Source organism: Apteryx mantelli, chromosome Z (assembly GCF_036417845.1).
Source record: "Apteryx mantelli isolate bAptMan1 chromosome Z, bAptMan1.hap1, whole genome shotgun sequence".
NCBI lineage: Eukaryota > Metazoa > Chordata > Aves > Apterygiformes > Apterygidae > Apteryx > Apteryx mantelli.
In genome coordinates this window covers 82,102,757-82,679,472 of record NC_090020.1, presented here as the reverse complement: position 1 = coordinate 82,679,472, position 576,716 = coordinate 82,102,757, and the positions used below count along the sequence as shown (strand labels likewise).

The window sequence follows — 576,716 nt, the reverse complement described above, 5'->3', positions numbered from 1 at the left end:
GAAAAATACAATTGGTAGTTTGCTATGCATAAGCAGATCAAGGTAAATCACGGGAAGGCCTCAGGATATATATTAATTTATTAGTTCCCTGGGGAAACAGCTTTACCTACATTAGCATTTTACGTTTAGTTAATTACCATGAGCTAGCTATGGTGAAGCTCCCTTTCCTCTCCCATGAAGCCAGACCAGTTTTGCTCTTTAGCCAAATTTTTGTAACAAATTTTGAGGCTCCAGGAAGAAGCTGCCAAACTGTGTCATCTCCGTTCCCAGATCTGATTCCAAATTAAAGGCGTCTTCAGTGACAACAAGTGACTCACTAATTCCTGCAAAAGTGCAATATACATCAAATCTCTATAGACCGTGCTTTGTGGTAAGAATGAATTCAGCATTTTATGGAGCCAGGCTCCCTTCCCCCATCCTACACATATTCACATCTCTAACACGCAGACCTCTGGTTCACCTTTGAATCACTTATGTTCTCTTCACCGTAGCAATCAGCTCAGTCCTACATAAAGTGTAAAGTGCTGACATTTTCAAGCAGCCTAATGTTTCTTGCAGTCATCTAGCAGCCTTTCAAATGCAGAATCCTAGATGCCCTTGCTTTCCTTAATCAGCTAGCAGTGAAAAAGAAAAATAGAATAAAAAAATCCCATATATCCTCCTGTCCTTTTTCTCCCCACAACTTTGCTGTCCATCCAAACTGATCCCCCTACATCCCTCCCATTATACAGATGTGGTGAGGTCTCCGAACACAAATATTGTAAACCTGAGCATAACTCTGCCAATTCACACTAAGGGAAATAAATTTAATTCACTCAGCTTCTCATCATCTTACAGCTCCTTTAGGGCTAATCATCTGTGTTAACTTTCTCTGGAGTCTTTCTAATGTCTAAGTGCCGCCGACTATTTTGTAGCCGAAATACGTGTGGCAAGAGAACAAATTGCCCCACGGTGGATTTCTTTTCTACAACAGTGGTTTTGCTATTAAAGGGAAAAGAATCAGGTTTACAGTGGTGTTGGTTTAAGACTTGGATGGCAGGTTATGTGGCTGACTATAACAGCTTCATACAGCAATTTTGTAGTCAATTTCTCTTTCTTGAAAAAACTGTACAGTATTTATGCACCCAGATAAACTTTTATGCCTATTCAAAAGCCACAATGATCCCTTTGGTTTTAAAGAGAGAGATCCTTTTCTCAGCATCCCCATTTCTTGAATTACAAAATTTTAATAGCTAACCATCTTGTTTTTTTCAGATATGTAATAAATACAGTCTTCAGTAGCAGGTCTTGAACACTGATAAAAGGATACTCATGCTGCCTGACTTAAAAACCTAACTAGAATGTGCCTTTTAGAGGTATTACACAGTGTAGATGCACTTTTGTTTGAGGTTGTGGATTCAAATTCTTATTCTTCCATAGATTTACTCTGTAATTCTGAGTAAGGACTTTCCAGCTTTAAAGTACTGCTGATAACATATTTCTTTTCTTTACCGTCTACTTAACATTCTCCTTGGTTTGTTTATACGTGTTTACATCGGGCTGTGAATTGCACACTGCAGAAACCAGCACAATTTATTCTCCTTCTTCCTGTGGCCACCCTACCGGATTTCATCTTTGCTTTTTTCCCCTGGACCTATCTTGTTACCCTTTCTGATCTTAATGGCCTCAATCACCATCGAGAATTGAACCCCTAGAACTAATCCTCGTCCTCTGACCTTTTCTGTCCTGCTCATTCCTTGGTGTCAGGTGCCTCTTAGACATTTCTGTGATACTCCACCATCAGTATAAAATCTGTATGGTAAAACCAGAACTTGTCACCTACCCAGCTGGCTTCTTCCCTTAATCATGAGGAGTGAGTCCAGTTTCCTCCTGGTTTCTAGGCTCTAAGGAGAACAGGCCTCTAAAGGACATTTACCTGGTCTTACTGTAGGTTTGAATCCCCTTTGGAGAGAGCCTCTCTCTCTCTCTTTCCGTTTTCCCTCTGAACATACATGGTGTCTGGGGAGATGAACCTCCTACTTTGGGCTAACTCCAGATATGTTGAGTAACGCCTCTTGGGTGTCATCAGTTTTTAAAGGGATAAAGCTGAAATATAAGAATTTTCTTCCACAAGAAATCTGGCGGTTCCTTGCTTTCACCCAGAGACCTTTTAAGGAAGGCAAAACCAAAAGATGTGCTCACACCAATGCAGAAGAGCTGGCCTCCTTCTGGTGTTTGCCTGCAATAAATGAAGATATTTATCTGCTTCCCAGTTCTGGACTGAGGTAGGGCCTGGGGGTAACATCACCTTCCTCTCCAGCACTCCCGCTTGCGATGGAGGGAGCATGTTCCCACGGGTCCATCCAGTCTGGAAACGGAGCAGCGAGGACTGGGAAGAGCCTCACTGAGATAGCTGCTCTCAGACGGGGCTCAGCCAGAGAGACGCTGTGTCTACCCCCAGTTCTCAATCACTTGTCCATCTTTTTTTGCTTCTCCTTGCTTCACTTTTGATCGAACACTTATTACGTGAACTAAAAATAGACCCAGGATATTGGAACTGTGACTTCTTGCAGTTGATTACCTAGCCACTTGACCAGGTTTTCTCTCTCACACCAGAAAAAACACTTGTGGCCTGAAGATGTTTTTCTGAAAAGGATCCTTCCTCAAAAAAACCCCTCCGTTTTTAGGAAGTGGCATTTTTCATTGGAAAGTCACAAAATTCCCAACCAGTTCTCACTACAGCATTATTGATCATAGCATACTGGCTGCCAGTGCCAGGGGGTGCTATAGCCTAGCACCCCTGAGTAAGGGTCTCACTGTGTGTCCTTTCTCTCTCTAGAGGATGAATTGCAAAAGCAGACCAAGAGTTTGTTTTTTCAGACAGCAAACTAAACTTGTGGCTACTGGCATCATACATGCCTGTCGTATTTCAGCCAGCAATCACTCTCCTTATATCTCCAGTTAGAAAAATAAAGAGTTTGATGACAATTATAGCTAAGAAGTTGGTTGAGAAAGGTGGGGAGCAACTGTCTGGCTCAGACACAGTAGTATTGACTCCACTGTGAAAGGCTCATGTTAGTAATGGTAGGGTTTGTTCTCTCTCTTTCCCCTAATGCAGGTCTACAGCTTTATCCTTTTCCTCCTGCAATATCCAGATGATGCAAGTGCTGCTACAGATGCTGTTCCAGCTTTTTATAACTTCAGACACACAGATTACCTCCCCTGGCATATGGCTGAGCTTGTTAAAAAAAGAAGAAGAAGAAGGAGAAGGAGAAGAAGAAGAAGAAGAAGAAGAAGAAGAAATGTTTAATAGTTGCACTTTCCACTCATTAGGTTCAATCTATTTCAGTGGAAGGACTGAGTGGAAAAAGAAAGGCAGCAATGATTGTATAGCACTATTCATATGCTTAGGGTGGAGGATTTTATTTTGCTAAGCCTTCCAGGAAAATAAACCTCGGGTAAACAGGAATGCTTTATAGAGGTATAAGGCTCTTTTGTTACCAATCAATGATATTTTGGCTTGCTTTGATTTCTCCACTGTCTGTCTCCATCTTCACTTGGATGTATCATTCTGAGTAGTCTTGCTTCTTTTGGCTTCTTTGCCTATTGATTTAGCTAAATTAATAGTACATCCACCCGAATGTCTGGCTTCCTCTGCTATTTTTATTTGTTTCACTATTTAAAATTATGCCTCGTTTTGGATGGAATTTCTCTAGAGTAATGGAAAGAAAAAGACAGGTGAAAATGGAAATGTGTGGATTAAACTGCTTCGGGGGAATCACTGGGGTATGAGGAAGGTCCAGAAAGAAGTCAGGAACAGTATTTTGCATGAACAAATACTTATTAGTGCATGCCATTATGCTGCTCTGTCTGGTATTTCTTGTTTTCAAACAGTAGCTGTATACTTTTAGCCAGAAAACATGTTCAGAGTGGGAGAAGTAAGGAGGGTGAGGCAGCCCCTCTAATTTCTGAATCATCAGCAGAGCTGGAGAGTCTTTCTTCCCCCGTGTCCATTAACTAAAACGAGCCTACGCTCCTAATTTTGGCACCTCACTTTAGTAGTTAAGGCTAGCTGGAAGGAATCCCAGATTGTGTTCTCTTTTTTCCTTTTTTCTTTCTTTCTCTACTTAAATGAACATGGCTTCTGCCCCTGTACAAACAGTATCATGAGGGACTTAAATGTGCTGAAAATGAGGTGTAACAGGGACATGCTAAAATTCCTGTCAAGCACCATTATCATTAGCAACCAAATAGCTGAAACACGGCTAATTGCACCACCTTGTCCTTAGCCTTCAAGCTGACTGGAAATTTGTATTGAGGGCAGGGATCTGATTGGAAATCAGAAAAAAAAAATTGCTCCATATCACATTTCCTTCCCTTAGCTCTTCCTTTAATCTTTCTAAGTAATTACCTACCTACCATGAAGAAGGCTGGCTCCTGCACTCCTGACCTCCAGCCCAAAATCTCACATTCAGCCACTTTGACACTGAATCTGAATATTTTCAGTGATTATGGTGTTAACACTTCACTGCTGGGACCACAGGTCCTATCACAGATAGGAGTTATGCCACTCTGTAAATGAATGTGACTTGTTCGATAACCTGGGGAGATTTTGCCGGCCTAGAGGAGGTGGGACATGAAAAAAGGAAAGCTAACATGTTTAATTCCTTTCTCAAGACAGTCCTGATGGGTTTAGGAGAATATAACCTGTTGATACCTCTGGTGTTTTTTCTGATCTTTTTTTGTAGGAATATACAGTGCCCCAGTTTCCTCAGACAGGTTACCTGACTACGACGAATGATGCTTCCTCCCCTGGTTGGGCCAGAAGTCCATTAAGTCTCTGGGACGCAGATGGTCAAGCTGCCCTGCAGACACTTCTGTATTGCATGTCTGAACTAAGCCCCTGCTAGTCCTTCAGAACGTGCCTTCAGCAGATCTTGGGAAGATAGGACCTCACCAAGCCCATGGTCCACAGCATTTGTCAATGCCAAGCCCTCTTGTTGACATGCAAACATGGGTGCCCGCATCCTAAGACTACTACAGTTATATGAAAAGTTTCTGTTGACAAGCATGGATTTTGGATTGAGCCTTCTTATTAATGAGGAAACACATCACCAAGACCCATAGCCCTGTCTCAGACTCTCCCATCACTACTGTGCAGCTGATCCTGGGAATGAAATAGTGTGGTTAAAGAACCAAAGACACCTTGCTAAGAGGCAAATGAACAAAAGTGTTCTTTTTCTATTTTGCTTTTTTTAATGCTTCCAAATACACAGCCTGGCTGCTACATGGTAGTTGCTTTAAAATCCTTAAAACCCACCTGACCATGTAACCACTGATTATAACCATTTCATACGTGTTCCTTTCCAGATGGTTTATCTGTAAATCTCTTGTCTTTATATCAGAGTGTATGTTCCTTTTCAGCTGGTTTTGTTACTTTTTTGTGTAGCAATCCATTACCTTACAGAGCCAGGTATTGGCTTCTTTGGCTACAGAAATATAAATGTTAATAATAGAGAAATTATTGGAAATGCCCCAGAAAGCACAAATCCAGCTTTCCTACCTTTAAACCTTGGCTGTTGAATTCAGCAAGGCCATGCCTGTTCTCAAGGTGTTCGCACTGCATCTAATGTTTCCAGAGCAGAGAAAGCCAGGATTGTGCTTTTTTTCTAAGAGCTCATTAGAGGGCAACAGCCACCTCCTGCCATGGCCTTCATTGCACAGGAGGCAGGTAGGAACAAGGATGCTCCTGGGCTGATCAGTGAGTAGATCTGTTGTAGCCTCAGAGTGTTGACATGATATTTTGTCTTGAAAGTTTAAGAGAATAAGCTCTGTGCCTTGAATACACAGGCAAGGAGCTGAGAGCTTTACTCAGACCTAAGGCGAGAGCTGGTTTCGTGGTCGGAGAGCTATCTGTGAGAGATCTGCGCTCAGATCCCTTGCTTTGCTGCTGCCTACATGGCACTCATCACTTAATGTTTCTGCTTAGATTGCCCACGTAGATGTGCAGCTAACTGTATTTTCCTTTTCCATGAAGATACAGACTGAACAACATCATGTGCTCAGATAACACCATCCTACAGGCTAAATAGGTCCATAAAATAGGAAAGAATGGTAAGACACTTCTGATATGGATTTTTTGCCAGATTCCTTCTGCTCTGGACCAAGGGGAACAAACTGTATACTAGAGCTGGTCAAGTATTTTCTAGAAGAATAGTTCTCTTTTGGAAAATGCTGATTCAATCATAATGCGATGTGCCTTGGGAATGTTTTGACTTTGCTGGTCATTGTCACTCAGGTGGGATTGAAAGTGAAATGAAGGCTCCGAGGAATTACTAAATCACCAACCTGGCAAGCAGCCAAGCTCTGTGAGACCAGGTATATTTGGTTATTGGGTAATATAAAAATGGACTGTTAGTGGATGGTCTGGTGTAGTGTTGAGAAGCCATCCTTTCAGTGGGACAGTTAAGAAGATGACATTAAATTGTTATTCCCTTGGAATGGGATTTTTCAAAATGTAATTCTTATAAAACATTTGATTCTGATATGGGATGAAGTTATGTTTACCATAATGGCTTAAGTTTGTAATAAGCTTTGAGAAGGGGTTGGTATTTTTGGAACAAGGATGGGTTTACAGGGGAAATAGTCTTTACACCCAACAGGACTAAATCTCTACTTTACAATGGCCTGCAAGAGAGCAGAAAACAGTCCATCGTCTCTAGATATGACACTTACAAAGTCCTGCTGTCAGGCTGAACCAGTCACCTGAAATACCATTAGTAATATCAACAACCATAACCCTTTTGATTTCTGGCATTTCTAGAATGGGTTTATTGCATCAATTTTAAAGCAAAATCTAGTGGAAAGATAGAGCAGCAGCTCAGTTTCCATTAAAGTCTTCTTTGTCTTGTAGCACAGATTGAGTTCATATAGATACCTAACATTGCTTCAAAATATGAAAGATTATTATGAATAGGGCATCAAATTACAGAAAATATCGGTTAGAATAATTACATTATCATATTTTATATGGAAATTATTTTCCAGGCTAACGTCGCCTGTTTGGAGAAGTTGAAAACAACTCTAAATACATCGTTCTGTATGTCACAGAACAAAACAATTTTAAAGTTTAAAACCCATTATTTTAGAAGAGTTATTTATTTCAAGTAGGTGGCAATTTTCTTCCCCTCCCCCAACCCACAGATTTTAGTAGCTATTCACCTCTAGCAATTTTCATCTAGCCTGTTCTTTAGAAACCAATTGCAACCTTTAAAGTAGTCATCTATTTCCAATGGAAATCTTCATATCCTGCTCTTTAAGCCATTTTTTCAAACTTAATAAATTGCCTCAGGTTGCAGAGTTAGTAATGACACTGAATAGTGGAGGGCTTTCATGAAACATTCTGCGCCTCAATTCTCTTCTCTCCCTTTCTTTTGTCCACTGCTCCTTGCATTTTTGCAGAATTTCAACAATCACTCACTCAAAAGGAACAGATGCCTTTATTCTCCCACAACAGAATTTGGGAAATCTGCCAGATAAATGGGGATGAGGGGGGACATGTAAACAGGGTCAGCTGAAGCGGTATTGGATCTCGAAAGAGCAGTAAATACTTAGCTCTTACAAAGTACTTTTCTTGGCAAGAATAATCTCTCCAGGGGAAGAAAGAAGAAATCAGAAGGTGACTTTATGTTACTGAATTTGCCTCCTGCTGCTGACTTACAATCAGTGTCTACAGTGAACTGGAAGCTTTTTGAAAGCTAGATTGGGTATTGCACCACAGCAGTGTGCTCTTCAGGCAAACGCCTTGCGTAAGGGCTGGAGATGAGAGGCTGCCCCAAGGGACGGGAAATCAGGATCCATAAACGTGCAAGTCTGTCCAAGCACCTGGCCGAGACTCTGGAAGAAACCTCCAATGTCTCCTGGGGGAGAAAAGTGCTGGGAAGATATGGCTTGGGGCATTACCGACTTTCCTGGTGGATAGCCTGCAAAATTAGAGAAAGAAGGGAGAATTCCTCAGGCTGCCTTTGACTGCAAATCTGTGCAGTTCTAGTATCGAATTGTACGGTGGCATAGGCTGGACAGTCATAAATGCCATATTAGATAAGGGAAATTTGTACTAGGATGACTGTGTCCTGAATCCTAAAGGATATAGGGATGCTGCAAGAGAAGTAGGTGTCCTGAAAAAAACCTTGCCGTCAAGTAGGTAGCCAAATGGATATAAGTCCCTACTGTTATAACTAAGAGGGTAAATGCAATCCTGAACATCTAAGCAGAGGAATTATCAAATAACAGCAGGGAAGTAATATTTCTCGGTGTGTTATGAAACTGTTAGTGGAAAATGGTATCCCAGTAATGGTTTCCACACTTCAAAAGGGGATGTGGATGAATCAGAAAGCATTCAGAAAAGATTTACGAGCATGATTTAGAGTCTAAAAAACCTGTCTCATAGTGAGAGATTTAAGAAGTTCAATCTATTTAGCTTATCCAGGAGTAGATTAAGAGGTGAATTGATTATAGTCTACAAATATCTACATTGGAAAAGGATTTTAGAAAGCAGACAATTCTTTAATTTAGTAGAGCAAAGCTTAATGAGATTTGGTAGTTAGAGACAAAGCTACTGTGAACTCAGAGTAGAAATGTGGCATACATTTTTGACTGTGAAGATAATTAACCATTGAAGCAGCTTAACTGGGTATATGGAGGACCCTCCATCACTTGGAAATGAGCTAAAGAAAAACTATTATTTAAACTGAATTAAGTGCTTGGTGCGGGCATAGCTAGCAAGGTTTTGTGGTCTGGTGTTATGCACATCAGATTAGATGGCTATGATGGTCTTTTCTAAATTATAATTCTTCATTAATTATTTCTGTATCAAAGGGATACTTCTTTAGGAAGGGCAGGATTTACTCTGAAGACTGCAATTAAGAACACTACATTATCACATATTTAATTCTATTGCAACATAAATGACCTATAAAATTTAAAAGGCTTTAAGAAATAAAATGCTCTGCAGATCTCAGGGATTGGCATGTCTACCCTGAATAGTCACTGGTCGCAGATTCATCCTTTCAGTTTTTAGTCTTCATCAGCCATCCAAACTCACCCCGTAGAGAATTTCATCTTTAGAAATAATAATATGGGAAAACATCCTTCTCTTCCTTTGCTATGCTCTGGGATCAAAACCCCCATCCCCTCTGACCTGAGAGGACAAAGGGAGTGTCAGAAAGCAAGGCAAGATAGTTAGAACATGCTCTGGTTTTTCAAAGCAGCCCTTAAAAAAAATCATGGGTAACATACAGCAATCAAAACATTGTCATTGTACATGCCAACTTGTCTCTAAGGATGCTAGTTGCCTAAATTTGCAAAATTCATTGATAAAAACCACACATGGATAAAGGAGAGATTAAAAAAAAAACAATAAAAATCCAGACTACTGCCCTACCATTAGTGACAGGAGGAAGAAATGGAGGTTTGCATGTGAGCTCTGCATCACACAGCTGTAATTGTAGAGAGCTGAGGGAACCAGAGACAAGATTACTAACCAGTGCCCATGCACTGGGGACCATGGAGATGCTCATCCTCTGCCGGGATTCTCCAGGGCATGACAAGCCACCAAGTTCCTGCACCAAGGAGTACACTCACTGGTATCAGTTCAGCCTACACCAGATCTGTGCAACCTTCAGAGCATTCAGTACTCATGTAGGTACTTCTTCCATGCAAGACAATAGAATCTAAGGAAAATCCAACCATATTTCTGTGACTTTCAGGCACCTGCCTGCTTTACTCACCCTGTGGCAGAATTTGCATTGGGAGGGTCCTCTCTGGGTGTAAAGTGACTGTCCAGTTTCTGCACTAGGAAAGGCAAGCTCAGAGCGGTTGAGTCTTAACATTCAAGCGAACCATGACACTGTGCAAACTGTGCTTCCTCAGACGTCTCCTGGGAAGATTAACTGCATTCTGGAGACCTGTGGAGACATCTAGTCGAGCATACCCATGCAAGGAAGGGTATGTTATGACCTTAGTTCCTTGGAGATCTGATCATGCTCCAGTTGTGCTGGGTGTTATACAGGAGCAGAATAAAAATATGGTGCCTGCTCCAGGGAATTACAGTATAACTGGAAAAAAAAGAGATTGGAGGTGGACAGAGACAGACACAAAGCAGCAGTGAGACAATACAGTGGTCTCATGACACCTAAACTGAGAGACAGTCATGACAGTCACACAAAAGAGTCAGCCACTGTCATGGTTTTTTGCCAGGGGAGTCATTACAGAAAAATGCTTGTGAAGGTAGAGAAAATGTATTGTCTTCTAATAGCAGGATAAATTAATGTGGAAGCAAACACTCCTTCCCCTAATATCTCCCCAGGAGGAGTGCAGTGTAGAAAATATATGAAGCTTTAAGAAGATCCTGCAAACGATCCTGGTAATAGCAGAACAGAAGGTCTCACTTCAGTGCCAGAAAAACTGAAAAGACAATGTGAAAAGACAAACTGCCACAGGCTGCTTTCAAACTCACTGGAATTCTTTGGACCTATCAACAAATATATTGAATAAAAGTGAAATAGTGTGTCTTAAGGAAATGAGGGAGTCCATATATACAAATGCATAGTCTTTCAAAAGGTTTCTGCAGATTTAAAATAGATTCTCTATTCCAAATTGAAGATAGTGGGATAGGTCATATCTCAAAATCAAACTATATGCGCTCTAATTGTAACCACATAAAATATGGGACGAGAAGGAGGCAAATGAAGTAAATGAAGTAAACGATGACAGAAAGGCCGATATATTCAATGCATTATTTGCTTTAGAAGGTAAAATGTGAAATACACTTATCAAGTTTGTTTTTCACAAAGAGAAGTCTTTGGGAGAACCTCCCACTAGTCTCCTGCAGTTTGGGAAATACACCAAGAGAAAAGACAACCACAGTGGAAACAATCTGGTGCCGTTAGGCTCATGGAGTATATAATTTCTCTTGGATTAGGATGTTTGCTTTAGGTTGTTCAGTCTCTAAAAGAATATACAGACGTTGTCGTTTCCCTAGGCAGCTTTACAAGCCTTTGTCTTCGAGCTGTTTGCATTTGTTGTGGTTTTGACCTCCTGTGGTGGGTTGAACTTCTGTCTGGAACACAGAGATTCAATTTGCCACAAAACCAACATGAAAAGCCATTTGGGGCTTGTGTGGCTGGATGACTCAGTACCCGAAAGTCTGTTTATCACTGCATTTGGGGCAAAGTCAACTTTTTGTCTTGTGATTACGAAAGCAGATTCCCATGAAGTCTTACAGAAAGCTGTGGTGCATTCTTGATCCCTACTTGGCAGCCAAGAGCAAATAAACCACACTTGATCTTCCTAAAAAAAAAGCTCATTAGGATAAATTAAGTAACTCAAAGCCATAAAACAATAGCTGAACAAAGCCGCTGGTGATCCATGTGCCGGAGTCTAGAGGTTTACTCCAGCTCTAAAACATGGTGAGTCCCACGTATAGCTCTTCATAAGGTCAATAGGAGTGATGAGAGCAAATCTAAGACACATTAGCCTTTTCCCCTCCTCACTTTTCTGTGTCTGTTCTGCTTGTTTGAATTGTTAAATCCTTAGAGAAGGCATAGTCCTTGTATAGCACCCACCACACCTGAGGCTATCATGGCTGAACATAAAATGGTTCAACAGTCAGTGGTTCAGCCTTCAAAGAACAACCAACCCTCCATGTTTTTGCAAATAGCAAATTTGAAAGGGAAGGAACGCATCAAAATTATTTGGAAATGATTCATTTCAATTTGAACTATTTATTTTTCTTTAATTACAAATTTTCTATAATATCCTGCTGTAAAGGGTATTTTCATACCTGTGTCCCAGCATATCCAAGCAAAAGCCAGGAATTATTTATCTGCAGAAGTCCAAGTCAGATGTCTCAACAGGTTTAAAAAAAAAAAAAGAAATTATTTTCTTCTGACCCCCTCCTCTCCTGCAAACTCTGAAGGAAACCAGTCTTCCAGTACACAAGATTCATTCTTGATCAATCAGTATTTCCAATGGGAAAAGACTGGTTGCTCGACAAGTTCCCAACTAGTTCTAGCAAGAGCTGGCAAAGGTCACAATTTGACAAAAACTTGCCGTTTGTTAAAACATTTCCCCTTCCACTGAGGCATCTCTGGACACCTGGTTTTGACTTTCAGTGGCTCTTCCGCCTGCTGACATCAAAACCTCCCCTAAGGAAACACCTGCCTGAGTCCCTCTGCTTGGGAAAAGCGGTGAGAACTTTCTCATGGTGTGACTGGACAGTTTGGACAGGGAAGGAGATCTGAGCTATTTTCACCAGCTCTTCAACTTTCCCTCCCTCCCCCTGCCCTGCTCGAGGGCCAAGGTCTTGGAATACAAAGTCCCCAGATGGAGTTAAGCATTTTGCAACCCAGCTGTAGCTGCTGGCAATGGAAACTCAAAGTCCATTCTCACCCAAGAGGCATCTGTAACGGATGCAAGGAAATTAGTAAGGAAATGACTCAAACTAACAGTGTGGACACACTTCCATCAGGCAGTTATCTTTCATAAAGGCCACCACAGTCAGGTCATTTATGTGTCCACATTGGTACAGAACGGGGCAGGCCCTGTTCCAACACAATAGCTACGATGGTTGAGATAGACAGAAGGGATGCCAGAAATTATTAGGAAGTTTCTCAAAGGCTTTATGCACTTCTGTGAAGCGGACTGTGAAGCAACAAATTTCCACTGAAATTTGATGGAAACCAGACACTAGTTTTTATTCATCCTATTGAAAATTCCCCTGGGATTTGAGATTTTTGTGGAACTGATTATTCTTTTATGTTTACAAGGGGAAATTGGGAAGCGGATTCATTGAAGAGAGTAGGAACATAAGAGAGAAATCCCGAGTAATTGATTGGGTGATGAGATCATTTAGGCTATAGCCTTTATGTGTATATGTTCTGCAGATTATATGTATATATCTTGCACTTTGCAGGAGTTAACAGATGACGCAGTCAGATATTAAGATGAAACAAAAGGAATTTTTTACAGAACACACCACTGGATTGTTGAGCTTGTGGCCACAGGATGTGGTGAAGACTAGAATATAAAGTGACCCAACCACTTATGCTTTCGGCTAGTCCTACAAATCCTTTCAGTGCAGAAGCACAGTTTGAGTTCAAGAACTGTTTTGTTCTCAGTATCATGATCCTCTGCTTTTTGAGGAAAGCAGCAAAAGAATTTTTCTACCTTAATTACTCTGATGATAGCTATTTTGAGACACTCTCTTTCTCTGGGAATTAAATCTTGGTGCTCAGATTGAGGATCTTAAGAGAGAGGATTGCCCGTGTGCTGCTTACCCACCTCTATAATAAGCTGTTGGATAGAAAATAAACAATCAAACTCACCCAACATGCTGCACCCATATACTGAGCATTTGCAGTACAGATTTCTCCTATGCTAGGAAGCTGACCTGCAAGGCTCTCACATCTGCTACTGCTCAGCAGAAGAGCAACGGTATATCAGTCATCTTCCCATCAGCTATGCTTTGACCTTGCTGGTGACTTTCCAGATGGATATTTTGTCAGTTCAGTCTCTGATACATACTTTCCTGAAGGTTTTTGCTCCCAGCCTTGTCCCCTTTAGTGAAAGCCATGGCCTGTGCTTAATACAAGGAAAATTCCAATAATTTGAGTGGATTCTTTAATAATTTTGGCAGCTTAAATTGAGAATATGCTTCCCCTAAAATCAGATTACCATCAAACAGCTGAATGCTGAAAACAAAGTTACCAGCTCAGGCTCAGCATCCTTCGCTGCTCTCTATCCATCTCTCTCCAGCCCTTCTTTTTTTTCCTCCTATATCAGTCTCTCCTTCATGTTCTTCTAGGTTATTCTCACTTTTTGTAGTACCCCTCACCTTAGTCATGAAAGGGTCAAGTTCTTCTCTAGTTTATTCTGGTGCAATTCTCTGGAGGTTGGAGAGATGACTCTGGATTCATACGCGCATAACTGGTATCACATGGTGACCATAATGCTCTTTTCCAAGCTCAGCATGGGCTCATGTCAGAACCATGCTTTCCTCTTGGATATCTCACTTTTACTCCATGTGGCATCACATTTCCTATCTAAGAATAGCTCCTAACTGAGCTATGCCTTTAAAATAGTAATGGGAAAAAAGTCCTACAAGTCAAGTAATAAGCTAGAAAGTGTCTGTGACTTCCAAGGGTTTGGGACAATTTGGGAAAGTGTAAAGGCCTAGTTATTGTTGCAGATTGGAAAGCAATATATTTTTTTAAGTCCTTCCATTCTATTAATCTAACTAGAAATTCATAGTTATCTATAAATCTCACTAGAAATCAAAATTCAAGAAAATAAGGCTTAGGATGAAGTACTTCAGTGCAGTGAAATAAATTCAGATAAACACTTTTCGCTCCTACTTCTCAGCTTGTTTTCTCAGTATAAAATATTCACTTAAAATTAGGTCACTGTCTAAGCATTTCAATCAGATAGGGTTCTTATGATGTACTTGGCTTATTAGCCTTTCATGTTTTTGTGTCTTCTGTACAATTTTAAATATGCATTTTTAGCTTTCCTTCCAGACATGCCATCTATTCAAACCCATTTTCTTAAGAGCAACTGCCAGCAACTGCCATGGAACTATCTTTCAAATAGTTTCTCCAGAGCTTCAACTGCCAATGCAAACAACCTGTTTTTGTGAAGGCCATGACACTGCACATGGACTGTAAAACAGCTCAGAAAATGGAAAGGCATTGCAAAAAAAAATAAAAAAAAATCCAGGAACTTTTAAATCTGGCTCAGAATTCCAACACAAGTTTTCCTTGTCCTTCCCGTGACAAGAGAAAATGGGTGTCACTTCATTTGCATTTCTATGGTCAGCACTTCTAATAATCTTTGCTGTGACAATAGAAGGAAACCTTGTAAATTCTGGGAATTTTTTGTCTCCAAAGTTCTTTACAACTCTCAAGACTGCTGACTTTTTGGCTAACACTGTGGGCTGATAGTGGCTTGTGTCAGGCATGTAATGTAGGAGCTACAAAGAGTATGTTTCTACAGGTTTAACTAAAGAGTCCAGCCTTGGTGCATGAAGTTCAAAAAGATTCAAACCCTTCCTGAAGATATCACAGAATGACCTAAAGATCACACCTATCAGCAAATTGTAAAAAACAATATAATTCTATAGCTAACCCGAGATTGTTGTCACTATTGTAAAATCATCTCAGTAACATCAGCAAAGTAGAACTGAGTCATCTGAGACTAGGAATTGCCTCAGATGATAAAACCCCTCTCCTTCTGGAAGTGATTTGCCACTCTTAGACCAGGGCCTGGGTTTGGTGGCATTGGAATTTCACATGTGGGTTTTGTGAGTTTTTATCTGATAATGGAGGAAAGCCATGCAGCTGCCCAATGTCATCACATTTCTTCCATTTGTTCTGGGAATAGATCTCCTTCACGTCCAGATGCTGCCCATCACTAACAGAAAAATGCCATCACAATTACCCTAATTGGTAGCCTCATCAAAAAGGCCACATTTGAATGGGAGTGGGAAATTGTTTCTGGTGGTTTGCATTGCCATTCATACACAGAAAGGACACTTTCCTTATTCCTTTCTGGGAGCTACTTGATCTGAAGACATAGGTAGGAATTTTGTTTCCAAATAAATTTGTTGAGCTTGTTTCTCAAAATTTAAGGAAAAGAATAGATCTTTAAGGAAAATATTAGTGCCTAACTTGCTGGTGGAATAGCAATGACATAGCTAGATAGAGAGGAAGAACTGTATTCTGCCAACATTCCCATATGATATAGCCTGAAATTTCATATAATGCCCAGGTATGAATATTTTTTAGCTGAACCATCTAAACTGCAGTTTTCCTTTCAGTTCTGTGCACACCAGAAATTCTCTTTCCCAGCTGAGGCTCCTGATCATGGATACCTTATTGTTGTCTCAGGCGTGCTTTCTGAAGAAACAAGGTGTGTGAGCAAGGACTACTGTGGTAGAAGCACTTGCTCTCTCATTGACTATGCTGAATGTGCTCAGCAGATAAAGGACTTAATTCCAGTATATCTTCTATAAGTGATTTTGCATTCAAAAAGCTCCTTCTCCTGTTGTAAGAACCAAGGGTAGACTGAGAGGCAAAGAAAAGTGACAAACTCTTGCAGATGACTCATCCTTTTCTACCAGACAGCTAAGAATAGTAAAATAAACCAAAGGTGTCTGATGTACAGCTGACCCTGGGCAGATTTAGCTTCTGCTGTTTATCCTTTGATCTTTTCCACTTCCTGAGCATTATGTACATTAATTGTATCTTCATCATTATTGCATCTGCAGTAAGAGTGGGCACTCTTAGAAATCAGTGCTCTTATGAAATCAAATGATTACCTAAGCAAGTGTGGGCCAGCAATCTGTGAAGCCTTTCCACAAGGAAACCTGTGCTGGTGCTGTTTCAGGCATGAAGAAAGTCTTAGGGGCTGGAAAAATTTGTCATTTTCCCCCTTGAAATATTGATATATCAAACAAATATGACATCTGTTTGCTGATATTAGCTGATATTAGCTCTTCCTCCAAATCTGCTTATGAACAAAGACATTTTTCAGTATTGCAACTGACGAAATGTATGAAGGGGGAAGGTCCCAAAAAGAAAGCAAGGGAGTTGAGTTTGTATATCTAGTTCCTCTAAGGTCCATGCAAATCATAAACAGAGAATTTAACAAGGACTTATTTAAATTATACAAGAAAAATGAAGCTACTCCAAGGGATCCAACCATTTGTCCCTGAAACCCAGTCTCTTTATTAAGCCAGGGATTCGTGAGAAGTGATGAAGAGGAAGGCACCCTTCATCAGGAAAGCACGAACTGGGCATTTAATGTTCACAAATAGTATCCAGAAACCTGCATCACAGGAGATGCAAAGAATTTAGGGAAGCCTATTTGGTAAATCTGTGAGATTAAATCATCTAATCTGACATTTTGCATAATGAAAGGCAGACAATACTACCTCATTATTCCTAGATTAAGACAAATAACTTGTGCTTGACCAAAGCATTTCCAGCAAAGCACTTGATCTTGATTTGAAGACTTCCAGCAAAAGATTCATCTAACTGAATATTGCTGTCTGCAATATGTATGTCTACATCTCAGCTAGCCACCCTGGCCTCCCTTGAAGGTAATGGATAAAAATAGACATTTATAGGGCACATCTCATCCTACAGTAAACATTTAAAACAGGTTAAAGAAGTAGTTCCTGTTTCTTAACAGTGTTCCTCTCAAGCCAATGGTAGTCTTTCAAACAACTCCAGTGAGCTTTGATTTGGGTCCTATAATACAATGAACCATGATTTGAAAAAAATAGGTAAGACCATAAATTATTACAGTTAATCCTACCTATTAGAGAAAGAAGAAAGGACATTGCCAGTATTTGCTTACTCTGCTGTTGTTCTTTTGTAAACTCCCTTACAAAGCTCTTTTTTATCAGATGGATTTGGGCATTTAAATCAATGATGTGGTTAAAAATGCCCTCTTGTAGCATTTAAAATACAAGGGTTACATTAGGGATGGAAGCTTTATGAAAATTTCTATACCTAAAGCCTAGGATGTTACTTCTTCTGGAATAAAAATAATATTCCTGCTTACGTGTATGAGCTGGAGTTTACCTATGATGTAACCATTGCATAAAAATTACTGGAGTAATTTACACAGATCACTAATCTCTCACACATACTAATCTTTCCCTCTGAAACTATAAATTAGAAGCATAGTTAAATTCCTGTATTTTCTTTAAAATGTAGGTGCACAGGGAGGAGTTTAAACTCATAAGAAAGCCTTTCAACTTGTCTATTGAAGGACCAGGTGTGCAGCCTGCAAATTTCCCCTAAAAATATAACTAAAAGTCAGTGTGAAGAGTTAGAATGCAGCTCTGGCTTTAGAAGTTTCTTTCTTTAAAAAAAAAGAAAAGTAAGCTTTATTTCCCACAAATGATTCGATAGTTAAAATGCACATTTCATTTACAGCGCAATAATATGTTATACGCAACACACAGACACAGTCTGTCATTTTACATATGGGTTTTGTGAGGTTACAATGGCCATAAAAAAACAACCCACAGTTTTGCTGAAAACGGAGCCGGGCTTCTTGCAAAGTTTCCTCTCGCAGAGCACCACGGTCTTGAACAACAGCTCTCAGATTATGTCAAATCAATGGTTAATTTCGAATCAAGAAGTTGATTAACTTTGACTCATAGCATAAAAGGCCATGACCAATTATTATTCCGAAAAATCCTGCTGTTTAGCCAAAGACCGTACAGAGCGATCCCGTACTTGATGTGCTCGTGATAAACGTTCACATGACAAGGTTATTTGGTGTACAGCCGCTCGAGGGGTTGTCATAGCAACCTGCGCACAATGCCCATAAATCTGATGTGTAGTTATCCTTGCTGTGTATGCAAAAAAACCCACAAAGCCAACTCAAGCAGTTTAATTTACAGCATCGACTGTCACCAAAAAAAAAAAAAGGAAAAAAAAAGAGGAATAATGAATTCTAAGGTAATAGACTTCTTCAGATTATATTCCTCAAGAAGAGTACTCCAACAGCTGAGACAACCTCTTCAAAGCCAAAAAGACTTTTAAGATAATCATTATGGTAGGAAGTACAGGTCATCATTAATACTGAGCAAGAAAAAAAAGAGCTATCTTGAAAATCTCAGCTCAAGTTTATTGATTGTTTTACGTTACTCAGGCAAACAGCTGACTGTAAGTGAAAAAAAAACAAGTACCCTCATTTTTATTTTGCTTTTGTTTTCCAGAAATGATGAGATGAAACCTTGGAATCACCTGTCAAGTAAGAGATGATAAAATGCCCTCCTTTCCATACAAATATCATCAGAATAAGGAGAATCTATCTTTCTCTACAGTTCTGTCCCATTTGAACACAGGATAAAAGTAAAGAAAAGTGAAGACACTGCTCGTTTCAGAAGGGCAGAAAAGGTTGGTTTGGGGATAAAGATGGAGAGATAGGAGACCAGGGATTTTAAGCACCAACTTGCAAAAACCTTCTGTTTGACCAAGTTGCTTAAATTCTGTGCCTCAGTTTCCCTATTTGTATAGCAGGAATGCTTTAGTTCAGTTTTTGGGGATAACTTCTCACTCTATTTAGAAAGAAACAATTCTGGGGAGAATGGGGATTTTAGAGTAAAAGCACCTGCAGGGAATAAAAGAGGAGCTCTGGACCTTTCCCAGCAGCACTGGGGAGAGCTCTGCTGGAAATCTTCCCACACCGGTGCCCTTTTAACTCATACAAGGCTGAACCTGCATGAAATAAATGGGCACCGAGTAGCAACAGCAGTGGCTTTGTCTTGTATCTTCACCTAGAGTGGTGCAAACCAAACACATGTACAGGAGGGTGTGATGAGAAAGCTTTCAAAGCACTTGGGAATCTCCTCTGGAACATGCAGAGATTTATTATCACTTCCAGCTGCACAAGTATTCATGACCCAAGGTCCCTGAGCATAAGCAGAGCAAGAAGCTCCCAGATGCAGAACAAGAAGGTATCCCATTCAGGATCACCTTCCTGCTCCAATGACCAGGCCTTTCACAAGGGGCTGCTGCAATAAGGGCAGAAAATGCTTCTAAATATTGAGAAGTCCCCAAAGTTTACTAGGTTGTAAGCATGATGTGATATAACATATCATCCCAGATAAAACTCAGAAATATAGTCTAAACTGCAAAAGGAAGAACGAATGGCAAAACCTACTGGAAAGAAATGGAGTGTCCTGACAAAGACACTTCTGAAAAGTGGTTCATCTCGGTCTAATATGAGTGCGCTATATAGTGAGATGACCACTCTTTGGAAGAGCATGTTTCTCCCTGTTGACCTACAGGGGTGCTGGGATCACTAGCTCAAGTTTAGATATCTAAAGATCTACAGAGGAGTAATCTCACCTTGTAGGTGTTTATAGTGAAAGTGTCTACATGTGCGCTAGATGTCTAGTATCTCATCCTACTCAGGGAGATTTAGTCAAGACAGTCAGTGGGAATTAAGGAGAAATTAACTTCATCCTTGAGCTGACACTTACTTTTGGTTAGATGAATTGCTTCCTAACCTCTATTGACTGTTTTGACTAGATGTCTATTATAGCAAAAGCCTAGATGACTAGTTCATGTGTAGATTGCTTCATTGTGGACACCTAAAGCTAGGTGAAATGAATCTCTCAGGAAAATCCTTTCCTTTTTCACCCAGCATTGGAAACTCAGTGATATTCCCTGTCTCTCAGACTCCCATATTCCTTCCTCAGTGTAACTGAAGGATTCCTTCATACAAAAAATCATTTTGCAGCACTGCCTTCCAAAATGCCAAGCTGCTGTGGTGCTGTGTTTTCAGTGAAACAAGGTATTTCCACAGGGACTGTCACCTTATACTGAGAAGACCTGCTGCTTTGCCACTACCAACAGCTTTTAGAGAAAGAACCAGAAAGCCTCAGTATGTGTGGTCTCACGCAGTGTAATAAAATGTGTCCCCTGGAGTGTGATCGAGCTCAGTTAACTTTATACATCCACCACATAAATGCAGAACTGAAGCTGGTCATCCTGGGCTCCCTTTGTAGTCCACAGGGAGAGGGGAAAGAGAGAAAGCACTTTTGGGGCAGGATTCATCTGACCGGTTTTAGATCTATTTCAGGATGAAATGCATCACATCCAGACAGGGAGCCTGGGGTGACTAACTCAGCAGCAAACACCTACATGGCAGACATGGTCAAGAGACGACGGCTTCGGTGCACAGTGTGCTGTAGCAACCTCATGGAAGATGAACATGACAGTCTAATGCCAGAGCAAGAAAGTGAGCAGTTGCTCATTTCCAGATAAGCTTTATGCAGAACAAAGTATGGCAGTCACGCTCTTTTTTTCTCTCCCGGGAAGCTAAAAAAATCTTGTACAAGTCAGCGATTCCTACACAGAGCCTGTAGGACTTTCACTGTTGCATTTCTGAAGGCATTCTGGAGAAACAAGAAGTGGCTACATTGTTCCTCCATCTTTTCCTGCCTTCCAAGGGAAAAATAAACACTCAGTTATATGTGGCCGTGGGGACCCCTGAAGCAAGGGGAAGCAAGAAGAAAGCTCTGCGGTTTCTCACATTCTCTGTTTCTGCATGGCAAGAGGGAGAATTGACCCAGCTGTGTGTCCTGAGGGGATTCCTTTGGAAAACAGCTCTGGTGTGAAACTGCCAGGCAGCGTGGCAGCTGCCAGGAGGTTCCTCAAGCCAATGATCCCGTGTCACGTCGCGGGGGTGGGGAGTGGAGCTCCTCTGGTTGGGCATCACTCTCCTCATTCATTGCATAGGTGTCATGCTTTAAACCCCAACAACCGAGGACGCTTGTGCTTGTTGAATTTCTTCTCTCTGTTGGATCTGCAGAAGTGAAAGGTGAGCTTAAAGAGAAGCCCACAGGAGGCCTCTGAGGGGAGATGTTAGCAAGAAACATCTTTTTTTTTCTCCTTCTAGCCAAAAAGACTATTGACTACATTGGTCCATATTTCATCATCAAAGGGTTGCTCAGAAAAAGCTACAGATGAAGGAGAGAAGCATGTTAAATTTAACATGAGGCATATTAAAAAAACTTCCAGAAGAATAAGAGAAGCATCTTAAAACAATAAAATACAGGATATCTGGACCAACAGCACATACCACTGGAGTTCTCCAAGTTCCTGTTTGGCGATCTGAAAATATCAGTGATTTATAGGTTGCTTTTTTTTTTTTTAATAAGACATTAAAGTTTATTACCTCACTTGACAATAATTCACAATCATTCTAGAATGAAGCAAGCTAAGAAAAGAACCAAGAGGTACTCTCCTCCAGTGAAAAGCTGAGGGAGCTAAAAAAAGTTGGAGGCAACCAGCTTTTCATACTATTTTCTTTAAGTAACTGAAAAAAATGCAATCAGATGGCAGCTTCTGTTTTTTTTTCATAAGCCACTGGTATATGCAGAAGTGAGTGTAAATCTACCAATCACTGGGACCATGACACAAATGTGAAACTGATGCAATCAAAAAAGTGAGAGTAAACTCAGTTTTGGGGCCAGCACCCGTGGCTGCAATCATCAGACATTGCCGTGCAATCCTTTTTTATGATGATGGATAATTATATCTTGGTTGATGGCCTGGTGGCACCGAAGTCAAGGGAAATGTTGTAATTACTTTCAGTAGGGCCAGATTTTTACCTCTTTATGTTTGGGTATTTTCCCTCTAATCTGAAAAGCCTTCAACTACATGTTCTGCAAACTTGACCCCAGCTACAGGCACATGGATGGATTAACCTTTAGCAAGTCAAGCTGTCCTGACTTTAAAAAGCTGCAAACAGATGTCACAGTCTCCAGAAGAGCCTTGGCTCAGCCCCAGAAATGCTGAATTTACCCCTCGAGTAAATTGGGGGCAGTTTTCTTGTGTGCTTTTAGTGCCCAGACTGTTGGTTTCTCATGCTTCCTGACACAAAGCCAGCAGGTTTGTGTCCAGCTGCTGGGGTGCAAATCACTCCAGGTTTATGCCTCAAGCTTTGCCTCTTTGCTCATGTGTCCAGAGCCTCAGGGATTGCTTGGACTGTGACTACATCCCTTCCTGGGTTAGATTAAACTACTGAAAAAAAAAAAAAAGAAAAAAAGAAAAAAAGGAAGCAGTGAAAAATTAAGGGAGATTTTTGTTTTGTCCAGTCATTCATGGAACTGTAATGCAAATGGGGCAAGGCAGAAGAGTAGCACTACACTAGGTGTCGTGGGCTCATGAATGATCATAAACAGGAAAGCCTTCTGAATGATGGCACTGCCGTCAAAACAGCACTCATTACCAACACCCGATTGCATGGCAGCAGCACAGAGAACAAATCCAGATATTGAATCATCTGGGTTCTTCTTACAGCACTTTGATGTTACCCATCCATATAATAACCAAGTTCAGTTTGTGATTATTATATAAGCAAAAATGGCTACAGGCACAACAGGGAAAGTCATGAAATGGAAAACAAACAAGCAAAGTAAAACTGAAAATCTATTGATCAATGCAGTGCTTTGAGAAAACAAGGAAGGATTTAAGTCCATAAATTAGACTGCAGAAAAATAAGGGAGCTTTGCAGAGAGTAGCCCTTGAAATACCAGTTTTGTTCACCCCAGGTGGTTCACCCCATCACACAAGGTCCAAGAGAAGTGCTCCGTGCCTGCTTGCTCCCCTTTAAACTTGAATTTGCCTCTGTGTGCCATTTTGACAGGTACTTTTCATGAGCGAACAAGTCCTGCTTGCATGAAATGAGGAAGAAAGTAAATATTAAGCTCACACTAATTCTAGTGTTTGCACTGGGAGCTGTATGGGATGACACTGCTTAGCGCATCAGGGAAGTAGGATCACCAGGAAAGCCCTCATCCAAAGCTCTGACAAAGAGATGGACAAACAAGACAGACACGAGTCTCATTGCCACCTTCACAGCCAGGGCACTTGTTTAGTTTGAATCTGACAAGATGAAATTAAACTGTGCCCAGCTAATAAACCTGAAAGGAGCTTAATTTTTTTTTAATTTTTAATAAACGATGCCTTAGGCAAGGATGAGTAGTCCAGGCGGAAAAAGGTTTATAATTTGTTTGAATTCTATAATCCACTTTATCTGCTGTATTTCCTAAATTATTACCTCATCTGGAATACTGAGATCCATGTTGGTTACATAAGTCTCAGCTTTGATGAGTTGTGCTCAGTTAATTGGGGAAAAGAAACCAGAGTATGCAACTTCCATGCTCACTAAAGCTAAACAACCCAGCTTCAATTCCAAATGCTCAGAGCCGATTATTGGTTCAAGAAAGTTAAAAAAAGAAAATAACAAATACTGTGTTTAGTTTTGATTTCAAAGTATGACAGTCTGCTTCTGGACACCCTAGCTTGGATTCGTCTCTCCTAAGTTCAGCTCTCAGTGAATGTGTCTCTGAACAGAAAGGTTAAATATATTTTCAATAAATTATTCACTCAGCAGCAGTTATTACTGTTCTACTGAACACGAGACTGAAAAATTCAGCTAATATTTCTTAATGGATGAAAATGAGCAATTGAAAATATATGATGGGTATCAAAGGAAATTTCATAGGGTAAGGACTGCACCTCAGGATGCAATTTCTCCTTACAGGCATAAAGGTGGGCAACACTGTGTGGTCCATCTTGGAGCTACATTGGATGAAGTACAAGGAAATACACTGAAAGAAACAATATTTGACTGACCTGGGGTTTTCTGGCCTTGAATGACTTTGTCAGATTTTAACATCTGTAATTTGGACACTACTTCAATAATGCATCTTTCAGTTGTGTTTCAGCCTGAAGTCACCGCATATTTGAGTATAACCATGATAAAATCTACCGAAAGGCATTAACTTTGCTTTATTCTTGCACACCATGAAAGAAAGAGCAGTTCAAAAAGAGCTCCAACACAACTCCTGCAATAACACCACATAGTTGCTAGAAAGCCTTAGCTCCAAAAAAGACCTAAGATTGTTCCTTGGACAGACTTAATAACCCTGCTGATTCTGACCCTCAGGAACACACGGTGACAAAAGATCTGTCAGATATATTGGGCCACAGTCGCTGAATGCCTTAAAAATGAGCAGTAAAACCTTGAAATCGATAGAGAATTTTACAGGGAGTTGGTGTAAAGATTGTAAAATAGGAGTGATGTGTTCACCTACGTGCTAATGTTTTTTTTAGGGATGTGCTCTACTCTGCCTGCATGTCTGTAGCTGCCATTAACGTTAATGGGAGTTACAAGTCAACAAGAGTAGGAGGGGGAGGTCAAGGGACAGGAGGGCTCACATATTCTGTTCTGAATTTAGAACTGGCTGCACAAGTGTAAATGGGGATGTGAAGCAACTTTTCCATGTCTGCTCTGGTGTAAATGTGATCAGTTTTTGTCTAGCCTTTAAAATTTTTATACTATATTTATATATATGTCTTATATGCTTATTTTAGACATACTGCAGTATATAAGTTACATATGATGTATACTCATAATATATATTTTTTAATTCTATTTCTATTTGCATATACACCTTTTCTGTATTTTATAAATATTTTACAAGTTTTTGCTTTTATATGTATTGATACAGTTTTTCTTTATTTCCTGTATGAGTGTGTGTACACATCTAGCTTTTTTGACTAGTTCTTTTTTAGGTGTTTCTTTGGAGCTGCATGCTCATTGGATACACAGGCTCTTATTCTGATGCCCCTCAAATGCTGACCAGTTCCATTTTTCTGAAATTTTGCTTTCCAGAGAAGGTTAAAAGCATCCTTGGCTTTGCTACTCTTCCAGATATCCCTCTACAGACCTAAATTAGAGGAGCCTGTTATGTTACTGCATCTCAAGTCTAGTGGGACAGACAAGCCAAAGCAGGGAAGTTGCAGCCAGTGGCATGCAAACCCTTCCCCAAGGATAGGAATTGCCTCACTGCACGGGGGCACAGTCCTGCAAACACCAGCGTATGTCTGTAGCATTTCTTCTGTGAGCAGGCTGTGGGCTTTGCAAGGATGCAGTCTTCCCTGCTGCATTGAGAAGGTTGGACCCTGTGGGGCCAAGGGACACCATTCCCTTGTTTCACTGGATGTTGGAGAAGGCTCTTTGTCCCGCTGAATTAGCAGACGTTATTCACATTATATTATTCAATCCAGGCCACAAAATGCTTGTGCCTGATCACAAAATGCCCAGCTGAAGCACCAGCTTGTTATCCCTTGCAAATAAACTAGCCAAGCAATAACGCCACAGTGGCTCCAAAAACGAAATCAAAGAAGTGTGTCCTTCCATCCTGAAGCAAAGACTGTACGGTTCCTCTAGTGAATAAGTAGGGGAAAAGCACTGCTGAATCCAGTTAGCAGTGGACTGTGCTGTGTATCCTCTCTACATCTGCACTGCACAGCCTGGTGTGGGAAACCAGTGCGTCCACTCCTACAGCTAAAGGGTTTCCTCTGTGGCCTGTAAAGGGAGGAAACAACTTGACCGTTTCCACTGAAGGAAAGGCACCTTCAGCATACTACTGCAAGGGGAACCAGGTAGTCTGCAGTGTAAAGGAGTAATTAAAAATACCTTTCACTCGGCAATCCCTTTAGAAAATCCAAGTGCTCTGGAATTTAATGCAGAAGAGTCTGGCCTGTGAAGACTGAAAGGCTCTTTGGGGCAAGGAACCGACTTTTTTTTTGGAGTACATACAAGCTTCTATACAAGCTGCCAAAAGAAAGCTCTGCTCGAGGGTGCTCTGTGCTCACCGCATGCATTTTAGCCCTTCTGTAACAAAAACAGAGCCTATAACATTTTGAGACCTGCAACTGCCTCTTTCTTGTTTTCTTATCTGGTGCCTCATCCTCCCTCATTGATAAGAAGGCTCTGCACAAATCACAGCTACCACACAGCTGACTTACAGAGAAATCTCCCTATATGCTCTTTGTTTCAGCTGATTTTTTTTAAATTTATTTATCATCTCCTGCATTCCCTTAAGGTCTTTCGTGTCACATGCACGTGGCATTTTATAAAGATCAAAGACATTAGCATTATAGTCACTCACTTTTGGATGGTGAGGAGTTGCTAGGTTTTTTTTTTAACACAGAACAGGATCAGGCACAGGGAAAGGTTATCCATAAAGATGTAGCAATAGTGGTGATAAACCCCACATATTCTGACTTCTCTAATTTTGAGCACAGACCCTTACTCAGGAGCACAATCCAAGCTCTTGCTTTGAAACACTTCCACTGAAGAAAAGCTAACAGATGCTGTCATGCAAAGCAGTCTTCACCATCACAGCTCAGGGGTCTAAAATACTTTTTGAAGTAGGAAAATTAAAACCACATATTGGACTAAAGAGTCTCTAGGATCTACCTAAAACTCTGTAGTCTGCAACATACATTTCTACATGTTACTGAGGTGCTCTATATGTCAAGAGCTACACACGTGTCTGCACACAACTCTTGCTTCATCCTGTTACTAGATAGAATAAAAGATGCTTTTATTCAGTGGAAACATGAGCAGTCTAAAGGAAACTCTTTCCACTGAAGTATTTTTGGTCCTGGGATTACCATACAGGCTCTCACTCAGATCTCTAAATGGATTCTCCCTGGGAAACAGGAGGTTACAAAAGCAGATGTCTGCAAGACACAATTGCCTATTTCCCCCCAAGTGGCAAAGTCACTCAATTTGCTGAGTGAAGAAACCGCTATAGCACAATATATAATATCTCAAGGCATTCGTTTCAGGACACAGCATTCTTTCATTATCCACTCAAAGCCTTCAGCATTCCTTCAGACACACATTATTAAACCACAGCTAATTATTAAATATTTAACAAAGACCTTACAGTACATTGACTACAGCTACTGAGGTAGGCAGAGCTATACAGATTGATTTTTCTGTGTCTGGAGCTCAGTATACATCAAACAGCATGGATGCTTTGAAATTTCAAATCATGAGGCCAAGTTTGGATGGTTGCTAGTGCTCAAAAGGAAGTGATTTCCTTATCCCATGAATATTTGTATGCTACTGAAAAAAAAAATCCAGAAGAAAGACAAAATCTTGGAATCCTAAAAAATTTCTTCAAAGTGAAGAAAATATATCTCTCTGTGGTTCAATCAAAAAATTCTCTTAGATAAATATGAAATATTTGGCTATCTTAATCTATTATTATAATAAACTTCAATTTTTAAAAAGTAAGTTTCTTTCAAATGGAAATTTTTCATCTTGAAAATTTCAAAGTGAAGTTCCTTGAAATTCTGCCTTGAAAAGAAGAACAATTTAGCTAAAATCAGTCTCATTCAGTGGTAAGTTTTGCTAGTGTGACCTTTCAAACTTGGGAGCTGGCAGCTCGGTGTTTACATTTCAGCTTTAAAGACCTTTGTTGGAATCCAATTTACTTGTCATGTAGAATAAATGTTGGGACTTCTATTTAATCCTTTCACAGATATCTCTCCACACAGATTAATGAATTTTAAAGCCATTATGATCATCTAGTCTGACCTCCTGCATAACATGAGTCATAAAATGTCACCCAGCAATTCTTGCATCAAGCCCAGTCATCTGTGATTGAGCTAAAGCCGTCACACCGTGTAGCATGACTTTCAACGTCTACAGAGGAATCAAGTCGCAGCAAGAAGCACAGTTTAACAAGGCTAAGTCTTGTGGCAGAGGGGGGTATTTGCTGAAGATCCTGAGGTCCTACTTGAAATCACACTATAGGAAGTACAAAACGTGGTTTCATTTAGAGACTTGCCTGACTTTTTGAACAAGCCAGCAACAGAGTTGGGTCTAGATTTTGGGACTTCATCTCTCCTGTTTGTTTTTTGGATATAGAGCTGGTTGGGAATGTTTGACAGAATAGCCATTCTGCAGAAAATTCAGAGCAAAGCAACATTTCCTCAGCTGGAATGCACTTGCTTCAATTAAACTTCTGTCAGGAAAGTTTTATCATGGCTGAAATGTTTTCTTCTGGTCAAAATGAGAATCAGATGATTTTGACTCAGACAAAGCAGGGACTCAGATACTACACACGTTCTTGTACCCCAAGGGGGTGGCTCTGTCAGTGGTGATTTATGAAAATCCACCCAGGCCTGAGAGGTTGCTCTGAAATGAGTTTATTTTTTTAGAGAAATTCTGAATGAAAACATTTATGTGATCCTGAAAAATGCTGCAGAACAGCAATCCCATTTCCCACACAGCTTTGGTTAGGCTCAATGGTCAACTCCTGTTTTCAGTCAATATTCTTCAGACCCAGCTGTGGGCTTCAGCCCAGAAAAGTTACTTTCCTCAAAGAAATCCCAGCACCGTTTCCATTAAGATCAATGGGAATTGTGCCTGTGGATTAAGGGGGTTAAAACCCATTTTGATCAATGGAAAGACTACCACTGATCTCAGTGAGGCTGGATCAAGCCCTGCACAGATACAGTATGGGGACACGCAGGCTGCAGAACCTGTTTGCAATGAAGTCAACGGGAGCTTTGCTTTCAGTACAGCCCCGTGTTGAGTCACTGGATGGCAAAGTCATCAGATCAAATGTCCCTTCTCCCCAAATCATCCAAAGTAGAGAAAAATATGACCTCACTGGTGATTGTGAAAAATGCATAGCACATTTTCTTAAAATTGGGTTCCCTTGGGATTGACTTTGAGGAAGACTACATGCTAGTTGCCCTTTAAATTAAGAAGGAGAGAATAAGGGTATTTTTCTATGATGCTCAGCAAGCAAACAACAAAAAACACCAAATGAGAGCCCAATAAAAATGTTTATAACTAATATGCTTTCAACTGGGCTTAGAAGACCGGCTTGCTCAGGAAAAAAACACTTCCTTTCCTTCCCTTCCCTTCCTTGTTAACTGCATATAGGTCATTTGCTTCTTCCTTTTTCAAAATATTGTGAAAAAATATTCTGAAAATAATTAGGAAGACAAATTTGTAAATTGGAAGTTTTTTAATGGTAGAATAATCCTAGAGGGAGATTAAATGATTGAAATTTGTGGGGGACTGTATAAGTCATCAAGCATGCTTCATTTCTCACACTAAGGCAGAGCCAAAAAAAAAACCTGTGCTAGACCCAGATCCTGCATTAAGTGACATTTTAGAAATGTACTTTTTTAAAAAATGAAGAATTCCCATTTTACAGCTGCTGATCTGACTGCTGCAGAGAGTTGGAATAATTTCTGCCAACACTCACTGCCTAGTTGGGTTTGGGCGAGTCACACCTATAACAAGTGTTTTGGGGCTTGTATGTAACCTGCTGGCTCTTGTTAAACTGCGTTTCATCCTTTGATGTATATGAAACAATATTGCCAGTCCCCCTTACCACACAAATCATAAGGCTGACTAATAAAAATACAAAGATTGTGTATATAATAATGAGCTCCCAAAGGGTGGAAAGAAGGCTCTTTCACACTGAGCTGCACGCAGGCACGTATTAGTGCAGTTTGATTTGATCACTGGAAAATTGTGTCCTGTAATTACTAAGCAAACATGAGAAGGAATGACAGGGAAATGCAATGAAATGGGGCTTTGAGGTGGAAGATGAATTTTCTGAAAGTGCAATTTGGAAGGAACACATATGAATCCTGCGCAAGTGCCTCGAAATACAAGGGACCCATTGATTTAAAAATGAACTGTAAGTTCACTTAATACCGCAGGACCTGCATGGGGCAGTATAGACCAAGAATTATTGTGGAAGAACTGCATTTTGGGCATCTGGGTTCTTTTTCAATCTAGTAGGCACAAGTTTTAGAAAACATCAGTTTTTCTGAGTGGTTCCTCTTAGGCATCCAGAATTACTGAACATCTTTAAAAAAACTTTTATCTTCAGTTTCAATTCTGATAATCACTTTGCTGAATAATAGTAACACTTTCCCACTTTATCGGATGCTATGACAAGTTATGAACTAAAAATCTGTTACAAAGTAAGTCCTTCAGTATATTCACAAATTGCAAGACCTAATCTGCTATATAATGATATTCACCTTTAGATATTAATTTTCAATATTATTATTTGTGAATAAGGAAGTGCATGCGCAAGGTGGAAAGCTGCTTGCCCAAAGTCGTTCTGCAGCTAGTTGTCAAATTATGACTGAACTTGGCTTCCCTGTGCCCTAAGTCAGGGCTCTCGCATGTACCACACGCTACCTAAGTGCTTGAATAAGTACTGGACAGACTTTATCATGGCTTAAGTGAAATATTCAGTGTAGTGTCTCTTTCTACTTTAACAAGGAAATTCCCTTCAGGGCCTGAAATTTCCCATGCTTCATCTCAGCTCAGAGCCAATTTTTTTGGAAAGGTTTAAGTCAATTCCATGGAACCGTTTGGAATTCTACATTTATTAAAAATACACATCTTTCCCTTAGGAAGCTACCCAAATTTGATTTATTCTAAAGACTTTCCTGCTGGTACTTAACAAAATTCAAGCCAGCCTTGTAGCTTGTGTGTACTATGAATAAGAAATGGAAGGATGTATTCAAATGTCAATACGTATTAAATTTCTTTTCTTCCCTGGCAAAAAGAAAGCAAAACTATACCGCAAGATATAAGGACAGCATGGCAAAGTTGATGCTTTTAGTCTTCTTTCATTTCCTGCATTTGAATGCTTTAATATGGCAATAGACAATAGACATAGTCGGGTAAAATTATTAAGAATGGTTTAATGCAAGGCCAAGCAACCCAGCAACATGAACCGAGGATAAGAGAGGGTGAGCACTGACCACCAGATCCCTTCAAACTCCACTCTGAAGGCCAAATCTATGGGCTTGCAAGTAGTTTCTCAAAGCTACCATGAACATGGAGGACTGCGTGTTCCTAGGAGCACTTGTGAGCTTGGTACGAGTGTTACTAATGGATTAGCGTACTGACTCAACTTCTCCACGGTCCTTTTTAGTAGGTAGTAATTGCTTGTGTTCAAAGCATTCGAGTGTTAGCCTAGCATGTGCTGCCACAGTCTCAAGAAGTGACAGAGTTGCAATAAAGCTTCCTGAGAAAAGAAACGAACAATTGATTTTGAGCAAACAGTAAAAATATAAGAAAAATTAAAGATGTAGGGATGCTAATAATGATGATGTGGACTGGTGGTGCCTTTATTAGCCTCCTTTGTGTTCTCGCTTGAAACATTCATCATCACTGAACTAGCTGATTATTCTCTTTTAATTACTTCATATGGAATAATTAAATAAAATGAAGACAATAATCTTTTATAGATGGTTATGAAGAGGAACATTTTTCTGAGGGAATTGAATATAGATTTCTTTCCCCTCCCTTTTACCTCTCAATGCTGTAGGAGTCTAAAGCATTCATTGCTACAGCATACAGAGAGCTCCTGAATTCTTTGAATTATTTATTTTTAATAGTTAACCATCATTTAAAAGCCTCACCTGGATGACCTGTGATTGAAGATCAAGCCTCATTGAGCATGGTGTTTTGTTCTGATGACACGTTTCCAGACAATTTTCTGTGTGTTTTATGTGAGGCTGAAAATGCTGCAAACTGCTTATATTCAAAAGGACTGTATTGTCCTGCTGAGATTTCTCAGGCACCTGGAGCTGTAGACCTGCCCCTCTGCGCATAAGGCACATGTCATTAGATGGGGGACAAATTTAGTGTCAAAAGTTTGGGATGAGACTAAAGCAGGACTCCTCTGAGGCGATCCCTCATGGGACAGCAATGCCACCTCATAGCTTCCTGCCTGCTCCATGGTCACAGCTCTGACCACACCGCTGCATTAGGTGTAAGGGCCAAAGAGAGACCAAGATATGGGATGAAAATGTTCAGGAGACAAGCCTAGAGGAACAGAAGATGAAGCTGGTTATGGAGCTTGAGCCTGGCTGTCAGCAAGTTTGGCCCTCCCTCTCCTGTGTGATGTGAACACCAGTTTTGGTTGTATCTTCTCGCTTTGTGCAAGTTCCTTTGCACAGGCGGAGGCCTGTCAGGGTAGGAAATAGAGGGATGTGCTCTACGAGCCGATGAGGTAGGGATTCATCCATGCTTCTCTACGTGATGAGCACTTCCGCAGCTTAGCTGTGTTGAGACTCCAGAGCATAGAGGGAAACTATCAAAGCTCTGAGAATGAACACAGTTTGTTCCAGGCTCCCGTTTGAAAGACAGAAAGTGGAAAAAGGAAAGAAATACTTTGATTAGGTTTAATGTCTTTTATTTGTTAGAAATCTTATTGAATCTGCCAAATTTCAAATTAGAATGACATTTCTAAGAAAAAAATTGAATCACATCTTTTGAATTTTTTTGAACTACTGAGTCAAATTTTTTTGGCCAAAAGAAATTGCGAAATTTGAGCCAGCTTTTAAAAACTATTTGAACTGATCCATAACTGCATTTTTCAGTCAGAAAACTGTTTATACCCAAACTATATTCAGCTCTAATCCTCTAAATTAGTTTCTCTGCTATCCAAAATTTGAAATCTAAGCCACAAATATTTTGGAAAATTAGCACTGTTGGTAAAGAGTCAGACTAGTAGCTGTGCATGCCAAAGACCTCTTTTTAGGAACAAAGTAGGCAGAGACAAAGCAGGTTCCCTCCATGTTACCTCATCCAGTTCCCAATGGCATAAACTCTGAAAACACCTTCGTAATCTCAGTGTTCACAACTTGCCTGCAAAGATGCTCATGAATGTTGTCATACTCTTAGAAGGTCAGTAGAGAACAGATTAAGGAATAAGATGTAATCAAGATGAGTCTTTACTATAAGAACAGGTAATCTAGTCCACATTGCAATCTGAGCTTGTGGTGGCATATAGGACAGAAAGACAGAAAGCACGTGAGAGAACAGTACAGGTGGAGCTCCTTCCACTACCTTGTAGAGATTTGAGCTTGTCTCCACCTATTGTCGGTGGAGAAAAAATAGCATTTCAAAGAATGAAGGATGTATCTCTCCACCTGACACAGGTCACATGTATCATCCTCTGTGTGCACCTACACCCTTCCTGTGCTTTAGGGTTGTTACAGCTTAGCCCACACCTTTAAGCGCCCCTGCAAGAGGTGATGCTAAGGTTTTCAGCAAGCAGATGGGTTGACAACCTATTTTCCATACTACACAGGTCTAAGCAACCAGTAATGTATTTTCAGCTCTGCTCCCGTGCACAGAGCACACCTCTCCCCATCCACTATTGCCTCGGGTAAGCAATTGGCCTACTGACTTCAGGCACCTAAACTGGGTGGGATGAATGAGGACCTGGCTTTCTTTGAGGGCCTTCATTTGGCCTTTCTTCCCAGGCTGCTGACTACGATGGATCAAATTCTTTGGTGACAAAGTCTGCAAGTGCCCTTTTTTAGGTAAACATAAATTTTTCTCTGGAATATGTTTGTTTCAGCAGGCAATGGGAAGATACTGCAGTAAACTGTGCCTTTTCTCAACCTTTTAACAGTGTTGTCCCCTGTGTAATCGCAATCCCAGATGTAATCTTCATACAAACTGAACTTAAAAAATAAGTTATTAATGGGATTTTTGAGAGGAAAGATGGTCTTATGGGTAAGGTGCTTTTGATTTAGTGATATTCCTAAGAGTAAGGGAGTTATTGAAACTGGAAAAGCAATCATTATTAATACAGTTCTTATAATACCTTCTTTTTGGAGATTTGTTTCTACATCACCTTTGCTTGATCATAAAAATTGCCATTTTGCAATGAAATGTTGCCTCTTTGCAATGAAGAGAACTCTTCTATGGATCGGTTCATAATTAAAGACATGAATAGGGTAATCACATCTGGGTGAAGTGATCTGGGGCATATTTTTTTTTGGAGAGGTCTGTATTACTGAATGTCTACTGTGGGCTGTGTCAACCTGCACATCAGAATGCAGACACTCAAGATTGGAGTCAATCTTGTTGTTGTTTTTGTTGTTTTCTAAATTTGCTCATGGTCACATGCAAAACTTTACCGCACCAATGTCTCCTTGTTGCCACCTGCTTTAGTCCACGGGCAACACTGTCACTCTGTGGTCTGAGTCCTGGCTCACTCTTAGTCTAGCTGAGCCAGCAACCCATCTAAGAAAATTTGTTTCTCACAGGACTTCCAGCGTTATAACCTACTGCAGGGAAAGACGATCATTTTGACTGTGCTTTGGAGATGTCAAATCCTTCACAGGACCCAGTTTAAGCTTTAGGCTCAATGTCAAAAATAATACAAAAAACTGGCTGTAATTACCTCCTGGAGTTAGCTGGTAATAAATTAAAACAAAAAAAAATCCCACATTTTAAAGGAATTTTGAATCTCTGCCTAGATATATATTTTTTCACTCCTTGCTTGGAAACTTAAAGAAAGGAACAATTAATGAAAACCAATTGCTAGAGAAGACGTTTTTTTCAGATCATGTTTGTTTTTGTATCTTAAAGTAGCTCACTGTTTCTTAACATAGTTTTAATTCATAAGAAAACCCCAAGACAGATTTGAAATGTAGATCAGATGTGGAAAGATTAAAAATTATTTTGATTTTGACCCCATATTAGTGACTACCCTCCTGCATTCCTCATTTTTTTCTTTTTGGCTGCTGTAATAGCTCAGTATTTTTATAGTATGTATTATTATAATTAGGGAAAGGTGTATTTTTATGGATGAAACATTCTTCTTGCAGCCATCACCAGAGACTATTAGTTAAATATAAATTAAATGCTGGCTTTTGGAATGGTAAAAATTTCCTTCCTTCCTCCAACATACTACGATTTTTGCTTTTGCACCTTTTTCCTTCTCAGGTACAACAGGAAGAAAAAAGCCTGTGACGCCATGAGGACATCAGTTTTTGTGGAATCCGGGACCTCAACAGAAGCAGGAAATACAAGCCCAGATTCCTTCCAATTCCAAAATTTTCAAACTTGAAAAGTCTGTTTGCTTGGGAAAAATATCAAGACATTTAGATGTTTACTTAACAGAAACCTGAGTTTCCAGGCTATGAGCAGGAAGAGCTCTCAGTCCTCTCCAGATACTGGATATGTCTGCTGGAGATAAGACCATACAACTTGCCCAACCAGCAGTAGCAATGAAAACCTTTCTCTTAAGTTGCCATAGGATCTCATCTGTTTTGTCCCTAATCCATATGTCTCCATCTTGTTTTGCCATCTTGGGGACCTTGGAGCTGAGATGACTGAGCTACTCCAGCATGTGCCACAGGGAGCAGAAGGTAACTCTGGGCCTTGGGTACCAGGTCTCCTCGGTAAGTGAGCATGGAGCTCTGCCTTCCTGCGATAGACCCTGCTACCCGTCCAAATAGAGCTTTTTAGAGTTGCCCATGGATCATATACATCCAGAAGACAGTACATGGTAGGAAACAGAGTCTGCTCCCTTGGGTGTCAATCCTGCCCAACTATCAATATCACCCCGTATGCTTCAGCTACTTGCGGTCACCCAACTTAGACCAGCCTTGAAGGGGACTTTCTGCCGAGTGTGAACCCCACCGGTGGTGCACTCCTGCTCAACAAGCGGTGTTTGTGGGGGTCTTGCTCCATGATCCTGCTCCTCAAATGTGTTTGCTGTCCCTGTCTCCTGCACTCATGCCCTGGCTATTCTTCATCCTGTGTCTTTCCTTGTAGGATGGATTTCCTTTGTCCCTCCTCTGATGCCTGCCTCGAGCTCTGCTACATAGGGCTGGATCCCGCCTCACTTTCTTGTCTCCTGAACTGTGGCTTGATGCTGGAGTATATGTCTTGTCCAGACCTTAAGCTTGGTTCAATCTTTGTTTTTTCTAGTTTCTGCCGCCTGGTTTTAAGCATTGTAATTTATCAAATTATAAGCATTGTAATTGTAATTTATTAGATGTCTTAGTCTAAATCTAATGTCAGCTTCTGTGGAACTATGCTACATTCATGTTATGTATGTACATACCAATGTCCCAGCCTTGAAGTAGTTTGCATGAGTTTTCCTTTCAATAAAATATGAGAGTCTAACATTTAGCCAGAGTATCTGTGTCAGATCAGTCAGTCCCTGTTATGGGATTACTATCTGAAACTCAAGATGGCAGCTTCTCAGAGTAAATAGTGAATTAATTATTCTATCTTTATCCCTAGAAAAAGGAACTAGTCTCTTTAAGTCAAAGACCTTGGATTCTCTACTATAAATGCCTGTGTTTTTGAAATTCAGGATCTATATAAGAAACATGAAGCAGTGTGTAAGATGCATCAAATTTTGCCAAAATTTTTCATTTGTCAGTGTGAGAAAGTAACTCCGTGTGTGAGATCTAATTGCTGCCAGAAACTCACTTTATGGAAGTGATCAAAATGAGTAATTCTTTTAGTCTAATAGTTTTGCTTCAAGAGGGAAGCAAAATGAGCCAACAAAGAAGCATGTAGAGTCTTTTCCAAAATTTAAGGTTAAACAAGACACCATCTTTCAGAAGTCTAATGTACTATAAATAAGAAATCAAGACCTTTAGATACATGGAAGAGTCACACTTGTACTGTAAGGAAGATAGTATCCTAATGGAAGTGGAACAATAATTTTTTAATGCAAGTCATTTTGTTACCCCAATGTAGAAAGACCCATTTAAAGTCAGTGCAATTACTGTTAAAAGAAAGATGATAATTGTGAAATTTTGTGTCAGATCTTTTCTCACATTAAATTTATTTTTAAAATGATCTTTAAATGTTTTATCAATGGAGAATTAAATGGTGGTATATTTTACAGTGCCAAAGGGAGCCATGCTGGTGTTGGGGGATTGATTGCAGAGCCAGGTATAGATTTATTCTCACCATCCTACAGACTTCTGCTCCCCGTTCATAAGGCTGGCAATCTCAGCCCAGCCCAGCTCTGTGACTTCCCCGCTGTTGATCATTAGGTGGTCCACCAACAAGGATACATCTGCCTGTCCCACCACGCTAAAGCAACTCCAAAGGGAGAGGAGAGTTCCATTTCGGTTTTGCGTGACTGAACAAGAGGAGTAGATGAAGGGGTGGAGCAAAGGCTCCGTGCCGCATATTATTATTTAAGTGGGACACCTCCTCCATTCGTAATGGGGCCTAAATTACCTGGGTTTTCCCATAGATGGAGCATTGGCCATGTGATTTGAGTGGGGAGGGTTTGCCACTTAATGCTTCTGCCTCTTTTTCCTCTCCTGTGTTTCTCCTCCATGTTCTCTGCTCGGATTGACAGCGTTTCAGGACAGGGATGGTATCTAACCACCGTGCATGGTCAGTGCCTAACACAGCATACAGTCAGACCTGACAGGGCCATCCAGGTAGTAGTGCAGCCAATACTCTAGGACCACAAACATGGTGAATCAGAAAATGGAAAGCCATCAAGAAGCAAAGTCTTTGAAAGAAGAGAGACAGAATTTAGTGGAATTCAGCCAATTTCAGAGACAAATACTCTCTAAATGCAACCCAGTTGTTCAGTCAGCTGAAGGCACACTGTACTTTTTGTTCACCATCTTCTGCTTTGAAACATACAGCACTTTTCCTTACCATCTTCTTCATATTTTATGTCTTGTATAACCCCAGTAAATCCAATGAACTTATATCATAGTAAAAATGTATCTGTAGTAAATTCTACTCAGTCTAATAACTCTGTCACTGAGCTTGCAAACCCTGCATTTTATGGAGCTCTCTTTCTTGCCTGATGCTGATGTTGTCTGGCTTAACTAACCTTACATCGCAAAAATCTCACTGCTAGACATTTGGCCATTCCTGTAATCTAGGATCAAATCTATGTGGCAAAAGATAGGCAGCTGAAATAAAAACAAAGGTAGCACTAGAGAACCCATGTTTAAAAACAATCTTGCCATGATGTTCAATAAAAGGCGGAGATCCAAAGTCACAGCTTTTGTAACTGCTCTGATCATCTGTCCTATTCCCTCCTTTCCCCCACAGGGACAAGGATGTCTTTTGATTCTGCAGAATCCACACAGTGTGAGAAAAGAAATTCAGACCCACCAGCATGAATAGAGAGAGATGTTTTTTCCATTTCTAAAAAATGTATAACATTCAGGGGCTTGCAAGGATGAATTTAGTGGAGACAGGTTAAAAGGTCCAAAATTCCTCCTCCGGCTCTACCCCGAGTGGCCTGCACACTTCTACATCACCAGACAAGGCTGTGCATTACTTTGCAGCATTTCCTAGCCATGCCTTCCAGATCATGGAGGTATCTGCTTCTGTTTTGTCTCAAGTTTTTTAAGGTTATATGTCTAGAAATAGCATTTTCTCACTTTCCTTTGCTGGATCACCTGCAAGAGGCACTTGAACAAGTTCTACCAAATGAATTATTCACTTTTGCAGGAGTTGTGGGTGTTAATGGTGCTTTAGTCTCGAGATCTCTGCTCCTTGCACACAGCAATTTTGTCTCCTGATGGCTGAAATGCCTTTTGTCTAGCCCAGCTTAATAGGATCATCTCAGAAATATCTAGGAGAAATGTAATGGCTTGATATATACAGAAGGGAAGACTAAGTGACCAAATAATCCTGTTTGGACATAAGCTCTACGAAACTAACAGAACAAAACAGATAACTTTATTTCTATCAGTATGAAAAGTTCTGTCTTTTTACCTGTGAAAATCTGTTCTTGCCTGACACAACAATCCTTTTTCCGCATGGCTTGAATTTTGTTGGCACTAATCAAGCTTTTATGGCAAACTATTTGAACGCAAATGAAGTTTAAAGATTCTGTAATGTCTTATTTCAGGATGGTTCTTTATGATTAGAACAATAAATTTTCCCAAGCATCCCCACATGCTGCAAGTTTATCATGCTTGTTTAACATGTCTGAAGAGATTTCATAGTGCAGATATTTTGCAGCTTTTCTTTTCATCTCAAAGAGAAACAATTACAAAACTCATGCTCTCACCATCCACTTACTTCTGCTTTGCTTTGCCACTGTGATTTGCTGATAGCATGAGCTGGAGAAGCTTTAGCTAAAAAAAATGAGGAGCTGATTTTTCACCAAGTATTTAGAAACTCGATGGCAAGGACCAGGATATTCCTGAGCTAATGGAGAGATAACTTAAACCTAAGCATGAGGCTCACAGGGGGAAAGAAAGCATGACAAAAACAACTCATCTGATTCCTCAAGACTTGTAGCCAACCTTGGTGCTACACCTGTTACAGGAGAGAAAAATCAGTGGATCCTCTTCCACTCCTCAAATTCTTCAGTTATGGTAGGCGTCACTGCACCCAGGGAGGTGTGGACCTGTGCTCTTTCAGCTCAGGAAAGGGAGCTCCTGGCCTGCCCTGGGCTTGGTGGGGATGAGCCACCTCAGGACTGCCTGCCCTGTTAGCTCGGGGTAGGGCGAGGAGATGTTCAAGCCATGCTCCCTGTCCATACCACATATGTGCTGGGAAACCTGAGTGGGAGAGGTGGCTTGAACTTGAACCATGCTTCTTCAGACCGTGTGGCATAGCTGTTTCAAACTATCTGATACAGCACCGCCAGCCCTTGCCTGGACATAGCTACTTAGAAGGGCACTTCTTAATCCTGCACTTAAGTTTTAAGTGCAGGATTTTGATCTTGTCCTGAAAACATTAAATTTTCTCACCTGGTTTTAGATCCATTTTTCAAGTCTAATGCTCCACAGCAATGAATTGCACAGACAGACTGCACTGTAGGGGGAAGGGTATTTCCTTTATTTGTTTTAAATTTACCTACCATTTATTTTAACATACGAGCCCCAGTTCTCATATTACTGCATAGTGTACAGAGAAGGAATGATCAGCTTTTCTTATACCATCCATCATCTTAAATAGGCCAATTAAGCCCGTGTAATTATCCTTCTTTCCAAGTTAAATAATCCAAGTCTTTGCAGCTTCTCATATGGAAAGTCCATCATGCCTCTAAACCAAAGAAAATTATATGGTGCTAATTTAAAACATGGCCACTTATAACATGTGAATCTACATCTATATCTACTGACACTATGGTTGTCAGCTAATTAAATATGTGTAACATGGAAAACAGAACCCCTGCATTTTGTTCCCATGTCCACTAATGAAGGGGTAGTGACGTTCTGCAATGTAAAAACAATCTGCATGTGCTGAAGATGGTTTGGCATCTTCCAGAGAGCCAAGAGCCATGGACACTTGCAAAATCGTGAATACTTTTTCCTCCCTGACCTCTAGAAACAGGGGAATCTTTGATTAAATCCTCACAATCCTGTCCCACCCCGAAGGAGTTTCCCATCACGCTGGTTCGGTTCCAAATAGTGGAAACCTTCATTATTGCTGGAGTACAAATAACGTCTAGGGTCCCCAGCCGAGATCAAGGCTCCATTGTGCTAGCAATGGCATAAACACATACTTACAGACAGTCCCTGCCCTAAAGGGCTTATAGTCTAAATAGAAGAGACAGATAAAGGGTGGGAGAGAAAATAAATGCAGAGTGACTTGAGCAGCTGCTGAGACAGCTGCTCTCTGAGGGAGCCGGGAACGGGACCCAGTTTGGTGGGGCTCGGCTGGCGCGTTAGCTCCTGGGCTGTCTCCCTTTGCTGTGCCTCCACCGTGCAGGCTGACGTTTTAATCACTGAGTCTTGAAAGCACCTGGTCAGAGAAAGCTTTGGGGACAGAGAAGTTAAAATACGAGTGGTTACTTGGCAACTAGGCAGCCTTGCGTTGCATCTGCTGCTGCTGCTGCTGTGGATAGAGCCAATGAAATTTTTTTTTGGAGAAGAAGACCTGATATGAGCAAGGCATGTCTCCTGGAGTCACAGGTATACGATTTGCTTTAAACATTGAGAAGTCAGGCCACATAAAACTTCTGACCAAATGAGCATTAACAACTCGGCTCCAAAATTAAAAGTGGTCTTTGACGAACTTTTAGTTTCCCTTTCCACTGCAATTTGAAAATTCTCTGATCCTGTGTATCAAATCAGCTGTCATCTCACAGTACACAAGAAATGTTGACTGAAAAATGAAAGAAAATGGAGGGAACTATGTAAGTGAGAAGCTGTCACTGCCGGGGACATACACAACTTTACTGCATGTAGTCTTTCCTTGACAGACTAATGTCTCTGCTAAGAGCTAGTGAAAGCAGCCTGAGAGCCTGGGGACTGCCCCCACTGAATATCCAGGTAATGATCCATTTTGTTCAGTTTGAGGTGTTTGTGCTTCCCGTGCAATTTTATAAACAGTACTTATATCTTGCTCGCCTTCTTCAGGCTGATACATTTGATGAGATTTCCTACTTAATAATATATTACTTGTCCATGTAAGTAGCATCTTACTTTCTTTGCCTACCATGGAGCGACAGCCTAGAATTTAACACAGCTTTGCTCATTTCTCCCTCCGGCTCTCTTTGAGATGGAAACGAGTGATCCAGCTCATCCTTGATTTTTTCCATAGGCAGCAAGCTTTTCTGTTTGTGTGCTCTGCCTGGCTCTCCACCCCAAGCACCCACCAGCAAACCTGGCAGGTTCGCAGCTTTAGCACACGTCACTTCGTTGCCAGTGACACAGGAGGAACACCTTCCACGCATAGTAGCACTTACTTGCCAACAGGTATGCAACTCATTGAGAGAGAGGATTTACGATAACATGCACATAAGATTTTATACTCCTTCATGCCTGCAGTTAGACATGAATTAGATTTGGGGATCCCTTTTCCTCAGGACTGTGTTACAACCTCCCTACTATAGCCCCCAGTTTTCTCTCAGTATAAACCCCTCCTCCTCTTTTAATCATAACTGAGAAGTCTCTTGCAACTTTTAGCTTCTCAGTCTGTATAAAACATCTACATAACCAGCCCGGGGCTGAAGGGGTGAACACTTTGTGGAGAGTTCCCTGATACGTTCATATGATTTTTAGGATGCTCATAAATTATGTTAGCATGTATATCAACTTTCCCATGATTCATCTAATTTGATCTAAAGAGCTGGTTACACTAGGACATGGATTCAGCTCTTCTAGCCATAGACGTTCTCTCTACAGTAACGGGAACAAAAAGGACACTTTTTGAAGGTGTCCTTAGACAGCTTCTCAGAGCTGAACCACCCTTCAGAGGAGCCCTCTCCCCCTACCCTCATCCATATCAAGGGATCCAAGACTGACACGCTCCTGACATAGAAACCTATGCTTAGTAGCTAAAGCTAGGTGGAGTGATGCCAGGCCTGGGAAAGATCCTACTATAGTGGCTTTGTTCCCTTACTCTGTCATACCACAGGGCCCTATCCTAGCAGAGACAATGTGAAAGCTCTCAGAAGCCACTATTGTGCCAGCATAGTTGTGAAAACCTCATCGAAGAGCAGAGCTGTGTCCTCAGTAGGGTTTTATTGGCAAAGGTACATTGGCTGGGTACATCTGACTTTTGTCACACTCTTAGCCAAAGAAATTATGCCAGCATCTTCTCACAGCATAGACTCCACGGCAAGTAGCCCACCATAAATACAGGCACAGAGGCGTGCAGAATGGTCATTAAAAAGAGATATTTCCCAGTTCTCTGCTAAGTTCTTGTTGGCCGCAAATATGTAACAAAGTTAAAAATAAATAAATGAACCAATCTGCCAGCCACTTAATGCTAGTTAACAGCTGTCTCTTTGTGCTAGTAGGAACTCCAATCAGAGGTCATGATGTGAATTAATTTTAGCAGCACCCAGCATTCTCCCCGATGAATATGATTCTTTTGGGTCAATCCTAGGTCACAGAAGAGTCAAGAGAAAGCACTTTCACTAACTTCTTTTCTTGGGAGCAACTCACTCCAAAGCTTTCCCTTGCCAGAATTACGTGAGTGCTTCAAAGAACGAGATACTTTCCCTGGTTTAATCATTTAAAGATTTAATTCTCAGCTTATAAAAATAGTTCACACCGTAACAGAGAGTATTTTCAGGGTTTATCCTCTTCCTCTTTTTAAACTGATTTTCAATTCACTGTTACTCCATGTTGCTTCTGCTATTCATGGAGCACAGCCAAGTGAAACTGGGACCCGCTATGCCGCTGATTTACACTATAGAACCATTATTAGCCGAGTCCTGTATTGGCATTCCAGGCATTCCAGAGCACGGCTAGTCTCCTGCGTATTTATTCATTCAAAATAATGACAGGGGCAGCGCAAGATGCCAGAGTGACAGCCCCGTGGAGCAAAGAGGTCCTTCACTTAGCTGTGGAATAGGAACAGCACAGCCAACGTGTTCTTCCCCCTTCCCACACCTCCCGCGTGCTCCTCAGGCCTAATCTGAGGGCTGTCTGCACCTTGTGGAGCTACAGTACAAGGCAGAGCATTCTCCAGTCTAGTTAATTTTTGTTCTTACATATGAGATGTGTAACGGTGGTGTAATTTCTGCTTTTGTTGTCAGTGGTCTTTCATCATTATTAAGCGAAGGATACAGCCAAATGCGTTTATCAGGTGACCCTATTTCTTGATTTACTAGGACAAAAAAACCCAAAACACTACACCTCCAGAAGAAAGAAAAAAAGGAAAAAAATCCCCAAGTTTTATGACCCCAATTCTACTTTTCATGAGTGTAAGTCACAGTTCTAGGTCTGTTAGAATAGTTCAAAGGTTCCTAAACGACGCAGCAATTTGGCCTTCCACCCAGAGCACGCTACTCACTCTTTTTTTCAGCTTTCTCCCTCCCTTTCTTTTGTAACATCATGATAGATCATTAATGTAATGAAAAACGTGCATCCAGACAGCAGCGGGTGCAGTGGGGAGGCAATTACGGAGTTCCATTGTGCTGAGCGCTGCGCAAGGAAACAATGGCCCCGGCTTGGGGATCTCACCACCCAGACGCTGCAGACAATAGGCGGCTTTCACACCACCTTTTACAGCCTGTTCGGTGTATCCATCTGAGGTGTGAGTCATAGCCAAAGTTTTCTGCATAGACCAAGGAATAGACGCTTCCAAGGAGTGACTCAGAGCACCTAGGTTAGACGCCTCAAATCATGCGGCGTTCGTGTCCCCGATCAGCAGAAGGAGCAGGCTAAGGGAAGATAACCACCTTCAGCCTAATGGACTGCTCTCCCTCGGCTCCCTCCACCACCAACAGGATGAGGAAGGCTCCCGCACGCAAGGTGACTCGGAGCATCCAAGTCAAGCTCTCCCTCCTCCTGATGGAAACCATTTCTCGTTACCGACAATGGAGAGGGGAGTTTGGGGATATAGGAAGTTCATTAGGTTAAAATAACCTTTCGTAACAAGCTTGTAGCTAGCAGGAAAAGCAACACGCAGCTGCCTAACTTTGTCAGGTTGCCCAATAAATTTATAAATAGACATAAATTAGCCAAAAAAAAAGAGGGGGTGGGGGGGAGAAAGGAATCTATTTATGGGAAAACTAACATCTTTTCGCATTTCAGCCAAATATATTCAAGAAAAAAAAACAATGAAAAAACACCCAGCTTTTCCAACAAATTTGGCATTTCCTTTCGGAGAAAACCCCATTTTTCAGACAGCGCTGTGATTTACATTTAAAGCAGAGCACTGCGAAGCCCCAGCCACAGCAACATTGCGCCGGTTAAGCACAGAGCCAGCCTGTGCCTTCAGGTTGCTGCAGGGCAGATCCCCAACCAGCAGATTTCCCGAGCTGCAGCAACGAGTCCCTGCTCTCACCCCCTGGGAGGGGAAGGACGAGGAAGGCTGCACCTCTCGCCCAAAGCACTTATGAGCCACAGGGGCTCGGGGCTCTGGAAAATGGTAAAACACTCCTGGGCAGTTTAGCTATCACACCTCAGCCTTATTTTATTCCACCCACAACACTGGGCTAACAGCATCTAACCTATTGCATCTGAGCTTCGGTCTATTGATGCTTGCAGAGCACTTAGAGACCGGCAGATTAAATGTGCTAATGGAAGAGCAAAGCGTTGCAGGAGTGGCACCGTGCAGTCCCTGCCACGCGTTTCCCCTCCCTCTGCCTGCCCCTCTCCTCCCTCGGCGGATCCTGCTCCACCATGACCTTCTACGGCGCTTCTGCGGCGGGCTATTTCTTCACGGGGGCACTTGGGCTGACAATGCGAGGCTCCCTTTCCCACATAATTGAAAGGAATTTCTGATTATGCGCAGGGATGTCAGCAGCGCGAGGAGCTTGGACGCCTTCCAACCGCAGCCGGATCCAATGGCAGTGCTGCGATTTCTCCTTTTTTGGCACTCTACTTGTGAACTTTCTGCTCCCTTCTGGGAGTGATTTCTCAAGATAATACGCCGCTGCTCCAGCGTCTCTCTGATGGCCTAGATTTATAGCTTCGGCAAGGCGTTAGAGGGGAAGGGGTGTGGGAGAGGGAGGGAGGATGAAAGCAGAGAGGGAAATTATTTTTCGGTTGGGGTTTTATTATTACGGTCCCACTCTGCGACAGTGACTGTCTCCAGGCTTTGCACAAAAAATACTCTGTCATTTCCATCTCTGCAATGTTCTTTACTCCCTACAGAAAAAGGTTGAAAGTACACACGTGCTTTTTTGGCCTCTCTTTAGTCCAGCCCTAGTGAATATGCAGTATGAAGTGAGCACTACATTTATCTCTGACCTTTTCACCATCTCTTGCATCTGTTAACTGCAAAAAGTGGAAGATGTCCCCAGCCTCCTCTCCCACAGAGCAGATGATACTGGTGACTTGACTTACTTTGTCTCTATCAGTCCCAACTTGCCTCCCATCTTTCCAAATGTCTAATTTATCTAAAGCATTCATTGCTCCAGCTACACTGGGGAAAAACGAAACAACTGCCCCCAAAACCCCAGCCACTGATTTTCAGGGTGAAATATTTAAAACTTCCAGATGCTGTGCTCAGAAATTTAGTAACACCACAATTAACTGGGACAAAAATTTCTCTCTCTGGACATGCTAAACAGCTGAATATTCTCTTTCCCCAGTGACTTCAGGCTATTGAAAATGTTTCTATAACATCAAAATTGTAATATCCAGGTCTTTCAATCATCTCTCATTGCACTCCAGGAAGGTGGAATAGTGCTGCCAGCCCCATTTTATAGATGAGGAACTGAGGTACTGGCCATATCTGGATGGGGTTCACCTCCTCTATCTCAGATAGTCCCCATCTTCCTCTGCTCAGCATAGCGACATAGGCATCTTCTCCAGCTAGTTCTTCTCATCCTAACACAAGCATCTAGGATAGGCAAGATGAGTTACCACTTGAATATAACTGTTGCTCCCTACTGGTTATAAAGGGAGCTCAGTGATGTTTTATAGGATTAAATCTCTAATACCTGTATGGCCAAAATCAGCTGGGATGAACGGTGCTCCTTGAGACGCAGCAAGGTCACCCAGGAAGGGCAGAACAGAGCAATGAGATGAACCCTAGAAATGACCTGTGAATGATATGTAAACCTGCTTATGTGGTGCTGGCCCCTGAAATGTTCAGATGGCGTTGGGGGGCAAGGCAGGGTGCTGAGCAGCTTCCCAGGTTGGTCCTGGGCTGCCTTTCAGCTCAGTGTCCTCACGGCTGCCTTGGAAGCACCAAGGCAGTTCTGCGGTGCAGTGGAGAAGAGGCTTTTGCCTGCTGGCCTCAGCTGAGGAGCATTTCAATTCTTCAGATTGGAAAGGGTCACAGCGCTGATAAATCTGCCTGTGCTCAGCTACACATTTCCTATCATCTTGGACAGCCAAATTGCCAGTGCCGAGCGCTCAGTTCTGGGGTTGTGACTCTGCTTCTCCCTCCCCAAGGAGAACACGTCAGGAGACCGATCTGAAGAACTTGCAATTTGTTTATCTTTTGCTGGTTGCATCTGCAGGAGCCTCAAACTTTGTCTCACTATGAGCTTTCTAAAATCACATCTGGGAATCTCAGGTAACCCGAATCCAGGCACTGAGGCTGACGGAAAAGCTCTCACATAGGAGGAGATGTAAAATCAAATGGTGACCGCGGGTTAGATCATAGCACTTTCTTATGAGGACCGCAGGAAAGTATTCTAAAGGTCAGGACTGGAAAATGTTTGCCCAACTCTTTCCTGATGCTTCGGGTATTTCAGCACAAAACTGCCAGCTCTGCCTGTAACGTTACACCCTAATTAAACACCACCAAGAATCAGATCAGACTCGCATTCAAAGCAGAAATGAAGTTGACCACCTCGTGCTCCCTCAGCCTGGGCACCTGGGAAGAGGCTGTGATTGAAATGACCTTATATGCAATCAGTCACTGGAGTCATACTCCTCTGCAGCCAGGATTGGTCTAGGATGATGGGAAGACTTTCCTTTCCTCTCAGAAATCAGAGCGACAAAGACATGCCGACTGGTCGAGGAAATTATATTTTATTCAACTTATCAGCATGTGAAAGATAACGGAAATGAGCTGCAGAACTAGGTTGCAACCTCTTCGGTGGTGGCAACTGCAGAGGGGGAGGAGAAATATGACAGCGGGCCAGGTACTAGTGACTGCCAGCGGGTCCCCGCGCCCCTGCAAGACTTCCTACGTGGCCTTGCAAAATTGCTCTAGGGCTGTGTTCAGGGGCTACCTTTGGCAGCACAGAAGTCCGCATGCTGAAGCAAAGAGCGGTTCAGATGGCGCATCATCTCTGGAGGTCAAACAGCTGGGGGAAAACACCACTCACAATGCCCGGATTAAGCAAATCGCCTTGTGTATGTGCCTCACTTTCAGTGTTGTGACTGCTCCGCTTGGCTGATCAGGCCGGGGTCAGGAGTCGGGCAGCCAAGGGTAGCGGCCACTGCGCCTCACCCGCTCTTGTCGTGAGAAGCTGGAGGCACCTGGATGCTTAAGCCAGGCACCTACGGCAGGAGGCTTAATGCAGCTTTGAGTGCTGTGCACTTCATTTTTGCACCTATAAGGTGTCATTCACAGCACTGTCCCGTAGCAGAGGAGTGATGTGAAGGTAGGTGACAAAAGTTGGGACATGCTCAGTGCCCTGGCGGTGGAGACAGTGCAAGCTCCCACTGGTGTCCACTACCCACAAAGGTCTGGCTGTGCCCCATGGTCCCCATCAGCGGGACTCCCGCTCTTGCCAACGTCTCTCTCTATTGGCGCTTTTGCGCTCAAGCCATCTTTGTGCACAAACGTGGGCAAAAAGAGAGCAAAGTCATGAAGCCACCCAAAATTTCTGGATGCAAAGATGCCCTTGCCAGCTGGGGGGCATCTCCCCCTTCCCTCCCGGAGCGTGTAAGGGGAGACCACACACCTGAAGTGGTAAAACCAAAAGTCAGGCTCAAGCTTAGTGTGGTCAGAGACAAAATATTTACTAGCTCGGTAGTAAACTTTGTACTGGCGAGTAATACTAATAAAAAGTGTTTTTGATGTATGCAATACTTATTGGTATATGCATTAAAACATGTGGTGGAATCTGGGGGCATAATAAAACTGCTGCTTTAGTTAAACCCAGAAGAAGAGCGTCTGGTGGTTATGCCGGGGAAGAGGAAGGGAGCAGAGCAAGAGCACTGGCTTTAACCGCTTCGGCGCTGGACTCTGCTGCAGCCTGGCCGCAAAAAGGACATTTCTTCCATGATATTACAAGTCCTCGAGACTAATGGTGTTTCCAGACAGTGCAATTTTCCTCCACTGCCCTGCAGACAAGACATGCCCCACCCACAGAATAGCATTTTCAGTTATGTTTTATCACCAGACCTAATTTGGTTTAACAAGCCTGGCCCAGATATTTCAAGTGCTTATAGATTAGGAAGTGCTTGTGATTACATGGACAATGTTCATAAAATTAAATGTATTGTACAGATTATAAACAGGAAAAGATCAGCGTCATTTTATTTACTCCACACTAGTGCAGATTTGATTCCAGTCCAGCTCCCTGCGCTAAGGAAGATGGAGGCTGTATCCTTTCTGCAGTTAATCCAGGATATTGTTGATGTTCATGTTCCTCCTGTTCTACTTTAAATATTTTCTCCCTCCTTGGCACTTTGATACTTGAGCCACACAACGCGTCTTCTGAAAGGTGTATTCAGATACATTTATGACTGTTTTTCTCCCCATGCAAAGGACATCCTCAATTATTTATATGTTTGAAGGGTAAAAAATTATACTCTGGATATACAGCTTAAGGGAACAGGATGAAATGTTTTCCTTATGTGTATGCATGTGTGGCTTTGGAGTATTTAACATTCATAAACAAGAAGTTCAAAATTGTCCTAGAGAAAGGCCATGGTGGGCGAATAAGTCAAAATTTCCTTGCTGTCTCCATAAGCCAGCCCCTCATTAAAATCTTAAGAGATAGCAACTGTGCTCCTGCGTTTAATTTGCTAGGAGATGTAATTGTTAAAGAAGCAATGAGGCAGAAGTGATATGCACTCATTTTAACCGGTGCAAAGCTGTTTGAGGAGTTTAGCGATCCTGGGGGCTGATCGATGCCTATGGGGTACCAGGTTCAGTCCCCATGAATGGGGACTTCGTTGGTTTAGAAAATCGTTCTTTAGCTGTCTGGTAAATGCAATCACTCCAGGTTAGGCTAAATACAGCACGCTGCCTTCCCTTAGCAGGAGCCATAGCTAACAACGCTATAGTACGGTAGATGAAGTAGCCTTGAGGTTCTTTATATTTAACATCAAAGCAGGACAAAACAAATGCAATTACAGCACAATAATGAAATTTGTATCTCTTGTAAATGTCTTTAGCTACGTAGCAGAAAATCCACAGATACAGATGAGCTAAAAACAGCTTCAGAACGAGCAGTGAGGGAAAGTTGCAATTTCTTTCTAATTTATGGGGAAGGAGATAGCAGACAGTATATAAACCTTCCAAAATATTTACTTTTTGTTTAAGCCGTGGAATAAAAATAACTTTCCATTCATCATGTGAATGGCTGTACAGTATGAGGCCAACTGGGAAGCTGCTCTCAGTCTTGAGCTATGTGTTGTTTTCAAGTTCAGAGGCAGGGAAAGGGGAAGATGACTCCAGGGGTCCAGGTAATTTCTTATCACTTGAAATCTGTGCTGTGCTTTGGACTAATGGTCAATGACCACTCCTCATAAAGAGCTAGCACAAGGCCACTCTTCATTTCTCTTAGATAATACTCATCCAACCTAAGAAAAGCAGTGGGGAGCTGGAAAGTAACTTTATTCCCTCTCAGAAATCAGCACTTCTTAATTAGTATTTCCTGCCAGTGCTAATGATGGTGGATCTCTCTCTTTTGTTCTCAGGATGAAAAGGGACCAAAGGAATAAACCCACAAAGCCCTTTCAAGTTCCTCCAAATAAGTCTTCTGGTCACAACTAGCACTTGAGATCGCAAGACTAACAGATGCTACACATCCCCTCACCTCTCATCTTGGGAAATCATCTCGCAGCCTTTTTACGGAGCTTTAAATCTCACCAGTTCATATAGTTAAAAGAGCCCAGGAAGCTGGGAATGGGTTATGCTGTTTCCTAATCAGCAACGTACACTTGACAGGTAGAAAGTTAGCAATAAATACACTCCGGACTGCAAACAAACAAATTCTCTGTAAATCTGGATGAATCTCCTCTTCCCTGGGTTTATCTTCCAGGACTGCAGTGTCTCCCTAAGGGATTTTATGCATCTTCCACATTTTTTGTGCCTTAATCATACCTGTTTTAATATACAAAATGCTTCCTCTCTCTGCTGTGCAGTGCCAATTGTTTTAATTTAGAGGCCAGACTTTAGTTCCTTTGCTCTTATTGAGTAGTGCTGCAGTTTCAGGATGGCTCCTTGCAATGGAAGCTAGGAATATAAGTGAAGACATTAATATGAATAACTGGACCAGAACATGTGCCTGAAACTACTGGACTGAAAATACATCTTTTGCAAGTTTAAAAAAAAAAAAAAAAAAGATAAGATAAGGACTCATGAACAAAACTTGTCTGTGGTGTAATTTCATTCATTTTCACCAGATCTCGCAGTGGGGAGAACCAGACTCTGAAGTTCTCCTTAGGTAAGACACAACACAGAGTAAGACCGTGGAGTTCCCCAGTGAGAAAGCGCTGAGACCACTCGCTCGAGCTGATATTGTGGCTCTGAAGACTGCCTGAATCACAAGGTCGTAGCACGATAAGATTAGTTGATAAGTTATATCATCTTTAGAAGAGGCTAAAGATATTTTATATAATGCCCTCCACAAATGAGGAAGTATTCTCCATTTAGGTAGGTTACATCTTCTCAGTCCTCTGAAGATTAAGGTTTACTACTCGTTAATGCCGCTCGCCAAGGACACGTTTTATTGCCTTTGTGTTACTGTATGCCAGTCAGAAATAAATCTCGGTAGAGCTTCCATCTCGCTCTTCAGCCACACGTAACCTCATTTATATTCAACAAACTTTCCGTGCCTCCTCTCTCCCTCTCCTCCCGCCCCCTCTTCCTCCGGCGAAGGCATTTCAATGAATCTGTGCGGGCACAATTTAGGACTGAAACTAAGATCTCTATTCAGAGGCTGAACAAATTCTCACAAGCGGCCTCAGACGTAGGGCTAAGCTCCTCGGCTCCCTCGGCCTCTTTGTCTGCGGGTTTTTGGGGCCAGACTGCCAAGTTCAAGCGAGGTTCCGATCTCTCCTCCTTTCACAGGCCTCCTGATTAGTGGCTTTCTTTTTCCAAGACTATAGATACAATTATTAGAAATTCCTTTTTTTGTGACCACATTGAATGAAGGTATGAATGGAGATGCTAAGATGAAGAAAGTGAGAAGCTTAATATAACTTCGGCTTCTGTAGTTAATTAGATTTGGATGGCTTCAGAGGAGCAGCTGTATTTTTTTTTTTTTTAATTGAAGTTACATAAAGGGCTATTCAAGGTATTTTGGGTGGGGAGGGGAGACTGTATGAAATAAAGAAGCTGTGAGATAGGTTTTGGAAATACACCCTCTCCCCCCTCTCCCTTTTGGGGAAACAGTTGTGGGGTGAGTAAAAAGAGAAAAAGAAAAACGACGCATCACCAAAGGAGATAACAGAAGCAGTGGTGCTGCTGCTAATACTTTGTGTCTGAGGCACAGCAAGCAGGATGTATAGTCAAACGGGAAGGTTTCTTGTTTTGGAGGGCGAGAATCTGAAATGCAGAAATCTGAAATGCATTCCTTAGCACATTCAGAATAGGAGATACCAAACTTTAAAAGGACATTGCCAAGATAAAGATCACATTCAGCATTTAAAGCATTTTATGGAAAACAAAAAAATCTCACTTCTTATCTGTCTGAAAACTTCGGGTTGTTGAAACGGAGCATGGATTTTGAAATCCAAGTGACGCTGCAGCAGACATGCTCTTTGTTTATTCTTCGCCCCGCTTGGTGAAGGAAGTGGGACTGGTCAGCTCCGTCTGCTGTTTCATGTCATGCCAGTTTTCTGTTCTTGCACCACACACGCTGCAGCTGCCGCTGCAATCCTAGCCCTGTGCAGACTCTCAATCTTAACTGAATTTTTAAATACATAAAGAGATGCCCAGTAGCGTCAGGTTTTGCAACCCTTTTTTCTTTTATCCTAATCTACAGGTTAATCCCACAACACTTTAGGAAAGTGGCTTTCTTTCACCAAGAGTATTTCAGGAGCTAAACCCTCAACTCCTGCAGACGGATAGATTTCCATTGATTGCAATTACACTGATTTATTCTAAGCTAAGCATGTAAACTAGGGCTATAGGAGAGGGTGTCTGTCACTTCAGTTACGCCAACACGCTGCATCGATTTCAGGGCGGTGACTACATGATCACATTGACCCTATTGCTAAATCAATCAGGGTAGTCTAGCCCTCTTGCCTGTGTTATCAACAGGGTAAATCAGGAAAGAGAATTCTGCTCTGGACATCCCACTGCATATTTATAGAGATGGAAGGAAGAGGAAAACAACAAAAAAAAAGAATTTTATTATCTGTCACTTTCAAAATTTCTGCACCTTAGCAAGAAATACCACTTACAAAACCCCTGTTTCCTAAATTTACATGAATTCTCTAATGTCTAATAGTACAAATAGGCTCACAATGATATTTTGCTTTCAAAGAGAGGCTGTATTTTGGGTTTCACCCTTTTACCCAAGTGCATATATTTCACAAAGTTGTAAGAAAGCAACTCTGAGGTCTTCACTCCTTTATCAATATTCTTTTTAAATTCACTGATGTGTGGGAAGGAGGTGATTTGACAGCACAGCCTATCAATCTCATTTCTTTCTCTTTCTCCTCAATTTGGAGAAGAAACAGAAGTTCTTATGAACAACTGAAAATTACAAAAAGCAAACAATCAGCTCAGTTTCCCAAATGCCGGCAATGCTTTGCTCAAAATAAAATGAAATAAATGTTGTTAGTATGATATCAGATTTTGAATTGTTATTTTTTTAATTAAAAAATGTTATCAAAATGTTGAAATGAAAAATTACTTTGAACTGAAACAAGAAAACATTTAATAAAACATTTCAGACTTCTGAGTGATTTTTGTCAAATTTGTCAACACATTCTCAAAACATTGCTAAAACGGAAAAAAAATGTGTGAAAATTTTCCCCACTACTTCAGATTGGATTCGGCTGCACCAACCTTTTGTCAGTTTAGAGCAGTCTAAAAACATCTTTTCTTATTGCACTTGGGTAGAAAAAGCAGAAGCTAAAGGTTGATCTACATTGTAGATTTAATGGATGGAGAAACGGTGTAGGTGCCCAGACTAACAGTGGCAGTGTTGGTGGGGTTGCAAGAATTGGGACATGAACTTCTAGGTCCAAGACTGAGTGGACTGACAAAAAGGAAGAAAATAGTGCTGTAAAACATGTGTGATATTGCTCTCAGGAGACAGGGAAAGGAGTTTGTTGCGCGTGTTTTTTAGCAGCTGGTTTCGGGACCAGATTCCATTTTCTGCAGCAAGCAAACCACCCCCAGCACAGTCGTGATGCAGAGGTACTTTCTTTTACTTTAAGCATCCCAGCTTGGTTACTACAGGCTCCAAGCTCCATAAAGTCTGAAAAGCAGAATAAATTATCCTGCTTCAAGTTCTTCACTTCCACAGCTTCCACTACCCAAGATGAATCTGCCATAATCAGTTAGTTTAGTTAGCTCTGCGTTAAACTGTTGTGTAGTCCTACCCCAAAACGTTTTGCATTTTGCTGTTAGCCTTTGTATTTCTATGAACTGTTCTCTCAGAATAACACAGGAAAAATAGAGCAAAATATTCATCATATATGCTCATGTTAAGGGAGTGCTTGCTGGTGGGAGAAGAAGGGAGGAGAGATGGAGGAATTGGACGGGGTCATTAGGAACCAAGTGGATTGCCTGTACGCAAGGGTCTTGGCTAAAAAAAATGGAGGAACTTGAAATATTGGTATATGACATAGAACAGATCATCTGGAGAAAACAGAAACATGGCTGAAAAGCTGTCACTGGAGTGTTCAAGCAGATACTGAGGGATAAGCAAACGTCAGCACTGACTAACAAAGGAAACAAGTGGTGGGAGTAGAATAGTAGCTAGTTTTTTAATACCTGGTTGAAAAAACTGCCAGCAACTTTTCCTGTGACTTCTGTAGATAAGCTCAGTAGCAATTCTGGCCCAAATGTCTGTGCTTTGAATTTAAAATTCACTCTTTAAATATTTGAATAGTGACTTAAAAATTCCTGTTCTATAAATATTCCCAACAGGATAAGGTGGATATTGAAATGTTTGCACACAAAAGGTGTAGTGACTGTGAAAGCAAATCCATTAAAAAAGTGTTGAGCAAATATTCAGAGGAAATGAGAATAAAATGAATGAAAGCGGCTTTAAGGGGGCTTGGAAAAGAGGCAGGTGAAGTCATTGTGATAGTGCCATGTCAGATTAGTGCTCTGAAAGGGCTGTAGGGTTCAGAGTAGTCTAGACATTATTTACCCTTGCAATAAAACAAGTATTATTTTTTCTCACATTAATCAGTGGACTTGTAAACCCATTAGAGAACATAGCCCATGTATAATAGGTGGGAGAAAAATCAATGTAGAATGGTAAACTAGTAACAATGAGTGAAACTAAACGAGTTTCTGCAATTTCCTACCTTTTCAAATTGCATTACTTATTAGAATAAACCCTTCAGGGAGCTTGCTGTAGACCTGACTGAAATACTGTAAAGCAAATTGGTAACTAAACGGGGCATCAAAATAAAAGACTAACTCAATAATATAATCCTTTATCCAGAAGTCCTAACTACTAATCTGACTCTATCGTCGGGCTGTCTGATTTGATATTTTTTTTCTAAGTGTATTCAGATTCAATTACCTTGATTGGAGAATTACATGGCACTCGGCTAGATCTAACTCTAGGGCAGTCAGAGAACAACAGAGTCTTGGGAAGCAGCTTCCTCGCTCACAGATGTCAGGTTTGCCAAGAGCCTGTGGTCAGAAGATGGCTTAGAAGGAAACTGATGGGCCTCAAAAATGTCTAGGAAGTGATCAAGCTAATTATATCCATGACCTCCAAGAAACGGTCTCGAGACAGACTTGCAGAGGCCTTCATGGAGCTGCCGCAGTTTGTGGGAGCTACAGAAACTGCTGCATCCTTCTGCATCTCCAGGAGCAGAAAGGACTGGGTTTTATTACTGATTACATCCAGAGAGCGTCATGTAAGTGCCTGCAGTTAGGTAGGAAAAAATGTAGAACCAGGAGATATCTAAGAGCTCACTAGCACGCTAAAAACACAAAGGAGCTAATGAGTCTGAATAACATAGGCAAGCAAAGAAAAATAAAAAGCAAAAGAAATGATCTGCTCAGGATTACACAATGAGAATCAGAGCTGGTAGGAGACACCAGCTTCTTTGACTCTTTAGCTTCTTCTCTGCTTTCCCTTCCTGCTGCCGATTCCCTCAGAAGGGCCATGGTTTGGTCCTTTCTCTTTAACACGGAGGAGAAAAATGATCTAGCAGTCCTTGCATGAAAATAATAACTGAATTTCAAATGTTTCAACAAGCTCTGCCTTCTAGTGTTGGCTTGCTTAAAGGCCAGTGGAAATAAATCATTTAGCAAGCAGACGAATTGTTGTGTCATGTATCTGCTGTCCGTACCTTCGCATTCATGTGGTAATTTAACATCTGCAAGCCTGTATGTTGCAATAACTCATGAATGAATAACCCCTACCCACACACACACACAGAGTGCTGTTTTAGGAGAATGCCACTTGGCAGATATGCACAGTTTTAAAGATTGAAGAACATTTCTGCAGTATCGGAAAAGGGTGAGGAGTAGCACCTCGGATGTGTCATGCTGTTGCCCTGCATTTTAAATAGCTCTGTGCCCTCTGGTTTCTATGAGATCAGAACATTTTGAGTTGTAATTGTCTTAAGAAGGTCTCCTTTACGAAGCAAAATATACTTTGAATATGGTCAGTGATAATGCAGTGCAGTGACTGTGGTCACATACATTCATCTTAAGTTAAATGGATGGCTCCTTTCAAACCTAGGTTTGCTAACTGTGTTTCTCAGCACAGAGCTGGCTAAGGCTCCCTGTCCATCCCTAATAGTTTTAAGAGGATTTTCTCTGTCATGTATTCCAAAAAACAGTCAGATGGGCATAACTCCCGCTTTTGAGCCTGTAAACATGATCTCCGAGAGTGAGTCATTGGGTCATGGCAACCTGTTAGGTGACCATGACTTCCTGTGAAGAATAGATTTGAGAAAGAAAGTCTTATATCCACTGGTTGTTCATCACATTTGTCTGCTTGAGGAAAGCACTACATGCAGCCTTGGTGTAACATGGAAGACAGGCAGAGCCAGGAGGTGCAACGGTGGGGTTGTGAGTGAGACCCTCTCACATCGCGCTCTCCGTCGCCTGGCCTGTGGTCACACAGAGGCAGAAAAGGTAAAACGGAGTATTTGTGTCCATCAGTGACCAGCCTGCGAACAGCCAAGGGCACGGTATGGCCTTCAGGAGGACATGATGGGGGGAAAAATTCAGCTTTTCTCCAAGAGCACGCTTTCAGAATAACGGAATAACAGTGGTTCAAACAACTAAACAGCCAGAATAAAGGATGCTTGAGCAAAATGAGCTGAAAGTTTTCATTGGCCTCCTACATGTTGCTGTCATGTCTCATGAGAATAACAAATTCCTGGAGAAATTATAAGCAAGCTCTTATGGCAAGCTCTGCGGGAGAAGTGAAATCTCTTATTAGACCAACTGATGCAATTAGGGAAAAACAGAAAAGTTTCTGGGGTACACAAGCCCTTCTTCCGCTCTGAAATAGAAGCAGCAAAATTCAAAGCTAAATACAAGCAGAACCCCCGCCAAGTCTGAGCTTAACTAATGTTTATGAGATAATTTTGCTAACTGAGGAGGCAGCTTACACCCAGAAAGTAGGGAGTACATAAACACGCAGCAGACAATGCTGCTGAGCTTGGGTTTTTCATCCCACTATGTACTCTGCAGTAACTGTGCCTATTTGAATTCAGTGATCATTCTCACCTTTATACTTACCTTGGAGGCTGCTGCTTCTATCTCAGACCTGACAAAGGGCTGTGTGCCCTAAACCTTGTCTATTTTTTCCAACTCTATGGTCTGAAAAAAGATATTATTACTTCTCCCTGCAAACATTTTCTTGCTAATCTTAGACCGTTGTGGCTGCAGCAAAAATTCTTTCTGTGATTTGAAAGGAAGAAGAAACAATGCTCTGGATGTGCTGAAGGTCCAACCAGTGAATATCTGACCTTTGTTGGACAAATTAGATCAGCCAGCCAAATATTTGCAGTGAGGTACATGCACACCGTAATGGAGGAACACCTTCATCAGTGCTTGGGCTTTCTTGGCCATTCAGTCTAGTTTCTTATATTCAAGGTAAATTAAAAACTATCAAAAAACCCATAAGAGACGTAACTTCTCCATGCCCATTTCTGTAATACAGTGTAGATGTACAAGGTACTGTGCCCAGTGGAATGATATCAATGTAAATATCATGGACCATGTTGCAAGGACAGACTTGCACAATGATGGGTCAAGTTTATAAATCCAAATAAATCAGCCCTCTTGCCATCTTCTCCCCAGAGAATGAGGAATGGAAAGTGAAAACAAAACAAAACAAAACCAGTTTGTCAGGAAAAGGAGTCCTCACCACCTCCCACAGCAAAAAAAAAAAAAAAAAAAAAAAAACTGATAGGAAAGTGTGAATGGCAGTCAAGGACTTCAGTGAAACAAAGACATTATTTTGGAGAAATCACTTAGATCACTTTCGGTCATGGATTTTTAACTGACCCAAATAAATGCAGGGCTTACAAAGCCTGGATGTGATAATGATGGTTCTAACCCTTGGAAGGACACTAAGAAATAGTCTTTGTAGAAATCTCTTTTTCGTTACCATTATACCCAGGTAATAGATATCTGGTTAGATTAAACTAAAGACAGAGAAGTCCTTTGAAGATCACCCTATCTATCACCCTTCCAATCCTGAATCATGTGGTGCACTTTCTAATGCTTCTTTCTATCCATGTTTACCAGAAGAACCAAAGATTTCTCCAATGCAGCTACCTTTGGAGTCTATTCCAGGTTTTGAATGAGGTTTTCATTAGGATTTTCCTCCCTAATATTGAGCATAATATTTTCCATTGCTTAATTTCTTCCCATTATATCTAATTACACTCCTCTGAGCAACTTGAAACTATTCTTATCCCTCCCTTCAAATGCTTACAGACAATTATCTTGTTCCCAGTTCCTATTTGCCAAGTTACAGTTATTAGTTGTTTTAACCTTGTGTTTCATTAATTTGACTTTCCTGTTATCCAAAGGCTATACAGAACCTTATTTAATGAGAAAGAAAGACTTGGAATGACTTATGTGATTGTAAGCATAATAGGTTAGATTTGCAAAATATTTATCTCCTCCTTGCAATCATAGTCACAAGAAAAAGTATTCAATCACATTTGAAACTCCTAGTTTCTGGTATTCTGTGGATGGTTATCAAAATGACTTGACCTTTTAATAATTTCATAATTGCTGTGCTAGTGTGCTGCTGCTGAGTATCATTGACTTTAAGAATTTATTAGGTTTCTTCTTCCAATACATGAAAGAAAAAACAAATTAGCCATCCTATTGTTCCGTGCTGGTGATATCATCTAAAGATTCTTGACCAGTACTTTGGAATATTAATCAAGGAAGAGATTATCTTAGTTAACTGTAAGACCAGACTTATTGGATAACTTCTGTAACTCTGCATATTTGTGGCACAGCTTGCAGACTACTGGCTTTCAAATGTTTTTGAAATTCTTCTGAATAGAAAATTTTACATAAGACAGACAATAATAGTTTGGTAGATTCATCATGAACTAAATCACTAAGTCTTGAGTCAATACAAATGTTCTGTTCAACGCAACTTCATGTTTTTAACAATAACAAAATCTCAGTTAATGAGGCCCCGGCCCATCTCACCTAAATGTAGCCTTGCAGGAGATAAGCATTTAGTCTAACTTAGTCCCTCTGCAGGCATCTCTAGAAGGTGATGCATTTCACCCATCGATCTTGGTGTATAATGTGCTCCTGGAGCATATTTTCATGATTTTCCAGTAATGTTACAATGGAAAATACTTTTGACAAGCAGCTTTAGAAACAACTCACCAGGTCAGGAACTCTATAATGCTCTCAGAAAAGAAGTTATTTCATGAACAGTGCTGCTAGTGAAGCCTGGTGCCTGATGAGTATTGGGGATTTATTCTTCTAGCCTGCTCTTGTCTCCTTCCCCTCACCCTGTGTCCTGAATGATGGAAAGCCCTGCTGCCTTTGGTCCCCATGGCTATTCCCACTCCACAGCTATGACCTGGGAAAGGGCAGTCTGCGTGGTGGCTAGTGATGCGGGGAATTGGCAACCAGTCCATACCTATCAGTAGGCAAGACTGGATGGATACCTACTCACACCGCAGGCTTTTTCTCCATGCTTCTATTGATTTGGATCTCTTTCCTACCACCCAGCTGCCAATTTCATGTAGCTTTCAGGAACTCAGTATATTCAGGATATTAAAGGAGGGGTACAGACCCATCTTCAAATCTGACTGAAACGGGCCAAAAGATCCCAAACTTACTGAATGGAGAACACAGATGGACAAATGATAGCATGATCACAGAAGCCTTGTTCCTCCAGAAACTCAACGAAAGAAAGAAGTAACCCTTTAAATAAAGTTAAATCATAACATTTTATTTTTTTATCAGTGACTTGCTATCGTTTTCCCCCTAGCTGCCATGAAAATTGAGAAACTGGGAATCCAATTACAAAGGCTAGATAAAAAGGAATGATAGTAAAGAATTTTAATTGAATGGAAAAGACATTGAATGCATGTTCACGAGATACATGCTTTAAAGGCCCTAGCACTATGAGTGCACAGGCAGAGGTCAGTTTAGAAAGGGATATAGGATGAGATAAACACAGAAACAGAGGACCACAGCTCTGGTTTTGAATCAATAGGGCCAGCAAGAGCCACTGGACCTTGGTGCAACTGATTACTGTGAGACACAGTAAATAGTGACGCTGACATTTATAACGTGGCCAAAACAAAATTGCTCATTTCTTTTGTCAGCTTTATTTAAAGTGTGACAACACTCAGCAGCAGGTATCAAGGGTTTGGTAACCTCTCATTTTCAAGGCTTTCTATGCAGAAAAGGACATGTTGTTTGGGGCTCTCTCCTGAATGGCCCTTACTATATATTTTTTAAATTTCTTTAATCTTCTGCAGCAAGGTAAGAAGCGATAGTCTGCTCTTTCATGTACAGCATGGCCACACAGAGTCCTGCCGATACTTCAGATTAAAAAAGTCCAAGTTATTTGGTTTGAAATAAGATTTGAACTTTGCAATGGACAAGGTTCCAGCCATTTAAGCCCTGCTAAGGTAAGCAAAACTCTTTTGCAGGCAAGAACTGACTCAAAATTCAAATCTAGCTGAGCTGGAGCATTCCCCAAAACAGTTTGGTAAACTTTATCTCATGGTATCTTCAAACCCGTGGGATGCAGGCATTTGAATTACAGTGTAAACCCAATGGCAGAAATCCCACTGATTTCCAAGAGGTCAGGATTTCATTCATAATAATGGTCATCTATCAAGTCTCCTTGTTCAACCTCTGTAAATACAGGGACATGCCACCTGGAATATCCTTCTCGAATTCGGGCTGAGGTATGTGGGTTTAATCTCTTTCTTTGAGAAAACAGCCCAGCGTCTGACAAGATTTTGGAGTTAGGATATATACCATGAATTAAATTCCTTTGCTGCTGGGCTCTGTTCATGGGGAAGCTATTTACCTTTTAAATGATGCACTTTCTCAGGCCTGTCACTGTAAAGCAGACCCACATCTGACTCTATAGCTTCTCTTAATGGACCTGAAGAAGTTTTATTGGAAGGGCTGCAGGAAAACAGAAACAGCCACACCAGATTTGATGGTCTGTCTAGTGAAGTTGTTGATGCTAGATGTTCCAAGGAAAAGATATAAACATGCCCATAACGGATACTATAAAGATCCTGCCCACAGCGGAAATGTCTTCCCAATCCATCTCTCTGCAATGCAGCCAGACACTGCAATCTCGTTCCTTACACCGGGACACAGATCCTCCTCCCGTCCCTCCCTTTCAGATGTCCTCGCAGGCAAGAGACGATGATGCTTGTGCAGACTGAGAAGCTTTAAAGAGAGAGGAAGAGGCTGGAAACACCTGAGGCCCTGAAGAGAGAGTATCTCAGATATTTATAACCAGCAAGAGGTGGCTTTCTGTGAATCCAAGGGTTTGGGGCTTACACAAATTAACCTCTAGCTCTGGTTGTTGGTTCCACAAAACTATTGCTACATTGTACTCAGCTACTGCTTCATTCTCTGAAATTAGTGAGAGTTAGCACCGTGTGCTGCTTGTCGCACTGTAGGGGTGAACTCTGAATATATGGGCAACACATGGGCATTTAGTATTTTTATGATAAAAGTCTAGCTGCCATTTCCTTGTTTTCCCTCAAAGGAAAAAAAAAACCCAAGTATTTGATCTGTAAATGAATATAATTTAAGACACAGCATTTCTGTGGAATTGAAGGGAAGAGAAGGCAAGGCAAGGCAAGGCAAGGCAAGGCAAGGCCAGTGCTGTTGTTGTAGCAATGTGCCATGCTGGATGTGAACTGGCAAACACCGTCTCCACACTCATAGCATAATCCACTTGACCCATCTGAGCATACTAAAGAGCTGACTGCATTGCTTTTTTGGAAATAGCTTCATTCTTCTCAACTGGCTTAAAGGTCAAACATCTCTGACCTCCTCAAATAATTGGTACTGCTAAAACATTCCTGAAGACTGTTTTTTTCCTCTGCAATTTAAAATGCCATTAGGGAAAAGAGAGATAAAATAATTGAAATGAACACTTTTAGCACTTCTATTTTCACCTTCATCTTTTTACCTTTAGCTTTAATAAAAAGGTAACGTAAGTACACAAAACTTCAGATAATTTTCTGAAATCCATGCTTACACAGGAAGCTCCAAATTTATTCCAGACAGGCTGGAGATGAAAAAATAATTATATCTCTATCTGTATCTTTGTCTATCTCTATCTATCTCTATCTTATCTATACCAAAGCCTCCAAATTCCCTCTTCTGCCATTCTGTGATTATTCTTTGTAATACCTTCTATGTTAGTTTTTATATAGACCTTACTATTTTCAAGTAAAATTTAATCTTGTTATAATTATTTTAAACTAATCTTACTGTCCTTTAACAGAGCTGTAGAGAGACATATTGGTACCTGTACCTCTTTTGGTTGTACCCTTCTTTCGTCAGCCTGGAGGTCATTCCAACTCACTCTTTTCCTTTCCAGTAGCCAACTACAGGCACTATTGCCACCACCTCTAAAGACCCTTAGTCCCTCTTTCTGGAAACCAGCTTAAGTGTTACTCAGATACATATGAATCTGTTCAGTTCCTTTCTTGTCCTGCCTTTTCTATGGATCTGTCTACTAGTAATGGCAGTTAAAATACACACCCTCCTTATCTTGAAGGAATCAGGCACAGTCTGTCTGAAAACAACCTTGATTATAATGCAGCAATAACAGATGGCAGCAAGTCAAAGAACATTATAGATGTCATTTGCCAAAGGAATTTTCTTACAGTTTGTGGATGCCAAATTATTGACATAGGTTTGGGGGCTTTTTTTGTACTGTTGTCTTCATTATAGTGGCCAAGTCTTTTACAGGCTGTAATTATTGTTTGCTCTGTAGCTGTTCCTAGAAGTTCCCTTTAGGACTTGATCCATCCATATGATAGACATATGGATGAGATAATTAATCTCACAGATCTTTAGATATTGATGATGGACTGATCTGGGCTAGTCACCATGAAGTCCCTTTGGAGACAACAGAGAGGAAATCACCACCAAATGGTGATTCACTTGATCTAGCTTAGGTATCTTAGACTAAAAGGAGTTTATCCTTAAAATGCCCATTTCCCTTCATTGGTTATGAAAGAAATCTAGACAACTAGTTCACAGATAGAAATACTAAAGACAACTATCACTTTGTGAGAATAAACCTGCCCAAAAGACAGTGAGCGATCATCAGGAAATTATTCAGAAAGGGCTACAAACAGGAGGACACAGCAGAGGCAACTATACATACAGTGAGATGGTTCTGAGCCATATGATTAGTCACAGACACAGTAAAAATCACCTATTAGTAAACACAGTGATTTTTTTGCAGACATCATAGAAGGGGAAAATTTTAAGGAGAGAATGGTGGAGGAGAACAAATCAGCTTCTGAGGATGCTTACAAGGAATGTCTTCCATGCACTGGGAGAGTGGGAGAAAAAAATATCTTGCTTGTGAAATGTAATAAAAAATGTCATAACTGCTGGCACTGCAAGGGTGAGGGAGTGGGGAATGACCGTACTGATAATATATGAAGAAGCATTGTGTATGGTGGAGATATACCATAAAGAGTCTTAGATAGAAAGAAGCTCGTGCTGAAGGAAAACACAAAAACACAAAAGGAAGTGGTGGTGTCAAAACAATGGCAAATAAAATGGTCTCTGCTGGAGTCTAGGAATGAGTACTGGGAAAAGCGAATGCTTGTTTTTCCTCTGCTACTGAATTCCTGCATGACTTTACAGTATTTGCCTGTCTCACTTTCCTAACCAATAACATTAGCATATATTTTAAGTGGCAAGCACAGTTCTCAGCTTACACTAATAGTTGGTGATGGACTCATAAATGTGTTTTTACTCAAAAATTCCATTGAAAAGCCACAGATTTTTTAGCAAAAACACTGGAGCCTTCCCCTGTGGTACCCTGCTGATCCCTCTCCAGCTTTGAGGAAACATTTGTGGGACAGGAGACTATCTGGATCTTTGAAGATCAGTCAGTTGTTCATACTCTTGCTGATACCATCTTGTTGGTAACCAACAACTAAAGGAGGTGACTGCCACACCTAGCATCTAGCTGAAATCTCCCTTGCTGCCTTTTTAGCCCACCACTACTTACTCTAAGCACCAGGGGCATGAAGAACAAATAATGATTTTTTTTTTCTTTGCAGTAGTCTTTTATGTATCTCAGGATTGTTATGCCTTCAGTCTTCTTTTCTATAAACCAAACAACCCCAATTTTTTCAATACTCCTTTGTAGATCATGCTTTCAAGACCTCTAATCATTCTTCCTGATCTCCTCTGAACTGTCTTCAATTAGGCCACATCTCTCTTGATGTTTACTGAACAAAGTCATCTGGATCCGCTGAATTTGAAGTAAACACCATAAAACAGTGGTGCAAAGCTGTGCTTGAGCACAGGAGGCAAAGACTGTGGTTGAGAACAAGACAATTATGCTAATGACTTCTTATCCTCAATCTATGTGTGTTCTTGGGAGTTGTCAGCTGAGCCCTAAGGAATGCTGAGCCACTGGTATTTATCATCTTTATTCAAATTAAACCACATAAATAAAATGTGCCAACAGACAACAACCTTTGAAGATACTAAATCTCTAGAGCACATTGCTTTTCAGTGCTGTTCCTTATTTTCACTTAAATATGAATGAGATTTTGAAGAGGAGATAAGGTTGGGGGCACACCTGAACCTGCACCTGGGAAGTAATGGGTTCTGGGCATCAAAGGCTGTGGACCTCAACCATAAAAAGAGGTGGTTTTACCTCACTGTTCTACTTGCTGTGAGCAACCTGACTTCAGCAGTTATTGGCGACCAATATGTACCACAGCTGAGAAGTCTCACAGCAAGCCAGTTAGATGGTGGAAAGAGTATCTAGGTTTTCTACATAAACTCCACTTTTCCGGAGCTCTCAAATCTCCAACGTCTCTCCAGCTTTTTAGGCTGCCCCCCACTTCTTTTAGACAACAACTGGTGCCTCCGTGCTCCCTTTTCACACCTCTTCCCCGCTCTAAAGGAGCCAGGTTGAGAACTGCTCTACCAGTGCTGTCCACACACAATGAAGAGTATCTCAGGTGACAATTCATGTATATATATCCCTTCCACACATTTTCTGGCTTGCACTACTGTTGTATGGCACAAACTTCCTGCCCTACAGTTTACATTATTTTTCCATTCTCCACTTCTCCACCAAATGTCTCCTCCAAAAAAAAATTGCACCCAAATATCCAGAAAAATTCATCCTGTCTCTTTTGAAACTGAGCACCATTCTCCAAAAGTTGCACCCAGCTTTCAGTAGCTGACATGTTTTTGCACTGCTCCCTCATCTAGCTGTCTTATGAACTCTTAGCAGAAAGGCCTTTCAGGGATCTTCATTGCATCATGTTAGAGATCAAAGTCTTCGCTTTGATCTCGGAGGACCCACAGCCTCCTCCCTATAAAGAAGTCTCCCTGCAGTTCCCCTCCACTGCATCTTAGCTTCACAACATTTTGAAAGAGGCGGTAAAATTGGGAAGAGAGACAAGGTGGAGTCATTCTGAATTTCCCCTGTTCCCTCAGGATATGCTGTATGCCTCTTTCCCCTCTCTCCAGGAGTCATGTCCTCCAGTCTCAGAACCAGTCTCCTAACATTGTGCAATTTCCATACACAGTGGTAAGTGAAGCAGTGGAAAAGCCTTGGGCATCAGAAGAAAAAAGACAGTGTATTAACTACTTAAAAAAAAAAAATCCCAACAAGAGCAGAGCCATTATATTTTGCAGCATAAGGATTAGTTACTGCAGAATATACTAATAAAGGTAAGTTATTGTTTCTAACATTATCCTGATAGCCCAATAGAGATGGTAAATATTTACAGCAATCTAATAATGTGAGGAATTCTGTATGATTAGAAATGAAAACAGCCACTATTTTAGGTTTGAGGAAAATGTGAGTATAGTACTGCTTTAACTAACTTTCCTGGTGAAAAATGACCTATGCATTTGGGCATCCATTAGGTTATACCTCAGGACACCTTTTTCTGTCTCTGTTTTCTGATTCTGGCTGGATTTAGTGCTAGGAGAAGCTCTGGAGGTTGGGGCCAGTTCGTTACACCAGGTCCCACCCCTCAATCAAAGGAGGACCTGTGTGGAGCGCCAAGCCAGTAGAGTGCACTAATTCCTGGGTTGAGTGGTCATGCGACCCAGACAAAACTGGAAAAACCACTGCTAGACCTCTTGTAAGAAGTACAGAGTGGTTCAGTCTTCTCAGCTGGGATGGTGTGAGTGTGTGCGTTTGACCAACAGGCTTGCATCTCCTCTCCTTAAGGCACTCGCTGATTTGGGACCCCACCAGTCCTTCCCTTCAGTCTCTCACACAGCCAGGCAGATACCCACCAAGGGCACGACAACCTCCCTCGCTGCACAGTCATACAGAAGTTATTGCTGCGTAGGTCAGACAGCAAAGGAAACACAGCCCAGTGAGATAACTTTAATCAGCTAACAGCCTTGCACAGAGCGGGGAACACAACATGTTGGTTGTCACTGATGACAGCATATGCTGTCCAATTTCTCTCAGTTGGGCTACTTTAATACTCTTTTCCTATCATATTTAAATATAGGTGATGCCTAATTAGCTTTCCCTAAGATGTCACCCTCAGTGTTACTCACTGTAAGCATTATCCAGTCCAGATATTTTTAGGAAAGGACATGTTAAGACAAACATCCTTCCAGTCATGCATAAATGGGGCCACTGGGAACATATACACCTTGAAAAGTTTAGTCACATAAGTATATGCCTCTGGCATGCCTGATTTCTTTTAATATTTCCTCATGTGCAAAAAGAAGACTAAGACCTCAAATTGTACGTACAAATGAACACCTGAGATCATGAATTCTGCTATTCTTGCTCATTTCTTTCATTCTTGGGCAGATAAGGCCTTTCAGGAAGAATCTGTATTTCATACTAGTCACACTTTTGGTATATATTGCAAAAAAAAGCCAAGAAGCCCACAATTCTCCCTTTTAGTCCCAGTTTTCTCAATTGCAAAAGCCTCCATTAACTTCAGGTTTTTTGATACAATAATTGAGCAAGTGGTTGCACTCACAGCCAACACAAAAAAACATATCAAAGCTTGATCTTCTTGAGTGGTATCACAGATACTTCATCAGGTTCTGTCTTGTCCAAGAACGTCACCTCACCCTTTCTAATTTGGCTCCGGTTTTACAATGCCTATCCATGCCAACAACATTCTTTAGGTTTTCTCTGCACAGTTTCAAGTCCGCATATTTTCACACAAGATACAACATAAAATGATCTGCACACAATTAGAGATCAGCCTGAATCATGAGGTTCAGGTCTGGAAACCAGCTATCTTTGTGCTTGAGATGCATGAATCTGGGTAAGACAGGCTTTTCTATATAACAAAGCTTTCAGTTACCGGCACAAGCTCACTGACACCCATCTTTTGCTGTGCTGATTCTTCTAAAGAGACATCAGAAAAACTCTTCCTTTCATTAATTCACAGCTGTCATGGTTTCTCATTGAGATTACAGCACCACTTGGATCAGAGCTGTCCCTGAGAAGACTCATAAGGTAAATAAGGCAAAAGAAATTTGTGCAGAAAGTATAAAATGTGAGGAATCAGGTTGCTCCTGCCACAGGAAGAGGAAGGGAGAAGGAAGGTTGGAGCAGGTTGGGAAGGTCCTGCAGGTTTCCATTTTGGCTACTACGGAGAAGGGGTGATAGAGATGAAGGCAGTAGCTGCTCCATTTGGGAGCAGCAGCCCCACAGCAGTCCCTGACCCACATTGCCCAGCTCCAACCCACTCCTCTTCCTCCCTGGTGGAAGCAGCAATATCTAAAATATATGGTTGGGCCGTGTCTGGTTTTCCTCTCTTCCCTCTGTCTCAGCAGCCTCGTCTCCAGGGTGGCTGATTACCTTGCCTGCACCCTGACTTGAACATCACGTCCAGCAAGCAACTGTTATCACGGCAAACCAGCACCAGAAGACCCTTAATGCAATGGAGACAAAATGCAGCCCTAAGATCCCATCTCCATCGAAAAGCCATCAGACTGAGCTCCACTGGAGGGTTTTTAACTGACTACAGATAGGTTAAAATCCGAGAAAGAATAAGTGTTTTCCAGTGCTCTTAGCTGCAGTTTTCTCTGGGAGGCAATGCATTACTGCAGGTTGCTACTCCATTTTGATCCTCTGCAAAAATGAGGTCTCTCATAATTAGTGTTTGGAAAGATAGCAGGTGTCCAAGGCTGGATTTTTTTTCCTTTCTTTTTCTTTTTCTTTTGTAGCATAAAGGTGAGTTAACAACACTGTCTCTGCTGCTGAACTCAAGCGAGATCCAGCTGAACTTCAATTCATCCCAGAAGCAAACTGTTTATTAAAGACCTGTCAAATGCCCATATTCTGTGGATCATCACAGGAGCTGACAGTGCCACAAAGGCTTGAAATCCAGTGCATATCACTGGAGGATGCCATTAAAATGAAAGTGAGACCAAAACCTCCCAGCTGTCACTCATTATCTAGGACATTCTCATACAGTAGATCTTGTGCACTTCCCTTTATCTAACGTGAGTCTCCTCTTCTGACTTCCCCATTTTTTGCTGTAATTAAACAGCTTTCGAACAATAACATTTTGAAACAAAAAAAATCCATGAATCTCTATTCACATGTATATTTATACTCCATTTGGAGTTCCCCAGCATGTCTAGTTAATCACTGTACTGCTCTTTGTGGTCATCTGCTGTTTATTTTATATACTGCTGTATTTTGCAGCTTGAAAAGAGAGATAGATAGGAATGGCTGAATTTCAACAATTCAGAGTCATTTCAAGAAGAATTGTCTTCAGCCATTTGCCCTCATCTTAGACCAAACATGAACATAACTTTGTTCAAGTTCAAATAAGACTGGCTAATAATGCTTCTGCCCTCATTATTTTTCTGATTTTCTTCCATTTTTCCAGTTCTGGTTTTGACTGGGAATTTAATGGCTGAGATAACTAGATCAAAGCCATATCGATGCTGACACTGAAGAGCTCTTAGTCATGAAAAAGGCTGTTCTCAGTTGTACTGACCAAAGATGGGAAACGCCAGAGGCTTCATAGGCTTGTTCTTAAAATGGCTTGGTTTCCAATCTGTCACACCAATTTTACACCAATTTAGCTCCATCTACATCAGAGGTACTATGCCAGAGTGAAAACAATGGATGCTGAATCAGACTTTGATGATTTTTAAGTCATTTGTGACTTCAGACTACAGTGTATTTAATTGCATGATGTCTTCACTCTTGAACCCAGGTCTCAAAGAGGTCTTTTCGTTATAAAACCAGGGGCCAAAGAAAGGGCCAAATATAAGAAAAAATCTACAGTATAATAACTTGACTGTGATCTTATCACACATCCTACATAATTATGAAATGGTTCCACTTTTTTATATCTATAATTGCTACAAATTCATATTAAAAAGAAGGTTCTCCATATTAGCACAGCTTTCAGATTTATTACACTACTCTGTGACTGCTTTGATGTTAAAGATTTTGACAAATATACTGAGTATAAAGAACCATGTTAAGGGTAATTATATCATTTACACCCAGAATCTGGTGATTAAAGAATTTTATTTTTAGAATCTGAGTGTACAACTTACCTTACATTGTAATTATTTAACAGTTTTATTTTTGTGTTAATATATATGTAACTACTACAAAAAATGTCAGAATAATTCTAGTACAACTGCAAGTTAAACTCTGTTCTGTTGAGAATGGAGAGTTAATAATAACAGTCATACACTTAAACTTAGGGGTAATTATACATGCTTAAAAACATATTCTAAGTGTAATTAGAGTGAATTGCAGTAAAACTGCAATGCAGTGAAAAGCACATTATCCAGTATACCTGAGGCAGATGAATCTTAAATGAAGAAGATGACTTAATATTTAAGTCCAGGTACTTGGAAAGTTTTTCTGGGACACTTCAGTTAATAAAGATTACCAAAAATGAGATGGATATAATGGGATTTTTTTTTTTTAGGTTGATAACACATAGAAGTAAAAGAAATGTCCATGACACTGAGAGTGTAACAGATGCAAAACAAGTCTTATAAACCTAGACTAGTCAAACCAAAGGCTTTGATTTAGGCATCAGTTCCTAAGTGCAGTTAAATACAGTAGCAGATTTGGGAGGGATCAAACAGTAGCTGTTTAGGCTGGAGAAAGAAAACAAGGATGCTACAAGAAAAGCATGACTAATGCTGTCCAGAAGATGAAGTGCCCACTAGAAAGATGCTTGGAAACATGGAAACCATTCTGGGTGCTTTCTGCTCTGCTCAGGAAGATGAAGCATATTTTTACATATTCTTTATGACTAAAAAGGATGGCACTCATGCATTACTTGACTGTAGCAGCGATGCTGCCTCCTGACAGAACAACCCTGGAGGCCCCAGATACTGATTAATTGCTCATGACACAAGGAGTCGTGTTAGTATCAGCAGCAGGATCCGGTTCCCAGGGAGAGAAATCGCAGACTGGTAATTCCTCTTGATCCAAGCTGGAACAAATAACGGAAATGATCACACAGATCAGATAATCTAAAACAAGAACCAAAACAAGAGCCAAAGATGAAACAGAAGGATTTAAGAGAATATCTGGAAACATCTCTGAAAGAGCTTAGGCTTGAGCTGTTCTTGGAGGGAAAAAAAAAAATTGTTGTAGGACAACAGCTACAAAAAGCTTGAACGGACCGGAGATGCCTCCCATGAAACTCCCATCCCAGCCTAGCAAGGCAGATCAGGGAGGTGCAAGCTGTCCCCATGCCTCGCAGAGGACATGAAGAAAGTCATGGCCTGGTTTAGGATTTGCTACCTGAGATGAGCTGCTACGAGGACTGAGGGAGCTGAAAACACCAGCTTCTAAAAGAAATAAAAGGAGAGCAGACCAGCATGTCTGCATGAGTCAGTGGATGAGGAACTGGGCCAGTTGGAAGATTTGGTGAGACTGGGCACATATATCTTCCACATTGTCTGTAACCAGCAGAGAGCTGGAACAGCCAGGCTGGATTATCCCAGCCTGAGTAACACAGAAGCCAATTATTTTTGAGGGGAAAAAAAAAAAACCTCCCTGGGAGTTCTTGCTTCTGTTTAATTTCATAGTCCAAGTGAAAAACTTGGAGAGAGGATAAAAAGTGTGTGAGGGGGAGGAGGAAGGGGCAGGGGCATTTTCAAGCAGCCAACTCGCTTAGCTCATCTGCAGGGGCACCACAGCACCGTATCCCGAGGAAAGAAGCCGCATTATCCAGATCTAGTAGAAGCCCTTTGTTCGGCACGCGATGCCAAGGGCTTTTCTTGGCTTGCCAGAGCACACCCAGGGAGACCCCACCTGAACCTGCAGCACGCCTGTGGAGGCTAGTGCTCCTGGCATGCCTGAACACCAGGTCCCAGCTCAGCCCGACGGCTGAACACAGAGCCTCAGCTCTTCGGGAGGTGGCAGCTTGAGATCGGCAAAATGAGGCCCAGGAGCCGAGCGGAGAGTCCCGAACCTACCAAAGAGCCCGGGTAGCTCCTTGTTGCAGCCTAGCAGAAGAAGGAGGGAGCTACTCAAAAGAAAAATGGGTCACTGTAACGCATGGAAACACATGGAAATATGGCTCATGCATGTTGGGTAAGGGGATTTAACGTGCTCCATGAAAACTGTGACAGACTGGCAGGAGAAACTTTGGTGTATGAATGAGGGAAATTAGCAAAAAGGTAAAAGAAGTTTTGCAGGAACGATTTGATAAAGTACAGACGCTGATCAAAAAAGACTTCCATAAATCCAAGGCTGGACAGGAGAAAGCCTCACCAGTGCCTGGTGAGCACTGCTCAACCAGTCCTTTGAACCTCCAGATCACCAGCTGGAGGCAGACTTAGAGAGCAGAAGGCTCTGTGTTTAAACATGGCCAGTTCAAAACCAGTAATGAGATTTTGCTAACCAATGCAGAAATCTGTGAAGGACATAGGAATAACTTGTCAAATCGCAAGAGCTGATTTCCACATGGTTCAAGAGAAAACGGAGACCAGGCCCTTCACAGATGGAGACAGTGACAGGAGGGCAGAAAAGACAGGGGAAAAACGGGATGCTGCCATAAATTCAGAAGCCTGTCCAGATGAGCAAATAGTCAGTTTGATTGCATTTTTGGTAGTAACTGCGTCATAAACATGAGGAGAAGTGGCCAAAAATTGGATTTGTAGAAAAGTTCTTTAAAGAGGCTGGTTAAGTAACATACATGATTTCTAAGTATTTAAGATGAGTAATTGTGGGAAGAAACTATCACGAGAACTACATGACTACAGAGAAAGGAAGATAAGATGGGAAGCAGGATGGTATTAAGGAATCTGAGAGGATTTTTTAGGTGTTAATAGTCTTGGGGTCTAAAGTGGTGCCCATTTTCTGGATGTTCTGGCTGACAGTGTGTAGCCACAGTTCGGAAATGTGAACATGAGGATCTGGTAACAAATGTGAGGGGGGGAAATGGCAAAAGAAAGGAGAGCATCATTTCAGTGGATCTTTTTCCACCACAATGCTGTGAATTTTAGTAAAGAGCAGGAAAACAAAACAAAACAAAGCAACAGTGTGGCCTAAAAGGCATTCTGAATTTAATTTCAGAGCTATAATCTTGGACCCTTGGATGACACTGACCAACCTGGAGACTCACACAGCGGCATGCATTAAATAGCTACTCCATCACGTTGCAGTACCAAAAAGGGCAGAGTCTGAACAAGCCACTGACAAAATGCATCAGCATGGTATGAATCAGCTTTCAACCAGACCAAGAATCTCACCATAATTTTGGCTAAAATGTGTAACAGAAGCAGATTTTGTTTGGAAGACAGAAGATGAAGTGCTACAATCTGCTTTGTTTTTTGAATATACGCTGACTGGGTTGCTATAGCCAGTCCAACAAGAGTGTGAAAGCATGCACAGGGATGTGGAACCAGAGCCTAAAACAAGGAGAGGGGTACTGAGACAGCGGGATGAAGTTTGAGGTTATTCAAAATGAGCTTAGGTTGAAGCATACCGCATCTGCCAAGTTCCCAGTCCCGAGGCCCCTTGGTTTGCCAGGGCTGCAACACAGCTGCACCGACTCGGTGAGAAAGGGGAAACTGCTTTGGTGGTCAGGAGTCATTTAGCTGTGAGTTGGACACAGCTCTTGTGACTGCTTCTGTCTTACCCTCCCCTTGCTTCAAAACTTCTTTTAATATCGGTCGCAGATGGCAATGCTTAGGGACCGGAGGCAGATTACAATGGAGCTGAAATGGTGGTGCCACATGAAGAAAAATTTCCAAAGAAAAGACTGTGGAAAAAAAACCTTGCCCAAAAGGGAATTCTGGTTGTGGTTAAATCTCTAGGACATTTTTGCCATGGGCTGCAAGACAGCGTAGATGTGGTTAGATCTAGGCCTTGCTTTCTTGCACTGGCTCTTTTAATTCAGAAACACTGGGGAAACTTGCCTGGTGGTTGGAAAAACTGCTTTATTATGTTTTCACGGTCGTATTGAGGCCTGGGTGTGAAAACATGGTAAGGCTGATACTCTTCCAGATGGTGTTATTGGGAAGCTAATTGCAAACATTGTCTCAAGCAGGAGGGGAAGGAACTGGTTACTCCAGGGAAGGCGTCTGCTTGGGAAAAATTGAGTCTCTCTTATCTTTTTTACTTCTTTGACTAGTTTGAGAATGCAAAGTGGGGCTGCAGGAAAGGACACCAGGAAAGGACTTCCAGAGGCATATTTTGGCATTGAAATGGAATGACTAGAAAATCATTAGAAAAAACTGACCATCCAGAACAGAAGTATTCCCTGCACGTAGCTGCTCAATGTATGTGCAGCTCTCCCTAGGTCCGAAGATCCAGAAGATGAAGCACTCACAGAGTAGCACACTGGAGAGCATGTGGGAAAGCTGGAATTGGTGAGAATTTCCCACATTACTGAGGAATCACTAGCACTGGCAGGAAGGTAGATGCCCTACAGACCACTGTATGCCCTGCTAATCATCTCTGATTTATCTCTGGGACAACCTGCCTTCTACCTGCTGGTGGGTCTTCTGCTGGGACATGCTACACACGCCTAGACATAGATGACAGTGGCAACTTATGGGTGGTGTGGCAAGTGATGGTTCGCAGTAATGTGCAGCAGCCAAAATGCAAGTGTGCATTAATTTCTCTACATGCTTTATGCCTGGTTAGTTGGAAAAAGCAAAAAATGAACCTGTTTAGGCAAAATCTGCTTGCCTAGTTTGCCTCTGGAACAGGTATAGATGCTCCCATCTGCAGTGGTGGAGCAAAAACTTACCACTGAATCTAATTTTTTTTTGTTTTTTTTTTTTCAGGCTGTACATCTACTATTTAATTACTTATTCCATTGTTGCCAAGGTGGAGGCATCTCGGAGTGAAGAAGAGAGTTTAATCTCAACATCCATTTTGTTCTTCCTCCCCATTCCCAATTCTTTCCAGTGAAGGATATTTTTCATTTCAGACTTTCAAATCACAAGATTTTTTTCTGTAATGATATTAAATGACTTTTTTTTTTTAAATAAAATTAAGTGCTTTTCAGTGCCTTTTCCTCCCTTTCTATTTTGACAAAACATCTTCTTTTCAGTTGTTGATAAAAGCCAAGTGATTTCTCCTGGCTTTCAATCCAAATTTTTCATGGAAAAAACTTCCTGGTTTCCAATTATTCCCATACTTTATTTCATATTTTACTTTCAAGACTTCTCTAAATATTTCCACACTTTCAGAATGGGTGCTCCAAAAATCTCAGGAACTTATGTCTCGTTCACACGCAACAGTTCCCCAGGTTCACCCACGCTCTAAAGGCAGATCACTGGTCCAGTGAGTCTAAAAGCAATTTGGTCTGCACTCTCCTCATCCGAGCATAGACGTAGACTGACTGCCAGATTTCCAATCTCTGTCTTTTCCAGTCCCTCCCCCCAAAATTGGGACCCCTTTCCCAACCCTCAAAATGTACTTTTCCTAGACTGTAGGACAATTCCTTAGAGGTCGGTATAATCAGCGCAAGGCCAAACAGCGCTATTTTGGGCACGGAGCAGAAAGCAAGTAGGCATTAAAACAATTCATCGTGGCTAGCGTTAACTCACCGTACTGTTTACGATTCAAGCAAACCTGTCCAAACAGCTAGTCAGGCAGAGCTGAGTCTGCACAGCTTTGTCTAGATGTCTTGCCTTATTTCGAATCTGGACCGGGGGGAAGCTGGAAAGCGAAGGCAGAGATGCGCTGTGATACGCAAGGACGGGGCGGTTGAATTCACCTGCGCTGAGCGGACAACGAACGAGCGCTGGGTAAAACTCCGCGAGCCCTGCTGACATTTGTATAAAACTCCGGTTTTACATGAGCCATCTCCTGCACATCCCAGTCTGTGGTAGGGACGGGGACTTTCCAGGACGCTGGCAGAGTACAGGTGGTGGAGTTTACCGGGTCTCCAAGTGGTTTTCATTTCTTTTTCCTTCCTGAGATAGTTAAACGCACATTCCTCAGCAGTGTAAAAACAAATGGCCTACTCTCCCACTTTGGGTGGATTTCAAATAAAAGCCAGGCTTAATTAGAGCTTTTGAAAGCTTAAGAGTTAATACATGCCCATTAAACACTAACCACCAATCATTTACTGTCTGTTCACTAGCAGTAAGGAGCTGCGCAAGCGGCTCCGGCCGCTGGTGCTTGCAGGCATGCCCACGTGGGATGTGGGGCTGCATCAGTGGGGACCATCTTAGCTCTGGGAGAGGAGGGAGGATCACGTGTGTGGCACCGTGCCTGGCCCAGGAGAGAGGCCGGAGCAGATGTTTGACCTCTCCAGGGATTGGAGAAATGTCTGCAGCTTGGAAACGCCAGGAGGGTAAGTGTGCATCTCCGTTGGACTTGCTATGGGGTATGAGCGGGGAGCTGCTTCTCCTCCATGGCGTTTCCCAGCTCCTTGCGGAGAGCCCTCCTCAGGGATTGGGCGTTGGATGGTCACCAGGAGGCCAACGCCATGTCCCACCAGGTCTTCTGCTCTGCAAGTCAACGGAGTCATGGGGATTTATACCCAGTGGGGATCTGGGTGGACCATAGCTGCCCGTATGGCTGTCCTCGTGCTGGAAGCACTGGGAGAATTACTGCCCCCCTTTTATAGGTTCAGGAAGCTGGGGATTAAGTGACTTGCTGAAGGCCACACAGAGAGTCAGTGGCGAGGCAGCACGCGCAGAGCTCGCAGAGGCAGCTCGCAGACCACACTGCATCCTCAAGGCAGCCATTCAGCAACCCCGTGGCTTGTATATATGTTTAAATGGAAGACAAATTGCAGTGTTTTCGTCTTTATTTGCACTAGTAACATCTGCCCAGACTTCTAAGACTGCGCAGTGACTGATGAGTAGTTCAGTAAAGATCTGCAGCAGACAAAATAGACATGCAACACACAGGGAGTTACATGTTTAGTTTCCCTGCAAAAATCTCACTGACAGTCTTGCAATAAATATATAATTTTATGGCCTATTTCTCAATCATAATCTGCTACATAATATCATGCTAAGAACTGCTAGCTACCTTGCCAATGGAAATATGTCGCTGGCAAGCAGTAAGTCTCTCCAGATCTGCTCAAGGAGTCATAACTGTAACAATATAAGCAAATAGATCATCAGCATATTCCTTTCTGCATTTTTTTTTCTCTCTTGCGTTCCTCTCCTCCTCCTTCCCCCTCATTTTCTCCTCTCACTTTCTTCCCTCTCCCCTTCACCCCCATCCCTCCCGCCTCGTTTACTCCTCCATTAATGTTTAGAAGATTTCACAGTTTTCTCCCAACGCTGGAAAGAATGTAAGTCGATGCTGCTGATTGCCTTTGAAAACATTTGGAACAAATTATCTCTACTTTTGGAATCTGAATAAAGGAATGCGAGCCTCACTGGAGAAATATGAAATACAGGGTGGGATTCACAGAAGGTCTGTAGCTTTCCTTTTTTTTTTTAATATGAAAATAATACACTTTTTCCTTACTTCTCTTTTTTTTTTCTTTCTTTCTTTTTGTTACTTTGGGTTGGAAAATATTTCAAATAGGAAAAATGAAGAGTTCAGGGAAGTTCACCCTGTGAAGTGCCATCTTCATGATCTCTTTTAAAGATGAAAATGATAATTGGCATGAGTTAATTGTTAGTGTGAACCCTGTGAACCCAATGGACTTAGCGAAGAAATGAAGCAGACCTTGGATTCACTCCACTTTCATGTCCTGCGAGGCAGCACTTGGGTCACTGAGGTCTCCTTTCCCTGCCTTGCTCTGCTCTTAGATAACTGTGCTGCCTCAGTTTCCCTGCAGACAAGCTGCAGCCACACTGTGGTGCTGTGGAGTTACCATCGGGAGACCAAGGGACATCTCCGGAGGAAAGGTGATGTGCAAATTATGGACAAGCCACACACTTCCAGCTTCAGACTTTCCTATATGTAGGAGTATCTGTTTGGAAGATTTTATTTTGTTTCCTCGCAGAAAATGGTGCCAACCACAAAGTTTGGTTCCAAAATATGATACAAGTGGCTCAAGTTTGGTGGGAGGAATTAGGAACTAAGTTGTCTTTTTTTTTTTTTTTTTTTTTTTTAGGTTCAGACTCGTGTCTAGCATAAATGCAGAAGACTCATGATAACCGGAAGGTGGACAACTTTGCACTCATCATGGCCTCAAACTGGAAAGCAGGTCAAAAGCAGAATGGCTGGAATTGTCCATTGACTAATATTTTTGGGCTGTTTGCACAGCAGATAGGTCTGCAGGCAGTGGGAGAAGACAAACACCAGCCTTTACAGGATTGATAACTAGCTGGTCCACAGATACTCTACTTGCTCGGTTTTAGGAATGAAACTTGCTTGGGAGAAAGTAAGGATGACATTTGCCCTGCTGAGGACAGGTGTCAGACCCCACGGCAGGGCCACCGTGGGCAGCTGGACCCCATTCCAACTGCTATGGGCCAGCTTTTCTGGGAGAAATTCATAAATGGGGGAGTGAGCGGCTCACAGGGATTTTCCATCAATAACATCACTGAGCTTCTGTTTAGCTTGCAAAAATGAAAAGTATTCATCACCAAGATGTTGCCTCATTTCTCCTCTGCTTTTCTGAAGACTCTACAGAGGAGCTGAGGCCCATCCATGGCAAAAAACTGCTGTGTCTACTGACTACACTCTGGTAAGCAGAACTGAATATTAAGTGCTCTGAGGAGCAAATAAACTTTAAAAAAAAAGCAGACGAAAACCGGTTTCTAGGCTTAGGACTTTTTGTTTTGTTTCCTTGACTCATAAAGCCTTGGTGAATCCTGCCCTTAAGTACCAGAGACAGCGGGAGATGCCAAAGCCCTGGCAGGTTTGAATCTGTTCACATAAACCCTGTGGGTGTGAATTTGATTCTTTCCGATGATTCTTTTGGAATGATTTAGTCACATTGTTTTGACCTACTTTCCCCAGTTGCAAACCCCATCCAAGCTGGTTATTGTTTATACATAAGGACTATGAAGGCTGTTTTATATAGAGGTTTATTATCAGCAAAGAATTTAATAAATAAGCTGAGGAAAAAAAACAAAATGGGGAAAAGTCATTTTGGGCAAAACCAGAGTGCATTGCAGGACCCATTTCTCTGTCCAAACTCTGACATAAGTCGCAATGTAAAGAGGGCTGAGAGACTTGACTCCTACAGGCCGGGGCCTCAGGATTTTGCAAGATTGCATACAAAAAAGCAAATGAGAGAGAATTCATTGTGGGCTGAAGAAAAGAGGACGGTTCGGAGGACAAAGCTAAAAGGAAAACGGAGAAGGCAAGGTGCAGAAAATTGCATGTGGGGATGCAGGAGTGCCCATAAACGCAGCCCAGGATGCCCAGGGTTTGGTGACAAGCAGCAAATAGGAAGCCACGAGATGAGGGAAGGTCACCTACAGGGAGCTTGGAGACCATCGCTTGGCGGTCCTCTGTTGGCTCACAGGGAATAAATTAATAGCAGCTGGGCTGCGGGGGGTATTTTTTGGAGACCTTCTTCTGGTTGCAGTGATGGGCAGTTGCGGCTCATCAAAACTACTACAATCGCAGTAACAGAGATGATTGAAATTCTGCTTCCTGGAGAGAGAACATGCCCTGCAGAGCTCTGGGGAGATAGGAATCAGGCAGATCATACGAGATGGGAAGGCAGCAGTTGAGGCAGGGAGTCATTAAAGGAAAGTTAATTCTGCGAGTGGGAGGTAGTCTAAGAAAACATATTAGAAGCTGAAATGTAAACTTGAAGGGCAAATGTAGCCCTTTAAGGCTGAGATTTTCAAAACAGTCCTAGGGAGTTAAGTGCCACAAGTTTTCGCAGGAAGCTTGATATTGAGAAGCCTTTTACGCCTCTGGTGATCCTCATATCTGAGAGCTGACCTCAGAGCAAATGCTGTTCTAGTGTTTGCCACTGCCGTGGAGGACCATCACTGCCAACAAACCCACACACCAACATCTTGCCTCTACCGGAGGGATTAGAATTAGACCACCAAGTTCCCACTTCTCATATAACATAAGCAGGAAAATGTCTCCGGGTTAGTTCAGTTTTGAACCAAAGCAGGGGCGGAAAATAAAGCAAGTGTAAATATGTCTTCAGCTCCAGATCTCCTGGACTTCAGGAAATCCTAGTAAGCGTACAGTTCCACTCAGCTTAAAAGCTTAGAGCAATGAAATATTACCAATAAAACACCATCAATAGACTTTCACATGCAGTAATTGGAATGCAAAAGGTATTTACTCTTCAAGTATAGCATACATCATGACTGAAGTCTGGAAAACTCTGAGAATAACAGCATATATATCCCTTTGCATTTTCTGCATTTTGGGTCTGTGCAAGACAAAGAAAACATCTGTAGGGATGTATCAGTGCTGTGGCTAATGTTAGCGATTAAACTGCTGTTCTGTAAATATGTATATACATCTAAGATACATACATTATTCTGATAGGAAGCCAGTCATCCAGACATTGATTTTCCTGAAAGAAATATAATTCACTGATGCACAGTTGCTATAATTTAACAAGCACTATTTGTTCTTCTCATACTCAGATTTTTGCATTCAAATGGTATGGTTTGCTAATAAGTTTTGCATTTGTGTTGCAGAAGAGGGAAATCTTTGCCTAGAAATCTTCATCTCCACTGAATGCTACCTTTCAGCTAATGAGATTGCTGTCACCTAAATTTTCATTGTTTTAAGAGCAAGTGGCTGCCGACAGTTTCCTTTCAAGCTTGAATGATGAAAGGAAAACACCACGCTGCCTCATCTGGCTAGCTTGCTGAGAGCTAATGAGCCTGAGGCTGCACCCATCTTTGCTATACTAGTGTGACCTTATGTCTGCTAATGCACAGGGAAGGAGTGAAAAATGTACTGCTAGTTCCCTCCAACAGTTCCCTGGGGACATGCTGAATGTGCCAAACAATTTAGTAAATATATATCAAGTTACTGTGTTGAAACATACCCCAATGTATTGCGACCCTGGGTATCTCAATCTAAAGATCATATTTTATATTTGTTTATCTTCCTCCTCTTTGTTTGACATTTGAAAATTCCTCTTTAAAAGGGATACCTTTCTGGCTAATTTTTAAATACTGCACAGGAATTTTCACTCGGTGCCTATTTTTGTAAGAGACTATTTGAAATGCTTTACTGTCTTTTCTTCTTTTCTTTTCCTGGCAGGTAAATAGAAGTTGATATGAGATTTGACGGTGCAGGTTTGAAGGCTGCTTAACTGCTAGTAACTGAAAGCACTAAGTAACATGGAGCATGCACCTCAAAAAGGTTTTCCACGCACAGTGAATAAAAAAAAAAAAAGCATAAGTTCCCCTTGGTGGATTCTGTCCTCCCTTTGTGTTTGCTTTCCATAAATATGGCTGAAAATCAGTTTTACTGGATTTTAAGATCAAACTTTCATTTGCAAACTTTACACTCAAATATGCATTTTGAAATTCCTTCTGTATGGCAGATAATTACTGAGGCCACCTAATAGGGAGCAGAAATGCCACCAAACAGTATATATAAATAATACTGTGAAATTGGAATATTCACATTGGATGATATTTTGAAGACTACAGAAGCCCAAGAACTCCATGATGAAAAAAAAATGTTGAATAATTTTAAGTAAATTCAAAAGTTGATGTTCAACTAGTAGCTAATTTTCTGATGAAAGACATAACGAAGCCTAAAAATCTAGAAGTATTGATTAAGTTGCTAGTAATTACTTATTTTCACAGCCCTAGGACTTGCCATCTGCTGGAATAAGGTACAGGATTCTGAGCTACCCTGTGGTCTTTGTGACCTATATATTAGATCTCCTTTTTATCTGATGGAGCCTTCTTAAATCTTGGTATTTTTTGGCAACACACAGAACACAGTCTGGACTGGTGAGTTTCTCTTTTCACATAAATGTGAGAGACAGCGTGAAAACGGCTAAAAATTGATTTTTAACCTCCGCCATGAGATATTCATTAATTCTGAATATTTTGGGGCAATCTAGGCAAAAATACAATGAATTAATGGGGCCAAGAGAACTACACAACTTTTCCTGACTAAGACAGTCCTGCAGCTCACGGTACCATAAATACGAGCTGTGATAGATGCAGAGCTGCTGTTTCACACTCATTCAGATTGTGTGCTTCACCCATTTATTGCATTGTAAACTCAAATAGGAATCCTTCACCCCATATCCTCCAGGCTGGCCAAAAAGCAGAACAAAGTTCTCAGGTGGCAACTCTACCAAACTTCTCCAGTCCGTTGCTCCGTGTTGTAGGGAGGTGTTTAACAACAGCTACAGTGCCAAGCCCCAGGAAATAAATAACCTAGAGTTTTCTCCTAAGATAATGTTGGGCAAAAAGTTGCAAGATGGGCTCTGCTCACTTCTAGCAACCTTAGAGCATGCGGAGAATGAACGTTTTAAGGAGGTGTCACTTATTCCAGACGGACTCGCTGGCCAAGCTGCAGCAGTGCCCTGTGTGATGTGCCAGTCTATGAAGTTCACAGGTCTTTATTCAACAAAAGGCAATTGAAAGCGAGGATGAGGAGGAGGAATCGCTCTCCGCATTTTGATGGGATCAGGGGTGAGGAGGCCATCAGCTCGCTGAGCACTGCGGAGCAGCCTCACCTGCTGGCTGCCGCACCGAGGGTTGGTCCTGCAGAGAGGGCTCCGACCAGGCTTGGCCCCACGCTGCTGCAGAGAGGTCACCTCCGAGATGGAGCTGACATCCCCGCATGGCACCGCACTGGCCACGTCTGCCCACCGAAGCCGCCCAGCGCCGCTCGGGGCTGTCCCGTGCTTTGCACAAGGTGGGCGCGCTGCAGTGCACCTGAACACGCACCTCCAGCCCCACGTCTCAGTCGCCACAATTTTTAGTGGGCTTTCTGCCTGGCTTTTTAGGGGGGGAGGTTTGTTTATCCTTGCGGCTGTCAGCCGGCACTTTTTCCTGTGCTGTTTGAGTGGTGGAAGCGCTGGCTCGTTGACACTGGCGCTGCTTTCCCCTCGCATTAAGCCCATCTGAGTTATCACTGCGTTGCAGCCACTCAGTCCCTTTCGCTTTTTGAGGCATCAGCGCTTCCCTGCAATAGCTCTTGCAGTGCAGTACAACCCTGTGAATGTTGTTTATAAGCCCTGAGCCTCCACAATGGGAGCAATGTTTTCTTCTCTTTGGTCCCTGCCTTCATTGTGAATAAATATTAGGTCTGAAACAGGGAAACTAATGTTTGATTTCCTTTATTTGCCTCCATCCACACCTTCCTGAACTGCTACAGCAAATTCTCTGTACTAATTGTTATCCTGTAACGCTCACAGAAGAGCGTATGCTTGCACGCTGCTTAATGCACAGAGATGCAACATGGCCCATATCCAAAAACTACAATCAAACCAGGACAAGATTAAGTATATTCAAGGCAAACACACCCACAATCTAATCAAGACAAAAGATGAAATCCTGGCTCTGTTTGAGTCAATGGGAGTTTTGCCACTGACTTCAATGAGGTTAGGATTTTGCCCAAGATAAATAAGCATGAGACAAGACAAAATAAAATAGTTTAGAAGCAGGAACGTTTGTGGGTGAGTCATGGGAGAGTAAGGGCAGAGATATTTACTTCCTGGGGGGAATGAAGACGAGACAAAAATGAAATATGAAAATTGATTTGGCTGAGAAAAAGGGCGAGAATGCAATGACGGAAAGGCGAGGATGGCCCTCTGCTAGATGCAGGTGTCCAGCAGCTGTCCAGCAGCTACCGGGAGGCCACACAGAGGTGGCTGCCAGGCTGGATCCCCTGGCAGGACCTGATCACTCCTGCTGAGGGACCGTCACCACCGCCAAACAGGCAGTGCCACAAATGTCTTCGCCACAGAGAGTTTCGTCTTCCCTTTCCCCATTTTCCCTCAAAACTCAGTGACTGCATTTTTCTCTCATTGCGATTGTTCTTTAAAGTTTTGGGGTTTTAGATTTAACTTTTTTGGCTTTTTGATACCTGGATAGCAAAAGTCCCAAAACAAAAAGATTCTCATTTGCTGTGGAAAACAATAGAAATAACAAGTTGACCATTAGCCAGGAATGTGCCCTTGTGGCCAAGAAGGCCAACGGTATCCTGGGGTGCATTAGGAAGAGTGGTGCCAGCAGGTCGAGGGAGGTGATCCTCGCCCTCTCCTCAGCCCTGGTGAGGCCACATCTGGAGTACTGTGTCCAGTTCTGGGCTCCCCAGTACAAGAGAGACGTGGAGCTACCGGAGCAAGTCCAGTGAAGGGCTACTAAGATGATGAAGGGACTGGAGCATCTCTCCTATGAGGAAAGGCAGAGAGAGCTGGGACTGTTTGGCCTCAAGAAGGCTCAGGAGGGATCTTATCGATGTGTATAAAGATGTGATGGGTGTGTGTAAAGCAGATGGAGCCAGACTGTTCTCAGTGGTTCCCAGTGACAGGACAAGAGGCAATGGGCACAAATTGAAACACAGGCAATACTGTCTGAACATTAAAAAAGCCTTTTTACTGTGAGAACAATCAAACACTGGAACAGGTTTCCCAGAGAGGTTGTGGAGTCACCATCCTTGGAGATATTCAAAACCTGACTGGACATGGTCCTAGGCAGCCTGCTCTTGCTGATCCTCCTTTAGCAGGGGGTTGGAGGAGGTGATTTCAAGAGGTGCCTTCCAGCCTCGTCCACTCTCTGATTCTGTGTGCTCACTACAGGGCAGCCAAAGGATTTTACCCAAAGCAGCCTAAAATTAGCCTTTGTGAATCCATGACATGTCTGCACACGTATTCTGTGTGCTTGAGCACCCTGCGCTCCCCCAGAGAAGGAGAGCGCACCCCCTCCGTGCACCACCCAGGTGGGGAGCATCAGCCTCTTCCTAGCTCATTCTCCGGGAATTCCTGACTGCTGGTGTTATCCAAAAAGGACCGCACTGCTCCTCGCCATGTGGCTCAGGAAATGGCTTTGCTGAAAGCTCTATGAAATACTAACAGAAAGGGGGGACAAAGCTTCCTGTTGCTGTGGTGCCCTTGGTTCTGCTGAATTTACTCTAAAGTTTGCATAAATAAGGAATTCCTTCCCCTAATCCTCTCACTTCCTCTGGACTGATTTTATATCCACAAGCTACTCAGGGACACTGCCTTCCTCAGATTCACAGCACATACAAACAAAAGCATCTCTGACCAGACTGGACCAGATTTAGTACAATCCTACCTCAGCTGCAGTTAGCAGAGGTTTCTTCACACACTTGAGTGGAAATGAGACTGAGCACTATAGTAAAATCGGTATGGGTGAATCACCTTATGAAACTCAAGACGCTGACAGTTTATGATACCTCTAATGATGGTGGCTTCCATTAAAATGTCATTCACCAACCAGTTCTTGCCACATTAATTTACTATTCTGAGAACAGAGGAAACGTTTGGCATCACATACACTAGCAAATAGCAACTTGTTAAACTCCGCTCCATTGCAGTTTCTTGTGAGAGCTGAAGACAGCGAAGAGGGAGAAAGAGCACTTTGGCTCAGTCACAAACAGTCACTGTCCTCGGGGCTACTTAGTGCCGCTCCAGGGCTGCAAAGCTGCTGTCAAGCAAACTCCAGTGCTTCTTTGCATAGCGCTGAGTCCCTGCTGAAGAGCAGCGGAGCAGAACAGAAATCCAGCTTTCTCTTTTCTAAAAGTAGCCACTAAGGAATGCTTAGGAGACTGTAAGAACAGGGCATGGGTAGTGTAACTTTTTCTACTGATAGTATAATGAGCAATATAGAGACCTTCTCTGTGAATTTTGTCCATTTTCTTTCAACCTTCATAACATCTTGTAGCTAGGAGTCCCACTGGAGTCAAGCACAGCCTTAGAGTGCCCTTATATCTCTTACCTGGCTTCTGGAATAACCCCCGGGCATAATTAAGATCAGCCTCAAAGCAGGAAGAGGCTGAAGAAGGATCTCTGCTAGACCCATCTTTGCACAGTTGGAGATTGTGTGGTGTGTAATGAGTTCATGGGAATAGCACGATTGCATCTGTCCTTGCAGCAAAGGTCCAGAAGTCAGATCTCAGAGCAAGAGCCCTCACCTCGCTGGGATGCCTTCAGCCACTCAGTCTGTTAGGGAGCTTTCCAATATGAATCCCTAAAGGCAGAGAAATACTTGGCCTGGCTTTGCACTGAGGTCTGTAGCACCAAGAGGTGACCATTCAGCTGGTACAGATGCTTTCAATGCCTTGGGCAAAAGGTGGAATAGAGACAGCAAGTGTGATACCTCATTATTGCAAAGACAGCAGACAGCACAATAAACCAATTGCCAAGAGAGAGACTTTCCCCATCCTTTCAAAGTTAATCTCATTTAAAAATGCCTCTTTATGGGCATGAGGACTGCTTTGCAGTGACATGGAGGACAGTTTGTGGTGAGAGCTTGCTGTTTAATGCGTTAGCCCAGAAAGTTCCCAAAGAATTCTTGCTTTCACTCTGCTCCCCCAAAATCCCATTCCAAACTTTTCTTGCTATAACTCTAATTCTCTGTTTGTTGTTGGAACCACAATGTGGCTGTGAAACCCAGACTCATCCTGGGCCTGGAAGCCTGCCAAGGTCTCCAAATGTGTTACAACTGGTGTTTCAATCAAGTTATTTATTCACCTAATCAAAAAGTAAATAATATATACAACTTCAGGACTTCAAAGATTCTGTCTCCCATGGCAGGATACAGAAGAAACCACAGTTTTCATAATGCTGGTGATAGCTGACAGTAGCTATTTAGTAAAATAAGCTCTGACTGAGTCATACAGAACATGCTTCCTGGAAGCAAGAACCATTAAAAAAGCAGGCTAAATGACATGAACGAAGCAATATTCAGAGTTCAAATAATTACAGTAGATGTAGTTGTTATTGTTATAAAACATAAACAAGGATTTAACCCGGAAAGGTGTCTGTCTGCTGGGCTGAAAACATTAGTGGTGCTTGGGGCCCCAAAGTCTCTGGGAAAAAAGCAAAGGAAGCTGATTAAAAGGTCTCCCAACATCCTAAGGAAGCCCTATTTCACACTCATTTCCAAGGCTACCTGGAATGGTTCCTTAAAAGATTGATTCATTCAGATGAAATGAAATGAACTGAGCTGGTGTTTCTAAGTCCATCTGAAAGCGTTATACTAACTAATTACTAGTTTACATCATGGTGAAATTTAAATAAGGATTACACTAACTCAGCAACGCTCTCCCCCATTACCTGGAGGAACAAAGAGCAAAATTTGAAGTCCAGTCTCCAGTCTTCACTGTTTATAAGCTCCGTTAGAAAATAAAGTGTGGCAACTATTTTGAGCCAGAGCTTATAACCGTGCTCTGAATGACATAGCAAGATGGTATACTTAAATCAGTGAGACGAGACAAAACAGACAGAAAACAGATACATTTCCAGACAAGATTCACAGGCAGTGGAATTACTTGTGAAATATCATTCACAAATCATAGATGAGGGTCATTCTGGAAAGTAAGAGTAGACAATGAAGAACAACAATGAAAAAGGGGCACAGATAGAAGAGCCTGAGGTACAGCACAGAGGACTCGAAACCCAGAAGAGCAGATCTGAATTAGTTATTAAAATGGACAAGACACCAGCTCTTTAGGAAGTAGAAGAGCAACATTTTGTGGGCCTTGGCACATTTTACTAGTGACTTGGTGTTACAGATGCAAACTGTTGACAGTAGAGAGAATTCCTGCTTTTCTCCTCTATTACCAACTTTTTTGCTAAGCACCTCTTCAATGAGCTCAGCTAGGCTGAGTAGAAGTATATAAAACATTTTCATCAATGATCCAAACTAAGTAAAGAGGTTTCTGGGTTTCTCCTCAAAATGAAGCTCAAGATCAGTTTGTCAAGAAATGTTTTAGAAAATTTTTAAGGGGGAAAACCTCTCCGTCTGGCTGAGTTTGTAGTCTGCAAAAAAGCCATGTGTGCTGAAGTGCAAAGCCCCCCCTCCAAAGGAAAGACCCCATTTCTTGAGGCAAGGACAGTTATTACTTGTGTCCTATTGCAGTCCTGCCTCTAGTTATGTGGTCATCACAGCAATACGAGATCAGGTGATGCTCATTTGGGATCATCCCTGCTTGACCAGCTCTGCGCTAGCTCTGGGATGTGCTTGCCTGTGGTGATGAGCAGTTCAGGTTTTGTTATGATAGAAAGATACAACAAACAAGAGGATGATCCAAGGATTTGAAGTAGTACATGGTAATATTGAGCTAGGAAAGAGTGACAGACCAGAGCAGGCTAGATGTCTGGATTCTCAACTACAGCATCAGTCTCTATGTTTAGGTGTTGAAAAAGCGTAGTTTACTGTAATAGAGGAATACAAGATGGAGTTACCTGTGTTATCAAGCAGTCAGGATTGCTCTGCTTAAAGAGAAGTGTTTCTGTATGGTAAAGCACAGTGTCTGGTCCTGGTATCAATTCCTACATCTTCCTAAGCCTGCTAAAACATGGTGAGGTGCAAGGGAGGCAGCAACTGAGACCATGGTGTGAGAGTCTAACGATGAACCCCCTGTACTGCCACCAGATCAAACTCAGGGGCAGGTGAATGCAGCTGCAAACAACTGAGCCCATTTTACGATGTCATGTGCGTACATTCACTTAACACATCCCAGCTGTGATGCAAAATGAGAGCAGAAGTATCTCATATGACGGTCAGTACCTGTTTATGCTGTGCTAACTTGACTGCTTGCAGTTGTGTGAACATCCATGCAGCAGTTTTGTGGCTGTGTGGGTAAATATATATGCTTGTGTACTTGACAAATAGATTTTTTAAAAGCAGAATGGAACTGAAAATCTGGCACACAGAAATGATCGTGTTGAGCCCCATCCTGCTTAGCGATGTATGGACATTTTCCTTTAGGAGGCCACTTAAACACATAGCAGCTGCTAACCCGCCCACTGTCCAAAGATGGGCTGACTTACCAGTCTCTGGTACCTTGTATAATCATTCACACCTGTGCAAGGTCACTGTAAAAATACAGCACATCAGAGCTGTACTGTTTAACACCCACTGTGTACAGATGGAAATGACCAGCCACTGTGGAAAGCAACTGAGAACAGAGCCAATATGCTATGCTAATTAAATGTCTGACCAGACAAAACTAGGGGAAAAGCAGAGGAAAAGGGGGACTCAATTTCTCTTTTGTTAGCCAATGCAAACGTCTGGATTCAGATGACTTTTGTGTTCATGAAGCTTATTTACCCTTTACCAGAAATAAACACAGCAACAACAACAACAGAAGTTACTGGAATAACCAATGACTTTATCATCTGTATTAGAAATATGTTTCTATAAAGAACCTCCTGAGTCACAAAGTCTTTTGCGATTGCATCAAATCCCATTAATACCAACCTGAAAGCTGTAGCCAGACCTCATTGTTCTGATGGTTTGGAAATTTTTCTGATAAAGAGGTGCTCACAAAAGGGCAGATCATGCCAGCCTATTTCAATAGCTTCTAGAGAGAAATATAACTAATTTTCTAGCCAAAAAAAATGTGATAAGTCTCATTTATTCAGATGCTTTTAAAACATTTGATTAAATGCTTCCTGAGACACAAGCTATCTACTTGGTGAAAATGGAGAATTGTAGAGGAATCACCAGGTGGAAGAGGGACTAGCTAAAGAGGAGTGAGAAATGAGTAATGTTGAAGGATGAATTATTATCCTGCAGGAAGACAGGACCTTGGTTTCTGCTCTTGTTGGTAGAGGGCACCAACTTTCCCTATTAATGCAGAAGAGCATCATAATGTGGTACAGAAATGGGATGACCTTGGAGACTTGAGTAAGAGGGATACCATCACATTCAATAGTGCAGAATGCAAAATCATGAATCCTGAGGGCAAACATCTCCATATTTTGATATTTTGATAATTTGAGATCTCATCCTTTGGAGGAGGAGATAGCCTAGAGGCCCTAGTTGGTCACAGGTTGGAATTGTGGAATAACAAATATGATCTAATAATTTGCAAAAAGAGAAGGTATTCCTGGCAGAGAAAATGAAGATGTGCTGCTGTACATGATCCTGGTGAGATGTCAGCGGAAGACGACACGTTCAAGAGGGATGGAGCAAGTGTGCAAAATGTTATAGCATAATGACTCAAAGGAATTCTTGGAACCGGGAGGCAAAAACTAACCATTTTTAGGATGATTTTCTTTTTGAAATAAATGTAAGTGAAGGTAAGAGCAAGTACAAAGAACTCACTTCATAAGCATTTTTTATCATTTATCAATTGCAGACAGTTTGTCATAGCTTCCCAGAGCAATAGCAATGTGTGGGGCATACATCTGAACCCTCTTCCCACTCCATTTAAATATCAGATAAGAAAGTACCAATGGTGCAGACAGATGGAAATTACCCAGAAAGAATAGGACAGGATGGGTCAGCATGAAAGGAGCTATTTTTGTGTTTCTATTAGTCTCGGAAATGTTGGTGTAAGCTTCAAATTTCACTTGTATTTTGAAATACCAAAACATCTTCTTTCTTAAATGCAGCAAATTCTTCCACCTTGGAATTTCAAATTATTTCACAATCTGGCTGCCTATTGCCAATTACTCAGTGATCTGGCTCTTCTATCCAGCCTGGTTATAGGCTCAGAGGGACTGCTTTTTTTAAAAAAAAATTGACCTCATGTTAATCTTTTCGCAGAATTACAGATTAACCCAAAATCAGTTGAGTTAAGAGGAATAGGACACTGGGTACTAAACATTCTCATAATTTTAGGCTCTCTTCAGACAAAGTAGTTTTGAATTCACTCCTTATTTTCCAGATCATCAGCTTTAATTGTAAACTCTTCATCATTGCAGACAACGGCCAGCGTGAATTCTTAACAGCTATGGAAGCTTTTTAAGTCCAATACACAAACCTCCCTATCTGTGGGGCTCGCAGGGAAAGCTTTTTAACCTTTTGTGTCTGCAGTGGCAACTGGCTCCTGAAATAATGCTCTGGAAAGTGCTTTGAGATCTCTGGATGAAAAGAAATCTCTTTTTCAAATCCAGTAAATATACAAAGCCAGTGAAGCCCTTCATAGCTTATTTGAAACGCATCTGCACATTTGAAATGCTTCCTCTGCTATTTTCTGTAAGAGAAACCCGGCACCTTGAGAAGCAATAAAGTTATTTCACTAGTCAGGAGGCAGCACTGTTGGTGAACATGCCAGAGCCTGATAACATAAACAGAGAAAAGAAGAGAAATTTTCATGTGTCATTTGAAACCATCAGCCCAGAAAGCGAGACGTTAGTTCATCAGTCCAAAATGGCAAGTTCAACCAGATTATCAAAGTTTCTATGATCGCTTAGCTTTCTTCCAAGAAACATTTCTCTGTATGAAGGCCATCAGCTTCAGAAAACCTATAGAATAGGCCCCATAAAGCTATTCCATCAGAATAATATTCATTAGAAAGGTGTTGGTCAGACAGCAATAGGGAGAATGTTAATTTTTGTAAGCTTCTTTGTAGCCATTAAGTCCAGGAATACAACTTAAAACTGATTTTATATTAGCTGAAAAAAACCCACCCTTTTGTTACTGCTAAGAAATATCAGCTTTAGTAAGGCAGAGACAATGAGCAGAAATTCTTACAGAATAAAGGGTTTGGATCAGAACTTGAGGAATTTAGAACTGGGCAGCACTTTTTTCCTTTCAGAAGTAGCAGTTTTTGCCCACATCCGTTAAATTGTTTCAAGTTTGCCAAACAGTGCAGGGACAAGGTTAGCTCCACCAAGTGTAACTGTAGACTGCAGCAGTTGTCTTCCATCGCCGAAAGGGCCAAGAACCGGGATATTTACCCACGCTGTGAAAAGTCCAACTCAATTTCCTTTCCTGCCGCTGACGGCTTGAACTTGCCTATCCCAGGTCAGTGCATTAATTACGATGCTCCGCGGGTTGCCGGGCGGCGAGACTCCCGGTCACTCCTCCGCACTGATCCTGTTTTATGGGGTATAAATAGTGCATGGTGCTGGGACCGGAGCAGGAGCGTTCCAGCTCGCAGGCGGCATTGAGCCGCCGGGGCACCGAGTCATTCAGCCGCTCTCTGGCTCAGTTTGTCTACTGAAATCGAGCACGATGGCTGCGGCAGAAGGGGCGATGAAAGACCAGCCCGCTGAATGCCCCGCAACCTGCGGTTGGGACGTTCCCCGCAGAAGGAGGAGCCGTTCATCCAAATCCTCGCTTTGAACTTTCCCCACACCTTTTTCAGATGCCGCTCGCATTCTCTGTGCCTCAGTTTTCCGCCTGTTTTGGGAAAACGATGACCAGACCCTACAAAGCTGTAGGCTTTAGAAATAGTGAAATTGTACGGGGATAACGCAGAATGCAAAACCAGCACGTGATGTAGCTTGTTATCTAGTTTGTTATCACTGCAAGGTGATCTACCAAGGGTTAGACAGGGGGTCACGACACAACCACTCGGACTGGTCCGGTGTGGGACAAGTATGTCGTGTCATTGGATCCCACCAGCATTTCGTAAAGTGAATATATGCTGCCTGTGCTCTGCAAATTGATTCTGACAAGAAGGATAATAATAACACGCCATCTACCAGACCATCTGGTCTTTCCTACCAAAAATATCTTAATCAAGTATTGGAGATGTTTAATATGCATTACAGCAAGAATTATTTGTGGGTATTATACAGTGGCTGAAATCAAACGCAAAGAAAGAACAGAGACCATAGTCTTAGCTGGTGTGGAGTACTGCAGCAAAGTCAATAAAGCTGTGCTGACTTGCACCAGCTGAGGATGTGGCCCATCATATTTAGAAACATACTATTAAGAGTGGTTATGCTCTGAAACTTAATAAAATTACAAATCAGAATATCTCCAGTGAAATTAATGATCCAAAATATTACAGTCAAGCAGAAGTCAGCCTTGTCTTGAATTTTGAAGGTCATTTGGAGTCATAAAAATGCAGTTTTATATTTTAGAGCTTTGGAACAATAATAAGGCTAGGAGGACGTGTGGCAATGAGGGGGAAGAAAAAGTAATCTCTACCCCCCCACACAATTAATATACTAGAAAAACCCCCTTTAACTGATTGTCTCCACAGACCCATTAAAAGCAAACAAACAAACTAAAAAACGCAGTGACATTCAGAATAAGCTGGTGGCCACTATTTCTTTTCACTGATTCCTGTGGCCTGGGAGGAAGAGGGTACAAAAAGAGAGAAACTCCATGGATAAGGTGGCTCAGCTCAGATGCAAGGTGCTGCCAGGTTGCCAAGCTGACATCCTTCTTGCTGACTGCAAACCCAGAACAGGAAGTGGAGAAATGATGGATTTAGTGAAAAAAATCATGAGGGAAAAAAATAGTTTCAGTCTGGCCAAAGCAAAGTTTTTTGGCTTATTTATTAGAGTGAAAAAAAAAACAAAACTACTCTGTGGGGGGAAGATTGGGGGAAAAATAATACCTTCTCATATTTACAGCAGCTTTTTTCATCTTAGAAAAATGTTTCTTTCAGATTTTTTTCCTTTTCCTCATTTGTCTCAACCCTTTAAATTTTCTAATTTTTTTTAAAGGAAAAGTGGGTTGTTTTTTAAATGGCTGATTTTATGAAAAATATTCTGGCATTTTTAAACTGAATCTCTCATTTTGCTGTTCTGAAAATGTAATTTTTAACTTAAAAATAAAAAATTCCTCATTCTCTCCTACCAAAAACATATGCTGTATTGGACCAGATTTCAGATAATTGCTTATCTCACAGAAATATTGCATCCAGCTCTACCCAAGACCTACAGAGGGTGGACATATTATTAAGTCCCCACAGAGAAGAAAAAAGAAAAATGAGGAACGAACTACTGAAAAAATAAAATTACCTTGAATGAGAGAAGAAATCTGTTGCTTGGAAAAGGAGGATACATGCCAATTAAATAAGAGCTGATCATACTGCTCTTGGCCAAAAATTTGAACAGGGTTGGCAAGTTGGTCACAGATTAAAAAGCTCTACACTAAGGATGCCTTATTCCGTGGTCCAAGTCATACATGGCAGGGATTAAACAACCCCGTCATGTACTCAGCTTCCCACATAGCTGGATAATGAACGTTACCTTGATGCCCTGATACTTTAGAGATGTGCACAGAAGTGTCGGGTGAAATCCTACTCTTAACTAAAATCTATAGCAGAATTTCCTTTGACTTTGGTTCTCTTCTCTTTTATTGCTGCTTGCTTCTCCAGTTTCTCTTTTGTCCATAAGAATGAGATTTTGGAAAGGAAAAAACAGAGGATGTGTGTCTGCTGTTTGTGCCACCTCAGTGACACAGCAAGGTATCAAGTCTCCATTATATCAGGGCTGGTGCAAAAACATGGAAAGATCCTTCCCCCAAAGACCTTACACTTCCTAGGGTCAAAGCAATGACTAGAGAAAAGGAGATACTTGCTCTTTAGTTGTTGAACATTGTGGCTGACTTGCTCCCTTCTGGAAGCGAGTCCAGACTTAAGTGTTTGCCAAGAAAGCTTTCCCTCCAGCCCACACAGGTCTGACTTTCAACTGGAGATAGCTGTTATGTCTTCAGGCTTTTTTTTTCTCTATCCAAGGGAAAGAGCACTACTTCTGTTAATTTTTTAAAGGGGGCAACATTAAAAAAAAAGGAAATCGTAAGAATAAATCAATGCAAGGTAATGTTTGAACTGATCTGAGCCAAAATATCATTTTGAATTTTTCGGTGCATGAAACTACACCTAGATTGACTTTTTATCTTCATTTTGCAGGAAAAAAATGGTTTTGTATTCACATTTTCATGGGAGAGGAAAATTGTTTTCCATGCAGCTGTATACTTCAAGTTGACAGCTGCATTTTTCACGGATATGATCATTCAAGCTGAGGTAGTCACTCAGGCAGCTTGAGCCAATCCCATGCAGGCCTTTGGAAATGACCAGAGCTACCTTGAAATTGTCCTGAGGAGAGAAGAGCATTAGGACAACCTACCCTTTGGGGCTGTGTTGCCATGCAGACCATTTGCTCTGCTCTGAACCCAGAAGAGCTTTGGATCACTGTTTTTTATTTTTAATGCATGTAACAAGACAGAATTCATGAAGCCCCAAATTCAGCTGTTAATGGCAAGTCACACTGCACATTGCAGGAGGCAGGATCTAGCCCTGGTTCTCATGCGGGGTGTCTGAGCTCATTGCTCAGATTTTTACAAGTATCAAAGTCAGAATAAAAACTGCCTTAGAGCTCTGGAAGGATGAGTTATAACCTCATGGCAACCTGAGTGTGAAGGCAGGGCTGGCACAAGGATTTGGGGATTGGAGATTTCATGTTTTTGTCTTTACAAGTTGGGCATTATTTGCCCTAGAGTGCTAAACTGTTAATGATTGCCCAACTACTTAATGGATATAAATATCCCCTGCATGCATCAATTTTAAAATGAAAAGAAACCCAACTTTTATTGTTGAGTCAACAGCACAATACAATAAAATATAATTCCTATCTATCTAGATATCTAGAGGAAATACTTACAAGGCTGCTCCTGGGCAGTGATAGAGATAAGTCACCTGATCCTTCAACTACTTCAGGGAATCCACCTGACAGCAGAATAAGGGAGGGTCTCTCTCTCAACTTTTTATGATTTTGATTGTGAACGCTGTGTTACAATTCCCTTGCCAGGTTAGACACTTAGGAATTCTGACCTGTGGGGGAAAACTTGCTTTTGCTCTAGATGCACTTTTCTGGAGGTTATGCCTGCAACCCTTCCTCATCACGTCTCCATAATTAGTAGTTCAGTTTGGGGATTTGTTAAAAAAAAAGGCAAAAACAAAAAAACAAAAACCCCTTTTGTATCCTGTGAAGTTGAAGGCAAGAACGGGAGCCAACCTTAGAGTTGCAAGGCATTATAAGTAACCTACACGTGTAACTTTCTCTCAAATACCTCATCAATCTGGAAGCTGCAATGCCCATATGTTTCTCCTGACAATTCGTTTTAACTGTCACAGAGGTTGTTTTCAAAGGACTCAAATGACGGCTCAGAAATCCATCTTGGTGGATTGGCAGGGACTGGGAACTGTGTCTCTGAACGGTACAGAGGTCAGATGTTTAATTTCGTATGGTTCACATGATTTATACATTCTTGGGCTCTTGATTCAGAATAGCCCATGCTTCCTCTGCTGGTCAAGATATAAGGCTTACGTGGGGGTTGCTCTCTTTTATGTAACTTGTATGATATGAAGGCACAATGCTAGTGTTAAAATAGATCAATAAAATATTATTTTATATCAAAAGAGGCAGCACATATGTCCTGTGAGCACAAAACCTGACAGAAGGACTTGCCTTGTCAGATGTCCATTGGAGCCCCCTCCAGCTGGTAGTATAAGCAGCATTGATGGGCACAGGTGAAATCAGCACTCAGCCCTTAGTATAGCCAAAGAAACTTGGGTGGCAGGAAGTGCAAGGGAGAAGGAAGGAATCTGCAAAAAACTTCTCTTCTTGTGAGCAACAATGACACGTTACAGCACTACAATCTTTCAAGACCCTCTAGTATGTTTTTTTTTTTTTTGCAGTTTCAAAGAAGGAACTGAGATTTCTGGGTTCCCTGTCCTGCCTTACTCGACAAAGTATGATACCTTTGTCATTCCTGCATTGCTTCACCTATACTGAGTCCTCAGTCCTAGGAATGGTCAGAAGAATCCTAAAGTAGTCTGCAAACTTGGCCTGGAAGTTTTATGAGAACAAGAACATTGCCCAGGACATGCTGAGAAATTCACATTGAGAAATACCCAACGATTCCATTCCAGAAATGCTCAAATATTTGGCAAAGAGCAGGGAGAGAAGAGGGGAAGGGGCACTCTTATTTTATTTTTCCTGGTGCCCTTTCATTTAATCCTATTCACCGTGATCTTGTGTGCTGGAAAATCTGAAGTCCTGAGGTCAAATCTACACATCCTTACACATCAGCTCTGTAAGCCTCATGTGTTGTTTGTCTTTCTGTGCCATATATAATTGCAGCTTTGTCTGGTAGCACCAGCATCCTGGAATGAGTCCATACGTTAAACAGTTATTCTCTTCCTTCAGCCCAGACTGATAGAAAGCTAGATGTCTTGGCAAAGACAAGCTATCTATATATGTATGTTTTTTTATGACTTGGAAAGCTAAACTGCCTTCTATCTTTTTTGCTTGCCTTTGACAAACTTGCAAAATAAAAGGCAACAGTGTAAATGCAAATGTAGTGTTGAAGTTCACCATCTCTAGTTGCTTTCACAAGCAGCTCTCTATTCTCCCTCTTATCATCAGACTTCCCTTTGCAGCTGGCTAACTTGCCCCTTTTTCTGGTAGTAATGGAAGTGGAGAATCTAGGAATCTCAAAATACCTTCACTTATGTTTTCTTGAAGACCTGCCTGTGCTCATAATAGATCAAGGAAAAATGAGCCAGCCCAGACAGTATCTGCCTTGTGACTTGGCTGAGTCATGTGTACACTGCTTCCCTTGCCTTTCCCTTAAGCTATTAGAGGCTTGGGACCTCCATTTGAATTTCCTGCTAGTCAAAGTAACCCAGCTAGCAAAAGCACAACATCTCACAGGAGCTGTTTGCCCAAGACAGGTGATGGGACACAAATACAATTTCATCAGTCTCAAGTGGGTAAATCTCAGTCATTCCTGGGTCCTTTGCTGTCTTGGTGTTGACTTCCCAAGACTTTAGAAGGACATGTGGCTCCTGATACAACTCTGCATGGAGTACTTTCCTGGCATGTCCATCAGCCCGAAGCCACCATAGGATGTTGAGGCCACTCTCAAGTTCTCTTCCCACGTCTCAGCAGCACCAGCTAATAAGGACTAGCCAGCAGTGAGCCCAGACCCCTGTTAGATGTTGGTGCATTCATCTATATTGCACCCAAATCACCTCCATAGCTCAATATGGTGAAGCTGGAGGAAAAAGGAGGACTTGTGCCTCCGACTCTCCTATTTTGTCTCTCTCACATGGGTAGGCTATTGGCATAATCATTACAAACAGCACCTGCATCAAAAGGTGGTGCTCTGGACAGACTGTTTTTTGAGATCACGTTCTGGTCACCGGTTGAGGTGTTGAGAAGAGAACCAAGGCCTGCCTTTGTGGGCTTGCACAGTCCCTATGCACCCTCCAAATTTGTTAACTATGACAATATCAGCAGTCAGCAAATGTCATAGGGAAGTGCTGCTGTTTTGTTGTGTTTATGAAGGACCATAGTACCTTTCTTCTCTTTCAGCTCCAAGCATTTCCCTTTCTCACATTTAGGTGGGTTTTTATGTTTTAGCAATCCAGGTACATCTGGAAAATGTTTACACCACTCTTGGAAATAGAGGAAAGGAGAAGCCTGAGAAAGGAAAGACTTTTCAATGCCATTTCAGGCCTATATTTCATCAGAGCCTCTTGAGCTTTCCCAGGCGGAGGTTTAGCAGATCAGTCACACCACACCAGAATATATCTCAGCTCAGAGGAATATTCCTAAAAACACAGCTTATTCCTGTGCATAGTGTCAGATCCGAAGTGATACACAGGAAGTTTCCTGTGTGCTCTTAGTACTTCTGTGTGCAATTTTTCTTTGAAGAAATTAAGTCCAAGACAAAGAATGAAGCTTAGCTGGGCAGTGCCCCATTTTTCTTTGAGAGCTCACCCTGTGCCAAGCGTACTGATTCCTGCCTATGTGGGGAGCTGAGATGCTGCTGTAAGCCAAAGGAATAAATCTAGAGTGAGGTGTGTCTAATATGTTATTTTATATACTGCCTCACCAGTGTGGTTGGGTAACATACAAAAGAAGCTACTTTTATCCTGGTTCGTGCACCATCAGTGGAGGAGTGTGTTTGAATGTGAAAGTGTGCTGTCTGCATAGATTTACATATAGACTGAATATTGGTTGTTATTTCATACAGCGGAACCTAAATTCTACATCTCCCAGGAATTTCTGCTGGACAGACAGCTCTCTCTGGCATATTGCATGCAGGTAAGGGAGGTGGGAGAAATGACACTCATCTGTTTTTCATGCATTCCCAGCATAGCATGCCTCATTGGAAAGGCAGCTCTGCTAAACGGCACAGACAACAAGCTGTCCTTCCACCAAAATGTCATAGGCTGCAGAAATCCTTCTCTTCTCATAAATGAAGCGAAAGAAGCCTCCACTGTCTTTTGTAAATGGCAGTCTCCCATCAAATGTGGTGACTGTGGACAGCCCAGAAGGTACTTCTCACCTTGTGCTGCTCAACATATTTAGAATGAAGCCAGTGAAGCTGATTTACTCCCTTTGATGATCCTGACCTTAAAGCAGCAGAAGCAAATACAAAGCTATGTTCAATACAGATTTATGAGTTTATTCATGCTGGGAGGCATTTCCTACTCAAAATTTGTGAAAGTAATCCACAGCATACAGCCACAAAGTAGAATGCAATATATGAAAGCAGGATTATTCAGCAGCTGCCAATTTGACTTTTGTTTATGGAACCAATATCTTATAGGAATTACCCCAAATCCACAGAGTTCATCATTATTATTAATGGTATTAGGTGTTGCATACTGTACATTGTAGATTGCAAAAATGGCATTTTGCCAACCAGTTACGTATTGGAACACTCGTTAGAAATCAGGATTAATTCACTTTCTTGGAAAAGAACTCAGCCAAGTGAGTTTTCAGACAGCAGAATAAAAAATAAATGGATTGTGTTAAACAAAATGTTCCTGTTTGTCCAAGGCAAGTATGCTTTTGGATTCATGCAACTGAAAGTGAAGGAAAATATGGTTTGGGGTTCAGCCTGTTTTGGGAGGAAGCCCACAAACTGTCATGAAAACAGTTCACATCAGAGCAAAGCTCTAGTCTCTTCTTTCTTGCTTTCTTCAAGCTACATTTATAGATTTCATGTTCGTGAAAGGAGATTAAAGATGTAGACAAAGGACTGTCTTAAAAGCCCCAGTCCCGCAGAGGGCAAAGAAAGCAAAATCCCTTGTTATTGTTCTCTCCAGTTCTCAAAACTTGTGCAGTCTGGCTCATGACTTTTGAAAGTTTGGGGTCGGTGGGACTGAATAGCCTGTGAATGGGTAGAAACCGAGTCCACACAGGGATGTGGAAATCCCCATACCAGAAATAAGGGTCAGCCTCACTGATGCTTCAGGGTGCTGCTGATTCATATGGGGGAGAGGACCCCCACATCTCATGCTTTCCCTTCATTGCTCAGCCAGTGCCTGCCACCAGCTGTTTTCCAGTAAAATCAAACAATCCTTTACATTAAATACTAATGATCTGACGCAGTCTCTCCACCCCATCCACCTGGGATCATTCTCATCATAACATCATTCTTTCAGGCAAAAGCTGAATATCTCAGTGAAAGAGACTTAAGTCAACAAGGTGGCAACACGGTGGCTTAAACCTTAGGCTAAGAGCCTACACAATGTTCATTCTTGCTTAACTGATGGGCAGGAACTCATTAAGCAGTGGGAACTTGCACAGGGACCCTCCGTTTCATTGCTTCTGTGCTTTCAACATCCCTCTGCCTCTGATATGTGCCCCGTCTCCCTCAGCGTGTGGGGATCATGTTTTCGCATGTGTCTTTGTAAAGTGCCTAGCTCTCTGCTGGTGGCTCGATCTGTAATAAATGGTGACCTTTGGGCCGGCAGAATTGTCAGTGCAGTCACAGCTTTATTTGCATTAATGTTAAATAACGTGTACAAAAGCAAAAGGAAGCCTGCATATAATATCTTTTTTTTTTTCCAAAAGGTTAAATTAGTATACATGGTATGGAATCTCTACGGTTTTCACTTTATCTGCTACAGAGCTTGAACTTTAATCTTTTGGTCCAACAGGAGAAAAATCAATAATATCATACTGATACACACGAAACTTTATTAAAGTAGCCATGGGCATCTCTGCAACCTTACCCTATCAAGCTGGCTTGCTAATTGGTTTGCAACAGTGTTGCTGCCATGAAAATTATCCAGGTCTGTCTTGTGAAAATCTGGCTCTATCAGCATCAAGAACACAAACAGCCAGGGAAGCGGTCAGAGGTCGCTTCCTAGTTGTTGGGAACGGAAAATAAAGCTTGTTAACATTCTGCTGCTGCTTCTTATAGGGAGGAAAAACCACATCAGTGCTGCAGGGAGCTGTCCTCTGGAGGATTGAACAAAGATGATCAACCTTCTCTCCACTCACTTCCACTCACCCATCAGGCTTTCATTGACGGGGAAGCCTGAAGAAATCTGCCAGAAGTGTCATTTCATACCTGCCAGAAGTCTTTAGTTTGGAGTGCTTCCTTTATTTGTCCATCACCACACAGTCTCTCTCCCTTTCTACGCATTGTCTCTCTACTTTGCTGCGCCCTGTTTTGCCACTGCAGTAAAACAAAACTAAATTCAAAATTACCTGAAAAAAATTAGAGAGTACTGGCAAGAACAAATTAAACTGTTCTAAAGCTTTTGCAAGCAATGCCAGCTACAGATAAAAGAGAGGAGAGCCTCAATCCCTAAATTCCCCCTGCCACTGAACCAGAAAGTGAGAAAGGCTTTGGCTGGCTGCATGAGTTTGCAATCACGTCTCCAAGGCAAAAAAGTGACCTGAAGGACTGTGTTGCCTGAGTGAACCTGTGCCAGCAAGAAGCTGTAGCAGATCCTAATGCACAGATCCTAATTCCTAATGTAAGGAATAGCCACAGCAGAGTAAGTTCAGTTCACGTGAGGAGTGTCATCTATGCTGCCCAGGGAGCATAAAAGGGTCATCAGAAGTCCTAGGAGGGACATGGACAAAAGCACCCTAGAGAAGTCACTGTGCCCTTGTTTGAGAAAGGTTGGGCTGCTCAATCCTCCATTCCTGGCCAGCTCTGAAGCCAGAAAGTGACCTGCTCTCTTGCTCTTTTGGGGTTGCTGCTGGCCATGAGGAAATTCTCATGGAGAAGGGAACTATTTTCCCCAGGCACAGTTGTCTCCTTAAAAGAGCATGAAGAAGTCAGAGCCACTGAAAGCCATTTTACCTAGCCATCCTTTGAATACAGGACAGAGCAATGACAGATATAAGTAAATAACCAAATCAGTAGAGTTACTCCTGGAGTATCAGTTTGCTTCAGAATTTTTCATAGGATTCTGTGATTGAAGGAAAAAAAAACCCAAACAATATCTTGCTCAATACAGCTAAAAAGGCAGAAGGACAATAGAAGATGTTCAAACCTACCTTTTTATTTTTCTGTTTCTTCAGTTCAGGACGTGACCTGAAAAATAAGTAAAACAATGTTAGCCAGGATAATGTTAAAGAACTTCAGCAGCCAGGCGCCAGCATAGGCTATGGGGCTGTCCCTGTCTCCAAGACATTGAGAGAGGAGTAGGAGTTTTCTGTTATGTATTCCATCTTCCATAATGGAAACAGTATTAGGGCTGGCCATAACTCAAACACAGACTGTTGTCCACAGCCTAAAGGGTGTCCATTGCAATTTCAAACATGCAGGAGAAAGAAATGTGGTATACTGCCACTCTTGGGCCAGGTGAGTGCTCATTCAGTCCCCTGACCATCTTATCTTAATGATGAGGTGTCCATTGCTTCTTTTTTGTGTGTGTTTGGGCAGCAATGGATTGGTAGGCTCTTCCTCCCATAGCAGCAGATTTGGAGCCCAGCCATTCATAGTAGCTCTCTATAAACTACATGTCCTTGCACAGAAGTTCTTCTCAAGTAACAGGTTAAACTGCCTTTAGGGCTGATGTGTGGCCTTCCTGCACCAGAAGACCTAGCTCATGGTCTTAAATTGAGCTGAATGTTTGCATGGGTATAGGGCCCTGAAGACTAACTCAGAAATTTTTGCCTGTGTTGTTGTTGCTGCTGAAGAAATAAGGTAGACAATTTGTCACAGAAAGCATATGGAGAAATCGTAGAAGGAATAATGCCAAAATTGCACCTTTTTTATTCACAGTTTATTATGAAGATATTTTTAATTTATACCCAGCTCCATAGGGATGCTTTCAGCTTTTCCATACTGTGATAGAAGGAAGTTAATTAGGGATCAGCCATGCAAAATCTTCCATCTTGGCCAGTCCAAAACATTAAACTTCTAAAGGACCAGTGGATTACCAGAAAAAAGTGAAGAAGGTATGAAATCTGGCTTCATGAATCATATTTGAAATAAATAAAGTATTTTAACATGAAGTTTGATGTATAATCTTTTTTCTTAATGTAGAGTGGTTGTGTCAAACTACGATATTCTCATCTGCTCGCTCTATTCACTTTTCCATTAGCCTACCCACACCAATAGATCATCCCAAATTTTCAGAAAGAAGAAAAATGAATTTTCTGTTGCCATTACAAAAAAAAGTCTGTATCTAAGGGGAAAAGCAGATTCTTTTTCAGGTGGAACGGAGGACACTGGACAGGAAAACAAATTGATTCAGAGAGCTGTTGAAATCTATGAATAACTCAGATCTCCTCACACAGGTAATGATTTGCAATAGTTTGTTATTATGCTACCAAGCTGTGCTAAAATGTCTCTTCCTCCGCCTCACACACACATGCACACATTTTAAATACAATATTAAAGACACCCTTGACTAGTAAAGATCCTGTCAAAGTATGCTAATCAAATCCAGCTTTGATTTCATGCTTACTTTTCTGCTCATCCCAATTGTAAAGCTAAGCTGTAATTAATACATAAGAGGCTGGTGATTATACAGTATTAGGCTGAACATATAGAGTGAACATACAGCATTAGATTGCATTTCAATAGATCAGACACTGTAAAGAAATAAGATCAACTCACAAGGTCTGGTATTAGCAGGCTGCTAACTTATCTTGGTGACAATCTTGAGCACTTGCATTGATCTCCTGCTTCTAGTGACATCTTTTGCATGTGCGTGCGTGCATGCTTATACGTGCAGGTGCAGACTAAATAGGTAATCTTTCCCTTTTAATTTTTTGGAAATTGAATTTTAAGTCACACTACCCAGCGAACCATTATTATTTCTTTGGAAATGGGCCTGATAGGTCACTCCTGCGGCAGAAACATCGTGCCTCAAGGAAGGAGATCTGCAATATGTGCTCCCTCCTTGCCTGCCTGCTCGGGGATACCCCGCTTCGATCCCTCCTCATGGCTGAGAAGAAGAGAGAAATGGACCAGGGTGTGGGCAGATGAACATGTAAGAAATAGATGGGTTGCCAGACTGAATTTGTGCTTGCGTTGTTCGTGTCCCCAGTCACAGCTGCTAAGGAAATCTCATGGGTAGTCAGGACAGCTACAGTCGCCACAGGCTGTCTCCTGTGGTCTGCCACCCTGCGGCTGCAGAGAGGGAGTTTACAGGAGGTAAACACCTGTATGGAGGACTTAGCTGTGCCTGGAAGGAGGCCGCTTCCTCACTTTCCCATGCCGATCCTGCAGATCTGACAAAAAATGTCCATGATACATTTCCTCATAGGCTGGGACAAGCAAAGGGCACCCCTGGGTGGTTCTAGCTTGGTTCTCCCCTTTGCAAAATACAAATCAGCACATCAGGGCTCAGTCTGGGAAATGGCTGTACATGCATCTATATCTGCTATCTCTTCTCTACTATCAAGGCCATGAAAAGACAGTCTCAGACTGTCAAACACAACAAGAACCGAACACACAAAAGAATAAACACTGTAGCATTAGCTGGCACCCTACTGCCAGAGTCTGCAAAAAAGCTAGAGGAGCCCCTTCAGATAGCTTGTCAAAGACCTGTTAAGTTCTTTTTTGTATCCCCTTGCCAGCAGAAAGGAAAGCTTTCCCTGGTCTGACATACTTAGAACTCGAAATAAGGGCATACGACTTCAAGAAAAGTCGCTGGGATCCATCATTCAGCTTTGTAGCATAGGAAATCACACTAATTAAACTATGGTAAATGCTAAAAAGCTGAAATGGGGAAAAAGCAACCCCCTATGGTCCTGAATCTACTTGTGGTTTCTTTGGAGCAGATCAAGAGTTATTATAGCCAAAAAAAACCCAAAAAAACAAGCCAAAAAACAACAAACAAACAAAAAATAAGCAAAGAGGTTGACTTTCAAAGTCAACTTGGCACCATAAAAGTTTAAGTAGCCCTTCCTTTGAACAGTGCTGTGTCTCAAAACATTTTTTATTGAAAAAAAAAAAAAAAGAAGACGACGAGGAAAGAAAGGTTGGATTATAAAGAGATTTTTATTCTGTGCGGAGGAACCAGTTGCATTTCGCTGCAGAACCACGTAAGAGCGATCCCCTCGCGTTGAACGCAACCGCACCGTGGTTGCGGCAGGCTGTTTCCGCGCGCCGTAACGAGATCGTGTGTGAAAGCCTAAATTATGCAAATGAAAAGGCTCCACTAATACTGTTGAAATATTCCTGGAGTGTACACTTGACAACCTCAAAGTACATTTCACACCACTAATGACTTCATCACTAACACAATTGTCATGAGTCAAGCAGTTTCCATAGCAACGCCCTAGTACAGCTGTTTACCCATATAAAGTACTGCACCTACTTAGTTACATATACAGACAGATCACTAGATTCCTAGGTACTGAAATTGAAATAATTCAATTTTCAGTGTCTCTCTTTATGAAGTGATTCTGCCAGCTATAGGTATTAGCATATCAATGTGACTTTGACAGGGTCTGCTGCAAAAGACATATTTTGCAGGCACTTCATGTCAATTAGAGCCCTAACTGTTTCATGGAATAATCATTCCTGCCAGATTAAGGTCAGGCTGCAAGGTAATTTAATTGGTGCCATTATATCTAGGGGGAAAAAATGCTCTAATAAAGTGCACGCAGTGTAGCTGCCAGTGAGGATGTGCTATGCGACATTAAAGGGATTGCCTTCCTAAAGCGTATGGGCAAACCATTTAGAGAGAAAGAAGTAAGATGGAAACAACTTCAAATGCCTTGTTTCCAACAAAATTCCAGAGGGTTTGACCAAGGGGAGAATTTTATTTCACTTGAAGTGGTGCTATTCACAAGGGAGGAAGCACTGAAGAAAAATAAATAACAGTAAGAAAAAAAAAAATCCGTCACACTATGCACGTCTTCTTATCTCCTGTGGAATGATAAACAGTTTAATTAAAAATTTACAAAAATCAAAACAAAGCCTCTTTTTTCCCAGGGCTCTGATGGCTCACATAAAGCGAACCAGGCAAGAACCTCCATGGCCTCACCATGGGGAGCAGGACCACAAGGATTATCATTTCCTCCCGCAGAAACTTATGACCAACAACTTGTTTCACAAGGAGCAGGAGTCCGGTCTCCTATGGATTCAGGTAGCTTGTCCCCTACATTTTCTCCTGCTCATCTGTAATTCAGCTTCTACATGCTTCCAGAGACTCCCCTTTCCACAACATGTCCACACGGGCGAGCGGACACCGACCCACCTCTGAACCACCATGTAGTCACGGGGGTCTGCTTTCTTCTCCCTCACCGAAGGCACTCATTCAGGTCTCTTTCTTCTCCCCAGCTCCCACTTTTCATGGATTTTTTTTAGAAATTTGATTGTTCTCAAAGCACTTGTGCTTTTTTTCTTTTGTCTGAAGCTGGTCAAAGTTTTCAGGAGACCAACAGACGGACATTGTACAGAATTCGTCCATAGGGCAAGAAGATTCAATTATTAGCTGTGTATCCACTTCCTGTGATGATTTGCCTAATTTTGAACTTATCCTCTTTCTTGGCAAGACAGAGCATTGGTGAAAATATTTGCCTTGCAAACTGATTACTGGTCGTGCTGAAAACTGTGGTCATAACCACACTTTAAATATCAATATAGCAAAGGTTAGGTTGATTGAAGGGTAGATAATGTTTACCAAAGGCTCAAGGCCAGATTTTCAGTTGATGTAAATGGTAATATTTTCAGAGACTTCATCTAGGCTACAACATTTAAATAAAGTTGAGGATATTCATAAAATATTATGAAAGGTTCAAGAGCTAGAGGAGAATAGAAAACTTTAGATAGGTTCTATGTAATCCAAAGCATTTACAATGTATTCGTAAGGACTCTGCAAACAGTAGTTTTTATTTTGCACTAAATCTGTGCATAGAAATAAGCATATTCCCAAGCTGCAATTTCAGATGGGTAAATTCTGCCTCCCTAGAAATCCCTGTTTTCATGACTTTACCATGAAATAAATTCTGTACTTAGAGTCATGCTTGCACTGTTGTGATGTGAAAACGGCTCATGATTAACTTCAGCTAACAAGTACTCAACAACTTGAAAAACAGAACTGAAAATGAAAGTTATCTTGTTTTTAGAATTAAAAGAAATATGATATATAACAGGAAATTCTGGCAAACTGGAGCAATTTTGCAAAATTGAAGCAATGGAAAAAGATCAGATTTTGAGCCTTTTGAATTTCCCTATGAATATTTCAGAAGACTCTATTCATTATTACTATTTCCTTTTACTATCCACTCAAGCTTACAGTGGAACTATTTAAAAAAGATATAGGAAAGAATTTTTTCTGGTATGAATATTACATAAACTAACTGAATTAAGGTCAAGCAAAGGTAGATTATAAATGGAAATGAAAGTTTTTCCTCATTATTATTTTCCTTTAAATATATCTGCTAGAACATTTTGGTTCAGCATCCCATCAGAATGGCATTTGATAAGCCATAAATTATCCATTAAAAACTCCATCAGTCCCATTACAAATGTAGTCTAGCTTCCCGCATTTGGTTCAGCCTTGGTCATGAATGCAGGAGCTGGGATGATGGGGGAAAAAAGAGAGCTCCAGATTTGAGCATTCAGCAGCTGGAAGAATTTCAACGCTTTTAGAAAGAACTGAGTGAGTCTGTTCGTTTTCTTTATCAGAATGAAGGTCTTCCTATTTTGGGGTAGGTAGATGCTGCAGTCACAAAACAATGAATGTTTCAGCATACAGAGCAATCTTTGTATTGCAGTGGGTGCAAAATTTTAGTAGGTCTTTAAACCGAGCCACTTAAAAGAACAAGTTCGTGACAGCAAGTCTAGATTGCACTAGAAACTCAAATCTGCTTTAGCTATGGTTGGAAAGAGTCCCCTTTGCTTCCTTTCACTTTCTTCTTACCCAAAGTGACAAACAGGATGGAGGCAGCACACAGTCACCGGAGGGGTGTTCACTTCCCTGGTGGGGACACAAAGGTGTAGCTGTCCCGTAAGTCTCCATTATAGTCAATGGAGATGTAGCACATTTTTCAGCTCATCTATCAACTTTCAAGGAGCTGAATAACTCTCTAGGCTCCAGTGACTGCACCAGCCAGACCTCCAGCCGGTGTCTAGTGCCATTTCAGATGCCCAGGACACCTGAGACATCCACACAGTGCTGAGACCCAAAACTGTACTCTTCTAAAGTGCTAGCTGGAGGCCAGATGGGAAAGGCATCTCAAATGGCCTTCAGTGCCTATGAACCGGTGATTTAATTAAGACTCTGTGGTATAGTGGGAGCTTAGATACTTAGCCCATGTGCAGATGTCATTCTGTGGACGTCAATAGCAGCAAGATTCATTCCTACAGGTGACAAAGTACTTTGGTCCCTTGAAATGCATCTAGTTTTTCTCAGAGACGTTCCAGTCAGAGACTTTTTTTGGAGCAATGATTACTCTGTGGGAGGATGAAAGAAGCCATCTCCAGAAGTTGGGACCTTTGCTCTTCTAAATCTTCTCTCTTTCATCTTTCAGGCAGTGGTGAATGAAAAAGAGTAATCTTGAGGGTAGGGCTAAGTATACTGGTTTGAGATTGGGGGAAACTGGGAGAAGTCAGAGGAATTTTCTGTCATATTTTAACCTGTGGGCTGTTGAGCGCAGGGTAATGTCTGCACAGGGGAGCTCAAGGTGAGATTTCAAAATGTATCTGAAGATGCTGGCTTATGCCCAGAAATATCCTTAGCTCACCTGCAATTTGAGTTCCTGGACTCAAATTCTGACTGGCTGCAAATTTTTTGTCAGTTCATGAGGCCACACACTTCATCATGCCATGCAGAGCACAGAAAACGGTTAGGGCTCTAATGCCTTCTACTCGTGTTGTCTGAAATTAAGTCTTGAAAGACATATGTATGTAAACAAATTGTTTCACTGACTCTCCCAGTTCTATTCCTCTGCTATACCGAACATCATAAATGACCCAAACATCAATTTTGCTTCTAGAGGCTTTCCATAGCCTGGAAGATCTACCAGTCCTTACCCTTACCTTTGGCAGTTCTTTCCTCCTTTTTGCTTCCTCTCAGTTACAGTATCTAAAGATGTAAAAGTTATCCACTTCTCAAATCCTTCCAACTTGTGCACTTGCTCTGTTCGGGATGAGAAACAGCAGCTCATTATGCATTTCCTCCAAACCTCCATGTAGATTTATTGAGGATGGCAGGGGAAATTGCTGCCCTCATAGACTTCCCAGAGCTCCTGGTGAAAGCAATACGTTGTCTTTCCTATAATTATTTGGACAGAGCTGTATACAGACACAGTATAAATATGTACAGAAATAGAAATATACTATGTAGCTTAACTAGAGAAGACAAGAACTGATGCATTTTATGGAAGTTATTTTTAAAAACCTCCTCATAACTTTAAAGTGGCTTGAAGAGACTAGGAAATATAAAGGAAAATATGCATCTCCCATGCTTTTTACCTGCCTCTCAACAAGATGGTAGAAGACTGTAGGCTTAATACAGTACTGAATGAGTAAACTAGATGCAAAACCCCCAGCAGAAAGTCAGCTACTCCATGATGGGTTTCATGAGTGTCTTTGCAAGCACCATTAGGCTATGTTGAGAACATCACTTTGGGCATGATCCTTGGGTCATGGCAAACATCCTGTACTTCAGCACAGGATCTTCATGAGGAGCTCTTGTGTCAGCATGCAAATAAACTGCAGCAACACCACGACTTCTGCTCCTCTTTGCAATTACTCTTGGGACACTAGTTGCACCTTCCAGCTAGGCCTACACATCTGCTGGGTCTGGGAAGAGACAAGCAGAGTTTGGAGGAATTATATGTGCGCACACATGCTCTAGTAAGACCACTCATGTCATATCCGAGCCCACGAGGGCCTGGGAAATGATGGGCTGCGGATGTGGGAGGTAGTGGTGGGCAAACATACTGATTTTCTGCTTTTTTGTGAAGTATTGCAGTCTCTTTTTTCTCTTTTTTGTCTCTTTCTCCAATAATCCCTTCCTCTTTTGTTCCTTGTGATAGGAATTTAGTTCTCTGAGTCCTTAGAGATCTTGGCAAATCATTCAATGACAGTGCTTTAAGGAACAGGACAGCATCTAGGTCACGGGAGGAATAATGCTTTTTTTTCTTCCGAAGGACAAGAAAAACTAGACATGGAAAGTTTTCACATTTGTGAAAACATTTTCTTTCAAAGGTTTTCAGACAACAAATAAACTAAACAGATGATGAAAGTCGATGAAAACTGGGAAAATATTGTCATAAACAGACATTTCCAAAATACATTTCCATCTGGCAGAAAGCCACTTTCTTTTTTTAATCTTGTTTTGAATGAAAACACTTTTAGCAAAGCTCTTCGGAGATCTGGAGATACCCCTCTGATGCTAAGGACTGACTGTTTTAATTGCCATTAGCTTTCTCTTCAACAGGTGAAGCAAATCAGATGCGTTTCACCATGAGAAGGCTCCATACGGCCTTTAAGCAGCAGGCATCCTTTTTGGCTATTCTGTGTTTACAGCCTGAAGCATCCTTATTTAGCCAGTAAAGAAACCCATTATCAGAAAAAGATACATTCCTGACTTCAAGTTTTGAAAGCTTGCACACAGCTGCTATGATGCATATAGGAGAGAAAACAGCTCACAGCACATGCAAAGGAAGAATATATTAAGCTATGTTCAAGGGAATAAACCTGACAAAGGATTTTATGCCTGACTTTTTTTACAAAAGCAAGACAACTTGCAAATATATATCTCTGGAAAGAGGAGGCGGTAATGAACAAGGATGGTGCATTTCCCAGTGGGTGATGAGTAAGCCGAGGGATAGCTGCAGGATGCCATGATGTACTCTGCTGTCACAATGATTTTACACATAGGCTGGACAACCTGTTCAATAAATCAACATGCATCTATCATTTTCTCCCAGGTATCTATTTGGAAACCTGCAGTCACATTATAATGCATGCACCGTGTTTGTTAACTTGGCATACCCTTTTCATCATTTTCAATCCCATGCTATCTCTTGGGGGTAAATCATCATTATATAACAGAGCTTGCATGGTACCCTGTGAAGATCATTGTCCTTACTGGGGGGGGGAACACCCAGAAGCCACAGAGGAGTATTAACACAAAGGTACACACACATCCTAGCAGTCATATACCGGATAGACTGGCAACTGTTCTTGTTTTCCTCATCGCTCAGATAAACACTTTTATTGATTTCAGTGGGAAATGTTCTTGCTTCACTGATACAGGCTCAGGTCTCTGGAGTAATTAATGGCAAAATTTATTTTACTATTTTCAACTCAGATTCTGATCTTGTTTATAAGAAAGAACTACAGCTAACTTCAGTATCCAGCCTTGTGCGAGGCTTTTGCTAAGCCTTGTCTTACCTTCCTATTTATTGCACCAGTCTACCTAAGGACACCAAGGCAAGTAAATTGTTGAGATCAGTTGGCTGGTGTAAATCTGCACTAGAGCCACCAATGCACATGGTGGTCATCAAAATAAAAGGAAAGAGTGAAGCTATCACACAGGAAGCAATTAGTTAAACTAGGCAAGACCGTTAAAACTGGTTTTAGCAAAGTAATAACAAACTTGGGCTGTGCTCAACCCGCGTCACATATTTGTTTCCCTCCCAGGGGTTGGAAAGAACTAAGCAAATGATGACTGAAGTTACTCATCAGCAGATTTTTCCATGATCTCTACCTCCAGCAATGGGCATCACCACCGGCCCCCTAAACGTAGCCTACAGCCAAAATGTATTGGAAATACTATGACTGTGAGAAAAGGGGCAGGATTAGGCTCCGGAGATCAACTTTTTCCATAGGCATTTCAGGAGCTTTTTGCAGGCAGCAACACACCTCAATCTTTGTTACTTTACATTTCATTTTGGAGATGGATTTAGACCATAGAATGGTCTAAAATGCCATTGGAAAGGCAGAAAGGAAGAATAAGAAATGGCTAATATACATCAGTTTTTAAAAAAATGGCTTGATTGTCACCAGATTGCACTATTGTTTATACCTGCACGCGAGAGTATAAAACAGGACTAGGCAGAAAGCGGAGCAAATGCAGTGTCTGGTTTCCCTGAATTATTAAGCCATCAGGGGAGTACATAACTATTTAGATCTATACTGAATTAAGATTTATCTGGGGAATTGCAATTCTAATTTTGCAGGTCTGTAGCTTACAGTTAAAAATTCTTTCACCTAGGTGCTTCCTCCAAACAGTTATATCAAAACAGCACTGTGTATTATGCACACACACCACACGCACCTATACAAACCAAGACTCTGAAGAGAGTTTTATCTGTCAAGAATGTCATCCTAGTCCACGACTCACCATGTATGTAATAGGAAAAGGGGGGAAAATACCTGCTAAGTATTCACAACGTATTTTCAGATAGCAGCAGCAACACTTCGGTTTGGAAGAATATTGGAATAGGAGACTGCAGTGTGTCCAAATCCTTCTACGCTGCTTGGCTAGTATTTAAAAACCAAAAGGGGGGGAAAAAAAGATTCTACACTGTGTTTCAATAGATCACCTTTTATCACTATAACGTGCAGACTTACGGAGCAAGAAAATAAGTTAACGTGTCAAGTGCAGGGAGAGTGAAGTAATGAACCATATGCTGGGATCCCAGTTAAAAGGACTGTATACGAATGCAGCAGGCATACATAATAAGATGACCAGATTGGATGCACAGTGTATGCACTCACGGATACATTTAGAAAAATGACTTGGAATTAAACACAGAGAGTGCCCAGGAATGATAGATATAATAAATGTAGAGGAATGCTACAAACACAGGTTGGGGAGGGGCGGCACCATGTACTGGCAAAGCAGCACCTTGCAGGCTTATGACAGGCAGAAAAGAGGGTGTTTACCCTGGCATTTTGGAGAAAAATAGTAATGTAACATCGCCGATGGTCTAGAGATAATTTCAGAGGTTCAGTAAGGGATTACATTATTTTATCTTTGAGAAGAAATCTGAAGCATTCTGAATTATCTGGGCATGCCTGTAGAGTATAATTGCAAAAGTTTAAATTCAAAACTTTTTAAAAAGGTCCATCACTTCCAGGAGGGTTTTTGTTTGTTTGTTTGTTTTTTAAACGAGAGTGATTTCGTTTGCTTTGATTGTCTAGCTTTTGTGGATTGAAGGGAAAGCAATGATGATGCATTGCATGCACAGTCTGTAGGGTGTTTTTTTTTCTTTTTCCTGAAGGTGGATTAAGTCAGATATTTTTAGAAAGATATCTAACCTTGCCTTAAACATTCCAAGTAATGGGGAGGCCTCCATGTCTGCTGACAAGCTGATCCAATATATAGCAACAGACACTAGTAGAAAATCTCATTGGATTGGATCTAATTTCAAGTTTGATTTTCTTTCAGCTTTAGCTCTTGGACATTCTTATAGCTTTGCCTGGAAAATTAAAATGCCCTTTTCTGCCCATGTCAGTAGCCATGCACAGTGATCATATCACACTGAACTTTTTCTTTCTAAATACTAACTGATAATACTTGTCTTCCATCTGCAGGAACCATTTTTTCTTAGTCCATTTTATTTCAAGCAACCACAAGTAATCTTGTAGCCTTTCCACTAATGCTGAGTAATGAACAGAGTTGAATGACTGCATTTTTTGAATGAGTACATTTGTTAGAAAAATAAATAAATAAATGCAGTTCCAGAGGGATGGGAGTTATTCATGAAGTGTGGTCAAAATCAGTATAAATCATTGTGGCCAAAAGAGCTGAAAGGACATTTGGAACTATCAAATATTTTGTGTTGACATTTTCTGAAGAAAAGATTGCCATTTTTTCTTTCCAACTATCATTTTGTTTGTAAATTCAAAAAACATTTGTTATTCCCGTAATTACAGTACAGTGACAATATTACATTTTCCCCCCCAATATTTCCTTTTTGGTATTTTCAAGGGCTGTATTTGTTGGGATATCATACCAAAATGTCACACTGAGATAGTGGCCTTTTGGTATCGCCTTGCGTTTCCTACTTTTAAGACTAGTTTTCTGTTGCTTTTATTTTCCAGTGTAGTGTCTTCTATCCCATAGGTTTGATCTGGTGGCTTGTGCTCGTGGGTGTTGCACTTTTTGTTTGGTGTATGAACTCACTGCTGGATTTTGAGCCTTTAGTCAAGCAGTTCCAAACACAATAATCACAGCACTCGTTACTGGCCATCTAAAACCCATTGTGGCATCTTCCTATTTTACTTGCAAAGATTTATATCATTGATAAAAATGCTGAAGAGAGCTGGATTAAGACCCCAGTCCTTTGGAGACTGCATTAGTAGCAACCCAACTCATTGATTTCTCCCCATTAAAAACTCCATTTCGAGACCTGTCAGAGAGGCAGTTCTAAACCGTCTAATGCATGCCCTGCTAATTCCATATGATGTAGGTTTTTTAATCTAAATGTCATGTGGTACTAAATCAAATTCACTGGAGAAATCCAAGTATATTATGTCAACACCATTGTCTTTATCAAACGGGCCTGTAACGTTGTCAAAAAATATGTCACACATTTGTTTGACAAGACCTGCTTTACATGCAAACATGTTGACTATCATTAATTCTAATTTTAGTCTCTAATTCTTTGTTGACAGAGTCCTGAATTAACTGTTCCATTAGTTTGGCCAGACTAACATCTGACTAACCAGTGTACTGAGTCACCCCTTTTGCTTCTTTCAAATGTTGGAATTTTACTGACAGCCCACCAATCTGCATGGAATTTCCTCAACTTTTCAAAAACTTGTTAAAATCTGTTTTGGAAGACAATCAGCTAGTTTCTTGCAGCTCTCCGGATCTAAGTTGTCCATGTCTGATTATTTAACGGTAACTCGTGTTTTCTCCTATAACAGATGGTAAGTGTTCTATTCCATTCACTGCTTTATCTCAGATGATACCTCTTCTGCTTCACATCACCCACAGGACAGAACTGTATATTTTAATATATATTTTTATACTTAAAATGTATTTTACTACATCCTAGGAAACTCCTTCTCGCATCACTACATGTGCATTTAGTAATGAATAGCAAGTTTAAGTTTTTTGGTTCCTAATACACCTTATAATTACATTTTTATTGTTTTTAACCATGCTGACCATTTGCCTTTCATTGATTCTTTTAGTTACCCTATCAGTAAAAATTACTTTAAAATATATGCCTTGCATTCATAGAAGTTAACTTCTCCACTCTATGCTGATTTTTTTGCAGCTATCCTCTTGCTTCTTTCACACCTCCCTTTAGCACATATGTCAGACTTACATTTTAGAAGTTCACCTGAACGTGAAAAGTACTTTTCAACATAGATGGCTTTCATAAAAAGATTTTCACCAGAGAAGATTTTCCTTCCAGGGACCTCACCATGTTTAAGAAGGATGGGCTGCGTCAGGCCTATTTTGCAAACAGCAACATCCTCAGCAAATGTTGAAGTTTCCTCATTTCCCATGTACTGATCAGCGAGATGGAGAGTAGCTTGCTTTCTTCGTCTTCTGGTTTGCAGCTGCAGCTGCTAAACTCTGTTGTTTTCTCATCAAACTGGAACAATCAGATTGGAAATGGATGTGTACTTTTAACTCACAAGGAAAAAACAGGTTTCTCAGGTAATGGTCTCCACTCTCACTGTATCCCAGGACCTCATGATTATTTTTCACAAAAGCTCAGGGAGAAAAGTAAATAGCATCTCCATTTGCACTCGTACGAGGCATAAAGTCTGTCTGGAACAGAGTAGGGTATTAAACTTACAGGCACAAGTATTCCAGCCATTTCACCAGCACTTCTCAATGAATTTTTCTAATTCACTCCAATAACTTGCATTTTGCTATTACTCTTAGTATGACTACTGCACTTGGGAAGAAAAATCATGAAAATTATATTTTTATGGGTGAGGAAACACAAAAACTGATGCTGTCTTGGTCACAGCTCACATACTCAACAGGAATTGGTTGTCAGGGGCCAATTTACACATTACTGTTTGAATTCTTGAGGCAGGGAAGGATTGGCCCTATGCCAGTATTTTGTGTTCAACCCAATATGCTCAAGTCTGTACAGCTAATTAAGAAAAATATGTTTACCATTTCTATACAATTAATTCTGAAAGGAAAGGGAGACTTCCAAAGAGGCAAACTGGAGTAAAGTCAAGTCTCTGTTAGCTGCAGTAATCAAGTGTCAGGATACATCAGATAATGGAAAAATACACAAAATAATACAGGTCTCTTTATTCCTGTTTCTTATCCTGAGATGGCATCTACTGAACCAGCCCCGGTCTCCTATACTCCCAGGACCCTCATTTTCGGAGGAGGTTGTTAACTTGGTTGAAGTGCTATGTGAGCATATGACTGTCCTGCTCCGACTCCTCTCCTGTAGCTGGCTGTGTCTCTACAAGGATGGTGTGCTTTCCCTGTGCTGCAGTAAGAGAGATGACTTGAAAATATTTATTTCCCACTTGATTTTAAGGAGAAATGGATGCTTGTGCCTTTGAAAAATTGTCCCTCCCATTTCTTTTCTAGCACATCTCGCTCTCCTGAACTTTGTCTGTGGAGTTCACAAAGGAAAAACAGGAGAACACAAGTCATACTTGGGAAGGAGGATAAATCACATTATCCCCTAAGTGAAAATATACTCCTTGATATTTTGGGGAACTTAAGGAGAGTTTTGGTTGTATATAGCATGGTGAAGAAGTGAGCCCTGAGATGCCAAAGCCGTGAGGGGTGAGATGGATATCTCATCTGGCAGGACGGAAGTCAAACCACAAAGGTTGAAGATGACCATGGACAAGCCGACACCGAAGCACATAGAAGGGATGGACTTTGACTCCTGGAAGTCTGACTCCCAAATCTGTGCCTTGATGATGGAGGACTGATTCTCCTTTGACATTTTGCAAAGCTCATTCTGAATCCAAACTTTCGCAGAGATCTTTTATACTCATGGTCGGCCACAAGTGCCAATTTTATCTTCTGTCCTTTCACAAAGATCTGTCCAGGATGTGCATTTATAATGAGTATAGAAATAATAAATCCACTCAATAGGACACATTCTGACTAGCAGTTCATGAGTGCCTTCAATAATCTTATATTCCTTTTTACATTGGCATGGTAGCTTTAAAACAGGTGGAAGTGCCCAGAGCCTGGTTAGAGAGAATGAAAGCGAAAGATATGTTCCCGTGTTCCTCCTATTTTCATTCTCCTTCTCCTACTGTTATGAGCAAGCTCCTTTCTAACCCATTTCTGCAGATTACTTCTATTTATTCTTTTGTTCCTGTTTCCAAGAATACATCTTCAGAGTCAATTCAAGCTTCAATGCATGGCAATTACTAAAGAAATAAAATATTATTACCCTCATCTTCAAGCATTTTGGCCACATTCTTCTTGGCTTTTCTATTTTCAATATCTAAGGTGCAGCACTCCTTTGGTGCCCTTAAAAAGTACTTGTTACATTACTGGTTGCATTATTCCTTAGAAGAAGAAGGGAAAAAAAAATCACCTTTCAATTTATGAATCATTCTTATCTTTACTCTTCACCTTTAGTTCTCTTTGTGCTTCCTCCTCTTATGATCTTCTAAATTATTTGTGGCCAAATACAACGTCACCAAGTTGGAACACTTTATTTTGTCACTACTTTTATCATCATTTTTACCCCTGTCATCTTTTGGCAGTGCAGACCTACTGCTTTTGGCACCCAATAGCCTTATTTTGTCCTTCAGAAACCTAATTTTCCCCTTTTCTCACCTGCTGAAGAGCTGCTGGAATTTTATTTTATTTTGCCATATGCCATTGCTTTGGCTCAAATGCATTCCTGGACTGAGGTACATCAGCTCTTCCCAGAGGTACAGAGCTTTCTGGCTCTGATTTCCTCAAAAGAGGTATTGCAGGAACAAATCCAAAGGACACCATTCACAAGGGATTCTCTTATCCTCCCTCTTAAGAAATAAAGCTGAATGTCAGTGGTGCTTGTAGAAGTAAATAGCAGAGAAGTATTATAATGTGCTCCAAAGAAGGCAAAGAGCTATTGATGGATTAAGGATAAAATATTTCTTCCTAATGGCTCTGTCCAGAACCTGTTATAGAAGTAATTTATATCATGTCTTATGGCAGGGGAAGAAGAGTAACTTTCTCTGGTCAAGGAAAACAATGAACTTGCAAGCATCCATTCTGCTAAGTGCAGCAGCATCAATGGCATTTGGTGCAATTGTACAGGTTATTTTAAACCTGTGATTTTACAGGTTACTGAATATCATCTGGCTTTTAGCAACGTCCAGGTATTTAACCTGCTCCCAGTGGCAAAGTTAAAATGAAATCAGACCTTTTAGCAATGGACCTTACCAACCTAGTAATATAGACCAGACCTACCAGGCTGGAGGTATAAATATTGTCAGATGAATGTTAAAATACCTGGAAATGTAAAGATTATGAACTGAGAAAAGAGGCTAGGGCAAACAAGCTCCACCTCACAGCCTGGGTGGGCAAACAGGAGCGGTTTCCTCAGATCACAGCACCTGAGGAGCTTCTCCAAGAAGCCGATGTGCTGCAGCTCCCTGTCCAGCAGCAGACACAAAACACGCAAGCCGGCTTCCTCAGCGAGCTCCGGCGTACACCAAAACAACGAGGGATCAGTCACTCTGAGCAGTCACACAGACAAGACAGAATAGCTGGGCAGCTCTTCAGTAACGTCCTGTGTTTTTACAGCATTTTTTTCCCCTTTGGAGAGCTCTCCTAAATGTTAAACAGAGCCACATGGCTGGCAAATCCCAGCTATGTGAGCCACAAGAACCCCCCCACAAAAGCACCACCACCTCTGTTGCATATTCCCCCGTGGGGAGATAAGGTTTCTCAGCATGGCCTGAAGCTATGTTGACTCCTAACTGAGTCTTCGCAAGGAGGCAGGAGAAGGTTACATTACACAACGGTTATGCCCTGTTGTTTCTGGTTTCCTGAGCTGCTTGTTGCTGCTACACAAATTCAGAGATGAATTTGAAGTCTGATATGGGGGATACATCTATTCTGAAGTCAGAACATGCTGAAGGCATTTCTGAAACACACAGGGCTGCTCTAGGAGCAATGTGCCTCCCACCACTGCAAGCACATTTTTTTGAGCAGCTGGTGCAATATATACCTTTATCCAACGTAGCGTTTGCTGAAGTCAGACATAATAAAGACCGGCATTAGAGCTGGATCATATCTTGCTGTGCTACTGACTTTGGTAGTGGATAGAGCTTAGATACCAAAAGGATAGAGACTATCCATAAATCTCCAGTAGATTAATGCCAGTCATTAGTACTCAGAAATTGTGCGCTGTGGAGCTCCTAGGGCACGTCAGCCCTTATAATTTTATTACACAGGAGACAATCCCCCAACAGGAGTGCTGGAAAGTTCAATTGCAAGGAATGACAATGCAGCAATCCTCATTTCAGATAGGAAACTGAGGCACAAAGAAACCATTGCCTACAGGGTCAATTGAAAACAGCCTCCCAAATGCCTTTGGGGATCTGGATCCAAATGACTTGCCCAAGATTGTGAAATCGTGCCAGGATGTGGAACGAGGGCACTGCAAAGCACTTTCCCTTTTCTCTGGTCTGTTTTCAAATATATGTTTTAATAGTTTTTTGGGCAGTCTTCAGGTGGAGGAAAGGAACAAGGACAAAATAAATGAGGAGAATACTGACAATTTGAAGGAAGTTGGAACAAACTTTCCTCAGACCTTAGGAACGTGTTTGTCTTTGCTGAAAGGGGAGAGGGAGAAATTAGCTGACAGCTCTGTTCAATCATTCTATAAGATGAGAAATTAGTGTTTTAGAATTTACTGGATTTTCGGTGCATTTTGCCATATTTTCTTTGATTTCAACAAACTCTTTCTCCAAGTATTGGTCTGCAGAGTGATACAATGCTCAGGAAAGAAGGAACCTGGAAAGCTGGCTGGGAAACTACCTTGATGAATACCTTGTGTCAAGGCACTTCAAACCTAAGCCCTAGTTTTGCATGTAGGTTTCTACCTTTCATTATAAAGTGTTTTGGGACCTGAGGATAAGACTTAGTGTATATTATTGCTACCAGGAGAATAAGTGAAGAACAGTCATATATGGAAGATATATACATGTACACATATATATCTATAAAGCAATACAAGTGCCATACATATATATAGATATATAGTAAAGCTGAGTGTGGAACTCAGAAGACTTCAGCTTGGTGTTTCAGAAGAAATCAAGTCACTGCAATCTCCTTCTCTGTCTGTAAATGCAAAGGAAAGGTGAATGAGGGGGACTGACAGTCCACTACATATGTTGCTAGTGATGCAGTTGCAGGAATTTCATATATATGCATGCGTACAGATGTGCACGTGTGTATATGTATTGTTAAAACCACAAGTATTTGTAATGTTCTCAGAGGAAGGGCATCTCAGACCTGAGGAATGTCAGTCATGGAAATTAAATGACCATTGTGTGACCTACCAAAATGCCGCTGCAGAAAACAAATTTGTGACCCTGAACAGAGAAGTTGTTGCTACAGAACCCCCAGATAAGAAGCAAACAGTATAAATGGCATGGATAAGAAACATGAACCACAGATGTTTGAAGATACCAGCCCTGTGTAAATTGACACTTGGACCAGGCACACTGATAAATTAAGACTCAAGGCTGAACACGCGGAAGTTTTGCAGCGTGCAGCGAGGTGCTCTTGGCATGATTCTGGTCCCGTTTGGATTTCCACGCAGAATAGCCCCTGACAGTGGCGTTATTCCTGATTTACGCCTGCAGCGCTGACATCAGGACAGCGCTCGCAGCCCAGAGCTGTCAGCAAAGCCTTGCTCAGCTCTATTTCCAGGTGAAGCAAGTCAGGCCTGTGTAGATAAGACAGGCAGCTGAGCTTACATCCTTCCCTTGAAGAGAGCAGCTAGGGAAAAATACGGCCTCATCCATTAAAAAGAAAAAAAAGATGAAGAAAAGATGATCAAGGCTTGCGTATCTATGCATGTGCAGGAGAAGGAGCGTTGGTGGGAGAGGGAGATGTGTGCAAGGCGAGACCATTTGCTCAAATCGGATAGCATTACTAATGCATAACGACTCTGCCAGCAAGGCACTGCACAGCTGGAATTAATCTGAGGGAATGTGTGCTGCTGCATGGACAAGCGCAGAAAACTTTCCCCGTGTGAAGGCAGCGTGAAGCCCTGCCCTGTGGCTTGGAAGCACTTCATCAGGCCCTGACAGCACAGACATCTTCTTCAGGCTGTCGGCGAGGGGGGAAACACGCTCCACCCTGCTCGAACGCAAGCCCAGGAGGGGCCTTTTGTTTTATTTTCTGATACTTCGCAGATCGCAACTCTCTCTCCCCTCCCTGATTTTTTTTTTCTCTTAATTATCCAGTTCGTTTTGTTCTTCTTGCCTTATTGCATAGGCCCAGAACCCAACTGAAAAGCTGCCGTAGCTTATTTACCCTGAGCAGCTATTCAGGCCAAAAGCAGCTGCTCCATTTATCCAGGCACCTTTCTGCTACCCGATTTCTCCGCTGTTATAATAAGCTGCTTTATTTTAAAAACACCCTGAGAGGAGGTAGTATTGAAATGCATGCAGCAGATGATGGTGCTCTCTGAAAGGGGGCTTTGAAAACTTGGTGAGCCCAGGGTTGCTATTAGCAAATGACTGCCCAGACGAAGAGTACCCAGAAGCGCAGTGCAGCCACCTCTGACCGAAAGTCTGGGAGGCTTCCGATTTGCATCAGTAAGTGATTTACCCCCAAGATTTTGGCTTGTCAGTATGACCTGTTCACCTTTGGTCACCTAGCAGAAATAACTTCCTACACAAAGGTAGCCATAAGGAATTGAGGGAGATAAGAGATGTATTTTGAAAGGGAAATAATGTTTTTAGTGCAGAAAATGAGATAAAATGTGCTTTTTCCAGGAAAAAAAATATTACTCCGAGGTAGATGTTTCATCCCACTTCTGAATGAAATCAAAAATACGCTTTGCTCACACACATATCTGCACACACACACACACACAGACAGCTTTAGCTTGCAAACATTGATTTAATGTTCATTTCACCCCTAATTATCCTCCTAATAGCTATCGAAAGTCTCACATACTCGCCAAATTGAAAATAAGTTCTGTGCACCACTTCCAATTACTGCAGGAATTATGACTTTATTGCCATTATTTACTTTCTCCAGCTATAATGTATGCCTGGCCCGGAGTTACCCCACTAGAGGAACCAGTAAGTCCAACATACTTTATAAAATGATTTTCTCTCTTGGCTCTCTGACTTCATCCCCTGAGTATTACCCCTGCCTTTCAAACCACTCTTCCTCCACTGACTTCCACTTTGGGAAGCTTCTCGTTGGAGGAAAGAGAGAAAGGAAAGAGGAGGGGAACAAAGGGGGAAAGAGAGCACTTTAGTGGCTTGAGCATTTTTTCTGATGTCTGTGAAACTTTCTTCCCTTTTTTAGTCTTTTTTTCTTTTTTTCTTGAGCTCTTGCCCTACTTCTTTGATCCCTAGACTATTGACCAAAGATTTCCCAAGTCTAAGGAGACTCCTTCAGGTGGTGTCTCCAAGCAACCTGCTCCCATTTGTCTGGCTTGAGATTGCGTCACGACTATTGCAAATGGAAAAGGACCGCCAGACGATTGATTCAGAGGTTGTCTCCAGAAGCAATCAGTAGATCAAGGCTGCTGACCTTTGCTGGTCGCTGCTACGATTCGGCAAGATAACCTGAGCTGAACCCACATAACTTGGGTTTGGCCTGGTGCTTAACTTCTGTTTGATGAAAATGTGCCTTCCAGAAAGGCATCCAGTTGTATTCTATGGGCTAGGAGCTAGAGAAGGCAATGCTTCACTTGCAAGTTTAACTTTTCTAGTAAAAAACAAAAACAAGACAAAACAAAAAAACAGAAAACAAACAAATGAGAGAAAATAATACTTAAATAAATAAATAACCTTCCAAAGCAAAGCCCCCCAAAACCCTGTGCTTGATTTCTCATTTGAATCTGGCTGGCATCAGCTCGTAGCCTTGTTAAAACTTTCTTGCTGTTTTTTAAGAGTTTTGGTATTTTCTCCCTGTGAAGACACTCAATTTTAACTTGCACTACTCTTTTTTGATAAATGAAACAGATTGTATGCCCTAAGTGTCTGACTAGAAGGTATTTTTGCCAGCTCTTAAATGACTGTGTGACTTCTGCAATTGTAATTTCTCGACATGCAATTTAAAACATGGGTGTCTGGTCTGGATTTAGGATTCCAGTTTTGCTGTAGAACTGCATAAGTCATGAGCTAACGGAGAAGAATACCTACATTTCCTTTCCCACCCAGGAAACCCACATGTGCACTGGGCATTCAGCTTAATGACTTATCCTTGTGTTTGCTAAGGGTTATCTTAGGTTGCCTCAAGCCCGCTTTGATGGCTTCAGTGACACTCCTCCGTCGGCAATAAAGCCAGGATTCATTCTGCCTAGCCTTAGGTCTGAAAACCAAGGTTTGGTACCTCTTCAGTAACAAGGGATAGGCACTGAGAGAAGGAAAGTCAATGCTTTAAGGGTGCCTATTTCTTTCTCCACTGATTCCAGAAGAAGCTTTGGGTAACTGGTTTTAAACTGGGATGTACCCATTAGATGTCTAACGTGTGGTGGATTTTTCATTCTGGTCTAAGTTTGTATTTGGGCTGATCAGGTGATTTGAACTGAGATTTGTCGTGCTGTTAGTGGGCACAATATTGAGCAATTAATATCTCAATGGCAAACATCTTTCTTTATCGTGAAAAGCTTGTGAAGAACGAGTTGATTAAAGCATTGCTTCAAAAGACCTTACATTAGACACAATCCACCCACTAGCAAATATGCAATTAGTGTGTGCGGTTTTATTGCAGGGTAAATATAGGTGTAAAAATGTCTCCCTATTAACGCTATTTGCTATAGGGTAGGATACTGTAGGACATGATGTGCACGTGGCTGGATGGCTACGTGGCCTCTCTAGAAGAGAGCTGCTGCTGCACATCTCCCTTCATATATTGCTCCTGCATGATGGTTCTGTACCATAAATGGCAAAAGGGTTTTAAGGGCCATGGCCTGGAGAGGAATGATTAATAACAACAATTAATAGGGGCTATATTTGTACGTCATCTTTTAACAGAAGTCTCCAAATAGGAATGCAAATGGGGAGATTTAAAAGGACTTTAGCCAAAAGTTTCATCATGAGCTTAAGGGCTTGCAGGATTTCACTGTCAGAAGCATGCTCCAGACTTCCAGGAATATTTTCAGCACTACGAATCACTAGTCATCTCTGTAAGTCCCATACTAATCTCTTCTTGCCCATAAATAGCACAGCATATCATCACACCTTTTCTTGGGAAGATGCGAATGACTTTCAGGGATCCCTGGAGACTTCTTTATTTGCTTTTCAGACTTTTAAGTTTTATGTTTCCAAGCTTATATTTGCAACAAAAGCAGGTAAAACTCACTTTACTTAAAAAGCATCTATTCATTTACAGGCTTGTATGCAAAAGAGACAATTAGTAGGGAGAGCTGAAATGCAGCTCTCTATGTAAGGTGGACCATGGCTAGTAACTAGAAGTTAATAGCAATACATGCAGTAATTCAAATCAGCAGGTCAAGAAAAATTGTATGGTTTAGGACTGCAAGAGGAGAACTTCTGTATTTTTATAAAGGTCGTATGAAATTTTCTCAGTATTCAAAGCTGACTTATTTGGGGCTACTTCACCATCAGCACCCCCTTAATACTCCCTTCTCTTTGGTTATATGTCCATCGGTAGGGTAACATTACTGCAGGCACAAAAGTTTCTTTGGATTTACCATAGATATACTTTGGAAAATTAGGTATTGCATCATTACTATACTGTGCTTTTCCTTTTTTTTTTTTTTTGGGGGGGGGGTAGTAGCTGTACTGATACTGTATAAGTGCTTTGAGATAAACCACACAACCACCAGCTAGAAATCAAAGCTGTTCTCTACAATCGCACGTCTGTTTACAATGGTTTCTTTCCTTCATCCTCCTTGTTTGACATCTTCCCACCAGTTGGTTCATCCCCAAAGCACAGAAAGTTGGTTTTGTGGGAAACATATTGATTTAATTTCTTACCTGTGAAATCGAAGCTTATAATGAATCTGTCTGCGAGCAGTTCTCCCTGACAAACAACATCTCTGCCAAATGCAAGATTCAGCCAGAAATCAAATTTCTAGGTGTTACTGTTTATTAAGAAAAATCATCAGATCATTTTTATTCCCAAAAGAGTCTATAAAGCCGCAGTTTGATTTCTATTTAATAAAAATAAGGTGGTGGGGGGCAGGGGAAATAAGTCCAGTCTCCTAATGCTATTTGTGCTTACTGGCTTTGAACAGAATTGATTTTGTGTTATGGATTTCCATCTTTGCTGTTCACTTGATACAATGCATTAGGAAACAAACACTGGGTAGTAATTTAACCATACTGTGAAGCTTATTTTTTATAGGTAAGTGGCCATATAATATTTCATCAGCTAGTTTTAAAAAAGACATTTGTATGATTAAAAGGTGACCATTTTGTCCTGGTCACACTCAAATACCCAAAATCAAGTTCCATCTTTTCATATATATACATATATATATATATATATATATATATATAAGATTTGTGCTATCACTGTTACTATTTTTTCCCCTTTCTTACAATATTTAATGCTCTTCTAATCTGAAACTTCCACTAAAGGCTATGGAAGAACTATTCTCCCCCCTTTTTTCACCAATAGGAAACAAAACCTCAAACAGGCTAAAGCCCAGATCCTCAGGACAATTTGGATAGCTAAATCCCTTAGATTTCTATAGGTGTTAGACACAAAGCAGTGTTCAGGTTGAGCCTAAGTGATTTGTGCAGTCACACAGGAAAAGCATGGCAATGAAGTAACTGAACTGTAGCCACCCTACGTCTAGAACAGTTTCCTAACCTCTGGATGATCCTTTTCCTGACCATTGAATAATCCTTTTCTCTAAGGACCAAAGTCAAAATGGAGGGAAGTACTTTTTTTTTTTTTTTTTTTATTAATGCAAAACTAACATATATCTGTGGTTTGGAAGTTCAGAGACAGAAAAAGCAAATATTAAATATTATTAAGACTCATTCAGACCTCCTTTTAAAACACAGAGAGAGGAGTTTGGGGATGATCATGCCTGAAGCCGACAGCAGGCATTGTGTTTCCTGGGTTGGGAGTTCTCTTCCAGACTTATCTCCTGTGCTATTAAGTTAAATGTGTCAGAACAGTAATTTACAGCACTAAGGAACAATATAAATATTTCCATTTATTGTATGTATTCATGACACCTACATAACTGCATGTATTTTCACCTGGATGCCCTTTGAAGGGTGTCTAGAAGTCTTGGCCAAGTTTTGAAGTTAAAGCATTTGGAGCCAGCTCTCCTTTCGGGGGTGCCAAGCCCAAGCTACGCTTCCCAAAAAGCAGCCCTTCAGCTTCTCTAGCAGTGCTGGCTCTCTCCGCTCCATAGATGCTCAGCGTGCACGCATGTAACTCGGAGGGAATGAGTGGCTTTAATGTAAATGCCAGGCAAGCAGAAGCCACGAGGATCTCGAGGACTTCAAATCCTTTAAGCGCTACTTCTGCTATGGCTTACCAGCAATATGAGAATTAGCCAGGGGTTAATGGCTAGGCTGAGGGACGCTCTGCAGTTGTGTACATTGGATAGGCTCGTACTGCTCCTTTCTCTGTAATTCTTGTTAATGGCAGGATCCTTATTCATCCACACTGGCAAAATCTTGTCTATGTGCTTAACTTTCTGAACTCTGTGTAGTCCCACTGACTTCAGCATAGTTACCCCCGGTGCACAAAATTAAGTGTAGACATAAATCATTGCAGGACTCAGCCTGGAAGTACAGCTTGGTGAATAGTTTCTCTTCAGGAAAGCATTTATTTCCTGAAGGCACAATTTCAGCTTAAAGTTTTCACATATTTGTGTTATACTTGGTGAGTCAGACAGAGAGCATGGGTGAAGGTTAACTGGAAATGCCCGAAATACACATTACTAAATATTATATTTTAATTTTCAGGAGCTGGATTCACAGAGGAGTTTAGATGCCATCCATAGTGGCTAAGAAAGGAGTATCAAAGAAATCTGTACTTTTCTGTCACAGCCCAAATGAGCAGAGTAATCACCTGGGAAGAAGGAAATTGGAGTTTAAATTTCCTCTTTGCTTTAGAGCAGGAACTTGAATTTAAGTCTCCAACACCTGTAGAAAATTATATCTTAAACAAGGGCCCACAGAGTTTAGAAGGATTGCACAAGCTTAATTCTGTGAGCCTGATCTCCTAGTGATTTTAGTGGTCACTTCCAAATATTAAATTTGTGTTAAATATGACAACTTTTTTTAAAAAAAAAACCAACAACACCACTTTATATTTCCAGAGTGATCAAAAGAAATTTTATGGCATTTTACTTAATTACATTTTGTTTCGCGGCTAAAGCGAAATAAGACGTTATTCCCAAAGATCTACCTATGACAAGCGTTTCACAAACAGAACTTTCAGGCCCTCCCAGAGTCTAAATATTAAATATTTATTATAGGTCTATAAAATTTTACATTAATTGTAACGCTTTCTTGTTTTACCCATCCTCAAGGGTCTGAGAAGATACTGTATTTACTTCCCCTTTCCAGTACATCAAATCTTTTTTCATAATGCCCCCATTAAACCTCTTCTGCCCAGTTTCCCATATGTTGTCAGAGTCACATCAGAATCATTGCAAAAATCCCTGCTGAGGCTTGTTGACTTTGGCCAGACCGAAAGAATTTCAATCATCCTTTCAGAAAAACAATGGAAGAAATTGTCAAAAATCTTAAGAATTTACGAATTCTTAAAAACACCGCCGTTAACAAGACCGTGCTCAGTCAGGTCACTCCTGCTGAATTTCAGCTTCCTTTCTGCGTGTGCATGTTGATTGCCAATGCTTTCCTATCCGTCTGTATAGCATCATGCGTATTGCTGGCATGACACAAATAAACGAGCTAATGAATAAATAATAGCAATCGATAGAAACAAACATGGGATTGACTGGCCTCTTTCTCATTGTCCTCACAGAACAAGATGCCAGAAGTCATCAAGCAGCATAAATTATAAAATATAAGTTCAACATTAGAAAGTCCTTGTTTCAATATTTTAAGAAGCCCGCAGTGCGAGTAAGGCAACGTAGCGGCTATAAAACATTTAGACGGTTTTGTTTTGCTTTCAGCAAATGCCCACCTCTGCTCCCAGTGAAGACAGTAATAAGCCTCCTAGTGTGGAATGATTTCAAAAACCCCACTATGGTTTCTGTAAAAAAAATGTTTGCGATTTTTTTTTTTACCTAGAGAAATTTTTGTCAGTAGGGGGAGGGGGTGTCGCAGAAAACCAGTTTAACCCAATTTGCGGTGGACCTGAGGGCTTAAGAGAAATGTGCTTCTCAACAGAGATTTTTTCGTTAGCATCTGCATGTGGTTAAATGGTGAAATTCTCCCATGGAAGTTGTTATTATTGAAATAATTGAAGTAATTGTTTTTAGTGGCTGTGTTTCTCCTTCATTAGCACCTTAAGCATTCCCATCCTTCTTAAATCTTTATATCACCTCCCTTTCTTCTTTCATTTTCATATATATACGGAGAAGCCCTATTTCCATTTGTGACGGTCACCATAAATGAGCTTTAATTCAGTCATTATAATACTTCTCATCGTCCCTTTGTGTTTTTCCTATCGCGAATGACCTGTTGGCCGTATATTTCCGTGCAAGGAGAAACCCTACTGGGAGCCACAAGAGCTGCGGAAGAATTTTGCAGCATCTAACACAACGGAGCCCTAATCACCAGCCTCGCCATAACACGAATACACTAAAAATAAATAAATAATAATAGTAACAACAGCACTGCATGAGTAATGTCAGCAGTCACCTGTAAAGTGGAGGAGGGTGTCTCGCAACTTCTGTTCCCTGCTGGATGCCAAATTGTGTTTTGCTAGACAAAGAGTGCTCGGGTAGGCAAGAACCAAAGGATTATAATGGGCCACGCTGCGCCCACGCGTAACCGCGCTGTAGTGCCGTATCATAATTTGCAATATGTGTACACTGAGATAATACCACCAGGTATTTTTCTCTAGGAGAATGCATAGCTATTGTTAAGTAACTGATGACAAAGGCTGGCATGTTATTAAAGGCTGGACTGAGTTCAGAATTTAATATTCCCCTCGCATTTCAAGCAATTTTCAATGTCCACAACTGTCATCTAACATTGTTTCCATGCTGCAATTCAGTGGGAGAAAAATAGCTATCCATGTAGGGCTTCACAGTGACACATCTGTTATGTTATTTATCTTAAGTGTGAAGACAGGAATGAACCAACTTCCAGCCTCATAATTCAGAACTGAGCATAATGGAAATTAAAGGGAGAAAAGAAAGGGAGAGCGTCTTTGTTTGAATGTAGGTTAATAGGATATCATGTGAGACTGCTTTTGCCAGGATGACTCTCCATGGTTCCTTCCAACCGTCCTTATCGTGATGTAAATCAGGAGGAACTTCATTAAGTGATTTGACTTACATCAGCCCAAACAGCTGTAAAAGAGATCTGAGCGAGGCGTAACTTCGCTGCGAGGGGTTCCGCCGTGTGAAGCTTTGCAGCGGTTGAGGCGACGGGACGAAACGCTCCTGACGCTTCAGACCCGAAGCGCGTCGCTTCCACGGGGCGGCTGTCTGCCACCCTTCCCCTCTGCATTTTTTTGCAGCATTCCTGCTCCTGCACTTGAGTATTTTCGGGTTTGCTCCACCCGCCCCTCCCCGGGCCTCGCTGCACACACGATTTCATGGAAGCTCCAAACATTTCCTGTGGAGCGAAAACAAACTTTCTGAACTCTGCGTTGCTTTGGGGCATCTAATCTTGAAAGTTATGTGTGCTGTTAAAAATTGGCTTGCAAATCATGGAACTAGGCCTTTAGGGATCCTTTTTTTTTTTCTTCTTCTTCTTTTTTTTTCATAAAAAGTTTCAGAACTGCAGAGCCTCGAGCCAAAAGAAATAGTTGTACAGGCAAGTTTTCTGCACGGAGTCGGAGGGAACAAGCAGCCCGCTGAGGTGCTCGCTAGGGGCTATCTAGCCCTCCTGCGTTCACGTGCCTCCCACTAGGCTCCACAGAGCTGGTGGCAAAACGAACACATGAACTTCCATGTGAACTCTGAAACTGGCCCTGCTTATTCTCCTCTCCTTGTCCACTCCAGGCACCTTCTTCTTGTGCAAGGATGACTTCCTAGCTATTTTTTTACCCTTCTAAAAAGCGCCTCCAAAATGCTTTAAAATATAAAAATAAGGGATGAACTGGGAAGAAACAAAAACTCCTCAGTAACAGCAATCACCTGAATTTAATGGTCCCAGAGCGCTAGATATCACTGTTTCTCTGCTGGGATTGTGCTTTTCATCAAACTGGGATTTAGCAATGGCCTTTCGGAGGTTTTATCAATATTCATGGGAATAAGGTGCTCACCACTCATTATCGTTCCCCAAGAGCTCTCTTTTCTTCAACAATTGAATAATGATAACACTCCCATCGTTAACAGTGGCTTTATGGTGTATAGTCCAACAGTCCTGTTTGGCTCTTCAGTGAAAACTATTTTAAAAATGCAGTTTGCAGATCCAAATTAACAGATCTCTACTTTCTTCTGGTATATTGCTATGTGGGATATATTGTTTCGGAGACAGAACTTTGCTTCTGTTTTGTTTTAAACACAGTAGGCAATGCACATACAAATAATATTCATTTTCATGCATTTTAGGGTCAAAAGGGATCACTATTCTTCTCCAATCTGACCTCCTGCATAAAATAAGCCATGAAATTTTGCCTTGTGAGCCCTGAAATGGTAAAATTAAGTAGGAGAAGATGAATGAATGCTGTCAGATTTCATGCTAAAAAATGGCTTTCTAAAGACACAAGCAGGAAGAGAAATGCTTAAATTAATTATTTCTCGCACCAACGAGGCTGCTAGACAGAGGAGGTCTACTTTAGCGCGACCATTATTATTTATTGTGTATTACGGCACTGCCCCCAGTTGTGCCTGGGTAATAAAAGACAGATTCCCTTTCGCTCTCCCTTCCTGGCTTTGAGAGATATTGCAAACAAAGGCAGGGACCATGCCAAGATTCAGACCCAGGGTGAAGCTCACATGCTGCAAGTGTCTCCTCTGAAGCCCGTGTTCGCGCGCGGAGAAACGGGGGCGACGCCGTAGCGACGTGTCTGCGCCTGGATGAGCGCGTCCGTAGAGCTGGTGCGTGTTTTTAACTTCTTGTTTACGTCCGTGTATACTATTTTTAAAGTTGTAGAATTCACACCTGATTTCTTCTCCCGAAAGTTAAAACGAGGGCAATCCCCTGGCTAGTAGCGATTGCAGCCAGTTCATGCCTCCACTGAACCGAACCCGCGAAGGCAAGTGCACGAGTCAGGCTATCGGATGTGGTTTCACGTTTCCCCACCCCAGTGCCCCACAGGGACAGGAGATGAACATGTTATAGACAAAGAAGATGTATTCCTTGCCCCAGCTCATCGGCTACCCGCAGAACAGGCAGCTGAATGCCTTCCTCCGCCTCCTGGGGTCACACCGTTTGCGTGGTTGTCTGTCCTGCATGAGTGAACAAATATACAACGATGCCATTTTCCCTTACACGCTGATCTCACTGTGCTTAACCTACCTACGCAGAAGTTTTTTTTCAAAAGCATTTAATGGGTATTAAGTTATAGTTCCTTACAACTCTCCAGTCAGGTTGCTGAGCAATTATATACATACTCTCTGCTTTCAGAAACTAAAGCAGAGACTCCGAGGACTAAATCAACTGAAGGTGCAGAAATTTGTTCTACCACAACTAATTATCCAATGAGAACTCTCAATTCAGCAATATATCTGAAAACAGAGTGCTCGGAAAACCGACCTAGTATTTCAACCTATTTATAATATAAACCTTCACTATAGCCAATGTCGTTAAGAGGTTTTTATAGTATATAGCATGAAGTTTGGGGCTTTAATTACTCCTTTAATCTTTGCTGGGCTTGTTCCTGAGAACAAGTTACACTCCCGCCTTTTACAGGATAAACAGCTTCCAGGAATGCATCAGATTGCCGCAGGGGTCAGGGAGTGCTTTTATTGAGCACCGCTCTATTTCAGCCTAAAACCTGCCTGATCTGTTTTTGCTTAGTGGAAGTGCAATTAATGTAGCTAATTAGCAAATGACCACACAAAAATTTCCGTGTTTTTCTCCGATTATGAAAATTGACACAGGCCCTCATTTGTTTTGCATGGCTCGCTTATGTTAACCGTAAAAATGGACCAGTGTTGTCCGTTTGTGTTGACTGATGGATGAGTGATAGGACTAGTGACAGCATTTTTCTTTGTTGTTACTCTTTCAAATCCGATCCAGGTGTCAAGATGGCACTTTGGCTCCTGTTACAAATTCATTGGATACCCTCAAAAACCACGTGTTTTCTCTACTGTCCTGCAGTATGACAAGGAGCCACTGGAGCAGTTTCTTTCACAGTGACACACTGTGTTGCGAGCTCCTGAAAATGCAGTGGAGGAACATCTCTATGGTTTTCTGGATACCCTTGAAACTTGTGTTGGAATGCAGGGTAATGGGTGAATGACCCCTTATCACAGTTATAAATCTTTCCTATAAGACTAGACCTCTCTGTTATTCATAATATATCCCCAAATCATCCTTAATAGAAAATAAACATTATAGGGGAAAGAGGTATTTACTACAATGTGTTATTGACATTTATCTGAGTCAGAAACAGATGTCCAAAAGTAAGCAGCAATTATGCATTTTATGCATTATGTCTTTGTTTGCCCCAGCTCAGACTCCATTCCCAGGGGAATCCCTTCTCCTGTGTACTTCCCTCACTGAAAAGGGTCCTGATTTGGAGATATGTGCCTTTACAGACCTAACCTCTCCTTGGGATTCAAATTCAAAACTCTCCTCCATCCCTGATTTCTCAGGACTTCAGAAATGCAGATGACACTTGAGCATGGCAAATTAGAAATATCTCCTTTCCCACAAACATAACTGTTTGTTAGAAATTCATTCACCTATTGGAAGGAAAAAGGGGTTTTCTTGCCAGAGAGAGATTCAACCTTTAGTGCATAACTTCTGTTTTCCCCAAATCTCTATTTTGTATACACTGATGATGACTGCCCTGCATTCATGCATACAAGTGAGACTTCATGCATGTGGTTCATTCTTAGTTCTTGGACAAGATTCTTGGATGCAACTGTAGCTGGATAAGGTTTTGACAGAAGTCTGGAAACTGACATTTAAGCCTGGTTTGAGGAACATCTGCCTATTGTAAAGTTATTGCCCAACACTTGAGAGTTACTGATTGGTTATCAAAGGTGTATGCACTACATCAGGTTCCAGCACTGAATCTGATTAATATTATAAATTGTGCGTAGTCACCGTGTTGATCTTTTGGAAACATGTTAAACTTTACAGAAGGAGAAGAAGAAAAGAGTTTTCTATAAATGTTTTAAGGAGTTCTGAAGAAGTAATAAGGAGTTCTTACTGAGAGGCGGCATAGGATATAAGGTAGGAAGATGGGACTGAGAAGTTTACTGAAGCTCTGGACTATGACTGAAGGACTTTGGATTACGACTGTGACTTAGCACTGACACAACAGAAGCAAACAAGAACAAATCAGAAAGTGTATATGGGGAAATAAAAGCAGAAATGTAAGGCATAGAAAGATATATCACAAAACTGAATGTTAGCGGTTGACACTTGAATTGACTGGCTTACTAGTAGTGAAGGCAAAAATGAGATAAACCATGAGGATTAGAAGACCAAATTTATGAACTCAGTGATGCTGTAATTGTATTCCTTAGACTATAAGATACCTGAAAGGATATGGCAAATAGTCTGCACTTGCGTTAAACAATAAAATACATTACATCCATCTCATATAACTATACATGCTGCTTGTGATCAGTTAATTAGAATTGTTGGAGATGGCAGCTCATGAATGATTTCTATGCTTGTTCAGACAGATTTTAAGTCCAAGGAGAGTCTTCTCTGCAGAGCTAACTGAATTATTATCAACGCTTGTGTTGCTACTTTTATCCTCAGAAATTGTTCACAAGCCCGTATTGATTTCTGAAAATTGATTTATTCATAAAGTTTCACTAAGCAACTTTGACAAACAGTTTCTAGACTAGGAGTTATTCATGAATGGTGCCTACTCACCAGGAATCATGCATTACACATAATGTGATACTTAGGTCACATGCTATTGCTCCTGTTCCTGGACTGGTCAGATAAAATGTAACTAGTGACTGGATAACTAAAGTATAATGGCCAATATTGAATCATGAATGACATATGAATATTCAGAAAAGCTTCATTTAGGGAACACAAGGTATCCAAAAACAGATTCAGAAGCAGACCGTGGTTGTTCATATACTTATGAATAACCTCATGAGACCTCAGAGGAGCAGAGAAGTAAATCCACATATTCATTTGTGCCTAACCTCATTTTGTTATTCCAAGAGCACTAATCTAACCCAGAGGGAGAGCAGAATTTACATGTAAGGATCATTAGATAAAATGCCTGAACAGCCTTTGAAACAGAAATGAGACTGCAGATCTATCTCCTTTCCAAAGCAAGTACCATCCACACTAGTTTTGAGAGCTCTGCAGTCACTTGTTGCCTCTTTTAGGCTCAAGACATCTTGGATTATTTTCTGATCAGCTTCACTGTTACTGCAAAAAAGGGGTAAATCTACTGCAGCACAGTCACGCTTGCTGTAGGGCTCGCTGTAGGAGCTGTGAGGTCTTATTTTGAATCCATTCAGGCAAAAGTGAAGCTTGAACCTAGGTTTCTTATAGAGCAAATTGCTCCAACGACTAGGGCTGCTTTCTTTGTTTATTTGTACAGGATGTGTAACATCAGCAACTTTTTCTTCTTTACTGAGCTTTTAAAGACTAGACCCAGAAACAAAGGGCTTAGGTGTGAAACAGGCATTACTGTGCTTTAGAAAGAGAAAATTTGATTCAGGGAAGATTCATTTCCTAAAAGAGGTTACTGATGGAGTTCAGGCTTATCTGATATTAGATGGCAGTTCAGATAATATTTTTAGAACTGAAATTTTGACTCTGTTCTGAGGAAAGGCAGAAATCAGTAGAGCTGAGTAGCTTCTATCAAAAAAGAAAGTGCTGGGAGGAATATAGTCAGCATTCAGCAGACTGCAAATTATGCATCTATCCAGGAATTCATGAAAAATAGAGACACACAGAAGCAGTTCTGTAAAAATCAGGCTCCTGCCAGAGTGAAGCTAACGAGATCCATAATATGCGTTAATCTGCAGCACAGTTTCCAGAGCTTTTGCTTGTCTCATCAGAGGCAATTGAGGGTTAAATGATAACTTTCTTATCAAATTGTAAAATATTAAAACGACATTCATGGTAGAACTGCTGGGGCCAAACTTCCCAAGGGTTGTGATGATAAAATTATGATAAGGTTATCTAGAAAAGAAATATGCTAAACTAACAAGATTATACAGAGTGAGATCATCCATTGATGAATTTATCCTGTGACAAAGAACAGTGTAATGGGATTAATGACAAGGCATTTTTGATCATAATAAGATGTGGATCGATGCCTGAGAGAAAGTTCAGTGGTCATAAGAACGGCAGTGAGTCCCGTGTGTAAAGACAACATAATAATGCTTAATTGGCAAAATGCCTTGTTGTGAAGAGAAGTAAAGCCTTTGCTATCATCTTATGGGAAATCTCTACAGAATTTAATAGACAACTGTAATCTTCCTTTTATTATTATTACTACTTTCTGACAGGTCCATCTAAATGAAATGGAAAAACTGTATCCATGGCAAAGCTTTTGGTATGGCTAAAACACTCTTCCAAGTAATCTTATTTGCTACCAGATATGACATGTAGCACATTTAACAGGAAGGCAGATCTGCATTATACCTTCCCTTTGGCCACAGGGGTTCCCTTTTCTGTAGGTGTTTCATATCACCATGTTATGGGATTTTTTTTCCTCACTCCTTGGGTTTAGTTTGGAAACTGTAATTAAGGCTTAGGTCCCATGAGGACTTTGGACAGCCTCCTTTACCCTAGGCTGGTGAGAATAACACATACTTGGTCATGTGGGGATGTTTCTTTGGGGAAAATCCCTGGGGAACACCTAAAGGCTGTGTATGACAGAGATGTCCGCAGTGACTGAAAACAGAAAATACTTTAAGTTTTTGACTGCAAAACCTTTTTTGGTCCAAAGGCTCTGTATGAAATGAGACATTTTTCACAAAAGCTCTGTATTTGATAAGAAAGTCACTCTTTTCTCTTTAGAAAAAGAACAATTGAGCACAATTGTATTAACTTACTGTAAGTCTAAAATACTCTTACAAATATCAGTCAAAGGAACTCAAAGTGATCCTGTAACATATTACTCCAATTTTATATATAGGGAAACTCAGACATCAAAAGATGACATCACAAACGCTGTGAAATCATTGGTAATAATATTTAAAGATTTATTCTACAGGGGCGCAGCAGTTAGAATGCCATTGACTTAAGAAAAGGTAGCAAAGTGCTCTCCAAAAGCAGAAAGAGACTCCTAAAAGACACAATCTTAATAGAATTCATAGAACAAAAAGGCACAGTTACAGCAGTCATAGAGTGTGTATAAGTACATATACAGTTAAAGGAAAAAAAAAATCATGGCGAGTACATGCTTTGAAGTTTTTCATATAACTACTCTTTCATAAAGAGAGGCAATGAGCACATTCTATTGAACCCAAATGGCCTGTCTGAAACAGCTTGCTTTCAGAGGACTGTGTTTGACTGATTTCAAGATTATGTTTATGTTTATGTTTCTTACATAGGCCTAAATCTCCACGTCTTTTTTATTGGCTTTGCTTGATTTAGACCAAAACTCAGCTCTTCAAATAATTAAAAATTTTACAACTCAGAAGTCCTGTACAAGTACTTGTTTTCAGCTGAATTTCAGCTGAATCATATCTGAAATAATCTTAATAATAATCCTAAAGCATTTGCCAACTCTATCATCCATTAACTTTTTATGGTATGCAAACATTTCATGTTTTACTGACATATTCTGAAAACATGTACAGAAGGGCTAACTAGGTATGGGGGCAAGGGAGTTATCCTTAATTTGTAATTTCCTGTTATTGTAAATTATACCTGCTCTGCATCTTTATGGCCTCCTTCCATCTTGAAATGTTACTATGCTACTTTTCTGTTTAACTTATGCACCTTGAATGTTGTAAAAACTACCGTAAAAGTCAATAAAAATGCAATAACATTGTGTCAATCAAAAGCAATGGAGCAATCTCTATTGAGCAAACAATTGGAAAACTACTGCTAAAATGCAATTGTACCATGTTGCAATTGATTAAAGATATGAATCAGAAAATTAAAAGGTTTTTTTTCCACTTTTAGTTATTACCAGTTGCTTAATTTATAGAGCAATTACTAGATCCTATCTAGAATACAAGATCCTATCCAGAATCCTGTAAAGAGGCTACCAGCACAAACAGCGATATTGTCTTAGGTTGTTTCCATTAATATGGATTACCGATGATCATCCTAAATGGACATTCATTCAGCAAATGTTGCCACAATATATGTGCACTTCTATTCTGTTTACATGAAATCAAAGGTAAGAACTTCCTTTTGTAACAGGAACAAGAAACCAGTTGCAGTAGGTCAGACCAAAGGTCCATCTAGCTCAGTACCCCATATCTGATGGTGACCAACAGCAAACTCCCAGGGGAAGCATAAAGTCATCCCTGGTATGATCTCAGTGATGTGGCCTGGAGACCTCTTGACCCAGAGCTGCACATCTCTGTATTTGATAGTGTTTACTGGATTTTTCTTCCTGCACTTGTCTAATCACTTTTTGAACCCATTAGCTGTGAATCAGGCTGAGATAGCTTTTAAGAGAATAACAGTAGTGATTGTGCTGATTTCAGCCTCTGCTGTAACTTTGCGTTGGAAGACAAAATTTCTTACTGGGCCGCTGGCATGGATCTAAAATACTGAGCAGACTGGAAAGAAGTGGGACAGGATCCCTGGGAAAAGGAGTCCCTCTGGCTTAACACCTGGGGAAGCTCAGTGATGGGGATGGGGAGATCTGAGAAAAGAGATGGGGTAATTTCAAGGCCCCTGTGGGTAGTTTTTCTGCTCTGTCCCATTTTGGTATGTGGCTGATAAGGCAGCGTTGTGGCAGTCAAGTAGCTTTTTCGAGAATCCAAATATCCTTTTTGGTAAATATGGCAATTTGATTCTAAGCTGGTTTTACCCACAGCAGATAAATAAGCAATCATAAACCATGTCATCATAAATAAAAGCCTTATTGAGCTCAGGCAATGAAAACCAATCAATAGAGGACTCTCAACCCCAGTGAAAGCAACGGCTAATGCTCTGCGGTTCCTGGTGGATGCTCTGTCATTGTGTTTTAAAACCACAAGGAATTCCCTGTGTCATCAGCAATGACCACTTTATTGCTGGTGAATTAGGAAATGAGCAGTGCTAAAGGTGCATTTGAATTCCACAGTCTCGTCCATTTAGCCCATCTCCGAATGCAGGAGATCACCAGATTAGCTGAAGCATTTGGAACGGCGGAGAGAAAGAAGAGCAGACTCTTCCTTGAGTTTCAGCTTACCCGTGATACCAGAGAATGATGTTTTCTGCTTATCCCCCTAGAGCCAGACAAATCAAGGTTGATTGTCAGTGAAAAATTAAGGGCTGAACTGATCAAATGTGTCACAAATTTATGTCTGTTCTTTTGATTGTTTCAAAAAAAAAAAAAAAATCGAAACCCAAAACAAAACTTCTACAAAATGAAGCATTACACTTCTTAACATTTCCCAAATTGAATCTCTCCCATTTTTAATGAAAATATCTCTATTTCAAAGCATGTCTATTTTATTTGCTTTTTTCTAGACCAGATTTTTAAAAATTATCATTCCAAACTGAAGTGACACATTTCATTTATGATTGAACAAGCAGTTTTGTTCCACCTGAAAAAATGGTTAAAATCCTCTGATATTTTTAAAATCTTTTCATGCCATTGAATATTTTTAATGAATCAGGACTTTTAGCAAATTGAAAACTACGTTATATTAATTTTGCAGTTCTGGTACTTGTACCATGATGTATACTACGCTGTATACCATCAGAGGCATTAATTCCATCTCATTTAGTTTAAAAAGTGAACAAACTTCATTAAAACAATGCAGTTCCTTTGTTCAATTCTTTTAAAAGTATTAAAGGCGAAAAGAGCAACAATTTGAAGTGCCTCATTTCCTTCTTGCTTAATGAATTATTGATTTGTGCTTTCCTTTTGAATGATGATGTTCTGATGTGAAAAACATTGATTTGAATCTTTATACAAATATTGTATATTATCAACAGATTATGGCAACAGAATTATACATAGCAAGATAGACCTGAATGGATAGAACACAAAAAGACATTATGAGGTGCTACGAGTATGTGTATGTGTGTTGGGGGTATATATAAAATAGCAAGTGGAAATAAAAATAATACATCCAGGGTGATGATAATTATGGAGAATTATAGAAAGTTTACATTTGGTTAACATTGAACAGGGAGCTATGAAAATGAAAAATAATTACTTTTGACTACTAGCAATTTTTCTAACTTGACATGTCTTGCAAGCATAACTGCATAGCTGTCTCAGATTTAGAGAGAAAGCTCCCATACACCTTACTCATGTTCAGAAGCTTTAACTCCTCAAACAGCTATTCACGCCAACGGGAACTACACAGTCGAAAGAAAAGTAAAGTGCTGAGAGCAGTAAACACATAGATAATCCTGTCCACCAAACAATTTTGCATTTCCTTTATGCACCATTTATTTCAGACAAAAAGGCTGCTGAGAGATTTATGTCAAAGTGATTTCCACAGCTCAGCTGCTGGAGGCTGGGGAGCCGGTTGCGGCGTGGAGCCCTGCTTTCCCGCGGCCCTCGCATGCCCCTCCTGCCATGCAGGACTGGGTGGTCTCGCACACGCTGCCCTAGACGAGCTATTTCTAGGATAGGCTGGGGCTCTTTTGATAGCCTGGACAAGTGGACAAGGTCTGTGGTTATAGAGAGAGGGAGAAAGAGTTGTCTTTATTTTTCCCCCTTTGACACCAATAGGATCCCTAGCGCTGATTCCCTATGGGGGGAGATGATGGGGAGCTCCCCTCTTGCACCGTGGGAGTGAAAGCAGCACTTAGGGCACACACGCGCTCAAAACAGACAGATCTTTCAAAACATAAAACAAAACATCCATATCCAGCTCTAAAACACTTGTACTCGTCAGGCAAAATCCTCACTATGAATATGGCCGTACTGGGATGAGAGCTCGTGCTATCTCATATATTCACACTGAATTAGACTTGTAGCTAATGACTTATAACTATTATCCACTAGGGCTACATTGAGATTTTTGCCTACATGGTTACAAAGAATGAGGAATAAATATCGCCGTTCGGGGACTAACCGGGTCCAAGCACACATGCTCAGGCCTGGCAGATGCAAAGCAGGGCCAGGGACATGCAGAAGCTGGGCTCTTCCTCGCTCTGGTGTCACAACCAGCACAGCAACACTGTCAAGAGGACATTGTCTTTCCTCCTGGCCAACAGCAGGATATGACCTCTTAGAGTAAGAATAAGTAAGTATTCATGTGAGCATCACCACATAAGCAACAAGGGCCTGCTCACTGTAAATCCTGGGTCAATGAAGTATCTGTAGATATTACCCAATGTTAAGTCAATCATGCTAGCAAGGTGCACATGCAAGGATATTAAAATAAATTTTTATAGGTATCCATATGACATTTATTTTTCCAATTACACATGCTTTTGTGCATAGATGGCCCCCTGAGTGTTTCTCCAGACTCAATAGACTCTCAGGAACTGGTTAGAATGAGATGCCTCAGATAATTTTGCATGAGGCTGTTTCTCAGGAGTGGGTGGTTAGTTCAGAGCTGGAACTTTAGCTTCTTCTAGTCTCACCAGAATCAGGTATCATATTTCTATCATGCAATAAAGATGAGTTCTCCATTCCCAGGCAATGTTTCTAGTACTAGTTTAGAGAATGAAACACTTCTTTGTGGTAATCATTAAAAAAAAAAAAAACAGTCTACTTAAAACCTATTATCAAACACACAAAGGCTAAAGGAGGCACAAGTCATGCAATATCTTTTTCCTTTCCGTGTACTTAACAGTGTTTTGACAGATCCTACATGATGCGTAATATGCACAGCTCTGATTGTCCAAAGATAGTTGAACATCCTGCACCAACAGTCTTATGTATGGAGCTGGAAAGCGAAACTTGAGGCTTCGGTTTACAAATAGCTTGGAAAACACAGATCTCAGGCTCGCGCACTTGTAATCTTTATGGCATTTGCATCATGACAAATTAAAAATTGGTATTCTGGCCTACTAACGGTGCTATAAAGCTGGTATTCTACACTATGTATTGCAAGCTCATTTAAAATGTACTCTTCCACGACATGATGAGAACACAAATTATAATTAGGAAACTAACCCAAGCAGAAAATTAGTCTGGAAGACTAGTCTGAGCATGCTTCTGGAAACAAAGCAATACTGTGTCTTAACTTTACTGTCTTAATATAGGGAGAGATTGATACAGAAGGTAAAGATAAGGACAGACACGACATTCTGAAAAAAAAGAAAAAAAATGGCTTTGCAAGTATTGTATATTGGTCAGGTCCCTAGTATTCCAGTTGTGCAAATGTGCGCAAAGATAAGTAGCACCAGATCTCACCTCTGCAAAGTTACAGCATATGCTGTTACGGCTGCTATGGTTAGCCTAGGTCTATGCTTGAAAATTTGTTCCCACAGTCATTTTCATAGGCAAAAATCCACAAATCAAGGTTTGCCTACACCATCCTGCACCCAGAGTCAACCAGCACGAGCAAATGTACCCGACATTAGTAATCAACAAAAAGTTAGCTATTAAGGCACAGATTTGGAAAAAAAAAAAAAAAGTGGTTCAGAATATCCTTATGAAACAAAGTTTGGACCAAAAAAAACAATGTCAAAAAGTACTTGCTACCCTCCAAAACAAACAAATGATTTTGACCAACAAATATGCAAGCAAGGAAGAGCCATATCTGAAATGATTTGTGCTTCAAGTTTGCTCTTCTGGAAAAGTTTCATGAGGTTTAAGAGGAAAAACAAATAGTCCTGTACAAATTACTTGGTATATCTATACTTTCTAGAGAGACTGGAAGAATTAACTGATTAGAAAATTAAACCTATCCTTTATGTGTCTCATCTTACAGTAAGGAGACTAGGATACTAGATAGTGATTACCTTACACTCAAAGGAAAAGATTATAATTTTCTATAAAATCTTCGTGGCTGTTTCTGTAAGAGCTGATTTTCCTGAGGTAACTGATACTACCTTAATGCGAGTAAGGGCACCCATGACTTCCCAGTACCTTACAGGATTTACCAGGTTTAGCCTATTTAGAAAAAAAAAAAGAAGAAAAAAACACATGAAATGGGCCTACCATGGCAGGATGCTGTATCAACGGTTGCCATGAAAAAATTGTACTCTGCTAAATGGGATGTTTGACAAAAAAGTGCTGTGTTTGAAGTTAGGTGTTCACCTAATATCCAGGATTTTAAGAAGTGGGAATTGAGATGTGAGAGGCCTTATTTTCTCCAGAGTGGCCTGCATCTGCAGCTGTCAGTGGGTTACACACCCAGGGAATTTATTATAATTGCTGCACACACAGTCCAAAATACATATCCTGAACAAGTCTTCAATCCCAAATGTACCTGTGCAATGCAGGGAGCTGGGCACGCTGGCATTGCCCAGAATAGCAATTCAAAAATCACTCCCCAAGCTCAGTTTCTGTCATAGATATTTTCAATATTTCCTTCTAGTTCCTTTTCAGCTGAGCTAAACAAAACAAGAAGGACAGAGGCTGTAAATCAGAGCGGAAACACTGCTAGGAAAGAGTTGCCCTCCTGTTTGTAGTGGGATAAAAGTTACTCGATGTTTAGGGGAACATATAAACACATCCAAACACATTCAACTCCAGACACAGCCTTAGCCTCACATCTATCATCTTGACTCTGCAAGAACCCAAAAATAGCTCCTGCATCTCCTGCTGGGCCCTGGGGCTGTGCCATTTTCGTCTACCCAGTGCATTTTATTTCTTTCTTCTACTCACAGGCTGCTCAGAGCATCTTGCTTTCAAGACGAGATGGTGTGGAGGTCCAGGTGGTGGTCAGTGATGGGGGTAGGAAATCCAACCCAGGCAGACAGCACCAAGAAGAGCTGCAGAGTAAGCATATGTTTAAGAAATGTTGTCCAGAATACAGACCTTTCCTGAATCAGGAAACCAACCCCCCCCAAAAGAATAAAGAAAAAAAAATAGGGAAAAAAGATTGCAAATTCATATTTGCTATTTGTCAGACCCTTCACCTGGGTTTTAGCTTTGTTTAAAAGAAAACAACACACTATCATTGATAAGAAGAGCAATGATGATGTAGAAGTTTGGGGCAACTAAAAGTTTTGGTTTTGATTGCTGATTCCTGCCTTTTTCATTCCTCTCCTACACATCTTCAGAGAAAAGTCTCCTGAAAAGTAGCTATATATTATAAGCTAATTTAATTTAAAAACTCTGGTTTGGTGACATTTACAGGACATTTAACACTTTGCAAAACTGTGACTGTATTTATATTCCTGCATATAGTTTCGGGAGCCTAATTTCAAGTTGAAGAATACTGACTCATAGACTACTAGAGATGTGTGAGAAACGTCCTCTGGAACATGCATAAGATGACAAGAATAAAGGTGTTAGGCTAAAAACCTGGTAGAAGAAATAAGAACCCACCAGGAAGGCTGTTAATCTGCTCATGTAAAACTGTACTGAGCAGCCTGCAATCTCCTTATGTAAGGTTTTTTATCAAAGGATGTCTTGGACTATACAAACACTCACTGAGTTGGAATCGCAAACTCTGGATAGATTGGAGATGCACATGCTAGGATCTAGCGTACAGCCACCAGGAGGGGAAACTGGCTATTAATGTTTTGTTATCGAACTAGGCAATAACATTTTCAGAAAGTTCAGTTTTTCTGTGTGCTGCAGGTCCCTGAGTCCAAGAAGCAGGATATATATTCCCTGTGAAAAGGATTGTCTATAACGGCAACTTTCAGACTGCCTGGTGTTTTTCTTACAGACCTGGATTCAGGTGATAACACAATATCTGTTTTTGTTACAAACAGAAAAAAACAATGCTAAGCTGAACAAAAATGCTGTCAGTATTAATTACAGAGGTTGCAGGAAAACAAAAACAGTTGAAGTAGCAGCCCTGACAGGTATGATAGTAGAGAGCAGAGGAGACACAAAGTTGTTCTTTGTTAAAAAATATCTCATGATCTGAAGTTTTTTTCAGGATTTTAGAGATTTTTAGGGATAGTTGGTAATTTTCTTGAAAACCACCATACCAGTTTTTTGGTGAATTTTCCATCATTTGATATTGGCTTGAAGAAATCAGAAATATTCTGCTTTCCAGGAGCTTTTCAGCACCTCCTCCTTTCCTCCCTCCTACAGATTAAAGATGATATGAAATACCAAGACTGGCCAAAAGAAAGAAAATCCAGAAGCATTTCTTAGAGCCTCAGGCTTTCAAACTCCAAAAGATATGGATGGAAGTTCAAGGCATTTCAGGCCAGCATGTCCAGCTGTGCTGTTAGAAGGTGCAACCCCAAGATTATGGTTAATCCCCACTTGGAAAATCTTCCCTTAAATTTGGAATTCATGGGCTGCTCCCCTGTGCCTTCCCCCTTCCTGCCTTCCTTCTCCAGTTTTAATTAATACCATTTCGTACCTCCACTGCAGTGTAAGACCCGTCCAGCCGGTACTCAAAAGCACTTTGAATGACCTCTCCAGCTGAATGAGAACCATGACTACTCTTTTTATGTTAAGATTCCTTTAAAAGTATCTGGATGCATAAAGAGACGGTTACAGCATTCTTAAATGAAAGCTGTGCCCACGTTGATGCTCTTCAGTGGCCAAAACACGCTGAAGAGGTCTAAGGTTAGAAAAAGCTTGGATTCATTTCTCTGGGAGTATTTTGTCTTCAGTGGTATAGCCTTTCCTATTTGGCCTCTGAGCGTAGCTCCAGGTCTGTAGCTGGATGAGCCTCTGTTTGACCTTAGTGGGACTCCTCACACCTGAAGGGTCCAGTCTGCATGGAGCTCATTCCAGCCTTGGAAGCACAGGAGTTACAAATGAAAAATATCCTTTAGGCTACTTGCTTTATCTGCCCTAGGGCAGGGCAGGATGGTTCCCACAGCGTAGTAGCTAATGCTTTATCCATGGGGACCATTCAGTGGCCAGAGCGGTCTACTGATGGGCAAGATCCTACGTCCAAGTAAAGACGCTACCCTGTGACTTGCTAGACTCAGACTCAAATCTATGCCTTACTGAAACCTTCCTCTTACTCATTTAGGGAAATTGCTTAGCTATGCTCTTCCTCTGGAGCTCTCTACCTTGGGGACTGCTGTGGGAATAAACACGTAACGGTGGGATGTTATGAGAACTTGGAGTAGAAGCATATCTCAGACAGGCAGGGACCCCAGGCTGATCTGAGTGGCTTTCTTCACCTCCATCTGATACTTTTCCTTGCTTCATTTCATTCCGCATCTCCTATACTGACATAGAGTTCTTGCTACATAATTTCTGTCCCTGTCCAGCATTGGTAGACTTCCCTTATTTACTGCCCAGCTTATCTCCACCATTGCCTCATTCGCTCAGCACACCTTGCAAGTCTCTGTTCTCCCCCAGTCTCACCGAGATTTCACTTCTCTGAATTTCTCAAGATGTTATGTGCCAATACAATGTCCAGTTGTGGGGGAAACGGCCCAGAGATAGAGAAAAAGATTAGCTCCCTGTTCGGTGACATGATGTTGTATCAAGCTGCATTCCTTAAAACTAAATCCCCTTTTACTTTATTGCATGACAGGCTTTGATTGCTTGAAGCTAAGTCATTTTTCTAAAGCAAAGAAAAGGGAGCATATCGGCAAACTGTTTTGCGCCGCTAGTTTGATAGTCACCGCTGTGAATCAGACACTGCCGCTGATAAAAGCTTTTAATGCAAACCGAAAACCAAAGTGGCTGCAACGGTCTTCTATGCTGTGTGCACAGATGAGTTAGGGGAAGCTATAACACCATTCATCACCGGATTACCATAGATCAATGCAAACTGAATGACCAAATACTTTCTTTCTAGTCTCTTTTGCTTCCTGGGCCCTTTATTTTAGCTCAATGTTCATGCATTGTGCAAAAGTCAAACAAATAAAACATTTGTACTGAAACGTAGAAAGAGAGAAAGAGAAAAGGGAAAAAAATATGTGTATAACATTGGTTCCCAGTGTGTTCCAGATCTACCAGTGTCCCTTTAAGAATACTCTTCTCTTGGTTTATAAAAGCTAACGACATTAAAAATACAGTAATTAACATGTTCATAATGTAAATGCTAATCATTTAACATGTCAAGCATCTTCATCCCCTACTGAATCAATATGAATTATTAAAGCCGACTCTTTAAGACCTTTAAAATCAGCTCTCAAAGCATGCACTAAACAACCATACCATCGGCATGCAGGAGCACCAAGTTACAAATTCATATGTTAGACTGTCTGACACACTCATTCTCTTTGATAAGAAAAAACAAAGCAAAAAAAACTCTCCCCCCAAAGTCTTATATTCAGAACTGCATAATCTATTATTTCTGTATGCATAAGTGAAATGATTAATTTTTTTCTAAGAGACTGTGCAATTTTTTAAACTGTAAGCCTTACAGAGGGGAAAAAAAAAGAGAAATACTGTATTGAGGCTAAGAAATAAGTTTTCCACAAGAAAACTGAGTGACAGTGCAAAAAAACTCTTGAAAGGGTAAATACATAAAGATAATAAAAATAAATCGAATAAAGTAATAACCAGAGAATATTAAGTTTTTTAAAAAGTTCTGTCCAGATTGTCACTGGTCATAAAGAAAGCTGTATATGCATCTGGAAATTGATTTTAAACATTATAAATAAACACTAGCTCTTAAAATCAATGTTTTTCTCCAAATTTATTTCAGGAAAGAAAAAGTTTATGTTTTCAAACTTATGCAAAATATAGACAAATTTATTAGACGGATGCATCTTACCTCACAGCCGGCTCCCTACACTTTAAGAAGGAGGCATTAAGTAACATTCGTGTGTCTATATATGCACGCAGAGACAGCCAAACGTCTGCATCAGATGGCTGCTCCTTGGTCAAGCTGTGGAAAGAAGATGGCAGATATGAAAACATTTTTGTGACAAATACAAAATAGGTCAAGTTTTGCAATCAGATACTCAAAATCATCACATAAACAATGAGTTTCAAATACTTTAATATCAAATTGCACAATATTCATGTTAACATCATGTTCTACTTGAACAATCAGATAACGGACTGGATGTTAATAAGCCAGAGGTTGTTCTTGCTTTGCGAAAATCTTTTACGCCCATTAAGTTAATTGACAGGCATTTTTTCCAAACGCCACGGTACTTCACTACAGCTAGACCAGATTTTCAGCTGGAATAAGAGCACGGCCCCATGGAAGTGGATACAGCCAGGCTATTTTACAGCAGCTAAGAATTTAGCCCTCATTTTCTATATCTTGATCCCCCTGATTGCGGGTGTAAGTTGAAGTTCTGCCTGGGCAATCCTAAATCCCTTCTTTATTGTGAGAAAGGAGGAAACTCATTTCAAAGAGGTTAAAATTTTACAAAGTTTATGTACTCAGGAATTATTTATGAGAGATTGTATGTCTGATCGGAGATAAGAGCTCATGCACCTCGCTTTCCTAGAATGAGAAATAGGTTTTGGTCTCCTCTCTCCCCGCCAAAATGGGAAAAAGTTCAGCACACGGCCTCAGATGTTTGTAGATTAACACAAATTATAGTCAAAGGGCAAACAGAAGACGGAGAACTCCTAATCTGGGGCAAAATAAGTCCACTGCAGTTAGCGAGGTTTTTCATGCCTGCTGAAAGGAGGAGTAAAACTGTGCTTTATGGCCATGTCTTGCTGTGAATTACATTTACGACTTTATAGCAAAACTCACCTAATAAAAGGCATTACCTCTCTCCAAACCTCTGCCTCCAAACCACTCTTGCTAGGGTTTTAAACCATCCTGGCAATGTTGTTCTTATTTCTGAGAACTCAGAAGTATCATTACATCAAGATCTTTTCTCAATTTCTGTTTGAATTTCCCAAACTGTTTGGAAAGGCTACTCAGGTCATGGGACTGATGTGGGTGCTTGGTGTACTAATACCTGCCTCCCGAAATAAATGCAGTCACACTTAGAAGCTCTTTAAAAGCTGAGAGAGCTGGAAGAGAAATCTTGGTCGATTTTCCCAGTTTATATTCTCATAACCTGACTGTGACATGACTTTTTCTTTTTCTCTTTTTTTCTTCTTCAACTTTTACACCTAAAACAAATGTTCCTACAGTCAGAGATCCAGAGGGATAAGTTTGACATAAGTGCAAACAGAATTACAATGCAGTTAACTTTTACAGCAAGTTATTTGTATTGCTATTTCACAACACAAACCACTTCCAGAGCAAACATTAGGCTAAAAGCTTAGCAGAGTAGTTAGGGAAAATAGGTCAAGGCAAGAAACTAGCTACCAGGAGGAAAGATCAGGGGACAAATCTGAATGGCCTTGATAGGGAGCTGTGCCAAGAACTATGATAAAACTAGGTTTTGATTTTCTTCAGTGATGGTAAAGGACAAGGAAAGGAGAGCGGAGGTCAAGCTGAAGCCATGAAGAAGGGGAAGGAAGAAGAGGGAGAGACGGGGGAGATGTTACAGTTATAAAGGATGAGTTTTAGAGGTGATGGCTGTGTTAATCACTGTGTGAATAAAACCAAATAGCACGATTCATAAACCAGTCCACGATTGCAATTACTTACTAGAAATAAGAGCTGTGAATGAGAGGAAGAGTGCAGAAATCCCTCAATACAGGTGAAAGAGAGATGCTGGAAACAAGAATCTTCTAATGTATTACAAATCCTCAAAAACAGGAGACCCTAGAGCCCATCGGTATAAAACTGATCAATAGTTAAGAGTGGTATGTAAGACCATGGGCGTTTTAACAGATACGCTTGTTCTCGCTAAGACTCCTGATGCTGTAGGATGTTGTCTGTGATGGTGTCCCAGGAAGCTGCATCGCACTAACATTGTCTTCTGCTAGCTGATTTGCTGCAATTTAATTTTGCTGGGACGTAAATGGACATGGCAGTATCAGAACATGGTAAAAGGATTATCATCTGAAAAAGCTTATACTAATGGCATGAACAGCAGACATACTAGAAAGCAAGCAGATACAATAGAGCTGGTGATGAGATTACTTGATCATGCATAACTCCAAACTGTGGGCTTTCAATATAAGGAATTATTCTTTAGGGAAAGAAGTACTGAGCAACAGAATGTATTGTTCACTTAATGGCCATAATTTTTCCCCCCAGATTTGCCTTTAAAATTATGTCTTTCTATTCTAAAACAACAATAATTTGCTCATTACCATATGAGGAAATTGGTCGTGAAGTACAGCTCTTAAGTATTCATGGCTATAATTTAAGCAAATATACTATCAAAGCAAGGTATTGATATACAAGCCAGATTGATATTGCCCAAGCTGAGATTCTGTAATATGAGAAGGATTCAGGAAAAAAAAAAAAAAAAAAAAACTGTAGAATTTGCCCTGCAACTTACTGTTAGCTTGGAGTATCTACTGAACTAGAAGAGACATGGCCAGCAGTCTCTCATTTCTGCTGGAAAGGTACAGTGAGCGACATCTATATTAGGGCTGCAGACATGGTGAAGTGCACAGTATCCGCAGTGGCAAACTACCTGCTGAGAAGAAAAGTCACATGCTTGTCATGCATGCCTCATGCTCTAATTGCACGTATATACATCCACACTGGTAAAAGAAATGGATGAGGGAACACTTCCAGCAGGCTTGCAACATCTGCAGATCCTTCCATTTTAGGGTATGAAGGCATTGCACATATCTTAAACATTAATTCACACAATGGTCTTGTGAGCACTATTCTTAGAGGTGGGAAATTAAAAAGAGAGACAGATGAAGGAAGTGAATTACTGAGGGTCACATGGCAACTTGTTAAAAAGCCAGGGAAAGAGGCTAAGGCCAATGTTGTTCAAAGCTGGCTGCAGACCCGAAGACAGTATTAGCAGGCCATAATTTTGTGAATTTGACTTTCAGCTGACTTATTTCTGGCTAAGATGAAACTTTTGACCTCATCTACTCTGAAACCCATTGCTAGCCAAAGGGGACCTGTCACTTCTGAAAATCAGTCTGACCTTATTCCCTATGTACTGACATCAGATATGACTGACAACACAAGACAAACACAGAAAACTTGAATTCAAGCTGAAAAACTATGTTTTGATTTCTCTGTGGCAGCGAACAACTTAAAGAATCAGAACTGTCATCCCGCCTGTTAGTTTTGTATGCAAAATGCACATTCATCATGTGTGTCACAAAAGTGCTAAGTCATTAATTTTGGGAGGAGAAGACATAGAAAGAAGTATGTACTGTGGCAGAGCTCTCTGTCTCCAAGGTACAACCAGTGTCTGCCTCTGCAAGTTCACACCATCTCCTTTCCTCAGGTAACCTGCCTACTCTGAAACTGGAAGTGACTCAGACGAAGTCTGGATTTCCAGGCCTACAAGGTCCTTGGGGACCCCCAAGAGGGCTGGCACGTGAGGAGTAGCAAGACACACTGTGGGGAGTGAGGGACTCTGATGGAGACAATCTTGGGGGACAGTTTTCAGTGATTGCAGTAGATTTGCAAACCTTTGTGACTTCCACACGCTTGGTCTGAATGCTCTCAACTGCTGGGTGGTTGCAACCTTAATCTTGTCCAAATCTACCATGGTCAGGTCTAGAGGTGCAGCTGTAAGAGTTATGCAGGATGGACTAGAGGAAGCCAAGCGAGATGAGTCACACAAATTCAATTCAGAAGCCTGGTTTTGGTGCTACCATTCACCAGAGCCAATCAGTGCCAGGGAAAAGAAACAAAACACGTGTAAACATTTCTTTTCTGCCCATTTTTCTTGGCAGAACGCAGTGGAGAGAGGAGACCTAGGGGATAAGGTTGCAGAAAGTGGAGGAAAACATAGGTTTTTCAATTTTATAGACTACCAGCAGGCAGAGTGGCAGCTCGAAACTGGAAGAAATGTAACACGCTTCACACTCATACGCCTCCTGTGAGCCGGATTCTTTTGTTCTATATAAAACAAAGTGAAACAATGTGCATTGTGGGATGGGTAGGCAGGGCAAGGAGACATTAAATACCTCCTCCTGCTTCCCAGCAACACTGTCCCTCCAACAAGGGATCATCTCTAAATCACTGCCCCTGCAAGGAAAACCTTTCATGTGTCTCTCTCTGCTCATCTTTCTTCCTGGGGAAGCACTGATATTTGAAGAAGTGGAGCCTGCTTTAAACGATTTGCTCCGCTCTTACTGCCGCAAGGTGTTATCCACCTGTCTTGCTATTTTTCATGCAAGTTTCCTGGCTGCCCTGAATCTAAATTCAAAGAGTGGAGGTTAAATATAAGCCTCACAGCTAAGAAGTTAGCCTAAATATAAGAATGCAAAGTTATCGGGTCTCTGACTTCCACCGGCTTCATAGTGGCTCTCCACACCTTGCAATTGCATTTTCAGCACCAAAACTCCTTGATGTAAAATGATGTAAAATGAGCCTTAAAGACACGGAGCCTAACACAACAGGAAAACAACGTGCTTTTCTGGGAGCCACCCATGCATGAGCATTTCAGTTTCACTTCTCAGTGCTTTTTAAGCTGAGAGTATTAAGTAAAAGTAGCATCAATATTTTTAGGCTGAGCCATTGCCCTCCAGGAATCATTTCCAAAATTTTTTTAATCTTCACCAAGGAAATTGTTTTTTTCAAAACATTTTAACAAAAAAACCCCCACTTTCTTTTCCATGTGAAATATTGGTACAAATATTATCTCAATATGAGACATTGATTCCAATGCAATGCATATAGTGATTGAAATAGGCTTCCTAAAACATGTTGGCAAGCTATAGTCCATCAGCTGTCTGTAATTTTCTGAAAAAAAGCTCAGTTTCATTTTGCTCTTCAGATAAATTTCTCTCCAGCTTTTTTTCCTTTCCCTTTCATCTCTTCTCCTATAATACCAATATAACATACATGCAGGCATAGATGATTTCATGGAACAAAATCTGGCTTCATCTGCCCTAAAACAAACAACCCACTGAATGTTTTTAACCAAAGGGTTTTTGAGATATAAAACTCTCAGTTTGCAATTTGCTGAATCCGACAGGTATATGTCTCAGCTGCATGGCTGTAAATCTGGTGCCAGCAGGGTTTTATTTTCTACTCAGCCTCCAGCAAAATTCTTATTGACTATTTTAGCAGTTTTGACTTCAGGGACTGGCATATTATTTTTGACTCTAAGGCAGGACAGATAGTTTATAGCAGGTGGCCCCGAGAGACCTGCTTTTTGCACCTTGCTGTACACAGATACTTGTTATGTGGGTACTACCAGGAGAGCTAACATCCCTCTGCCTACATTTTCTAGCTGCAAAACAAGAGTTGTAGCTATCACGGTTAAGCTGGAGAACAGCTATCAATTAGAGCACGTATTCAGAGGCTGCAGTCACAAAACCCGTATTAGTGTCTTAGAGAAGAACAAACAAATCTCTTTCTATTTGCCATTCTGCTGCTGTTTCCACTAACTACAGAGGCTCCAGAAAAAGCAAAAAAAAACAACAAAAAAAAAACAAAAAAGGACCCCAGGAACGCAGCTGTCTTCTCACTTCAAGTGAGATCATTCAGTTTGGTAGGCAAAGGAAATAAACAGTTGAGAGAGCACTGAAGTGGAGGTTATGTTTCCTTTGGAGCTGCTGTTTATAACGCGTGCGCTGCAGAAGATGCTTATTTACTCCCTTTAGCGTAGCTCCTGCTCTCTGAGCAATTTTTGTTGTCTTGCTCTCAGGGTCCTTAGAGAACAGCAGGGGGTTTCCTTTCTTTCCCACAAAGCTTTCAGAGCCCACTTGAGGTTCAGGCCATCTGTAACAGATCCCCTCTACACCTTTGGTGGTCAGGAGGACCTGTACCATTGCCTCCACCTTCCTGACGAATTCTTCTCCTTTGATGAATTAAGAAAAACATTTTTTTATTAAAAAATAACCATATGACCTCCTTCTGGCAGGAAGAGCTGATAATAGGCTGATTTCAGAGTCAGGAGTATAACACGCAATGGTTCGTGTACAACTGTACTGCCTCCCCCTTCCACTTCCCTCAAGGCTTTTTCAGGTCTAAGTGCACATGGCTATTCAGTCACACATGTCCTTGCATGTAATTTCTGCTCTAATCTATACATCTGTGGAGACCACCGGGGCAAATCAGAAGCACAGTAACATGGTCTTTAGTTTATCTTACTTGTTGCAAATTAGACCAGTTAAAAATCTAGGACCAAAAGTAAACTTTCACAGGCATGGCCTGGTTGTTTCCAGCAACTACACTGTAATTCTGTGGAATGAGACGGGCTAGATCATCCTGGGAAGTCCTGATGTCTTGCTTCCTTTCACTAACACGTTGCTCTGTGACTAGCCGTACCTCCTCTGGAGACAATAACATTAGGGCTAGGCACTTAATCTGAGTTTCAGATGTCAGGCATAAGGAGATATTTTACTAGCTGCTGTTGGCAACCTTGCCAGCAAGACTATAAAGGACTTTGAAAGAACAACTTGGACTTACCATAAGTACTTCCTCTTGTAACATAAGAACCTTTTGGTTTAGACACAGAAGTGGCAAAGGAGATACTGTGCTAGCACTTGTAGGAGTGAGCAGTCTGGGCACCAAAACAAAGGTTTTTCAACTGCTTTTCTGGCACTCACAAAACTGGTTAATTTGTTAGACCCGAGATAAGATGATTGCTCCGAAGATTCCCTTTTTTACCCTTAAAACAGAATGTTCTGTTCAGAAATGTAGCCTGAATGGGAGGCAAATAGATTGCAAAAGTTAGTCCTGATTTCACTGCCCTTTGCATGCTAAATGCTAACTTACGGAGACTAGTTCCCTAGAAAAAAATGGAGGAACAGGTCCTATCGTTATACCTGTGGTGCAGCTGGGTATCAGGGGTGTGATGGTCATGCAGGACCGTGGGCTAGCTGGGTATGAGAACTGGGCAGGACAGCAGGTTGGTGAGTCTCACTCAGCCCAGGGTCATCATTCCTGTGACTGCTAAAGTCACCCATAAATCATGAGGACTTCTCTCCCTTTCTGCCAGAAACAGGGTTTCCACAAAACAATTTTATGCACCCCAGACCATCTCATCCAACCAGGCCTTGCCTGTTAGCTCTCAGTGTACCTTTTTTAGCGGCAATTTAGAGAGGGCAGAAGTGTGAAGACCTGCTGGCCAATTTTCCTGCTGAGCTTGTAAGACAAGCCCTTGAAGGCTAAGATTATTTGCAAAGCACTATAGGAAGTGTATGTTAGAGTCTCCTGAAACATCCTTTAGGCTTGAATGATTCTGGAGAATCTCATGTGAGAAGCATGCAAACACACACATGTGTGGGGAGGGGCTGTACATAATGAACGATAACAATATATATGTATGAAGAGAGAGAAGGGGGACTCTTTTTCCTGCAAAAGCAGTCTTTGAAGTTGCTCAGTGCAGTGCTGTTCCAGCTCAGAACAAGCTGTAGAAAATGAATTCACTGAAAAACTCTCGCAGTTTTTCTCCTTGACCTGGAACCTTTCAAAAATGTTTGGGAAATGCCATGAAAGAATGTGTCTGCATGGAGCTTTCCAAAAAAGTGAAATGAGAGATGCCTCACACTCCTGTGAGAAGAAAGCTTCTTTTATCTGCTCTAGGGGGGGGGGACGAAAATGTAACATACATGCTCCTGCAGGAGATGAAATTCATTTTAATTAATGGAGACCTCAAAAATCAGGCGCAAAAGACATTAATCAACTAACTGACTTTCCATGGTGTTGGCTTTACCCTCTAGCCCATGCTCCTTAATGACTCAATCTACAACATGTAACATTTAACAGCCAGGACAATATTAGTACCTGAATTACAAAACTGCTGCCAATAGAAAATGCTGGGTCCTGTCATTAAGTCAAAGCATTTGTTCCCTTCCTCTTACCCGAAGGTTGCTAAAGGATGCTGTTTGGACAGGGAAATATAAGCACAATAAATAAAATGTCAGGACTGATTTCTTCCTTTAATGATTTGTGTTAATTCACAAATGCATGACAGAATTAATGGAACCACGGCTGAGATATGCAACACCTTGCTTGCACATCAGTGACGGGTGGTCTGTGATATAACATGCCTATGAAAATATCATATTGTTTAAGAAGAACAAGGAATAAGTTGAGTATCAGAACTAATAAAGTCCAGTCTTCAAAGTATTTCTCTCTTATACACTGAGTTAAATAACATTGTACTGAATGCATCCCTTATTAGACATCAGAGAATCCACACAATCCTCTTGATGCAGAAGTGGCCTCTCTGCTGTCTAGTTTGTCGCACATAATGAAAATGTTCCTGGGTTTAGAGCATTTCTGTTTCTCCCACACATTTCTTACTGTTTAATAATTCTTTCAAGGTCAAACATTTCAAATGTTAAATTCTTTCGCTTTGTGGGAGTACTAATTGGGCGCCTTCCACCACTCAGCCGCCTCTTTCCAAGGACACTGTGAGGACCGGATAGCTCCAACAGCACCAGTCCTCTGTCAGATTTGCAGCTGATGAATAGATCCAGCACTTATTAAGTAGGACTGACAGACAGAATGATCGTCCAAGCCTCATTTCCTGAAGAAACCAGGCTAAAAATTGTTCAGTAATTGCTACTAATTCTCCAAGATGCATCTCCAGTGTTCAATGAGGGAAAGATATTTTGATATCTAATTTCTTTTTTTTTTTTTTTTACTTTCAGCTGTAAAACAATTCTTCCTCCCTACCTCACACCTTCCTTGTGTTTCTTTCAGAGACCTGCTCCTGTAGAGTGGTGATCTAGGGGGTCTCTCTGGCAATCTCTAGGGAATCTCTCTGTCCAAATTCCTTGAACACAGCTACTAGTGATTTTTTAATAAATAAGCTCATCTTGGGTAACCTTAGGAACTGAACCATCAGCCTCCAGCACTAAAGGAACAATTTTCTTAGATAGGCAAAATAGTTGGGAAACTGAATCTTCTAAGAAATCCAACAAAAAAAGAATACATGTGGATCCCAAACCCACCAGAACTTGGAGATGGAATTACCCTTATCTTTCCTTGAAGTGAGCAAGCCAAAGGTTTTTCCCAAAGGTTTTGAGTCTCTCATGGCACGTTTTATTGCAGCCTGGAAAAGAGCAAGCATTTCAAATAGACACGACTCAGATTTAGTGGGACGGAAAGCAGCTCTTCCATATCCACAGGCTCCGCGAAGAGCAGCTACTGCCCTACTATGTGTTGGTGCAGTTGTGGCTTCTTGGACTGCAATAAATTCCGCACAGTCCTCTCCAGGATGCATGGGAAAGTTTCCTTCAGCCACCCTAGACCTGACTTATGTGCCTGCTCCCTGTGCCTGGAGACCCTGCTGGCTCCCCGTTTGCCGGATCTCTCCCGTTATCCCCAGTTGCACTGTCCTGCTCTCCAGAAAGGCTTCTCTTGCTCTACTTGAGGGCTGCAGCTGAGACCAGATAAAGAGGCCTGGTCTTCCTCTCTGCGGCTCCGCTGCACACTCTTAACAGGCAGAATAAGTGATAAATGGTGAAAAATAAATGTAAAATGCAAATTGTAAAACCTTTAGTCTTCTTTCATATATTTCCTTTTTTTCTAGCAGATTCCTTCACTAACCTATTACAGAAACAACAATCTGTTTTCCTGACACCAATGTGCATTAACTGTGAGGTGTAACCATACCCAGTGGATACAGAATGAGTCGAAAGGATTTTATCCAACACTGAAACAAGTTCTCCCTCCGTGGCACCTACCTACACAAAATATATAACTTCAGAAAGGACTTGCCTTGAAATTTGAATTAAATCTCCCATGCTAGTCATTTATGTAAGAAATTTGGGGATTGACATAAATCTACTGATAGGGAGGAGCAGGAAAGAGGGATGATGATGATGCTGTTAATGCAGCTGGAAGGGAAGATAAAATCATTCAACGGGAAGCTCACAAACATCTCAGCTTTGTAAAATGTGTTTAAACGTTGCCCTGTGGGATAAACCATGACGTCTGCATTAGCCTGTAGTTTAACCGTTACTGACGCACATCATGCTGCAAAGAGAATGACTTCACATTATGGTTTGATCACTTTACAAATTATAAGATTTGGGGTTTTTTTTTTGTCTTGCAAAGGGGAGCACATCATATGGATTTGATATGATAAAAGAGTAAAGTATTAGAGAAAAAGTGGGGGTTTTGGAGTGTCTCTGCCAGCTGTTCTGTTGGTTACAAGCCTAACGTTTCCTGGAGAGGATTCCCAGCTATTATAAAACTATACTTAATTTTACACTCTTGACTTCTATTTCAGCCTAGCTCATAACAGCAAAAAGTGCTGAATACAGAAAAGAAATATACATTTTCAGTGTAATTTTATCAGTTCTGTATTTCTGGAAAGAGAGAGTCCGACAAGTAACCTATTCTTTTTGTTGAGAGACTCGGCTTGTGACATTTTCACATAACCAAAAATTTTCAACATCTGCCTCTAATTAACAAGCATTCTTCTACTAGGAACAATGATTACAGTGTCTGAAAGTGCTGTTACACAGATATGATTCATATCTCACTCCTAAGAAGCTCATCTTATGTCCTGAAATTTGAGACTTGTAAATCCTTTATCTAAATATTTTTATCTGCTACTTAGGCCTGATTACGCAGGTGCTTAAATTTGCAATGTTTTCCTGATGCTGATCTGTAAATGCATAACATACGTGTAAGTGTTTCCCAAGTTTGGGAACTTTTCTGTCAGAAGCATTTCCATTTCCAGATAATTTACTGATTTTCTTCTCCTGTGCGATACATTTTACAGTAAAAATCCTCCAGTGTGAAGAATCAACTTCTTTTGGCTGTCAATCACCTTCCTCAAATTCTAACATAAGCAAAAATGATATATCTGACTGAAGGCAAAAAAGAAAACTTGGTGTCTAAATTGTGATTTTGGACCAATGTTACTTTTCTTTTTTTATCATCCAGTTAAAAAGAAACTTTTTTCTATGTTTCACAGTGTGGAAGATTATATCAGAAATATAATCTAGGCTGTTTTTTTTTCTGCATGCAATTCTCCAAGGTGGATTTATCTGGAGATTAAGAGGACCTCTTCCCTGACCATTTAGCGCTGCCTTGCCAAATGTGTGATGGGAGGATGATGCACGACAGTGCCGTGCCCTTCCCACACCCAGGATAATACATAATAGCTGAGCACAGTCTTGGAAAGGACGCTGGTGTGCCTCAAATATGTATCTAATTAAAATGAAAGTCAAGTAAGTTTTTTGCTGTGGTTTAGCACACACAACAGTGCAGCAAACAGGGAGGAGAGAAAAAAAAAAGTAAAAATCACTTACCCTGTTAAAATATACAGAACAAAGCAGAAAGGCACCACTGGCATAAGCAGGAGTCCTCTCCTTAAACCCAATGGCTGAGCGGGCTTTATGCATCATTTTTTCTGCTGTTTTATCAGGTGATAAAAAATACAGCATGGAACTTCAAGTCCCTTTAGATTTATCATATATTTCCCTTCTAATCTGGGGGCAGACAGATTCAGGGGAATGACTTGGGAGAAACCACATCCCTCCGTGCAGCCTTCACACCTGCATATTTACCAAAGACATTTACAGCTGCAAGCCCTGATGCTTAGCAGAGGTTTCCTGATAAGAAACTCCTTTTTCCTTAGATGTGTTTTGTGTTATGGTAATTAAACCATCTTATTCTGAAGAGTCTGTGGAAAAGGCAAAAACAAATCTCTTACTGTTTCTCAGTGAGATGCCTATGTTTAAACTGTATTAGGAAAGTACAAACTCTGAGGAGTCCATTAAAATCAGAGGGAAATAGTAATATTTGGCACTGCTGAAATCAAGTCCCCAGCAACCTGATATATGTGGCTCAATACGACCAAGTCCATTTGTTCAAAAGCAAAAGCAATTAAATGTGATCAGTGTGACATTATTTAACACAGGAAAGCATAACGCTTCCACTGGTATTTTGGTTTTTGGTCCTAAGCTACCATCTCTTCCCATCCATCTCTGCTTTCTAGATGGGTGAAGTCACTGTGAGTTTTCCAGGAGCCTGTCTCATAGTTATGCAGCTGCGCTAGCATAATTCATGGACTCCATTGCAGAGTGTGACTCTGACTATTTCTGTGGGGTACATTGCTTATATTGTGGAAAATAGGCATACAGTCCTTTAATATCCCACTAGGTAATGTAAGGAGTTTCATTCCTGCTCTATGAATCTGGGAGAATTTGGGATCTTCCTAACTAACAGACCTATCCTTGGAGCTTGAAAGTTTTGGGAATCATTTGGGGTTTTTTTGCTGCTGTTGTCAAATATTGGACCATTGTCAAAATGCTCCTTTGGACACTTGCAATGGAAAATATTTGGAATTTTATTAGCTTACATTTTTGTTTTGAAATTTGAATACATTTATACCTAAAAATAAAAGGATTAAGGAAAGGTCAAGTGTTAGAGCTGTTAAAATGAAATTCTTCAGCTGAGATGTACAGGTGATTTTTTTATTTGAGTTCACAAATGTATTTGAGGTTTTGAGTTTTCATCCCTCCCTGGAATGAAAATAATGAAGAAAATAACAGTCATGCCATTTCTTACCATCTCTGTCCAGGACACATGATCTTAACTGAATTCACCACGGTATTTATGCTTTATACAAAGTAGAGGTGGTTTTTTTCATGAAAAGTTTCGTTTTTAACAGCTAGTTCCACCCCCCTGCTTTGGCGTACATTCATTCACTCCTTTCTCCCTCAAGTCCGATAGATAACAAATGCATGGTCCTTCAGGACATTCAACACAGCACGTGCTCTTAAGAGAACTCAGATAAGGGCTGACTTAAAGTAGGAGGAGAATAATTATTTCATTTTTGGTGTTTTCTAGTTTTATGATCTTGCTGTAAGTTTAGGGGTGCCTGGCTTCTTTGTCAATTTGATTATTTTTTTAAGCAGATTAAAGAAACAGAGAAAGAGATACCGCTGGGTATTGCTTTATAATCTAAGCAACATTATACCAGTAATATATTTAATATGGAGTGTTACAAAGGGAATAAATCATCTCTCTAGAATATTAGTATTGGAGAGGAGTGACATAAAAGCATTTTAGGGCTGGCTACAGTGGATGCAGATTCCAACATGAATTTTGCATCTGTAGCCATTGTCAAAAAGGAGCAGATCTTGTAAAATTTGTTCACATAGCCTCAAACTGCAAGTGAAGACGTAATTAAGTGGGAGAACTCATGAAAATTAGGCCCTGTCTCATAGGCGGTTGAAGCCAGAAGGTTGAAATCATGACTGTAAAAGCGGCTGATGACATTTTAGGCTCAGTGACTTCCCTGCACTTATTTAACTGTGACCATTTCAATATGACCATGCTCTAATATGATTACAGTCATTTACGCTGGTCTGATGCACTTGCAAAGAGTCAAAGGGTCTTCAGCGCTTTCCCTTTTGGCCCCTGACATGCTGACCCACATCAAAGCTTTGAATATGGGTGCCGAAAGCTCCGGATGCGATAAAGTGTATGTGGAAAATATGCAGATCATCCCCAGGAAGAAACTTCCATTTCTGTGCCAGTAGTTTTCACTTTAATCCTTTTGCCTTGAAGATTTTCATTTCCTTGGAGGAAGGGGGAGGAAGGGGAAGGATAATCGCTCTCAAGTTCCATTTCTGTTGTTGCAGTGTCCTGATACTGAGATCCCATTTCTCAGGCTTTATTGACTTTGATGAAAGCCTTTGACTTGCTGAACTTGCTCTCACTTTAGGTACAGCTATGGAATTATGGATTTCCCGACAAAATAATTAATCATTCTCTTTCTTTCTCTCTCTTTACGTATTTGTGGGAACCCAATAAACTCATTTATAAAATGATTTTATGCAACTTTGGCCTAAAAACAGTAACATTTTTTCCCCATAAACTACCAGGAGAAATGGCCAAGATGATCTCTGCCTTGCAGGACTAGATACAAGAAGACATCAGAAGTTTCATCATTGCACAAGTCACACTGATTAACACACTTGCAAGAGACCTTAACATTGAGGCTAAGAAAGAGATGGACAACTTGAATGAAATCCTTTTTTTTGATAAAACAGTTAAATGGAGAGGGACACTTTCATATTCCGCCCTAACCTTGTTCAAATCCCCACTGTTACTTTATTTTGTGAAAGATTATGAAAATGAATTCAGTTCAGCATTGAACTGTGGGAGGTGGTGAAACTGTAGCTCTTCAGTGCTGCATCAGGTGACCATAATGTATTTGAACTTGGGAAGAAAATAAATACAGTATGAGCTAAGTGTATTTGTTATCATAACAACGGGGGCATAATAGTTTATATTCTGAACACAAACATATTTAGATGTAAAAAACCTAGTACTGTACCTGGACAAAATAAATAATGGAGAATATAGTTATTTTAAATGTAGGGAACTGGGGCCAAATTTCTTTTGGGTCACTTGGGAAATGGTGGAACCAAGAAATTTCTATCCTGCTTAAATTCTGTGACTCAGACATTTGAGGAAGCTACCACAATTTAATAAGTTTGTGGATCAGCCGGGCCGTGGTTAGTCTGCATGTACACTGTTACCCTGCATCAATGAAAGATAATGCAAGTATCTTGACACTCTTCATTGCAGTCCAAGATGCAAAGAAGCACCCCATGCCAGCAGTGGACAAGGAGCACACACAAGGTCAATTGCTGTATGGTAGCTCCACAAGCCACAGTGAGTCGATTTGATGTTTGGCCCCTCAGTCTGGTGGGCAGAGCATGAGAGGGCTTCTCCTTTCCTTCACGAGGCACTGTCGAGGGCTAGTCCACAGCTCTAGTGTTGCCGTAACCTCTCAAAGTTGGGAAAGAACATCCTCATGGCTGCTGGTCCACAGTCAAAGATTTAAAAAAAACCTTAAGCTGGAATTACAATGGTGAAGTGATAAGTTTTCAGCAATCTCTCTGTGTCAGGTTGATGTTTTACAGACATGGACACACTGGACTTCAGAAGATACAATGGACCCTCCCTTATACACACAGGAGAATAAATTAGATATTTGATGACCTTGTTGGTAGGGTCTTTCTTTTCGCATTGAAGCCATGACTAACATCACAAAAATTGTATCCAGGAATTCAATAGAAGTGAATTTCAGTGAAAATCAATGACACGGAAGTAATGGGCGTCCTTCTGAGTCTGAGGCTTTCATTTTCATGAGGATCCAAGTTTCAGATGCTTACTTGTGCCAAAGTTATTGATCGCTATTTCCCTCTTAGCCCACCTGTTTTTCACAAGTGTACAAGTAGGAAAACAAGAGGCACCTAGTACCCCTCAGCATTAGTGAAGGAGGTAAGCTATACTACGCTAAAGAGATCAGAATATTGCAGCTTCCTCTTGCTGAGAAGCTGATTCCTCAATCCTTTTCTCTGTAGCATGCAGCCATCATTTTAATTTCTCTCAGGATCTACTTTAAGCTCCATGTTGTGCTTGATTCGAGGAGACAAGATGCCCCTGGCAGAGTAGGTTTAACATTTCTGTTAATAGCCAACTCATTTTAATAAACTTTAACTTCAGATCTAAGACATACTCCTCCAAGTTTTGGAGGGTTGTTCTTTCCTTACTCAGTATTAAAGCCTTGTCCAGTGCACCTTGCACTTGGAGTTAAGTGAAATTTTTCCTCTGACAGCAGGATACCTCCTGGATGGTATGACATTTTGCGGTCTTTTCAGGTAACTCTAAGTCACTTGTCAGCTGCTGTTCCTTCCACATCCTAATTATCAAGTCTCATGGGATATTTCCTCATTTTATACACTCCATGATTTCGTCTTGCATTTGGTGGGATGAATGAATTGGCAGTTTAAATGAAATAATCTTACTACCCATTTCTACATTATAAGGTTGAGGTTTTATTTGTTCAAGGCATTTAACTTGCTTCACAACATGTGGTTTATCTTGGGGAAATAAGTTGATCTGGCTATAGGCGTGGAAATGTCTCTACAGCTCAATATTGAGCGTTGGACCAGGCTTCTGCTAAAGACTTCTGTGAGTTTCTTTATGAGCAGCTTAGCAATTTGATCTATGGGGCTGATGGCTAAAGTATGGAGATGATGTGATCTGACTAAATTCCCACTCTCGGATAAATCACATAACTCTCTGCCAGTAAACTGGGATTATTGTCTGAAATTAAACAGTTTGGGATACTTTGGTTTCTGAAGTACTTCACTGTTTGCCTCACAGTATCCCAGTAGTAATGTCTGGCAGTCCATCTACTTCCAGATGTCTGAGTATTAGTGTCGTTTGAATAACTTGGAATGAAGTAGTCCCTTCCCTCCCTGCTTCTGTTCGCCTTCTGGGGATGCTCTGCATTTTCGTTATCTCTTTTCTTTGCTTGTCCTGCTTTTGCCATGTGTCACACATGCTCACCAGGTCTCTGATGTCCTTGGTCATATTTGGCCAGGATACTGATTTCGTCGGCACCTTTTTAGAATGTTTTGGATTCCTGAGATAGCCTCTGCTTTCAGTGAACAGAGTGTTATAATTCAGCTGAATACATTTGTGATGCTACTTTATTTTCTTCATTCACCTATCATGATGTTGCCAGCATTTCTGAGAGTTAACTTAGCCTTCTCCTTTGCAATTGTCAACTCTAACAGAACAGTACATCAACATCTGAATATTTTTCCTGGTACATAGTCTTCAGATTCTTTCCTTGCCTTGAAAATGACACCCAGCCAGCTTGGCTGAGGATTTTCATATCTTTTTATGTTTTCTTTCGTTTCCTCCAGTTGAGAATCTCATATGCTGGTTTATTTTCATATTTTCAATGTGCAGGGTTTTCTGGATGAGAAATCAGCTCTATACATCTCATTTCATTACATGTGATATTTCAGTCCCAGTAGCATGCACTGAACTCATGCTGAAAATGGGTTTTAATTATTGTCTTCTCAAATGGTTCTCCTTCCCTGAAAAGAGAGCACACCCTTCTCATGTTGGTCATAGTAACATCCATGCAAATCTCACCAGATGTTTCTTGGAGAGAATGATGTTATAAGCCGTGCTTCATTCATACCACTGTGTATAGCTTCTTTTTCCACATCATCTTCTCAGGATAGATAGATGGCCAGAATTTTTTGAGACATGAGGTAGCTGAATCAAGTAATCATTTTTATAGAGCACCTTTATCCAGTTGGCACATCAAGGATTCACAAACATCTGAGAAGCTTAGAAAATGTTTCTTTTATAAATCCTAACAGTAATAATTGTTTTAATATATTTCTGTGCACGTATGTGCTCTATTAACTTTATATTTTGGGAATTATTGGAAGCCCTTAGAGCAAAGTGTCCAATCTGCAACCTTGTCTTCATCTTGTTTGTATTCTATTTCAGACGTATTTGGTGTTTTTTTCTTGCAAACAGATGGGGTTGTGATTGTGACCTGCCACAGCTTCTGTCACGCTGCATCTGTGGGCTGTACATGGACGTAGGTGGATTCGCATGCATACGTAAGTGCTAAGCTGGAGACAGTGATGAGTGATTCAGACCAACTCCTAATCAGGGCTTTTGGTGCCGATTTTCCTCTGCAGTCGGGGAAAGAAGCAGGAACCAACCTGTTGTAGGAGTTTAACTGAGGTATGGCAAGCTCTCTCTAGCAAAGGTAAGAAATGTTAATGCCATGGTATTGCCGAAAACTCTGAGGCAAACTTATCTGGATTACTGGGTACGGCACAATGCTCATGTAAGCCTGCGTGTGCCTCTTGGGCCCTCCGGCACTGCTTGCCAGTGAGGGGATATCCCATTATTTCCTGCAGACAAGAGAAGGCAAAGAGACTAAGCACTAAAACATACCCCCAAGGAGAACTTCAGAAAAAGCAAATGGAAATGGATCCTGGATTCTCAAAGACTAGATTAGTCCCAAACAAGCCAGGGCACAGCAGACAAAAACGAACACCTCAACCTGTGTCTGCTGAAGCCTGCAAATAAGCTGGTCTAGCTCACCCTGTATTTGTGGGGCACAAGAATGAGCTGCAAAAGGAAGACATTTGCTCTGAGAAACTGGAGAGGTGTGCAAGCACAGAGCGGAAACAGAACTGTCAAGTTCAATACTACAGCCTGAAATAGTTGAGAAAGCAGAGCATAACGAGGTCAGTGTTGTCTCTGAATAAGGACAAGGATATAGGATTACTGCAATATCTTGGAAAAGATAAAAATTTTGAAGAGTTTAGGAATAAAGTAAAATCATCAAGTAATTGAAAAGCTGAGAAGAATGGCATGGAAAGACGTGAAGCAGTATCCAGCTCAGGGATACTCAAGGGAGAGAGGACAGCTTTCAGATTAAGATGCTTCAATTTAGGTGCTGATATGAAGGTGTCTACATGTGAGTTAGGTGCCTAAGCTCTCAATAGCCTAAACTGAAGCCAGTGGAGAAACAGTCAATATAGTCAATAGAGCCTGGTGTAAAATTTATTTCCTCACATAGCAGACAGCTACACTGGCTGCCTGAATGGTCTCCATCATACTGACAGCAGCCTTATTTCAGTTACAAATCTAGGCATTTCGTGCCACTTGAGACAATCTATACTTTTTGACACACTCTCTGGGGCTGGCAGATATGACACAGGAGTTAAGGGAGATATATGATCTTATAGATCAACAATTAGAGACCATGTTATATTCTGGAAAAACTCAGAGGACACCTGATACCTACATTTAGGCAACTGAACAGAGCTTTGGACTGTGAAGAGATCATGGATACCTAGCTCACGTGTAGACACCTAAATGTCTTAATCTGTGGTCGGAATCCCATCTTAAATAATTGTGTGATTAATTTGAACTCTGGACATTCTCACACAAGTGAGATTTGTACAAGTAGGCCCATGCAGAGATTTAGTCCTTGCAACAGGTTCCTTTTCCCATCAATAGCAGCTGAATTATAGGGCATAGTACATGAGATAAAGTAGAACAAAGAGAATATGTGAGGCATATATATCTGTGGCTTTGGAAATTGGATTTTGCATTGATACTGTCTATTTAGAAAGAAAGATGTGAGATATGGATGCACAACGAGACAAAAATAGCTAGGCAAGAACTAAATAATTAAGACAGTCCAAAAATCCAGAGAATGCAAAAATCTCACACTGGTTTGAAAAAAAGAAAAAGACAGGAAATTATTGTCTAGTCCTTTATCTATCAAAGTCTTCTTTAAAGGGAATAAAAGTCATATCATCTATGAGAAAATTTCAGATTTCCTGGAAAACTTTGATCTTCAGTAAAAAAAGTGAAATAAGGAGAAGAGAAAATTACAATATTCTTTCAGGCAGATGGACAGTTCTGATGTTTTTTCCTCCATGTACAGGTCATTTATGGAAGATTATTCTCACTAAATGGAAGATGTTGTTGTTTCTATTTCTTCTACACTGATTTGGGGAACTTCCTTCCTCCACAAAATAATTAAAAATAAGGAGCTTGGTCTTGCAAAAAAGACATTTCTATTTCTCAGGCAGCTTTACTGGTCAGTAATTTTGTCATTCTGCTTTGCCAGTGCTGTCATATGGCAAGCAGTGAAGCATGATTTATATTTATAATTATTATGTGCTATTGTTAGGGAAGGAATGATTAGAGTCCCCCATTTCATAATGTTCCCTATCTGTGACATGTCCTGTCCCTTTGACTTCTCCACAAGTTTTGGACGGGTTATTTTTAGTATTATTATTATTTCTTGCTGCCTGTGCTTTCAAGTTTCCCTCTGACTTTAATTAAACTGTCCTTAGGCTTGTGGATGTGAAAAGCTAACAAGTTCACCCAGTCAAGATCTCTCCTAATTACAATGCAAAGTAGGAGTTCAAGTGAGGAGAACATCAAACAGTTTTTATTTGACATATGAGAGCTTGACACTGTATTTTGACAGGTCTGTTGTAGAATACGTGATGCCACTAAAATACATTTTAAAAGTAATATCCCAGCTTACACATCAGCCACAAAACAAGCCGATGGTGTAGAGAGCAAGCTGTACAACATGCTGTATGTAGCAAAAGACAGTGTTTGGCGTGTTATTGACTTGTTACATAAACAGTAGTAGGATCCAGAATATGATGACTTCTGTTATTGCTTCTGATATGTGGTGGCACTTAAAGATGAACCAAATCTGTAGGCCACGTCTTCAAGTCTAGGCGCTTACAATGTGGTTGCTCTATGAAACATTAAGCAGCGGACCTTCAGCACTTAAAAAAAATATATCTTCTAAAGCATGGGCTAGACAGTGCAGCCTTTCTAGGCAAGCACAGAGTGGAAACACATTTTCTGTAGGTCTGGCATGGGAAAGAAGGTGTAATACAACCGAAAAAGACCAAAAATCTGTGAGCCATAATATATTCTTTTTTCACCCCAACTGCCTTCATGATCATTTTAAGCTGTAAGGTGCCGCAATGTAGGTGTCTAGAAAGCCAGGCTGTGAACCCAGCGTCGGCCTTATTTTTGGGTTGCCTTTCATCCACCCTGGGCTGAGATGAATCGTACTGAGAGGTGTCTGTTTTTCCCACTGCTTGTAAGAAGAGTCAAAGGTGGCTACCTTGGACGTCTACTCTGTAAGCACCTACAGTTAGCCACATGAATCCCACCTGTATACCAGTCTGTCTGTATTTTCTATGTCCTCTCTTGAAATTTTAGCTCTCTGATTAAGCATATAGTATGCAAAGTAGCTGAGGAGGAAGACAAGCTGGGACTGGGAGAAAGGAAGATGAGAGGGTGTATATGATTAGTGCATATTAGCAGAGCCAGAACAAGGAGGCATTTTTCACTGAGAGCTTTCCTCTTTCCATGGAACGTTTGTTGCTGTTGCTAAAATTAGAATTTTGGTGGAAAATATCTCATTCTGCTGCGGTCTTAAGACATTGCAACAAGATCAAAAAACAACACAAGATGTGCGAAGAAAGCGTCAGTGAAAAGTATTCAAGGTTAATTTCCTGACCTTCAGCTCTAGTCATAACTCACCATCATCAGCATTGCTGTGAGCACCCTGTAGTTAGAGCTGACACTACAAGAGCAGGAATGGGTGAGTCAAGTCCTGTGGGCGTGCAGATGAGTGTACAGGACATCTGCGTGACAAGCACCTTTTATTTCACAGTTCACGATGCCACTCAGCACTCAGCAATGACCTCTCCAGTTGCAAGATCAATATGCTGAATGAGAAGAGGCAGAGAAAGGAGAAATACAGGAGAGAGAAAGAGCAGAAATGTGTAGCAGAGCAGAGACGGGAAGGGGAGGAATGGGATCTACAGTGTGAAAATGCCACTAGTTTTTTTCTGACAGTTGCACACAGCTAATCACACACCTTTTGGGGCAAGGGTGACACTTCTGGGAGGTTTGTACAGCATCTAATCCTCAGCGGCACCTTCTGCTTTCCACTGTTGATATGAATGCAGTGTTAATAGCAATATTATTTCACACAGCTTATTGCAGCTTGAATATTTAAAGCATCCTAAGTGCAGAGGAACCGACTAACAGCCATTCATCTGAGCAAAATTCAGGACTGTGCAGCAGAGGTACTCTGCTTTGCCTCACAATTCAGGCCAAAAGGAGGCAACAGCCACCAAATTTTGCTTTCTGCTCATCCCTGGCTGAGAAAAGCAACGATTTCCAAGAACTGGATGTAAGTACAAAATATGCTCGAAGCCAAAATAGTGTGCAGAGACAAGAAACATAGTGTCTCATATCTTAAAACGTCTTAGGCAGCCATTATTAGAGATGCATTTACCTAAACCTATCTCAGCATGAACAGTCTTGCGACGGGTATATACAGGCAATGGTGCAGTTATTGTAACAGCCACAGGGCCTCGCTGGATGGCACAGCACAACATACTGTACTTAATGTTGACACTGTTCAGTGAAACAATTATTACAATCAATTTGACTTCTAATGTGACTTCTCTTGTAAATCTCTGGGTCATTAACCTTAACAACATCAATGTACTGTCAGTATCCAATTCCACCAAATTAGTGTCCGAGGTAATAGGAGAAGGAATGTATTAATGCATTATTGGTGACTAATAAAGACAGCAACCCTCTAATGTGCTATGAAGAACAGCTGAAGCATGCAAGAGAAGAAGAAGCAGGCAAAGTCAGAGGAACAGACACATTTGGTGGTATATGGCAGGTCATCAGATTAGGTGTTAAACAGCTTAACCTCTTTACCACAGGCTCAGGAGGACCAGGGCTGTGGCAAGGTCCATGGCACATGACAAATGAGCAAAGCATCTCATTTTGCACTGGGGAAAAGGGCCGTTCTTCACAAAGTAGCTCTCCACATTCCAGCAGCCGAAGAGCGATATCACATAAAATCATATGGCTCTATGACTAGAAAGAAAGGGAAAATACTCCCGACTGTGAAAGGATTTAATTTTATTAGCCCTAAACATGCTCCATAACCTAGCTTCAGAGAACTTATGTTATACAGCACTGATTTAAATAGGCCCTTGCATCAGTGCCATCCAGTTTATCTTCCAGTTGGCAGCCTCTAAGTGACATCTTCTGATATTGTTCGAGACTGCTCTTTACTGAGACGATAGGTGTCACAGTCCATCACATCCACTGCAGCGAAAGGAAGGCTGAGCGCTCGCAGCGCAGCAGAAGGGGTGCACCGAGGGTCTCGAGGGAGCAACCAAGTAAGTGCTGGAAATCCCACTGACATCCAATAGTCAGAAGAAGCGCCGTGCTTGAAGTTGACTCCTGCCAGCTTGCGTTAGTGAAGAACCCTGTGGTGGGGGAAAGTGGCATGGCAAAGGCAGGATTTAGAAGATCCCCTTTAATGCCCTGCAATATCAGCCTTTACCTCTAATTCCTGAATGGGCAACACATTTTCTCTTCCAATAAAAGCCATATTCAGATGTTTGGCATAGCATAGAATAATGTTTCAATAGATGTCTCTCAGTAATAATAAAGAAAAGACTAAAAGCCATTATCATCTTCTTCCCCAAGTTCCCAAAGATCTTTAGAAGTTATAAACAAGAATTACCAATTCAGCACCAAAGCAGAAATCCTTTAAAATCAACCCTTCGGAAAAGAAGAAGGGGCCATGAAGAATTAGTGGAAAGTTTAATCATGAAGGGAGCATTTCTTGAACAAAATACATCAGGCACTTCATTTAGGTTTGGCAGGATCACAGGGTTAATACCTTTTCCTATAGAAAAGTGCTATAGAGTTTTAAAGTTTATCCTGTAATTAGGATTTCAGTCTTAGGACTGAAAAACTTCATTCCATATTCTGGTAGAGCAGTGTTCCTGACATTTAATTTCTTTTCTGCAAATCCATACACAAAAATAAATAAAATTAATATGAAACAAAATGTAATCCATATATTTTGGCAAAATAGCTACTAAGTATGTAAAAATAATTAAAGTTTCAGCAACAGTTTTATATAACTGAGAAGTTCTGTCCTATATAGCTGATCAAAACCCATGCTTATTTATTTGCTAAAAATTTCATTTTCTCCCATCATGAAAATCTGATGAAACATGTAGTCGAAAACTCATGAGAAATGAAATTTTAACTGCCTCTACTCTCAGAAAAACTCTGCTGAGATGGCCTGATACCAGACCCATCAAATAGTTTCCAATAGTATCGATGGATTTCTCAGATCAGGCTGTCATTCATTTTTGGTTTTCATTAGTCTCATCAAATGGGACTACTTTCACCTAAGTTTAGCCATCTGAAGTTAAGTGTCTGTGTTAGTCAAATGACCGTACCCTACAGCCAGTGTTTTTAGATAAATCCCCCACAGGGAGGGTCACTGCATGCTGAAGTACGTAACTAGGTTGGGAGAACAAACCAGCATTTCCTGGTATCTTTCTTTCCCAAATGATGGAGGAAGGAACTGAGATGACTCGTTTAGAGCTAATAAAAGCTTAAACTTCTGTATGACTAAATTCAGCAGTGAGACGAGTCATACCTCTTTTGATCAATGGTAGCTTTGATTAGCTTGCGATGGGGCAGTGGTATGTCAGGCACCAAAGTCTTTGTATCTAGTTAAAAAAGGTACAGTAGGGGCAATCCAAAGGGAACGTATTTTCTTGTTTTACTGTGCTCCTTTGGGTTATCATTTTGATTTGTTCCCTCTCTTGGATGCCAAAGCAGAATGGAGTTTACCTTATCTTCCACTTCGTTTCCTTGCCTTTTTTAAAGCTACAAGAACATGGAGTTTGACACTTGCATTGTTTTGCCTTGGGCTGTGTCTGCAAGAGAAAATAGAGGCAATAGCTCTACTTTCAGCAATGAGTAGCCTAAGAACTTTTTTTATTCAGGAGGATCTGATGAGGCAGGAAGTTTTTATTTCTCCAGGCCATTTCCATGGCATGAATTATGAATATCATGAAAATGTGGCTATTAACACGTTTGAGAATATGTTACTGCATAAGGTCCACAAATGGGGGGTGGAAAAGGATGATACGAGATTTTTAAATGAGGTGAACAAAAAAAGTGAATTTGCAGCTATGTGCAGATTACCATTTAGGTTCATATTTCTATTGTTTGGACAAAACAATTCTGTTTTGTTCCATACAAATACACAGGATGCTTTTCTGTGTGGATTAATTGGTATATCAAATATCATAAATAATCCCCGGTACTTGACAGCACTTTCCTTGGATGCAATACTTTATGAACATTGGGTGGCATTATCTCTTGAGATTCAGCCTCTTTGCATCACTCAGGAGCTGCAAAAAGACCTGAAACCATTAAAAATGGCCAAATAATGCAAAACAGTAGTTTCACATGCAGTCTAAACTGGTGTAAACCAACACTACTGCTGAAAGTAGTCATTTATTACCACCCAAGATCTGGCCAAAAAAAATACCCCAAACCCTAAACTGATTAATCAGCTCCCTTATTTGGTTCAGCCTGTGATTGCACATGCTTGCGTTAGCACAAGGAAGAAGGTGTCGTGGGGAGAGAGGAATATAAGGCTCACTCTTTTATTGCTGTGTTAGGTTATGCTGGTTTGAAATTAAACATGAAACTATGAGCTGAGATCATATCATCTACCGAGAGATGTCTACCAATAGTGGGCATTACTCTTACTTTCCATCGATATCGTATGGATTGTGCATGGGGAAAAGAATAGCTGTAGTCGAGCACTTCTTCCACGCTGCATATTGGCCAAGCTGCAAGTCTGTTGTCTGTTCAGAAGAGAAGTGGACTCTCCAAGTACTGAATCTTCAAGGCCAAGAAGGGGCTGCTCTACTGAAAGAACTACATTAGTCAAACACGAATTATTGGACTCCATGCAGCAGTAACTGAATACATTTTTTATTGCCTGTGTTATGCCAAAGGTCAAACTCAATGAGATAATTGTCCTTTATGGCTTTAAAGTGTATAAAAACAGATAAAATTAATCCAGGGGACACTTTTGTGCCTCTAGATGCCTAGCGAGATATCTGCTCTATCTGACTTTCGGTATTTGGGGTCATTCTAATTCACAAGCTGTTATTTCTCTTCCATTATTGGATTTTCTGTCGTTGCAGTTCTCAGCCTTTATAGGCTGTAAGCAGAAGTAATGAGTGAGTAATGTGAGCAGCATCTTTTTTTGCTCTCCCTGCCAACCTGGACCACAGCCACAGTCTCCTTGGTTTTAAGGGTTTTTAATTTTCTATGGTCATGAGGAATGTCTGAACGTCTCCAAGGCAGCACATAGTCTGCAGCTCAGGTTGGAGGCCATTGCTCTAATAAATGGCTCCTCTGAAGAAGGGTCACATAAGGCATCGGGCCCATCTTCTCTGTCCTGTACTAATAAGGAGGAGGGTTTTCTCTGTCATTGTTCAAAGAAGAAGTCTGAGGGACCAGGTCTGAAGTAACAGAAACAGTAGCATGATAGGAAAAAGGCTGAGGAGCCCTGCCATAAGACTTCTCAGGTTATTTCCGTTACCACCCATAAAAGACTTGTTTAATCATAAAGTGAATTTTTTTTTGTGTGGACGGAATTTGACATTTTGTTGTATACTTATGCCTCATCACAGTAGCTTATCAATAATAATGTTTCCTGGCAGGTATTAGCGAATTTTTCTTCGCAACTCCCAAGAGATGTGGGCAAGTGCTATTCTTGTTTTTTTGGATGGGAATCAAGGAATGAGTGTCTTGCCTCATAGTATACATGAAGTCAGTGACAGAGCTGGGAACCACACATACGTGAACTTGAGTCCCTGTCTGGATCTGTAATCAAAGCACCAACTGTCAGTAAATTAAAATCTTAATAATACCGATATATGTGAAAAACATACGCGTCTGAAGACGGATGAAGCAAAATCTATCTGGAAGTTTCTGTAAGATTTTCAATCTTTTTTTTTTTAACCTTTCCACCAGAAATGTATGGAGAATCTGTTTCCTAAGGAAAAAAAAGAAACGTGGACAGTCAACGAATACCAATTCATGGAAAGAAACGAGAGGGGCGTCTTGGCTCTCAATTACACAGATCCTTTGTCGCAGCTCAAGTGTGTTCTTTTGGCCTGCAAGTGGGATGGTTTTCCTACTAAGTCAGACACTGGCAGAGTTTTTATCTTCATCACTTTAATGGAGCATGTCCATTATTCGATGAGTTAATTTCAGAAAGGGGGCCAAGTTTGGAAGGATTAACTGCCAGCTAAAGAAACAAAGCTTTCATGATCTCCTGCATATCTTGCTCGGGGGGGAAATTGATGCAGCTTTCTATGTGTGTGCTCATTTCCAAGTGCCTTCATGAGACATGGCGTGACAAAGGCTGCCAAGTGTTTAGCACAATAAATGGAACCACATTTTAAACACAATAAAAACCTAATGAAACCAGCCTCTTTTAAAGCCACCCACCTTTAGCACAACACATTAGAGGCTTTGTAATAGAAAAGCAAAAGGAAACAATAAAAGATATTTCTTTATGTAAAAAAAGAAAATCCACTCTCTATATATGCATACAAATGCAGGACCCTGAGTGGAAATAAAAAGACTAGCAGATTTAAAGGTATTGCTTAAAAGGCAGCAGAGACAGAACAAGATATGTGTTCAAGGGAAGTAATCTCCACAATGTAGCTAATGACCTTGGGAAAGGACCAGGGAGCACCTGAAGGTGAGCAAAACGCCTGGAAGAAGAGCAGAGAGTGAGATTGCTCATCAACAAATTGGGAATAGAAGCCAATATTTAATGCTTAGAAGTTTTTTTTTCTGCAGCAAGGGAAGTCAGAGAAAGCTTCTCCCTCCTGACTCTGGACTAGCAAAGGAGATGGCTGAGGACCTGGGAGAAGGCGCTGCTCGCTGTGACTCTGAGGGCCACCTGGAGATGTTGCCTGCTTCCAGCCTCGGACCACAGAGATTGCTCCTCTCCCAAGAGCCCAGCGTACTGCCAGGGTAGGCATGAGGGAGAAGTCAGAAGAGGCAGGAGAGGAACGTGCCTTGGAGGGGGCTCCTCTGAGAGCATTTGGGGTCTCCAGCCAGCGCTGTGACCCCTCAGTGCCCACACTGGCTCCTCAGTGGGCCACAGCTTGAGAGAGCAGCACTCCTGGCACTCACAGTAGGGTAGCCGAGCATCCAGCATTCAACAGGCCCTTCGGGATATGTCCTCTCTTGCTAAAGAGAGACCTGCACACGCATACGGGAACCCAAGAAAGCAAACAGCCTGGTAATCAGTATCCGTGGTTCCCTGGCAGCTCAACTTCCCCCAGAAACGAGAGATGGTTGTAACTAACAGGGGGTTCACAAAGGCTGTGGTGGACTAGACAAATTCGGCTGCTTCGGTATCTGATTTCCTCAAGGTGGAATTACTTGAAATTCAATGCAAGATGCTAGAAATGTGAAAACTGAAGACTCTAAGTACAGTATTGAGAAGGTTTTTTATGTTACTTGTTCAGACAGCAACAAAGTCATTTCAATTCTCTGAGAGAGAGAGGTTTTTGAGCTTAAACATATATATATGTGTGTATTCAGAAGAAGGTAGGACTGATACCCTTCTCTGGTCTCACCTTCAGGTGAAGGGGAAGGCGAGATCCTGCTGGGAGCAATACATTTCTCTTTATCTTCTTCTAGTGTAAGGTTTCTCAGGGAAACTCCTAAACAATTGCATAAGTTAAAATGGCTCCAAAGCAGCTCTAACATATGCTGATGGCCCAGATCAGAGAGCCATAAACGGCTTCTGCCCTTCTCCCACATGTCCAACAGAGTGCAGAAAAGCTGTGAGGCACCTGTAAAATGCTTTGAAGCATATCTGGCTTCTAAAAAGAGGTATTTCTCTAGAATATCACAGGGTCTCACATGGTATGGAATTGGCTTCATATATTCATGATATAGAAATGGAAAAGTTTTTTAAGGCTGCCTTGCCTAGACCTGGCTCTCAATGGGTACAAGGAAGCAAACCAGGCCAGTGGGCACACTCAGATGCTCTCATGTCTCTCAATAATTTCCTTTCACTGCTGACTTCAGAGCTTACAGAGCAGAAGAAAGTCATTCGGGTGTCATTCAAGTTTTCTTCCTTGTATGATAAGTAAAAGGTATTAGTCAAATACAGTGTAAGCCTATCTGACTCTTAACCAGAAGATGTGATGATGATATTATTTGCTTTTTTTTTTCTTTTGTGGTAACCTATTTTTGATGGCCTGGGGAAACAGTACATAGTTAGCTCCCCACAGAAGCTTACGATACATCAGAAGTTCCTGGACTGACATGGAGTTTCAGTCACATCGCCTTTGGTTCAGTGACAATGACACTTTTTGTTGTTCCTGAGGTAGCTTTAGCTTTATTCTTTTCAGAAGAACCAATTTCTTGGAAAGGACTAGATTGAATATAAATCAGTGTCCTGAAGCAGCCTGCAAATTTTCCAAACATCTAGTCTGACACTTTTAGGTCCCCAGGTGTCATCTCTAAGGAGAAAACTAGCAGTAAAGATGCCTGCAGTTTGTAAACAATGGCAAGAAGAACATCCTGACAGGAGGCTGTAATGTGTCTTTTTTTTTCTCTTCATTATTTACTTGCTGAAGAGTGAGATTTTTTTCCTCCAGCCCCTTCTAGGTCAGAAGGATCCTGGTCCGTGCCCTGAAATAGCATTTGACACTCGCCGTTTCCACAGCGCATTCTGCCTCAATGATGGGCGCAAAGATAAGCCCTTTGGGAAGCGCCCAGGAGATCTCAACAGAAACTACGCGATATAACTCTGCTTCTGGAAGGTAAGGAAGGGCAACCACCCACCTGCGTGCCCTCCACTGCAAAAAGCATGGATGCAAAGAAACACCCTGAAATACCACAAACCTGTTAAATATGTTTTCAAAGAATAAAAAGGTTTTCTGAGTTGCTGCACAGAGCTATTTCTTCAGCTTTCAGCCACTAGCTTTAACAGACCAGGGAGTTTGCTTACAAATATTTCAACATAAGGCTTTTCAGTTGTTATGAAATGAGTCAAATGTGACTAGAGAGAGCCAGCTGTCGTGCAAGCTTCTCCCCATATTTTTGCCAGCCTGTCGCTATATACAGTACCTATATACCACCATATGTAGTACCTTGGATGCTATGATAAAGGGGCTTGCTAGGCAAGGCTAAAGATAAGAGCTGGCCCTGGGTGTTTTTAGTTCTGAGGAACACATATATGGTCCCAAACACAGGGGACGGAAGTCAATTGCCACCTGAAAAATGACATGTTGTGCCAGTAAGTAACCAGTGTTACTAAGGGCTCCTGAACAGCCCTCTTTGTTTTAGTGGTACTTTTTTATGGTCAGATGATGAGTTTGGTTAATGGACTCAGTCACACACACATTTTTTGAGATTAAGGAATTACATTTCCTTGAATCGGTCTGAAGACTATAAGGATCTGTTCATTTAAGGAACCTCATAGACAATTATGTGGGATGATCAGCAAAAGGCGACCTCTTCCCTTTACCCCAGCTGCCCCAAATCTGGATTTCCTTTACTGGACCTTATTTTTAACAATTTCTTCTCCTCCTGTGTGTTTCTGACACTGCAAATTCAGGTTCCACCTATGGTTGAAAATGCCGCGATAGCTCCTTGACTTTCTAAGGCCAAAAAGAGATTGGTGGGAACACAAATTTTGATCTCTAGACTGTCATGGGGTTTTCTAACTAGTTAAACGGCATAGTCACAGCAGTGAGGGGATGCAAAACTTTCATAGTTCTCAGGGAGATTTTGTAGTCAGATGGCTTATGATTATATCTGGATTTTATGCTCAATGACCAATTAGTATTTTACACCTTTTCCATCCAAAGTAAAGTATTAGTCCTTTCGGTAGGCATCCCTTGGAAAAAGCTGTTTGTGAGGACACAAGTGATTATTCCTGTACCAGAGCCCGGGGACCTGCATAGCTTGGGATTCAGTAAAGGTCTGCCAGACCTCTGATCTGCAGGCTGCTCCATCAGACCAGCCCAGGTCATTAGCAAATACTTGTTGCCACCACCTGATGGTTGTGGGATGACTCTGAAGCAAAGCGAATATTTCTGAGGAGAATTTTGTCTTTCTCCATTCAGCCTGTATTGAGTAGTTGTCACATCACAAAAAAGCACCGCCATGAACTGACACTTCGTTGTCCATCTTTATACAAGAGGCTGGAGGGAAGCGAGCGTGGAGACCAAGAGATCCTCCCCCGTCCAAAGGTTCAGGTCAAGGTTGAGGGTCTTTTGGCTGGGGGCTGGCCAAGCTGGGCAGGCTGGTGCAGGGAGCATGGTTTTGCCTCTGATCAGCTTCTGTGTGTTCTTCGGGAAAACACCAGATTTGAAGGTCCGGAGCTACCAGTGGAGCATCTTTCACCAGCACGGAAAAAATTGCCTTGCTTCCCTCTCCTGCCACTTCCAAATGAACTTCTGAAGCCTGCTGAAACTTTTGTAGCGACTTCCTGCTTGATCCTGGAGACAAGAAGTAGACTTAATACTCTGTTCAGGTAGAGTGGGCCAAATTCCCTGCTGGTGTAAACCAGAGGCAGCATTTTACATAGCACTGTATTTACGCTAACCTCTGCGAACATGCCCTGACAGGAGACTTGGCCCTTTAGCCTCTGGAGCTTTTAGAGAACTTGCATTAATGAAAATAAAATAAGACAAAAGCAACATGAAAGTATGCTCAGACTTCCAGATTTCAAATCTTTTCTTACCCCAAACAGAGCACAAAGGGAAAGATAAATGGCATTTTGTCACAAGCAGTGAGCAGATGATAAATGGGTAGGGTTCATGATCCAGTGTGAGAAAATGTTTATTTTCTTTGCCTGGGGAAAAAAAATAAAGTAAATCCAGCTAACTAACAGCTCAGCTGTTTTCCTCTGCGCTCAGTTGCCCCCACCTTATTGTATTATGGTAAGACTGGCCCACGTCAGGGAAGCTGTTCGTTCCCAGATGCAGCTTCACGGCAGGAAGGCAGGTTGAAGATGTTGTTGTTGTTTTCTTTTATTATCCTCGAAGGTGCCTCCTCTGGTATACCAGCTTGGTGCTGCTCTTTTCGTGTATGCAGGATTTCACCTCCACTCTGTGCTGCGGGTTGGATGTCTCTAATGAGATCGTTTGGACTTGGATTTCAGTTGGAGCTAGTGACTCCAAGCACAAAGGTTAGAAGAAAAAAATGGGATCACTGAATCATTTTTCTCCTCCTCCTCCTCCTCCTCCTCCTCCTCCTCCTCCTCCTCCTTCTTCTTCTTCTTCTTCTTCTTCTTCTTTAAGGGAAGAAGGATTAGGGAAACATACAAAAGGGAAATAAGTGTGTTTCCACATGAAAGTGAAAACCTTGGCTTATCTGAAGTCACCAGTGTTCAAGAGTGGGGGTGCTTTTATTTCAGAAATCAGAGCCGGACTTTTAAGTTACTCATTTGACTAAAATCATGACATTTCTCTCCAGTCCACACTTTTTATAATGCTCATTTCTCCTTCTTCCCTCTTTAATCTGTAATAATATATATATAAAAGAAATTCCTTTTTGGAGAGGGAGCTGAGGGAACGAACCATGCCGAGCCTCTTTAGCAAGTGGTGGAACAGTTCCCCTCTACACTGCAGTTGCTTTTGTTCAAACCCAGCCCTGTCAAAGGGTTTCCATAAGTCAGCACCAACTACTGTCACTCTGGTAGCACTTGAACATAATATACTGGGAAGTGAATAGAGGTCTCATCCTAGTGCCCAGCTGACAATGAACCTACTCTTGAAGAGGAGGTGGTAATTAGCTTCTCTGCTGGCATCCTTAGAAGAAGAATTAGGGATTGATTGGGCTCTGGAGCCCAAATTGCCTACTTGCCACTAAAAGAAAGATTGGCGTATTGTTTCAGAATAATGTGAGAAAGGCTGGTACGGCTCCCATTCAAAGAGTCTGCAGTGAGATGGGTCTTGCGTGGTGCAAGCAAGCAACAGTCCATTGAAGAGAAATTCAATGGGTGATCTTGTCCGGGAAAAAGGTTTGTCTCACCTCATGATTTATGGATGAGACTTGCTCATTTGATCACTGTTTCATGCTCCGCATCCCTAACCCAACCACGTCACAGGACGGCAGGAGGAGGGAGGAACGCGCCACTCCGCAGCTTGCACGGCTCGTCCCCGTCCCCGACCCCACGGCGGTGGCCCTCCCTGGCTCCCGCCTTGCGCAGCGCGTCCATCAGACAGCCTGCTCTGTAATATCGCAGGCGTCAGGTGGAAAAGCATTTCAGAGATCCCAGAACAAAATGACTGCTGTGCCAGCGTGACACTTTACATGAACAACAGAATCACAACAAAATTTAAATATATAGCAAACTAGTGATCAGAGGGTTTCGTTTCTTAGAAAATGATACTTCTCCTGTTGTATGTAATAAAACTCCTAACTTTATGGAAAATATTTGTAGGTACTGTTTCATTCCTGTCGGCTAGCAATCACAGCAGGAATGACAATATTGTTGGGAAATAGTACAAACCACAGTGGAACATCTGAAAGCTTGGCTTGCTTCAGCCTGTTTTCCGCACAGCAGACCCTGACTTTAATATCTCATCTTAACAGAGAACAATTTCTCTGGGAAAAGCAATAATCACACAATTTACTCACTGTGCCGCTGTATAGTTGCAGGCTTTCAATGGGAAAGGAGGCGAGTCATTTGGATTTCTATTTTAATTGAATACGGCACTGAAAAAATAGACATTGCTGAAAACTTCAGACGTGTTCATCTTATTTTTGGCTGAGAAATCAGCCTCTGTATGCTCAGAGACACCTTGCATTAATGAGTAAACTTCTCAAAATGAGTAATATGGGAAAGGAGAGGAAATCAACTTTTCCTCAGATAATCTTTTGTGAAACCCAAATCTCACAGCCAACAGGTTAAAGTGTGAAGCCAAGAATGCAGTCAAAACAGCCTAAATGTCATGCTGGCCTGGCCAACAAATTAACAGAAGGCATGTTAATGTGTGCCAGAGGGTGTCTTTGATAAGGTAGTGAGGGCAATTGTCGGTATTAGGTGTTCCACATGAACTCTGATTGGGGTTGTCTAAACTAGGCCTTTCTGCCTCTTCCAAGGACTCCAAGCCTTAGGTCCCCTGTATGGTACAGAGTGCTTAGAGGTGACCCAGGAAATCTTTTTCCATCCTCGCCTTCTTTCAGAAATGCCTGCGCTATAAATTCCACCTCTGTCCTGGCAGTTCACTACAACGCTGGTGATTATACTCTTTCAAGATGTTTTGAGCGCAGGAGAGAAACAGGAATATTACAGAAAATCACCCCGGGGAGCACACAGGTGATCAGTGTCAGTGGAAATTGTCTGCAATTTTCATGCAGTGGGCGACGTTTCATTACTTCACCGACGGGAACATCTGGTGGCCACTTCTGCAGCTGTGAAGGGTTAGAGCAGACCGAGACTCTCGCAGGAGACATTGCTTGAAGGCTCAGCCCTGGGATTAGGGGGAGAAATGTGAGTGGAGGCCACAAGAGGAGGGGAGAGGGTATGGTAGAGAGCGTGGAAGTAGGAGACGCTGTTAAGGCAACTTTTGTTAAAAAAAACCCAAACAACTACTGCATGCTAATTACTGACTTCTGTCTTATCACTCCTTTAAAGTGTGAATTTAATGCTGCAGCATGATACCTCTGGAGACTGAAGATCTCTATCCCCAGGACAGACGTCGCGAGGGAACAAGCTGGGCAAACTTTTTCCACGTGAGCTTGCAAATGTGTTTCAGCTTGCTCGGTAGCAATGAGGAGGAGAGCCCCTTCCAAGTAAGGAGCGAACAGAAATCCCACAGCTCTTCCAAGTACGCAGTGCGGGGCCTCCAAAGGAAATGCTGCAACTTCTGACGTCGCTGGGCCTGCGGTGCAGCGGAGCAGTTAAGCACAAGTTAAAGCACAAACTAATTTAAGTGCATGGTTAACTGCTTTGCCAAGTCAGGAATAACAAGCTTGTCATGTTTCGCACCCCGGGTTTAAATGCGTGGCTGAACAGAGCTGAACCAAGGCCGGCGTGAAGGTTTACAAGGAGCACTCCGGCTTCGCAGGCGTTCACTGCGCCGGGATGGCTAGTTTCACGCTGGTGTTAATTCCGCTGGCGTGAAAACTGGCTGAATTCGGGGTTGAATCATAAGCCTGATGCACTTTGCTTTCCAACGTTTTTTGCAGCGGGGTTACTACGTGCAGCGGCTGGGAGCGCCGGGACGGATCGCGATTCCCGTTGTCCTGGAGATACGGCAGTGAGATTCTGCTGCCGATTTCGCTCAGTCCGGCTGCATCAGCATCACTCGCTGCCACCCTCCCTCACCCCTGCGCATGGCTCGGGCTGTCTCTTTGCATCTTTCCTTCGGATTGCTCGGTTTTTCCTCCAGGCGATGGCTGCAAAACAGCGACTGCTCAGACCTGCGCGAGAGCCCCGTGCTGAGCGCCCAAGAACCACATGCAGCTCCGCCACCGGAGCCTGGGAATCTGCGCCGCATGGAGCAGCGCAGGCCAGGGCCAGCACATGGTTCGCATCACGTTACTGTGTTTTATTTCCTCGAGTTATTTTTATTAATGGCTGTTTCCAAATAGACTTCCTGAGCTGTGTTCACAATGCACTTGCTAGTGTAAACTCGAGGATATCCACACCTCCAGCTGGTTACATGAACGCTGTATTTCTGTGCCTTAACTGAACGTGAAGGCGATCTTTGCCAACTGGAAGCTTGCACCTAATTTGATACCTCCCAGAACCGATGTGGGGTTGTACGAATTCAGAAGGCAGTCCACAAATGGGATTACAGCATCACAGTCTTGTGTTACAATGCTGGAACGTAACTTAGATAAAGCCTCGTTTCTTTTCCAATCCATTTTCTAATGACAACGTTACTCCCCCCAGTTAGAATATATGCCTTGTTTGTGTGCTGCATTTTTGTTTATTTTTTCTGGTTGAGATGAATGACTTTTTCCTTAAACGCTTCTCATACTTCACTGAGCCACTTCTTTGCTACTGGGATATGGGGGCTGAGCTATTTCAGAGCAGTGGTCAGCCTTAACTAAGGACAATGCTGTTTCCTTTGGACAGGAGGCAGCAGCTTTTAACTCTCCCATTTAGCTAAGCCCTTTCTTCAACTGACTTAAGTAGAAGGCTGAAAATCAGTGATAATGGGTCAAATCCACAGCTACTAGAGATGAATGCACTTGGCCCTATTGCAATTGGATGTTATCACACATGGCCCAAATAACTTGAATCTCTGAAAAGAGCGGTTAACTGAGCGGTTAAATTTTATTATGCTTGACATTTTTGAACTTTCTAGACTGCAGTTTGAGGAACTCTAATGGTCTGAGGAGCATTCATGTGTAGTCCATAGAGAGGTGGCTAGTCACAGGCTAATTATTATTCTGTTTGTTTAAGGAAAACTAAAATACTCACTCTTGCTTTTTAATGGTGCTTTCCCCTGGAAGCTTTGCAGTAGTTAGCACAGAGACATCCTAGTGACTGAGAAAGAAAGACGTGGCTAGCAGATTCATAAGGCAGAGGGGAAGTGCCTGCATCGAAATTTATGTACTTGTTTGTGGTCTGCTCACTACTAAATGTTTCAGGATCCTCATTCTGGATAATAAATTCTTTAAAACAAAATAGAAAAATTGCACTAGACGAAGATTTTTTTTTGTTGTTCTATAGTCATAAATTTCAAGGCCAAGCAGAACCGTGAGGTTCATCTGCTTCCCGCTTACCACAGGCCGCAGAACATTACTCAGTAATTCCTACATCAAGCTCTAAATTCTGCTGTCAAATCCTAGCCGGTCTTGACATAAAAACAGAAAGCAAAGGAAAATGCCCCTCAATGTAGGCAAGGTATTTCAGTGGTTAGTTACTTTTACGTGCTGTGGGTGAAGACTGACCTTTGTAAATAGTGAAAATGTTATGGGCGAATTTTTAACTGCAGCTTCCCACTTATTACAGGGTTTTTTGAAGAGGAACTTCATGTTAATTCGGTCTTGCGTAAATTTAATGCTTGGGGAAAATAAGAAGTTAATAGCACTGATTTCTTCCAGGCGTTCAATAAGAGTAGATTTGCAACATTAGCTATGCAGCTAATGTGTGGTGTTTTAGAAGTATGCTGCATTTACTATCAAACTGACTTCTCAGTGGTAGAGGTGAACCAAAAGGTACAGCTGAGCATGTTAGCATCCAAAAGAAAAGCCTTGCACCATCATCTGCTGGCCATGACCGCCGTCCCACAAAACCCAGCTGAGGCAAGAGCCAGATGCAGTGACCATAAGGGAAGAGAAGGGTCAAGAGTGGGTTTCTCAAAACAACAGAGAGAGAAATTGTTGTCTGAGTAGGCCAAGAATAGAAAACCAAGAAAAACATCTAAAATAACCAATAGGCCCTTTAGAAGCAGGAAGGTGAAGGATTCAGAAATGATTAATGTTCCATGCTGAAATAAAATATTTTTTAATTTTTCTACCATCAGATAGCTGTTTTCTGTGATCTTGTTCATAGAAATGAATCCACATCACATCCCTGCCTAGATGCCTAGCTCAGATGAGGGCTACTAGATACCCTAACCAGCATCTCGAAAGGGAAGGACGTGATAGTATTCATACTTGACCACTTCTATTTCCCCGGTCCAAATAAGCAGCTAACTTGTTATAAGGGGCTAGTTAGTGGGCAGCATGGTTAGATTGAAAATGAATTCCTAAATGAGAGCCCTTTTGAAATTCCTTATTACTTATTGTTTCCTGAAAATTTGTATTGCTGGAGGAATTAATATATTGCTGGAAGCTTCACAGGTGCCATATTATGAAATGCATTTTCGGAGCATGAGAAAAATAGTCTACAAACACACGTGCTGTATTCGGATATCTAGCAAACCACTGATTATCCTCCAAGAGTTCTTACAAGCAGATGCCTAAGGTAAGAGTGTAGAAATAGAGTTTAGGTGCAACAGGCCCCTTTCATCTTCCTAAGGGACTTTCTGCACCAGATATTGCATTATGAACAGTTTGTTTAATAGCTACCAATGGACCTGCCCCCCCACTAATGTGTCTAGTTCAAAACCTTTGAATGGGTTCAATTTTATGACTTGGGTCTCTACAACCTTGCAGCAATGAGCTCCTCAGAATTGTGAATTGTGTGATAGCACATTTTCTTCATTCTGTGTGTGCTTTAAACCTGCTGCCTAGATCTTCTATTTTGAGAGATGTTAAGTAATAATTCCCTATAAATTCACTTTCTCCATAGTGTTCATAATTTTATAGATATCTGTCATATCCTTCTTTCAGTTGTCTATCTTCCAAGCTGAAACATCTATTTAGTTTCACCTAGTATAGAAGTCATTTCATACTTCATAGTCTGATATTTTCATTCATTTCATAGCCTGATTATCCTTGCTGCCATTCACTGTGCCTGTTATAGTTTTACTATATCCTTTTGAGACAGGACAGGCTGAACTGCATGAGGTATTCAGAATATGAAGGGTTTTTTTTTTTTTTTTTGGATCATTATAGGCTGATATTTTCAGACACCTAATCAAAATGAATCCAATATCTCTTTCTTGAGTGGTAAGCCTGAGGAGCTAAGTTAGAACTCATGGTCTGTTACGTGAACTCAGGGTTTATTTTTCCCCCCAGTGTGCTCATTACTTTATTCTCATGTATGTTACATCTCACCTGTCATCTCACCATTTAACCTTTCAGTATTGTGAAATACTTCTGCGGCCCTTTGCAATCACCTCTGTATTTGATGAGCTTGAATATGTTTTCTTTTCCATTTAATCACCAGTAAACTCTTTCATTTTGTTATTTGACTCAGCTTATGAATCCCTTAAATAGCAGAGATCTTCAGGCCACATGTGGTAACCTCTCCCCAATTTGCAATCTGACCACATATTCACTGTTGAGCTGGAAAAGACTTTTATTTTCTATATTTTAGCAAACAGTAAATGCATAAAAATGGATCATTGATTACTGGAAGAAGAGCAATTTTTTTTTAAACTAGCTTTTTTAAAGATAAGTAAAAGTAAAATGGTAAAGAAAGCATTGCTCCATGTCAGAGATCTCTTTCAGGTTACCATCAAATTACATTTTTAAAGCTTTTGTTTCTCAAAAAAGAATTCTGTTTACATTTGAGCTTAGTGAGTTTTACCTTCCTTATCCTCCTTTGCCTTCTCCCCTGTTTCATGGTTCAAATGTTGTATTGCATGCCTTCCCCCATACCTCATCCCGTCAATTTGCCCAACTTTGGTTCTCTGTAGCCATATAAAAGAGGTCCATGTTGGTAGATCATTAAAGATCATTGAGACAGATACAGGGGCAAAATTTATCGTCTCACAGTAAAAGGAATAAATATTTAGGATGATTTGTTTGAAAATAGCTTTCTTTACACATCCATGAATTAATGGCTTTAGACTGTTGATGGCAAAGCACAAACCACATGAAACTGATTACACATTACTTCAGCTCCCATGACCATATATATTTGTGAATATTAATCAGGGGACACTAAATAATAAGACCAGACAAATTAAGCAGGGAGGCAAAGACAGGCACGTGAGTAACAGATAAGAGAAACATTTTGCGTAACGAAACACATAAACCATATAATCTGGAGAACATATAACACAGAATTGACAGAAAGGGAGATGTGGACAAGCACATGCAGGACAAAGGATTTCTTAGAAGAAAGTTTTTTTGTCAGGGATCATTTAGATAATGTGTTAAATCATAAACTTAATGCCAGCTTAGTTATGCATTTCACAGTATGTGAGTAGGAAAATGTTCCAGTAGAAATCATGCAGGACGTCTGAAAAAGCCAAGTCAGCCTACAGTTTGGTCCGTGCTGAAGAAAGAAATAATGCTAGAATGAAATGATTGGAAATTTCTTTTTCTTTTTCCACAGGCCCTCTCTGTGATACCTGGTGTATGGCTACACTTATGTGCACCAGGGTAAGTCCTGAGAACAGGGCCTGCTGGTCACCCCCTTGGCATGTCTGGGACACGCTGTAGCTCATGAGCACCCATGGTCCATCTCTGCATAGTCATGTGTCTTGCCTCTAACTCCAGCCCTGTAATCTCAGAGCTACCTCCCTCTCCTCTCTGTGAAGGAAACCGATGCTGAGAGGGTTCCTAACAGCTTATTCCACTTAAATGACTGGAGATGTCCATGATGAATCCAGGCCATAAAAAGGAAACACGGAGAAGCTAGGTAATTACAGAATGGTGAGCTTTAGATCAAACTCCAAAAGAAAGGAAAAAAAGAAACTCGGAAACTAAAACAAATAGTCAAATAAACTTAGAAGATAAAAAGAAGAGAAACAACCAATATGGATATGTCAAAAGCAGATCTTGTCAAATCAATTCCCTTCTAGAAGGAGCAATAAGGTTTGTCAATATGGGAAAAAAAGTAGGTGTGATTTTTCTTGACAGGAGTGAGGTGTGATTGTACTTTTGACACTGTCTATCATGACAGTCTATCTGTTAAGGCAGCTAAGGATGTACAGTCCGAATGAAACTACTGTGCAAAACTGAAAAGTTATCAAGATTTATCGTCAAACTGGAGAGAGTGAAGTTCTGCAGGGACATGTCCAGTATTATGGTATTTTAATTAACGACTTGAATGACAGAAGAGAAGGTATGCCTACTGAAATCGCAGATGATGTGATGCGGAAGAGAAATGGAGGTGGCAAGCCTACTTGAGGATAGGTTTAGAATTCAAAATGATCTTGACAAATTGGAAGAATGACCTGAATGAATAGGATACAATTCAACAAAAGTACAACACAGTAGAAAAAGAATCAGCTATAAAAATATAGGAGGGATAATTACCTGTTGCTGAGACTTCAGCTGGACAATTTAGTTCTGTTTTGAGCATTGCACATGAAGAAGGCTGTGAACCAAATGGAGACTGGGCAGAATTTCAGAGGACAGCAACAGTAATGATCTGAGGTTTAGAGACTGCAACAGCTGGGAAAGACTGAAACAACTAAGTTATTTAATTTATAAGAGAGACAAAGTAGACATCATAACCATTCCCAAACACATTAAAAATACTGTGTTAGGAAGGAGAAACCAAGTAAGATTTGCTATCCATGTCTCCTAGGTGTAGGACAAGTAGTAATGAGTGAAAATGGCAGCAAAATTCTTGTAAGTCTAATAGTATTAGGGAATTTATTGTTGTATTATATTACCCATGAATAATAGGTTCGAAAAACATCTGCATGAATGACACAATAATGTGTGGGAATGGGCTGTATAGCCTGTTTGTGAAGATCTTTTTTATCCCTTAACTCTCTGATTATAATAATGAAGTGGGGAATCAGGCACTCTATAGGAGAGAAACCTGTTAGCAGAAGTTACAGTTTCTCTAAGTTATCTGTAAGTTAGATCAAAGATGGACACCCTACAGCATGATCCAGGGCTCCATGTATATGGCTTATCACCTTGCTGTATTTTGTGAAAGGGACGTGGTTATTGGACAAAAGCAATGTATATGTTGATAGGAGAGTCAGGAAAGGTGTTAGAAAATATTGTCTGGCCCTCAGCAAAGAAAAGGTTTCCTATAAAAAAGCATATTCAAAATATTTAGAGTTCATGAATCAGTTACTGAAAACTACAGCAGTCTTGTGAAATTACCCATTGCCTTGTTCTTAATTGAACCAATAGCTAAATAGGTGGTAATAGTGGCAATTAATCATAAAGATTTTTTCTTGTACTTTTAGTTATTTCGAGAGAAGCCAGAGCTCCACGGGGTCACATCTCCTACAAAACTACTTTTGTTGGGGAAATGTAGCGAGACCATTTGTCAACTTTAAGAATGCTCATTTTGGCTGAAAGTCTATTACCTAGGGAGCCCCCAAAATGATGAATTTACAGATTGGTGATGTCAAGGCAACTTGCCGGATTCTTTTCCCTGGTCTTTCCTACAGGGAAAAAGCAATGCTGAATTGATACTTTACATACCTTTTCTCTCCTTTTCTCAATGCATCTAACAAGCAACAGACAAAAAAGCTAAGGCAAAGTCACTATAACTAAATAATCAAAGTGTGTGATTTACAGTTGAACATGCACGTTTGCCATGATAAATGTTTTTTTTCTTTTTAATAGCCAGTTTTAGAGATGATATGGACTGTTTATGTATGGTTAATTAAAAAATAATTATCCTCAGCTAGGAGAACGAGAAACAATAAATGTGCCATAAAATCTAAACAAACACAGAGGCTGTCACCGTTTCTTTAAATCACAGCTAAGAACATTTATTGCAGTGGTTAAAGACATGCCGCAGCAGATAGTCCAGGTAAGCTGGTGAATATAATAGCAAATACCACCCAAAAGGATGTATATCAATATCCTAAACCATCTCATTGTTCGTGTTAGTGGACTTCGCATTATCATGAAAAAAGAAATAACTCAAACTGTATCATAAAAGCTTGTAAAAAGCGGCATCTCTGTCTTCCCAACTACTTATTTTTAGGAATCTGATTACATAGGAAACAATTAGCTGATGATGACCACTTGTGTTTACAGAGAAAGAAGAAAATCTCCCACCCTGATCTACTCTGGCTAGGCACTTTTACCATATTTCTCTAAGTACTTACATATCCCACTCTGAAGGAAAATGTCTTATCCCCCAAACTGGAGAACCATTGCTCACTGAAATTGATGCAAATCTTGTGTGGAAAAAGATCAATCTATCTTGAGTGGAAAAGAAACACAAAGCAATGGTTATAGGTGTAACCCTACCATATGAAAGTGTTGTAACAGCAGTGGCGTTAACTATTTATTCTCACTGATAAACTTGCAGTCGTCGCTATCTACTCATAGGAACTCTCTGAATGCTTTGGGGCAGGGCTGTCTAATACCTGGCCTATTTTCTGCGCGAACTATATATTTTCCTATCTAGATCACAAGGGCCTTTGAAATCATCCTCTATGAGTATATATGCATTGACAGCACTCAGTAGATAATGAGGATAGTCATAAATTGCCAGCAATGTGAATTATGATATACAGACTGTCATAAGTCAGTCCACTCCACTCAATGGTATTGCGGGTTAAATGAAGTCTTCAGGTGTGATGTTTCAGTGAGATGTAAAGAAGCTAAATTCCTTCTATTATGCAAAGTCTGTTTTCTATCTTATGCTCGGGACCTATGTATGTGTGTGTCCACTTTTTGCTGGAGGGAAGAGTTTTTACTGGCATGGGTAAGAAGGCTTGTGTCCCAAAGAGGATCATTTTAATCCGTAAATCCAGTTTCTACTCTGAGCAAAAGCTACTTCTTCTAAGTCCAGAAACTGATGGGAGGCCTTCTCATTAAAACTGCATGCATGATTCCTGCAAATTCTCACCCTTCCTCCTTTCTCCTATTAGCCAAAAATAGTAATAATAATAAAAGAAGCTGCCAGAAGAATACCTCACAACGTGTGGCTGAAGAACAGTCTGTGTGCAACCAACAGATATGATGGCAGGCACATTTCATGAGTTGCATTTATAACTTGTTTTGAATTTGGCCAAGCACACAAAATATCTTGGACATCGAAGAGTCAGCTAAAACCTTCCTGCAAAAAGCACTGGTCTACTGGTGCTCCCTCTTCTCAGGTTCGTGTCAGGAAATAAGAGTTTTGCCCAGCAGTCTTCTCTTGGTTAAGTGCACTTCAAGCATGCAAGCAGACTCATGAGTCCCTTTTTCTTCCTCACTCTCCAGGCGAACTTTTGTTCTTTGTGCTGGATGATCCAGCCTTGATCCATCTTTTCCAGTGTAACTGGGTTTACAGGCAAAGAGAGTGGGTAGTGGAAGAGGCTTGCGTTGTAAAAATGGCTGTATTCCGCTGGAAATTAATGAATAACATAATGGCAACACCGGATGCATGTGTCTAGACCGCAGAAGGCTGCAACATGTTAGAGAGTTATTTTGGTTTGAAGGACAGCCCAGGTCTGTGAATACTCAAACTCTACATTGCTGTCCTCTTGGAGCGGATCTGGGCCTGAGGGCCTAGATAGAGGTGTCCAGGTTACTTCTATAATCAATGAAAATGATAAGCAATTCAGGTCACTAAGACTCTAATTCAGCATCCAGAGGAGCTTCTTCCCATTGGGTAGAGCTCGTAGGCCAACTTCGCTCTTAAATTGAATGCCTCAGTACCCAGGGTTAAGGAGAAATGACTACTACTATTGGTATGCCTGTCAGTATTTTAACATGGCACCTCTCTAATAAGCAGTATCAAATGAGGGCAAATTCTTCTTCATTTTAAAGGCTAAGGAAATCATTGACTCTTAACAGGATTGTCTATAGTATAGTGACATCACTGATATTTTACTGAAAACAAACACATCTAATGGCCAATGCTGAACATAAATGTGCATACTTAAAAAAAGATGAAGGATTAATCCAGCACCAAAAACCTAAGAATGAAAGAAATCCAATTACTGAAAAGTGACCAAGACCAAAAAAACCCCCACCAAAATCGATTCTAGAGACCATATACATTGCAGCACACACAGGACACACAAAAGGGAAAGTATCAGTACTTGGAGCAATATGGGCTCAAGTGCACTGGCTTCCATGCAAAACATCAAATCTTGCATGGAGATGAGTTTTACTAGTTACAGCTACTATCTGTGACTTATAGAACTAGTCCTGTTCTTGATTTTCAGTAGTCAAACCTGGTTTTCCAGGTGGTCTCTTTCTAGCCTCTGTTATTGATCTTGCTGGCACTTGAAACTTATTAGAGACACAAGTGAAATAACTATCCTTATTCCCCATCACACACCACAATCAAGTTCTGTGGACAATCCCACAATCCTTATTGTTCTCAGACTGTGATTTTTTTTCCTTTTCTTGTCTTTCTTTTGGCCCAGATGTGATATTCTGATAATACCACTTCTCCCTCCAAGTCGAAGCTCAAGTATCTTTATTTAATCCACTTCACCAAACCTCTGTTCATCTCTGATTTTAACTAATAAGGCAGTGTCCTGATGTTCCACATTCCTAATACACTTTTTCCTCTTAAAAATACAGCTGAAAATTTCTTCTTTCTGCTCCATTGTTCTGAAAACTCATAGTATCAAGAAGAGCCAGTAAAGATCCTATGAACAACACACAGATCATATGATATTCCAGGATGAACACGTGTACGTACATAGATATATACATATGCAGACACATACCCTTCAGAGCAGGGGCATGTGTACTCGACAGGAGCAGTATAGACCCAGGACAGGTCAGAAAGACAAATGTTGCTGCTTGATTCTCTGTTCTCCAGTGCTAATGTCTTGCCCTCAGACTTCAGTCCTCTTATCTGCTTTTACAGCTTCTCACATTGCCCCTGTCAGCTCCACTGAATAAATGATGTCATCCTTGTCTGCTTGAATGTTTACCTCTTTCTATGCTGCCCTTGGCACAAAATACTCTTCCCCAAACTAATCCATCCTGAAAGCCATTTTTCTTTTCCTTCTGATCTACCCTCAAGGCCCACAGCAACATGGCAGCTGCAAATGCCTAAGTAGATGCTAAGAATGCAAAAGCTTTTTTGAAGTATCTGCCTCCTGCAGCAAACCCTACAATCTCAAAGTAGGCACCTGAACTCCCTACACAGGCATGGGAGGACTCAGGCAACTCAAAATACAACTGACTAGAAAAAGCTGATTAGAGTTAGCCTGCTCAACAGAGAGCTTTCAAACTCGTGAAGGGCTGGTCCGTGTCTGAAAATCACCACCACGCTTTATGACTTAGTTTTCTTCCTTGGAGCTTCAGGGACACACCACCCACTGCTCTCTGATCAAAGCCCAGAGCCTCCAATGGAAAGAAGCCAAGAAAAGGAACTGTTTTCCTCTACAATGGAAGGAAGCAGCAACAACAGCTGCAGTTGATGCCGTGTGTTTGTACACCAGCTCAGTGGCTAGACTGTTCAGCCAGGAAACACAAGTGACAGACTCAAATTCAGTTTCTTCACATGCCTGAGAACATCCAAGCCTCTACCATGCTTTGAAAGAAAGTGGCAGACAAATGTCTTTCTCTGACAGACATCTCCTCTAACAGGCATGCTGCTATCCCTCCCCAAAAACCTCTGCAACAGTCCACGGAGAGGAATGGCTTATCCATGAATCCTGATGGAGCCTGGACAGCCAGGTGAGGGGAACTCAGGGCATGTGCTAAAATCAAGTGTCGCATGCTTGGGGAGCTTCTAAAACAGAAGAAAATTAGGGTAAGGTGGTAGCTTTTTAGAGAATGAAAAGCTTGTACCTTGCCAAGGACTTTGGTCTCTCCCAAGATTATTCTCATTTTCCTCCAGGCTTATATCATTTGTCCTACAGAAGAGCCAAGAAGGGACTCTAGGTTTCTGAAGCCCTCAGCTAGCATCCTATTTCCTTAGTCTTCTGCACTGCAGCTACTTGTTATGTCTAAGTTTATTACTGCTCTTTGGAGGGCTATGTATTTATTTACACATTGTCCAGTATAATGAAACCATGATCCAGGCTAAGTGTTTTAAAAGAACTAAAATTATGCAAACGGTAACAGAAAAAATGATGGAAGTCTGTATGAAATTGGAGGAAAAAGTGTATCTTCTCTGAGTGTTGGTTCCTTCTTTACAAGCTCTGTTGTACTGTGTAATTCTGTGCTAGGTTCGGAGTATGTTCGTCACTTGATACAACATAATCTGAACAAAGAGCTATTTAACAAGCATTTTCTCTTTATCTTCTTACTTACATGTAGCAAAAAAACAGCAAGTGAGCCATTTAAATAAATTATGTTCCTTCCCTTTAATTGAATTTACTGGTTTCAATATAATTGCAGACTCAGGACCATTGTTTAATTTCAGGATTTAGTAAGTGTTGTCAGAGCCCTTGTAGATCTCCCTAAGGGATGCACATGAGGCTGATGAACTGATTCCTGGGTTCACTTGTGCCATGTGGTCTTAAACTTCATTTACCCCAGATCAGTCTGTTTCTTCCCTTGACTTATGTGGCCCATCTCTGAACATCTTGATGGGTTATACCTGTAGGAAAATATTGCCCTGTGTATGCAGCCCCCTTATACCTCCAGGCTCATTGCTAGCCTCTTACTCTTCCCTGTAGCTTCTGTTTCTCTTGCACAGAAGCAGAAGAGGACAGGATCTACAAGGATTCAGCTAGTACGCTGTCTCCAAATACATCTACATGATAAGGATGTCGTTTAGACCAGTTGATTTTTGTCTGGTGGAAATAACACAATAGCCATCCCCACACAGATGCTTTTCATGATTTATCAGTGCACTTGTTCACAAGCTCCTTCCTTCCCCCAAACTGTCATACATGCATTGTGCTGATCCATGGCCTTAGTTTTAGGGGGTGGTAAGAGCACCTGATATCTGTAAACTCAGCATGCTTCAGCACAGGACAGAAAGGAACAGGCTGCTGAGAGCAATAATCAGATTAATTAAGATGAATAAGAAAATATTTCAAAGACCTATTTTTGAGCTATACCAATGGATCTCTTTCATTTAAAAAAGGATATCAAATTATCATTAGTTTCTTTAGGTTTAAACATTAAAGAAATACTTGTAAAAAACATCTAGTGCCCTGATGATCAGTTAATCTTGACTCACTACCATCTATCTGGTCAATTTAGCCAGCCACTGACTCAGAAAAATAGCTACAAATTCTACTTTCTACTCTCTCCTTCCCTCTACAACATGAGCATCCTCATGTTTCCTTCAAATATCAAGGAAAAAATAAAGTATTCTCAAAGGTCATAAATTATTCCCTCAAATAACATTATGTTTCTTCCTATACAAATGTTAGTACAAATCTCACCTGCTCACAGCTATGGAAAGTAAGAATTTAATGAGATAAAATTGGAATCAACCATAACAGGTAAACTCTTTTCTTTAAGCAGCTTGAACTCAACTTGTGGGCCAGAACCAGAGAGCAACAAATCATTAGTCCTCTGCAGCAAATTTCACCAATACTAAAGAGATTTAACTAAAGATTTAAACAAGGCAAAAGGAATGTAAAGAAGGGGAAGAAATATTGAGAAGGCTGGATATGTGGAATAAATGTAGGCAAGAGGTAAGGAGTAAACATTTGAGTACTGAAGGACAATGGCACACCATAAAGATTCATATACGTCATGGTCCCTCTATTATTAGATCCAATTTAATTTTTTAGATAAACTATGACAGAAGGTACAACTCTAAAGTCTGTTTGTAAGCTATATATGTATGCTTGTTGAACAGCAAAGTTCAAAATCTCCATGCCGACGTCAACCCAGGTACACCTTTGTGAAGAGGTATTAGTTTAGATAACAACAACACAGTCAGACTGCATGACTCTGTCCCTTAGGTGAAATAATTAAATGCATAATCATACTGTTTCTGATTTCAGAGCTAGCTCTCTTGATGCATAGCCTGGGGTCATTTCACCAGGCTCTCTATGCAGATAAATAGATCATATTGTGTTTATGTGTTATCCGTTGCACTGGAATTATTTAGATCTGATAGGAAATCACAACCTTTTAACTAAGAGTCTAGAAATGCAGCTGGTGCAGGTCAGAGCTTATAACTACAGTAAGCATTTAATGTAACAGTAAAAGAGGTTAACAAACATCTAAGAGAGTTTGAAGGAAAGAGGGAGATCTGTATTCCCCAAGCAACCTACTAAAACCAAAACCAGTTTTGCACTGGGAATTTCTATGTACCTTACATTTCATCGTGTACTCACGGTGGGTCAATCACCTTCGGACCTCTTGATATCTCTGCAGCAGGATTGAGCTCTCAGGACAGGTTTTGTCTTAGTCTTGAGTCTGCTGCCGGGTCACCAGCTCCTAAAATGAACAGAAGTTGCGACTTCAGTGTTAGCAAGAACAGAATTTGATCCTAACCTGGGTAAAATTTTCATGAGTCCTGCAGTTCAGAGACAAAACCATCCACCACATTTATTGCAGTTCTTGATTATTGCTATTTTTTTATACACAGTGTTTTGTTCAGCTTATTAAATCTGTACATTTAAGTGATTCTTCTCTATACAGAAGTGAATATTCCCTTCCTTCATTTCCTATGAGATAATCCCATATCTTCCCTGCGGTTTAACTTCCTGAAAACACCACAGGAATATATAACTGGTAACATGTGGTGCCACACAATAATAACTTTTACCAAATAATTGAACTAAAAAGACATCTCAAAAATCCAAAGAGCTGTTTAACAAAGTGAACCCGTTAGGAAATAACTACGAATTAACAACACCTTGTTTTAGTGGTTTAAAGTCAGAATCAGCTACTGTAACTATTGTTGCTGCTGTTGAAGACAATGTGCAATTATTTCCCAAGTGGAACATACTTGAGAAATCCAGGAAATCAGAAGGTGTGATGAAGGTCTACAAGCAGGTATGCATAAAAAGAAAAGGAAGAAAGGATATCCACCAAAAACATAGAGTTACCTAGAAAATCTACCCTCTGCTGTTGTAATCTTAAACACGTAATCCAGCACTACTGGCAGTGTTCAGCAAGTTGGCTGCTATCATCTTACCTTTTTTTCATGGAAGCAGTGGATAGATGCGTCTTTTGAGTCAGGATCTCAGTGCTGATTTGTGCTCCTTCCAAGTCCTTTTTTTGTAAAGATTTAAGAATAAGCTTTTTGAATAAAAGGAGTGCTGATTCCCTCTTTCTCTCCTTATTAGCCGCTATTCTGCACCCACTAGTGCTGAAGGTAGTCCCCTGCCAAATAATTTGTTTAGATTTAAAAATCAACTTTAGACATGGTGCTGAGCTCCCAAACTCATGCTAATGAACTATTTTGATACTGCCAGTATATCAGTCAAGAATGATGTATACGTTTGCAATGAATTTTTTTTAAGCTGAGTTCTTGTTGGAACATTAACCCTGTCTCCAGCTACAAAATAAGACTTTTGCTTTTCTTGCATCAAGTATTTTCACGTAATTACATATCCCTCTCTCATCAGCGACAGGTCTTTTCTGAAAAAGGTTCCTGCCATGACCATCCTTTGGAATGATCTCTGTATGAATTTGCAAGCAGAATGCAGGGTTAACTGTTGTTTTCTAATTAATTCAGAAGATCTGATAGTTTTTCACAGATATTGGATATACTGATGTCTCAACTGACCCTGACTGAATATATCTTCTCTTATCAGCTCTGGATCATGAGCAGTCCCAGCTCTTTCTCTAAAGCTTGAAAGAAGGACTACTTGGAAATCCCAGACAGAAAACAGGAATAAGCCAAGGACCCATGGATAAAAGCATGGAAAATATGGGATCACAGAGATGGGACTGCAATAGCAGAGTCTATTAGGTCACATTTTTACTGGTGAGTTAGAACAAAAACAGAGAGAGGAGAATCCGTACCAGTCTCTCGGTGCGGTTGGATTTTATCCTCCTTTATCCAAAGACTAACACATTGTAATGTCACTGCATGAGAAACAACTCTATATGCCTTGTTTGACCTGGGGGTCCCATTTTCTGCTTTTGCAAACATACCCTAGCAAGATATTAATGCTGTGGTTGACGGCTGGATACTGTGTGGTTGGCATCCAGCTAGGTCTTGTTCCAGAATTTCCTCCTCCCCTTTCTCAGTCCTTCTGATGTATTAAAGTCTGGATTCTTATTCCAAATCATCAGACCATATCATTTAACAATGTTTGGCAAGTTTTATTTATTAAATATTTTCCAACAAAAGCCTGTAAGGCAACAGAAAAGTAAAGCGTAAAATACATTTGACTTAATTGGCAGCAGCAGACTGCATGCGTCAGAAGGAATTAACCTCCAATAAAGCAGGATGTGCAGGAAACACAATGTACTAGTTTGATATGGTCTTTCAAAGCTACCATTTCCTGGAACAGAGGCAGAAACACAGGTTGGCTACGACTGGAAAAGGCCTTTGGATTTACATGTGCATGCAGTGACTCTCAGAAGCTCCCACACATGCACATCTAGAAGTCCAGCATGAAGGAATTTGAGAGTCTGCTGCCATGTCAGGGATTTCGTGCTCCTTTTCCCCTTCAGTGTTCAGATCCAAGGCAGATGAAGCAAAACTTCTCTCCTTCGCCTCCAGCGATTCACTTGCAACCTCTTTGCCCAGTCTGTGATCTGAATATCAAAGCAGTCAAACCAGACAGCAAGAGTTGTTCAGATACTCTTATCAGTGAAGGTATAAATGACTAATCCAGAATTACATAGCATCGCATAGCTGGTATCTTCAGAAACCCACCCAATGCGGATGAACAGAAGTGCATGAGAACTATTTATGGGAGGTTTAACAAAGAAAGGATTTCATGTTATTTTTCAGGTAATGAAGGATGGGCAGAAACATATACCTGCAGCAAAGAAGGACAAAGAAACCCTCGCTCTGGTTTAAGGATTCATTTTTACTCTGCTGTGTAAACGACATGGCCTCATTTTTCACGATTAAAAGAAATAAAGAAAGAAGCTGACTTGGAGAAAATGTGTTGTCGTGAAAGTCATGATAAGGATGTTCTCTTATATGAATTGCGCCTTTCCCACAAAGGTTTCACAGCCTTTTGGCAATGTTAGCGACTATTCCTGCAATGCATGCAAGCTCTGCTAATGGTAAACTGAGGCCTGGGGCTAAGTCTACTCTGTGCAATTGTTTAGAACAGGAGCAGATCAATTGCTATTTTCACTGAAAAAAATAATTAAACTTCAGTTTGTCTGACTGGGGCTGGGTTTTGGAATTGGAAGTCAGGTAAAAACCCACTCTTTTAACAGCAATTAACCATCTACTTTGTTTTAAGATGTTTAAATTTTATTGAAGTCAGTGGGACTAAACCAAAGGTTAAATGCAAGATCTTGTTTATATTATGTGCTGAACTGACATCAGCGTGCGTGAACGTGATTTTGTGATTTGGACCACAGAGGTGCTACGCATTCTTGCTTCCCTTTTTTTCAGGAAGAAGCAAAGTCACTCTTTGCTGATAGGATCTGGTCCCTCAGGGTCACCCTGACAAACCTGGAGATATCATTCTTGTCAACCACTGTTTAAAAACAAAACAAAGCAAAAAAACCTTCTTGTGGTATCCAGAGTAAAATCCTACCAGCTGACTTCAAGTCAGATTATCTGCAGTTTGACAAAAGTCACCAAGATCCACGTTTTGGAAAGCTTGTCTCCAACAGTCCCTTCAGCCATGGAGATCCACGGCCACTTTTTAAATATTCAGACAATACAGCTGTGCATGGTACCTCAAAATGGAGGTTTGCAATAGGACTGTCCAACTTGGAGGGTCTGAGCCTCATTTTCTTGGTGTTTCAGTTGCCTCCTCTGAGGAGTGAGATTGAGCAGTGGTTTGTTCCTGGGCACGAGTACCTGGCATCCTTGGGAGAAAGTACGTTGCAGAGACTCATAGTAGGTGGGAGTATCTGACCTTAAGATACTCAGTGCTGATGGTCACTCAGCATAAATTGTCCACAGGAAGTTATGGGATCAACAGCAGCTGAAAAGTATCTTAATGACTTTGAAGTAAATTAAGCAAAGACCACTTACATCAGAGGGGGCATCTCCTTGAACCCCTGTCTTTGTGAGCAGAGCTCTGTACAACTGTGTCTTCACTCTCAAACCTTTGCTGTCATTTGCTAAACCTTGACCAGTATTTTGGTGAGCTTCTGAGTGCCAAAAACTCAAAGAAAGTTTTGGTTTTTTTTCTTGCAGTAACTATCTATTTATCTGCAGCATAAAGAGAGAGAACTGAGGACTAATGTTCACTAACTATGCCCTGATGGTAGCTGTTTAATGAGGATAATTAATGAGTGATGTGTTAGCTTAGAAAGCAAGCAATAAAGTCACAGTAAGCAAGCAGGCTGCCTCTTCTGTCTTCTGTCGCAAGCTCCTTTTTTATGCTCTCTCCATGACCTAAATCTTCATAACCTCCAGTCTCTCCCGCTCCCTCCCTTCAGTGAATGTCCTTTTGTGTTTCTGAGCTCACTGCTTCCCCTTCAAGTGTGCTGCTTTTTTTTTTTTTTGCTGTCTTCCAGAAAACTAAGCAGTGCCCTCCTTTGTCATTATCTTCATTACAGCTCTGCCACATCATCATTTGCTTCCTTCAGAGATCACTTTTCATCCCGTTTCTAATTGTGTTCTTGCCATGCTCTGAAAATGCTCACCCACAGATGCTCTTCATGTGCTCTCTTCCTTGCTTTTACCTTGCAGTGGCTTTCACAGTTTGTCCTTTCTTATTAATTTTCTGCTTGAAATACTCGTTCTTTCAGTATATAAACAGAATATTGGGCAAGGCAACCAGAAGAGGCATTTGAGTTCACAAATAGTATTGTGGCATGCTAAATCAAGGAGATGCTGCAGGGAATTTTGTTCCCTTTGAGTCAGTGACAAAAATTCTATTGATTTAATTGGAGCATTATTTACCAATAACGTTGTAGGGAGAGTTAAAGAACTGCTAGATATGAGCATGTAGGAGAGTGTAATGGAGACACGCAAGAAGCTTTTTCATGTTTTTCAAAGATACTCAAGGCTGACCAAAAAATTATATTTGTGATTTTTCCCCTTATCTGGGGCAGGTCACCAGGAAAAGGAAAGCGAGATGATAGGGTCCCTGGTGTGTGCGTTGCATCTCAGACTGGAGGAGATCCAGAAGGAGATAAATCCCTCCAGCCAAACAGATGCCACACAAACCACATCTATTTCAAGCACTGCAAAAGAAATACCGTGCTTCCTATATATTTGGATTTTGCAGGGCTGATGTGCTCCATGTTAACTAGGACTTGGTGAAAATTATTTTTCAAATTTTTTTTGAAGCACAACAGTGTCCAGAAAGGGAGCAAATCATAAATATCTTGTCACTCTGCACAAAACTATGTCTCCTCTTTCTTCCAAGGACTTTCCACATCTTCTCCCCTCTTTTTTTAACCACAGCTTTGATATAACCATAGTGATCTGACTACCAGTGCTGCTGAACCAGTCTTCTAATTTTTAGTAAGGGGCTATATTCTCCATAAGACGTTTCTTACAGGCAACAAACAACAGTAGTTTGTATTACATCATATTACTAGCGGCACTCCCAAGCCGCTTTGGATTGAATAGTTTCCATGAAGAAAATGAAAACAGATCCTTTCCCATTACAAGCTGGTTTAACACATTTGAAACCAACAGTGCTGATCTGTATAAGCTGAGAACGTGATCCAGTGGGTCTTGCTCAGTGTTACAGGGAAAGTTAATCATAGTAATGAAATGACTTACGATTACACTAGCATTTTATTAAACTCCTCTTACAGCTACTGTGCTGCTTGCATGCCAGTTATTCCTGCAGCTCACAATAAAAAATGCATAGATCATTTGATATGCCACACTTCACTGTGATTTCTGCACTCCCTACTAGCCCTCAAACCTCCACGTTAGCGTGATGTTGTGGTTCATTAATTACCCATATAAGGCCAAAAGTATATTTTCTTAGATTGATGTCTATATAGCGAGAGCTTGCTATGTACTGAAAGACCTTGAATAGGGTCTGTCACTGATCCCCTGAAAGTCAATGGAGTTTTTTTCTACTGAGCTTGTAGCAGTGGGATTGGTCTAAAATTGTGTGTATGCTTGGTTTTACAGAATACAAAATAATGCTATCATGAGCTCACAGACCTTGCATATGTGCTGCAAGAATCTCCACCAGCTGAACTTCCCTTGACACAAACTGAATCCAACACATTTGGACAGATGTCACAAGAAGAGCAGGGGATGGTCACTACGATGGGCTGAGCTCAGGGCATGTCACTGGGAGCTGAGAATGAATTAAGGTCACCTCGGTCAGACTGCTTATCCCAGCACACGAACAGCAGGTACTATCAAGAATGAATTAAGAACATACCTTGAATGAACGGATACTGCTGATTTCCTTATCTGTACCTTGAGGGTGGAGTTCAAAATTCCCTCCTGCGTTCAAACTCTGACAATATGAAGGATGACCAAAGATGGTTTAAACAGAGCGTCACTATTTCTGTGAGCAAAGAATCCCCAGAAAAAAAGGGTGACAATCAAAAAAGAACATTATTTCTGATGGCGGTTGTTTCTGACACACATGATGTTTTAAATTATTTTCAATTATTTCAGGCAGAGGAGATTAATAATGAAAATATTCTAAGTAAATTTGGAAAGCACTAAACACATGCAAAATGAGACATGACTAAACCTCATTCAACAATGAGTACCTAAAAAAGTGACAACCTACCAGAGCTTGTGGTTTTTCTAGGCTTTTTTATTTTTGGTCATTATCTAAGATTTTGAAAGCTTTTTCTAGGAGGTGATGTAATCCATAGGAGGAGACAATACTGGGGTAGCTACCTGGGACAAAAGAGCTGCACAGAAAGATCCTAGTGAGAGCCAGACTTAACTCTGAGAAAGCAAATGGGGCTGCTGAACAGGCTTCTCCTGGCCCAGAAGGAGGCCAGTGAGGAGTATGGTGCTCTGACACCATAAGTGGTGTCAGCAAGGTGGTGAAAAGAAAGTGCAGAGGCAAGAAAGCATGAAAAACTCAAGGATGGAGTCCCTCACCCCTAGCAAGATGACATGAACCCAGCACTTGCAGCTGTGCGGGTCATGGGCAACAACAGAAAGCAACTTGGCATCCAGCAAGGACAAGAAGACAACGGAGGGAAGACTCCATCCACCCTCTGCCTGTGGTACAGCCACTCAGGGCAGGACACCGTAGGGTGGGTGCAACACCTGACTTTTTCACTGGAAAAGGGAACTCATTTTTCTTCTGCTCTCCACATGTTGTTCCACCATCCCTGCAAGATGACTGCACAAAAGTATAGCGGTGTTCAGCGACTGCAGGAGGCAAATGCCAGTAAAGACTTGACTGAAGGGGAGACTTCAGTCCTCAGATGCTACAAAGGCAAGCATGAAACTTGACAGTTCACAGATGCTTCCAAGGAAGTCTTACTGCAGGTCGTTTACAAAACTGTGATTAGAATCAGAGACTGATAAAAACAATGAGCAAAGATGTCAGTGCTCTTGCAAGCTGTTGTCAAACTCTGGGGCTATGCACAAGTTTAAAAAGAGAAGAGAAAGCAAAAGCCCTGTTAGATTTGAGATCTTTGGAGGTGCTCCACTCAGCAGTGGATGGACCTAATTTTGGGGGGAAGCAATAGCTGTGAACAACAGCAGAATCACAGGAGTCGTCCCTGTGGTTGGATGAGTTTGTCCCATCAAGTCAACCCATACCACAGAGCTGCAGAAGGGAAGAGCAGGAAAGGACACTAAGCCATCTATCTCTCTGACTTTTCCAAGGAATGGGTTTTACTTTCCACACGAACGTTACTGAGCCATCAGGCACATTGGCCGAGCCTCTGTGAGGAGGAGAAGGAGGAGGAGGAGCAGGAAGAGGAAGAGGAGAAGGAGGAGGAAATCTGATGTTGCTGGGGAGTAATCCTCAGGTGAGGCTGAGTCCAATGGTGAGGCCGACTGTGTGAGTGCAGCTGACCACTCTCAGTAGCTCATTGGAAAAGAAACTTCATCAACACTATGCTATGAGCAACTCCCCGTCCCAAAGACAGAGTGGGAGATTTCACAGACTGGAAAATCCTCCTCAGCCTCCGGTCCTTTATCTCTGGTGCCCCATGAGGGGTGAGTTGGGTCCTGTCACCCCCCACATCCATAACCCAGTTCCTGAGACCTCCTTCCCTGAAGGGATCTGGAGAGGATGCCCCACCACTTCTGGAGCGGAGATCCCACCTGTGCAGTGGTTACCACCACCCAGGTGTCCAGGGATGCAATTTGGACCATAGATCTTTCCGCTTGTGTAGTAACACGCGCAGGCTCAAAGTGTGAAGCCCCCTTTTGTCTATGAGGCCCACAACACAGTCCATTTTTAACTTTTAAGGATATTCTGGGAAAAAGAAAAGGGGAAAAAAAGAAAAAAGAACAGAACCAAAGCATGTTTTTCTCCATTACCATAAAGACGGCTTGTGAATGCATGGTATTAGTATCCCAAAAGCTATTAAACTTCTTAGTGATGGGAAACAGATGGAAAATAAGACAAAAGAATTCACAACTCATGTTAGACTGAATTGAATTCCTTTAATTTCACACAATGAATAACATATGAATAGGATTAACTTTTTTTTTTTTCTTTTTTTTTTTTAGTTAAGTGCTCTATACTGTGCTAACCTGATTTGGTAGCGAAAAGACTGAGCTTTGTTTTAGAAAAAAATGTTTAAAAACCAACATCTAAGATCATGAAGGAGCATGACATTAAAGCATGCCAGATGTATCTAAGCCTCAAAGAACATCAAGTCCATATCCATTTTTAAATGTACAAAAATGCTTCATGAATAAAAACTGTTACAAAAAGAACATTTCAAACAATGTACAAGTTTTTTTTCTTGCCTCTATATTCAATAAAATACAAATACATTTTTTTGCTCTAAAATATGTTTACATACAATCAAAGTAGAACATGCAAATTACACTTTAAAAAAGGCTTTTAAAAACCACTTATGAATACAAACTAAAAATTAGCCAGCACGACTTATAGAACAATCTTGTGCCCCATTCGTTTGATTTTTTTTAATTTTTTTGAAATACAGTATATACATATTTAACACTTCATGTGCATTTATTCTTTAAGAAATAGCTTAAAAAAATAAAGAAAAAGAAAAGTAAAACAAACCAACATGGGGTTGAACTGCTTCCCCATGTTGTCCAATTGGCAGCTCTTTTCGTGTTTTTACATTTTTTTTTCTTTTTCTTTTTTTTCTACGTAGTGTTTTATACAACCTAGGCAGGCATCTTAAGGAGATCTCAAATATGTGTCCTCTGTTGAAATGTGCTTCTAATTGTCTCAGAACTGCTGCACCCCAGTTTTTGGATGATATGGAAGGAAGAGGCATTGCAAGGGCATGATGTTTTCCTTAATCCAGAAAACCATCCCGTTTCTTTCTTTTTCCTGTTTTTTTTTTTTTTCCCCAGGATACTACTTAAGTGTGCTTAAGTGCAGTCCTGAAGCAGGGCCTGTGAAAATAAGAGTCGGGGGGAATCCTTGCGGATGGAATGACAGTTACTGTTCATCGGTTGTATTGCTGTAGCGCTTAGAAGCCCAGGGATGAACCAGCACTTCAGTGTACCGGACGCTAGCCAAAAAAATGCGACAACACAAACAGAATATTCTACACGAATGGTCCAAAGCATTGCTGTAAAACGGAGCGGGACGGGCCGTGCTGTAGTAGCCAATTGCTATTACCCCTTGCATTTTTTTCTTTTTTTTTTTCTGACAGCTACCCAAAAACATGCAAGGTGCTTCACAGAAAATTTAATAATTCAGGGCTCAAGAAACTGGCAGTAGGAAGCTATTGGAGACATAAGCGTTTCTTTTTTCCTCTCTCCCCGCGCACTTGTCCCCTTCTTTCTGTTTTATGCCGGGCTGAAGAATATAAGACCCACGGAGAGGATGCAAACCCATGGCCTCAGTTCACGTGGCTCAGAGCCACCGGATTTTGTTTTGCCTTTTCTTTGAAGAATGCTAAGATGGGCGTTAATCTGTGACACGCCAGAGAGGTTTGAAAAGTCTTTTTGGTCTTAATAAGCAAATAGGGCTCTCATCCCGGTTTTATACAGTTCTTGGAAATGGATGGAGAGAATTTAGAGAGTTCCTCAGTAAATCTTCCTAGTAGTAGGGGGAAAAAAAAAATCAAAAAAGCTCATTACTGGAATATTGTTGGGTAATAAACTGCAGGAGTGGGATTTTAGCCCTAAGCCCTAAAACTAAATCCGTTATGATCTGCATGTAGTACATCGCCTTATAATATTATTCTGTCAGCAACTTGCTTATCATATTTATAGACTAGGCAACATGCAGCACACAAATTCTGAGTGCCATCTAACAGTATTTTCAGCCTGCTTTCATCCAAATTAACGAGCTAATCTGCCTGTCAGCCAGATGGGGACGCGCAGCCAAGCCATCGGCGCCCGTATCCAGCCCTTCCCGGCGCCCTGTAGGGTCTGGCACGTCTTGAAGCCCCGACGGGCGTCCAGCGAGAGGATTTGGTCCTCGCGGACCTCGGCTCCGCTCGCTCCCCACCGAAATTTCCACGAGCGCTAGTAAGCAGATCGCTATGGAACCAGGGATGGGTTGGCATCTGGCTTAATTCCAATTTATGGACTACCTGGAATAACGCAGGCTTTTTTTTGGTGGTTTTTTTATTCCTTGCATTTAAAGAGACACTGTCAACTCCTGTCAGGCCCAAGGGAGAGATGGAAAAAAAACGTTTCTGGATAAACTAAATCTCAGTCGAACACTTTTTCAGGGAGAAGGGAGGAGGCTGAAGCGTGGTTTCCGCAGGCCTCCGACGTCAGTCAACCACGCCACACTAATTCGAGGGAACCGAGAAGCAAAACTGGTTGTAGCCGAAGGAGCAACTGACCGGTTTGTTTCTAAGCTGCGTTAATTGGAAACCAAAAAGCGCAAACGAGTATGGTGAACGATGCAAAACAAAGTGGAAAGAAGATTCTGCGATCCCTCTCGGTTTAAGGAGAGGGGGCCTCAAGATTTGTTCCAGCCTTAAAAAAAAGCATCCCCTCGCCCGGACCCCCAACCCCCAAATGCATTCACTTTCAATAAGCTAAGGTGCTATCACAGAAGAAAAATCAGCCTCTAAAAATAATGAGCTGTATGTTTACAGTGTCCCTTTAACACCATAGTCTTGATATGATTTTTTTTTTGTAAATAAATAACAGAATAGAAATGCAATATTTTTTTGTGGGGACTTTTTTTGTTGTCTTTTTTTTTTTTTTTTTTAGTGTCGTGCTATTTTAAGTTTCCTTGGCAATAAGCCAGTTCAAAGATTTCTCAAAAAAGGGAATAACAGTTGGCTTGTGAATCATTAAATAACTCCACTCCCCGCTCCCTCGCTGGAATTTTCCCTCCCCCCCTCCCATTTTAATATCCATCTTGCCATGCCAGGTGTTGGGAGTACTGAAGGTCTTGAAAAAGAAATAAAATAAAGTTGAAAGTACCTATTTCAAATTTCAACAACTGACTTTTTAAAAAAGCTTTGTTACTGCAATGGAACAGCTTCACGTTCAGTCTTTGTTTTAGTTAAACATTTTAATTGGGCTGTGGAAATGGAGCTTGGGTGTTTTACCCAAGTTAAAACAATGGCTAACGTACAACTCGAATGAGAAACGTACAGTTTGAACTGACCATTTAAAGAGACGATTTGTCACACACAGTTTGCATCCATGCAGACTGAGAGCTTTATAATTACATTATGTACAAAAAAAAAAAAAAAAAATTTTTTTTTTAGTTTATTAAGGCAACCACAACTTGGAGAACATGTCCAAAGTGGCATTAATACAATTGCAGTGGTGATACCCTTTGAACATTTTTATTTTTATTTTTCAGATAAGAACACTTATTCCTTTTCTTTTTTAAGAAATAATTGCCAAGAATGAACCTATTTTCCATAGGGTTTTGTTTTCTATTTTTTCAAAACAATCTACTTTAACTATTTTCTTTAAAAGAACATATCAAGGCATTGCTACCCAATGCAAACAATTCAGATCCTGGATTTCCCATCAATTTCACTGGGAATTGCAGGTGGTAAGAACTGGTAGGTTTGGGCCCTGTCTTTTTACTCTATTATTTTCTGTCCTATTTTTTTCTTTTCTCTTTTTTATTTTTTTTTGGTGATTTTGTCCATGTTTGCTATAACTCTATTCCCCAGAAGTGCCCTGCTGTTCTCTACTCATATGTACCGAGCATCAAAACAACTTGGTTGACGGATGACCCCTTTTTCACATGCCATTGAAAATGCCAAGTTGTTTCACAGAAACATGCTATCATAATTGAATATCCATGTACACCTTATTTTAAATGCTATGATATTCCATCGATCCTTGGGATAGCACTCGGAATGAGTGTGTGCGCATGTAAGGCTCTACTTTTCTATTGCCTATATTGCAGCTAGTTGTAACTAGGCAAGTAAATGAGAAAAAAAAAATATATAGCTCTAGCAGGAGTCAGGCGTTTTGGGTTATGCTGCCCCAAAGCCTGGTAGGTATATAAAACTGAAAAAAAAAAAAAAAAGAAAAGAATTCAAACATCTTATAACCAAGATCACAGTTGAGAAAATTACATTTTTTTGTTGTTTTTTTTCTCCTTTTTTTACAGTGACTTCTACTATGGTATGGTTACTCTTAGTTTCACCTGGCCCACCAAAACAGAATCGGAGTCGAGCGTGCAGCTCTAACGACAGTGTTCAGCTTACTGCGCGGATGACCTCCCGCTTCAGGGTACGGTATGAGAACAGCAATGCTGAGATGCGGATTAGTTTTTGGAAATTCGGCAAAGTAGACGGTCTCGCTAACTTTGACGGCCTCCCCGCCCTCCGTGTCCCCACCCGTCCAACCCCCACCCTCGCCCCGTCCCCCTTTTTCCTCGGGGCTGGTGCCAAAGCTGATGAAGAGGAAGATGCGAATCACTGCTGGCCAGCTCTCCGCCGAGGGTTTTCGGCTGCCGTGCTACTGGAGAGAGGAGTGAGTCCGATGCTGCCGCGGGTGCCGAGCGGACCTCGCACCTTCAGTCCTGGAGCGCCCCACGCTCGACGGGGTGCCTCGGCGTTAGGGAAGGCCTTCGCTCTCGCTCCCTCTGCCTTTCCGATGCCGTTTCACCTTCACGTCCTCCTCCTCCTCCTGCGGCGACTTGCTTTTCCTCTTCCCGACTCGCGGCGTCCGAGGCGGAGGGAGGGGAGGAGGAGGAGGGGGAGGCGGGAGAGGAGGCGGCGGAGGTGGCGTCTCTCGAGCCATGTGTATGACAGCCTCGATGGTGGCCATGATTGTATCTTGGGTGGCTGCTTGTTCCAATAGTAAAGGATTCAGTGTAGGTCTCTGACCTCTCTTGCTGGGAAGGTCAATGCATTTTTCCAGAACGGGCATTTGGTCTCTGGAGTCTTCGTCGAATGAGAGAGGTTGCTTCCGGGGACGCCCTCTCCTTTTCTTGACGAAGTTATTGCCTGTCTTTGATTGTCTCTGCAGCCGCTTGGCTTTCAGGATTTTGTTCACATGATCCAGGTTCTTCTTCGTGGACAGGATCTTGGTGTAGTTGCACATCTTGCGCACCTCACACTGGATTGCTTCGATTTCACGGCGCTTGAACCTTTTTTTCAGCGGTGGGCTGGCTGTTGGGAGACAAGGGCAGAAACAGGAATGGATCAGACAAAACTGAATGGAAACCATCCTTCTCCTGCTTTTAGTACCATCAAGACTAGATGCTTTTAAGTCTAGTAGGCTGAATATGACTATTAAGACTGAGGAAGCAATGGCTGTGAGAGAGAACTCTGCATCGAAAAGCAATTAAAAAAATGAAAAGATTATTTACTACAGTGACAGCCCCAGAAGAATTGCTGTTACCTCCTTTTTTACTAGCCTAGATGAAAACACTTACAACTTTGACTATTAAACAGTCCTCAGAGATCTCTCTGCAGCTCTCTCCTCTTCTAAAGCAACAGAATTTTTCTGCGGCAACGTTTTTATTATGGGTTTCCTTCAACCTCACCGCCTCATTTCTAAACCTCTAGTGGGAGGGAAGAAAGGGCTGCTTAATATAGGTGTCATATTGGCTTACCAGACCAGCTATTAAACTTTGTATACCCCAAATATAGACTCCGGACATCCTCCCCTTGGTCTTTAATGCTCAAATCGGATGTCGGTTAGTATAAAAAGGTTTTGTTACTGAAACGAGCGGACACAGACAAGCTCCGTGGCTCACCTCACCTGTGGCAAATTCATTGCCCCTGCTTGGGTTTCTTTAATAACATCTCCGCAGATACTAGCTGAAACTACTCAGTCATATAATTGACTTTAATGGCCTCCAAAGCAAGCTTACTCCTGATTCAGATCACTGTAGTCAAGATCTGAATGAAGTCCAAAGCAGTTGAGTCTTCTGCCAAGGTCACGTTGTGAGTCATTGTCAGAACTGGAAAGAGAACCCAGCATTCCTTGGCTCCTGGTGCTTTGCTTAGGACACGAGACCTTGCTTGTTTTTCTTAAATTGTTTAATTGTTCTTTACTGAACGTGGCATCTGTTCAGAGTTCAGAATCTGCGCACGGATTAGAAGTAACTACCCCTTTGTGAGAGAAACAGACTATATTAATTCTGCTATTGCAATAAGTGGTGCTCCCTTTCACTCCTAACATATCCGTTCTGCACTGCTGGAAAAGAAATGATGGAGTTCAGAATTTCTTTTCAGTAAAGAATAAAACATCCCACTAAATTAACCTCAGCCCACATCTACTTGCAAACTTAATTTACACCTGACTGTCAAGCAGTCATTTGGGTTTGAAATCCTTGAAGTTTCCAGAGCAGCCAAGATTTCGAGAAAGGTTCATTTGGGGGTTATCACGCCCTTCATGGCTAACAGCCCAATCTTCTAGCAGTAGTTTAAAATAAAGTTGCTATTGTAGCATTTTCTGTAGATAACCAGGAGCTGTCAAGTGGCAGAATCTCTCCTTGCTCACTATGGGATATGACAGTTTCAGCATACAAACCTCATTCACTGTCCTCCCCTTTTAGAGAACATAAATTATTGGCTCTTATACTACCATGTTGCTTGGATTCAGCAAAGAGCTTGCGTAAACAAACCCAAGTTACAATGCAAGAAGTAGGAGTGAGTCATAAACAAAACACAGACATATGCTCTCTTATAAATAAAGACCTGGATGGCCAACTTCCCAAAGTCTGGTTTTCATTAATTACAAAACAAAATACATTTTCCATATGTAACCCACTCCCCATACCAAAAAGAAAAATAAAACCCATTTACAGTTTGTGATTCACAGAGGACAAAAGAAAAGAGGAATGCAGTCATTTTGGTACCAAAGAAAAAGAGAAAGGAAATGAAATATCGAAATTGCTAGGGAGAATCTAATTAGTTGCACAAAACTCCTCTCAAGTAGGTCACCCCTAAAAAGTGTGGATTTAAGAGCCCTAAGGGCAAGTGGCAGCGAGTGAGTTATTTCTCAGTCACCTGATCAAAAAGGTTAGATCCCTGTCACACAAAACAATTACTCTCATCCGGCCTCACTGGTGATTGACATATATTTTCCCAATATTTCCAGCTCTAAGCATTCACTCCTTTGAGTCACGACTCCCCCCACCCTTCCCCAGTCCTAAGAGTGGCTTCAGGTCATGAGATTTTAAGAAATCAAATATTTTGTGCACGCTTGGTATTTGCTGTCCACATTTTGCATTTCATGGCTACATTCAGGGCACATTTTCAAGATTTTCTTTGCAAAGGCCACATGTTCAAGATGCAATTTTTTTGCAGAAACCAAAGTTGAAATTTTTCTGCTCATGGTGGAAATCTGGCATGTGAGAATTTTAGCAAAAATACAACACAAATTGCGAAGTCCATGGGGAAATCAGGAGATTTGGCATTAATCTTGTCTTCCAATACAAAGAAAGTAAGCCAAAGGACAGGAAATGAACCTGAAAATAAACATTAGCCAAATATCTGCAAAGATTTTATGTCTTTACTGAGATCTATTGGTGTCTGCTATTTCTGCAGCTCAGCATTAACATCCCATTGCAGTTAACAGAGATCTAGTCAGTATGGGCAGTAGAGGACGACTTGTTTTTCTAAAGTAGGAGCTTAATGCCTTTTGAGATGACCATGGGAACCCTTCTGAGACCCAGAGACTGGACAAGGAGGGTGCAAATCTCCTGTAAGTCCTGTGTCCTATTGGCCAGGCCCGATGGGTGTCTTAGACACCCAAATGGTCCAGGACACCCAGGCTTAGAAAACTGAATGGAGCCCAACGGCAGGTAGACAGTGACTGCGCCGAGCTGACGTAGGTATCTGCTTTCTGCTGAACTGCCTAGTTCTCCAAGATTAACCGATATGACGACAGTTATGAGTAGATGCCTACAATTAGATGTAAATCTACGAGCTCAATACCACTACCACTGTCTTCTGTCATGATGTTTAGATACTGCGCCCTCTTATAACTTAGCAAGCAGACATCCCCTTCACCTTTGGACTGAAACTTATTTTCTCATTCAGCAGGAAGTTGTTCTGTGCTGGCTCACCGCACTGATTTTTATTCTGTAAATGCTTTGGGGTATTTATTACCTTCTCAGGAAGCTTGTTAGAAGCTACTAATAATGTTTTTGCCTTTCTCCCTACTAAGCCTCTGAACTCCCAAGCTTTAGAAAGTATTTGAGCTGTGTTACATATTCTGTCAACAGTCAGAATATATGTCTTGAATAATTAATATCCTTTTATATCAAGCTTTTTTAAAGGACATATTTGGAAAGCCAGTATTATTTTGCATTATAGTCAGGGACATCTGATTCTACATTTGGAGTGGAGAGACCGTGTGGAAAGGAGTCTGATGCGTCTGCAGGGGGAAAATTTGATGAGGTGTGTATATGACAAAATATCAGGGAGATCTGCCAAAATAAACCACTATTGAAGTGAGAGCCATTAGGTGTTATCAACTCATCTGGAAGCTCTTGGTGAGCAATCTTTGATATAAAATATTTTGCTATCTTGCCATGCGATATACTGCTCAGCTTAAAAGCAAACCTAAGCATTAATCTTTTCCATTTTATCCAGGCAGATCCTGCCCAGCCCTGGGCACTAGTTTGTCTTCATTGCTTTTAGGCTTTGTTGTTCTCTTCCCGCACCTAGCTTAATTTTTGCACATGGGAGCCTTGACTTGGGAGGAAGACTTTCGTTTTGCTCTATCCGGTGGAAGTCATCTAAAAAGGGCTGAAGAGGAGGTGGGGAACAGTAACACACATCTGTGCACAGGCAGATGAAGAGGGAATATGCTCCTAAAGAGATGATACAACAAGAGGGCAGCCTCCGTATACCAGGGAGTGCAGGGAGGGACCATGCTGCCTGGGGACAGTTATCTCCCTACGCTTCCCCAGGCTGCAGGGCCATGCACTGCCTCCACGAAGGCCTGATGCTATTTGGCACCATCCGGCCCAAAGTGAATGGAGATTGCAACTACTTGAAGCAGCACAGGCTCAATAAGAGCTCGTCTGAACCTTCGCTTGCTCTGTGACCGTTCCCAACTGTGGATGTCTACCTACTTGCAGCAATTAGGCCATTTCCTCTCAATGCAGCTGCATATAGAGACAGCTTGAATTTGACCATGCAGAGAGGTGTGGGAAGAGACAACTTCTCGTCTTCCCACCGTAGGACCTGTCTGGAGACTTGGAAGGACAGAGAGAGGCAAGCCATAACCTGAAAATTCAAGACTGTGGAAAAAAGCAGTCAGAGCTCAATAAAAGGAGGAACTCAACTGTCAGCGAAAGGCTGTCAGGAGAAAAATGCCTCCTGATTTTCCTCTTCCTCCACACAGAGAACGCATTTTGGAGGAGATCTTTCTCTAAGCTCACTAGAGCACAGGGAGAGGGAAGAAGTCTGGCCTCCCAAGACACCGGTAATTCAGATAAGCCTCGGCAGTTCTGGACCGCTTTCTGCAAACATCTGTGTGAGGCTTGCCCTGTGCTTATTAGAGACACACACGCTGCAGTACCTTCTGCAAACGCCGCATCTCGAACGCAGGCTGCGAAAACAAACCACAAAATTACACACCGGTGCTGCACTCTGCTGCTGCTGCTGCTTTCTCTCCAGCCAAGCCTTGGTGCTTTCGCTCCATCTCTTCCTAACCCTCCATGCACAAACAACCTCACCTCGCTGCCCCAAGTGAGTCGCAAGCTTAAAAAACAGCTTTACACATTTAAAATAGGGCACATGAAGGACTGGAGTTTCTCCCCTCCCTGAGGTACACGCGCAGTGTTGCTCCTTCTCACAGCCGGAGACAAATGGAAATGACTGCGGGCCATGCCGGGAAGTCCCGGAGGATTAATATGACGCAGGAAATAGCTTCCAAGGGAAAGAGAGAAAGCTCGACCGAAACCACACATTTTCAACGGCAGTTTAAAGCAGGCCGAATGACCTACTGCAGCACAGTCGTGCTAAAGGAGGAGGCAAGCCCAGGTAGATCAGACTGCTTGGAGGTTCTCCATTAGTCCCCTAACTTCATTCGGGGCGGCTTTGGTATGTCCGTGGCAGTAGAGATCAATCTTCCTGCCTGTCATTCTAGATCCCTTTGGAGGTGCCTGAGGCCACTCGCCAGAGCACTGTACAGAGAGGAGCGTTTGCTCAACAGCTGGGCTCGGTTTGTCGACTTGGTTTGAACAGAGACATTTTCAAAGAGCTCCCCATTAATTACAGGAAACGCATAGCACTGTCCTGTTTTCCCATTAACACAGTTTTCTCTCAGTTTTCACTAAATTATTTCCACATCTGGGCTACAGATAAAGCAACAATTTAATTAGACTTCTGAAAATGGAAAGAATGAACTATGCAGTCAGGCATACACTTTCATCTTGAGACCGATCATAAAAAATTTGTGTGCTTTCATTCTCTGCCGCATTAAAAATCTGTCCTTAGTTTATACATAGGAAGGTATTAAGGGCTAAACGGAGACTCCTGATTTTTCTTATATAAAATTTTATCTTTATAGAAGCCACTTTACAGCATGGATCCCTTGTTTTCACTATTTATTCAGGAGACTAGAGGAAACTCAAAAGGAGTACACTGCAAGCGCACTTCCAGTTACATAATTAAATACATAACCATATAACTCAGTGATACGAGTAAATTTTTTGTGAATGTGGAATCAGAGGTTTGATAAGACCAAGAAACTCCTAAGGGTGTATGTAGGGTAACGTACAGAGGGTTCCCCATTCATTGGAAATTAAGACACAAAGCAAGATTAACTTTTTTATCCATGCTGAGAAAAGGCACAACGATGACTGAATGACTTGGCTCAATTTCTGACTGTATAAAGCTATCAGCTTTCTGATCTGATTCAAAATAGAAGCACAAAACATAAGCTGATTGAAAAACATGCTACTCTGACTTATTTATTCCAATATATTTTAAATCACAGTTCATTGCACCAGACAATTTCACATTTGCAAGACAGAGTATAATGCTAAAATCACTGAAGTATGCAAAAAGAAATCTCGGCTGCTCTTCAGATATTCACTGTGTATTCGGCATATTCATACTACAGGGATGGGGACATTCAAAGAAATGAACAACAGGGCTGAGAAAAGCACTCACAAGTCATAGTTCCCTGCTAGACCATACGGATTGGTGCTACTTATGTCCTTATTATTGCACAAATGGTAGTACGCGAATGGAATAGATTTGATACGCCAAGATATCATCACGATAAGAAAATATTAGAAAAATTACAGCCTGATTATCACATCAGATATGCACATTTGCATACTCAAATGCAACTATTCATAACAGGAAGAGCTGTACAAACATGTATGGAGTCTTGAAGGAAGAAGATGGAGAATAAATAGAAAGGATGGAGAAAAACATTACCTGCTTCAGATGTTGCTGATGATGAAGGTAGGAGAGATAATACTGGAGTTGGCATTGCAACACTGTCAACAGCTGCTGGTTTCCTTCTGGTCATCATGTTACAGGCAGAACTTTCCATTTTACTATGAAGTGAAGTCTGGTCTGCTTTTAAGTGGGGACCTGCAATTCCTGGGGAAAAAAACAAAATTTGGATGAACACTGATGAAGTAACCTAATTTGAGAATATCTGCAAATGGGTAGCCAGTTCCAGTCTTTGCTGCCCTAATATATTTCCATGTTTCCCGGTATATGTGCTTGGAATATGGTCTTGATACTAACAAGGATCATGATTTTTGTTTGCTTTTAATAATTTTGCTTCAGGATGTACCATCACTGATCTCTCAAAACGATGGTAAACCAACACAGTAATTCCGCATGACTGCTTTTTCTTCTCAAAGCAAACACACACACACACATATGTACATATAAAGACAGACATGCTTCATATCTCTATTCAGTGGGATTGTCTATTTATTGTTCCCTGGGTAGTGTATTCTCCACACACTTAAATACTTCTGCTCTACAATCACTTGGCTCAGTGGGTGTTTTGTCTGAGTAAGAAGCAGGCATCAGAAACAGCCTCGGCATGTAATTCCCTATCTAAAGCACATCATTACACTTTTACTTGTTTTTTAGGAATCCCCTTCCTAATGAAAATTTACCTTGCAAGTCATCAAAGAGGTGGGAGTATATAAAAAAAATGAAAAAAACCCTTTGTCATACACTTTTCTACCAACAGATTCTGACGGAATCAGAATTATTCTCACATGGATTACAGCATGGAACAAATGAGAGTGGTAGAAATATTCCAAAGAGATCACATGTCTCAGAAAAATAATAGTTATACAAGAAGGGCTGGTAGATTCCTCCCTTGGCAACGTTTCTCAAACCTTGTTGTGATTTGAACCCATTTTGTTTGCTTGTAAATGTGTCAAGTTTCAACTGCTTGGGTTGAAATTTTACATATTAGATAGCTCCATGTGTCTGCTATATCTGAATGTGCATCCAGACATTTATATATTGTGTGTGTGTGTGTGTGTGTGTGTGTGTGTGTGTGTATACATATTGCATTTACATATGTAAGTATATGAATTTACCAAGGGGAAAGCAGCCAAAATGACTCAGTCATTTTTTACAATAAAGCTGGGTTTTTTTGCCCATTTTAGATAACGCCTAGCAGCTGCTTCTTTTTATAACTCCAGTAGCCCCACTCTGCTAACTTATGAAAACCTGCTCCTAGTCTCTGCGATGCTGGGCTTCAACACATCCAGGACAGTCATTTATTTTTCAAAGGTAATCCCTCACAGACTGCTTATCCTTTCAAACCTCAACCTGCACTTGGATCTCAAAGATATATTACATTTAAGCAATTACATGACACAGAACCCCAGAATGGCTGACCTCTGGGGCATCTTGGCCCCTGCTCAAGCAGGGTCAAAGAAAACAGGTTGCCCAGGACCGTGTCCAGGTGAGTTTTTAACATATTCAGGAATGGAGACTCCACAATCTCTCTGGACAACCTGTTCCAGTGGTCAATCATCCTCACAGTAAAAAAGTGTTTTTTTATAATAATTAAATGGAGTTTACTGTATTTAAATTTGTGCCCATCGCCTCTTGTCCTGCCACTGGAGACCACTGAGAAGAGTCTGGCTCCATCTGCTTTACTCCCTCTCTCAGATATTTATACACATGGATAAGATACCCCAGAATCTTCTCTTCTCCAGGCTAAACAGTCCCAGCTCTCTCAGCTTCTCCTTGTATGACAGAGGCTCTAACCCTTAATCATCTCTGTGGTCCTTTGCGGGACTCACTCCAAGGATGTCCACATCTCTCTTGCACTGGGAAGCTCAGAACTGGACACAGCACTCCAGATGTGGCCTCACCAGGGCTGAGGAGAGGGGGAGGATCACCTCCCTCCACCTGCTGGCAACACTCTGTCTAATGCAGCCCAGGATACCATTGGTCATCTTTGCCACAAAGACACACTGCTGGTTCATGGTCAACTTGGTGTCCGCCAGGACTCCCAGGTCCTTCTCTGCAGAGCTGCTTTCCAGCAGGTCAGCCCCCAGCCTGTACTGGTGCAGGGGGTTATTACTCCCTAGGTGAAGGACCCTGCACTTGCCTTGGTTGAACTTCATGAGGTTCCTCTCCGCCCGCCTCTCCACCTGCTGAGGTCCTCTGAATGGCAGTACAATCCTCTGGTGTATCAGCCACTCCTCCCAGTTTTGTATCAGCAGCAGACTTGCTGAGGGTGCATTTGATCCCATTGTCCAGGTCATTACTGCAGATGCACTTGTAGAAGCCTTTCTTGTTGCCCTTTATGCTCCTCACCAGAATCAGCTCCAGGCTTTGGCTTTCCTAACCCCACTTCCACACACTTGGATAGTATCTCTAGATGTCTCCCGAGTCACCTTTCCCTGCTCTCTCCTCTTGTACATTTCCTTTTTATGTTTTGTCAGGAGCTCCTTGTTCATTCACGAAGGCCTCCTGTTGCCTTCACTTGTTTTCCTGCTCACTGGGATGGAACATTCCTGAGCTTGGAGGAGCTGATCCCTGAGTATCAGCCAGCTCTCCTGGACCACTCTTCTCTCCAGGACAGACTGCCTCTGACCTTCACATTTCTGAGCAGTACTTCCCTCTTTGTAAGTACAAGGTCCAGCAGAGCACCTCTCCTTGTCGGCTCCTCGATCACCTGTGTCAGGAAGTTGTCATCAATGCACTCCAGAAACCTCCTGGTTTTGCTTGTGCCCTGCAGTGTTGTCCCTCCAGCAGATACTGGGGTGGTTGAAGTCTCCCATGAGGACTTGAATGTGAGGCTTCTTCTGCTTGTCTGAAGAAGGCCTCATCTACTTCTTCCTGATCAGGTGGTCAACAGCAAGCACCAGCCATGTTGACCATATTGGTCCACCCGCTACTCCTGACCTATAAGCTCTCAAAAAGCTCCTCACCTGTCCCTCGGCAGAGCTCCAGCATTCCAGTTGCTCTGTCACATAAAGGGCAACTGTCCCTCCTCTCCCTCCTGGTCTATGCTGACTAAAAAGCCTGTATCCATCCATCACAGCATTCACAGACCTCTAATTCCTCCTGTTTGTTCTCCGTGCTGCATGCATTAGTGTACAGGCACTTCAAAGAGGCACCCAGTTGTGATGATTTCCCAGAAAAGGTATGAGAGCTTCCCATAATGCTATCCTGGATGTTCTTCCTTATTTGTGTGCATATGCTTGAAGTGGGCCCCTTTCAGCTCTGTTTTGCTAATTAAGAGGTCTCTCCTGCCCACATCATCCTGCATCCTTTGATTGCCAACCTGGTCTACCACTTCTTCACTTGATTGTGGGCCATCATCTCCCTCCTCTGTTGTTGCTAGTTTAAAACTCTCCTCACCTGGTTGGTCAACAAGTTAGCAAAGATGCTTTTGTCCCACTTAGTCAGGTGGATCCTGTCTCTTCCTAGCAGTCTTGGTCCCATGGTCATAAAACCCAAATCCTTGTTGCCAACACCAGCTGTGCAACCAATTATTGACCCACAGGACCATCTGCTCCTCCCCAAGCTCTTCCCCCTCACCAGCAGGATTGAGGAGAAAACCACCTGGGCCCCGATGCCCTTGGCCATTGCCCTCAGAGCCACATAATCATGCGTGATACGCTCCAGGTCTCCTCTGGCAGTATCATTGGTGCCCACATGGAAGAGCAGCAGGGGGCAATAGTCCAAGGGCCGGACAAGCCTCAGTCGAGGTCTCTGATGTACCAAAGGTAGATGCTCCAGTTGGTGCTGGGGACTGTGCCCTGCGGTGTGTCACAACCATTGCTGAGAATGTTTATGCTGCCTTTAGCAGAACTTCTCTTCATCAACAGGAATAGATGACAGATCTCGTTAGAAGCTGCTACAGCTTGCTAGAAGTCACGGCCTCCTGTAGCTATCCTCTCCCAGCAGGAGGAGGTACCCTGAAGTTCCTCAAAGAGTTTCCTGATGATCCCAGAAGCAGTTCCCAGAAGTTCAAGAAGATCTCAAAGCAGAGCACAGAAACTGTGTTCTTGGTGGCTGCCTCTGTTGGTTGCACTCGATCACTCTAGATATGAACTAACATTTCCTTCAGAGCTGTCATGAATGGTGCTACCTTTGTCCCTGCACATAAAATGTGAAATAACAGGGATCCTATATGTGGCCCCAGAAACTGCGGAAGAGATCTCCACCAGACTCTAGCACAGAAGATCTGTGCTGGTGAGAGGAGTCTGAGAGACTGGGTGCAAAAGTCTGGGCCACTCTAGGATAGGAGTCCTGATGAAAAGCCTGTGGACTTAATGGATGAGAATGAGTCTGAAACAGAAAGGACCAAGACAGGATTGCTGCAGAAAAAGTCATGGCTTGGTGGAGACACATAGAGGAAGTCTCTGGCTATTGGACCACACATCCTTCCAGAGCCTCAGATCAAGCAGTAAGTAGCTCAAATTGTATCCATTCAACTTTAATCTCTCTCTGCTCAGTTTCTCTATTGCAAATGAGAACAATAATATACCCCTCAACTCAAGAGCAGTGCTGCGAAAATAAAATTATCAACAGTCATGAAACATTCATCTACCTGTAGCAAGGTTTAGATATGCGGAATAAATGAGACATGAGGTCACACACTGAATAACGAGAGGAAAATCAAACTACCAAACAGCTATGCATTAGGTGAGTGCTATACATTGAATAAAGCAGTGGCCCACAGAAAAACTGGGATATTTGACCAGGCAATTACGCATATGGGATCAGAGCACTGTGGAACTGTGCCTATGCAAAAAAGGAGCCGAAATAAGTTTTCACAACTTCGTAGTGCCACAACAGGTTTTGTTCATGAATGCAGTTCGTGTGCAAGAAATGTGCGTACGTGGGTGTACGCCTCAATACGCATATACATACATGCATGTGCATACGGTACATAATAAAGCTAACAACCTCATAAATTCAACATCTGGTTCTAATTAAACTGGAGGGCCCATATAAAGAGCCGTATGAAAACATGCAGCTGTAACCTGTTGACCTCTATTGATAAAAAAAATAAAAATAAAAAAAAAGTCTCTGTGAAGCTGTGCTTCAACATATCAAGGGACAGTCATTCATTTTTCAAAGGTAATCCCTCGCAAACCACTTATCCTCTCAAATCTCTACCTGCACACAGTGTTTGCATTAGGGACCTTGATTTATGGATTCCCACTCCTTGGATGGAGAGGCCTACTTCCTGTTGCCGTGGTTACTTGGATCTTGGTTCAAGGTTAAACTACTCCCAAATCAAAATCAGTGGCAGGCCCAGCATCTAACAGCCAGGTTATTGACTACCCTAGGATGCTTAAAGGTCAAAGACCAAAGTGCTGCTTACTGCCTTCGGGGTGAGTCAATATTTTCAATATTTTCATTCTGTTTCTTCTGAAGAAGCAGTTGCTGCTCAATTACCACCTATCTGGGTTTAGCAAGGTCATACAAATCATCGAGGAAAACCCTCCTCCTACAGATGAGACACAAATGCGATGAATTACTTCAAAGCCTACGTGGTCCAACGGCAGCTCATCACCGGTGAATCATGGCTTCACCCGTCTGTGTTTTGTTCCCCACACTTCGTTTCTTCATTCTGCATCACTCGCCTCACTGAAAATCATGTCGGAGCTGAGAAACAGGAGTAATTAACCGCTCTGGAGCTGCTAATAAGTAAGAACCACCAGGTTTCTTTCACGGATATCAAAATGCAAGCAGAGGAACCGAGGCGCTGCCGGAAATGCAAGGAGGCGCCGTGATCTGCGGTGCTTCACCTGGCAGCAGTGGGAGACCTACGCCTCGAGCGGACGGACCGGGCTGACGCAGCGTCGCTCCCTTCCGTTGGGCTTTTCTTCCCGTTTTGGGTGTTCTGTTCAGGAGGCCGCACGCAAGGGACCCCCACAATTCACTCCGCCTTTGAACTGCGGGAGAATAAATCCTCCTGACACCTCAGTTCCACGTCACTGCCAAGAGTTGAGAGTTTAAAATTCACGCAGCCCATGACCCCAGGGTATTTTATCCTTTGCTGCTGTCCCAGAGAAGGAGACAGAGCGCAAGCCGATGTATGCGGGTGGCCTGAGTCCGATCTTATTTCCCGCCTGGCTTTCTGTCGATCTTTGTGGATTTCCTCCGATTTAGGACCCGCTTAAGTGAGATATCCCACTAAAGATTCCTGTCTGAACTTTCCTGCGTCCTGCTGATATCGCAGATTATAGCGCACGCGCATGCAAGTAAGCAATGGGGGGCAAAGCAGAGAGGAAATCAGTCATTATTTGCTTAATGAAGAAGGGGCAAAGGGAAAGGACAGCTTCAAAAGCAAGGGCAGACAGAAAGGAGATTATTAAAGAACCTAAAACAATAATGGCATGATTATAAATAAATAATCATAATGACTATAAATAAAAGGGTGAATCAGGAGCAGCACCATTTGGATTCAAGGCAGACTGGCAGAAAGCCTGTGCAGGAGGAAAAACAATAATGATGCAAAACTGGCCTTTTCTTAAAGATTTATGGCTCCCTGGACACTTGGATTAAAAAAAAAAAAAAAGGCATTCTTCATTCACCGGCTAAGCAACTTCTGAGCTCTGGCTGATCATTAATACATTAATTTTAAAGGCCTAGTCATTATTGTTTTGTTATTAAGTACTTACATTGCAAGTAATGTGGTTGAGTTCCATTGTGCTAGGCTCCGTGCAAACGGATTAATTAACAGCCCTGGCTTTCCTGATAGATCATGTTCACTCTGCTTACTGCATTTGTCTGTTTTCTCTCATCTTGTACTTATATGGGAAGGTTCAACATCCACCTTTTCTTCTTTCATTTGTGTACAGAATCTAGTACGACGCACCACCAGGCTGCGACTCTTAGGTGCCCGTTTGAAAGAGGTAATAAATATGAATTTGCCATTGAAAACCAGGAAAAAAAAACCCAGCTGATAAAATTGATCTCTGCGAAGATACTGCTATGGCAGATTTTTTCCTTCGAGAGTTCATTACATTGGATTTCATACTCCCCGCAGACTTCTGGAAATCTGCTGCTCTACTTAAATTGTTTATGCATCAGGCCATTGTTACCGGAAAACTCTTCCAGAGGATTTTTCTTCCAGCCTCTTTGCACAATTTAGCTACACAGTGCAGTTGTATGGGAATGCACATCTAAACATTAAGCTGGTCATATTATTTGCATTTTGATAACGGCTCCGTTTTGAATAAAGAACCAGAAGAAACCTCATATCTGGATGAAACTTTTTTTTAAGGCTGATTTTAAATAAATCAGTCAAAAGTTGGGCATTGAATCACATCCCAGAAGGGAGAACTGAATTACTATGTGATAAATGTAGTTAAGGAAAGTAATTATTCTTCTTAAAGTAATATTATTACCTTTCCAACTTATGGAATTCAATTCCCTGGTTTCTATTTGACGTGCATTATCATTTAAAAATAACTGTACTTTCAATGTACAGCACTGCTTTATGGCTTTAGGTCCTTTTATCTTCCTCCTTTTTCCACCATCACATTAGAGACTTCAAGTTTACCTCTTCTGTGAGGGGATTCCATTCTACAGGATGCGTCTCCCTGAATAAAACCAAGTTCCTGTAGAATAATCACTGCCAACAGGCAAAAATTTAAGACACGAAGACTGCTTTATTTCATTCCAGCTATTTTCCTACCTCTTTTTTTTTTTTTTTAAATCAGGATAGCTTTAGACTCTAGAGAAAGCGAGACGGAGACTGAGAAAGGCATCATTAGATAGATCTTCTGATCTTTATCTGCAGTAGCACAGTCAGAAGAGCTAATGCTATGATGATAGCTTTGAGATCTCTTAGGAATTGGATAAAGAGAAGCGATAGTGATGAACTCCCAGCTAATAAACAGAGAGTGCTTATTTCTGCAGAATGATCAATTTCCAGATGTCCTGAGGCTTGTCTGATACAGCTGATTTACTCATTCGCCCTTACTTCACTAATAAAGCTCAGGTCCAACATCAGATTAGAGGAGCGCCAGATTTCTTAAAGGGGCAGGAGGAGGGCTGGCATCGTGGCACGCAAATGCTGGGAGACATGCTAATCTCTTCTGCCTCCTCCTATAACCACCAAGCTGTCTTAAACAGCTGCCTTCTGCCGCTGAAATCATACCCTTTATCCGCTTTGGGTTAGTACAGTAATACAGACAATTAATTTGTTATCTTGTTAGTGGAAATTTAATGCAATGATCTAAAAGAACCCTTACATATTGTGATAAACTTTAGTGCCTCCAGGGCGCTTCTCTTCCATAGGACTCATTTCACATCCCATCCATTATGTAAATGAGATGTGGAAATAGTTTAGTTCCCCTAATGTATCTGTACACTGATAGATTGCACAAAGTCAGCCCTACTGCAACTAATGAGGTTAAATGCGTCTTGCCATTCCTTTCTACTTGGGTGAATCTCTGTGCCTGAGTTCAAGAAATGCCTGAGTTCCTCTTCACTTCTTCGTGGCGATGACGGTGTTTCCCGACAGCGAGCACAGCGGCAGCTGCTCTGTACCTGGGGCCGAGCAGGGCGTCACTTAGGCAAGCGGAGCAGCCACTGTTGCTGCTGCATACAGATGTGGGGTTGCAAGCTCCAAACCATCCTCCGTTTTGGGAGAGAGTCCTGGCACGGTGGGGAGCTGCAGGCTGCAGCCATCAGTGGGGTGCAGTGACATGCAACGTGTAGCTAATAACGTTACCCGTGCGAGAACTAAACCCAAAGAGGAACGGGGAAGACCGTTTTAGTTTGCTCCTCATCAGAACGAGTCTCAAATCCCCATTGCCCCTCCAGCTACGAGGACGATCAGCTGTAATTTGATTCAAAAGGCCAATCTCCCGTGTGTTTCAACTCCGTGTTTGCTGTGAATTAGCCTTCCTAGGAGACGGAGCCTTGAGCCTTGCGGTTTGGGATTGCTTTTTCCAGGAAGAATTACAAATTCTCCGTTTCATTCCCTTCCCACCTCCTCTGCATATTGCAAGCCTGGAAGCAGATGGGGCCTGAATTAGGAGACTGAGGAATACTGGCTGTGTAGCCTTGGTCAGGGGAGAGGATGGGATGTGCATTTGGGAGTTCAATCACTCACGGACTGAGAGGTGAAAAGGAAGCTAATGGAGCTGGCGGAAGCAGCTCATACGCCGGTACGGTACCAAACTGTAACACAACGTGTGCTTAGTCTCGATTTACTCCTGCCCTCCCTGCACACCCTTCCCATGCCTCCAGGCCCTTTAAACTGTGCAGGAGTGAAGTTTGAAGATGTCATGGAAGAAACCACTAACATTAGTCATGCCATGAAGTGATGAATACAAGAAATGAGGATTTCCAGGAGAACTTGGATCAAAGTAGGAGAAAATGTTGGCTACATTCAGGTGACAGCAATCAATAAATTTAATGAGAGAAAACCCTAAGGGTTCAAAAGGCTAATTCAGAGTCAAAGGCTCCAGGATGCCAGGCCTTGTGAACAAAGATTTAAGCTAAAGGGGCTTGCTGAAGGATTCAGAGTCAAAGGCTCTTCCTGCCCAGAACCTGAACCTTTCGGTTTAGCAGAAAGTTGCAGTTTACAGTTGTTGCAGAATGACAGAATCAAGAGAGACAGACAGAGACTGACAGTGCTGAAGAAATGAAAATCACTGTGAAATATCCCAGAGACTGAATCATCTAATACACAGCGATGAAGAACTAAATTCTATTGCAGGGGGGGAAGGAGAAAAATTAAAATCTTCAGAAGGAATGAAAAGAAAAAGAAATGTTTGAGGAAGTAAAGGAGGAATGGGTGGAAGGGTTCCTTTTAAGGCACAAAAAGCCATTAGGTACATGGAGGGCAGAAATTAAAAGACTTGCAGCTAGAAGCAAGAAACAACCTGGAGGTGAGTAGTCACACTGAAATGAACTGTCACAGTGGAATGAGGATATGCTCATTGGGGAGGAAGAAAAAAGAAGATAGGATTTCTTTCTCAAGAACACAGCTGAGAAAAGACAGATGGGGGAATTTTAGTCCGTAAGTAATGAGAAAAGTCAAGGGTGGTGTTTTGAGTTGTTGTTTTTCTTAACAACAGGGATGATCATTTTTAAATGTGGCAGATAGAGCTGATATCCCCTAGGCAAATGGAGTTGGGTACAGTTCATATTTATCACACGTTAAACGGGACACTGACAGCTTTGGTAGCATTGTGCTGGCACGAAGCACAGGCAGAAGAGTCAGGCCACTACTGGGAGGAGGATGAATGAGGCACACGGACTGGGCTGGTGCAAAGAGGGAGTCATTTTTCAGGCATATCCAGTGCAGAAAGAGAGAGAGAGAAGAAAGCATTGTAGAAACAGCGATGAAAGCCCAGAGAAGGTCGGAAAATAATTTGCAAAATTCTTGCTGAAAAAGTTCAAATCAGATATCTCCACTGGGGAAAAGCATTGCAATATCCCTCCAGAAACTGTAAAGTTTAGGCATCCAGTAGAAGGTAATATCTGTATGATGCACAAACTTAGGTGGTATTTTTTCTTTTTAACTGAAATGCTGTATTTGCATTCAACCTATGTAAGTCCTCCTTTGGCAACGTGTATGTTAGAAAAATAAAAAGTACCATGCAAAAGTAGATGCTGCTGGAAGTCAGCTGCCTGTACAGTTGCATGAAAGGAAAGCAAGAGGATGAGGAAGTCACCCCTGCCATCTGATTTAGTCCAGCAATATTTGGAGAGTTTTCCACATGGGTCCATCCTTTCCAGTCACTGAGGCAGCAAGCTAAGGGGACTATGCTGCCGCGATAGCCGCTTGCAGTCAGGTAGGATGAGGATGGGCTGAAATGCTTTACCGAAAGTCAGCTATAGAGCTGATAAGACATTCCAAGACTGCTGACTTCTGAGTTAGTGTTTTCCCTACTGGGCCACATGGTCTTTTCATTTTTCTGCTTTATCTGTAATAAGCTATGCCCCAGTTCATGGGATGAGAAATACTCTGAGTATGACACGCATTTGAAGTGAAATCTCAGCACTTAATGGAACTCCCAGTATACTCTGCAATCTAGTAGACTGTAACTGAGGAGTTTTTATTTTTAGAAAGTCTCGTGCTGGCTTTGTTTTAATATCTGAGTCCATTCATCCCAGTTTAATGCTGATTTATCACTAAAATGAGTGCTTGCTTTATCAGCACCAGCGATGAAAAATAATACACACTGGGAGTGCACATATCGTTCTCCCTCTCACTCCCATTCTGTCTTCGAGATCAATAGATATGGGGGTATTTTCTACCTTTCATTCTGAAAACCACAGTAATTGACTGCAATATGAAAATTGAAATCTATTTAAACAGATGCATAGGTAAGATCGTAAATGTTATTGCCAATTAACCTCAGTGACAAAGAAGTTTAACAATTAGCTAGCACAATGATATATAGTACTCTAATTGTTGCTCTATTCTAATGGCATTCCGAAAACACCTAAAATATTTGAAAATGATCAAATGGAGTACAATGTTAGGCTTTATTTTAACAGCTCAGGGTTGCTGTGGATGGAGAAAAGCCAAACAAACAGATCTAGAATTCAGGATTTTTCCTGAAATTCATCCTTTCCTTGGCACCCTGTCCAAAACCTCAGGGATACACCATTGCTCTGATAGGAACTTCAGTGTAAAATCTTTGGATTTTATATTTTTTTCAAAGGAAAATTCAGAAGGAAGTACTTTACTGAGAGTGGTTTTCATTAAAATTCTTGCTGGAGATTGCTTCCTATAACAGTGTAAGAAGGATGGTAGAGAGACCAAATATAATAAGGTCAGAGAATGCCTCGGTGGAGTGTAGACACAAGAAGGGATCTGAATGATGAAGAAGAGGTTAAAGAGGTGAAGAGTGCACAGTGGAATGAAATAGGGAAATAGATGGAAATAGAAGAAAAAGAATAGATTGGAAAGAAGGTGGAGGAGGGAAATCACTTATCACAGATGTGTGAAAAGCAGACTGACGAGAACCAGTATAAAGAGCATATTGGGAAAACCCTAAATGCTCTTAACCACTGACATTTGGAGTTATGCTATCAACTTGAGCGCTATATATCTGAGTGTAAGCCATTCTGAATTTCTAGAGTGCCTTTCTGCATAACTTTGGTGCAGGCCTGTCTTCAGTTTTCATATTTACCGGAGCTAAAACAGGATGTTTAAGGCTCTTCAAACAATGAACTTCCCTCCCCATAGCCATATATGCTTATTTTATAACACCAGGCAGACAAAGCAGAAAAGAAAAGGCATATTAGGGTAGGAATATATTCCCTTTACACATGCAGAGTTTTCTGAGAAAACGTCATGCAAGAACGAAGACGATATGAGCAGAGCTTTTCTTTAATTATGTTTGCTTTGCCGGGGTAACAGAATGGTATGACCCAAAAGGAAAGATTTAACAGCAGCAGAACCTGCTACTATACTGATGCTGACTGAGATCTTGGTAAGGCCATCAAACTATGGAAAACAATGAACTTTGGGAAACTGGCAACCTCAGGTTCTCAAACCTTTATGTTTGAAATGGGGTTGACAATGTATTTTATGTGTTCAGCACTGCATGTTGAAGCAGACATTTAACCAAAGGTAAGTCCTAGCTTCAGACAACTTGTGTGCAAAAGCTGGCCTTAAAAGTATTGCAGAAAAACTAGAATTCTGGGAGGAAGAAGTCTAAAGGGATCTTATTAAGCAATGTGGGCATGAAAAGTCACTCAGGCTTAGTTTTCTCCAGCTGGGAAAACTCCCCAATAAAACAGCTCAATAAAATTCAATATTTTGGATTTCATCTTCAAAAACAGATCTATGGATTAGTACTCATGCCCTCCTGATGGTTCATTTTCTTAATAGCTAAGGAGAGAAGGGGTTCATCTCATTTAACTTTAGGTGGTCGAAATCCAAGTGTCTACATGAGAGTTCTGTGTCTGAGCTCCCATTATAGGCAATAGAGATCAAATTAGTTCAATCAGCAGAGTGGAGAGGGTGACTCATCTGATGAAACATATAGGTCTACTTTGGTCTAAGATGAATTAATCTCTAGAATCCTTCAGCTGTATTGGCTAAACTTTCACTGCCTATAACGGAAGTTGAGAAACCTAACTCAAGTAGCTATCTGTGCTGTAAACACCCAAATCTGGATGAGAGGATCCCATCCACCCAGACTCTCTGTGACCAAACCACAACTTCTCAAGCTGAAATTCATCCCACTCAAAGGAGTTGCTCAAATGTGGAATGTGCCTCCCTAAGGTAGGAGTGTAATCGGCAGAGGCCTTCTACATGGCCAGCAGAAAGAGAGAGAGATTTCCAGGGATAATTCAGCTTCTACAGGCCAGTCATGCTGACAACTGGAGGAACTCACCTCTCATTAACTCTAGAAATTAGACACCTGTCATGGGTGCCTTAGCTAGGTGCCCAAAGTTAAAGAGGGATGAATCTCGTGGTTTGATCCAGTGGCTCTGTATAGGCACCTGGTTGTATCTGAAATGCCCTAAGGCATTCGAAACATCTGCGCGAGGCTGGCAGACATGATAAAGGGCTCCAGGCAAGACCTCTGCCCTTCTGGAATAGCAGCTGGAGGCCAGACAGGATGTCCTAGGCGTCTCAAGTAACAGGGGATAACTCTGTGTGGGCAACTGAATCGAGCCCTAAGCCTTCATCTTAGCTTGTCCCAAAGTCCTCATCATTGTCGGTATCCCCTTGTCACCAATGAATGACCAGCACAAACACGCCATGTCAACGCTTCCCTGAACGGAAACAAAACGGCTGCAACACAAGGCATCAAAGTATACGTGCTATAAACCTAAATCTGCAGAAATTTCCTCTGCTCCTTTAGAATGGATTCCTTACTGAGGAAGAAAATTAGAAATATTTTTTTCTATCCCATAATAAAAGTCTTTTGTTTGAGACTATAAAGAAGAAAATATATATTTTTTCTTTCTTCTAGGAAGCAAATCATTAAGAAAAAAGTCAACAACCCTGCAATTCAAAATTGCAGGTGAGAGAGAACCACAGGAACTTATGGGGCACAGCTTTGTAATTGCTAGTATGTACAGAAGGAATCAATGAAATAAATATAACCTATCCCAATAGATACAAGTACAAGCCACCCCAAATGCATAATTCACTTCGTCTGTGTCTGAAGCTAACTCAAAGCAAAGAGGGCAAAATGTCTCGGAATGATTAGACAACTAACTAAGCTTAACATTTCCTCTCTCCTCTTGTTTATCCATTCTTCATTGTTCATTTAGTGACGGGAAAAGGCACTAGAAGCAAAACTGTCAAGACAGTTCACACACATGCATCACTTAAATCCTACTCAACCTCTTGAAAAAGCCTCTAAAGACAGCCTAAGTTATGGTTAGGCCTTAAACTGGGCTTCTCCACAGGAATTTATCTCCTCCCCACAAACACAAGAGCCATTTCATCTGGAGATGTGACTCTTTAAAGATGGGGAAAAAAAAAAAGCCAACACAAAATGCCAAAGACCCATCAGTAAAATATCATCCGTTGATGAAGATTAACTGTTTCAGTGAGGAATAAAAATGTTTAGCAACTGCTGGGCATTTTCAGGGAATGCTGTGCTATTTCTGTATAGCTGTGTGGCTGTTTCTCATTCCATGAGTTAAAAAAAAACCCAAAAACCCAAGTCTTCTGTTTTTTTAAATGATCTGGAACCACTTGGCATGTGACTTCTGAAGTGTTTAGCACAGTCTTACGAAAACGTCATGAAAATTTATCAGCCTAGGCCCCAAATCTACTTGCCTGCCTTGTATCATCAGTCATCATGCTAATGAAAATACTAATGACACTTCAATTGCGTTTCAAGAGAAATGAGCTGCCTCAGCCGAACAGGAATTAGAAAAAAAATTAAACTTTTGCACAAAGAGTATATCACTCCCCCTTTTTATTGTTATTAATTAGTTGAAGCGTTTGGCTTCAATCAAGTCAGGGGTCTCCACTGCACAAGTCACAGTAGACATAAACAGTGAGAAACAGGCCATGTCACAAAACAGAGAAAGGAAAAAAAAGAGGTAAGAATCAGAAAGTGGAATGGGAAACAGAAACCCTCAAAATGTTTTAAAGTCAGACACTAAAGTTCAAGCTAAGTCATTTTAGGACTTTTGATAGTCAACAGAGGTAAACAGACATCTCCAGAGGGCAACTCATCCCAGCTGGGTTAGATGCTTATGTTCGGGTAAGATTAATTGCCCCTGGCGGCACCCAGATTGGCTAGCTCAGGCCCAGACATCCATCTCTCAGATGTGGCTGGATGAATCGCAGGCAAAGCATCTTCTGCCCCCACAGCACGGCAGGTCAGCAAGGGATGTGGCTTCACTCTCCTGATCCCCAGCCCAGTGCCCTATCCCAGCCACGGTCTCGGGAGAGCTCCTACGAGGTGTGCAAGCAGAGCACCCCTCCTGGAGCACGGGAGCTGGAGAAACACAGCCGTCCAACTCTCCAGGTGGCAGCTGGTGGCCCAGCCTTGTATTGCCATAATGCTCTCCCTTGGAATGATGGAGAGAGGCCCTGGCTGATGAAGGTGTCAGTAGATGGTGCTGGCGACCAAGGGGTGCAAGCCCTGGTTTCACTGCTCCTCGCTCATGTGCAGTATCAGTCACTATCCCGCAACTCACATTTTCCCTGGAGATCTGAAGTCAGAGAACTTGAACACCAAGCAGGGATCGGCTCTGTACACGGACATCAGCTAAGTCCAGGAGGAGCGGACGTGCTGAAGGCCTGCACAGTGCTGGCATCTGCAATGGCCCCGAACACACTGAAAAGGGGTTTCACTGCTGGGACAGCAGAGTCACAGCCGGTCCAGAGACAACGACGGGTAAAGGGAAGTTCAGAAGAAGGTTTGCACACACCTTGACGTACCCAGCTGCAGACACCTGGCAGGGGACGGGGAGGGAGCAACCTTTCTGGGTCTCACAACGGACACACGTGGAAGCCGTGGTCACGCGACAAGGGTGAAGCTTTGGCAAGGGGCTTGGGCGTGCGGTGTGGGTGGGCACGGCCTCTGCCTCCCAGGCACAGCCATGCCGTGGTGCTTGGGAAAGATCCAGCTCTGATGGAGCTGCCTGCAGCAGCAGGTGAGCGGACCGGACAACCCAAGGCTCCATACTACGTTAGCTCCTAAACCAGCTCTCCTGGCAAATACTTAAAATTTTGGAAATTTGGAATCTTTTGAGTAAAAAAATAAAGGAGGTGGGGGGGGACAATGTTTTTTCTGGGTGTAGGGGGGGACAAAACCCCCCAAATCCACAACAGTTCCCATGTTCCAATCTGCTCTGCCACAAAAGCAGAACAAATTGGCTGCAGCACGGTTTTAAGAGGCGATTATAAAACACCCCATCAGAACATAAACATCCCACATTGACAAAGTAATCTCTGTGGATCTCGGTGGGCCTGACCCCGCGCTGCCCTCTTCCATGTATAGTCATGAATACAAATGCAAGGTGAATGCCGGCTGCCGGCTGATCCGGTGACATTTTACACCCGTGTTACTGATGTCAACAACTGCAGGAGGGAGCGGAGCATCAAACCCAGGATAACTACTTGGAAAAAACAGAAGAGCGAGCCGAATGCACGGTTCCAAGGAGTCGGGGTATTTCAGCTCGGAAGCTCGGAACGGCTAAGGCAATCCCTTCTGCGCTCCCACATTTACTTAGAGAAGAGCCCTGGGCTTCACATCGCACTACAATTCATCGCTTGAACACACACCACCCTATCTCAGTAGGAGAGCTGTTGTCCGTCTCACTTTGCGGGTAGAAAATCAGTGCAGAGGAATACCTCCAAATACCCACAAAACTGTTCAAAAATCCGCGGAGACCAAAGCTCGCCGCTTCGGTCTACGCGATGCAATGGGAGGAAAAGGAGACTTGTGGCTCATTCTGTTCAAACGGTCCTTTCTCTTTTAAGCAAACAAACAAATAAACAGCAAATGCCCTATTCCCACCCGGCATTAGTGCAATGTTATGTCTGAGACTTTAAAAAGCGTAAAAGTCAAACCATTCAAAATGATGGGTCCCGCAGCAAATGTAACAGGGTCCCCAGAGTACATACGTAGTGTATGGTATTGCTGCACATGGTATTAACTTTTATGCCTTCATCTATATATGCAATGTGGCTCATTTATAGTTGCTCTGGGAACCACTCTGTTTACATAAATTTTAATTTCCTGTCTTTTGTTTGTTCTCTTTATCATCTTTCTAAAACAAAATTTTCCTTGTGAATTTTAGTGCTCAACCAATTACCGCACAGATGGAGGCACAGGAGAATTGACATCCTCTGATTTCTCCGTGTGGCCCTGGCAATACGCCTCCACTTGGGTTTGGACCCGTTAGAAAACTGTGAAGATCCAGCAGTGGCAATGTATTGCTACTACAGCAGGCCCGGTCCCACAGGTCATGGAGGTTTCAGTCCACTGGGATGTGCTCAAAAACTTCCTACTGTGTCGACGTGGGTCATACTCACTATTTTACTCACTCATTTTTCTGTTTTTGTTTTCCTTTTAAATGCATGTAGCTTGTGAACTGAATGAATCTGGTACTAGACCGCATATAACCACAATGAAGCTATATTCCTTCAGATTTTGGTGTGAAAAACTCTTTGCTATCTGCTCTGGTAACTAAAACACGGTGTTTAAAACTGCTTAAAATATATCTTTTGTTCAAGCTTGCAAAACTAGTGCAGAGATCTGACTGCACCTTGTTACAGAATATTACTATAAAAGATTGAAACCTTAGAGATGCCAGTTGCATAGGAAAAAAAAGAAAATGATGGCCCAGCTACAGATTAATGCAGTGATCTTCGCAAACTGTTAATTAAAATTCAGTGTTGACAGGACCAAGCCTTGCTACTATTTTTTAGGGAAACAAAGAATAACAGATAAAGCCAACCTACAATAGGTCGGTGCAGCAAATCCAAGAAAAATATGGCAGTTCTCGGCAGCTGTGATAGGAATCCTTCCTCTTCTTGAATAATAAAGGCTTTTGCTAATTTTAACCAGAGCCGAAACCGAAAAACCTGCAGTCGCGTGTGACTCAGAGAGCCCCAAGGGAACGGGAGGTGGGGGGGGGGAGATATGTGTGTGTGTACGTCTGTGTGTATAATCTAACAGTGCCCAGAGCTTTTGAGATCCTGGACCACTTCAATAGCACAGGCCAGATTCATTAAAAACCCTGGCTGCATTCCAGCAGTTAAAATTGAAGCAGCATATTTATTGCATTTTGCTCAAATAAATCTGAAAACGTGTGAATCATATCCCTCGGAGAGACGGGGAGAAGAAGTAAACAATCTCGGGCTAATACTTGGAGGCAGCGTGCGACGGCGAACAAAGATGCAGAAGGGTCATCGGCGCAGCGAGCCGGCAGGATGCTCGGCAAGTCGGGGGGGTTCGGAGACCGCGGACTCGGTCGCCATTTTCCTCAGCGCCGCTGTCGTGGCCTCCGCTACTCTGTTTAGTTTTCTCTATTTTATTTATACACGCGCGCGCACACGCACACACACACGCACGTATGTTTTAAAGAGCTTCTCAGCTTAGGCAACTCGGCTCTGCGGTTCTCTGTGGTTTTCCAGATGCTGCTCATGACGCTGGCACCTCACCCCGACTGCAGCTGCGTTCAGCTGGGATTCAATTATAGCCTGTCTTGCAAAGGCAGATTGGTTTTTCAAAGATAACATATTTGGGGGAGGGATTTTTTTTTTCTCCCCCCCTCCCCCAAAAGCAATTTTTATTAAGAAAAGAGAAGCATGACTTGCGGCGTGATCCTGCCAGGTGCTGAGCGCCTCCAGATGGGTCCTTAGCACCCTCAGTGTTGCTTCACTTCAGCACTTTTCGGAGAGGACGCACAGCACCCCGCAGGGTTCGATTCGGACCGATTAAAGCGCTGGCGGAGGATGGTCCCAAGGCTGCCGCCCTCGAGGGGAAACTTTCTATCGGAAATAGCATGCCGATAACGGGGTTTCTCCTGCCTGATTTTGCAAACAGCAATCGGCTCAATATTAGCAACCCCCAATTTAGGGAGGGGGTGAAATGGGGGGGCTCAGAAAATACTGGGAAAGGAGGAGAGAGATATTGATAAAACAGGCAGTGCTTGAATACTCCTCCAAGGCACTCCCTGCACCCCAGACCCTCCTCTTCCTCGGGACAGGAGGAAGAAGGGGGCCGTTCGCAGAGTCCCCGCACCGTGGGGCCGCAGACACAGGCAAGGTGGGAGGGAAAGGACGCGCCTGAACGACCCGGAGAGACTCGCCTCGGGATTAAGAGCAGACCCCGCGAGCATGAGGACTGGAGCGGTGGTGGCATGTCAGGTTTGAAGCTTCCAGGCCTCGTTTTGACTCAACCACGTCTTCCTAGTCAATTATTGGTTGCACTAAGGAACCCAAATTAACCATCTCATTGCTTCCACCCAGCTTTGGATGGGACTCGAAGAGGCTGAACACGGTGCTGGGACTCAGGAACCTCCGACACAGGCGCTGCTGCTCCTAAAGCGTTTTGGGAAGTCAAACAGAGCAAAACTATGAATCGCATATTCCTGACATCAGACACGGAAATAAGCAGCCTGATTTTTGGGATGCCAGTTGCCTGTGATGTCTGGTGAGATCACTAGGGGCAGCTGATAGCTGGAGCCATGGACACCCAGGGGGTAAAATAGAGAGTTTTGGTGACTAATATCATACAGCCGCTTTGGCAAGTGCTGGTCTACACTCTTCTGCCTCAGTTTCCCCTATCTGTAGCAGGGGCAAAACACTCCTTATCTGGGGCTGGCAGAAATAGTAAGTGCTATGAAGGTGAAAATAAGAAATTGCTGGTTGTAAAGAAGAAACAATGCTTATTAAATGAAAGCATGCTGAGGCTGCTTGCTCTTTTTTTTGGATCAGATGGGGAGACAATAATTGCCTTATTCATCACTTGGGTGCAGCTCTAGCTTTCCTCAGTCCTTCCACGTGTGATTTATTTGCATGCCAGTAAATCCAACTGCCCTTTTCGGAGACTTACTGAAGTGCTGTAGTTTTAGGGAAAGCAGCCCTAGCACAAAGGAAGTGAACAGATTGAGGAAATAAAACAGGATGGCTTCGATGGAGGAATTGCTTCAAATTAATCAAAACCAAACAGACGAGGCCGACCGAACGGCCAGCAGAGCAACCGCGGGTATTGTGCAGGAGCAGACCTACGCTCGATGCGCATCCTCCTCGTACCGTTAAAGGGCTGACGAAGCACTGCTCTTTCTCAAGTCTCTCCCTGCCTGTTTTATGCATTTAGCTGCAGTGGGAAAGCTTGCCGAGGCCACGGAGAAACCATGCCGCATTAAAGATGGAAGATATGCGGGAGCGCCTCGCAGGCGAGCCGAGCGCAGCCCAGCTGCTTGGCTGGGGGAGGATCGCTGCCGACTCCTCTCCGGGCTGCTGAGGGACCCCAAGGGGCTCCGCTCCCGGGGAGAGGGGACCAGAAACCGGGCTTGCTTTTGCTTTGCAAAACTTCACGGCTCGGGGTTTGATTTCCAGCATCCAGAGGTGGTTCGGAGCTAGTTCTCCTTTAATGTGAATCCTTGGAGTTTAATAATAGATTTGCACATATGTCTTGTAGTGCCTTTCACTTGAGCAGTGCAAAACATTTTGATATATTAACAAATTATATGTCTAGGACCCCTGAAGAGGAAAAATATGATCCTTATTTCCTAGGGAGAGAAGCTAAGCAATCCCATTGATTTTGTATCATGACTTCTCTTGAGTTTTAGTGGGGAGGCATGCACGGTATCTACAGGCAGACTTTCCGTATTATACCTGTAGTATCTGGGTGGGCATTTGAGATGAAGAGAGAGTGTTTAATTCCCCCAATAATCTCCCCTTTTCGAATTAGTGAATCTGAAGACAGAAAGAGTAATTGAAGGTCCGTTCAATGAGCCACTGGGGAGCACCCCCACTGTACTAAGGGGACACTGCCGCGCGGCGGTAGCACAGGGACCGGGAATAAATGAGGGATTTGATCCAGACAGGGGAATGGCTCTGCAGACCTTCAGCCTTCAGCAAAGCACGAAGACCTCCACGCTATGCAACGCAAGCAAGAGTCATTAATAACTATTTTAATGACCTGGTCCTCAAGCACCCTAAATAAAATACAGTGTAGGGGAGGAAAAGGGGAGCTATGTATCCTTCCCGTATTAGGCACCTAATGTAGGTGGTTATGAAGAAGGCAAATCTCCCTCTGTTCCCTATATAGTTGCTGGAGGGAGACAGGATCCCCCTGAACTCCCTCGACAGGAGCCTACTGTAGGTGCTCGACTGACCCTGAACAGCTGGTACCTCTCCGTCGGCTGTACCTGTATATCTCTACCTACATACAGGCGAATACCTAGCAGCCTGCTAAAAGCTTCTCGGGCATTGCATGGTTTTCAACATCAGAACATCCACCTGGTCGGCTTTGTTTCATAAAAATAACATAAAAAAAAAACAAACACAGGAAACAAGTCTCTGCTTGTGTTGACGGGGAAGAATTTACAGTAGGTAAGGAAACCTTGTCTAAATATTGGTCCATCTGACTTCTGGAATGTGTTTAATAAAGGCATTTTTCACGACAGCGTGGTCCAATGCCCACTGAAGCCCTGACTGGATTTCTATGGACTTCAGTGTGCTTTGGATTGGGCCCTAAATGAATAAATTAAAACAAACATATACATTGTCAGCTTGACGCATGTATATTTAGCTGAAAGGTTCCCACTAAATGGAGTGAGAGTTGTGAAGCTAAATCTCCACGCATGACATCAAAGATTTGGCTATAGAAATGTATTTATTAAGGCTAAGCAGGACTTCAGCGCGTGCAGTTTAAAAATAAAAGCACGGCTCGCTAAATGCAGCGCCAGCTCTCTGCTAATTCGTTCCTCCCTCATCACATATATTTTCCTTTAAGGAAAAACAAAATCTCGCAGCCCACTTGTGTGGCACGGTATGTGCTGTCTGCAAATAGAAACAGGCCTGCTACAGGCCTCTGGAAAACGCCGTTTATAACGGCAATGCCAACTGACCCTCAACTGCGGTGGCACTTTGTGGCCCCCACATGCAAACAATCATCTATTGATTCCCAAGGCCTCCAGCTTCAAACCCACTTTTGTTTTCAAGAGGCTTCCAGTTTCAGGCAAGGCACTGTCATTGCTAATTCTCCCTGCCCTGAGGCTGCTCGGTATTTCTGCTGCTCGCTTGAAGAGTTATCAAAATAACGGCGGCTTGCAAAGCAGAGTCGTTGAATGTTAGTTTTTCACTGTTTTGGAGTAGAGGCAATGAACTCATAGTCATACAAATGGGCTTTTATTACCGCCCTCTTCACACATCTGCCAGAAAGAATATTGAGGAATATGATATAGTGAAAATACTGCGCCAGGAGGAGGAATGGAGTAGATCATCTACCGTTGCGGCGTTTCTCAGGGCAAATTTCAGTGAATCAAAGGCCATCTAGGAAAGCTGTTTAAGTCCTCTGTGTTCTCTACGAGCAGATTACTATATGTATGCCACAAACAAATCCTCTTTATGGCCTATGGGGAAGACAGGGAGGGACCCTATAAAACGACACTGGAAAAGAAATATGGCAATATCCTCAAAAATCATATCTCAGATCTTTGCCGCAAGAGCACCAACTTGCATTTCCATCGCCCAGGCCACTGCAGCAATCCCAAAGCCCTTCGCGACGGTGACAAATCCTCAAATCACATCGGTACACCAAGCAATCCTGGGGGACAGGATGCAACAGCTGTGCAGCGCGCAGAACACCGCGACACCAACACTTTGGAAGGGGAAGCAATCTTCAGTTGCATGAATTTGCAATAATTTCCCAGACTTGATTTTAGCCAAAATTCACATGTAGCCATGTAGAAAGTATATTGGTGCAATTAGGGAGATTAATATCAACTGACTGAAAGTGCCTGAATGTTAGATGTCTACAATCAGAGCTTGTCACTCTGGGTTTGGAGACGTTTATATCAGGATGAAGCCTCCGTTGACTCCTCTCTGTTGACCGTAAATACTGACCTGCTCATATATCATTAGCCTCTCTCATCCCAAAGGATCCAGTCCTTAATCTCTATGACTGAAGGAGTCCTTATTGTTGGTGGAAAATGGTGCGTTATTCCTAGTGTCATTATGGCAACCTGGAGCACTGTCCTGGTGCTGACTCTGAGGAAGATGCAGGATCTACTGAATCTCTAACGCTCAATTCCAGGCACAACCCTCCCTCCCTAGTGGCATCTCTTCCAGGTAATTATGGGACTTCACTTTACTAAGCATGTGATAAATTAAACAAAAAAGAGAACGTGGGTTTGAGTAAAAGAGTTAATAGGTGAGCACTGAAGGAGAGCACCTCATGCGCTAGGAAATATTAATTACTGCTTTGGGACCTGAACTTCCTAACTGCTAAATATCTCCCAGTAGACACAGCACATGTTTGCAGTAGAAAATGGCAGCCCCTCCTTCCCCTTGGAAGAGGCATCCAGCAACCTTACAAGAACTGGAAATACACAAACCAAATCAGAAGAGCTGTGGCTAGGTGGCTAAAAAACTGACTCGAGAGAATTTGATTGTTTGGATAAATGTTACTGCATTAATAACACCTGGACAAAGATCGCAAGGGAAGTCCCAGTGGTAATCTCAGCATCCTCTTCTGATCAGCATGCACTTAGACCCTGGAAACATAGATGCTACAGAAACTAATATTGCCAGCTAGCGTAACTTCAGCACCCTGTAATTTTATTGCACTACGTTCTTCTTAAAAGCTGATGCTTCTGCAGTCATGTGATCAGTGCATGTCAGATGTTTTTAAAAAACAAAAGAGTTGTGATGGTGATGAGAAAAAATACTTGAAACATATGACCTCACTCCACCCTAAGAATACATGAAATAAAAGATTGAATACAACAGAAACTGCCTTCTTCATATTTGTAAATATTAACCAAATCTGAGCCAATCCCCAAATTGTCGGTGACTGAGGCATGATGTTAGAGCTTTGGGGATCAATGCCTCCAGGTGAGAAGAGGTGCCTCCCCCTTCTGGTTTATTTTCAAGGGATAATCCAAGAGGAAGAGTGAAATGCTCAGTGAAATGCTTTCCTGGGAGGCTGAGGAAGAAATCTGCTCTCCCTGCAGCAATAAACCCCGAGGGTTTATTTATACAGGGCTCCGACAGCCCCTATAGCCTCCCTGTGTCAGAAGGGCAGCGGCACAACCGAGCCCGTGGGATCGACCCTCTCCTCTAAGCGCCAGTTATCGTCACGTCAGGATGAAAGCCGGGAGCAGAAGTCCTGCTCCCTTGCTGCAGCCCCGTTTATGGGGGGAAAGGGATAGGAGCTTTACCCTTTCTGCACCCAGGAAAAGACTGCAGTGTTGGGGACATACTGGCGTAGATGCTGGCAGTGTGAGGAGATACTACTGGCTGCACTCGTAAATAAATGCAATAAACGTCTCTTACTGAATTAGCTTAGGAGAGAAGAAATTGTCAACATGAGGGACCTGATCCTTAGCTGGATGAAATGGAGGTTGTGCTGTTTAAGTTGTGTAGGCTTATACAGAGGTATATATGGACCCATACACTAACAGCTCAGCTGCTCAAAAAAAGGGCTTCCATAGATTTTGGGTGATATATAGGCTGGACCTCTCCAGTGTGACAGATACCACCCCTGTGAGCTAAAATGTAGTTAAATATCTCTTAGGTGAAAACCCTCTTTCTTTCCCCCAGAGACTTTCCAGTGACTTTCTTCATCCTCCAGCCCAGATTTCCTTCCTTACAATAAAACCATGCTCCAGGACTGACCTGGTCTGTGCTCATCTCCGAGAGAAGCAATTACTGCAGCTCTCAGTTCATTTCCCACGTTGCGCTGATTTTCACATCCCCTTGCTCTTTTGCTCTATAGGAAATGAGGTAGAAAAGGGAGGCTGCAACCATCATTACGCACTGCTAAGGATAAACCGGCTTCCAGTCGACAAGTTGCTCTCCCCTAAGAAGCGCTTTCTACCAGTGAGTCTTGCAACCCTAGACTGAGTGTGGAAGAGCTTGCGTTGAGGGGACCTCTCGCCAAATCTTCCCTGGCACTGGATATCTGCTCAAGATGCAGCTTTTGACGAGGGGAAGTCAGTGTAATTTGTTGCTGGAGTAATCCTACAGACATTTTTTCCTGGAAGCACCCCAACTCATCCCCGAAGTTAAACTGCTGCAAATGATATAGTTGGTTTATTCTTAAAGCTCAACTTTGAGAGGGGAAGAATGACCCAACTACTGCAGCAAAGATCTTTTTTTTCCCCCAAAGAATTGGGGTTACAGCAAATAAAATGCAAAAATAATAATTAAAACATTCTTAGGCATAGAAGTCTGGGCATCCTGAACAATCACCATGAAAATTAAGCAATACTTTATTTACTCGGACTCCACAGACCATGACAAGTGGGAGGAAAACCAAGTTATGTCTGAATGTTAATATCCATGTTTCCAACTCAAAGTTTATTTTTCTTGCTTGGAATGGCATTTGTCATTTACTTGAAACCTGCACCATAACAAGGCATATATTGATCTTCTAGCACCTTTTCTTCAGTGATCCTTCCATAGTCTTGTCTTGTCTTTTCTTTTCTTTTCTTTTGTAACTCTGTTTACCAAGTTCTCAAACAAGATGACATCAGTTCAGAAACAGGAGGACTGAGCCCTTGCTACTTTTGGAGAGCAAAGTGTCTTAGCAGAGAAGTTGGAGAGGGAGGAAGACAAAAAGCCACAACTGAATGTCCAGGGATCCTGTGGTTATGACTTGCCTGCCTACTAAAAACACTGTTCCTCATTTTCTGGTGTGTTCCTTGAAAGCATGTCTGCTTGCGTTGGTGGGTCTCGACAGTCCAAGTTTAGGTCAGATATATTAGAAATGGAAAAGCCATATTAGCTGAGCTAGCCCATCCTTCCAGCCATCCCAGGATAGGTCAGTCCATTGAGCCTTAAATGACTGGGCTTCCCCAACTTCCCTGGGGGATGCTATTTTAAAGTCTGATAGGTTTTCCTTGTATGAACCTCTCCTGATGTCAGATTAATTTATTTTTGGTTACCGAAGGGGAGGGCTTAAGGGCTGTCTTCTGATGTGGGAGGGATAGTGCTGCTGGTGCCTAGCTTGAAAGAGCAGATTTCCACAAGCTGCCAAGCATCTGCAGCAAAAAAGAACCCTTAGCAGGACAAGCAAGACACTAGTCACTTTTAGAAAGGCTGCCTGATGACTACGTATATATATATATGCATACATTATATACACACATATGTATATATATAAATTATGTGTTATGAAAAGTCTGTGTCAGGGCAGAACTTAGACCTACATGCTCAGCGGAAATGTTTGTGAGGCATCATCTCCCTGATCCTTCTGTCACAGGCTTGTCACTCCTTATGGGGTGGACGAACGAGTCCCCTAAGTAGGACCGAACATGACGGTTCACTGCAAATATCACCACCAGAACGTCGCATAGCCTCTTTTATGCTCTGTAACACCGCACGGTAAGACTTAGCTATGGCAAGAGCTATCCACGGCGACGACGCGCACCCTTCCGGGCTGTATGTATGTGACGACCTAGATTATCTAAATATTGGCTGCGTATGAGAATAATAGCTTTAATTATAACGGCGCAAAAAAATGTCTCCTGCAGCTACGCGGTGCTTGCTGCGATAAAAGCAGACTCGCTTTTCTGATTGGGAAGATGCTGGAGGAAGAGGGAGAAAACGGGCTGGTTCTGGCCTTGCCCCGTTCCTGGTGACAGCCTTTTAGGAAGTTCTGTCCTCAAAACAACTTAGCAACACTGCCGCGCAGCCTGCACTGCCGCGGCTGCTTGTCTTCCTCTCCAGGCACTCGGTTCTGTTATTCCCTGTCCTGGCTCCAGCACACATTACTCACCGATCTCCTTCCAGTCTCTGCCGCTCCCTTCATCAATGCAAGAGCCGCTGTCTTTGAGAAAACTGGCCCCAATTCCCCCTCCTCGCCTCCGCAAGGGAACTGGCAGTAGCTCAGCTCCAGTTTTTAATCTCACCTTGATCTGATGTGCTACCACCTCCCAAGAAATTTGCCCCCTGCTCCTTGGCTACTAAGAGGCTAATTTATGCTGGGGATGGAGTAATAATTAAAAAAAGAAGAAGTCAACCACTGTCCCTAAACACATGCTCTCTTCCTCTGATAGAGACGGGAATAGATGAAAGGCTTGGGATATAAATATGAAGTCACTAGGGTTTTAAATAAAGATATCAGGGCTACATGCAGACTGAGGGAGAAGGGGGATTAGAGAGACAACACGTGCACAGTGTCCTGACATATTTTACGGGATGAAGGGCCAGAGCCCATAATTTATATAGTGCAGCGTGGCAATTGGGACTGCCAGCTGACCTGGCCAAGAAGTGTCTGCCAAAGCCCGTGCGCATACTGGGGGTCATCACATTTGCACTGTACGGATGGCACCAGTTTAATAGAAGCCCGGTCTATGTAAATCACATGTGGTAAGGACAGCCCTTATGCTCTCCCTCTGACAAAGTAAGGGCCTCTTCCCTGGAAGCTCAATGGAAAAAAATGCAAAGACACCTCTGAAGACTTTGGTGAGACCCAGCTCTGAACCTTTGCTCATGGCTTTCTCGCCACTCTTTTTCTTCATCCTTTTATTTGTGTGCATGCCTACAAAGATTTGCATGGTTTACAGAAAAAAATCAAGTAAATCTGTATTAACTACATGGGACAGACAGAACGGAAACATTGTCCTTGGCCCTTGTGCAACAGAGAGAAAAACAGAGTTTAAGGAGCAGTTCATAAACTTTTGTGTCCCCGTTTATACATTAGGGATTTGCTGGAAGTGGAGTGAGAAAAACCGTTCACTTCTCTGCAAAGGGAGGTCAGACAGAGAGGGCAGGTGGTGGCTCCATCTGAAGGAGCAGCTAGGATTTTAATTCTTGGGGTTGTGGAGTGCTACATTTTCCTCCTGCCTTACAGTAAGCGCAGACGTAACTCCATCGGGCTGACAATAACGCGACACAGCCTGTGGCTGTAATGATATTGGGCTTTACATATATCAAAAATGGACTGCCACTACCGCTGCAAACAGACAATACGATAGATGTGGAGGTGAGAGCAGACAGGTGGAGGTACGGGCAGGCTGTCAGAGAAACAAACAGAATCTTCTCATTTTAAACCAGGAATGAAAAGCCGGACGGGCGGCTTTGACCTCCGTTTGGATCCTTTTCTTTCTGCTGCAGTTCATCCCGAGGAAGTCATCAGGTTTCTCATTTCCCACCAGGGATGCAGGGGAAATCTTCAATGACGAGCACTTAGGTAATTGGCAATGTTATTCTCTGGGAACTGTAAAACGCTGAAGCCTCCTTTCTCAGCCCTGCAATTTCTGCTGACCAGAAACCTCCAAAGGAGCAGGCGGCTGCCAGAAGAAAGCCCGAGGCTGCTGCAGATGGCTGGTTCCCTCAGGAGCGCCTTGGAGATTCAAAACCGGACCAACGAACAAGCATTCAAAAGCTTGCAGCGTCTCCGCACCCTGGACCACGCCGCTCTTCACCCAGCTCGCCCCGGATGTCCCCGGCACGCCGAGAACGGCTTAAAACCCACCCGACGCAGCTCGCGGCACGATCGCCTTGCAAGCCAGCGTGGACGTTATGCTGAGACTCCACGTGTGCGGCAGACGCGCCACCTCCGCGGACGAACCAAACTCGAGGTTGTTAACTTTGCACGTGCTGCTAAACCAGAGTCGGCGTTATGGGAACTGCGAAACTTTGGCCCGACCGCACGTTTTTGCCCTATCTTTGCAAATGCCCCCACTCCTTTTAATGAACTCCTTCGCAGGGGGTTGGAACTTGAGCTCAAGTCAAGGGTCTCAGCACGATCCAAGCCTCTTTTACGTTTAAAGGATGTAAATGACACAGTATGGATTGGGGTGTTGTGTTTTTTTTCCTTTCATAGAATTTTTTTCCAGTCTACATCCTCTGGCCTGGGGGGCGCACAGACTTTCCCAAACACTTTTGCTCTCACTCGAGAATTTACTTACATGTGTTTAGAATATACCACCAGCTTTTGAGACAGAAAATGTAATCAAAACAGATCATAATCCATAGTAGCAAAAAATCAAGTGTCTTTAGCTTAAATATTCGTTTCGCCAGAAAAGTTGCACAAATCTTGCAAAAAAAAATGGCCTTTGCACTTACAAGTCACCGACGGAGAACTGCCACTTACTACAGCGCAGGGAAAGAGTCATAACATATCTAATATATTATCCCCAGTCCAGCACATTACAGCTAATTAGTTGGAACATAAACAGCTGAAGTTAAAATGCCAGAGCCAGACTCTGACTGCACAGCCCGAAGTTCAAAACACATTGCCGTGTTTCGCAGGGCCTTGAAGCAATACGGACTGAAGTAATACGAACATTTTGCTGCTATACAGGGGAGGGGAGGGCGAAGAAAACGAGTCAAGATTACAGCTTTGCCGCTGGTTCGCAGGCAGAATTTTTAACGTACCAGGAAACCTCCCGATTTAAGGAAAGTTCTACCGATTAAAGGATCAACGGATCCATCGGAGGTGCGAGCTACCAGTTCATTAAATAGACGTTGGGTTCATCCCAACCCTGGTTTCAAAGGCGAGCTGTTCTCCCTCTGCTTAACAGCAAGCAGAGACTCCTTTTTATTGACGGACTAACACGACTTTATGATAGCACTAAACAGATACAACTGTGCTCTTATCTAATAGAAAAAAGGATGCTTGCTGAAATAACCACATTACTGGGCAGCTACTGTGTTTCCACCGAGCAGTAAACTCAAAGTTCAGAACCAGCGCCGCTCCGATAACGAGCCGATAGTCGTCGTATGCCAACGGAGACGGTCCGGAGCGCAGGTAGATAGATAACGCTGAACTTTTATGGCCCTCTTAGTCAAATATAGGGAGACCGTACTGATTGCAAAGAATTGTGCCCCCGTGCCTCGGTTTCCCCCCTGCCCCTTGCGGAAACGCAGGACTTGAGGCGGCGTGGTGCTACGAGGACAGCTCTGCGGCCCCATCGCGCCTTCGCCCGCTCCAGAGCCGCGGCAGAGTTTTGTCTGCGCCCCGCCGGTGCTTGGAGGAGGTTGGATGACAACCAGCTCTGCCCTAAAAGCCGTAGGGCTGCGGCGAGCCGTTCTCAGCACCTCCTGACGGCACGACTTGTTCAGCACCCGGGCAGGACAAGCCTTCCTTGAGAGCCCCTCAGGTTGCCTCCGTCCCAGAAACCAGCGTGGGAACCATCAGGCGCAGCGGGGCTGCCGACACCGGCAACATCTACCTCCGAGCGAGCCCTTCATAGCCCAAACCTAGTCATTACACGCAACGGATCTGAGGGGCAATCCAGCCCAACCTGAAGTGGACACTTTCGGATGGATGACGCCCACCGTCAACTCCGTTGGCCAAACTGTAGGGACTACACCACGCTCCCTGCATGCAGCAGGAAGGACAGCGGGGCTCAGGATATGCTGCAGCAGCCTAAAACCACGTCTTTTTTGCTTTAAACACGCTTGGCGGTGAAGGAGGGGGCCGACTCTCATCTCCGCCACGGCAGCGCGAAACAGGAGCAACTTCCTCGCAACCGGGGCCGCGAGATGGAAAGGAGCCCGGGAGACAGGAACTGCCTGCTTGATTGATTGACTGCATCGCAATTTCAGCTTTCAAAGCTTCCTGCTTTTCCCTTCATTTTTGGTTTTACCTGCTAAAGGGTAGTCTGCTTCAGTCTAAAATAATCACAGTCATCATAAAAGGAGTCAAGCTGCTTCTCCCCGAAATGAGTTCATTTTCTTGGATTCCTCTCTTATAGTAGGAGGATTGAAGCAGGGCAGATAAAAGCTGGAGGCTGCGAACAGAGAGGGTAAAGCCACCCACACATTGTAATAACAACCAGTATTTTAAATCTGGCACTACCTTTGGAAACATTTACGGTCTTAAAACATAATTATAAAGATACGGGGGTGGGGGGGGGTGGTGGGAAGAAAGACACACACACACTGAAAAGGAGAAAAATGAGTGAAACAACTGTTTAATTTCTTGCTGTCATTAATACCAGAGTATTAAATAAAATCTCCCAGATGAATAAAACGACTCTGTTGAGACAAAAACAAAATTCCACTGGACTGGCCCTGGTTTTTGCAAATAGCAATATGTGTATGCAAAGGAATTCCTTGTCCCTGAAAATGTTTACAACTCAGAAATAATTGAAATCAGAAACCGATCCTTTCCACAAAAAAAAGGGCATTTTTGCGTTTGCTTTTTTCCTTCTTTCTCCTTCTCCTTCTCTCTCCCTCCTTCTTTTTGAAGGTAAGACTCTGTAATTCAAACTGGCTCCATCTCAGATCAAGGCAAAAAGCAAAGTTACCTTAGAGATGTGCCAGGTTTTCCCCCAACAATTTTAACAATAGCAAACATGCTCTTTGCCTAGTTTACAGAAGAAGGGGATGGCAATTCACTTCATTTTTATTATTCAGTGGTTTTTGCACAACAATCTCTGAGCATTTTACAAATTTTAGTGACTCAAACCTGCAAATGCCTCTGAAAGAGAGGAAAGTACCAGCACTCCCAGTTTGCAGTTGCTACAAACAGTTCTTTATAGATCACAACTAGAAATGACTGAAAGGCAAATGGAAAAAAAAAACACTAGAAAAAAAAAAATCCTGGTGTCTCCTTTATTGTTTTGCTTTCCACAACACAAGGACTGTGCAGTCCAAATTCCCCTCATTTTTCCTTCCTGTTCCCTTTAATGCCCCATTGGCTTGGTTATCTCAGAGGAGTAAAAAAAGTACTTTGGTTTCCAGACTCATTCGGTCTTCAGGCTCTCTCATCAGAATGCCATTAGAAGTGCTAATGAGTGATAAAAAAAGTGGTGACTTTCTGATGGGTCTTCACTGGAAATTTTTCAGAAGCAGGCCTACTCAAATAATTCTTACTAGGGTCCACTCTCTTCTATTTTAAACATACAGCAACTGGACAATTTATTTAGCGCATTTTTGGGCTGCTCAGAAATATGCTATATGCTGAAACAATATAATATGTATTTTGTTTTTCATTAAACTTCTTCACTTTTTTATTTCTTTTACTTCCTTTTAGCCATGCATGTTTTCTGTTGGAAACATGGAATTAAACTTTAATTCATTATTTTTTTACACTTTTAATTGGAAGTGAATGATCCTAAGAAATCTAACGTGAAGAATGGTACTTTTGATTAGCAACCAGTCCTAGAATGTCTCCTGCAGGACCAGTTGCTCCGGTTATTGAACTGTTTTGATATATATCTGAGAATAACATTGCCTGTTTTCATGCTTAACATCACCCGTGCTCCCCTCTGCTCCTTGGAGAGCAGCATTCAGAGAAGGCAGGTCACCAAAGTGGTACGTGGAAACACGTCCTGCCACATTGCTTCTCCGTCCAGGAATCACAAAATATTTTTACCGGAGATCGACTTTTAACTGCATGGCAGAGGAAACCCCTCGACTCGTTCCTAGATTGAGGGAAACACATCAGCTTCTGCGCCTGGCTCGGCTATCACGCAGTACGAGGCAGAGGGACATTGGCACAAATGGATTCAACTTTACAAAGAAATCATCAGACAAGTCAGTGTTTCAGAGGTGAACATTTACGGATTAAGTTGTCCACGTGAAAGACTACATCTTCCATCCACGGCAGAAGATGACTTTCCTAATTGGGTGGATCCCTACACTGATGCACACCACTGTGCCACAACACAGGACTTCCATCATGAGAATAAATACAGCATGAGAATCCATTTTATTTCTGGTTGTTGCAGAGACTCCATCATTACAGAGCCATATGTCCCTTTGCACCTGCTGAATCCGCTAAAAAGTGCTAATGCACAGTTAAGGTCCTCCCTGCTGTTTCATTCAAATGCATTTCCAAGAAGTGCCTTCTAAAATTTAAAAGCTTTTTTTCACAACTGCAGACCCACACATAAACAGCAGGCTGTGCATGTTATGAGTGCTGGTCTTCTCATGCATAGCAAGAGAAAAAGATACCGATTTGTGGATTGCCTTCATAAAGATGCTTATTGCATCCTCGGAAAGTATCTCTATTTGGAGGCTACCTGTCAGGTCTGAAAAAGAGGGGCTTTCCATATTTCAAGAACTTTTGATCACAGACTTTTTCAGAGTTTCATAATTTGCATGGGTCATCCTTTTTCATTTAGAAGCTGGGAAGTCTGGCATGATTCCTTGTGGTCTTTTTCACAGTAGTCATTTAAACAATAGTTCAAATGATAATAGTCATTTAATGAAAACACTTTGTCTGGAAATGTAGGGAAAAGAAAGGCACTTGCACTTCTTCCTTCCTGATAAGATATAATGTGAGGACATTTTTCATTTTGGCTACCATGGGAGCCAGCTCTCATCTGCAGTTACCCTGAACCTCGGCTGCCCTGTCTGCAAACTGTCCTGATATGGTCACCATGGGCAGAAAAAATGCATGGATAACATCTTGAGAGAGCGATCCTGGCTTTTGGGCCAGGCTCACAGTCCCTAGAAGCGTACCTGGGGTTGGTGGTGGAATGAGAGATCGTTGATGATCTGCGTACACATGGCTGGGAATCCGAAGACGATCCAACAATGACCAAATACCCAAGATGTCAGAGTTACCACACCACTTTTAGAGTATTTTAATTAATTTGTCAATTAATTACTGATTTCAAAACAATGTCAGCTGGAAAGGGATAGCATGTAAGCACAAACTAGACTGTGATTAGTTCCAATTCAGATTGGTTTCAGGGCATCTGAGATTTTCCAATAAGATCAGGTCATGCGTGTCTCTGTCCATGAAGATTGAGAGTGGCAGTACAGTAGCAAAGCAGCAGTTTCTTGCAAGATCAGTGTGAAGCTCTGTCTCATAAGACTGAACTAAAAAAACTGCTTATGATGGGGCATATTTGCAGTGAGAAGATGCAAAACTATATGTTTGTGGATTTCTTTTGCCTATCTTGAATTGTATTCAATACATGCATACTGCCTACCTTTAAATTACTACATACAACTGAATGGAGCCAGCACATATCCACATACATATTTTCAGTGCCATTAAACCTCACATAGCAATTTCAGTCTGTTAAATACACCTGGGATCTGCAAAGATGCTGGTATCTAGACTGCTGCCCACTTCTGAAAGTGAAATGGTGCTAATGATACCCAAAACAGCAGTGGAAAATGTATGCTATTTTATAACATAGTCACCGATAGACAGGAATGACCTTCAGATGTAATGACTGTATTTTTAAGTACCTACATTTCCCCAGATGCTTGCTCCAAATAACAACAGACATTAAGACAGGGTCAGAGTGGGCTGAATTGAAAAAGCAACGCTATTTAGCACACATTTGTTGGGCAGATGTGTAACATTTCAGCCCTGACAATGCCCGATGATACCTGGTTTAGGTCTCTGCATAGCCTCTTAGATCTGTAAAAATCCCTATCTAATGTCCCTTTAGATAACGTTTGCTGCTGAACAGCCTCTTACTGCCTTTAGAACGTGGTGCTAATTAACGTGAACCAAGTTACAATATGTGCTAAAGATTCCAGCTTTGTTACTTATTTAATGAGCTTCGTGGGATTTGAACATGAGGCTCAAAGTAGCAGGGGAAACCTCATAATTAGTTTCAATTAGAAGAAGTTCCTACGCATTACAAGTATTTGATAAACTGCAGAGGGAAAAAGAACTACTGAACAGATACAAATCACTAGCTTTGTTTCATTTGTTATTATACTTATTTTCTTCTTAATTAGTGCTGATTGGCTTATGATCCTAATTAATGCAAAGGAATTTGGAATGGTATACAATGGTATGGCTTAGAAGATGCCAGAGTGTACAACTGCTAAATTATTGCTAATTGTTATTTACACGAGGACAGGAAGACTAAGTAATGTGCTGCCTAATTAGCATTAAAGATATGGTTTCCATTTCCAAATTAAACGAAGGCAAATGGGATAAAATCATTATGGTTACCAAAAAACCCCCTCATCTTTCTCTGAAAGTCAATAGTTGCATTGCCAACAATTTTTAAAAATGAAACAGCCCAAAACCAGCCAAGAAAAGAAAAGACCTTCAAGAAAAAGTAGATACTTAATCCAAAGTGGACACTGTTAAAACATTTTCAGCTGTCTTCTGAAAACGTTTAATGTTATATCCATTACTGGGATATATTACTAGCAGCAAGCACCATGCCCATCTTAATTAGGGAAAACCATAAGGATTTTAGTAGTTACTACAGGTGTGCTTAGCCTACAGCAAAGTCAAATCTACTGCAGTGGTTACAAAGAGCTGGTGGCTTTAGCTATTCCTTCCATAGCTACGTGGTACGGTGTCAAACCCCGAAAAACTATAACCAGGACAGAACTCCTGAATTCTGCCTTGGCTCTGCCACCGATTCATTGGGTGGCCTTCATGGTCACTTCACCTATGCTTCATCTTCCTCACGGTCAGAACAGGAGCAATATTCTGTTTGGTAGATCCACTGGCAATGATAAAGCATTTCCCAACATAGCCAGTTTATAAATCTGTTTCGTAGGTACTTTAGAAGGATTACTTAACTTTTGAATATCAAAATGCTATGTCAGTGTCATGATAATAATTTCCCTAACTTTTTCATCACTCAACACTGGAAACAAGAAAAAGTTTTCATTTAAAGAAGGCTCCTAATTCTTTTTTCTTTCTGTATACCCTTTTGACTGGTCTCAAATATCATAAAGCGCAGCGGATGTTGCATGACTTTTGTTTGCACTGGGATTTGGGCAAAAATAGACACTTTATAGATTCAATGCTTTTTTTTTTTCTGCTCTCCTGTATCTCTGTGCCAAGGGAACGGCCAGGATGACCTAACAAGTCTTTTCTATCTCTAATTTCCATGATTTGATGAAAAACTATATTCTGCACACTTCTCAGCCCCGTATACAAACATTATTCTTGGCCACTAGTCTGTGTTCAAGGATGTCATTCACTTTTCAGGGTTTCTAAAGGTTATTTTTCTTATATGTGCGTATGTATGTATATATTTGGTCTGGTAGTATCTCTCACATCAAAAATTAATCTTTTAGAAGGAATTTTAGTTTTTAAGTAATTTCAGAACAAAGTATCTGGAGGTCAGACAGACTGCAGATATTTAATGTGCATATACATACACACACATGTTATATACACAGGTATATAACAGGACGATGCCCATGCTTGCCTGAGTTGCCTCCTTCCAATTTGCTTCAGGGCTCAGAGAGTCTGTGCTTCGCTGCCAGCAAGGGGCCTTTCATTTACAAGATCAAATCAGATAGCTCAGCACAGCCCTGCAGTTTTCCTGAATGAAGACGCAGGCCTGTGCATGAAAAATACACACTTTTCCTGGAGAAAAAGAGAACACTATGAGCAATGGGCATTTCTGGGACTAGCCTGCACTTACTCAGCAGAGTGCCCGGGGTCTAGGCTCCAATTCAGCAGCACACGAATAGTCCACTTGGGCTTCATTCTCATTTACATGAAGTCTCCTTTTAAACAGTAAAAGAGGCTGAGAGGTTCATTTTCCCCTATTAGGTTCCTTTATGCTGCCAAACCCATCAAAAAAAGGACTTACTGGAAACGGGAACTCGGCCCAGAGACTTCTACTGATGACACTTACGTGCTTGAAGTTTGTGCACAGGCTGCTTGCTGCAGCCTGGATGCCTTTAAAAGGTTTAATATTTTTCGTGAATGGAGATCAGAGCCTTCCCTCTGATCATAACTCAACCCGGCTGGCTCTGCTTCCCCTCCCTGGCTGTCACGTCGTCCTCACGTCCCCAGCCAGGAAGGGTCCTATGCGAGGACTCTGCTCTGGTGCAAAAATTAACTGCTTTCAGGCTCCTGCACTGCACGCCTCTGCACCTCTGCAGACCTCTCTACCCCTACCGAAGCCTCAAGGTCTTCCAAGAAGAAGTGGACACTTCTTGGCCTGGAAACCGCTGAACAACAGTTTTTTTCTCAACGGATTTTGCCAAGTTAAACGTTTTTTACTGGCTGGTTGAAGACATAACCTTGCCCTGCCTGAAATTAGTGGCTGTTCTAGTATTCATTTCATCTGGAGCAAGAACAGGTCTATATATTTGCCCAGGACCTAATACTAGCACTTATCACAGGAGAATCTCAGAGGCATCCAAGTCCCACGTTTATTATCTTTGGTTCAGTCGGTTGACTGATGTTCAGTGGTGGAGTAGAAAAAACACTGTATGTTCTTCATTTATTGGCTGGGGTGGGGAGAGAAAAAGCCTCAGGAACAATGTGGATTAAAGGAGACATTCAAATTTGGAGGACATTTCCTGAGCATTGTAAGAAATTTAGATAAGGTCACATTCAAGAACTCCTTGAATATATATCTTTCAGATCATTTGTACCTCTCAAATGACATACTGACAACATTAATAAAAATCAGAGGCTGTGAACTAAAATCAGAGTCTGCCTCAAACTTAGGAATTTTCCATTCACAAAGCACTACATTCAGATAGCTCGCTGGACTCGATGCCTGAAGCTAAAAACCAACTTCAAATTCCCCCTCCCAGGCTGCTGCCGTTATCATAACGTTGTTCTCATCCAATGGCTACAAAGCAGCCTCTGGAAAATGAGAATATTGCCGTTCCTGTTGCTAGCGGAGATGATCCTGTTACAAGAATAGTATAAAACAGGCACTAATTCTTTGAACTCTTTTCTCAGGCTTGAAGTAAGGGTTGAGGCAAGGTAGAGCACAGAGGCTGCTTGCTCTGTTACAGACTTTCCTGTCCTTGCTGAAGAGAAAAAAGACTCAGCTTTTGAAGAATGCCACATCCAGAGCTGCTTCTCGGCATTAATTTCAATTACCTTTTCACTAAACGCACAGGAGAGCCTTGGAGGGGGCCACTTGAATTGGCGCTTAGGAATTTATCTCGGATAGACTTGTAAATAGACTAAGCCATTACTCCTGTTTTATAAAACCTACTGCGATTTTAAAATGAAGAATCATAACCGCACTTGTTTTTCCCCTGATTTTTATAGGGTTTTGCTGACCTTTTGGGCAGCGAGGCTTGAAAATTCACTTCAGCACTGTGAAACCAGGGGACTGGATCAGCACAGTTTATTCTTCTAGTAAATAAATGGAAGAGCTGAATCCAAACCTCTAGATCTGCCTGACACAGATGACTTTGTTTTCCACATTATCAGCTACCAGCCAGGCCAGCCTGTCTTGGCAAAGGTTAGACACAGAAGACATGCAGTAAGAGGCAACCTTGTAAGATTTACTAAAGGAAGTGGTAAATCCTCCATAACTTGGCACTTTTATATCTTTCTGGACCATCTCCTCCCATTTGACACCAGGTTCAAGAGGTTTGACTCAAACAGCAACCAAGAATTGCTCCTTCTTGTGCTGGAGTAATTGGGTGACTTGCTTGGCTTGTGCTTTGCAGCAGGTCACGGCCGCTGATCCTCCAAAGCTCTTCTGTCTGTAAAACCCACAGACCCCCTGTGTAACTCCTGATGCCCTGAGGACCATCCCAGAAGTTAATACGCAGCTGGTGCCTTCTCAGAAACAACATCAAGCTTAACCGATGTTACATGTGCGAACACTGAGATAACGCAAAAGTGGAATGAACACCAGGGACCGAGCTGTCGATCGGCAGTAATTATCAATACATATATTCGCAGGTTGTGCAGATAGGGATGGGGGCCAGTTGTGACAAAGTCGGTACAGACACACACTAACGCCCTTCCACCCCTCCGAAAACACAATAAAACACTCCCAATGGGTTTACAATTTCAGTAGGAGTGAGCAGAAAAAGTAAAGTGAAAGTGAAAAGGCAAAAAGTAAGAATCAGCTGATTGCAAACTACCTGATCGCAAAGCAACCTCTGCCTACACATTGTCTAGGCAAAAAAACAATATCCCTTGGAGAAAGTAACTCTGATAAAAGCATCATCTACCTGGTGAGAAAAAGCAATGTACTGACTCGGTGCTTGTATATGGTAAGCGGCAGTGAAGTATTTAAGAGGAAGGTTGCAGCAAACACAGTACTGAAAAGAAAGCCGCAAAAAAATAATACATACAACATATACACACGGAGGTGATGTATTTAAGAGCCACAGGAAAAAAAAAAGTAGAAATATGCAAAATGCATACTACTCAACTCATAATACTCAAGGGCTTCAAGAGGCAAAGCGTTACAACAGAACAAAGTCTCGTTTTATTACTACAATTATTGATCCAATGAGTGCCTTTTTAGAGCAGCACATCGCCATTTTCCTCATCTTTTGCTGGTAACCAAAGCTCCCTCCTCCCTCTTACCCTTACTGTTTTACTGTTATTGACTTTAAATTAAGTCAGCAAAATGATGGCATTTTTTGCAGCCTAACTGGTTAAATGTTGAAGCATAAAATGAACGGTGTCAAATCATATCCTCAAAGCTGATTAAAAGTAATCCTGCAGATGCTAAATATGGATTACCAAAGTAATTACTGAAAATTCATAACCTTGCTAAAAAGCCATTCTAATGGAGTTCTACAGCGTGCTGTAGTTAAGGGCTGTTTACTTTTTAAAAACAATTTGCAGTATAATGTCTGGAAATGTGGCCTTATACAAGCTTCACCCAGTTCTGAATACGAAATTGTCTGTGACTGTTAACAGCCACCCCATGGTATCTGATACCATGACAAAAAAGTGTCTCTTTTGACCGTCACTATATGCTGTTGGATCAATTCTGGCTCTTTGGGTCACATTATATGTCTTTTAAATATCTATTTCGTTCCTAATTTTAAGACATTTCATAGTATGTTACACTCGGGCTGGGCAAAAAAAACCTTACTGCATTAGGCTAAAGCTGGCCTACTACGCAGACTTCACTTATTACCACTGCAACCTATCTCTGGTGATAATCTAAAGAGCAAGAATCTGGCAGTTTTAATCCACAGCTTCTAAAATATGTTACTATACATGAACATAGTAATTATGAAATGCCATCCAGTATCTTTCTTTAATATAGACACAACAGTGTTTTCAGTGATGGTTAAATCTGTGTTGAACTTCAGCAAATTCTTACATTGGCAATTCTAATATGACTGTCGTTCTCACCAAAATATTAGTGGTTAAAATCCTAATTTCATGTCTGAACTCAGATGGAAAGAGAGCATCCAGCTCCTATCTTCAGAGACGTAGAAAAATTAAAAGAGGAACGGATAAGTGCTCCTTTGTATTTTGCTGGCCTTTCTGGCAAAGCCACTCTGTTGACAACAACTGAGAACTATGAATGTAACTGCAGTAAACTATTGCTGTCTTCTGGAAGTTCACTTTTTCCAAACTGAAGATTTATGTTTTTTTTTTCCCGATAATAAAAAAATGGGCAATTGGGACTTCACTGCATTTTGTTTAAGTGGATAAAATTCTTAAAGATTTTTTCAATATAAGGGAAAATGTTATAGCTGTAGATTTTTTTCTTATCATCTCCACTAGACCTGGAGAAACGGTAAAAAATGAACAAGATTATTCCACGCATGAAAAAAAAACAGTGCTTCAGTTCACCTTATAGCATTCCTAGGTAAGAGCATTATAGGATGGAAGCACAGGGATTAAACAATTTGATCTAAAGTTTGGTTAAGGTTAACACGGTCTACCCTTCCTCCTCCTAGTGACTTGAAGGCACATAGGATACATTTGCAAGTTTTGAAATCAGATGCCTTGATTATTTTTCCATTGGCCGATAAGGGAAATGTTACTCTACATATGGGGGAAACTGATTACGAAGGTACAAATACTTTGCCCTTATCTAGCATCGGCCCATGGATGTCATATTGAAACGTGATCCCTCTACATAAGCCTGATAATATCAAAGCAAACAAGAAAGAAATATGTTTCAGCTGATAAAACCATCCTGCCTGTAACAACAAATGAATTTCATGATTCATGTACTTATGAAAAAACGTCAACTAACCTCAGGTATTTCTTTTCACAGTTGCTGCGCTCTCCTGCTGCCCACTGGATGCAATTACATGCTCCCAGGGGAGCAGGTTGGTGATGGTCCCAATCCTATCGGAAACCGTGATGATAAATAATCTTTTTTGCATCCACGCACACTTGATAGAGATATAAGGAAGACCCAAAACAGTGGTCTTGCCCTCCCTAGGTGAGGTCTGGGCTCTCCTCTATACTCTTCCAAAGGCACCAATCAATTGAAAATCTGAGGATGTCATTGAAGTTTCCTTTCAATTTGAGTTCATTTTCCACTGAACACAAGATGCAAAGCTAATCAAGTCAAAAAGCTAACTTAGAGTTTTTCCAGCTTGCTGATGCATTGCCTCAAAAGAGTTATCTTTTGTGTGTGTGCCTGTTGAGGGAAGAGTGGAAAGGAAGGCTTTTAATTATGTCTGAACTGCATTACCCATCTCTATAGAAGGGCACTTGACATCTTTTGAGGACCAGGCATCTTGTATTGCACAAGCAATAGAGAGTGTACAACACAGATAGAGCATGTTGCCTTTCCTAGTTAGTAAAATGACCCATGCTGCTAATGGCAAAGCCCTCAAAGCTTTCTGTTTAGCAGGATCCTACACAAATACAGATCAATAGCTTCAATTTGATTCTCACCAGTCCATCTGTAAAAACAGTATCATTCATATGTCTGCTGTCAACACAATCGCTCTCGCTGATCCAAACAGTTTTGAATTAGATCTTTCTCCTATTTGTTCAGAAAAATATACTCTGTGGGTTCAAATTAATCTGAAAAAGCTATTCCTTTTCAGATTAATCTACGCTTTACGATACTTTGCCCTATCTTACACGCATTAAAGAGCAGTTGTTACACAAAAATGCAATCTATTTTTTTTTTTAAATAAAACGCACAGAGAGGCTTTGAATGATTCCTTCCCTAATAGTGATGGTAAACTAAATAGCAGATTGGTTTTAATATAGGATAATATTACTTTTTCTTGGTAGTAAGAGCACTCTTTACCATAACAGAGATAATGCTAAAACACCAGAAGCTGTTTAAGGAAAGAGAACATAGCAAGAATGATGGAAATTTTGATTTGCAGGGAAACATTAAAAGAATTACGTAAACCCAAGTTCATGATGACTAAAGGTAGACATGATAACAATCTGCAGGTGTTTGATGAAGACGAACATAAAGGAGGAAGAGGTTTTACTTAGGGTCATCCAAAGGGTAAAAGTAGCAGCAGGGCTAGATGGCCAAGATAAATTAGCAAGTTTTCTCCACCTCTAATGACTCTGATTCTATTATATTAAAACAGAGAAAAAGCTACAGAGAAACACTGAACCCATTTCTAATCCAGCCCTTCGCTGACAGATTAAATAGTACAGTAGATTGTAATTTCTTCTTTTGTAGTCAAATGTTAATTAGATTCTTCGCAGCTGCCTGTGTATCCTTCTGAGTTGGCTGATGAGCATATTAACAATGCGAACTGATTCAAGAGTAGAGCTGAACTTCCTTATGAGGGATAATGACACATTTGAAGCACACACTGGTCCCAGAGAAACACAAAACCCACTAGCAAGCAGTGGCCCTGTTGCATATTTCATAGCACAGGCACACGCACTGCTGAAGGCAAGTTCCAAATAATTAATAAATCTATTAATCTCAACTCCTCTGCCAGCACAGCTATCGAGCTTTAAAAAAAACAGAGAAACGGGAAGCTACTATTTTTCCCATCTTTTCCACCTGGTGATAGGAAATAGTCACGGCACTTGACACTTCTAAGCCTTCTTCACATCTCTGCAAAATGAGGAAAACAGTCCTCTTGTTAGCTCATTGTTTGCAAAACTGAATTCAGAGCGTCCTTGGATGAATATCGCTGAGGTACAAACTACTATGTCATTGTATCAGTGTCTGCTTTTTTTTTTCTGGGAATTTCTTCATTTTTCTGGACATTTAACCAAACTCTACTGAAGAGGATACGGAAGTTTACGTTCAGTAACCTTCTTCTAGAATTGTCTTGAAAATGGAACTTTACAGTCCCTTTTGTTTTGATTACATTAAAGTTAAGAATTAAAGTTCAGATTTTAAACAACTTGAACCTGCTGAATTCTCCTCAAAGACAAATGAATAACATAACAAGAATTGGTTTAAAATTCAAGCAGGGTTCCTTCTTTTTAGGTGAAATGATCTCAAATTGCTGCTTAAATATATAACCCCCTCCCTGAAAATCTTAGGACCAGCATTTTGATGTCTAACCTTCCACTGAAACAAATGAATCAACATGCCTAAATGCTCTACATGTCTTCAAATTTCCACCTTTTATTTTAAAAACTCGCCCTGTATTTACATAACACACTGAAATGGCTCCAGCTGTAACCGTGAATTTAGAATGAGTGTCATATATATTAAAGATCTGGGGCATGACTTTTTAAAAGTCTCCTGCTATGTGCTCAAATATAGCCATGAATGCAAATTGGGGCAGGTAGAAGAGCTGGTATCACCTTCAAATCAACTGAACAGGTATTCAGTTGCTATCATTTGCACCTGCGGTTTATTTTGCCAGCAGTTAATTTTGGAGCTACAGCCTAAAAACATTCTTTCATGGGTGAATTCTGCAGCAGTTACATTACTTTCCGTAAGTCTGATGTTTTGTCCTTTTAAAATAATGAAATTAGACCTCAGGTCTGAAAAATGATCCTGCAGTGGAAGGAGAATGGAATATATGATCTAATAAGTCCTGTGATTCTTACTTATGATCTAATTGCCTGCCAAATATAAATTCTTCTTTAAAATCAAATCTGATTTTTTTCATTAGATCAAAAAATTGCTTGAAATGTGACTCTTCAAGAGAAACAAAATTTTATTTTTGCACTTTGCTGATGCAGCCTCCACTTGAGCACTGTTCTTGTGCTAACCACATAAAGCATTCCTGTTCAAAGGTTCTGTTATTGTCAAGGAGATGAATTATAAAACAACTTTATATCGTGCGATCTGCAGATTTTATTGACAAAGGTGTCATGAGCAGAAGAACCGGGAGTCTCTCTGCTTGTTGTGGGATAAATAAGATCTTTGGAGCTCTTAGCTTTATTCAGTTTGTTTAGATACAAGCTGACTGTGAGCACAGATTCGATGCAAGACCGGTTATGGATTTTTGGGTAAGTATATACACAGTGGGGAGCAATAGATGGCTCTAAAGTGAGTACAAGGGTGCAATTCACTTGGGAGGCCTCAGAGAGCAAGCGAGCGCAGCTGTACAAGCATGCAGGATCAAGGGCAGATGAGGCTGATACCCCATCAGAAGTGTCTTCTCCTCTCACTCCAGCAACAAAATATTGCTTGTTCCCTTCTGCCATGGGCAGACGTTGTGACAGGTCATATCTGTGCATTGGAGGGTCTCCATTCATATCCCCTCCTTGCTTTCAAACTTAGTTTTCCATTCCGGTCCTCTGCAAACAGTGAGTGTCTTTGGTGCTGGATAACCAAATCACAACACAGGCTAATTTGCTAGGTAAGACATGCCATAGCATGACACTAAAACAATATTTTGCTCCATTGAGCTACCCGGTTTCTGCCACAGCACAGTATCTCTTTGTCATTCAGATGCTACCTGCCACCTCCCTGGAGCCAAGGTCTTTGCCTTCCTACCTGTCTATGAAGTACTTGCTTGCTGAAGGCACTCTACAAAGCAAGTGGAGTTAACGTAAATGTCAAAGTACAAAACACACTCCTAAGCTCTCAGCCCACATTATCATGATTAAACCTAATCCTGAAAATGCTCCCCAGCTGGAGGCAGGAATACCCTTGGGGGTCATCTCCTTGGAAGCCCAGTCCTGGCGTGGGTTTCTCTAAGCAGTGAAAATCAGCATCAAAGTCGGGGGAATGGGCATGGCCCTAAATACTTTGCTCGGATGGTGGCTGAATGACAAGACCTAGGAAGATCAAGCTCTACGAGATGATTCAACATCCCTTGCCCAGAAAATAGTGTTTTAGTAACAGTGGAAGGTCCCCCGATGCTACTCTGCCAGCTGAACTTACACAGTGTTTCTGCTGGGTACCTTTGATGGTGTTATCGTGAAGATGAACGGGGCTCAGTGCAGAAGATGAGGGAAGAAGTCAGGGAGGGTGGGATTTATCTCATATTCCAGCCACCTAAAACTTATATATCTAATCTTAACCAGTCATCTAGTCTTCCTCCATAATGACAGGCAACCATCATGTTGATTCAAATCTTTGGTCATATCTCCAAGAGGATCTTAAACTGCAAACCAACTCATTTCAGACCGCAAATCTATTACATTGCAATTTTCACTGAGTATCAAGCTGCATGGGATTTAGTCTGAAATCTTTGGAATAAAGGATTGCTTCCCTAGCCTTTTGAACCACATAGGCACCATGTGTTATATCAGTTATTAGGCTTTGACATTTCATAACCTATGCAGGATAGTTCAAACTTATCGTTTGTCTCTTTGCACTCTGTTGAAGTAATTAAAAATTGAAAATGCTCTGAAGCCTTTTGCTGGTACTGGCACTTTAAACATAAAAGCCCTACCTCATCTTTGATGAAACTCTTTGGATTTGCTCTGGTATAAATCATTATTTGTTCAGCACCAGTGGAATTTTTGGCTTAATACTAGACTGAAAAGAGAACAACGTATTTAGGAGGATTTTTTTTTTCTCAGAAATTGTTTTCTTCAGCCAGTTCTCTAGCTAATTTTGTTTATTCTTCAATTCCCAGAGATGGTGAGAAACCTGAAATGTTTTGATCTTTCAAACATTCTTCCCAAAATGCTCCAAGGTCTTTATCTTACAGATAAGTCCATTCTTCTGTTTTATTATTTGTTCAAGCAGAGCTGTTCCAAGCTAAGAATTCAAACATTTTGTGTTTCTCACCACAAGTGTAAGCTGAAAGGAAAAAAAGCAACTTGCACTATGTATCCTTACTGGGGTGAACTGCCTCATTAAAAAGCTAAAACAGAAAATGAATTAAAACCTGTATGATCTGCTAAACATAATTTCACTGGCTGTTTTCAAGTGTCCTGACAATTTTCCAACATTATTCAGTTTCAAAATAACCAATCACTACAACAAAGCCGTGAGAATACTATCGGCTGATTGCTAAAGAACAGAAAATTAGGAGATCTGGCTGCTATTGCTAGATATAATTCAGGTTTGGGAAAGTCACTTAGCGCCTCCAAATCTTGCCAGTGTTTCATAGGAGGATGTTGAAGAACTCAAGGCTGGACCAGTGCCCACTTTCTAGCATGAGGAGCACTTGAGTCATTGACGTTGGAAATGCTGAAGGTCTACCCATGACAGATGGAAATATAGAACACCAATAAATCATAATATAGAGATGCTCAGATTTTAAGGCCAGGGATTATATTTCACTCAATATCTTTTTATCAAGCCAAGTGATTTGTGTGTGAATAAACCTTATCAGCCACCCAGTCTTCAGCTGTAGGTTTTAAGAGATGGAGAATCTACACTGTGGTACTAACAGTCATACCTTCATTATCACCTTGCCTTTCCTTTGCATTCCTCCCAAATTTCTCTTTAATCCCTTTGCCCACATTTACGTGTCTGAATCTGGAGCCGAATCCCAGCCATTCTCGTCACATCTGAGACCTGTACGCATCCCATCGATAGTTTAACACCCCTCATTCACTATCTAAATGACTGTTGTTGTCTCTGATTAATCTACCACACCATTTTCCACTGGCCTTTCATAAACTTCTGATATGAAAACACTTCTGCACTATCTTGCATGGCATTTCCTATACTCCAGCGAGTTTTCCCCTTAACACCCACAGAGTTATCCTGCCGTCTGCCTTCAAACTTTCCTTCTCTGTAGTGGCTACGAACCCTTTCGGTCAGATCACTGTGTCCTTCATATCCCACTGACCAATACGGTCTCATTGCGCTCACATATGTCTTTGCCCTATGTCTAACTTTTGTTTTATAATTAGATTACACAGGCTTTTGATCTCTGACCAGCTCGCCTTATTGTAGGCTAATGATGATAACAGAAACCGCAGCATATGCGTGTAAACGTCTGTTTGCACTCACGAGTCTTCTCCGTATCTCTACAGCCTTCTGGTCACTGCACTTATAAAGCAGACATATGGCTGGCTGCGAACGCCTCTGTGTTTGCAACTGCAGCCACCAGATCTTGGACGTCCGGTCGGCACAGCCTCTCCGCGGCGGAGACAGACGCTCCCCGCAGTTAGCTGGCACTGCGTGCCAGGTGTCTGGGACACACAGCAAATCCAAGCTGCAGGAGTTTACCCACGCTGGCGTTAAATCATAAATGCAAACGAGGTGCCCAAAGTTGTACCTAAGCCGCTGACAGAGAAGCTCGGGAACAACATCCTAGGACTTGCATTACAAAAACACAGCACCTCTGAGTTACGGGAATGGCAGCAGTATGGCTTTTGCAAGATGCGGCATGCCACCGGAGAAGGTCTTTCTTTCTTTCCCTCCCATCATCGCTTTGCAACAAGGAACTGAACTGTGTGCTTGTAGGAGCGAAGGCCAATTCAGTTAAGGGCACTAGATGAGCAAACTCCTCCCCTCCTGAAAATACCCTGTGATTTTTAATAGCCATGAAAACCCCAGAGGATCTCATTTCTTAGGATTTAACCCACAAGACTTGCTCTGCCTGTAGTAAACGGCCAAGTACTCAACAGATCTCCATTAGCTTGATAACAGTCCTGCTGGCATTTGAAACTACGGCCAGACTGAGCCGGGGCATATGGCTTAAGCCACTAAGCCATCGGCGGTTGTCTCTGTTTTTCATTTGACTTGGAAGCTTCCTGAGGTCCTGGAGTCATCCCGGAGGATAAGGCGAGCTTTTCCTAGCAGTGAGTTAGCTGTCATAACTTACCTACGTGAGGCAACATTTAAGCAGGGTAAAGAGGGATTACTCTAAATTCCTGACTTAACCCCACTAAAGTTTGACCCGGCACATTATTCTTCAGTGTCATTTTTGTGTGTGTGGCTTAATTATTTACATGTTTCAGTCTGTTTTCTTTGGAGAGTTTCAGATATCAAACAAGAGGCTATCTTTTCTGCTACCTTTTAGCCCAAGGTTAATACAAACAGCAAACAAGGATGTTTCTAGTTGCCTGTCTAGAAAAACTTTGCTTTCTGTCATGCTCCTGTTTTTGACAAGCATTTCATATGCTTTTGAAAAAAATGAACTTAAAGAAAATGCTGAAATTCTTAAGCAGGAAAAAATGCTGAAATTCAGCCTTTTACAAAAATGAGCTGTCATATGCTGCTCTTAAAAAACAATTGAAATCAATTGGACTGAACCGGTGCGAAGAACAGAAAAAGTGGGTCCAGTCTCTGCTAAAACGATAGAATATATAAAATACAATTGTCCTAGGAGGAAAGGAAGTAAAACGTAACTCTCTTCAGCTCTAAAACCCAAGTTTTTCCTCCTAAGCAGTGAGACAATGTTCCCAGCAAGCAAATGGCATTTGAGTCACCAGGCTCCAGCCTGCTGCTTGTTCTTCCTTCCTACAGGGCATCACCAGGAGTTTCGTGGGGTGAAGGAGAAACACCTAGGAGTCCCTTCTCCTGCGAGCGGAGATGTTACGTGACTTGCCCAAGGCTGTGCAAAGCAGCAGCAAGACGTGCTCTGAATCGGTGATTTCTGGTCCCTTACGCACCCTCCTGGATTCCTCCATCTCTCCGGCATGGAGCGGCTCCCTCTCCCACCTCGTGGTGGCTTTTGCTCAGATCCATCTCCAGGTTAACCTAGGAGGCAGCTACTGGGATGGGTCAGCGACTCCAAAGCACTAACGTTCTCAGCTCATCGCAGCAGCGATAGCTTTGGTGGGGACACGTCGCTTAATTACACCTGAGACGAGCGACAGCCTGAGGTGGGGAAGAGAGGGAAATCTCCTCGCAGGCGTCACCGCCAAAGACATCCTCCTGCCGACGGTGCCCCCTTCCCTTTCCCGGGAAAGGCAGGGCACGGCCGCCTCTCCCGCGCGCCGCAAAGCCTCCCGCTGGCAAAGCAGCTCTAATCAGCGCTGCGCAGCAAATCGCGGCAGTCACTTACGTTAACTTTACGAGTTACACAACCGACACGCGCATGCAGATGTTGTTCGCAGAATATCGGAGACGATGCCAGCCAGACGCTTGGCACCGAGGCCCAATCTGGGAAATGAGGAGCTTTCTAGGCTCATTCCTAACATTCATTATTTTCTTATTTAATAAGAAAATCGACGCGACACATCAGGGAGACTGGTCAGTCAGCTAGGATGGAAACTATTAGTGCAGAAAAATGAATAGCCTGGCAGTTAAATGTCTGCAACACCCACACACTCCCTGGAAACAACTCAGAAATAGGGTTATTCATCTGAATTTATCCCGTGGTTCCTGGGCCTCATAACGGTGGTTGAGAGCAGCTGAAACACTCTGCACTGCTTGTTGCTGGATCTGGATACTCTGCGGCGAACGGTGAGTGTTTTTGAGGCAGAGTTCTCCCATGTCTGAAAATCCAGCAAACAGAGCTCAGGAACTTTGCAGAAGCACTGTACGATACTGGGCATTTTCTTGGGGATGAAACTTTTGGTGATGGGTTTCCTCATGACGGCTTAGAGGAGGGATCTGTGCTGTAATCAGTTTTATAAAGGCTTTTAGGTACAGCAGGTCCTGCATCTCTTTCTGCACAAATAATGTTTTCCCCAGTCGCTCATAGTGGGTCAGGCGCTACAAAGCATCAATACAGGGACTGAGCATCTTTAAAATCTGCGTTATAAAAAAGGCTCGTTCACAGAGGTGCTTGGCTCTTTGCTTGTCACTTGCCCCCAAGTCCAGTTTCATACCATGCGAATGAAAAGCTCTCAAATTCATCTCTTACTCTTATATTGCTCCCATACATAAATACCATACATGTCATACATACATCTTGTATATATACCAGGACATTAAATGAGCCAGCATGCATTCGCCGGCCCTGAAAGCAAGTGGATAGCACAGCTTGTCTTGCTAAGGCAAAATTTTCTACCCAAAACAGGGTAACCTTATCCTCCAACTGAAAATAGTCTCTGGCTCATGACGTCCAGGAGTCGCGCTCAGTTATTAATTGGGGAGAGCTTAACTGCCACAGGTCAAAACCACGCCAGGGAGCAGGCTAACGGCAGCCGAGCAATGGTGCTCATGCTCATCACCTCTCCCTGCTTAATTCGCCAACAAGAGCCTGCCTCTGGGTCTGCAGCTCCGTTCATCAATGCAATGCCTAAAATCAGTGGCTATACAGGAGATTTGCACTCATGTAAGCAAGAATAAAACTCCCCCTGTCTCTTATGTTATGATGTGATGAATCACCCTCTTGCATTCGCTTCCTCCCTCCAGTGACTATAAGGAGCCCAGGTGACTAGTTTCTACTTGCTGCCTAACTTTTAGATAGCTAAAGTTAGATGAAAAACCCACACTACGGGATTAAGGACTACCTCCATTTTTAAATCTGAATGGTATTAAAACCAACCTCAATTTTGCAAGGGAATGAAGAAGTCCTACTTAGAACATATGCAGTTCACTTCTTTCCTGTGAAGTTGCCATATGGCAGAGGAGTGATGGGAAGAAGAAAAATATTGACAGTGATGATATATCTTATTACAGAGCATACGGACCAAATTTTCCTCTCAGTTACACTAGTGAAAATCTGGAGTGAACAGCCCTGTCTCGATAGGAAAATCAGATCAGTCAGTGGATATACAAAGCCAATTATGAGAGTGAAACAAAAGCAAACTTGAGAAACATTATGGTATAGTAAAGAAGACATGTGGTAGGATGCCAGAAGACAGGAAGTCATTGGACCCAGCATGCTTACCCTTCTTTTGAAAAAAATCATACAATCTACAATAACCGCAAGTGGTCAGAAACTTGTTTTATGCCTGAACTTGGCAAACTGTACGAAAGCTGCCCAAAAACATCTGTTCTGGGTTCCAAACATTTATATAGCCCTTTGTTAGAGTACCAAAGATGGCATCACATCAATAGAAAGGAAGCATTGCAGAAGAAAGCAGTACATGGAGGCTAGAGGGAAAAGTCCAAGATTAACACAAGATCTGCAATGTTTTACACACCAATAACTTTCATTTATTCCTTGCTGAACACCCATCTGATTAAAACTTTAAACCATATTTGACAGAAAAAACCAACAACTGCTTCAGGGAGGGAGACCATGGGAAGTGGTGCCTTCCTATTTCCATACTGTTTAGAAATACCTTGTACTCAACTTAGCAGCACAGGCTGCAGTGATAGCACTGTTCGTCTACTGCATTACAAGGCATAAAGGCAAACACGTAGCTGAGAAGACTTTTGGAAATATAATGGGAAGCTTATTTGCTCAATAATAACTGAGTATGGTTATACTTGAAATTTACTCTTGCCATCAGCTAGCAAAAAACTACCTTCTATTTAGGATCTTTTTCAGCCCATTTTAAGAAAGTAATGCCCTGGTCTGTTTTGACCCAAACGGCAGGATGATACCATTCATGGAGACCAGAAGAAGTAAAAAACAAAAACTCAGCCAAACAAATCAAAAAATGAAAAATCCAAGTAGAATTACCATCAGCAGTTCCACGCACAAAAGAGTTAAACTGCAACTTAATAAATAAACTATGTATATTTTTTCTTGGAGGCCTATAAAGACTGAGGTTTTGCAAACGAGTTCAAAGACAAACTATAGCCAACTCAGTGTCCACAGTTTCGTTGGAAGCAGCAAGGAACATTTGGCCAGAAGAAACCGTGCCAACTATCCAGTGCAAAGCCTATACTTTAATTTGCAAAAGCAAAAAGCTGTGATTTATACCTTTGAAAGGAAGAAGCAGAAAAAAAAAAAAACCCTAACAGTACATTCTGTGTAGGTTTATTATTTTGCCAACAGTTTGTGGGTTGGATGACGAGGTACGTTCCTGAAGATTAGACATCACCATTTTTTTTAAACAAACAAAACAGCAGGAAAAAGAAAAATTCCCCTAAAGCAGAGGCAGTCCTTGCGAAAGTCCTGAACTGTTGTGGCTCCCCCTTGGCTCCTCTTTTTTTAAAGAAAATTCATCAACCAATAGCGCTAATCAGCTTTGGCTCACACACAGCATATTTGCTTCCAGTTGAGGACAATTAGAGGCACAGTGTCAACTGGTCATTCATTAGGTTGTGGAAAGCTCTGTGGATACACATTGTTTTTGTGACATCAAAAAAAAAAAATTCTCATGAAAAATGGTGTTTTCACATGTAGACATCCCCTGGTTTCTTCTCCTTTTAAACTCAACAGATCTGCTAGTTCAGAGGAACCTATGAAGTGTATCTGGAAATAAATGCGAAGCAAAACCGAGCAGTATAGCTTCACTGACAAAATCAACTGACAGATGAAAATCAAACAGGGTAGATGGCAAGCTATTAAATCCACTCTTTTGCACCTGATAGTATCCTTTGTAACACAGCGAAGGGCATGGGGTCTGGATCTACACAAGTTTTAAGTGACAGAATTTCACAAGATGAAGATCTGGACCTTTACAGTTACTGGGACAATATCCCTGTCACGGTAATATCCACCATTATTTCTTTAGCCCTTCTAAACCATCAAAACACCCTCAATGAATGTCCTTAGTAGGTGATCCACAAACATGTTCAAGATAGAGCCTCAAGAAATTACTCAAAATTTGGCCAGATGTTATGGTTAAAAATGGAACATTGTTTTTTTCAGAGAGGAATCTTTTTCATTGTCAGGACTTCTCCCAGCCACCAAAGGCCTATTCTAGGACCGCAAATTAAAAGTCAAAATAAATATATCATCATTGTGCAATAAAAAAGCCCTGCCAAAAAAAAAAAAAAAAAAAAAAAGAGCATGAAAACCCAAAGGATGAAACAATGTCATTCTGCAGACTGAAAAATATCATTTATTTCTGAAAAAAGGCACTCATAGGTTGCACACTGTTAGACAGTTCTTCCTGGGTTTTTGGCAGTCAGCTTGGAAAATCTATTTCTTTAAACTTGCCTTTAAAGTATCTTATATAACCACAGTTAGAACAAGAGAAATTTGGGAAACAGTAAACTACATTTAGTGTAATTCTAGGTACCTGTTGTAATACTATTCACGGTCTTCCAGTCCTTTAAAACGTGTGTGGGAATTCAGAGCACAGCTGCACAGCTGTCACTCTCTTCCTTAGAGGTAGCTGCACATTAATGAATAGACGAATTTTCTTTGAAAACTTCAACTCCTTTGGCAACCCGCATGACAAAAGGCATCCGGGCAGTGTAAGGTATCTTATGGTAGGTCCCCACCTGGTATAAATCAGTGCGTCCTTACTGAAATCTTAGTCCTGCCTGCAGTTTCTATCCACTAAGCCTCATATTTTATGAATCATTGCTATTACTTTGGAGCTGGTTTCCATGAGGACTCTCATCTTTAATGTTTTTGTTCCTAATAGACTGGTCACATTTGCTTCCTGTGGCAGGATTTATCTGAAATATCCTTCCACAGACACGTTGTGCCGTTTCCTTCTCACACATGCCTTCTCTGCCCCATTCTTCTGGTGGGACACTGGACTCGGTAGATCCAGCGCTGCAATTATTACATTCTTATGAAATGTGGTAATTGAATAAAGCACAGAAGAGTAGTACGTCAAGTTGACACCTGCTTATAAAAACACATGTGGCTGATGAGTCTGGTCACAGCAACTGGGTTTTTTTGATTTGTGTGAATTTCACAAACCACAATTTGTAAACTTCCTCTTCCCACTTTTTTTTTTCCTCTCCCCCCCCCCTTCAGTTTTGTATTCTCTTCTAGGACCTTTTAAAACAAGATTATGGCCCACTGGCAAATTTTCTCGTAGGAGCGTGATAGTTATCAAGAGAACAATGTCATTTGGATGAAATAAGACTCCCTAAGGAACTCCCGTAAAAGCTAGAAAATCTATAAAGTTCTTACTGAAAGGTAACCTAACTTGTGATTTGGTCTTTTAAAGTAAATATTAAGGATGCTTTATGGATTTGGAGTATTTCTAGTAATGGGAAATAACAGCTCCCTGCTTTCTTAGGCTATCAATATGTATTTGTGAGGCAGCAATAATTCTTTCAGTGAATTTCATGTTCCCACTGAAATGTCTTTACTTGTTTTAAGCAAGACAAGAATTACAGAATGATACTACGCTGATAAGATGTAAAAATAAATTGGCTTGACAATTGTGTTAAAATAAGCACCACTACTAGCTTGATGTAAATAGGAGGGAAAACATGTCCTAAAAATGACTTCTATTGAGTCTGGATGCAGCCAGCCAGGAGGAGTAATGGAACCTGTCCTTCTTCAGCCACTTAAAACTTCTGTAGAAAAATCTCTGGGGAGCACATCCCTATCTGCAGAGACGAGGTCAGCGCTGCTCTATTTTTGTCTTTGGTATCTATGTGTAGCTTTGCAGTTGACACTGTGGTAAGAATTACGGACACTCATGCACAACGTTGCACTAAAGTCTGCTGCAATTAGCTATTTCTTGCTCTGACACCGACGTTCTGGCATTAGACCTCCCCACACCTTGGTTTATTCACCCGTACAATGAGGGTAAAGATACTGACCTCCCTTGTAAAAGCGGTCTAAGATTTACTGCTGAAAAGCACTAAGTACAACTTAGGTATAATATTTAGTACCTTACAGCATAGGTAAAGTGAGCACAACTCCAACGGCTTGTCAGGCCTCACTGAGAAACGCACTCTTGTGAGATTTACTTTCGTCTGAACTTGAGTCAGTGTCCAATTTACATGAGACACCATTGATCACTGGACAGTCTACATCGGCAAAATTTTACTTGGCCTTCAAAACATTTCCTACCCTAAAATCAGGTATTACCTGTGAGGACAAAAGTAAAGCTTATCTTTGATGAGGACATAAGACTTAAGATTGATAATAATGGAATGGATGATGCTTTCCAGTTCCGGTAATGAGTTGGAAAAATGAGTAAGGGTCAATAGCTGTTAATTCAGTGGCCGAACACTACCAGGACAATGCACGGGGAGGCCAGACGGACCCCTCTTGCACACTCTCAGGAGCGACAGAAGCTGCCAATACCACGTTATGCACATGAAAAAACGTGGGGATCTGCCCTGGTGCAGGAGGAGACCTGCTGAAAGGACCAGCCACACAGATGGCCATCCAGCCACCTCCTCCTGAGGCCACCTCCTCCTGATGGCTAGCTGAATGGCAGCATCCCTTGGGTTTTTAGTGGGATCACTGGGAGTTGTACTGTTTAGTCATGAAGGAAGATTCTCCCTCTCTTCCGTCCTTCTCCCGTAGCACTAGCTGGTTTTTCACACACCCGTGAAGGCTAAGTGCTTACCTAGTAAGTTTATAGCATTCTTGATTAAGGAATATGCATATAGAGAAAACTAAACCTGACTAGCAACCTAAAGAGCTATTTTGTAATTTGATGAAATGGTGTGACCTACCAGGGGACTTAGTCCAAAGATTTTTGTGTGCTAATCTGATGCTAAGCACACAGAAGGACTTCCGGGATACTAACTTCTTCTCTTGGGTGTCTTGCCCACCACTGAAACTGCATTGCTATAATTAACATCAATGATACCAGTGAAACGGAGGACCAAAAGCTACCAAGGGACTACTGTTTGAAGTGCTTTGGATGAACACCTGTGCTAGCCAGCATTGTCACTGGGGAGTAATTAGTTCTTCTGCAAATCATAGGAGGTCTTCTGGAAATCATACACCTCCAGCTACCTTCTGGCACGTCTTGCATAAACACTGGCTAACTGAAGACTTCAGTATAGAAGGGGTAATACTGAGAAACAGAAAAAAAGAGGGAGCTGCCAGCACTTTGGCCAGCATTCTTGAAGTGAGAAGTAATGTCTCTTCCCCGGAACATTTTAACCAGTGTAAATATATCAATACCATCCGCATTTTAAATAGGCTTCATGATTCACAGTGAATCAGAGGATGCAGCTGCCCTGCTCTGTGCTCAGGTATGGTGTGAAAGTGAAGTAGAAAGTGCAGTAAAGTAATAATAATGCACTGCATTTATACAGCTCCTTTCATTTCCAACATTTTAAAGTCTTGCCAGTATTAATTAATTAAAGTCTTGCAACAGCCCTTTGAGTTGGGCAAGGACTATTATATCATTATATCAATAGGTAAACCTGAAGAGCCTGAAGGCTAGATTGAGACTGTCTGCTTTAGGCACTCAATTTATTTGTTGCAACATCTAAAAAATAGGTGCCTGGCTCCAGGAGAATGATTCAGAGCACTTAAGGCAGGTGCCTGCGTAACCTATACAAGCAAAGCAGGGAGACGGATGCCTCTGAAGCAGCACCCGAGTGAAGTTCACACCTTTCTCCAGTGACCGATGAGCGAGCTGTGGTGCCTCCACGGGATGATTTAGTGTGGGTGCATACAGCTGCTCAGACGGAGGCACTAGGAAATATTATTCTCAGGAGAGTGCTGGGGTAAGTGCTTAATTCACGGCTCAACAATGTGCACTTCTGCCTATGTGGGATTCAGAATGCAAATTCCCTTCTGAAGGGCAAGCACCTGTGTGGGGAGATAAGTGGGAGGAGGAAGCACAAGATATTAATGGTTTCAGCACTTATCCAGAAAATGCAAAACTAGAGATCTGGGCTGTCCAGCCTCGAAGAGGTTGACTCCAGCGTTCCAACTTGCCAGGACTATACCAGGCTACCTGTAATGCTGAGGTGGAGCTCGGTTACTCAACAGCCAGAAGTGTAGGATGCAGAGGCCAGAGAGCGCCAGCCCAGTGGAAGGGGAGGTCTTTTGCTTGTACATCTTCTTTTTTAGAGCTCCACTGGATAAAAGGTATGAATAGTCAGGCCGGGAAACAGGCTGTCCCTCATACCCCAAGCTTAGCTGGCAATCAGGAACGCCTGAGTGTTTCCACACTGCCAAACTGACTCTTCCCTTGTCCCTCTGCTGCATCCTGGTATCCACATTACCCACACTCTGTGCTTGTTAGTTGGCTCCTGGTGTCCCTTCTGAAGAGAGCCATTTGTCCCACCCAAGAGGAAAGCTGGGCATGGCTAAGAGGACAGTACCACGCAACGTTGGCTCTTTACTCAGCGCCATACTACAACTCTAGCCTGAAGTCTCCAACCCCCCAGTATCCCTCATGTCCCTTCCCAGAGCACACACAACCTTCCTGCAGTGCCACGCTAGAAAGCAGATGGCTGCAGCAAAGCCCCTATTCTGGCGTCTGTATTAGAAAAAAGCCAGAAATAAGTATAATTGTATCCTAGGGCTATAAGGAGATGGAGCCCAGTGAAGATCAGGATCAAATACTGTGCCGTGTGGCTTGGTCTGTCCTCTCCGGAGGCCCACAGCTCTGAGCTGTGTGAACACAAGCCAGCCTGTCATAAGCAGTCCAGAGGCTTAGGCTCTTTCTCTGGTTTGGCCCAGAAAAACTGCATAAATATGACCCAAATTTGCCTTGCTGAGGTGTTCTGTGCCAGCTCAACATCTTCTAAAACCAGTGGGTTTGATCAGACCATGACTTAATGAAGTGGACCCTTTTCAACACCTTGGGAGATATTAGCAGCTCTGCACCCATTTGTGAGTCACGATGGACTGCCAGGAGCTACACACGCGGAACACATGCAAAACCACATGCTTATGTGCTTAGGTCACTCTTTAGTCCAAAATGCACTGTCCAGATGTATATACACTCAGTGCCTCTGGGATGTAGGTGTTACTTCAGATGAGACAGACTGAACCATTCTTTGGGACTTAGACACTTCCAGTTCGTTTATGTGAAGACTTACATTGACTCATAGATGGCCTAAATCACATTTACTGACTTCTTCAAACTATGCAGAATCTCAGAAACAGATCTGAGAAAAAGACTCAGGAGTCCTGAATCTGGGCTTGAGCCTGATTTATTACCATTTTTACCTGCTAGGGCTTTCTTTGATCTCAGCCAGACTCCCTTCCGATTAGCAGTAGAGAAGGAGAATTTGGGTTAATGCATCCTGCTCTACCCACTCCTTAACATAAGTGACTCCTATTACTGTTTTAGCAGTTGTCCTTTTATGCAAGAACTTGCAGAGCTGACTTGGCTAAACTTTTAATGGGTACGCTTCTAGTGTGGGAGGAAATGTTAAGCACTGCTTATTGTTACTTAGAATTACACACCCAAATGCCATAGCTCTATCCAGAGTTCCCAGGCATCTAGCTGCTTTACTATCTACCACAGCACACTATATCGCAAATAAGATCTCCCTTACCGCCTAAAGTAATGTCATGATGCACTGTAGGAGCCAAAGAATGCTGGGTTTGCAAAACGCATGCATTGCTTCAGATTGCAGTGAATTTGTTTAGTAGGAGATCAGGCAACACCATAAATTTCCGAGCAATAGATTTCTCTCCTCCTTTTATTTACTAAGATGCCGTCTCGCAGATAAAATCAATGAAATTATGGCAGATCACCAAGCTTACCAACAATAGCCAATATCTGCCTGGCATCTCACAGAGGCATCCTCTTTTCAGATGCCTCCAGTTTCTGTCCTGCCACATCTCTACCGTTCAGCCTGTTCTGTTGGAAATAGTAAACTTAAAGTTTTCCAGTGCACTTGGCTGAGTAAAACTCTCTTTTGGGCAGTCATGCACAGGCGCACGTATCGACTGCCCGGCTAGCAGAAATCTTGGCCCCACAGTGCCAAAGAAGATGTGCTATTGTCCTTGGGTGCACTTCTTGAGGCCACGTGTGGGGCGTACACAACTCCACCCTCACTTGAGGTGGGAAACATGTTCAAAGTGGTTTTGAGGTTTTGTTGAGAAGCAAAACAGGAAACCTGCTCTAATCTGGAGTTTAACTATTTTTTGAACTTGTTGCTCTCCCAGATTTTCTTTTTTTTAATAGAAGATAAACAAATATTAGAATGCCAACTGTTCTGAAACCGAACACATCCCAATTGTGGGATGAGTCCAAGCTTTTATTGATGCAGACTGGACTTCAGGCAGCAAAGAGATACTGGAGTAGTCCAGGGAATTTTTCTTTCCTTTTTTTTTAAGTGAGCCAAGCAACTCAAAGGCTGTGTCAACTGCCTTAAGTGCTCTTATGCCAACTAATCATAGCTGGCACAGAAAACAATGCTGACTATTGCTACGTTGGAGGCAGGGAAGGCCAAAGACACAGAGCTGCAATGTGCCATCTGGAGAGACACCATCGCTGCAGAATGGCTGCTTTGTAGCAGAGGAAGGACCACAGAGTGGCTCCTAAAAATTAATGAAAAGGACAACAAGCACTTCAGTGGGGCAGAAGCCAGAGTGAGCTTGCGGGCAGAAAAAGAGTTAATTTAAAAGCCACAGGAGCTGCTGTGCTGACAGCATGAGCTAGTAAACTCTGCTTTCTCCCAGAGCAGGGGTACAAGCCTGCCTCCCCCGGCCCCGGCACGCTGAGCCAGGAAGGCAGTACCATACCACTGCTAGGGGCATCTATAGATGTGTCCATCTGACCACCAACCTTTTTCTGGTAATTCTGCAAAGTACGGCAGCTGGATTTATAGCTTGAGTAATGTGAGCCCTGAGAAAGCTCCAGTGACACCACCCGGTCTCCTCAGAGAGACTGCCAAGCGTCCCAGGAATGGCAAAAGCTCTCAGAAACTGCTGGTCCTGACGTGGGCCCTAACGACAAAATCCTCCATGGCCAAAACTGCAAACCGCTGCGCATATCTACTCGACGGTACATTGCTGATTCACATGCCATGGCACTGCCTGGCAAAGTCTACCTAGCTGCCTTCGCAACTTTATTTCTAGTGGTACATAACATCAGGTTTTGATCAGGTTCTAGGATCAGATATGCTGATGTCATTCACAAAAAACTGTAGTAAGACCAGCAGAGTTCCTGACAGATGCAACAAAAATTGGCCGTGATATAGCTTGCAATTGGGATTATCCAGGTAAATTCCTCACGGCTTACTCCCAGTTTATTTAACCTGCCTTTGTATGCTGCATGAGACTGTGGCAACGCTTTCGCTGCTGCTCCAGCATCACTCTGACGTCAGCACTTTTATTTGATTTTCTGTCACTGTTCTCGCAGATTAAATTTCAACCAGTGACCCAAGGCTTGATCGCTCATTAGCAAATCCCTCTGAGCCGTCTAGTCCTGCCCTTGCTTGATGGCTCGCTCTGCGTTGCCGTCCCGAAGCCTACTGAAATCAGCACCACCCTGTGTGCAAGTTAGGTCAGGCTTGGTGCTGCTGCAAAAGGCTATGGGGATCCCTACCCTACTGCACGTTTTCAGTGACAAACCACTGCAGATTCCTATGATGACTGCTTGCATCTTTTCAAATCTCCCAGGTAGTGTAAAAACACATCCCCATAAAGTCAAAACTTTCCTTTGCCACCCCTCCCCTCACCCTTTGATTTATAGGGGAATTATTCTCACATCTTTCTTGGTCAAACCTTGCAAACCAGGGCATTCTTTCTTCTTCTGTTGGTAAACATTAACAGATTTAAGCAGCTATCATGATGCTCTTTCAGGTCTCTTTTGCCGTGATACTTGAATATAAAATTCTTGGTAGGCAGCTGGAATGAAAAAGCTGCCTCAGAACATGCTCTAGAGGTCACAGATCCAAACTCTCACTTAGGTATTTTGGTTGGATGGGACGGAGGTTGCCCTGAACACATTATGATCCAGCTTACCGGCAAATATCTCAAGTTCAGCTCTAACTACGCCCAGCTTTAAGTTATAGTGACAGGCAGGTTCATAGTGAAGATACAGCCATGCCTTCAATGTTTTACCTCCTCCGTACATCTGAACAGACCTCTTGCCTTGTACTTAGATTATCAGTGCCTTCGAGCAAGAAATGGCATGCTTTTATATTTGGTATGGTCCAGAACTATAACACACACTCTTTCTGCTCAGCCTTCTTAAAACTCTCATTTCAACAAGTATTTAGGCTGTGCACTGTTAAAATCCTAACCGCCCCCTCTCTCCAAGTTAACGAAATCTCCTCTGCAAACCCTGAGCTGAGGCTGTTTCCAACAGCAGGCGAGCAGCACTGGACAGGTAGAGCACAGCCACAAGCAACCCAGCCATGCAGCACCGACACGTCCACGTGACTTTTCCCTGACTTGCCCCTTCTTTGCCTCCATGGAGATTTTACTCTAGAGGTCGATCTCCCTGATTTCAGTGGAGACGATCTTGATTTACGCTGGGCTGAGAATCAGGCTGTGAGTCTTTATTGCCTTTTAAAGCCAAGAGCCCCGCAGAAGCCAATTGTGTCTAAAGCGAAGTTGCTGCACACACAATATGGAATTTGCACAATTCCATAAACCAGCAGTGGTCTAAATAAAAACTTCAAACAAGACATTCTGGCATTGGCCAGAAAGAACGAAGATAAATAGCTTGGAGACGCCAAGTTGTGAAGGAAGAACTGCTTGGACGGAGAGCAAAGTGAGAGGCAGAAATTCGGCAGGGTGGTGGGAGGCTTGCAACACTCCCAGAAAGCAAAGGGGTCATGACGTTTAATTTGATTAATTCATCATTGGTCCAAAAGACCTTGTACTGAGCCTCAGGCAGCTCAGTAAACATACAGTCATTTAGAGAGGAAATAAAAGATTGGTTGGGTGGTAATTACTCCAACTCCCTCTCCCGTTCCGGCCTCTGTCTTGTTTCTTTTCTCCTTGGTCAGTGCAAATTTTGGAAGCAACACAGTAAGCAAGCAGTAGCGTTGAAAAAAAAAATCCAGCAAAACTCACTGTGTTTCCAACACCTTGCTCAAAACACTTTCAAGGAAAGCTTCCACTTGTTTTCTCCATCATTCTTATCTTTCCTCAATGGCCCATTCCTCTAGGAAATGCCATGGGCAAAACGGAGTAACAGGCAAGCTAGTGTGGCCTCCTCTCTCCAGGACTGGCGGAAGATTCAGCAGAAAGCAACAAGAAGGACAATTACCCTAGAGGAGCCGGGGAGTGTTTCTGGAGGTTGTTTCAGTAGTTTTGGTCCTACTCATAAGCACTTGGGGGCCCAGACAGATGTTTTTATGAATGTAATTGTATTTACAAATAATGGTATTTTGTAAAGCTCCAACGCTAGCTTTTAAGGGCCAGATGGTATAAACACTCAGCCTGTAACTGTAGAGCGGCTGTCCCTAACCACAGGGGGAGGAGGGCAAAACCTCCCACTGACATCGGGGCTAGAAAACTGTTGCAGCTACCCGAAGCTATTTAGGAGCCTGGGGTGTCAGCGGAAATCACGGCACAGCCGGAGGAAGGGAAGGTGCCTGATATTCCACAAATCCATGAAAAGTGAAGTTAACACCCGACCCTCTTTCGGCATCCGCTTCAAGCCCTGCCTGGGCTCCCACTCCGCACCTTTGCGTATTAGACCTCACCACGGCTCCGTAAGGCAGCAAACTGCTTTTATCCCCCTTCCACAGACAGACGCTGAGGTTTACTGCGGTTCAGACACTTTTCTACACCCATGTGAGAAAGCTACGATGGAGTAGGGAAATGGAAGCTGGGTCTCCAAATCCCAGACGGCAAGGCAGCTTGCCTCCGGTTCGGCATATATACACACATATACACACTGCCTTAAGACACCTAAGTCCCGTTGGCTCAAATGCCACTAGTCAAGAAAGCAAGGTTACTTATACATGGTGTTTGTATTGATAACAGATGAACTTTGCTCGTTCACCTGGTTGCCACATCTCCTCCCTTGTTTCAGTATGCAGAGGTGCATCCATGAGTATATATCGAAGGGCCGATCAGTATAGACATTCATATCATGTCTCTGAGCTGGTCAAATGAGAAAATGTTCATCAAACAGAGTGTTGGATCAATGTTTCCTCTACCCCTGAAATAATATATTCGCTGCAGAATAATGAACCAGCTCTGTAACTCTGGAGTTATAAAAAATTATTCATGGAAAATATTATTCCACAAAAATTGGCAAAGGTTGATTAATAAGGCAGTTGGCTAATCCTATTTGTCTGGCTCTAGAAGAGCTGCCATATACATTCAGAAGAACTAAATAAGTTTACCCACTACCGAAACACAGATCCCTTCTAGGTGTAAAACTGTGGCTGATTAAGACTTCATGATAATAGCTCAGAACTGTGCAAGCTGTTTCTCGGAGAAAAAAAAAAAAAAGACCCACACAAACGAAAGAAAACCTCACAAGGGCTTTGCCAATATTTCATGATGTTTGTTTTTGCTCATAGCAAGTCCTGTTTTAAATCACAATAATGCATTTGACTTTTGAGAGAGGACGACCAGAGATTTATTCTGTGCTGTGTGGAAATGGCCCATTCCAGCAAAAACTGAGCCGCGGAGGGGGGTTCTGTCAAGGAAGAAACCTCATCTAGATAAATGACACTACTCAACAGAGCATGGTTACTTATATGTGTGTTTGTACTGACATCAGATGAATGTTGTTCATTCGTTTGATTGTCACTTCTCCTCCCTTGTTCCAGTATCCCTCCTACTTTCCTTTGGAAGGTTTAATCAACCAATGTAAGGCTTTTTTAACATGAGCAAGGGCACTTTTAAGATAAAGATGTTAAAAAATAACTTTAAAAAAATACTACATACGGTCGTGCATTTAATAAAAGTGGTTTACATATGTACATGCACATGGCACAGCCCCTCTTCACCCCCTCATGTCCTAAGAGCCAAATGCTACTCACTGTGTAATGCCTATCCTTGATCTAAAACTGGCACTGATCCCTTTGGAGTTAAACCAGCACCCAGCATCATACAGACTGGTTGAGAAGGAAAGGTCAAATCAGAAGAAATGCAGCTTGTAGCACTGCTAGACCTTGAGGGTGGAATGGGTGTGGGGGCTCGGAGGTAAGTTAAGCATTAATTTGTCATGCATGTTTGTCATGCTAACTATCCCGCGTTTGCGGCCTGATGATTACTACCTTCCTAATAGCTGCATATGATTAGCTTTATATTCCCGTAAATTTACTGTGCCTGGTGTCTGTACTATACCTGATGAAACCCGTGTACTTATTAGCTGATCTTTGAGCCATGATGCCCAATATGCAAGCAAGGCAATCTTTGCTTGTATAATCATCAGCTAAAAAATAAAAAATAAAAGAAGCGAGGGTAATGACTCTTCCCTTGACAGCCTAGTCTCTCTAGACTATAAGATCATACACAGGCTTTGAGGTTATATGGCAGGACGGTTTCTTACTGTATGTACAACCTGTGCACAGCACCAGGAAAGACAAGTCTTTTCAGAAATGGCTAAGTGATACTGTAACATGGATAGTAATAAGAAAAACAGCAACAACACAACAGCGCCTGCACTGAAGCTAACTGCAATGCCTATATGCTGGAGAACACTAAATGGTTCGCTCTTTCTCTTATCACAGATATCTCTACACAGCGTGGGTGGCGTTTTGCTCCATATTTCATCTCCAGCAACACACAAGGAAGTCGCGAATGGCATTACTGAGCATGCCAAAATGCCCATGCAGTAAGGATAACAGTGAAATTGTGATATGGATCTATTTTCAGCTTCCATCTGAATATTCAGGAGGCCTCCTCTTGTCTCTGTCATATATTATTTTTAAATGGTGAAAGATTACAAATACTGCACGGCAAGAACAATCAGACTATGGAATAGCCTCCCGGGACAGAGCTATATGTTCCCATATGGCTTCCCCCCCCCTCCCCTTTTGCCCCTTATTTTTATGCTTAGTCAATCACTGCTTAGCCACCTTAGGGAAACGCAAGGTGAATGAGGAAAAAGAAGGTCAAGGTTATCGTGGAAAAGTTTAATCCCTCCTCAGTGGGAACCAGTTAATAGCTACGGCTAGACTCAAGTACGGACCTCAGTTGGGAATCCCAGTGAAGGTCAAAGGCAGAAAGAAAAAAAAGCTGCACTGAGATCTGAGACAGTCATAAGCAGACAGATGTTCCTAGGCTTTAATGAGCAGTCTTGGCTCCAGGCCTTTCTTGGCAGAGCTGTTTAGGTTTAGTATTTTTCCTCTTGTAGTGTAAGGTATGGCTCTGGTTATCTGGCTCTGGTTAGCTGGCTCTGGTTAGCTGGCTGCTGCTGATTTTTCCATCTAAATAACAGCTTGACAATGAAGAAACCAGTTCATAATCTGCAGCTTGATGGATTAGGTCATGGGGAATGATGCGCAGTTGCAATCGTGAAAAGTAAAAATAAATAAAAATAATAATTGCAGTTTAAATGAGAACCAGTTCTAAAAGTTTAAACAGCAAATCTGACGAAGCTCCTATTGCAAGTTCTACCACTCCGTCTTACTTTTTATTGTCATGGACAATAAATTGAAGGAAAAATGACAGGAAATTGACTTTTTCTTAACAAATTCTTCTATTTCAAGGGCAGCCTGGTGGGGATCATACACCCACTTTTGAAAGTCATTTGGGTTCACCAGCACCGAGAATTTTCTCTTAACAATTTTCTATTCCCAAATGAAATATATTGGACTGGAAAACAAAGGCTAAGCAAACATGTTCTGTTCAGAAGGCAAAGAGGCTACAAATCCAACTGTTAGCAAACTGTGAAATCAGTAACTTCACAATGAGGAAATAGCTTGGTTAAAAGTTGCGAAGACTTTTAACCCATGTCTGCTGGGACACAACTTTCTTACTGCAATAGCCAGCCCAGTGCTTGGAGAATAAGTTTGGTTCTTTGACAGGTATATTAGCAAACTTGATACAACCAGGGGCTGAATTCAGTCCATTTCCAACATTTCTGTGTGCCACACTTCCGTCACCATTGCCCTGATTTAAGATGATAATGTAAATGGACATGTTTGCATGGGATAAGCTCTCATTCTAGACTGCTTCTCATTGCTATAGTCCAGATACTGGTCTCAGTGAAGGAAATGGAAACGTCTAGGTGGCTTAAACACGAGCAGTCTTTGGATCTCATTCAGCTACAAGTCAATAAAAAACTTAAGATCCTCACATTGGCAGGTTATATAAATTCTCTGCTCCCTCTGTGTTCTCAGCTGATTCTGCCTTTTCATTTTGGAGGCTATGAATTACGCTTCTTTGAAGCCCTTTTTTTAGCACATGAGAATCTCATCCACCGCTGGTTGGTTCAGTAAAGCTCACCCTTTTCCAGAACCGAGTGTGAAATCTGCTTTGTGATAAATATCTGACGGTGCAGGAGCTCTGGGCTGGCTCCCAAGTTAGATTCATTTATACTGCAGCAAAACACCTGCCTCTGCGTCATCACGAAGGCAGCTCTCCATTGTAAAGCACAGTTCAGTTTCTCAGACAAGATTCAGATTCCTTTTCTTTCCCCCCTCTCTGTGGGAGAGGAACAGATGTCCCGAGCGTCCGAAAGGAGCTTCCTCCCTCCCCATCAACCCAGCTTATATTTCCAAGTCATGAGTCCTAAAACTCTTCAGAGTCAATCGGCTAGGGCTTATTGTTTCCATGACACCAGCCTCTTCCCACAGCCACTCAATGCTCAGGATAATTACTCTACATGACACCTGCCGACTGGAAGTGACAGATTTACACTAGGATCGCACCCAGGGTCTCCACAGATTTAGTGCGGCCATCACCGTGATGGGTCCCCCTGGATCGGCGGTACACCACACTAATTGTGGGACACTGACCTAACTCCGCAGCTTCTCACACGTCTAGCCCAGGCCATCAGCGAATGGTTTTTGTCTGCTTCGTGGGCCAGAGAGGAGAATCTCTGCTCCATACTGTGGCTGTACTCCCCAAGGCTGGGCGACAACTGCCGCCCAGAGATATTTGATTCCAATAAGAAGGATGTTTGCTTTGCCAACAGGCATTAAAATTGCTTCTGTTGCAGAATGCAACACAGACATTTTTGGAGGAAGTGCCACAAGCTAGGATAAATAGGAAAAGGCAGGAAAAGCATTTATGAAAAAGCTGTGTAACAACTCGAAGCCTTTTGAAGGTTTTGGCTTGATGTGTAGTCAACTTTCTCACCAGTCTCCCCAAAGCTTGGATGGAAAATGGGAGTCCACTACATAAAGCCAGAGAAGCTAGTGACGCAGAAACATAGTTGCTGAAAATGGCAAGTCCCTGTCTTTTCAGAATTATTAAAAAAAAATGCAGTAAAATGAAAAAGAATAAATAGGAGCCTACCTGAAGAGGCTGAAGAATCGTAAGTACTTCTATCCTTCCTATTCGTCCTGAAGGGCTGAACGTCCTTTTCCCTGTAAGTTCCAAACCCTTCAAAGCTTCTTCTTTTACTCCCACTTGCATCATTGTCCCGCTTGTCACTCGAGGAGTTCATTTCACCAAACATGTCCAGGGACTCTGACCTTGCATTACTCTCCGTATTACCAGAGTATCTCTTTGTGCAAGAGTCAATGGGATCATTGCTTGAGTCACCTTTATCTTTACTCTGTGTCCACTGCTGGGCATCAGAAAGTGATAACGTAGACAGCGTATCCACTTCAAAGTTACTCTTCGAGCCTTTGTGTCCGGTTTCACAATGCTGGTGCTTCTGTTTCTCCTTATGCTTGCTTTTCTCGTTGAGCAAGGAGAGGTCTTTATCTGAGCCACTTAGCCTTTCATTGATCGCATGGCTGGAGAAGCCAGTGGACTTGCTAGCAAAGAGACCACTCAGATCTTCGTGTGTCCCCAATATCCGCTCGTCCTTATGCTTGTGCTTATGTTTGTGTTTCCTTTTGTGAAGTCGGCCACTTGAAAGGCTTGTCCCTCCAACCTTTGGAGGGGCCAGAGAGGACTGCATGTCTCCAAGGCCCATTCCCACAGGTGTTTGCAGGTGCACTCCGTGTTTCGCTTTATGCTTGGCAGTGGTGGACATCTTCATATGAGAGCTTGCATGGAATTGGGGTGGGGGCACGGTAGGTCTCATAAATGGGGAAGCCGCTCCGAGCGTGTGAGACAGGTACAAAGGAGCTGGATACTGACCATAGTAACCAAGATTCATCATAGGCATTGATGTGTAAGGCATTCCATAGGGTGCATAGTAACTCCCACTGGGAATAGGGTAACCGAACCCTTGTAAAAAAGGCACCTTTGTCATGGTGTCATTGGTTTTGGCAGGTCTACCACGCTTCTTCTTAGACTTCATGTCAGAGGTCCTGCGAAGATAGAGCAATGGGTCATACTGGATATATGGCACAGGGTAGTAGTGATCAAAATTAATCCTGAAGATGCTGGGATATGGATTTTCATGATAAAATGTGTAACTTCTATGGGAAATCCTGAACACTTGAAACTTATTGATGAGTTCCTCAAGGTCTGCCAGAAACTGGAGGTCATCTCTGTTCTGCAGGCTTTTCCTTTTCCTCTTGTGCTTTGGCTTTTTAATGCTCTCATGAGAGAGAAAGTTATCCACAATGAGATGTTTCTGCCGGTGACCATGCCTGTTCTTTGTGCTGGTGTCAGATGGGATAGCCTCTGGATTGTCCAGGGTGCAGAAATCAAAGGAGTATCTCCGGCGGGATTCTGAGCTCTTTTCGGCTTGGTCAGAAGTGCTGTTGTTGTCTGTACCTATCCCACTGTCGCTTGGTATGGTTTCCTCACTGTGAGATTCGCTCACTGGCGACAGCGTGACTTCTTTCAGAGAACCTATTTCACAGAGGTGGGAAGGTGAATTAGCCATTAACCTGGGTGGAGACAGCTTCCAAGTTCCACTGTGCATTCCTTTCTGGGTTTTTGTAGGAAGAGCACTGATAGGTTGAAGATTTGGCATAGTTTTTAACTCTGAAAAATTCGTTTCAGTGCTTGCAGGGCTAAGGTTGCCGTTAGTCCCCACTAACTGTGTCGAAAGCGGATGAATAGCTGCTGGTGACGATGCCACAAGTGACTGCAGGTTGGAAGGCACTGCTGGGTTTTCTGGCTGGCTGGAAACAGGCCTTGAGTGCTTGATGGCTGTCTTAGGTTCTTCTGGCTGAGGCTGCAGCTCTGCTCTGGGCTTTCTGCCCCGTTTTTTGCCAATGTAGATAGTCCCCCTCTTGCTGACATTGATCTGCTTCCCTAGTCTGGCATCAATGGTTGTTGGCCCAGCACTAGACGGTGGCTGAACTTTTGCTTTTAGAGCTATGTTGCTGGAGCAGGAGGACAAGATCTGATTGAGAATATTCTTCCTCTTGAGGGTCTTCATTTTATTAATGGTCTTGATGGTCTTCTTATCCAAGACCCCAAGCTTTCCAACCTTTTTGTGAAACTTGAGTTCACTGATGGACTTGTCCTCTCCTGGGACCATCTGGGCCAACTTGGCCAGATTCCGTCTCCTCTTCCTTTTCTTTGTTCCTGGAAATTCGCGACTGATTGGACTCACTGGGCTGGTGGAGGTTCCCTCATGAATGGTTTCAACAGTGAGCAAAGGCTGTTTCTTTGGTCGTCCTCTTTTTTTCTTGACAGGTGTGATCACAGTAAGACTGTCTGTATTGGTATACAGAGGGCTGGATGGTGTGATGGGATAGGCTGAGGGAGGCTCCACCATCAGCTTCTCAGATGTTGTCATGGAGGCCTCCCGAAGGATAGATTTAGGTTTGCTGCAGGTCCATCTCCGCTTAGCTGCAAGTTTGGGGTGCTGGACCTCAGATAATTTGCTAGCTGTGGGAAGATCAGTAGGTAGGAGCGTGGATGTCACAGCTACGGATTTTCTGAGCCTAGTGGCACTGTTGGGGGAAGCTTTGTCAGAGAGCACACTGCTTTCAATAGCTACTAAAGGGGGCTCGTTTTCAATCACTTTCCCTGGCTTTGTGGCTCGAAGATCTTTTTTACTCCCCTCTGATTGTGAGCTAGTCCTGTTTGCTACTTCACTGCTCAAAGGAAGTCCAGAAGACAGGCTTTTCTCCTGGATAGTCTTCTCTATGGAAGATTTTGTAGACTGCCTTTTTTTCCTTTTGTGGCCTGACGTATCTGTTGTTGGAGACTTTATTGGGATAGTAATTCGTACGTGACTGGTGTCACTTTCAGAACTGCTAGCAGAACTGGGATTCTGCTTCGTGGGTGATGCGTCTAACACACCATCCATTGAGTAAGACTCCCTTTTCCCATCCATGCTGTCATGGCTTTTGCTGTCAAATGCTTTCTGAGCACTCTTCACCCATTCAATGTCTGTGGTTTGGATGGTTTGACTTATCAAGTCTTTTTTGCTGGACTTCTTCTTCATAGTCCCCGTGGGCTGATCGGGGGCCTCCAGCTGCACTCCTCCCTCCGGATCGACGAGAGGCAAAAGCCCATTGCACTCGGAAGCGTTGCTAGGCTGGGCGGCTGCGCTGATGTTGTTGGGTGATGGGACTGCACTGCAAATGGCAAGCTCTTTACTACTGGCCGTCAGCTGCCCCCACGTGCTTCCGACACAGGATTTCTTTGCTTGGGATTTGCTGAAAGAGACTACTGTCTCTGGAGCGGGGACCTTGGTGGCACTCACAGCTTCTCGACTGCATTCTGTATTGATGAAACAACTTTGAGAAGCGGATCCACTATCAGAGCTTGCTGACCAGTCAAGATGGTGCTGGTTGCTACTTTTCTGCTGGTGCTTTGATTTTAAGGTGTCACCGGTGAAGTCTTGTTGGAGGCCCGGATCATAGTGCAGAGCAGAATGTTTCTGTGGCCTGTCATAAACCTGAAAGGGAGAAGAAAATGAAAATAGGAAAAAGTTAGTTTATTGGTCCAATCATAACCACTAATTACAGCTCTTTATTTGTACAGTGAATGACAACTCTTCTTAAGCCATGTCCTCTTAAGGGTTAGAAGTCTTTATAAAGTCTTCTTATACTTGAGTCAAATTTGCATTTAGATCTATACATTGTAAACAAGTTTTGTTTTGTTTTCCCATTCTAAAACAATGGAAATATTTCCATAAATGCTAAATTGCTAAGGAAACATACTCTATTGATTTTTAATTTAAAACACAAGTAAAATATTCTTTTCAATGGACAAATGGTGCAACCCAGCCTCCTGGTGAGAATCCCTTTTTCCTTAAAAATAATCCCTCATAGAATTTGATGCTTTGGGCAGCTCAAAAAAGGAAGAATTAAGCTCATTGTTGTAAACAACAAAAACGTGAACTTAATCTAGGAAGTGATTACGAACAAGAGGGAAACCCAGGGGTTCATTTCCCTACAAAGCCCAAATCTGTGAAGATTTACTTGCTTAAATTCCCACATAGGAGTCATCCCCGCAAAGTTACTCTGAAAATCATATGCATAGCGTGTGTAAGGCAAACTTGGCAGGTTCAAGATTTGCATTACTCTCTTCCCATTTTAATAATCTGCTCTTTGCAATGTCGGTAAGAGACATTTCCAATGCGATTTCTAATCCAACAGCAGCTCTTCAAACCACAGGGGTTACAGTACCGGCAAAATTACACTGAAGACTGTTGCAGAGCAGAAGAAAGAACTACTTTTTCTTGGTGGGCCTCCTTCAGGTGAAGAAATTATGTTTATTACTGCTGTAACCTTTTCAGAAGTTCCTTAAAACAGAACAAACCCATTTTATTTTCACTAACTGACCTCTTCTAGCCATTTATTTTCCCTTTTATACTAAGATATTTTTTTTCCTCCTTTTTAAATCTGGATCAAACTGAACCTTATTTCATACATGTAGTATCACAAACACCTGTTCTCCGTAAACTGTGACTGTAATTACACCATTCTGAATACCAAATAAATGATGAGATCCTTACAATAAATGTGCAACCAAGGAAAGAACAAGGCTTTTGAGCTCTGGTTTTCTGGGAAGCAAGGCATCCCTGGTTCTGAGCGACTTCAGAGGAATTTGAAAGGTGCTAAACGTCCCCAAGCCCACGGTGTATTATTTAGCGACCAGTAAGTATGCGTGTTATTGGCAAACTTGATGATGATCCATCCTTAGTGTGGATATAAAACCAGGCATGTGGCCTTTTTGGAATACACAGTAAGGAGGAAGCTGTTCTGGTCCATTCTCTGAGGAGCAACCGGGGACTCTTAAATCCTGCGGATAGTTCAGCTGTCGTGCATATGGACCAGCTACGCTCAGGGAAAGCGGAGATTTCCAGGAATTGTGGAGTGAGAAAATGAAAGCATGCAGCTGTGGTAGGACTGCAGATGTCGCAGGCTTGTGACACCCTTTTTTTTTTTTTTTTTTTTTCCTCCCAGCCTGAGAAAAGAGCCGAAAGCATAAACAGACCTTGGGGAACGAATCAGTTCCTCCTCCCAGAAGTGACCTCCTACACTGAAGCCACCACACCAAGGGGACGGTGCCCGGGCTACTGGCCTGCTCGCTTCGCCGCCATGGGTTCAGCAAACGGAAGCTGAGCGGGAATGGAGCTGACATCCCCCCACTCCCAGCTCTGAAAAGCATATAAAATATATATATATAGCCCACCCAAGCCCACCCAATTCCAATTCCTTTGGATACTGATGGAGAGGCAAAGCAAGATCAACAGCACTGACGCTGAAGTTTGATTCTATTTATTTTATTTTTAAAATGAAACATAATCTTCCTGAGGCATCACAATTTCTGACTTAAAAAACCTTGGACATCTTAGGCTGAGGCCTCTACTGGTCCTGCACCAACGCGGGGCCAGCCTGCTTCTGCAGGGATCTGTAATCCCAGCAACTCTTTACACTCAACTTCCTTCCCAAATGCCGAGCTGTAAAACTAAATGACCTAAAAAATCTCTTTTGAAAACAGAGAGGGTCCCAGGAGCGAGGGAAAACATCACATGCCGGCAACACCCCGCTCCCCCCACCTCCGCCGCACACACGCTGCTCTAGTTTAAAAGCAGCAATAATCTCCGATCTATATTTAAAGACAGTTAATAAGGGTTTACAGCCGAGAGGCCAGCTACGTATCGGAGATGAACGCCGCTATATCGCTTAGCTCCTCCAGCCTCATTTCCTTGTCCTACATGCTATAAAGCAACCATGCAACAGATCCCTAATGAGAGCCTTGTCATTACTGCAGCACCGCAGGCCACCGCAAGGTCTATCTTAAAATCCATGAGAAAGATAGGCTTGTGTCATCCACGGTGCCAACCTGGTTGAGTGCCACAAGCCAAAGGCGCTGAGACCAAGAGCGAGGGCTGGCCCATGGCAGGACGGGCAAGAGCAGAGAGCTTTAAAAAATAATAATAAAAACACCCTGTAAACCCAGCCTAAGCCCCCCAAGCTCTTCCAAGCCCCACCAATGGCTGCATCTTGGTGCTGTTCACGGAAATTTGTTACTTGACATGCTGCAGCTCCAGGCAATGGGCTGTTGACTTGCGCAGAACTCCTATCCCAGCACAGCTGAGACCAGCACCATGGGCAGGCTTTTTGGGGAGAAATGGAAAGATTTACCTGTATTTACTTTATGAGACCCTAAAAATACCTCGGGCTTCAGTGCCTGCCTCTGTTTGTAGTTTGACCTTTCGCTGCATGGGATTTTCTTCAGCAACTAGCTATTCTGGAGCAGGAGTCTGCCCCCTCTTCTTTTTTGGGGGAAATTCACACATCTAACTTAACCCGTGCAATTTTATCTCATCTCACAAAACTTGGTCAATATTTCTCTTGAAATTCAGTTTACTAGACATGCTTATTGGGTAATAATCCCATAGCTCCTTTGAAAAAATAAAATATGAGGAAGCTAAGAGTTCTTGCAACTGCAAAGAAGTTGCAGCAACATGAGCCAGCACAGGAAAAGGCTACAAAAATAAAGTTTGAATCCTCTTCTTATTGTTGTAATGATTTTAATGTCAAAAACCTGAGTGTTAGCCCTCAGGTTTGGCAGTGCTGGGTAGACCTATGAGTAGGATACGTCCCACCTACTGGCTACTGAAGTGCACCAGCCGGAGAAGAGTAGAGGTGGTGGCACATGGGGTTGCACCTGCCTTTGCAGACCTGAACAGATGCAGATGTGCTTACTCCTCATTCCAGTTTTATTCCAGCACACAGCCCTCGCAAAAGGGAGGATGAGACTGTGTCAGTCCCGTGGCGAGCGGCACCCTCCTCTGCAAGCAGCACCCAGCAGCAGAATCTGGCCCACGGGGACACTTTTCACTTAAAACATTGCACCCTGCCTCACCGTTCCCTCGCCCGAGCATCGCTCCGCATCCACACACTGCTTCCAGTCCCAAAGCAAAAAGTGGGAGGAGATGTCAGCAATCAAACAGACAAAAATCAAGGGCTTAGTTAAAAAAAAAACAACAAATCATGTCTATAAATATGAATATAATTAACAAAATACACACACAGAAGCCCAACACCTGACAAAAATCTGCTCGCTTACAGAGTACGGTACCCCCCTGCTCCAAATGCACCTTCTTCTAGAGGTAACGCACATACAGCTTGTCAAGAATCTGGCTTGCAAATCAAAGTTAATACTACAACGCCCCCTCTTTAAATCATTCGCAGATCCATCTGTGTAATGGCTCCTCAAGTGTAATTCCCTATTAAGAGGCTTTATCTGGAGAGATAAGCAGCTGGTTCCCATGTCACTAATTGCTGTCTGCTGTGATTTTAAAACATCTGCACCATTGTGCTCTTCATTTTCATATTCTAATCACCCTGAAACTTGAAAAAGGTACATCATTGATTGTTTCTGTGGGTTAATTAGTACACAGTCTCCTTGTAGAGACAATTTAAAGGCAGTCAGAACCTCAATCAGCAAGTTTGTTTTAAAAATTAATAACATCGGGAACGTCTGTGGGGATTGGCATCCACAGTGACACATCAGAGCGTGCTCTGGGGACCTACCATCCTTTGTTATCATCTTCATGGGCTGGAAATAAATAAAAAAAAAAAGAAAAGAAAGAAAGAAAAAGGGGAAAGGCTTTCCTAAATGAATAATGTCACTTAGAATCCGAGTCTTGGGAAGCATTTGCTTTTATCTCAGGGCCACCCCTGCCTCTCCAGCGAGAGCAAACCTGAGCAAAACATCGTGCAAAACCTCTACGCGCTCCTGGAGCATCTAACCCATTTTTGGAATAATTTTGGCAGTCAGGAGCTGACATCTCATCAGAAACCAATGGGGTGAGGCTGCGACTGCTTGGATGTACGCAGACGTTTGCTCTGCTTTGCCTGTCTTGGCTGGATGCTGGTTGCGAGGTGTTGTTTCCAAGCTAATAAGCCATGCAAAGAAGGATATTAGCTCAGGCACAGCACTCTGCTAAGCCGGCTACTCTGCATGCAAACTGGACTTTTCTTCTGTCCAGCCAGCTCAGAGCAAAGGCTGGGCTGAATTCATACCTGAATTAACTCCATTACCTGCATTAACTTAGGCTTATACTCAAAAGTGCACTGGACGGTGCTGAAAATGGGCCTCTGGTGCTTGGCAAAAGGTCAGCCTGAGATTTTCAGGAGGGAATGAATAGATCTGGGTGCACTGAGGTTAAGTGGAAAATGCAATGGGCACCTGACTTCCAAAAACTCAGACTCTGCTTTTGTGCTTCACGTGGAGCTCCTAAAATCTGGAGAAACTCCAGGTAATTTGTTCCTCTTGAAAAGCTTTCTCTTCAGTCTCTGCTTCCTAGACATGCATGAAAACATGTTGCTGGAGGAGAAAACCCTTTGAGAGGAAGAGAAAACTGAGATTTCCAGCTCCAACACATGAATAAATAATCCTGGCTCAGATCATACTTTTGCTCAAAACTGAAACTGAGCATTTCCTCTTGTGTCCCAATGGGACAGCAGAAAATTGCTCACTTGAAGCCCATAATCAGAGCTGGAGTTTGGAGGTATTTCATGTAGTTTGGTGAGCGCACTGAACCCACATTACTTGGCAAACAAAAGATGCCAAGCAGAAAGGACTCCAAGTCGAGTGCAACTTAACTCTGGCTTGATGACTTGCAGGATTGATCAGTTAATGAAACGAGATGTGGTTTGTTTGTAGGAGGGGTCGTGTGATCTGGTCAGGCCAGTCCATAATAGCTGTAATGGTTTTAATGGTTTCAGGAAGCCCTTTAGGTCCTCCGTGGCTCTGACCAGGGAGAAGGGAACATGAACTGGCGTATGGCACTTTGCTGGGATGGCAAGCAGCATCTTGTGAGAGACCCTACTGAAGCTAGTGCAAAAACAATGTAGGGGCCTTAATTCCAATTAAAATACTATCAAAAAAACCCACGTCAACAGGCACTAACATGAAATTCATGGTTATCATCCCAAAGAAGGAGGATTTTCCAGAGCAGTTTTGTCAAAATTTATTGTTCCCGGAGCTCCCTCCTTCCCCAAATCCCTAAGCCTTCAATTGTACAAAGCCCAAGCAATGCTGCCTTCCTAGGAGCTCGGATCGTTCCCTGGAAATCGGAAGAGAGGCAGGAATTAACAGAAAGCTGCAGGGTGGCTACTCGAGAGCATGACGCAGCATGGGGTGGGAGCGGGTTAATTAAAAGCAAAGCATCGCCTGTTCGTGTCCATTCAGCGAACACAAACATTGCACACTCGTATGTAAGCCCGCGTAAATCAGGGGGATCTTCGCTGAAGCTGCTGGGGGTCCTTCCAGATTTACGCTCCCGTTGCTACGTAGCTCTGTCTTCCCTCGTGTAATAACGTCAGCAGAGAGACGCTGAAGTTTGGTGGAAATGTTGGGCTCGTTATTTCCTGCTGCACCGCAGGCACATCACTATTCATGTCATGGGTACGGTCAAGAAAAATAAATAAGAACATCAATGAAACAGGTGATGTTGCAGGGGCTTTTGCATTTTGCATTGTAATTGTTTTGAGGATAACTACCTCAAGCACTTATCCTTAAGGAAAAGATATAGCAAGGCACAAAGAATACAGAAGGGTCCAAAGATGCTCATGTGGCTGCAAATTGTATTTTTTCATGCATTCCTGGTAAGGCATCACGACTGGCTAAGTAGCTCACAAATTCCACAGTTAGGCCAAATGAATTTCACTACAGGCTTTAAACTGGATGATTTACACGCTATTTCAATCTTCTGCTGGATTTCAGACACTTCCGTTTTCCAAACACAGGGATCCAGGATATTATCTGAGTAAATTGCAACAGCATGGAGAATTCACAAAGGCAGCAGTTCTAGTTTGGAGCTGGGAGCTGATCCGCTCCTTTACCAGTGGGATAGGCCCATCTCGGCACATATTTTCTTTATCAAATGTTTAAACAACCCTGGCTCTTTTCAGGGCTTTGTATTAAGCACCGAGTCTGGGAAAACTCTAAACAATGGGATTTTTCTGTCATCTCCAACAAAGAGCCCATCACCACTGACATAACAATGCAGTTTAAATATCGCGTTTAAGCATAACACAGTTTGCCGGATCGGTTTAGGCAACTGGGAGAGAACAACTGGGCACCAGCTAAGGTGGAGCACAATGGGACTAATACAATTTTGCCCCATTCGTCTGGCAAGATAACCCTGGTTCGGTCCTTGTTTGGCCTCCAGCCAGCGTAAAGATTCCCAAGCGGGCGTTTCAATCCGACGCTACGTCTGTGCAGCTCGCGGAGCAAAACGCCTCGCCGATCTGGGCACTTTCGTTCGTCCCGGAGCCTTGCTCCTGCTCGCTGAAGATTTTAACAGCAGCAGCGGTATTAAGGCTTCGTTATTCATACATAAAAAAGCCTTGCATCCCTACATAGTCCCGTGGGAAGCACTGGAGCTCAATCTGCTCTTCCTGATGTGTAATGATGGCATCGGAGCTCTATCCCACCCTGCTCTCCGACTTTGCTCTGCAGATTTCAAGGTTTTGAGGGCAACGTGTATTTGGACGGTGACTTGGCCCAAATCAAAGAGTGGAAGGATGCCAGTACAGACTGGGGCCTGCCGGCCCTGCGGAAACACAAGCCATAACATGCCGCCTTCTTTCCTAAAGCTTTGTGGTGTTGTCCAAAGCGTTAATGCTTGAGCACTTCTCGGATTACTAAATTGGAAATAAGGATGAGCAGCTGTGCTCCGTAAGTTTCTACTATAATTTTTAAAAGCCTGCAGTGCTTAATTTGCATTGAAAGATTTCTTTTATCCTTCATTTATTACAGAAATTGCAGTTTTACCCTGAATACTTTTTCTTCCAAGGGGTGGGGGAGTTATAAATGGCTTTTCCATCGAGGCCAGTGATTCTTTCCACTAGAGTTAAATAATTTGATTATAAATTGAGTCCTTAAATGTCAAGGAGATGCTGAATTCACCTGAAAACAGGCATTTAGAGAAGCTCATAAAAGCTGTGAGCTCCAGTCAGTTAGCTCATCATTCTTTTAGCACGCACTTCATTTAGCAGTTACTGACCGCCAGATTAATTCTTTCAAAGCATCTTGATTGCAGCTAAGGTCTAACATGAAGTATTGCACGTATTACGACATGAGCAAAAAGCCCAGAAATCTGCCAGAATATCTATTTGGTGCATCTGGGTCATGAAAACTCATGGTAGAGATCAAATATGCTGGAGGAAAGGAGCATCCTCTCACCTCCCTGCATTAAGAGCCAAGTCCCGCACCACAAATTTAGTGAGAGCATCATCTGTGACTTCAGCAAATTCAGGCTGAAGAGGTGAACTATGGCAACCTGTAGCAAATGGAGAAGCTCATTCCTTTCGGAAAATCTGCCTGAAGAGCTCAAAGGGACAAATTTCTAGCTCTGCTGGGTATTTACTCAAAAATCTGAGTAGACTAGGGTAGACCACTGCGATGTAGACCAGAGTGAGACTCACTGTCTGCCCAGAAGAACAAGAGTGACAGAGGTGAGGCACATCATAAAGATATAAGGTGGGTTAGGATTATTTATATTGAAGAATGCAGTATGTGAACAGTGTACTCCATTGCAGGATTGACAAGGGTCCCCAAAGCTGCACTGTGACAACCTGCACAGTCCCGGTTTTGCCATAATTAGACTTCACTCTTTCTGTTCTCAACAAAAACGTAAAGGTGGACAGTTTGCCTAAACCACCAAAAGTTATATTTATCCGGAATTGCCTTTCCCGCCACCGTATTTTTTTTCCTTTCCCTCCCTCCCCCTACATCGCAGCGCTTCCTCCCCATGACAGATGGAAGAGGTTAGGCAAAGACAGCAAATGGTGTGGTATGTACCAGAAGGAGATCGCACATGTGCTGGAGGCTTCAAAAAAAGCTGGTCCCAGATCAGACTCTCAGAGTGGGATTCTCCCTTGTCTTTCACCAGTAAAATACTTATCTTCTGATTAAAGGAGATAGAAACACTTGTCCTCCCTTGCACTTCGTGCAGACGTTCCTAACAGTCTAAGCAGGCACACAGTGAAACCCGTCTGATTTGCAGAAGGCTACAGGACTGGTGGAGTTTCAGAAGCTTTGTCCTCTCACTTTGCCATTGCGTACAACCTATGCCCATTTTTCACCACTGCTGCCAGACAAAAAAAATGATTCCTCTTCCCTTTTCCTAGCAACTGCATGAGGCAATGTCTGGAGAACTTTTGCTGCATACATTAAATACATCCGAAGTGTGGCCGAAGTCCCTGCTTCTGGGCTAGAGGTAGCGCCCCCACGACAAAACCATCTGCTTTAGTCCATACGCTCTTGTCAGCTCCCCCACCGCGCCCGTAGCAAACGCCTTCCCACTGCGGAAAATTTGACCAGGCAACAACAAGCTTTTGGAGAAACGACAAAAAAAATCACAACAGAAAATGCTTCCGCGGTGATGACAGGTGGGGTGATTATGGGTGACACCGCTTTCTTGGGGCATTGCTGGGCGCTTTCTGAACGTCACGTGTCTCTGCTTTGATGCTCATCCCTAATCTCTCCTTCCTCCCCTCCCTCCCCAGCTACGGCAAAATCACCTTTACTAATAAACCTCCAGCTCGAATAGCAGGTTTTATTTAGTGTGCTATAAAAACAGTCATTTCTCAGATCATAAAAGGGGCTCAACTGGACTGCATCATTTTGCTGAAGTGAGTTTTCTGGTGGAGCGATTCTCCCTTCTAAATGCCACAGTGCCCCACTGCCAGTATTTATGTACCAAAATAAAATGCAATTTTCTGGATTTTATTAAGTGTGAATCTCCAGCGGAAATCCATTTGGGAGCTGAACCCAACGTTTAATTGTCCCTTAATTTTATACTTTCAAGACTTTCTCAGCCTTTTTCAAAACATCATCAGTTTTATTAAGGTATAGCACAGCGTTACTTAAATGCCCTGACCAAGGTTGGGCTTGGTTTCTGCACACATAAACTGACACCAGTGCAACCCAGATAAAGAGAGGGCAGGGGATGGAGGTCTAGAAAAGAAGTCTGCAAGGCACCCCAAGCATGGTTTTGTGCTTAAATGACCTCCCAAACTTCTCTAGCAACTCATCTAAGAAATTATGGATAAAATTCAGTTTATTTAGTACTCAGCCTTCACCCATGAGGCTGAATAAATGCTTGGAAAGTCTTTTAATACAAATTCAGGCCTGGGCTTAGCATCCAGAACAGCAAAGTTCGGATCTCTTCTGGGTAAGGATCTGGCTCATCCCATTCAGAAGATCTGTTCTGGGGAAACCCTTCAGTTCTTCAACCTATGCTGAAATTCAATGATTTCTACCCAAATGCTTCCCTTAGGAGTGGAGCCTTCACGACAAGACATAATGATGGTAAGGTACTGCCAGCACTTCAGAGCATTGCCCTTTTAATTGCCCTTCTTCTATGAAATCATCTAAATACATTTCTTCGCCCTACACATGTTGACGAAGCAGAACCATTCCCACCGCTGTTATTGCTTCCTCTTAAGTGCTGACTGTGTGCTCGAGTTGAGTAACTCTGTAAAAACACTGACACCGAAGATGCAACCCCCTGTCCAAGCAGCTTGGCACGCAGGTTAAATCAGAGGTAGGCAGCACGCATTTCAGACGTGAAAGTGCACGTGTCCGCTGTTGGGGAGCAAGGTTATGCCTCTTTTTTTTGTTCAAAATGCAACTTACTCTGAAGGATTAGCATGACATAGTTGGCAGAAGGTAAGTACTTCTAAGGGGTACTGGAGGACATAGAGGGAGATTAGCTAAAGCACAGGTGAAAGAGGTGTTTAAGCATCTAAGATATATATCAAAGGGACTACAACTACCTACACGGGGATGAGATTTGCACAGAAGGTCCTTCAGTCTAGCAGACAGATAAAAGAAAATTTCATGATTTGAAGCCAAAGCTCGGAAAACCGAGATAGGAAACACAGCCCACGTTTTTAATAGCGAGTATAATTAATCACGAGAACAGTTTATCATAGCAATGGATTCTCTATTACTGGAAGCGCCTTTTAAATCAAGTCTGGGTGTTTTTCTAACACATGTGCATTAGTGCACGACAGCTATTGGACTTGTAACAGGAACACATTCAGGCAAATCCCCTGATATGAGTTATGCAGGAGGTTTGAGTAAGTGATCACAACGGCTCTTTCTAGCTTTAAAAATTGGTGACTATATATCCTCTCTATATTCTCCGGTGTTTTGTCCAGCCTAGTGTTAAGCAATTCCAGAAATGTATGTGTCTTCAAGCCCTTCCTTTGGGAGGCTATATCCCAGCGTAATAAATCTCACTGTTCAGAATCTCTTCTTTCTTCCCCTGGAATCAGTTTCTATCCCTAGACACACCTCATTTCTGGATTAATCCCAACAATTCTTCCTCACCCTTGGTACCAAAATAGAATATTTTTCATTTTTTAACAATTCATTCCCGTTGCCTTATTCCCTGCTGCTGTAAAACAGTGCATCCCACCGGAACAGCAGAGCTGATCTACACGGATAAGGATGCCTAGGAGAGCCCAGCGAGATGTGGTTCCCCCTGGACTCAGGAAGGGCAGCGTTCGACCACACACTGCTCTGCAAGAGTGAGCAAAGGCAAAAAAAAACCCTTTGGTGAATGCACCCAGGCACCAACATGGCCCAGGTAAAGCCGCGGTGATGCCTGCAGCGATTCTTCTGCGCTAGCTGAACGCAGGCACAAGGAAACGGAGAGAGACACACGCATATGTGTGTGTGTGCAACGTTCCTTCAGACCGACTCTTTCCTCACCAACCAGGGCTGAACCGAGCTTTGGCTTGAACTTTATGAGGAGGCACAGGCTAACACCTGATCTCCAGCTAAATCTTGCAGACATCTGTAAAACAGAACAAAAACGAGAACATCATGGAGCTGAAGACATGGGGAACGCTGGGACCGGTTTTAGTCACTGGCTGCTGTTTTCTTTCCTTTTCTTTTTTAAATATTGAAGAAGGTATTGTTTTGGTCTTCTCCTGTTCTGAATTTCTCTGCTGTTCTGTTTGCTGCATCACAGGCTCAAAACAAGAGCCCGTATACAACCCCTCCTCCCCCCGAACTGTTGGAGGTCTCTGCCTGAATCCAAATGTCAGACTGCTTCAATGTTCAGATGTTTTAAATGGTCAGTTTTAAGGCAAAAAAAAAGAAAAGAAAAAAAAGAAAAAGGAGCAACAGCTAAATCTCAAAACACTGAACAAAAAGGTTGCGTACGTTGAAGTCATTGGTACAGAGACTGTTCAGTGAATGCTTTAAACATGCTTCAAATGAGAAAAATATCTATTTCACCTTAGGTAAAGTATTTACTTATTGCTTTTTAGTTACTATTTCTTCTTTTTGTGTTATTTTTGGGAATACACGCACACACACACACACAAACACACACATATAATTGTGTTTTCCCCTAGACAGTCCACACATTCCTGTATATTCTCCCTTTAAGGATTTCTTTCAAGGATATATGCACGTATATTTTCTGCAACCAGACAGAAAAAAGCTTCTGAAATCAGTGCAGATTCATCACCCACCCTGCACACGACCTTATCAGCAGTTGCGAAGGGTGGCCCCAGTGGAATACTGCGGAAAGGGCAAAGCTGGAAAATGTGCACTTTAAAGTGCCAAAGACTCTAGTTCAGTGCACAGCACTTGTAATTTTGCTGCTGCAGATTGCTCAGCTTGTTACAGATATTTGAGAATCTGGGCTTTCCCTGATTAGAGGTCCTGAGATTTATTACAGTAATTTTTTTTTGCCTTTTCTTTTTCTGGAGTAGGTGAGGAACAGCTGAGGTGGACATGGGTAACATATAACAGATACATATACTATCTCTAGCGATGAGGAGAGAAGAGAAACGAAGCTTCCTGGCATTTCTTTCCCCATGTGTAACATATTTTGCATTTACTCTTACTGATGAAGGGGATATTTAAAGAGAAACCAGTGCTCTACACACAAAGAATCAATTTTGGTACATGAGGTATGACAAAATTTGACCTACATCCTGTCTGCCCCATCCATTTAGGTTTGTCCTCAGTGGAGACTGATATGCATTCAGGTGGATGCACTTCTGCAGCAATGGGTATTAAATACGAAGCTTTTAATTTCATTAACATATCTGTTCCCACCTGGTGGCATCTCCCCTGAAAGATGTCCAGAACAGGCAATACTTTCTATAGGTCTGTGTGCCCTTCCCTACGAGGAACTGCTGAGGTAGGATATGTGTTTTGGAGAAATGCTACTTAATGAATAAAAAAGGCTGCTCATGTGTGTGTGTGGCAGGGGGAAAACAGAGGTTTATTAAATGTATTTTCTTTCCAACTTCTATCATAGTCTTCAGTGTTTTCCATCACATCATTCACACAAGGCAAAAAGACTTTGCTGTCCTCTAAAGTTTATCTTCAATAAATCTCAAAGCACTTAATGAAGGAAGTAGGAATTATTACTCTGCATATTACAAATGGAAATACTGAGGCACAGGGATCTGCCTGAGGTCTTTCCATATTCTTGTGTCAGTGCCAGTAAAAGAATTTAGGTTTTCTGACCCTCACTTTTGCCAGTGTCCATGCAGGCTACCAAGTCGAAGGTCCCAAGCTCACGTTTCCAAGGCATTTTTCAATCCAGATGAAGATAACTTCAAATAAATGAATCTCTCTCTGTCATGACAAGGATAATAAGACGAGGCTTCCACGACCAGTATGACATGGACGAGGCAATCTTGTGTCAAATAAAACCATCTCAACAAAGCAAATGGAAGCTCCAGTGCCTACGTTTTATGTGTGAATGTCTACTCGTTCTCTGATTTATATGCATATCAATAGGGACAGGGTTTTTAAATAGCAAAAATATTAAAAAATGCACTTGCTGGGCAAGTTGTGTGTGTGCTTGTATGTATAGTTTATATTTTTTTCATAAAACTCATACCACTCTGGAGCTGAAGTGCAAACAAACTGATCCTTTGCTATATGAGTACGTAAGTGTGTGAAAAAGGCTCCAAACTGGCTAAAATGATGACTTTCCATCAAAAGTGGCCACCCTCATCACAGATGCAACCGGAATCAGTTTTGCAAAACATAACAAGGAAAGAAATCCCAGACTGTGGGAAAGATTCCCAGTCTTGAACCCTCAAATTGCACCAGAAAAAGCTATCCAGTCTCTGCACTTCTCATCAAGTAAAGGACACAGTTGCAGGCGAGAAGTGACCTAATGTTTCTGCTGCTCAAACTCCCAGCAACCTACAGTAACTTAAATTAGAACATGTGCAATATAATTAGATTTCCTTCTCTTGCAGACTTGTTGTATTTCTTCAGTTTGAAAAGATGTGGACACTTCAGACAGAGGCTACAACTCAGCAACACTATCTGCTACTCATGGGGAGTTTACTTACAGCTCGATAGCAAAAAGCCTGTGATTAAAGTGAAGCCTTTGTACTTTCAGCTCCCGCCCACCAAAAATAAAGTTTTCAGTTAGGAGCCACTGCGAGAAAATTCTAGAGTTGGAGGCAAATAAGAAATTTTGATCGGGATCCAAAACCAAGTTTCCCCACATTACTGAGTTATTTGTTACTAGGGCTATAGTTTGGACCAGTCTGGTTAGATGTGAGATCGAGTTTGCAACGACATCTATTAAAATACTGCAAGACTTGACTCACCAGCATCATCTGCAGAAAAGCTTGGCGCATCTCTGTAGTCCAAGCGAGGTATTCAGGGTGTGACTTTATCCACCTAACTTCCATCAGTGCCTGATTTTGCAAGTCTAGGCTCCCTATATAACCAATGAGGCCTCCAGAGAGGAAATCAGAGCATGCTAAATCACTCTGCTGACTATATAGGGCACCTGAGTGGCTAATTCAGGCATCTAAATTAGCCATCTAAAGGGAGGCAGGATGAATATAGCCCCAATTACGTGGGTGTCCTCTAATACACATTTAACTCCTTTCCTACCGCTTCATTCCAGACTCCAAGGGCTGAACCGTACCTTCACTGAAGTCTTCCTGAAACATTTCCAGCCCAGTAAGAAGTACAGAGGCACAACCTGTTCCTGACAAAGCTTTCAAGATTTCCACCTAATAGTATTTTTTCTAGAGATCGTTGCAGTTCTTTGAAAATGCATTTTGAATGCAGTAAACAGTGAATCTGTGGGGGTTGCCTAATGCCATCCCTCCTACCTAAAGCAGCGGATTTTTAATTTCTCACAGTCAAGCTATGCCATTACAAAATCTTAATTTGGATTGTTCTTGAAGGAAAGACTTCTCTTTCCTTTTGAGGTAAACCTTCACATCAGTATGAAAATTGCCGTGGAGAGGGGTGTTTACATTATCCGAAGTTAGACATCTAACATTAGGCATGGAGAGGAGGAGTCTCACCACCCATATGGATAACTGTTTTGACCACAGTGATGATGGAGGAAGCCAAGGCGCCCAACCCATCTCCACTTGGGGCATCCTTTGGAGGACTTGTGTCCTCTGTTTCTTTAAATTACCAATTTCTCATTCTTGTAGTCTCTAGCTGTTTTAAGAGACACACACAAACCCAGCTGTGGAAGTAAGCATGGTCTAACTGGCCTAGGAGTTTGGAGATCAACACTGTGCTCTTGGCTCTGCCACTAACTTCAGCGAGTCCTGGTCTATTTGGAGTTGGCATCTAGTGGGCCAGGGACCGTCTCCTGTCGTGTGATTACAGGGCAAAACAGAACCCCAATTTTGGCAGTGGCTTCTAACTCTTAGCACTATAAAAATAGTAATACTAGTAAAGAAGATTTTTTTTGGTTTTCTTTACAATCCTAGGGGAGCCCCTGCTGAAGGGTGGGTGTGTGCCCAGTGGGCATCAGAGTCACCCCAGACCCCTCCGCAGCACACCAGGAAGGTCACAGGCGCCTGTTTAAAGTTTCTGCCCACGCTACAGTGACACGGGCAGCAAACAAAGCTGGGCTAGTGCCTGACAATCTTGTCTTAGCACCAGCAACCGTTTGGGGAAAATAACTGTAAAGCTATGGTGTAACTCAAATGAAAACATGAAGGTTACTAGGGATACGAGCAGACTCATGGAGTAATTAAATAACCAACAGACACACACACCCACACACGCAGCCCTCATTTACTCAAATCCCTGACAGTTGTTTATTGAGAAGTAGGTGTTGACGGTTCACTTGTCTTGGATGGATTTCTCCCGGAATAAACACCAGTGCTTTCAAAATGCCTGATCCCATTTTCTTGTAAAAAGAAAAAAAAAAAAGAAAAAAAAAGGAAAGAAAAACACGTAGACACTATATACAGAGCGGGTATCATTGCTGCTATGTGCTGTAGAGAGGGGACTCCATGTATGGGAAAGATCGAGCTGCAGGAGTGTTTTGGAAAATGAAGAGTTATTTCGCAATAGGCCATGACATCTCCCTTGGAGAAAACTTGCCCAGATTCTGCAGATTACTCTGCAGATGGAAAAGGGACAATATCTGATTTCAATATACTCTCAGATGAAGTCAAGTTTGACTTGATCTAGAAACATTCCCTCCCCAGGGGGCTAGCACTGAACATTTAAGGCTTCTACCCTCCTTTAGGCTAATCTTTATATTCAAATGCAGGTGTAAGTGATAACGTTTGCGTAGTCTCAGTTGCAAAACAGAGCCTAACGAATGCAAAAAGGCTGCAAAACTCCCCCTTCTCATTCAAGACACTGTGCTATCAACAGCTGAAGAGACTGCTGGCTTTTTGCAACACAAATCAGAGGAAAGGGATGAAATGAAAGGAAATTTAGGCTTAATATTAGAACCTGCTGACAGCGAGATGTATTAAGTTATAGGGCAGCCTACAAATGCAACAGGAAACCCATTTTTTGAACATGTAAGACTAGACAAAATAATAGGGAATGGAGAAAATGCTACAGGGAACAATTGTGCAATGATAGGAAGACAGACTACTAGGTGATCTGTCTCTGTCTTTTCCAGTCTTCCCTTCCATGTTTCTGCGGTAAACCCAGAGTTTCTGCTGTTTGAAGAATTTTATTGCACGTAATCAGAACAAGGCTACTCTGACACAGGTCTCACAAAAGGCCTTCCAGGATGGTCTCTGACGGTTGAGAGTGGCAAAATCAAGGATGCGTAACATTGAGCAAGGGTGGATTTCAGTAATTACACAGAGCTGCCGGATCAGCCGCTTTGATATGCATTTGGACCCACGTTTACAAGTCTCTAACAGAGTTAAGCACTTAATAAGGACAACCCTCTATGCTTAGGGTAATAGGGTAGGTAGACAGTCTGTGCTTGTTCCCATTTCCACACTAGGACAGGCATAAGACATAAGTAAGACAATGATTTGAGCTAGGGCAGGTAGCCAAGACCTACCTACAACACAGGGAGACTTGGACTAGGAACCCAGGCCTTCACTCCTGTACTTTCCTTTAATAACTTGAAATAATCATTGCAATTACATTTATTCATGATTTCCACTGTGATTATCTGGCCATTCAAAGTCAAAGCAGACCTGCCTCGTAGCAGCCACTATATAAAAACAAGGGAAAAAATCTGTCCCAAGGTCTTTCCACCCAAATAATAAAGGCAGAACAGAGAAGAATGAAGACACCGAAGCAGAGGAGAGAGACCTACACAGGATCCAACGCAGAATCTGCACCTTCTTGCTTCTAAACTAGGGCTGAAACCATTTCACCAAGACGCTGCTAGTTCATATTCCTTCACTCACCGGTTAAAGCAATCAAGCAAATAACCCATCTCACACTCACACTTAAACGGGCCTTACACACTCGCTGCATGCATTCTCTGGGGGACCTTTAGATGCTGTGGCTCATCCTTCAGATGCTTCAGCTCACCATGCCATGTGTGCTTTCAGCGATGTGAAAGGAAAAGGTTAGTACCACGGCCAAGTTCCACATGCAGAAAATACGGCTCAGAATGCATAAATAATTAAACGGTGAGCATTTAAAACATGAGCCCTTAAAAAGAGCCTTTGTTAAAAAAAAAAAAAGGTAACTAGGATTCAAGTTAATCTTTCATAAGGCAAACCTTCAGACAGTTGCTTCTTCATGGACACTTCACAGTGTTCTGTTTCCTTTTGAACCAAGCGTTCATACAAAAAAGCATTTTGACAATCCCACTAGGATGCTCATCCTCTGCGTTCAGAGAGAGATTTATAAAGATCACAAGGCAGGATTGTGAATATAATGATCCCAGGGATTAGCTTTTCTTCGGAGTATGGTAGGGCAGTCCTTTGGATCTATCTGATATCAGAGAGGGGTCTCTTCGCTGGGAGCCAGCGTGCAGCTTTCTTCTAACTACCACTGTCCCTTTCCCACCATCTCTCATGTGCCTGCAATACTTTTAAATACTTAAAAGTTTAACGCAGTTATATATTAGCTACCATCCTCCTCATCAAGGGAAAATGGAGGGATCTCCAATAAGTCAATGAACTGTTGCTCCTAGTCGGAATGGATCTAGTACTGAGAAATGCTATTAAGGTATTAATAAGGAAGGTATTTAACCTAGTGGAAAATCAAACCCAAAGGACAAGAAGCAGCTCATTCAGCAGAAAGAAGGTTTTATGATTAAGACATTGGATAGGAATTTCAAAGACCCAGATTCGATTCCTTACTCTCTCATATCCTCTTTGACTTTGGGCAAGGAACTTGATTGCTACTTGCCAAAGCTTCCGAAGAGGCCAACTCCTATTTAAACACTGAAATCAAGTGAACTTAATACCCTTCCTGACTGAGATTCCTGATTGAGGAACATAGTCACCCATGGCTGTTTCTGTGGCCAGCGAAGAGAGAGAGAGAGAGAGAGAGAGAAAGAGAGAGAGAGAGAGAGAAAGGTATTTTTATGGGGTGATTAGGCCAGTGAAAAACCTAACTTGTCCACTGGAGGTCCATGGACTATAACTGGAGTCTACGGACTGAATTTAGCTCGAGGCACCCAAGCACTCCTCCTGACAACAGCGTTCTCAGAAGATGCTGAGACTTTGGAAGATGTTGTGCCAAATGCTACGGCTCTGTCTAAAAATGGAAAGAAATAATACTGCTTCCTTAATTTTGCTACATACACCTGTTTTGGATTTAGCTGGTAAACTCGAAGGAGCCCAGCCTGACTATTACCCTGAATACCTACCACAACAGGGGTCTGGTTTTGCTCAGGTCTTCTCTCGCTATATGAATGCAATGAGGGCACACTCTGTTCACAGTGTTTAACTGAATTAACTGCTTTCACCTCTTGCCCTTGAGGAGTAAGGAGAAAGGGCAAAAACATCTCAGGTGGTTGAAATAATATCCTCCATACAAGAAAAGCAGACTACCATGCACAAAGAGCTGCATACTACCTGTCAACATTCCCCCAAATTTTTATGCATGTAAACTTTTAAGTAATCACTTTGATTTGTATTATAAGTCTATATACTAAATGACATAAAAAGTTGTCATGAAAACACCGCATTGGCAAAGACAAGAACCTGAAAAATCTCATGACTCGGTGAGTTTGTGAGCATGACCTTAATTCAGCCCATTTATGCAGATGGATTAACGGTACGGACTGTAATTACATGGTCACATACTGCTCTTTTCTGCAGGGCCCCTGCTTCACCGAGTACATATGAAAGGTTTTCATTCCTGTAACTTTATAGCACATTAATCATGAGCGATGAAGCCATGAATCAGTTATGCAAGTCATCCCAAACACATACTGACAAAACTTGTAAACCGCCACCCAGCACCACACATTCCAATTATCCACCTATGTTACAGATGAGGTATTTTTGGAAAGTTTTAGACAGCTCCGAAGAGGTTTAGTGCTTTTTCAGAAGCATGAGGATATCCGACCCACCACCCCCATAATACCATGTGCCTCCGTTGCCATGTACTCCTCTATGCAGGGCTCAGTAAGAGAAAACACGAAGGTCTAAAATTTAATGCCTTCGGTGGTGACCTAAGACAACCTTCTGTATGGAAAAACAAACAAACAAACAAAACCCTACCATAGTATCTTTAGAAACAAGTTGTGTGTGTCCAGCTGGGAAATGTAGACAGCTCTTTACACGGCATTATGAAGCCCCTAACTCTGTGATCCGTTTAAAAAATGTAAGATCTGTGACATTTTTCGATGTTAAAAAACAACTCATTGGTACAAGGCAGAACATTGCCTATGTTGTGATTTTACATCTATATATGTCCAAACAAGGCAGTCAAAGTTTGGAGGGCATTTCTTTTTTTAATTCTGTATGTTTGATGCTGGGTAGGTAGAAGGGGCTCTTTCCCAGAACCGCAGATGAAGTAATAAAAAGGCAAAGACAAGTAGATTTATTGTATTTCGTTCCTATTTGTTATACAGAGACATACATAGAGGCTGTTGTAACTATTGGTGTTATCCTTACTTGTTAGTGGCTTGAAATCTGCCACTCGCTTAGTCGTAAATATTAGGCCATCCTCTTGCAATAGGTACAATGGTCCCTACTGAATATTCCCAAGCATAATTCAGTTTTGCCATCAGAAGGGTCATTTGCCTTCTAGTTACCATGGAAGTAATGCAATGGACCACTGATTCTTCACCAGAACATGTATATTACTTTCCAATATATTCCAATATAAACACAAATATATTGTAGTTTTCTACTTAGCTCACTGGTGAAATATGTCCAAGCCTTGTATACATGTTGTTCAGTAAACCCCATAGCTCCCTACTGACCTAAAATCTCAAACAAGAAAACTCTTCCTGCATTTGAAAGCCTGATCTGAAAATGCCTGGAGAGCTAACTGCAGCCTTTCTTTGAAGATTACCAATATTTAGAATTGTTTATTGAAACAAACAAACAAACAAACTGCTTTACTAAGACTTTTGCTGGGTGGCGAATTAGAAACAACTGCCTTGAAGGAATGTATCTCAGGGAAAGAAATTAGATCAGGGTTCATATTTTACAGTGATTTACATCTTGTGCAACCCCATTACATTTAATGGGACTACTGAAGGTCTGTGTCAACATGGAATGTGACTCCTTATGCTTAAGTGCCGTGATTCATGGACTGGGTTACAGTGGTCGCTGTTTTTAGGATAAAAACTTCATCTCCTGGGATCACTGATAGAGACTTTAGTTTTATTTCTTTGGGGGTCTGTTTTCCTTTTGTTTGCCTCCTTAGGAGATTATACAGTCAGTCGGATGCCCATATTTCACGTATTGTGCTGTCCGCACTTATTCTAAAGGGAGTACCTCGACTCCTGGCACGCATGCTGCCATATTTCTTCCTGGCACATCACTTTATTATTGATCAGGCGGAATATGTAGCACTCGGGATGGACCAGTACTGCCTGCAAGTGAACCTAACGGCCAAAACCAAGAGAGGCAGTATTTTACATATGATGAGGTATTTTTGGAAAGTTTTAGACAGCTCTGAAGAGGTCCCCTTCTCAACTTCCCTTTGCTTGCTTGCTTTTTTTTTTTTTTAAATCTTTATCCTACACGGAGCTGAAATGAATACATGTAGGCTTATACTTTTCGTTAAAGGTTTATAATACTTTCTTCTTATTCCTGTGGATGAAATAGAGTTGCTACAAGGGTCCTACATCATTGTGTTGCTAACCATTTTTTGATGTTATTGAAGCAACAGATTACATGCATATTTTTGAGACGTTATTGAATAAAATACTTTGGTGACTTTTGCTGTCTCCCATAAGGATTGCAAGAATGCAATGAATATTTAACATTTCTTTTATATTTTTATTAGAAAGGTTTCATGGCACCTTATAAACTACAAGAAGAACTTACTGTTTTGTCCCATGTAAGCTGCTAGACAGCATTTAGAAAGAATTCAGAAGAGGGAAAAATACTCTAGCAAAATTACTTCAGTTTACTAAACTCTCCCAAATTATGTGAATACTTCTATGGGATAATTTATAACTATGTTTTTTAAGAAGGACTCTGGCACATTTCTCACTTGAAATGGAATGCGTAATGCTCACTCACACCCAGGAGTTTCAGTCCAAAAAGAAGACACCATCCCTAAAATCAGTTGCATTTTGTGCAGAGCCTAATGTGCACAGGGAATAGAGACAGACATTCAATTCTCCAACCAGCTTATGCTGTAAGGGCCGATGAATTTATTATGGAATATTCCAAAGCAAACTATATTCAAGTTATGCCGGTGCAGACACACTTTCTCTTTTATACTGTCCTAGCAGCTGTTAGAAGTGCCACGTCCTTTTTCTAGGTGTAGCAACTATGTGGGAGCGGGATGAAATCTAATTCGGGAAACTCTAAATTAAGGCGTGCTTACACTTTGTTCTTAGCCCGTGCTCTTAAATTTGTTTTTGTCCAGCTTTGTCTGCTATCCATGCGAAATCTTATTTTCTGAATACTTTGAGCTTGTAATTCCTTGCCCAGAAGAGGATATACATTTAAGTATTACCTGAAATAATTTTGTGGAGAGACTGACAAGTGAAAAAAAAACACTTGAAAGCTCTTAGTTCCCTCATGTTCCTCCTGTGACCACCCACTGTAGGACATGAGAGTTCATCCACCAAGACAGGGAATGAATCCTATGAAAGCTGGTGTGTGGAGCAACGGGTGCACTCTCAAAGGAGTGCTGAGGCTATGAAGGAACCACAAGGTAAGGAGGAGAGGGCTTAGACAGAGGAAACCAAAGGCTCAAACATGAGTGCCCAGCAACCTGGACAATCCTGGGGAGCACCTTTAAGCTCCGTCTTGATCACCACATCCAAACTGAAATTAGGGGAGACCAACCAGGATCCCAACCTAAGGAAGAACCAATCTATTTTAGGTGCCTACACAAAGGTATCCTGCTTCCAGTGTACCACTGCAGAAGACTCTGGGTGTCCCCGAAGGGTGGTATCATGTCTGATAGTCCTGAAGGGATGTCTTGGACATGCCAGGGCATCTCAGATGGCTGTAGGTGACTGTATCTAGGAGATTAAACCCTGCTCCTTTTGAAGCAGCCCGTCTAATGTAGCTGCCTACTTCGTGTGAGCTTAATAGCCATCAAGGTTACTACTGACTATCATGAGAGATTAGGCACCTAGCTTACTTTTAGCCACCTACATGGAGGTGTCTGCATTTAGGTATGTGAATCTGCAGAATCTCGCCCCAGTGGATTACCTGGAATTGTCACAAAGGAGAGAAATGGGGCTGTTGTTGGCCTACAGAAGGAAATCCAGGGATTTGCTCAGTTGCCTAAACATAGGAGTCTAATGGCGTTTCAGGCACCTTTGGGTAGCTGAGACATCCCATTGGGATATGACACAGGACCTCCTGTGTCATTCCCACAGGACTCGTGGGTGCAGTTACATAGGTACCTGGAGCATGTTCTACAAAACCCATGAGCTCAAATCTCAATGCGAAGTGCAATCTGGGAGTCCATTGCCCTTCACCATAGAGGTAAGATATTGCAGATATTCAGGGAAGAATTGTTTTCTTCCCCAAACTGGAGGAAACATCATTCAAATCAATGCAAAAGAAGCACCTCAAACCAAAAACAAAAGTGTGAAGTACAACCACAGCCCTTCCCACTTCAAATGCAAGGGTGTACCTGTGATCATGTTGCAGCACTTACACACTGCCTTCTTAAATACATGTAAAAAGATCTTCAAGGCTCAGTTTGAATCTCCTGCCCTCTAACAGGATGTAGGACCAGAATCTGCTACTCTGCAGTTTGCTTCACTTGTCCTTTATTAATGGTTTACCTTTCTCCCTTCTGATACCTCACAGCAGGAATACAGAAACACCAGCAGATATGTGACCTTTGCAGCGGCAAAAAGGGGGAAGAGAGAAGAAGAGAGTTTGGAGGTGGGTTTGATCTCTGCAAATACTGACCGTGCCGCGAAACAAACAGCTGCAGCAAAAGACAAAGAAGGTCTGAGAACGGAAACCAATCTATTCTGAAAGCTAGGAGTGGTTAAATACAGTGAAGAGCCACAGCAGCTGACGGGGGGGAGCTGGGAGCGGGAGGAGGGAACGCGCTGCCACATGCGTTCAGTATATTATCATTTTTCACTACATTAATAACAACCAAACCACAGAGTTTCATAAGTTGTCATTTAGTTTAGGAAAAAAAATAGCTAGAGGAAACTGCAGAGACCTGCAAGGTGACCTTCAATCAAAATCTGGGGTGAGCAACTCAGTTTTTGTCTTCAGATGTCATTTGTTTCCTAGCTCACTCTTTGCAAAGAAAGCACGAAAGGCAACTTCGTGCTGCAGGAAGACGAACAGAACAAGGACTTTCTGTTTGTACTTCTCTATTCCTCTTCCTAAAATAATAACAGTGAATGGTATGATCAGAAGTGACTGCCCGGGGGATTTTTCTTTCAGGTTTAAATGCACTTCTGTTTCTCCCTGTTGAGCGAAGGACCTGCACAAATAAGTGGAGGGTCTGCAATGACAAGACTGCACGGGGGAGACAGCCAAACTGATTGCCCACCAATCAGTTTCTGCATAAGCACTGCCAAATGCCTTACGTTCGCAATCCAGAAAAAAGAACAGCATATCATGTTCTCTCAAACTGGTTTAATTTCTTCCTATCTTAAGGACTCCTTGTAATAATTGTTCATGTTTAAGATACAGATATGATTTTTTACTTAACCGCCCCACTTTTAGTTAGTAGATCCTAGAAACCTCATGAGTGCCAAGATCTTTGCTACCATTTAGGTGGGGGAATGGAAGTGTAGAAAGATGATGTCATTTGGCCAATGTCACCCAGCCATTCAGGGGATAATCCCATTCAGATCTCCCAAATTCTAGACCCTTCTTTTGCAAAGACTACTATCACTTTAAAATATGTATGTACAGTAAGACATAAACTGTCATGTCGCAGGATATAAGCCAAACATTGAGTGGGGGCAGTGGCTAAGAAGCTATTTTTCTTATGAGCAAACTTTAACTACTATAATTGTGTACTACATGGTTTCTTGTGCATTCATTTGAAGCATCTGGTGTTCACTACAGTCAGTTATTGGAAGCTAGTAATAGGACGGTAGTAAGACTTTGACTGGTGTAACAGTTCCTATGTTCCAATATTTAATATATCTCAAGGGTTAAAAAACAACTCATTTATTCAGTATTATCACCCAGGTAGCCTTCCTGAGTGAATGAAAGCCACCTTCATTCCCAGTTGGGAATCATGATGAAGTGGTCATGAAGCACCTCCCAGACCATGGAAGATGTTCTCCACCTCCCAGGATGGCGTTAGCCCTTCAGAGGTTTGGCCCATCAACACCTGCACCACCACAAGGTAAAACCTCATGTTACTGTTACCTCTTAGTAAGTTATTCCTATAGTACATTGGCAAAGAAACACCTGTGTCAGGAAAGCAGTTGGCAATGAGAAAGCATCTAAACTCATAATCAAGTTTGGAGAATGGGTGTTTGTCTCTACGAGCCTGTTTGTATCTCCAAAACATCAACTCCCCGAACTACTTCAGATGAGAGGTGGTGATGCTTGCTCAGACCCTTATGTGACTTCAAGTCAGCCAATGAATCTCACTAGCTTTTTCCATTTTTCCCTGGGGTGGAAGGGCGTTTAAGGGGAAAAGAGTGCAACCTTAGTGTGTAAAATGATCCCAGCTTAAAAACAAACAAGAGGCTCTTCAGGAAAAAAAGAAAAAAAAAGTTTTTAGGGACACAGAGATAAAAAGGTTTTCATATATCTCTGTGCTTCTCACAATTTATCAGACCATGGTGGGTTCTGGCAAAAAGGGGAAAATAAATGTCACTTGAGAGCCAAGATTTCATAGGTCACCCTAAAGGCTTCAGCTGTTTATTTCCTGGAGAGACCCCTCAGGCGTGTTCTGTACTTGTGCTGCGAGTGAAGCTTCTGCTGACATCAGTGGGAGTCTGTCCTGCAGAAGAGAAAACTGCACTAAAAGGGCCCTGCTTAATGGGATGGTGAACTTTTACAGGAGTCTGTAAACTCCAAAAGTGCAAGGTTTCCTCTGTATCCATGGTCCAGAGCAGGGTACAGTGAATTTCCTCATGGCAACCTTTGCACAGAAGGCTCAGTCACAGCAAGCTTTGCATCTCCAAGGGAAGCAACAGGTTACTGCTCACCTCAACCACCATATTATGGTCATCCAGGGAGGAGCTGCTACAGACAGAAAATTCACCACTGGCTGAGACAGTGCACATATCATAACGTCAGCAACAGCTGGATGTGGCAAGAGTATATCTCCCATAATTGGAGAGGATCACATTTCTCTGCAGCAGCAAGCGGGAACCAAAACAGCCCTGTGGTACAGTATCGCAGGAGTCTGCAAATTGCACGGCTGAAGAATCAAAAAGTGACGCGTAGCAATGGCAATACCGTTCTTCCCTGTGTCATCTGGTTCCACCACTACTGCTCCCCACATCAGGCTGCGGACACGTGGTCATACATGCCACATACTGCTGTCCTCGGGATCAGTGGTGCAGAGAGCCAGACAGTGCATGACCTCTGCAACAACACATGTTTACACAGCCCCTCTACTTCACAGAGCTTCTGAAACTTGAATTTAGGCAAACCAGTGAGGTACACCAGGATCACTCTGCCACTGCTTAGGTGGAAAGCAGCAGCTGCTGGACAGTCAAGCATAACTATCCAGGAAGGTGACGGCCAGGAAAGTGTGGCCCTGAGAACAGGCAGCTAGCAGGGACTGACTTGCCGTATGACCATACATGAGCCACTAGTCCCCTCTGTGACTATATAAAGAGGGACAGCGATAAGCTCACTCTCCTTAGCAGTCCTCTAGCTACACAATGATGCACTAAAAAGCTTATTAGCTTAAGTGATCCAAAGTCATCCAACAAAGTGAATCCAAGCCATCTCACGGTGGGCACCTAAGTTGCAGATGGTCCTTTCCTCCCTCTCAGCCATCACTAGAAAGACAAAGACAGATTTGGGTGGGCTGAGTTGCCTTCCAGAGGAACCCATCTCTTCTTCTGGATGGGGGGGGGGGGGGTTGTGATGCTGAGGCCCCTGTGCTGAGCACCACAGTTACCACCTCAGATGTCAGTCTAAGCATTGTTCCAAGTGGCTTGGAGCACACCTCTAGCGTGATGACAGCTCATCATCTTGAGTGACAGGGCTAGGCCCCAGGAATTTGGATACACCACACAGGAGTGTACTATTAACTGGATCTGCAACAGGCACAGTTCTAAACCAAATAACATCCAGTGATGAAGTGAATTTGGAGCAGCGCCAGGAAGACTACAGGGCAGGAAGACATGAAAGATGAAAGTGTTCTTAACACTGTGTCTCCACATCTCAGCAAGGATTTTCTCAAGCACTTTTGCTTTATAAGTGCTTTGTGATGCATAGCATTTTTTCCAGATCTGTCCTTCATCTGATCATTGCTTACATGGAAAGAATCAAATCGCTGTGGCAGCTGGATTAATCCTTTCAAAAAGGCTCATTCTGCTTTTATTTTTCAGGTGTAAGACATGGTAATTCCACCAAAGACTGTGAGACTGCAGGGAGTGTATACTGGTGTAACTCAGAACAAGATTTGGCCCACCTTTACCCACATCCGTGCCCATAATGAAATGGGAATGATGTTGTCAGGTCCTCCTTTCAAAACACTAAACAATACATCAACATGGGAACACAACTCAAGCAGCAGCTAACTCATAAATGATGCGAAACAAGTACTACCATGAAACAGGTCTCTGCCCTGTAAATGGAGGGCCATGCTCCACAGCTCCCAGGCATCCCACGGTGGTGTGCATCTTTCCTCAGGCATCTAAAAATTAGATGCCTGAATGTGAACGAGTCACCGTAGGCTTCCTCGATAGTCAACGGAGAGGAACAGGTACCTCAGAGGACAATTCACGTCATTCTGAAACAGGCATCTAAGGCACGTCAAACGGATTGCTCTCTGGAGACACCTATTTCTTGCTGTTGACTAGAAAGGGAGCCTAGGGTGACCAGTTCGGCCTTAGGCATCTAACTTTAGATATCTAAAGTTGTGTGAAATGAATCACACCCCTAGAGGGACTAGTCGATCATCTATCTTTTATATGTCATAGAGCTTTAATTTTTACCCACTCACTCTTTTGTTGAGCCCAATAACTTCTGTCTAAAACGTTTCCTCCAGAGAGGCCTTCAGTCTTGAAGACATCAAAAGATGGAAGAATACATCACTTCCCCTGGCTTCTTGTTTAAATGATTAACCACTATCACTGTAAAAAAAAACCTACTTCTGGTTCCAATTTGCCCTTTGTTAAAATTGCACTCCCCTCTGCTATACTGAAGAACTGGTTGCATTTCTTCTCTGGAAGCACCAATGTACTGTATCAAGTCACCAGACCTGAAAGCCAAATGGTCCAGCCTATCTCCCTTTTCCACTCTACAGTAACTGTTTCCATCTGGACACTAGTACATACACAGGGTGCATGCACCCAGCTGAAAGGCATTTCTTATTATCCACCCTGCAGTCACACCTGGGGAGAAGGGAAACTGGTCAGCACATCAAAAATAAAGATCTCAGTAGAAACTTCTACCCACCTAGAAGAAAAATCAGCTCATTTTTATGTTGAACTATAACATTCTGGAATAATACTGATGTCTTTCTGTCCCCCAGTATCGTAGGGATCTGAAAGAATGCTGCACGCATTAATAAATTATGTCTCAGCATCTCTTTAAACAAATATTGCTACACATTCTTCGGGAACAGAGAAACTAAAGGGCAGAGAGGACAAGTAACTGACTGAGCTCCAGCGCAGAGCTGGGAACAGATCTCTGCTTTCCTCATTTATAATACTGTCTTTTTAAGCACTGGGTTTCACTTAGCATTCTGCCACCTTTAAGCACAACTTTTTTTCTTTCCTACTGCAATGAGACAAACAAGGGTCGGAGAAGAGAAATTTTATCTTCAATGCTTGGTTTTCAACAGCCAAGGAGCATGTTTTTGTTCTCTGTCAAGCCCAAGACGAAGGGGTTCCAGTCGCTGGCTTGGACTCCACGGCACTACAATATGTATGTGTTACAACACGGTCAACGATTTACAGTCATCACCTGACACAGGTTTTGACGTTTTCCTTCCACCTTCAGCAACCACAAACAAATCTCTGTGTTTGGTGAAACGAGCACTTGCACATATAAACTGGGCAGTGCGGTGGGCAATTATCCAATTCACTAGCAAAAATGCAAGGGGCTGTGCGAATAAGAGAAGTGTTTGAAATAGTCATTCAACACAAGTGCCTGTATTCTGTTTATTCTATCGTCGTTTTCGGTATTATCATAGATCAGGAGCCTATTGCACTGTGCATTGCACAACAGAATAACAGAAATGATATCCAGGTTTCTATTTTCATAGGGCTGTATCTACCACAGCCAAAGTGAAAGAATATCCTTGAAAATACCTCCATATAAAAATCCCACGGTTATATATAGAAGCTAAGTGGAGTTAATCATATCATGCAGATAACAAGTTTCTATGATCAGCTTCCAGATACACCTAGTAACAACAGCATTCCTGCCAGTTTTACATCTCTCGAGCTAGTTTATAATGGACATTAACAGGAGACATCCTTAAGTATAAACATGTCTCCAGGTCTCCATTTTTGTTATCTTCATCTTCCAGTGCTCTCGTCATCTCACATTTATTGCAACTATGTGCTTTGTTTTGCCTACTTCAAACTGCTTGCTCTTCAAGGAAGAACTGCACAACTTTAACACATCTTGTTTTCACTGAGCTCGTCTACAGCAGAATATTCCGTTATAAATGGTCTCCAGCCACAATCTGGACTATATGGTGACCTATGAACTTTGTGATCAGAAAGTCAGTGTAAGAAGATAATGTTATATACACGCCCTGACCCATACATCCACACACACATTATTATTATTACATACGCCATATTCAGGTTTTGAGGATACAGTTTAAATGGAGGGTGACTTTGTCAAGCATCTGCAACACACAGCTGGAACGTTGGAGGGTTTGTTTTTATACCAACCATGCCACAGTCTGACCCTCAAAACCCGTGCAAATTACTTTTTCCAAACTGTCCAACCAAAACATAGATTTAGAAATGTCCACATACCTTCCCACAGTGTTGTGTGTGCTTTAGATGAAGGTCATAATAAAAGTACTGGTTTTATTATTCTACAGTTTCAGCAGATGGTCTGAACTATTAAGAATCAATTTGAGCCTATTCAGAATGTCATCTATTCTATTTCCAGACAATATCACAGTAGTTCAACCTCATTACTTACCTGTCACTATGAAAAGTAGCTAAACCTTCATCCATCATATTCAGCTACTTTTTACCTAGAATTCTTGACCTATTTTTCCTAGAATTTATGCTACTAAATAATTCCTCTCCTTGACGTTCTACATGAATGTGGGCATCCATTCCCCTATTCCCACAAAAAATACATGCTATAAGAATATCTTGTCTTTATCTAGCACATTTTCCCTGGAATCTCAAAGTACATCACAAAGGAGGAATGTATTATTATACCCATTATTCAGATGAGACATCCGAGGTACGCAGTGATTTGCCTACATCATCTAACATATTTTGTGATCTTTGAAGGTAAATAGAAGGAAACATCAATGCTGACACAGCACAAGCTTCATTTTGAAATTGTATACAGACTCCCAGAATTTACAGGATTACTCTCAGCTCTTTTTTTCTAGTTGCCACTCTAGATTCTTAACCCAATTATTTTTTTAAATAATCTCCAAATAATTATTTCCAAATTATGCCTTGGCTCAAAGTTATTTTTCCTTGAAAAATATGAAATAATACTTCTGCAAATTTTGTTCATTGACTTTCCAACTTCATGAGTTTTTTTTAGAGAACATATTCTATTTTGTTCAAGAAATGAATAGTGCTTCATGCTGCATCTTAATTAACAAAGTCATTACCAACTATTCTTAAGTTCCCAAAAACCCAATCCGAACTTTGGAGGCCCTGTTTTGGAGTATCGAGATTCAGATCCATATTCCAAGCTGAATCTTATAAAAAGATGAAATGAAGTCCTGTCTCCTCAAGGTTTCCCAATCTTGAAAGTGAACAATCTTTTTTTTTTCCAAAGGATCCACTTGAATTTCTCTTTTATAAAATTAGCTACAGACTAGATAACTGCCATTTGACCACCTATGAACAGGATTTAAAACTTCAAGGGCTATCCAGGCTTTTATCAATCATATCTATATAATACTTAATCATATCTGCCCTATTTAAACAAGACTATCGCCAATATCCAAGACTAGCATATTTATTCATGCTTAAGGACAGATGAGAAGTAATCCCCAAAGCTGAAGTCATCCAACATGTCCATTTCATATGACTGCAACTCCGATATGTTTTAATTATTGCATAAATTTAGAGTGAAATGGAAGGTTGGGATTGAGATCCATATTTGAACTATATTTGAGAAAAAATATGTAATACATATCCTTTATCCTTTTTTATATGACAACACAGAAAGAGAGACTAAAAAAATAGATGCTTCGAACTCTTTGCACGAAAAGCATTAAAGAGATGTATTTGCAGACTTCTAATACAGCTGTCACTTTGGGTGAATGTGACTTCTTTCCCCTCATAGAGTATTTGGAAACACGAGAAGGATCGATCAATATCTTCAGCTATTTGAAGAAGAGACAGGATTAAAAAAGAGAAAAAACGGATTCTTTTTCTGCTATGTTCCACTACAAATGTCTACACAGAAGGCCTATGCTCCAGCGAAGGCAAGCAATGATTAATGCAAAGCAGACATGGCTTGTTTGGAGAGAAGGAGGAGCCCACAAAACTGAGCACTGCATGATGCCTTCATTAACAACAAAAAAAGAAAAAGAAAGAGCACCTTCCTGGGAAAAAAAAATAAAAACTAGTCTGAAACTCTTTGAACATCCAACAGGCAGGTTGCTGAGCCTTTTTCCTACAGTGTTTGATGGACTACATGGGAGGCAAGAACTTCACCAGATAGAGACCTGCAGTGAAGATGGCTGTCTATGGCAGCCTGTCGTTTTTGAAATCACTGAGTTACCTGCGTTGGAGAGGACCTTGGACTTGACCACTTAATCCACTCCCTGAAGAGGTGGTTGTAGCCAATATTGCTGCTAACATCCTTGAAACACTGTGGCAGGAGCATGTCATGCACCAGAGGAGGTATCTCCCAACTTGACAGCTGGTTCTACTGCTTGTAAGATCTTAAGAGCTGTAAATGTTTAACTAATATTTACTCTGTTTCAGCTTATGGGCTGGATTTTGTCTTTTGTAGCCAGCTGGAGGGGCAGTGCGGCGGTGGAAAGCACAGGAGAAATTTGGGCTGGCTTGGCCAGAATCCTGTCTGGGATCCCCTGAGGAGAACACGTTGCCATGGCAGCTTTGCTATTCTTTCAAGTGGCGCAATAGCTGCCGTTCTTACACCAAGCCAGCTCTGCTGGTCTGTGAAGGTGAGCAGCCTTCTCTGGATAATTAGAAAAGTACCTGCTTCCCCACATGATTCTGCTACTCATGTCTCCATCTGCCTAAGATACACAAAGATTTTGTTATCCTTCTGCAGGAGATGACCCGTAACAGCCATCATGCTGTTCATCTCTCAGGATTATAACAAAGAGCTCTGGCATATAATATGCTGCAGCTTTTACTGAAGGACTGTAGCTGGCCCCGTAAGTTACCTAGAAGAAATGAGATAGTGATATACTTTAATGTTTGATCTGATCTTTGCAATGGAACTCATCCTCTTCTTCTATTTTTTTTAGGCTCTGTCCAGTATCTATGGCCAGTTAAGTGCAACCAATGTCAGCCAGTGCACTGAGCAAAAAGCCACCTAAGCTAGTTAATGGGGAAGCTGCAAGAGCTTCCATCTTCTTGGAAATCCTACACAAAAAAAAACCTTTTCAGGACCGAATCACTGGAGAGCCACCCAGCTGAGATTTATAGCCTGAGATCCTCTCCTGAAATAAGTAGACATCAGTCTTTCTTTCAAAGAACTGAGCAGGCTTCTCCCTTTGAAAACACAGCCAAAAGAAGAGGTGACAGCCCTTCATCTCTTGCACAAGGCTTGCTGGCTAGATCACACAGAAGGAGAGTAAGAGTTGAAGCTCTTTATCTCTCAAAGCCACATCTCACTCCTGCCAGGAGAAAGCCCTAAGGCCATCGACAATTCTGAGCAGCAGACATTCACCCATCTAGCTGGCCAAAACTGTGCCAGACGATATTGATGGGATCGTCAGCATTTAACAGGAATTACTATTGCCAAACTAGCTAAAAATGCCTGTGTCCTTTATCAGACACAGCCTCAGCTGCATGTCTTCACATGAAATAAAGCACATCAGATTGGAGGTTGCACAGACCTATGCACGGATAGCGGCGTCTGTTCTATCTTCTCAAGGTAATAGCCATTCCAGAAGAAGGAAGGAAGAAGTATGGTTTAGTCAGTTAGACATAGTTCTCATCATTCTGGAGATGATACAGCTAACATACCCATCTCACAGGGCAGTTCGGAAAAATGAACACACGATTAAGAGCTTAGAGGTCTCTACATTAAAAACAGATATAGACATGTTGCTATGATTTACTTCATGCATGCCCACACTTCAACGCATAATACTTCCCTACGGTCAAAATGAAAAACAGTTTAAATCTAAAAAGGGTACAAACCAGTAACCAATTCCTAGACTTCTCAAAGAGACTCTCAAATGACATGAAATCCTTAATTGCACTGAGTGAGACAAAGACATTTGAAATGGAGTAACTTGTCTCCTATCAAAAAAACTGAAGAGAAGTTAATTCTTTGCCTTGTTCCTGCCACCCCTAGAAAATAAAACTTGTTAAGCATAAAAATGGACTAACCTTTACTAAAAGCAAGTGAAGTTTTTAAGCACCTACTTTAAAAGGACAAGTTGTTTGTGCAACTGATATGATATTATGAAACTTTAGACATTTCTTTCACAACTGACAAGGAACTGAATGCCTTAGACAGGCCTGTTTCACATCAGAAGCCACAAAGGCTCCAAAGTCCATATTCCTCTGGATTTTTCTCTGAACTCCATTGTTTGTGGTTGAAAAACCAAAAGGGTCTGACCCATTTTAAAAGGAGGAAATGGTATTTCTTAGGCTGCAAATGATACTCACTGCTAGCAGAAAAACAACTAGAGCTTAATCTTCCCGAAGAAAAGAAATGTACCAGGTCAAAGTCACAACACACATAATCCCCCAAAGAAAGCAGGGAAAAAATAAAACACATCAGGTCCGGGCTGCTGGTGCAGAACCACACAGCGCTGGCAATGGTTACAAATGACTCTGACAAACACAGCAGATTTCCACCTAACAATTAAAGCAGTGAGTTGTTTTTGGTGGGAGGTTAGCATTACTTTTTGGCAAGGCAGAATTGTACCTTTTTTTCTCAAATATCACTTCATGGTGGGAAGTGTTACACACAGTAATAAAAAACAATAATTTATCTTCAAAGTCTTTTTGAAAGGCCTAGTTCATTCCAATTCCTCAGGGCAAGGCAGGACAAAGCTAAGTGCAATTGTTTCCATTTCACAGATGGGGAAAGATGAGGCAACAAAGCGAAGGATTAAATTTTGGAGGGACAACTTCCCTTTTGGATGTTCAGATTGCAGTCACAGGCAATCCTTCTTTTTGCATTTGCATTCAACTTGAGGGTAAACATTTCTGCCATTTTTACAAATGTAGCAGATGAGATCACTGCATCTGCGATTGTCTGTGCAGCATCAGTGCAGCAATTGGCCTGAACGTCAGGGAAGCGAGCCCACAAGTTTGGATGAATCGCTGGCCTTTTGCCAAGCATGCAGAGATCTTGTTACTTAGAATAATTATGGAATTAACCTCTTCGCAGGGAGAAGAGGAAATTACAGGAGACAATTTTTTTGCCAAGCATTAGCATGAGAACTCAGGATATCCTGGGTCTCTCTCCTGCTCAGATCACTAGGTTTCCTCTACCTTCCAGCAATTCCCACTGCAAGTGGATTTAGCAATAACGAAGACACATACCCAAGCAGGGATTTTGCTCCCACTGGTGAAGGAAAGAGAGACAAAGACTCTTAGCACAACTACAGGCAATCTAGTACTGAACTTGTGGACTGCTCATTTTCCCTTGGAAGCTCAAGTTAATCACTTTCCCTTTTCTTGGCACTCCGCAATGAGTTACTCTCTAAGGCACTGACCCTGTTACTACTGACTACCAAGCCTAACACTTATTATCATGATGAGTCTCATTGGTTAAAGCAGCCTGCTCCTAATGGTTTTCACATACACTTTACAGCCTGGCATAATTCACCACTGTCTTTTCCCAATGCAAAAGAACAGTGAAAAACTGACATTTTAATTGCATAGTGTGTACATTTTCTGTAGTACCAGTATTTCCAAGATGTAGGGCAACGGTGAACAGGACCCCAATTTGCGTTGGCCAAATTGAGGTTGAGAGAGTATTGAAACAGCTCTCCTTGGTGATCACAGATCAAAGATAAGGCTAGGCTGTCCTCATCTAGTCTTACCTCCAGTACATTACAAACCACACAATTACCCTAGTTGCTCCTTGCATGGAGTCCAGCAAAGTTCAACGAAATCACAAAACCTGCAAAAACCTCCTCTCATATCCAAAGCCAGCAAATCCTCAGGAACCCAAATTTGGCTCGCTCTGCTAATTTTTTGCCCCTTAATTGTAATTTGTGCTTGTCTGGTTTTAACTTCTGGTCGTAGGTTTTGTTCTGTTTTTCTCATTGTGGTGGGTACTTTCCAGGGGTAATTTCTTTGTATACAGAACTCCATGACTTGCTTTTTATTGCATGATTCTCTGCGTTGCCTGGCAAGTCAATCTGTTTCAGTGTCTGTCGTCATGAAAAAGCAATCTGTCCAGGATAAGAAATTACAAAAAGGATGTGAAATCATGACAGTCCGGGTAATTTCCTTTCCAACTATAGCTCTGTTGACATTAACTACAACATTAGCAGTTATGAATTAGGTTTGTCATGTACACTCCATGCAAAGAAGAAAACAAATGGAAAAGTTAAATATTTGCTCTCTGGCAGCTTGTTTTTTTGCAAGTGTATTTTTTAACTGAAGTTCTCCAAAACCACCCCAAACTATTTTGCCAAAGGAGCTGCTATTTGCAAGATCTGGAGACTGTGTTTGCTTAAGCACATTTGTGAAGCCAAATGCAAATGCAAATAAAATAAATAAAAATAAAAAACTCCTTTCACCCATTCCTCACCCATTATTTTATTAACCATAATTGCAAGGTTAAAAAAATACCTACTCCATTAATCTCCAAGGGATCAGATAGAGGACTCCACAGATCACTTTGTACTTAGTTCTGCTAACTTTCAGCACCTACTGATACTGCTTGGCACCCTGCAAAGTAGACTGGACTATGAGCTTTTTTAAACGGTAACCTGGGAAAATAATGATTTTGCTTATTAAAAAATCCCATACCCTAGTGTCAGTTTAACCTTTCAGACACATGAGGTGACCGAATGATAAACGAAAGATCACTAGGAAATTTTGATGCTTGCTTATACCATCTGGTTCCTTTTTAGGAGGAGGAAGAGCGAAGACGCATGGCCGATTGGGCAAAAGGGTACCCATTAAAAAAAAAAAAAAGAAAAAAAAAAGGTCAGTCCTTCAGTCTTCACTTTCTCATGCAGATACCCATAATCAGACTTTTACTTGTATAGAGAGGTGCCAAAATAAACATCGCTTACTCTCAGAGCATCCATTAATTTCATTTTGGGTACTCAGTGTGCTAAGGATCTCTGTAAGTAAGTTTACTGTTAAGTGCCTAAAAAGGCCTGAAGCGATTGGCTAGGACACAGTCATCCTGATTTGGACACTGCTGGCAAGGCAGAAGCACGAGGATAATGGGATGTCTGAAATTGATTCATTTCCTGACTAGATCAAATTCCAGACTGATTTAATAGAAGTGGCCAAAGCATAGAGAAGGGAACTAATGTGGTACTGTTCGCTGCGGACAGCATAAGAAATAATGTGATTAAACTGGAGTGAAGGAAATTTAGATTAGACATCAAGACAAACGTGCAAACTGGAAGGACGGTTGCATGTCGGTGCAGATCGCCTGAGGATGGATCCAGGGAGCTCTCAAGCTCGAATCCTGGCCTGTTAAGACAGCCGTCTCAGAGGGATGCAGCAGCCTTTTGTAAGGGGGGAGAGGCAGGCGTGGGGTGTCCTGCCCTCCCTGAGAAGTCCCACTCCGATCGCCAGCAACCGAGATGCTGGAACAGATGCTGGGCATGCATAACCTGTTTCTGGACCTGGAGAAGCAGCTTGGCAGCAGCAATACATAAATCTATAGAGAAAACGTACTCTAAAAGTGATCAGTGCCAGCACCAGACCGGTGCCTCACTCCAGCTGGCCAGACCTATGGTACTTATACTGGCCTATGTTCTCAGACATTGAGGATGTGATTTGTTGCACCTAATTTAGAAGACTGTTGACCTGCTCACTCCAGATCCCCTTTAGAGAGAAATAATCACTTTCTGGATGCAGTTCATTTGCCGTATTTTAGAGATCTACCTTAGAATGAGATTAATTTGTCCTAGATATGGTGGTGTCTCTCCTACTGAGAGACTATTCCTACTGACTGTGCAGGAAACTCGGAGTAACCAGCTAGGAGGTCTACAATGCAGACATCTACCTTCAGTCAGATGAATACCATCACAGGTGTTCAAAGTCTATAATCTATTTATCTATACAATATGTAACTTTATATATAAGACAAAAGTCGCCCAGGAAATCTGTGGAAGGACACTGAACTGAACACAAGTCTTTGATCTACCAATCCTCTCAATGGACCATCCTGTTGCCCAGAATGATCTGGACATTTGTGGTCCCCCTCTTAAAAAACAAGACCCCAAGAGGATTTCACTCATTGCCTAATCAGCTGTGAGGCAAGTTCTGCCCCTTTGTGGCATGGGACACTGAGGGTGAAAAATTAGCACCAGGAACAAACAGTCAAGCAAAAAAAGAGGTGCTAGGTGACCTGACTTTTCTGGGAAAGGGACTGTTTCGGAACAATATATTTGGCCTGTTATTGAAAGCAAAACATGGGAATAACTGCGAGGAGCAGAGCAGAGAGGAGAGGAGGTAATCCGTTCCCTAACTCTGTGAGAACATCTTTATATGAGGGGGATAATAAGGTAGTATCTTTGCATAATTATGTGTCATCTTTCATCTGAAGATCTCAAAGCACTTTTCAACCATTAATTAAACCTCACACGCTCCAGGGATTGATGTGGATGCCACTAATCTGCATTGTAGAATGGAAACAGAGCTAACAAGGTGAAGTGTCTTGCCCCAGGCTGTATGGCAGATCAGCAGCAAAGGCAGAGGCACAACCTTGGGGCCAAGTTCTGTCTAAAGGCAGGAGTTTTCCTCCTCTTGAAAAAGGACCTTAGTAACGTAGGAAAATTTGACTCCCAGCAGTTTGATGGCAACAAATTCTCATAGGCTCATAGTCTTCCAGCTCCCTTTGGACCCCTTTCTCCACTGGACCACACTGCTTATGACAGGTATCAACACTCAAGGTGCCTAAAGAAAAAGCCAGAATAAAGTAAAGACTTCAGGATAGAGTAACACTATTGTCACATACATGGGCAAACACATAGTAGTGAGGTGGGTATGGTGCAGTGTTATGGACTGCAGGCCCAACGTGTTCTAGACACCAGGTGTCTAGGACATAATGACCTCTTAATTAAGGTCTAAATAATGACCACTCACGGTTAAGCCTCAGAGGACAGAGCAAAAAACAGTAACTACAATTCCAGCTTTACAGTACGAGTCCCTCCCATTTGGTATGTCCTGTGCGCTCTTCAATACACCTTTCTTGCCCACAATTTTTTCCTTTCCTATTTTGCTTGAATAAAAGAAAAAGAAGTGAAGTGCAATTTCAGTCCTAGACAAGCCTTTCTCAGTAAATTAGGAGCATCTCTTTCTGCATTCAGGTTAGGGGGAAGAGAGGGAAGACTAGCCCGCCTGAAATTTTACCAATTGGCATGGAAATACCCACATCTGAACTCCAGGCCCTTGGTTTTTCAGCTATAGTGAAGTTTCCCTGCTGGGAAACCCTTGGGCCTGTCCATCTGCTGTACAGTATGGTGAATACTACTACAATGGCACTTTAACAATAACCGTGCTCTTTTGAACCTCTCCATTCAAGTCGCTCCATTGATTACTTGGAAGAATGCAGACTCTTGTGTTATTTGATCAGCACATATACTCTGAGCATTTAATCCCCTCAAATATTTTTCAATAACTTCCTTTAATTACAAGGAAAACACGTCGAGTGATGCATGCATTGAAGAGCTTCCCCTCATGTCTCTCTCTTTTTTTTTTTTCTGTTTAATGAAGAATTTGAATCACTTTTCAGCTTCTTAATCCTATAATCCTGGAAGGAATTTGCTCTCTTCCAAACCCTGGGGGCGGTAGGCTTATGCTTAGTACAGTACACCCTGGAGATCTTTCAGCAGAGTCCTTCCAGAGGAGTCCCAAATACCTGCATTCCTAAGCTGTGCTGCTGGAGCTAGAGTTGTGCAGCCAGAGCGTAACCCAGCCTGCCAAAAACACCTTGGTTGGGTCATTCAGGGACAGACTTCTCCGTGTGAGGTGCAGAGATAACAACACAGTAGCCACAAGGTGTTCAGAGAACCAAGCTTTGCCAGAAGGAGTCGTTGCACGTCACCAAGCAGATCAATTTTACCAACGCATGCATTACTTCCGACGAATCCATTCTTGTGGGGGAGAGCAAAACACAGGGAAAAGGTCACATTGCTAGCGCTGCATCTTTGCAATGTTGCCTAGACATCTACAGTCTGAGATGAGTCTCCCTCTGGCACATCTTAGGGACACCGGTGGCCACAACATACACAGTTTTTCTCCATGGCAGCTCAGCCGGCCTATTCTGCTGCCCTTTTGTGTCTTGTGGAAATCGAGAAGCAGACTGCCAATTTATCTGCAGTGCCCTTTGAGAAGTAGCAGGGGCAAGTGCTGCACTGTGGGCCCAAAGCATCACAGCCTGTGAGCCTTTTTGGTCATTCACACTAATGAAAAGTGAGTCCAAAGCAGCAAACGTCTACGCGAGGTGCAAAACAGTTGGACAGTCAGTCTGCCAGGCATTCATCCTAATAGGACGTGCAGCCAAAGACGCGAGAGGAAGTCTGGTGGTCCAGCACGGATGCCAGAGACAAGAAAGCCCAAATTCTAAGAAAAATTCTTAAACCCCTCCAAAGCCTCTGCCTCACCTCCCTGCTTATAAATCAGTGACAAAAATACTGCCTCCCATGCCTTGGGAAGGCAAAGCAATGATGGACAGATCTGTACAAATACTCGTATTGAAATGCTGGCTTGGTACTAGTGGTGCTAAGTTCTTTGCATTGAGTAGAGCTTGGTGCTTTTGCAGCACACGACACTGTTGTGAGCACCGTGTGCTCACTGCGCAGCTATTTCAGACTTGTCTAGTTTTGTTCGAAGCAAAACATTTGTTGCTGCAATAAAACAGCTCTTTGTGCAATGAAACCAAGTTCTCTGAGTCTCCTTCTCTCGGTTTTCCCGCAGTGTCAAGGAACTGCAAGGATACATTAAGTGCAGATTTTCCACCTTGTCTTTCCAGGGCATTGTTTCTCAAGGGGTGGCCTGCGGATCTTTAGGGATCCATAAAATGGCAAAATACGGTCCATGGAACAACTGCAAACCAGTAAAACCACAGTAACAACCCAAACCCTTCCCTCATAATTCCATACGTGCCAGCAAGCAGACAGGGGAAAGGAAAGCAGTAAATACCCTTTCAAAGTGCTGCAGCATTTTTAGCTGGTTGTAAATCAAACACCTTGGGGCTCCTCTGAACAGAGTAGGTCTTGGCTTATTTTCCAAATGACTAAGTGTTCTTTCATTACAAACAGCAGAGAAATGCTGGCATAAAGGCATCTGCTATTCACTCACCTCCACTCCACGGTCACGCTCCTTAGCTTGCTTTCTTTTTCTCGTGCTTGTTACTTCAAGTAACCACTGTTTTGTAATGGTTAGATATCTAATCCCCTTAAACATAGTCATATTTTATGCTAAAGTATGAACACTAAGAAAAGACTAGAAAACCGGAACAACAGCAAATATATCTCAGTGTCTTCCTGCGATAAGGTGTCATCGCAGGGCTTAACTGAGATACGGCTGGATAAGGAGGAGTACGCAGGACAGGCTGATGTTCACATGGATGCAATGCACACAGTAGGCACATGCAAGGCACTAGGATGTTCCTTGCCCCTCTTCTGCGAGGGCCCGTTTAAGGGAACTGAAACTTGAAAGCCTGTATTTCACTACTGGATCAGCCTGAAAGCCTGGCTTGTTTTCAAAGATTTGCACATTTTAGTGCAACTCTGCTGATCGGTTTTATGATCTGACAATTGACAAACTTTACTAACGCCTTAATCACAGCTCAGCTGGCAGATGATGAAAAATGATGTCATGCTGTGATGTATGACTGCTACTTTCCATCGCTAAGATAGACTCCAGCACCTGTTTCATACCTGAACAAGCCCATCTCATGTTGCTCTTTCTACAGGGGCAATGAACTGGTTGCCTGCCTGGCTGAAGCACTGTATAATAAGCAGCAACACAAAAAAAGGGGCTCTATCAATGATGCAAAGTAATTGCCTTATATACTCCAAAATTCTTCACCTATTTTGCCACCAGCTTGCATTAAGGAAATACAATTTCGCTATCATAAAAGAGAGTCAGGGGTAACTGGCATAAAACTAACTAAAGCAATGCAGCACTAGGAAAATCTTGCGCTAGCAAGTTGCTTATATATGACAGTAGTGAATGGGATACATGCTGATGTCCTCTCTAAGAGCAAAGTCTCATTAGAGCAAATAGGACTGACAGTTTCTCTCCCGATTTTGCATGAACACACTGCTACCCTCACCGAAAGCTCTGAAAGCAGCCAGGCAAGTTTAATGAACGAAGCCCATTAAAAACGCCAGTTTTGCAGAGGGGTGAACCAAGTCACATGAAAGCTGTCACTTGTTGCAGGTCACGTATCAGTTCAGGACTCGAACTAGTGACAGCATCTAGGAAACGAGCTGAGGGAATAATATATTTTTTGGAAGAAAGTCTAAATAAAATAGCTCAGAAAGTGTATTTTTTCATATTCTGGCTGAAGAAAGTTTTGTCCAATTCTTTCTAAAGTTTCGTTTATGCTTCATTTCTTTCATCCTCCCTCCCTTCTCCATCTTTCTCAATATAAAGTATGCCTTCTAAAATGAAAATTCAAATTGATTCCCTTGAAAATAACAGCACTTTGGGAGAGGTTCAGAATTCTGATCTCCGTTTTTGGAGTCAAAATTACTAGGTGAATTTAGCCTCAATGTATGAACGGTTTATTTGGGCAAAGCCGTGCTTTTTCACAATTTTACTGGTAAGAATATAAAAACCTAGATAATAATCCTCGGTTCTCACTAGGAAGCCACATGCCCATGCCTCTCTTCCGTACTCACCACCTTTGTCCATATAATAGTTGTATTATCAGCGATGACCGCGATGCTTATATGCTACTTCAAAGCACTGTAAGGACTATTATCCCCTTTCAGAAAGTAGAAGAAAGTGAAAATCCCTGCACAGAGGAACTGGTGAGATGGTGGTGGGACCAAACAAACATTCAGGAAACGAAGCCCCACTGAGACGCCTCACCTCACGTAACACAGTCCAAGGGCTTTTCCATTGCAAAAGGAGCTTTTGCTCAAAGAGCTGCAACCGCGCTCCCATGCCCAGGGAAGCTCAGCTGGGAACGCGGCATTGCAGCAGCTATAATCCTGCCGGGATGAACCCAGTGACGAAACCGGTGAATTTGTTGCCTCAGGAGGCCTTTGGGAGACGAGAAGTGGGACCCCTCACCCCAAGTCTCCACTCTCTGCAGTGCACAGATGGGTGAATTAATAGGAAAAAAGGAGTCCGGCTACTGAAACTGCCCTTCTCAGTGCTTGCTATGATCTTCAGTATGGAAGGACTCCCAGTTTATAAGATCCCAGGTGTGGCTAAACAATGATGAAAAAAAGAAGCTAACCGCTTTTACAAACAGAAGATCGTTCTTTTTTCATTTCAGACAAAACCCACAGATTGTCCTGCTCCAAGCGACCTCTCCTTTCAACCCCGGCCCCCTCTCTCCGCAGACGGCAGGGTCACCAGGAGCAAAGGAGAGCGAGCGAAGCCCCAGGGCGCTGGAAGGGCACAGCAGTCAGTGTGTCACTGTGATAATCTGGTTAAAGGAGGAGGCCAGGGCATAATTAAATATCCTGGCCTGAAGTCCTAATAGAGCAGCTGGAAGATCTGATGCTCTCCCCATAATAAACTGTAGCTCATTTATTACTGCTTTGCATACGTATCTAGAAATGAGTTCAGCCCCAAGCCCTGGCTATCCCTTTCTCAGATTATTCTGTGGCAGCTCCAACACCAGTTTTTATCTGTATATATGAGCAGCCACAAAACTCTGGGTGGCAAAATTTTCTTATAAAATCATTGCACATTTTCAAGTAGAGGAGTTGGCCTTTGCGACCAACTTTTCTATGATTTTGTCTTCACCATATCAGTAAGGACACAGGGTGCTTCCATCCATCCATCCTTTAGCGATTTAACAGGACAAACAACCACCTGGGACTCATGCAGCAACTGGCCATGGGGCTCCTCAAAAGAAAGGAAAACCTGCCTTGGCTTGTGTAAGTCCAACAAAACAGAGACGACAGAGAGGATGCGCTGTCTACTGATATGTCAGAGCATTAATACCAGGGAGGTAAACAAGCTATTTAATCTCATTTGCACAATGTTAGCATGAGAGTTGGGGGTAGGAATAAATTTAGGCTATAAATTGGAAGAAGCATTAGAGGCACAAGGTTCTGGAGCAGCCTTCCCTTCAGAGCAGTGGGCACAACAAACCCAGCTACGGTTAAGGTGGAACTTAATAGATTTGTATTAAAAGGATTACAGCACAGTGGATGCGCTCACCGTGCGCTGGGTGTGATGACACCAGAGATCCCGTCCAGCTTTACATTTAAACCAGGCCTGACTCAACCTTTGCACCAACTCTGTTCAGATAGTATAGACATGATAAAAGCAGTTAGCATGTCTAGCCTGTACTGCTTTCTCCAGTGCCCAGAGGTCCATTTTGGCTATACAGGGAGCCTGGAAGTCCAGCTGGGACTAAATGCCCAACTTTTTTAAGATGTTAATGGTAGGGTGATAATTCCACCCTTTGACTTTTTTTTCTTTTCCTTGTATACATTTCATCATAGTTCTGAACTCGAATGATTTTCCTCATCCCTTGGAGTCAGCTATTTTGGTTGCCTCAAGAAGCTGAAATTGAATTTCCCGCTGACGCAAAGCAGGATAGCTGCGCTTCGGCCATGGAGCTATGCTAGTGTAAAATTGGCAGGAGATCAGTCAGATCTGCAGATATGGCAGACATTAATGGCAGAAGTTCATTCAAATACTGTAGCTTCCACTTGGATTATCTCACCCTTTTGTCAGGTTAATCAAAATGTGCCTGAGTGCCTTATCCCTGATGCGCAAAGAACATGCCACATACTCTGACCTTTTGCAACATGCAAGAGGTCTATCTTTCACATGCCAGCTATTCATCAGTAAGAATGGGTAAACCTAATGGCTTCCTGCAAGAATGCTATTTTTACAGAGATGAAGAGAAAACCTATCTAATAAAAGCACAGCCTTAGAAAGTTTAGTTTTCTAAAAAAATTCCCTTTTTGCTGTTAAGACAAATCAAGTCAGCCTTGCAGACATTTTCTTTCCAACGGAACAAAAGCATCTGTAAGGTAAATAAAGTGCTAATTTTCAGGGGGTTGGAATTTGGAAGGGAGCAGGCGTTTTTCAGGAACTCATTCTTAAGCAGAGATAGTGGAATGCACCTTTAACGTTCACATGCCAAGCTGTCAGCAACTGACTTCAACACCGCCTTTATCTCTCCTCTTTTCTATTTATACATTACACAAAGCTATTTTTTCCTGGGTTTAATTGCACATCAAAGGCCCAACTCAATGGATCGGTTTGGGAGGTTGCTGATAGCAACGCTGGGGAATCCTGCAAATGTAGTTCTAAAATTTCAGTTCTTTCCACTGGTATATTAGCTAATATGGGGAAAGCTGGTGAAACACTTAGCAAGCAAAAGCACCCTGGCTGTGCTTCTATTATCTGCAGGTTCAAGCTGGACATAGAGAAGGTTAAATAAGTATTTATTGTACCAACTCCCTCCCTCTAACCCCATACTTCCTACCTAAATAGACACCAATTACAATGCTCATTTTAGCCTTTCAGAAACATAGTGGCAGATCTTTAAAGGCATTCAGATGTCTGAGAGTCCCTGGATATGTTCTGAAAAGTGGAACTGAGTCTCCTGTTCATTCAAGGACTTATGCAATGCTCCCATCTCCCAGTTACTCTTAGGCCACCTAACCTGTTTTCCCGTTTGCCTACCTTTACATTTTGAAGGCATGTTCCAGGATTACAGGAACACAAAAACTACCCTATTGATTGACTGTTTTGGACATAAGCATCAGACTGAATGTTTCACTGACTTGATCAGAACATGGAAATACTCGTATCTCTATTTTCCCAGTGTGACGGAGATGAGACCACCTCAAGGCACCTAAGCTTGCTTAAAACTATCTTCCTAGCACTGTGCCCATTTCCTCTGGGCTTTATGCACAAGAAAGGTGATCGGACTAACTGCTTCAAAAGCTGAAACCCACAGTTGCACCTATGTAAAACACAAGAAGAAAACAAAATGAAACAGCCCTGGAAGTTTCAGATCCTTGCAAAGCCCACAAGAGGAGGAGCAGATCAAATATTTGAGAAATGGAAGAGAATAAGAATTTCCAGTGGAAACCGTCAGCAAAAATACTATGAAATGACATTTAACAGCTAATATTGGGAAGAGCAGGAACTGGTTGGATAAAACACATTGTCTGTAGACAAGCACAATTTCAGACCACGTTGCACAGCCTTTTTTCACACATTGACTTGATTATTTTTGTCTACTTCCCCAGGCTCTCCAGTTTCATTCTGACTTAGCTTCTCTCAGATGAAAACTCTGCAAAAGCTGCTGGTGATTCAAAAGCCATAAAACTCCTTTGAATGTCTCAATCCCAATTATTGCTTATTTATGAAAGGAAAGAAAAAGCGAAGCAGACAAACCCAGACGCAGGAAATAATGAATAGACGGAGTTCCACATTCATAAATAAAACAATATACTTCCTATAGCTGTTACATGATGTTAAAGGGTTGTTCTTTTTTTAAAACAGTGCCATTTTAGTAGGTCTTTTTGTTCTGCTTCCAGTAGTGCTACTTTTAAGTGGGAGAGGTGTTTGACAAATGAATCTTCAGTAATGACAACCTCAGCTTTTATTGACTTTTTTGAAGATACTGAGCTAACTCAGGATTCCTGAGCTCAATAGTACTTGGGAGCATAAACTAACACAGCATGTGACTGGTACACATTGTACGAGAACTCATTTAAAGCTAAACCCAGCAGAAGCTGATGGCCTGATCTAGAGACACCTGAATGCTGTTATAAAACTTTTTCCCTCCCTGGACTGGCCATAATCAACCTCTGGGTTTTATTCCATAGTATAGACAGCAGTATAATTTATCATAAAAAATTTATAATGATGTATAAATCTGTATTAAGGCTGCTTTTCTTTAACTGTTTCTATCCACTGATAGAAAAGTGACTTTCTGAAGAGCATAACCATGCAGTGATATGGAAACAGTTTTGGGGTGAGGAAGACGAGCTGGAAGATGGATCAGACATGATTCCCATTGCTTCCTCATGCCACACTGCTCTGCGCAGGCCTGTCCCGTGATGAACGCCCCCAAATACCTTTAGAAAGGATACCTGTTTGCAGATACGGCAAACTAATTATATGAAGCCAAACCTCAATGGAAATGATAATAACGTGCCAAACAGTGTCCACCTGGGAATCTCAATTAGCTTCACAAACAGTAATTAATTTACTTTATCAACTCTCTGCAAGAGAGACAATTATTAATGTTCCCATTTTATGGATGGGGATGTACACTCGCAGAAATGCCTACAAGACAGTAGCTGAAGTTAGAGAGCACGTCTTCTCATTGCCTATCCCCTGACCAAATTATGCTGTTTCCCATCATATCAGGTGGTAGTCTTCCTTTCTTTTTATGCAAAACTATATTCAACTGTTTTGGTCCAAGGAAGAAGTAAGAAAAGTCTCAACAGTCTTCTAGAATTTAACCTAACCAAGGTCTTTGCATTACTTTGCATGAGATCTCTATTAAATACCATTGCTTGGCTTCCCCTACCCTGCAATGGAAAATGCATCCAGATGGGAATCCATTGGATTTTACTTAGTAACCCCAAAGTGAATATTCCCTAATCAGGCCAATGACAAACTTGGCTTTATTTCTTTTGATGAATGCCACTAATATCCAGCAGATGACCCTGCAAAAAAGCAGGATTAGAAACTGGGAAAAGGACCTGCCAGGCAAACCATCCGGTGACTGTCTTTAACCTTAAATGCAGGCCATGAAATGACCGGACTGTGAAGGCAGCATTCCAGTACAGCAAGATAACGGGTCGTTCCCTAAAAATAAATCCATGGCCAGTCATACCAACAGAGATGGCTCTAGCTTTATAATCCCTCTGCCTTTTCAAATCTCCTGATGAGTTGTTATATTGCAATGCATGCACACACACACGTGCACACACACACACACACACACACAATTAAGTAATCATGATCCCTCGATACTGCTCAATAACTATATACAGAATGGGGAGGAAAAAAGAAAAAGACTAGTGACACGGGTGCCAATCTCAACTAAACTTGATTTGCAAAGGGCAAGGCATGACCATTTTCTGAAAATGAAAGTTTTTGGGCATTCCCAAAACACTAAAAATGCTTCTTTTAGTTGCAGATTAACTGAACAGGATACGGATTTACTGACTGCTGAATTACTAACTGTTTTAACAAATGTTCGCACATACATGACCTTTGAATGCAAGGCTGTCCTGCAGGTAAGACAGAAGGTAGGAGATGTTCTCATCTATTTTTAACTTGATCACAAAGTAGGTTTGTGACTTGGAAAAATTAGTTAATTTTTTATTGTGCCTCGGTTTCTTACAAAGAAAACAAGGCTTACAGCTGGTGGCCATGGCAGCTGTGCTGCAATGAATGCAAAGTGGATGAAAAATATTGCTACTGGACTCTGAAAGGGGAGAGTCCAGATCCACCTACATTTTGTAGCAGTTTAGAGAACTACAAAACTACCAGGCAATGGGGAATGAGGCTATTGGAATGGCACTGACGGAAAAAGGAACTGGTCACATCCTTGTGCACTCTTCTTCTGAAGCCTACCTGTGCTTTAATCTTCCCACATTAGAGCAAGGAGATGGCTCTCCCTCAAATTCCCTCTGTCACATTTCTCTGACCTGCACCAGCAGCTCGTCTGCTTTGTGTCTATTTGTGTCCGGTATGACCTGTGAGGGCTGAAAACACATCCAGAGGATCTTTAACAATTCGGGATGACTCGGAGGGTTGCGAGCAGCAAAGTGTGCCACCACACTGCAAAGCTGCAAAGCTGAAACCGATAGCAGCGTACAAAAGGAGAGAGTTGATATCCTAACTTCTATCTGATACCTCGTGTGTCATCTCGTGTTTCTTGGGGCTCCTTTGCCTCCCACGCTCCCCCCGGGGATGGCTAGAAACAAGTAGTGCTACACCCCGACCGGAGTGCTCTCATGTTATCTCAACGGCTGCCTGGGACAGAAAGGCCAGGACAAAACCAGGTGCGCAAAAAAAGCCCTGCATGGATTATCTGCTGTTCATCAGAGCTTAAATGCACGCAGTCCTCTGCTGTTCAGGACTGTGCGACTACAGCCTCACCAGTGCTCCCTGCTTGCCATGCTCTCTGAGCAGCAGTTTGGGGGAGCCGGGTCTGAAGACAAGCCTGGGGGAGAAGCTGAGCATGGGCCACCTCCTGTCCCCGGGGCCAGCCAAAACCACCTGAAGCAGCTGGGAGGCTGGTACGCTGCTTAGCGTACTGGTGTCACTAACGGCTGCTGGAGAAGATAGAGATGGCAGTGGTTTCTAAGGGAGGATTAAATTTGGAGGGGAAGACGTTTTGCACCTTGGAGATGAAGCCATGCCTTGGTGTCTCAGGTAGGAGGACAGAGGAGAAGATGTCATCCAACCCTCCATAGCCCTAACCTGAATGACTACAGAAGGGAATTAAATCAGCTTTTAAGATCTCTGGTAGATATCACAGCAGTTTACATTCAAGTTGTCAATCAAGCAGATGCATCCCTTAAATGCCCATGATTAGCTCTCTTCCCCAATTAGCAGGAGAAGAATCACAGCTCTTGTACAAAGTGGCGATGGAGACACCCATTAATTTCCATGGACTTAAATGTAAACAGTAATGAAAAGCTCCCGCTAACTTTCCAGGGAGACTTGCTCTGTGCGTGCGTGCATGTGTGTTTGTGTGTCTCTGCCATCTGGAGAGGCACGGAAGGTTGCTCTCTTCCTCTCCCTGAGACAGAAGTGTTCAGCTCCACAGCTACTGCCCCAATCAGATCCCAACTGCATGTTCCTTGATAAACTGCTTAGCTTCTTGGGAGGATTCTTGGTTTTTTTTCGTTTTTTTTTTTAAACTGGGCGGCAAAGGGGGAAGGGGAGGATCATCTTTGCACTCCCCAAGAAGTTGGGAACAGCAGCAGCAGAGCCTCCAGCTTCCAAAAGACTCATCACCCCTCACCGATACCCTGTCCTGGCTGGAAACGAGCACGGGGGAGGAGGACTATTCTGGGCTTCCAGCCGGGCCCAGGGGGAAAGACAGCACAAGAAGAAAAGAGAGAGGGAAAAGTGCTGCAAATGATCAGTCAAGAATAAACAAAGCCTATCAGCCCAGGCAAGAGTCCGAAGCATGACTGCACTAAACAAATCACGATGGAATCAGCAATTGGCAAAGTAATTGGCGTTATTACAGTTGATGGAAAATTTCTGATGCCGTCCATGTTCTCTTTTGAAATACTACTCAGACATTTAATTTGTTCAGTTCTCATGTAGCTGATTGCTCTTTTTTCCTTCTGGAGTTTATCATCAGGCCTGTATCTACAGACAGCAACTTTGGGATATGTTTCCCTGGCCCTGTCCACCTGCCACAAAAGGGATGAAGCTTTGCACAAACTAAGGAACGTGGGGAAAACATGCAGAGAGAAACAGGCCTGACTGGGAACTTGAATCATTTCATCTCTTCTTCCACCCAGGTCTTCAGGAGCTCAGCTCTAGAGCTACCAAATAGGATATCCAAGCCCTATACATGCAGGCTGAACAGGGAACCTAAAATGCTGTGATTTAAACACAGGCGTGAAAACTGCATCTGGCCATATCACCAAAGGTTGGTTTAAGTGCTTTAAGTAAAATCTCGCGTACACACACTCATACACACACTTTGGCATATTTCTCACGCCATTCGATAAAAGCTAATAATGGCTGAGTTTGTCTGCTCAGGAAATGCTTCTCTTCCAACTTGCTAGACCCTTTGGTCAAAGCATCCTCATCCTTTGATTTGAGCCCCCTTCCAGAAAATCAGATGCCTGGCGGGGGCAGGAGAGGGGGAGCGTCAGGCAGCTGGCACAGGCCAGTACAGACAGTGAAAATTTTGGCCAGAGGCATCAAAGCACCACAAAACCATTAACCTGTAGAGAGGTATGTGGGGTTGGGGTTTTTCCCTTTTTTTTTTTTTCTTCATTTCATCTGGAAGAGAAGCTTGGCTTGGTGCTGAGACACATGTTTAGTTCTGTTTTTTATTTTCACTCAGCTCCCTAGGTCTGGTCCTAACCCTCTGATCTGAGCTTTGGAGGAAGGCCAGATCTAGAAGCAAAAAGCTCCTTTCCCAGCTGTGCAAAGGGTAGACAAAGACTCCAGGATGCACCGCCACTCCCCTGGCTTTGCATCTCCCCTTCGGCTGCAACGGGAGCTGGAGGAATCTCATATCCACAGTGGAGTTTATCGTCGCAATTGCTCTGGCTACTTCAGTAAGAAGGTGCTCCATCCAAGTGCAGCACCTGTGAGCTTTATTCTAAATGAAGTCGAGGAAGGATGCTATTGCCCACTTCCTTCACCTGCTCCTCCACTCTGTCAAGAGCTGTATAACCACAGGCTCCCTTAATGGGAAAAACCACAGCAGCAGCCGCTCGGCAGCCGTGCGGAGGGACTGCAGGTCTCCTCAATTAACAGGGAGTCATTTTCTAGCCATGACATCTCCTTGGAACCGGCGGGAATGTTTCTGAGCCTGCCTGATTGATTCATTCATTGGCCGATTTCGCCAGGATACAATCCATTTAGACTTGCAGCTCGTTTCCAAGGAGGAGGGATCCTGGGGGAGCCTGCCGAGGCTCATCAGTCATATACTCAGTCATTACAAATCACAGACAGCTCCGCTCAGGGAGAATCCCAGCACCAAAGGGAGAGGGCGGTTGGCAGCGTGACTCCGAAAGATTCCCAGAGTGTGCCGGCAGCCAGCCCCCTCGTCTCTCCTGAAAAAAAAGCTGCTTGCAAAAGCGTCTGACGCGCGATGGCAAAGAACTCGCAGCAGGATTCGAAGGAACGTGGTGGCCCTTCAACAGCCAACATTTCCAGGCCTGACCGAAGCGTGGCCCCTCAGACTCACAATAAGGCTGGCCAGCATGCCCATCTGTAACACAGAACGGCAATTTAGGAACACCACAGGTTCCTGAGTCGGAGACAAGAAGGATGGCCTCGGCGTTAAGGCACTGCTTTATGTTTCAGGAGATCTTGGGTCGCTTCCCAGTCCTGCCACAGGCTCTCTGTGCGTCCGCACCTTTCATTAAACTCTTTGTGCCTCAGTTTCCTCTCTATGGAAACAGAATAAATAGCTCTTCCTCTATTTATTAAGACGCTAGGCTCAACAGTGATTTTAGATGGGATTTGGAGATGAAACGCAGAGGTTCTGCTTGCTCAGTAAGGCAGGAAGGCTCTCAGCTCTAATGAAGTACCACATATGGAAGGAAACTCCATGAATGCCTTATTTTACTCTTTCTACATGGTCTGCCCACCTCTACATACACATGACACAACACAAAGCTTTGGGCCAGTCACTCGGGTGAAGATCCTCCAAGAATTTTCACCTCAAAGGTGCAAAATGAGGGAGACAGAAACTGAAAAGCGGGGGGGGGGGGGGAAGAGGATAGACAGAAAAAGGGGTTCCAGCAAGAAGAATAGCAGCAGTAGAGAGTGTGCCACTCTGGGCAAGCTTAGATAGGTAGAAAGGATCAAGGCGCATGTTCACGTGGAGTATCACAGGGAGATTATGGTGCATGGCTATGCTGCAAGGGCCAAGATGGGACCTTCAAGGGGGAATACTGCATTTCTAGTCTGAGAGGCAGACTCTGGGCAGTCTGGAATTGACCCCTATTAAATGGCCCTTGGGCTATATAATCCGACTCTTGAATTGCCTCAGTCCATCTGAAGGAACCCCAACACCAACAGAACCTGATGGAGAGGGTATGTTAAAGACGGGATTGCTGCAAGGCTGAGGAGCCCCGTGCAAGCCTGAGCAGTCCTGTGGGCTGAACTGGGAGCTGAAAGCTTTCCCCTGCAACCTGCAGGTTAATCGGCTCTCCTCAACCCTGGCCCTGCTGCTGCTGAACTCCACAATGCAGGGAAAACAGGATATTGCCAGAAACCAAATTAAATTCCCTGGGGGAAATACGAAAAAACATCCTTGTCTCACCCATGGTATCTACAGCCCTGTGGTGGATCAAGGCTCTGTGCTTGCACAGCCCTGGTCTCTCAAAGCTCTGCACCACTGAGGAACAGGCTTGGAGAGGAACGAAAACAAAATCTCCCCCTTCATGGGGAAACAGCCTGATCTGTTCGACCTACCCTTTTGAAAACTATCCTACCTATCAGCAGGGGAGAGTGACGATGATATGGTCCTGCCGGCGGTCTCCATTTGTCCAATTCTTCTGTGGCCCCGGCAGCCGCCGTGTCCCATCATGAGGAAAACGTGCCACCACCCCCCTCCTCCCTCCCTCCTCCTGACATCTTCCACATGCATTTTCCAGTACGTGGAGGGCAAGACCGGAGAGGAAATGAAATGTGAGGTCCTCGGTCCCGACTTCCCTCCCAGAAGGGCGTTTCAGTGCCACTGCAGCTTTTAGGACCAGGAGAAGCCCAAGCCTGGGGCAGGGGCTTGGTAGGTCCCCTAAAGCACCAGAAGGAGCAGGCTGACCCCGAGCTGCTCTCCAAGCCTGATGGGCCAAGCTGAGACATGAAGACAACGGACAGGAAAGTTCAGCGCCGGATCAGACTTACAGAAAATCCCTCTGGGAAGAGCCAACCGGCCATGAGATGACAGCGATAGGAATGGAAGGAAAACACAAGCAGCCTCGTGCTGTTTGCTCATCTACCAAATAGGCATTTTTCCCCTGCAGTTTGTTTCCATCCCTCAGCACTCGACTCTGACAGAAAGACAGGGTGGACCTGTCGTGTTGGACCCAAGAAAAGAGCATTTGGCTGCAATCCAGGCCCCAAGGAGCCAATGGAAAGACTCCCACTCGCTTCCCCGGGCTTTGGCGCAAGCCGTGGATTCGCACACCACATTAGCCTGGGTAAAACTCCCGTTGAAGATGCAGCGTGCTCCTGGATGGGACTGCAGAAGATCGAGGCCTGCTCTCAGCAGGGCTTTGAGATGCTGTGTGACCACAACCAAACCACCTCACTCGGTGTTTTTTCCGTTCCCTGAAATGGGTGTAGCTTCTTGCCCTGCTTTGTGAGACACTGAGATTTATGGGCAAAAAGCACGACATAAAAACTAAGTATTGTCACATAAAGCAAGATGAAGCTATAAAAAGCATCCAAGGTAATGTGGGTGCCATTAAAATCTTGACACTGAGTGCCAGAAGTGGCTTAAATTTGCTGCGGTACTCTCGCTGTTCCCTTTTATTAAGCATGGGGAAATATTACCTTGCAGATAAACATTGTGATGTGGTAAATGTCCAGAATTTAATGGGGTCCATTCTAATTGATGAAAATGTACCTTTCATTACTTTATGAATGCCTTATTCATATATATTAAAAAAAAAAATCTAGAAAGAATGTTTTCCCTAAGCAATTGCCAAGTAAGAGTGTAAACACCTTCTGCTAATATGCCTTCATCTTCTCTCTAAGGCTGTCTCTTCTGCCCAGGAAGGGCTCGCGTTACACCCACTGGCCCTCTTCACAGTCCTCTTGCAAACCTCTTCCAGTGTGATGCACACAACCCCCGGTAAAAACTGGCTGCAATTAGGGGGCTGGTGCATAGACAGGCACCACGTAGCCTTTGTCTCACTGCTTCCTGACTACCTCCATCCACCCACTGACTCCTGTCTTAAACTTTTAATGGCATAAAGTCCTTGGGCCAGGAACAATATTATATTTGCTTTATGATGTTCCTACTGTGAGAAGGACTTTTATGGACTAGCACAATATCATCTTTTTAACTGTGGACATGCTGTTGACTAAAGGGATCACACTGGTAGCTAGGGAATCTATGAGGTCTTTATTTGCTCACAGGAAAGATTTGCCGGGAGTTCAAGTTTCTCCCTACAGCCTCAGCCTCTCGATGCTTTGATCCTGGACACCTTCAAGAATAAAAGGGGAATTTAGCTCTTAAATGTGATTCAGTCATTGGTGTCTCTGTTAACACCATCAATAAAAGCATCAGTTTCTTTGTTACACAGGACAAGGCTGAGATGATTGGAAACAGTAGCAGCACTAAAAAAAAAACAAACCACCTTTTAGTTAAAAAGGGCAAATATACATGTAAGCAAATGAGCGGCTATTGATTTTTAATAACATACTCTGTTCTGTTATTCATTCATGAAGAGGGGTGAGGAGAAAATATTCTGAGCCTTCAAAAAGATTTTTTTAAACGTAGAGAAGAATTACACAATATGGTGTTTCAGCATGACGAACACCTGCTGACAGTACGATTGCAAAACAGGACATTCTTGAGGCTGTAAGAAAATGGGCACAAAAATGAGAATCCTGTTATCAAGCAAAATATCTGGAGGCTGTGGTCGAGCGTGTGTTTTTTCTCTGACTTTTACAAGCGTCACATCCTCAAATTCAAACAAGCAGATGGCTGCCAGAAATGCTCTAAAACCAGCAAGCTGCTTGCCTTGGACACATCAGTTTGGTGTCTTGGCCTCTTGACTCTCATATTGATTTTTATTTCATTTGGTTTTGATCCAAGGCAATTGGAGAGGATTTTAAAGTCACCAATGACCTCTGAACTTCAATGATGACATTTGGGGGCATTTTATCTAAAAGAGAAGATAAGGGCAGAAATGGCCATTCATTCACCATTCAATGGAAAAAAAAAAAAAGACATCATTTGTGGTTTTGGTTGCAGCAACTGAAGTGAGCTGTTGAGGCCATACGGAGCAGAGGTGATACTTCTGGAAGGGAAATTTTTTGGAAGAGTGTGCAGTCACAGTGTTGTCTCCTTTTGTTGATATTACATAGCCACAATCGATGATGACTTCTTCACTGACACCACGATCTTGCACAGTTGCAACCCTAAGATATAAGTCATACTACCTCTAGCTGGCTGAGTGTCCAAATTTCTGTCTATACCTTCTCAGAGAGCATTTAGAAAGGTAATGTTTGATATGAAGCCCTCAGCGCACAGGAAATTCCAATAGGTGCAGAGCATTGCATTGTGTCTGCCTTGCAACTCCGACTGCTCTGAGAAAATCAAACCTGATCTTGACTTCTCCCAGCAAGACATAAAATGTATCTCTTGTTCCTCACGTAGACTTCCCAAGACATTGTCTTGAGCATCATCTTCCAAGTGCTAAATACAGAAGATGATCTGAAGCTCTTGCATGGAGAACAAGCTTGATGAATATGCTCCTTGGGATCACAGGCTCTTCTGACAATGTGAGTAGAGGTCATCTGCAAGACCCAGCTGAGGTCTGTGAGTGCACATACTACGTACTTATGTTAGAGGAGGTACCAACACCATATCGTAAAGAACTCCCAAAGCAGACACTCCACGGCGCGCACTCCTCCCCCGAGGGAAGAAACACGGCAATCGTTAGTTGTGTTGCTTCATACACTATCGGAAGCTTCTCAGATGCTAAGGTGACAGCTGAGCAGTGGGAACCTAGTTAGCAAAGTGAGTCATGCAAGATTTATACGGAGCCAGATCAGAATCAGCAGGGTCTGGGTATTACTACTCTTTCTGTTGTGTAGCTAGGAATGCTCTGATTATTGGCCTGATCTGAAGAAAATGGAGCCGCTGGGTGTCTTTGCAGTGGTTTCAGTGGGCTTTATGCAAGGATATGTAAGGGGCTTTTTGTTATTACAAGTCTGCTCCCATTTTACCTATTCTAATGCTGGTTTGTTATGGTTCTGCTTGATACCTTCTGTGAGCAGAGCAGGTCCTGAATACAGTGAATCAAGGATGAGGTCACCTTTTTGAGGAAGGGAGAGAGGCAGTGTAAAGGGTACCCATTTCTCCGGATTCCCTTTCTTGCTAAGGCATCTGTGACGAAAGCCTTTTCCTCCCTCACCTCATTAGGGGCTCTTATGAACTCCTTCCAGCCATCTGAGGCTTCTGTTTTTACCCTTCCATCATCATCCTACACCTTTTCCCAGATTCAGCAACGGGGCCTCAAGAAGCGTCACAGATAAATCCGCTGTTTCTGAAGACCTTAGAGTCGGCTCTCGCCAAGAGCACCTTCAGATGCTACTAGCTGATTCATCTGGAGAATTATGTCATGGTGGAGTCATTCGCTTTTCCCAAATGCCTATGTCTCCATGTTTATTCTCACTGGGGTTATACTCCACTCATGTCCAGACTACTTGCTCCCCAGAGCTCATATTGTTCAAGCAGGGCCATTTCTTAAAGAAATATTATCAGTGACAGTAACATCCCATAATGCAGCTACTGCTGAAATACAAGGCGCCAAAATTATAGTATTGCTATATGAAGAGTGCTGTGCTGATTAATATTGGTGGCATAGAACTGAAATGCTGATTTAATTCATCTGGATCTAGCAAAACCTGGAAAGAGCTTATAGGAAATCATGCCTATGTCTTAGTTAATGAAATTCTGGGCTTCTTCTGGGAAGACTGACAATTGTAAAATTAATCTGCCAAACTTTCATTCATGGCTTCATTGTGAAGCCATTACAGATACGGCAAAGACCGCCAGACTCACAGGGACGAGTGTGAACGCACATGTAGAAATGGAAAGCACAACATTTTGTTCCTCCCCTCAGTTTGACATAGCCTCAGGGTGGGAGAGGACAGCAAAGAACAGCCAGTCTCCTACAGCTGCCAGTACATCTCAGTGTTGCAAGACTTTTTCCTCCTGACTGGTAACTTGAGTCTGAAGTCACTTCTACAAGCCAACGCATATGAGCCTTTGCTAATGGCTTTCCTCCTGATGCTTGGAGAATGCTGCAGGAGGTTTCTGCTGGTCCCATCCGGCACACGACCCATCTCACCCTACCCCACTAACAACGGCACACCAGGGCATTTCTTGGTCTTCTGGCTGGGCTGCTACTCTGAGCTGAGGGGAAGACCTGCCCTACAGGACCAGCGTGCAGTTTAGGAGAGGTCACTTCTATTCATTGACCTGTGCTCAGGGTCCTTCCGTCAGGGGATAAGAGCATTTCTTTACCTCAGAAGATACTACAGATAGAGATAAATATATCTATATAGGTATAGATAAATATCTTAAAGATCATCAGCTGCTCAGAGACTATAAAGACAAGGCTGTAGTAGCATCTGACCTGTCGGACTGCTACAGCATTGACCTTTTTCACATCCTCTCTTTGCTTGGAAGGTGAAAAGAAAGATGTTTGGCACTCATGATCTTCAGAAACATTGTGAATGAGGTGAAGAGAAGCTCATGCCTCTCCGAAAAATCCTAAGATACAGTTAGACAGGGGATACCAGAGTCGATGCATCTGGATTTTACTGGCATTCTTGGAAACTAGTTTGCTGCACCCGGAAACCACAGATGCCTGGAATGAAACTACACACACCGTATCTGCAAGCCGCATGTGCACCGATACCCTTGTGTTTATGTTCATGTGCATTATTGTATAGGGAACAAGGGTGTGCAGGAAACACGGGGCCCCGGAGGGAAACGCGCTGCAGAGATTTACAAGCCGGTTGCTCTGCAAGCAAAAATCAGGGTGCTAGCAAGTAATGACCGCGAAGTTTGATGCCTTGAATTCTGCTCTGTAGATCGATACTAACAGTAATATTATATTTCCAGGGCATACTCAACTGACAGAACTATTGATTATTTGGTCTGTAGCAGTGCATTGATACTTGATAGCAAACTGGGACACCAAAACAATAAATGTGTAGCAGTTAACAAGCAACACTGGGCATTGAGTTTCAGTGATACAACTGGGATATTACTTTCTTTGTCTAAAATGGAATGTTTTTAACATGTCAAAAATATAATTTACTTATCTGACTTACTGAAATACCTGGGGAAAATACCTTCTTCACTGAAACCTACAGATTGAGGTCATGTTTCCAAATATGTGCCACATTCAATCAATAATTTCAGCTCCACTGTGACCAAATACTTGAGGTATTTTTGAAGGGAAAAGGTTTTGTTTGATACGGTTGCACAAAACATTTCCATTTATTATATCCGACCACCTTGTGAATGAACTGATTTCAGTGAAAGAAAAGGTAATGAAACATTTTATTTTGGTGGCAATAGTCAAATTAAAGTTATTTTTTCTCCTAGGCTTTTGATTCTGTGTGAAAAATAGATACATTTGGATAGCACCAAATTGAAATAAAACTTTATTCATCCAATAAACGGTTTACTTGTATTTAAAAGACATGGCATTACATACTTTCATGAGACATTTTATTACATCTAAGTCTGCAGTTGTCTCCTGCAGACACATTTAGCTATCAACCACCAAAATGTTAAAATGAAATCATAGAGAAGGTCAGTCTCATGACTGGAACCAACTGAAAAGGGAGCTCTACGGTGAGGGAGAAAGAAATTCTTTTTGTGAAGAAAAATAACTGGTGGCTCTCACTGTTGCAAGAATAACAACTCGTTGACTTATAGCTCTTTATCTGAGTATGGAGAGGCAGGGGAGGAAACTAATAAATATGCAAGAAATGCACCTGTACCAGAGCATATATTGAGGGAAAGACACACGAGCTAGGCTATAAAAATGGGGGAAGGCGGTGTAGTGGGATCGACCAGGAAAATCACTTATTTCCTTCCATAGTTCCCACCTCAGCTGTGCCATGCTACTTTGTACATGAGGCAAAGCTAGCGCTAAGAGAGGTCTGCTACGACCACAGAACGGGTGCTGGTGCAGTATTTCCCCTTATTCTGGCATGTCCCGTCCAGCCAGGTACCGATGGAGGTTTCACATCTAATTCTGAAATCTCTGCTGTTGCTTGCTGCCAAAGGTGTCTAACAAAATAGAAATATAGTCTTTTCTGGTATAACAGTATTACAGTTGAACTTCTGCTATCAGCACTTTGAACCCTGCTGGCTTATCTGCCTTAGGCTCGGGCTACAGCCCGTTTAGAGAGGTCAGGACCCAGAGAGCCTGAATCAACCTGTGATGGTGCCCTCCTCTCTCCGTTGATGACTAATTGAGTTTAGGACGATGGAATTTAGTTTCTCAGTTGGGCCTGAGCCTCTCCAGCCACTAGCAAATTAAATGTGCCCAGAAACGTTCCCAGGCATTGAGGCCAACTGGCACAGAACAGTTTGTGTCTCTGCTAGCAACCCATGTCTTAGCTTCCCTAACAGAGCAGCTAAATGCAAACAGCTTACTGGCGTGAACCATGATCCATGCTCAGGAATGATTTAGGAGTTTGCTAGTTGTCATGGACCAAAAGCGTGCCAAGGACTGGTCTAGTAGTTTGAGTATACCCAGCCACGCTCCCGTGCTGAGCAACATTCCCAGACACTGTTTAATTGGCCTAAAACAGATGTAGCCTTAGACACTTGGATGACATAAATGTCCGTCTTCCCCTTTTCCTGCCCAACATCACCACTTTCCAGTGACATGAAGGGAGTTGTATGGCTCTAAATTTGGTTATAACAATACTCTTTTGCTGTTTCATATCACTCCTATTCAACGAGAAACTGGAGATTACTGCTGTCTCTAATTGCAGTAAGAATAATTGCAAGGAACCAGATATTATACCTTTGTGAATGGCAAAGGTGTTACACACGCACAGCTCAACTTCATGAACAAGCCACTGTCCCCTTTTCCCCATCCTACACCACTGTCATCTGCCTACATTTTCAACACTTGCAGCTTCACATTGCATAGCCAAAAAAAGGAGTCTCACCTCAAACAGCTAACATGCACTCTAACCATATGACGCTGGAGGAAGCCCACATCTCTGTCCTATGTGAACTTTGCTGCCGAGTTGCTCAGAGCAGGGTGAACCTGCTTCCACAGGTCCCTGTGCACCGCAAGGTGGTGAACGCAAGCACTCATGCTGTGAAGAACCGAGCGTACAGGACCGGGCACGTCAGGCAGAAGGTCCGGCAGTGTTAGCGGCTCCCGTACCGTGTTGGAAGAGGAACCTGCGTCTTTGAACCGTTTTGCTTGCGAGCCTCCAGATCTCGTCTATCAGCATTACTCCTTTAGCACCTGATCAGTGGTTTGCAGATAGGGCCTGGGAGGGAGCATCTTTTCCTAGCAAGTGAGCTGTATTTCAGCAATGACACTTTCCTGGTGAACAGACCCTTCTCAACTCCCCGCTTTTCCCGAGGAAAAGGTGGTGGAGACATGTGTCAGGCACCGGGTGCATCCTTGCAATCCCTCTTTGGATGCCTCTGTAGCCCGGGCAGCTGCAGTTGAAAGCACCCTGTGGGCTCCCTGCTTCAACGTTTCTTTGCAGCTCCCTGACTCAGGGAGCTATAATGCCAGGAGGATGGAGGACGACTTAATGCCAGCAGTCTAATGCCTTATGATCCTATGATCTAGTGCAAAAAGCAGGAGGAGTGGGAAGCCCAGCAGGCACCTGATTGAAGAGGCTGGGGGAGATAACAGGAGCCAGTGTCCTGCTGTGCATTTTCTCCACCTCCATAACCTTCTTATTTTCAAAGAGTTTCCAGAGGGCTGTGGCAGCTATTGTTCTGCAGACCTGGTGCATCAGCATCCCCACTCGCAGCGATATCTGTTCAGGATTCACACACCACCGGGCCTTCTGCCGATTCGCTTCGGGCAAATAATCAGCTCTTTTGGCTTCAACACCAAACAAAACTCAATATCACACAACTCAGATACCCCCATGCTAGCAGGTACACAACCGGCACGGGCTGCTTGTTTGTACACTCATATACCTGAACACATTTATGGCAGGCTTCACAAATATAAGTGTGTCCTCCCTCGCCAGAAGTGGTCCCAGCAGCCAGATCAAAAATTCAGCACAACCATTACCGAAGTGCAGGCTCAGCAACGAAAGAGCGCTCTTTTATGCCCAATTTTCAAGGAGGCTGAAGATTCATATTGATCATTAAGGTAAAGAGGATGTTAATTTGAACCTACAACAAAGTTTACGGAGTAATCCTGCACAGGCAGGTGGGCAAGGTCGATACAAAAGTTAGCCTTGCTTCTGCTTGACAGGATTTGAGACTCCATAAAAAACATTCCTGTCAGGGCTGTGCATTTTTTAAAGCCTGTATTTTTTCTAAACAGGGTTCAAATAGGTTGAAACGTTATTGCTATTATCGGAAAAATGACACAGATGCATTTCCATGTGAATATTTCCCTTCACAGTTGAATGTCCATATTCACCATGTGCATACCTTGGATTCAGGGACTGCAGCTCCCCTGCGGTCCAGGGTCCATTTTGTGCAGATATTTCTGCCAAAATGTGGTTATTAGTGCTACAAAATATTGCAATGTCACCCACAGCCCTGACAGAAAGAGGAGGATAGGGGAGTATTAGGGAGAAACCGCAAGCTGCAATTTCCAAATGTAGCTGGCAAACTCAAATGTGTTTGGGTTGCCTGTATCAATATTTCACCTCCCTGTTTTCAAATCATCGTCCTGGCCCCAGTGATTAACCACCTGAATATACCAAAGGAGGATATTCGCAGGAAGGCTCTCATGATAAAAAGGCTATTCCTGGACCTCTTTCCATCACATCATAATCTGTCCACTAATATGGCTTGAGATCTCAGCTGATCAAAAGGTCATAAGATGCTCCTGCTAAGTATCATTCTGCCTCTGTTCAGCCTCAGGCTTTTTCACTCCCATACAGCAGCCAGAGAAATGCAATAGAAACAGCCTTCAAAGCTATTTGTATAATAGATGAAGCCTTTGCTATATGGCATTTATCCTCCTTCAGGGAGTGACATCTGATAAATAAATCGCGAGTTCTCACTGAATTTAAATAAAAGAAAGGCAAATCATATCCCCACACACTGTAAATACATGATCACAGCACTAGAGTTCTCGCTGTCCCGCCATTTCTTTTGGTGTAAAAACTGTAAAGTACTCTAGGTCTACCAAAATCAAGGGGTCTCAGACCTCTGAGAACATTAACAAGAGCACGGTGACACAAGGAAATGCGGTAAACTGACTTATTTTTTTAAGTTAGCAAACGCAGAAGAGAGGGGGATTATTTAGTAATAGGACTAATAGGATGAAAAAAGGGGAAGTCTAGCAAATTTTGGGATGTGACTTCTGATGAGAAACACTAGGATGGACCATTTTCAAACATTTTGGGGTGGATGGAAAAAAAAACACTGAATCACATCCTAAAAGACACCACCGCTTTGGCCCAGATGGAAGGACTTCAACAGGTCACGTTTATACGCCGGTGTGCCAGTGTCAGTGAGTCCACCAGCGACGGACCTGGCCATTGCCACCGCCTGCCTCCCACCCGGGGCAGGGCTGCAGACCTGGTTTCTGTGAGCGCTGCAATTGGGAAAAGCCCAATCGCATTGCGTCTCCCCCACACCTGAAGAGTTGTCACAACCCCATTAAAGCCCTCAGCGTTTCCCGATGCCCTCTCCCTCCTCCTCCAGATGTGGAGCTCCACACCAGCACCGACCGACAGCACCTTTAACTACAACTGGCAGTCATTTTGCTACTCGCCCTGCTTTCAAAGCTGAGAGCCATCAAAGATTAGCAGGGAAAAATCATGACTATTTTTCCCTAAGAAGCAGCACTGGTAATAGGCTTCAGGAAAAATCCTCCTAAATGCAAGCGATAAGCGTAGACTGTGTGAAGGCTGACAGGTCTGATTATAATTATCACTGCGAGGGGACCAGCGCTAACCTCCCTTCTGGAAGGCAGTGACAATTCCTGGAAGGGAACATGCAAGTAAATTATCATAAACAAAATCACCGCACGAGGAACTGGCTTCTGCTGGGAAACTAAATAAGGTCCTGATCTGGGTGGAGGGGAAAAAAAAAAAAAGACCCTTGAGCACTCCTTAAAGTTTGTCTGTACAGAAAATGGCATACAATTATATGCTTAAATTTTGCTGACTTTAGGGATGATGGAAGTAAAAGAATGAAGCTGGACACTTGAAGCATGGGATGGAGTCATGTGTTTGAGAGGAATTCTGAAATAAAGGGCATTTTCTGTATCCATGTTTAAAACGTCAGACATTTTTTGCTCTGTAAAATAAAATGAACAGAGAGCCCTGGAAAGCATGTGGGTCCAGACTGAGCTAAATATTCAAAAGCAAGACATAACTAAAACAGCCCCGCACCAAACCTTCCCCCTTCCTCACATCCTAACAGGAAGAAATCCAAACAAAACCAACACAGAACTCTTTCTATTTTATCTATACATTAACTGAAACACTGTAACATTAGCTTTTTAACAGGGTTTTGAGGAATCCTGGATTTCCTAGGTAATACTCCTTCAAGATCAGCCTGTCCTAAGCTTCATACTGCTTTCTCTGGCATCATTACGTTTTTCTTAGGCTGCTTGTTGTTTTGGCATTTCTCCTTCTATTTCCATTGGAAACTTGGAAATAGAGAAACTTGTGCAATCTGGAATAAGGTTAGCAGCCCAGTAGCTTTTTCCTTCTGAACAAAGGGAACCAGATATTATCTTCTTAATAGGGGGCTATACCTATAGTGAGGATGAAGAGGAGAGCCTTAAGAGTCAAAGGCAGTTCTAGGAGTTTCGTTCTCACTATATCTCAATGGAGAGAAGCAAATAAATTGCGCAAGGAGACATATGGAGGCTCGCTACGCAAATGGCCTATTTAAGGCTCTTACTTCCTAATTAGGTCCTGGTGTCAGGAGGTTGGTAACAATTATTCACACATAGATCATATGGATGCAATACAAACTATTCTAAAACCGAAACCATCATAGGGGCATGCATTAAAAAGAAGCCCTGTTTAGCTTGATCTTTTTAGACCTTTTCATTTAGCGCTTGGAATACCAATCACACATCCTAAATTTTGTGTCGAATGTCGCAATAATGGATTTGGAAGGGGGAAAGGAAGAAAGGAAAACGTTCACAGCCATAATCTCCTGGTCTTACCTTGTTCACGGATTTCGTCACTGGATTCTGCACAGGGAACCCACACTCTCTTCCCAAGTTCTTCATCTGATTCTGTGGCGTTTCCCAGAGCAAAGAGAAAAGAGAGAATCTTGATTGGGGGAACGACCATGCAGAAAACGGTCACAAGCATCCAAAAGTTTTGTTCTGCCTCTTGCCATTTCATCCCATCTTTTTCCGCCTGCCCAACTCCGGCGCGCCCACCACCATCTGCCGAGGAAGCGGTGCTGGGGTTCACACCTGGCTGCCTCGCTTTCGGAAGGTCCCCCCAGCCTCTCCTCAGTCCAGGAGGTTTCTCCTCCCGAGTAGCACGGGGAGGCACGGTGGCAAAGCGGGGGCCAGCACGGCTTTCCTCCACAGCCGCACGGCACGCTGCGGGCCATGACAGCGGGGAGCTGAGTCACGCATTCCTATGACAACCCACTCCGGAAAGGCTTGGGAAGAGCAGGAAGGTGCCACATGATGCCAACCCGTCTGTTTTGTTTAAGAGTTAAAGCAGGGGAGCCGAAGCCAAGGACTACCACGTTGCAAAACCATTTAAAACAGGGTGAGTGGTAGTGATTCAACGTCGTGACTGTGGCAAACCCACTCTGCCCTTTCCTCCAGAGCTTCTGGTACAAAAACGAGATCCTTCTCTCTCCCTTCTTCCCCTCCCGCCTCCTTTCCCCTCTTTGTCCACCTTTCGAGCCCTTTGCACAAAGGTGAAATATTTTACATTTTCACCTGTGGTAATGCAGATCAGACAGTGTTTGCTTTGCTTTGCTTTTCACTGATTTCGCCCAAGGCGTCCTTTTAAGCAGCAGCCCGCGCAAAGATAATAGGTGGCACGATTCTCTGTAACTGGAATCAGCAACAAATCAGCCATCTGCCACTCCAGGGGTCTGCGATTAACCCAGCTACTGGACCGTGACTGCAAAGCATTTGCACATTTAGATTACAGAAATTTGAGGCTACCGGTCCAAAAAATAAAAGAAAGGGAGTGGGGAAGGTGTGGGGAGAAGGAGTGGAAGATGGCCTTCCAAGACTTTTCCACACTAACCCTTCCAGACACCAGTCATAACAACCCCAAGCAGGCAACGTTTCTCATTATATAGTGCTAAAAGGAAGAAGGGTCTGAAGGAAGCAACCTGAGATTCACAAGACATCACACTTCAGGGAAATATATCCAGAGACACCTATTTGGTACGGGGAGAAATACAGACAAAGACATTCAGCTGCACTGTCAGTGTTACGACACTCGTTGGGAAGTACGGCCATGCTGTCCAGATGGCTTACTTGGACCACTCAGAGAGTACAAGGCAAGCACTTTCGTCCCAAGATGAGCAGGTATCTTCCCATGGTTGGAACCAAACTGACGTAGACAAGTTCCCTTATTCCGCAGTGTCCTTTCCAAGACACTGAGAAAATGAAAGGGTTCTGAGATATTAAGCTGTAGGAAGGTGACTTCATTTGCTGTCCTCAGTCTACCTCCTTGAACAACAAGCAACACAATGCTCCTTTGCTCACATGGACGCCCTCAGTTTACATTAATGTTTGTCCACATCTTTGGGACCCTCACTATAATTCTGTGGGGGATTATTGTTTGGTCAGTGAGGTATTAAAAGGCTTAAATCAGCAGTAAACACCAGTTGGCTCCACATCTAAAGGAGCGCGCCACGCCCTGCACAGGTGCATGAGGGGTTAGGAGAGCTGGCAGGGTTTCCTCTGCTCACTTTGATGTGGGCTTTAATCCCCGCTCCTGGCATTCCCTTTTGTAGGTTGGCATTCAGTGGTCAGGGATCTCAGGTTAAAAGAGGAGGTTGAGCCCAGATGCAGAGATGCAACACCAGCCAAAACCATCAGCAAAGGCTTCTGGGAAATTCAGGCAAGGTCTGCATGGTGTGCCCTTGGTGAGGATGGTAGCTTAAAGACAACACAATTCATCTCAGTACGTCCAAAGAGGTAACTGAAAAGCAAAGGGCAAGCACACATGTGCACACAAACACACACCAGCTCTTTATTTGCTAAGAACGGGTGGATCCAGTGGAAGGTACAGTGGCGTGACGATTACTCCAAGTTACGTGACCAACCCTCTCGTTGATATTTGCCATGGTGTTTTCATCCTCCCCAAGGTTTCTCGGGCCAAGTACTTTGTATCTCTCACTTTTGACACAGAGAAAAGAGCAGGAAGAGGCAACAGCATCTCCTCTCCAAGCTACAGCCACTACATCATTCAAGGCACAGCTGAGAGGAGAAAGAGTGGGAGACCGGTCGCTGCAGATATCCTATTCCATACAAAGCATGCTAGTGTCACCTCAAAAATGAATGCGCATCCCAGCAGTGTTAATTTGGGGCTGAGCTTTCGATCCTCTGCAGAGGAAGGATTTTCGATCAGCGAGGCGCTGTGTTGCTGGAGAAGAAGAGCATGGGGAGAGCAGGCTGGATAACACCTTCACACCACACTAAGTGCCCCACTGTTTATCACAGCATTTCCAAAAAGCATGGCATGGGTAGAACGAGGTGCTCCAAAACCAGCCTTAAACGCCTGAACCCCAAACGTGAGACTTGAAGCATCCTGAAAATATACTAGGGCATGATTTTCAGGTGAGGTAGAGGTTACAGGGGTCATTGCACACCTGGGAACACAAACTGGGCCAAGCTAACAGCCCACAAGCTTTTGAGTCCCAGCGAGCTAATGAGGCCTCTGCCATGCTTAGAAGAGGTCTCCTTGAACTGACCTGCTGGCTGTATGAGCGAGTGCTGATAAAACAGGATCTGGACCTGTGTTCAAACCTAAAGGAGAGGGTTTTCTCTCTCATCCTCAGTCTCCAATTTCGGCAAGGCCAACTTAAAACTTCGAACTCCAGCGTGATCCAGGAAGAAGTGTGTGTAAGGGGCAGGGGGGAGCTTTGCATTCATCTTCAAGTATTGTATTACCCCATGCTTGTGCTGATGACAATATTAAAATGGTTAACTCCCCTCCAAAACAACACAAATGATAAAAAAAAAAAAAATCCGTGCATCTTCTCCTAGCCTGTGAAATGGAGGGAAGAGAGGACCACCGCAGGGCAAAACCTTTTCTTTCAGATAAAAATCACAGCAAAACTTCAGCCCAGCCCCTGCGAATTAACCAGCGCTGTGCACTGCTGTCAAAGTTTCAGCCTTACATGATTTTTTTTTTTTCCCTTTTTCCAGGCAGGCTTTGCAGGAGAGGGGCTTTTTGCAACGGAAACAGCAAGCCGGCATGAAGCAGGCGCTCAGCCGCGAGCAGCGGGGCCGCAAGGCACAGCCTCCGCGCCGCCTCGTTCCCCCCGCCGGCACGCGAGAAGCGAAGGGGAGCGCCGGCGCGGGCTGCGCCGCACCTTGCAGAGATCCGCGCGTCCTACAAGTAACCTTGCATCACGATACAGAGCGACGAGAGCAGCCTTCTGGGTACGGAGAGAGGAGGAGGAGGAGGACAGCGGGGAGGAGGGGAAGGAGTGGCAACGGGAAAACAATCAGAAAACTCCCTGGGAATCAAATCTCTTCCTCCGTGGGGAGGGGGGGGGGAAAAAAATCCCCTCGCCAATGCAGAGACGGAGGGAAGAGCGGGCAGGAGGCGATCGGCACGCTCCCCTCCTTCTCCGTTACCTGCTTTCAATCCTTCCCTTGCCATCTCCGTGACATGCACGGGCGCGGGCTAGAAACCGGTTAAGAGCTCAGCAGCGGTCTCGCAGCTGTAGCAGCCGCTTAGGGGAACCGCTGCAAGGGGTGCACGGGGCTGAAGGCCCCCTCCCACCTTCCTCTTCCTCCCCTTTCCCCTTCCCCAAACGACGCCCGAATGTGGCAGATCTAAGTAACGTGACGGACAGACAGACGGCTCCGGGCACCTTAACGCCGTTAAGGTTTGCAGCAAGCTCTGGCAAGGTCAAATGCAAGGGGTGCAAGGAAAGGGGTGCGGGGAAGGGGGGGCAAAACCAGGCGAGGCGGCGGCAACGCCGAATTCACCCAGGCGGATTTCGGCCAGCGCGAAGTTAACCAGAAGGATCCCGGCTTTTTCCCAGAATCCCTAAATATCGCTGCCTGGGTCGGGAGGGGCCGGACGCCGGGGCGAGCACTAGGTTTAAAAGGCAAAGGCGAAGGGCGAGCGGAGGGACGGTGCTCTAATCCGGCCGGCGCACCCCGGCAGCGCCAGCGGCCCCGCGTCCATAGCCATTCTCATTCCCGGCACGTTTCGCCGCTCTCGAGAGCCGTCCTGATTCAAAATATTAGTGCGGCACAGAATGCCATTTTCGAGTTGCTGCAGCTCCTTCTTGGCACCGGTTCAGCTTTTTGTCTTTTCTTCTCCTCCGAGCACCAAGCGGAGGGAGGAGGAGAAAAAAAAAATAATAAAAAAATAAAATAAAATGAAATAAAATAAAATAACCCTCTCTGCTTCAATGCCTCCTCTTGGCACCCCCCCGCCCGGCCTCCTTCACCCCGCACCCTCCCAAGCAAACCCGCACAGCAAACATAAATCTCTTCCCACCTCCGCAGCAGCCAGTTCATAGCCTCCTTCCCCCTCCCGCCACCCCTTTTCATTGCTCTCTCCTTTGTACGCCTCTAAATTTTTCCAGCCAAGCGTTGCAACCTTCCACCCCCCCCTTCCTCCTCCACCCCCGACCCTCCCACCTCCTCCCCTCGCATCTAAAAAAAATAATAATAATAACAATAATCGTGCCATGTTTGCCAATGCGCTGGCATCTCCGCCTAGCAGGGAGCCGCCGCGACTCCCGCGCGAGCCCGCGATCCCGCCGGCGGGTCCGATTCGGCACGCGGCTGCCCGAGCGCACCCTGGGCGCGTGAGCCGCGGGGACACCGACGCGCCAGGGTGCTCACGGGCGCACATGCAGGCACACCGGCACAGGACATACCCCGTTTGCATCCCTTGATATTTCTTTATATACAAACTTCCCGCAAGCCTGCACTGGGCAACCGGATTCCTGCTCGTGCTTGCAGGTCCAGGTGAAAAAAAGACGCGGAATAAAGAGGGAGGGAGGGAGGGAGGATGTATTTTTTTCTTTTTAAGGAACCCAAACACAGAGCGCTTCCACCAACTTCTCTTCAGCCTGTTACGCCAGTTCCTGCCTGGCACCAGCTTTGATTTGTTTTTCTCTCCTCTTCAAACCCTCCCTCCCAAATATTTATGAACTCCCTGCCGTTTTTTTTCTCTTTTTTCCCCCCCTTTTCCCTCTTACCTTGTCCACAGGAGGGGCTCCCTCCCATTCCCACCCACAAATCCAAGGAGGCACGTGTGGGAATGGCAGCACCTCCGGCAAAGGGAGCGGGCTAAGAGACCTCCATCCCCCAAAGCGAAGGAGGGAGGAGAAAGGTTTGGTTGGGCAAGCGGGGAGGTAGAGAAGAGGCTGAGGCGACCCCGCAAAAGGACCCCGGAGAGTCAACTTTCAGCCAGCGCCGCGACTCCAATTAAACCACAGTTTGAAACACTGACATGTGCAGGGAGGAGATAAAGTGGAGCAAAATGTACCTGCCTGGCGCCTGGAGGAAAGAGAAATTTGGAAAAAAAAAATATATATATATATATATATATATATATATATAAAATAATGATGCTACTGATGCTGGGGGTGGCCTGGGAGGGACACGAAGGAGGACTCCTTGGAAGCCAGCGGAGTTGGATGGATGCAAAACAGATGGGAATTCGCCGTGCATCGGGCCCGCCGCCGCCGCCGCTCCCTATGGCAACGTTTCCCCCGGGGAAGCCTGGAAAAAGCGCCCGGCCGGCTCTCGCTGAACACGCCTTACAAGAGGCGCTGGCCACCTCGGGGAATAGCGGAGCGATGGGCTCGAAAGTGGGGTCACGGGGACGGCCCGAGAGGCAGACAGACAGCATGCTCGGGGTGGTACAGACAAAACGGCAGTGTCCCGAGCAGCTGCCTAATATGTATCTTGGCAAAGTCTCGCCTGGCGGCGGATGAAGCAGAATCCGCAGGCTGCAGTCGTAAACCCGTCAGTCGGTCCGGCTTTTGCTCCCCTGGCCTGCTCGCGCAACGCAGTCGGAAACCGGAGGGCTGGATGACACCCTCTCTCTGCCAGGAGCCGCACGGAGGAGCTGGTCCTGCAGCCGCCGCGCGGGGAGCAGCTCACGGGCAGGCGCTGAAGGGGGCTTAAAATAAGCGACTCCCCGCCGCAAACCGCGTGTGCTTTTGCAGAATACTTAAACCGAACCTCGGGCCCAGGCCCTTAGGAGCAGCTCCACCCCAGGGACTTGTCATCTGCTCGGGTCTGGAGGAACGGGGCTGCCACAGCGACCCATGTCGTGAGTCTTCTCTGGGCCACCGCAGAAAGGTTGGGTCTTGCAGGGCTGGACGTGCTCAGGGACCCCAGGGGGAAGGAGCAAAATCCACGCTGGGCAACCAAATCCCCCCTTCTGTGTTGTGGCTTTGCTCTCCAAGACTTTTCCTTACGAATATCCTCCAGCACTGGCAACAGTTAATCCCAATGTCTGCTCCCCAGAAGAAGCCACTTCCTTCCCTGGTAACCGTCAGGAATCTGGATCTTCTCTCCTATCCTGTTTACGCAACGGTTTCCTCTCTCTGCTACTCATCTGCCCTTCTCTCCAACCTTTAGGATCTGTTGCAGGTATCCGGCAAGGTAGACCAAGTCCCTCCAGGTTTGTCCGTGGCGAAGCAGACCTGGAAAACTCAGCCGGAGGCCCCTGGAGAGAAGCGTCCCTACTCGGAGGTATCCGTAGTTTGCTGAAGTGACTCCCAGACAGAAGGCACTTTCAGATCCTTTGAGTTGAAAGGCACTATAAATAAAAGATATTACAGACTAACAAGTTCTCGGTTGCAAACTGGAGTGGGAAGGAATATTTTAGCATCCTCTTTCTAAGCACATTAACTCTTGGCAGACATGATCGTTCAGGTCTTTAGAGCTGAAAATTTCACACAATATGCAGCACGTTACGTCCACACACTCAGTCTCTAGCTATAACAACTCCAAAGTCTCCACTGACCTACGCTATAGCCCCCAAGTGTAGCCAGCATCCAAATATTGTGTCGCTTTTGGGGTTATGACAGTAAACATACACTCCGCTGTGATCTTTTCCAGGAAAAATTCGGGGCCTTCACCACTGTAAACTAATAGCGCAAGAGACGGTGCCTGAGATTTTTATCAACCGGCTTCCGATGCTTTCGTTGCTGGAGTAAGCAAGCGAGCGCTTGGTATCAATCTGGCTTGCTTTAGTGCAGTGACCCGGCGCTGTGCTCCACTGTCGAGAGTTCAGGTCCCAGCTGCGGGGCTAAACTCTCGCTGACACTGGGCTGATGCCTCCGTCTCTGTCACCAACGCTGTGAAGGGCTTGTCATGTTGTTTTTTTTTCAGGCCCCGGGAAGCGGGTAAAAAATCTTGCAAAATGCGGCGACGTGACACGAGCGGGGGAATAAAGCGATCTCAACATGTGTTGTTAGGCTGAAGACCGGAAGACCTTTGGTCAGCAGAGGCACAGGGGCACTTTATCACTTTCTTCTTTTGCCTTCGCCCGCCAACGAGCAGATCTTGCTCGAGAGGCAATTAAAACGTTATGGGCGAGTAAAAGCTTCTGCTTTTAGGATGCCTCAAAGAAGCTGTGTGCGTGCACAAGCACACAGGGAGACATGCGCAGGGGGAAATCACTATTAGCGACGGGTGAACTACAAAAGGTTCAGTGGTTTGTTTTGGACAAGGATCCGCACATGCAGATGCTTATCTAAAGCCCTCAGTCTTCAGAGCAGGGCTGGAAATGTCTTAAGAACAGACCCTCCTCCCATGACTTCCAGTATCTCTCAGAGCAGTCGCTCATGCCAAAAATACCATGAAAACAGTTTTTTTCTTCTTCTTCTTCTTTTATGCAGTGTTTTGGCTCTTCTGCTTCTGGTTCCAAGCAAAACCTAAAACCGCAAAGCCTTTGACTAAAAGGTTGGACTGTGCTTATTTAATTTCAAGCAATCCTGGTTCTTATGACTGCACACATACGGGAGAAATAAGGAAAAATGATCTTGTGATTCTATGGAAAACTTTAAAAGAAAAGAAAACTCTGAAAACTGGCAGTAAAATAAGCTGGCTTCCCTAAGAGAGGACTACAAGCCTCAATTTCTCCTGTCTTAAGCAGACTGCTTATCTGTAAGCTGGCTATTCTTGCTGTAGATAACATGCAAGATCACAGCATTCCCAGTTAAAATGAGCCTGTCAGCCTTAGGTGGTTATTAGTCAGTAAATACTATTGAATCAATAAACAAAATAAGGTCTTTGAAGAGATACTTGCCCCCCACTCCAGCCTTGAAACCCATCACATCTGCAGTGGCTGTAATTTGACGGAGAAGGAAGGGAGGAAACGGTGCGCAATACGGCACCCTTCAGTTTTCTTAAATCGGAGTGTAATTGAGGTGAAATAGCCCAGAGATGGTGCTGTTGGGATGAAAGCGGTATATTTTGCTTAAGTCCTCTGGACAAACAGGGTTGTTCCAGGGCTGGTTTTGATCTCTTGCTGGATTTATAGCAGGATATCTCCAGTGGTGTTGCTCCTGGCTTATGACTGTGTAAGTCGGATCAGAATCAGGCCAATGTGTTTTTAAGGATGTTGTCAGATATCCTATGTCCCTGGACTACTCACCCCAGGAAGAATAACAGCACATACATTCCCTGGATGTGTACTCAAGAATGAATGTTTTGTTATTGAAGACCAGATGATGTTCCTCCTAAGTCTCAGGTCTTTAGCTGGTACAGATCAGGATAACTCTACCCAAGTCGGTGGAAACGAGTGATGAAGTCAGTGGAAAAGATCCGGCATAGAGTTTTTACTAAAGAGACTTTCAAAGCAAGGGTTCGGTCTTTCAAACAGCACAGCGTAGTAGGTGCACTTAGGCATACCGTCTAAGTATTTTCTCACTGAAGTTGATGGCACTTGTTATGGGTGATCAAGAGGTTTAGTTACATCCAGGAGGCCCAGTTCTCCGTTGGTGTGCACATGTGTAGATCGAGAGCAGCTCCATTATCCATCACATGCTGCGCTCTTTGCAAAATCTGCTAAGAGCTGCAGGATGCTGATCATGTTTTGAGAACTTGGCTCTTGTTTAGCTCCTTAACTTAGGTGGTGGGAGGGAGGGATGGCTTGAACTTTTGGCTTGAAAGAAAGAAAAAAATCTGGACTCTTTCAAGAGTGCTGAACAGTTGAGAAATCCGGTCCTGAGCTTTTTCAAGAAAGTGGCCCAATCTCTCTGGTTATTACACCATTCTCTGCCTATGACTAACACATGGATTGATATTTCCACGCAGGAAGCACTGAAGGGGAACTGGGGTTCCCATTCATTCATGCTGTTTACCATTCCCCCGAGACCGCAGGCTCCGGCTACGATTTCGCACAACGCTTCGCAGGTGCAAAGCCCATATGCCAAAACGGGTTGTAAATCAGAGCAGAGGAGGAAAGCGCTGTAATAACGCTTGTTTGCAGAAGCAACCATTGGAAAGGGTTGTCAACCAGGTTCATTTTACAGGTCTGCTCTTCTAAATCTACCCTTGCTCACACAGCACCAGAGGGATTGGGTCCCGGGTCTGAAATCTAAGGAGCATACCAGCCATTTGCCAGAGATTACACACGGGGTGAACTTGTCCCTGATCTCCGTTATTGGTTTTCGCAAAGAGGAATTCTCATACCCTTCTGGACAGATGGCTGGTCCTATTACTTCTTATGTTAGATTTCCCATTGAGGCTGAAAGCAAATCCACATTCAAGCTGAAAGTAAACAGCCTTCGAATTCAAAAGGCATTAATTCTAACTGCCAAAGCATTTGCCGTGTATGCTGCAGATGTCAAATAGACAGTTTCCCACAGCACTAAGCCTAAACACATAACTAAGTTACACAGCAAAACCTTCCGCCCAGCCCCAAAATCCATCCTGTGCAAAATTTTCTCTACCCAGTAGAGTCTCAGGGCTGGAGCCTCAGATGGAGTAAATTAATATAGTTGCCCTGATTTGAATAGAGCTATGCCGATTTATACCAGATGAGGACTTCACCCTTTGGAGGCCGAGTGGGAAATGGCTACGTGCTACTTTTTAACATTGTGGTTTAAAAAAAAAAAAAAAAAAAAAAAGTGGTGTATTTTAAAGAGCAAAGAGCACTAAGTAAGCTTTTGTTTATTTCTCTGGACTTTTTATGTTTAATTTCTGAAGAAATGTATCACAGAGCTTGGCCCTAAAGGATTGAGCTTTACAGAAAAATGCATATAAATAACATAACTTATAAATATAAATAACACCAGTTACACAATTTATTTTGATTCCCGATACCTTCCACAATGCCAACAAAAAGTTAACTAGAAACCCAAGCACGACATCACTGCGGTATTGCAGGAAATTCAGAAAGTGGAAAGGACTGAATAAATCAGTCTGTTTTTCTTTGCCAGTTGAATGAAGAGGACCAAAAACACCAAACCAAACCAACCAACCAACCAAACCAAAAAAATATGCTTTGAAATGCTCTGAGCATTAGTAATGCGATGTGTCCCTCAGCTGTAAAGGTGACTAGCAATTATTCTTTTTCGGATATATTTCAGTGTAAATCCCAAATAGCATCACTGTCATGTTCTGCAAATCAGGATTCATTCAATTTAAATCAATGTAACGTCCTGGTATAAATTCAGGAGGGATTACCTAAATTAAGCCTACGGTTTATTCTGTAGTACATGGGGCCTGATTGTCAGACTCGGATCTACCTTCATTTTCCCCATAGGGAACTGGAGGTCGACTATTGCACCAAGAGAAGCGATTGGAGATTTTTAAGGTGATGGGAATGGAGAATCAAACCGCCACGCTGCTTCACTGAAAGCAGCACGTCACGCGTTTCACCTCGCCTTCCCCCCAGCCAGCCTTATTTTCGCTGTACTCTTCTACAGTAGGGTAAGCTGGCAATTAGTAATACTTTGTCTGTTTATAGAGCCTTCCATCTGAGGATCTTGAAACACTCTGTAAACACTAATGAATTAAGCTTCTTAACACCCCCTGTGAGACAGATACTACTATCGCATTTGCGCAGGCTGGCGAAGGCGGCCGCGGGGCTTGCCGAGGGTCGGCGAACATTGGAGGCGGCCGCCCCAAACCGCAACGCTCACCCCGGATCAGGCGGTGGCCTATGCTGAAGCTTGGGATTAGTTCTTGGGGTTACCCGTGCGCCCTCATTTCCAGCAGGCTGAGAACGCTGAGTGTTGAATTTCTCCCCATTCTGAGGTCCCACTTACTCACTGCTCAAGAGAAACTGCATAAATACGTCATCCGTCCTCAAAGGAAATAATCATTCGTGAACGCGGTCCCTAAGTGAGTTGAAGACACTGTGCTGGGTCCTCTGGATATGGCAAACGTCAAAGAAAACTGGAGGTGTCATTTGTCTTCAATAGTTTTTTAATGCTATCACTGATTCTGGGCAAAACAATAGAGAAATCTGGGATGGTCCCTTTTGTTTTATTTGCATTTTTTAATATCCTTATCTTTTGGTCAGGCAGAGGAAAGGTAAAACATTCAAGCCTGCCCGCAAGTCATGATGACAGAGGGAACTTCAAGGAATTTTAAAGAAAACCTGAAGGTTTTGCTTCCAACACTAACAGGAATGCTTAGATCCTAGACATCCCTTAGGATAAGATATGCATTGACCAGACAAGCTTTGGTTTTCTTTTTCTTTTTTCTTTTTTTCCAAAGGACAGTCTCACTGATTTAAGAGCAGCTAATGTCTGGTACCTATTTGAAGCATTTTTCCACATAGCCCTTCTCCAAATGCATGGCAATCGGACAATTTCCATGATGATTCTTCTGTCTAAAAATACACACCTCCCCCTCTTTTCAATTTATCACTGAGCTAGTCAGCCTGTTTATTGTTGAAGTTTTGCCCATTTAATAGTGCACTTAGGAAAGCTTAATACAAACATCGACCAATTCATCGCTGTCACAAAAAGAAAAGCCTTAGAAATCATTCATCTAAGTAGGAGTCAAGAGCAAGAGTCTCTTATTTAGAGATCAGTCAATAAGAAACAATGTTGTGGAAGCTATTCTAAGCAGACCGGATTTTTTTTTTTAAAAAACAACCTCTTTTCTTCCACAGAGAGAAATTGAGGAGAAGAGCAAATAAAATACTTGGTTTTGCTTTCAAAATTTGTTAGCGAGCCTAAATCTCAGAAATGGGGCATTACAGAAGAGACAGTCATTTGAGATGTTCAGCATGTTGATTTGCGAACTATTAGCAGATTGCTATTTGCCCCAAAATACGTATTTGAAATTCCTTTCTAAAAACTCCTCTCAATCTCTTCCCAGTTCATGAGCTGTTAAATGTCTATATGACATGGAGATGTTTGTCTCCGAACAGAGGTACATTACAATTCTTAGAAGCAGGTTTCCAGAGGGAATATTAAAGGCACTATTCAGGAATATTCCCCAGTATTCACAGCCTCCACAAACACCCCTGCTAGCAAACATGTTTGCTGGAATATTTGTCAAGAGCAAATACGATGGATTGGTGGGAGAAAGTGTACAAAGTCTAACTGAGCTAATAAAAACCCAACAGCTAATGAATACTTGTGGAAAATATCTTACGACATTTCTTCAGCTATAGGTGGTAATTTAGAAAGCCTATAAAGCTCTAAGTGTTTTGGTCCCTAACTAGTTTTGCCCTCCAAAATCCAAAGCTAGTTCAACGGGTCTTTTTATTGTGTTCAACCTTATTGTATCTGCTGAATATATATGCAGATTTTATGTCTTATTGCCCAATATTGAATCACCATGGCTTTACATAGTACTATGTATTCTTTCTTCAGGACCATTTCTTCAGTGACAAAATAGCTTTTGGACTGTGTCTTCTTTTATAAGCAATTCCAGTGTATACCCGAAGCAGCACACCAAGCTCGTGCTCCCATCGGCCCAAAAGCACATGGCCAAGGAAGGGAGAGGAACTGCAAGCCAAGACAGGGGACATCACCAGACGTACGTGTCTGGTGCCCGAGGATGGTGAATCACTGACACGGATCCAAGCCAAAGGCATGCAGGGGAGCAAGGGCTTAGGCGTGAGAAAATCTGCTCACACCGGGGGCAAATACTGCTTTAAAACACCCAAGACGTTGCAATCCCACGTTTTGAATTAACCCAACCCAAGCACACATTTGTAATGCACAGCAGTGAGACACAGCGCAAGGCTCAAGGGAACCTGCCAACTGAAGAACCCACGTGGAAAGAGGAAACATTTAGCTCTTCTTCTGCCATGAGGTGTATTTTACACATTCTGGGCCAAATTTTGGCCCTAAAGGGAAACTTCACCTTTAATTTCAGTGGGACTAGGATTCAGACTCTGTGAACCTTCTCTGCCACACTTCTGGTGACAACACATGACAGGCCAGTACGCAGTCAAGCCTAGGCTGGGCCATATACACCATCTGTACTTTGGGCTCTCAAAATACTCTTCCAGTGTTCATACTCACCATAATCTCTTGTAACTCACCACCATACCTATTTTCCAGAGATGCCTGACACTTCCTTTTTCACTTGATTAATACTGATACCCTCAGTATTTTGTCTGAGTGGGAGTTTACGGAACACGATCTTCGCTCTGCTGTGCACGGGGCCAGCTCGCATAGTAACCAGAGAGGGTTGCTCTCCTTTCTTTAAAAATGCAAATACTAATTCACTACAAATACGTTGTTATTTCACAAATTCTGCCTATTATCTCAATTCTTTATTTTGCTCTCTCCTGGAAGGTAAAGGTAAGCGATGGACCATCCAGAATTTTTACACACTGTCCCCTCCAGTCATGCATTGCTAGAGATCGTACTGTATAACGCATGACTTACCTGCAAAGACATTGGAGGAGTAATGAAATAAGCAGATGCTCCATCAGCAGGCTTTTAAAACATTGGTATTGCAATCTGAGATGCAGTCAGCCATTACATGCATATGCCCTTTATTTATGGAGCTGATAAAGGCTCCGTGTCAGGAACAGTCAAGCTCCCTTTTTACTCTCTGCATTTCCTCACATTAAAGAAACTTGCTGTCTGGTTATTTTATTCTCATGCAAGTTTGAGATTTGGGAGGAAAAGAGGGATTTACCTCCTGACTCATCTGTTAAAAATGGAAGTCTAAAAAACAGACAGCTTCATCCAAACAAATCACCAGGGACTCCCTATAGAGCAATTCCTCTCATCCTAATATTGACGTCTGAAATAGGTGGATCTCACTGGAGTTGCCTATTTCTCTCCGTCGGCTAGAAAGGGAGCCCAGAACGACCAGCCCAGCTATAGAGGGGAATGCTGTAGATGCCCAGAGCACCAGACTCGCACACGTTCACAAATAATTTCTATTTTGTATACTTTTCTAGCATAAACATCTCTTTTCTAGGAAATTTCCCTGAAATTCCATTCCAAATGTCAGTGGTAGGTAAGAAAACAGGGGGAAGGCTGGCACGGATCAAAGAGAGGAACGGTGTTAATAGCCAGCAGATGAGGAGCATTTTACACTAGAAATCAAAATAGCGTTGTTCAGCTGCACTATGGGTTAACTTCTGAGTTCACTAAGTCGCCCGGCTGTAGCTCAGGGGAGGATTTTGGTTCACGCTGAACACTATATTTGATCACTGGTACATCACCCAAAGGTTCACAGCAAAATAGATGACGGGACACACACAAAAAAGCTCTCCTTCCTACCACTGCAAAGGAGACTGCTGCTTGCTGACTGACAGTCCCCCAGCCAGCTTATGCGCATCTAATTACTGAGCCACAACCCAAATCAAAATGCCCCACTGCAGCTGGTGTCTCACTTAATCCATTCACAACACAAGCTAATTAGCATTGATGGGTTTTGGGCAAGCTTATTCCGAATGTGGTCAAGTCCCAGGATTGCAGCTCAGTTGCTAAGACCCGCGCAGGAGCTGGGGAGAGGTCGTGTTTGCGCCCGGAAGGCATTTTCTAGCCTGCTGATTGGGAAATTCAGGAGCGGGTTCAGGAGGAGATGCCATGCTCTCCAGCGGAGATGAAGGCAGGTGCAGAAGCACGGCTGCTGAGCTGCACTTGCTGCTAAGCCTTACCATCCTCCTCCATACCGGAGAGTTATCAAGGCGATGCATAGCTTTCCTGTCCGATTTTAAAAAGTCCTGATTTAAAAAAAAAGTAAGGAAACACTTGGAAAGCGGGAGACGGAACAGTTCTGTACTTTCCATAGTCCTTTGTGAGCAGAGCTGAGAAGAGAGGCCTCTTGCCAGATCTTCGCGCTTCCTTCTCAGCCTATGGGATTAGGAGACGAGAGCAGGTGCTAATGGGAATTTTGCTCACGGCGGAAAATCAGCATCCCGAACCTTTAGCACCGCAAATCACGCAACCCCCTAGCAAGGATCTCTAACGGGCGCCTTTGGAAACGGGCGACGGCAGGCACCGCCGCTTGGCAGAAAAGCGACTTCCCGCTCCTTCGGCAGAGCGCAATTTCGCTTCAATTTGTAACAGGATGCAAGTGTAAATGAACTGACAACAGAGCTATCAGCTATTCCGCTGGTAACGCGCGGAGCAACGGTTTCGATTTGACTAGACGCAGCTGTCCGCTGGATGCAACGACCTTTAGCCCCGTCCTTGGCGAAATTCAATTCTCGTCGTGTCCGCCTGCGTCCGCGGGGACCGGAGTAGCGGGGCTGCCAGAATAATCAGCACGTTGCTTAATGACAGGCACTCGAACACGCAAAGCGATTAGGCATTGTCAGAAGCGGCGTCTGCCGCGCCGGGGAAGAGGGAGGCCTCGCTGTTACGCCGCGCGAAATACAGAGCGGTGACGCGGGAGCAACGGGGCGCCTGACGCGGACGGGTTTGCTCGGTGAGGGTCACCGAGGTGCTCGGCTCCGCGCGCGCGCGTGCAACCAGAGAGTGTCCTCATGCGTTTGTCGGCGACTGTTCATTTTTGTTGGCTGCTGCTCTCCAAAGGGCTGGGCTTCTGCATCGTCTCTACGCCATCCACACGTATACCCTCTAGATCATCACCTGATGATGTATACCATCACGTGTATAGCATGTGTATGTGTATATATATACACATGCACCTTTTCTATGTGCTTATCACATGTGCAACTGCAATAAGAGAGATGATTATACTGGAAGCACTCAAAAAAAAAAAAAAAAAAGATTTGCCCAACTTAGTTATCTGTGCAAACTGATTTGCTCTGTGTCTATCAGGCAGTATGAACGAAGCAGTCTCTTGTACGTGGCGGAGAAGACACGTACCCCTGTGATGAACACGCATGTGCTGCAGCACCTCACCAAAGCTGCACCCGCGACCAGTAATCTGGCATTTTCCAACTTCCAGGAGGTTGACCCTGCAGCCTAAGCGCCTTTCTTTCTATCTTCTGCCATGAACACAAGAAATGATGTTGGGTACCAAAGTACCACCATCCTTTCCTTCACCAGGGACCAAACCCACCCCTTGGGCTAATACCACTCTCTATGACCGCTGCTAGGAGGAGAAGGCAAGGGGTTGGATCCCCACTTGAGGTGGGATACTGTGGCAATGGTTTTTCTCTGTTTCTCAACCAGGAGTGGATGCGCTGTGCTCTATATTGATGCCCGGAGAGGGGTATTAAGGCTGGGGACAGGGAGGGAGGACGAGTGGCAAGGTGAGGCAGAGCCAGCCCTCTTCCTTTGGTGGCCAAGCTGCTCCACCTGCCCCACTAGCTCCCTGGGATTTCTCCGTGCAGCCTCTGCTATTTTTGCTTTGACAGCAGCGCGGGCCTGGCTCTGCAGAATATTCACGTTCAGTTATTATTCTGACCTGCTGCCAACATTTTCCTGAGAAACATAAGCGAGAAATGGGGAATGGTGATCTTTAACAGTTCATAACTCAGCCAGAGCTGAGGGGAATTTCATGGGAGAAGGGAAAGGCATATCTTTAGCCACAGAGCTTTGTCCCTGCCAAAACTCAAAGGCTCTTTTTCAAACAATGGAGATATTACAGCTTCTTTAAAAAAAATTAAAAAATCAAAAGGTCATGAGAACCTTTGATAATGGAAAACATTAAGAACTTAAGAAACACTGGTCTTTGCAGAAGAGAAAACAAGGTGGTCTCTAAAACTGTGTGAAACTTTTTTATAGTGAAGCACGTTAAATAACCCAAATACAGGAGTCACTGCCAGTGCCCTATCATACAGAATGTACTAACTACTACTGCAATTTATTTAGGAGATGGAGAAATAACCTAGAACCTATATGTTCCTTCTAAAGAAAACTCATCCAGAGGCTCTGCACAGACATAGTTTCACCCAGTTTGGCCCAGTTCTTACCATGTTGTTTCGTTCTCTCTGTCCCCGTAGGAAAACTCTGACACCCACAGACACTGTCCCGAGCTACTCTCCTCCAGCTTTCTTCTTGATCTCTCATGGGCCTGTCGGCTTCCCCACTGCACTGACACTTTTTCACCAGCCTCTTCAGTGGCTCTTAATGGTCAGGTCCTCAATCCCATAGGCCTTGTGCTCACGGTTTCCTATCTCTGGTGTTGACATTTGTGCTGTCCCTTCTTGCTCCTCCTCCACTTCCCTCACTCTTTCCTGATTTTTCACTCTGATGACTCCATATACCTGCTAAAACCTGCACACCTAATGCCTATCTTTTATTCTCCCCTCTATCTAAATGCCTGAATAATTCAGGAGCCAAAGTTTTAGGATTGCTGTACAGTATCAACAGTATAATGGTATCGTCTCTCCAGCTAGCTGAGAAGAATACAGCACCTTCTTGAGAACTTGCATGAAACACTGCAAGAGCGTATCACACATGGGCAAGCTCAGCATAGACTTTCTGGATGCTTGGCAGAGCTGTAATTCCCGTTCTTGAGCACTTAACTCCTTTTTACTAACCAAAGGCCAGATACTCTTGGTTCAAAGTTCTCAATTAGTAATGCAGAACTGAGACATCCACTAGATAACCACTCTGGTTTCCAGTGAGTAGATGGCACACAACTGAAAATATGCATTTTCTCCCATCTGTGCAAAATTTTAATTTTCTCATGTGATAACCACTTATTTTTCCCTCTTCAACTAAATCCAAATAGGCAAAATAGAAAATAGCCAAGAGCTGCAAAATAATCAACTGCCAAAGGGACATAAATCAAACTGCTCTTGAACAATCTCTCTCTTTGTTATCAAGTCCATTTATGCAGTTGGAAGTACTGTATTTTTGTAGGTCCCACTAAAAAAATAGACAGACTACAGAACAAATAGAAAGTCCCTCAGTATCTCAGAAAATATATTTTCCACAGTCCTAAGAACTAGAACATTAAATTGATACTTAGATAAATAAATCCTTCCAAGAACTGGTCCCTGGAACAAGAAATATAATACTAAAACTGGAAGGTACCTACGAGCACAACAAAATGTGTGGGCATGCCCCCAACTCTCCTGCCAACCTCAGTGGCCTAGAACCCCCCCAGCTGGCTAGTGTATGAAAATGTAACCATACTGAGCACTGTTTGCAGAAACCAAAAAATGATTATCAACAATGTACTAAATGCTTGACTCCAGAAAGGGGATAAGTAGACAGATATCATTGGCCCCATCACTATTGCAGAGGTAACAAGAAGGGAAAAATAATGCTAAAGATATATATAAAAAAATCAGGGATTCAGACATGAAAGAGCTCAACAGCCTACTGAGTGTAGACCTCTTATGAGTGGACTGTGTCTCCAGCTAATTAGTACATGAGAAACAGGGTGTTCATGGCCCTCTTTTCACAAAGCATTTACCCGTCAGTAAACCCAGAGCTGGAAGGGTGGAAACACAGAGAGAGAAGAAAAGAAGAATAGCAAGTTATCCAAGCTTTTTCAAGACTCTGAAGAAACAGGTTGAATTTTGTTAAAAGGCTTGGTTTTGCCACAGTAGCATCCCTCCAGCAGGGAAAGGATGAAACTCAGCTGCAGGGAGTGCAGAGAAAGAGCCGTTCCCTGGAGATGTGCTATAGGCGCCTCTCGGCTCCTCTCTGCCCGTCCATTTCCAACGGCGTCAGCGCCGTCATCATCCAGCACCTACAACTCCCGTCTCTCACAAACGTCTCTCCCATGCTCCCAGCTCACGAACCATTCTTGAAAGCTGGAAACCTGCACTCATTTACTCACAAACAGGGAACTCTGCCAGCAGCCTCACAACCTGCAGATTTTGATTGCATTAATTTGTTCCGAAGCGGGTTTTCCTCTTGAGCCTGGAGTAGAAGGCAATTAATTAAGACCCATTTTTCCCCCCTATTGGATTAAAACAAATTAAATGGCAGCAGTAGGACAGCCTTGCCTGGGATAGGGATTCTTGGAGGAGCAGGGCTTTCTCTCTTCTCTGCATAGGAAGCTGATCCCGTTGCCTTGCTCGGCTGAGCTTGGATCAAGTCTGAAGTGCTGCCGTAACAGCTACCAGGCAAGCACCCAACCTGCTAGTCCACAAGTCTAGAATGGTCCTGGTGTCATTTCCCAGGAGCAGAAGCCCAACACGAAGAAGCACCCTTTTGCTCGACGTTGGGGAGTGAGCTCAGCAACTTCCATTACAGTTAACGAACACCGCGTTGGGAACTGACTGAAAATGTTATCACGTACAGAGCAGCTCCTTCTCAACTGGTGCGCGACTGCCACATTAAATAGCCCAAAGCCTTTTCCTAGGTCATTCTCCTCCTTGCTGGTGAGGGACGTGAGGGCAGCTCATGTCGGGGGAGTCCTCGGACAGCACTTGGGGATGCCACCTCCAAATAACGATGGGGCATGGTCCCTGCCATGAGGTATCACTTGTCTGGTGAGAAAGAGTCATAACTCAACTGATGAGTGTTGAGTAATTTATGAGGAACCAGAGGTAGGCAAAGCAATCAATAAGAGTGCCAAATGTACATCAGACTTGGTCTGATCTTCATAGAGGAATAAAAGAAAGAAGTCACTTGTACATAATCCACCCCTACCACCACCTTTTTTCCACTGTATCCTCTGCATTTCCCTGCTTGAATTTAAACTCAAGGCCCCCTAACTCCTCATCCACTTCCCTCTGCACATCCCTAATTCCACCCGGTTTGAAGACCATGGAGATATTTTAATCCAAACACACCACACGGCTTCCAAACGCAGTGTGTGTTACCTGGAAGCCTGGCTCAGTTCTCACAGCCGAAGTTCAACCTGTTAGACTGGAAACTGGAGAAAAGCCTCTGAGAACGCCCGCTATTTGCAGATTCAGCACGTTAAGCTAGGGAACCACGTTCAAGATCAACCCATCAGCCTGAAGCAGAGCAGTGGTGTAGGAGGGGACTGGGAAAACACAGCGGAGGTCTTTGCTGCCACTGTTACGGGACTTTACCCTAGGGGAAGCAGCCGAGGTGGTGAAACACCCCTCTATTTTCATCATGACTTTAAAGCAATGGATACAAAAGTGAAAAGCAAAAAAAAAAAAAAAAAAAAGATTCTTCTTCTAATTGAAAACACAGTACTAGCTTGACGGTCTTTGAAGTGTGTGTGTGGATGTGTGCGTGATTGTGTGGATGTGTTTCATGCAGGAAGGAGGAGAAATGGATCGCTGTAACCAACAACACCCCAAAGGACCATAAATCAAACAGCATACAGCTGTTGGTATCAAATATAACTCCTTTCGCACTACATCAAAAAGCTTTAATTAACAACTAATTTATTCAAGTGGAAAAAAAAAAAAATTCCCCTGCACCAAATAATTGTATTATAACTTGGGGACTAGACTGTGTATTTTCCCCCTCTCTAAAGCATGACAGGAGAGGAAATTGAGCCTTTAGAGAACGGCTAAGCAGAAAAATGGATCAAAGATTCAGAGGGGTTGTTGATTGGCTTTTCGAGTCAGCAGAGACCAAATCAACCCATTTAATGAAAAAAAAGCCACGCTGCAAAGTCTGTTTGCTCTAGGACCTACTTTTAATAAAAATGCTTATAAAGATAAATGGCAGGAGCTTGAGCCCGGCACGGTGCGGACAGGTGTTGCACAAGCTCCCCTGCGCGGCACTGCCAGGTCTCCCCCGCGCCTCTGTTTTGTCAGCCTCGGACAGGTCCTACGGCACAGATCGCCGAGCGCGTTTGTAGCTGCGCGGCGCTTTCTGCAAAGCAGCCCAGTGCCTGCAGGGCAGGCAACCGCGCTCTCCAAACTCGTGGGACCTCAGCACGCTCGGACCCCAAACGGGAAAGGCTGGGTCACTATCCCACCACACCCGCTCCCCCCCCTGCCCGGGAAACACGTGCTAGAGTGACCCAAAGCTGGAAGACACCAAACGTCCCTGCTCTTTGACAAGAAGAGCTGGCCGCGGCACAGAGCCGGCAGCGATGGGCAAAGCCACGTGCCACGATCCGGGTCCCATCCTCGCGCTGGTGCAGCTGAGAATTGCAGGGTTTGGGGTTGTTTGCTTGGGTTTTTTTTCCCCCCTCCGCAAAATTGCACTAGTGACAACTAACTCATCTCCAGTGGGGTAAGGTAAGTGCCATTACCCTGCCCTAATGGCTAATGAAACTGAAACAGAGTAAGCAGTTTACCGGTTGCCTGGTCTTTAGGGCCCAATCGTGCATGTTTTACTGGCCCTCGGAGCGCCGTGAAGTTTCCCATTAACGCCGCCGCTGAGCACAGTGTACAACCTTCGGGGCAGGGACTGGGCTTTGCTTTTCATCTGCTTCACGGCAAACGCGCTGCCTTTTAGCTCCCCGGCGTCCGCTTGCCCAGCTATTAGCTGGGAGCCTCGGCGTGAGTTTAGCGGGGCGCAGCCAGGCGCCCGCGCCGCGTGATGCGCAGCAAGGGGCCCCGCGAGCTTTTACGCGCTGCGTATGGAAGATCACGAAGGGAGCACAGGGTTTGTCACTGCAAACGCCAGAAGACTCGACCAACAGTCCGACGCATAAACGCTAGCCAACGCGGAGGACGATAATAATGACAAACTGGTTAATTGATTATATCTATTTTCACCGTAAGATTAAATAATTGGGGATTATATCACTCCGTCTGCACATATCTGGTACGCAATGATATACTGCACTGTGAGAACGTTTTAAAAGACAGTCGAGATTTATTTTGCCTGACTTCATGATAGCTTTATCCTGTTAGACCTCAAAAACTAATAATAATGTTCAATAAAATCACTATAATTTATGAAGAAAGCTCCAAAAAGCTAGGAAAGGGCTTAAAAAGTGATCAGCATTAATCTTTGCACTTTATTCCAAAAAGGTACGTGCTCAAATGCTTCTGCTGTACAAATCTGGGAGGCAACTCGCAGAAGTGTTGTTGTTGAAACTTTTAAAGTGTGATCTAAAGCTTTTACAAACGTGAAATCCTAAAAAAAGATCTGTATTAGTGTTGCAGACAGAGGCTGTTAAAAAGCTTTTGTTCAATCAGTTTAATTTGGTACTCCAGATCCCTTAACATGAAGCGCATGAGCAGAATAGCTTTAAGTGCAAAATTAAGTATCCTGGTCCTCATCTCCCCGCAATAAGTAGTTATGTCATCACAGATTTTAACACGTTCAGCAAGTTTTTCAGCCACCAAGCATAGTTTCGAGTCATTCCTATCGATCCACACAGGTTGCTTAAGAGAAAGGAAAACCCGGGAACATAAAAAGTCTTGGATGAAAGGAGTGGATTGATTAGTAGGCTGATCGTCAGGACACCCACCTGGGTTCAGCTCCTGACTCTGCTCGTCACCACAGAGACGAAAATCACTTAATCTTTTGAATCCCCATTTAGAAAATATTCATATTATCTGTGCAAAATTCAGTGGGCTGTGATGCTCAGGCTCCTCTGAGCATTAAGAATTATGAAAAATAATGTAATTTCCCGAGAAGGAAACATCTTCCTACTTGCTTCTGTCAGTGATCAGTTTAAGCCTAATACATGAAATCTGACAACTCTATGCTGGGCTTAAGTATCTTTTATTGTTGATCATAAATTGTCTACCTTTCCTATAAATCCAGTTACAGAACATAAATACAGTCCAGCAATGTCTCCTTGAAAGTAAGTAAAAAATACAGCACAGAACAGTAAGACCCGAGCTAAAAGAAAACTTGCTAGCATATGGAAGTCTTTTTTATTATTATTTTGAAAACTAAGTGCTAAATTCATGTTCTTCCCCATCCGGAGAATCCGATTCATTTCCAGTCAGCAGGGCAAGGAGCAAAAGAAGCAGAAATTCCGCGAAACATTGATGCAACAGGAAATTGTGCAAATTGTCCGAGGACCGTATGGCAGGGCTGGGAGACTGCATCGAAGCGGTGAAGGAGGAGGCCGTGCCGCTCTTGGCGGGTGGCTGGCCGAGGTCACCGGCGAGCCATCGTCGTGCCTCTGCCGGGTGCTACCGCCGGGCTCCAAAGAAACGCTTCCCCTTGGTGGCAGGAGCTGGGCCACGGGGGTAAGGTGAAGCTGCGGAAGCCTCCCGGTCCAATAAAATCGATAATTTACTGTAATCTGGGCCTGATTTAAGCATGCTTTTAAAAGAGGATGCAAATGCCTCATAAACCTTTGCGCTGCCGCGGGCTTCGTCGTGCCCGCGGAGCCGCCGCGCTGCCGCAGAGCCTTCCCGGGCTTGCTCACCTCCTTGGGGCGAGCAGCGGAGACGGACCTCGCCTGCTGCCCGGCCAAGGAGGAGACACGGGGGCGAGGGGACGTTGCAGATGCTTCAAGCCGGGGAAGCTCTAAGCAGAGCCACGTCCTCGGTTTCTCAAGTGCTCTTTTGCATTTCGCACACTCCTTCCATTTCCTGTTTTCTTTCATTCTTCCCCTTTCTTGCCTCCTTCCCCGCCACCCCCCCCCCCAAACAATAAAAGTTCAATGGTAATGCAAATGCAGCTCTCCGGTTAAAATCCGAGCCGCGGAGGCAGTGTGTCACCCATATTTATGAGCTCTAAATGGCTTTTATCAAAGTGAGGTCGCACTAAATCACCCCCAAGCTGTCATAAATACAAATGACTCGACATAGTCTGCAACAAGCCTTCGGGGAAAATTATATGATCTGCTGTTGCAGTTATGGTATATCACACAGTGAGCTCATATATTTCCACTGGCAAGGTAACCCGATCCTTCAAAGGACACTAATAGGTAAAAGGGGGAGGCGAGAACTAGTGAATCAAGCAGTGTGTGCCTGTGCGTGTGCGCGCACATGCATACGCACCCTTGGGCAGTAAAACCCAGGTTCCTCTCTCAAATGAACGAGGAGGTCCTTGCGGCTTGGATTACGAGGCTTCCTTGGCTGCCTAAACGGAGAGGAGAAGCCGCTAGCCAAGCGAGAACGATCCAGGGGCTCACCAGGGTATTTCCCATTTTAAAAAACTCATACGAAGGCATGAAAATTATTAAGATATGAACCCGAGCTATCCAGACTCCAACGACTGGACCACTTCCAAGCAAATTAAAGGAGCCATTCCTCCATCTCAGCTGGTAACGCCCAGGATTATAGCAAAGTCTACTACAGGATAAAAAGGAAATCCTTATAAAGGAGGCATGAACTGGGCAGTGGAAGAACAGCATGAGCTCCTGAGATAACAGGCACTAATTAGTTTTTTCATTAACCTCTCTTCCAGATATGAAGTGCTGTTTATATGCGCACACGTCTAGCTATAAACATACTTAGACAGAGACTCACGCCTGCTTATATAGAAAAGGAGGAATCGTGATCAGATACCACCTGATCAGTAGACGGTGGAAGTAATTTGGGAGACCCTCCAGAGATGGACTTTAGGACAGTACATTGCACGCCGGCCCCATTCAGCTATTTGCCGACAGCCTTGCATTACCTGATAGCACAGCGTGTAGGCCTGCATTCGACAGCCCTTCCTACGATCACGCTATGCTGCTGCATCAGCTGACACGCAAAATAAGTCAACTCCAATGAACATTAGTTCTTTTTTTGATATCTGGGCTGAAGACAGTTCCTCCGTCTGTTTGGCAAGGTACTACGCCGATAAGACAGTTTGGTTTTGCTATCTCTAACGTAATGGAGGCAAAATGCCAATTTGAGCAATCCAGGTCGGATGCGGGCATTTATAATGGTACCCTTCTTGGAGAATGAGGTCTCTAACATTAAATTATGTATTTTAATTAAAAGCTGAGCTTACAGAGCGTTTGCTACTAAACCTGATTTTCAACAGCCACAAGCCTGGTGGAAAGCAAGTGGACAACGCTCCTGTTTGCCGTTGTTGCGCCTTTCATGATCACTCTGCCCGCAGAGCCTGCTCGCTTTTTAGCCGAAAAGGCAGCCCGATGAAGACATGCATTTGTGCGATTTACTGAAAGCACAGCAAAGAGGATGACAGAAGTGATCGGAAATCCTGTGCTGAACTCCTGCCTCGCTGCATGGCGCTGCTTCCCCCAGCTGGAACATCTCAGGCGGACGTCAGAAGTGAGACGGACTTGTCTGAGTCGGGGGGGGGTGACACGGGCTATCAACTCTATTAAGGCAGGTCTTCCCAGCCTGTGCTCTTAAACGGGAAAAGCTCAAGTAGGGAGCCAGCTAAATGCACTGCCTGAACCAGGTCATTGTGTATCAGGAGGAACTTCACCAGCTTCCACAGCTGGTCCCTTGGCACCGACCAGGGAGAAAAGACACACGGCGTTCTTGCAAAACAATGAGGCGGTGGCAGGCTGACCTGTGCCGACGGGTCAAGCGCAAGGCGCACAATCCGAGAAACGGCACCTGGAAGCCGTCCAGCCGCCTGTCCGACGCGATTAAAAAACAAAATATGAAATGCTTCAGAAGACGGGAGGGGGGGAAATAGGATAGCGGGCCTGGGTTGCATAATATCATGCATTTGTGTTACCAGTCTAAACAGAGCGTGTGAGTCGACCAGATGTTTTTCATTTCAATGTACAGCGCTGCAGAGCAAATCAGGACCCAACCGGAGCCAAACACAACGGCGGCTTTGCCAGCACTGCTGTAATCGGAGCTCGACGAAGGACACTGTCAACCCCGCTCTCCGGGCAGGCAGGTCAACCTCCTGGCTGGTTAAAAAAGCCGTTCCGTCCTTCAAGCTGAATACCTTACATCTAAGCTAAACATCGGTAGTAGCTAGTAAACACGTTACGCTCTGTTATTGAGTCAGCCATCATCCAAAAAAGAGCCAGCGGGGATGTGTATATGATCCGATCCGTTCTGGGAACGGGCCATAAGTAATACGTATTTATTTAGATAGAGCTGGATACTGACTGTGTGGGACAAAACCGGCCCATATGAAAATGTGCAAAAAAGTGACCGTATGCCCTCATTTATAAATAAATGTATATATAAATAAATAAAATAAAATAAAATAAATATATATATAATATTTACCTATATATAAGTAAATATAGCACCATTCTGCTTTGGAAACACTCACCTCTAAGCACGTCTATGCTATGTCTAAAGACTGATCAGATAAACTTGGTCAATGCTCTGAAGGGATAACCAATATTTTTATGCTAGGGGCCACTTTTATTCCCAGATGAACAGTGCACAGAGCTATATCTGAATTAGTAAATCTTAGGCAAATGCAGCCTGGATCTGTACTGCCTTCCCCAGTGTTAGTCACTGTGCAGAAGCTGCACTGCTTTTGCTACATGAATAGCATTATAGTGGGGTCAAAATGCTTCTAGAGTGCAGTTATTCCTATGTGAGAATGGGAAAAAGCTATCTTTAAAGGCACCCCAATTCACAGAATTGTGTGCAATCTAGGTGTTATATGACTAATTACATTGACGAAAGCATGGAGTGTTACCCCGGTACAAAACAGTTAATGGTCTATGGAGACCAGCCCTCAAAGCGTGAAAAATGCTATATTGTCTGTCCTAGGAACACTGAAAGTTTGACAGCAGATGGTTAATACCGGCGAATTTTTAAAGTTAAGTTGCCTTTTCTAAACAGTCTCCTCAATTTTGCCACTTATTTTTAACCGTAATATTGAGGCGAATACAAAGCCAAGGCTGTATGGAAGGTCCAAGGCCAGAAACCCCTGGGGGCTGAAATCCTCTCCCAGGTCTGCAGCAGTTGGTATAGCGCAGCTGTGCAAGCCACAAGGTGTTTGCCAGCTTTTCACTCAAACTGCCCTAACACTGAGGGAGCAATTTTCTTCTCAGGCCCATTCACTTCTCAACATAGGAGCCAAAACAAATTTTAAAATCTTGCTCATTGGGAGCTCAACAGCAGACTCTGCATCCTACCTCTACCCAGACCAGAAAGCACAACACCAAGGAGGGACGCTCAATTAATAACCTCAGCGTGAAAGTCTCCATGTTTGAATACGAACCATTCCCCAGCAAACTGATTTTCCTTGCACAAATAATAAAACCTGCAGAACCTGACAGAACGGCTTTCATTACCTTCATGGAAGTGCAGCTAGCTAACGAACACTAAAACTCTCTCGTGACGGCTGTGAGAAATAGAAGACAGGTCTGCCTTGGAATAACAGTAGGAGTTGGAACTTTCTAAAGTCCCAGCCTTCATGCACTTAAGTGTTTTATCCAGTTCTTTGACTCCCACTTCTTCCAAGTTTTCCACTCTAGCCCTTGGACTAGATTAGCCACAACTGCCCTTGTTTCCCAGAAATGGAAGAGGCAATTCCTACAGCTATTCCAGCTCACAGCAATTAAAAGCTTGGCCCACATTTTTTGCCTTTTCAAACATCAACATCTGCTCAGTGTTTGGTCTATCTGGATCCCTGATCTAAGGATCCAGTGGGTTTCTCTTGACAAAGACTCCTCCGAGCACCACAGATGAAGATTTATTTTTTTTAGTTTGGATTTTACATTTTGCAGCTCAACTGCACTTCAGTTGTGCAAAACACAAACTCATTTGAATGCCTAATTGGATCTTTTGTTACCAAGTGAGGGTTGTTATGCTGAAGATAAATGAAACAACTGAATTAATACACCTGTGCAAGCCTCAACAAAGGATAAATGCAGTAAAAATGTCAGTATTGCCTTCCGCTTCTTCTTTTTAAGCCACTGCATCGCAATATAAAATAATGATAATGATAATTTCAGAGGTGAACTTTGTTCGTTCGTCTTTCCTTTTCAAGCCTAGCTGCTTAATGGTTAGAGCAACTTACCCTGGAAAGAATTAAACCAATGTTTGTTTTATGCAAATAATCAGAATATTATATTTTACACTGCTCTGGGGATACCTTCTTGTTTATTTGCTTCTTGAGATGGGAAGAAGGATATCCTCCATTTCCACCAGGCCAGTATAACTAGAATTGGTTGCAAAAGAAATATTTTTAATTGAAGTAAGTGGATGACAATGACAATTATTATAACAAACGGGCCAAACATGCTCCTGAGCCTTTTATTCATGACAGGCTCAGAAGCAGAACATTACTACCTTAAACATCATTGTAGTGATCACTGATTCCTTAAAGACCAATTTGCAGGCAAGCCTCAGGAGCAGATGACTGGATCATTTTTTGAACCAAAAGAGAGCAGAATATGAAATAAAATACTGGATGGAGCCATCACAGCAGACCAGACTTCAGTCTGGGATCCAGCCAAAATCAGCTTCCACGTAATCTGGATTTTCAGTGAGTTGATCTGCCAGTGCACTTTCTAAAGACTTACCATTTAAGAAACCTACATATTGCACTAGCATAAACGAATGTCATTACTATTTCGTGAAAGTACTGTGATGTTCAAGAAAATATGCTTAAACTTTCTTCAGTACTGAAAAATCAACATAATCCAGATGGGTTTCCCCAGGCCTATTAACGCTGGTCAGTAAGTCCCAACTCTGCATGTTCGAAGGCTTGATCTGCTGTTGCATAATTATGTGGTTATGTTGGTAAAGCGATCCTGCCCAAATCTGAAATGCTTTTTTCACATGAGTGGCCCTTGGTCTTCCTTTGAGCAGCTGGAAAAACAGCTTTGTGGGTTCACAGGTTTCACCCAGGATACTTTAACTGGTCCTACCAATTGAAGCTCTCGGATAAATTTGGTCATACTAGATCTGTATGATAGGAAACTCCTACAGTTTTAAAAAATGCAGAAACTTATCAAAGCAACACAAGAAACTGGCAGCACAACCGGAGAAAGATTTGCAGAAAGACCACAAGAACCTGCTTCAAACACACAAGACTCTGCTTCCCTTTCAGGTGGTGTTCAAACAACTGGATTTACACCAGGGCTTGGGAAGGATGTCCACAGAGGCTCTTCAGGGCTATTTACCTGGGAGGAGGTAGGATGCTATTCAGGCCTGTTAAGAGACTTGCTTGGTGAATTACTCTGGAGTAATTCTCAGATTCACAGGTCTTAAGACCAGGAGAGACCTCAGGGGTTACTGCTACCAGTCCATGTCCAACTGCTCCTTGTTTTTTTCCTGTACAAGGCTTGCTGCCACCCCAGTTTTGCTGGTGGACTCATCACCTGAGGGGGTCTAATACACATCTTTGCTATAACAGGGCTAGAGAGCAATCAAATGAACAGTTAAACCGAGAGAGCTGGGGGTGCGGTGACCTGAAACCGCGGGCACCGGGAAGGCACGGGACCAAGCTGTTCAGAAAGGGACTTGCGCACGCCAGGTCTGCTGCAGATGGAACGATTTATGTGACCTTTTGTCCAGGTTGTCCAAGATGACCACACCAGTTTGCCCATGCCTGCTCTGAATCACGCTCAGAAATGGCCTGGCTCAAGGAGTCTCAGAAGGTCCTGCAGCCTTGCCTGGAGACATCAGGAGACAGAGGGAGTCTACTAATAGTTTGCTTGAAAAACCGACAGCCCTCGCTGCTCAAAAAGTGTTTATCGGTCCCGATTCAGCCTGCCTGGGTCATAACATCCAGCCATTTGCTCTCGTACCTCTTCCGGACGATACACGTCAAGAGCCAAGAGCAACGAGCTGCCTCTCACCGCCCAACAGAGGGGCCTCAATCCTACACGGCAAGGTCCTACAAGGAACCAGGGCTTGAAACACGCAGAAGGGAAAAAAAAGACACACACACACACACACACACACACACACACACGCACACGCACGGAGCTGCTGTGATCGCTGCCCACAGGCCTCCTTTGTCCCTTTAGCTGCCGTCGCCCCCCATAGCCCTCGCTCCCTGTCCTCCCCCACCCCTCCTCTCGCGCCATTCATCCTGCTAGAATTTATCCCGCTTCTTTAACTCCGCATGTGTCTGGGCAGATGTCCAAAAAAGCTCCCTTCAGCGACCGGGGCTGGGGGGGGAGAGGAAATTCCTCCAATTCAGTTTAGGCCCTTTTTTCCCCCCCTGCCGCCTTCACTTTCCCTCTTTCGCTTGCTCCCTCTCCTCTTTTAACCCGCTGAGTGATTGATAACGCTCTCCTCGCCCCGCCGCTGGTCCGGCAGCTACAGCTCCGGAGGGAAAGCGGCTCTCCTAGGCGATGGGACGGTGGGGACCCCCTTGGTTCTTTTCAAAAACTAACTAAATAAAAGGAAAATGGAGAGAAGCGCGGGGGAGCCTGCAAAGCGTTGCGGGAGGGAGAGGGAAAGGGAGCAGCCCTGAAAAGCCCTGCATTAGGACAGGTCCAAAGCAAACAAACAAATTAAGAGCAGTGTGCTCCTTACTCCGTTTGCCACAAAAAGTGAGGGGGCGTTGTCAAAAAAACAAGAGGAGAAAAGAAAGAGCTTTGTGCTGCCGTTTTGCATCGCAGGGCAAAACGCGAGTAGGTGTGTGCAGAGCTTCGAGCCCCTCGTGATGCCATGATGCTGAATGACTTTGTTGGCTTAAACTCTTAACTTCTGGAGTCATCTACTTATTCGAAAATCTTGGACTTCATTTAAAAAAAACCCACAAGGCTATCTTTCCAATAGTGCAGAGAATCTCAACATCACGGGCCCTAAAATTTTGGTATATACATGTAAACATCGAGCTTACATCTATCTCGAGGTGTCCACAGGATGCTGTCCTAATCTCCAGATTAGATTTTCACATTCATCTTATAATTTGGAGTTCAGGCATGAAATTGATTATAACTGCCATTCACGTCACGTTATTTTAGCATTATATATACTATACACAGACATATACATGTACTATATCCATATTTAAAATTATTATTATTATTACCATCTAAAATACAAATAATACCTCCTGGGCAATACTGGGATCAGAGTATCATTGCACTATGCAGCGTATGCTGAGACAGAGAAGCCCCAAAGTGTTTACAAGAAGATGTATAAAAAGGAAGGACCGTTACCCCCATTTTACAGATGGAGTCTGGAGGTAGAACAAAATAAAGAGTAGGATTCACTTTATCTAACTTTGACGTCCAACTGTGAGCTACTGATTCCGGACTCCCATCTATGGCCAACCAAGAGAGAGAGTCATCTCCAGAGAGTTGTCTAAAAAAGACCTGTCCTGGAACGGGAGAGCCTCCAGTGACCATCTCAGACGTGACATGGCTTTAGGACGTTTAAAGCTATGTCAGTTGAATCCAACCAACGCCACCCAGAAAGTCTCTAGCAGAGCTGAGATTTGAGCCCACGTATCTTATCCCCTACTCAACTGCCTTAGAAAAAAGAAAAACAAATCTCCTTTTCTTAGCAATTCTACCTGTCTTCTCAGTAACAGAAAAAATGCTCTTTCAAACCAGGATAAACAGCATAAACTCTTCATATTTTATTAATCGAGATATGAGTTTTGAGGCTTTGCCTAAAAATGAAAGGTTGGTTTCCATGACATGATAATTCAAAGCAAAATAAACAAGTCACTGGAGTTTAAAAGAAGTTACATTTAAACCTTAATAAGATGAAAACAGAACATAATAATCAGCAAGTTCATTTTTTGCTTTTTTAAATCAAGGCAAAAGACTGTCATGTCAATAATACCTGGGAAAACTCTGTGCTGAATATATTTATTCCGTGTTAGCTCATTAAATTCTTAGAGGCCTTGCAGTAAGTAATCTCCCTCTCCTGGGCCTAAAGGATACTTGATGTTTCTGTGTAGGTAGCAATCTGTCTACTACAAGCTGATGACTACCTCATAAGGATCCAGGGAAGAAAAGTCCTCATTTATTTACATGCTTTACATGGAAACAACTATAAAGTGCTATTGGGAAATTTCAGATGTATTTCCTTGTCAGATATGTCCACACTCAAGGTCTCCTAATGCAAAGCTGGTAATTACCATAAGTGAAATATCTGACACAAACATCCACCCTACCAACCCAGTATTCACCCGGCACCACTGAATGACATATTCTGGGAAAATAATAGCAATAATAATGCATTTTTCAAAGAGATTTCCTGACCAAAGGCTTGCTTCCCCGGGAGGTAAGTGCTAATGTTGCACCACAAATCCAACATGACCTTCACAACTAATTCCTAATCATTGGTATCTTAAGCCTGACCATATAAAGACTAGCAAGCTCGATTGTTTTGAGAGAAAATGGTCAGCTCTTCATTTCTCAGTTTCCCAAAGATCCCTCAGGAGGCCTGAGGACAGCTCTGGTGAAGAAATTATCTTCAAGCTCCCAGAAGTGGCATTGTCCTAGACACTGAAGCTCATCACTGAAGCCCTCTTAAAACACTGAGCGGTGTTTTAGAAGCTGCCAACGAATTGCAGTTTTTTGCCTCAACTCCTGCTGCGTTTACAAGGTGGCCTCTGCAGTTTAAATACTGTAGAAAACTAAGTAAGAAAAACACGGTATGACCCTTCACTCTTTTACCACCTGATGAACCTTCACCGTTGACGGCTGGAACGGCTGAGACTACCAGTCCTGCGTCTTTGTGTCTCTGTGGCCAAGGCATCTCTTGGTCCGGAAAACATAGCCCAGAGTCCAGCACCAGCTCAGCCCCGGTCAAGCAATCCTATACCAGACTCAACAGCGGGGATTTGAGCTCGTAGCGGGAGTGCCACCACGAGGAACGCGTCCCCGCTGGGCCTCGAATGGGGGACCGATACATGGCAACTCTACACTTGGAGTCAAGAGAGAGGGAGAAAATCTCCGCGATCTGTCGGTGGGAGTGATGCTTATAGAGTATCCTCTTTCCAGGCCTCTTGTGGCTCTTGAATGTGAGGCCACTACAAGCGATTTCGACCTACATATTTGGAAGTAGCAGGGTTTATAGTTTCCACAGATGTCTTTTTTTTTTTACTCTATCACTGTCTATTTAAGTATCTGTCAAAGTACTCTTGTTCTCACACAGACAGAGGCACTGTTTCAGAAACCAAGCCTGTCTACCCCTGCAATAAAGCCCGGCCAATTCAACGTTTTCTTGGATGAGAGAGACATGACCTGAACCTTGTGCACAGGGGTGGGCGAGATGTACGCTTTTTGTTTAGTCAAGCATGCAGATGAGTTCCCATAGCAAAAGCATCTTTGACTTAGATTCAGATGCAAATTCACCCAAAGTATTACTTGAGACCAGACCCTTATCTCTGGCTAAGTGGTCTATATGTCTATCGAGCCACTGGTGACTGAAGGTATAGCAGTGACTGCAAACGCACCGGGGTCAGTTCTCCTTCCTTTCCTTCCAAATAATTCAGATAGCTCCTCTGAGTGAGTGAGTGAAAATTCCTGATTTTTTTAGATGTGGAATCACTGGAATCTCCCCCAGGGAAAAAAAAAAATTAGGACGCATTTATCAAAATCTATGCCCATAAAAATGACTGCAGGCTTTGCTCTGAATGGACCCAGTAGATTTTAAACCATTTTGTAACCACTAGCTGCTAAGGACCAGTAATGTCAGTCTCATTTGTCATTGGTGCAGGGGGAAATAAATGCCCATTACCGATGATTTGTTTATGATTCCACAGAGAACGTGAAATGGGAAAAGAGGGGAGAGGGGTAGTCATTTTTCCCCATTTATTGAATAGTTCGATATATTTGTTTTTGAGCAAAACATAATTGGCCACTGATGTGCAGCCGCCGAGCTGTGAAGCAAAGGAAAGACAAGATAATGGTGGCCCAAAAGGGTTGATGTAAAGAGGACATGGCAAGGCGGAAAGGAGACTCTAACATGTAAACTAGAAGATATTGTTAATTAGTAGCACGGCATCACCTGTAGGCCCTGGTCTGATGCACCAACAGTTGGACTCCAAGCCCGTGAACCTCATTCCTTTCACTTCTGGTTGTACACATGGTACAGGACACACTACCTTGGATATGAATATATGCATATATTTAAATAAAGGGCAAAATTTTCATTTAAAAGTTCTTAGAAGACAAACAGAAGATGGCTGCTGGGAGGACCGCACAGCAAATTAGGGGGAAAACGTGATGAAATGAGACAAATGAACGCCATTCTATTCAAAACCAGCTTTTAAACGATGGCTTCGGACCAAAAGTTGGTTGCTGTCCCCCCAGCCCCGAGTCCACCGAAAGCTCCCGCTTTTCCCTACGCAACGTATGAATTTAACCCGAGGGGCAACATTATCATTTGACCCGCGAGAGAGGAGGCCCCAAAGATCATCAGTTCCCTCAAATTGGTGGCCCGGCCAGTCGTTTAACACCTCCCCACCAGCTCGGTGTAAGACTTACAGTCTGATAGGTCAAAGCGAAAAGGGGACGACGGGACCGGGGAGGTGGGGGGAAGCAACGGACTGATTGGAACAGCAATAAAAAAAAAAGAGGAAGCACTCCGCAGCGAAAGCATTGTCAAAAAAATATATATATATATACATATCGGGAGGAGCGGTTTTACAGCCTCCCGTAACCCAGCGGTCCTGCGGTATTGCCTTTCACTGTGTACCCAGCAACAGGCCTCCGGGAGGTTGTAAAAACACCATCTATTATTCCCGGGGCCGGAGGGAGGGAGCCTGGCGCTAGTGTCTCCCCTTTCCGCGATGCCTCGCGCCGGGCCGGGACCGGAGGAGGAGGAGGAGGAGGGGGCCGGCGGCTCGGCTCGCCGGGGCTTTGTGGCCGCGGCCGCACCTGCCGGCGGGGCCCCAGGCGCCGGGGCCCCCGGCTGCCCCATTAGGCATGCCGGCGGGGATTGAAGGCAGGCGATGCATTTGGATGCAAAGCGCAGCCGCCCCGGGCTCTCCCGCGTCCCGCTCTCGCTGCTCTCCAGGCCCTTTGTCTGGGCCAGACGCGTTTGTCCTTGCCCCGTCTACCTCGCTGCTCTTTGGTCACCGATCTTCTCCCCCCTCCTTTTTTTTTTTTTTTTTTGCCTTAACATTCCCACGCTTTGGATTTTTTCCCTCCGTGCTAGAGAGTCAGCTTTCTGCATGTTGTGTTTTTTCCCCCCCCCTTCCCTGCACTACCTGACAGCAATAATTGGAGCAAAGGAAACAATTTGCCTACTAGCCACAGTGCGAGAAACTCTCGGAGGCTGCAACACCCATCAGCCTTGCTCCGTTGACAAACTAATCAGCTGCTAGCGGCGACGTCGGCTCTGAAGCCAAGTGCAGAAGGAGGTAAAAGAAATCTCTAACCCGTGCTCTACCACATGTGAAAACCCAAGCAAACCGAACACAGAAAGATGGAATAATAAAATCCTAGGCACGCAGCAAAACTGCTCGGCCAAGTACCCCAAGGAGGTGAGAGCCCGGCGGGACCTGCAGACCCCAGACCAGGCAAGGCTCCACGAGTGCCTGCTGGCATCTCCACCTGCCCCAGCCGGGATTGCCGTCCACCTTCCACCTCCCCAAACACCAAAGGATGTCATCCAACGCGTTTCACGGCCACCAAGGTCAAATATCTCATTTGCACCCGGCGCCATGCCCCTCAGGAGTGAGGTGTTTGCAACCTGGATTTGGCTCGGGGCCAGAGCAGGAGATGTGGTTTCATCCGTGCTCCCTAATTCCAGGATTGCAGTTCAGGCCTGTCTTTACAGGCATATTTCCCCCCCCCAAGTTTCCAGCCTGGGTGTACCACGCATAGCCATCACCCGTCCGCACTGCTGAGCATCTCTCTTTTTAATGATTCCGACTCCTTCCAGCTCGGGACGTCATCCTAAACGGCCGCAATGGACGTGGGTCGCTACCCCTTTTCCGGCTCCTGCTTGGTGCCACGCGCCCCTCTCCCCTTCCTTTTCTTCCCCAAAAAGCGGTTTTTGCAAGGTGTCCGCTGACCCTGCACACGCGCTGCCCTCCGATGGCGGAGACGCTCTGCGCGCCCAGCACGCCGCCTGCGAGAGCGAAAGCCCCACTGCTGCCAGCAGCCTTCTCCCAGTTGTGAGTTACGCCTTATTTATTTACTTACCTATTTATTTATTCATAAATTATCATTTGCAAAACCTTAACCCAAGGCAGTCTCCCCAGGCAGCGAGATCCCCCACGGGCAACCCCATAGACCTTCCCTTTGCGGGAAGGCACCTCCAGCACCATGGGACTTCAGCTTGGGGCGCTGCTGGCGTCCCGGAGCAACCCCAACGTTTCGGAAACGTGGCAGGTAGGAACCGAAGGCGCTCGGCGTTTGTTTTTGCTTTTTTTTTTTTTTTTTGCCTTTTTTTCCCCCAGTTTTCCGCGCCGCCCCATCTCCGGGGCGGATGAAGCCAACCCAACGGCTAACGCGGAGCTGCGGCGGAGCGCGCAGCCCCTGTTTACACGGTACCAACTACCTCTTAGCCCTATCTATTGCAATAAGTATAACACTATCAAACGGGGCCGAGGCACTCCACCAGGCACTCAAGGGTGACTAAGCATCCAGCCTCTTGCTACGGGAGACGGCGGCGGCGGGGAGAAAATTTACAGCCCTGCCCTCCCCGGGCCGCCGCGCTGGCCCCGGAGGGCCCTTGGAGAAGAAGGAAGCCCCTTCTCCTCCCTGCCCCCTCGCCCCGGTCCCACGGGAGGCAAAGGGCACCGTTTATTGTCCGCCCTGATAAATGGCCCCAAGTCTCCGGCCGGAACAAAGCCGAGCGCAGCCTCTCGAGCGACGTTCCCGCCGCACACGGAGCATTTGATCGCGGAGCTGAGACGGAGGCCGGGGTGGGCTGGGGGAAGGGGGGGGGGGAGAGAGGCGCGCGGGAGGCCACGGCGGCGGAGAGGTTCGCCGAACCCGGCGTCGCGTTTCGGCCGCGCAGGGGGGAAGCTGGGATAAGCGTGGGGATTCCCGGGCTCTTCCATATGCAATAGCGGGAAGCTCTCCTCCGGAGAGCACAAAGCGCTTCATAAATATGGATTCAGCCTCCCGTCGCGAGTCAGCATTTATTGCGAGAGAGAAACTGAGGTAGGGAAAGGTTAGCTGACTCCCTCCAGGAAGAGTACTTCAGCCGTGCTTCTCCAGCTGCAGGACTAAAAAAAAATACCACTGAATCCATCCTTTTTCCAAAGTGTCGGCGATCTAGACACAATGCAGAGGAGCAGGGCTAGACCGGCGATGCTGCTCAACCTGCAAATCCCACGCAACCTCCGAGGCATCGGCAGAGCTCTGCTGCGACTGCAGGAGCAGGAAGGGACGCCAACAAGGTGCATCACGCACGTGGCAGGGCTGCTCCTCCTTTCCCCTCCGTCTCCCAGAAAGTACGGCAAAGGGAACAACCTCGTACACCCGAGAGGTGGAACAAATGGTCTAATGCCTTTCCTCTCCCTTTATGGTATACCCTTTATGATGGTATATCTCATACATTCTGCAATAGATATCTCTAGCAACTTTAGTCTCTCTGCTCGGGACAAAGTAGGTATCCAGAGTGAACTTATTTAATCAGTAAGGCTCCTTAATTTATATGCTTAGGCACCAACTCTCTTTTTTTTCCCGGTTGTCTGAAGATCAGAATGTTACCTAGCACTTTTCTTTTGCCATTTAATCCTAAGTTTCTTCTCCTCTCCTCTGAGTCCTTTCTTCACATCACTTCTTCACACACCTCAATGAAAAATACTTGATATAATAACGTCAAAGAATCCCACGCTGATTCAGCCAGAGTCGGGCACAGGCTTAGGCAGAACTGCTATCAGTGAGCTAGCTACGCGTTGAAATCCATTTGTAAATTATGACCAAATAAACGATTTATCAATGTGTTCAATAGCTTTAAAATTTAACCAGGACATAAATATACCAGCCAGCAGGCTCTTTGCAAGCTAGCTGCTCTGACTTTGATTATCTGTGGCAAATGATCATGTAAAACCACCCAGAGTGGTTATTCTCCTCTCTCTTCCTGAACCTCCTTGTATACAAACCAGTATGTGTTACCACCTACATACAACCTATGTTACCTTAAAGAACATCCAATTCCTCCTATTCACTTATACAAAATATTCAGTCCCAAAATATTCAAAAAACAGAAGAGGATAACTGCTGAGCTAAAATTCAGAATGCGTTAGTATGTCTGAAAATCCTTCTTCCTCCAGTTCCTCCTATGTAGCCCAGCTCTACAAGACGATGGTGACTGGGAACCATTCCCAGAAGCTGAAACAAATCAAACAGGGAAAAAACAAACAAACAAATGACCTGGGACAGTTGAAGCACAATATAATTTGTCTCAAGGAACTCTTTCTGTTCCCTAAAAGAATTAAATCCCAAGGCACAGAAGTCCTTTCCACTGTAATTTTCCAGCTTGAACCGTAGTGAATGAAGCACGGGGAGGCAATCAAAAGAATAATAGAGCACACTAAATATACAAGTCTAAGCATCTACCCTTGCATCCTGGAGAAAAGAAGAAGAAAGAAACCTCCTCAAAGGGAAACTATAAATGCCTAATACAATGAGAAAGATAGAATTTTATGGGTCCAATTACATAATTGTGGAGCCAAGTGCATGCAAGATTCCCATTTCCTAACAAAGCAAACAAACAAAAAAACCCTGCCTGCTAAGCACAATCCAGCTGCCTACTAATATACGTTGCACTGTCCTGTCCAGCTTTTTCTTGACTGTCCACTTGTTAAGCAGCTCTTTAAAGTACTCGCATGTTTTCACTCAGCCCAGTAATTTGCTCTATAACCCACAACTGTGGTATAAAAATGGGACATGCACTGAAATATCCAAGTATATATTTTTTTTACTGTATATAGGCATATGAAATAGTCTGAACATGATCCTAATCCTACAGGAGAAGCCACACTGGATATCTGATAGCGCAGATGGGTAATATGGCATTTTTATTATATATCATGTTCATTTCCCTTCTTACCATCGACAAAAATCACAAAATCAAGGGACTATTTATTGATGCTGTTGCTAGATCCAACGCATGATCCCAACAATCCCCCACACAGAGGAACTGCAGATCTAGATGTAGGTAAATACTTTACAGCTTGGCCCCATGTCAGAAACTTCTGGGTCTAATTAGGCATCCTTAATAATTGCAGGTCCGTCAGCACAGTAACTCAGGGTGGGATTGCTTTCAACTACAAGAGCAGCCTCTTGTGTCTGATGCCACGTACCTAAGAGCTGGGCGCCTGCCATCGGAGGTGCCACCAAGCAAAGACAATTTTTGAGGATGCAGGAATGGACAAACACAATGAGCGGAAGGATCAAAGCCCAAATCATTAAAACAGGCAGCCCGTAGCCCCTTGCTCAGCTGTTGACACAGGAAACCCTAGATTTTCTCAAGGTGGGAGGTATCCTTGGGTATGTAAACTCAAACAACCAGAACTACATGTGTCGTGATTGCCCTACTAATGAGGAAGGTGGTGGAGCTGCTTGCAAACTTGTAACTTGCTGAGGATTTTGCAGGGACAACTGAATGGCTTCAGAGAAACCATTTGCCTCTCAACAGCATGCTGAGTTAAACGCTGCCTGAGTCAGGCTGCTACTGTACATGATCTTCATTTCCCATTTTAGCTAATGGAGTGCTACAAAGCCTCCAGTTCCTACCAGAGGGCATTCAGCTTAGAAAACACTAATGCGCAAAAACGTCTGCCGACTGACTACGTGCATGGCAATATACATTTTTAATTTGAATAATATGCAGTGTTTACCATAATTAGACAGCGCATTAACATGATTAAGCCAGCGCTTCGGAGCAGAGTGGCAAGGAACTTGACTCGAGTCTGGAGCCGTTATTGCTGGGAGAAGCTTGTTGTGCCTGTCCGTTGAGCGGCTGCTTGCCCTGCCCTTTTGCAGCGAGAGTTTGAAACTGTCATTGCAGGGGGCGAAATCTTCCTTGACAAGCAAACGAATCCATTAACACGTTAAAAGGTTTGGAGGGTACGTGTGGGAAATATTAAAAACACAAGCGCAACGGCACCGTGAGGAGGACGGTATTTATTCTCAGATAAGAAAATGTCCAAGTTTTACTACGGGAGCGCAGGCTACGTGTTTTTACCTATCCTGAAAGGCAGGAATGGAATTGATTTCCAATAACTGTTAAAATAACAGAAATAGGAATCAGGAGGGATGGCTTCTATTCATAGCCACCAGCTTGTTGATCTTTAACTTCAGCAGCTGCAGAACGGCCACAATTATATCTCTGCGTATGATTGCTTTGTGTACGTTCTCCAAGTGCTCCAGATCACAGACCGTTCTCCTGCTCGTCACTGGGAGCTTTGCCATTGATTTCAATCAGGCCAGAACTGCACCCCTGTTTCAGCCAACAGCAATCCTGGCAACAGACGTTTTATCTGGACTGAGCCAAACACGGCAAGTGGGAAGGATGGCAAACGTGCACCCATAGCCCACACCCAGAGTTAAGAGAGTTAATACTTTTAAACTTTTTGAAAGTGGGAACTCACAGTTGTGGAGCATTCTGCAGTGTTTATTTAATTCTGAGCAGGGGAGAAGTGTGAGCATTGTTTTAGAAAGATAGTAATTGGGCACATTGGAAAGAAAGAGAAAAGAATCAAACATTAAGTAAAAGTGGATTGTGATTCACAGCCCCTTCCTTTTTATGCTGTCACTCACAGTGCTTGGTTCCTCTCTGTCCATTAGCCAAACACCCTCCCTTTTAACTCACGAAGGAATTCGGCAGCAGAGCTATTCCAAAATGCAGCAGCTGCAGAACATTAAGGGTGCTCTAACTACTAAGGGGCATCTGGAACATCTCAAAATTAGTATTGCATCAGTTCACAGGCCACAGATATTTCCATACAATGGGCACACTTCAATTCATTCCAGCTTTAGATATATTCCAGCAACATGCCTCAACGCTTAAGACTGGGAAAGCCCTTGCAAACCGTGAATGTCTCGAGATTGCCAGTGAATGATTTTCAGCATTTAACCTGCAGTCTTAGCAAAGGGGAGTAATCCGTGACAAAACAGTAAGATTATAACTTAATTCTTACTAACACAGGTGCCCAAAGTCAATAAAATGTCCTTTTGGGCAAGGTGCTATAAAAGCTTACAGGTCGTCTTACAAAGACACTGAAGGGATAAAGCAGGCATAAGGTAGGGCTGACATACAGCATGCAAGTAAAATGAACACAGTGATTTCTGGAGAAAACATGTTATTCCCTGGCATCTTGGTCCTATTCAGTCTAGTTTAACAATGGGGTCATCTAAGGAGGGGATTAGCGGGAGGGGAAGACAAAGAGAAGGATGTGGCGAAGGAGAACAGTCAGAGCTAAACCACAAGAGCATCCTGGTGACACCACCAGCGTCCATGGGTCCCTGCTCAAGCCACTTTCTTGTTCCTCTTCTTCTAGCTTATGGTCTGTAGCCAAATCCTTCCTCCATTTTTCTTTCCAAAGGGCACATGGCCTGGAGCTTGGGAAGCAGACATGAATGAATAAGGAAGAAGAGGAGAAAAACTGTGTGTGTGTGCTGCAGGGAACAGTGGAGGGTGTAACTATGAGGTTTATATATAGTCATCATTGTGGTGAAGGGTGTTGATGCGAGTTAAGAAGACATTATTAGATAATCTTGCCCAAGGGTTAGGTTTTGGAAGAGGAAGAAAAGAATGGGATTTTCAGAAGTGCTCCACACTAGCCTACTTCCCTAGCCAGAGAATATGTGAGCTTTACTACTTCCTTGAATAACAGCAGACAATGCCGAGCACTTCTGAAAATCTCACTCCGTGTATACAGAAAAAAACCTTAGAAGATTACAGAAAAAAGAAAAACCTTAATGGTTTATTTCAGACTTAAACCTTCTCTGGCATTCTTAGAAACCCAGTGTAACCCTTTCACTGAAATTCAAGAGGATATGAGAATCTAGCTCTGCTGGTCTCCTTTGAAGCTCTTTGATAACAGAATGATAAGAGCAGCATTAGAGAGAAGAGGAAAGAAACAGAGATCACAGGATAAGCACAACTTCTGCAAGGAAAGGAGTCTTTGTAATACTTGCTCATGGCTCAGGACACCTGACAAGAGCAAGAAAAAAATCACTCCTTACCTAGGAAAGAATACAAACTTTTCACCTCTGGCTTTCTCCAATTCTATATCTAACTAGCATTCTCCCTGCTTCCAGCAGAAAAAAAATAAAGTCCAGTTCAGAGGCTACCAGGGTGCCCCCCACAATACACTGGGATGAGGCATGCAAGGGTCAGTCCCGTCTGGGACTGGGTGCTTGTAAATGAGTCAAAAGATGTCAGTAGGAGCTGAAGATGCTTGATACCCTGTAGGCCTGTTTGACACAGTCAAGGCTAAATAAGCCCCTTTCAGATAGATCTGCACAGCTCCTGTGGGCAGGCACAGAAGCAGAAGGAAAAGATGTTCTCAGAGGGACAGATCAGCCTTTTCCTCCAGTCACTCCTGAAAACAACGGGCAAGTTGGGTGGCTGCCGCTGCCCAAGTCCTGAGGACTTGCTCATGGACCACAGGACTCGAGGGGACCTCCCCAATGTAGCGCCAGGCTAGCTCTCTCCTTGCAGTCTCTGACTACAGAGTCACAGCAGGGCTTCCTGGAGTCCGACTTTAGCACTCGGAGGAAGAGGAAGAGTGGATTTCGCCTCTGAACAGAATGGCTCAAACTCCACATTTGGTGGTTCAAAGTGGGTCTCGCTGCAGCTGACTGAGCGGGTAGGAAAAGAATTGGGTTAGGAGCGAAACAGCTTCACTTGTGAGGCCCAGCCCGGGGCCCAGCCTTCGCGGTGGAGCTGGCAGCAAGGCTCTGGTGACACTGTGGTGGTGGACGGCACGGTGCATCACACGGGGGAGCTTCCTACTCTCACTGTGCATCACTGAAACAGCATTAAGTGAGAGCAACACTGCTGTGGGAGCCACACGCACAAGCAAATGTCTCCCTAATCTTCTAAAACTCATTATAGGAAGGGGCAGATGTTCCCAATGGAATCATGAGGACGTGGGACCATCAATCCCTGCTGACAGCGCAATATCAGATTCCAAGAGGTGACGTCCCTCCCGCTCATGCGTGAGCCGATGCGTTGTGCATCACCATTGCCTAATGACTGACTAGGGCTTGCACCACGTTCGCAGCTCGCAATGTGGCTTCAGACATACTAAAATATATATTTCAGGTTTGTCCCCCAGGCCTCTGAAGTATAGATCATTTTTAGAGTAGCTAAGGGTTGTGACCTGTCTCCTGGACTATAAATCTAAGAGGACAATATACTCATTCTGCTTTGCTCCTCGTACTCTAAACCAAAAATGATTGTCCAAAGACTGAATGGGCAGGGAAAGTGCACTTTATCTGTGCAAGCAATGAGAAACAGGTGTGTCAAAAATATATAATCTGTAATGCTCAGGACATCATAAATGGGCTGCAACTAGAATTTACCAAATGGAATAACACATACAGTCCTTTCCCACGTAGCCAGGGTTTGTTTGACTGTGTCTATGTTTGGTAAATATGGATGGACTAGAAATATGACAGGACGCAAAGGGACAACATTCTAGATATATTACAGATGATAAAGGAGAAAGCAAGTAGAGTCCTAGAACCAGGATCATTCCCTGCCTTGCCTATCACTATGACCCCAAAGCCTTTAAATGGGTGTTTTTCATTGTTCACCACTGCAGGTATGACTAGATGACTCCCTGTAGTTTGTGTTAGGAACAAAGTTAGCTTAGACGATGAGAAAGTCTGGACTTAATGGTTTGTGCATACGGAAATCATTTGGGACACGCCACAGGTCCCCTCTGTGCACAGCAGACACAGTCTGCATTTAAATCCACAGGAGCACACAGCTACAAGGGGATATGCACACTCCATTCTCCCAAAGAATAACAAATCCGGTGCATTTGGACTATCAAGCCTGCTTCACTTCAAAACTGTCACTTAGTATGATACAAGAGCCTTGGGCTTTACTTCCCAGGAAGAAAATAAAAGGCCGTCTGAACTTGTGGGCACCTTGGGCATTGCCTTCGGCAGCCTCGTGGCTTGCCAAGTCTTCAGAGTTCCTTAACGTCTCTGCTCTGAGATCCGCTGTAACCCGGCTGCGCTCTTAGATAGAGCCTGTCAGGATGAGCACATTCCTTTCAACACCGGTGCTCTACTAGCTTAAAAATAGCAGTGAAGGCTGGGAAGGGGGAAAAAAAAAGAGAGATTCAGATCCAGTTACCTTGGAAGGCTTCATCCTCACTCACAATAAGAAAAAAGAACGGGCTCTGTTCTAAGCAGGGCTCTCAAGATGTGCCTTTCCAGCACCCAAGAACGGAGGAAAAGTCTCAGAGGAGATCTCTCCGTCTTCATAACGGTGAGAAGAGGGATAGACGCTCCTGTTGAGTGCACAGACGTGGCACACATGGACCATCTCGTTGTGGTTCGGGCTGTGAAAGGGTCTCTCGAGAAGGCTGTGCTGCTGGAAATGCAAACTTCTTCGAAAGCCTGGCTCTGGGGAGAGTGCGAGGTCAGGCGAGGGGGAGCAGGGAGGAGGGTCATACCTGCCCCACGGCTCCGGGCAAGGGCTGCACTTTGGTCCCCTCTTCTTCACCACGGGTGAGTCCATAACTTCCACAGATAGGTCTCAAGCAGGTTTCACAAGGTTTCTATGCTCCTGCTTTTTCTGTGTCGGTTGTATGCAGCTTTGAGGGAAAACAGCCCCAACATATCATCCCTTCTCCCAGGCCCAACTTTAAAATAGCACATAAGAAAGTGGAACTGTAAAGGAGTGAGAGAGGAATAGAGAAGGTAACGGCAATGGCGGAAGGACAGAAGAGAAATATCTGAAGTATAAATATTCCTCACAATTGAGAGACTCCAGGCATCAGCCCCTCATCTAGTACAAATCAGTGCAACACCACTGACTTCAGGGCAGCGACGCCAACAGGCACCGGCAGACTCGTCCGCATGCCGAGCAGCCTCGATCTCCTCTTGGCGGCCGGATCCAAAGCCGACAGCAGGAGTTCCCCCGGTCTCCACGGCTCGGTAGCAGCGCCCACCGGCGCAAGGCTTGCAAGGGGGCAGGTGGGTGAAAGAGCACGGACCTAAAAGGAGCATCTGCGGAGAAACAATGTCCGAAGTCTGTCCAGCCGGACGGCACATTCTGTCCTGGCTGTCAGACCCAACCCTGTGCACATTACTCGCCGATCTATATTTAGTCCCTGATGTAACTAAAGTCAATAGTATCCCATTAGGGCAGCTGCTACTAACTCCGGAATAGGCTTGCCTACAGAAACTCCACCTCCTCGTGTCAAAAATCTGGACATATACAGCTGCAGAACCTTCACGTGTTTATATACAAAGGGGCACAGTTTTGAATAGAAAATATATGACTGTTAGCATAGTTTAATGGTCTGCTATATAACAGCGCGGCATTTTTAAAAGAGACATTGATTCTTCTTGTCTAGGGGTGAGTTTAAAGGCCTTAAGCTTCCCTGCAAGTAAATATGGGCCTTTCCCTTTTTAGGGTATGTTTCTGCATTGGAGCATTCCTTATCTCTCCTGCCGCTGTTGGATTCTGTGGAGGATTTTGTAGCATTTTCTGGGAAGAAAGATGTGTCTACAAAACAGAATGATTATGTTGGAAATGTGACATTTAAGCATTTAAGAAGTTTACATCTTGTGTTTTGTATTACTTAAATAAGGGCTTTCACTATGTGTCATATGAATATGCATATTTAATCGCTTTTCCAAAATAAGATTCCAGTTCAAAGAGTTTTAGTTTCATTCCAGTCTTTCTATGAAATACCGCAGATGGCATTGCAATGGGAAAGCACTGGAGAATCATAGTTCACTACCACGGCTCAGAGGAGGGCAAGAACTAAAGTAATTACCAAGACAAACAAAAGTTAAAGGCACCGTTCTGAAAACACAAACATGGAAAAAAAAATCTCACACAAGCTATCAGCTCCAAAGAATCCATCTATCCATCTGTATGATTATTTACACCATTTGTCACTTCAGTCAAAAATGACAAAAATACCTTAAAACAGATAAATAAAGAGCGCTCCAAAATAAACACAATTCAAGAAATGTTCAGGTATTGCAGGCTGAGACCTCAAGTTACTATTGCCTATGTTCAGTCCTCTCGACCTCCATCAGATGTGTTAAAAGGGCACAAAGAACCATGAACTTCTATTAGCATTTCTAAGTAAATATAAATGTTTCTTCCAATAGCAATGTACATTCAGAAACACAAAATGATGACTCAGGAGTCTGCAGACACGTTGCCATTTAGATCAGTGGTTAAATCTAAGCCAGCCAGTATTAACCCAAGTTTATTACCTACTGATACCTATCTAATGGCTTTTAAGGAATGAATAAGTGCTTATTAATTTCTAAATATGACAATTAAAACCAAACACTATAAAGGATGCAAATTAACCAGGATTCAGCACATTCAAAGTTTCATTGACGATGCAGTTCTGAACGCAAACATCTCTGGTCACACCGGTGCGGGCCATGGACAGCAAAGTGATTGAGGGCCTTGGGGAATAAGGCATCTGTGAAACCCAAAAGGACGTGACAGTCAGGGCTCCCAGACACACTTGTGTGCACCCTCCTCAGCAGCGTATCTGATACTACAGTGCTCTGACACAACAGGTCATGCTCAGTTTTGAATGCTACCGATGGGCCGAGGATGTGCGTCCCACCACGTGCAGACCCCAGACCTGAGCAGGCAGCTGACAGAGGAGCTCTCTCTGGAAGTCACGCTAAAATAATCCAGTCCCTGAATATTACATGTCACAGAAAAAGCCACAAAATTCACCTCCTACAGGCAACGTTTGCTCTTCATAAAGACATGGGGACAAAGCACCCCAAAGCATTGCTGTTTGAGGCTAGGGAAGCACTGGAGAAGCCTCAGGTGGGCTGTCACTTCCAAGGGCCAGGAAGGAACAAAAGCAAGAAGGTGAAAACATGACATGAATATCAACTAAGCAATGCACTGACTTCGCAATGAATAACAGGCACAACCTGAAGTCCCTGACTTCCTCTCAAACCCCCAGGCGTAGAGACTTCTCCCTAAAGGCTTGCCTTTTCCCTCTCCTCCCATGGTCATCAGCAGCACCGACACGACGGGGAGAAGCCATTCGCGGTGATGAATTCCTGGCTGTGCCTCTCCATGCCTCGGAGCAGCTACGTCACTGGTCTGCACCACCTTTTCCTCAACAGCCATGCATCTAACCAACTGATCCATGGACGTGCCTCCTGGGGATGTAGGGCGCCTCCAAATGACCCACCTGAGGGCTTGATGGGGGGGGTGAGGCCAGCAGGAACGAGCTGGGCTGAGAAACCCTTAATATGAAAAAGCGAGGCACAGACGATCCCAGCTAGATCAGATCAGAAAACCGAGCCAGTCCTTACCACTGAAAATGATTTCTCTAGAAATTCATTAGCGTGGAGAAAGCCCATTGTGCCCAGATGCTGTCTGGAGGAGGAGATCAGTCTTAAAAGGTGGGAAGCCTGTAATTTTACTGGCAATCCAATCACTTAAAAAAAAAAAAAAAAGGGGTTTGGAGCTGTGGAAATTCTAGGAAACATTTCCCATTATATAATGGTGTTGACCATAAATTATGGGCAGCGGAAAGAGAGTTTTCTAATCATTTAAGAGGTGCAGAATTTCCAGGCTTAAAAATTCAGGGCCAAAGCAGGTGCTTATGGTAATGTTTGCAGTAGAATAATAGAACGGAGCAGAATAGAACAGAAATTCTATTTTCTTTTTCCAGGTAAGAGCCTCATTAAAAATCAATAGGCCTAATTTATCCCTGGTAACATTCTGTTGAAGTCTGTAGGTTTTCCTTAGGGATTAATTTAGCTTAATAGGTCTTCATGCACAAACAACGCAGGCAAGATTTGGTCCTTGGAAGTTATAAAATAGAAAATACTATTACAGGACTTGATCCTGTCACTCGCTAAGACAGAGCAGATTGAAGCATCTGATAGGCTCAAAGCCCTTGAAATATTTCCAAATACTGCTTGTGATGAATAAATGTTTTATGGCCAGTCATGTGTCACTCTGAATCAACTCTTTTACTGATGCTGCTAATCATAAAATGAGAGAACAGAGATCAATTTATACGTTTAAAAGAAAAAAAAGGGACGTGATATTCCATCCCTTGTGGACGCTGGCAAAAGTGAGTCATCCTGACCTACCGTGAACCTTGCAAGGAGATATTTTTTTCCAGCCCTAGGAAATCAGCATTCCCCTTGCAAGACTCTGCTCTTGCAAAAAAGGAAAAGAAAAAAAAATCATCACACTAAAGAGCTTGGTTTCACTGAGAATACGTGACAGTGAATTAGTGGCCCTCAGGTGTCAGTATACAGGCCAGCGAATTAAATTAAGCTCTTTGCTTCTGTTCTAATGTAGCAGAACTAATGCAGTCACGGCTCAGCACTGCAGCCTCTTAAATGTGGGCACTGCTGCCACGGCAAAGGGAACCTGGTTTTAGTCCCACTGGGACATTGGCTGGAGTCAGCGAGCAACCCTGGGAACCGTGACATAACGTCTGAAGGGACGGGCAGGAGGAGGACCAGGCTGCAAAGGCAGCGCTAGTTCCAGCCTTAAAGCCATTAGAGGGGAAATCAAGCACGGTGGCTTTTAAACACGACTGGCGGATGCAGTAACCTGTTCATTTTCACTTCCCCAAAAAGCAGAAGCCAACACCTGGAATTCCAGAAAAAGAACAGGAAAAAGCTTTTTTTTTTTGCAGAGCTGAGGCTGCCACAATGGCAACCAAGCAGTGTTTGGCTTTGAAAAACCCGAGACAACCTCTGCAGAACTGCTGGTGGCAGCACCACAGAAATGTCTACCTTAAAAAAAAAAAGAAAGAAAAGGGGAAAAAAAAAGAGACTGCTGCTGAAGGCTTGGCGTTCCCATACATTTTGTACTTCTCTGACTGTATCTTTCACCTCCCTGCTCCCGCCCCTCCCAGCACCCTTGCTACACAGTAGCAAGTAGAAAGCAGGGTAAATATTAACCATGATAGGAAATGATTAATGAATTATCAATTGCAATCCAATTGCATAATGCAAACAGTTGGTGGGTAAGGAAAAGTACTGGCTGCTGTATCCTCATTATTATATCGGAGAGCAGGTGGAAGCAGAGAGTAAGTCAGAAAGAAGGCTGGCATTTCCACAACACATCCTAAAATGTATCCTACAATACACTGATGCTCAGTGACTCTTCGGAAACTAGGGCATAAAAAGTCACGCAAAACAGTGTGCTTGATTTGCATGTTGGCAGTTGTGAAGATCGTGCATACAAAATCCCCATCTCTTGCCCATGCAAATGAATGGGGGAGATAGGCTATCACGGCAATTGCTCTTGCAAAGCCCAGCTGTAATTGCACAGGCTTGAAGAAAGTAGGAGTTGCGCTTCTCGAGCCCAAGGCTCTTGCTCCATCCACATTCAGCACTGGAATTTCCAGCTGGTTAATGAACAAATAAATACTCGGAAACTTTCTCAGGAGGTTGTCAAGATATTTTTACTAATAACAGTCAAGCCTCATGATATATACATAAAGAGTTCTCCTAACGAGTTCCCCCAAGGGTAAATTGAAGCAAAGTGGTGATAAGGTCAATATTTTCAAACGGAGTTACCTAAAATACCCAGCAAAGTCAATAATAATCAAGACAGCCACTAATCTGGATGACTCCATTGGGGTGTAACTACAAGACTTGAAACTTTTATGTTTGAAAACGTTGGCCTTAACCTTTTGCTCGTGGTTAAAGAGCGGATAGGGAGCAGACCTGTGCTGGCTTTCAGATCTAACCACTAAAACAAGGCACGAAAGAAAGCTGAAAACCAAAAGTGGGCACACGAATTGGCACATCCATCCCCTTGAGAGAAGGCTGCTGTGTGGGAAAGGACTGTGATCAACGCTAATGTCAATCAGAGCAACATGGAAGCCATCTGCAGTTGAGGTATTTCCAGCAGACTCTGCAAAATGGATCTCCTTTGCTCAGTCTTTCTCATTCCTTTTGGAAACGCAAGCGCTAGCAGCTCAGCGACGGACTTCTTTTACATTTGGACAAGGATGACATTGAGTGGCGTATCTTTAACAGTTCTTGCTCTTCTAGTTAAGCATTAATGTTTAACGAGACCAGCCTGCAGTTGCTCGTTTGTGTGCAGTGCTCCAGCTAATTAATACATCACCGGGAGAGCCAGCCTGAGAGAGGAGAGGGAGCAAGTGCATTCCAGAGGCATTTCTCAGCCTTCAGGAAAAAAACAAACAAAACAAAAACAAGTAAATACGGGCAAAAGGTTCTTCAGAGAGAGACAGGAAAAAAGAGTCAAGTCCTCCAAATGTTTGTGCAGAAAGGCTCAGCTGACTTTCTATGAAGACGCTGTCTCTCACCACGCAAATGTCCTCCTGATAAAAGATGAGTAGCCCACGATGAGAGGTGCCTGAGAGGCGGCTCGAGTGTCACAAAAACACGGCGTTATGGACAACTGCAGGCATTTCCCGAGCGCGAAGAAATGAACCATCTCTTCCCCCATCCCAGCTAAGTCGTCTTGGCAGCTCACCTTCTGCTACAGCGGCCACGGTGGGGTCACTGAGAGTCCTGTCAGCACCTGGCTTAATGCTGCAGGGTCACACCTGGAGGAGTTGGTGGTACCTGCTTAACACACGGAGACACGGGGGAAAGAGGGCTCTGCGATCTAGTGAAGGCTGTCCAGAAGATCAGGCGATGCTCTACACAATACGAAAGCCTCCTTGAATAGCAATGTTTAAGATGCACGGGATAATCTTCTGGTTAAGAAAGGACTCGGTGACCTTCCCAGACAAATTTCAGGTCAGCACAAACCCATCCTCCTGCTATCTGACTGCATTGCCTAAAGTTTTTCTCCCCAGACAGTGCAATGCCTACTAGATGTGCATCAACTTGATGGGATTTTTTTAGAAATAATATTGTTGCTAATTCTCACAAAAGTAACGTGATCCTTGTGAACTTTCAATTTTTCTTTGTTTCTCTGGTGCCATTGTCCGAGTCGAGTGATATTTTCTAAACCTTGCTGCTGAAGATAAAATCTTTAAAATATGACTCCAGTGTTCCTTACAGCTTCAGAAATCAGAAGGCAAACTGAAAGACCTATTGTCAATTCAAAATTTCAGTCTGATTTTAAAAACAGAGCAATAGTTTTGGAGCTACTAGACTAAAACAGTTCGAAAGTTTGGAGTCACTCCTACTGTAAATCATGTCTTAGATCCTAATGCTCATTTTTTTACAGTTATTTTAGATTGTAAAAGTGAAAATCATAGTTGTCTTTTTTTATGGGAAAAAACACTCACATGGTGTAAAATCCCCCATTTGTATTGTAATATGAAAGAGCAGGTGGGGCTATCAAAACCAGCAAGCCTAAAAGTTTGTAGTTCAGCTTTTAGAAATTTTAGTCTTGGGAACTGGGGTAAGGAAACAGAGAAACGGGCCAATCTATCTATTGTATTTACAAAGAGGATCCAGCTGTTACAGGGAAAGCATGTTACAGCTGCCAACATGGAAGTAATAGTTATTTGGTGGTGAATCACATCCCCTTTAGGATTAAAGTTCATACCTATATGTGAACCACTATCAGCAGAGTTATAATTGGAGTTGCTAATAGTGCTAACGTCAAAATATTTGAAGACTGTGGGCCAGGCTCCTTAAAAATACAGGATTGGCTCAAAAATCATACAATTCAGATACTATTTATGTGTCTTTTGAGTTTTCAGAGTTTTAGAAATTCAGCCTCATTGATGCAGCTGCAGAGACTTAAAGAAAAAAGAAAGAAAACAGGAAAACAAAACACTGCACACCTTGCATCATAATATTCCTCTTAAAAATCACAGCAGCTGGCTATGCATGTCCCAAAACAAAACTCAACCCATGCAGACCAGTCATCCTGCCACTTCTGGATCCAGCTGAGTGCTAAGTGGATAACATAGGCAGGAGGCAGAGATTCAAATGGTGATGCTCAATCAAAATGAAATGTATCGGCAAAGTTAGGAACTTTGGTCTGGTGAGAATGAAAGCTTTTCGTTGCTGCATACTGAGTCTGCAGAGGCGAAATGGAAACTGTTTGCCGCCGCCTTTTTTGTTACTGGGTAAATGACAGCTGATATAGAAAGACAATTTGCTAGTGTTGCTGGAGATGGGGTGAAGAAAAGAAGTGATAGATGAAGAAAAGTGCATTGTACAATAGGGAACAGCTAAGAATGATGGTCCACACGTAAATGGGACTCTTCAATACAAAATATGATCTTTACTTAAGCTATGCTGTGAGCATCCTTTCCATAGAAGCAAATATAATACCGGGGGAATAAAATTTTAACTGGAGAGGAAACACTTATTCGCCATTCAAGAGCAACTACGTTATTTAAGAGAAAGATCTAAATCGAAATATCTTTGGTCTTACATCTCATAGACACAAACACACATGTCCATATGTACACACACATGTACACACAGACTTTAACTTCAATCATTTCATGCTCTATATTATTGGAATAACTGTAATCTATGAACCTGCTCATTAATGTATTTCTCCTGGCACCACCTGCAGCGATAAGGCGGTTCTATTACCCCTTTTTTTCAGATGCGACAACTGAGATAGACACAAGGTCCAAAGTTACCCAAAATAAGGCTGGAGATCAACAGAGTTCAAACACGACTTTCAGTGGTCCAGGAAAGACTTGCTTTAAGTACTGGATCTATTAACTATGCGACACACGAAGGTGACGCTTTCATCTCCACTGACGTCCTAGCATTGCAGCTTGCTTGCTGTCTTCCCCTGTACATTCATTTTCTTTCCACGATACTTCTGACACTGGAAAAATGACTAGACTACCAGTGCAGCTCTGGGAAAAACTCCTGTCAAGGAGAAAACAGGGTAAAGCCCTGGATAGTACTCAGCACGCCAATTTGTTTCATCTCAGAACTTTTTCAAGGGCTGGTGCATAATGATACAGCTGGAATAGTTTGGGCATTTTAAGGACTAAGCAGAAAAAGTGGGAATCACCTTCGCAAATCATAAAAAAACCCTCATGTTTTTATAGACACACTGAAAATCCCCCTTCTCTGAAACGAATTTGGTCCGAGTCAGACACGCAGCTGGGGAACTTTCAGCTCCAACCTTGCAAGTTGCCCCAGCCCAAACCACTGAATCAGGGACTCACCGTGGGAAGTGACAGGCAACCTTAACTATAAGCGAGGTCATCAGCCCCATCTAAACACTTTCTTTGAAATATATCTGCGAGGGAATGAAAACAGGATGGCAAATGAGTCAAGCCTAAATACACCGACATATCCTGCAATACCCTTTGCACTCTCTTTGAGACTCCAGGAAAATCCAGCAAGCTGAGTAGCAGCTCCACTTCTGCTCCCTTTTCACCTTCCCTCAAGAAGAGAGGCTTTTAACCTCATTATTTATATTAATATAATAATAATAATATATAATAATATAATATGATATTAATAGAAATGATAGTATTAATATAAATAATGGGTTAAACTCTTCCCATGTCCACGCTTGCTGGCAACGCTGCCTTGGGCCAGCCATCGCCCATCTGCCTTCCCAAGCAAGGGAGGTCAAGCATGGGCAGGGCTGGCACATACCCTGGCTATGGCTCTATCTGAGCAAAATACCGAATCCGGCTCAAGCAGTGGCTTCAGTAATATCATTTTCCAACTCCGAGCGTCTTTACCCAGAGGCGGTGTCGAAGGCCTTTGGCTGCCAGGTGGAATAACAAACACCCACGGGTGCACAACAGCGTGAACCCTACTTTGCTCGCGGGGCCAGCCCTACGCTGGGACGTGTAATCCTAGCACACCAGCTGCCTATACCACAAACCCAAGGAAAAGGCCAAAGAAAAAGATGTATCCAGCGTTTGCTTCGAAATACTCTATATGGAGAAGGGTTTTTTTTAATTTCCCTTCGGTTCTTGCCCTTACTTTCCCGTGTCCCTTTCACACTCAGGCCACCATGAGACTCAAATAGGGCTGCCTCTGATACTAAAGATCATCGAAATAGTCCTTTAAACTGGGTTTTGGAGCAATCGAGGAATGTGGCAGGGAGGTATAGGGACAGCATTTGTTTGGAGCAGGGAGTTGCTTAAATACTGTCGATTAGTGAAAAGCAATTGCAGCCATTACTTGGGACGGATAGTGGCAATTCTGAATGAGATCAGCCTTCTGATATTTTGAGGTCAAAAGCAACTAACAGCGGAATCAGGTAATGGGGAAAAAATCAGTCATCTTAAAATTGCAACCCAGGAAAAGAATCTAGATCAGAACTGTGCAGGTCAGTCCTCACTAACGACACTGTCCCCCCCTTTGAGATGGAGATGGTCGAAAAAGTGGAGCAGCCTCTAAAAGACATAACCCTATAGGAATTATGCAGATGAGCACGAAGGCAGAATGTGGCCTTTCCCTTGCTTAATTTCTTTATAAAAGTGGAAGGAAAACAGTAATCTCTGTAATTCACGTATTAATAGCAAAAGGCTTATCATCTCAACGCTGAGGAGAAAAGAGTAAATTCACAAGAATTACTCAGTGAATTTGCCTCAAAAGGATTCCCTCCCCATCCCTATTATTATTTTTTTCTTTCTTTGGTGGTAGATTATTTTTCTAATAGGATTAACATTACCCTCCTGCCTTCTGTGTAAATGGGTGAATTCACCTTGCCATAAACTGCTTCAGCTGGAACAAAGAGATGAGACTGCTCAGATCCTTGAGGTTAAAAAAAAAAAAAAAAAAAAGTCTCCTGATGGATTAATCTTTCCAAAAATAAAACATTCGTATTGGCATCCCTGATGATGGGAACATTCTTGATAAAGGTTGTTCCAGATCCAAGCAGTTAAACTTCAAGTAAAAGGTTTTGGAAGAACTTAATGCGCCACGTAGCTCTTGCCTTGCTGTTCAAAAAAAAAAAAAAAAAAAAAACCCACCCTCAAGCACTGCCAGAAAACTCCTCAGATGCTCAGATGGACTGGCTGGAAACCCACTGCCACCCCGCTTTTTATCAGTGCTTCACAACAAACCCGTCCCCTTTCTTTTTATTCCTGTTCTATTGTGGTGGGTGTTGCTTTCCTGTGACCCATCGCTACCAGAAGTGGCTTCATTTCAGTGCCAAGAGAAATGTAGAAGAGTCCTTCAGGATGAAAGGTAAGATAAGAAAAGCAAGTTATTCCATCAAGTTAAAGTGCAGGTCTTCCAGGGGAAGAAGACCATTTGCATTCATGCAATTTGCCGTTTTGATTCGCCAAGAGAGATGCTTCTATTCTTCTCCAGGCCCTGCCTACCAGTTTGTAAGTGAACTTGGGGCTCAAGAGGAGAGTCTAAATTACACTCCAAACGCATTATTGCTCCTTGCGCATTGCTATATGCCATCAGAATAAAACTGACAGTGCTTTGAAGTCTGTAAACTGATTCCTAGGTAACTGCCTAGAGTTTCTCCCCTCCCCGTACTCCAAACAGCTTTTCATTTGATGTTCTGGCACAGAGCTAATCTGAGAAAGGATCAGAAACTCGAAGCTATTGACAGTAGTGACAGGAGTGTCTCAGCGTGACAGCTGATTGAGCCCATCTCGCATTTCACTGACAAACTCAATTGCTCCAGTAAATCGAGTGAAAGTCAATACAGGCAGCTCCTGCTCAGGCCTTGTGTGTGTCCCCCCCCTCCCCAAGCCCTCATGGGGGCCCCTCACTGCTGCAACCTCTTGCAGCAACCAGCTGAGACCCCGCGTAACTGCATGCAGCTAGCACGGGCTTGGAGGTGAGCAATCACCGCAGAGCAGCTGAGGTCTCTCCGACAACGTGGAAACGCAGCATTCGTCCTGCCAATAAAAAAGCATTCTTTCTCTTCCTTTGCCTCCGTCTTCCTTTTCTTCCTTTTTTTTAAAAGAGACATCTCCCAGGAAATCCAGTTTCTTCCTAAAGACCTCAAGCCGGGATTGCGCTGTGAGGACCCACCAGTGTTGGAGGTGCTGCACGGGCACAGCCTGCTGACTCCTGGCAATGCCCACGTGGCAGTGCCCTCTGAGGACAAGAGAAAGAAATACAGGGCTTGCTCCTCTTCTGGCTTTCTCTGGTGGAAATCAGGAATAAAAGTAGGCTGCAAGGAACAAAATCTTACAAAGGTAAAGCTGGTGTGAGAAGGGACTCAGGCCGGGTGCAGATGGCAACCTCGTGTTGGCAGGGAGCAACCAGGCAATTAAGGCAGCGACTTAACAGGCTTTTTCCATGCTTTAATTGTGAAGCAGGCATCTGCCCCCGCGGCCCAGGGTGCCTGCGGCTTACGGCAAGCGAACCACAAAGCAGACGCAGCAACAGGCAAGGAGAACCCGAAGTTGTGCTGAGAACTGCGCAGGGATAAGGGCTACCCAGCGAGGAACATATGCAGGCTACCGTTCGCAAATGGAAATCAAATAGGTTGCCATTACCAATAATGAAGTGTGAGGTTGGCGTGGTTTCTGTCTCTCAGATTTCAACACGGTTTATTTTTATAGAGGCAGCTTCCTCGTGCAAAGTGTTGGCAAACATGCTGCTGGCAGGGAGGCGGGGAGAGGGGAGGCCGGGGCTCTTTACGGAGGACGCAGAAACCTTTCCCACCTGCCGGGACGGAGCAATGAGAGACAGGGATGGCACTCCAGGAGAGAAAAGGGAAATTTCATAGAGACGCATGGCCAAGCTATTAATCTTGTTGATGAGAGGAGAAGTGACGGCGCAGGAGCAGAAGGAGGGGAAAGGACATTGGTGCTGAGCAGGTATCAGGTGCTGAGAAGGCAAGGGTTAAAGAGGGCAAGGTGCAAGATAGAGCAGAGCTAACGAAACACAGGCTCTCTGCTGCATGGAGCCATATCACTGCAGACACCCCCATCTATACGCAGACCCCCCTCCCCAAAATCTTGGAGCACGTCAAGCATTGCCTCCGCTTACCCTACCTAGCAAACGGCTGAGGTCACAAAAGCTACACTGTCCCGCTCGCCTTAAAAGAAGTTAACCTAAACATTACAACACCTCCACCCCACAGTTACGCTCCGGCGCCAGGATCAACACGGAGCTGGGCTGCCAACTCTGCTCCCACCGCTGCTCCCTGGCAGCTCAACACCGAGGGGCCGGAGCGTCCTGCAGGCTTCCCCGGCCTCCCGGCGAACACGTGTGCCTCCAACCAAATGACCTCATCTGGACTAGATTGAGCGCTCCGAGGCAAAATAAATACGGCACATTGGAGCTGGCAGCTATTTTCAAAGGTTTAAGTTGGGTCCCTCTCAATTTTCACTCAGCACTTTATACATTTTGTCCACTGCAAAATGGGAGCATTTTATATTCCCAGATCCGATACATATTTTATGAACCTTCAGAAAAGCTGCCTCCTCTGCAGTTAATACTTTGGTTCCAAAGTTAACTGGTTAAAACACATATTAATAGATTGGACATGGAAAAAAAAAAAAAAAGGCAGGTGAGAAACGCTGGGGGAAGAAAAATAGCAGCAATGTTTAGAATGGCTCTGGAGCCAAGACAGCGAACCTGGTCTTTTTAATGGGACCACCCAAGCGAGTGAGACCTTAAGCTCTTACTCACGTGTGCTCTGCTCACTACAATGTAATTCAAAGTCCAGAGGGGAGTTAGAAAAAGTAATAGTGGGGTTTAATAAGGGCTTAACAGATGAGAGAAAATACTGAGTTCCCACCAGAGCTCGTTCCCCAACTTGCCAGCAGAATATTATGCGATCTCCAGTCGGTTTCAATAAACACAGCAGCAGGGAGATGGTGCTGCTGGAAGAAGCTGTCACTGCCCGGGCTCGCCAGAAGTCAACCGTTGTTCATCAGCTTCTCCTGAACATACTGTTGTGGGATTTTTCTGGAGGTGCGTAACACCACCTCCTCTGAACACGCTCTTGACTTCCAAACCAAAAAAAACAACAAACCCCAAAGTCTCTTATGAAGCCTGCCTAACAGAATAGCATTTGAGCTTGTGGTATTTTCTCTAAAAAGCGGCCTACAAGTCTTCCTTGTTTCAGAGTCATTAGTTAATTCAACACCGATCCTTCATAGGTTATGAAAAGTTCAGCTGGGTTGGCTGAGTCAGGTCTAAGGTTCATTTCCAGGTCACTATTAAAGATATTGCTGGTGAGGAAACCATATTAATGATGCTTTAAGTGGCAAGATAACACAAACCAACAAGCAATAAAGAGAAGTTTAGAAAGCCACCTAAAAACATGAGAAGTAGATGAAGATACAGCAGATCGGCTGAACACTCCAAAGCCGAGTTCTTAGACCGCCCTTCCCGTCGCTTCGTCACCTCTAGCTGAAGCACTCCTGTCAGCAAAAGCCTTTCGTTATGTTTAGCGATGGCATCTAGAAGGACAGCGCAATAGTGATGTGTAGGATTGGCTGTATCACTACCCGTTCTCTCCGGGATTACACCGTTTGTAACCTAGCCTCTAGGAAAGAGGATGATTGATGTATAACAGCAGAGGAGGGAGGAGGGGGGACAGACGAGAGGGGGGGGAAGACTGCAAAATCTGGTGCCCAACGTGAAACATTTAAGCCCTAAACTTCTGCGGGAATATGATCCTACCCTGCAGTGTTGTTATTTTTTTGCCATAGAATTAAAAAGAAGGACTTTTCCCAGTGTCACTGCAGGCCACAGAGGATAAATCCAAATGACAGGGCTTAAGTTATGAATATGGGGAATTAGAGATGAGAAGTAAAGCAGCTTATAATGACTCTCCCATTTGCTCTTTGGTGTACAAGCTTCAGTATTGATTTTGAAATGCCATCTTCATCCTAGCACCTCCTCAAAAACGAAGCTTGAGAGAGTTTCTTCACCTAGCAGCCTCTTCAGCAGGATTTGATAATGATAGAAAGAGCATGTAAAAGCTTTTGCAGGCTGTTACTCAGCAGGAATCATTCCCGTGTTTTCTAAGTCCAGCAGCTCGGATCTCGCAGCACGGGGGAACACAGAGCCCGGGGAAGCTAGCCAGGAGGCCAGGGTCCTCCTGTGCGCACAGCGACTTCTGCAGCCTCAGGACACTTATTCAAGACCTGGCCCATAACTTCTATAGACAACACAAGTATCTGAAAGCAAATGGAAACTTTTGTACCACCTCATCATCTTGCAACCCAGGGCGTATCAAGAAGGTCAGCAAACTGGAGAAGCTAATTCTATTGCCTTTCCTGACCCCAGCTTTGGGGTAAGGCAGTCACACTTCCTACCTGAGATATGATTTTGCAGAACATTTTGAGCTCTTTTTAAAGGGCTTGACACCAACTACCAAAATGTTCACGATGGGTATCTTTGGTGGAGCAAAGCACAGATCCTCATCCCTCAGAGCTTTTCCCTATTTTCTAAGTGACAACATCTCACAGGTAGAGTCTAACTTGTCCCAACAACAGAGTGAGAAAGAACTCACTTTCTTAAAAAACTAAGACTAGGAGGGAAAACTAAGATGAAATAAGCTAAGTGTATAGGACAGATCAGTGTCAGAGAAGGAGAGCTGATTTTCCTGCGTCCTGCACCAGTACACAGCTGCTAGGCTGATTCTGCTGCCCTCCAAAAATACATAATTACTTGAGGAAGGACAGTGTGGTTTCTTGTGGCTTTTCATTTTCCTCTCCATATTTTCTCCCAACAAAAAAGCCATTAATATTCGATCATTCCTGCATGTAAGATGCAGTTGCTATAACAGTTTGCACTTAACAGCCTCCAGTTGTAGGCTAAATTGATGACACTTAAAATGTGCCCATGAGCCATAGCAGAATGATCCCATTATAGCAGTGCCTTAGTAGTGTTGTGTTAGTTAAGGTTATGTTGACTGGTTTTGAGGGTTTATAACCCAGCTGTAAATATATTCTGCAGGCTGGAACCAGTTGCAGAGGGGATTTAGCCCTGCAGCAAACATATGGCATTTTCTGCTACGTTAGATCAGATTTTTGTCTGGTTCGTTTGAAGATATGACGTAAAAAAAGAATAAAACATCCCTCTGTCAAGATGCTATTAGGAACTATGCTATATTTCAAGCTGGTGTTAACCTACCTTAGGCAAGGCCTACACCACTCTAATATCCGAGTACTCCCCAGTCTTTAACATGAAGGATATCTGTGCTGATTCCACTGTTTCACAAATAGAGAGCTGAGGTCTTGTGGGAATTAAATCACATGTCTAGTTGTGTAGGAAACCTGTGGCAGACTGAAGCACTGAAGGGTAAACGGACTCAGTAGACACTGAATGACTTCTTCTCCCACTGAGCCTTATAGAAGAAAATTGTCCTGCTATATTGACTTTCAAATTACACCTTGAACAATTTCTCCCCTGCACCATTTTTTTTTCTCTCAAAGATCACTTTAGTTAGAGGTTTGGGTTTTTTTTGGTTTTGTTTTTTTTACAGAGCTTTCTAAGTGGCTTCCAGGAGGTAATGTTTTAAAAAAAAATCAGATTTTAAACCCAAGGCACACACGCATCTTAAACTGCCACTAATCTCTTGCCAATTAAGACTTGTAGTCACAAATAAGAAATTCACCAAGTAGGATATAACAAAGAATAAAGAGATATAATTAACAAAGGACTGTTTAGATGGAGCGATGCGAAATATCCCTATCAGCATGGTCAATTCAACACCAGAGCAGGTTCCTATGAGAAAGTCAGGAAGAGTCACCACCTGAGTTGCTGGAAAACTCAGTTGAACAAAGACCCAGAAAATACTGTGTACTATGTGGAATATCCTTGCACCACCCAGGCCTTCGCTTAGAAAATCAAATTCTTTTCCATGAATAACTAACGTTTTAATGGAACATCTTCTGAATGCAGACCAACCACATAGGGTACAATACCGGACAGGTGACTTGCTGAGATTCATGGGCCTCAATTTCATCTTATCTTGACACTTACTCTGAGATAATGTGAGTAAAAGATAGGTGCAAACTACCCCCATTCTGCCTGGGTCGCATTTTACACCGACGCAGAGATGAGCATGAAGTGCTTCAAAAAGCCGCAAGCATGACTCTCCAAGCAATGAGCAGCTCCTTCCCTACCATCTGCCACCCTCCATGAGGCCTTCGCCCTTTCCTTGCACCTCACATCATCACTGCTTGGAGCAGGCCATTCAGCTCGCATGAACCTCAGAACAGGTGAGAGCTGGATTCATGTGGCATCGGCTGTCTAAAAGGTGGCTGACTGATATTAACCCTGCCGCGACATCTTCATGTTGGCATCTGCGAAGGGGGGAAAGAGCAACAAGACAGAGATGCAAAGGCAGCAAACACAGCAAGAGTGACAGAGAGTGATGGGGAGAGATGGTCCTTATTTAGCTGGGCACAGACCAGAAGCCTGAGCAGAGATGCTAGCATCTCCCCACCCTCTGAAATCATGTGTTATGAGGAGTCCTTCCTCCCAATATTTTCCTCCCAAGAACTGGAGGCAGCATTTTTTTCAAAGGGACCAGTCCAAATCTTAACATACTCCCTTTTTTGCCCATGCCGTTGTCTTTCCACTGCAACCCACTCATACGCATGTTGTCTCTGCTCTGAGTCTTGCAGAAGCAGGTAAGCTGCTAACGCAAAACTGCTCGGGGCGGCTCGGCAGCGCACAGCCTCTCGCCTCCGATTCGCTCTCTCTCCATCCGTACAGAGAGATCAATGAAGACAACAAAATAGTTATTAATACTCCCTTGGATTCCAGAGCCTGAAATGACATGAGACAGCATTTTCTTTGGCTGCTTTAGCTCTCTTTTACCACGCTCACGGATGTTTGCTTTTGACAAGTATAAATGACCCTTTCAAATTCAGGACTTGAGGCTGACGATGACAATTGATAACACTAATTTTTTCATGTGTGAAGCACTTTTCATTCAGATGGCTCTCAAATTGCTTTTTAAAACCAGCCAGATTCACTTCATCCAGCATCGAAATGAAACTACCTCCGAGATGGAACAAAGGACCTATCAATATAAGGTGGCAGTACACAGCAATTTAGGGCAGGAAGCGAAGAATAATGTATCCCGCTGAACACGCGGGGTCAAGTCAAGTTGGCAGAATACATTTCCTGAATTAGAATCTCGACAAAATATCCATCGCCAAAAGCTGCATACTCCAGCTCAGGAGGGAAAGCATCATGGGATCATCCCTCACTACAAAAGGTCAGAGCCCCAAGTTTTACCTCTCTAGCAGCGGCAGAGCACCATGTCGGAGCATGCAACCGACTCTGAAGAAAAAACAATTTACTGACTGCTATTTCTGGAGCTGTTCCTGCAAAAGGGCACTGTGAGGTTTTCGGTGGTTCTTTTTCCCAACCACCCCCTTCCTGTAGAAAGGAAAGAGTCTATTTAACTTCAGTCTACACTTCACAGGAAGCCCAACCCACCTGGAAATGAATATGAACTGTAAGAGGAGATCACGAGGCGGGAAACTCTTGAAGTGAGTAGAAGACTATTCATAAACTGAGCGAGAAAAGGAAATAGGCAATTATAAAAGGTCATTAGAAATGTCAGGTTTCCAATGGCATTGTATAATCAGAGGTGTAACCCACCTCAACACACACCCATTACAGCTGAACTTGCAAAGGACGCCCACAGCCTCAGTCTCTTTCATTCGGAGGCCTACATCTGGGAAGTTTCTTTCATAACATGATACCTCAAAAACGTACATAAATCTGAAGAATGGGGACTTCTCCATACAACTTCCATTTCACAACTCCTTCAGTTCCACAAAACAAGTGAACAAAACCAAAAAACTCCCCAAACCATCATCAACACAGATGCTTTGGCACTATTTTCAATGACTACCAGAGTACAGCTGCTCTGGGAATTTGGGAGGTCCAGAGAAAAGGTAACCAGTGAACCTACCCTTCAAACACCTCTTGTCCCAAAGTCAAATGCCACTGAGAGGAAGAGATTTCAAGTTTAGAAAAAAAAAAGTTTTCACAGATTAAATATTCTACGGTGCTTTGGTTCACTAGGTGGAATAGTTTTCCTCCTGTGGCACCACCAGTAGCAAGTGAATTGTGGTGGGGGAATGGACAAGCAAAAGGGATCCACCTCATGGAGACCAAAGCTCATGTCGTGGGGAGAAAAGGCTTTCACCTGGCAGCAGGAACAAGACGCGCAAGCATTATGTGACTGAGGGTTTTGCAGAGCAAAAGACAAACAGTGGAGTCAGCGTAATGACAGAGCTACAAGGGCTGCTTTTAATAGGTGCAGGTGCCAAAAAGGGATGCGTTTATGAGCTGTGCTATATGAAATCGCTGCCTGAGATCTCAGGGGAGTAGGCTGGATGATCCAGTAAAGTCTCCTACGGTCCTGTGTTCCTTGCATGATCATCTAGCCTGTTTCATTCAATGAAAGAAGCATTTTTAAGGGTGCTTACTGCCTGGACACCTCAGTTCATGCCCTCTCTCTTTGTATTTTAATTTTTGCTTCAGCTTTACATAACCTGTGCAGAATCCAGTGATTTTTGAGCAAGCAGAGAGTCAAACTCTGCCATAAACTCAGACCACGAGACAGCAGATGACGATATATGGACTCCTTCTCTCCCCTCATTCTCTTCCTCTCCTTTCTCCCACCTGTGTATGTCTAACAGTTAGCCAGTGCTTCCAATTATTTTTACTCCTATTACTTCTTTTAACAGAGAGAAACATTAACATTGTGGGGGTGCAATCCAGGCTTGCTGATATTGCAGTGCTGGCTGCCAAGGGAACTTAGCTCCAACACAGTTCAGTCCAGGCCAGTTAGCTATTTAAAGAGGTGGGTTTATTTATATACTTTTTACCCTCCTTTCCTCCCCCATAGTCCCCCCCTGCTTTTTTTTAAGACGGGAAATCACCAGTAGCCCAGAGCACGTAAAATTTGACAGCGGTTTACCAGATAATTTGTATTGGGCCCTTTGTCTTTGCTGTTACTTTTATTCTTCAATAAACTCCTTCAACCATTAAACAATGTTACTCCCACAACAACTTTGGCAGAGATCAAAAGAGCGTGGCAGGTTTGCTCCAAATTTCTATTGCTACCCTCCAGGTACTGAAGAACTAGATGGAGACAAAAGAGGTTTTTCTTTCCTTTGCTCTGTTCTAAAAGGTTTTGTCCTGGATTTCCATACAGTCAAGGAAAACATTTTAAAAAGTAATTAAGGTGGCTTTTTTGCAGAGGGGGTTGGGGAGACCAGTTTCAATCCAGTACTTAAGTCATTGTGCTGTTGCTGAAATAATGATGACATCCATTAAGAGCGGGGTCTTACCTTCTAAAAAAGAACTTGTAGGGCTAGGAAAACCACAATAAATCTGAATTAAATTACCGTCTGCTGGCAGCAGATCTCTGGTGTCGCAAGCGGTCAGGTTATATACACAGGCCTGCAATGCCAAGTCAGGTGATCTGGAGAGAGACGCTGGACTTCTCACAGCTTGGTGCATGAAGCGAACACTGCTGCGTTTCGAGCCTGAACACAGCGTTTTTTCAATAAATCATCAAGTCCTGATAAAGGTGTTTGATCTGGGGGATATCTGTAGTTCCAGAGAGCTAAACCTATCTGAAGTGCTGTCAGCCGCTGAAATCTGGTGCAGCCACTGCACTGGATAGGAAAATCTTATCCTTGAAAGGACCGCAAGGCTCTGGCCTCAAAGTGCATTAGGTTGCAGTGGGATCTACCCAAATTCAAAAAACAAAGCAGACAAATAAAAAAGCATCTGAGATGTTATTTCACTCCCAATACTGAATTCAATCTTCTGAAGAAGGAAAGCTCTCAGGAGGCTTCAGGGGAAAGGAGGACATTAGATGAGGCCGAAGAAGCCCACAAGGGAAGCTGCCTATTTCATTTTTGGAACGTGGACCATGTGCGTCTATTTTTAATTTTGAACCAAGTTCCTCTGCCTCCTGCCAGAAGTCCTGAGCACTCTGATGGTGTAACGGGAGCAGTGGCCCAACCATTCCCTAATAGCTATTACTTCTTAATAAAGAGCAGCACTTAGGCAAGGGATGAGGTTACTGTCGGAGGGGTCATGATTAATAATGATTAATCTGATCCTTGCCCACATGAACTGGATCCACCATTCACTAAATAATTACTTTGCAGCGTGGATACCGTTTCCAGAGGAGGCATACATTTATCATATTAAAACCAAAAACAAACACACAGAAGGACAGGAGGACCTGAGCTCTCAGTAACACTTGAACTGACACAAGCCACCAGAAAAGCGAAGCGAAAAAAAAAAAAGCAAAAGCAAAGGAAAAGAGCAGTTAAACATTGATGAGCTGCCTACCTTTTGGGAGAAGCAGGGAAAAACAAATAAAGCTAAACCCTGAGCAGGCAGAGCTGCATCTGTTGAGAATATGGAGCTCTTTGGTACTTCCAGTTCTCAACCTTATACACACCTCCAATACACACATTATTTGTCATCCCACACATTTTTTCCCCTGTTTTAAAATGACATTTTGCCTTTCTCAGAAAGTACCAAAATGACACAGCTAAAATCACTCCCTGGGAACCATGTTCGCCGCTTTATGTTAATACACTACTTTGCACAAGGAAATCCTAGTCCCCAATTGCCATTCTTATGCAACGACGCGCTACAAATAATAAGCAACGGTATAATAATTTATGGGGAGGCATAAATTACTGGGAAACTAATAACCACTCCGAAGGGCATATATGAACCTTGCAATTACTGTAGGACGCTTGCGGTGCAGAGGCTTCGTGCTGCTGCCAGGAGGTGGCCGCATTTCGGGACTCCTCTTAGTCATCTCACTCTACCAAACCAAAGCTTCGTCAGGACTATCCACAGCAGAGGAGGAAGACGGAGGACGGGGGTCTAGGCCTTTGGTACGCTCAGCTGAACACCCCTCAAGGTTACTAAAGATCTTGCATGATTTCTATTGCACCGCTTCGCCTCTCACCTCAGCTTGTAGGGTTTGATTTGACCGAAAGTTGTCATGAATTGGGAGGCTGTTCAACATGCACCCGCGGTTCCTCTCCTGCTCTGGGGCAGATCCAAGGTGAGGACTGGGCTCCTTGTGACTGTTGTGAAATCCCAGCCCCATGGGACGTCTGCTCTGGACAGCGAGAGGGTCGGGATTTATTCACTGGTGACCGCACTGTTGGAAAATATCCAGCCACATAGGTGCCTCTGGCTGCCAGTCTCAGGGGAAGAGATCACAGGTGGAGGAGGTTAAAGTGCCTTCTCTTCCAGAGGCACTCTGGAGAAACGCCAATAAATGAAACCTTCGGCCATGGAATCATGACTTGGTTTAACTGAGTGGGGTTTTTTTGTTGTTTTTTTTTGTCAGGGTAGTGTATCTAGGACTTTTTGCCAGCCTCCAAATTCATTTGAAAAGTAAGTTACGGGAGAAAAAATTAAAATCTTTGCAAACCACCATCTTTCACTGGAATATAGATGGTTTGTCCTAAACCTTTAAATAACCAATGATATAAAAGCACATACCCATTAATGTCCATATTCAAGAAAATGACAACAAACTAAGTTGCATTTTCACACAGGAAAAACACAAAACAAGACCAAAAAAAGAAAGGAAAAAAAAAAGCCCCCAACAACAATAATGAAGGTAAATCTTTAAAACGAGAGCGGGGGGAGAAGAAAAAAGACCTTAGCAAACAAAACTAAATCCAGCGCACTGTTTTTCCCCTTCACAAAGTGAAACAAGCTGCTCCTAAAATAATGCTTCCTTGGTTTTCTGGCAATTAGTGTTCTGAAGGATTAGCCTACAATCATAGGCGAGTGTTTGCCTTTCCCAGCCGATGTCACCATAGAAGTCTGTGTTTACCTACAAGGCCCAGGGGATAATTTATAAGCTGCGCTGAGGTCCCGCGTTCACAGACAGATGTTCCACTCTTGCCACCCACCCTCCTGCCCTAACTTCCTCTCCGTCTACGTCCTGTCCCCTGAAATACTGACAGTATCCCATCAGAGGCATGATAAATGCTCTTTTCAGCCTTTGGATCCAGCACTTGCATGATAGTTTAAGCTGATCCAGCAAAAACCAGATACTTAGATGGTCAACACATCACCAGATACCAAAAATTAGATTTCAGAAAGCAAGAGAATGAAAAGAAATAATTTATCATGGTCCCAGAAAATATTAAACAGAATGGTATTTTCTTCCTCCAAAAACTACTGCCTGCTCTATAATTAAAGTATTACCATCAATGAGTTTTAGGTCCAACACTCAGCATTTTGTAAAACCCCTCTCCAATCCAAATGTTCCCATTTCATTTTTAATCTCCGCTACATGGGAGCTGTGGTCTGATCCTGCTCTAGCCCTGTTGTAAATCAAGAGAAATTCAACCAGTGTACATCAAAATACAGAAGTGTAAAACTAATAAAAGCTTTTTTTTTTTTAATGAGCTTTCTCCTGATGCATTAGAACCTCAACATGAGAAAATTAAGACTGTATTTGACACAATTGAAAGCTATTCCTTAAAGGAAAGTAACATGAATCCTCGTCTTAACAGTGAATGGGTAGCATGGCTCATGACAATGAATTGATTATTTTAAAGATATTAATTTAAAAAAATAATTGAAGGACTCAGTCTTACATAGCATTTATAAATGTGACCAGCATTTCTCACAACAGAGCCCACCGCCGGCTAAACAGATCTGTTCGCACAATCGAAGCCACTCAGATCTTCTTAGATCATAACAAAACGAGGTTCAGAGACATTAGGGCTTACGAACACACATGCTGAAAATAAAACATTTTTCCTCCCAAGAATTCAGCCCTTTTCCCCATCAGTAAATTATCTGGAGTTCCTGGAGCTTTGTGGACACTGCTCAAATCAGCTTGAGGGCTATACTTGCTCTGATGGGTTGTTCACAAGCTGCACTAGAGAACAGTCAGCCAGTGATTTGGTATTTGAAATCAACTGCGTCACACCGCCACATTTCATACTGGATGACCCAATATTTACAAAATGTTTCCATTTTATAAAATGGAAATCAATTTTTGTTCCATCTTCAGAATGAATGATCTCTGGATTCAAACATCGCTCAGCTCCAAAGCCAGGAATTGAGCAGACCTCTGGCTGGCTCTTGGTCTGAGTGCAGGCCACCTCACTTGCACTTGCTCAACTCTACCAGCAAAACTCTACAGTGACGTCAGTTTGACCAATTTTAGAAGAAAGTGCCGTTCCTTCTGAGTAATGAATATTGAAACCTGGCCATCAGTTTTCTGTTTGTGAGCAAGTTTTTACATGCTTATAATTAGCAACCTCAATAAAGAATGTTCTTTTTGGTGGTGTCATTTTAGAACAAAAGCATGTAACGAATGGTGCATTTCTCTGTAACTATGGCACAACCAGACAGCTACAGTAAGAAACCAAAGGTTGCATGCATTTAGCCAGCAATGAAGTGCAATATTCTTTAAGAAAGGCATTGCTCAGAGTGGATTATTATTAGGAAACAGAATTCATGAATAAATAAACCAGATGGGAATAAGTCAGGCCAGGGCATTAACAGCTCCTAGTGCAATGAATCCTTGATCTCGCTTGAGGGCTTTTCTGCGAATAACAAATTTAAAAACACTAATGTAGTATCTTTGTCAGACATGCCAAAGACTCCATTTGTGTCCAGGAACTCAGACATGCAACAGCACAGTTCAAATCAATCAAATATTAACACATTCTTTTATTTCCACCCGGTAAGGTACATATTGACTGACCTGATCTGAGTCTTTTACTGGAGCATTTTTCCCTTTTCTGCAACCACAACTCATGAGCAGTTTTGCATCTCCAATGACTTTTCCCTACAAGAGATAATTCAAGAAAAACATCAGCACAATCCGAACCATCAAAGTCCAAGACATTTTTATTTACGACAGGTGGTAGGGGAAGAGAGGGCACTGGGGAAGCTGCAGACTCATCCTGCATTGCTGGGAGATGCCCTGCCCCAGAGGAACGGCTTGTGCGTGGCTAAGGAGACTTCCTCAAAGGCCAGCAGCAGCACCAAGGAGGCCATGTAGATGGGGAGAGGGGCAGAAGGAAAGCAAGGTGCGCAGACATACACAGAGGGAATATGGGCAAGCCAAGCTGAAAAGGAACCAAAACAACCTGATATCTTCATACACCCACATGAACAGGAACAAGTCTATCACAGTCAGGGAGTACAATGCCCAAGCTCGAGTGACTTGAAGTAAAAGCTCATATGCCAGCAATAATGTGCACCATTACCAAGCTAGTGCTTATTTGCTTCTCGGATAGCTAGGTTTAGCTAAATACAGACCTACAGCTGTGACTTAGCCATGTTTGGAAAACTGGTCCATATCACTGCTGGCAAGTCCTTGCCATGAATTCAATAGCCTACGTTCACCAAACACTGCAGTCTGCTTGAGCAGACCCTACACGGTCATTAAAATGCTATGGCAAATGGAGATTTCGAAAGAAACAAGAGTACCCTCATGCTCCCTCTGCCTATAGCCAACAGTTTGAGAAATAACTTGAGCTCAATAAACTCCTTTTCGCTGACAACCCATAAGGTTGAGCAAGCATAATCCAAGCAGCAGGGTGCCTCACATTAATCTGATTCAGTTCTGAGGATCTGGATCACTTTGGTTCTTCACCAAAGCATGTTTGGAGCTTATCAAATTGGATGTCTTCATAAATCACCATGGTAGAAAGGGGCTTGGATTCTAGATTTGCTCAAAAACTCCTTGAGCTCAAATAGTAACACAGCCAGTTGAGTCCCCATAAATCCATCATATTTACATGTTCTCCCTCAGAGACACACAAAGACTTTGCCTTTTTTTCAGACTTCTGCAGTCTCCAGCTGAAAAATAAACACTTCCAGCATTTGCTGGGCAACAGAACGGGAATCTACTTGTGTGCAGCTTTGGAGAGTAGCAAGATTTCAGCTGGATGGATTTATATGGAAAAGGAGACTACAACATTAGAGCAGTTAATGACTTTAGCAAAGTGGAAACACTCTGCCCTAAACGATGAGGAAGAGAAAGGGCACGATTAAAAGGAATTGCAGCCATTCTTCAATGTCAGGCCACAGCAGAGAGATGACCCTTGGTGGCAGGAATTACAAACAGGAAGATAAACTTCTGATCACCTCGGGAGTCTGCAACCTGCCAGGTGTGGTGAGGTCTCTTATTTTGTGACCCCCAACATCTCAAAAGTTCCAGCCAGGCCAGGTAACATGCAAAAAATATTCTTTCTGCTCTTTCCAAATGCACACCAAAAAGACTGTACCCTGATCTGATACCTAATCAAAATGCCCCAATGCTCAGGCCGCTGATCACACCCTGTCAAAATTCAGCACTTTCAGGGGACTACTTAAAACTGTCAGCCTCTGCCTGTGGCTCCTGTTTATTGAAGGTATTTTGCTCTTGCCCCCTTACTACAATCCCTTAGCGATTCAATGGGTAATATCTTAAATTCTAAAGCCATTCCCCAGAAATGAGTCAATAAAATAAAATGTAAAGCAATGGCATTAAATTATTACTTTAAAGATGGGAAACTGAGGTGTAGGGAGTGACTCACTTGTCTAACCAAAGGAGCTTTTTTAAACACCCCAGGGTATCTGAGATATGACAAGTCTGAGACACAGGAGGACCTAAGGGAGACCCACACAGTTCCTGATGGGCAGCTGATGGACGGGCATGATACCTAGACCAGGGTGTCTATAGTGGCAACATATGCCTGCATTTAGGCAAGTGGATCCATATATGACTTCCTGGTGGTCAACTTGTCCCAGTATGTGCTGCAGAGTCATCCTGTGTGAAAAGATACTCCAGCCTTTTTTACACCACAAACTGAGGAAGAACTCGCATTTTTAGACCCTTCTCTGGCTTCTCACTTCTTGGATACATTCCCAAGCAAACTAAGCTCATGGCAAAAAAGGGCAATGTTCTCACATGAAAGAGGGAAGTATTATTAGCTTTGTTTAACAGAAAGAAATTGCAAGATTTTGGCCATAATCACTTGGAAAATCAAGAGTAGAGGGGGGATCTGAACCCAAACCTTGATAGTTTCTTTTTTCCCTTGATAGTACAAGAAAGCAGTTTGGGGGGTGGGGGGGCATTTCTGTTCCCTAGAAAAGCAAATGAAAACAAAGCACTCAAAAAATAATCTCATCTCCAATTGCAGATCCACCTCTTTCAATGTGCGTTGCCTGCATTAGCTACTACCTCCACCTTATTTTTAGGAAAAGTCCTTTTATGAGCAGATGCCTAATTTGGGGATAGGTGTCTACCATTAGGCAGCTAAGTTGAAAGGGAAAGAAGGAAAAAAAAAAAAAAAAGCATATGGACAACATTTGCAGCCAGTCGCAGCTCCGTTTAAGAGCAGATGGAGGCCTTGTCATTCCGGGGTTTCCTCACATACACCAGGCAGTTCAGTGGGGATACAGAAAGGGGCTTCTGTTTGGATGCTTCTGTCTGGAACCAGATTAGACGAAAGCACGCTTCCCGCGGCACACGCCTTGTGTTACATTAAACATGCATATGCAACTTCAGCTTTTATTCAGAGATCTGAAACGGAGCCCTCCAGGGTGCTAAGGGTCAGTGAGTTTGGGTTTGTTTATTTGTGTGTTATTTTACAGTTGCTGGTGCCCAAGGAGTTGGTTAGGAAATTTAAAACACCTCGCCGGGGCTATCGTGCTGAGGTTGTTGCCTCCTAATATATCCCTCCGTCCTCTGTCCGGCAGCGCGGCCCCGCGCTCCCAGCGATTTCAGGGCAGAGAACTTTGCAAAGAGAGTCACCAGGAGCTACGGATTTTCGGTCTTAATTTACACAGCATCATTTTCATGGCCCTTTAATAACCAGACTGGGGAGGAGAACAGTTTGGGAGCAGCGATCGCGCAAGCTCGCAGACGTACAGTTTCCGAACGCTCACGTGCCATTTGCTTTGGAGGCGATGCTCCAGGCTGCAAGCAGGTAGGAGCGATGAAGTCCATGCAAAAGGAGGAGCTCGCTCTGCCTTCTGCTGCCTCCCACCCCCGTCACCAACCGCTCTTCCCCAAACAAAAAGCGAGAAGGTTCCTCCACGGGTGTATAAGAGCAAAGCACACGCGGCCCGTTATCCCACCGCTTCGAATACTGCCGCGGGGGAGGCACTACGGCATCCTCCTCCTCGCACCCCCGCTGCCACCACCACCCCACAGGCTCCAGCAGACGGCCAAAGTTTGCAGAAAAAAAATAATAATAACAACAGGCTTAATTATCTCAGCCGCACGGGCGACGGGAGCTGATCTGTTGCCAATTTTAACAGCCTGGCCCCGTGGTCGAGAAACCCCCAAACTGCGTCAAAGCAGAAGTCAGACAAGGGCCGGTTACAGCTCACTTCACCCGAGCGGCTCCGGAAAGAGGCACGCCGGCACACGCAAATCACCCCGGCCGGGGCAGCCCCGGAGGTGGCTGTGAGCCCGGCCGTCGCCGCGTTTTCCAGCGTGGTCCCCCCTCGCTGCAGGCATGCACACGGGCATGTGCACCCCTCACCGGGCTGGCATGCTCTTCAACCACACCACAAGCCTTCGGTGCTGACACTGGCTGCCCGAAGCTGGTTCCTTCACGTCCACGCGGTTAAGTGAGCCGCAAGAGGTTCTACCTCCGCTGGCTGGGAAGATTGGATGGAGAGACGGGCCCGGATCAACTGTGCTGGGCCAAACATCTCAGAGCTGCCACCAAGTTCAGCTGTGATCTGACTTCTGCGATTCAGGTCTCCTTTCCTTGCTAGTGAGCAATGCCCACCAAAAATATTGGGAATATTCTTATCCCCAAGGACCTGGCACAAGCCTTTTCTTGCACCTCCAAAATTCATGTGGCTCAAAAGACCTCTCAGTAACAAAGCTGCGAATCCTGCCAAAAGCATGATTATGGCAGCAACTGATATCCCCCTCCGGCTTGTCACAGCCTTTCCTTTAAATTAGCAGATGCTGCCCCCCCTTCCCTTTGGCTATCAGAGGTGTTTGACCTATCTCCGTCCCTCCCGTTTTGCAATATCCTGCTAATATCCCGCACCACCAGATGAAAACCTGGGGCGCCAAACGGCTGACTGACTTACCCTGTGTCTCGGAAGAAACCTGTGGAAGCACAAAGCTTCCAACGTGGACTTTCCAAGGCTTTTAATAGCATTTCATCTGCTGAAGCATCTTTCCGCTTCACAGAGAAGCGCTTTTCTTCCAAGCCTTCGTGAAGCTGAGCTGCGCAGTACTTTGCAGTCTCTCCCCGTTCTTCCTCCACCAAAACAGCTCCTAGCCTGATACCTACATCATTGATCTTTTTTTTTTCCCCCCCCCCTAGATCCACAGGCTTTCACCAGGAAGAAGATATGTGCACGGTACCCCAACAGTGAACCCTATAAAATGGGGCTTGCATAAACAGAGTTGAGAAGAACAACACATCCAGTGTTCACATTGTTCTGCTGCTCTACCAGGATGCTCCACGAGCCTCGACAAACCGGTGCCCGGGTGCCTCCAGAAGGGCTTGGGAGAGTGGGAGAGGCGAAGGGGGGAACGCAGGGAAACGCGCGCTGAATCCAAGGTGGAGGCAAGCAGCAGTACAACAGACAGCTGGTGTTTGGGTGGTGGTAAATCACCCTGAAATGAGCCTCTTCCCTCAGCTCAATGAGGCCGAAACAACAAAGGGAGGCACAGCTTGCAGCCGGACAGCCCGCTAGCCAACCGCAGACACACATGACAGCTTCATTCAGGAGCCCGGAGTCAATACAAAAGCTTCGAAATCAATCCGACATCCTGCGACCTCAAACAATGCGCCAAATCTTCTCAGAATTGGAGCCCCAAATGAGCGGGAACAGCATTCAAGGGAGATCAAACCGCCGGGCTGGCATTGAAAGGGACTCAAAAGGAGAAGAATGCTCCCAGTTTATTAATGGTGAGGTCTGGCCTGCTGCATCCCAGCCGCCCTCGGCTGCATTCATTAAAGGGCAGCGCTTTGCACACATTATGCAGAAAGGCCGGCGAGCCTCTGTGTGCGTGTGTGTGTGTGTGTGCGTGCGGGTGCGCGCCTCACTTTTAGAAATCAGGATGTGCCTTTCTGCTCCGCGCCGTTGTCCTCATCACAAATTCCTCCTGTGTGAACCTCAAAGGCTGGTTTTTCCCACTCGAGCGGGCTGCATGGGCGCAAACACGAGCGCGCGCTTGCTCTCGTCCCTCTCAGCCCTTACGGCCTGAAAAGCATAAACGACCGCGGACGGGGTCTTTCCGAGGAAAAAGCGCAGCGTTTTGCGTCTAAGCAATCCCCCTTCCCTCCTGGCCATGCTGAGGTCCAAGGAGTTACCCCCTCCGGGTGGGACTGCGCTGTCTGGGGTAGTTTCACCTGCAGTGTCTGTCTTGCAGCGCTGCATGCAAATGGGACCCTTTCCCCCCGACACGCATGTGGCAACGGCCACAAAAAGGCCAAGCAAATCCTCTTTATCAGCTTCCCTTTGAAGGCAGGTGTAGAAGTAGACGGCGCACACAAAAAGGATAAATACCATTTCCAAAAGTGCTGTTTGGATTTGTCGGTCCTAATTATTTTCTTTTCAGCTGCCACATATCTGAAAGAGTCAGACCTTACACGTTTTCTTCTCCTCAGCTACCCTGCGCAAGATAGAGTGTTAGCTTTAGGAGGTCAGACTTGAAAAACACTTCTTTTTTGTGTTGAAACGGGAGTAGATGAAGAGAAAGGGCTGAAGTTTTCAAAGCGGTCTAGAGATTTTGATGCACGTTTCCCAGGCATTTTAATTGACAACGTGTCAAAATCCAATCAACTTTGCTTTTAAGTGTCCCATTGATCTTAGAATAGATACGGCTGTAGGAACCAGTAATCTCTCAGATTTAGAGAAACTTAGGTGTACGGAAACAGAAAACAACAACAAGCGTTCCTTAAGACCTAGCAATTTCAACACACTTTATTCTTGAAAGTTGGCAAACTAGTATTAAGGCTTCCACAAAAAAACTTACGCTTTACTCACCCTTTACTTCAGAGTCTACACTACTACTGCTACAACTGTGGTCTCCTTAGAGACCATGGACATGCTATGTATCTCTTCCTCTGAGAAGAAGACAGCTCTGGTTCTACTTCATGAATCCAGATGGCAGAGGGCAACTGGGCAAAGACAAGCAGAGCAGATTTAAAAGACTTTTTCTCTAGCACAAGGTAGAACGGAAGATGAACTGTACATGCAAGACCAGACGAGGCGATACTTGAACCACAGGCAGGAAGACCGAGGAGGTGCCTGCTGGATTTATCAACAGCAAGCCCCAAAGCCTATCATTTAGCATTCATAGGCAGAGGAAGAACTGCAGCCATGTTGGGTGCATGCCCAAAGATGCGGTAGTTGAGTGGTAGGAAATAATGGAGAGCTGCAACAATTACTAGCAATGCAGACGAAACACAGTCTGCAGGGATCAGATGGAGGAAGATTCAAGGTTAAGCCTGTTGGTAGAATAATAATACTAAGATCTTTCATTTTAAACCACATTTTTCTTCTCGCTGCAATAACTAAATTTGTTTTACATATCTAGTGATTCCAAATGTAAGTTTCTGAAATTCAGGAAAATTAAGATCTTATTTGGATGACTTTTTTTTTTTGCTTGCTTGCTTGCACACTTTGAACTCTGCCATTTGAATAATTTAACAATCTATCTTAAATATTTCACCCATAAATCACAGGCTTGTGTTTCTATTTCATGTTACAACTAATCAGCAAAGGAATGTCTGAGTTGGAAGTTAAAATTCTGCTCCACCAAGTTGGTGGTGCATAATCATTTCTTCCCAGACTCTCTGGTGAATAAAAACTTCTCTGCAGAATTAACGTTGTATAAAAAGTTCTTTGTGCAGGCACGGAGCGCAACTGCGGCCGAGGATCTTATATATTCTGCCAACAGGACTTGAGATTTCCAGAGCTAATTGGTTTGTAGAGTTTTCCCACCCTGCCAAGTGTAAGTACAGAGCTCACAGCTGAATCACATCTACGGGCGCGTAGAGCCTAAGCTCCACGACGCCGGTCGAGATGCTGACAATATTTACAGAGCGCTCTGAATGGCCCTACATGGGCAAGGGACCAGATTTCCGCAACTGATTGTATTCAGATTCACGCCGGGTGCTCATTCTCATCAAAGAGTAAAAAAAACATGGGGGTTTCTTGCCAAAATGGGAGATTTTTAAATGCACCTCACGGGTGAAGGAGAATGGTTTCCAGAGATGGAGCATGTACCAAGGAGCCTCAAATCTCACTGAAAGTCAACAGGACTAAAACTTCTAAAGTTCCTAAATTGCTTAGGCATTTTTGAAAACTGTATTTCAATGCCATTTTGATGCAAAATTAACACATTTGTGAAAAGAAAGAAAAACAGACCTAAACTCCCCACTCTCTTCCAAAGTCCCAGTTCATCAAAATAAAACCAGGGAGCCTCACGTGTGTGTGTGTATATGTATGTATGTATATGTATAATTTAGTGTAATTAACTCTTTGTCCCTAAATCATTGAGACACATTCAAGGCAAGACCCACTTTTGTCTCACTCAGCAAAATCCAAAATGCATGAACAAAATGAATAGCTAGCAAGAACTTCACAGTTAACGTTTTGAAACCAAAAAGCAAAAACAAAAGAGAGAAAATACATGGGAAAAAAAGAGAAGGGAAGGAGAAAGGGAATAGTTGTAAAGTACATTATTACGAGGTTGCCTTTTATTTTGTTGTATGTCTACTTTTTACTTAGTTTTGTAGCAAAACTCCAAAATCCAATCTCTTTTCCTTCAAAGTGGATGATCTCTCTCTCTCTCTCAAACACACAAACACTAATGTATATGCAAAAACACATACACACAAATGCGGAGGCATACACACATATGCAAGCCTACACAAACATATGCACAACTAAAGAGCTTCAGGGGCAGCATGATTCCTCTCCCGCAGCTAGGTTCAGGATCCCACCTCCGTAACAACAGCAAGTCTGGCCTGAGCGTGGCTGGGGGAGGGTAGGTGAGATGGAAATTGGAGACACCTCCTCCTCCTTATCCCTCCTCCACCTCCTCCTCCTCGTCTGAGGACAGACATCTCCATCTTTCCTCCCCTTCTGCAGCTGACAAGACTTCCTACACAAACTGACACGGAAACAGCTAATTTAGTGCTTTGTGTCAGGAATGCGGCCAGGGTTTCGGTCCCCCACACCCCTCACTCCCTTGGCCGTGTCGTCCTCACGGCGCGGCTCGCGGCAACGGTTAGACTTTATGGAAGGGCTTTGGACTGACGGGGCTTCCAGTGGCCAGCAATGGCAAATTGAATCTGGTTTCCCCCAAGAAGGGTCGCCCCTTCCCTCTGTCCCTCAAACCCACACACCTCCTCCTCTTCTGCTTTTGTAACTTATCTCCCTGCAAGCTACTTCCCAACAGGAGCCGAAATTAAACAGGCTGCCCATATGCCATGGCTCACTTGTTGTCTGTTCCTCTCACCGCCATCTGGCCTATTTGCTCAGCCAAAGAAGGCAAAAAAAAATAAATTAAAAAAAAAGGGGGGAAGAAGAAGGAGAAGAAGAAGGATAAAGCCAGACACAATGAGGACGAGGAGGGAGGTGATGATGCTGTCTCTCGCATCTGCTCCTTGGCCAGGCTCCCAGATAGATCACTAATGGAGAGCAGCAGAACCAGTGACAATTAACCCAAACACAGTCCTGTTTATTTAACCTGTTCAGATAGATCAGCTCATGTGCTGCTCCTCTGGCAAGGAGGCGCAGCGCTCCAGCAAGGAGCTTCCCACGGAGAAGAGGAGGCGAAGGGGAGATCCTCATCTCCTGAACAGGCCTGGAGAAAGCCCACCGGATGCAGCAGAGTGCAACAACCGTGCCGCTGGGCTGCGATTTCCCTTCGCTCTCCAAATCACCTTATTTTTTCTACGGCAGCACAAGCAGACTAGCAAAGAGAGACGTGACTGGGTGTGCGTGGGGTCTGCAGGTCTGCCTTGGTTTTGAACCACACTAGCTGCTAAAGCTCATCAGGAATCTCCTCACCCTGCCAAACAGAATGAGAAAGCAGAAGGGGAAAAGCCAAATAAACACGGAAGAGCTGGTTATACGGCCCACCATCACTAAAGATTTGTGTCAGGCTGGGGATGAAAGTTGGGGAAGAGAGCTGTGGGAATAACAGAATTTTTGTTTGTTTTTCAAGCTGAAACGAAAACCTCCAGGTTTTAAAAATGGATTAACCCGGAGAGTAATTTGTAAAAAAAGAACGACTGCAAAGTCATTTATTCAGCAAAATGAAAAAGGGGTGAGAAAACTGCATTTGGAGTTGGGCTAAATGTGTCATTTGAGCTAAATCAAGCCCTTTTGCTGCTTTTACAGCTTAAGAAAAAAAATGCAATGAAACTTTGTATATGCATGAAAAGGATGGTAGATACGGTGACATGGAATTTAACTATATTCCAGTCCATTTACAGAGTTGTGTATGTATTTACCTAAGAGAAAAGGGAGAGGAATTCATCTTGTGTTTGTCCTCAAAAGGGCATTATAAACTGAGGGTAGTACAGAAGTATATGCGTGCACAAAAACACATGCCTCTCACTGAGATAGGTATCAAAAGACCTACAATCAGTTCGTCTCAAGGCAGCCGCTGCTGAGTCACGACTCAATAATTACCATTACAGCTCCATGAGATCACGGTGGGGAAACCCCTCCAGGGAGAGGCAGCCAGGATGAAGAGCAGACCCTACTCTTCCAGAGGCATCAGGTTTTGCATGCGTGCACAGAGAAATCCCAGGTGGGAATCTTGGAGAAGGGTGGATGAGAAGAAAAGTAGGTATTTTTTGCATATACCATTAAGGAAAGAGCCCTTCCTCTAGTTGTGTGCCCCCACCTGAGTCCCAAATCCTCAACAAACACAGAGGAGACAGCAAAGAGAGATTATATTCCCCCCTGAAGATGGTACCTTGCCATTCTTGGTTATGTTTTCACATTTCAGCCTGATGCTGTGACAGATCAGAATCAAGCCGGGTGAATTTTTTCACCCATTACCATTTCTCTGCTTGCAGCCAGTGAGCAAAGAGAGTGCCACCTGCTTTAAGCTCCCCATTTTTCTAAAACTTTCTCTCCACACGCATGCACGTATAGCTGGCAACATGCATAGCAACAGATGTAATGGTAATAGTAATAGCAATAGTAATAGATGCCCCAAAACAAAGGTCGAGTTGATTCTTTGAGCATTTGGGCTTATGGTTCCTACTAACACAGAACAACTCTTTCCCTGTCCAAGGAGCCCGCTTGGAGCCTTTGGGAAGGAAGAAAAGCTTTGCGAATCCAAAATACTTCATCAGCAGGGGCAGTGGAAATAGAAACCAGATTTTCCTAAAACCGAAACATAGCATCATTACTAACTTTAACATTGCTGCAGTCACTCCACAGCAGGGATTCCAGCTTTGGGAACCGATTAGTTAAAATCAGCAGCAGCAACAACAACAACAACAGCAACAGCTAGAGAAAAGTCTTTTTGCAGTCGGGCTGCAGTCGTCCGAGGAGATGAATTCCACCAAGGGTTTCTGCTGACATCATAAACCAATCCAAACTCTGCTCTTGTGGTTTATGATCTCACCATTAAGCACCTCCATGGAATTATTCCCTCATATCTTACTGCAGCCCATCCATTATCCTCTACCTAATTGCTTCCACAGCGCTGCTGCAACAGAGATTTTTCCTACAGTTGAACATTTGTATTCCCAAGAGTTGTCACCTGCTGGGTCAAGTTCCTCAATCTTTACATTTTATGTTACTACAATGGGAAGATGTTCCAGTGAACAGAAACACGTACAAACCCAACAATCAATCAGATTCCTTCGTTTGGATTTTCTTTCAAACAAAAGGGAGCTTGCCAAAGATCATATTACATCACACTACGGAAATAGGGTGGAAGGAAAGGGGAGCAGTGTCAAGCACTATCTATCCACTACAGCATTAAATCAAAATTCCCCAGTCAGTGTGATAACAATAAACTGAAATAAAGCCAATGGGAAGGGAGGACTCAGAGCAGACTGCAAAACTGGAAGGGGTACGGGGGATGGATTTGGGTTGGTTTGTTTGCTTTTTGTTTGTTTTCTTTCGAGGTATGGGAGTTGGGAGTGACCAACACTGAGCTAACGATGTCCAGCCTGACTCCTGACCACTTTAAGGCCCTAAGCTCTTAGCTTCCCAGAAAACAACACATTCATCTTGTGAAGAGAATTAGGATGCTCCCCATTTTATAGCTGACAGTGAAAGACCAAAGAGACCATGCAACTTGCCCACTCTCGCAAAGGAGGTCTGCGGTAGACCAAAGAGCAGCAGGTCCGTCTTTCACATTCAGAGTTTTTAACCCCCAAGCCACTCCAGAAATACATCATTTCGCATTTCCACTTTCTATACTGAGGTTCCAAAATACAGCACACAAGGCTAAGTGAAGACAGTGTCATCAAATGACTACATTATTGGTCTGAAATTGAGAAATTTTGGGGTCCTAGACTTGCTTTCCCTTTGTGAGCTTTGTGTATCTGGAAATTCACTTTAATTCTCTGTGACTCTGTCCCTCCTCCCATTTTCAGAGGCAAGACATCTTTTTATTAAAAAACTTCTCTCTCCAACAGGCCTGAAAGAAGTTTTTCAAATCATACAGTTCCAGGATCACATGCAACCTAGTAAACCCCAGGTGTTCAATCATGACTCCTTGATTTATGCCAACAGAACCTAGGACTTTCAAAAGCTACCCCACCCAAATATTGAACAAATCGAGGCCTACCTAGCACCGAGACGTGGATCACTCAACCTCAGGCAGGAACTCTTGCAGTAGCTACAACACCACTAGTAGTGAAACTCTAGTGTCTGTTTCCTCCCATCTAAGAGCAGAGGACTTATCTTCAGCCTTCAAAGAGGAGCTTCACCAGTGCTGCATCATGCCTAATCAAGCTGGCAAGAGGAGAAGCATGCTCACACTCCTGAGGAATGGTGTGACAGGCTGGTAAGGAAGTCCCACCACACTGCTAGTACAGAGCCCCAAGGATGTCAGAGCATTTTTCTGTGGACATCTGAAGACTGAAAAACGCTTCAAAATTTGAGCATTTCATTTTTTGACAAAAGAATTACTGTTTTGGGGGGTGGGTCCTTTTTTTCATTCAAAGTCCGGGGGAGATCTTGCCAACCAAACTCTAACAAACTTTCACTTTATCTTCAGTCCCCACCACGTCACTTCACCATCTCCTTCTCATTCAAGATGTTCGCTTGCACCTATACTCGCACATCACATTTGCCTCCGGTGTAAACAGCAAAGTCATGAGGGGAGGATTAAGCTTCTCTGTATTTTCTAAAATATTCCAGGTAAGGTGTCCTCTAGGAAATGATCATGCCCTGACTCACTATTTGGGCTGCAAAACGCTACAGCAATGGGACCAGTGACCAAATTAGGAATATGACAACGTTGTCAGCCTTTACTGTAAAATACTGGCTTTGAACTGTTATCGCCTCTCCCTCCCACCCACTGATTCGAAAAGATAAAAATCAAGGTCCCGGCTGCTGAGTCAGACTACAAACACCCAAACAAGACATTTACTCGGACTTGTTTTCGGCCACCTCTTTACTGAAACTGTTTGTCATGGGGCTGGCAGGATGCTCTTTTAACCTCTTCCTGAGAAAGGAACTGCTGAGAACCGGCCCACCAGAAACCACACGCAGTGAGAGAAACAACAACAACAACAACAAATTAATTTGATGTGAACCAGACCAATTTCAAAGCTTCTGGTCAGAAATTGCTTCTTCTCAGCCCAAAACCCTGAGCCACCGTCTAAAACACCCTGAAGACCTGGAGAAACGTTACTGCCTGGAGGAAAAAGCCCTAGCCCAGAAGTCGTGAAATTCCAGCTTTTTCCAACCTAATGTATGAACCTTTGGCAACTCAGGTTACGGCTCTGGGCCTCAGTTTCCCCTGAAGACTGACTTTCCAGAGCGTCCTGGCTCTCCCCACAGAAAGCCCTAATAGAAAAGCTAGCTGTTATAGGTAATAGTTAAGAAACTAAAACCTTTGAGGTGGCCAGACTCAGCGCTCCCGAGAGAAGCTCTCCTCTTTTCGTCAGGCGAAGAAGTATGATTTTCCACTCCGGGGTTAGTTAAAGCTTCAGATCGTTACAGCTGAAGGCACCTCGGTTAACTCAGAGTTTCCATTTCTCTGGGGTTTCTTCAAGCCTCCTTTTTAGTTTCAGTTTGTATTTCCTGCCTCCCTTCCCCCTCTTTCAGTTTTGGGGCTTCAAATTCAAACGGAAACTGAAAGCGTCGCTGACGTCAAATCTTCCGCATTTATCTAGTTTTGACTAGAAACCAAAGCAGACCAAACAAACTGAAACAGCGCTGAGATATCACTTTGGGGTTCAAAACGCTCTGTAGTCTTGAGAAGCTGCCTCCTTTCTCACAGATGTTGGGCCTGTGTTATCACAGCCCTGATTCGCGGCGAGGGAAATCAAAACGGAGGAAGTTTAAATGGCTGGACGTTTTCATTTTAAGAATATAAGGTGTGTGTTTCAGGCTCCTTGGCAGTACTAGATACGCCTGGGTTGGGAGGCTCAAGCCCCTTTGGAGTTTAAAGCCCGCGCCTTCATGCAAACGTGAGGCAGCACGTTTGGCCTGGCTCCGAAAACACACTTGATTAAACAAAACAAAAACCAGCCTCGCTGAGCAAGGAAGCTGCAAACTTTGGGGAGCTTAGTTCTCGAGATGAGCAAGAGTTCATTGCTGGGAACTACGGCTTTTGCTGCAAGAGATGGCTTCGGATTGGTCTCGGATCTGCTGGCCTCTTGGCATCCCCCAGCCAAATAAACAATGAGGTTTTTTCAACTGATTTTGATTGACTTCTCTTCCTCTCTCTCAGTTTTTTCTGGCAGGGTTGCAAATGAAGGATCAGCTCTTTAGCGACTGCAACCAGAGCTATTAAGCCTACCCCATAAGGAGTGCAGAGAAGTGGTGCTCACATATTTCCCCTAACTTTGCCACTTCAGGAATTATTCCCCCTATCCTGGGAACCTGATCTCTCTTCCTTTCAGTGTCGCTTGCACTTGGAAAGCAGAGGTACGCCAAAGCAAAACTCAACCCCGGGGGAATATACGGGATGTCTTACATCGCAGGACAACACTTTCAACACTTTGTTTCGGGACTGAAAAAGGAGGCAAGACAATCACCTGCTTGACTGAGCTCTTTGGACGAGGCAAACAAGCATCACTTTGTTCTCACTTGTGCAAGCCGAGCAGCAGCGGAGCGGGGTACGGGAAGGTCACTACGGACACGTGATTGCATGGCAGGAGGATGGTTTGGTGGCTGCATGGGCCGGGGCTTCACTTTCAGCTCTCTTGCTGATACAGAGCGTAACACAGAGGGAAGCATTTGAATGCCTCCGTGCCTCAGTTTCCCCACTGTACGTTGACGATCTCACTGTCTGCTCCCACTAGAGCACTCCTTACAAAGCACTTTGGAAACGAGGTCCAAGCCCGCAGTACTGAACAGCCAACAGACCGGCCGCTTCGTGGCCATGCAATTGGAAAAGAGCAGGCTCTTGCCTTGTCCTGGTGGCAGGAATATCCCCCATGACCTGCTCACCACTTTCCAGTGCCCAGCTGCAAGGCACGACTAGTAAAAGGCAATCCTGGCACACCTCAGCATGCTACATTTAAAGATGGTGCATAAAATAAGGCAAGCTCTGCCTCTTTGCTTAAAAACAGCCACAATTTTTGGACCTGTCGATGAACGCTGATGGCTTTAACCAAGCCTGTACTGCCTGTAAAATGCTCCTGAACTTCTCTTGGGTATCTTCAAGGAGCAAAGGCCTTTGAGGGTCCAAATGCAATATAATTTGTTGGCCATAAATAGGATATAGCCCTGCCAAAACCTTCCTCCACTGCAGCTTGTATTGGCGGCTATGGCATTCTCCAAAAAAACATTTTATAACCCTGTCTCAGAGTTTTATGGCATGAGCATATAGAAGCAAATGTAAACACTGCTGACCCTTGGGCTGCTTTCTGGCTCAAGGAACTGATTCTTTTTACATCTTTCTCTCCCTTCTCTTAGGCTCCTTAACTAACCACAGATTTCCAAGGAAGAAGGAAATTATTCTAATTGAAACCTTCTCAGTACATTATCAACTTTAGCAGGAGCATTTGGGGAAGGCAGAGGGCAGAGGGGATGTGAACGATTAAATCACCCCTTGCTGGAAGATGTCAGGGTGCGAAAGGCCAGGTAACCACTTTTGGTCACACCAGCCCCCCACCTGGCTGGAACTTCCTCCTCCCAAGGGCCACCGAAACCTCCCACGTCAGAGGGCAGGCGACAGACAACGCAGGGACGGGCTGAACCAGGAACCCGGGCAGCTCATCTACGAGGCGTCAGACAGACAAAATTTCTCCCGGCTCGGGTGCCTGCTGCAGACGGGCCCGCCGCCGGCACCGCGGTTTTGCAATGACTCCAACGGCTGCCGCGAGATCCGCCGCGGCCAGCAGCGCGAACCCCGTCTGATCACATCTCCATCGGCACCAACTCGGACCCGGCACGTGTATAAACGACACCCAAAACCGATGCCGTCAAAGAGAGGGAAAGACAGACTGACAAAGTTATTAAAGAATGGCTTGCTATTCTGACTTGAAATGCCGCTAAATATTATCTACACTACAAGTGGACATAACCCAAGGGTTGAGCAGTTGTCACGTTTTACTGACACGCAATTAGAGCTCGTCTGCTTTATGCCCTGTAACGGCTCATTTACATCCCGACCAACGGATGATAGCTGGATCCCCGGAACAGATTTTTAATGAAGGCATCCTCTAAAACAGACAATTTCCCGAGTGGTACAAACTATGCAAGAAGGTAGAGCAAGTCTCCTCTGAAAGCAAAAACATCAGGAATGGGTCAAATTCTGCTCGCGTAGATGTCAATTTGAGGGAGACGTTTTACGACTAGAACAGTGGCATTTTGACATGGCAGTTGCTTGGGGAAAAAGAAATGACCAAGCAAGCTGTAAACACCAGGCTCCAGGGATTTCCACCAGCACAAGCAGAAAGTTTTTGGGAACAGGTTTAGCCGGAACACTGTTCCGACGACAGTCCTCCACTCATCCCCCTCCCAGTATGGACTGGCCGGCTGGCTCTCCCTGAGCCTCGTCTCACAGGCCGACTGAATGCCGCTCCAAATATTTCCTCAATTAGAGGAGAAAACAGGAATTTGCCACTTGTCTGCCTCCATTCTGTTGCCTGTCAGCGTTCGGCAAATATTTCAATCGCGGCCCTTTGCACGCTTCGGACCCCGCGCGTTTAACCTCTGACCCTCCCCTCGTCTAATCCATCGGCCTTTACCTTCACGGCTTTACAGCCACGGCCCGACCGCAGAAGGGGCTTGCAGGGGAGGGGAGGACAAAAGGGGGATGGAAAAACCCTGTGACGGACGCAGAGATTGCAATATTTGGAGGCGGAGGGGGCGCATATTCGCAGTCCTAGAAGACGTCAATTGGCTTGATGAACCGGCAAGGGCATTCGCGCTTCCACGTTTGGAAGAACGATGTGGAAAATTAACATGTGGGGGAAAAAAAAAAAAGGGGGGGGAAGAAGGGCCTCCTTTCTCTTGGCTCTCCTCTGGATGGCCTACAGCACCTTGAAGTATCTAACCATCTCCAGAGCCTTTCCTCTTCTCTTCCCCACCTCAGCCACTTCTCCTCACCATCTCGCACGTCACCGAGATTTGGAGCTCGCTGTCTGAGCGCACATGATAAAAATAACGCCCAGACCGTCAGCCCTGGAAGCGCTGACGAAACTTTCACAGCAAAGGCGCACAGGGCCCAGAAACCCCGTGTTGGCCCTGCCTCCTCCCCTCCATCATCCAGCCCAGCAAAGCCTCCAGGGGCTGCAGCCAACCACCCGTTGCATGAGAAACCGCTGACCCTTCCGTCACGTGGACGCTTTAATTGTTCGCGTCGGTATTTTGCTTCTCTCCACCGCAGACAGTTTGCTGTCTGTTATCTGCCCTTCATACGTAATTAATTGTGCTGTCTCCTGGCTCGTTAGAAAACAAGCCCCTCTCCTCCCCTTTCCCCTCCCCAACCCCCCCACGCCAGCCAAGTCGCAGCGCGCATTATTTTGGTTAAATCATGTTTAAGTAACTACATAAACAGTAGGTCGAGTTTGCCTTTTGTCCAGGCTGAGGCTGCCGCTTGGCTCGTTTCTCAGTGCGCCAGACCAGGAAAGCCCTCATCGCTGGGAGCTCTCGGAGGGAAACCTTTGCCGGCGCTGCGAGCCCAGCATAAGGCAGCCACGCAAGAAGAAGAGCGCGGGGCGAAGGCAGTCCCGTCCGCCCTCAGAGCAGAAGGCTCGTGCGGTAGGTAGCAAGCACAAGGTGCCAAACTTGAATGGGAGAGGCGTAAAAGCCAATGCTGCAGAGCAAAATCCTGCAAAGTGGATGCTAATGGTCTAGCAAGAGGTAGCATCAAAAGGAAGACAAATTTTTAGAGGGTTTCTTTTTTTTTTTTTTTTTTTCCGCCTTAGCTTATGGTATCCAGCCAGATGCACTTTCAGTGGTATCACTTCACACGCCCTCGGTCACCCACTGCAGGCGTAAGCAGACTTCTCTTGCAACTAGCCCTGAAACTCGGAGGCTGCAATGCAACTGAAAGACTTCTGAGCTTTTCATTCAATTAAGAACAAAATGAAGAGTTTCTGAAGTGGGTTCCCTCAGTGCACTGGTTAAAAAAAATAATTGAGGATGTGGGCATACAAGTTCGAGCAACCTAAAAACCAACATGAATCATCACCTTGAACTCAGACAAAACCTGAACCAAACTTTCTTCAAGGGTCAGGATAGTTCAGCTGTAAAGTTCACTTGCTCATATTTCTGTACTTCCGGGGCCAAAGCTTGACATTCTCATAGAGCACTTTGCTGTGCTTCAAATATCAGCTGATGTACAGATTTGAAGATTTAAATATCTGCTCCCAGCTGTGAACAGCCACTGACGGAACAAGGATGAGAAAGCTTGTTTCCTCGAGATTCCCTGCCTACCTTAAGAGATTTAATCATCTGGATGAGCTTTGAGTGAATCACCTGAACTTTTGGCTACTGACTCTGGCCAAGACCTCCTATCTGCCTTGTGGGTGCACATTGCCGCTGACAGACCTCAGCTAGCCAAGTGCTTTAACTGACTGGACCAGGCTCAGTTTTCCTGTATTGCCTGTACAAAGGTACTGAAGAGCTTCAGTGAAGACTTCTCCGTGAAAAGCGCTGCCTGCATTTCCAGCATTGTTATATTAAGCTAAATCACTGCTTGGGAGAAGTGCTCATAGCAGGAATGCAAAGCAATTAAGTTCTCTCTTCCCAGAACAAGCTGGGCGCAGATGATGGTAGAGCAAAAGCCTTCCCGACCGCCTAAGGCCAATGAATCCACCAGCGACGTGGGAAGACCACCATGAAGAGCCAGGGCAAAACTCACTTTTCCAGTCTATCTACAGCTGGCCCTCTCTACCAGAAGTGCTCGAGAAGGACAGAGGTCACTAGCACGTGTCATACAAGTCACTAAAGCTGTTTTATCGGAGACTCAATCTAAACTCACTTCCTAGGCCTGACCTATAAGGGAAAAATGACGCTATTGAACTGAACTCCCCCCCAAATAGCAGTTCTGCTTCCCACCTCTACCCAGTTCACCCTCATTAGGCAGCACATGCCTCTTCAGGAGGAGGCAGTCTCCCTTGCAACTTTCTCCAAATATAGGCTGACAGGAATAAAACGCCCACGGTTTGGTCATTCAGAAACGCACCCCGCTTTTACCTGATTTTATATTATTAATAATACATGCATTTCTTTAAAGAAAAAAAAAACTTCTCAAGAAGGAAGGAGGAAAGGAAGGAAGAAAGAAAAACATACAGGAGTGGGGGAAGGGGAGGGGGGGGGAAAGGACAACAATCTGAGACTTTCAATGGGAATGTCCAAAAATAACACAAACAGGATCTCCCTGCCATCTGCTCCGATCCTCTCTGAATGGCTTTCAAAGTAAAAAGCCTTGCCAAACCCTGACAAACAAAGCACTGCGCATCAGTTTTAATGGAATACCAATACTGCGTTTCCCCCATCCCCCTTCTTTTCCCTACATATACGCACACACCTTCCACACCCCTCCAGTTGCCAAATAAATGACACTATGCAAAAAAATTTGCTTCGGTTAGGAAGCTGAATAAACAAGGAATAATTTTGCAAGTGCTCCCATATGTCTCCGCTTCTCTGCTTACAATGGACACTAATAAGATTTGCCATAACTAATTCATTCTTTCACACCACTACTCTATTCTCTACCTTAAAAAAAAAAAAAAAAGAAATTAAACCCTGCCTATCCCATGTGCATTTTTCTGCAACTTTCACACAGCAGAAACATAAGCGTTTCAACAGGAAAGCCCATCCATTCCAGAACAGACACTTTCTGCTTAGTTTAGACCCCTCAAAGAGGCTTAAAGGTAAGTTTTACTGATGCTAAAAGAAAATGTTAGTAACTTATTTTCTTTATTTTCCATTCCCATAAAAATGAGGAGGGTGGTTAAAGCGACTGGTGGGGAGACATAGGAGGGCCGTGACCTCAAATCCAAAGGCAACGCATTAGTGCATATAAAGCAGAAAGTGAGATTCATTAGCTGGGAAAAACAGCAATTCTCCGATGTTTTGCCTCGGCCCAGTTAAGTGGAGCAAACAGAAAAGCAAGCAAACAGCAGAAACGCCCAAGAAATCAATACTGCGTTCAACACGTGGTCGTGTTTCAGTCATTCAGAGAGACGCTCACCAAACACGGCGGCTAGAGGTGGCAACGGACATCTGACAGCGCCGCAAAGGGCAGAAACCAACTTCACTTTGGGTTTCTTCCTTTTTGTTTTTATTTTGTTTATTTTGTTTTTTTTCCTTTGAGGAGGTACCGAGCACCGCCAGGGTCCGCTTTACTCCACGAGCCAGCGTTCGAGTCCACCCAGCCCCGGTGAACAAATGTTTCTATCCATCCGCATCCAGAGCCTCGTGGAAACTGCTCTCCTTACTTGGAAACCCCTCCATCGTTTTTCTCAGACTTCGTAACACACTTTATTTCCTTTCCGACTCCTTCCTCGCGCTCAAAAACGAGCCTTGTTTTAGTCTCTTTGCCCAGTCTTTGGGTCTATTTATTCACGGGGTGTCATCTTACCTGCCATTCCCCATCTAGGCCATTTAGGGACAACCGCTATCTATAATCTCACATCTGACTTAACAGAATCACTTTTCTATCTGCTGCTTTCTGTCTATGCCCCCTCTGCTCTCACTGGCTCTTTCTTCTTCTCCAGTCTAAGTCTCAAATTGTCCCTATAACATAACTTAGCATCCAAACAGTGCGTAATGCATTTGTGGCGACCAGCTGTTTGGTCCAAGCTGGTTGTATTTTACAGAAGAGACTGAGCTTAAACTGCAGGCATTACCCAAATAAAGTGGCGAGGACTCCGGGCAGGCGGCAAAGCTGCGGGAGGACAGAATGCAAAGGGGACTATAGGGCGAACATAAAGCATTTCTACTTTTCCTGACCAGGGATTAACACATGGGTTTTAAACAAGGGGACTCCCTGCCCCAGCTGACAGCAGCAGCTGCAGCTTCTGACTTGCTCATGGAGTGGCAGGGAATCGAATCAAAGAGAAAAGAAGAAAGAGGACAACCCTTCCTTGGGGAGTAGGAAACACAATACGAGCTATTCTAAAACCCCTGCAAATACTGGCTTGATTTTAGGTCAGGCTTTCCATCCCCCTTCTGTCCACACCACCCCCCCCTCCACACACATACGTTTCGGAACAAAGGGAAATTGGTATTTTTCGAAATTCTTCTGAAAGCCAACTCGGCAGATGGTTCTTTCCATACTGGGGAGGGAACAAAAAGAAAAACCTGCCAGGATACACATCACCGAGATGTGACAAAGATGGGCATGGTGGATGGCCTCTGACCCGGGGATTTCACAGAGGCCCATTAAACCATGTGGCCAAGATGGACTGAGTCGACTTGCATCTCTAGCGTGCAGCTGCTGCACACCACAGGCTCACACGAAGTTTTATTAGCACAATACACAAGTAAGGCCAGATAGAGAGACAGCCAGATGAATGACAAGGTTTCCCCAGATTTCCATCCCATCTTTTCAGTGCATCATGACAATCTCACGTGCTAATGTTAGCAGGTGGAAGCGAAGTTCAGCAGCCAAATTCACGATGTAATAGTAAAAGGCTTATTTAGACAGTAATTAGTATCTGCCCTATTTCCTTGTTTGTTTTTTTTTTTTATTATTAATGCAAAGAGATCCTTTTTTTCTGCATTTATTCAGTAGGACTGTTCTACAACCTGAAGCCAGCACACTTTACCAAAGTCTTAAGTATACATCAGTAATATGAACCCCTGCAAATGCAGAAAGCCAAAGGAAAGTCACTGTCAGGTCACTATATAGCACTCAAATGCTTCAGGGTAAGGATCTGGCTGCCTATCACAAGCTGCCCTCCCTCCTCCTTAAAACCTCCTCTTTCCACTCATTGACATCGACAGCCAAACTCCCATTATTTTCAGTGATGTCCCAAGCAGGCCTAAAGGCTCCATGGTCCAAGCACCCAAGTGCTACGTTGCATCCAAGGATAAAGTATGATTTTGTTACACTTTTTATCTATCGACCAAAGCACAGAGAGCAGCAAAGGATGTGCTGTGCTTCCACAGTCATCCCGCATTTCAGAAATTCCCAGGAAGTATGTTGGCAATTGCTGTCCGTAAGTAACTAATAGCAGCTTCTGCCTGCACCCAGAATCAAACACCTATGGACAGATGAAGCCCTCCCATCATGCTCTTACATGTTCCTCTTGCGATCGGTTTGCTGTAGTCACAGAAGGAAATAAGCTTTTCCCCCCACCTCTCCCTCAAATCGGGAATATAATTACAAGTAATGCAATGGAATTAAGAAAGAAATGGGCTGGAGGGAATTCATCCTAATGATTATATAAATTATTGAAGAAAAGTATCCCATGGAAAGTGACAGGCTGTCTTCGGGAAGAGTTCTCCAATGACTCAGCTGAGCATAGGTGAATGTCCTGCAGATTACAGAACGATTCTGCAATATCAGCAAAACAGGAAAGACGTTAATTATCCCCATCTAACTTACACATATAAGGGTTATAAGATAGAAATAAAACATGTAATTAATTCAGCACCATGGGTTCCCTTGGAAGATGCAATGAAAACAAGTGCCTCCAAGCTCCCTGCTAGTATGTATTAAGCAAGATACCGGCTTCAGGGCTATCCCTGCAGCTGACAAGGCTTTGGTAGGAGGGGTAAGAGGCAGGAATGAGGGCTGATCAAGCCTCTCTTAGTGCTGCTCCCCAGGGGGAAAATATCTGCTTCAGTTCTACTTTTCTTAGCCTTAGAAGTAAGCTTTCAACAAATTACCCGCTTGGAAATCAGGCAGGTAAAGTTTAGCTAGTCAGCCCAGCAAAACACTTCAGCATAGACTGCGGGAGAGTGGGGAAGACCACTGAAGAAGAAAGAAATCATTTTAGAAATTACAGCGTAAGCTCTGCTTTGAAGGCGCAAAGAAACAATTTCCTCCGTTTCCTTCTCGTGACGGCTTGCCAAGCGCAATTACAGAAGAGCCGCCTTTTCACCAGAAGCATCGGGGCATGCGCTGGTGGTTGGAAGTGAAGCAAGAGCACGATGGGTGGCAACACATCCGAAAGTCCATCGTTCAGGCCTCTCCTTGCCAAACAAAGCAGGGCAGTCAACAAGAGCAGCGGGCCGTGGCCTCTGGCGCTGCCGCTTGTGCCACCACATTCCAGCGGGAGCGTTGGGCAAGGGAAGATTACACGCAAATGCCCTCCAGGCTGATCCTCATCTTCCAGCCCTGTGGATGGAGAGCGGCTCACATGAAGCCACCGAAGCTACAGCGCTATTATACGCTGAAATTCCTCAATGAGCCACCCAGGTTTATAGTGGTGGAGTTGCTGTAACACCAATGTCAATAGAAGATATCATCTCTCTCTACAAACCTTGCCACCCAGGTGAGACAGAAAGCCATGAGAAACTGATGAGAAGATAACGATTCCTCCAATAAATATTCCTCACTTGACTCTTACCACATTTTAAGGTTTAGAGACCAAAACAAACTTTTAAGAGCATCAAGTCTGATCACAACACAGGCCCAAAAACTTCACCTCCACATTTCTGTATCAAGTCCTAACTCTTCTTTGAGATAAACTTTATTTTTAAGCTGCCAACGAAGATGCAGGCAGCCACAAACTTTGAAATAAATTCACCGGTTTCAATGGCAAGCAGAAGAGGACTGGTGTCCAGAAAGGCTGCGCACGTACCATTTGACGAACAGGCCACCACTACCTTTTCTAAAAAAAACTGCCTTCTCAACTATTGAAGTACCCTGATCTCTTGCTTCTAGCACTGACATTTTAAATGCATTTTTCCCTTTTCTCTCTGCCTTTTTGTTTTCATGTATGGTCATATTTCTGACCTGTAATTCTGTCATGAAAGTTGCTTGTGACCTGAACTTGTCAGCCCTCTGTCACTACGTTCAGAGAATTACACGTATATGCAAGCTGTCCACGGGACGGAGGAGAAGGTCAAGCTGCCGAGGCTTGTGAAGGCAGCGCGGAGGAAAGCTCCACAAGCTGATCCTGTCGCGCAGCCTCTAGCCGACCAAACTAAGACAAATTCAGAGGAAGGAGTCCCGGTGATGTGAGGATCAATTGTGTTATGGTTAAGCAACCATACTGCGACGAAAAAGGCCCGAGTGTTACCCCTGGCCTGTGACAGATTCCTTGAGTGAGTCACTTAATCTCATTACTCTATTTCACATGCTGTACTGAGAGACAATATTGTTTCATTTCTCCTCTTTTTTTTTTTTTCCCCCTCCTTACTGAGCTTGTGAGCTTCTTGCAGAAGGGCAGTCTCTTCTGATGCCTTCACACAGGGCCTGCCACAGTAGGCATCAGTGTGCAGCAGGAACAGGAGGCACCACCGTAAAACGAGCCTGATAGAGACATACTCCGCTCTGCAAAAACAGCTGCAGTCAACTGTTCATCTTGAATGACCATGTCCTCATCTTCAGCAACACTCTCTCTGGCACGAGTCCAGACCACATCTGAAGTACTCAACATCATTTCTGTATTAAGACACCTTAGCCCTTCCGCTCTCCCTTTCACCCCCTAGCCCATAGCTCTGGGAAAGAAGAAAAAAAAAAAAAAAACCCAAAAGCGTTTCAGTTTTACTTCACACCACCCGGAACAACTGGAATATTTTCCAGGCTGAGCATCCCACTCTGAGGCAGCCTGTGTCCTGCTAATGGTGCATGTACCACAGCTTGAGAACCCCTGTCCTAATATCAACTCACTGCAGCTCGGAGTCCAAATATAATCATGATGTAGAAATAGCACTTCATGTCCTGAAATGAAGGAGCCAAGTGCCAGTGGTTTAATTCACGTTAGAGGTCGTGGCGAGAAACGGAGGAAAGAAAAAAAAAAAAAAAGCTCTTACAAAAAGACAGCAAACTGGACCTGTCCTTGGGGGTCACATCTCAGATGGAATCATTTTAAGTTTCAAGAGTAGGAAAAGTCTTAATGTTAAAAAACAAAACAAAGCTTGTTTACTCTGGATATTTTTAGACTGGTTTCCTAAGGAAACAAGGCTAATGTGACTGCACTCTGGGTGCGCATGTGTGTATATGTGAATATGCACACAGACTCTCTGCCTGCCTGACCCTCTCCTCAATAATTTTTGAATATTTTGGCCAATTTCAATCCAATTTGACAGAGGAACAGAAATCTTTACGGTATTATATTCCTGAAAGTTTTCTTAAAATTATTAGCCAGCCAGAAGAAAGGGACCTTAGAAGGGCTCCCGAAGAGGGACTGGCCAATAAATTCACATATCATTAGACAGCAGCGAAGTCATTTAAGAGAAAGTTGTCAGAAACCAACCTTCACAAATTTCAGTGCTTGCAGAAAAAAAAAATTCCTTTTGGGCAATGTTGGGACAGGCAGCAAGTGAGGGTAACGTGTTGGGCCAAGAGTCCCAGGTGAACTCCTCCATCCATTAGCATGAATTTGAGACCAGTCCATCACACAGGGGGTGCTACAGTGGGGTACGTGCGAGCTTGTCTGCCATGAGGAGCCAGTTTGGGAACAAAGCATGTGAAGGATTAGACCTGACCTGAGGGGGGATAGCCGGGTGTGCAGGTGTTTGTGAAAAAGATGTTGAAAACAAAAAAAAAAAGCTGGAGGTAAATCAGCAGCTCTCTGCGGTCATGCATGCCTCTAAGCAGAGGAGGGGGAGCAGTGCATGGGAGAAGAGATGCAGGAGGAACATGAACATGTGCATGAAGGACCAGCTCCCCGTGCATCCAGAAGATGAAGACACAACCAGGGTGGAGGCTCGCAACGCCGGGCGCACGCACCAGCGCGTCGCGAGCGAGGCTCCGCTAACCTTGGAGGACACGGTGGTTTCGAAATGCGGCCGGCGTGTGCTGACTTGGCCAAGCCTTTACGAAGCTGGCTGGGAGCAGCACCCACCCCTTCCCTGCCACCATTCCCTCCCTGCCGGCCCGTTTCACACGGTCCTGCTGCAGAAAGCATGCCTGGGCAATCGGCTCCCACCTTCTGGCATTTCCAGGCTGCAGGTCCCAGCTCTGCCACTGCCTGTCCCCAGCAGCCCTGAACTGGTCCCAGTTACTTCCTTCTCCAAAGCCACACAGCATCTCGTCAACAGACCAAGCAGCGTGTGGGTCATTTTGCCATGTTTGGAAGGGGGAAGCACAGCACGAGCGCTGCCAGGGAACAAGGAAACAGCACAGTGGACCAGCAGAGTTCAGCCACGGAAGGGACCCGCTGGAAAACAAAATCACTCCTCAATACCAGCAGGCTCCACAAATCCTGGGTGTGCAGCAGCTAATGAAATGCGGCAGCTCTTCCTCATTTGGCACTGTGCATTAGGCAGTAAAAGCCTGGTCAGATTTCCCCAACCTGTCCCTCCACTCCCGGACTCTTGCTCCTTTAAGAAATACTTGACTACATGCAAAAAAATTGCAAAATGTCATGTCAATCACCCATTCAACAGGAGCAGAGACAGACAGTGAGGGATGGGTATCAGCTGGCTCTAGGCAGAGCGCAGCGATGGAAAAGGACCTGTTCTATTCCCATTGCAAGATATCCATGGCATGATGCAAGGCGGACACTGCTCCAACAGGCAGCAGCTTTGGCGAAGGAGAAGGAAGGGTAAAAGCTCGGGATTCAGCCGTCCCATTATTGCACAGTGCAGGCTGACCCACCTCCAGGAGGGGCCTGCTTTGGCCAGGTGACAACACAGTGTCTCCAAGGACTGAGATGAATCTGGGCCTAAGTGGTTTTCAGCTCATAGTGAAACAGGTCTCCTAAGACCTAAACTATTTAAGAATGCCATTCTCTCCCTTTTTTGGGGGTGTTTGTCATGGGAGGGCACCAAATTGCAGCTGTTTCATTTGCGTCTTCAACAACGTTGGGGGGGGGGGGGGGACTAGCTAGAAAGTAACCTGGGATAAATATCAAAGAGCTGAGTTCATGTAACTTTGCACCGGTATGCTTGGGTAGAGAGACTGTAAAAACGCCAGGAGCCTCGTGCCTGTTCGAGTAACTCTGAATTAGTCTTTCAGCTGCTCGAAACCCAGTTTTACCTCAATGCAACTAGAAGTACTCTCCCCCCTTGCGCTGGCATTTCTGGGGGCTTGCCCCCATCCCACGACCTGGGCTGAGGTCTACAACATTACGCTTCACCTCCCACTGCTCACGTGAGACTTAGGTACCTGCAGTCAGCCTCATTTAGAGCAGCCTCAAGGCTTCTCTAAGCTACTCTGGGGACCAAAGCAGCACAGAAACAGGCCCGAGCTGAAGGGGCTCCATCCTTTGAGAACCACAAATGCACAAGTGACTTCTCCTCCTCGCCGAGCCCCAGGCAGCCCAAGCACTTAGGCCAGCTCCTTGAGCCGTGCACAGGATGCGACTAGGAAGAGCTCACGCGCCCAGAGGAAATCTCAAGCAGGGATGCCCTTGGCAAAGGGGTGAGCAGAATGTTGCCTCTGCAGGGCTAAGCAGGGGAAAGGAAGGCAGTGAATGGCATTTCCAGGGAAAAGGCACTAGGACAGCTTCCTGCAGGCAAACGGGATATACCTGCAGGAATCCAAAGGAAATCAAAACCCACACAGCAAGAAAAATCCAAGGACGGCACTTCCTCTGACTGCACACAAGGAAGCTTTACTCAATCGACTTGCTGCTGCTTATCTTGCAGCAATAAAATGTGCTCACCCATCCCAAGCGCTCTCTCTCTCTCAAAAAAAAAGTGCAATAATACAATAATAATTACCAAAAAAAGAGTTTACATCCCCTGAAGCAGTAAATTATGCATATGATGGAAGCTCCAAAGAAACTTTGTCAGGATAAATAAAAAAAATAAGAAAAGAAAAAAGGCAGGGAGGAAAATGAAGTGTTTGCAGATACAGGAAAACAGAGAAAGGCAGCAAACGAAGACGGAGGGGAAACTCAAAAAACAAAACCAGGGAATTACTACTCATCTGGGGCTTGTTAAGCGCTGCACGACAGGCCCAGATTGCTCCTCTGCATTTGATGCCACGCTTTTAGCGCCCTCCAAAACCAACAGGGTGCTTGCCCTGGTCTGAAGGAAGAGGTGCCGGGCTGGAGGCAACCCTGCTGCAAGTGGGAGAGCACCACGGTGTGCAACCAGGACCTTGTCCTCCGGGCAACCTGCTTGCCTTCCCCCCATCCCACCGGGCTAAATGGAAACGGAGCCGTCTGCGGGCTGAGAAGCGGCAACGGTGGAGCCGGCTCCGTCCCCGGGACAGTTGAAACGCGAGCAAAGGCTCAGGTAACACCTCTGCATTTTCAAATCGCCGCACGAGCGCCCGCGCGGACAAAGCAAGCTGGAATCTGTGTTTAGAGCAGCCCCGCGAAAGGGGGAGGAAATCACCTTCGGTCTTATTTTAAAGGGGGGGGGGGAAGCTGATGTGAAACTTGGCAAGGGCCTGACCAAAAACCAAGAGCTCTTGGGTCGGAGCCAAACACTGAAGGCAGCAGACCCGAGCGTGACAATCCGGGTGCTCTCCCGCCCCCTCGCCTTCCTCGCTGGGGGACGAAGGCAACCACACCCAGCCAGATCGCCTCCTGCATTCCCTCCCCACCGCCTAGCATCCCCGGGGCAATTGCTCACGCGGAAAAGCGACATGAGGAAAGTATTTAATGCATGTTTACTTCTTTTTTATATAGTGTAGCAGCTGGAATCAAAGGGGGGGGGGAATAAAATAAAATAAAACAGGCCCCGGCACATGAGCGGCGCAGCACGCTGCAGAGCTCTGCTCTAATCACCACCGGTCCGCCAACCACGGCTTAGGAAAGCAGGCGCTAGCCCATATTGCCTAATTAGCAGAACAGGGGAAAGCTTAGGAACTGGCATATCTTCTTCCTCCCTAAGTGGCCACGGAATAAATCCTATATCCCCAGTTCACAGCCCCTTTTTACAGTGCTGGCATCACCAGTCCTCTGTGTACCCACATGCTGTTACTTAAATTGCTTCCATGTTTTCATTACTTGCCCTCTGCGCTATGAGCACTGGAACTCCTGCAAGAACGCCGAAGTGATATTTCAGAGCGCTGGGGACTACTGTAGATGCGGCTTAAATTATTATGCAACAAACTCGAGCGATTTTTCAAGTCCTAACAGAGTTAGCTCCTCCTTAAGGGGAAAAGGGAAATTCGGGCGCTTCTCCATGAGGTGCAAGGCAACCAGTCCCACCCGCTGAGAGGACGAGCATTCCCAGCTCAGGCTGTGCTCAGCCCTCCATCCCCACAGATGGGTCCGTGTAGCATGGCCCTGCATGCACGAGCTAGGCAGTAAGCTCAAATAATGACACTACTCCCGTGCCCAAGGGAAACGTATATGTTGGGCCAAACTCTCCTGGCAGAAGTCCACAGAGGACAGTGGCATCGTGCCAGCTAAATATCTGGCTCACTGATGCAAGTGTGTTGCTGCCCGCCACCGCTGTTCCTCCCAATAGTTGCTTTTCTGGAGTTTGCCCGTTCCTTTAATCAGCACAATCAGGCAGTCCGACTCCGGAGAAGCAAGTGTCACTGAAATATCAAAACTACCAGAACAATTTAAATACAACTATCGCTGTCTTACCCCTGCTGCAGCTCAGGACATTTCTGCAAGTATATGCAAAAAACTACCTGCACGCTGCTCTCTTGCAGGAAAACCCACAGATGGACCAGACAGCCCCAGCTCAACTCAAGTTTCAACTTGCCGCTTCCTCCTAACCCTATCTTTACAAAAATCTCTGTAACTGCCATGACACACACATCAGCCATTAAAGCAATCATGTGCTTTGCCTGCTGGAGCCTCTCTCCCACCTATTTCCGACCTGTCTCTCCCGTAGCATCTTTCATTGCCCCTTGATACGAGATGATGGCAGTCGAGGCCAGATTTGGGAACCCAAAAGCTAAGGGGCAGCTGCCCGGGAGACGCAGAATCAGGACCTGCATTTACCACTCCCTGGGGAGGGCAACGGAGGCCTCTGGCTGTCAAATCCCTCAAGGTCACAGCACTGCGGGCCTTCAAATCCCTCTGCAGGCTTCGTCACTGCCAAGGCGCCTCCAGCTCCCTTGGCCCCGGCTCAGCAGCTGCCACGCGGCAGCCGTTGGTGTTATGCTAATCAATGCACCGGTACAGCGGGCCTCTCCCCATCTGCTCAGAGGATCCACCTGCAGCTTTTTATGGTCGGGTCAGGCCAGCGCAGCCCCAAAAGAGCTTAAAGTCAGCACACGGTCTGCAAACACACGCTAGATGTGGCCGCATCGGGGCTGTGACGATCCACCCCTTTGAAACTCCTTATCTTTGCGCAACTGAGATCTCACCCGGAGCGTGACCACACTGTGAGGGTTTTTCCTTTTTCACACACAGCTTCCTTACAGCTAGTTTTGTTTATTTAACCTTCTCTTTGGATGGCTACACGGAAGGTGTGTCCATTCCTCCATACCTGTCTGACTGGATGACAAATGGAAATGAAAGCTCTGATTTCTAAGCATCCACATTCTCCCCGGTCCACCCGCGGTAGGCATCAGGTAGCAAGTTGTTTTTCCTCACTGCATGGTCATGGAAGGATTGCTCACAACACCCTTGTTATCATCGAGCATGGTCTTACACAAGAGTTAGCTCCCCCGGGTCTCTGGAACTATTCAGGGAGGAAAGGGGAGTGGAAAGGAGACATTACTTGATGCTAAGCAGGCTGCCCATCTTTATCAACAAACAAGAAAATCTTATTGTACTCCTGGGCCAAACCTCCAGTGCCTCTCTGCTGTGCTAAAAAGAAGCATCTTCCATGCACAGAGTGTCATTCACAAGGAGTCTAAGGGGAGGGGGGGGAACCACTTGATTTCAGGTTTTTCCAAGTTTAGCTTCTAGGGAAGTAGTCTCAAAGTGAGTAAGGCTAATCTCCCCAGGCTCTGCCTGGGGTGAGCGGAAAAAAGATAGTCTGCTTCAAAAATATGCTTTAGAGTTGTTAACAGATTTTTGGTCTAAATCAGCTGGAGGAGGAGACTGCCTCTACAGAGAGCCATTGGCAATTAGCCTCCTCAGACTTAAAGCAGCCTTCTGAGCGTCCACCATGTGCATGAGAAGTGGAGAACTTCTACATCATGAGGGATCAAAGCTATATGAACAGGAAGGCCAAGTTATCGCTGCAGTTCTAATCAGTGGTTTTAAATCCCAGAGGGATTCATCCACGGATCTGTCCATGTTTTGGAGATACTCATACGTCCTTCATCAAACGTGGATTCCTAACCGAACTCGTCATGAAACTCCCACAGTGCTAAAGAGGCAGAGGTGAAGTACTTAATACCGCAATAAAGCCTCCGTGTGAGCAAGGCTCCTTTGTCTAACACCTAGGACAGAAAACACACCCCTACACCCAAAATAACATGCTTAGTCACAAGGTTTCCCCCCCACAGTTCTGCTCAGAACACTTCAACTAAATGTCTGCGAGAACTAACTGCACGCTTAATTTTCAGTAATGTAGCCAACAACAAAACAAAAGGATGCTTCTGGGGGAAAAAGTTAATGACAAGAAAGGATTCTTCTTGCTTTTTGCTTCCTCTCCTTGACTAAATCAGAAAGAACCAATTTTTTTACCCAACTTAAAGTATCAAAAATTTCTCTCCAAAAGGATATTTCAAGAAAATGATAAGCATCGGGAAGAAAATGAGACTTATAATGGAAGTATTTTCTCAAGCGTAACTATAGTGTTGCTAGCACAATGCTGTAATCAAGAATAATAGAGCCGTTAGCCTGGTATACAGGAATTGTTCTCTGTGCACATACCTGTATTTTAAGATGTAGTCAAAAGCTTTAACTGCCGAAAGGCTTGAGCATTTGTGCTCAGACACAAAGCGGCTGAGAAGTGGGTTCCTTCATTTATCACTCATGTAATGATTAATCTTAAATCTCAATTACACACAAAATAGAAGAGGCCTGGCTGAACTTTTGATCCCTTCAGAATAGGTTAATATGAAGGATAGTTCAAGATCATCTCTATAGCATACACGGGAACGCTGGAGGATACCCAGTTTGTATTAGTTCCTTGGTAGCCAAGCAGGGCTTTGCAAACTGTGCGAAGGTTACATCTGGGACACAAACTGCTTTGGGCAAGTTTAATTCTAGTTTCCCTCTGCTTTCAGGAGCTGCATAGGCTTAAACTCTGTCTCCAAGCAGACACAACTCCTCAGCTGGTCTACTCCCTTCCTAGGGGATACCAGCAACAGAGATGCTTCCCCCCCAAACAAGCAGAAGAAAAATCCCATCATCCTGGCCTAGTTTTGGTAACAAGGCTGATTACTTCTGGTTATTCTTCTGCAAAAACACCCCAGCATTTAACCTCCAGAGCCAGATTCTGCCCTCTGGGGCAGGCTGCTTTCCCACGAGCGGGATGGTCTGCTGCACATAGCAAGGGGATGGTGGGGAGGGCACAGGGGTGGCTGATGGTGCTGGCTGTCAACTGCTATGGAAGAAGAGACCCGCATGGGTGGGAGACTACAGGAAAGAGTAGGACCTTACCTTCTTTCTGGAGTGTGCTCTGTCCTCCTCTTTAGCTGCTTTGCTATTTTTCCCAGCTCTGGAGAGCTTCTGCTCCCCAGACTGCTTGATGGTGATTTTGATCTCAGGAGGGCAAATATAGTTCTCCAAGTTCTTTGGGGGCTTCTTAGCTCTCTTGGTGGTCTGGATTTTTAGTTTTAGACTCCCCTCTGTGAAGTTAGCCTCCTTGATGGAAAACTCCTGCTCTTCCAGGCCATCTCCTGCCACCCATTTCTCGCTGTCCGCATTGGAAGTGGAATCCACATCTCTCCCGGAACCCAACTCATCCTCTTCCTCGGGCTCCATCCGTTCTCCGCTCACCGGGATCCCTTTCCCCGAGCCCGAGGCAGGCAGCATGGTCTCCCCCGTGCAGCTGGAGGCAGGTGGAGGCTTTGCAGAGGTAACAGTGGCTGGCAGAAAATCTGCCTCTCCTCCCCTTTGCCTGGAGTTGCCTAAAGTCTCCCTTGCTTCCATAGCAATACCACAACGCACTGGAGTCTTATTGGAGGGAAGGGGAGCGCAGGAGGCGATGAGGAGCAAAAGGGCAGGTACGATCCCGGGAAACGAATGGTAACTGTCTGCAGGATTCAGAGTCCCAATAGTCCAGATGCTGCCAGGAGCTCAGAAGAGATCAAATCTGCAACTGTCAAAAGAAAGGAGAAGAAAAAGGAAGTTAGCACTCACACATGCACCAAATGCAACTGTGGAAATGACTGAAACAGAGCACGTTCGGGCTTCCCCTGCAACATCTCAAATACCTTCCCTGAAGCAAAATGGGAACTGATGCTGCCCAACATTTCCCAGGGCTGGATCTGCTATTGTGGAATAGCTGAACCAAAGAACAATAGCCATGTGTACTGCTACGCTGATAAAAGTGGATATTCAAAAACATGGAAAACAGTGTATAAATACATACTCCTTAAACTCTGGATTTGGGAAAGTAGTGAGTGAGGAACCAGCTCTCCATACCCGTGAATGTGCTTGTTATTTCAGAGTGCTCCCTGTTAGTTTTTTCTTAAAGAAAAAAAAAAATAGAGGCAGAGACTTGCTTGCCTCAGGTTAAACAATAATCCAGTGATCAGAACACAGAAAACACAGTTTTGCCCTATGAATCAGGCAGAAGAGTTTCAAACTTCTATTTCCCCCGCTTCCCAGGCAAGAGATACAAGCACTCAGCTCCTGGCTATTCTATGAGGGACTCCACTTTGGATGAATTATTCAACACTCACTGGGCCAGACACGCTGTCTGGAGCCCGAGATACTCCCCTGGGCTGCTAGAAGTGTAGGAGGATCCACCTGGGTCTCTTGCCTAGCAGGGACCTAAGTACTGAGGGCAACGGAAGAAACCCGAAGTCAACATTTTCCAGAGCTACTCCTGCCCTTGGGCACCACCACTTTGTGGCAAAAGCCCGGGCCATTGGAAGTGAAGACCATGCTCTCGTCTTTTCATAACCGGCACTTTTTTTTTTTTTTAAGTTATTGCCAACTGAACCCTCCAAAATGAAAACACTCAAATCCAGTATCTTCTGAAAAAGTCTCAGCCAAAATTAACTGCAGAAGCTGTGAATGGTCATCTAAGGCAAAAAGATATATCATCCAGTAACATAAAAAGGCTGAGCCAAATACCAAGCATTTGGTAAAGAAATACACACAGGGCGTTGTGAAAGCTGTTCTTTGCCAGTATTGAGGTGGTTTCACACACTCTCTCTAAACTCCCCCGTATAAAATCCCCACCGTACAGCAAGTCAGATCAGGGTACAAAATTGGCAGAAGAATAGCTCAGAGGAGGGGGAAAGGAAAAAAAAAAAAAAGAAAAAAAAAAAGGAAGATACTTTTATGTTGCTTTAGTTCCCTGCAACAGCTCCCTGAGGGTCAGAGTATTGCTTCTGGCATACGGAGAAGGAAACAAGAACACACTGCCAGGAGTAGGTGCTGGGGGTACAGACCTACGCTTTCAGCAGTAGCTCCCTCTTAGATTAGCTTTGCTATAATGCCAAACCACACCCCTTGACCAAATACAGGCAAGATCTGAGTACAGCCAGGGATTTCCCAGGCCATTCTTAGTAGCAATAAACTGTAAAGGAGAAACAGAAGTGATCCTGTTACCTATCACCAAATCATAACAGCACTCTTAGTGTGTTTTACTTCAAAGCGCAGCTCACCAAGAAAAGTCACACATGCCCTCCTATAAGGACTTCACCACTGACTTCTTTCTGCTTTTTAAAAGTACCCTACACGAGCTTTAAATTCAAAGAGACATAGTAACAAGCACCTTTTCTTAGTTACACAGCTGCACTTCCAGTGGAGTATGGCCATGGGTCACTCACCCCACCCTGGTCCATATGGCTAGTAATGGAAAGCCCTAAACAACCTACAGCTCCATGAAATCATTGGGTGACCTCCACCCAGGTCCCAGCAGACACAAATTCAAATAAAGTTCCCATAAATAGCACAAGCTGACAGCCTGAGCAGGAGGGGCAGGGGGAAAAGGAGAACTGTCATGGAGCCTGAACCACCATCTGGCCTTAGAAGTAGTTTCTGCAGCGCATAGTAGTTAGAAGTACCTTGGCATAACGGCATGAAAACGCTTATGTTTAAGTGGCACATCTTCTGGCAACAGAGAGGAGATTCATTTCCCAGAGCTGCTGTCACTCCCATCTCATTTAAGATGATCTGGAAGAACCAACAGACCCAAGGCATCCCAGACCTCTGCCCCTTCCCACACTGACTCACCCTGCAGTCAGCAATTCTCCCCTTCCTCCACCTATGGAACCAGGACAACACTTACCTCATTCAAACCTATCCAAAGGCAGGCTAGTTGATGCCCATACATAGTTTTAAACCCAAGAGTGTTTACCATGTGGTAGTTGCTAATTACTAATGCAATTAGCACATTAAAGCCACCCAGCTGCATGGCACTGCTCCACCTAATCGACCGACCTTGCACCTTGCCTCTCCTTTGTGCCTACGGAGGAGATGGGAGTCAGGGCTACCTTCCTCTTCCAACCGGTCCAATCCAAAAAAAAAAAAAAAAAAAAAAAAAGTCGTCTTATTTATCTGCCATTTCACGTTGTTAATCTCCTTAGAGAGGGACACAATGTACACACACTCCTGTGCTGCAACATAAACACAAGGTGGTAAAAGCTCGGCTGTGCAGCATTCCAGGGAGTTACTGCTCTGGTATGCACGCATGTACAATGGGCACTCTGTGCCGGCCTCCACCCACAGCCGATTAACCTCTCTCGCTGCTGGTGGAAAAGAGCAGGCTTCTCACGCAGAGCATCTAGATCGGCAGGCAGGCCACCGCGCCATGCCCGCCGCGCCGAGCGGCCAAGGAGGCCGCAGCGAAGCAATCGCAGCCATCGCCGCCGGCACCGCAAGCGGCTGGAGGTGCTGGGGTAGGATCGGGACCCGATGTCAAAAGGGAGACGAAATAAAGCTTGCCACTCGGGAAGATTCTTTCACGTTTTTAATTGCTGGCCAATGCTTTACGCAGGGCTAATAAAAACCCAGGCTCCCGCCCAAAATCTGGTCCCGGGCCTCAGACCTGCGCTTTTGGTCACAACCCAAACAGTTTGGGTGTGCGCCTCCAGGTCAGCAGAGACAAGGAACGGATGAATAAAGTCATTGTGTCACCTCAGTGTCAGATGGGTTCGCATTAAATCCAGCTTAAAACCCTACTTAAAAATATTGGCCTCGCATTATGTTAAGAGTTCGCAAACGATGATATCAACAGACCCGCAGGTAGCAACAAATAACACCCGCTCAAATGCTACACAGAATTAAATGGGTCATTGTTTTAGGCATCTCCTTACTCTCCTTCAGGGTTAATAGTTAAATGACTTGGGTGCAGGGACATTATACTTGTCTTTCTTGTTTGGGCAGGCTACATGTGCGTTGGCTAATTAGGAAACCTCACTGCAGGCTTCTGAGCAAGTAACCCCGTCGGTAGGTTCCCGCGCTCTCCTCCTTTCCTCAGCTCGGGGCAGGCTGCAGCTGTGGGAACTACTCCCAGTCTGGAAGAGGCAGGCAGCACGAGACACGCTAACGGCCGATCCCACCGCAAAGGGCTCTCTAAATGGGAGCTGTGTTTCTTCGCTTGCAGCCACAATACCTTTTTGTTAGTGCCTCCCCCACAAAGATATGGGGGTCTGCGCTTTGCAACTGAACCAAAAAAAAAAAAAATCAAGAGCTTGGGCAGAAAAAAGCAAGAGGTAGAACCCGTGAAAGTAGCACAAGCGCACAATAAGCCCCCAAAACAACCCTGGCTCAAATCACTGGGAACGCTTCGGCCTTGGTTCAACTGCTATTTCTTGGGCTTCCCTCTGTTTCTCGCGTTCACGTGCCTCTGTCTTCCAGGCCACCGTTTGGACTGCACGGAGAAGTGCTAAGAGAAGGCAATAAACACTTTTCCTCTAGCCGTTCTTCTGCCTTAACTGGCAATGTGCAGACCTGGAAATCTAGCGAGGAAGTTTATTTTCCAAGAGACTTCTAGCTCTGCTTTAAAAACCCCAAGAGATTGGGCTTGTCTAGACTTTTAAGTGGTTACCCAAACTGACCTTCCATGCCTCTGAGGCTCAGAGCATCAAGTCCCGTTCAATAAGCAACTACAGATGCATTCTACCATCCGAATTAAGCTCTCAGAGGAAAGTGTTACCACTAGCAGGCTTCCTGCAGTCAAGTTAAATTTGAGGAGGATAATTCACAGGTGAATGACAACAAATTTCACAGAAGTTGGCATTAGCTCTTAATTAGGGAGAGATTCACGCTCGCTCTGATAAGTACTGAGAAATAATCAAACGCCTGCCTGCTCAGCCTTGCTGTGGTTGTTCACATGTCTCTTATCAGCACCTCTGGGCACCTCAGACACATTTCCAGAGGCAAAGGCCTGAGGTCCAAGACCTCCCCTTGGGTCAAACTAGACGTCTGCCCTAATGGGCTCCAAATACACTTCCTTGTCCTGCCTCAGGCAACCACGCATTTGCAAGTATTCAAATGCCAGGACTGTAAACTGCTTAAACTGAAAATTTGCTATGGACAAAAACAAGGGTAAGACACCACTGCCTAGCTGGAAGTAGGGGAAAAAAAATCCATGTACTTTGAATTCTTCATGGAAGGGAAGAAAGTGGACATAACACTTGGCACGGCTTTTGCCCTACACACAGGAACGATCACATTAGTAATAAGCAAACAAAAAATATGCATAGGCACCGCTGAATAAACAACTAAAAGCAAGCCAGGTTCAGTGGCCCAACACTTGTGCTGCTACTCTGGCTGCTTTGCTCAAGCACAGTGAGCACCAGTAGAGAGCACAGAGCAAATTTAGAAGAAGCTACTCAAATCCCACCGCACACTAATCTCAGGCATGACTAGCTACTAAGACAGCTATCTTTTTATCCATTTAATCCAAAATACCTTAAAATGAAAGAACGGTACTATTAACGGGGTTCAAATAATGGGAAACTGAGGCACAGATCAGAGCGTGTCACAACGAAAGTGAAGTGGAGCCCACATCTCCTGAGCCCACATCTATCACACAGCATTTGGAGCTCACCTTCTCCCATGTGCCATACAGTTGTTAAGAAATCCCCAATCCCTGCAAAATATCAGAAATCTTGGAAGCCTCTTTACACTCCATCTTTCTAAACCCATTTGCCACAAAGCGCTGGAGACTATACAGCAATATTTAATTATGACGTATCACCTTTCACGCCAAAGAATCCTGGGTTGCTTCCTCAATTACATACGCCACCGCTGAAATGCAGCTGCCTCTGGGGCACAGGCCAATGGACAACCCACAGTACACCCGAGGGAAAGTTTTGGTCAGAAACCTGTTTTTATGAGAAGTGTCAGTGAAACTTCAGAATCCATCACGGGACACACACAAAAAATAAAAACCCAATAGCCTGGCATACAGCAAGCTGCACTGAACTCAGTTAACCCACGTTAGCAATCAAAAAAAAAACAAAACTATTGCTTTCAAAAGTCTAGGAGTTTTAAGCACAGTGTTCTTACCACGCGGTGAGAACAAGTCTGATGAGGATCAGCAATAAGTGTGTGACCACACTTTTATTGAATTGACCAGAGTGCACAAAATGGAGGTTAGACCTTCTTTCCTGGCAACTTAAAGGCAGCTCCAGAGGATAGGTAGAAACTCGGTGATTCATAAAGTCAGAGCGGTGCAGACAGATGATACCTGATGGTGTATAAAGCCTGCTGGGATAAAATTAAGCCATTGTATTTTTCTGAGCAAATTTCAACCAGCAGAATGAGTTTGTACTGGATCAGTATCACGCACCAGCAGCGCATTTAATCTGCTGCTTGGTGCCCTAGAGCTAGATTTATCGTTGTCTTTGAACCATGGCCTTAGTTTCTTCCTGCGGCCACGATATTCTACAAGAACAATCCTGCATTGGCGGGGAGCTGGAAGAATGACTGTGACAGCTATTTTCCATCCTTGCTATAGTTCCCATAGGAAACACCCTCTCCTTTTCACCTGCCTTACGTCAATTGTGCGAGAAACAAGGCAGAAAGAGTTCCCCTTCAAGCAAAACAAATGAACATAATCTCTTAATAAAGAATCAGAGAGGACCTGGCGATTTCAAAAAACCCAACCGGACACAGGCCTGACCAACCTGCTCTAGCTGACCCTGCTTTGAGCAGGGCGGTCGGACTCGATGATCTCCAGAGGTCCCTGCCAACCTCAGCCATTCTCTGATTCTGTGATGTGTTTTTTGGCCTTTATCTACAATGCTGGGCACATTGGTCTCTCTATTGCACTGCAATTTTAAACACATCGCAAAGATACCTGTATACAAGATATATGTGGATCCGGGCATATATAAAATATATGTGGATATACACCAGGTACAGTATCAGCTCCTCAACTGATATGTGTAATTGCCAGAGGAATGACCATAACTTAATGCCTATAATCCACAGATTATCTGTACAAATAAATAATTAAGACATGATTCATTAACACAGTGAGTTACATGCACAGGGGGTTACATAGAGGAAGGCTTGTTCCCCCTTCTATGCCATCCCCCTGCCTCTGACACTGCCTCTGAAAATGTCCTTGTTCCAGTCCTTCCACCTCTGCACCCGATTTTATGTGGGTTATGGAAGGACTTGTTCTGAAGGGAAGGGACACAGTTTATCTCAAGTGTGGTCTATCCGCAAGAAAATAAAGAGCAAGGATTAATGACAGTTACCAGCCTGGCCCAGAAACAACAGCAAAACCGTAATCTCCACTCATTTCCATCGGATTGCCCTGAGTCTAAGTGCTATCAGCCCTCTGCACCTCCGTCAGCGTGACCAAGTAAGCTGACTGATGGGTCTGCCTCGGCATGACCAAGCTCGGCAAAGGCAGCCAGGAAAAGCCACGCTGGAGGGAAAAAAGACAAGATAACCCAAAGATCTCTCACAGCCAGATGAGGCTGCAAGCATCTCTCCCCCCCCCCCCCCAAGATAAAGAGACAAAAATAAATAAGAGCCCAAGCATATCCATAATTACGGACGCATGTAAGTGTGCACATTACACACGTGTGTATCTGTCTTCTCAACATAGAGACATTAAGAGTAGATTATGGAATCATATTTGACTCCATAATTAGGTTTGAGACTCCATAATTAGATCAGATAGTCACCTTTCTATGTAAGTAACTAACTATCGTACAGCGCAGAAGGGAGGGCCAACTGAATGATTAAACAACTGACACGGCCATAAATCACGAGGCCCATAAAAGCAATACTGCCCAAGGTACAGCTGTGGCAACAGCCAGCATAGCAAAGCACCCATCTGCAGTAGGAAGAGAGATGCCCATCAGGTTGCCCAAGGACTTTTACAAGCTCCTGCCTGAGAACGGCACCAAAGATTTATAAATCTACTCACTCACGACCTAAAGCTACCTCTGGGTGTAGGGGGAAGAGAGTTTGATCATCAGACCAGTAAAAATCTCCTAATGCTCACTGCTGGTCTCTGAAGGACGGATCTCATCCAGCTTGTACCCTCAGAGACAAATGCTGCTGCAGAACTACTGTAAAGCCTGACTTGATGCACCTCTAAAGCAAGAAAAAGTGTTTGATCTCTCGATTGATGTCAAGAGATAGCATGTCATTTTTACCCATCATCCTTGCGAAGATGAGGCCTCCGGGACACTAGAAAGCAGAATGAGATGCAAATTACAACATAAAGAGCCAAGCCAGGAGATCTGCCTACATCAGGTCAACAACAGGTTGCCGAGCTCCCTGACCGAGCATCATCTCTCGATGCTCGAGCATGATGTATTCAAAGGTGACTCCTGAGATGATCTAGAAGAATACCCCGAACTCTGCTGGGGCAGCAGTGTGTACCACTACAGGCAAGAAGCTTATTCCATTAACAACAGCCATAAAACTCTTTGGGGTAAGTGTCAACATGCATGAGACTTCAAATGCTTACTCAATTCCACCCAGCTGTTGCCACGTGCACCATCCTGCAGGCCACTCCAAGCTACAAATGGAAAGTTTTATGGGTATTTAGGGAAAGGATATTGGCACAGACACCACCCACGGAAAGCAAAACCCTGCACAATTCCATCATCTGTGTTACCAAACTTTCCTAGATTGACTCTGCTCTTGGAAAGCTGCCATCAGACACAGTAGCCTCCTTCTAACACCATCGTGGTAGGGCAGTAATCTCTCCTCCCTCTGATCAAACATTTCCCTCTGCGCCCTGAAACGTGTGGAAAATGATTTCTCTATATAAATCATTAACGACAGCCTTGTTTTTATTTACTGCTGCTGCCACAGGACTCCTCTTTCCTCTTCTTTTTTTTTTTCTCCTCCATTATTTCATTTTCGCTTGCACAAGCGCCAAAGACACCAGCTTTCCCCCCCTTCAGGAAAAAACAAAGAAATAAATAAAATAAAACACCACATCTGATAGGGAATACACCAGGTCTTGGCTCAGCATCCATTCCTCGGAGCCGTAAGTGATGGCACAAGAAGGACCAAAAAGGCTTCAGTCCAGGATCTATCCCGTGCCCAGTCTGCAGGCTATACAAACAACACATCCCATGTTACCCAATTCTGCATGCTTCAAATGAGGCTAGGAAAAAGGAAAGTTGGATTTTGTCCATGGATGCTTGCACCGTGTGTTAGTATGATGAGTAAGCAGTAGTATCGTGCTTGGTGCTGCATAATGCACCGAGGGTGTCCCCCTCTCTCCACCGATGACATACGGGTCGCTGTGCTCCTAATCTGAGTCCTTCACTTAGGCCCTGACCACAGCAAGGCAGGTCTTGGCCTGTGGGCTCAGATGGTTCAAACAACCCCTGAACCGAAACATCTGTACTGCTAGACTCCCTACTGGAGACGGCTACATGTTTGAATCAGGTCCCAGTCCCTAATTCGGGCCACACCGCAGCTTATTATTATTTTAATTATTACTCACCCTATTTTTGTCAGAAGCTTTCTTTTAGGGCCCTGAGAGGTCTGGTAACTGAGCTAAAGCTGAAGAAAATTAATGTGGTGGCCTGAAAGCCACAAACGCTTAAAACGCAGCATGTTTTAAGAGCAGAGGCGTCTTCGATTCTGATAAAAGGATGGAGGAGCAGGAGCTATGTTTCTGTGACCACCTCACACGACACAGAATTGGGGTCTAATGTAAACCAGCACCCACAGCAGACGACACTTATGACACTTATCCAGCCAAATTTGTAGGAAGAGCGCCTCTCTGTTTAAGTCAAGCGACTAAAAGATCTTGATTGGCTTCAGGACGCTTACCAGGCCATTTTCAGATTGTCACAGCTTCAGAAACCACGACCTCCAGTTTTTTTCTCCCCCTAACACACCAGCAGAAGGCAGAGGCTCTCAACAAGCCCTATGTTTATATCCATTTATCAGCTCAAAGTCCAGCAGGTTAGACTGTTGCCCTGTCTAAAAGCATGTGGTTAGAATAATTTAAAAGGGAAAAGTCTTTCCTCTTCTTCCCCCACCCTCACTTCTTCTGAATAAATTTAAAGAAAGAGAAACAACTGACAGCTGGAGGGAATTTACTCAACCTTTCAGGAAGAAAATTGCCGTCAAGCAAAGAAAAAGCATGACATTTTTCAGCCCATTAGGTGAGGGTTTATGGAAGCTACAAGGATGTGAATATATGGGTTAACATTTTAAACTGTTTTGCAACCTTAGGAATAATGGGCATGTATAATAACTCTTTGCCCAGATGCCTGTTATAATATTTTGCATGTATAGAATCCTGTTCAAACACTTACTAAACTCCCTTACTTAAGCTTCACGTCTCTGATCCCTTCTGAAAAAAAGGACTAAAGAATTCAACAGAGAATTATTCCCCTGTATAGAATTCTATTGAATCCCCACTATAGAACTCCATAGGAAGGTTTTAGAGAGAAAAAAAAAAAAAGAAAGGAAGAAAAAAGAAAGTACAGGAAGGATTTCCTTGTCTAGCAAACTAATAGGATTTTGGAGGAATTTCTGTGGAACCCCATTACATTCTCCCAGGCCAAAAATTTAGCAAGACTCCACAAGAGGTGGGTACGTGCCACAGTATTCATTCTAGACCACTGGGATGCCGGGTCTGGAAACACACAGGGAAATAAGGCCAACATCCAAGTCTTTGAAATCACATTAGTAGCGTATTCAAGGTATGTGCACTCATATGGAGGAAAGACATGCCTTGCGGCTTGACCTCTGGTTTGAGTAGCATCATTTTCTCCCTTCCATCTTAAAACCAAGTTCCCCATCTGCTAAAATACTGAGGCAGAAACAGAATGATTCATTGTATGCATATATCTCTCAGTTATAAAGGTTAAGGCTAACAAAAATTTCAAAGTAACATAAAACCTCAGGCTTCCGATCTTTAACCCATCTCTAATTTTGAGGTATTTTAAGTGAGTACTGGATTACCCCATGCTTGCCTACCGCACATTTTTCTGAACAGTTTTGTCAAGCATTATTACAGCAGATATCGTACTAGCAGAGTACTAGCAGAGAAGAAACTTTGCTCTCGTGCACCGCCACAGTCATGCTTAGCTGTACAGCACTATATAACAATTCTTACAGTCCCTGCTTGCCGAGGAAACAGGAACTCACTAGGTCAGAGAAAGTGAAAAGCTAAATAAGAGTCACTCCTGCACAGGGAGTGGTACTGAGACATAATCACAGCACCCCACTCTGCCAGGCCGTTGTATCCCAACAGTGGAGCCTTTGGGCTGCGTAAGAGTGAAGCTGACCCTGGGAACTGCGAGCAACAAGCGGACTGAATCCCCTGAGGACTTCTCCTGCATTTTCCTGTTTTGTCACCTGTGCTTCAGCTCCACCACTCTTCCCCTATCTGAAGCTAGCAGGATCATCATCGCAGACTGGCAACGGGGACACATATTTGGTGGCCAGACAGCCTGAAGAAGATCACAGAGATACAAAGACCCGAAACCTTGCAAAGTTCCCTGGAAGTAAACTAGAGCTGTAAAGATCTAAACCAAGTCTGGATCAAATCCACCCAGTCTTTGGGGTGTATGAGGGCCAGAGTTTTGATCTGGCCTTTTGGAGAGGGATCTGACTAATCTGAGGACTTCTAGGCATCTTCAACTTTATGAAAGACAACAAGAGCCTAAATGAATCACATCAGAAGATTGCTTTTTGTATCAACTGCCCCACAGCTTACAGTAAAAGTAAATCATTTTGTTTTGACAATCTGTGCTATCAAGTAAATCCAACTGCAGAAGGGAAAAATAGCCCTTAATTCTCCTCCCTCTCAAGAGCTGATAAACAAAAATTACCACCCTGACATTCCCCAACTCGGGAAGACATGCTGTGTTATTGTCTGACTGCTTTTATTCAATTAAAGTAATGATTTTGCCTTCCTCTTTTGCCTCCACCTCTATGTCCTCCTTGCCTTGCTCTCTCCACGACAAATTAAATGTGAATGCAGAATCCAAATGCCTGCTGGGGAACTTGCTGGTTCACAGCATCCGGTAGCTGTCCAAGCAGGTCCGAATATTCAGCAAACTTTCGAAGCCATGTCAAGTGAAACCTTCACATTGGGAAGAGGGAGAAACCAGCTCCAAGGCTTGGAGCACTTTTTAGAAGCAACCGTGCTAATAATGTGCCTTCGCAACCTGATTTCATGTCCGTATCAAAAAGCAGAGCAGGCCCAACCTGGAAAGTTTGGAATTATTTTCAGATCTAACAGTCCCCCCGGGCTAAAAGCTAGAGTGAAGGGGTTTTAAAGCCCATCTTTAATCAAGATGACAATTTCCTAAAAGGATGAGTCATTTTATTTCCTCAATATTAATAATGGGGAAGGAAACTTTTTTCCTTCAAGTTGGAAAGAGCGAAAGTAATAGGAACAGAACCTTTAATAGCAGCAAAACCAGTCCCAGCAGAAATCACAAGCCCTGCAACAAAACACTGGGAACCTTCTCCACTAAACCTCTCCACAAAATCTCACCTTTCTCGCTAGACTCTGGACCAACTCTAAACTTTGGAAGGCTGCTATCCTAAAGGTGCCCAGACTTCCCACCAATGACTCAACTGAAGCGAGATTTTGCAGTGGGCTTCATCCGACCGCCTTTTCGTACGCAGACAGATTTGCTGCCCCTCTCCTCCTGTCAAACGCACGCCTAACCGCAGCACGTGCGTGCTCAAAACTCAGAGCGTCTGCATATTATTGCAGGCAAAAATGACATGCCGAATTTTCAGAAGACGGTTTAAATCTTATCCAACGGGCCCTACTGCCCCATGTAGCATGGCGCACATTTGGGCGGTCAGTAATGTTGCTCCCCAGCGTCCTCACAGACCCGCAGATCACAGATCACTCTGGAGATGGGCAGTTAACGGGGAGCGAGAAAGACCGCCTAGGCGTATGGTTAAACAAATCGGTCATCAATTCACTGGGCGAGTGAATTCACAGCAATCGGTTGGATTCCAGAACTGTTTTTACGTGGTTCATTAGACAATAGCCTTTCTTGCTACTAGTTGGGTCAAGAGTCAAAATTGCTGTGTAATTGCAAGTCTCCAAGCACAAGGCAAGAGTTTTTCAGTCCTGGAGGGTGTTGTCCAAAGGGGAAAGAAAACAGAAGGGAAAGATTATGTATGAGCAATTGAGTCCTACTGAGAGGGCAAAAAAAGTCACTGAAACTGGGATTAGCCAAATCTTGTAATGGAAAACAAGAGTCCTGTTGGTAAGCTGGCACTTACACCTAAGAGATGTGTGTGCAGGGGAAACGGAGCTCAAAGAACGGGTCAAAACGGACCAGAAGAGGAGATTAAGCAGCATCTGAAGCCAAAAAATGATGGTTGGACATTTTCAAGCATTTAACTTCTTGAGTTAATTAAGCACGTGGCACGAGCAGTTATTAAAAAAGAACTGTTCCCAACTTAATCAAAGCACATTATTGGAAATGATACTGAGAAACCTCAGTAGAGAAACCCAGTAAATATCAAGTCAAGCTAAATAGCTCAGTTATGATTATTATTAATAATAAATCATGGCCACTGTTTCTTTTGTTTGCCAACAACTAGCATAGTTTATGGCTCTGCACAAACCTAACACACCATTTTATTACAATTCAGAGAGTGCATCCGCCTAAAATGATAATGTGTTAATAATCTATGCTGGGCTTTTTGGCAGGAACCAAAGAGCTCAAACAACTTGAAATAACATCAGCAAAAAATTATTTATTCTCCATCCCTAGTTGCAGAGAAAACAGAGGTTTTCTTGGCTCAGTTACTTCTCAATAGATTTCTGGTTTCAATTAAAACTTTGAGTCTGAGAAGTTAAAAAAAAAAAGCCAAAGCCAATAAGGGATGGAAGTCTCCATTCACTGTGTTTCTCCTTTTTTTTTTTTTCTCCTCTGCTTTTACATAACCATTCCAAGCTAAGAGCAGAGATTAAAGTACAACTACATTGTTTGGAGGGTTTTTCTCCTTTTGGTTGAAAAGCAAATGGACAAAAAGATAAGTTTCTCCCTCCAGTGGAAGTAGCTTCTAACTGGGGCAGTAACCTAACTGAAGGCCGAGGAAACACAGAAAGGTGCAAGCGAAACAGCCACTTGCACATTTTCACTGATAGGCTTTTTCTTTTTTTTCCCCCTGTCTACAATAAAAGGTCCTAGACACTTGTTTCTTCAGGTTTGCAGTGTCGGTCCCTAACGTCAGACGGGCGGTTATATCGTTACCGTAGCCTGCACCAAGTTAGTCCTGGCTACAGGGGCTGCCGAATCGATAATTGTTACCATTCAGGTCCATAATATTAAACACGGGATTGGATTTGCCAGCAGTTCTTTACCCCTGAAATCCTCCTGTCAATACGAAAGGGATCAAATTACTCTCCCTGACAGCAGAGGACTAGCCGGCTCAGCGTTTCCCGTGCCCAGAACATCCTTTGCCGTTTGACAGATGGACATTTAAGGCAACGCGGCGGTTCCGCCACGGCCCGGCGCGGCGCGGCCAGCTGCGCCCGGCGCTGCATGCAGCACCTCTGCTCCGGCCCCCGAGGCAGAGCCGGCCGCATTTGCTTGTCACGCACTCCTCCCAGTGCCCGGCTCGGGTTACCGAGCCGCCGCCGCCGCCGCGACGGGGCCGGGGCCGGCTCCGGCTCCAGCTCCGGCTCCAGCTGCCCGCGCCCGGCTCCGCGCCGCATCGCCCCGCGGCCCCGACCCCGCACCCCCCCCTTTCCCCCCAAAAACGCCGCCGCCGCAGGGCCCCGGCCGCGGCCCCGACGCGCTGCCCGGCGGCTCCGCGGGGCCCCGCGGCCGCCCCGGCGGCGAGCTGCCCTTTGAGCGCCCGACGTCAGGCGTGAGATTATCAGCGCCGTTTATTTGAAGCGGAAACGAATCGGAAATCCTTCTCTCAACTGCCTTTTTAGACACATAAATACACACACACACACGCGCGCGCACATATACGCACACGCACACACACACACACACACACGCGTGCAGGGGCCCGGGCGACGCAACGCGGCGTCCCGGCGGGGAGCGCCCGGTGCCCGGCGCGGTGCGCGCACACACACACACACATATATACACACACACACGCATATATATGCACGCACACACATATGCACATACACACATATACACACACGCGTAGATGCACACACACCCCGGGAACCCACAGCGGGAGGGGGCACCCGCCTCGCCGGAGGTACCTGATTTCCCAGCGCCCGCCGAGGAAACCTGGCCCCATCTCGGCGGCGCAAGGCAGGGCAGGGGTGTGCACGCGTGTGCGTGTGCGTGTGTGTGTGCACGGCGAGGAGGTGGGCAGGCAGCCTTTCGCCGGGGCTGGAGTTGACAATAGCCGCCCTCAGCTGCAGGCTGCGCTTTACCCGAGTCCCACCTCGGTCCTCCCCCCCTCCCCAAACACACACACACACACACGCACACACCGCCAATACCCTGCAAACCGCCCAAAGCTAAACTCCACTTCTACCTGGCTTGATTTCCGGCGGGGGGGGGGGGAGGGAAGCGAGGGGCGATCCTGGGGACGGCTAATCACGGCCTTATTAATCCTGATTATTAACGCGCTCTCTTCCCGCAACGAGCAGGGCGAGCCGGGGGAAAGGCGGGGAAGGGGGGTCCCGCATTGCTAATTACAGCCCTCCTCCCCCCGCCGCCCCCCCCCTCCCCTCCCCCGGAGGCACTTATTCGCCAGTGTAAATCGCTACTTTTCGGGACTGCGTGTCCTTTTCAATGTCAAAATAAGCGCGGGGCCGCGGCGGCGCCCCGGGGAAGCGCCGCTGCCCCCCGCGCCCAGCGCCGAGCACCGCCGCGGCCCCGCCGGCACCGCCGACCCCCCCCCCCGCACACACACAACCCCCCTAAGGTTACGGTGCTGCTCTCTAGCTCCACTTAACCTGCAATTTACGGAGGGGGGGGATCCCCCCCCCCCCGCTTTCCTTTACACACACAGATCTGCCACCTACCCCCGTCGGGGAAAACACATACACACTAGCAAAGGGGTGGTGGTGGGGGGGATATATTATGCAAACTCCTAAAAAAATGCACCCCCTTCCCAGCAGCACGGTCTTACCCCCCCCCCTCCCCGCACACACCCCCTCCCACCGCACCAGCAGCCACAAAGCATGGGGAGGGAAGGGGTCGGAGGGGGAGAGGGGGGGATCGCAGGCATTGCACAGCGGAGCAATTCCTCTCTCCCCCCCCCAAATAAATAAAGCCCTTTCCGCGCCATTGCAAAGTCACAACACGAAAAAAAGGAGACGACATTAACTTTTGCATGCAGAGGGGGGGAAAAGGGAGGGAGGGGGGGTAGGGAAAGAGCGGGGGGTAAGACCCTTCTGCAACCCGGATCATCCAGACAGACCTTTCCTCGATGGCTCAGGGATTTTTTTTTTTTGTTGTTTTCCAATTCTTTTTTTTTTTTTTTTACTAACCCATATCCCCAAAACGGCGGCGGGGGCTTCTTAGCAGCTTCCTCTTCTTCTTCTTTCTTCCTCCTCCTCCTCCTCCTCCTTCCCTCGGCTTTTCCACCCCTTCTTGCCTCTTCTCTTTTAGATCCCGGTTTCAATCCCTCGCCACAGCCCCCAAAGGTGCTTTTGCTTGTGTTGCGGCAAACCCATGGCGGTGTTCATCTGTCAGATTAGGGGAGCGCACGGCCGCGCCGCGCACGCAGAGCCGGGAGGGAGGAGGGCGGGGGGAGGAGGGAAGGCACCCGGGGAGAGGGAGATGGACGGGCCGGAGAGAGAGAGAGAGAGAGAGGGATGGGGAGATAGCGAGATAAATGATAGATCGAGAAATAGAGCGAGGGAGAGCGAGAAGGGGGGAAAATGGCGTCTTGGAAGCCGGAATCCCGGAGTAAATCAAATTAACACGCAACACCCAGAGCAGTCCCGGCTAATTTTAGCAGGAGCCAAAATAAAATGAAAAGGAAAAGCAGGGGGTGGGGGGGGGGGAGAGGAGGAGAAGGAGGAGGGGGGGTGAAAGAAAGGAGGAGGGGGGGAGGAGGAAAAAAAAAGGGGGAGAGCAAAAAAAAAAAAAGGGAAAAAAAATCAATGCACTGGATAAAATCCTGGGTTTGAAATCGATGGAGCTTCTCTCTGTCTCTCTGGCTTGCTCGCTTTTCCTTTTCTGTTCCTTCTTTTTTTTTTTTTTTAAGAAGAGGGGCTTTTTTTTTTTTTTTTGCTTTTTGTTTGTTGGTGGTGGTTGTTTGGGGGCCTTTGGAGGGCGGGAAGGGGAGGAATGGGGGGGGGAGAAGCGTTTTCGTTTTTGCTTTTTTCCCGGCGAGGAGTTAAAAAAACAAAAGAAAAAAGAAAGAAAAGAAAGAAAGAGCAAAAAAAAAAAAAACCACCCCACACACAACCCCGCGCCGAGGAAAGGGCTGCTCCGGCGGCGGCGAGGACGCTGCTGCCTTTATTCCGGTTCTGCTCTCCGCAGCGCGCAGGGGGCGGCCGGAGCGGGGCCGCGGCGCTGCAGCCGCCCGCGCCCCCTCCGCGCCCCCTCCGCGCCCGGCCGCGCGCAGGCAGCGGGGCAGGCGGGCGGAAAAAATCCCGGGTTTCCAACCGGGCACGGGATCGATGCCCCCCCCCCCCCCGCCCCGCACACACACACACACGTCCTGGCTGAGAGCACAGCTCTCGCGAAGCGGGACGTCGGGGGGGGGGGGGCTGATTTTTATTATTGTTATTATTATTATTTGGCTCCCCGCTGGATTTTGCCTTTCTCCGGCTTTTTATTTGGTCTTTCGGGGCGGCGGTTTGTTTATCAGCAGAGCGCGGGGCCCATGGCTGCGGCTCTCGCTTGTCCCCCTGCTTTGCTCTCGCTCCCGGCGTCCTGCAGCACTTGTGTGTGTGTGGGGGGAGAAAATAAATAAATGGCAATGATCAAGCGCGCACACACGCACACACACTCACACACACACTCACACACACTCGGTGTGGCTGCAGTGCTCAGCCCTGGGTTAATGTACTCAACAGTGCCACTACCTGACACAACAGCAGCAGTGATGGGGGCAGGGGAGCAGAGGCAGGGAAGGTGAGGGACTCGCGCTAGCTGTGTTTCCCCCACCCCAGGCTCCTTCTCCCAGCCCAGTCTGTCTCGCCCACTTGACCCCACCATCACCCCCCTGCCCCCGTCTTGCCCTGCAGCCCCTGGGGTTCGCGCGACACTCGGGGGATGTTCTCCAGGGTCTGGCGATTTGTGCTCGGACCCGAGGTGAGGAACCCCGCTCTGGGACTGGGGCGCAGAAGAAGGTGCTTCCAACACCTTCTGCAAGGTAAGGATTAAATCCCCACCCCTCACCCCCCCGCTTTCAGCATGAACCAGAAACGGTGCCCAAAATGCAGCCCAAGCGCAGCTCTGGGCCAGGGGACGTGAAGGCAGGAGCTGGGCAAAACCAAGCCCTACGGGTTTTTGCTCCTTCTGAGCAAAGTCAGGTTGCTCGTTTACCCGCGGGAGCAAACCATCAGCTTGCCGGAGTAATCACGCGGGTGACGGTGAGGGTCCCCCGGAAAAGGAGAAGATGGTGGGATGGAGTCATAAAAGTGTCCTTACAGGTGGAGGTAACCCAGGCAGGGAGTTCAGACCACGGATGCGAGGACAACCTGGCTTGACCCCCGCCAGCCACGAAGATCTGCCATAAACGCGCAGCAAGGGACGTGTTTGCCCATGACGCAAGCGCTCTGCGTTGCCTGCGAGGCTCCAGCGCGCCCGTAACCAGCCATCGGCGGCCTCAGCTACATTGGGCAAGATGGGCCATCGGCCCCGCTGTGCTTTCTGCTGCTTTTTGGGAAAAGCTCCCGCATCAGAATCGCGCCGAGTCCTTATTTCCCTCTGGATCCCTCTGTATGAGTCACCTCTGCCATGATGCCTGCAAAACCCAGACTAATGAGTTTGGGCAGAGAGGCAGCAAGCTGTGCCTGTCCTTTTTCCCTTATGTTCTTCTCCTCCCTCGGCTCTCCGCTAATAGCAGAAAACAAATAGACAAATCGATAAATTACACCAAAAAAAAAATATATATATATATATGGCAGACAAATCAACCCCACCTCCGTCCCAAACAAACACACAATCCAGAAACTTTCGCGTCGGAAATGTCACGCTGGAAATGTTGACATTTCTGATTGAAACCAAACAGGAATTGTCATTTTGAATCAGCGCTTTGACATAGGACGTGGGCTTGTTTGTTTAAATTAAATCACCCAAGTGGAGCTACAGTTTGTGGTTTTATATCTGAATGAAACAAAAAAGAAGTAGTTTCAGTGTTTCTTGGCAGAATTGATAGTGATGTTTTCCTGGGAAGAATTTGGGGGTTGAAAACTTTTGGCAGGTAAAGCTGCATCGAAAAGCTCCATTGATCATTGTCTTCCTCCTTGTAATAAGCTGACACACAGGTGTGAAATAATTTGACTCATCGAGTTAACACAGAAAATCAAACATTGGAACAAAATATTTCAACAAAAAAAATCAATTTTGATTTTGCTTTGTTAGAAAATGTTTTAGTTCACTTTTAATAGGTTTCTGATAAAAAAGTGCTTCTTGGGCCTTCACTGTTTTTATTATTATTTTTTTTTTGCTTCTGCAGAGTTTACATATGCGTACACATATACATATATATATATGTATTTAATTAGCTGCACTTAAATCATTCCAAACTGAGAAGTTCAGTTTGGGAGGCAATTGAGATACTGACTTCTTTTTCGCTAGTTTGCTTTGAAAATGTAGGAGTATCTAAAATTAAAAAAGAAAAGTGCTTCAAAATTCTTAAATGAAATTTTTGATTGACCTAAATTTGTTTTTAGGTGTTTCTTACGTATAACTTGCAAACACCAAAATAATCGCATCTAACCACCTGTAGGCCTCAAACCCTGAAAAAAACCTGTCAAGCTAAACTTTAATAACAGGAAAAGACACAGTCCTTTCGGTGGCGACCATATACAAACCCATGTGCGTAAATCATTATGGATCAGGGGTCACCTCAACAGATTTATTACCTATAGTTTTGTCTTTTGGGTCTGGAGCATTTTATTTTTTTTTTAAAACTCCTCCCTCCGACTCTGCTGTGTGTCAGGGAGTTAGTACAACTCGAGTGGATAATCTGCAGAAGGAAGTTTCCTTTTCTTTGTTCTTTTCACTTAAAAAATACCATGGCATTCATAAAGTTGGTTTGGTTTCTGCAGTGGACCTGAGATGAGTTTCCTATTTGTGTCTAACAATCTGTACATAACCTTGACTGCATGATATCTCAGATGTTTTATAATGAAGGCCATGAGCCTGTTATTTTTATATAAATAGCATATTGAGTTAAATATGTATAAGTCTTTCTAGGTTCAAGGCATGAATTAATGTTTTGCGGAATTATCGGGCGATTTGTAAGTTAATATGAAAGAAAAAAGGTATCTTGCAAGGCCCCCAAGTCAAATACTGATAACACTTTGTATGATTCAAAAAAATATAAACAAACCTTTAAAAACAACCATTTATGATTATTTTGAATTGCTTAAATCGGGCATTTCGCATACTTATTTTATCTTCTCAGATCTCTAGGAGACTTCTGAGCTTTGCATATATAAGAAACTCCTGGGCATACAATGGTTAGCAATTCATTGGATCCGCCTGCAGTGTAAGCCATGAGAAACTGTACTCCGAGGCAGTTGAGAGTAGGAGGAAAAGTCCTCCCATTTTTTTTTGTTCGAGAGTTTGAAATTCAACTGTTGAGCAGTTGGTCCAAAAATAGAAACAAAAGTGATTTCAAAAGTCGCCCTTTTATTTCGCGAAGCCCTCAGACATGCGGTATCGAGTTTCAACATTGTTGCAGGAACAATGGCAAGGCAAGGCTCAAAATTCAGGGCCAAGGGTTTGGAAACCAAGCGCAGAAATAATTGTAGAAGACAAAAGCCATCTCTTGGTTGATTCTTCACGGCTTTAGCGTGTCTTTTTTTTTCCCAGCACTCCCAAACCTTTTTTTCTTGTGCATTATTTTTGTAATTAAGTATTATTATCCCTATCTCAGCATCTCCTCGACATGGCCAAAGACTGTGCCTTGCTTACCACTATCCAGAAACAAAAGAAAAAAAATCCTGCCTACAACTTCTCTACCAGAACAACTGGAAAGAAAACCATGGTGGCTTTGCAGCACTGTACTGCAGTGTGGGAGATGACCGCATGGGAGCCTTGGGTTCAAGTCCAAACCTTCTTGTATGTCAGATCTTTCCACAGCCACCTTCCCCCCAGGGAGCCGGCGACTAAACATTGCTCTGAAATCAGGATGTGTGCAGAAGCTGCAAGATGACGCAGTGCTTGCTGACCCACCAGCAGAAGACCGGGAGATGCCCTTTGCTCAGGTTGCTCTGACATTTGAATCCTTTAGAAAGTCTTTGAATCTTTGCCTCCTGTAGCTCTTTCAACACGCATCCATGTGTTACTACTCCTACTGTTGTGGTTATATTTTGCAGCCTTTCCGGAGCAAACCAGTAGCTCTGATCTCGTAAGTGCACTAAATTCTTTCCTTCATAAATGACTTCAAAGAAGCTAATTACTAATAAGCATCAAAACCTGCCCTGGATTCTTATGTGCATCATTGCTCTAATATGTTGTGGGTTTCAATCACAGTTTTCATGCTGATTACAATTTTACATATATCTATATGTATACATATCTTTATAAATTAATGTAGATGCAGTAACATGTATAAGAAGCATAACACATCAGCAAAAAACATAACATCAACCGAAGAAGTGCAAGACTGGCAGGAGACAATTTAAAGCTACATAATTTAGGATAGGAAGTGAATGGAAATACTGGATCTGTGTGGGCATTCCAGGTATAAAGAGTTGTTTAATCTAGCTAGGAAAGTCATAAAAGGAATTGATAACTAGAAGTTGAAGTCAGAGAAAAGATCACATTGCAATGAGGGCGTACGTGGTTGATAGTGATTAATCATTCCAGAAACTTAATAGGACGATTGGTAAAAATCACCATCTCATGACATTTTCAGGTTGGAGACTGGGTGACTTTCCAGAAGATATGTTTTAGCCAAACAAAAGTAATTGGGTTCAGTACAAGAGCAGACATGAAATGAGTTAAGAACTGCCTAACTGACAGACCTCAAAGTAATTGTCAATGCAGAACTATTGTTGAAGAGGAGTGTTACTGGAGTTTTTCCCTTATGCTATTCATCAGTGATCTGGAAGTAAATATAAAACTACTCCTGATGACATTTGTAGATGACATTATGGTTGGTGAAACAGTAAAGAATGAGGAATCCAGAGCAGCCTGGCAAAAAAAAAAAAAAAATACATGCACAGCCTGGGTCAGGCAAACAAAATGCAAACAAAATGCAGTCAAATGCAAGACTGACCTCTTGGAAACACAGACAAAAAAACCTCTATAGCATGAGAGACTGCAGCCTGGAGAAGCACTGCGGCGCAGGCTCCCGGCTGGATCCTCAGATCAGAAAGTGCCAATGTGGTCCTTGGCTCTCCGGCCAGGTGACTTGCAGTGTGTGGCACGAGTAAGGTCAGTCCTGAAAGTCTCTTTGATGGTTCTGACAGCCACATTTTAAAACATATGGTGACAAAATTGGAGAGGGTACGGAAAAGAGCCACGAAAATGATTGAGGGCTGGAGAAAATGATTTGCAGGGCAAGCGCTGAAGAATTATGGTTAGCTATCAGAGAGAGATTTGATTCCAGGGGAAAAATGCCTTATAGGGGAGGATATTGCAAGGTACCGAAGGACTGGAGTTAGGCACATAAGTTTCTCAAAGGAGCAGGGCTGAGACCATTCCTCTTTCAGGATTTTCTAAATAATGGTTTAAATGGCCCTTACCCACTGTAAATTCAATTTTTACGTTCCCAACTCTGTCCATGGAAAGCCCTAACTTCAAGTGTTGGGGCCACAACGAGCCTAGGTGTTGTACTATTGCTTTTTTGCAATGCCCAGGGCAATTCTGGATTTGGCCTAGTATTCCTTTCTGGAAACCAAGGTTTAACCAAGTAACATAAAACTGTTCTTTAGCCTAAGCCAAGCTAAAGCACTGACAACCTGTCAGAACTGACAGATCCCTGATAGGTTGGAGACAGACTTGATGTCCTGAATAGTCCCGTCTGGCTTGGCAATCTTTGAAAATGAATTTGCAGAAGAATCATGCAAATGTCCATGTTGAACTTTGGCTGGCATCAAAGTAGACACATCCCAACTCTTGTGAAAAGTGCCATACAACGCCAAGCAAAATCTTACTACTCCTAACTGAAAGTATTGGCCATCCAACGGCTGAAGATATGCTACCGTTAAGGTCAGAGCAAATCATGACTTTTCCTAGGAAACTGTTGAACCACTGAAGCTGGAAGTTTCTGCTTTGCCTGGGTTTGGCACAGAAGATTTCTCAAACCGAGGGCGGATTTCATGGCACCTTCATGGCAAGTTCCTAGTGGTGATGTAAGACAGCATGGCTTAAATTTCCAACCTGTCCAAATCAGCCCAGACACCTGGACCTCAATCTTCCACATCAGTGCTTTGAATACGACACAGCTGGCTATTCTCGGATGAGTCTGCCGTGTAATTTTGTTGGACTGTTCTGTTCTGCATGAGTAACATGAATTGGGCCAGGGAGTCTTGATTTTCCTTATCCAAGGACATTTTCAAACCCATGCAGAGGGTGAACATTTTTATTTCCATGAAAAAACACAGAATGTCCTTGGCTTTATTAAAATGTGAAGCATACCCCCCCCCCCAAAAAAAAAAAAACCCAAACACATGCCAACAACCTTCAGAGAACAGGAAAACATCTTCTTCATTTGCTCTATGTGACTTTGTCGGGCCGATCACAACCTAGGAAACGTAAACCATGAAATAATATCAATAGTCAAAGGGTGCCTTTCACAGGTGAACTGAGGCTGGACTCAGACACGATTTGGAGGAAAAAATGAGCATGCTTACCTGCTACTAGTGACGGGCAAAATCCTTGGAACAGGGTTGCCAACGACTAATATCCAGCCCTCCGTATCCATTGACCTCCTTTATCCTGAGCAAAAGTCGCCTTAGCGGTTCCTTTCCTCCCAGGGCTCCGCAAAACTCGACACACGGATGCCTGATATGTTTTAATTATTTATCGTTATTGTGGGACACCTGAAACTGTTGAACAGGGACGCGAGAGGAGCAAGGCGCCTCGTATTTCAGTGCGAAGCGCTAGCTGGGCAAGAGGGTGCAAAGAGAGGTAGCGCCCTGGGGTGCTTTGCACCGGGCGCACGAGCGAAGCCGGGCCGGCCCGTGAGCCGTCCGAGCACGGGACCCCCCCAAAGCCCGGGCGCGAGTTTTGGGGGTGACGTGCCAGCCCGAGCGACCCAGGAGCCACCGGGACGCCTGCTCCTTCCTTCGCCCCCTCGCTGCCTGCCTTTAGCTCTCCTCGCAGACGCGGCGGGGGGTGGAAGGGGGGTTGCTGCACTAGCGCCGTGCACCCTTCCCTCTGCCCCGCGGCATCCTTCGCCCGTCCTTTCCCGCAAACCGCTGATTTTTGAGTTTTTGTGCGTTCGGCTTAATAGACATGAACCATTGCCCCCTGCCGGCTAGGCTGAACACCTGGCTCGGACGCTGCTGCTGCTGCTGCGTGTGTCTCAAATGATTTCTGCAGTCCTCAGACTGAGGAAGAGGATTAAAAGCTTAAAGATGGGCTGCTCGATATTTAGGTTTTGGAAAAGAGAGGAAAGTCAGGAAGAAATCACCGGCACCAAAAGTGCTGTTTGTGTCCGTACAATTCAGTGTAGAAATAAGGCTTTGGGTTGTCTTTAAGTCTGTTTTAAAATGCACACCGACAAAGTGGGGTTTTTTGTTTTTTGTTTTTAACTCCAGCAGTACAACATTGCGCTAATGCAGCAACATCTGTGCTTGAGAGAGGCTGGTGAAACGCAGACTAGCAGCGCAGGGGGTAAAAAATCATCGACGATAAAAAAATTGTTTAAGCAGAGGATGCAGCTACCCTAGATGCTTATTTGGCCCTTCATTAGAGCAGTTCACGGTCTCATAGAGAACATTTATACTCACGACCTGTAGGACATAAGGAGACCCCAGCGGTCCAATTTTACAGACAGGGAAGTGAGGCATAAAAAAATTAAAATGATTTACATCAGGTCACAACGGGAGTCTTGGGCAGGAGGACTTGAAAGCACATTTCTCCGGTTCTAGGCCCTGCTGCCCCAGCCGATAGACTAGATTTCCTCGCTCCGAAGTTTACGCCAGCTCCGTCCAGCTCCGACTGCAGGAAATTTAGGTAGCAGGATACATTTTTAACTTTTTTTCACTTTGAAGAAACTTTTCATCTCAAATAAATTATATAATATAGAGCAGAAAACTTCTAGTGAGAGCAAGCTAAAAATACAAGGTTTTTTTTTTCCTTTTTTTTTTTTTTCTCTCCATCACAGCTCCTGTTCCCAAATTACACTTGCCTTGCTCGGAGTCTTAGAAAGCTGACACAGAACAAATTGTCCTATGCAAATTGCAAGTTTTCCTCCTGATTGACAGCAGTCTACAAAGATGGACTAATTCCAGAGGAAGTCAAGCAAAGACTGTGTGGTAACTATTAACCCAATTTTGAAGATGCTCCAAGTTTGCCGCTGAACTGCAAGCGCGGACTTTATATAATGACGCACGTACATGTGAAGTGCGGGATACCTGTGAACGGGATGTGGCGGACTACAGGTTGCCTATTTGCCACGCGGTGCACTCAACCGAGCGTCCCTTGAGCAGGGACGATTTTGCTCTCCCGGCTCCTGCAGCCTGCGCTGCTGAGGGAGAAACACATATACCTGCCTCCGTCCTGGAGACTTTAATCTTCAAGACTTGCAACGGGCGAGCAGGCAGTCAAGCATATGAATAGGTTTTTTTTTTTTTTCCCTCCGTGTTTTGGCTGCTGTTGTCCCGAAGCCAAAACAAGTCATTAAGAGAGCAAGGACAATTATTCCTGATCTTTGTGTAAGAGGAAGCGAGAGGGAATAGGGGCTGTTGCAAAATTTGTATTGTCACAGGTCTGATTTGATTGTGCCACTCCTTACCGCAGAGCCGTGACTGAGTTTATCGAGGTCTCCCTTTGCAAGTGATAATAAACCTAATAGCTGCCCACAGCTTAATATTTTTTCTTGCACTACATATGTTCACTTTTGGTCCTCAGATTATTTTTTTCTTCAGTCTCCATCTGTTCTTTTGCCTTTGAGGTACTTTAGTTACCATGGAAATGACAACATCATCTGGATGGGTGGAGCCTAGTGCAGTGTAAAGTCGCTTTCCGATAGAAAGTGCTTTGCAAGGTGCGGGGATGGTTGGCAAAAACGCAGCGTTTCACGCTGTAGCTTTCCACATTTCAGGTGTGCAGCAGAGCTGCACCTCCGTACGCTCCCGAGCGCGTCAGGCAGGGCGTGCGTGTTCCCCCGAGCGCGCACGTATTTCATCTTTGCCGGATGAAATCGTTCGCTTGAACCTTTCATGTCTGTTTTCTCACAAGCTCTCCTCGCGAGTTGGCTTTTGTTCGCGAAGGTCCTATTGTAAGGCACTTCCCGAGGCCTGTGATTATCGGATGGGTCAGGCAAGGTGGAGAGCCTGTTCCCCGGAGATATGCATCTTTTGTCATTACCGCCCGCAGAAGAATAGGAGGAGTTAATTTAGGGGGAGGTTGTCGCAGGGGCTTTGTTGTCTGGTTGCAGGCGCGGTATTGCCTCCCTTGGTCTCGGGGTGGTGTCTCGTGCCTTCCAGCAGCTCCACACAACACAGGAGCCGCAATCAGTGCCATCCCGAGAGAAGAAGATCACTCAAAACAATGGTACGTGTTCGTGACACTTTTCATCCCAACAAGCCTAGCAAATCCAGGGCAGAGCCTTTGTTTATGCCACATCAGGCCTTATTTCAGGATTGACCCCCACAGGTTTTAACACGGTCCCAGAAGCTATTATCCACTACTAGCCCACGTAGCACCTGGCAACATTGATTATACGGCCTCATGGAGATGAAGGTATTTTAGATGAGTAATGACTTTTGGCAAAGGACATTAAGACAGGGCCAGATACATCAAAAAAAAAGAAAAGAAAAAAGCAATGGGAACTTGGCCTATGGAGCTTGGTATTAAGGCCTGTACAGTTTCCAAAATGCTTTCAGGTGAGTTCATATATCCAGTACATGTCTCTTAAGGAACCTGAAATGCTCTCTGTTTATCTAATCAGGTATGTGGAGAGGGCCAGGGGATATGTCATCGTTTCAGTTCGGTTTCCACTGAGACCAAAGGAAGGGGAAATGCTAATTTGGCAGAGCATCTGCAAACCTGGATTCCTGACACAGTACCTCTCAAACACAGGCATGTCTGGCTGGTTCAGTCCTTAGAAAGCCTGGCGGGGAGAGGGCTGGGATCCTGCAAAGGAATGGGGAGACCCATCCCAAGTCCTTTGAGATAATGCTGCTCAGTGCTTAGAGTTTGCTGAAGAAGAGGGAGTCTAAGCTCAAATCCTTGGATCTTCCATCCTAAGCTTACTTTGTCATGTGGATAGAAGATATTATTTGTTTATTTCTGTTATGATTATTTTTAGGCACCCTAACTCCAACTGCGACCATTTTTTTACCGCAACAGTCCTTTCGAGAAACAACCTCCCAGCAGCACTGGAAAACTTTCCCGTGGAAAAACAAACAAACAAACAATGCAGCCAACAGTAGAAATCATTCCTTCTCCCTGTCCTCAAAGGCATGTCCCAGCAGTAAACTCATGATTCCCCAAAAGTCCAGACAACCTGCTGGTGCTGCTGGTGTTTTCGCAGCAGTTCAGGAAAAACAGGTTGGTTGGTCTGGTGTGGATGGCACACTCCAGGGCCAAGAAACCTCAGCAATCTTCCTCTATTTCTTTATTATGCTTTGGCTGCGGATAGCCAGGGCATGCGCATGTGTCAGACACCATCTTGGCTAAAGCACCTGCGATTGCACCGCTGAACTCCAGAGCTAAGAGCATGACCTGTTATAATCTGTGCCAAGAGCTTTTAGCCGGGCTGGAACAGGCATTCGTTCAGTAGGAAGCAAGCGCAGAAGGAGGCCTGTAAAATTGACCCATCAGGAGAGAGCAAGGGCCTGGGGAAAAAAGGCTCGTTTGAAACCTCTTAGAGATTCGGACGTCTGAAGCGACACCTCTCCGAATGCCGTCAGCAGCCCGCGCAGCTCCCTGTGCCGCAGTGCCGTGCTCTCTGCCAAATAAGCCGGCAGCTGCTCACAGCATCAGTTTGTCTCCGGAGCAATTTCCGTGTAAGCCCCATGCGGAGCGCATTAGAATCATGGAAAAATAAGGCTCAAAGGGACCGTGAGAGGTCACCGCGGTCACCTCCACCACCTACTGACAAGGGCTGTGCAGCAAGCGCCAGATCGGAGGTGACAGCTTTGAGACCTCTCGGGCAGACACAGGCAGGAGCAAACAAAAAACAGAAAAGCCTTTTTCCTCTACAATACGGCCAGCTAAGAGCAACCAGGGGTTTAACAGCGAATGCCCTCTAGGCATCTTAGTGGGGCACTTCTATCCTTTTGGTTGCTTGGCTTTCTTTCCAGTTAAACTTAAAGCTGAATTTGCCGGGTCTACTACAGAGCTGCTCGATCAGTTTTCATCAGGGGTCAGTTTGGCTGAAGTCTCCTCAGCAGGTAACAGCATCTGCTGTCAGGTCCTTTATCAGGCTGGCCAGCCAGCTGCCGCACGTGGCCCTCCTGTACAGCAGTGCTCCTCAGCAGGCCATGAGAATATGGGATCTTCCAAGGGAATGGAGCAGAAAGTCCATGGCTAGGAACTTGGTAAGGTCTAGTGTAGTGTACATGTGGTCCAGATCTAAAGAGAGGTCTCTAGTATGAGGAGATGTGGACTATCCCTAGACGTGCAAATGTGTTTTATCTTACATTTAACATAAGGTTCTTATAACCTAAATTGCAGCTTTCCTCTTCCCTTAAGCTGATTCATAGTAGAAATCCAGCATAACTGAAGTTAAGCCAAGTCTAGAGCCCCAGAACAAGGGTCTTAGTGCTGATCTGCTCTCCGGTTGAAACCATAGTGAGGTAGGCAGATCTGTTATTTCATAATATCTCTTCCTCTCACAATTTATAAATGGTGTTTTACAGTTCAGAAGTTGCAAGAAGAAAAAGAGAACTTGATGCGTTTTCTGACTTAGACCTCTAAATGGGTATGTACTGTAAAGAGTTCAAAGCTTGGAAGCTTGTTTTTAACATATCTGTTTTTAATGAACTACTTGCGTTCTACATTGAGATTACAGCTTTGTGAGCAATCAGCTTCTTGGTTTCCTAGTCAAACCTCTCAAAATAATACAAATATTCTTTCAGGTTAGTTAGCTATTAATTTCTTTTTTTTTGCTCTTTTTCCCACCAAAAAACTGAAAAAAAAAATTTTAGGTAGAATTCAGTGTGTTCTTTTTGTTATCATTTCTTAAATTTAGATAAGTGTTGGCATTAGAGAAGGTGAAAACAAGAGATTTTGACTTGAAAAGATAAGCATTTTTTCACCAAAACAATTAAATGAATGAAATGTGAATTCACATGGAGTTTCAATAGACAGGAATCTCATTTTTTTCGGCAAATAAAATATTTGATTGTAGAACGTCACCAATGTCTAGTTAGGATCAAGATGTTAAACTAGAAAACTAGATGAAAACTAGAGTGGAGGTGCTGGTATGTGGGCGTCATGTATTCAAGGCTGCTTAAGCCCTTCAGGAAGTGGGGAGAAGTGTTTTGGATCAGCCGTACCCTGTGCATTGTTTTTTTATTCATCATCAAATGCCAGGAGTTACAGTAATCCATCCTGGAAGTGACAAACATATGACACCCTGTGGCCTAATCCTGTGGGAGGAAGGGTGGAGTTTCCTTTGGGTGCAGAAGCTTTAAGAAAAAGGACATTTTTTTTGGTCTGGACTCTCCCTGGCCATCCCAGGTTAGTGATGAATCAGCCAGGATTTGGAGACTTTGCACCACTTCGTTAGTCTTCGCCTGTCATTTCTCTTGCTTTTGCTGTGAATATTTCTCTATTGATTGCGAAGGGACCATTGTGGATTTGGACTCTGGTGTGAATCATTCTCACAGTGTTCTGACCACAAGCATACGAAAAGGCTAAGATTTTTTATTTTTAATTGACTCATTAGGTATTTGCTTCATCAGTTACATATACCCTCGTTTCTCGCAATCCCGTATCCATCAAAATGTGTGCTGACCTTTAGCCGTAGAAAAAAAACAATCTTGTAATAGGATTTACCATGAGAATCTGTACTCATCTGATGAAAGCCATTGGAAAGGCAGCCCTCCTCTTAAGGCCAGGATTAAGGTTACGAAGGCAGAAGGAGCATTATCATTTCCTGATCTGGTGAGTGTTGGACAATCCAGTCCTCAGGTCATTCCACATCCTACAGGGTTTATCCATAACTGTGAGTCGAATGCAAAAACTTCTGTGTGCTGGACAGCAGAAGTTTGTAGCCCAGAGACAGTGGATGATTTCCATGTTATGTGCCAGGATCTCCTCTCCCTCCTCACATCCCTCTTCTCCAGTCTCCTGCTGCCCAAATTATTCACTCGAGCTGTCACCTGGATGGGAGCAGCAGACTTGGTGGGAGACCTCATCCTCTCTGTACTGAGCCTCTGAAATAGATTTTGGCATGAAAGACAGGATTCAATATCCAAGGCTGAGATCCTGCAACAGCAAGAAGAAGAGATTTTGGAGCAGAAGCAGAGCCATAGCCGTCACCTCTGAGATCCTGCTCATGAGCACAGGCTATGAAAAGAGAGGTAGCAGTGAATTTATTGCTGCACCTCCTCCTGTACTCGCACGCAATTACACTGATCCAGGGGTGTTTGACGATGTGTTGTGGCTAAATGCACAGTGTTAAGCCACCATGGAAAAACACTGCTGAAGCCGGTTTTGCCCACCCATGTTGCTAGTTCATCTGCTTATGAGGTTAACGGGGTCCTTGGTTGCCTGTTGCATTACGGCTGTGACGCCGCTAACCTCACGTCTCCTCCTCAGGTGGGGCCGACAGGTGCTTTGGGCATCACCTTTCAACACACGGGCAATGCCAAAGGGTTTTTTTGGTGGAGATGGAAAGTGTCTATTGCACCATACTGAATCGAGTGCTTTGCCCAGACTGTCGCCAACCCGTTGTGCAGATGCACCATCAGCTCATCCCCTCTCACGAGAGATTGCTGCTGTTGACCGTGGCAGTATTTACCCTCGGTTCAAGCAGGGGTGTAGCAGAGAGGAGCGCTGCAAGCTGCAAAGGATTTACAAAGGATGGGCCTTCACATCGCCCTGGAGACCGGCTCCCCCGAGTGCCTCATCCTTCGGTTTGAATTCTAGACAGTCTTTCTGGTTTGCCTTTTATCCCTGTTGCTTGCCTCCATTTTCTATTATTTCTTTATTCTCTCTTCCCATTCTTTTAAACTTAGTCTTGCTCTCACAGGAGCCCCTGTTTTATATAAAAACACAACAAAAGCACTTAATCTAGTCTGACATTTTCACTCTGGCACTTTGGTTGTTTTTCTTGAGTGAAGTACTTTGTTTCCTATACCCATCAGTAGCTTTATGCTCAGTAGAGCTGGTAAGAAAACATATTTCCTGTCCAGCAAGAAATGGCAATGCTTCAAATTTGTTTTGATTCAAAACCGAGTTGAGAGAAAAATGCATTTTCAAAATTTCCCATGGAATGGGAATTCTGCAAAATATCCACCACACACAAAAAAGCCCAAAACAACAAAAGGGTTTGCATAGTCAGTGTGAAAAATTGCAATACAGATTTCAAACTGTATATACTGTAAATGTGATATTTACACAGAATCCAAACATTAAATAACAAGGAAGTGACTCAGAATGATACAACTGAAATAAAGAGGTTTTTTTACATAAAACATTTTGTTTGATGAGATTTTTGGTGGAAAATATTAACACTCACAAATTCCCATCAAAACCTTGTGACACTGTTTTCCAGTGGTAAACCTGTTTTGGCATTTTTTCTTTTACTTTATTTAATATTTAGATTATAAGGATCAGGAACCATCTCTTCTAGTCTGGATGTATGTCATGTTCCACAGTAAAGCCCTTATCTCTAAAAATCCATTCAGTGGTATCAAAATGGAAATTGCTGATTGTTTAGTGCTGAGAAAATCTGGCAGTCATTTACATGCTTTTCTGGATACTGAGCACTTTTTGGCTAATTTGCCCCCAGACAAATTTTGAGCCTGTAAGAGTTTAGTCCCACTTAAATTAGCTAGAGAAGGTTCCAAATATCTGTTTTATTGTCATTATTATTCGTATTACCGTCATTTTTAGAGAACCCATGCAGCAATGTGGAGCTGTTCCGTGAAGTGGTATATAAATCTGACTGACAAACCTTTGTATTACAGAGTCTGCACTGTGAATGTGTAAGATATGTTAAGAAGAGAAATACCATAGTGATCAGCTTTCAAGAAAAGGGGAAATGAACAGGGGATCTACTCACAGTCCAGATAGCTGTCGAAGCCCTGAGAGACCAGAGCCGTTACATATGCATAAACCAATCTTCCCTCTCATCAGGTGAGATTCAGCATCACAGTGAAATACCTGAATGTAGGTGTCCACAGGTGAGCAGGATTATTGCTATGGTCACTGCAGAGGTGGACTCTGGAGAGCTGTTCTACTCACCTGACATTTGGGGATGGGATTCAGTTGCCTAGCTTAGGTGCCTGGTACCATTTGACATATCCTAGAGCATCTAAGACAACTTCATGATCAGCTATGGCATAGGAGCCCTAGGAGACCAGCAACCGCATGGATTTGCAGATGGAGGCCATGAGGAACAAATGGGGAACAGCACTAAGCATTTGTGTCTGGGCTTGTGGGGTCAAGAGAGAATTCAGGGAGAAAGATAAGGGGGCACAAAGGAAAAAACAGCTCGTGGCAGACAAAACACACCACCCTTTTGCAACATGAGTAACAAACTAGCTGGTGAAAGCCAGACAGTTTGTTCCAGCTGCATGGCAGGAGGGGAGCGATGTGGAGGTATCGTGTCCGCCCCTGACCACGAAGGGTTGCATACCGAAAAATAATTGCTGCTCACAGACTAACTGTTGACCTGTAGTACCCCCAGCCTCATCCCTGCTTACCATATTAAAAAACACTCCCTTTAGCTGCATAACGATATGTAAATGAGGGGGGGCATACCCCCAACAACCGCGCAAATGGCAATCTGGCCAAGGAAGCATATCTGCCACACTTCCACATCCCACCTTCAGCAACTATAAAACAGAGGATAGCTCACTAAAGTTTTTGGAAGGGAAGAAAACTGAACCCCCGACCTGTTCCCCGGAGATTGCTGATGAGCGAGCCTCCTTCTCCCTCCCCCAAACAGGGACGCCTCTTTGGTACGACTCGCGCCTCCGACATACGTCCGGCGTTACCCGGGAAAATATATTATTATTGACGGCGCTTAATTGTTAGTTTGAGCTCACAGAAAGAAAATTTGTAGCAGCAAGTGCATTTATCAACGGCAATTCCGAACCTGTTGTATCTGTCGCTTTAATAAATTTTTTTTTTTTTTTTTACTTTGCAAAACTGACCCAGGGAAAGTCCTCAAACAGGGGGGCTCTGGCAGGCAAATGTAAATTATAAAGATAAGGAAGGGCCTTCCTCCCCTCCCTTTCACGCGACAGGGCTACTGATCGAACCCTTGATCAGCTGAATGGATCTCTAGGCTCTGCTGGCCACACTCACTGGGGACCTGCTTCGGTTACACACGTACAGGTTTCTAATGGCCTTTGAGATGTCAGAGAGTGTCTGAGACATCTGCAGGGGGTGGAGGAGACAGCACTGGACTTTTGCTCTTCTGGAACAGCAGATAGAAACCAGATGGGATACTCTAGGACATCTCAAATGGCAATAAAAATCCATGTATGGGCAACAAAAGTGAGCTCTGAAATTGCAGACAGCTCATTTCAGGGTCTTAATCTGTGAGCTTGATCCTACCTCTACCTCTTTGCTGAAGTTAGATGTAATGAATCTCACTCAAAGTACCCACACCATGCTTAGGACATGCTGCCTTCAGGGTATCTGGCCATATCAGAGACACGGCCTATTAAATCTCCTGTACGCCACTGTTTCCAAACCAGTGAATGAGGGCGTAGATCTGTGAAGCTTGCTTGAGTGCTTTGGGCAAATCTCAGTGTGTATCTGCATGTGGACCTGGGCTTAAACTTGAGCCCATGTTTATCTGACGGCGTAGGCATTCCCTTGTAACACTGCTAACACTGTCAGCTCTTGTCTCACACCAGAAAAAACTCGGCTTATGTGATATTTCCACAAACCTAAAATCCAGGCCAGACAGACATCCTCAGTGTTGGGTATATGGCACTATCAGTGCAAATAACTAGCAAAAACAAAGTACATAAATAAAAAGAACAGAGCAGATTAAAATAAAGGGGTTGCAGATGCTGGACTCACTTTTATTCAGAGTCCAGCTCACCAACAGCACTGCCTTAATCATGCTCAACCTTCCCTTGTCCTTCCTCCTTTTGACCTTTTCTTTTTGGCCAAGCCTTTGACCTTGGATGACCCAGCTCACTTTACACCTTGGCCTAATTACAGGCAGACGAGCAGAGGGTGGAATATGATAACCATGCACATCTTTATCATAGGTGAAAACAGGAAGAGTAACCATTTAGGGTGGCTGCAGTAGGTAAAGCTAGGAGTAATGAGATGGAAAGTTTAGATTGAATAACAAGATAAAATTACTCACAATACATTCTTTTAAGCAAGTGGGTGTATTAAGTCTCAATTAGTGGCAGTATGATCTAGCAGCACTATAGCTACTGACATCCTTATGGTCTATTGGCCTATTAAATCATCTTTCAAAGAAACTGATGGAAGGCTGAACTGGACAAACCACTGGTAAGTGTAATATAAAGACTAATTCCATGATGGAGCCAGAATGGAATAAATAGGTACTTTCATGTCATTCCTGAGTAGATATTGTACCAGGTAATGATATCCAGTAGGCCCTATGTCTCTGCAAAGATCCCGGATAGCATTATTCAAAACTGCCTTGAGTAATTTAGGAAACCTGATCTCCTTTTAAAAACCAGCATGGTGATTTAAGCATCTAAAACCCATTGTATCACCTAGTGAGAATTAAATTTATAATGCTTTGTCTTTTAAAAGTACTTAGGTACCAAACTCCTGCTCATCTGGGTGCAGACACCTAGGGTCATACTTACACGGTGTACTGCAAGCAGACACAGGCTTGCCTTGCCTGTACTCTACAGAAAAGAAGACTGACAGAAAGCTTGGTGTAGGGTTATTTAGGCCCCTGTGGTTTTTCTGGCACACAAAAAAGGGGCTTACCTGCAGCTTACAGTGTGAACCTATCCTAAGCCATGTTGAAACTTGGGTGGAGACTCCCTAAGTGGTATTTTGTAGTATGTCTCTCTCTAAATGTGTTTTCTGATGACACAAGTATTACTTGAATCAATGTATGTCACCACCAAATGTAATACATCTTCGATGCAGAAACAAGTCAGTGGCGGATGAGCATCCAGCTCTGAGTCTTCATGTCACCACCACAAGTCTGAATGCTATAGAAATCCAGAGCATCAAGGGTATTACTGCAATTTGCATAAGTAGAAAACACAGTGATTAAAAGTTATCAAAGAAAGCTATCGCTCAGTTGTCAGCTCCACAAGCAGATTCCCGTGATGTCTTTCCAGCTACTTTATAATAATCTCCATAAGTTCTTGCTAAGAGCTGCATTGAAGTAACCTGTCATTTACTCTGTCTTTCACCAATTCATCTCAAAGAGATGCACCAGCTGTGATCACTTGGAGTCAGAGCCCATGTTGCAAGGCATCGCTGCAGCTGCAGGCAGAATATGCAATTCGGAGATCTGCCGAAGCCTGAGAGTCATGGAAAAAATGGAGCTGTGTCACCCATACCACCGTACCTTCGCTGCAGGAGAAATATCATTCTGGAAGAGTACAGCTCAGCCTCCAGTGTACTTTTCACATGCAGAACATGGACACAGACCAGAGAATGGAGAAGGGCTAATGCTGCTTAGGAAGGCGTCCCTTGTCCAAATGGTGTGTTGTCTACCCCTCTCACAGTTTCTGCTAATCTTTGATGTTGAAGCAGGGTGAGGAAAAGGCTGGGGAAAATACCATGGGGTCACACCTCCTGGTGAATCTGGAATACACAATGTTTTGTTAATGTCAGCTGACTCAGTTTTCCCATTTTGTGTTGCTGAGTGCCACAAAACCAAGGAGGTGTTATAAGGCTCCCTCAGGCAAGATAATGTCACTTCCAGCCTACATGTGCTTTGGAACCTAAGGATAGAAAACACGGTTATCAGTCAAATATGACCTTTCAGGGTAGAAAATGAGAATGAAGCACAGGCTCTTCTTCCCATGGCATGTTTCTCTGCCCCAGAAGACCTCTCCTGACACACATGTTCTCAGGTGTCTGGACTCCTCTCTCCCATAGTCAAGATTTTTTTTTCGTCTCTTCTTCCACTGCAAGTGTTTAATGTGGACCAGTTTAGCATGACTGTAAGACAGTGCAATTTTACTGAAATTTATGGAGCTGGAACCTTTTCTGTATCTCTTTTTCTGCCAAAAGAAACTCATTTGTTGATGCTAAAAGTGACACCAACTCTCCCCATGGAGAGGGACAGTCAGGATGGCTCTGAAGGCTGTGAGTCCTGCCAGCGTGCTCCACTCTGACAGTTGTCCTGATTCTCCATTTCATTACCCCTTGTTTAATGACTGATATCTCTTGGGTGTAAAACACTAGCGCTCATGTGACAAGGTTGTCGCAAACATTTGGGCTGCTTGGAAACCTCAACCTATCAACAGATAGTGGATTCTTGGGGCTAAGTGGGATAATTGCATTTTCTTCAATTAAGCCAATTAAAGGCTGATAACATTATCACAATTATCAGATTAAACTTTTGCTCGCTGTCCTTTAGAATTACTTCCAGTCCTCTTCAGACACTAAAAAGCATGAGGCTACGCAACAACAGCAGCTCTGCTGAGAGTTTCCTTGGGGCTGTCATTGCCAAGAGACTGTGAGCCAAGTGGGTCAGGTCTTCTCAGGGGAGGAAATCAGAGGATTAATCTGGAACCAAATAGGTAGATGACAAAGGCATGGGGCGTTAGCAGCCCCAGTAAAACAGACTTGTGGACCATACTCCAGTGTCTCAGTTCCTGGAGGGTGGCCCAGGCTAGGTTTCAAGACACCTTTATCATGACGCAGTGGTGTCAATGCAGTCCACAGGACAGCTTGATTAGACTAAGGGTTCTGTCTCAGTATAGTTAGCCTCCTGAACTCGATTTAGTTTGTTATATTGCTAACCTCTAAGCCTATTATGTCCAGAAGCATTTAAGGCTTAATTTACTAAATGAAATGCAAGAAAGCAGAACAACAAAAAAAGGAGGAAAAAAATCAAACAAAAATAAAATTCCAAGCTATTAAAGCATGCTTTTGTACAGCTTGGGGACCAGAGGTATCAGAGACCTGTCATTGTGAGTGCATTTGAGTGGTTTTCTCCACATAATTGTGACAAGACATAACTCTCTTGAGGTTTGGAGAAGCACATGGTCAGACTTGCATTTAGATCTTGGCATCTGAGACACTTATCTGGCTTCTGTGATGGCAATACCTGAGCACCTCAGCTTTTATATTTAAACAGATGTAGACAAATGTTATTATTTCCAGATGAAACATAGAGGCAAAGAGAACTAAGTAATCTGTATTGGATTTACCCATATCCCATAGCAAATCTGTGGCAGAGACAGAAAATAAGCCTAAAGCCTATCTGGCCCACAGAGGCCTTCTTCTCATCTACAAATACTGTAATTCATCTTGCTGCTATCAGTCTGGTGTTTTGAATGTTCAAGCAATGCATGCACATATTTGTTTCTCTTTCCTAGGAAAGAAATGCAATCTCCCTGACTTCTTCTAGAGCAAGGCTAAAGCTCTGTGGTTTGTGCAGCCTGGTTCTTCAGGGCCTTGTATTTTGGGTTTGAGTTTCAAGACTGACAAAGCTTCATGTTTCAAAAGAAAACCTCAAGTGTCATTCGGCTGTTTGCACAGCGACATCATGTAGAACTGTGCACAAGCCCAGCTGAAGACCCTGACCAGCTCTCTGGTGAACCTGGCCCTGGAGCTGGATTTGCAACCCAACCCAAACGGACCTGGCTTCTGCTGTCATTCAGACTGCTTCCCACGCCTCATGTGTTGACTCTGGCAAGGGGTACGTTCAGTGCCCAAATCTCATAAAACCTAGAGGTGGTCTCAAACCACATCACTTGGTTTTGGATCAAAATTTGAATTTCCTTGCATGTTTGAGTCCAGGATTTCTATTTGGCCTGCCATAGAAATGAAGTCACCCTAGAAGCATGCATCTGGAAAATGGAGAGTTTCCAGTCATTCAAAAGTGGTTTTGAATTCATGGGTACATCTATTCCTGTATGATATTCCAGTATTTCACTAATGTCTGTAAATATAATGGGGTTTCTAGGTATTACTAGAGCAATAACAAGAAGGAGACCCCATTTTTCTCTGAATTAAGATACAGTGTTCAACACAAGGAGCTAAACAGGCTGAAAAGAGAAAAAAATTGCTCCTATATTATTATTTTTTTTACTAACTTTTTCAAGGTTATAACACAATATATTACAAAACTGAGAGCAGGACCTGTAAATCCAATGTTTCACTAAGGGGTGGAAGATGCTAATAGAATGGAGGATATTGTCTGTTGATAAATACTGTAAATCTATTCATTTTGTGCCTGGGTACAGGTTCATGTGAAATTGGGCTAACTTTCCTCTCTGTCAAATATATAATACATAGTATTCTGGCAACATCTGTTTTGTTTCACTGGCTGGAGCTGTGGGACTCTAGACTCGATAAGGTCTTTCCAATTCAAAGAATAAAAGCTCCCAGGAAAGCTAGCCAGGAGCCCCTGTTTTTACAATAGATTGCCTGGCTTGTTGTGATTCATTCAGCCAAACTTTTTTTTTTTTTTTTTTTTTTTAAACAGAGTTTGAGAGCACAGTGTGAATACTGAGTACATAAGTTGTGATTAGCAGTTTCCCTTAGAAGTCTCCTTCTAGGAGCTCTTATTTGATTTGATCTTGTCTCAGGTAAATAAAAGGAACAAAGTGGAGATGGCCTTTGACCCACTAATTAATCACTTGCTTCTGTTAACTATTCCTCCGTCAATGTTATTAAGTGGTAGCATCCAAGGGTAAATAGGCAACCGTGTAAAGAGGCTTAAGTGCCATCTGTCCTTACCTTGCTAAGGTTCTTTTGTCCTTTGGAGTTGATCCCTTGGTCTTATTGCCTTTTTTTTTTTTCCTCCCTCCTAGGAAGAGATTTGCATGCAATATGATTAAAATACACAGCTGGCCAATTCTGCCTTAGCTCCGCAACAGTTTGAAGGCTCTCAGCAATTCTAAACAAGTCAGGTTACAGATGCACTGTTTATCTCTCAGCGATCAGAGTAACGAAGACAGCAATTGCTGTCACATGCAGAGCAATGGTGATTAGCACTAGTTAATGCATGTGTTGAATATTAGCAGGGAGGTACTTACTCATACAGCCCTGACGAGGTCTTGCAATGAATGATAAATACTCCTTCCAAGACCAAGCCTGGAGAATAACTGCCTGGAAGTACTCTTTTTGTTAGACCAGTTAGAAGTAGAGATCTAAGTCTCATTCATCATCCCCTTATGCATTAGGTTTTTGTCCTATGCAAGCAATCAGATATGTTTTCTGCATTGATGTCAGGAGGAAAACAGGATGTCAGGTGGAGGAAAACAATGGAAGAAGATAGATTTCATTGATCTATCTCCAGGATGTGGGTGACTTGATATTGCAGGTGAGTTGAAGGATGGAGAATCTGGCCACTGATGCTTGTAAAGATTCATGCTATGTGACTGTACCCTTATTCACACATGTGGTTGCATCTTATTCCCTTGTTATGTGATCTTTATATGCCCAGGTGAATGCCTGGTTCTATCAGGTGGCCTGACACCATAGTCTCACACTTCAGGTTGCTAGTTAATGTGCAGGGTCAGCTTTTGGGCAACCCCTTGCAGTTTTGCTAGCTGTAACAAGCATGCTCTGTGTTTGTGCAGATAGAAAGAATAGATTAGGCTATGCTCAAGACAGCACAGCATAAATCTCAAAGTTCAGTGATGTTAGTAAGATTCCTTCATGTTTTGTAATGCTCACAACTTCATCTCTACAACCCTTTACATGCAGGTTTTCAACCAGTAACAGCTGTGACATTCAAATTCATCATCTTCCCCCTTCTAACCTCCTGCACTGGAGTTCACTGATGGATGTATCTGTAGATTCTTGCTAACTGCGGTCCATGCTTAAAAATGCTGCAGCAAAGTATGATGTTATAGCTATATCTCAAATAGTGTCCATATGAACTCTTCTCCCAGCTGATTTGGGACACCATCTAAGTGAGTATTTGCCATATCAGCAAGAACAAGACCTGACTTTTAAAGATGCATGCAGCTGTGCAATGTATCCTGGGAATGGCTGGTCATAAGTACAGGGCAGAACTGTATGACAAGTGTTAATATTTATCAATATTAAAAGCATGTCTGGACAAGATTCTGACAATCTTCATGGTCTCCACCTCACTGATGGAAATGGGAGTTGGGGTACTCAGCAATTTTCAGGAGTATGAACTCTTACATTCTGAAATTAAACTGGAGTCATAGGTTATAAGAATGTCCGGCCTCAAGGCATTGCTGTTCTTGATGACTTTTATGGTCTTTAGGCTGGATTATTGCTGAAGGATCAATTCTCTCTTCCCCAAATCCTTGCAAAAGTACAGTCACTGTTGCTTCTTTGCCATGAACTCTCCATGAATGTGAGTGGGCTGCGTAAAATCCTCTGACTAGCAGCACAGAAGTGGAACACAGTAAGATCAGTGAAGTTTCATGAACTAATAAAATGATCCTTGAGTAAAAAGTGGCCCGTGGAGTTGCACTAACATACCAGAGGTTGCAGCCAGGCTACCAAGGCTGGATCCTTCCCTCTACCCTGATGCAGCAGAGAGGAGAACCTGGCCCAGAGCTTGTAATCAATTTGAGCAATCTGTCAGGTGCTTTGGGATTTGGAGGTGAAAGGTGCTGTGTAAATGTCAGTCATCATTTACTGGAGCGCTGTGCGCAGGCTGAGAAGCACAGCCTGCCAGAGACACTTCAACAGGGTGTGAGGAGTGATCTTCTTGCAAAACATATTGCACTTGATGTATGGATGTTTGTTGAGCAGAATCATATAATTTTGGTTACTATAAATCACCCGACACACTTTCCTCTATCTCCCTATTTTATCTAATTTTTCTCCCAAATTTTCTTCTTTATTTGAGTAAATCAAACCAAATAGCCATGTACTAAGATATTCATTTATGTGAAAGAGGAGTGATCCCAGCTACCTAAAGCTTTTTAATAGAAAATAACAGAGCTGAGTGAATCATTTAAGCTTGACAGTTTATTTGGTTGAGCATCCGCTCTTCTTGGTTGGTGAAATATTTGAGCCAAGCACAACATTCTCACATGTATTCATTATTGGAAACAACCTGCGAAGTAATGAATAGCTCACATAGAGGTTTGGGGAGAACGTTCATTGCTGGGACTTCAAAATACACACTGCATCTATTACTTGCACCAGTCACCTGGTTGTCTTGCTGCTTCCTGATTGAATTACTCAATTAATTAACCAATCGAGTGTGAATTTTGAATATTGCAAACTGCCTATGTGGTTTGATGGTTGCTCTCAGGAATGTTCAGTGCCTCAGAGGACTTGAAACTAGGCCCAAACAAACAAGTCTGTTCCAGGAGAGGGGATAGGTCAGAAACAGCCTCCTATATGGATATGATTTTACCTTCAGTGAATATCTGTGACTTCACATTTCAGGTTTGCTTTTCAACAGGCTAAAGGTTCCTTTAAAAAAATGAGCACAAAAACAAAGAAGGGACTATCTTTCTATTTGTGTGACATGAAACACATTACCAGAGGAGAAACTGCATCCATTCATCTTTTTGAATACCTGCAGAATATTTTCCATGCCTTACGGTACCAATGAAGGGTCTCACTCTCCCTAGAGAAAGTGACACGCGAGGTAGAAAGGGAGGAAAAAACTCAGAGCATCCTCTGAGATGTTGGGTAGCCGTGCAGAAAAACGCAGCAAGGCTCAGGAAGGACGAAAACAACCTTTTCTACTTTAAGTTGTACCATGTAGGGAGGTCACTGGAAAAGCGAATGTTGATCTGGGAAGGTTGGTCTCCCTGGGCTCTTTCTGCAGGCTCTGCTAGACACTGATCCTTTCAGAGGGGAACTGAGAGCCCTCTCTCACCACTGACTTCAGAAGGGGTCTAGGAAAACCAGGTGTAAGAGAGTCTTTGTGAAGACTTTCTCCCCTCTTGTGTTTTTCCTTACCAGTTCTGGGATCTAGTCACTTCTTGATTTCCATTTGGGAACAAGCGTTTTCCTATTGCCTTCTTTAGTTCCTGCTTTGTAACAACCAAATTAGGGCTAGGAACTGTTTCTGTGTTCCACTTGAGTCCTGAGGACAGAACATGCAAAATCCTTGCACCCTTGATATGCAGTTCCAACTTTTCCACAGCTAATAATGCGTTCTGGATTTCATTTCAGTATTTCTAGAGTTAAGAATTTTTCCTTCTCTATATCCTTTTAGGATCCTAAATTTGTGCATGCAAACAACATCCAGTACCTGAAGGACCACATTTTGCTTTCCAATATGAAGGTCCGCTTCTCAAAGTCAGCTGGGAATAAACTGACCTGTAAGTATTCTAAAATTTGTACATTCATAGTTTTGTGTGCGTTTGTATGCTGATGGACTGTGGTTCTCTTCCAGAAGCAAAGAAAAAAGGACGTGTGGGAATGCTTACAAGTTAGGAAAAGGGAGATACAGGAAACAGTGGCTATTTCTGGAATGGTCTTTTTGGAGCAGAGTTATTTTGATTTGATCTATTTAATAGGAAGGTCAAGAAAGGCAGAAGGAGAAACAGAAATCTTATAGAACACTGCCATTAGTGGTGCAATGCTAAAAATTATTACTGAGAGAGGAACTTCTTCAGCCTTGCATGTACCATAGTTTTTGGAGAGGTATTTTCCCTTTTGAGGGCTGAACAACTGATAACATACGTGGGCACCAGTATCTTTTCTACTCAGATTAGAGATCACACTCTGTTAGAATCGAGATCCAACTTTAAGACTTGTGAACAGGGCTAGGGAATCATTAGTTGTTCTTTTCTTTTTAATGAAAAAACATGTAAAATAATTAAAAAATATAATTAATCAACTAAATAAAAACCTACTCTCTAATATAGGTTCTGAACATAAAAGTCATTTAAAAATTAGGGGAGGATGTGAAACACCCCTCTACCTACTATTCTTTGGTTTAAGCATTTGTCACATATGGGGAAGTGTAGAGAGTGACCTGACAGCAAAGACATTCATGAAATGATGGCGATATCTGTGAAGACATTGAAAATGGTGTTCACTTTGAGAAAGGAAATGTGAATATAATGGGAAGGTGAAAGAAAAAATGTAAGTAGTAGCTTTCTCTAATTACAATGTAAATCACCCAGAGTGCTCATTTAAAGGAAACTGGCTGTGAATTCTCAAGTATTTTCAAAGTTTGGATGCAGCCATATGGTAATAAAAAGAATCCAAAATAAAGTCAGACTTCAGAAGTGTATTAAGTTGCTCTTCTATGCAAACATTAACTCATAAATTGACCACAGATTTAGGTGTATATCCCACCTGCATGAATATGATCTTTTTGTCACAATTATGCGGTGTAAATCTGTATTATTATCAGAAGGATGCAGCTGAATCCCAGCTTTAAGTGAAAGAGGAATTCACCCCCAGTAAGCCCTAATACATACAGTGCAGTGCTGTCCTTCAAAAATACATTATTGCACAGAAATAAAATCATAAGTTCAAAATGCATACTGACATGAACTTGGCAAAAATACAGGAATTTGCATGAATTTGGCCCAGGGTCTCTCCCCTGACTTTCCAGTGTCATTCCCAATGCATGACATTTGCATCTTACTTAAAAGACTTTCTTTCTCGAACTCTTCCTTCCTATCAGAAGTCATGCAGGGTGGCACTACGGAAGCTTCAAAGTGACCGTGATTTTAGCATCTTTATCTCCTGATTCCCTCTCTCATTTGCTATAGGGAACAAATTAGCTCCCACCTCAGTTCTGGACTCTGCCCTGTCTAGCTTGAAAGGGACAACAAGGAGGTTTACGGCAATGCTTTTGCCCCTACCTCTGCCTCCAAAAAAAGCCAGCCCTAAAGGAGAGCATAATAAGGCTCCTAGTCCCAGCCATACGATTATCCTCTGCTAATGTCGCCCACTTCCCCTGGAGTGCAGAATTTGTAACTATTACATGACTTTCATTTTTACATATGTAAGGAAAATGCCTTGATTCCCACAAGCTGTCAGTTAATGTTACAATGCTTTAACTGAGAGGCTGCAAGCATCACCCACTCCTTAAAATGCTAATGATCTGCCTCAGATGTGTGATCACAGAAGCCCATGAGCTGGGCTGTTTTGTAGTCCCCTTGTATTTTTAGCTTATAGCAATGATCTTGTGCTGTGTACTTCTGGTTTTTATTGAAGCCTCCAGTGAGCTCACTGGATAGACTAAAGAAAGAAAAAGAAATTAAAAGCTCACCTCTAAATATTTCTAAGTCATAATCAGAGGGAAAGGAAGAAATAAAGCACCATGCGAAAAACGAAATGGGATATACTGCAGAGGCAGAGATATGAAACATCAGCTCTGTTTAATCTTCTGCTTGCGGTGCCTAGCTCAGAGCTGTGTCTGAAGCTGTCTGTCTTGCTGTGTCATTGAGAGGCAAAAAAAAAAAAACAAAAAAAACCCCCTTCAGTTCTCTTGGAATCTCTAAATCTGTTTCTGTGGTTCAAACTGATTGCGCAAACGCTCGGTATCACACCTACTTTCGATACGGGAAGTTTAGTTCAGTGATCATGCTGAGGTTACAGAACAAGAGAAAACACACACACACTTCCTTTTTCGCCCTCGCTCAGAAATGAGTGTTTCAGTGTAAATATGAACTATCTGGTCATCACTTTGGTAAGGGTTAGTGCCGAGCAGCACAGACCCGCAAAGTATTTCAGGAACTTGATGAAAATTAGTTTCAGGAGTACCTTTCCAGTAAGTACCTTTGCAAACTAGACTAAAGTTGGTATTTGGAGACCTACTCCGAGGCTTGCTATGAAGGTGAAAAGTGGTGAAAGAAGTAGATTTGCTCATTCAGTAAAAGCCAGCAGTAGCTGAGTCAATCATGCTCTAGGATGCTGCTGGGGGGTTTTGAATGGTCGTTGTGTCTGTCTTCCTTCAGATGAGTTACACCTACTAAGCATAGCACGTTCTGGTTGCTCTATCAGTCAGAGCTCTTTATTAGGATTTTGATTTTATTTTTCCTTTTTTCTTTTTTTTTCTTTCTTCATGATTATGTAACTTCAAATAAAGGGAGACCTGAGGTGAAGTTTCAGACACCCCCCACCCCTGAAGTTTTGTTAGAGGTTTCTCTATCAGGTGTATTCCCAGAATGTCCCCTGGATGAGGCACGTTCAGGATGGCCTTCTCTAGAAATCCTGTCAGAGCAGTGCTGAACGATAGTGGGTCTTGATAACTTTACACATAATTCCCTATGGAAACCTAGCAGAGATCTCAGCTGAAGCTTTGAAGGCTTTGGGACACGTGCACAGGTAATTGAACTCCCTTTCTTTCGGTCTTGCTCTTAGGATACAAAATAAAGTTCAGGCTGTCTCTTTTTTTCTGGAGGAAGTAATTGAGCATCCAGTGTATTTCACCTTTATTGGTTAGGAAAAGAGGTGATAAAAGAATGTAGTCTATTCCTTAGCATTTTATGGTGTCATTTCAATGAAGTTAGATGTTAACTACTTGCATGAAACACTTTTTAATGGAACACACTTTTACCAGATGGGAGAGAATATGCTGCTTGCTGCTATTTTATTTTTCCGCATTTCCCTGAGGCTCCATCTATATTACAGCCATAACTGAATCGGAAAACCCACTTGCAGCAAGGTTGCCATCTTAGTCAACTGCAAAATGGTTAACCGAGTTTCTGCAAAACAGGTAAAACGTTAGAGGGTATCTTAATACCACTTGCAGGTCAAAGATTCAACAAGACCAAAGGGAGTTGGTTAGTGCCTCATCAGTCCTTTTGGTTTCATCATGTTCAACCATGTTTTCTGGCTGAGGCTAGTTGTACTTTAATCAAGGTTTTAGGTTCAAGTCTTTCAGCATGCAGCTGGGTGAACAGTCATATTCAAGTGAACGGGGTTCCTCATGATGCTAAATGCTGCTGGCTCAACGGACCAGCAAAAATCCTAGTTCTTGTCGCTCTTTATCCTTCCCAAGAGATCAAGCTGGGTTGTAGGCCTGAGTTATTAATGCCTGATGTAGCTCCAAACGTTGACAAAGGTGCCAGTGCGTGGGTTCATATGTGTTTCCCTCAAGGCAACAGAACCACCTATGGCTAAGTTGGTCTATGCCTAGAATTTGCTCATGCGTCTGGGTTGTGTGAAAGGTTTAAAGAAGGGGTCATGCATGTAATACTGTATTTTCAGCCTATTTTTAGCTGTAGCTTTCAATGCCTTTGAGACTGTGGTTGCAAAGGATCAGCCAAGGGTTTGGTTGTCCGTAGTGCTGAGCAACCGCTGCTTCATTTATTTTCATCTGCAGAAGTAGGTGCCCAGTGCTTAGGAGCATGAGCCCTTGAGGGAATCCACCTTTCCGAGCTCTTCGCCACCCCAGGCAACACAGTTGCCTAGAAATAGTTAATGGTGCTCTTTGCAAAGTCTTATTCTCCTTTTAATGGTCATCGTTATCTCCATGTTAAGGCTGAACTGAGATTTAAATTTAACTTCACATTATTGAGATGCAAATCACTCTGGTCTCATAAGTATTATATGTCTAAACCATATTTTTTATCATGAAATTCTCTCTCTCTTTTTTTTTAAAGTGTTTCTCTTTAAGTACATTTTTCCATTAAACTAAATATATGTTTAATTTTTTTCTCCTCCAAAGGCAAGGTCCTTTCAACTCATGCCAGTGTTATTATTTCTCAAAACGAGTTTCATCTTGATCCATAAACATTTTATGCCAAGAATAATGCCGTTTTAAAGACAATAAGTGCCTATTTCTGCCTGAGGCCATTGGAAACCCCGTAAAGGAGGCAGTAGGAATTAAAGGCATTTAATCATATTTCCCCATTTTTAACTGTTATTTTTTACACTCCGAAGCAGTTTTTCTATCCTTGCTGAGTCCTATTGAACACCATAAATCTTAATTAAAGATGTAATTTTTTTTCTTTATGAAATCTGAGCTGGAAAGAATATTTCTTATTTTTAAGACTAGCACTGTGTGCAGGCTCATAAAACAAACAAGACTTTTATACTCACAGGGTTTCAAAACCAGTTATTGCTGCCATCATGTCGAATTGGTTCCATAATTATTATTATTGTTGGGTTTGGTGTTTTTATGATTATTATTAATGCCTGAGCTTTGCATTTTCTATGCACAAGACATCATGGGGAAAATAATAACTTACACAATGTGCATATCTGTATGGAAAATGGAGTAAGGGTTATAGAAATATGTCTATCAGCACAGGGATTTGTTTTTAATATGCTCATTATAAGATTTTTTTTTGGTTTTTATTTATTTATTTATTTATTTATTTTTGGTGCAGTAGCTGTTTCAGTTGGGTAGCCTGAAATAGCAGAGCTTGTTTGTTGTAAACTTTCATCAGTTCACTGAAGCTAAGGGAATCACATTGCTTTATACCAGGAGAAATACTGTGTCTGGTAACATGACTTTCCCTGCTGTTCCACATCCTTTTCTTCTTGAGGGGAGAGAGGAGAGTTTCATTATCTTATCGGTTATTGGTGGGAAGAAAGAGATCCTCTGTACCTCTCAAGCAGAAGTTGTGTGGGCAATATCTTCCGGTAGCTGAAATGGAAAACACTGCAGAAAGGTTTTGATCTGCATCCCATTAAATTCAATGAGAAGATTTGTGCTGGCTTTTGGTAGCAAGAAGTATTTGCTCTGTTTTAATGGCACCTACTGGAGGTACATCATTTGGCAGTCTTATTCTGAACGTTAAGGCTTTTTAACAGCCTGTTCCAAATTAATGGAAAATCAACATGCATTTCCCCAAGAATTTCACCACCTTTTTGACTGAGCTCCTAATAGACTAATCGCAGAAGATACCATCACGATGAACTTTCCTTGCAACAGGAACTGTAGGAGCTGCTGACTACCAGGTTATGATGGCTTTCCAGCTGCTTCTTTCCACAGAAACAGGTTGATGCTATCAAAAAGCAAGACCTTAAGCATAAGTAATTATTGAGCACTCCCATCACAGAGAATGTACCAGTACAGAAATGGCCATAAGTGCAGTCCATCTCGTTTCAGCCTTTCACGGACACTTAGGGAGGCCAATGACTTTCCTCACTGGAGAATTTCCTGTTTTGTGCTAAGGTTAGCTATGTGTTTACTTGGTAACACACTCATGCCCCTCTTGGTTGCTAATGACGTGTCCATTGAAATTTGGCTCTTGTACAGGGAGTTTTTCAAATTAATACTGATACATCTGTGCATTTCAGAAAAGAGAACAAAAGCAAGGCTGGAAGTATTGCACACCAAGGAGCAAGCTGTTGGCTGAAGACATGAGTTAGCGTAAGAAAATGTAGTTCCTAAGTTCTTAGGTGCATGAATAATGCTGCTCCTGTGAGTAATGCTGTTAAGTCAACAATAAAATATTCATGTGAATAAGCCTACCTAAGTCTTTGTGGGGGTGCAACCTCATGCTCTCGCCTTCTGCTGCAAGGTCACCATGTTTTCACAGCTGCCAAGTCAACCAATGAAACACCAGTGGCTTTTATTAGATACTTGTAGTTACTGTTCCTTAACGTAACGTGACCTTCCTCAATGAGGCCTGAATCAAAGGCCATTGATTTAATAGTTGTGAAGTGATGCCTCCTCACTGGCATCTAATCATTTATTTAAAACATGGTTTTGCCAGGAAAACCTCTAATTATTTTAGATTTGTATCTCTGCTTTCAAAGGCATTTTGGAAGATAGCAGAAATGCAAAGAGAGCGTGTTTTCTCATCACTGAGAGCAACAATACCAGTTGCAGACTTTATTTTGTATATGCTTTATGCTTATATCTACAGTACCTGACTTTTACGTGGGTATTACGAGTTTGGGAGAAAAAACAAGAAGTATTAATTCTGTATTGTAAATCCATTGCTATATTTGGTAGTTTCTATTATTTCATACATGATAATAATCATGTTGTTACGGTGATACTGAAGTGGAGGATCATGATTTTCATTCCTGCTATTTTTTTGTAAAGGCTAAAGGACCATGATGGAAAAAACAGGTGGTGGCTTTTGCTCAAGGGGGTATAGGTTTTGGTGCAAGAATCATAAAAGAAAGATGTAACTTGATCCTGAGGATCTCTTCATAAGTACTAATAGAAGGAATTACCAGAGGCATTCTAGGGTTGTGGGTGAAGGGAAAAAGAGTAGTTTTGGGTGGGATCGTATAATTAGGAAATTTGGGGTTGAGGATAGGCTACTTTAATATTTCCCAAATATTTTAAACCCAGGTCAACCAATCTTTTTGAAAAAAATAAAAATAAAATCCAAGGATCATCTTGTGCAGCATTACTCCAATAGGCTTTACTTACGACAAAATTAGAAAAGGGTGTTAAACATTGAATATTCAGTCATCACTTTTTCTTGTTTTCCTTGCTTAAGTTCCTGGGACTGTACTCATGCATGTTTATACAAGAATTTTTGCAGTCATTTTGCAGACTCTGTTCTGACACCTTCCAGACACTCAGCAGTCCATATCCTACAGGCTGAGAAACACTGGACAGGACAAATTCTCCAGGCTCCCACCAGCTCTGTTTTCTATAATGCTGTGATCTTGCAAGCTCTTGGGTGTACAAGTAATTTAATGCAGGTAAGCGGGGAACTGACATAGGTCATTTTGGGTTATTTTAGCTTAATTTAATTTTTCAGTTCATGACATATCTTGTTGAAAGCTGATTAACTGTGTTTCTGATTGACTGTTATACCATTTTTTTTAAAATAGCGATGAAAAGAACTCCTCCGAATCGCAATATTAACAAAACCTCATTCCACTGTCTCTGACAAAGGTTAGTTAGATTTGCCCATGCTTCTCAGTCTTTTGCTCTTTTGTTCTTTTTTTCAGCTACTTGGACCATCAAGTTATCTATTTTCTTGCTCGAGTCATAAAGGTAAGTGGTGGGTACTGAGGTAGAGCATTGTTAAAGCTGTTTTGCGAGGGGCGCTTAAGGCTGGCGTTTCTATATGTGCATTTTATGTATGGCTCATAGGTCGAGGGAATGAGAATGGCTTGTGGATTTGGTGCGGATATACGCTTTATTCCAAGCCACTGATGCAGCAGTGCCGTTGACACCAGATGGCTGTTCAATATCTGTAGAATGGCCAAATGTTTCTGACGAGCGTCTGCAGTTTATGAGGCTACTTCTTCCGCTGCCAGGCTGGTAAGGAAATCAATGGCTGATTTTTCAGTAAATCTTATACCGCTTTCCTATAGCGAGTCTGATGCTACTAAAGAAGACTCGGGTGAGGGGGGTGCTGCTGTTTTCAGTAATGATGAAAATAGGCCTCAAAACTGATATATAGGCAGATCTGTGTGGAGCAGCTTGAGCTGGTCATCAGTCTTGCACTTGTTCTATGACTTAATAGGAATCTTGCTTTTAAGATTCTGTATTGAGCTATTTACTAAATTTACTGCTGCTTAAAAATATACTTTCATTCAAAGGCTACTTCACAGCTAAAAACCTCATCTAGTTTTCTAGGTATCAGAATTTTCTAGGTATTAGAATTAGGTATTAGAATATAAAATCTCTTCTCTCTGTCCTGACCTTGGAAGAAGTTCAGATTAATATACAATGCTGGATTTAAACAGATCTGCTGTGGCTTGAACTGAAAAAGCAGAATCTGAAAACCTCAGACTTTACAGATGATAGGATTCAGATCTGCTCTGATAGCTAAGGTTTATGGTTCAGGTCCGTCTTTATAATAACATTATGTTAACTTAAAAAAAAAAAAACTTTCCAGCAATTTAATAGGGAAATTATAGCAAGTGATCAGTTCCTAGCTCAGTCTTTTTTTTTTTTTTAATGGGTTTAAGCAATGTGAATATTTAAATCATGCAATTATTTATGCGATAATGTCCCCGTCAAAGTTAATGTCTTAAAGAAAAAAAAACAATCTGAGGATAATTAAATAATCAATGACTAAAAAGTGTGTATTCATCCTGAAAAATGACAGGCCTGCCTTGAACAGATACAGACACATTTTCACAACTCCATGAGCTGTTTGTGTGTACTTTTAAATATGAGAAACTTGGATGCTGTGGATGTACCAAAGGACCCCTCTGACTCCTGGGGAAGTCGATGGAAAGAGTTGTTGACATCAGTGAAAAAAGGGATCGCGGTGCCTGGCCGGGGAGGCGGGTGGGACCCAGCTGCACAAACACACGCTCAGGTTTGCACATGTACAAGAAATGAACCTGATCCTCTGGGTCCAACCCAGGAAGGCGCTGCACATCTGAAACTCTAGACCGCTAGAAAAGAGGATCCCATATGCATCTATAGGAGTCTACCCGAGTGAATAGGGCTAAGTTATGCAGAAAAGGCCTCCCTTCCAATAAAAATACAGATGTTCAGCTTTCATGATTTCACCCTTTTCATGACCGTATTCCTGCCACCTAGTTTTTCAGCTCTCAGTCAATTTCTTAACCGAATAGTGTCTGCTGGAAAATGCAATTTCATAAAAAGTGATAAAAATATTCCAGGGGTTGGCTGAAAGTCCACAGCATACTGAGCTGGGAAAGGTAAAAGGAATAAATTGAAGTTGTTGCAGTCAGGTAAAACTTTTCATTTCAAGAACATAGAAATATTTTCCTTTGACATTTTTCCTAAATAGGTTTTGACTGCTTAAAAATAAGAATGTTTTAGCAGACTTTAATGGTATATTGTGTGCATATATATACATATCTCTATATATCTATATTTATATAAAAGTAAAAGTATGATACTGAAGGCAAATACCATATTTTACTTCATCAAAAATGAATTATCTTGTAGTTTCAACTAAAATATTTTTTGATGTCTGGTTCATTTCAATTTTACAATTTTTAGCGTGATTCAGATCAGGAAAAAAAAAAGATTTTTACAGTGTTAGAACTCCACACATAATGGAAATTCTGCTTTCCAATGAGTCCTGCTAAAATGTTTTTATTTATAAATTCTTATTTTATCTGATATACTTGAAGTTACTGTTTGCTATTCCTCAGTGTGGCTTGAAATACAGTGGTCGCTTTCTAGACACAGCAGTAAGCACCATCCCTGTGTGAAGCCCTTGAATTCTTGAATTCTAACAGTAGAATTAAACAAATTAAAGATCTCAATATTCCATACATCCTACCACTCCTTCAGGAGTACACTGCTGTATGTAGCTCTGTGTCCTACTAAAGCTCCCCCCGTTCCTTCACCATCCGGGTTGTGTCTCCGCTACCCAGCTCTCCTGCTGTCTGTTATTCAGAAAGCATCTGTCTGCATGGGCAATTTGTGAGTAGATCAGCCCTTGGATGGGTTACATTTCTCCAGAACTGTCTGTCTCCCCCCTGACACAAAGGTACTTGACATCCAACAGGCTATTTCGTATCACTAAATGCTATTGCTTTTATTGTGCCTCCTCTGCTCACCCAGTTTTCATGAATGGGCACTACTAGAGATTGGCACAGCAGAAGTGACCTCAAAGAGGGCAGAAAGCTTGTGTGATCCCAAGTTCTCCCGCAGCCTGACTTTGCACAGCGAAACTCGGCTCTTCCACAAGAACAAGTCTATTAACCGATATTTTACCTAGCCAATAGAGCCTGTGTCCTGCAGAGGGGTTTGAAACAGCTCTCTAGCAACAGAAAAAGACAAGAATGGAGCTCAAGCTGTGTAGAAAACTTGCCTGTCTTTGACGGACATATCTGTTTCCAGGGCACTGGCACGCCAGATGCTATGCCATCATGGACATGGATGTGACAGGTACCCTTAGGTTTTATTTTAAATTTTCTTCAGTGGCGTGAACTGGAGTATTTATATGTTGGGTTATAATCAAACATCCAGTAAGAGGGGTGGACCATTTCCTCCACTTCATTAGGATGAAATACAGATAAATGAATCAGATTCATCAGATTAGGGTGAAATTCAAGACAGCTCCAAGTAAGGTAAGCAAACCCAGCTGAGTAAGTCTAACTTGTGGCCGTTCTGCTTAGGTTTCGTGTCTTTGCCCGGTGCAAGTGATCCTGACTTTGGGGTGCAGTTGGAATGGGAAGGGAGAAGCACCCAGAGGGTTTGGGGGACTGAACAGGGAAAGGTGCTGAACCTAGAGAAGTTTAATACGTAGTTTCTCAAGACTGGTTTACCATACAAACCACAGAAAACTGAGGTGTCAGCCTGCCAACTGTAACCATTCTTGACACTCAGTGTTATACGCTGTATTTTGAAGGCAATAAGGCCTTACGCTCACGACAGGAAATTGTCACAGGTGTAATTATACATATGGCCTGCTTAAATTCCAATGCAATATGTATTACCACCCATCAGTTACAATAATCACCATACAGATACAATCTGTTTCCTGATAAAATGCAGAGACTCATAACACATTATACATTGCACTTACAGAGAAAGCCTTGCCTGTGACTCAACAACCTTTATCCACATTAATTGTTATTACTTCTAGTCGCATAGTACCTGGGGGATAATTATTCTAATGTTGTATGTTCTGAAAGGGCAGAAGCTGTTCAGGCAGCCACTGCCTAAATAGGTAAAATGAGAACTAGTGGTCTGGATAGGGGAAGAGGTTGTCCACACAGGGCCTTCTTACCGGTCGAAAGGTCACCTTTTAATAAAATCACAGCATAGTTCATGTTGGAAGGGACCTCTGAGAGACAACTAGTCCCATCCCGTGCTCAAAGCAAACTCTAATAGGTCACATTGCTCATGGCTGTGACCAATGAAGTTTTGAACATCTCTAAGGACGGAGGTCCCACAGCCTCTTTGAGTCCCTGTTTCAATATTTAACTCTAAATATTTAAGAGAAAAAGTATTTTTTCCTCATATCTAGTCAGAATTTCCCATGTTCCAGTTTGTGTCTGTCACCTCTTATCCTTCTACTGTGCAAGTCTGAGAAGAGTCTGGCTCCATCTCCTCTGCACCCTCCCTTAGACAGTTGTAGATGGCGATTAGATCCCGTCTCACCTCCTCTTCCTCAAGGCTGAAGAGACCCAGTTCCCTCAGCCTCTCCTTGCCCATCATGTGGTCCAGGCCCCTAGCAGTCTTGGCGCTCTCACCTGGACTTGCCCTAGGATGCCAATCTCTTTCATGTATGGGGGAGCCCAAAACAGGACACCACCTTCTGGATGCAGTCTCACGAGAGCAAAGTAGAGGGGACGAATCACTTCCCTCACCCTGCTGACGATGCCGTTGCTAGCACGGCTCGGTATGCAGCTGGCCGCCTTTGCTGCAAGCGCTGCCAACCCCGTTCAGCCTCCCCCCAGGACCTTTTCTGCAGAGCTGCTTTCTCTGCAGCCAGCCCCGGCCTGTCCTGTTGCACGGGCTTAGCCCATGCCAGACGCAGGACTTGGCACTTGCCTAGTTGAACTTCAGGAGGTTTCTGTCAGCCCACTTCTCCAGCCTGCTGAAGTCCCTCTGATTTACAGTCCTGCCCTCCAGCACATCAGCCTCTCCCCCAAACCTGGCATGGTCCACAAACTTGCTGAGAGCGCACCCCATCCCCTTGTCCAGTTTAATAAAGACGCTGAACAGTACTGTACCCAGTATTGACCTCTATGGGCTGTCCTTGGCAGCTGGCCACCAGCAGGACTTCATACCACTGATCTCCACCCTATAAGCCCTGTGGTCCAACTAATTTTCCATCCTCATCAGAGGACATTTATCCAGTCTATATCTCAGCAATTTGGCTATAAGGATATACTGGGAGACTGTGTTAAAGGCTTTGTTAAAGTCAAGGTCCTCTGCTTTCCCCTTGCCCACAGACCCAGAACCATGAGTCAAACCTCAAATACAAAATATTCTGCTAATTTTGCAGAGTGAGAAGTTGAGGCATGGATATTTCAATTGCCCACTGATTTCTAGTGTCACAGTGGAGTATATTTAGGAAAATATAGTTTCCTTAAGAGCTTCTTTAAGAGAAGGCACTGTGTCTTTCACAGGAGCAAGGACTGTTTTGTGCATTTTGTAAATGAACTGAAGGTGAAAACTGTTAAGTATTTTCTATGCTTATTCATAAGGGAGGAGAATTGCTGCACCTTATGGTGACAGTTTACTTGATAGTTCAGACCTGTGACTCCCCATGCTCGTCTCCTGCGGGGAGGTCTTGTTTGATGAAAGGGAGGTGCCCCGAGTTAGGTTAGCTTCTTCCTCTGGGGGCTTTCAAAGGCACCTGCTTAGAGACTACACAGGGAATACAGGCAATTGCTTTTCAAATGTTTTCCTTTGAAGCCTGAGTGGTAGGTACAACAAAGCTGCTTATATAAGGGGCGCTTCACTGATTTGCGTAGGTGTGCGATGCACCAGTTCAATTACCCCGGTGATACTCTGTTTATGAGCAATTCCTTCCATTATTTGCAATCAGGCTTTAGTGCATTAGCTTTCCCCACTGGCACCGGTCAAGCGTCCCTACCAAAAACATCGTCCTGATTTAACTAAATCAGGGGCACACCATATTTTTAGTTAAACAAAGGCACCTCGGCATTTAGATCATCTTAATCTTTCAGCTGCTGCCCCTTGCCTGGCGTGTAAATTAAGAGCTCTTGTGCTAACCATTGATTTTCCTCCCCAGTACTAGGATCCCGAGGGGATGCATCCTGCTGGTTTTATTCTTGAGGAAGCCCATTCCGCCGCTGCACAAAGCTGGCATTGTCAGGAAGATTTAGCTCCTGATGATAAAACATCTTTCATTGTGAATTCTTCTCATCATAAGGAGCTTACAAATCCTAAATCACAGTGGGGCCACCCCTTCTTTTGCTCTCCGCACACCGTCATAATTCTTCTACCTTAACTATCACAGGAATGCTGTCTATGCTGCTTATCATGCCTGGGTCAAAGGTGAATATCTGTGCTTCTAGGTCACCGTGATATGAAGTGCTGCGAAATACGGTAATAACAATCTTTCGGGAATCTCCGAAGCCGTTGTGTAACCCTATAAGTGGTCCTGTGTGACTCTGTTTTTTGTCTTCTACTGCAGACATGATGCTAGCTTGGAAGGGAAGGTTAAAAGTCCTCCTGAAAAGAATTTCTGCATTTGGGGAAAAAGCTGGTTTTTAGTCATCAATATTATTGGGGAACAGCTGGGAGGGGAGTTTACCTAGTGATCTCTGGACTACCGTTCAGCTCACAAGCCTTACAGACTTGATGCAGGTTGCTAGTGTAAATAGACATTGATTACTACTGGAGTCATTCAGTAACCTTTCGGTGCTCCTTCTCTTTAAAATAAAGAGTTCTTTGTTCATGGGGGAAAAAAATAAAACCTCCCAAAACCGTCCATGAGGCAAAAGCTTCTTCTAATTATCAGTTATCCTTCTCTGAGATAAGGATTTATTTTTTTTTCCTGCTACACTTTTGGCTTTTCTTTAAATAAGAATTCTTTAAATAAGAATAAGGGAAAGGGGGGCGGGGGACAAAAGGGTTAACTAACCACCACTGGTCTCTGCAAGAACTGTATCTTTGGGGAGTGCTTTTAGTCTTTCTGGAGCTTGGACAAATCTTGGCTGTGGAGCATCAAGGCAAATGACACCAAGAAGTAAAGGAGCTTCCCTGGGCCTGTGACAGGCAGCGGGGAAAGGCTGGAGGAGCGACCAGACCAAGAACCAAGTGCTCTTAATTCGGTACTGTATGGTGAGCAGTGTACGTGCGTGGTAATTAGGGTAGAAAAGCCCGCCGTCGCCGCTGTGGTCTGAACCCATAATAATCATCATCGAAATAAGAAACGCTGCGAGATGGAGCATGGTTTCCTATTGCCAGACGGGCAGAGAGACTGTGGAAGCTTTTTCTTTTGCTTCTCACTGCAAAGGCCAGGAGACACACAAAAAAATCTTTCCCTCAGTTCGTTTAGGTAACGGGCAGAATCCAAATAGACTATATTGCCGTTGACAGCCCTATGGGAGCAGATGAGGGTCGATCCCTCAAAAACCCTGTTGCGTTTGCCCAGAAAAGAATGAAAATAAAGCCGTGCTTCATAACAGCGCAGCGAACACACTGTAATAATACTGTGACATTAAATCTAACGTTCACTCAGCGGCAGATAGCAGTCACACTTTCTGCTCAAAATCCTTTTGGTCTTCACCCGCTCCTCCCTGCCCCTCGTTCTCTCCCACCGTGCTTGACCCCTCCTCTCCGGCATGCTTAAAATCCAGAAACGGGCTCGCTAATTACTGCGCTTATGATTTGCAACCTGTCCAGCGGTGCCAGGAAGTGAAACACAGTCTTTTCAAGTGCAGAGGAATCTGGCTCCAGTCAAAACACAGGGATGTGTTTCCAGCTAATTTGGAGGTTCAGTGATGACAAACCCCATCAAACAGAGACGACTGGCTGTCAGAGCGCACGACAGAGTCAGGAGCTCACTCCATAGCAAGGGAAAGGGGCTTTTTCATTTTTACTTTGATTTCTTGTGATCCCGCACACCAAAAAAAAAGGGAGAGGGTGTTCCCCAGACAATTTTGAAGCCTGTTTTCAATCAGACTGATTTTTTTTTTTTCCCCCCAAGGTCAGTTTTCCTCCCACTCCCCTGGCCCTGCTTCCTCCTCCCCTTTTTTTGAGCTCTAGCGGTAAGTTATTCTTTTAAAGTTGTGACGAGACTTTGCAGATTTCAGATTTTTGGTGTTGTAAAGTGCAATTGGGTATATAAGAAATATGAGGGCTGGAGGAAAAGAGAGATCTCAGACCTGGCTGCTTTTCTAGCACATCTTGACCAAAAAGTAATTCTTACAGTAGTAAGATCAATCATATTAAATAGCATTATGGTGGTAACAAAGCATGTATAGTGTGTTAAAAAATGAAAATCTGTATTAATTGAATAATGAGAACAGTGGGAATCAATCCGAGTTTTCATACGGTTCTGACTGAACCAGAGAATAACAGTTTTTAAGACCAGAACTGAACCTTAGGCTATCAGCTTTTCCAGCCTTCTATGTAATAAAGCTTGAAACTGCCAACCAACTTTTTCAAAGGTTGAGAAACAGTCATTTAATTTCCCCTTTTTCCTTTTCATGTTTTAAAAAATGGGGAAGAAAACTGAAGGCACACGGAAGAGTATGTGATTTTTTTCCCCAGTGAGGGAGTTTGCAGGTGCAATACCCACATTCCCTGGATGGCCCTCATGTATACAACCACTGAGACCATGGCAACAACATGCCCCTTGTCGTGCAGCCACAAAATGTCATAGCTGGAAAGATCTGTGATGTGATAGGCAGGAGGTCACTGCCAGACCCATGTTCCTCAGCCAAGTAAAGACAGCTGAGAACTTGTGAAGCGGGAATCAGCTGGAAGGCTCCCATTTGGCTCTGCACAGGGCATCGAAGGAAACACCTGAGTCCAACCTCTTTCATGGATGGATTCACCAGTCGTGCAGAGCAGAGGAGGTGTGGATATGTGTCACAAATGGTCTGCTGGGTAACAAGGCTGAGATTGCCTTAGCAAGGAGCAGAAGAACTGCAGAGCTACCCTAGTGCTGCTTCCTCAGAAAAGAGATTTCTTTCAGCTTCAGACATCTAAACTGTAGGTATTTGCAACTGAGCTAGTTTCCTCAGTCCCCTCTGCAGTCAACCAAGAGAAACAGGTAATTTTAAAGCCTGATCCATCTGACCTATTTTAAATGTCCACTTCAGGATTTGATGAATTGCATCTTAAAAGTGTCTGTTTCTCTCCACTGACTGCAAAGGGAACCTGGCGTGACATTCATAGTGCAGCAGTGAGTTTCATCTGATTAAATGAGGTTATTTACAAGGCAGGTGTCTTTAGCACTTCACTAGCCAACCACCCTCAACTCCCTTTCTAGTCAATGGAATAGAGATTTGACTCACTCTAAAGTAGTCATCTGCCTGGGCAGATGAACAGCCTAAACCTATGCTGATTAGATCTCTACCGACAACGTAAGCCCATGGTGACTACTTCTAATACAGGTATGAACATTGTAAACGCATGAAATTAAGTGGCGAATTCCATCATAGATAACTAAATTTGGTCAGATATATTCCAGCCTACACATCTGGAACCTTGTCGAGGTTTGGGCAAGATTTACTTATAGTTCGATTCAAGAACTGACTCAGATAAGTGTCTTTTAACTACTCAATTCTGAAATTTGCAACAAAGATAGACACCTTACTGAAAATGCTTGATAGCCCAAGTTAAGAAAATGACCTTCATGTTTTGTTCAGGCATACTTTTAAATTTTTATGTTAAAGAAATGAGCCAGCTAGGGACTAAACTAATTCCCAACAAAATCAATAGAAGGTCTTTATGGAGAGCCCAGAATATGGTTGAGCTGGGAAAGAGCCCACTGTAATTCTCACGGTAGTCATCATTTTTTCATCTTCCAATCCTAATACATTACAGTTGCTTCAACTGACTGGAAAATTCAGGTACAATTTTCTTAAAAAATAAATTGTAGGAAGAATTCTTGTTCTCAGGAAATACAAAGCATTCTAAAGAACATAACAATTGCTCCTCACAGGGTCTTCTCCTGACCAAAGCGACCTAAGTAAGATATATTTAGGAGAAAAGGAGAAGAATCCCACATGAGGCAGTTCTGACAGCAATAGCCCTGAGGAATATTTCGTCCTTAACTCCAAATACTTAAAGATTAGCTTAAGCTATGAAGCAGGAGGGATTGCTTTGGTATGGTAATAGGAGAATTGCATGGGATTCCTGCCTGAGTTTGTTAGTTTTGAATGTGGAAAAAAGAATTTCAGGTTAAAAGAAAAGAAAATAAAGAAGCACCTTAATAAAGCTGAAGTTGTGAGATTCTGGCTTACAAACCTGCCCACAAATTGAACTTATTTTAAATAGAGCACCATAAGGATGCTGCCAAATTTCACTTCCTGGTGTTTGAAGCTGAATCTGACACTGTTCTGAAGGAAAAGGTTGGATAGCATTTTTATTTTACAAAAGCTAATTTGCTCAGCAGTTGCTTTCTCCTGAGCTCATTCAGCTTTATTTATGACTGCAGCATTCTTGAAAAAAAAAAAAGAAAAACAGAACAGGACTGCTGTTTAAGGGAAAATGTTTCAGAAGCTTAGCAATTTCTTAAGAATTTGGGTGACTTACATAGGAACAGGTAGGCATCTGTCAGAGTGGAATTTCACTGAGCAGCTTAATTAGCTCTTTATGCTATTTAATGTTATGATAAATGACTTACCAGAAGTTATTAATTAAAGTATTAAAGTCTCATTATTTGTTAGTAATGGGGCATATGGGAAGAGGGAAAGGAATAGGGCTTGATTATTAACAAATTTCAGGGAACAGTGAGTAAATTGGATAAACAGAGGAAATATACATCTGACCAGTTCCATTTGTTGTATAAATCATTTCATAGTTTATACTTGTTGCAGAAATCCCTTAAATACTCATGTAAGTCCAGATAGTTCAAACTACTATTGCTATTGGCTGGCGGTTAAAATAAACCTTTCTAGAGCCAACTTTAGGAAAGCAGGGATTCCTCAAAGGGAGGCCTTGGCTCCTCAGTGTACCTGTGGCCTGTATTCAGCCACACAGCAAGCCTGCTGTGTGATCGGTCCTTTTACTTAGGCATTTGCTAAAAGTGGGGATCGCAAGTGCTGTGCTTGTTACGGAGCCGATGAAATGCTCTGTGTCACAGGGACAGAGGGGGCCGAACCTCAGTCTCATCTCTGCTCATCCCCTCCTGGGTCATGCCTTCAGGTCTGAAGGTCAGAACTTCCCACCCTTAAATCAGAGCTTGGTCTTCACAGTCTTGTGCTTTCCCAGGAGATGAGACTGTGTTTGGAGACCACCTGCCCCGAGGTGTCTACCATGCAGGTGTGTCCATCTGAGTTCGGGGTCTGGGCTCCCATTATACTTCATGGAAATCTAGTCACTCTATGGACTCAATATGGAGTTGACAGTGTAATTCATCTCATCATAAATCAGATGTCTAAATGGGGTCACAGGAATTTGCCCCTGAACACTGTTGATGATAGTGTTAGGTTTCCTTTGTCTATAATGGGAACCTAGATAACTAGTACAGATGGATATTGATGCTACAGATGTCTTCAGTCAGGAGACAGGAATTGCACCACAATTTTTATTTGCCAGTAGTTTCCTGTGGTTTTTATAGTGATCAAACAGCTCTTTTGAAAGGTAAATGTGGGTTCATTAAGAATGCACAGGAATAACCCAGTTGGAAAGTGATGAATGCTTGAATTGCTGTGTCAAGTTCACCCTCTGAGAGGAACAGTTGATGCAACGGAGGAAAATATCCCTGCTGGATAGCTTTGCAGCTTGTATGTTTAAAGAATATCAGGGAATGTAATCAGACCCCTTTTAACCTTCAGTCAATGGGATCCATTTCCTTCAGATGACTTCTCTGTTGCGATCCTCTCATATGCAATGAGCAGCTTCTCATTCAAAGCTCTGCCTCAGGATGATGCTCAGAAAGCAAATATTATTGCTCTGGTATGGCAGAAGCAGTTCCAGTCACGTATAGGAGCAGAGTATGTCTATGAGATCAGGGGTTGGCTTACAGGACCTTCTGCTGGACTTCAAGTCAGGCATGCAAAGAAGGAGAGAGAGGGAGAGGAATTCCTTCAGAAGGTTGATGGTCCCCCCCCTATTTTTAATGAAATGAGGGAGTATTTCTCTATGGAATTCCATATAAAGAACTTCCAAGTGCAAATAAAATCTCTTATGGAAAATCTGAGTATATGTTCTCATGCTTCTGCTGAAGCTCACAGCAGGTCTCAAAAAGAACTTGAAAACTGTGTCTAATGGACTGTAATTGTAAACACTTAACCAAAGGAATTAGCACAGATTTTGGTCTTTGTCCAAAGGCAGAGAGAGAGACGGCTGCTTGGTGCTGTTTCAACAATGAGATTAAAAGGAGAATTCTAGGTTCTGTTGGGCATTTCCTTTCCACCACAACATTTTAACGACCTTGGGAAAACAGCTAACAAGATCAACAACAGCTTGAATGCATTGAAATTTGAAAAACTGCATAGGGTTTACATTTTGGCTAATTATGCAGTGCTTCAGCTAGGACAATGAGGAATGTTATGCTCAGCTGTGGAAATATTTCTGGTCACTGAGAAGCATTTTGGCTAGAACTCCTCTCCACAATCAGAAACTTTCATGTGCCAAGCTGAACCATTCTGCTTGTTGATAAATTAGAAGTACATGCATTTGGAGGAAAAAAAAAAAAAGTCTATACAGTACAAGCACAAAGATGAATTACCACTCAGGAGAAAGATCTTAGAGCCAATGTTGAATATCACTGACAATATCATCCCATGTTCAGAAACAGTCAAAAATGTGAACAGAATACTAGAAATTACTAGAAAAAAAAGGATGGAATAAACAGGATGTTATTGTATAAATCTATGGATTGCTTACATTTGGAATTACTCTCAGAAGAGGTATAAAAGAATAGTAGTGGAAAGATAAAGAGGTGCAGACTGACTTCAATTTGAGGAGATGCTAGACTGTGGTCTTAACAGCTTTAAAATGAGAAAATTAGGTGGATGGTGGGTTGTGACTAATAGCCATAAAATCTTGAATGATATGGGGAAAATACATAGTAAATAATAATTAGGCTTTTTCATAGTTAAAAAATAACTATCAGAGGGCACTGAATAAAATTGTCAGGCAGTAGATTTAAAGCCAATGGGAAGAATTACTTTGTAACAAAATGCATCGTTAAGCTATTAACTCATTGTCAGAATGTGTTGTGGAGGTCAGATATTAATTATCAAATATAGTTATTGAGAAACAAGCTGCTGCTTGTACAGTCCATAACATGGTGGAAATAGGAGGATATACCAAGTGGAGGATCCTATTCTCCTACTTCTTACTCAGATATAAATTCCTTTCCTAAGCATCTGCTATTAATACTGGTGTGGATAATATAGTGGGCTAGATGACCCTTTAGTTTGACCTATTATAGCCAGCTTACATTATTATATTATGTTTTTATGTCCTGACTGCCAGATCTAGACCCTCCACCCTGAACAGGAAGAGGACAGAGCAGATATGCCAGACATGACTGCATGTACATACCAAGCTATAAGAATCTGCATTATGAAGCAGGATGGATCTAAGGGCTTCAAACATCCATGGAGTGGGATTTAAGTTAGATGGATGTTAAGGGAAGAGAATAATACAGTGGTAGAAGTAAAGTGACCAAAATGTATTTGGCTGAGGGAGGGGGTCAGCAGGGTCACCCTGAACAAATAAAAGTGAATATGATCTTTCTCTCAACTGTTTTCATGACTTCTGTGAGTTTGAATGCCCTCCGTCAGAGGAGGCATTCCACCAATGTTTTTCCAGTCTGAAGTGAGTCCTTAAATAATTAATCATCTTCTCTGGAGGATACACCGCTGCCCCGGAGACGTTTCGAATAAAGGTGTCAACCCTAGGTAAGTGAAGCTCCATCGCACAGCGTTTTGTTGTGAGGCCAGTACTGAACTGCCAAGAGGAAGGGCATATGGGCATTATTCAAAAGGGCCTTTGAACACCCAAAGGTGCTAGCTAAAAGTCTTGATGAGCATGGTCTTCCCTGAGAAGTTAAGGCATAATAATTAATGGTTAAACAATGAAACCCTCTTTTATTCCGGAGATAAAAATACTTGACCTCCTACAGCTTCTGCTTGTGTTTACTAATTCAGTTGCTTCTCATCTTTCTGTCATTCAAGTACAGACGAGAATGGCAATGGGAAACAACATTTCAGTGCAAGCAGAACACAAGAGCACAAATATTTCATTGTTTGAATGCCAGAAAGCATAAGTGTGGATATGAACAATACGAGAGAAACGAGTTTAGTGACAAATTACGCACTTGATTCAGGACATTGTGTATCTTGGGATTATATGAAGCCCAAGGGAATCAAAATACTAATACAAACTGGTATGGAAGAATATTTGGCCAGGTGTTTGAGGAAACATCTTGCTGGGGATATTCATTTCTGGGAAAAAATGGGATTGTGAGAAGCCAACTATGAAAGGGAAAGAGCTATGGACTTCAAAAACCATCATCAGGATGGTTGATGATGGGACTGTAAATTGTCAGAAACTGACATTTGATTAATATCTTACAGCTTTTGCGAAGCTCTATAAACAAAGAGGTTTTTTTTTTTTAAATATCTACATAATTAAACACTGCATTAAAGATGTCAGCATTAAGGTATTGCTGATATCTGTGCTGGATGGGAAGACATGAATGGAATTAATTTTTGTACATGTATCTTAGTAAAAATATTTCACGTTTTTTAAATCCTTTTCATCCTCAAGTTTCTCAAAGGACTTCACATACTAACTAAAGAGGAAAAAAAACCTGCCAAGTACCCACGTGTCACTCTGTACTATTAAGACAGCATGAAAATGGCCCCTGCTGCACAAATCTTGACCAAACACTGCTCTTACATAATGTTTTTGACTGATATGTGGAGATCTGATATGTGAAGACCGTCCATAAATTTTCAACCCACTGGTTACCATCCCCTCAGGAGAAATGGCTGAACAGTGAGTGTCTCCACAGCTCAGCTGCTGATTTCATGCATTTCTGTTTGTGTTAGCGTGCCAGGTGGCTGAAGACAAGACACACTGCCCACTTTGCTGTCTTAGAGCCTCACTGGTGCCCCGGCAGCAACCTCTGGCAGAAGGGCAGGGAGGACAGCTAGGAGTGGGGACCGCTTAAATCATCGGGTGTCTATCAAGCAAAACAAAATGGTTTCACCAATGCCTCCTTTAAGAGGTCATTAATGCACATACACACACACACACACACACACACACACACACAAAGGATGAGTCTGGACATGTTAATGAGAGGCAGGCAGGAAACAATAAATCATTTCCTCTTTCAGTATGAAGATGCCCAACTGTGCTACTCAGCTGGCTGCCAGGAAGAGGCTTAGCCTCTTACCTCCTCAGTTCTCTTCTGGGTTTCACCAATAATATATTGTTATCTGCAAAGATGGTAAAAAGTGAAACTGTTTCTCTCTTGGGCTTCAACATCCCATTAGCCTAGCTTCCAATACAAATGCCTTCATTTTCTTCTAACCTCCCTGATATTTAGAGCATATGCTGTAGCTAGAGGATCAAGGAAACACCTCCCCTAAAAGCTGAGATGAATCCCAGAAAAGGCACAGCTAGACTGTAGTAAGCTTGAGATGTTAGTGTAGCCCAGTCTGCAGTGGAGCATGGCTATCCATGAACAAGAGAGGCTTTCTAGTCTGAAAGCAATGCAGAGATGGGCTTCAGGACAAGTGAAAGGACTGGAGGAGCTGTCACAGGAAGAGGAACTAGCTAATGAGTGGAGATGAAAGCTCATATGACTGTTTAGCACAGCAAAACAAAGGCGGCAGGGGAAATGACTGCAGTCTCTAAGGAGCAAAGAAGGAGAACTGAAAGGACAACAGTTACACAAGAAATGTGTATGAGGCGACTGCAAATAAATTTGGGCTGGAAACAACAGGAGCTACAGATAAGAAGAGGAGTTCAGGAGTAACCTTCTAATAGGATGGGCAGGAAACATCTTTGTTTTAAGTGAAACCCTTCATATCCTTGGAAAGGGTTTTCTGAGGTGATTGTTGGCGATATGAGAAACATGGTCTTTGTGGCCAAGAATGTCTGAAAATGTCTTCTGTTCCAATGTCTTCTAGCACTTTAGCAATGTGGGGATCTTTGCACCCACCTAAGCCTGTTGGCATCCCTCTTTCTCTTCAGTCCTCCTGACTGTCTGTTCCAACTTGTAAGGTCCCTTGGGATTGAAACTGTCCCCTTATATGCTTAGACAGCACCTAGTCCACTAGTTACTACAGCATTAAACACTACATTAAAAGACTGTTGTTAATGCTGTAAAAATCATCATGCTAAACTTAGTAAGCACCAAAGCTGTAGTCTTCCATGTAACCCTAATTCTGAACTCCTGTGCAAATTACTTGTAAGTTTTAATTTAAAGTCTTTGTTTTTATTATTATTATTATTAATTCAGTTCACAAAACCAGCAAGCTGGTCCATCTTATAGCCAGTCATATTGACTCGACAGATGCCAATAGTCACATTTCCTTTCAGAATCTGGGTAAGACTTGTTTTTTGCAAATGAGCCGCCATGTCTATCTCATTTGCACTCTCAGCACAGGTATGTGTTCAAACAGAACCTATGAGCCCGTCAACAAGGACAGCTCTTCACTCATTTTCAAGCAGGCTCATGATGTCCTTGTTGCAGGTTCTGCGTTCTGTTTTAGATGACAACAGGGTAGGAAGCTACAAGGCAGCCTCGCTGCAAGAATATTCACTGCTCATGTGTGTACAGTCACACAGAGACAACTTCACTGTCCATATATAATAAGCATTATAACTTCTTACACCAGGGAGGTTGTTAGGGGGAATATACATCCGCACCAGAAGGAAGTCCTCCACTCTCTTCTCACTCACAGGCAGTTGTGCTAGCACTGGCCACTGCTGTAACTGTATTGGAATGAAAGCACTAAAGTTATTTAGTTCCCCTCAAAATTGGATCATATGACAAAACCTGCACGGAAATAGGTCTATAAACAATGTGCAATTCTAACCAGCCAGCCGTAAAAACTAATTAAAGAGGTAGTCTAAATCACAACAAAGTGCACAGAATTTTAAATAACGTATCTATGTGTGTTCCTGTCCTTTGGCTTAGTCATTCACAATCACTTGTCAGTTCTTTTATTACATTAAAACTTGCTTGTTCTACAGAGTGAGCATTCATATATTCACAGAGATCAAACCCATTCCCTCAAAACTCTTCACGTTAAAATTTCTGGGAAGGTGGGAAGAGACTGTAAATAACTGCAATTTGACTTTTCATCACAGCAAATCTTTAGATGCTGTGTCCTCAAGATCTGCTGGGATGAAGGATAACTGCTTGCTGTGCTGAAAGAACAGCCTCTGGAAGATCTCATGGTCTTTAAGGATGGCAGGCTCTGCCTCCCACCCATCTCCTGGCCCTACAGCTGTCACACAGATAACTCAAGGATTTAGAAATGGGGGAAGCCAGTGGTGTATTGAACTACTTGGTGTGCTTGGGCTACACTCGTTGGGACTCCTCTGTTAGCAAAGGAGATGAGTCTTATCTTGAGAATGGCCACAGGGCCATGCGTAGGCAGCTGGATTACCAGCAGGTGGTGGTTCAACCCATAAATTTCCTTTCCATTTAGCAATGCTGAACTGTCCCTGATCCTCTTACAAGTAGCTAACTCATGGATTGGATTCAGCCACTGTGATTAACAAAGCTGTAATTCGGCAAATCTCCATGAGCATCCACAGCTCCTAAGAGGTCCAAGAAGTCTAGGTATTGTCAAATCACCTCCTTTTTGCGTTTGTCCTTGTTATGCTGTTGTTTACAACATCTTCGGTTAACCTGCTCTCCTGGCTTCAATTTCACATCATTTTGTTTTAACTCGCTGTATGCTTTTTATCCTCACTTCGATGTCCTTTTAACCTAGTGATGCACTCTCTGCTCTGGCTACTTTGGGGTTAATCTGGGATGTTTTGGTCAGACAGTAATTGCCACAAAGCCTTCCCTAAGCTTTGAAGACATGGAACTGATATTTTTACAACTCTCTCAGTGCTGGGTCTCTGCTGGTTGTAATCCACAGCAATGCACCTGGATGCAATTGCGCTTGGATAACTAAACCTAACTGATGCGTTTCACTTAGTGGGGACTCCACTTGTTTCATTGTAAAGATTAGAGAGTGATTCAGCATTCATGAGAAAATGTAGCAACAAAAGGTTAGCTGAACAGTGCTAGGAGTGGAGCCATATTGGGAGCAATTGAAGGAGGAAATGGTCTGGATTTATTGTCTGCATTAAAGATATTGTGGGTCCCATGGATACCACGAGTGTCATGGAGACGCAGCTAATAGGATTTTTATTGGATTACTGTCAGGCTGTTGCACCTGCTTTTGAAGGGGACGGTGCAGTTAGTTTTCTGGCACTACTCTGGAACAAGGAAACAGAAAGAGCTGCAGCAGCTGGAAGCTCCAATATTATTTTTTCAGGAAATTTTACGAATGCCTTCAAGCCATTCAAGCAAGCAAACAGCCAGCCAGTACCCTCTTCTTTCCCAAGTACACACATATAGAAAAAATATATTGCAGAAAGGCGTGAAGGTACCAAGCCACCAAGGATGGCCTTTTAAGCCTCTTCTCACCACAGTCCAGGTCTAGGTTAGATTTCATACCAATTGGCTTGAAAGGAAGTTTCCTGGGTTTTTTTGGAAGAAAGTTACAGTTTTGATTACTGTCCTATTTCTGTTTTCTCAAGGCAACCTTTAGCAATTCATTTTGTCTCTTGTTTTCCCTGTCTCCAATGTGTTATCTAACATTGCTTTCCTCCTCCATAGCCTGCTTTGAAGATCTTTAACCCATGCCTGTAAATTTTGCAAGTTTTTGATAAAGGTGCAGTCTGAGTGCCCTTTAGTGGTCACTTCAACCAGTGCAGACCTGACATATGGTTTGCCTCTATGCTTCACATTCAGCAAACCATTACCCAGCTCCCATCTTTCTTTTTATTTATTCAAAGCAATCAGGGAGCATTTTATCCAACAGATAACTGAGCTGAAGAAAAAAAAGAAAAATTTCATCACCAGTTCATTTTCATTATCACCCTGCTTTCTAATGAAGTTGAACATTAGAGAAACTTGCAAGTCATCTAAATTCAGGTCTCAAGTTAAACATGTCTAGTGTTGATTTAAGGGTGCCTTATTAGATTTTAAGTAGGTTTGGATGAATAATTTGTAACAAGTGATCTCATGAATTGTATCTCATTTCTTTGTTCAGGAGTTACTTGCAAAGAAATTCAAATTATTTCGTCCAGGACCTAATCCAAATCTCTCTGTAGTTAATGACAAGAAATCAATGCATTCTGGACCAGGACACAAAATACATTTCTTGAATAATTTTGGTCTTGTAATTTGTTCACAAGAACTCACTCCTAAAATCATCCAGTCTCGGAGCTATCGTGCTTGAACATCTCTCCATAATATATGTTGCATTTCTGTCCCTGCATATCAGAATGCTGTGACATTTTGGCCTAGATTTGTGACATGAAGACAACAGCTCCTGGAATTTTGTATTAGTGTGAATATTTTACATCCTTTGCTTTAAAGGTACTGTTCTAGAAAATATTTTTACCAATTAACACTTTTAGGTAAAAAAAACAAGACTGTGATTCTCTGGAGTCAACTACTTTAACCTCTGACTGAATTCTGAACTCTCGTTTTCAATTACTATTATACTCAAGAAAAACAGTCAGTAGCTGTTCCATGTCTTTTTTTTTTTCCCCTGCTTTTCTTTTTATTCTTTTCCATCAGTAATGCTGCTTACTTGTCTATATACTGATCTCTTATTCCAACATCTCAAATACCCTCAAGGATGTGTATGGCTTCTTTTATTGGTATTTTACTGATTGTTTCTTCTTCTGAACTTACTAATCTTTTCTTTCTTATCGAACCACTTACCCTCACAGCTCTCTGATCTTTTCTTAGCCCTCAAATCATACTCTACTCACTTTCTAGTAACAAATTCTCCAGTTCCCATATTTCTCTTTGCATTGTTCTCCCATCTCCTTTTGATTACATACATAATTAGACCAGTGGTCAATCTAGTCTGGGTTTGCTCTGCCTCAAGATTGACTAGTTCCTGATTCTGCTAATGAATTTAAAGAAAGCCTGTGGGAGAAAGGGAAGTCGCATGGTTAAAAACATCTTTTTGTGTTGAAAGAGATATGGCTTCAATTCCAGACTTCCTTTTTGAGGTCATATCCTGTCCTTGTGATAAGTTCCTCATCTCCAAGAGGTCTATCAGTAACAGTCGTCCTCAAATACTATGTTGGAGATATAAGGATTTCAACTGATAGTGAAAAGATATAAGAATGATTTGCCTAGACAAGAAATCTCTTCCTAAATCCTGCTGACAGTTTAACTTTGCTTTTTCTTTGATATCCTACTGCTAATTCAGGATAAACAAAGTCACTATTAAAATCTATACTGGTACATTGCTAGAATTTTTCCTGATGTGATATTATGAGTTTGGGAATTAGAAAGTCCTTGGGCAACTCCTAAAAGTGAGCTGGTGGTCTCCCTAGTCTGGAGGGTAAAAGAGCTTAATAATAAGGATGTAGGTTCTTCATGACATCTGCCCTCCTTGTCAGAACATGGTCCTGCATGTGCTTAATTTACTAGTACAGAAATATCCCAAGTTACTTATTGTGTTCTCATCATTTAGAGTGGAATTGCCTTCATTCAAGGACTGGGCTTTCTCCATATCTTCTGTGAAGCACCTATTAACATTTCTGGTCCATTGTAATAGCCAAAAAGAATTTTAAAAAATCTAAAAAATATCTCTACTTTATAATTTGGCTTGTCTTAATCCTAGTGGATTAAACTACATCCATTTCAAAATATATTTCAAAAGTATCCTTTTGCACCCGAAGAACTCTGATGGTTAAAATTTAACAGAAAGACTTCAGATGAGAAATTGCCTACAATGAAATATTGTCAAGGAATATAAACTGTCACTTCAGTTACACACTTGCTTTGATGACATTTTTATTTACATACAATATATGTGTGTATTTACACTCTGGCAATAATAGATTTTTATAATTAATAAAAGTGAGGGAAGACAATTCATCTCACCCTAAGGTAGGTCAAATAATTGACTTCTGCAGCTGCCTTCTGAAAACAAATGTGGCCTAAAATGACTAGCTCAGGGATCTAACTCTAAGACTTTAAAGTTAGGTAAGGCAAATCCTAACCTTAACATTTCTATATCTCAAGTCTTCCATGTGGAAAATGTGGAGAATCACAGAATCACAGAAGGGCTGAGGTTGAAAGGGACCTCTCGGAATCATCTAGTCCACCCCCCCTGCTCAAGCTGGGTCACCTAGAGCACGTTGCCCAGGATTGTATCCAGATGGCTTTTGAATATCTCCGAGGAAGGGGACTCCACAACCTCTCTGGGCAACGTGTTCCAGTGCTCAGTCACACTCACAGTAAAGAAGTTTTTCACCATGTTCAGATGGAACTGTCTGTGTTTCAGTTCATGCCTGTTGCCTCTCATTCTATCACTGGGCACCACTGAAAAGAGTCTGGCCCCGTCTGCTTTACATTTTCCCTTCAGATACACATTGATAAGATCCCTCCTTAGCTTTCTCTTCTCCAGGCTGAACAGTTCCAGCTCTCTCAGCCTTTCCTTGTATGGGAGATGCTCCAGTCCCTTCTTCATCTTCATAGCCCTTTGCTGAACTTGCTCCAGTAGCTCCGTGTCTCTCTTGCACTGGGGATCCCAGAACCAGACACGGTACTCCAGATGTGGCCTCACCAGGGCTGAGTAGAGGGGGAGGATCACTTCCCTTGACCTCCTGGCAATGCCCTTCCTAATGCAACTCAGGATGCCGTTGGCCTTCTTGGCCACAAGTGCAGATTACTGGCTCATGGTCAACTTGTTGTCCACCAGGACTCCCCAGGTCCTCCTCTGCAGAGCTGTTTTCCAGCAGGTCAACCCCCAACCTGTACTGCTGCACGGGGTTATTCCTCCCTAGGTGCAGGACTCTGCACTTGCCTTTGTTGAACTTCATGAGGTTCCTCTCTGCCCAGCTCTCCAGCCTGTCCAGGTCTCTCTGAATGGCAGCACAGCCCTCTGGCGTATCAGCTACTCCTCCCAGTTTTGTACCGTCAGCAAACTTGCTGAGGGTGCACTCTGTCCCTTCATCCAGGTCATTGATGAATAAGTTGAACAAGACTGGACCCAGTACTGACCTCCGAGGGACACTGCTAGCTACAGGCCTCCAACTAGACTCTGCGCCGCTGCATCATTCATCACCAGGGCCCCTGCCCCATTCAGTAGGGGGCCCACCTTCTCCCTAATTTTCCTTTTGTTACTGATGTATTTAAAGAAGCCCTTCTTTTTGTCCTTGACATCCCTTGCCAGATTCAATTCCAAATGGGCCTTGACCTTCCTAGTCACATCCCTGCATACACTGACAACGTTCCTATAATGTTCCCAAGTGGCCTGTTCCTGAGTCTGAAATCTGTAGTCATTATCTCACAAACATGCACACCGTATTTAAGGGACAAGCTTGAAGATATGATGGTAGAAGGCAGTGTAGAGTTAATTAGTCAAGCAAGAAATCTGTTCCCAGTTTACTAGAGAAAAAGTGAAGGTTGACTAGACAAAGGGAGGGGGGCAAGGTAGTGAGTATGTATTCCTGTATGTGACCTGTCTGTTTGGGCTATGAACTGGTTAGGGTATGGACTGCATCTTTTAATGAACCTATCATCTACCTCATGCAAGGCAGCACAAACACAAAAGTTGGCCACATTTAAATTGGAAATGATAAAATATATCTGTAATTGCTCAATTAGACAGTTCTGGGGCAAGATCTAGCCACTCCTCATGGAGTTCCTGTACCTCTGGGGATGTGCTCTCTCACATTGGCACTGGAGTAGGTATACCTGTATTTCACCCCATCACTTAGTGTCTACGCACCCTCTGTGTCTTTAGGCTCTCACTCAAAATAGGTAGAACTAGAAAAATCTACAAAGGAGAGGAGAGGGATGTATATCACAATAATAGAAACTCGTGTCAAAAGGTTTGAAGAGAAAAGAGGGATCACTGATACTCCATGCAGTGACCTAGCTTTGATTGTGTGTGAAGCTAGCGCTGGTAAAATCTGCCAGTTTAAGATTTCTAGAGAACACTTTTATTTATTGGCCAGTCTTGAACTTCCTACAAAAAAGAATGTAAACACCTTCCAAAGTGCCAATTCTGGTCAGGGACATGATATCACAATATAGCAATATTAGAGAGAGAAATTCATTGTGACCAACACATCAGCTTGTGTTGATATAATTGTGATTAAAGATAATGAAAAAAATCACCTTATTTTTGGTTAAAACTCTTTCCCACCTCTCTATTTTGTTAGCAGAAAGTTTTGACCATGTCCTTCCTGCAATTCCAAATATAAATACTAAGACTACTACTAAATAAAAGTGTTGGCTCATAATACTCACTCATATTGCTCCTCTGAGAATAGCAGGGTCATTAAAAAAATACAGTCGTGGTGTCTAAGGTCTGCTATGGCATCAACCCAAGCTTTGTAAAAGAGTGTTTCTCCCACCGGGATTGTGAAATCATTCAGATTTCTGCCAGTTTCCAGGATCAAGCTCATGAGTTCAAAGGCTTTTCCTTGACAACTGGCAGTCGATTCCAGCACTCCTGTTCCAAGGTGGGAACGGCCATAACTCCCACTGCTTTCAAGATGCAACGCAGGATATACATCCGGAGTCAAAACCAATAGTGCCCCATTAAAGACAGAAATGCAAGAAAAACTCCTCTGTGTAGATTCATTGATTCATTTCACCCAGCTTTTGGACATCTAAAAGACAAAGAGACACATTTACAGTACAATTCATCCCTTCCTGGCAAAATGTCTGTGAGATTTTTGGTGATATGTCCTTTGGAGATGTGTATTTTTTTCAGTGATTACAGACTGACTTAAACAACTAGGTACTGAATCTAGAGTTAGGTGAGATGAATCACATCCTATAAGCAACATGCCATACAGTTACTGGGGTGGAAGGAGAAGTTTTTCCTGCACATACCCTCTTCTTACTTATTTATTTGTTTGTTTTGCAAAGCACTGGGTTTATTTTTTTAGCTGCTATACAGAGCAGCAAAACAAAGGTTCTTAGTGATCAGCATAAAAGCTATGCATATTAAATCATACCATGGCTCCAGGCCCCTCTCTGAAATTGAAAATATATATATATGTATAGAAAATATAAGTATAGTCTGCCCAATTCCCCATCAGCCCAAGCACTTGAGGTTGTACCATCCTGCTGAGTCAGCCAGTAAGCCATCTGGCCGGCGGTGACCGTTGGTGGTGTTTGGTGATCTTAAGACTGGTCCGGAAAATAACGAACTGTCACAAGTAAGAACCACCTCAGTTTCATCCAGACTCCTGAACTGAATGGGGGTGCGAGAGCTGAGGTATATTTGAACTGATAATATAAGGAAAAAAGATTCCCCTTTATCTTTGGCATTATCAGACATGAAGATTTAGTAAACAACCAATAGACATTTCTTAGGAAATCAAAGTTATGCTAAGAAATCTCAGGTTGAAGTTAGATTTGCCAAAAGGTTCACGAACCTTGCAACAAATATAGGTGAAATATCTACAGAGCTTGACCCAAATTTCTAGCTAGACTATACCAACTCCCTTTGGAACAAAGGTCATGGATATAGTTAATGTGGACTGACAAGTAGACTTAGTTTGCAAAACACTGGTATTCAGTCTTCTATTTTTGTATGAGAAACCCACTACTATTCTTTTAGTCATGTTAATATTAGTATTGTTGGGTTGGTTCACACCTGGATTTTAGATGGCATGCCTGACTGACAGACAGTAGGAAAAAGGCCTAAATGAAAAAATGTAAAAAGTGACAAATGGAGACGATATTACAAGGAACAAAACACAAACTGTTATTTATGTAAGATATGGGTAAGCCTCTGAACTTTCAGTCATATTAGTTGAAAATGGTTTAGCATTTCCTCTGAGATTCATTTGTTCTTTGTAGGTGGTTAAAAAAAAAAGTTCATGTAACTGTGCATTTTATTAAAATGTTATCATTGAGCAGATGTTTAATCTTAAATACAGAGAATCTCTTGGTATAGTCAGTGACAGTTTATTCAATTACAATTGAAAAGTCAAATAGAAGGTTTTTTCAATCATCCCATTTTGGTCTTAAGGGCAAAACAATACTATTTTGTGTCATGCAAGAGGAAAAAAAGAATTGAATGATTCAAGGAAATATTATGTCTGATGATGAAATTTTTGCTTCTCTGAAATCAACCCTTAAAATTAAGAAGTTTCTGAGTTCACCAAAGGTCAGTTGTATTTTTTTCCAGTAGTCACGTAAAATGTTGGACGTCAGAAAAAGAACAGTCCTGTTAAAAAGTGTTCCTTAAACTGCAGAGCAACATCTGCCATATATCTTATTTGGAGATGTCACTGTTGTTCATTGAGCAACTTTTTTTGATAAATAGTACTAAAACTATGGAGCTGGCTGAACACCTCATGAGATTATTTGTTGAGCGAACTCCCTGAATTTTGCCAACTGATGTGTTCATGGAATAGCGCAAGAGAAGCTTTACAATAAAGTCTTATTGTTGAGTAACAGATGAATCAGTTCAAATGAGCAAAAAACTTGTCTGGAATTTTTGCTTAAAGCCAATGTGAGTATGAACTGAATCCTACGTTTGGAAAAGTTTGGTTAACTCATCCTTCCTCCTCACCTCACCACTATTTTTCAGTTCCCTCTGCTTCTTGGTTTCAGTTGAAAGTAAAAACATAAGAACAGATTAACTCTGTAAAAGACTTTCGGGCTGCATACTCCTTAGAAAGCATTGGACTTTCAGCCCTATTTTGTAGAATCAAAAAATTCAGTTAGATGTGGGTTTTTCTCCCTATCAGCCTTTTGCCAGGGACGTTCATTCATCCTCCTACCTGCTGCATGCAAGTTTAAGGAACGATCAAAAGGGTTATTCTCTTTCCCCTCCCTCCCTCCAATACTGATTTCTGTTCACATGATCTCCTTTCTTTGCACCTTCAATTAGAAATAGCAGATATGAGCTCGGCTCTGCAGCTGTGTGTTTATAAGCGCGTGTACATTTACATGCACTCGCTGCAAGATGTGCTTTGACAGCCCCCTGCTAAGGCTTTTCCCAGCTTAAGAAATCATAAGCAGCTTTGGACTGCTTGACCCTGCTGGTTCATCATTTATGGTGTTCAAAACATGTACATGGCCAATTTGAGTTTATCTAAACACTTAAGAGGAAACTCTTCAATTAAAGAGCACACTAAGTGACACTGACAGTAACTCTCCTACCAATTTGGCATGGCTAAATCACCATGAGATGCTGGGCAGAGTGCTCTTCAGTTCATAAAACCAATCAGAGAGCATCATTTTTGTTGCGGCTGTTTCCTAGAACTCATTTTTCATAACTAACTTTGAAAGGAAAAAGTATTTGCCCATCAAATGTTCCGGCAAGATTTCACTGTAGAGTTTGGCTTGGGATATAATTTCCGAATGCCTCGGGTTCAATGGAAAGAAAAATATATTTTTATATAAAAAGCAACGATACCGTGTTTTTTCAGTATCAATCACACAGAGCACTTCATCATTTTAGTAAATGATGCTGTATAATCTTTGTGTCACATCAAACACCAAAGCAATAAATTCACTGGGGGATATTTGCAAGGGTATCTATGTTGAATTGAGATGTCTTCTAGTCCTTTTTCTAAATTGTCACATTTACTGCCTGCTGCAGAAAGGGGAAGCCACCAATTGATTTCTAATTCTGCAAACCCCAGGGTGTAAATGTGATTAGCGGTAATTGGAGAAGTTCAGCAACTGTTAATTTCTCCTCTCTTTGTTGTTTTTCCTATTTAAAATATTAACGAAACGTGTATGTAGGCCAAAACTGACTCCGATGCAGCTGAACAAAGGATACATATTTAATCAGAGCTGTGGGACCCCGATGCGGTTGTCTGAAACAAATGTGACATGTGCTTCCTCTCAAAAAAGTCAGGCAGCTAATAAACAGCATCAGTATTTTGTTGTAATGTTCATTGTCTACATGATGTCGAGTTTAATGGCATTACACTATGTAAAAAAGCCAGAAGTACACTGCTAAATTTGTCTTTCCCAGTTGGCTCTCCCTGAGGAGATTATAATGCAAGCAGTGGCTTTGTTTGTTGCATGCATAAGTGTGCACATGTTCCTAAGTTTTAAGTTGTAAAGGAAGGTGGCAAGAAGAGACATTAACCCCTGCGTGGCTGAACTTCTCCCTGGGAAGATGCGCTTCTACAGGAGCATCTGTAAGATGTGCGAAAAATAAAATTTGCTCTCTAACTGCATAATATTGCACTCTATTTTTTCTAGACAAGCTTCTCTCCCATCACTAGGTACAAAGATTTGCTAATATCTTTCAGCCAGGAAACGGCTCTTATATTTCATCCCTAGAAAAGATAACAACACCTACCTTACCTCTGAACATCAAATATTTTTCTTTAGTAAACTCTCCCGTCCTGACCTCATAGGACTGTGAGGTGGCTGAAATGTTCTAAAATAAGGAAAAAATTTTTTTCACATAGTATTGGTCTCGGGCGTCTGGAGTAGCAGCTGCTTTTCATCTCCCAGAACCTGAAAGGGTTTTCTGTGGTTGCACAACAGTATGCAAAATGCTTTGAGCATCTCAGGAAGCCATCAGAAGTCTTGGTTAGCTTAGCCCAGATCGCTCGCTGTTAGATCTCATCGCTAACTCTTCTCAAGCTAGAATCTTATCTGGGAGCGTCTGATTAAGAATTAAGTGAGTTAATACAGATGCTAAGATTGAAAAAGATGAAAAGATGCTCTGCTGAACAGTTCTTCATGAAAGAAATTTTTGAAAGGCTAGAAGATTGCCACAGCTAGACATAGATATAGCTGTAGTTAGTGCATTTCTGACTACCCGCCTGAATGAGCACACATCTAACAGAGTTACACCCCAAAACAGCTCCCTTGAAAAGGCATGAAAATGTTGGGAATAGGACCTTCACCAGAGCCAGCTGGACCTGAGCTGCAGAGCTCACTCTGGAGTTTTATCACGATCTCACCACACTCTCTGCCAGCCAGAAGCCCTAATATTTCAATTTACTGCTCTCACAGGAGATTGGTAGCAAACTAAATCCCTTTATAATAATCCCACGGAAAACTCCTTAACAGGTTTTACTCCTACAGGAAGAGAAGTGATGCAAAAGGCTTTCTTTAACTCATCACTCCCATTATCTGATACTTAAAAGATTTGGGAAACAAGAGTTCTAGGTGTTCAAACACAGAAGTACTGCAGAGAACCTTATAGTTTTGGAACATCTTTCTCCCTCAGATTGACCCGTAATTAACACCTTTACAAGTGGAGTAAGACCAGTAAGTAAAACTTTCATGTCTGCCTGATGCTTGTAGAAATTAGCAAGAAATTTCCTTGGCAGAGCACAGATGTCATCTTGACCTCAGAGCAGATGGCCATGGGAATATGAAAATCCAGCTGACATATAAAGGGGCAGCCCACAGAAAATGGGTCCCCATCACCTTGTAAGATGAACTACACATCTCCAGGTTCCAGTTTTGAAGTCTTCAAAGTGAGATTGTTCAGTTCTCTGATTTCAGATGCCATTTCCTTATAATTTATAAGTTTACTTTGTCATTTATTCTGTATTTCTTTCACTGGAAAACAACTTTGACTTCTTTTGCAAAGAGAGGTTAAAAGAGTCATTGTCCCTCTGTTTACTTGACCGAACCAAGGCCATAAGGACCCCAAGCACCATTTCAAATTGGGTTTGGTACTTCTGGTATCTTTTGTTAGCAACTGAAACTTGACTTAAAAAAAAGGAAGCTATTGCTAAAATAATTTATAAATACGTATACCTATGTATATATATATACACACATGCACACATATATATTTACAACATTTTCCATTAAGCAAATGCTGAGCTCAGGAGCTAAATAGCCACAGGTGGAACTGCTTTTCCTTCTCTAGTAAAATCCAAAACTTGTTGCTATTTATTTAATGATTAGTATTTTATGATTAGCCTTTTTAACTGTAATGCAGTAATTTTTTCCTTCTGTTTTCTTTGGATTACATCCCAGATTCAGAGAGGAACCTTCATACTGAAAGTCAGAAACTGGCAACCTGCCCCTTTACTGGTGTTTTGTTACCTGTAATGAAGAAAGATGGATTTGTCCGAGAGTTTTGTTTCATCCTTTGGCTGCTGTTAAAAGCAATTTTTGTATGGAGTGTTTTACTCCAGCAACACTCTATGCAGCGCTATTCTCTGCATGGTACACACGAACTTGCATTTCAGGAGAGCATTTTAGGCACTGCTGGACACTTCACTGTGCTGAGTAGTCCTTGGTGTACATCATTCCTTAGACCTCTCTGAATACTTACACCATGCACCAGCCCACCTGTGACCTGAACAGCCTTTCAGAGATATTTGTCCCTCTCTGTTGACGTCTAGGATGACTATGTCTATATGTCTAAGTGAAAAGAATCTTGGCCCTTGCTCTGCAGTCATCAGAGAAAGATAATAATAGTCCCCCACTGAACAAATCAGCTGCAGATTTCCTCCCTGAATCATCTGCTGGAAGAAGCAGTACCATTCACCTTACTAAATGGTAGCTCTTAAGGTAGGAAAATAGTCAACACAGGGTCTCCATATTTTCACAAAAAAGAGATAAGCATCTCCAGAGTATGTGTCAGATTACAGGTCTCTAAAGGTCTTTTCTCTCTGATCAGTGAGGGAAGCCTGAGATAATGAGGGGTAGGACTAAGCTAACTCTCAGATGACTAACTGACCTGGACATATACACATCCAGGCTTATCCTTCTAGGTTCCTCTTGTATTTGGAAGAGGGCTTGTCAGTATAGTCAATGCAGTCGTGATTCATCTCATGAAATAGATCCATAACTCTGGTCACATGAAGAGCACTCCAGGCTCCATTGACTGTATTGACGACCTCTCCAGGAGCAACCATCTGAGACACAAACTCCTACACTACAGACACCTGAGGCAGAGGCGAGCAATCCTACCAAAAGCTCCCAGATCCCAAAAGGCATTTTTTTCAAACTAGAAATCATTGTTGTGAATTTTGTTCAAACCTCACATTTTTAAATGAAATAAAACATTAAGGAGAAGAAACCCCTCCAGTTTTCCAATCCCTCTTTTTTCCGATTGTAATATAGGAAGAAAAAAGTGAGAAAAGCAGAGAAAAAGGGAATAATTTTTCACGAAAGAGCTTGAAAACAACAGTTAAGCTTCCTCTTTGATCAGGAGGAAAGCATAGGTCTTCACTGAATACTACAGTAATGGAATAAATGAAGTTTAATGAAGTAAAATTATAATAAATCCTACACTTCTTAGAATAGGACCCAGATGTAAAATATATAGAAATGCCACATGAAATGCTAGCCTTGTTGCATTTACAAGCTAAAGCCATTGCTAAATAGTTTCCAGAGTCAGAGGTTTGAATTTTTCTGCTGTCTCTTGGCATGTATCCCTTTTTCCTCTTTTCCATCTCTGACATTAGCCATTATATCCCTTTGCTCCATTCTCTGTCTCCTCCTATTGTGTCTCCTTTCAGGGAGTGCTCTTACTAAGCCTTTTTATCACGCTAACTTTCAGCTCCTCTGGAGACCTCTCTTAGGAACTCATTTTTCTTGTTGGTAACCAAAGGGCAGTTCTAAACAGAAAGCATACCAGGAAATGTAGTTAATAAAGATGCTGAGAGGTATTCATACCTAAGTGAGTCATTGAGATGTCTATACTGCTAAACAAAAGAAGTCAAGGACCAGTCTTTTGCTCAGCGGCTGTGTGACAGTGACGGCTCACATCCACATTGTTTAGAGTTAGATCTCAGTCTTGCAGAATTGCCTTCGAGAGGGTTCATTGTCGTGGTGCAAAACAGAGACAAACGACAGCTAACAGCACGATGTCAGTTCTTATGCCCCTTTTTCGATTTCTAGCATGGTAAAGGTGAACCCTGTTTGTCTTGCTCAAGCCAGTCATAAAGCTAGGAAGAATACCAAAGATTTTTCATCCTAGGTTGTAGACAGATGAACAACACTTGCTTACAATATTATCCACTGATTTAGCTGTCATAGTAAGTCTGAAAGCACCTCATTCCCCACATGTCAGTGATTCACTACTTTATTATTTCTGCTTTTAGGCTGCTGTTTAGATACCATGTAGATAGGTACTATAGAGCTTTGCATGCAAATAAGTTTGGAAAAGTTTGCAGGTCTGCAAGCACTTGGCTTGCATTTTTGGTCTGAAAGTTTACAAAAATGTTGGGCTTCAAAGTTGGTAGAAAAAGATTTTTTTAGCCAAGAAAAGCAAGTCTTGGTATAGAATAAATGTTGTTCCTTTTATACAAGAATAGGAAGATGAGAGGAAACTTTTACTTTAAGGCTCTTCGGCTGCTATTATAGCTAGTCTGTGTCTTTATTTCTCGATTTGCCTATTTTCTCTCTTCTTACAGTCTACTCCACCCACATTTTCTCCCTACAACAACCATAAAATTGCATTTACAGCTAATTTGCTATGCTCAGGAATGCAGTTCGGATACTTTAAGTAAGGCTGCCTCTTTCTAAAAAGGAAGGTCTCGCACACTTTTTTTTTTTAACCTGGCACACATCTAACTGTGCTCCTCCTGAACAGCAAGTATGATAAATGTGTCAGAAACATTAACATCAAAACCTTGTGATACAAGTTGTTATTCTGACTTCTATTGACACCTTCTGCTCTCTCACACCCAGATGTTTCCATGAAGTAGCTCAACACCTTTTCTTATTTTTTGTTGTGAGTAGAAACAGGCATTTCTGTTTGTAGTGAAACTCAAAGACTTTCCTTCCTCTATTACTGATAGCGGAGTGGGGGAATGGCACCTGCTTTTACACAGGTGTGCATTTCTTTGATGGAACTATCTTCAAGACTTGGAGAGGGTTTCTGTCCAAATGCATCCTTGATTCATGATGAGCTATCTACAGACTTTGAGGCGCAGTTCAATTCATACAAACCCTATACACAGTTGCAGACATTTAGCTGGAACGGACTGTGTCCCATTCAAAGAGATCAGATCATCACAGGTAAAAATTCTGTGGACCAGAGGGTATATTTTTGATGACCTTTAAGTCATAAGACACAGGATACCTAACTGCTATTGAAGTCATTGGCATCTAAATAGCCGCAAAAGGCTAGTTCTAGTGATTATTGACAAAAAAGTTCAAAACTGTAGCATTCAACCAGGGTCTTGTAATAATACTGTGGAATATCCAGCCGTGAGTCAGAACCTCAGGATCCTTCTGCTGGGTATTGGTGAAAGAGGTGCCTAGGAAAGGGGGCTTGGGCAATCAGCAAGGAGCTGCCTAAGCTCGTCACTGTAAAATGCCTAAAAGAGAGGGATTAAAACTGCCCTTAAGGCATCTAACTCTGAATCTGAATGCCATGCCTATTTTTATTCAGCCTTTCCTAACACAAATCTCTCCTGAAGGCAAGGCTTCAGCCCGGCCATCTGGACAGAGGCACCTTTAAATCCAATAAACTGACCACAGGTGAGGAAACCCATTTGGCAAGTGAGAAAACTCTCTGCAGCCCCTACCCATACCTGGCCAGATGCAAGGATTTGCATCTCAGTGGAGCGCCCTACCCACTCAGTTATTGCAAGTCTGGGGCATGTCCACCCTCTGCTCACCAGCTCCCATGCACTAGTTCATAAAAGAATATATCCTAAAATGCATCTCCTAAAGTTTTTCAGAAGGGATCACTGCAATAACATAGTTAAGCCAGAGAATTTTACCCAGTTTTTACTGTGTTGAGACCTCTACCTTGAGATAGAGCAGACACCCTTAGGGAAAGACTAGGTTTAAAGACTCCACATGATGGCAAATCTACCACATGCATTGGCAAAGCTGTTCCAGTGATTAATTGCCCTCACTGTTTAAAAAAATTACATCTTGCTTCCTGTTTGAATTTTCCAGTGCTAGTTCAATTGTTTCAGTCACAAGTTTCTTAACTTCTAGGTTCTGGCCACAACAGGAAACAGAAGTGCCAAAATACCATGAAAAAATATTTTTGTCTTGTTTTTCCTCCCTCAGAAGGAGGAGGAAGCAATGAAACTAGTGAAAAAGAAACCAGAGATTTGCTCTGTCTGCACGCAGCTTCACCTCTAATCAGAGTGTGCAGAGAAATTGTTTAAGCTAATCTCTTGTTATCAAATCTGCCTCAGCAGTTTCTCACCTACGTTTCTGAATCTATGATATCACACAGATAAAGCAGCTTAGCTTAGCTGAACCCTGACACTGAGGTTCAAACAGCATTAGCAATTGCACAGATGCTTACGTGCTTTTCTGACACCCCTGAAAAATTTGGCAAGTCTCACAAGGCTGGGACTTTTCTGAATTCCAGCACATTTCGATTAGGGTCTCACTGATGCACCTTGTTTTCCTATGATATTTGGCTATTATTTCACCTGCTTTCTTCCCATCTGGGCTGAGGGGAAGATAGTTCTGCTATGGGCATATTATTCTGCGGTTTCCTACTTTCTGCCTGTATGTTTCTGTGCAGCAGCTGGCAGGAAAGCAAGCAGCAAGGGCACTTAACGCACCCACTGAGAGCGAAGCATGTGTTTACATGCCTTCCTGAGCCAGGGTCAGAGCAAAGGTAGACCGTTTGTTTTATTCTGGCTTCCTAACATCAGGACCTGAGTTTATCTTCTCCTCCAAGAAATGTTTCGGTGTCAGCTTGGATTCAAGGGTAAAATTCTGGTCATATGTAAAATTATTCACAATATTTGGATTGTTAGAGAGATGAAAATTCTTGAGGTTTCTTTTCACTTCTTTTCCTCATGCCTTTCCTTTTAATGTGCTGCTTTAATAGCAGAATGAATGTATGTTGTGCATTTCACATGCTTATACCATTAAGCACCTGGATTTGAAGTAGTTTCATCCCAGAGGATTTAAATAAATGCGTTGCCCCAGTTTCAGAACCCAAGTTACTATAAGTTAGCCATGTGCCACACAGAGGAATACGAGCTCAGAAAATGCTATAGCTGTACTGCAAATGTAGCTCTCTTGCCAGTCATAATAAAAAAAATCAGCTTGTATTTCTTTAATGACAAAGCCTCCCTGTGTATTAATTTGGTTCTACATGACAATACGTCTTGCCAGAGCAGCCATACAAATATAAAAACATAGCCTGAGAGAACTGTCGGCAAAAAAAGTTACGTCAAAAGGTTGATGATCTTTTCCTATTCATTGCCTGGCTTTACTTCTGTTTGGAAGCAAGGCAGAGAATGGCTCCCTAGAATGGGGTGCACCTGTAAAATTATTTGTTGGCAAAATCAACTGTAAAATCAAATTAGATTTTCAGCAACTTTTTCAAAATATAACCTAGTGCTCATATTAGATGCTGTGATATTAGTATATGGAGCCTGATTCCCTGATCAAATGCTTACTTACATCTCTGGGTTACATTCATCGTATTACAGAGCTAGGATGTGTCCAGTAAGTGATGGTGTTCTTTGCAGTAATTTGAAAGGGCTTTTTCTATTAATCCAAAAATGTTACGGTAGTCTAACAGACAAAGAAGGGAGCAGGAAGCTGGATCCTGAAATTAAGACAATATCAAATTGGAAGTAAAGTGGGAACACAAAATGGAATTTGGATTGAAATCAGACATTCAGTTGGGATATGAATGTAGTCTGAATTATTGAAACAGTGTAATTTGCCAGAGGAATTAATTTGTGCCTTAGCATTTGACTCTCTAAAATCAAGACCTGTTCTTTTATATAAGATATTCTATACTGACATTTTTTTTTTCTTTTTCACAGGTGGGAAGAATTTCTCTCCTCCAACACAGAAATTTCTGGGTAATGTTCTGTAGCTTGAGAATTTGATGCCACAGGTTAAACTTGGTGATTAAGATAGCCCCTTCTGACCTGAAGGCCTATAAATTTCATAAGCCATGATTTTAATTCGCTTTCAATAATATGTGCAACAACACGTCCTTTGAAAAGACTTGTACATATAGAAAAAATTAGATATACATCACCATGGACCAAATGAACCATGATCTATTCTGTTATAAGAAACACTTTTAACATCCCATTCTTTTAGGTGGGGATGATTCATCAGGAATCATTTGCAGATCACTGGGATTTGCAAAATAGTATCTTTGTGTAAGAGAAAGCAGACAGAAATCCAGAGTTCTGTAACATCTGTAGCAGTGCTTGTCTGCCTGTTGCTTCTGAAAGTTTCTGTTCTGAGGATTGGGTTTGGAAGAGGGGGAAGAATATGAGCATTGCAATAAGGAGCATGACTTCCAAAAAGAGCTCTGCAGTCGCCCTGAAAACAGACCATGGTGTGAGAGGTTGGGCCATCCCAATAGTGAAATACCTACACAGACGCCTTTTCCATCACTAAATTTCTGGGAGGGCATAGTACCTGCTGTGTGGCTTGATAGCTCCAGCCAGCCAAGTTTTCCACACAGCCCCATTGACCAGCCATCAGGCTCAGACTGATCAAAACATCAAGCCTACAAGGAGCTCAGTTTTAAATTCCTGTGTGCTTAAAGTTATGCATGGACTGAAGTGCTTCAAAGGAGCGCGGCTTAAACTTGCATGTGCATGCCAAAAAATCCTGCCTGTGGTTTCTTGCATTAGTAGCTGGTGGTATCTCAAACACACCCCGATATTTAGGAGTGACCTAGCATAGGAGGCTGAGATGAAATCTCAGTTGCTGACATGCTGATTTGTCTTTAAAAATAATAGTAAAGCAAGCCCAGAAACATATAACTAGAGACAAATATCTGAAAGGGAAGGGGTCCCCTTTATTCCCTTTCCCAGCTCACTGGCCTTGCAAAGCCAATGGTTTCCCTGCAGCCCAGGCTCTGTCAACAAGTCCATCATTGCGTTCGGACTGTCAGAGCTCACTTGTGGGAAATTTTCAAGCCATGCTTGTTTGGTTTTCCTCTTCCTGTTTTACTTGTATCTTTAAATAATGTGGTTACTTCACAACAGCTTGTTTTTTGACTGGGGCACAGGGCATATTTTTCTAGCAGATAAAAAAAACTTCCCACAATTTGCCTTGTGTTATTTCCCCTTTTGAAGGGAGAGCTGATAAATTCAGGGTAATATGTAATAGATGCTTTCCTGTTTTTACTTATTGCTCTGTCAGGCTTGTCAGCCAGAAATTTATTAGCTCGTTTTGTGGCTGTAACGTTTAAACAAGAGAGGGTAAGCAGTGCACTTACCCTAAAGAGTAAGTGTGCATAACAGAGTGCTTATGTTGTATCCTGCTCCGTAGATGGGGGGTGGGGAGAGAGGCTACTTCTTTTTCATGCCGACTATCCCTTATCTATATACCTATCTTCATTTTTAATGTTTATTCTCTCAGTTCTCCTCTGTGCTATTTTTACCTTCTGACTGATTGGGAAAAGGAAGGACAGAGACTAGGAATAGCCATCTATCCTAATTTTAGCCATCTGAAAGTGAGTTGTCCAGTCCAAACAATCACTAAAGCTTTCTCTGTAATCAGTGGAGTGAGAACAAGGGAGATCTCCATGAGTTGGTTTACCACATTTATTTCTGGATAAGGTAGATCATCATCTAGATCTACTTAACTCTTCATTGTGTATAGGAGGAGACTAGCTGATTAAATACTCACAACTGAAGTGGCAAAAGTCAGGGAGATGAATGCTTCTCTTGGTAAGTTGGCCAAGAGAAGAAGAGGAGTCTGAGGAAAAATCCAGGAACTGAGTCAGGTCTGCTCCTGACACTCGTACATCCTTCCATCACCTTCTGCTTATGGGATTGTTTGTATCAATGTCAGATGGACATATTTCCCTTACCTGACCAAGACTGACCCCTCCTCAGGACTCAGTGTCACAGCCCTCCTGCCATTTAATGAAGACTGCATATACCCGGAGTGAACACCTCAGATTTAGAGAGGGTTGGAGGTTTGGTTGTTTTGTGTATTTATTCATCTGGAAACAAAATCCTTTCTTTATAAAGAGAGGATGTGAGGTGTGAACATCCCCTGGGTTAGAAGCTGGTGTGATATGAGTAGGGATAAGGAAAGGAAGGGGCTTACACTGTCAAAATCTGGAGAGGAGAGGGGGAGGTGAATGAATGTAGCAGGTAGGCTGGGTCAGTAAAAATCTTGCAGCAGTCAGAACCATTTGAATTGAATTTTTTCCTTTTACCAAAATATGAAAAAACAGTACTAGTATCCCCCTGTGTCTCACACAAGCCATCAAAATGCTTTCTTACCTGTAGTTTTTTGGACTCTTTGCAGATGACTGCTGCATGAAGCAGGCAGAAGGAAGCACTAGTCCTGCAGAGCAGCTGTACAGATGGCACTGGCGTCCTGTCAGACTCTCACCCGCTGGAACGGTGTCACTGTAAATACAAACCTGGCCAGGACAGAAGTCTTGCCAGCTGCGTGGGGACTGAGGAGGCAATGCTTTGGGAACTTTCTGTGGTTGGAAAACACCCCATTTTCTGTGCTACTCGAATAGCCCACCCAGGGCTTCAGATCCTGAACATTGCACAGAGACCAACTTTCTTCTACTATTTTTGCAGCCCAGAATCGTGCCGTGTTAAATGCAATTTATCAACGACTTCCCTTCTTCCAGTCTGTAGACCAACTGAGCGGACTCTCACGCACCATAGACCTCTCTGCACACAAGAATTTTGTGGCACCTTCAAGACAAGAGGGGAAGAAAAGAAAGCAAAGTCACAATGGCCAAACTGAGTCAAACCAGGTCTCCTTATTTTAGCCCTGACTGGTAGCAAATGATTAGGGAGGAATCTAAAAAGCAGAGTAGCTCCAGAGTGATCTTTCCTGGTCTTATTTTTGGGTAGGATAAGTCATCCTCAGAATCCAGTAGTGGTGGTAGAAACCAGGCAAGAGATAGCACCTGGATTTCTGTTCTGAATCAAAACTATATATCTGCTACCTTCAACCCAAGCCTCTGCCTCCCTATAACATTGCATCCTCTGGACACTAGGGTCTTTTCCTTCCAAAGCTTCTCTAACCTAAAGATTATTTTGTTCAACAGCTACTGCTGTCCTGAATTTGACCAATTTAAGCTCTTCATTTCCTACTTCATCTACTGCAGAACCCCGAGTATCAGCCCTCAGTGAACCAGCAAAAATGTGCCAAATGTTTGTCTTCTTTCCAAGAACTAATTGGAAATCCAGATGATGTCGTTAGCTTCACCATTTTCCATAGTCAATGGCCACTGTATTCCCCATGCCATAACTATAGTAAGGGATTGGCCAGGAAGTCATTTCTATCAGATTTTCTCTATTGGAGAGTGCCAGCTCTGAAAGAGAATCATCCGTGGACCATTTTCTAATCCAAACAGATACTTGTGGGAAAAAACAATATCCCTTTACCATGAAGGGATGTAAGGAAATGGAAGCACAGTTTTATAGCACTAGAGAAGAAGGGACCTCTGCAGTGCAGCTATAATAAACTTCAAAGTACATTAGAATTTACTTTCCATCCCTATACCCAGACACTATGTCTATACATTCAGTCACTACACACATAAAATTAAAACACTTTCCAGTCCAGAGCAGGAAAGGGCTCTGCTCCTTGTTCAAAAATTAAGAGGTTCATTTATGGAAACATTGTGCATTCTTCATTTTGAAAAGAACATAGTTCCTTGTGGTGTCCTCCATTATTAAATCCGCATTAAAAGGACACAGCTTACAGAAACAGTGAAGTCATATATCCAAATGAAATGGCACTATAATCCATTTTATCACATGTTGTGTTTTCCAAATTACAGCTCTTCATAGCTGTAGATTGAAGGTTGTATTATTCTGCTTAGCTAACAGAAAATAACTTCTACCATCTTTCCACCAGCAGTTCCTAAATCACCATGAACTTGGAGCTTACCTAGAGCTTTGTGGATATATACTTTTTGTAATTTACTGGCCAATTAAAAAAAAAAACAAAAACCACAGCCAAACAAAATACTCTCATTTGATCTAAATGAAATGTTTCTCATGACCCAGACTGTACAATTTCCTTTTCTTTGTCATCTGTTTAGTAATAATATGTCATTTTGAAATAAAGGTATCAAAAATTTTTGTTTTGAAATTATTAAATGTTTTATGTAGAAGCTTCCCCTTCATTTTCCACACTGAACTATTCATTCCACAACCTTAGATTTATTGAGAAGATGCAGCCAGGCTCTTCATGGAGATGCAAGGTGAATGGATAAAACACAATGATCATAAACTAAAACAGGGAAGGTTCTGACTTGATATAAATAAAATATTTCTCAGCAGGACTGTCAAGCATTGGAACAAGTTGCCCAAAGAGTCTGTGGAATCTCAGTCCTAGGAGGTTTTCAAGACCAGAATGGACAAAGCCTTGAGAAACTGGTCTGAATTAAATATTGATCCTACTTTGAGCAGGAGGACCTCCTAAGGTTCTTTCCAAACTAAAAGATTCTATGATTCTACGAATTTGGTACAAACAAATAATTTTGCTTAGTCTCACTTGTTCAGGAAATAACCTTATTCAATTGAAGTCATCTAATTTATAGGGGTCAGTCATGCATCCACAATTTTTTAAGCTGAAGTATAGAAGGAACATTGTAATGCATTTGCCGTGCAGTGACAGCTGAGCAAGAGATAGCATGACAGAGTTCTTGGGACAGAATTTGCTGCTGTAATTTTCCTTTTGTTCAAGAATTCAAGTCTTTAGGAGTGTTTGGTGATATTTAAGTGAGAACAGGTCAGAGATGCGCAGGCTCAAGTTAGCCTTCCAGGAAGGAGATGTTAGTTTTAGGCAGTTGTACTAGAATCTTCTACCACTTTAACAGTGAAAGGTCTTTCCTGGGGTGTGGTTAAAGCTGGCTAAAGCAATGAATTGCAGAATTTTTCTTTCTTTTTTTTTTTCTTTAATAAAAATCACTTGCTCTCAAGAACAAATTCTGGACCGTTGCTCTTCCTTTACACCTTGCTACACTGGAGAAAATACTCACATGCTGTGTTTTACTGCATAGAAATGGAGCAGCCTAAAGGGACCTCTGGAAGAGATCACATGTCTACATGTGATCAGTAGCTTTGTGTTGGTCAGTAAATTATAAAAAGTATATATCCACAAGGCTCTAGGTAAGCTCCAATCAGTAGCTTTGGGTACTGATTCAAAAATTGAATTTTTGAAAAGAAATGAAGATTTGATGGAGTACATTTGCCAGCCAAAACATATAAAAAAGCAGAGGCCTCAGCTTCTCACTCCCTAACTCAATTGACTTTTGAGTGGTACCAGCAGGTTCTGGACTGACCTTATTACAAGATGAGGCAATGATGTCCTGATGGTTTCCTTCTCCATATCAGCCTTAATGCAGTCTGGAAAATTATAAGACATTCAAGATTTTGATTCCCGTAAGGAAACAAAAAATGTCCATATGTCTTTTTGTAGAAAGAATTTCCTGCTTTTGGCCAACAGCAATTAGTTTGCTGGCAAAATCTGAAGGAAACAGGCCAGCTGCTGCAAGTTAAGTGACTCTACTCACATATTGGCTCTTTATCCTCCCATACAACAGAGCCTTATTCAGCGATTCCCCAAGACACTGTTGACCAAGTTAGTTGGGCAATCAAATCAGCAGCAGTCTGATTTGTGCTGTTTTATTGGTACTAAGAGGAGAGTTTGTCCAATGACGCATGAACACTGCTAGAGAGTTCTCGTGGTCTTTTGTAGCACTGTACGGATGTCATGGCTCAGGGCAGCGGGATCTTGTTCTGGGGAACAAGATCATCTTCCATCGTGATGAACTGACACTCCCTTAAACTCTAAGCCCTACAGAGTCAGGGTGAGAGTGAGTCATTTTACTACATCCTTGTGCAACTCCCTTATGCTTTGTATATTAATGTTTTCTCTTACTGTGTGCTTAGACCATAATGGTTTTTCAGGGGAGGGACTAAGACCACCTGGTTGTTGATGTATCTGCTTGCATTGGAGTTGACACTTCTGAATACTTTGGTGCAAATAAACAACAGTAAGAACATAAAGAGGTCTAGGTTGGTAGAATCTGTAGGCCAAGGAGCTAAGAAGAACACGTAGCCAGAGAGACGGTACGGGAGTAAGGAATTGCTTTACATTATTCTGATGCATTTTCATTACTTCCTGTGGTGCAATATGACTGGATGAGTCATCACAGCAGCAGGGACTAAATTTAGGATGACTTTGAAATAATGACCCTTTACTGCCTACGTTAAATGGCCTCTGTTTTCTGACTCAAAGGCTGCTGATTCAAACTGTGAAGGAACAGAGACTTAAAGTTAGATTAACTCACATCTTTTGGCCTAATACAGTGTTATCGGGGTGAAATCACAACATTGAGGAGAAAATAATATACCGGTGTCTTTTGTCAGTAAAATTCTTTGAAACCATACCCTCTAAAGCTGGAATTACTCAATTCTTCTATCTTCTGGGTCATTCATATGTGAATTACACCAGCCCAATGTCCCAAGACACTGGTCAGTTAGGCAGGATCATATGTAAGAGAAAGAAGACACACTGAACCTTACTGCAAGATAGCAGGCTAAATAAATATAAGGCAAAATGTACTAGCAGTAACACTTGCTAATATATTCCTGTAACTTTTAACTAGTTATTATGGACAATAATAGCGATGATAGGGTCAGCTAGAGTTCTCATCACTGCACTTTCATTAACAAGCACACTTTGGCTAATGATGCTAGCCATTAACTTAACATATATCAGCCATCTGAGATCTCAGAGGCTTGATCTGCCCACAAGTCACAGTGAAAATCTCAAATGAGTTCCCTTTACACTCTCCCTCTCCATCCTCATGCACCCATTTTTGTAATGAGAGAACCCAAAGTTTTATTTTAAAGATGGGGCGTTACACCTGGCCGGCAAGTATCTGTGGAGATGGAAAGACCAGCAAAAGCTGTCAAGGAAAGCTGGTGTTTGGCAAGTGATGTCAGCCATTAAGCATCTTACAAGGCATATGATCAGAGTTCCCTGACTATGTGCCAGCGACTCCTGAAAAAGACCAGCTGTTGGCCATGAAAAGGAGAATGGCTCCTGGAATGGTGGCTGAAAGCTAAAAACTGTAGCAGTCTTGGGAGACTCAGACCTTTGAGTCTTGTATTTGCTAAAGCACCTGCAGAACATCATCAAAGAGAAAGAAAAAAAAAGAAAAGAAAAAAAAGAAAAATGAGGAGAGAAAAAAAATATATTAAAAAAAGGTTGTTAGGACTTGCCTGGGGCTTGGGGAGCATGAAATATCTTCCAGAATGGATCACTCTGATAATGAAACTTTAGAACCCGATTAAAGCTCACAGCAGAGGGGTGAGGCAGCTCTATCAGCTCACAGCTGTGGCCGAGGCTGGAAGGAAAACGAGCCCTGCCTTAAAAAACATCCAGTGAGAACGCAATACAAGGAACATCTGGCAGACTGGAAGAATAAAACGGAGTAGCGAAAGTGGTAAGCAGGGGAATGCACCCGGCAAAACCCAACAGCAATTAGGTCATAATACATAGCAGCATGTACCCAGATATACAGCAAGTCCAGCCACTGCCGACCTGGGAGCCCGCAGAACAGCGAAGGATGGAAAAGGGGTATTCATGGGCAAGAAAGAAAGTGTGTATGTGTGTGGAGGGGGGAAAGAAATGCAAAAACAGATGACTTCTTGGTACCATGGCTATTGGTTTGAAATAGTTGACAGGGAATATTAAACAAGAAATCCGCAGAGTAAAATTCTGACCATGGTAATGCAAAATACATTTTACGGAAAGTTGGTAGGAGAAAACAGGCAAAAGTACTGATGTCCCTTTGGAAAGTAAATGTGGTAGGATAAAAGAAGTCAGGATGGAGACTGGATACCTGAGAAAAAGGACACTTGATCTTTTCTTCTTTTTTTTTTCCTCACATGTCCGAATCCCTGCAAGTCTCCTGGCCTTCTGAAGAAGGACACGAAAGAAGAGCTGCAAGTAATTTGGAGTGCTCAAGGGAATTTCTAAGGTGTATTTAGAGGGAAATACTTTTCCAAATACTGCAGACTCAGAGCGAAACGGATGACTTTCTGGCCTTATTGAATCTGATGGCTTGCTATTGACTACTTGCTCCAGGCGCAAAGGACAAATCTGAAATAACGGACAAGCAGAGGAGAGTTATCATGAATACCATAATACTAGCATCTGTTCTGCAAGCTATTTTGTATTTGTATTTGTACTTGTATTTGTATTTCCATACCAGGCCAGCTCAAGTTGTTTGGAACCATGGTGCCCGTGATTAGGTATTGTCTGTATAACCACAGACAACCTCACATGCTTGAAGAAGCAGGGGTCTGTTTCATTTGTAATATGTAAAGAAAGCTTAATACTAAAATGAGAGATTCAGAGAAATCTTAGGATGATTTTCAAAAGCTTTGTTTCCTGCTAGAACTTGGATGTTTTCAGGAACATCCAGAAAGTTGGAGACCCCCAAAAGCAGCTGCCACAGAATTTAGGTAATTTGGAGAAAAGCTCAATTGGTCCAGACAGGAATCATCTTGGAAATTTGCAAGAAAACTATTTTACTCTCCTCTGCCATAAAACTATTCCAATGATGGATGGTGGCAGGGACAAAGTTTTAGGAAAGGCAATTTCCTTTCAAAAAAACTTCCCCCCTAACGCTGTAGAAACCTCTACTCCGGGGGCCTCCATTTTCCTCCCTCCACCCTGCCTAGGAACTTTATACAGTTGAGAAGAAATCTAAACAATTGGAAGGAGATTTGGCTGGGAATGCTGTGAGCTGGTGAGGCCCTGCTCCCTCTCTAACTGCAGTGGTTTGTGACCATTAAAGCTAGTCTCTCTAGGAAAAAAAAAAAGACAAAATGTGGAAGTGCATGAATCATACATTCCAAGCAGTAAAAACATAAAATTATAGAAGTTAGACTGTATGATTTTCCTGTCCCTCCCCCACTTCGCCTCCATTTCCCAACTTAAAATAGAGAGAAGAAAACTGCAGAGAAGTGAGACCAGGGATTAAATGAGTCAAGAAGGGAACCAGCAAAGCTGTTCTGAGATCTGCAGGCAAATCAGACAGTCACTGAGCAGCCAGAGAAATAACTATAGCAACATCTATGAGGGGGGAAAAAACAGCAGAATAGAAGGACCACAATGGATTTATCTAAATTTATTTAGGATCCCCTTTTCTGTTCTGTTAAGGGCTTTCAGATCCTGAGCTGGTATTAGGATCTCATTGCATGCACTGAAAGAGAGAGTCCTCCAGCTTCTAACCTAAACAAGCAAAACAGAGCAAGGTGGAGAGGAGAAAGCCAAACAGAAAAGAGATTTGTGGCCAATGGCAGCTGAGGGTGCAGAACCAGTGCAGACCTCTATCAGGGGTGACAAATTGGTTGTGAAAGTCAGTGTCCTAATTATATCATGGATTGCTGTATTGATCAGTGGGGTCTCCTTGCACAGTGTGCCCTAACTTCCCAGAAATGCACATCACCAAGAAAAGTAGGCAAACTTATCCATTTTCACATTTCCTGCGCTGGATTTGCATTATTCTAATTTATGTACCAGTCAATCAGGGTTAAATCTGAGTTAAACCCAAGAGTAACAGTGATTAGAGGGATGGCTCAGTTCTGTTTTAGCAATTTGCTGTCTTAGTTTTTGGAGGACGTTTTTGTTACAGCTGACGGCATTTAGGTCTGAAAGAAATGAAACAAAACCAAGTGCAACCAATGCAAAAATAGGCAGACAGCATTTTGCTCATTTTGCTTTCAGCATTGCTTTTTCTTTTTGGAAAAAGCTGCAACCCAAACTCAGTGAAACCATATCTCCAGTTGGCACAAACTACCACAGCTATGCTGAAGTGAATGGAGTTTACACGTGCTGTGGATCTAGCTCAGTGAACAGAAACCCATGAAAACTTACACTAACTAGGAAAGTGGGCAAAGTAGTGTAACAAAGAACAATCCCTTCTCCTAGCTGGTGCACGTGTGCTTTTATAGAGGCAAGTAACACCACTTACCTTAGAGGTAAGGGAAGTGGGTTTAACCAAGCAGCTCTGATGAAGAAAGCTGAGAAGCTGCCAAGGCTTGGAGGCCGTCAACATGTTAATGATGGTTCTTTAGAGGAAAATCCACGGGAAAGGGCAAATTTGGATTTTCCATGCTTTATTGCCACTTGCAGAACTCAGACTAAATCCTTGTGTTGTTTAATGGAAGAGGTTTCGTACAATTAAGAGGGTTGATGATGTTCCTACAAGCTCTTCAGTTTGTTAAATCAAAATGACCATGGAAGCCAAGCTTGATTAAACCCCTGAAGAACTGGTTAGACATGCCCAATATGGAGCCTTGTTAAAGGGGAAGTTATAAAGCATGAGCACAGCCCAGTAAAGGAAAGCTGGCTCAAGTTCAGCTGCTGTTTCCAGCGCTGCCCTGCTGCACGATCTTGGGATTGCCCCCTTGCCTCTTTTATGCCTCACATCTGTGCTTCTGCTTTTAAAGCACTTTGACATCTAATGAAAAGCGTGGCCCAAGAACTAAATAGTCCTGCCTGCTCCTACTCAAGAGCTTTGAGTTTTTAGATGAGAAACAGAGGTTTAGAATGAAATTTACAGTTTAAAACCTAACTTTAAGGTAGCTGAGCTACCCTGAGGCTTACATCAATACTTCAAATTACCCGTTTAACAACAGTTTGCATGAGCAGTTCTGTTCAAAGAATACAACACTTTTTAAAGTCAGAACAAAATCTCATAGGGGAGATTTGAGTAATCTGTAAACAAAGGATGTCTACACCCAAAACAACAACCACTGTCTAAAACATTAACAAGCCCAGGGTTTACCTTCCTGTTCTGGGCTCAAGAAAACATGAAAGCTCAGTGACACACCCCAGCAAAAAATGGCATCCAGGCAGGGTAACGATTCCAGCAGCGCCTGGGCTCAGGGCTCTCGCGTGCCTCAGGGGAAAGGGTAATAACTGGTCCCGCTTTTGACAGAAAGCCGAAGCCAGGAAGCTGATGAGAAATGAGGGCTACGCTCTGCAGTGGAGTGTGACTTTTACCAGTTTCCCTGTGGGGACCAGGGAAGGTGAGGGCATGTGTTCAAGAAACCATCCTTTTTAGAGACATCTGGGAACATGAGTTGCAGGAGGCAAAGCCATTCTTGTCCCTACGGTAGGGCTCTCATTTTGGTACCCTCTGGACACACCTCTTCCCCCCAAGGATACTTTCAGGTCCCATCTGCCTCTTAATAGCAATGTTGGGGATCAGGCCTGGCAGTGAGGATGATGAGAGAATATAGAAGGGGTGTCTGTGAATTGGGATGACCAGAGCATGGGCAAAGCAGGAGAGACAGGTTGTGCATAATATCTAGGAGAACTTGGTGGGCTGGAGAATAGGAGAAGGCAGGAAATGTGAGTACTACAAGAGTACATATGGGTAATATGTTAAAGCTTAAATCCAATCATCTTTTTTTCCCCCCATTCATTCTACTGTGACTGCAAAAACTACCAGACTTTCTTTATCTGCTGTCAGTAGCATCCAGCTGCTGGTGGGAAGATGAGGCAAAGGTCCCAGGCTAGTCAGTGCTGTTGAACAGAGTGCAGTGGTGTGGCACAGCTAGGACAAATCTACCAGCAGGGTTGTAATTTGCAGACCCACCAAGCACTTTTGGTCTTGCACCACTGTTTTGCTTTACATCTCTACAGCAAGGGTGGGAAAAATAAAAATTTGGCCAGAACTAGGAAAGAGTCAGTTCTGATGCAGGTGAAATATCAAAACATAAATAATTCTTGTCTTTTAAAAACTCCTTTGATCAGTGGCTAGTTAGAACAGTACTGCGTATCTGTACATCTCCTTCAGACAAACTATTTCCTGTGCCAATATTATAGAGCCCTCTGATATGCACATTAAATCCAATTTAGTGTATTAAATGTGTTAAACTGCATGCAACTGTCAGCTAATCTGACATTTATCTCACATACCTGATATACTGCCACCCACGTCTTCAGCTGAATCCCAGTTGCATTATGCTTTTAGGACAGGGAATAAATGTATTTTTTACAATGCATTATAAAAATTCTTATGACTAAATCCATATAACTGGAGTTGAATATACCACAGATGCAGTAATTATATCCAGGATGATCAACTGACATTAGCTGGAAATTCTGATGTGGATCAGCACTCTGCCTGTGTCTAAGACTGCACACTCCAGTATCAGACCATGAATTGTTTGATGGAAAAACACATAGGTATAGAAGCCTTCACTTCTGGAGATCTAACTTAACAGTAGGTAGTTTAAACAGTCTCTGTCCAATGCAGCAAAGAGATACTGTCCTAAACAACTATGCAGACAAAATTATGTCACTTAATTCATGGAGATTTGAATACTGCCATTACTCTGAGTGCCAGGAAGTTAGTCCAAGCAGCACCAAACCGAAGTAACAGAAAAAGGCCAAATAAGAACTAATTCCTGTAACTGGATGAATTGGACTTAAACTATGCCAAAAGCTTGTTTGACAAAACCATATAGAAGAATTAGGCAGAGAGCATATAGAACATGGTGCTACAGGTTGGGACAAACCTTTAGCTGGTGAAAAGCCTGGGGCCTGATGGAGAGAACAGAAGACTTGTGGCTTTGCCATTATCCAGTAGGGTTACCCTGGGCAAGTCACCACATAATTTTGCTCCAGCTTCCCACCTCTTTTATGAGGACCATCATACTACCACTTGCTATAACACACTTTGATATCAGCTTTTGAAGTATGCTCTATAAAATCTGGTGAAAATTACCACAGGCTGTATGGACCAAAGATTATATAGATACCAACTGCATATACATGTATATGTAGATTTACAGACAGCATCTCATCAAGATCTCTCTATCCGCTCAGAACTGTCTGGGTCAGGTAGAAGGTCAGTGGCATTGCACCAGTAAAGGAACACATTTCCTGCTATGCGTGAGCAAGATACTCTTGTAAAAGAGATTTCATTTTTAGAAATGCTCTTCTGCCACTCATTAGAAACCCAAGGAGACCAATGTCAGCCAGAAGCTGCTCTTACTGGGATAAAGACTAGAAAGCATGATACTTACAGCAAGGTTGTTGGGGCTTCTTTTACATGCCAATCTTACAACAAAGTGCACATCTTGCATGCAACAGACAGAGCATTTCATTTATTATGGATGCAAACTAAGGAGGTTTGGGGAAGACCACTTTAGTGACTGCCTGTGGAAATGGGAGAAGGCTACTGCTTTTTGCAGTTCAGACAGGAAAGACAGTATTGAGAAAGATATGCCTTTGCTTGGAAATGTCCCTTCCTCTCAGGTCCTGCATTTCTCAGCATTAGGCGAATTATTAGTGGATTTAGGAATATGAATGCCTGTTTACCAGCAGTGTCCACGTAACACTTTTTAGCATCATTCATAGGCCAAGGGTATGGGAGAGATATAACATTTGTCCAAATACACATATTAATGCTTTCAATTAAAAATCATCATTTACCATAGGCTGACTAAAACAGACATCTGAGTTTTCCAGGTATTTGTACTTGTGACGCACCACTAGAGGGGCGTCCGGGATTCTTTCGTATTCCGGGGTTAGTTGTACTCAACTCGAAAGATCATCATTTGTCGAGTGTGAGAATTTATTAGAGATAAGAGGTTATAACAAAGCTAAAAGTATAGCAAAGCTAGAAACATAACAGAACCGAAAATATATACACATATCAGAGCTCTACAGTTCAATCACAAGTGCATGGTACAGCAACCGCTCTCACCCTTTATGGGCCACCCTTCCGGTATAATTTTCCCCGGTTTCTCCTCACCATGCTGTTGACATCTGGGGCATCCCCGCTGACGGGTGGGTCCTGGGATCCACAGGCCAGATGACTGTGGGTCTGAGCCCACACCAAACCTCTGTGTCTTACTGTTTTTTATTCCCAGTCAGAACAACGCCAGCCCACAGCCATACCAAGGCTGCATGGCTCTGATCAATACCAGTGTGCACATCAGCAGGTGACCTCGTGCTCAGCCCAAACGCTGCTCAGTGGGTACCAAGGTGCCCATTAGCAGGTCATTCTGTGGGGAATGGCTGCATAGCGGAGATGTCTATGGTGTGGGTCTGCGGTGTCACTTCTCCTTCGTCTGGACTTGCCAAGGATGGGGTCGTTAGAGGGTGTGCCCCCAGGCTACAGCAACCCCACCGTGTGGTGGCTCCAGCCTTGGTGCTCCCGGGGTTCGTTAACTCTTGGGGAGCACCCCAGAGCAAGCCCCTCTTCTATGGGCTGCACCCTCCGGAGTCCCACGCTTGCCTGTGTGGCGCCTGCCAGTACTGTGGTAGCAAAACAATCAGAATCACAGCTGCTGAAAAAGTACTGGGAAGACGTTGTGTTCACTGGGACGGTGCCAGAAGACACTCTCAGCTTGTCTGTTTTATACATCATCCTCCATTCTATGAGGTTGCAGCCATGGCACAGACTCTCCACACACAAAAGTTTGGGTATCCCTTTCTCTAGAAAAAAATGAGTATTATGGGAATAGAGGAGCACCGAAAATGCTTTGAGGAAGTGTCACAGCTCCTCTCCACCACTCTCTCTTCCTCTCCCCTCCCAAGGGGACCTTATTAACTAGACCCTTCTTGGCTTCCTGGTATCCTTTCCAAAGGGGCTCTCTTCCAGTTAAGAGCTGCTACTGCACTAAGGTTAAAGCTACCAGTTTAGTGGACACACTCCTTTGAACATGGATAGTCCAATTTACAGTGGTCCAGCTCTTCCCATGAATTTCATCTGTACTTGAGGAGCTCCTCCGAGGTCTGCTGAATGCTAGAAGATGCAGCAGTCGCTGTCACAGCAGCAAAGTTTCCTGTTGAGTCCGGGTTTTAGGAAGCCCCAACAAGGAACTGAGCAACACCAATACTTCTGTTTGTGAAATGACATCTCTCCATTTCACAACAAGGTACCCACATTTCAGAGAGTTCCTTGATGAATATTACTTTATCAGTTGCCCAGTTAATCACTGGGTGACAGAGGTGAGAAGCAGCGTCTTCTCCAGAAGTGGCTCCTGTCTGTTACCCAAACATAGTTAGGAGAATTTTACTCAGCCACAACACCACCAGGCTTTTGTTTTCTAAACAAAAAGTTTGCCTGACCCAGTCTGGACCCCGTAACAACTAAATTTCAAGATGACAAAACAGTCTAAATTCAATTTTTCCACATGGTGATCTAAAAAGTTCTAAAGCATTTTCCAAATGACAGCAACGCACAATATGCCATTAATCACAGTTGACAAGTTCTCCTGAACAACCCCTGATTGATCCTGATGTTGTCAAACTTTCTTTTTCTTTTGACATCTCTCTGATTGGCATCTCTCTTTAGTGCTTTTGTGACCTTTCTGCTGTATTGATCCACACAAATCACAGAGAAGAGCGCAGTTTCATGGGAGGGCAAAGTTGATAAGAACAGGTCAAATGGTTACTGGGACCTCTGCACACCACTGTTTTAATGATTGATTGGTGGGAGTGTGGAAGAAGAGCCAAGACATCAAAATTAGGAAATGATAAGGTCTTAATCATGAGGTTCTTACATTCTTTTTTATGGTTTCTATGAAGTCCCTTATCTTTCCGGGTTGATTAGTATCAGGGAAGATGAGGCTAGGGAAAAAAAATAGACTTTATATGTTCCACATGGAGATCATTTTAACAACAATTTTGTTGGAAGATCTGAGAACTGCATGAAATGAGTTTTGTGGCTCCAACTCTGAGGAGGCAGGGCTTGGCATTAGAAACCTCCCTTCCCTCAGTGTAGCCTTCATACCTTGGGTGGCCCCTGAGAGGTTCGGCCACCGCCAGCAGAGGAGCTGAATTGCGCTTAGTGCTAGAGTCAGGGCCGGTGAGTGGCTGCTCACCCGTCTGGTGAGCAGGGTAGCTCGCGGGATGCTGTGGCAGAACCACTCAATAGGGACTTGTGTCCAGCACAGACCTTACTAAGACCCAGACACACACAAACACGTAGTAAATTAGCAAAATCTTCAGACAAATTGGTAACATCCACCACAAACGAGTGCACTGGAATGTGTTAGTGAGTGGTAGGGTGAGCCTCGAAGAAGACTGGCTGGAGCTAAAGGGGCAAAATCCCCAAGTGAAAGGAAGGACACCACAGAGTCAGCCCTGCAGAGCTGTCACAGCTCAGAAAATCTTGCCTCATTCCTCTTTTTCTCCTCATGCATCACTCTAGAAGATGTGTTGTTCAAAGGGATATGTTAATCGGGAAGAGCAGACTGTTTCAAAAAGAATTTGCAGGCTGGGTATGTGAACACTCCGTTTTTAATATTTCTTTCACTTCAAAACCCTGCACATTTAATATGGAGAACACATATGAGAACACGCAGTTGAGCATTCCTTTCCTGAGGAGCAAACTACTTTACAAGTGTATTTTATTACAAACGGCCAGGGTTATTAGTTTTTCTGGTATACCTGTTGCAGTCTGGAACAGCTTGAATTCTGTTGCAGAGCCATCAGTGTTGCTTTGTAATGAGTACAATTATGGGTTCAGTGCAAGGATATATTCACTGCACTGGGGAAAGAAATTATAGCCCTCTAAAATGGGAAGAACATACTTTCTTTAATCCATCTGCAGCCCTGCTAAGCAGCTAGCACTGATCAATAACTTTCAGAAGCGTGGTGATGGTCCATATTTAGATATCAACCAGCATAGCCCAGCTGTATTTTGTACTGAGATAGCTGGTTCTTAAATTCGCATATTTTTCTCCCACTGCACAATCCGAATAAATAAACCAAGGCATTATTTCATGAGAAGCCCTGAAAATTCAGAGGAAAAAAAAAATCAAACTACTGAAATAAAACATTTTCCTTATGTCATATCTTAATTCCACCCCAACTGTGTTTCTTTCTGTGAGATAAAAATATTTTGTTTAAATTTCATCACTGAAATGGCGGCATCATCACTCTGGCTATAGCACTTAGAGAAGGACTAGCAGTTTACAGCACAGCTGTCTTTGGCGAGGCTGGATGCTAAGTGAAGTTTAACAATATATGATGACATTTTCAATACAATCTAATTTCCTAGGGAAGAACAAGCCAAGAGTCAAGGGAGTGGAGTGGTTTACTTCAGGTTTATAGGCTGGATTTTGGGTAATAAAGAATAGTGCAATAGTATGTGGCACTTTAAAGATTGGAGGCAAAACTATCCTGATGTCTATCTTGCCAATGCTAATTATGTTCTATTATTAAATAATGCAATTATAGACTGTACTGTAGATGAAGTGTTGTTTATTCAGATTAATTCCTCAACAATCTGAGTTTCAAAGGGCTTGCCTGATACCAGGCCCCCACGCTGACACCTTACCTCTGCCACCGGCTGGCAGAAAATGACTCAGAGGAAGGGACAAAACAAACCTGGCTTGACAAACCTGCTTGAGGCTCCCCAGGGACAGAGCAATTGGGATCAGTACTGCAAAGTGGTGACGGCCCAATTATTTTTTCCTCAATATTAGGTTGTGTTTGGCTCAATTTCATACCTCTCCTGCCAGTTTGCAAAGCCCAGATCCTGGGGGAAACTTTCCTTCTGGGATCAGTGCTTAGACTCCATGGCAATAAGTGCGGGGTGAGAGCCCAAAGTAGGTCACATTTAGGTGGCTGAAAGTCTTGCCTGCCTTTGTATGTCGTTCTGTCACATTTTCCCACCAATTCTCCCTTTCTTCCTCTTTCATTTGCAGTTTTCTTTAATTTTCTCTTTCTCCTGGACTCTCTGTCTCAGCTTTTCACACCTTCTCTCACCAGTTTGTGACCAGCAAACTACTATCTGAAAGAGGGGTCTCTCCCTGTCTGAATGGCTTCAGACATGGAGAATTGTCTTAACTGAATACAAAAAATTCTTCAATGTAAAAAGAAGTATGGCTGTAATTCCATGGCTTGTATTATATATGACTGATTAGGTGGTTTAATGGTCAATCTCCCTCTTAAAACTGTATGATTTTTGCCCACTATGGAACAGAAGTTTGGAATCTCTATATTTTCCCAAACTCAAAATCAGATCAGTTCTGCCTCAGTCACACATCCGGATCGGAGCAGCAGGGACAACTGAGGTCACCAAGGACAAGATTAGTAAAAGCACTTATTTACCTATTGCATTACATTGACTTTTAGAATCACTTGTCATTAACCAAGACTCCATCACACTGTAACTATAAATTCTTTGTGACCTAAGATCAGAATCAGTTAAACTGAAATAATTTACACATATATAAAAAGTAATAGAACTTTTGGATAACTACAGTGGAAGAATACTACCATGTTCCTCCCTGTCCATCTGAGATTAACCTGATCTCTGACTGTTGAATAATTCTGTTCTTTACTGATGCCTTTATTTTTTAATTTTTCCTGTCCTTTATTTCTTAAAGATATATAAAGCGCATTTTCAGTGGCTTATTCAGCTGGCACTAGGATATCATGATACAAAAGCTAGTTTATCTATGCCTGGAAATCCTACTTAGTAATAATTAGTTTATCATCTTCATCAGGAAACTCACAGTAACTGGATCTCAGAGGAAAAAAAAAACTGTAACTCTATTTAAATAGTATTATTGATATCAATTTGTTCCAGTTTTGGAGAAATGTCTGAAAAAAATCAGCTAGATTCAACGTAATAGTTTAAGGGGAAGCAGAACCATGGAGGCTTTTTGAAAATAATTACAAATATTCCTTTTTGAATTCTATTGAGTGTATTGATGTGTGGCTGATTATTAACTGTATTGTGTTTCTACTGACTCTGCTGATTATAATAAGAAATTCAGAAACCCAGCTCACTGCTAGATACCTACATTTTGGTAGCTGAATCTGGCAGTAAATCTTGGACCTCTTTTCAAATTCTCTTTGCTGTGATTAATTTGCTGTGACTTCCCATGTTCTATATATTTTTTTTGAATTAACCCTCCCTCGCTCCTTTACATACCCAACTCCAGGTTTTGGGTCTTAATCACAGGGAAGGCCTTATTTTTAATTACCCGCAGCACGCACTTACATGGTCGGTGTCCGTATTCTGCATAGAATTCTGCATGTTCTAGTCCCAGAGGTTCTGTCTCAGGTTATGAAAACTCCCATGGTACTTTTTTGCTACCATAAGATTATATTTAGCCTTGAAACATCTTTAAGTTTCACTTTAATGACCTGCAAACTATTTATCTAAGCTGCTTCCTCTACTGACCTGTTATTACCAGGTTTTGCTCCAGAAGTGATCATGTTCGGGATGGGTTTAACTAAAAACATGACATGAAGCTATTTTTAAAAGATGTCCTAGATTGGACTCTTTTTTTTCCTCATGTAAAACTGATTATACACTTCCCACATCAGAACAGAAGTATTGGATCTTGCCTCTAATAAGAGTATGCAGATGCATAGCTTTCTGAATAAAATCAGAAGTATGTTTTTTCCAGGGTACAAGAAATAACTATGTTAAAATTCTGTCTTGCAGTTCTCTCATTTTACCACCCCTCCGATATTTCTGGTCATATACATCATCATTTCTGGACATACACATCATTTTTTGCTGAGTATCTCTGAAGGTGTTAAGAAAAATGAAACAAAAGAAACAAGCAAGCAAGCAAACTCAGTCTTGAAAGCGTTAACATGAACAATTGAACTATCAAAGTTTCCTCTTCACCTCATAGTTGGTCTACTTGAGGCATCATTTTTCTTTTGGGAGATGGGATGTTCACCAATTTAAAGCCACAAAACATTGTGGGGGGGGGGGAACCAACGGTTCTTACATTTACTTTACCCCACTTTTTAATCCTTCCATTACTCCACAAAACACACCGTTTTGGCAGGACTTCCTCCATGAGCTTATAACCAGATGCACAAAATACTGCAGTGCTAATTAAGCAGGCACTTTCATATATATTTTTTAAATGAGATTGCACTTTAAACCAGAGTTCCTTAAAAAAAATGCATGTTTAAGTTATCAATGACAAATAGTAGCATTTACAGCAAGATGTGAAAATGTTGCTGAGGATGGCTTGGTGGGTGGCATAACTACACCCACTACCGCATCTTGCAATTCATGATGAGCCTTGCACTGAGCAATACTCAGTGGGGTGCAGAGGGAAGAGGAGCACCTGGCAGTGTACACCCCCTGTTTCCTCCTAAATTCATAACTGCTTGGGCCAAGGTAAATGGAAGAAAGACTTACAATTTGGGGAAGAGTACCTTAAGTGCTGCCAATTTGCTAAGCAATATTTGAGATTCAGAACCCCCAGAAGCTCCTGAATTTGGGTTCCCCAATCTTCAAAATAGTGATTAAGCCAAACTAATGGCTTTTGACTCTTCTACTGAAGTGTCTTCAAACATGCAGATGGGCAACTGTGGAGACAATATGTTTTCGTCCTTTAAATAAATGACACCAATGGTCTGTCCCCAGCTTTCTCCTCCCCTTATACAACCTTGGATAAATCAATTAGCCTTTCAAACCCTCAGAATAACCTCATGAGAAAACCAGTATAACCAAGAAATATCCACCTAAAATTGTGATGTAATATTGTTTTTAGTCATTATTTTTTAATTAGTCTCTGGTATGATAAACTAATTATGGCAGGAATGTTATGACCCATTGCCTAATGTGTAAAGATACTTACATCAAAGTGCTTATTATCAGTTGTAGGGGGTTGGTATGTTCTACTTGATATACTGTAAAGATACAGAGGATTGGGGAATCAGTCCCTTTTCATTTCCTTTCTATGCAAATAAGTTCCCTGTGCTATCTTTGGAGAAAAGAACCATTTCCCCTGGCATGATTGTACAGTTTTGCTCATCTCGAAAGCATATGAATTTGATTTTCCCTGATTAGATGGGAAAGTTTCTTCAAGTTATTTAAAATCTGTACAACAATATGACACTTCCACTCCTCTCTGCCATCAAAACAGAAACGAAGATGTTAGTTTGGGGAGCAATCAGGCAATCTAAATTATTCAGATCCGAAAGTTTCAAGTTAGAACAGTTTTTCAGATTCATTTGTGTCTGGATTACAACAGGCTCAATCCATGTCTGTCTAATGAAGCTCCTGCTGAAAATCTCAGCTGGAAATTCAGGGAATCAAGTCTATCCATCATCTCAAAGTCATGATTATTTCATAAGCAACATTCAGTGTTCAGTCAAGTCTTTAATTCATCATTCCAGTTACCATAGTTTAACCATACAGGCATCTTTTAGAAGAACTCACGCTGAACATTACTTGATGAAGCTAAATCCCATTAGCAGAACAAACAGAACAAAAGTCTGTGTCCTGACACCACAATAAGGTATGTTTTAAATATTCACAAAGGATACAGGTACAGATCTCTCATCACATACTGGAGCACTTCCAAAGCCTGTAGGAAGAATATTAATAACCCCTTCTCTTGCATTTCTGTTGGAGAAATAGCTCAATTAGTTTCAGTCTGCTGTCTTTTCCTTATCTATTATACATCTGAGTGGTTATACTTTGTTTCTGGAAGTGCACATGGCGAGATATGCATTAACAAGGTAACCGCACACAGGGGAGCATATGGGCACCCTATACCAAATTTCCTGAGTTGACGTAGACTGCTAGGTGCTTGCATTTCCCTTTGCTACTTCTGCCCTTTCCCCACATTGTTTTGCACATGCAGAAGCGTCTAGTGAAACTGGTTGGAAAGCCCAGTAACTGCTGCCAGCGCTCCAGATCTGGCCATCCCAGATAATTTTATGTGGCGTATTGCAGAGGTAGAGTGGAATGAAAAGGCACTACAAAGACGGATGAAAAGAGTTAAAGAAAGGGGAGACCTGGAGCGGAGAGCTGGGATGTCAGTGAGGAACACTATCAGTGCAGCAAACAGGAGCACCGGCAAAGAAAACAGAGGCGGGAAGGGGGAAACAGTTCAACTTGACAGGAAACACAGAGAAAGGTCACTTCTTTTTAAACTGTGCCCTGAACAATTCTGTTTATTGTAATATATCTGTGGGCCTGTAAAAGAATGGATAGTCTGCTAGCCTTTTGCCTTTTGATTTCCACTTCTACTGAGTCTGAAGGAGACTTTGATGATTAATGGTGTAGAATCATAATTTGTGGTATATGCACATCCCCAAACACCTTCTAGAGTTCAGTGAACAGGTCAATTAATAACACCTATCACCCCTTAAAAGTGGGTTAATCATCTATGGGGGATAATACTGTACATATTTCAAACTGTAATTACCTAACGTGATGCTCTAACAAGGTTCATTTTCTATCATGCCATCTACCATAAATGTTTCTCATGTGATATATATAACATGATTTGACTTTTGTAATTCTGATAGACTACCATTATCTCCTAGGATACATATTAAAAAAAAAAAAAAGAAAAAAGAAAATAGAATATATAAAAAAATATCAAAAGAGTGTCATTGAAGCTGGCCATTCATACATTCAGTTAATGAAGCTGGCTTAAGTTAAAAAATAATCATAATAGCTGTCAGAAAAGGTTTATTGAGTTCTACATTAAAATACTGTAGAATTTCCTAGGCAGAAAAAACATATCTACTATTCAGCTTGAAAAAACTTCACAACTTTTGTGGCTTGCAGAAATAACACTACAGATCTCTTTCTCCAAAACACGAGACTATTCAACTGAGGCTACAGAAAAAAATTACCACCATCTGTTATCAGTATAGAGCATATAGCACAACCAAGGAGTTCTGTTTCTAGGCAGAAGGAAGGGTACCATGTACGGCAATAACAAAATCACTGTGCTCACTAGGAATGAATATTCTAAGTATTCTAAATATTCTGTTTGAGGTAGCTCTGGTGTGAGGCTAGGGATGTGCCTTGAGTCATCTCTTGTTCCTGTTCAGAAAACACATTGCTAAGGAGTAAAACAGTCTGAAATGCTACTGAGGCTGCTTGCATAGGGGATTGTGCCTTATTTGTGCTGTATTCTAGCAATTTCTCAGTCACAGCATTGAAATGACTTTGTGAATTCTCGATTTATGATTTGGTCTGACTTGGTTTTATATTTGTGTGTTTCTCATCAGAACAGACTTGAAGCATGAATGTCACTGTCACTCATGCACTACCCCTTGCCAAGGCTCCTGACTTAGAGACTGACCCAAGTCTCTCAAGTTATAATAACAAGCTGTTCTAGCTAGACCATCCTTCTTCCCTACCAAGAGTGCACTAGCGCACTCTCATTTTAAAGTGCTTTATGGTTTGCAACAGTCTGAATGCCTTTATCCTCATCCCAAGACTGTTGCATGTAAAATGCTAACTGTTTCTTGGAACATGAACCAGAAACTTCTCACTTCCGTAAAGGAGAATGCTGTGACCTTTAGGTTAATGTCCTATTCATCCTTAACCTTTCTCTTTCTGGGCCAAGAATTTCTTTTCTGATGGGTGGAAAATGTCTTTGTTCAGAATAGTTAGTGGCTATAAGGGAAATCTCCAAAAGCAAGCGTGGGCAGAAGAAGGGATTGAATCTAGGACTCTCCCTTCTCGCTTTGTGAGTGCTCTGACTCATGAGCTGTTCTGTTCCCTTCTCCCCTACAAGCTTTGAAAGAGAAGAGTGATATCTTGTTCAATTGTTTGAAGGAAAGATCAGAGGGACCTACCTGCAGAAGAAAGCTCTGAACTGTAACTTCCCTGTGAGCAGAAGTGCCTCCTTCAAATATAGAGAAAGGCTTCTGAGAGGGCAAATTCGAGACTTGTCTCCTGCTCAATATGTAGAAACACTGTTGGGTAGCTGTCGGCTGCTCTTTGCTCAGCTTGCTGGCTGATTTAAATCTCCTTCTAAAGTATCTTAACTCTCCTCCTTCCTTGTATAAGGAGCACTGGGACCTTATTCTGGGATATAAATTCCAGCCCACAGAACAGAGAGCTGAAAATTAAATCAGACACTATAATATTCTTGGTGTGTGTGTGTGTGTTGAGGGAGTGGGGGACGGAAAAAGAGAAGAGACAATGGAAGGGAAATTTGACTTTCATCCTCCCCATATAATACTTTCTTACCTGCCAGAGCTGTGATGGAAAGATACATTCAGTAAAGCATGTGCTACATGCTACTATAATAGCAACCGTGTAAGTACCCACAATTAACAGTGAAGTGTTACCTTAAAAGCAGAGGAAGCACATGTGAAAAAAATTGGGCATGGAGACAGGAGAAAGATCACATCCTTTGTGTTGTTTCTGGGGAAAGGCAACAGCAGATGAAAAGAAGAGAGAGTTTAGGGCATTAGTTCATTTTAATCCGACCTAATTTCTAGTGTCTACTTAATTCTGGCTTTTGCAGTCTTCCTGCAAACAAACAGGAGAGAAACAAGTGCTTCCGGATTTTGACGTCCTGGCTTAACTTTCTAGTATGAGGCAGGGAAGGATACAAGACCAGGTCATCACATTTATCCTCAATCTTTGCTCTTCTGCATATTGATACAAGAGAGTTACCATAAAAAAGGTATATATATGTATTTTTTCTGAATAACATGATTTAAGAAAACCAGCCTACAACTTACCTGAGTATTACATTGCTGGAGTAATACTGGGACAGGGGAATACTGATCTTCAAGTAGAAGCAATGCCCCATGGGAAGTGCATTGCCACCAGATAAAAAATGACTGAGTTATTTGTTTAATTTCTCTCCACCACTTCTCCAGCCTAAAAATCTAGGAGAAAAACTGTAAGACATTATTAATTAACAATCAGGGCACACTGATTGGAATTTGGTCGTTCACATACATTTTTGTGGCTGTTTCCTTGTTAAAAAGAGTCACAAACCAAGACTCATGGAGAGATTAGGCAAATGAATCCAGCCCTTAGTGCAGTCTAGAGGTAATTCAACTGACTGAATGTAGGTGTCAGGTTTAGGATATACTGAACTGCTCTCTAGGTTTGCAAAACAATACAGTTGACTAAACAAAGGTGTCTAGGGCTGTTTGAAATGCCCTAGGATATCCTGCATGGCATCCAGTTGCTGCTCCAGATGCTCTTAGTCCCCACTGAACTGGTTTTATATCCACCAAACCCATGTAAGCATCTGAGGTAGATACTTTAGGACATCTGAAATGGTACTAGACACCTTTCAAGCAAATCAGTTGAGCTTCAGGTCTCCACTAACAATAATGGGACCCAGTCTCCTAGCTCACGTGGAAAATCTACATTAGACGCTTAAACACACAATCTGGACATTAATGCAAACTCAAATGACTTGCCCAAGACCAAAGAAAAAGTATGTGGCAAAGTAGGTGCGAAACCCTAATGTTTCACCAAGTGATGCAGAGTCTTAGAAAGGAATGCTTCCACCTTGCATCTACCTGTAGCAAAAATAAGTTGTATTTGAATTGATAAGACTCTCATCTGGTTTTATCAGCTGATGTTAAGATTGTAATAAAGAAGGTAGTTAAGAAGTTAATATTATAACAGTGCAACATGGCAGATGACATCATTAAAGTTCAGGGAAGCTTGCTTTGTCTTTGTAGGAATGAAAAATGTGAAATTTAAATGGCATATTTAATTTATTTTATTAGGCTGCTTTTGTGAGTAGATGCTGATTATTGAAGTAATAATACCTGATCACACAACAGTGTTATGACGGAACCACAGGATCTTTTGGTGTGTTTTCTTGGGGGATTATTACCCAATAAAATATTTATGGTCTGAGTCCCCAAAATGGAACACAATTACTCACATCCCTAAATTAAGGCATTTTCTTTAACTGTGTGCTAGATCAGGATCTAAAAGCCTGTGGACTGACACGCGAGAACAAAATGAGCAACAGTCTCAATGCCAGAGAATGCAGTGGTTTCCCTAATGATTGGGCTCCTGCTTAGTGGGACCAGTGATAATTGGTTGCAAAGGGTTGGCGTGGGAATCAAAATAAGCCATGTTAAGGAATGGGGCATCTTCAGTTGACAGAATCACACTTACACTGGGCTTTTGGGTGTTATCTTTACTCTAACAACCAAGTGAATTACACACCTGCACTTCCAGGCTGGTAACGTTTTAAGCGGAGGCCAGCATTAAGTGCAGAGCAAACAGCCAGCCTGCAAGCAATCCTAAGAGGTAAACAGACTGGATCAAGTAGGCTGAATCCAAGCTGCTGAACAGCTTGCTTTGACGTGCAGGGTCCTTCACCGTGAAAGGAAGATTCCTATTGAAATTGCTGACAGCTCTCGAGTGTCTCTAGTACCTCTCCTCCGAGGGAGGGGACTTAACCTTTGCGTTGCTGTGCCACCTTGAGAAGAAAGGCTGTGAAACTGGAAGGAGAGATCAGAGCAGAGAATAAGCCACTTTTGCCAGTAGAAATGGCTGAGTAGAAGAGAGGGAAAAATTGTGCTCTTTTGAGGAAAACAAAACAAAACAAAAAGAACTTGAGCATATGGCTCCAAATCTGTGAGTATGCACATATTCCTATCTCTGCACTGACAAATGGTCTTACTAGTGCCCAAAGATGTTCCTGGTGCATGGCACCTTTGCAGATCAGGGTCTAATTTCTAATGTTATGATATGGCCTAGGTCAGAGTTCATGAGCACTTCTGGATGAACCAATAAAACATGTCTCCATTTTTTTTATATTTAAACTGTTCCATTTCTTATTTGTAGTATCTTTATTAGCTGGCCCAGGGAAGAAAACTGAATCTGTGTGGTTTAAAATATTTATTCATTTTCCTTTACTTTATATTTGTCTGCGTCCATTCAGTCTTCCTCCAAAGAAGATAATCTCCCAGTGTCTTTCCTGGAATCTTTTCTCCATCCCACTCTCCTTGATTTGAAAATCTGATATTTTTCTATTGGCAGGTGTCATAAGCAAAAAAATAGCTTAAATTAGGAATGCTGACAGGCAGCAGATAATTGAATATATGTGCATGTGGGGGTGAATATCTGAAACAGAAGTTATAAATACTTAGGCAAAAACCTGCTATTTGCTAGCTGCAACTGGTATCAGCTAGTTGTAAATTTTGATAACATCTGGATTAAACAAAAGTGGCACTTCCCAAATCCTCTAATTAATAAAGACACGTGAGACAGAACCACCAGTTATGTTGATCATGCATTGTGCTTCTGCACCTACACTATTTAGATTGGGAAAATGAGGTGGTGCCTATAAAGAAGTGGGGCCAAAAAGAAAAAGAAAGGTTCCCAAAAGGAAGAAGTGGTCTCGGAAAGAAGAAGGTAAAGATAAGGGGGGGAAGATACTGGAGACCCCTACTCTGATTCCTCAATGTCACCATGCAATTAGAAGATAGAACCTGCCAAAGCAGCATTTAACAACTGACGGTTTCACAATAATGACACAGCTGGTGAATTTCTGGGCTGGTGGTAAGAATGAAAAGATCATATAACAGAAGAAATAGCTGTGATCTCACAAGTTAGTAGCTGTGGTGGTTGGGACATGTGTGACAGGGATGACTAAAGGGGGATTCAGGGCTTCCTTCTTGCTGCATTTCCACAGCGCGGTGCTGAGCACTTTTGGTGCAGTGACGGGACAGGGACGATGTCTCTGGTCAGTCCTCCCACGCTCTACCCCCCTCCCCAATTTCCATAGCTGTTGAACCTAGCCCTGAGTTCAATGAGATATATCTCACCTAAATTTTACTAACCAGAAAGTGAGTATCTGTTGCTTTCTGTAGTCGATGGAGATGTGGAACAAACTGCCCTTCGGAGGACTTGCCACCTTGTCTGTAGATGTTACAAAGACAACCAGCTTAAGCAAGGTGCCTACTGAAAGACACCTAAGTAGGTACTGGCCTCAAAAATCTCCTCTGATAAGTACATGAACGTTCATTGGCTTGTACAAAAGAAACAGCAATAGTCTACAAGATCTAAGAAGCTGGTAGACAAGCAGAGGGGTGAAAATTAGGCCAGCTCCATGGCAAACTAAGCCTTTTGACAACTGGAATTAAAAATACTGCAGTGTTATACCCACAGTTGGGTTATTTATGTGACATCCACCACACATTTCCACATGTTTGCTCAAAATTATTTATCTTTTCCTTGTAATTAGAGATTCCCTTTACTTTTCTGTTCCTCACTGTTTAATGTGACACCGTATCGATTAGGTTTCCAGAGCATACCATTCCAGACATATTTATATGGTTGTTTCAAATGATTTACAATAACTAATGTTGTAACAGGAATATCATTTTGGAAATATAATACCAGTCAATAGCAGTAAAGGCTCTGCTAATGGCCAGAACTCCTTGTACCATGGGAATAATTTGCCACTAACAACTTATCACCTGAAGGCCCTATCTTCAAGCTGATGTAAACTGGCATGGGCCCAAATTTCAGTGCTCAGTGGAGCCATACAGAGTTATCGCAGCTGAAAGTCTCTCTGTCCTAATTACCCTGAGAGTAACGCTGGATAGAGCAGAAGCAAGATCCTTGAAAAATAGCAAATTGGTCTGGAAGCTTTTTACTGTGCAAGAAACATAAATTCCTATTTTACCTCTTTCCAGGGGAGTTCCACCAATGTAGAAATAGTCTGGATCAACAAATACTGAATTATTTCTATGAAACATTGGACCTCCAACAGGGGAGACAGAGACTGAATTGTTTTTAATCCAATATAAAACACAATTTTACAAAGCTTTGGAATTTTGTATGACGGTTAATACCTCTATAAGTATTATATTGTCCTTATTCCTGCATTATCTAGACATCGAACTGACATTAATGATTTTATTTTCAAAAAAAGACCTAGCAGAAGAAAAAATATTACAGATGTGGGATTATCCAAAGTTAATGGGGGATTTATACCAGAACCTGCAATGACATTCATATCCAGCACTTTAACCAAGAGGTGAATTCCCCTTTTAGGGATATGAGCATAGTAAGGAGTAATTACGAAATTTAACTGTTAAGGTTTTATATATGAAACCAACATGATGACAAGAAGTATATTCCTGAATACAAGCTCCTTTATAAATGTCAAGACAGTGACATTTTTTACATACGCCTACAATTTCTAGTTTGCAAAATTTGCAAGACTGAATGAAATCTAAACGAATGAAGTCTACAGACTGTCAGAACAGCAAGTGATGAAAGCCTTGCTGGCTTTATTAATAAATGAAAGATGTTCAAAAAGAGGCTCTTTAGTGCTAATAGAATCTAGTTACTTTACCCCCAAATCTATTTGTAGTTTTACAGCAAGCTCCTCCCAGTAAAGTCTTGCTGTTTTTCATAAGCTACATTCACACACACAGGTATCTTCGCATGAAGTGGAGCAGACACTCATCACATGGAATAATGGTAGTAGGAAGGACTTTTTGGGCTTTCAAGTTTGGGACAGCCTGACTTACACTTGCTTTATATAGGAGCTTTGGGTTACCTAAAGGATTTTTGTGCGAGAGACAAAAGTTCTCCAAACAGCTGTCTGAATTGCTTGCGGGATTTCAAACCAATGGTTCCATGGAGGAGATCTTTTACCCCACAAATGTAACTTGCAGAAGTTTTCCCACCTAGGCAGAGAACTGATTTGACAGATTCCTTTCAAGTTTCTGCAATATAATTGCAGAAAGTGCAAAATTTTTCTCCCTTCAGGTCCATGAAAAGCATCCAGGGAAAACCTTGTTCTTACAAAGATAATTGACCTTTTCAAAAGGTTTAGCTGAAATGTAACACCCTTTAGAATATTTGGTGCAATCACTTTGCTTTCTTGTAAGGGTGTTGGTAACCAGAAAAATAATTGCCTCTTCCTATCATAATCCAGAACTGATTAACGGAGTTGATTAGAGACATCAGTGATTATAAACTCCGACTCAGAATTCCAAATGCGCCTTCTGCTGTCAATGGGTTAGAGGTCTGGATACATTTAGTAGTCTATGACTAGGCGACAAATAGCAAAAAGTTATCTGAGTGTGCTAAATACATTTACAGACTACTGCACTCCTTCAAAATTGAAAGTGCTGATTTTACACGAGAATGTAAAACCTGAAGAAACTTTGGAGAGGTATAAAATGTTCAGGACACCTGAATAAACCATGCAATTTTGGAGGTGGGTTTGTGGAATCCCTAATCCCTAATTTAAGACTAGATTTTAATTCAGATCCCCAAATGGAGGAAAACATTTGCCTTCTGATTCTGATTCAAATTTTTAAAAAGCTATTGCTATGGATGTATCACATAACCAGAACAAATTACAATTTTTTAGAGGGAAACACAAACTCATAGAAATTACATGGAAGCATAATAAATGTGAATTATTCAAGGATAAATCTGCAAAAATGCAAATAAAATTCAAGCAATATGAAGTATCAAATATAGTGTGGGAGAAAATATATCAAAGCAATGTCTTGTTTTTAGACAGAGATTTTTATATTTGTAAAGCAAATCCATCGTAGGAAAGTACCAAAAACCCCAGTGTGCACACACACTTATACACTCATGCATATTGAAAGATGAGGATTTCAGAAGCAATATGTGCAAAGCAGTTGAGATCATCATCAGCAGCTGCTGATGATCTCAACTGCTTTGCACATATTGAGAAAATGTTATGCTATATCTGCTACTCCCTTGACCACCAGTGAATGTCTTACGACTTTTAGGTTGAGCATTTGCATGCATACCATAAGAATGGGACAGAGTTCATTTGATATACATACAAAATAAAATTCCAGAAGAGACTAGGCTTAAGGTAGAGGAGTTTGTGAAGAGAGATAGAGAAGATTGCAACCTAAGACCAGGGCTAAAGGAAATACAAATATAACAAGCCACTAAACCAAATCCCCAGCAAGAAGAACAATACTATGAAAAAAGATGGGAAGAAAGAAAGGAGGAATAAGTTTCTGACACTGAAAGCTTACATATATTCGTAAAACTACATCTGGAGTCTGTGGTTGGCATAGATTTGTTTGTGTACGCTGAAAAAAAAATTACATACTTTTTCCGGATTATTATTCCTATTATCCAGAAATAGTACTGTGTTAGAGAATACAGCTGTTGAACATGTAATCTCAGATATAAAATCTATATTTGCTACCAACTGTGGTAATGATAGATAATGGACCACAATTTGATTGCTACGAGTTTAAATGTTTCCCGAGACAGTATGATCTTAAACCTTACTTGGAGTTAAAGGGATTCACAGCCTAATGCTGTTATGGCAAATGGTTTAAAAAATGTTAAAAGGATGCTTTAAAAAGCCAGGGAGTCAAGTCCTGATCCCTACTTGACACTACTAAATTACAAGGCGGCACCCCAGAAATTTCCGTGAGCTGAAATATTGTTTAAGAGAAAGCTTGGAGTTGGGCTTCTCAGCTGTAAGATCATTTATGTTAAAGACAGGGGAGCTGAATATTCTTGTAAAAGTCAAGCAGCTAAAGGGTCACATGGACGAAAGCCTTGCAGCCGCTGGACCGCACACGTACCTGCTCCTTACGCACCAACGGCCAAACTGCGGGCAGAAAGAGCAGCAGCCTTGCGAAGCCGTTGCTTGCTTCGACGAAGGGAGCAGAAAGCAATAGATGTATAAACATGACGGAGCACATCTTCACCAGTTTGTTACGAAAGGAAAGGAGGAGAGGCAAAACCCAAGTTTCCAAAATACGACACGGAATAAACCTCGGAGAAGCCTGGGGATCGGACGGCATCGAGGGAAAAGACTGTGCAGAGAACTGCAGGGGCTGAATTCACGAGATGTATCTCTAGGACACAAAGGCAACCAATTCAGGGAATATTGAGATATACTCACGCATGCTCATGTTGCTAATACTTATTCCTTCATTGGGGAGTGGCAATAAAAGACGAAAGAGGCCCTTGAAGAGGGTTAGGTTATAATATACCAACCCCTGAAATATCGGGGGCCGTACCCAGTTTAGCTGCTAGAGCGAGTGGTTATTAGGAGCCAGAAAACACACCCATATGAAGGAAGCACACACGGACGTGGAGACTTTCATCTCCCTCGCAGGCTTTCCATTAGCACCCTCGGATATAAAGAACACATGCACCTTTCATCTCCACAGAAAATTCCTATGTACTCTTAATAAATAATAAGTTCTGTCCGGCTGTTGGTTTTCTATATGAAATTACAGCGAGGGTGTTAAAATTACGGTGAGTCTGTGTGTGTGCGTGTGTGTGTGTGTGTGTTTTTCTCCGTCCACATCCACAAACATTATGCCCACATGCATATAGGCTGTATATATCTCACCCTCTGAAACGGAGCAGAGAAGCTGCTGAGGCTTTGGGATGTTAGGAAATGGAATGAAGCTGAACAAGCCCCACAAATATTAATAGACATCAGCAATATAAAATAAACACATTTCCAAACTGAAACCTGAAAATTGAAATTTAATGCTGAATCCTACTAGGCCAAGTTATACCTCTAATTGAAGCCCCAAACCATCACAGGAATAGGGATTGAAGGGCTTTGGGGGTGAGATGGACTGGATTAATTATTCTAAGACAAATTCAAAATCAGGAAAAAAAAATCCGGAAGCCAGCTACCCATTTAAAATGTAGCTGAACTCTTGTGTTAAAGAAAGGAAATTATATTGCCTGTTATTTATGCAGTTTTATTAATAGATACCTCATGCTATTTATAGAAACAGACTTTCCCTCTTTTCCACATTGCAGTGTCTGTTAATCTACAAAAGGAAATTCTTAATCCTCTTGACGTGTTTTCAAATAAAGTATGGGAAATGAAGTGACAGGGTCCAAATGCTGCCCACAGAAATCCCCAAAGTCTTTTCATCTGCCCTCTAATTTCCAATATTTATGTCTCCATTTGGATATTTTAATCAAGCCACCCTCCCTCCCCCAAAATAAAAGGAGGGATTCATCCAAAACCTACTAAAACCATGGGAATCTTCTTACTCACTTCAGCATGGTTTGTATCAGACCCCTAAAGGTGTAACACAAATCTTTAGACACGTAAACACAGTTTCCATATAAAGAGAAATGAAAAGTTATTAGGACAATTCAGCTCAGAACGAAAGGATGGCATCAGAGCATAGTATCAAATAAATAGCATAGTGGAGGTTAATCAATTGCTTTAATTATTTTCCTAATGCACGAGCAGAGTTAACTGCTAAAAATGGCTTTTTTTTTTTTCAAAACACAATGCACAGTTAACTTGCATCTTGCACCATTAAGTGCTTGCAGATGGTAAAGGAAATATTATCTGGTTCTTACAGAGCACTTTTCATCAAGATATCTCAGAAGTGCTTTAAAAATGATATAACACCATCCATTTCTCTGTTAGAAGTCGAGGCATGGAGAAGCGAACTGACTCACAACACACAGAAGTCCTGGAACAAAATCAAGATTTCCTTTTCATCCCGTTAGCGTTCAATCCCGTAGGCTGCATCACTTCCCCGAGCCAACGCGTGCCATTTCTTAAGAAACCGGAGGGAAAAAGCGATAGGAAGCAAGCGTGAAGAAAGGCTAAAATAAATAAATGAAATAGATGCTTTATCTGCTTGCAAAGCAGCTATTAAAAGGCTTTTTTCCAAATGGGAGGGTCTGGTCCCCGGGAAGGCACATTGGAAAAACCTAGCATTGCAACGAAGTGCAAGCTTTCCTATTGCAAATCTTTTCTGAAGGGAGAGAAAAGTGCCCACAACATATGTTCAGTTTATATCAGAGCATTACGCTAAAGGTTACGCTTTAAAGGGCCATATCCAGACAGTTTAATGTCCACCTTAACCCCTGGGCTTAGTCAGTGGAGAATACAGGCACGTCTGAGAATTCGAGCGATCTAATTAATGTCCCTGATTTAGGAGCCTCCCAGACCCCGTCGGACGAAAGCACCAGATACCGGGATGTAGCTGGAAGCTAGCCTGAATATGGCTTTGTGTCTTTACTGATCTTCCCTAAAAAGACTGGCGCGCAGATGCTGATCTTATCCGGAGAAACACGGAGGGGCTGATACTAATCCTGAGGGGTTTCACTGAAATGGTGTTACCTGGTGCTTCGTAGTTGTCAGGCTCAGGTTCAAGCTGCATATAAAACTGTGCATACGAGTGATCTAATTATGCATGCAAATACCTCGTTAGTGCTCCAGCTGATTATTTGCCTGTGTAATTCCTGCAGCAAAGAAGAACGTATTATATCCCAGCATTTTTATACATGCAGTTCTGAAAGGCTGAAGCTCATCAAGCAAACAATTTCTTTTCCAAGGATGATAAAACTGAGGAACAGCAGAATTGCCAGAATGAGTGCAACCGGCAGCTGTATGATCATCCAGTGGGGCCGGGGCCACCTGCTTTGAAAGGCCAAAGACCTTGCAATTACGGCAAAATCTGCTCACAGGGCAGGGAAAGTTTCTTCTTGGTTCTCAGTAGTTAAAAGTTGGTGCACGACAGGGAGCACCAGAGCTTCGACCCTTTCCAGAACTCTGAATAATTTATCTAGATACATGTCCGCCGCTGTGTAATCCTACGAAATTCTTGGCTTTAATAATAGACTGGGAAATCATTGCCACCAATTTCAGAGCACTGTATGGAAATATGTTTCCTTTAACGTATTTTAGATTCTGAGTCCACCTTCAATGAATATCCCCCTAATCTTATGTTAAAGAGGAAAGGGAGAGTGGATATACAGGCAAAGACTTGAATTGTCTCTATTTGCATATTTGAAGAGTGTTCAGGAATGCAACCTTGATCCTAATTCAGGTTTCTACATTTTAATTATCGGTTGATACCTGATTCATACCCCAAGGATATCTTTTCAATTTAAAAAAAATAAGTGGATGGAGATATATGTAGGTTGCAGAGACCCAGTTTCAGCTCAGCTTTCTAAAGGTTGTTTCAGAAAACATTGCAGAGGATTAAATCCTTTTAATTATTTCTCAGATTGATTTATATCGAAGTTCAGAGACTGGGGCTGCTCTGTATTCAGCATCTTTATAAATGGGGAAATAATAAACAATAAAATAACAAACAATAAAATGCCTCTTTGTCACAGTTGTTGCATTCTTTATCACATCTGTTTTTTACCCTGCACACAGCAGGTAATCACTCATGTCTGAGTGATAGCACTTCTGTAAAAGTTTATACACCTCATACCATTAGCAGTAGATCACTTGTAAACATCTTTAGAGCCTCCCTTCCTATTTCATGATCCTGGTTGTTATCTTCATTTCAATGAACCAGATTTATTTAAAAAAAAAACAAGAACCTTAGGCAACTCAAATGGCATAACTCATGAAGGAGAACGTAATTCATGTGTAAATACACTGCCAGCATTTGTAAATAGATCTCATGTATAAACCAAAAGCAAAGGACAACATTTTCAAGATCCCTGCAGTGTGTTAGGAGCCCATATCCCATTTGGTAGAATTAGATGCTTGATGCTGTACAAGGCTCATGTTTTGGCCTATGGTCACCTGGAGAAAAGTCCAGAAACTGGAATTAGACCTGTGCATTTACTATAAGTATGGATTTGCTCTGGAAGGAGAGGTGCAATATTGACCCTGCCATTCGGGCCATAAATTTGCATCACTGATTCCTGCATCACGATGCCTGTTCCTAACTACATAATGCATTTATGTCCTGGCCATAAGCTGCCTATAGGGTGCCTGGGAGATTTAGGTCCCTCTGGGTGATAATCCCCCCTGGGGACAGTGGAGCAGCCTCCCCAGCATGTCGATGCTGGCCCCGCTACAGAGCATGGGCGCCTGACTCCTGCGTGCAGGAAGGTATCTCCATCTGCTCCAGGCTCAGAGCTCAGACTCATCCTGCAAGGGCAGGTGGTTATGTCTCTTCTTCCAAAGACCTGAGCAAGGATCGGTCTTTTAAAACAGGATTGCTAGAGAAGCTGGTGAGATGTGCCCTCTGACACCCTTCTGTACATTAAGCTCAGCAATCCCCGGCACAGGAATACACCACAATTTTGCATCCTTGAGCTGAGGAGAGTCAGACTGTCACCTCCTTTATCCCAGGAGACTGAACTAAAAGGCTACAGTGCAGGCTAAAAAGGGGGCAAGCATTAACCCCTTGCAGAAACTGCACAGCAAGGCCGCTAAGAAGTGTCGGTCCAGAGAAAGATGAGGAACTCAAGCATGAGCGAGTATCTTGAGGCAAGTTTGATTGCTCTATCTGTCATCTTTCCAATCCACCTCATTTCCCCTTGTGTTCATGTCATCTATGCAAATATGTAAACACCATTAAAAATGTCAGCAGGCTAAAAAGTTGAGGGAAACAGACCTGTTCTATTTAGAGCAAGTGTACATTTGTAAGAAGTCTTGACATTGTTTCAAATTCAGCAGTTTTGGAAATTTTAAGGTTTTTTTTTCTTTTCCCTAACCATTTGTTTTCAGCTTTGCTGAAGCTTTTGCAAAAACGCTGGTAGGGCTCCTGATCATTTTATTAGAAATCTGAAGAAAATCCCAGAAAGTATAGTATGCCACAAAGGCAAGCTTTTCTCTTGAGGATGGTAGCTTAAATGCAGTATGTTGATAACTGTAAAAATGATGCATTGCCTTAGGGAACAGAATGTTTTATATTGATAGTAGAGATGTGGGCATGGGAAATTTGAACATATATTGAACCTTTTATTCCAGTAGTGCATAAATGCAATAACTGTGATCAGCTTCCTCGATGTCCCTGGCCCTGTACAAGTACAGAATAAGCAACATGTATTGCTCCTAATGACTCATAGCCCATTTAGCCCACAGACTCATTTTTTAAAAGCCAGATGACAATAACAATATTTTCTATTTGTAATATGGGAAACTGAGGCAAAAGCTCAAAGGGTATATTTGGCAGAGAGGGAAACTGAGCCTAGTTTTCCCAAGTCTAATTCTAAAACCTTACCTTGTCTTCCTCCATTTTCCTTTTAACTTCACATCTAAGCACCTTTTTACAAAATAAAGGGTTGTTTTTGTTGTTTGACTTATTCTTTGACATAAGCAATATTCCAATTCATTTTCTCTGAGCCCACCTACAGAACAGTGCCTTGTGTTCACTGTTTCTTTAATTGAGTTGTAGGTATGCTCCAGCAGAATGCTAGACTCCTTATAAATTAATTGGTGTACATGTCTTTAAACGATTTTTCCCCTTTTGTTTTATCTTTATTTTGTTTCAAATGTTTTGAGTCTTTTCTGGCAGGCTTGCTGCCTTTTGGATTGTTCTTTGCTTCCTGTGGAAACTTCATGTAGTTTGTTTTGGTTCCTTTCTCTTCTTGCTTGTAATAAACGGGTGTCTGAATAGCTCAGCGAGACTTTTCCAGGTCTAATTTTTATGTCACATATGAAATTAAAATTGCATCCCACCAAAATAATTAAGTGCTAACTAGTCACTGCTTCAGCTCTATGCACTAATGAATCCAGATATACCCATATTTTAGACTGTGCCTTTCTTGACAACCATTAGGAGAAATTATATATAAAAGGAAAAAGTAACTGTACAATCCCTTCTGTCTAAATATGCATTCTGGGACAGAGCATCATTTCCCATGTGCATACAGCCTTGATAGCTAGCCAGTGTTCAAATTTGCTAAAGGAGAATATGCTGAAGAGTCTGTAACCTCTTCCTGCACTGGTAGCTCCCAGATTTATCTACAGATCAAGAAACAATTATTCAATCTTCTCCTGTCCCAAACAGAATCAGAAAACACGTGCAAATCGCTGTCATCTATGTTAGGAGAAGTATTTCTCAAAAATGCCTTGAGCATCTTTTGCTTGATCATAGCTCTACAAGCATGGAGAAGGTGGCAAAGTTAATTTTATCTATGCCGTCAAGGCTGTTAGAGCTTGCCCTGGCACACTGGGGCAAAAATATCTGACTCCTACTGCAATGCATGTGTTGAAGGCAGAGAATTGCGGATGCCTCACAAGGAATATGCCCTTTTCTGGAAAGAATGTGTAGTATCGCTGAGTTTAAGAAGAATTAATACCAGAGCTGAGTTTGTACATGTCCTTTTTAGACAATCTTATTATCTGCAGCTTAAAGCACATAAGATAATAGCCTGTCTAAAAGGCACACACACAATTTCCATCTACCAGAGGAAGATACACAGGCTTAAATAGGCAATATTTTCACTAACTTTAAAAAGTTTAACATTCAAGCCCTGTTGACACCCAGGACTGACTTCAGGTTTCAAGCCCCACTTCTTGTTCTGGCTCACAGTCTAGGTACAGCCTGCTTATTATATCCGTAATTATTGCGTGACTTCCACTTCAGCGTGATGCCATTTTATCACGGCATATGAGCTGCGATGCTTGCAGTAGTGTGGAAATTTCGAAGACTATCATACTGAGGAGTGATAGATGCTGGAAGGTGAGAAATGTAATATAGCCCTTTGTGGCCAAAGTGAGACTTCACAAGTTCTGGTAAGAGAGAGGGGAAAAATCTCCAAGTTGCCCACCCTTCTGCTGGATTTTCTTGTCTGAGGAAAGTACCTAGACTCCTCTGGGAAGTACCAGTGTGGAGTGTTGCCATATAAAGTCCATTTCAAATATTGAACGGGAGAGTTTCCTGTGGAAGCAAAAGTCACTGCGGAGAAACTCACACATACAGCTGCTTTCACTCCCTGTGGAAAATAATATACAGCGGTGCAGTGTGGTTCGAAGGGTCTGAAGAATTTCTCTTGACAACACTCCCTTATGAAAAGTTTCTTCCTTTATCCCATAAAAGCAGCGCCATCTCCATATCAAACACCAGCCCTCTTCTCGGATTATAGCTCTTTAAGGAAGGAAAAAGGAAAGATTAGGGAAAGAATGACTGATGCTGCACCCCCTGCGTGATTTAAATCTCATGACAAAACTGTTCCTTAGCATCTGTAATGGTTTTGCTTGTTCAGTCCTTCACCTAAAAATTCTCGCCTGCCCCAGAAACCTTGCAAAACAGAGCATATGCTTCTTCAGGACTTTCAGGCAACTGAAAATCCCCTTTCTGTCCTCAGGAAGTGCATGCAAGCAATCCAAATGTCATTGCTCCAAATATGTGATATGGTATCGTTTCCCTGGCTGCACGGTGAACAGGCACGAAGCCCTTTGCTTTAAAGAGGTCAGTCAAACCAGAAAAGAAAAAAAAAAGAGCCTACACAGTTGCCATAACTGGAACTGGGACTTACCATAAACCTGTTTCCAAAACACACTCTCTTCAGGAGAAGAAACAAACAGTTCCCAGACCCTTGAATGTCAGGGCAAGTAAAAGAAGTGTCTAGCTAACCTCTGTCACCAAAGCCAAGTTAAACAAAAGGCTCAGACTACTTTTCATCGGGGTCTAAAAACAACCCAAACTCAGCTCTATCTGAGGGATTTATTCCGTAGGCAAAACATTTCCCTTAGCTCGTTTGCTGCTGTAGATACACTCAGCAATTATCCTGTGAGTTCTTAATTCCTCCCATTCTCCATGAGCTCCTGAGCTGGTTTCCAGAGACACCGATCAGCTCCAGCTCGCCTGGGTGCAGGGTTCCTGTTCCTCGCTGAGGGTCCAGGCTAGGACCAAGACCCAGTTTCTGCTGTGATGGGCTTCTTATGCTGAGAAAAACTCAGATTATTTTTTCTAATAGTTTTCTGTCAGAAACAGCAAATTCAACAAAATGAGTGCCATTTTTCCATCTCTCCATGGAAGAGAACTTGCCACGAGGAAAACAACAATCTAGAGGGAAAAAAAAATTGGAAAAGGACTTTTAAAATTTAATTTACTTGATTTTTTTCACTCGATATTTTCTGTTTTGACATTATTTCTTGGTATGTCAACAGCCGCTCCAGTGCAGTTTGTGGTGTCACAACATGGCACTCCAATAGCTGCTGCACACAAAATGATGTGCCACAAGACACTGCGAAATAATATAAACATGAAAGGCTGGTATTAATGTGCTTGCTGTCGACTGAAAACCTTATTTTTCCAGATCAAAAAAAAAAACCTCTCACTTGTGTAGGAATGAAACTGTGACAGTTTGAACAAGGAAAGGAGATAAGCAGTTAGTGTAGTAATTAGGGAAATAGCTGTTTTGGATATTCAGGGAAAAGAAAATTATCCTAGACTGATGGAGAGACACAGAAAAGGCTTTAGCAGATGCAGGGCTTTGCATCTTTTCTCTGTGTACCTTGGAACAAGAGAGGCTGCTCGGTATGGGAGATCCCCTAACCCACGTGTTCAAGACACTTGGGATAGGTCACCTAAATTCTTTGCAGGGCACTTAGTTCCTTTCTTGGTTCCAGCACTGAATGTTTACCTTCTCGTCTTGGTCTTTCCAAAGCACGTCCTATTTCATTGCTTTTCTCTCTTCAATTCCCATCTTGCAGAGACTTTAACACTTTGATTCCAAAGTAGAACCAAACCAGAATGTGACTTTTCCCAAGAAACAGAAATTCTGCAGTACCCTTGCTCAAGAATAAAAGCGAGACAGCCTCCTCCCCCTCACCCCTTTGAACACACTTATAGGATGTATGGTCTTCTTATTCTGGAAAAACAAGAAAAAAACAGCAGCAAAAAATCTATGTGTCCCAACCTCTTTCGGGGAGCCCTTCGATTTTAATGCCAGGTACTTCTTAATAATTCAAGATTTAGAGTCTTCCCAGAGTGCAAGGAGCATGCGAGTCCGGCTAATCTGAACGGGGTCCCAAGGGGCTCATACTGCAGTGTCATCACCGACCAGCAAATAGCTATTTATTCCTATTTCTCCGTGGATTGCACGGTCTCTTTGAATAGGTTGTATAGTCGGGGTGATCCCGGGGTGCGCATGAAGCGTTGGATATTGCAGCCCGCGCTCTGCCCAATGAGCGGTCCCAGGGCCACCGCGTTGCCGAAGTGCAGGAGATGAGTCCCCAAAGGTGGGAGCACGCAAGAGGGGCAGCTGCGTGAGGCTCGTGCTCCGTGGATCAGATCTGACAAGCCTGGGAAAGGCCACCTCTGACATCTTGTCTTCGGGGCTGGGGTTTCAGCTAACA

The 576,716-nt window shown here is 43.0% G+C and overlaps 1 protein-coding gene across 3 annotated transcripts; it reads right to left on the bottom strand.

Annotated features, from left to right (window-relative positions):
• Positions 1 to 208,114: 208,114 nt before the first annotated feature.
• SETBP1 (SET binding protein 1) lies at positions 208,115 to 467,514 on the bottom strand. Of its 3 annotated transcripts, none has more exons than XM_067315632.1 (6): positions 467,254 to 467,514; positions 450,837 to 451,497; positions 418,409 to 418,492; positions 282,184 to 285,649; positions 215,103 to 215,270; positions 208,115 to 208,859 (listed from the first exon to the last, which is right to left on the bottom strand). In XM_067315632.1, exons 2-6 carry the CDS (start codon positions 451,326 to 451,328, stop codon positions 208,303 to 208,305), a joined length of 4,767 nt encoding a protein of 1,588 aa, XP_067171733.1. In that variant the 5' UTR covers positions 451,329 to 451,497; positions 467,254 to 467,514; the 3' UTR covers positions 208,115 to 208,302. The 3 variants fall into 3 exon arrangements, with proteins under 3 accessions (XP_067171733.1, XP_067171734.1, XP_067171735.1); XM_067315633.1 differs by lacking the exon at positions 467,254 to 467,514 and adding an exon at positions 467,184 to 467,242; XM_067315634.1 differs by lacking the exon at positions 467,254 to 467,514 and adding an exon at positions 466,012 to 466,073.
• Between the last annotated feature and the right edge of the window lie 109,202 nt (positions 467,515 to 576,716).

Bases quoted from the DNA above. Each gene is read 5' to 3' on its own strand.
- SETBP1 (XM_067315632.1), bottom strand. From the start codon at position 451,328: ATGGAAGCAAGGGAGACTTTAGGCAACTCCAGGCAAAGGGGAGGAGAG. The intron at 418,493-450,836 runs GTAAGGTCCTAC...TATCTCTTGTAG, and splicing joins GAGCACACTCCAGAAAGAAG to GGAAAAGTCATTGGAGATGC. The intron at 285,650-418,408 runs GTCAGTCAATAT...TCTCCCTTTCAG, and splicing joins CAGTAAAAGACTCAGATCAG to GTTTATGACAGGCCACAGAA.